The 487883-nt window shown below is 37.3% G+C and overlaps 13 protein-coding genes, 2 long non-coding RNA genes, 2 other non-coding genes and 3 pseudogenes across 49 annotated transcripts in view; 6 read left to right on the top strand and 14 right to left on the bottom strand.

Annotated features, from left to right (window-relative positions):
* LOC124985856 (uncharacterized) overlaps positions 1–727 on the top strand; it is a 6253-nt gene extending 5526 nt beyond the window's left edge. For both annotated transcript variants that reach the window (XR_007108882.1, XR_007108881.1), the window contains exon 3: positions 511–727. This is a non-coding gene — a long non-coding RNA (uncharacterized LOC124985856). The remainder of the gene's footprint in view (positions 1–510) is intronic.
* A 19451-nt stretch (positions 728–20178) lies between these two features.
* Positions 20179–45687, bottom strand: Ecd (ecdysoneless cell cycle regulator). The gene is made up of 14 exons (XM_047554497.1): positions 45362–45687; positions 43999–44208; positions 41024–41141; positions 38470–38557; positions 38182–38360; positions 36886–37078; positions 35588–35716; positions 31403–31531; positions 30462–30547; positions 27219–27325; positions 26902–27085; positions 25789–25856; positions 23469–23683; positions 20179–20727 (listed from the first exon to the last, which is right to left on the bottom strand). The coding sequence occupies exons 2-14, from the start codon at positions 44201–44203 to the stop codon at positions 20491–20493; spliced, it is 1938 nt and encodes a 645-aa protein (XP_047410453.1). The 5' UTR covers positions 44204–44208; positions 45362–45687; the 3' UTR covers positions 20179–20490.
* Positions 45688–45775: 88 nt separating this feature from the next.
* Positions 45776–87262, top strand: Fam149b1 (family with sequence similarity 149 member B1). Its single transcript, XM_047552513.1, is given in 15 exon segments — positions 45776–46019; positions 50231–50310; positions 50313–50334; positions 51412–51541; positions 61817–61959; positions 62861–62977; positions 69722–69886; positions 71727–71914; positions 79162–79286; positions 79789–79892; positions 82429–82653; positions 83210–83336; positions 83574–83699; positions 85513–85585; positions 87044–87262. Coding segments are annotated over 15 exon segments (1746 nt in total). The 5' UTR covers positions 45776–45972; the 3' UTR covers positions 87118–87262.
* Dnajc9 (DnaJ heat shock protein family (Hsp40) member C9) lies at positions 86175–95376 on the bottom strand. Of its 2 annotated transcripts, none has more exons than XM_047552514.1 (6): positions 94591–95376; positions 93763–94040; positions 93459–93599; positions 92686–92940; positions 90123–90209; positions 86175–89704 (listed from the first exon to the last, which is right to left on the bottom strand). In XM_047552514.1, exons 1-6 carry the CDS (start codon positions 94715–94717, stop codon positions 89585–89587), a joined length of 1008 nt encoding a protein of 335 aa, XP_047408470.1. In that variant the 5' UTR covers positions 94718–95376; the 3' UTR covers positions 86175–89584. The 2 variants fall into 2 exon arrangements, with proteins under 2 accessions (XP_047408470.1, XP_047408471.1); XM_047552515.1 differs by having other exon boundaries at positions 93763–94486; positions 94591–94729.
* Positions 95377–96240: 864 nt separating this feature from the next.
* Mrps16 (mitochondrial ribosomal protein S16) lies at positions 96241–97836 on the bottom strand. The gene is made up of 3 exons (XM_047552519.1): positions 97670–97836; positions 96968–97228; positions 96241–96489 (listed from the first exon to the last, which is right to left on the bottom strand). Exons 1-3 carry the CDS (start codon positions 97680–97682, stop codon positions 96356–96358), a joined length of 408 nt encoding a protein of 135 aa, XP_047408475.1. The 5' UTR covers positions 97683–97836; the 3' UTR covers positions 96241–96355.
* A 3-nt stretch (positions 97837–97839) lies between these two features.
* On the top strand, positions 97840–110740 carry LOC124984646 (uncharacterized). Of its 2 annotated transcripts, XR_007108730.1 has the most exons (6): positions 97840–98273; positions 99889–99958; positions 103938–104155; positions 104552–104940; positions 106352–106427; positions 107670–110740. It is a non-coding gene; the product is annotated as an uncharacterized LOC124984646 (long non-coding RNA). The 2 variants fall into 2 exon arrangements; XR_007108729.1 differs by having other exon boundaries at positions 104552–106427.
* Cfap70 (cilia and flagella associated protein 70) lies at positions 98871–199630 on the bottom strand. Its single transcript, XM_047552512.1, has 28 exons — positions 199507–199630; positions 196431–196533; positions 194807–194993; positions 180008–180106; positions 179749–179828; positions 177049–177228; positions 175164–175346; positions 172245–172339; positions 167751–167850; positions 165571–165705; positions 159112–159282; positions 158851–158931; positions 154978–155069; positions 140284–140344; positions 139780–139965; positions 136982–137113; positions 131646–131771; positions 129410–129543; positions 129179–129294; positions 128614–128838; positions 107639–107797; positions 106995–107119; positions 105302–105454; positions 104537–104698; positions 104090–104179; positions 102172–102273; positions 100683–100730; positions 98871–99146 (listed from the first exon to the last, which is right to left on the bottom strand). Exons 2-28 carry the CDS (start codon positions 196491–196493, stop codon positions 99066–99068), a joined length of 3366 nt encoding a protein of 1121 aa, XP_047408468.1. The 5' UTR covers positions 196494–196533; positions 199507–199630; the 3' UTR covers positions 98871–99065.
* Positions 113861–115554, top strand: LOC124984643 (ankyrin repeat and SOCS box protein 12-like). The gene is made up of 2 exons (XM_047552517.1): positions 113861–114870; positions 115286–115554. The coding sequence occupies exons 1-2, from the start codon at positions 114045–114047 to the stop codon at positions 115417–115419; spliced, it is 960 nt and encodes a 319-aa protein (XP_047408473.1). The 5' UTR covers positions 113861–114044; the 3' UTR covers positions 115420–115554.
* Positions 162541–165703, bottom strand: LOC124984644 (peptidyl-prolyl cis-trans isomerase FKBP3-like). Its single transcript, XM_047552518.1, has 2 exons — positions 165571–165703; positions 162541–163493 (listed from the first exon to the last, which is right to left on the bottom strand). Exon 2 carries the CDS (start codon positions 163444–163446, stop codon positions 162889–162891), a length of 558 nt encoding a protein of 185 aa, XP_047408474.1. The 5' UTR covers positions 163447–163493; positions 165571–165703; the 3' UTR covers positions 162541–162888.
* An 8747-nt stretch (positions 199631–208377) lies between the features above and the next one.
* LOC124985188 (max-interacting protein 1-like) lies at positions 208378–210630 on the bottom strand (annotated as a pseudogene).
* Positions 210631–210931: 301 nt separating this feature from the next.
* Anxa7 (annexin A7) lies at positions 210932–244728 on the bottom strand. Of its 3 annotated transcripts, XM_047554090.1 has the most exons (15): positions 244651–244720; positions 233100–233214; positions 230929–230983; positions 228969–229173; positions 227954–228064; positions 227338–227402; positions 226848–226913; positions 222566–222668; positions 222256–222350; positions 218034–218147; positions 217656–217826; positions 214749–214919; positions 214597–214672; positions 213385–213497; positions 210932–211366 (listed from the first exon to the last, which is right to left on the bottom strand). In XM_047554090.1, exons 3-15 carry the CDS (start codon positions 230980–230982, stop codon positions 211244–211246), a joined length of 1467 nt encoding a protein of 488 aa, XP_047410046.1. In that variant the 5' UTR covers position 230983; positions 233100–233214; positions 244651–244720; the 3' UTR covers positions 210932–211243. The 3 variants fall into 3 exon arrangements, with proteins under 3 accessions (XP_047410046.1, XP_047410047.1, XP_047410049.1); XM_047554091.1 differs by lacking the exon at positions 233100–233214 and having other exon boundaries at positions 244651–244728; XM_047554093.1 differs by lacking the exon at positions 226848–226913 and having other exon boundaries at positions 244651–244717.
* Positions 221021–221753, bottom strand: LOC124985402 (cleavage and polyadenylation specificity factor subunit 5-like; annotated as a pseudogene).
* A 7680-nt stretch (positions 244729–252408) lies between the features above and the next one.
* On the bottom strand, positions 252409–265614 carry Mss51 (MSS51 mitochondrial translational activator). 2 transcript variants are annotated; one of them, XM_047553471.1, is made up of 8 exons: positions 265583–265614; positions 258122–258205; positions 256959–257197; positions 256524–256679; positions 255825–255949; positions 255029–255574; positions 254617–254710; positions 252409–254298 (listed from the first exon to the last, which is right to left on the bottom strand). In XM_047553471.1, exons 3-8 carry the CDS (start codon positions 257174–257176, stop codon positions 254106–254108), a joined length of 1332 nt encoding a protein of 443 aa, XP_047409427.1. In that variant the 5' UTR covers positions 257177–257197; positions 258122–258205; positions 265583–265614; the 3' UTR covers positions 252409–254105. The 2 variants fall into 2 exon arrangements, with proteins under 2 accessions (XP_047409427.1, XP_047409426.1); XM_047553470.1 differs by having other exon boundaries at positions 255029–255595.
* Positions 265615–268518: 2904 nt separating this feature from the next.
* Ppp3cb (protein phosphatase 3 catalytic subunit beta) lies at positions 268519–323179 on the bottom strand. 8 transcript variants are annotated; one of them, XM_047552832.1, is made up of 15 exons: positions 323006–323179; positions 304987–305187; positions 304199–304323; positions 301282–301393; positions 298121–298266; positions 297697–297836; positions 297513–297590; positions 297314–297402; positions 294531–294656; positions 285375–285452; positions 280360–280386; positions 278252–278336; positions 276789–276886; positions 271536–271565; positions 268519–270131 (listed from the first exon to the last, which is right to left on the bottom strand). In XM_047552832.1, exons 1-15 carry the CDS (start codon positions 323088–323090, stop codon positions 269953–269955), a joined length of 1599 nt encoding a protein of 532 aa, XP_047408788.1. In that variant the 5' UTR covers positions 323091–323179; the 3' UTR covers positions 268519–269952. The 8 variants fall into 8 exon arrangements, with proteins under 8 accessions (XP_047408788.1, XP_047408787.1, XP_047408786.1 ...); XM_047552831.1 differs by having other exon boundaries at positions 278252–278333; positions 297314–297408; positions 323006–323178; XM_047552830.1 differs by having other exon boundaries at positions 297314–297408; positions 323006–323178.
* Positions 323180–324831: 1652 nt separating this feature from the next.
* On the bottom strand, positions 324832–461849 carry Usp54 (ubiquitin specific peptidase 54). 19 transcript variants are annotated; one of them, XM_047552327.1, is made up of 24 exons: positions 461672–461849; positions 444338–444416; positions 385537–386079; positions 382281–382373; positions 361739–361873; positions 359588–359701; positions 359371–359453; positions 358820–358925; positions 358564–358710; positions 356912–357061; positions 355328–355496; positions 353854–354024; positions 351040–351171; positions 350485–350865; positions 350030–350261; positions 347707–347840; positions 344890–345057; positions 341846–341965; positions 340423–340615; positions 335945–337344; positions 331349–331467; positions 330926–331066; positions 327508–327694; positions 324832–326088 (listed from the first exon to the last, which is right to left on the bottom strand). In XM_047552327.1, the coding sequence occupies exons 3-24, from the start codon at positions 385681–385683 to the stop codon at positions 325550–325552; spliced, it is 5061 nt and encodes a 1686-aa protein (XP_047408283.1). In that variant the 5' UTR covers positions 385684–386079; positions 444338–444416; positions 461672–461849; the 3' UTR covers positions 324832–325549. The 19 variants fall into 19 exon arrangements, 18 of the variants coding, with proteins under 18 accessions (XP_047408283.1, XP_047408284.1, XP_047408285.1 ...); XM_047552328.1 differs by lacking the exon at positions 444338–444416; XM_047552329.1 differs by lacking the exons at positions 444338–444416; positions 461672–461849 and adding an exon at positions 411688–411735.
* On the bottom strand, positions 349711–349813 carry LOC124986009 (U6 spliceosomal RNA). Its single transcript, XR_007108926.1, has one exon. It is a non-coding gene; the product is annotated as a U6 spliceosomal RNA (small nuclear RNA).
* Positions 392653–392759, top strand: LOC124986067 (U6 spliceosomal RNA). The gene has a single exon (XR_007108968.1). It is a non-coding gene; the product is annotated as a U6 spliceosomal RNA (small nuclear RNA).
* On the top strand, positions 414841–415142 carry LOC124984564 (non-histone chromosomal protein HMG-14-like; annotated as a pseudogene).
* Positions 461850–466221: 4372 nt separating the features above from the next.
* Myoz1 (myozenin 1) lies at positions 466222–474155 on the bottom strand. The gene is made up of 6 exons (XM_047553684.1): positions 474041–474155; positions 472446–472536; positions 471248–471426; positions 468389–468632; positions 467863–468028; positions 466222–466733 (listed from the first exon to the last, which is right to left on the bottom strand). Exons 2-6 carry the CDS (start codon positions 472516–472518, stop codon positions 466502–466504), a joined length of 894 nt encoding a protein of 297 aa, XP_047409640.1. The 5' UTR covers positions 472519–472536; positions 474041–474155; the 3' UTR covers positions 466222–466501.
* A 2142-nt stretch (positions 474156–476297) lies between these two features.
* Positions 476298–486867, bottom strand: Synpo2l (synaptopodin 2 like). 2 transcript variants are annotated; one of them, XM_047554503.1, is made up of 4 exons: positions 486621–486867; positions 485063–485214; positions 484100–484614; positions 476298–479997 (listed from the first exon to the last, which is right to left on the bottom strand). In XM_047554503.1, exons 1-4 carry the CDS (start codon positions 486723–486725, stop codon positions 477824–477826), a joined length of 2946 nt encoding a protein of 981 aa, XP_047410459.1. In that variant the 5' UTR covers positions 486726–486867; the 3' UTR covers positions 476298–477823. The 2 variants fall into 2 exon arrangements, with proteins under 2 accessions (XP_047410459.1, XP_047410461.1); XM_047554505.1 differs by lacking the exons at positions 484100–484614; positions 485063–485214; positions 486621–486867 and adding an exon at positions 482370–482517.
* Between the last annotated feature and the right edge of the window lie 1016 nt (positions 486868–487883).

The raw sequence follows: 487883 nt of genomic DNA on the forward strand, positions 1-487883 counted from the left end.
ACTACCTGTCTGACAGTTTCAGGCATGGGCCTGCCACCAATCAGAGGTAGCCAAGGCGGTCCTTTCTTGCCTGATGCCAAAAGATTTCAGAGATTAGAGTAGCCCACATGAGTTGATTGAAGGGATAGGAAAAGGAGAACTCTCAAGGGAGGGTGGGTTCTCCAGTTTTATTGGGGGTCCCGGGAGGTCGCCTCAGAATCCTGCCCAGACCTACCTCTTGACTGACAACAAAATGACATCAGATTTTCAAGAATCACTGCATTTGACAACTCACTTCGGCCTATGCTGACAGGTAATTTGTGTTCCTATCTACATTTTGGGCCTGCATTTCTCCTAAAGAAGACAGGTTGCTTTTTGAGGAATTTAACAGGGAAACAGGGGTCCGTTTCATGCTTTGAACATAACCCTCACTGCTCAGCCCCAGATGCTTATGTTAAAACTGACATTTTTTTCTTTTCCTTCCTTCCACCAACCTTGGGGGAAGTAAGATTACCCTTCTTTCCATCCTAGGCCAAGTTATCTGTCCTTAAGTACACATGCCACAGGAATGAAGTAATTGCGGATTTGGGGAAGCATCCAGAAGACCCTTGACTATCTTTTAAGACTACAAGTGAATTATGATCCCCTGACAAGACACAGTTGGAATGTAGACTTTGAATCACTCCTTTAAAAGCCCTTTGTTCCCTCTGATGGTCAGAATCACAGCCTCTGGGACAGGAGTCCCCTGTGTTTCTCCTTTGTTAGCAAAAAAATAAAACTTGGTTTTCCTTTTTCTCAAAATTGTGTCCTCTTTATTGGATTGGCATGGGAGGGGTGTGGGGGGGAACAAGGACCACAGTAACAACGTATCCTATTGACTTAAGCCAGGTCCTTGCTAGCTGATAGATTTTTCATCCCTTTTTAGCTTGCACTTTTTTCTGGACAAATGAAAGAATCAGTTTGAAGTGCTTCATAGTCATGAAATTGGATGACCATGTACAAAAAAGAGAAAGTTAAATATTTCTGTAGATTGTTAAGCATAATGGAAATATAAGATGGTCTCATTAGTTCTTAACAGAAAAATCAGGTAACCTATTATTGGACAAGACAATGATGAGTGAGTGTGTACATGCAACACAGTGCAAAAGAAGGTTTTGGGGAGCAACTATTTCTCTTAATTTTTTTTCTATTTTACTTATGCATGGATTGAAGAATAGTTTAACGCTTATCTGGAAGTTCCAAAGATTGTGAAGCATTAGTTTTCCAGATCATACTAGCCTTAAGAAGTACTCTTTTATCAAGATACCAAAGACATTTCTCCTTAATACCTGCAGAATGCCTTCAAAGTGTTCTTCTACAGAAGGAGTCTTCTACAGGTGGGAGGAATTTGATATTTCTGCTAGGAAAACAAATGTTATGGGCTGGGGTTGTGGCTCAGTGGTAAAGCCCTTGACTAGCATGTGTGAGGCACTGGGTTCAATCCTCAGCACCACATAAAAATAAATAAAGCTATTGTGTCCATCTATAACTAAAAAAAATTAAAACAAATGTTACAATAGGTGGTAACACACTGTCTAAATTGATAGAAAAGGGTGGGTTTTTGAATGAGGCATTAAAAAAAAGCCAGACTTTTAAAGAATTGTAACTAGAATCCCAGAAAGTAAAATGTTCAAATAAGCACTAATAGTGAATCTGTTTCTCTCCTTCACCTATTGTGAAGTTCTGTCATACTAGCATCTTCCTCCTAAGATTAAGGAAGAAAAAATTATGGTAATTTATGATTCTAGTGTATGATTTCAGTTGTACTGTTTATTATAACAAGTTTTCTACATGTTCGTATTAACCAAGTTTTATTGTAGGTCTGACCATAACATGAAATTTAGTCTTCTGCTTAACAAAATTATAGTGTAAATAGATTAATACATACATGTGTTGTTAATTTTGACTTTGTTTTCACTTTCTGATTTAATTCTGGAATGCTTTGTTGTAATTATACAGTTTTATTGACTAACAATTTGCTTTTATTATTATAAAATTCAAAAATTAAAATTAACCTCAACAGAAAGATCATCATTTAGATTTATTTTGCACATAGAATTATTTTCTGATAATTGAATTTTTTTTTGTAGTCCTGGTATTAATCCCAGGGACTTATGCATGTTAAGCACATGATCTACCACAAAGCTATACCCCTTGCTCTTTAAATAAAATACTAAAAATATATTCCAATTTTATGAAATATAAAACTTTTCTAGTTTAAAATTTTTTTATGTAAGAAGGTACAGTGGATCAAATCCAAGGTCTTGTACATGCTTAGCAAGTGCTCTATCACTGAACCATATCATAAGGGATCCTCTTCATGCTTTGAACATAACCCTTGCTGCTCTTCCACAGCTGCTTATTTTAAAACTGACACTTTTTTTTTTCTTTCTCTTCTCCCTCTCCTCCTCCCTAACTTTGGAAAAGCAAGATTATCCTTCATCCCCTCCTAGGATGAGTTATCTGTCCTTAAGTACACATACCACAGAAATGAAGTAGTTCAGAATTTGAGATAGCACCAGAGGACCTAAGAAACAGCTACATCTTAAGTCTATAAGACCCCTGACAAGATACAGTTGGAATGTAGCCTTTGAATCACCTCTTTAAAAGCCCTCTCGTTACCCTAATAAGGAGAATCACAGCCTCTGGGACAGGAGTCCCCTGTGTTTCTCCTTTGTTAGCAAAGCAATACAACTTGGTTTTCCTTTTTCTCAAAACTATGTCCTCATTATTGGATTGACATCAGGACAAGAACCAGGCTTTCAGTAACAAATTGGCTTCCACTGAAGCCTGAGAGCAGTCCCTGCTCCAGCTTCCTTGAGCAAGTATGGCATGCCCAGCAACCCCCAGCTGTGGAAGCAAGGTAGTTGGTGACCTTATTGAGAGCTGACCATCAGAGAATTAGGAGGTGGGGTGAGTTTACCTAGGTTGGAATTGGAGGAACTATTCCTATAAGTAAAGGGAGGAACTGAGGAACTGTCCCAGCAGCTGCCAAATCTCCTTTTGCTTCAGGAAACTCCCACCTTCTCTCCCTGAATGGTACCCCAGTTGTTCCATCAACTGGTCTACTTGGAGAAAAAGGAAACAATGCAGTAAAGTCGTGACACCTCAGCCATCTGGTAAGCTTCCCCAGTGTATGTTGAGACCCTTGATTCCACGTATCTGGTTCCCCTTTGTGGGAACTTCCGTGAGGACATCTGTGTGCCAGTGTTGTAGGAGTCATGGTTAAGTAAGCATAGGGAGATTAGGGGATTTTTTCACCCCTATCTAGCCTGTTTTAAAGGTTTCCATCTGGTTCTTGGGATCTCCTTTGGCTGTCCCTCTGTGTTTTGTTTGTATCAGTTACTGGCCCTTTTAAGACATGAGTAATACTGTCTTGATCATACTAGTAGTCTATTAGGAAAGATCTTGACTGAAAGGGCCACCTATAGGTGTAAGCCTAAGAAGATGATGTTTTACTGTAACACAATCTGGCCTTTAAATGGTTTTCTAAATTATTGTATAATCTTGAAGTGAGTTGAACTGTCAGAGGTAAAGTAAGTGGAAGAAATTCTGTGTGTGTAGTCATTTATGCAATTGCATGATAGAAAGTTCTTAACATCCAGAACCTTGAGTTGAGGGTTCAAAAATCACTGCCTCTGGTGTTCAAGGATAGCAGGAAACCAGAAGAAAGGGTTAAACAAAATTTAAATCCTTTCTACCCAATGCTGTCAGTTCCAGCCCTGTTTCTCAGCCTGGCCCCAGGCAACCACAGATCATTCCACTATGGGTCAAGAGCAACAGATCTGGGTTTGGGGCGGAAAATCCCAGGAAAGCTGCCTGGGCCATAGAGAAATAGGCAAAGAGGACCTAGCCTCTGCCCTGCCTTCCAACCCCTATTACCCATGACTGCCAACCATAAAATATGTGGCAGTGGGGTTCAGCACTGCTAGATTTTGACCTGGGGATGGAAATGGTCTCCCTTTTAAGATCTGACAGGACACTCTATTTGGTCAGGGGAAACCCATTGCTGAAAAAGAAATTCTTGCTATGACAGTATCCCATCAACCTAAATGCACAAGGAGACTGGCAGAACAGACACCAGCATGCAAAAAAGAAAAGAAAAGAAAAAACAGCTATGATTTAAAAGCAAATGGCTAGAGTAGAGAAAAAAATTGCAACCCCTCCATCTCTGGACAAAAGCAGCAATTGTGTAAACTGGGTCAAGCAACTGCAGGGTCCTAAGGGCCTGGCTGAAAACCTCAAAGGCCCTGGACTGCTGGGGCTACTGCAATTGCACCACAAGCAGCAGAGGCCATGCTCATGTAGAGATAAAGGGGAACTACCTGTCTAGCCTCAGCACTAGGGACAAAGCCCCTCGGCCCTGACTGTAACCTGAGGCCAAAGCAGCTGAGGAAAGGCAAGGCCTCCTGTGCATGCTCCCCACCTTGCAAGCCCTGAACCAGCCACCAAGCTCTTTCACCTGCAGGTGGACACGTCTCAGTGGAGCCCTACCTGCTTCCCACAGAGCTGCGCTACAAGGGCCTCTTGGAGTCCCCATGTAAGCATTACCTGCCTCTTATCCCTGCTGGTTTCTGCAGAGAAATCCTTAACAATCTCTGTATGGTCAATATGACCTTCATTGGATAGAGTGCCCTGGAGATAAGGAAAAAACCTTCAGTGGACTAAGGGGGCAAACTGACACAAACCTGGCAGCAGGTTGATACTGCCTTCATGGTATATAAATGCCTGGGAGGAACAGAAACTAAAGCCAGCTCATGTTTTTTGGCAGCCCCTGCAAAGGGACCTTCAAGGAAACCTAAAGAAAAGGATGGAAATGACCTCCTTCCATTGAATATCAGTATGCCTACTGTAGGAAAAAGCAACAGGGGAGGTGGGGGACTCACTTAAAGTTGGTGGCATTGTGATTATGGTAAGAGTGACAGGTCAGGCTCAACAATATCCTGTGCTCCAACCCCTTGATACAACCTGGGAAGAAAAAGATTAAGGCCCTGTTTTTGTTTGTTTGTTTGCTGTATAGGCTGTATTGTCTGATCCCTCTCCTGGGACAAGATTTGATGTGACAATTAAATACTCATTTAAATTTATCACCCCTAAAGCAATGACTCCATTACAAGTCTCACCAGAACACAGGCTGTGGTTCTATCTGTCACTTGCCATCTAGAAAAAGGAAACTAAGCCCGCTCTGCTGACAGTCTAATAAAAAGTGAGTATGGCTGTTTGGACTGAAGGAAACTTGGGAAGGGTGATCAATGTTATCCCAACCAAGATTTTGTTTAAGGAGGAAGTAACTAATTCACCCCATGAAAAAACATATCCCCTTTAAGAGAGAGACATTGATGGGAATCCAAACTTTTCTGGACAAAGTTTTAAAAGTTGGCTTTGCCAGATACTCTATAATATACCTGTTCTGCCTGCTAAGAAACCTCACACTGATGAATACTGGTTTGTGCAAGACTTGAGAGCTATAAATAATATTTTTAGAATATTCACCCCATGATACCAAATTCATATGCCCTATTGCTTGCAATGCCAGGTAACTCTGGCTGGTTCACAGTGCTAGATTTAAAGGATACATTCTTTTTCATCCCCCTGGAAAGGAAGTGTCAATTTATTATTTGCTTTTGAGTGGCAGGACTCTGATATCAAAGTAACTACCCAGTATTTCTGAACTGTCCTACCTCATGGATTTAAAACCTCACCTACTGTGTGTAATGAGAATATAGCAAAAGACCTTTGAGAATTGCAGCTGGATCAAGGAATCCTTTTTGCAATATGTGGATGATCTGCTTATAGCCAGCCAGCCCCAATTATGAACACTACCTTTCAAACACTATTGCTGCACTAACCCATCCCACCTCATGTGGATATGTGGTGGCCACTAAAAAGGTTCAGTTTTGTAAGTAGGTCATCAGCTGGGATTCCAGATTAGCCAATGAACTAGACATTTGATGTCAAATAAGAAGCAGTCTATCTTTGGGCCTTAGAGAAGCCAGGAATCAGAAATAGTTATTTGGGTTCCTGGGAATGTCAGACCATATTTAGGTCCCTAAGTTTGGACTAATAGCTAAACCCCTGTATAAAGCCTTAATTAGAAACTTGAGGGGCTAGGGTTGTGACTCAGTGGTAGAGTGCTTGCCTAGAACATGTGAAGCACTGGGCTTGCTCCTCAGCACCACATAAAAATACATAAAAGTCATAAAACAAACAAATAAATAAATAAATAAATAGAACTCTTGATTCAGACCCCAGAATGTCAAGCTGCCTTGAAAAGTTAAAACAGAGCCTCATGAGAGCCCCTGCCCTAGGCCTATCTGGCTTACAAAAGTTCAGCTATACATGCATGAGAAACAGGGCACACCTCTTAAAGTTCTCCTACAGACATTGGGAGACATACTGTGACCAGTAACCTATTTGTCAAAGCAGCTTGACCACACGGTGAAAGAATAATGACTGGGTGACTTCTAGGAGGATGGGGAGATAGCAGGTCATCCTCAGACTTTCCAAACATCAATCATTTACTGGGACTCTAATGCCTCAAACTGAATCGGACCAATACAAACCCTTTTATACTGAGGATGATGAAAAATGGGTCCCCCAAAATGGAATTTAGATTTCTGGGGTAGAACTGCCAGGTGGAGACAAAATTCCCATGGGTTCATCTTCCTGCCTGTGACTTTGAACACTGCCTTTCAAACACTGCTGCAACACTAACCCATCCTGCCCAAGGGCTGGTCTGGCCCTTAGTAAAACACCTACATGAGAGTATGCACTATGGGAGGGATGCCTTGGTGAATTTCATCAGGCCCCACTTTCCAGGGCCATGCCTCCAACAGACTATTCAGCAAGTGAGTCAGAACCGTATCTTGTGTACCTGAAATTAATCTAAAGACTATAAAAGGAGCTTACTATAAAATGGACATAATAGTAAAAATAACAACTTCTGATAATTTTACCCAAATGTACTGTGCCACAGGAAACCAGATATTTGCTCATACTGGTAGTCACTTTCTCTAGGTGGATTCAAGCTTATCCTATCAGAACAGAAAAGGGTATAGAAATACCTAGAGATCTCTTGAAGGAGAAGATCCCAAGATAAGGCTCCCCTCCTCAATGCAAAGTGACAGTGGACCATCTTTCATTGTAGAAGTGACCCAACAGGTGAACAAAGCGTGGGATAGCCAATGGAAGTTACATGCATCCTGGAGACCCCACTCTACAGGGAATGCAATAAGGTGTTGTCAATTGCTTTCCTCAATAAGGGTTTCCCCAGAAGCAGGCTTAAATTGAGTCCAAAAAGAAATAGTGTAAGACCTGTCCTGGTACCTTGAGAGAGAGAGGAGAAAATGTGACCATAGTAAAAGAAACTAGATTAAAACAGTAGGTACAACAATCAGTCAAATATTAATTGCTGTACAAGAGTGTGCTTTTCCAGGTTTTCCAGTCACCTCGCCATTCCTTGTGGTTGGTTAAAGTCCAAAAGAGAAAAATGATAGCAGGTACAAATCTTCCATTCTCAGATCCCCTTCATCACCCAGTTTCAGCAGGAAGTAATGTGGAAATGTCATTGCCCATTTTCCCATAGAAATGGAAGGTAGAAGTTGATAGTGGGGACTGTATTGTGTGCACAAGCACCACAGTATGTGTGTGTACAGAGACACAGAATATTGTGAAGACCATGAGTGCTCTGTAGCTTATGGAGTTATACATTAAGTAATTTTATGGTAGGGCTAGTATGAATACCTTTATAACAATTGTTTGCTGTTAAAACAAGATTCAGATTACTCAATTTTTGACTACTAAATAGTATTTTTGAATAGTTTTATTTTAGGTATACATGACAGGGGAGTGTATTTTGGTATATTATACTACACACACGGAGTATAACCTAGGATCCCAGTCTTGTGGTTATACATGATATGGAGTTTTTCTGGTCATGTATTCATATATGAATATAGGAAAGTTATGTCTGATTCATTCTACTCTTTTCTATACCAATACCCCCTCCCTTCTCTTCATTCCCCTTTGTCTAATCCAATGAACTTCTATTCTTCCCTCCCTGCCCCTTTATTGTATGTTAGCATCTACATATCAGAGAGAACATTCAGCCTTTGGGTTTTTGGGATTGACTTATTTAACTTAGTATGATAGTCTCCAGTTCCATTCATTTACCAGCAAATGCCATAATTTTATTCTTCTTTATGGCTGAGTAATATTCTATTGTGTATATATACCACATTTTCTTTATCCACTCAATTGTTGAAGGGCATCTAGGTTGGGTTCCGTAGTTGAGCTATTGTGAATTGAGCTGCAATAAACATTGATGTGACTGTGTATGCTGGTATTAAGTCCTTTGGGTATATACCAAGGAGTGGGATAACCAGGTCAAATGGCGGTTCCATTCCAAGTTTTCTGAGGAATCTCCATACTGCTTTCCAGAGTGGTTGCACAGTTTGCAATCCTACCAGCAGTATATGAGTGTACATTTTCCCCCACATCCTTGCCAACATTCATTGTTACTTGTATTCTTTTTTTTTTTGTTTTTTCTTAAAAAAATTTTTTTTAGTTGCCAAAGGACCTTTATTTTTTATTTATTTATATGTGGTGCTGAGAATTGAACCCAGTGCCTCACACATACTAGGTAAGCGCTTGACCACTGAGCCACAACCCCCACCCCTGTTACTTGTATTCTTGATAATTGCCATTCTGACTGGAATGAAATGGAACCTCAGTATAGTTTTAATTAGCATTTCTCTAATTGCAAGAGATGTTGAAAACTTTTTCATATATTTGTTGACCATTCATATTTCTTCTTTTATGAAGTGCCTGTTCAGTTCCTTTGCCCATGTATTGATTGGGTTATCAAATGACTCCATTTTGAAGGATGTTTTCTCTATTAATTGTAAAATATATGAAAAAGTGAAGTCTTTTTTTTTATTGTAAACAAATGGGATACATATTGTTTCTCTGTTTGTACATGGAGTAAAGGCACACCATTTGTGTAATCATAAATTTACATAGGGTAATGCTGTTTGATTCATTCTGTTATTTTCCCCCCCAACCCCTCCCACCCCTCTTTTCCCTCTATATAGTTCATCCTTCCTCCATTCTTGCCCCCATCCCTAACCCTAACCCTAACCCTAACACTAACTCCTCTAACCCCCAAAAAGTGAAGTCCTGACTAAATGGGGATCACTGGACTCAAGACATCACTGTATTTTTGTTTTCATCACCACTAAGCATGTTTTCCAGAAACCTTCAACTGGTTACACAGTGTTATGTGATCCAATGTACTTGTTGAATTCACTGTTCTTCCTTTTATATGCCACTCCTTGGTAATGGCATTCCAGCTTTTACATTCTATGAATCTTAGAAACTTGACTCTTGAATGGCAAGATAATGTTAGATGCAGAAGGGTTGATTTCATTTATAATGTAGGTGGTGCAGGGGTTCAACATTTTAAAAAGGAAAAATAGTTTACTCTCTCTCAACAAAGTTTTAGCATTTTAGAAATTTTCTCCCAGGGAAAACTTTATGGCTTGACTTTTGTACAAATGTTAACTATAAAGTACATATTTATTATGTATCTATTCATGAAAATAGAAATCGAGACTGCTAGTGCTTTTTATGTTAACTATCTCATTTAAGAATCTTTGTCAATGGTGTTTCCAAATCGATCTCTATCATTTAAAATATTGGTGAAATAATTGATTATGAGACATATTGTAAAACCAATAGATTGATTATACAGTAAATTCAATTCATAGGTTAAAAAAAAAGTAATTGACCATGGGGAAACGTAACAGGGATCCACTTCATGCTTTGAACCCTTGTTAGTTTGCCACTGTGGCTCATTTTAAAACTGACTTTTTTTTTTTTCCTTTCTCTTCTGCCTCTCCTCTTCTAACCTTGGGAGAAGTCCTTTTTCTGATCCTACGCTGAGTTATCTACCCTTAAGCACACACGCCACAGAAATGAAGAAGTTCAGACTTTGGGATTATGTCAGAAGATCTAAGAAATGGTTCTCTCTCAAGTCTACAAGTGACTTATGACCCCTGACAATGTAGCCTTTGAAATACCTCTTTAAAATTCCTCTGTTTCTTGTAACAGGGAAAATCACAGCCTCTGTCCCAGGAATTCCCTGTGTTTCTCCTTTGATAGCAAAGCAATAACACTTGTTTTTTCCTTTTTCTAAAAACTGTGTCCTCATGATTGGATTGGCACAGGGACAAGGTCTGAGCTTTCCATAACAATATTCCCAGTCTGAGACTAATTTTTACATTGACTGATTTTGCATTTTGGGTATGTTACTGATACTTTGAAAAATATCAAATAGTTTATTTAACTAATTATTCTATTTCTGAAATATCCATTCAGTTGAGCAAGTCTTATTCTAAATGTGACTGTCCAGGTATGTCAAAGTCAAAACAATATTCCTAAAACTTTAGCTTTTTACATGAACAATATTGTGTCACAACAAAAGTCACATTTCTTCCCAGCTAAATGTAGACCTGTTTGCATCACCAAGGGAGAACTTTAACCACACTTTCATAATAGTTATGGTTAGTACTCCAAAGGCGAAGACAGTTACACTTGTTTTTATATCAATTAAATGTTCTGTAATTCCTCGTCTCAAGTTTATCCACTAAGCCAAGTGCCCAGTAGGCATTTTATCTTTTGAAAGAATTATGTAATAGTATGACTTCTTTCAATTATTTTATTTTTTTCACAAGGTTTTAAATATGTGTTTTAAATATATATTTAAAACCTCATATATATATGAGGTTTTAAATATATATTGCTCTGTACTTAAATTCTCAAATTCTCAAACAATAAACTGTGCCTCAGTATTTCTCTTTGACACAAAGACCATGTATTTAATAATTACAAATGGACAAGGGTAACTTCCTTTATTCATGAACCTATTTAGAATTTGATAATAAATTGCAGTGGTTTGAAGGACTAACTTAATTGATTTTACCGTATTTGAGTATATACTTATTTTATAACATTTGAGTGTTCCTTAAAAAGAGAATGATGTCAAATTTGAATTTTAAAATATCAACAATTGCCAGGTGTGGTGGTGCATGCTTGTAATTGGGCTGCTGAGGCAGGAGGATTGTAAGTTCAGGCCAGCCTGAGCAACTAAGTGAGATCCTGTCTCAAAATGAAAAATTAAAAAATGGGCTAAGGATGTGGGTCAGTGATAGATTGTCCCTGTGTTCAATCTCCAATACCAAAAAGAAAAAAATATATATACATATATATATATTAAGTGTATGTATGTATATGTATATATGTATATATATATATGTGTGTATATATGTATATGTACATAGGTATATAAAATCATCAATAGTTACTGAAAATACATTCACTGTGGAAGATGTGTGTGTACGTACCAAACTGGTCTCAAAAAGAGAATGCAACATCATTTTCTAATCCATAATATTACCATTTAACAGTAGACTATCAATAAATACTGCTGAATGAGCAAACATATTTATATATATAGTGCTTTCACTATATATATAGTGATTTCACTATATTTGTTTCTAAAATCTTCCTTTCCACTCTTCCCCTTTTTAAGGTGTGTGGGGGATATTTTGAAGAATATATAGTAAAATGATGAAGTTAAGGGAAAAAAAATTTCTGTCTTACATATTCCTATATCAGGCTGGGGTAGGCAGCAAATAACATTCCTTTTCCCCAGTTGAGTTCAGAACATAAGACTCAGACAGATGAAAACCAATACTTTAGCTTTATTACTAACACATAAAAATTAATGGAAGAAAGTGGTTTAGATGTGTAGCCTCAGCAGGCTCCAAATATTCATCACAGATAAGACAGAGGTGTAGCTGAAAGATACCAATGCCTGACATGTGTCCCTTGAGCAGGCTGCTCACTGCAGAGATGACAGCAGACCCGAATTCATGTTCCTGAAGGCAGACACATTTTTTAAAGAAGTACAGAGCCAAGCCCATGCATACAATGTACTTCATAAAATTTTACTGATCAGGTAAGTCTTTTCTCTCTTTTTTTTAAAATATTTTTTTAGTTGTCAATGGAGCTTTATTTATTTACAAGCAGTACTGAGAATCGAACCCAGTGCCTCACACATGCTACACAAGCGCTCTACCACTGAGCCACAACCTCAGCCCCTCTCTCTTCTCTTGATGTCGGTCAAGACAGTGTTAAGTCCTCACACAGAAACTCGAGGTCAGGGAAATGGAGTTTCTCCCCTCGTTTTTTACTGGATTTAAATTATAATTCAAATTAAACCCACATTTTTGCTCCACCTAATTAATGAAGGAAAGCTGGCCAGAAGTATGCTAGATGGTAAAAAGTAAAGAGAGATCTGTTTTGTGTTTTTAATTTGACCACAAATAACCCACAACATGGAAAATTCTTTTGTCCATTGATGTTGGTAAACCAAGTCTTATTTAGAGACAATTGAAGTGCTTTTAAAGAATTTTCTCAATTTCAGCTTGTTTGATTCAACTGAAGATTTTCTCCTTCAGGGTCCCTATTATGTGGTTTAAACATGTGTGCTTTATATATTGAGCATGCTACTAACACAAATATGATATTGATTTGTATTCCTTTATTTTTACCTATAACTTTGGAACAATTTACCAGACAGCTACTCTTTTATATCTTGGGCTTCAATACTATTGATCCCATGACAAAAATTGCAAAATACATCATCTCTGAACTATATATAAAAATCTGTGTATCCTTCCTGATATGAGAGATTATCTGCATGGAACTCTAGGCTCCAGAAGAAGACCTAAGGACTATGAGGTTATGTAACCTCAGTCAAGATATAATCTGTGTGAGCCTGTGTAGGCTTTCATGTGAAATTAGGGACTTTGTGACTTACATGCTTTTCTAAAAATCCTTCTTTAACAAAATGAAACTTTAAAAAATATCTTTAGAACGAAACTGTATTATATAAAACTAATGGAAGCAGAGCTCTCTGGCTAGGACAAGAGGCTCTAAAACTGTGACTTCCTTATGTCTTCGTCTTGCACTGTGCTTTGTGGAAACTTTTGATTTTTGTGGACATGGTTTGATAGCTAAGGACCAAATATAAAAGAATTCTTCTAATATGCTAAAATTAATGGTACATTTTAAAATTTACACACCTTATTACAGTTTGGAAAAATGGAAGAGTATAAGTGAGGTTACAAATGTGCACCTTACTAAGGTTAGACTTAAAGCTCCCTCCATGAGCCAAAACAATTCAGGCTACTCCCCTGAAGCTTTTATTTCTAGGAGGAGTGTTTTAATTACAGATATGCATTTGACTCCATAAGGAGCTAAAATCATTTTCAATTTAGTATTAACATACATTGAAGATTAGGGATGTGTTAAGCTTTTTTATTTCTTGCAGTAACATTCGGTTTCTCCAAAGTTACTGATTTCTATACTTTGGTGGCACTCTTATCTAACAGAATAGGACAATGATTAATGTCACAATGATTATGATTACTTCCTTAAGTCATTCAACTTGTGGACAACAATTCCAAACTTCTAGTCAGGGAAATATGGGGAAGTAGTGTGATTAAAGGGGAAAGGAAGAATTAAGTGAAAGGGACTTTCTCAAAGTCATTTAATATTTGTCAAGTTTTACATGAGAGCTAAACCTCCCCAACTTCCCACCAGCCATGACAAAACTGGAGCCTTCAGTCTCAGGATGTTTAAATAAGCTTTTTGGTGCCTCTTTCCACTGCTCCCTCCCTGTGTTCTGAGACTGTCCTTTGTCTCTCTCAAAGCTCATCTCTTCCTTGCTCTCTCCATCCCAAAACAGTTGTCTTTAGTGGTCACTTAATTTATAAAGTACTCAAGGGTTACTAAAAGACTGGAAGAGTGTTTATGGAAGGGGAGACCAACTTCATGGTTTCAAGTGAGGGAACTAAATCTACCAGGTGTTTGATGAGAGGAGAAAAAAGTAATCTCAACTCAAATTTGATAATCCACAAGTATTCTCCATCAAGAGAGTTAAGGTTTTTTTTTTTCAGTACATAGTGGATTGGGGAGTGTAGCTCAGCGACAGAGGTAAGGTGTAGCATGTGCAAGGCCCTGGATTCAATCCCAAGCATGCACACGCAAACACACACACACACAAAGAAAAAAGATAAGGAAGCAAAAGAAAAAAAGTGTATTTCTTCAACACAAAACTTTTGAGAAGGTATTTAATTTTTATCTAAGCAGAATTTCTGTACTATTTAATTAAGTATTTGTGGATTGGGTATAAAGACAATAAGATTGATTATCTATAGGAAGTAAATATTAGGAGATGAGTTTTTTGGGGAAGATAATAACATGACATTGATAGTTCTTTATTTCAAGTCTTATAAAACTGTCACATTTTACAGTGTTTATTGATGGCAAGGTAAGATTCTGTCAATAAAACCTTCTTCTTCCAGTTTTGAGGTATCCCCCTCCCTGGTATTTATCCAAAAGAACTAGAATCAGTGTACTATGATAATACAGGCATACCAATGTTTGTAGAGACACAAAAACCAAGTTATGGAACCAGCCTCAGTACCCATCTACAGAAGACTGAACAAAGAAAATGTGGCATATATACACAATAGATTTTTATCCAACTACAAAGAAGAACAGCAAATGGACGGAAATGGAAAACATCATGCTAACTGAAATAAGTCAGACCCAGAAAGTCAAAAGTCAAATGTTTTCTTTTGTGTGGAAATTATTCAGAGAAAAAAAGAAAATGAATAAAAAAAGAAATCTCACAAGAATAGAAGGGAAACAATATAGTTATGGAAGGGGGTTGAGAGGGAACAAGAAGGAAAGGGCAGGGGGATGTACTAGGAATAAAATCTACCAAATTATGTTACATCCATGTATAAGTATATCACAATAAATTCCCTTTACATATAATTATAATGCACTAATTAAAATAATAATAATAATAGAAGGGAGATCAGTAGAATAGAGCAACTGGATCAGGGGAAGGGAAGAGGGGAGGAATATGGAAGATACTGGAGATGGATCAAATTGTCATGTGCATGTTTAAATATGTCATAATGAATTCCACCATTATGTATAATTATAACACTAATTAAAAATTAAAAATTAAAAAAATTAAATTTAGAAAAAGAAAACACGGGAAACTAAGTCAAATAAATTTGTCAACATCTAAAATATGTAAAAGTATTGGACATCATATTATTATTATCACCACAAAGTATTTATTACGTTTAGTATTCTGTTAGACCTTGTTTGGAGAATTAGAGCATAGTTTTTTTAACATAAAATACTATAGATAGGGTCACTTGCAATATAGTTTGAAGTATTTCCCACATTTCTAATTAAGTACATACTTATAATTGGTCATATGTTTTGAAAATTTTGGTCCTAATTTCTGAGAAGAAATCAGAGCTGAGCTGTGGTTCAAGAAATATCTTGCTTCCAAGTCTGGAAAGTCACAAATCAAAGAATCTTAAATTTCAAACTGACTCTGTTATTTATACTGCTTTTTTTTTTTTTTCCTTTTGTGGTACTGTAAATTGAATTCAGGGGTGTTCTACCACTGACCTATCAACCTGATTCCTTTTTATTTTTTGTTTTGAGGCAGGGTCTTAGTAAGTTCCAGGCTAGCTTCAAATTTGCCATCCTCCTGCCTCAGCCTCCAAGTCACTGGGATTATAGACCTGTGTCCCAGCACCTGGTTTTATCAGCACCTCATTTTATCCTGCTTTCAAGGAAATCTTCTGAAATCTTTGCATCCATGTTAATAAAGTTTGTTGATAATCCACATAGCAATATTTTCAGTCTTTTGCTAGAAGAAGTTTTCACATAGCATTATGACAGCTTTCTTCATTTATATATTTAGGATAATGGACTGAAAAATTAATAACATAGAATATATGTTAAATATTTAATTTCCAAAAGTAGAGAATGGAAAGTTCATTTTAAGGAACAATCCATTAAAGAGAAAAAACTAAATAAGCGTTTCTAAAAAGCAAAGTTTTGCTAAGAATCAAACTGTAATGCAGTCAGTATAAAATAGGAATTGAATTGTTTGATTTTGCATTGATAAAAGTGTACCCTTCTGATATGATCTATATTTCATAGACATTTAATTGTACTTTTATCAGTTTTACAGCATTGCATATTTGTGTGTGTGTGTGTGTGTGTGTGTGTGTGTGTGTAGATAGACAGATAGATAGATATGCCATGTAAAATAAGAATTTTATTCGGGTTATTATTTTAAGCCATCTTCAAGTTAGTTCTAGACTCTAAAAGTTTTATTAAAAACACAACATTGTCTATGTGATGTAGCATGATAATCTCTCTTGCTTAAGCATTACAAATGATATTTGCCTCATTTCACATGAAGCAGGAAAGGGACAAAGCTTAATTGGAGAACTAAAAGAAGGTATGTTGCCAAAACATTTAAATTTATTAATTGATTTCTGAAATAAATTACAAATAGTTAATGTATGCCTTTCCTTGGATTGGTTAATAGAGTCTATATTAAATATTTTTCTTGCACACTTCAAAAGAAAGATGTGAAAAATTCTTAATGAAGAATATACTCATTGTTTATTCATGCCCCATAGCTTTTAAAATCTCAATATATTTATTTTTCTGGATTGACATTTTTTTCACTTTTGCCACCACTATGAAACTGTGTGTTTCACATGAAACTGTTCTTGGAAGACAAAGGCATCACCCACTTCTCTCTGGTTTAGGTAAAAACCCCAGACTCACCTAGTCAAGCATTTCAGATCTCCTGTCATTGACTTTGTCACTGTTTTACCTTTTGCCCCAGGAATATTGCAGAATCCTTAGCAAGGAATTAAAATACCTAAACCTCCTGGATTCTCATGAAGTTACACAACCTTCCCTCTTGCTCTCACCTGCCTCCACTCCTTCATTCCAGCTTCTAGTTGCACTAGATCACCTGGGATTCCACAGGTGTTCTTCCTCACCTCTGGTGTTGCCTGCACCTCTTCCCTCTTTCTGTCGTACTTTCTCCTTATCCTTCAGGTGTCAACACCTCCACTTGTAACACAAGACTGCACACAGGTCCCTTCTCTGCTCCAGTAGTGCCCTGTTGTATACCTGCCAGAGCCCCCATGACTGCAGGGAAACTCTCTGCTCATCTGTTTCTCAAGTTATGCATATGGTTGTTGAGGGGTAGCTTCATCATCTTCATTTGTCATCCCAGTGTTTGTCATAGTACTTCAGCGTACAGCTCTTGAATTAATGAATGAGTGGAAAAACCTGAAGCTCTGATCCCCAGTCCCGGTGATAAATAATTCAGCATGCAACTCTGGGCAAATATATTTCATGGTAATTTTGTAGACATATTTTTCATTCTTATAAACACCAAAAAGTCAACTTATTTTTTATTGACTCATGTTAGATATGAAATCTTTGAGATACATAACTTAATTCTTATTCTTTCCATTTGCTGCAGAATTTGAATCTAGACCCACCAGAACTTCTGCCCTAAGATCTTCTAATAAGCCAATACAAGATCTACTTTTGGAAGCATCACAAGAATACAGAGATTTTTAAGGAAAAAAATATGATTTAAAAGATAATATTGTATTTATCAGACTGTGAACATAACATTTTGTTTCCCATTAAAGGTATCATGTAAAAACTTCAAGGAAAATGTTTGTATCATATATGTATGATGAAATTTATAAAATATTGACTGTTTCTTGGCATCTATAACCAAATTTGAAGTGCAAGTACAAACCTGAATTATTGAGTTTTATGTATTCAAACTGCCCAAATGCTAGCTATTTAAACAAGGTAGTACTATTTTAGTTAGTACTACCTTGGTGGATTTAAATATTACATTAATGATGAATTGCTTGTATTATACTAATTTTATCACCAAATATGTAGAGATTTAGACAGATATCATTTTCATATGCTAGTACTGTGATCACCACCAATGTTTATTATAATTATTATAGTGCCATCAAACTTGTACACTTTTAATTTTTTATAATTTTAGGCACTGACTTACAGTTCATGTGAGGATAAATTGCTGACATACACCCTCATTCATGGTTCCTTAGTGTTTCCTGCAAGTCAGAACATGCTGCTAACTACATTACAACCTTGAAAATGAAAAAAGGCAGAACTCTTGTACAGTGTGCCTCAAATGGATTTTTCTGCTTTCTTTATGATTGGAACCTGACCACACGCTTTTTGGCAAGAGTATCACAGAAGTCGTTCCATACTTTTCTCTTTGAATCCCATCGTATGACTTATTATTTCCCCATTAATGATGATGTTAACATTGCTCACTAACAGTGCTATTTGTGAGGTTTCTCTTCTGTGATGTTGCTCTTCCTTTGTACATTATTTAGTACTCTGTGGGGAGGTAATTGGAAACTCTGTTCCTCATTCAACTTTCAACTTAATTATTTACTTGTATCTACATAAATATATGGTTTATTATATTGAGTGTACTATAATTTGTTCACATCAAATTATATGGGTTTGATACTCAGCACCACATAAAATAACTAAATAAAATAAAGGCATTATATTCTTCTACAACTTAAAAAAATTAAAAAAAAAAAAAATTCCTGGGCTGGGGTTGTGGCTCAGTGGTAGAGCACTTGCCTAGCATGTGTGAGGATTTGGGTTCAATCCTCAGCACCACATATAAATAAATGAATAAATTAAAGGTATTGTGTACATCTACAACTAAAAAAAATTTTTTTAAAGAACTCCTAGAAAACATTCCCCAAATGTTAACAGTTAACTACCTTTGCTTTATACCTTCTCCTCTTTCTAGATAAATATAGATATAACAAAACTTTTCTCTGAACCATTTGTGAGTTGCAGACACAATTCCTCTTTATTCCTACTTGTATTTCCTAAAAACAAGGACTTATCTAACTATAGCATAATGATCAACATCAGGAAATTTGGTTCAATATTAATATTTAATCCAAAACCTAATCCAGATTTTACCAGTTATTTCAACAATGTTCTTTATAACCAAACTAAATTCAAGATCAGGGATTTTCATGATCCATGCTTCCTTGTGTCCCAAGGTCCTTTTTATTTAGTCTCTAATCTGGAGCAGTTCCTGAGTCTTTTTGCTTTTCATATTTATGTTTTTGAACCATATAGGTCAGTAGTTTCATAGATTTTTTTCCTTCAGTTTGGGAGTATATGATAGTTCCTCATAACTGGATTCAGGTTATGCCTTTAGAGCAGGAATGTCACACAAGTGATGCTGAGTTCTTTCCAATGCAGCATATTCCAGCTACACTGACACACCCTTCTGCTACTTGGTGAAGTAAGTAGCCATCTTGAGGAAGCCCATTGCCAAGATTCTAGGATCTGCAGGCATCTTCTAGGACCTAAAGGTAGTCTTTAACCAAGAGTGATAAAATATCTGGGTCACACAGGTGCAAGGAAATATGGAGATATATACTGTCACTTGGGTAATAATTATCATAGATTTAGAACCACTGATTTAAGCCATTGTTTGAATTATATGGGAAATAAACAGCATTACAAATTGAAATTACAATAATGTTAAATTTTACACTTACCTATGCACTTTATTGAGGTTCTTTATTTCGTCATATGGTTTGTAGTTAGTATTTATTTTCCTTTCATTTCAGCTTGACAAACTCCTGTTAATCATCTCCTATGGGGCAGTTTTACTAGTGATTAAGTCCGTCAGATTTTATCTGGGTACAATTTAATCTCCTTTTTTTTTTTGATACTGGGGATTGAACTCAGGGGCATTCAACCACTGAGCCACATCCCCAGCCCTACCCCTATTTTGTATTTTATTTAGAAACAGTGTCTCTCACCAAGTTGCTTAGTGTCTTGCTGTTGCTGAGGCTGGTTTTGAACTTGTGATCCTTCTGCCTCAGTCTCCCAAGCTGCTGGGATTACAGGCATGTGCCACCACCCCTGGCAATTTCTCCTTTATTTTTTAAGAATAGTTTTAATGAAATAAAATATAGTAATGATGAAAATATTTGGAATGAAATATTTAAGTATTTTAATGCACAAAACCATAATGAATAACCTTCATATAGTAGAATTTGTCTAAACATATCAGGAAGCTTATCACATATACAAAGAGTTATTTTTTTCAATAAAACATGAGCCATAGTAAGCAGTCTATAGAAAGTGTCAATAACTCAAATTTATTAACAATAATGCAGACTTGAAGATATTATAATTTCTGAATCAACTAAAAAGAACAAGAACATATTCCTAATTGAGGCCCAGAATGACAGGAAAGAATGTGACAGAAAAACATTTAAATAAATTTAAAAAGATATTTCTAGATATAATAGAAATTATCAAGCCAGAAAAGGCAATATTTGGAGCTCATTTGTAATGAAGAACCATTTTTACCAAATGAGTAATTAAAAGTAGAAATGAACACACTTAGATTCATTATTTAAGAGAGAAAAGAGAAGCTAGATATGCTGGTTACTCTTGGCCTGGCTTACTTATGGCTCTGTGATCTGCGTTGTCAGGCAGCTGCACTCCCATGCTCTGTAAAAGGTTGGAAGCAGGTCCTGCCAGTCCAGCTTGAGAGCTGTAGGATTCCAAAATATTTGAAACCAGGTTCAGGTCTATATCCACTGGTTCCATAACAGACTCTCCTGCACCAGAATCTTCTTCATCTGAATTATTACTGGCGGTCTGGGATGGAAGTTCCTTATTCTGGAGGGAAAAGAAAATCAAAGAATAATATTCCCTGAGGCTGAATGTTGATTACAGTAAAAAGCTACACAAAGCAACAATGTATATTTGAATTTCAATTTAAAATGTAACAATATATTCTGTAAAAATGAAGTCTAATAATCTACATGGTTTAACACATATATTAAAACTTGATTTTAAAGATTATGATACATTTTTTTCCAGGAAAAATTTCTTTTCTTTTTCTTTTTTTTTTTTTTTTTGGTACTAGGAATTGACTCACATTTTTTGTTTATTTTTATTTTGAGACAGAATCTTGCTAAGTTGCTTAGGGTTTGGCTAATTGCTGAGCCTGGCTTTGAACTTACTATCCTCCTGCCTCAGCCTGACTCACTGGGATTACAAGAGTGTACCACCACACCTGCCTCTAGAAAAAATTTCTACAAATTGAAAGATTTTTGTCTCTATTTTGAAATAGCCCACCTGTAATTCCAACAACTGGGGAGGCTAAGGCAGGAGGATCACAAGTTTGAGGTGAGCCTCACTACTTTACCAAGGCTCTAAGCAATTTAGTGAGAACCTGTCTCAAAAAAAAGGAAAAAACTAAATAACCCAAAGGAAATAACTAGAATTAAGAAAATACATTTGGAAGTTGCCTAAGAGTTTTAAAAGAAAGAAACTGGGTGTGGTAGTTTATGCCTCCAATTCCAGCTACTAGAAGGGCTGCAGCAGGAGGATCACAAGTTCAAGGTCAGCCCAGGCAACTCAGCAAGACAACCCCTCCAAATAAAACTTTAAGGGCTGGGACTGTATCTCAGTGGCAGAGTGCTTGCCTAGCATGTGTGAGGCACTGGGTTCGATCCTTAGCACCGCATAAAGATAAATAAAATAAAGGCATGCTATCCATACACAACTACAAAAAAGTTTGTTAAATAAATAAAATTTTAAAAGGGCTATAGATTGAGCTCAGTGGTAAAGTATCCCTGGGTTCAATTATCAGTGCAAAAAAGAGAAATAAACATAAAAATGAACAATAAAAAAAAGACAAAGGATTCCATGAAAATAGAAAGGAGTGGAGTAGGGGAAGGGGATGAGGGGAAAAAGGAGGGACAGGAAAAGGGAGGAATGGTGGAATGAAATTGACCAAACTATGCTATGTAATATATGAATATACCATAGTGAATTTCACCTTTATGTATATCTAGAAACCACTAATTTTAAAAACTACAAATAAATAGAAAGGAGGTCAGCAGAATAGAGGCAGGAAACAGGGGAAAGGAGGAGGGAAGAGAAAGAGAAAGTACTAGGGACTAAAATGGAGCAAATTATATTCCATGCTTGGATATATGGAATATAATTATTATATTATATTATTATGTCAAAAGGAACCCCAATATTATGTGCAACTATAATATACTAATAAAAAAAAGATAAGAATCTAAATTTTCCCCCAAATGAAAGAAGCTAGATTTCCTTTTTTTCTTCAATTACAAAGCTTAAAGTAAAAATCTAAGGCTTTGTGGAGTCCAGTCACAAAGACTCTGAACTGCTACTTGGTCTCTGATTTCACAGGCTGGAGAAAGATTTGAAAGATTGCAGTTTGATCTCTAGACTTTTATATGCTTGCAATTCAAATTGTCTGCATAGCAGCACCTGTATAACTCATGGCTTGCTAGAAATAGAATATTTCAGACCTTATCCCAGATCTGCTTAATAAAAATCCAAACTGTAACAAGATCCTTAGGTGGTTTACACTCAATGAAATTTAAGTACTGCTTTAGATAAATCTAATGTATGCTATTAGGGTTTGGCAATACTGAAAGTAATTAGAGCTTTAAATGTGGTTTAGATGATTAAAGCAAAGGGAATTAACTTTAGTTAGAAGCCTATTATTGGTTTTACTGTTGTCTCTTAGTTTGAGTTAATTCTATCACATGAGGATTACTGGTTAATGGATACAATCACAGTGGATGGTTGAGCTGGATTTCAACCTCTGATCCATGAAACTCTAAGGTCCACACTCTTTCCATACAGTCTCTTAAGACTAGACAGTGCTGGCATAAAAACTAGGATGAAAATGTGAATGGAAGATGATTCTAAATTTGGTTTTAAATTAGGGAAACATAGAAAACAAAATTTGAAATTGTTTAGATATTTAAGATCATTTCTCTTTTATAAAATCCATTTATTATGGCAGTAGTAGTGCACAACCACAAATTTGCTTGAGTATATTATATGACTATTTTATAGATAGCATAGAATAAGTAATATTATATCCAGAAAATAACATTTATAGTCTTTACTTTTTGGTACTGAAGACTGAATAAGAGGCCTTGTGTATGCTAAGTACATGCTCTACCACTGAGTTATAAACCCAGGTTTTTAAAGACAGGATCTCACTATTTTGTCTACACTAACCTCAAACTCCTGGGTTCAAGTGGTTCTCTTGCCTCAGTCTCCCAGCAGCTGGGAATACTAGCACCAGCTACATGTGTACACCATGCCTAGTTTATATAATGTTTCATCTTACCAGAGTTAGGAAAAAATTTGCATTCTTGGGCCTGGGGTATAGCTCAATGATAGTGTGTGTGCTTAGCATACACAAGGTCCTGGGTTTGATCCCCAGCACCCCTCACCCCAAATTAGCATTATTATTTATTTCAAATCTCACAAATCAGAAGAAAAGAAAAACAGGTAAAATATGACTTTAGCAATCATACATAACAGACTTAGGAAGGGAAAGAGGTTAAAAACACACTTACCACCTGTTTCTGTGTGGTAAAACTTTTGCCAATGTTGGTATGTGCCAGTTCCTGGTCCATCTGGGCCATGTATGACTTGAGATTATCAAGAGTTCCTTTCAGAGATGCCTCTTCACCAGATTCCTGTGTTTCTAGGTCCACATCATCATCACTATCTAAACATTCAAAGTCTTCCTCATCTAGATCATCAGAGTCTGATTCATGAGGTCTTGGCCCTATTTAGATCCCAACATAAAATGAGCCACTTGGTAAATTTTTTTTGAGTCATTACACTTCTCAAAAGAATTATAGTGGTACAAACAGGACAGGATCAATATAGATAGGCAAACTACCTCACAAAAATCCAGAAATGGGAATGCCATTAGATATTTGCAGGAAAACACAGGTTGAGCCAATTAAGTTTTTTGCTAGTTTATTCACCTAGCATAAGTGAGGCCCTGGTTTCATTCCCCAGCATAGCAAAATAAAAATAATAATAAAAAACCATACATATCTTGATGTAAACATTCAATCCATAGTACTGTCTCATAGCTTTCTCTGTGTTTGTGTGTGTGTGTGTGTGTGATGTGATACTGAAGATGGAAACCAGGGCCTTATGAATGATAGGTAAGTGCTCTACCACAGAACTATATCCCTGGCTCTTTTTATTTTATTTTGAGACAGAATCTTGCTAAGTTGCCCAGGCTGGCCTAGAACTTGCCATCCTTCTATTTCACCCTCCCAAGTAGTTGGGGTTATAGGTGTCCAACACTGCAGCACTCCCCCAGTTCCCTCTCTTCTCATAGACCTTTTTTTTTTTTTTTTTTTTTTTTTTTTTTGGTACCACAGATCAAACCCAGGGGCACTTAACCACTGAACCACATCCTAGCCCTTTTTTAATTTCTTATTTTCAGATAGGGTCTCACTAAGTTGCTTAGGGCTTTGCTAAATTGCAGAGGCTGGCTTTGAACTTGTAATCCTCCTGTCCCAAAGACATCTTTTAACAGTTTGATCAGATCTCATCTTTAATAGCTCTGCATAAATTAAGGTTTGGATACTGACTAAACTTTTGTAGATATATATAAACATACTTTTCTTATATATGTTATAATGTTCATATTGAACTGAGGTTTGCTCTCTTCCACTTATTTAAATGTCTTCAAGGTCTTCTTCTGTCAGAACACACAAATGACTTCATTTTTATTATGGCTGTGGAGATTTTATAATACAGATAAACAATGATTTACTTAAACATTCCCTCTTTGGGGGTTAGGGTTGTGGCTCAGTGGTAGAACAATGGGTTTGATTCTCAGCACCACATATAAATAAATGAATAAAATAAAGGTTCATCTACATCTAAAAAATAAAACAAAAACAATAACAAAAACATTCCCTCTTGGTAGACATTTGTTGGTGGACATTTTGGATATTTCAAAGATTTTGTTACTATAATGATGCAGTGACCATCTTAGCACATTTATCTTTTTCATAGAGTAGATTCATGGAAGCAAAATTGCTAAGTCAAAAGTTATGAACATTCTACAGTGCCAAACTTCCCTGGGAAAAAAACAACTTATACTTCTATCCCTAGAATTTGACAACATTCATTTTTCCAACCCTTAAAATAACCTGGTGGAGCTGGTGTTATAGCTCCAGTAGTAGAGTGCTTGTCTCACACAGATGAGACACTGAGTTCAATCCTCAGCTCCACAAAAAAATAAGTTAATAAAATCAAGATATAAAAAAAAGAAACTGTGGGTTTTTTTTTTTTTTTTTGTGGTGCTGGGGATTGAACCCAGGGCCTTGTGCTTGCAAGGCAAGCACTCTACCAACTGAGCTATCTCCCCAGCCCTGTGGTTTTTAAAAAATAAATAAACTGGTTATTATCAATCTTAAAATTTCTAATATGATGAGCAAAAAGTTCATACTTTTATTATGCATTTACTTGATTACTAGGAAGAATTAACTATTTTCTTCAGTGAACTGTCTATTTATATCCTGTGTTGATTTTTTCTATTAGGTTGTTTGCCATTTTTTTATTGATTTGTAAACATAGTAAGTTTGAAAGAGGAAAAACAGTATAATATAGAAATCAAGGTAAAATCCTATCTAAACATATAAACTCATTCACTCAAATATTTCATGAGCAGCTACTATATCAAGCATAACTAGGCAGCCTCTGTAAAATCACAAAACAGGGCAGTAATTTATGGTTGAAAGCAATCACGACAATGAAGAAAAGTAGATGTTTTGACTTCTGAGTGATCTAATGCTCCAATTCTCTAGCAATAGTCACACTCCTTACAGTTTCAAAATGAATAAACATCACAGTATAACTTACCCAAAATTTTATCAAAATAATTAAGAAAGGAATCTGCATCAAAAGTGATTGGCGCCTCAGAATGTTCTCTGCAAGATAAAGGGAAAAAAACAGTTTATTCTGAATGCAAGTTTTTGAGACTTTTGCTAAAGTGGTACCGTTCTTAGGAAAACTAAATCAAAGAGGGACAGAAAAGAAAATGGCAGTTTTAATGTCTTCATTTGGGGAAAAAAAAAAAATTCTTGTGCTTACTGGCCTTGCAGAACAACAAAAATAGGAAAGTGTGATGAAAGAAAAGTCATTGCACATTTAACATGCATTTAGGGATCCATTCACTCTGCCCTCTACAAGGTATTTCTAGCATTAGTCAAAGAATGTATTTACCTAAGTTTATTTATACAAAGTTTATTCCCTTAAAAACTAAAGCTTGAAAAATAAATATGAATATTCCTTCCCTCATCTCTGCCTTCTTAAAGAGAAAATAAATTCAATTTTAATCTTTTCAGAAGGCTCAAGAGCATCTGCACTAATAAAGATATATTTGCTAAGGAACAATTCTACCTTTTCTCCTTATTACTTGCCAAAATAATTTCACATTTCTTCTGTTATTATTTCTGCCTCAGATGAGTCCTTCTGTCCACTTTTGAGTTTGCTGCTTCCAGTCTGCTTGTGGAGTAGGAGATCAGAAGTCTAAATTTGTTGAGAGACAGATGCTAAGAATCTATGAGGCTCCGAATAAAAGTCTAAAGAGTAAAGGGCATAGTTGCTGGCATGGTTCTTAAATCTGTTAAGGAATTTTTGTGGCTTACTTCAAGGACAGTCAGGGATCAGGTTACTAGAACTCTGACTTCCTATAAGTAAGTTATCATCAATACCAGACACCAAAAGAGGAGAAAAAGAAGTACAAATCAGGGCTGGGATTGTAGTTCAGTGGCAGAGTGCTTGCCTAGCACATGTGAAGCACTGGGTTCGATTCTCAGCACCACATAAAAATAAATAAAGGTATTGTGTTCATCTACAACCAACTAACTAAATAAATAAATAAATAGAAGGAAATGGCATTTCCCATTGACTGAATGACTCCAATATCTGGCTTATAACCATTTAGATATTTATACTTTTAAAACAAATTACTGAGGTAGCTCTGCTCCCTTGTGGGTTGAGACTTTGGATATGAAAGCTTTCATGCTCTCTGAAACTTGAGTTAAATCGTAGTCCTGCTCCTTATTCTTGGAAATAGGCTGTGATTCTTTTTTGCCAGTGGCTTCTTGGAGTAGCTGGTCCAGCTGATCTGGTGAGAGATCTAACCAGCGATCATCTGAAAAAGAAGCAAGCATGATATTGCCATCCTAAAGTTGCCTGAGAAGTAGTCTTAGGAAAGACCCTGTGAGACTTAGTGGGTTGCTTTAATTCTTTCTAGCCTTCCTTCTGTGTCCTGGTTCATCACTTACCATCCTCTGGGTGAAGATTAGCTTCTTCTTTCTTAAGCTCTTCTATATCAAATGGTATTGTCTGTAATATGGTTAAGATTTCTTCACCTGGGCTCATAGCAAGAGAACTATAAAAAATAAAAGACATTAGTATTTCTTTATAAGAGCCTAGAAGAGCAATCATAAAAACACAGTATTATGGCTGGAGTTGTAGCTCAGTGGTAGAGCACTTGCCTAGGCACTGGATTTGATCCTCAGCACCACATTAAAAATAAATTAATTAATTAAATAAAAGTTAAATTCTTTAAAAAAACACAGTATTTAAAAATTGGTAGCCCATTTTGTTTTTCAACATTTTTTTAGGTTGCAGACCCCTTTTTCTCAGATAAACTTCTACCAGGAACCATAAAATACAGAAAAGTTAGAGAAAAATGGCTTTGATAAAAGCACAGAATGGAGGCCCAAGGATCTACCCATTTTTGCCTTCCCCTTTGGTTCTGCAGCAGGCTGTACGGAACACCACTATGAAGTTGTTGATTTAGTACAACCCTTTCAATTTATATATTTTATATATAAATGTTATATATATATGTTAATCTCTCATGTATGAAATGCTATACCAACACTTTAAATACATTTTCTTTTTTGGTCCTCTAATTACTATTTTGGGGAGGTAACAATTCTGTTTTACAGATGAGACTACCAGAGCCCAGAGAAGTTTTATAACTTTTGTAAGCTCATTTAATTGGATGGAGGAACGTCTGGAAATCAAGTCTCTTGATACCATTTTGTGCTCTGCTGAGAAAATGTGCATATTGTTTATATGACGAGTAAGTTATTATACAATGGTGACAAGGTTTGTTATATAAATTGATGGAACCTTGTCTAAATTACTTAGAATGGAACAAATCAAGCTGTAGAAAGAACATGTGTTAATTAACAAACATCTGCATATTATGCAAAATCATGTGCTGATAGAAAATTGTCCCTGTTCCATCCTATGTAAACATTACCAGGAGAGAAAAAAGAAACACACAACTAATCATAAACACACAATAATCATAATACATAGTTATTCAGAAACAGCAAATGCTAAGGTCAGACAAAGGGGAGGATAACTAGTTCCATTGTGGTGGGATACAGAAGTTGAAGAGATAATGAAAGGCTTCAGGGAGGAGGCATTTGAGTTAGGACTTAAAGAATGGAAAGGATTTGTTTTTTAATGCATAAAGATGCTCTCTGCAACAATATTATAACAATAAATTCAAAACAAATGTTGATCATGTCGTGAAGTAAATTATGGCATACTCTGATAATACCATTTAGCTATATATTTTTTAATGAGGCGAATTTATTTTATAACAACTTTTCAAGCTTTTCAAGGCATAGTAAGTGAACAAATTGCTTACCAATGTTTAGTGTCATTCCATTTTATTATATTTCTGCATATTCACTTTTCCCAATTTATTTTTTATTTTTATTTTAAAAATGTTTTTAGTTGATGGACAACAATATGTTTGTTTGTTTTGTTTTCTGTGGTGCTGGGGATTGAACTCAGTGCCTCACATGTGCTAGGCAAGCACTCTACCACTGAGTCACAACCCCAGCCCCCCAATTTCATCGGTTATTTTTTAACTGATGAAAATTGTACATTTATCACGTAAAACATGTTTTGAAATATATATAATTTGTGGCATGACTAGATAAAACTAACATATGCATTACTTTACAGACTTACTTACTTTTGTGGTGTGGACATTCTCTGCATCTCTGAAGAATACAATATGTTGTCAAGTTATGTGAGGTAATGCTTATTTTAATTAGATTTAACCATTCTGCAATGTGTATATACTTCAAAATATGTTATACATGATAAGCACATCTAATTTCATCTATCAATTTAAAACAAATAAATAAATCTGAAGAAAATACACTGCAATTCATTTACCTATTTATTGATGGATATTTCAGGGGCTTGCAATTACAGTCTCTAGGGCAGGGACTGAAGCTTAGTGATGATTACCTGTCCAGTATGTCTGAAGCCCTACATTTGATCCCAAGTACTGGTATGGAAGAAACAATTCCTAATAACTTTTAGAACTGCAAAAAGTGGCATGATTGGAGGTATAATATTTTAAGCAGGTTTTCCTGGCTCTAATGGTTGAATTGGAATAAAAGAGTCACTAGAGTTGGGAAACAAGTTTAGGTACTAAAATAGTTCACAAATTAAGTAACTGAAATGGCAGGGAGGTAAGAAACAATGCAAGAGACAAGATAATAATAAACAGGAGCTACCTACTGAATCTAAGAATAGTCAGGGCTTTGAGTTAAGAGGAAGATGGTGGTACTATTAAAAGATCTTAGGAAAAAAATATCTGTGACATTAATTCAGTTGTTCAAAAAAAATAATTTTTAAACATTAGGAATTCAAGAACAGGTCTAAAAGGAAATATGAGTTTGGTTTAAACTGTTTAAAAATTATCATAGTGTAGAGAATGGGAATCTCTCCTGCAACATTAATTAAAATGTTGGGTATTTAAGCTACTTTCAATTTTTTCTCCATAGTACAATAATTGAGTAAATTATGGCATATCCATTTGCTCAAATACTGAGCAACTATTTAAAATTATATTTATAAAGATTTTTTTTTTGGTACTAGGGATTGAACCCAGGGGCACTCACCCACTGAGCCGCATCCCCAACCCTTTATATATTTTACTTAGAGACAGGGTCTCACTACGTTGCTTAGAGCCTTGCTAAATTGGCTGGCTTTGTGGTGCTGGGGATTAGAACCCAGGGCATTGTGCATTCGAGGTAAGTACTCTATCAACTGAGCTATATCCCCAGCCCCTATAAAGATTTTTAATGCCATAGAAATATGTAAGATCATAATGAATAAAAATTATCTACAAAAATATAAAGTTTCATTAAGTATTAAAAAACCAATGGAGGGTTGGGGTTGTGACTCAGTGATAGAGTACTTGCCTAACATGTGTGAGGCACTAGGTTTGATTCTTAAATAAACAAATAAAATAAAGGTCTATCAACATCTAAAAAAAATTTTTTTAAAGTGGAATAAAAACCTGGAGGCAATAAATCAAGATAACAGTGATTAAATCTGGTAAGAATTTTTTTCCTTTTCACATCTTTATTTACTACAATGAATGACAATGTTACTTTTAAAACAACAATAAATTAACTTTCTTATTTAAAGAGAACTACCAGCCTATCATACTTTGTAGTTGGTGTCCTAACTATACTCACCTTTCAGGACGGTTTACTGAGAGTTGGAAATAGTTCTTTGCCATTTCTAGCCGTTCTTGGTACTGAGAAGAACCTTCTATCAGTTCCTTTTAAAAAAAATAATAATGGGGTGCCAGAATATTACTTACAAAGCATCATTAAAATATCACCAGCAACTTTCAGGGAAGCAGTGTAAGATGTGTTGTTTAGGAATCATAAGGCCAGAATTCTAGTCTCTGTTTTGTCATTAGTGTACTTGTTTGGGCTCTAGTTTCTCTTTGGTTTGGAAAGTTTTCTACCGATTTCTATTATTTAATTACTTGTTAAGATATAATTGATTAATTAGAAAGCAATTTCTAAAACAAGGTACAAAAAGTTTGCCAAACTGAATCAAACATAGCCTAATCCCACCATAACATATCACTTCTATTTTCTACATAAATATTTATAATGGTATTCATACTTATTGTTTTATATTATTAAAAAATATACTCTAATAGCTTACATACTTCTTTTCAAACTGCTTCACATTCACCTTTTACATACATAAAAAACTGTCTTCCATATTGTGTTCATATGTTTATCTTTATACCTGTGAGGCTGAATACTTTGAGAAACATTTATTAGCTGTTCTTTTGCAATATTTTATCCCCATCTTTGCTAATTTTCCTATCTGGTATCTTCATGTTTGCTTATAAATTTTTACAAGTTGTTCATCTCATACAAATAATAACTTTCATCACTTAATACAAATAGTATTAGATTTCTCTAATACTGGAAATAGTCAAGACACCCTCTCATTACCCCATTCCAAGATCTTGGGTAGCACTGAACTACAAAGATTCCCTTTTAACTCAAGCTTTTATAATTATGTTACACATTTAAATACAGACCCTAGGACTAAAGTCACTGGTTTGATTTTCCCTGGTTTACAGACTTTTACAAATGTTAACAAATCCTACCTTAAAGTAATTATTCTTCTTCAGGCTTCCAAGGAAACTGGTCCAGAGTGGTGAGTCGGTCACAAGGGATTTCTTGGAGTCAGAAAAATGTGGGCTACATTTGGAGCATAAGATCTCAAATCCATGTGCCTACATGAGATAGGCAGAATTTTTATTATTAGGTTACTGTTTTCTCATATTATGTTATTAAGTTACTCTCTATCACTTAGCCATACTCAAGAACTAGGTGGCTGGACACATGGGGATATGGACTTTCATAACACTTGTTCAATTTTATGAAAAATATGAATTCATTTCCAAGTTTCTGATTCTCTTTAGAATACTACGTATTCTAAAGGGAAAGAAAACCTTTTTTTTTTTTTTTTTTTGGATAGATAAGACTATGTTGTTGGATGACCAGCAAACAGGTATCTTAGGGCACTAAGCAGAATATGAGGAATAACATCAGACTCACCACATCACTCCAGCAGTTCACCAAGGTGCTAGAGTAGTGTGAGTGCTGTAGAGTGAGCCTGCTATAACAGCAACTACCAGGGTTTTTCAAGGAGACAAGACATAAAGGCTTCATAAAAAATATTCATGTTTATGCTAAAGGAAAACAACAAATCCACAACACTCACTAGAAGATGAACAGGGAGGGGTGGAAATTGGAGCTCCCCTGAAGCAATGGGGCAGGCTCAGGAGACTGACACTGCTTGTTACTCTTCCTATGCACAGCTTTGTTTCCATATAACTTTCACTCTGCTAAACTTTTTCAATTACTTAGATGTAAGTGGTATAATTTTAGCTTCCTTGCATGTCCCCACATGTATGTCTTTTGTCCTGTAGAACAATTAAAAATTTCTAGGAATACCATTCTCAAATCAAGCTTCTTTTCTATAAATATCTGTTTTCTTAGCTTACATGAGAAGCTTGGTGCTGTTTTGATTATACAGCTTCTATAAATAATCTATTCTCTCCATAGGTAGAGTTATAAAATTTTCTTTTTTTTTTTTCTTTTTTTTTTTTTTTTTCACTGTTCTTTTTTTTTATTGTAAACAAATGGAATATATGTTGTTTCTCTGTCTGTACATGGAGTAAAGGCATACCATTTGTGTAATCATACATTTACATAGGGTAATGTTGTTTGATTCATTCTGTTATTTTCTCCCTTCCCCCCACCCCTCTCACACCCCTCTTTTCCCTCTATACAGTCCTTCCTTACTCCATTTTTGCCCCCCTCCCAAATCCTAACTCTAACCCTAACACTAACCCCTCCCATCCCCCATTATGTGTCATCATACACTTATCAGCGAGATCATTCTTCCTTTGGTTTTTTGAGATTGGCTTATCTCACTTAGCATGATATTCTCCAATTTCATCCATTTGCCTGCAAATGCCATAATTTTATTATTCTTTATGGCTGAGTAATATTCCATTGTATATATATACCACAGTTTCTTTATCCATTCATCAATTGAAGGACATCTAGGTTGGTTCCACATTCTGGCTATTGTGAACTGAGCAGCTATGAAAAATTTTCTTTTTTGTTATTCAGAAAATTCTCCACATAACATCTTTCTAAATTAATCATATTTTGAACTCAATGAGCCTTACTACTTGAAAATTGAAATCTTTCTATTGTTCAGAGACATTTTCTTCCATTATCTATTTGATCATTCTTCTTGCCCAGCTACCTTTTATCTTTTTAGGTAGCCCTGGATCAGTTCTCTCTCTTATTTTTTCTTTATTGTCTTCTTTTATTTAAAAAAATTTTTTTTAAATTTTTTATTTTTACAGACTGTATTTTGATTCATTGTACACAAATGGGGTACAATTTTTCATTTCTCTGGTTGTACAAGATGTAGATTCACACCATTCATGTAATCATACATATACATAGGGTAATGATGTCTGTCTCATTCCACCATCTTTCCTTCCCCCTTTCCCCGCCTCAAGAAAAATTTCAAAAAGGGATTCCTGTTTTCTTTTTCCTGCTGATTATAAAAACCAGAAATTTAAACTTATATCTTATCTGACTATAAAAAGGGTTTACAAAAAGTTTTTTCTGTAACAGAAATTATTAATGAATTGGGAATGGTCCCAGACATAGGAAAGGGAAGAAATCCTTTTGTTTTAAGGCTTATTTTAAAATACAATAGATAAGTATGACAAAATAATTCAATCACAGAGTTTCTCTGGTCACTGTAGAGGAGACTGTTACTAACCACTTGCATCTTCTTTCAGAAGTAATATATGTACTCAAGCAGATATTTGCATATGTACATCTTCTTACTCCACCCCTTTTGTCACTCAATAGCAATACACACACTATTCTGAACTTTGTTTTTCATGTTAACTATATTACTGGAGATCATTTCATATGAACACTATAAATTTATCTATCTTGCTTCATGGATAAGCCATAATTTATCTAATCATTATCTTTCTACAGACAGTTAAGAAGTTTCTAATTTTTAGCTACAACAATAAGCATGCTTGTATACATACACATGTATCTTTGTGCATATGTAAAATACATGGAAGAAACATTTCTAGATGTAAAAATTCTGAGTAAAAGGATTTGTACAGTTTAAATGTTGGTGGATATTGTTAAATTGTTCTAAGAAGATGAGTCAATTTCTAATCCTATCACCAATGTTCAAGAGTGTCTTTTTTTATATAGTCTCACCAATCTAGTATATGTATCAAACTTTTTGATACTTGCCAATCTAATGGTAAAAAACACTATTTTGTAGTTTTAAATTGAATTTCTTTATATGAACAAGGGTTAACACTTTTCACATTTAAAAGTTATTTGTGTTTCCTTTTTTGTGAACAATCTGTTCACAGTTTCTGAACATTTTTAAATTAATTGATTAGTATTACCTTTTTCATATTGACTTAAAGGAATATTTCATGTATTACAGAAGTCAGTTTTCTTTCTTTTAGGTTGTAAATAATACTTTCTGCAGATTTGTACTTTTTTGACATTATGGGATTTTCCTTTCTCAAGCAAAAATTTTTACACAATCAAATTTTTTGATCATCTTTTTTTCTTTTTTTTTTTTTTTCCCTCTGAGGCACCGGGGATTCAAAATGTGACCCTTGCGCATGCTAGGCGAACGCTCTCCAACAGGGGCTCTTTCCTCAGCCTCAAACTTTTTTTTTTTTTCAGTGCTGGGGATTGAACCCGGGGCCTTGTGCTTGCAAGGCAAGCACTTTGCCAACTGAGCTATCTCCCCAGCCCTTGGTCTTTTCTTTTATTGCTCCTAGTTTTAAATCATGTTAAAAAAGACCTTTCCTATTCAGATCATAAAATGTTCTCCTGTGTTTTCTTTCAAATTTTATGGTTTCAAATTTTACATTTAAATATTTTATCTGACTGGAATTTATTCTGGTATAGGTATGAGGGAATTAATTTTAATTTTGCAGATGGCTTTACAGTTGTCTTATCATTATTTATTGAATAATCCATTATTTCCTTCCGATTTAAAGTACCACATTTTACTACATTCTTACATAAACATGGTATATTTCTGGACTTTCTGTACTGCGTCTTTATTCTGTCAATAAATCTTTTACATAAAAGAGGGAAAAAAATATGACCCAGCTATCCCACTCCTCAGTTTATACTCAAAGGACTTAAATCAGCATATTACAATGACACAGGTACATCAATGTTTACAGTAGCTCAACCCACAATAACTAAACTACAGAACCAACCTAGGTGCCATTTAACAGATGAATGAATAAAGAAAACAAGGGATATATACACAATGGAATATCTAAGACTTTGCTGGTAAATGGATGCAGTTGGAGACTATCATGCTTAGCAAAATAAGCCAATCCCAAAAAACCAAGGGTCAAATGTTTTCTCTGATACATGGATGCTAACTTACAATAAGGGCGGGGCGGAAGTGAGGCTAGGGAAGAATAGAGTTCCTTTAGGTAGAGGGAAGTGAAAGGAGGGGAGGGGGCAGGGAGTTAGGAAGAACAGTAGAATGAATCAGACATTATTTATTACCCTATGTACATATATGACAATACTACCAATGGGATTCTATATCATGTACGATCAGAAAATTATACTCCGTTTATATATGATGTATCATAGTACATTCTACTGTCATGTATAACTAATTAAAACAAATTTTAAAAATAAAAAAAAAAAAGAAGGAAAAAATAATGCTGGTTCAACATTACCAACTTCATGCCTAATTCATGGGCTCGGTACTGAGGATGAGATGGAGGAGGCAGCTTGTATCCACTCCGCCGATCTGGCACAAATCTCTGTTGTACCAGCTGGGCATACAGACATTTAGTGAAAGTGACCTGAACATTGGGACACAAAATTCATGAGTCTCTTTGTGAAATTAAAAATCTGAATATCATTTTACAGTTAAATCTAGCAATAAGTTCATTTATGAGCTTCATACTCATATATTCCCAGGTGAAATGAAAAGACCACCCAACCAGTTTTTAGTAACATCTTTGTGAGATATAATTCACATATTATAAAATTTACCCCACTGCCTATATTTTATTTATCAGAAATGGAATTCTTTTATTTATTTACTTATTTTGGTGGTGCTGGGAAATTGAGCCCAAGGGTCTTGCATGTGTAGATCAGCACTCTACCACTGAGCTCCACCTCCAGTCCTTAGTAATAGAATTCTTACCATTAATTACATTTTATGGCAGTCTGGGGGAAAGAAAATAAAAGAATAACTCTTAATTCTCTGGGAGAGATGACAAATTTTATTATTAAGAAGGAAATAATTCTAGAAATAGAGAAAATACGGTCAAAAACAGCCAAGGAGGGGGCTGGGATTGTGGTTCAAGTGGCAGAGTGCTTGCCTAGCATGTGTGAGGCACTGGGTTCAATCCCCAGCACCACGTTAAAATAAAAAAAAAAAAAAAACAAAAAAAAAAAACTAAACTAATAAACAAAATAAAGGTATTGTGTCCATCTACAACTAAAGAAACATATATATATATATATATATATATATATATGTATAAAATAGGGTCCATTGATAACTAAAAAAATAAAAAATAAAAAAAATAGCCAGGGAGCTAGGCACAGTGGTGCATGCCTATAATCTTAGAGGCTTGGAGGGCTAAGGCAGGAGGATGGAGTATTCAAAGTCAGCCTTGGCAATGGTGAAGTGCTAAGCAACTCAGTGATACTCTATCTCTAAATAAAATAAGAAATAGGGTTGGGGAGGTGGCTCAGTGGTTGAGTGCCCCTGAGTTCAATCCCCAGTACCAAAAAAAAAAAATAAATAAATAAATAAAAATCAGGGATCACTAAGATATAAAATGGGTAATCAGGTCTCTTGAAAACTTCCTCCATTGGATGAGGAAAAAGAAAGAAGAAAAAACTGTGTGTTAACTTGCTATAAGGGAACACAATATTTCTAACATTTTCTAGAGAACAATTAAAATTATGTTTTAACTCTTCTAAGAGAGAAACTAAATGACCAAGAGAGATATCTTACCAATGTCATTATTCGTGTTTCAGGCAAGAATGTCTTGAAAATACGACAGGCTCGCAGGTCAATGGGGTCCCGCAGATAAAATGCCTGAACAGCGGCAGCCACCAATCTGGGCTGCTGTTTTAGTACTGCTACAATGCCAGCTGGAAGGAAGCAGTGTGCTCGATGAAGGGAGGCTTGAACTTTTTCTGGGTACCTATGACAGGTAACATAGTTGCTTTTATTTCAATGTAAATATCTATGATTTTCATACCATTCACTTTCCTTTTAACATCTTACTGGTTTATCAAGAATAGAAAGTGATAGGACAGATAAAAAGAAAGATAGTGTACATATTCTAAGACTGTAAGAAAGAACAGAGGAAAAATTGAAAGTGGGAAGAAATGGAAAACAAAAGAGATTATGGGGAGCTCAAAAAAAAAAAAAAAAACTGAAATACAGAATACCTACTACACTTTGAAATAAGAATAAGATCAGACTCTATTTTTCCAAAACAAGGGGTGAACACTGAAACAAAGCTCAAATAGATTTTTGATATGATTAAGATCTGAATGGTATTAAACATTTAATAAGTATTCAAATTTAAATGGTCAAACTGAAATGTTAGTAGCATGATGCCTTCTTTCTCTTCTGAATCTTAGAATATTTCACATACATCAAAGAAGACCACACAGAGCTCCAGAACCACAGGAAAACACTTGAGTACATTGTGCTTCCTTAATTTTTCTTTTCTTTTTCTTTCTTTCTTTCTTTTTTTTTTTTTTTTTTTTTTTTTGTGGTGCTGGGGATTGAACCCAGGGCCTTGGGCATGCAAGGCAAGCACTCTACCAACTGAGCTATATCCCTAGCCCTTAATTTTTCATTTAAAGATCTAACATTTTTAAATCCAGGGATAGAGATAACAGCCACAATACCTAAGATAAGTAAATGCAAAAACACTGGGGCTAGATTATAACACTGTTGAATGGGAAGTAAAAGATATATCTAAAGTAGACATGAAGACACACACCTAAAGTACCAGTCACATGGCAGACTGAGGAAGGAGGATCACTTGAGACCAATAGTTGAACCCCAGCCTGGGCAACATAGTGAGAAGTTGTCTCAAACAACAACAAAACAACAACAACAAAGCTGTTTCTTAGCTTTAAAAATCCATATATTTAACTTGCTAGTCAATTTCATGAAGAGGGATATTATCTGTAATTTAGGTGAAATGTGTTCCACACGCATTAGGTGAAAGACTTGTGTTCTACTAAAGCAAAAGGTTCCTCAACTAACAATAACAGTGATTTTTCTTACCCTATGATACGCCTATTAACAGCAGCTCGTATTAATTCTGAAGCCAAAACTTTTTCTGGATGTGCTGAGATTATATTCAATGCTTGTGGGATTGTTGGGGGTGTAGTGGGTAACCAGGATTCAGCGTCAGGTTTTCTTGGTGCAGGAATAATGCACAACTCACCCTGGTGGAAAAAGACCTGCAAAATGGCACATTTTAATTTTCATAGCGGGCACTAGCAAACTCTAAGGTACTTGTGAAAATAATGCAGCACAATCTTATCTCTAAACAAACTTTTGTATACTTACCCTATTGGCACTATTATCAGGATCCAACCATTTAGGGAGGAAGTCAGCAGCTTCTATTAACAAGAATTCACCATCATTGTCGTCAATCCTAATGAAAGAGAAGATTCAATTTTGCATTCAAAAAGCACATATTTGCTAGTTTTCCAAACAGCTTTAGTCTACCTAATTTTCTCCTTCATTTTAGTAGATAAATATATACATTGTATAGATTACTGTAAGAATGCAAAATATGTAAGATACCACTAAGCACTAAAGGAGTCTATAAGATTGTACAGAGGAGTTGGAAAGAGATCAGGAGAGAAAATAAGAAAAGCAAGTAACATTAGACAAAAATATGAAATTATGCAAGGTAATATCGGTTTCCAAAAGAAAAAAAAAATCACATATAACCAATATTGGGAAAGCCTTTATATAGGAAGTGTTATCGGGGCCTTGAAAAATATGTGTATGTGTATGTAAATATACACTTCCACATATACACACAAATGTATATATCAGTATATACATACTTACATACATACGTATGTTTTTGGCCTCACTTGCATTATTTTTATTTAATTTTTGAATATATTCACAATGGTTAACATTTTTTTAAAAGACACAAAAATTTACAGAATGAAAAAGTTTCCCTCAGACTTTTGTCCCTATCTGCATAATTCCTACCTTCCTCACTACTGTTTTTTGTATATTCTTGCATTTATGTATGATGTAGTGAACATGTTATTGTACAACACAGTGCCAGTAGTTAATAATAGTGTATTGCATTCTTGGAAACTGTTGAGAGATTTTAGTGTTCTAACCACAAAAAAAGTAAGGGAAGTAATGTATATGTGAATTATATCAACTTACTCATTCCACAATATATGAAATATATTGAAAAATGTTGCTTATGATAAATATATACAAGTTTTGTCAATTAGAGCAAAATAATGGTCAAAAATAAAAATCAGCTATATACAGTGGCTAATGCATGTAATCCTAGCTATCTGGGAAGCTGAAGTAGGAGGACTGCTTGAACTCCTGAGTTCCAGACCAGCATGGGCAACATAGAAAGATTCCATCTCAATAAATTAATTTTTTAAAGTTTAAAAATTTGGGGCTGGGGATATAGCTCAGTTGATAGAGTACTTGCCTAGCATGCACAAGGCCCTGGGTTTAATCCCCAGCACAACCACCACCAAAAATAAATAAATAGAAGTTTAAAAATTAAAAAATAAAATAAAATTTCTTATTTCTTGACCTTAAATCCTGAACTTAGGATCAAATAGCACGGTAATGGAGATCTGCTTTTTAAATAATCTTTCTATATTATGGAGGAGTAGGGGAAGGTATAAATGAAATATAATGACTATAAGTTGATAACTGCTAAGTTGGATCATGGCTATAGGTGGGTTCATTCTCTCTTCTTTATGTGTGCTTAAAATTTCAATAATTGGGTCTGGGGTTGTGGCTCAGTAGTAGAGCATTCACCTAGCATGCAGGGGGCCCTGGGTTTGATCCTTAGTACCACATAAAAATAAAAGTATTGTGTTCACCTACAACGAAAAAAAAAAAAAAAGGTTTTTCAATAATAAAAGTTTACAGGGCTGGGGTTATAGCTCAGTGGAACAGCACTTGCCTAGCATGTGTGAGGCACTGGGTTCGACTCTTGACACCCATATAAATAAATAAAATAAAATCCATCAACAACTAAAAAATATTTTTAAAAAAGTTTCCAAACTTTTTCCCCTTCTTTTTTGTTCTGTTGGGGAAGATGGAAGGTTAATTGAAAAAGATCAGATTTGGGGGGCTGACTAGAAAAACAAGGAAAAAAATTTAACAGTGGGTAAAACGCCCTCTGCTGGCACAGGTTGGGAAATTATAGAGAATAATCAGTTACATTTTCTTCAAACGGAATTATATAGCAGTGTTACCTACTTTGCTTCCTATTCTGATTTCTGCTTACATTTCTTCTGTGTATGACTTCTCAAAAAAAATATTAGCAATAGTCTCACAGAGGTATACATATTTAAGAAATCTGTAAAATATGTATTTGGTTTCTTTTTTAAAGAACCACAAGAGAATTTAATGTTGATTACTTCTAGGAAACCAGAGAAGTACAACTATTTGTTGTTGTTGTTGTTGTTGTACGCAGACACAATACCTTTATTTTATTTCTATGTGGTGCTGAGGTTCAAACCCAGGGTCTCATGCATGCTAGGCAAGCACTCCACCACTGAGCCACAACCCCAGCCCCAAGGAGTACAACTTTTGTACTGTTTGAATTTTGTTTAGCATGTGAAGTTTTTTCTTTTGTAGCTAGAATCTAAAAAAACAGAACTTAAAATAAGTATGTTTTGTTTACAATATTTTGGAAGTTGAACTCTCCAAAAATAATTTCCCAAGAAAAAGAAGTCACAAGAAAAGGGGATACTGAAGTCACTTTTTAGATATATCCCTAATATGCATAATTTCGACCAAAGCTCAGAAAAAGAATCGCTAAATATTTTAAAATGTAGTGACTTAGTTTTAAAAAATAGAATTCCTTTAGAATGATTAAAATAACCTACAATACCTTGCTATTAATTCTGGAAATTCCTTTGTAATTTGTTTTATTATGTAAACGATAAACCATTCATCCTCAATGTTATCCCCAAACTTTGTCACGCCAAACAAATGAGCAGGAACACCTCCTAGAAGTATAAAAAAAAGCAACCATATAATTTGTCACCTCAAATAAAAATGTACACAATCATCCAATCCAACATTCACTGACTGTGATTCAAGTATGTTCTGAGAGCTAGGGTTGCAATTCTGAACAAGATACAAGATGCCTATTCAAGAGCTCAGGGTCTATAACAAGAAACAACCAAACCATCTCAAATAAGATAATGAACCTAGAACACGGGCATGCACTAAAGGTTATATGAGCATTAAGGAAGTGATACCTTTATGGTGATGCTTCCTTTATTGTATGAAGGAATGGGATCTGGAGGAATGATCAGAGGTGGACTTTCCGGAAAAAGGAACCCCATGCACAAAGCCCCAGAGGCATAAAAGACAACAGTATTCTGGAAATATCAGGAAGTTGGATTTGGAGAAGATGAAAATTTCAAACAAGTATACTTGTTTCATATACACAAATATATGAAAATTAAAGAACATGCTTTTAAACAACCAATGAGTCAAAGATATAATCACAAGGGAAATTAGAAAATATTGTGAGACAAATGAAAATGAAAGTACAACACACTAAAACTCACGGGATTCAGTTAAAGTAGTGCTAAGAGAAAAAATTTACAGTTGTGAAATATTTCAAATGAGCAATCTAACTTTACACTCCAAGAACCAGAAAAAGTACAAACTACACCTAAAGTTAACAGAAGAAAGGAAAAAATAAATGAAATAAAGCATAGAAAAAATAATATAAAAGCAACAAAACTGATTAGGCTTTTTAGAAAACATCAACAAAATTGTTAACCCACTAACTAACTAATAAGAGAGAAAAAAACTCGAATTAAAATTAGAAGTGAAAGAGGGGACATTACAACCTATGCCACAAAAATCATAACAATTATAAGAGAATACTATGAACAACCATACACCAATTAATTGGGACACCTATATGAAAAGGATAAATTCTTAAAAATACACAATGTAATAATCCATGTCTTGAATGAATTATGAAGAAACAGAAATTTTCAACAGACCTAACTAGTAAAGAGATTGAAATCAGTAATCAAAAACTTTCTAACAAAGAAAAACCCAGGACCAGATGGCTTCACTAAAGAATTCTATCAAATATTTAAAGAAGAATTTTAGGACAATTCTCCTCAAAGACTTTCAAAAAATGAAGGGGAGGGAATAGTCACAGACTCATTCTCTGTGGCCAGTATTACCCTAATACTGAAGCCAGAAAAGATAACATGAGACACGGAATCTACAGATCAATATTCCTAATGAATATAGGTGCAGAAATCCTCAATGAAATAGCAATCAAATTCAACAGCACATTAAAAGGATTAGAATCATGAACAAGTGAGATTTATTACTGGATTGCAAGGACAGTTTAACATAATAAAATCACTCAATCACCGTACTATACCACATTAACAGAAGGAATGTCACACAAATCCAATGCAGAGTGTCTCCAAGGCTGCCATAGCAAAAAATAGGTGAAAAGAACATCCCACTCAACTCTTCTTCTCCCTATTCAGGATCTCTCGAGTTTCTTAAATTAGAGTACATCTTCCTTGTATATTAGACTTAAATTTAAACCTTTTCCTGAAGCAATAGGGAACTGTTGGAGGATGTTAAGCAGGACAGTGACATGAAAGAATCTGTGTTCAACAAATGTAACTGGCAATGGTGTGAGAAACTGGTGAGAATGGAACCACAGAAGTAAGTTAGAAGGCTACTATAATTTTCAAGATGAAGGGATAAAAAGAGTTACACTGAAGTCAAATAGATGTAGAAAAAAGGCCATATTTAGAAGTAATTACACAAGGATTTAGTGCCTGAGTGAACACGATGAAGTGAGAAGTTGAGTATGATTGTGCAATACTAACTAGCTTGGATGGAGAGGAAGATGGCAATGACATTAAATGAGATGAGCAAATGCAGGGTAAGAATGATTTTCTAGAACACAGATAAGGGGTTGGTTTTAGATATACTATGCTAGTGGGACAGCACTCTTGCAAAAAAAAAAAAAAAAATCATATATATTCCAGATATAGCAGAGAAAACATTTAGCAACTGCTAACTAAAGATAACAAAGTACCAGATGTGTGTTAGATTCATGGTTTCACAAGATATCAGGCTCCTGATGCCAGTGACCCTACAAAAGTCACTGTGTAAGAATAGTCTTCGTCATCTATCTATGATTCATTTTCATAAAGCTATAAGAAATGATAGGAGAGAGTGCTATATTTTGTCAGAAGTCAGATCTCAAGCACCAACAACACAGGAAAGCAGTGAAGGAAACTCAAATTCTTCTGAATTGAGCCATCAATAGTGGTATGTGCCTATAGTCCCAGGTATTTGGGAGGCTGAGATAGGAGGACTGCTTGAGTTCAGGAGTTTGAGACTGGCCTGGACAACACAGCAAGACCCTGTCCCAAGATAAAAACAAAAACAAAAAAACTTACGAGTGGCAAAATATGGTTATAAAGCTCAATAAGCCAGGCAAAGTCAATCTTAGATCCTTATCAAAACAACTATGTGAAAAAAGGCAGCCTACTGAACACATTATCATGTTAAGAATTGAGTAACAGCAAAAGGAGCTATGATTAAGGAAGCCAGATGCCCACACCTGTTCAGTATAGGTTAGATATATTATGGCATAGTAAGTAATTAAAGTTCAAAATAATAGTCATAAACTTAATGTTTAGTACAAGCTAGTTCCTAGGCATTGACTATTGGAAAGTTTTTATCAATATGAATTTTTTAAAAAGTTTGAGTTTAGTGGCTTAACTGAATATAGGCAAGCCTCACTAAACTAAAAAGCTGAAGATATAAAACTGACACTGAAGGAAAAATGGATTACCTTACCTTTCCCAGGTTTATATTTGAGATTAAAAGGCTGATTTTGCCAGATATAGGAGACTAGGATAGGTGCAAACTGGGTCATTATTCTCTCAATATACTTCTGAAGAATTTCTTTGTGTTTTTCTGGGTCCCTTGATTCATCTGGTATCAGGAACAGGTGGTACTCCACAGTGTCTTCCACTGTAGCAAGCTTCATATTTTCCTCCATTTTTCCTTGAAAAGTACATTTAAAATTTGGATAGTATAAACAACAGAGAATAATGTAGAAAAACATCTCATTTCCTAAACTCCTCTAGATGACTGCATTCATGTTGTTTTCCAAAATTCAGTTATCCACATATTATCATCATGGTTTTTGCCTTGAACATATATCATTTATAGTGTTTACTTCATATTATTCTTTTAATGACTTTTATACTTAAAGCTATGTTTTCTTAATGTTTAAAAACAGATTAAAAGGAAACCTTGATATTATACAGTGAATGGAAATCCAATATCACATTTCCACATTAACAAATAAGCTTGTAGGAATAAAACTTTACATGTGTTTGGCCACAACGGGCATGCCTATAGTCCCAGCTAGTGGGTTGGCAGAGGCAGAAGCATCATGTGAGTCTAGAAGTTAGAGACCACCGTGGGCAATACAGCAAGACCCCACCTCTTAAAAATAAATAAATGTCCATGTACTAGCAGTGGTATGTGTAACACACTTTGAGAAATACTACACTAACATCTACTGTTTAAATACTATCAAAAGTCCCACTTCTGCCACTAATTAGTTGCATTCTTTAGGCCTTGCACATCCCTCTTCTGGAGCTTTCTCCTTAATTGCAGAATGGGAGTGTTACTTTACCATCTCTACAATCCCTCCTGCTTTAAATTTGTGCTATTTATATGCTCTAAAGAACAATCTCCCTTACTCTATAGAATTAAAAACTTTTCTTTTTACGAACACTGCATGGCATAGAATACAAAACTACAAAACATGTCCTCTCATCTCACCCAAAAATAATTTACCTATGGTTCTTGATCCCACAACTCTCTGTCCTAAATTGCCCCTGTTTCAAGTCTCGGGGGGTATATCTCTGTTACACTAAGAGGTAGTAAGTACCTATACCTTTTCTAAGGGTTTTCCTTACGAATATAAGGACTAGTTTACTATTGCTGTCAGGCACTGCACTGGATGGGCCACCCTAGCACAGCGATTCGATTCTTAAGCTTACTTGGTTTTCTAATGAATTCAGGAGGAACTGCATCTTCTATTCGCACACCCACTCACTGCAATCAGCCCACAATCATCATTTTGCCTTTCAACCTAGAGGGACAAACAATTCTACCAACCCACCCCTTAACGCCAAGTACCCACCTTTAAACAGAATTTACAGTGTCAGAACTGAACTTGAGAATACTCAGGTTAACACCTCACTGAACAAAAGAGAGAACCCGGAGCACTGAAAGAGACGCGAGCAAGCAGCAGGGGCCTGACGGTGCCTGGTGCGGTTTACTCAAACTAGTTTCCTCACTTCCATCAATAATCTTCTTAAGATTCTAGGCCCTCTCCTGCGCGCTTCTGCTGTGGGATCTTTCTTCGGCCCCTTCCTTCCACTGTGAAAGCTGCGAAAGCCTGGCCCAGGCTGGGTCTCGACCGTCCTGAGACTAGGGGAAACTTGAGAGAAAGCCTGAAACCCGTGAGTTCCCGGAACCTTGGGTGCCGTCCTTACTGCGCTTCCGCCGGATCATTTAGCAGGTGCCCGTGTACTCCTCACTTCCGCCCCCGCGAGGAAGCAGGGAGAACGGAGGATTGAAGAGGTGGGAACCCTGGGGAGGTGGTGGTCCGGAGTCTAGGCGACGGGGCGAGACGGGGCCGGTAGGTGGTGGGAGGGGGCCCAGCCGGAGCCGGCTGGAGGGCCAGGCCCGGAGGCCCCCACCCTGGCGTACCTGCCCCGGCCGCGGCTGAGAAGGAGGCGGAGGAGGAGGATGATCTCCAGATACACTCGGAAGGCCGTGCCACAGACCTTGGAGCTGTGAGTGGACTGCTAAGCCACCCCAGCCGGGCCCCGGGAGGCTAAGGCGGGTCGCGGGCTCTCTGGGGACCCTCCGTAACCAGTCCTTCCCGCCTTTCCTTTCCTGGGGCTGGGGGAAATAAATATTGTCTGGAGTTCTCTCTTCCCAGCTTTGGTGGACACTTGTCTCTCCACCTGCGATAGAGGGCGTGTCACCCTACCTGTAGCCTAAGACTTGACCTCTTGAGCTAATTGCTTATAGGGACTGGCTCTCCTAAGGCATTTGTAGTTCCTACAGTGCTTCAGGCCCCACTGCCAGTGCTCATGGACTACTGGAGAACTTATTGTCTAGAGCTACAATAAAGTTGAATACCTCTAGTGCCAAACACCCGTGCAAATCTGTTTACATGCATTTTCTCACGTAATCTTTCCAGTAAGGTTATCAGATTGAGAATTTTATTTTGCACATTCTACAGATAAAGGCCCCACATTTCACAGTTGTAGCATGCTAAAGTTAAAGGTTACACACAGACAGGAGGCAGTGGAGCTGAGAGGTACAAATCCTGTGCGATCTGACTGAAGCCTCTGGTCATAATCATTACACATACTGACTTCCTACCTCTACAGTTAAGCATCAGAACTTATAAGAATCAGTTTTGCTTTTGAGACTTCAAAAGCAAGTATTTCTAAGTTAAATACTTAAAGTATTTCTAACTTAAAAGTATTTCTAACTTTAAGTTTAAAAAAAATTTGATAGACCTTTATTCATTTATTTATATGTGTGCTGAGAACCCACTGCCTCACACATGCTAGGCCAGCATTCTATCACTGAGCCACAGCCACAGCCCCAACCCCAAGACCTTCACTTTTTGATCCTTATAACAACTCTGTAGAAGGGGTTTGATTATCTTCAGTTTTCTAGAAGATGAAATTATATGAGAAAGGTTACACATTTTAAGATTATGTAACCAATAGAGTCAAGATTTAGGCCTGGGCTTTTAAAAATTTCCTCCCTTCATTGAGCTCTGTTAGTTTAGCATCCATACATTATTTACTAAATATTAACTACACATGGCAATAGCAAGCATATTTTAAGTCTCAACTGAGTTGCTAGCTGGGCTTTTTTCTAGCTATGTAATTTTTTGGCAAATTACAAAATCTCTGTGCCTTCATTATCTAAAAGCATATCTAAAGTAATGGCATAGGGCTTCTCATGACGTAAATGTGTCCTCAGAAAATGGTAATTTCCTTGTACCTATCCACCTTTACTTGGTTCAATAGACATACAAAGAAAATAAGTCTAAACTCTCTCTTTTCCTTTGAAAAACTTATTATCTGTTAAGGAATAGGATATCTACACAGTAGCAATTCAGATAATAAGGAAGTGGAATGAAGAACAGTCATTTCACAGTAAAGTGAACAGGACTTAACTTAAAATCTACTTTTAAAATTAATTCCAACATACTGAAGAGTTAAAAAAAAAAATCTTGTGTGAAAAAATGTGAATAAGCAGTTAAACACTGAATGGACTGAAGTTATTGACCCAATGTAGTTACACTACTTGTTCTTGGTTGTTAATTTGATACTCCCAAAAGATGTTTCTACAACTGGAATCACAATGAAGTGAATGATAAAGATAAAAGGTGTATAAAAAAGACAGTGAACTAAAAGGGATTTTGAATTAAGATACTGTATACTGTCCTTTGAAGCAGGAATTTAACTTTCTTCCTAACAGTTTCAAATTATAGATGTTGAAAAGGGTTTGGGAAAAAGTGATTTTTAACAAATAGCATAACTTTTTTAAATGAAAAATTTCAAACACAAATATATTGAGAATAATATAATGAGCCACCCATTACCCCACACTCAACAGTTGCCAAAGTATTAATGTATTTCCTTCATTTATCTTTATTTCTTTGTAGCTTCTCTCTGAAAGAAGGAAAGCAAAACCTAGTCACTGCCATTTTATCTGTATACATGTCATATGTATCTCTAAAAGCTAAGGACATGTTCTTATGTAATCAAAATACTATTGTTAAATTTAATAGTATTTCTTTGTTATTTCTTTTCACTTCATAGTCAGATTTCCTTGACTAAAAAAATGTCTTAAGTCTCTATTTCATAGCTAGAATCCATATTTCAGATCCCTACCATTTTCTCAAAGACAGGCTCTTCATTTTAGTATCATTGAATAAGAGCAATACAGATGGCTCTGCACAAATCCTTTTCTGCCATTAGAGAAAATTTAAAGGGAAAGCTCCATTGACTAGGTCCTTTCCTTTATATTTATATTCAAAAATGGTACAATTCACTAAAATCTCAAATTTCATTTCCTCTTAGAGTCCTTGGAACCAGACTACTTAGATTTGAATCCTGACTCCACTTACAAATCAAATGACCATAAGCAGGTTACTTAATCCCTCTGGGCTTTAGCGTCCTTCCCTGTGAAATGTACTAAAGCTTTATAATATAAATTTTCATATTAAAGGCTCTGGGAAGACCTCTTGTTAAGAAACTTGGGTAAATTTGTTTAAGCAACTGGTCTCCTAAATTTATTTGATTGCAGAATTTTATGAGGAAGGAAAGTACTGTAGATAATTAGGATTGGAACATATAATAATTGACCCCATAGTTTATTCCAGTGCACATGTCCAATAGAAATATGATGTAAGACATATGACATTTTAAATTTTCAGGTGGTTACAACACAAAAAAGAAAAAGGTAAAATTATTATAGACTTATAGAAAGTTGCAAAAACAGTATATAGAGCCCCATGAACACTTCACTCTGCTTCCCTCCATTGATGACATCTTGGGTAACTTTAGTATAATTTCAAACCAGAACACTGACATTGGTACAATAAAGTTAACTAAACTACAGACCTTATTCAGTTTTCTCCCATTTTTATATCCAGTCATCTGTATGTGCATACGTATATCCACATACACAAGAGTTCTATGCAGTTTGGTCTCATTTATAGATCATCATAACTACCACTACAATGAGGATAGGCATCTGTTTTGCCACCACCAAGGAACTTCTTTGTGTACTCCTATTAGTCCCATCCCCTCTGGCAGCTACTTCTGTGTTCTCTATCTCTGTAGTTTTATTTGTGAATGTTATATAAATGGAATCAGAGTATATGTAATTGTGATTGACTGGCTTTTTTCAACTTAATGCATGATACATTTGAGATCCCTCCAGGTTGTTGCATGTATCTATAGTTTGTTTCTTTTGATTGCTGAATTACAAAAGTTTAACCATTTACACATTGGACATTTGAATTGTTTCCAATTCTTTTTCAACTATAACTAAAACTACTAGGATGTGTACAGTTTTTGTGTGTGAATATGTTTTAATTTCTCTGAACTCAAATACACAAGAGTTTAACTGCTAGGTCTTTTGGTAAATATACGTGTTTTGTTTTATTTTATTTTGTTTTTTGGTACTGGGGACTGAACTCAGGGCATTCTACCACTGAGCCACCTCCCCAGCCCTATTTTGTGTTTTTATTTAGAGACAGGGTCTCACTAAATTGCTTAGTGCCTTGCCGTTGCTGAAGCCGGCTTTGAACTCTTGATCCTCCTGACTTAGCCTCCTGATCCACTGGGATTATAGATGTGCACCATAGTGCTTGTGTTTTGTTTTGTAAGAAATTATTGAACTATTCTAGCATGGATGTACCATTTGACATTCTTGCCAGTAAAGTATTACATGACATCCAGTTTACTCCACATTCTCACCTACATTTAGTGTTATCACTATTTTTTATTTTAGCTGTTCTGATAGTTATGTAATGATACCTTACTCTTTTCAATTTTAATGAAAGTTCAAAAATATATTTTGTTTAATATATCCAAAATATTTTAATATATAATCAAGATAATAAAATTAATAAGATTGCATATTATTTATGTACTAAGACTTTGGAATTCATTGTGTTGTACACTTAAAAAACCATCAGGGCTTCTCACATTTGAGTAGCTTACATTTTCCCTTGAATGTATGTCTACTTCCTAAATAGACCTCTGTGTGTCTATCAAACAAACCAAAATAAACCCTACAATCAGTTCCAGTGAACCTCATTTTTAACTGCTGCTTGCTGGTGTTTACCACATTGGACTGCACAGTTCCAAGTGGCAGGAAGTTGGTGACTAACTTTTAAATCAAGTTACTAAAATATATTTATGTTCTCTTTATAGGAAATATAACTTTGTTTTACCTTTAACAGGAAAGGAGTAACAAAACATGCTCTTAATCATCATCCCCTTCCAGAGCAACTGGATGAAATTTCCTCTACTAATGATAGCCATGAAAAGATACAAGTTCCCAAAGGTAATAACACAAAGTACACTTGTTTGCTAATTGCACTTGCTAATGGCAACAGTTTTGTTTTTTGGTATCAAGACTTTGTTAATGAATAAGAAGTTTTATCACCTTAGGAGGCAGAGGCAGTAGGACTGCTTCAGTCCAGGAGTTTGAAGCCAGCATGGGCAACATAGTAAGAGCTCATTAAAAGAAAAACGAAAAAAAAAAAAAAATGGCTGGGCTCAGTGGCACACACCTGTAATCCCAGTGGCTCAGGAGGCTGAGACAAGAGGATGGAGAGTTCAAAGCCAGCATCAGCAAAAGCAAGGCATTAAGCACCTCAGAGAGACCCTGTCTCTAAATAAAATACAAAAATAGGGCTGGGGAGGTGGCTTAGTGGCTGAGTGCCCCTGAGTTCAATACCTGGTACCCAAAAAAGAAAAACATGAACATGAACTCAGGGAGGAGTCTTTTAATCTTAATCCTGCCACTTATTAGCTGAGTAATACTGGGCAAGTTACTTACTTGATAATGTATCTTGTAGGATATTGTGACTGTAAAACCTGGCACATTATTTTATAACAAATGCTGAGTAGATATTAGCTGCCATTGTTATTTAAAGAAAGAATAGAAGATACTATGACTTCAAAGAGTGTTCTGAGAAGCAATGTGTTACCAAGATTAAAACCTGGAACTAAACGTCAGATTCTTTGTTTTTTAAATGGAATTACTGGAACTCTGACTCACCAGGTAGTAGCTAGGATAAAATGAGGTTAACATCTGTAAAAGCACTTGAGAAAGTTCAGATATTACTATTAACATTTCTGAAATACCTTTAGTTGTCAAGAATATATGTTATAGGTAGAATATTAAAGTATTCATTTAGTATAGCTAGAATTATTTGGAAGGACTGCTATTGGTTTTATAGAAATTAGGTAGGACTTTTCCATGATTCTTTAATTTCAGATTCTTCATTTATTTTTGCCTCATTGGATATATTTATATACATGCTGTCACCTAAATCACTGGGTAATCAGTGTTGCAGAAACTTGAGGAAATGTGAGAATCTTACTTTCTTCTCTCTCTCTCAAATTGTGCGTTTAGTGAGTCTGACATCACGCAAGAATCACCTTTTACATCAGGCAACACTGGGAATTCAAGATCTGCTTTTCCAAGTTATACTGGCACAGGGATCTCTACAGAAGGCAGCTCAGACTTCTCCTGGGGATATGGTGTGAGTTGTATGTTATCATTCTAATGGAGTTCTTGGGAAACTATCCTAGGAGTTAGGATTTGTCTGTGTATTTCATTCCTTCACTCTCCTGTATTGTTTCTTTACATGTTAATTCCTAAATTTACCACACTTTATAATAGTTGTAAAGAAGTAACAATCCTTATCTTCTTTCACTACTTGATGGGTAGTGTTTGACTTGTATATATTACAAAAGAGGACTAAATGTAATTACCCCTAATGTTATTCAGTCATAATTAATTAGGTGATGAAAAGAATGACTTTTGCTTACATTTGTCAATCTCCCATTATAAAAAATTATTTTTAAAAGGCTAATAACCTTCAAAGAAAAATTTATGAAAGACAAATTTTATGCATAATCTTACTATCTTGATTCAATAGATATTTTGATTTTGTATCTTCTTTCAATTTGTAATTTGGCCTATTTATAATCATTATATACATAACAGTATCATGCTCTACTTTTCATTTAATATTACTTTGTAAGCACTTTTCCACAATGTTTATTTTATACACTATTATTGTTAGCAACCTGCTTTCTTTACAAAAAGCCTTATTGTTAAAACCTATTATTATTACCATGAATTACTTTCTAGTCATTGTTTAATGTTTATATACTTCCTTTACATATTTCTATGACATATGTACATATACTGTGTGTGTGTGTTTGTGTGTGTATATACACAACATGTATATATGCTATTTTGTGGTCTACTTTTTCATTTACCATTATTTTGTGTAGATGTTTCATTCTTCATACCTATGCATTTCAATGGTTAAATTTCTTGGTGTTAATATATTATAATTGGAGTTTTTCCTTATTATCTGATATTTGGGTTTTCATTTTTCATTCATTTATTAAAAAATATTTGTTGAGCACATTTGTTTCCACTGTACCTTATAGCACATTTGTTTTTACTATACCCATTGGCTTGGGGGATTTGGGGCCAAGTAAGACTTCTGATATTTAATAATCTTTTGAGGGAGATTGACAAAAGGAAATAAGATACAAAAGCTGGTAAGAGCTCTAAGGTAGATGGTAGGGTGCTGAAATAGAACAGTATAGGGGGTATTCACTTTATATAGAGTTATCAGGTAGGATAGATCTGAGTGAGACTTAAATATTGAACAGTTAACCATGAGAAGAGTGAGAAAAAGAGCTTTCTACCCCAAGGAGAACTTCATATTTCCAAGGCAAAGTATATGGCATGTTCTTGAAACTGAAGAAAACATGGCTGGAAGATGGTGAACCAGGGGGAGAAAAGCACAAAAATGAGATCAGAGAGGTAAGCAGAAGTAGATCATGTAGGCCCTTACAGGCCATGGAAAGAATTTAAATTTTATTCTGAAGGAATGATTGATACCTTATAAGGAGATTTCAATGCATTGGCTATATATTTCCGTCATTTCTTTCTATATTGTGATTGGCATCTCTTTTTAAGTTATAAATGTCATACAGATATATCTATTCCCTTATTTTATTTTATTTTATTTTATTTTATGTAACAGATTTTATTTTTTTATTATATAACAAATTTTTAAAAATTCAAATATAATCATCTCACTTTCAACCTTCATTTCTTCACTAGTCAGAATTTTTTATTTAGGAAAATGGTATAAGATTTTTCATAGGTTTTTAACAGAATTTTTCATGTTTAGCTTTTTAATTCACTGGACTTTTTTTGTTTTAAGATCAAGAGTAGGTGCATTTTTCTCTAAAGGGCTACATACGAAAAACTTTAGGCTTTTGTAGGCTATCAGGACCTTCATCTCTCACTATAGTGAGAAAGCAGCCATAGACAATATATAAATAAAGAGATTGAGTGTATTCCAATAAAACTTTATTTGTAAACAAGTGATAGACTGAATTTGTCCTACTGACCACAGTTTGCTGACCTTATTCCAGATACCAATAACAGAGCCTTAGATTTTGCTATTATACCTACTCTCCCTATAGAACTATAGAACTCTGGACATTGGACCCAGTTGAAAATTATATTTCCCAGTCTCTGTTATGTAGAAGTCAGGAGGTGGGACTTTCTGTAGTGCCATTTTTTTCTAATTATCCCTTTTCTCCTAATTACTGTATGGAACATGGAACTATGGCTAAAGATATAGCAGCTATCTCAGACCATGAAGCATTATTAAAGATGGAAATGATAAGAGAAACTGGGTCCTTGATATCCCTGGAGCCACCATGTCAACTTTTAATTCCTACCTCTAGGCTTATTTTTGTTTTAATGAGAGAAAATTAACTTTTATCTTTTTTAAGCCACTGTTATTGTTAGTAGTAACCAAATGCAATTCATGACTCATACACTCATCTTTTGCAAATATCTTTAATTCTTTAATTCACCCAGAATTGTCTTTTGTTATGATATGTAACAGCCATAATCCTATTTTTTCCATATGTATAATGAATTGTTTTCAGCACCATTTATTCACTAGGTCAGGGATTTCTAAGCAGGGACACTTGGGGCACTTTGGGTATGGTTACTGTACAGAAATGTCCTGTGTGTAACAGAATGTTTAGTATACATGATTCCTTCCTATTAAATACTGGTAGCACCCTATCAATGGGTTCTCTAAAATTATACAAATAAATTTTACCACCTTTTATATGTAAGTGGTATTATTCCAGTGAAATTGTTTATCCTTTCCCCACTGATCTGTCATGCTACCTCTGTTATAGATCAAATTTTAAAATGTGAAAGGGTCTGTTTCTGGACCCTCTAACTTGTCTATCCTAAACTCATGTTATTGATTTTGATTATAACTGTATAACAATTATATATAACTATAGCTGTATAATAATTCATATTGTCTGGTAGTATTACTGAACTGTAATACCACCTTGTTCATAATTGTCTCAGCCAATATTTTATATAAAAAGTAGAACATTTTTAAAATTGCAATTTGAGAAAAACTACCATCTTTATTATATTGAGTTCTAAACATGACCTTGGTATATTAATCTTTGAACTTAGTAAACTATTTAGATCTTGTTTAATATAGTTTGGTAAAATTGTATCAATAAAGGGGTACTGTATATTTGTTAGATTAGTTGCTAGGTAGTGGCTCAGTGGTAGAGCACTTGCCTAGCACGTGTGAGGCACTGGGTTCAATTTTTAGCACCATATAAATAAATAAAATAAAGGCATTTTGTCCATCTACAACTAAAACTATTTTTTAAAAAAAGATTAGTTTCTAGGTACTTTGGATGGTATAATGTTTTCAAAATTATAACTTAAGACTATTCATTGCTCATATTTCTCTATTTAATAACATTAAATTTTTATTAACTTTGTTATTTCTATTTATTCACACCCTATAAAATTCACCCCTTTAAAGTGTATGAGTGTTTTTTAGTATATTCACAGAGTTGTGCAACCATCATTACTATCTAATCTCATTATGTTTTTATCACTCCAGAAAGAAGTCCTATTCCCCTTAGCTATCACTCCCCAGGCCCAGGCAACCATTAATCTCCTGTCTGTCTCTGTGGAATGGCCTATTCTGGCATTTTCATATAAATAAATTATACTATAGCCTTTTATATTTGGCATCTTTCAATTAGCACAATATTTTCAAGGTTCATTCATGTTATAAATTAATCAGTACTTCATTCTTTTTCTTGTCAGTAAATTTTATTGCAGGGCTGAGGCTGTAGCTAAGTGGCAGAGCACTTGCATAGCACATGTGAGGAACTGAGTTTGATCCTTAGCACCACATAAAAATAAACAAAAAATAATAATAATAAAGCATACTGTCCATCTACAATGACAAAAAAAAAAGTGCTGGGGCTGGAGCTCAGTGCTATAATGCCCCTGTACCAAAAAGAAATTATTAAAAAAAAAAAATTCAGTGCATTGATTACCAAATTTTGTTTATCTATTTTTCAACTGCTGGGTTTCTACTTTCTGACTGTTATCAATAATGCTAGTATGAACATTTGTGTACAGATATTTTTGGTGTGCCTATATTTTGAATAATCTTAGGTATGTAACGAGGAATTGCTTATGAAAATTCTGTGCTTAACTCATTGAATAATAGATTTATTTTTTATATTTATTATAATAATTATGATTTTTAAGATTTCTTGCTAGTATATAAATAATACTGTTTTCCTAATACAGAGATTTCACTGCATATGAATGTCAGAGTGGAAAATTCCTTTGAAATGCCATTATGTTATATGTAAGGTTATATCCTAATTAATGAAATTCAGGTTTTGAATTAAAGTTGCAGTTCTTCATATAGTGTTTTTTAAACTTTGAAATAATCTCAGACTTACAGAAGAGTTGCTGGTATAGTAAAAAGGACTATTTTCCTTGAATAATTTGACTGACATGATATCCCCTTCCTGCCAGATATTTTAATGTATATTTCTTAATAATATTATTAATGCATATTTCTTAATGTATATTTCCTTAAATAATGTGTACAAATAAGGACTTTCTTCTACATAACCAGAGTGCAAACCAAAATCAGGAAAATTATGGTATATTACTACAATCTAATCCTCAGACTCCATTCTAGTGTTACCAGTTGTACTAATAATATCCTTTATAACAAAAATTCAGTTCACATTATCATCTCTTTTGTCTCCTTCAGTCTAGAATCATCTTTAAAATGTGATAACACAGAAATGAGCATATTTTTCTTATTGTATTCTAGTAGGTGGCACACAATGCCTTTTATCTCATATTTATGGTATCACTTTGGTTACTTCATTAAGGTGATATCTTCCAACTTACTCATTTGCATTTAAAGGCATTTTTGGGGAGCTATTTAAAATTATGTTGCTATTCTGTTTTTTTTTTTAATCAAACTTTCAATTTTTTTTTTTTGGGGGGGGTGCTGGGGATCGAACCCAGGGCCTTGTGCTTACAAGGCAAGCACTTCTAACCGACTGAGCTATCTCCCCAGCCCCTCAATTTATTTATATCAGAGGGCACTCATGGATTCCTATTTTAATCAGTGTGTTACACATCATTATTATGTATCTTGAAATTTGAATTATCCAAATTTGGACAGTGAAAACCCTTTCAAACTGGCTTCTGTGCCATTCTGTCCTATTCCCATCCTTCTTTGAGCACTTACTTTCTGGCACAAGATGTTTCAGGCTTATTTTGTACTTAGTCTTTGCCCCAGAATTGGGATATTTAGAAAACACGATTTGTGTGCTTGATATGCATACTACTTTTCACATGTCATGGATGCCCAACCCCTCTCAGTGGACAGAACTAGGGAATACTTGTATTCCCCCTTTTCCATTCTTACATGATAAGGTTCCCCTTCCCATATTTGTAGCTTTATCTGACAAACCTGGCTCCCATCATCCTTAACATATTTACTTATTTGATTAATCTCTCTGAATGTAACCAATTTCTCACTATTGCCACTGTCTCCTACTCTTTGCTAACGCCCTTTTCACCCCACATTGGGTCACTCCCCCTGTAACCTGTTAACCATTTTAATTTTCTCATCCTGCTTGGACTAAGACACTCATACCGGCTTGACCCCCTTTTAGGCACCTTCTTTGCCTTTTTTGGGCTCTCTCACCCTGCCTACTCCTTATGTGGTAACCTTCCTGTCTCCATTCTGATTCTCAATAGTACTCATCCTCCAACAACTTATTGCCCACTCTAAGTACCCATTGTAGGTAGACTATGTTTTCAAAAGCCATGTTCTTTCTTTTGAAACCTGGATGTCCCTTTTAACTGCCTCAGTCAATAGAGCATAGTGAAAGTGATGCTGCTTCACCTTCTAGGTTAGAAGGCACTGCAGCTTCTGCTTGGCTATTTCTGTCTCTATCTCTGTCTTTGAGTGGTAGATCTCAGAATTCAACCACCATCCAAGTTCAGATCACGTGGGAAAGCCCTATGGAAAGGAATTAAAGTCCACAATTGTAAGCCAGCCTCAGCTGCTCTTGTGTGAATGAATAAGCCTTCAGATGATTTCAGCTCCCAGCCTTTAGTCTTTTGACTGAGGCCCCACATGATACAGAGCAGAGATAAGCCATTCCTATTGTGATCTATACAAATTCCTGACCCATATAAACCTGGAGAGATAATAAGTGATTTTTGCTGTTTTAAGCCATTGAGTTTTAGAATAATGTGCTACACTGCCAAAGTACCTGAAACATTCTCTTAACATGTTCAGGGCCCCTGAGCCTTCTCATTCTCGTACTGCCCAGCAGGCCTTCCTCCTACTCTGACACCCTTTATTTTCCTTGGCTCCCTGCCTGGAGACAATTTTCTGACTATGCAATAGTGAGCCAGAGTCCAAGCAAAGCAGTGAGGCCCCACTGTGCTGAGGAGCAGATACCAGAGTTCAGGGCAGATGAAGCAACTGAAATGTGCCAGGGAGGGAGAAAAAAGTACCAGATACTGTAAATAAATGGGTAAATGTCAAAGTCTTTATTTTTATGTGATTTCTTTAAAAGCTACTGACTGATTAAGGCAAAAAAATGCTTATATTTAATGTGTATAAGATGTATAAGTTACATGTATATAATGTGTATAAGATGTATTAAAGGTGGCGCTTATAGAAGTAATTATAGCTCAAAGGATGAGTGACTAATACAAATATACTTTAAGGTTATTACAATTGTGAATTGTTATAAAAATACTAAATAAGTTAAATCAAACAATTCTCACACAGAGAAAGCTTTAGGCCCAGTTGAATTCTATCCATTTGTGGTAGAAATAACAATAGCACAAACTTTTTCCAAAAAATAGAAGCAATACTTCTCAACTCATTTTATGTGGTCAGCATAATCTTGATGCTAAAACCTGACGAAGACAATATAATAAGGGAAAATTATGAGGGGAACTTCTAAGATCAGAATGAGTAGTTTAATAAATCCTCTTCCGGGCTGGGAGATAGCTCAGCTGGTAGAGTGCTTGCCTCACAAGCACAAAGCCCTGAGTTCGATCCCCAGTACCGCAAAAAAAAAAAAAAAAAAAAAAAAAAATCCTCTTCCCCAAAGACAATAATAAAATTAAAGTGGTCAAATGCAGATATTTAAGAACTTTGAAAGTTCACCAAAATCATACAACTAAAAAATAAACAATTATTCATAAAAATCAGTAGGGTTTGGTTTAAGAACAATGAGCGTATATTCCTCTAGAGAGACAAGCTATGAAGCTAGCAGCTTTACTGCCAGAGAAGGATCTGGGGCAGAGCTTGGTTGAACTCTGTGATTAATAGCATTGTCAACAGCATTAGCAAACTTGGGAAGAATAGTGGTTCAGAGAGGCTGAGGTTACAGACAGTGGATAAGCAGATTATCCAGAAGTTTATTAAGGAGATCTGGGAAATAAGATGCATGCAAGTGCAGAAGAAGATAGAGGGCACCCAGGAATTAAAAGCTGGGGCATCTGTGCATGGAGGTGCCTACCTCTAATCCCAGCTACTCAGGAGGCTGAGGCAGAAAGATTGCAGGATTGCAAGTTCAAGGCCTAGGCAACTTAACAATACCTTGTCTCAAAATTTTAAAAGGGATAGGTTGTAGCTCAGTAGTAAAGTGCCCCTGGGTTCAATCCTCAGTACCTTAAAAAAAAAAAAAAAAAAAAAAAAAAATTAAGCACTGTTTGAATTGGAACTCAGACAAGATAAACTTTTAAGACAAGAAAAAAACACTAGAAACAAGAAGAAACATTTTCATTTTGTAATGATAAAAGGTTTCAGTCATTAGGAAATTATAGCAATTATAAATGTATACATACTCAACTTAGGCTTAAAGTTCATGAAGCATAAATGAACAGAATTCAAAGGAGAAATAAGCACAATTTTAGTTAGAAAATCAATACACTACTCTTAAAACTTATATAACAAACTAGACAGAAAATTAGCAAAGGTTACTGAGGACTTGAACAACACTATCAACCAACTTAACCTAAATGAAAGCAGAATATATATACTGTATACTCTTCAAACACACATTAAAAAAAAGTGTCATAAATCTAAAGGGATTTAAAGTATACAACAAGGTATGTTCTTTAATACCAATGAAATTAAGTTGGAAATCAACAGAAACGTGGAATATCCCCAAATGTTTGGTAGTTAAACAGCATTCTTCTAATTGCTGTTTAGAAGGGAAATCTAGAAGGAAAAACTAGAAAATATTTTTAACTGAATGAAAGGGAAAAAGCAAAATATGAAAACTTAAGGGATGCACCTAAAGTGTTTAGAAATTAATTAATGGACTGTCATGTATATCAAAAAATAAACTAATTTTTTTGCACTGCTGCAGATTTGAACCCAGCGCCTTGTACTTGTGAGGCAAGCACTCTACCAACTGAGCTATATCCCCAGCCCCAAAAAATTTTAAAGAAATAAATTAATGGTTTTAAATGCCCATTGAAAAAAAAGAGAATCTGAAATCAATAGCGTAAGTTTCCACCTTAAGAAACTAAAATGGACAAACTAAATCTAAAGCAAGCAGAAGGAAGGAAATACAGATTAAAGTAAAAAATAATGACATTGAAAAATAGAAAAAATTAACAGTGTAGTCAAAAGTTCATTTTCTGAAAAATTGTAAAACTGACAAATATTTAGTTGGTCTATCCAAGTGGGAAAAAAGAGAAATTACCAAAACCAGGAACGAAAGAGGGGCCATAACTGTACAGAAAATAAAAGGATCAAAGGAATACAATAAATTTCAGCCAAGAAATTAGATACCTTAGATGTAATGGACATATTCCTAGAAAGACCAAATTACCAAATTGACTCAGTAATTAAAATCCAGATAAACCTATAATGAAAGAAATTAGTAATCTAAAAATCTTCCAACAAAGGAAAACCAAGGCTCAGAGGTATAGTAAATTCTATCAAATAAAGAAGAAATAATCTTTCATAAACTCTTTTAGAAAATAGAGGAACATTTCCTAATTCATTCTATTAAGCTAATAATACCCTTATATCAAAACCAGACAGAACCATCACAAGAAAAGAATTCTCAGTGTAAAAGATTCTAGAGTAATTCTATACAGAGAGAGAATAGTGGTGACCAGGGGCTAAGCAGGAAGAATAATGGGGAATGACTGCTAATAGAAACAGGATTTCTTTTGGGCGTGGTGAAATGTTACAGAATTAAATAGTGATGATAGCTGTTTAAGTAAAAGCCCTTAATTGAACACTTACTTAAAAGAATCAATTTCATAGTATGTAAATTATATCTAAATTTTAAAATCTTTTGTGATTTTACATATTAGCAGTAAATAAGAAATAGCAATATACTTCTTACAGGAATTTTAGAAAGAATGCAAAAGAGGCAGTATTCAAAGAAATAATCACTGATGTACACACACACATGCATCTGTGAGAATTTGAAGAAAGATGTTGAAAAAGTATATCAAATGAAGTTACAGAATTTTTTTAAAAAATGATTCCCAGATAGATGTATTTCTACTGGGAAGAGACTGATTTTAATTCTTAGAGTGAAAATACATAGTTCTCATGTTATACTTTTAGAAGAAGGTATAACTTTTCTTCCAGTGAAATGTACAAGGGCACATAATAAATATAGCTGCAGTAGAAGTAAGCAGGAAATCAAATAATCTGATAACATGATCAGATCCACATTTTATAGCTTTTCCCTCTGTTCTCTTTTTTTGCGGGGGTTGGGGAGGGGTTACTGGGGATTAAACCCAAGGACACTTTACCTCTGGGCAACATCCCAGTCCTTTTTTAATTTTTAGACAGAGTCTCACTACATTTCTGAGGTTCTTGCTATGTTGCTGAGGCTGGCCTCAAACTTGTGATCCTCCTGCCTCAGCCATCCAGATTGCTGGGATTACAGGCATGTGCCACAGTACCTGGCTCCTCTGACTCCTCTTAAAGGACAGATTACAGGGGGCAAAGATATAACATAAATTGTCAAGTGAAAGATGCAGAATACTAAGTAATATATACAGGATTTTTTGTTCTAAAAAATATAAAAACCAAGCAACTATACTAAAATTGGCAGTCATTAAAGCCAGGGTGCACACTGGTAGTGCCAGCTACTCAGGAGGCTGAGACACTAAAAACATATTTCTGTAAATTTTCTTTAAACAGGAATAGAAAAGACATCTGAAAATTCCATGAGCCCTGAAAAATTCTATAACTTTCCTTTTCTTTCATGTAAACACAATAATATTTCAAATGGACTAAATATTTAAAACAAAACAAAATATGATTGCTTTCAATCTTTGCATTTTTAACAGAAGTTGAAGATCACCTAAATATTTTGGGGGTATTTTTTTCTAGGAACTTGATCAAAATGCCACTGAAAAAGTCCAGGCCATGTTCACAGCCATTGATGAGCTCTTGTATGAGCAGAAGTCAAGTGTGCATACAAAGAGTCTACAAGAAGAGTGCCAACAGTGGACATCTAGCTTTCCTCACCTCAGGTATTGAAGCCCTACCATTGACTTGTTTTTATGACTAAGACTAAAATTAAAAAGTCGATTTCCAAAAAAACTTGTATTCTGAAATCTCTGTTGGACATGATTTTAGTGAATGTAAACAAGGCCACGTGGTGTAAAGCCTCAACTGAGAGAATGAATACTCAAGTTGGTGGAAGTTTCCATAACTGCCAATATGGTATCTTTTTTTTTTTTTTTTTTTTCTTTTTTGCGGTGCTGGGGATCGAACCCAGGGCCTTGTGCTTGCAAGGCAAGCACTCTACCAACTGAGCTATCTCCCCAGCCCCAATATGGTATCTTAATTGAGTAAAACTATTTCTGTACCAGTACATGAGATCTGGGTATCAGGAGTTTTCAAAGAACCCTGCTTTTGAACAAGATGATCAGAAAATATATTTGTTTGTGCAGATTATTATAGAGGGTAAAGGGCAAATTCCAAAAGTTTGCTCAGTTTCCTTGGATTTATTTTTCCCCTGTATTTTTCCCTTTGTGTATTTATTTTCCCTTAGGGTTTTAAAAACTCCCAGGCTATTGCTTTATCTTTTTTTAATCTCCATTTTGTTGAAGAGAGATATACCTATGGTAAGGATTCACATTTTCTCTCATGAATTATTCTTTCTTATTTTTTTAAGATAAGGTTTTAAATTTTTATTTATTTATTTATTTATGTATTGTGCTGAGGATCGAACCCAGGGCCTCACACATGCCAGGCAAGCACTCTACCACTGAGCCTCAGCCCCAGCCCAAGAATTATTCTTAATCAATATCAGAGTAAGTTATGTACTGGACTTCTGTGTAGAGCCATCAGATTTGTTCCAATAACGTCTAGTTTTTATATGTATGCCAAGTGAAGGTATTTAATGGTCTATATGTCTTCATTTTGAAGGATTCTGGGTAAACAGATAATTACTCCAAGTGAAGGTTATGGATTATATCCTAGATCCCCTCCTGCTATTTCAGCTTCACATGAAGCAGCCTTGTCTCAGGAAAGAGATTCTACAATGTAAGTATTCTATTATGTACATATTTCAGTATCCTAACATGCAAATATTATTTTCTACTGATTGAACTAAGGGATTAAGATAATTCTACTTCTTGGTATTTAATAAAGCACAGAAAATTCTGTAAGATTGGTCAGTCTTTGTGTATATTAAAATTTTGTTATATAATTTTTTGTTCAGAAAGTTAAAACATTTTCCTGTAGTTTAAGGATATATTTGTTATTCATATCTATTTATCTGTATCTACATATCTCTAAGTCTACACCTATTTATGAATACAGGCACTTCTCTCTGGAATAAAGGTGTAGATAAAATGGTTTTTAAAAATTTAGGGATCAGACTTTAAAATTTTTTTTGAAAAGTGTATTTTAAAAGTGATTTTTAAAAACTTGTTAATTATAACGTAATCCCCAGAATCAGAATTAAACTTCAAAATAATTTTTAAGTGCTTAAATTTTTTGAATACTTCAAACCCTATAGTAGAAATATTCAAATAGGATTATTTCTAAACCTATGCTTATACTTAATACATTGTAAAATATAATATAGTTTCCCTACTTTTGATGCCTTCCAAGACTAGAACTTACTTTGGGTGCCTTTTGGGCTTTTAGTTAAACATAATTTGTCTCAGACCAGTCAAGATTATGGGATCTGCATTTTCAACTGATTTTTGGTCAGAGAATGGGATTCGTTTGCTTTTCTCAAAGTAACTAAACTGCTGGTTTTCTTTTTAAATTTAAACCACTTTTTGTTGTGAGAGTTGTGGGGAAAATGTGTTATAAATTTGTTTTTATTTTTTCAGTTTAACAAATCAGGTTGCCAAAAAATATGAGGTTTATTAACAACTAGGACTTTCTACCAAAATAACATTTCATATTATATTCATTTTTACCATACTATATCAGATTTTTAAAATTCAGGGTAGAATTTTTCTATTTAAAATTTTAAATAGCTTACCATTGAATTAAAGAGAAATCTAAAATGATATCATAAGCTGACCCCTGCCTACTTCTCTACTTTTATCTTCTGTCACTTTCTCTCATTTAGTAAGCTCCCAACACTGGTTTTCTTTCATATTTCAAACACACTAAACTAGGTATTTGGTTCAGTTTCTATTCTTGAGGCATTCTTGGGCCAGAGGAAAGTGGTACAGTAGGCAACACAATAATATAAAATCTTATTCTCTGTCTCTCTCACCTAGCACAGTGCCTGGAACATGGTTAACATTCAGTTTACTTTTTTCTCTTTTTTTACTAAATAAAAAGCAGGCTATATTTATATGATTATGAGATACACAAAGATGGAATATAAATTAAAATCATGGTTGCAAAACAGACTTACCCATCAAAACAAATATTAGTGTCCAGGTCAAATTGAAATTCTAGGAAGTTAAAACTTTATGGTGGCAATATATAGGGGACACAGGCTATAAAAAAGGACCCTAGGACTGGGGAGATAGCTCAGTTGGTAAGTGCTTGCCTTGCAAGCACAGGATCCTGAGTTCAATCCCCAGCACTGCAAAAAAGAAAAAAAAAAAAAAAAGAAAGAAAGAAAAAAAGGACCCTAAAGAAAATGAGGGCTTGGGGTTGTGATTCAGTGGTAGAGCACTTGCCTAGCACATGTGAGGCACCTGAAAAAAAATCTATGCATATATATATCTCAACAGATATATCTCAGTATCCAATAAGTTGCTAAAGTGCATGACTATAGGCAGAATTATAACTCTTAAAAATCATTAATAGAGAGCTCTGAAATAAATTCTTGAATATATGATTAAATGATTTTCAACAAGAGTTCCAAGACCAATGGGGAAAGGACTATTGCCTTCAACAAATGGTGTTGGGAAAACTAGATGTCCACATCCAAACAATGAAGTTGGACCCTTCCCTCCCTTACTTTATACAATGCACAAAATATTAACCCCAAATGATTAAAGACCTAAATATAAGATCTACAAATAAAAAACTCCTATAATAAAAAAAAGGGAGAAAGCTTCAAAATATTGGATTTGACAGTGATTTCTTGGATATAAAATCAAAAGGACAGACAAAAGCAAAAATAGACAAATGGGACTACATCACATATAAATACTTCTGTGTATCAAAGAAGCAAAAGAATGAAATAGGTTAATATCCTGAATATTAAGGAACTTCTGCAATTCTCTCTTACTCTCTCTCTCATACACACATGCACACATACACACACACATATACACACACAGAAAACAGGTAACCCAGTTGAAAAAGTGAACAAAAGACTTGCATCTTGGACATTTCTGCAAAGATATGCAAATGGCCATCATGTATGTGAAGTGCAAATCAAAATCTTGCAGTATCATACCTCATGTCTATCAGAATGGCCACTATCAAAGGAACAGAAAATAAGTATTGACAAGGATGCAGAGAAATTGGAACCTTGGTTCATTGTAGGAATGTAAAATGGTACAGCCATTATGGAAAACAGCATGGAGACTTCCCAAAAAATTTAAAATAGAATTACCATATAAATCTAGGAATCCCTCTTCTGGGTTTATATCCAAAAGAATTGAAAACAAAATCTCAAATAGATATTTGCATATTCATATTCATTCCAGTATCACTCAGAATACCCAGGGGGTGGGGCTGGGGTTGTGGCTCAGTGGTAGAGCACTTGCCTGGCATGTGTGAGGCCCTGGGTTCAGTCCTCGGCACCACATATAAATAAATAATATAAAAGATCCATTGACAACTTAAAAAAAAAAAAAAAGAATAGCCAAGGGGTGGAAGCAACCCAAATATCTATTAACAGAAGAATGAATTTAAAAAAAAAAAAAAAAGCAGTATATACATATGATGGAATATTATACAACTTTAAAAGAGGAAATCCTGTCACATCCTACGATTTGGACTTACCTCAAAGACATTATGCTGCTTATAAAATAAGCACTTATAAAAGGAAAAATAGTGTTTCAGTTCCCTCATATGAAGTATCTAAAGTAGTCAGAATTCTAAAAACAAAGTAAAACGATGTTCATCAAGGGTTGGGGAGTGAGAAGAGGGCATGTTAGAGTTTAATAGGTATTAGAATTTCAGTTTTGCAATATGAGTGATAGAGATCTGTTGTATAGCAATGTGAATATACTTAGCATTATTAAACCATACACTTAAACATGGTTAAGATGATAAATCTATGTCATGTGTTTATCACTCCAAGTCATTCAAATAGTAAGATATAGCTGCTAATGTTTGTCTTAGTTCTCCTCCCTCATGTTACTCATTACAAATTATAGATTTTGCTTTCATGTCTTTGATATTTTTTACAACGGTTCTAAATGCAAGAGACAAGCAGGCTAACTGTGTAGAGTCATCCACAATCATATTTCCTGTCTAGGGTTATGTTTTCTTCCTTTTAGCATCCTAAATCTGCCTTCATGTAAATTTCCACTATTGCAGTCATTTCTAGAGTTCCTTTGGGAGATAAGGTTGGTCTAAAACTGAGCTGAGAGTAGCCAACTGTACTTTTCAGATACTAGGCAGGAAGGAGAGCTTTTGACTACTTGTTCCATCCACCCACTCTGGAATATCACAGTGTCCGCCATGATGGCTACAGACTCTGCCTCCCAAGGCCTACACCTGGAGGGACTGACTCCAAATGAAACTCTGTTTAAACAAGAAACCTAGCAAAGTCATTTTATCCTCCATGCCTGAGGGAGAAGAATAAAGTGCCAATGATTTTTTTTTCCCCTCTTCCAAGAAAATAGATCTCAATTTAAATATTACTACCAGGGCCACATATTATTGAGTAAGACCACTGTTATTCTTTTGTAAAATGAAAAGACTTACAGACATTTGAGAAGTTAAAGGTTCTTTTCAGGCACAGTAAATCTCCAAAGTCCAATGATTTTAAAAATTCCTTTGTTAGAGAAGACATTTGCAAGATAGGTTTATGATGTAGAATACTAACTTGATTTTTGTTGCAGCTTTAGGGGAAATGGAAACATTTCCCTTCTTATCTAGCTGAAATTTCTTTTACTAACAAAAAGGCCTGTAATTGGTTAGATATACCTATCTTTTTTTTTTCTCTTCAACAATTCCATTAGTAAACACTAACTAAAAATAATGAGTTATTAATATAGATGGAATAATAGTACAGTAACATGGAATGTTGGGTTTTTCAACTGTTTGACAGCCTTCAATTTTGTCATGTTACAGTAAAAAGCACCTATTAGCACTTTGTAAAAGAGAAGATATAGTGCAAAAAGTCATGATGCACATATCTCAAAATAAGGACAGTCCTTTTTAAGAAAGACCATTTGATAGTCTTACTGGTCATTATCCTTATTTTACTCATTTTTGTTTAGATACATAAAAATTTTGTCATCGATTCGAATAAATCTGTTGACCAGAATTTGGGAATCACTGTTTTAGAATTTCAAAACAGAGACTTAACCTTATATCTCAGACTTGAAGAATTTTATAAATTGTAATACCAGCTGGTTTAGATGTGTTGGTTCTCCAGACTTACACCTTCTGCTATTGTCCAGGCTCTTGTCAGCTTGCCAGCTCTTGCTCCATCTTTTTCAGTAGCCTCCTAAACCACCTTATCTTCTTCACCACCACCACAGTGATCTTCTAATGCAAGAATTTTGACACTCCCCTTCTTTAAAACTTTGATTACTCTCCATTGCTGTAAATTACCAAATTAATACACAAAGTGATACCAAGAAGGAAAGACCTTACCACTAGTCACATTCCACTAAAGCTCAGAAGGCAGGTTGGCTAGAAACACAGGTTTTTATTCAATGCTGGCTCTCAGGAAGATAGAAGAGACCTTTTTCTATTTCAGATCTCCATCTTCAAGTGCTCAGAGGCATAGTAGGCTTTTATCAGAGTAGAGGGGACACAATGGGACAAAAAGCAGGGAATAAACATTTATAGATTTAGCTGTGCTGTGTTAATCAGAAGCATGTCACCATCTCAGTTTCCCCAGTGCCCATCTGGGTCAGGGGACAGTCCTTCAGCTTCATCCTCAGTTTGAAGAATTCAGGAGTTAAAACAATTCTGAGCTTTATTACTTATTTATTTATTGAGTGCTAGAGATTGAACCCAGGAGCATTTTACCACTGAGTTACGTCTCCAGTTCTTATTTTTTATTTTGAGAGAGGGTCTTGCTAAGTTGCTGAGGCTGGCCTCCAACTTGTGATCCTCCTGCCTTAGCCTGCTTATATTATAGGCATGGACCACCACACATGGCCAATTGTAAGCTTTTGATTTCAGCCAAATTGAAAAAATTGGGGACTGTTTCAAAAGTTCTTCACAGATGGCCTCAGGGATTTAGATTTCTTTTCATCTTTCTGCTGCACCATCCTAGCTCACAGTGTTTTCCTTTGAGTTTTCCTTATGGTCCAGGATGGGTGACAGAGCTTCAAACATGACATTGACTTTCTAGGTAGCAGAAAGGAGGAAAGGAAGAAGTGCAAGAGTATATCTTGTAGACACACCTGTTCCATTTATGCAGCCTTTCCAGAGTCCCACAAAATAATTCTGCTCATATCTTACTTGTATCTAGCTGCAAGGTTGCTGGGAAGTATACTCTTTGAGGCTAGATCACCTGTTTGAATTAAATTAGGATTAATTAGATTTTACTAGGAAAAGAAGGAAAAAATGGATATTGAAGGGTATATAGCCTTCCCTGCCACACATGTGTGTAGTTTTTATGAAATTACTATACACATTTTGCAATCATTTTATACTTAAGATTTTATTGTGCACATTTTCCATTTTCTTCAACATTAACTTAATAACTTCATGGTATTCCAGTCACCAAAAACAACATTATTAAGCAAACCATTTCCAGATTCTCAATTTTGAAACAGTTGGGGCTAGTTTTGATTTTTGGCAATTATAAACAAGTCAGTGATAATTTTTTTTTTTTAACTTGGGATTGAACTCAGGGCCTTGAGCATGCTAAGCATGCACTCTACTACTGTGTTACATCCCCAACCCCTCTGTGATGATAGTTTTTATAGCTAAATCTTATAATGCACATCCTTAAATGATATCCCTGCAAATGAAACCATTGAATCAAAGGATATTTTATTTTAAAGCTTCTAATACAAAATAAAATGTCTTCCAGAAGACAGCCTTATTGAAAAATGTCATAGGTTTCTTCTTTTTCCCATTTAAAAAGAAATACTTAAGGCACAAAAGTATCAAGAGTAACACAAAGCATAAATTGGGTGTATTTACTATTTGGTTACACTAAGAATCATTTTTAAAAATTGTATTGCTCACATTTGGTTTGACTTTCTCCAAAGTAAACCTGCTTAAATGAAGAGTCACCCCTATTTGCTGAGTGTTTGGATATGAATGGAAATTTAAATATTAGTACTATCCTTGATGTTTAATGAGCATGCATTTTTGAGCAATGATGATATTATTGAAATAGGCATGTTTTAAGATACCTCTGGAGGTGTAATTATGAACATAGATGAACACAAAATATTATTTTGTTAAAAATTTAGTTTATAACTGTAGCTATTTGTGTCTGAGAAATAGCAAGCCATATTACTATACAGTACTCCTAAGCAGCAGAGTAGGTCTATAACCATTATTGAATCTTTCCTGTTCTGTGACTAGATTAAGATTCAGAATAGTCCAGGAAGGGGTTCCCCAGAATAAGGTGGTTTGAACTAAGAGTCATGTGACTTGCTGTGAGAAATGTTTATGTTGTATATAACTACTATTTGATTTCTCCCCTATTCCCAGATTTGGTATAAGAGGAAAGAAGTTACATTTTTCATCTTCTTATGCTCAAAATGTGTCTTCCATTGCCAAATCCCCTGGCTTGTGTGCTGTGGAAAGTGAAGAGGACTGTATAATCTTCTCAGAAGGAATAATCGAGGAATACCTAGCTTTCGACCATACAGATATGTGAGTATATTTTTTAAGCTTTTTTACTCCCCTCCCAGTTTGTGTATTAATATCTATTTGTTCTAAACTGTGCTATCAATATTACCTATTACTAGATCTATACCTGTGTGTTCTTTTTTAATTAACTCCAGTATCCAAACTTCACGTTCTTAGATATTGCTACCACATATTAGGCTTCCTTGGTATTTTCTTCCTTCACACGTTATTTGCTCTTTCCTGAGATCAGAGACAGAATTTTTTAATTTAATTTATTTATTTGTGTTACAGTATTGGGGATTGAAACCAGGGCTTTACACATGCTATGTGTGTTAGTCAGTTTTTCATCAATGTGTCCAAAATACCTGCCAGGAACAACTTAAAGGAAGAAAGATTTATTTTGACTCATGGTTTCAGAGATTTCAGTTCATGGTTGGCCAGCTCCTGGACCTGAGGCAAGGCAGAACATCATGGCAGAAGGACAGAGCAGAGGGAAATAGTTCAGTTCATGGCATCTGGGAAGCAGGGAAAGAGAGGAAGGGACCAGCAATGAGAAAGAGTTCCCCAAGAGCACATCCCCAGTGACCTACTTCCTCCAACCTACTTCATGAAGTAGATCATGAAGAAAGACCTACTCCTTCATGATCTAATCACTTCCCAAAAGCCATACCTCTGAACATTGCTGCATTAGGGATCAATCCTTCAACACATGAGACTTTGGGGGTACATTCCAGATCCAAACCATAGCACTAGACAAGAGCTCTACTAATGAGCTATATTCCCAACCCTTTTTAAAAAAACATTTTTTTATTTGTACATTTATAGAATGTATTTTGATATATTATACATACATGGAGTATAACTTCCCATTCTTGTGGGTGTACATTATGTGGAGCTACACTGATTGTGTATTCATATATAAATATAGGAAAGTTATGTCCAATTCATTCTACTCTCTTTCCATCTTCTCTCTCTTCCCTTCAGTCCCATTTGTCTAATCCAGTGAACTTCAATTCTTCCCTCCCACCCTCTTAGCATCCAAATATCAGAGAGAACACTTGGCCTTTGGTTTTTTTGGATTGGCTTATTTCACTTAGCATGATAGTCTCCAATTCCATCCATTACGTGCAAATGCCATAATTTCATTCTTCTTTATGACTAATATTCCATTGTGTATATATACCACATTTTCTTTATTCATTCATCTGTTGAAGGTCCCAACTCTTTTTAAACTCCATTTTGAGACAGGGTCTTGCTACATTGCTTCGGCTAGCCTCAAACTTGTGATCATCCTGCCTCTGTATCTTCCTTTACCACCTACAGTTTCCTATTAATTTTTGAGAGTTCTGCTGCCTTAGGGTAACCTCCATTGTAAAGGCCTGGAGATAGTTCTCCCAGTCCCAAGCCAGTTCCAGAATTTGCTTTGTCTTCATTCATAATTTATTTATGATAGACAAATATGTCTATCTAGGTTCCCCCTACTTCAGAATCCCAGAGTTATTGATACTCCCTGTGAGAGGAACAGATGGATGTGACTAATTGGGAATTTCTGGGTCACAGACACAAGAGTCTCCAGAAGAACCTCAGAGGAATGTGTATGCATTTACTTCCCCTCCTTTTTAGCAGAGTAGTAGGGAAGGGTGAAGGTTTGGAAAAAAGAAAAAAAAAAAAAAAGGAAATGCAGTGTTCTCTGTTGAGAACTCCTTTAGTTCACAAGGCAGCTTCATACCATGTGCTACATATGCTGGGCAAGGAGGAGATTGGGATAGGTATCACCAATCCCATTCCTAAGAAGCATAAAGGACAATGGTGGACACTCAGTGAAGAATAATTATCAAATTTTTTAATTTTGCTTCCATTTCAGGGAAGAGGGATTTCATGAAAAGAAATCAGAAGCAGTGACAGAAAAACAGAAATTAGGGTACCCTCCCATTGCTCCATTTTACTGCATGAAAGAGGATGTTCTTGCTTATGTGTTTGACAATGTGTGGAGCAAAGTTGTGGACTGTATGGAGCAGTTGACACGTAGTCACTGGGAGGGATTTGCTTCTGGTAAGAATCTTCATGAAAACATTGTCAAAAATAATTGTTTATGATTTCCAAAGCCTAACCAGTCCATTGAACTTATGTTTTATTAGTAAAAAGGGAATGTATGAAAGATAGGGAAACCAAAGTGTATTTTCCTACCTTCACACACTGTAACAGTTCTGACAACTAACATGTAGAGGGTTTTCCACAAACACTTGCCAGATTCTACAGCAGATATCACTTGGCGGGGGGCGGTCCTATGATTCAGATCAATTTTGATGGTATCAACATGGAGCTGACATCAGATCCCACAGGTTAAGGGGCTCAGTTCCACAAAACTGCCCCACTTCAGATCCTAGTTGCAAGCCTCAGGCTGTGACCTGGGCTTCTGAACAACCAAATATAAATCAGGATTCTTATGACACATGCCCCCCCATCAGGTTTTTATTAATTAATTTGCTGGGATGGTTCACAGAACTCAGGGAAATTGTTACTTCTGTTTGCTGGCTTATTACAAGGATACAGATGAATAGCCAGATGAATAGATGCACAGGGCAAAGTATGGCAGAAGGGGTGCAGAGTTCCCATGCCTTCTCTGGAAACACCACTCTCTAGGCTTCTCCACATTTCAGCAATCTGGAAGCTCTCTGAACCAGTCCTTTTAGGTTTTTATGGAGACTTCATTACATAGATATGATTGAGTAATTCATTGGTCACTAGTGATCATCTCAATCTTTAGCCCTTCTGCCCTCCAGAGGTCACAAGGGTGAGGCGAGGCTGAAAGTTCTAAGGCTTCTAATCAGTTGGTTGTTTCTTCCCCCTAGCAGTGAGTACCCCCATCTTTACACTATCTAGGATCCAGGATATTGCTTTAGAGATGCCAAAGGTTTTAGGAATTATGTGCTAGATATCAGGGAAGATACAAATATATGTCTTTTATTATATCACAATATCATAGTGGGTCTGATTGATGTTTGTATATCCCACAACTAACCAGTATTCTGAAAATATTTGAGAATGGCTAGATGAACAATAAGGCCTAGTCTGTAACGATCAGATTGAGCTTGTTTCTCCTTGAATATAATAATTGGTGAGGCAAAACCACATGTAAGCTGCTTGACTAAAAAGTAATTGGCATATAATCATCTGCATATATTTAAAACATACAATTTGGTAAGTTTTATCTATAAATCCATGAAACCATCACCACAGTCAATTCAGTGAACATCTCCATCAACCCCAGAAGTTCAATTGCTCTATAATCTCTTCCTCCTGAGGTTGTCTGCCCCACACCATCCCTGGGAGATCATTATGCTGAGGGAAAGAAGCTAGACAAAAAGAGTGATCTGCTATCACCACAGACTAGTTTGCATTTTGTGGAGTTGCTATGAATGGAGTCATATGGTATATACTGTTTTTGTGCTGCATTTTACTCAGCATGATGGTTTTTAAGATTCCTCCATTTTTTATTAAATTTTTTAAATGAAAAAAAAATTTAGTTGTCAGTGGATCTTTATTTTATTTCTTTATATGTGGTGCTGAGTTTCGAACCCAGTGCTTCACACATGCTAGGCAAGCACTCTACCACTGAGCCCCGGATTCCTCCATTTCATTGTGTATATAATTTACTCCTTTTATTGCTGAGTAGTATTTAATTGTACCAGTTTATCCATTCATCTACTGATGGACATTTGGATTGTGTTCTGCTTTGAGCTATTCCATGTAAAGCTGTTATGACAGTAGTGTAGAATAATTCAGTGGCATCTATTTCCATTTCTCTTAGGTAAACTCCTAGTAGTAGAAATGGCTGGAGTTCATGGTTAGATATATATTTAACTTGGGAATTATTTATATAGACTTTTCTATGATGCTCAACAAACTATCACAAACTTAACAATTTAAACAACATACATTTATCTCACATTTTTAAGTCAGAAGTCCTAGAACAGCTCAGCTAGTCCTTTGCATCAGGTTCACAAGGCTGTGATCAACATATTGACCAGGGCTGGGTTCTCATGTATAGGCTCAACTAGGAAAATACCCACTTCTTTTGTGTGTTCTCAGAGCATACAAGTCCTGTGGCTATGGTATTCATAGCAGTTTTATTTTACAAAACCAGCAAGGCCAGCCTATCTAATAAGAAATTAAGAAAATAATTCATGTACAATAGCATCAAGAAGAATAAGATACTTATAAATAAACTTAACCAGTTTAAGTACAGGAGTTGATACTGAAAACTACAAAACACTATATAAAAAATTAGAGGGGACCTAAAGACTTGGAAATACATCCTGTGTTCATCAACTGGAAGAGGTAACATTAGTAAGATGACAGTACTTTCCAAATACATCTTACAGGTTTAGTGCAATACCTGTCAAACATCCAACAATCAGGGGATGGGGTTGTGGCTCAGTGGTAGAGCACCTGCGTAGCATGCTTGAAGCACTAGGTTCGATTCTCAGCACCACATATAAATAAGTAAAATAAAGGTCCATTGACAACTAAAAAAAAAATTAAAAAAATATTCAACCATCTTATCTAGGGATATGGCTCAGTTCTTGAGCATTTGCTTAGCCTATGAAAGGCTCTGGGCTTAATCTCCAGCACCATGGGAAATGAAGGAGGAAGAAGGAAGGAAGGAAAACCCAAAGTGCCTTCTATGTAGAAATTAGGGATGTTGATCCTGAAATTCATATAGAAATGCAAGGGATCTTGAACAACCAAAACAATACTGAAAAAAGACAAAGTTAGAATACTCACACTTTCTGATTTTAAAACTTAATACAAAGGATCAGTACTCAGAATAGTGTGGAACTAGCATGAGAACAGATCAATGAAATAAAATCAAAGTCCCAAAATAAACCCACATATGTATGATCAATTGATTTTCAACAAGGGTGCCAAGATCATTCAATGGGTGAACAGACTCTTAAATGGTGCTAGAATGACTGGAAAACATGAAGTTGGACCCTGACCTTACACCTCATATAAAAATCAGAATGGGTCAAAGACCTACATTTAAAGCTAAAATTATAAAACTCTTAGAAGAAAGCAGGTAACTGATGCTTTAAAAAAATATTTTGGGGAGTTAGGGTTGTGGCTCAGTGGTAGAGTGCTTGCCTAGCATGTGTGAGGCACTGGATTCGATTCTCAGCAGCACATATAAATAAATGAATAAAATAAAGTTCTATCAACATCTAAAAAAAATATTTTTGGTATTTTTTCTCTATTTTTAATTTTGGGTAATTTCTATTGTGCCTTCATGTACATCTATCTTTTCTTCTGCAATGTTAAGTCTACTATGAAACTCATCCAATTTCTTCTCAGACATTATCATTTTTATTTCAAGATATGATTTGGCTGGTTTAATATCTTCCATATTTCTATTTAATTTTTTGAAAATGTGGACTAATTTGGAAATCTGTGTTAATTTGAGTTTGGTTTCACTTATTTATAGTCTCTCCATTATCTTTCCTGCCTGGTAATTCTGAAGTTTCAGGTATTGTGAATTTTACTTTAAGGACTGAATTTCGTATTTCTTTCTTTCTTTCTTTCTTTCTTTTTTTTTTTTTAAGCCTTTTTAGTTGTCAATGGATTTTTTTTTTTATTTATTTATATGCAGTGCTAAGAATTGAACCCAGTTCCTCACACATGCTAGGCAAGTGCTATATCCCTGAGCTATAACCCCAACCCTAAATTTCTTACTTCTTACCCATTTTTATTTCTGAAGATCTTCCTGAGCTTTGTTTTGGAATACAGTCAAGTTACTTAGAAACCGTGTGATTCTTTCTGGTCTTGCTTTTATTCCCCACCTACTAAGGCAGATCGTACTCTGCCCAGTGCCTCATGAATTTTTTCTGGTCTGGCTGATGTGAGCAGTAGGTGCTATTCCCTCTCCTTTCAATTGGTTCTTTTTCCTCACACATGCACTGATCAGTACACTTTGAACACTCAGGATGTACCAACTTCTCCCGATATCCTGGGTTCTTTGTGCATTTTTTTCTCCTCTCTGGTATTCTGTCCTGTGAATCCTAACTGCCTTCCTCTCTCTCTCTGCATTCTCAGCTCAGAGAGTATACCATGCTCTGCTTTAGTTCTCCCTCCTTGTGTTGTGTCTTAGAAACTTGTTTCAGGCAATTACAGGACATGTCTCATTTGTTTCTCATCCCAGGGTTTACTGTCTTTTATTACTTGTTGTTCAGTGTCTTAAAAGCCATTGTTTTATGGTTTTATTGGCTGTTTTAAGCCATAAGATGGTTCCCATAACTCCACCTTGACTGTAAGCAGAATTCCAGCAAATACATTTTTTTTAATATGGAGTTGATTTCACCTTTCACAATTTTTCAGTGTTGGGCTATGAATTTATATCCTTTTAGTTTTTTTTTTTTAATTTTTAGATGTTGATAGACCGTTACTTTATTCATTTATTTATATATGGTGATGAGAATTGAACCTAGTGCCTCTCACACACTAGGCAAGCACTCTACCACTGAGCCACAAACCCAGCCCTTATTGTTCTATGCATCCATAAATTTAGGTTATTTTACTGTATTATAATTGTGATTTTGAGACCTAAAGTCTAAAAAAAAAAAAAAAAAAAAAAGACACTATCTGGAGGGTCTCAACTGGTTTAGTGGATTGATTGAAATACTCTAAAACAGAAGTTAGCAAGCTTTGTCTATACAGAGCCAGATAGTAAATATATTTCCCAGCCAGCCATTCCTTGTGTGACTACTCAGTGCCTTTGTTACAGAAAAGCAACTATAAACAATATGTAAATGAACAGGCATGGCTACATACTCTCCTATGTACTCAGTATTTATATTCTTCAAAAGACTACTATTCAAATGTCCATTAACAGTGGGGTAGGGCTGGGGTTGTGGTTCAGTGGTAGAGCATTTGCCTAGCATGTGTGAGGCACTGGGTTCAATTCTCAACACCACATATAAATGAATAAAATAAAGGTTTATCAATATCTAAAAAATTTTTTTAAAAACAGTGGGGTATAATATATTCATATACTGGAATACAATACAGCAATGAGAATGCACTATTATTACAACTGCATTTACAAAAACAGTGGTATTGAGTAAGGGATTTCTGTGTGGCATGATGAATAGTTCTGGAACTAGTTTGTGGTAATGGCTGTTCATCATGAATTTAATTAATACCACTGAATTGTATATTTTTAAATGGTAAGGCAAATTTTATGTATATTTTGTCATCATAGCCAAAATTACAAGTAGGAGACCAGATTTGGCCCATGGGCCTTAGTTTGCCATTTCATGATCATGAGCAGGGTAGTGCAATGGTTAAAAGCAGACTTTGTTGCCAATAACCTGAATTTGACGCCTAACACTAACTTTAGATCCCAATTTGCTTAACCTCTCTGTGCCTCAATTTCTTTATAAAATAAGTATACTACTAATACCTATCTCATGAGGTATTTAAGAAATAAACATAATTACATTAAAATATAGAGAGCAGTTCCTGGAATATGTAAAAGTGCAATAGACTATTACTTTTTTTGTCATAATACTTGGAAATATGGAAAGAGAATTCCTTCATTCATTTTTGGCTTTGGTCTGGACAGGTTGGTTAGTTGTTGTGAAAGCCAACTTTTAGGCACTAACACAAACCTATTCCTATTACTAAAGCAACATTTTCTACCTATGTGAGGAAGAAAGCCAAACTGCATGCTAGTCACATGCAACAGAACCATGTGACAACTTGAGATTTTAAGGTTAATTTGTCAACTATAACTCAAAATTACATGAGACTCCAAACACCAGAAGAATTCATATTGGTTTTACTTAGAAACATGGTATCTCTTCATTTTTGTAGCCATAATCGATGGTGAGAAGATCTAAAGTCCCAGTGTATTTTAGAAATGCTAAAATGCAGCATTAGGCAATTGTGACCAATGATGCTATGAACTTTTTTAATATATCTCTTAGTACATAGGTGGAAAAGTTTCTCTAGGGTATATACTATGGAGTGAAATTGGTTGGTCCCAAGGAATATGCATCTTCAACTTTTACAAGTTCCTGTGTTGAGTCTCATCAATATTTACCATTCTCATGTACAACCATAGAAACAAAATGATGTACCCCATTTGTGTACAATCAAAATGCAGTCTGTAAAAAAATTTTTTTAAATAATTTTTTTTAAAAAGCCAGGTATACCCCCCAAAAATATATATATATTTACCATTCTCCAATTTTTAATTTTTTGTTGATGCATAAAGGGTGTTTTATTTTGCTTTTATTTTCTCTATTTTTTAAAAAAAAAGGTATAATTTACATACAGTAAAATATACCCATTTTAGTGTTCAGTTAATATTTTCTATCTCCTTGTTTCATTGAATCAGGATAATTTCTTGAGAGCTTTTTCTTCTGGTTCACTATTTCCATTAACCTCCTGCTGAGTTTTTTACTTAATAATCTTAGTTTAGTTCTGTCTTATAGCTTTATTGTATTCTTTTAAAAATCTCCTTGGTTATTTTATGTCTTGTTCTTATTCATATTTTCAGTTACTTCTTTGTTTTACATTCTGATCCATTCATTCCAAGATCTGAAGTCCTTTGCAGATCTGATTTATGTTTTTGCTGCCCTCTTTTTCAAGGAATCTTGTTTCCTTACAGATATGTGATTTTTTAACAGTAGTTTCTAGTTTCATATCTTTATCTGTGGGACTTAAGGTCTGGATTAATGATCTATGTTCCCCTAGAGTTATACTGTCCTATAGAGTGGTCACTGGCAACGTGTAATTATTCAAATTAAAATTAAATAAATTCAGTTCCTCAGTCACAGTAGCAACATTTTAAGTGCTCAATAGCTACATCTGGCTTGTCCACATTGAACAGCACAGATGTAGAACAATTCCATCAACACCAAAGTTCTGTCACATTACTTTGTTCTAGGAATATTTGCTTTTCCTTTCACAGCGTGCCACAAGCATCACCAGCCTGAACAACCATTTAAATTGAACTCTTTTTTTTTTTTTTTTTTTTTTTGCGGTGCCGGGGATCGAACCCAGGGCCTTGTGCTTGCAAGGCAAGCACTCTACCAACTGAGCTATCTCCCCAGCCCTAAATTGAACTCTTGATTTGAGGGCTTTTTAAAAAAAACTAGCAGGTGGTATGAAATTGGGTTTACAGAGATGAGTGAATCCTTGTTCAAAATTATGAATTATCAGGGGAGATTTTTTTTCATACTGTTGCTGTGGGTCAGAAGATATCTACAGATAATAGATTCTGTTCCTTTGTTCAGATGATGACAGTAATGTTGCAGTCACCAGGCCAGATTCAGAAAGTCCCTGTGCGCTGAGTGAACCACATCCTTTGGTGTTACCTCGAGTGCCACAGTCCAAAGTGCTGTCCGTCACCTCAAATCTGGTAAGCCCCAGAAGGGATGAGTTAGGGAACCTTGGACTATTCTCATCAGAGGAAATTTACTCAGAGTTGTTTAATTGTATTATTTATGAGTCCATATTCTTAAGTACAGTTGTATTTATCATAAAAACCCAGTGACTCTCTGCACTGATCAACTTTAGTTTAAAAAATTAGTAGCAAATTAGAATTGATAAGTAATTCTTCTCTTTTTTTGAAGAATTGTAAGTTGTACAATCTAGAATCAACCATGTAGTGAGCTTTCATCTAGGTTGATTGGGCATCTTTGACCTGCTGTCACTTAGGAATGGAGAGGACAGAAAAGGGCCCTGTCCTCTTGGAAGTAACTTTGGGCCTCAGTTAGGGCTACTGGCCAAAATATAAAAGTTAAGTCACAGAGAAAATATATAAATGGCCTAACTGGAAATATTCATGCTTAGAAAAGTTGTGAAATCAAGCAGGTACCTTCACCAACTGATAAAGAGTAATGTCGTCTTTTGACATGTAGATGAGTCTCTGTCAAGCAAGTGGTCATCAGCCAAATGCGAATGGTCTCTTGATTCATGGGATGCCTCTACAGCCAAGAAATCTCTCCCTAATGGACAAGCTCCTGTAAGAAGTATAACATTTTAATAGAGTTTAAGTAGATCACTGAGAAATAAAGGGAAAGCAAAGTCAGTCAATCAACATGCCTTTTTGAGTACCTACCAAGCAACCACAGAGACCTGGGGAGTAACACATCCAAGGCACAAGGTCTCCACCTGAAGGGAGCTGATAACTGGAAAGTGAAGACACACATGGGTAGAGACACCTAATCACATAGGGCCTTTTTGTGACTGAGTGCTACCCAGAATGCATGCTACCGCAGGCCAAAGGAGGAGGCATTTTGGTGGGTAAGTTTAAGTGGGGGTTTGGATAAGCTGAGAAAAACAAGGCCATTCTAGGCAGGAAGAATAGCGTTGGGAAAACTTTTGGAGATGGGAAAAATGCAAGATATTTAGAAAGAGAAAAGATCAATTTTGCTATAGGACAGGAAGAGAAGGGTCAGAATTTTAATGCTTTTGATCAAAGATCACTGACAATCTTCAAAATTTAAAATAGGCCATGGTATGATCAGTGGGAAAGAAGACACTATGAAGCTAATGAACACTGGGACCAAATTGTGGATGGTTTCAAATACCATGTTTTTGAGATTTGTCCATGTTGTTGCACTTGAGCTGTACTGCTGAGTAGTATTCCATTGCAAAAATGTCACAAGTTATTCATACTTCTATTACCACTTCACTTGTTTCCAGATTGGGGCTATTATACATAAAGACATTGTAAATATTCTTGCATAGGTCTATTTTGTGGACTTATGGTCACATTTCTCTTGGGTCAATACCTATAAGTGGAAGGGTGATAAGTGTATGTTTAATTTCATAAGAAATTGTTATGCTATTTCCCAAAATAGTACCATTTTATACTCCTACCAGTTATGTTAGTTTCAGCTGGGGAGTGCATATATTTAAATCAGGAATGTGAAGACAGATTTCATAGCAGTGGAAAACAGATTGGATTGCAGCAGGAAGAACTGAAAGGAGTCTACAGTAGGGTGCCAGCATGAACTGTAAGGGTCTGCACTCAAGCGGTAGCATAGGATAAGAAAGGAATGAACTGTTCTAGAGATACTATAAAAATGAAATTCTGTAAAACAGAGAAACCAAAATCAGTTCTGAGATTTCAAGCTTAGAAGCCTGTTTTACATGAAAAGATGAGTTTCTTTTAGACTGCGTGAAGTTTACAATGATGGGCCGTCTCATGGGAAACATGAAGAGGTTAGGTTTGGATGTGAACCTAAGAAAGTCACCTGTCTCGAGATGATACTTGAACCCAGAATTATGAATGAGAAGTCCACAGAAAATAAAAATGAACACAGGGCAGCTAAAGTCCAAGCCTTTTGTAAAGAAAAAGCAGTAAGGGCTGGGCAAGGTAGCACACGCCTATAAAGCCAGCAGCTCGCGAGGCTGAGGCAGGAGGATCAAAGCCAGCCTCAGCAGCAGTGAAGTGTTAAGCAACTCAGTGAGACCCTGTCTCTAAAAATACAAAATAGGGCTGAGGATGTGGCTCAGTGGCCCAGTGCCCCTGAGTTCAATCACCAATACCCCCACCCCAAAAAAGGCAGTGAGGGTTTGTGTTTATTTTTTAAAAGAAAAAGGCATGAGTAAGTGAATGGACTGGACAACCAGAAAGATCTCTTGTAATCAAGATTCAGATCTATTCAATGGTCATTCTCCCTTCAAAATCTTCCAAATTCTGAGACATGTTTTGCAATAAACGACAAAAAAGTGGCCTGAAAGGTTGAAAAACCTGCTCAAAGTCATAGGGACAAGTGGCAGATTTTGGTTGCTTTATTCTTGCATTTTCCTTCCATTTCACTGCACAAATACTGTCACTTGAATGTCTTAAAATAATCAAACTTCCTTTCATCTGCTTTATAACAAAAAGGGAGAAAACCCCCAAATCTGTAGAGCAGCATTTAAACTACCAAACTGCTTAGGCATGGTATTTCATTTATCAGAAAACTTGACTTATATTTCTCAATTTTTTGTAAACAAGGATCCACAATTGTCCCCTGCCCTGTGCAGCCCAAGGCCTGGAACCTTTGCCTGCTCCCAGCTTTCTAGGGACCCCAGATCTCTACCCCTGTAGGTTCCAACTACTTCAGCACTTCAATCTCTGCAGTGGGTGTCACACTGGTGCTACAGCTGCTCCCAAGCAATATTATTTGCCTTTCGTGTGTCTTTCTGCCGACGTTCTCACAGCTAAAAAGGGAAAAAGGCCTCAAATATAGAACTCTCAGTAGAGGGCAGACTTTTGGAAAGCACTGTGATGGCAGGTGAATAATGTACCTGCTTTCCCAAATTCCCATTCTAGTAAATTGTTTTATGATTGAAATAATGTCCTTTTAAGATAAGAATCTCATGCCTTCATTCTAGATTACCTTCTGGAAACTGTTAACTGAAAGGTATGTTTTGCTTTTTCTCCCAAGTGTTTTACACTAAGGCTTTATGAAGAAGGAAAAACAAAAAACAAAAAAACACCTGAGAGTCTAGTCTTCTGGTATAAGGGATCTTTATTCATTGTGAGTTTCTGATTTGGCCACTAGAGATCTTGATGACAAGCTACTTATGAGGCCTGGGTCCAGTACCATCCTTTCAACCCGAAATTGGCCAAACCGAGCCTTGGAGCTTAGTACATCATCTCTGTCATATACAGTGCAGTCTGCCAGGAGACGTAATCCCCCACCACGTACCCTTCATCCAATCAGCACAAGCCACTCACGCACCGGAACACCAAGACCTGTGGAAGAAATCCTCAGAGGATCAAGAGTGTAGGTTTCAAAAGCAGAATGTCTGGAATCTGTGGTAAAGCTAATCAATTTTACATAGAGAATGAATTTAGTAATAAAACCAAAATCTGTCCCTAGAAACCAATCATTATTTATTCATATGACAGACTGTCCATTGATCTAAATCTAATAAAAAATTTTAAAGAGTTAAATTTTGATGAAATAGACACCAGATCTGTTTGTTTGGCTAAAAATTTAGAGTAATGGGGGTGGGGGAGGCTCTTTCCCCCTGTAATCCCAGCAACTTGGGAGGCTGAAGCAGGAGGGTCACAAGTTTAAAGCCAGCCTCAGCAATTTAAGGAGACCCTGTCTAAAAATTAAGTGGGTCTGGGGGTGTGGTTCAGTGGTTAAGCACCTGAGTCAATCCCCAGTACCAAAAAACCAAAATCAAAAAACTAAATTCCAAATCTTTTGAGATACATTTATATAAAAACATGGGAAGCTTAAAGGTTTCTGCTTAATTTTATTTCTCATCAATTTGCTTGTCTCATTAACAACTTTGTTTTCGAATCTTGGTCTTCACTTGTGGGATCTTCAGCCCATTGGCAGCTGAATCACTCTCCTCTCCCTCACCAATGCCCCTGAGTCGAAATAATCTGCTGCCACCTATTGGCACAACGGAAGTGGAACACCTGAGCCCTGTGGGGCCACAAAGACAAATGATGGTATGTCTCCTTCACCTGCCTTTCTCTGTACCGATTATAAAACCTCATGGACAGTACTTCTGCAGGATTTGTGCTGTGGTCTTAATTTATATCATATTCTATTTAAAGTACAAACTGAGTTCTAATTTATGACCATAAAATTGGCCCAAAGTTACCACACCTGCCTGGGTTGATGTGGGATATCTGCAGCATCAGCTAGAGTTTTAAGAGTTTCTGTAATTTTTATTTCCTCTGCAGAAACCCCATGGTGATTCCAGTCGAGCTCGAAGTGCAGTGGTGGATGAGCCTAACCATCAGCAGCCTCAAGAGAGGCTCCTTTTACCTGACTTCTTCTCCAGGCCCAATACAACGCAGTCATTTTTGGTAGAGTGACATGCTTCCTATTTGCTCATGAGTAATTTGAGGGGAAAAAAATACTAGTTTGTCTAACTTACCAATTCTAAAGAATCTAGGTATTTCTGAGCACAAGCACAAAATCCCAGTCTATACCAGATCAGCCTAACTTCCCTTTCTACCCTGCTTTTGTGGAATTACACCAAGTGGTTTCAGAATGAGGGGAATGAGTGTATCAGGATTTCCTTCTGTTGATATTTTAAATGCTGACACTGCCTTACCATTTACTGTATATTTACTATCCCTTTTAAGCAATAACAGAAAACTGTTAGATTAGGGGATGTGCACTGACCTTGCCCATTTTCAGGTTGGGAGTGCAACCCCACCTCATCTGCCTTGCACTAAAAGGGCTTGGAGAGCCTAAGGAAGTGACAGACATTACACTTGGTGCCCGATAATCAGGCCCCCACATCGTGTACCAGTTTTCAGGATGATGGTTTGCAGCCCACTTATCCCAACTCATGACCCTTGAACTTTATCAGCCTAAGGCACTGTACAATCTTTTTTTCTACTAGGAGTGATGAGAAGTAGTGAGTGGGATTTTAGTGTATTCAAGGTGTTGGCAGAGCCCTGCTCCCTTTGGAAGCTCTGGAGAAGACTCCTTCCTTGCCTCTTACTAGCTTCTGGCAATTGTTGATGTTCCTTGGACTGCAGATTCATTGCTCCCATCATTATATGGTTTTCTCTGTGTGTCTGTCCAGGTTTCCCTCTTTAAGATATCTGTCACTGAATTTAGGGCCCATCCCAATCTAGTATGTCACCTTAACTTGATTACATCTACAGACACTATTTCCAGATATGTTCACAGGCACAAGTTCCAGGTGAACATTAAACTGGAGGAGACATCTTTCAACCTAGTAGACCCTCAGGAGGCTTGCTTTAGGGGGAAACACTGAAAACAAGGACAAAAAGGAAATATGAGCATTTCTTATTCTTAGGGTTTAATGTAAACCCCAGAAAGCCTGAAACTATCTTGAATTGGTCTTCTTATAACTTAACCCAGAACATTTGTTAAGCTTACATTCTAAAGCTATATTCTTTCCTATCAAAATTTAACTTTGCCTCAGGAATAAAACGGAACAGTGAAAACGCTTCAGGTCTCTTTTTATAGTAATAATGAAGTAAAAAATTATCTTAGCCATTTCTCTCTCCATTTGCTGTCATTAAAGATGAACCAGTAGCTCAGTGTAACCGACACCACCTGACCCTACAGAACCTTAATGTCTAGAATATGGGGGGCTTCATGGGGGAAGGGAGATTCCCTACATCTCCCAATTCAGCTCTTTGACAGGAAATTGAAGGGATTTTTTTTCATTCCAGAAGCCCCAGCAGAATGATATAATTACATCTTTATAACTTAAATTCCTTGAAATGTCTGAAATGTTTTGTTTCCTAAAGCTAAAAAGAAAATGTAAACTTCAGTGTGGTAAAGTCATGGGTATTTCATATTATTTAAAAAAGTATGTTGTTTTTAAAAGTCAGGATATAATAGATAAGTCAGATTAAACTCCCTTGAAGTTAATTAAAATATTAAACCATATGGATTTATAATTGCTAAGTTTTAGAGTCATATTAATAAATTTATAGAATGTACAGTTTTACAAGTCAAAAAACGGCATTGTGAGCCTCTGGCTTGGGATTTTCTAATCAGAATTTCAACACAGGTTGGCAAATGCCACCTTTTGCATTGTTGTTGATGTCAAGGTTTTCTCTTGTAAAACTGCTTAAGTAGTATCCTTTGGGAGAAGCTGCATAGTAAGATGTGTCTCATGTTTTCTTTTAGCCAGATAAACAATATCGTCGTTCATATGCAGCTGAATATCCTCATCAAGCCCGACCTAGTAGGGGATCTGCAGGTATGGCGGAGCTGCAGCTCTTATTTTGCTACAGTGTGGATGTTATGCTTACCTTCCCTTGTCTCCAGATTTTTTTGTATTCTGTTTCCTACATCTTTGTAAATCCCCTTAAAATTCATTTTGGAAGATGGGGTACAATAAAAATAGCTCAATTGCTCAAAGCCAAAAAGTTCCAGATTTCTGGTTTTTTCTATCATGTATATTAAACTTTCACTACTCTAGTAATATTTATGATCTTTTTTTAATCTAAAATTTTAAGCCAAATGAGTCATTTTCATAATATTCCAAACATTCTGTAAGAATATAGCATGGGTTTTATGATATAGGGAAAATCCACATTCCTATGGATTAAACTGCTTTAAAAGTTTACCTATTAAAAGAAATTCTAAAAGGTCAGAATATGATGAGTGATTTTATCTCATTAACTTTTTTTTTTTTTAATTGGTACTGAGGATTGAACCCAAGGGTGCTTAACCACTGAGCCACATCCCATCCCTTTATTTCTACATTTTATTTAGAGACAGGGTCTTGCTGAGTTGCTAAGTGCCTCACTAAGTTGCTGAGGGTGGCTTTGAACTTACAATCCTCCTGCCTCAGCCTCCCAAGTCACTGTGATTACAGGCATGTGCCACTGCATCCAGCATCTCATTAAACTTTTTATCTCAAAATTATACTCTAAATTATATTAACAAAGCAATCATGGGAGAAAATTTCAGGATATCTTAATTCTTTTTATCTCAAAATTACACCCTAAATCATATTAACAAAGGAATCATGGGAGAAAACTTCAGGATATATTAATTCTTCTCTTAAGTCTTCACCATGATCAGGGTCATTCTCATTGTTGTAGGTGAAATTTAGAAGTACTGATCCAAGTTGAATGTTTCCTGTTAATGATGAATAAGCAAGTAACAATAAAAACTAATCAAGCCATTTCTGTAGTACAAGTGATTTCTCTTAGCTCAGTTCCTATGTACCATTGCATAGTAGTCTTTGAATACTTTCACTGGACTCCTCCTATAAAAGAAGCAATGCTACCCTACCCAAGCTACACTCACTATATTCAGTCACAGATGTAACTAATTTAACATTTAGGTGAGTAAAACAGACATCTCACTCCTTTTTAATTAGTGGGTTCCTAAGCATAACTAGGTGACTGCTTTTTATTTCTTAAGAATGGAGGGCTTTGGGCTGGGGATATAGCTCAGTTGATAAAGTGCTTGTCTCGCATGCACAAAGCACTGGGTTCAATCCCCAGCACCACAAAAAAAAAGGGGGGGGGGAATATATATGTTTTTTGTTGTTTGTTTTTGTTGTTTTGAGTAAATACATGCTTTACTAATTTAGTTCCAGGCTCACTAATAAATGGAACAAAAATCCCTAGGATACAAACTTTGATATTTATTACCAAATCTAAACTATTTACTATTACTCTGTAATGTCATCTGTGTCTGACAGGTCCTCAGTTACATGCGTCTACAAAATCTCAAAGCAGAGGTGGACCAATCTCTAGAACCAGGCAGGGACCATAGGGCAAATGAGAAGAACCTACCAGGCTGCAGCGAACATATGGGAAGATTTCATGAATCAGTGTTCGACCATCAAATGATGGAGAGCTTGTATACAAGATCAACTAGAATCCATCTTCATGAAGAGTTATTGTGGTACAACTGATTGAGAAAAACTGAACAGAGTATCCACCAAAAGACTGACTGCATGGGTACTGTTTCTATCTCCAATTACTGTCTTCTTTCAGCATAAGTTAACCTATTCCACTGGACAGTAAACCTATTCCAAAGATGTAACAATGAATTAACTGCCCCCAAATCACTGCTCCTGTTCTGTTAACAATGATCAGTACACTTCTAGGATTCTATGAAATTATATATACAATAATAAGTAGCAAATGATTTGATAACAGTATCACTGGCTTCAGAATATTTCAGCTTGTATTAATTTCTGGTGAGTTGTACTAAGTTTTAAGTCACTTTTAGGAGATATTGCTATAAAAAAATCTGAGCTACTCATCAAATAAATATTCCTAGACGCTTTTCGTTAGATTTCTAATCCTATCAACAAAATGAAATGGAAAGGCTCAGTAAAGGCCTGAGCACTGGTATAAAGTAACCCTTATAACAAATTATACTGCATATTTTTTCAGACAGAACAGCTCAACCTCACAGAATGCCTGTGTGATGTCAGCTTATGCTAATTTTCTTCTTAAAGTATTTTATTGGCCCTATATTTTTCCCCAAATATTTAACTCACCTTGCAAGCTTTTCTCCTGAAGCTCTAGAAGAGGTAGAATTATTTTTAAAATGATCTATAGAACCTATTTTTGAGCCACCAGGACACAATTCCTTAAGAATCTAAGACACTGTGGACTAAGAAATTAACCCAACATAAATTAACCCAATATCCTAACAGCAGAAGTAAAGAACTTTGGCATTCTGATTTTACTATGGGTGTTTTCCTGAGAGTATTCATGAATACAGCAGTGGTTTTAACTATGGCTTAACTGTATTTAAATTTCATTGAATATTAACCTTAGTTATCATTACCAGTGTTAGATCTTATTGTTAATTTTCGGAGTGGATAAATTCAAATGATCATAATTTGAGGTGACTAATTATACCAACAATGCTATATCACATGAGGACAGATGCTTCAAACAACTTGCACTGAATTATATTTTTAATACAATTAAAAAGAGTATTTTTTAACTAGTTTGTAATCACAAACTGAAAACTGTGTCATGTGCTTACTTTTAGATAATTATACACAATGTTCAATAGCAATAGATTTGTTTTATACATACGGTATACTGAATATTGAGTCTACAAATCAGAGATTTTAAATTGAACAGTTCTTTTTAAAAATCTATATATTCTAATGAATACATACCACCAACTCAGAAATATGAATGAAAATTTTTACTGCTTTTGCAATTCAGTCCACTGACTGCCCTACAACAAACCATTGGATCCATATGGCTTGCCTTTCAAAGTTAAGTGGCAGAAGGTATCTCTGAGGTTGTTTAGTGCAATTTCCTCATTCCTGTGTGTGTCTTCAAGTCATTTTTCTTTTACAAAAAGCCTGGATATATGTAATATGTAGAATTTGACTTTAGATCTTTCTTTTACATAAGAGGGAAAAAGTTCAGATCAGCTAAGTGACCTAAGGACACCAAGCAGCAATCAGACAGACTACAACATATATTTCTTTATGCTACTGAAACCAGGCTGTCTATGATAATGCTAACTAGGATTATTTTTTGTCCTCTTCTTTATCCAGAACACCATAGCTTATCTAGATCACATTTTAACTGATCATTTAAAAAGTCACTAGAACTTAATAATTTTTACTTATTTAATCATATACAAGTCTTCCAAAAAGATTTGAAGTAATCTGAATACTTGTTTCTTCTATACCTTAAGAATAAAAGTACAAAAGAATTAAGAATACAAAATCTGCCTTAGTGAAATAAAAAGGAGAAAGAGTCTTAATACTGAAGATCATTAAGACCAAAAGCAAACTGGCAATTATTTGGAAGACAGCTGTTCAATAAGTGTTCTAACTAGGTCTAATAGATATGCACATCACTGAAAGCAATATAGAAAGATCCATTCTTTTTTTTCCCCAGTGCTAGGGATTAACCCAGCTAGGCAAGTGCTATACCACTGACCCATGTTTGCAGCCCTAAACCCATATTCTAGACAGAGCTCCCTGGATGAAAAGCCAAAAAAGTGCTGTCAAAAGTATACCACCCTCCCACTATCACTACCACATTCCTTCACGTGAGGATCTCACAGTGTCAGGTAATTTCTAGGAAACACTAAAAATGAGTTGAGAATTTCTGCTTGGTTTAGTCAATCTGAATAATTTAGGCTGGAAAAACAACTCTCAAGAGTCAGGGTAACTTTTTCCTTTAGTCTTGACTACACCTTGCCTCCGATGACACTGCGTAAAGCTTAAGGACCTTTGAAGAGAAAAATCCCATTATTTCTTTTCTTTCTTGAGAGTTGATCTTTTCCCTCCTCCTTTGGAAGGTTTGCAGTATTTTGCTTCCATCTGAGCCAGAAAATTGTCCATTTCCTTTTGCCGATCCTTTTGTCTACTCTGTTTGAAAAGTTAAAACATGGCTGTCAAAATACAACACTATCCATAGGGACAAAGTATTTCATGGTTACCAGGGATTGGGGGCAAAAGGGAATGGCGGGACTACATGGGGTTTCTTTCTTTTTTAAAAAATAATATTAGTTTTTTTTTTTTAGTATACCTTTATTTTTATGTGGTGCTGAGGATCAAACCCAGTGCCTCACACATGCTAGGCAGGTGCACTACCACTGAGCTACAGCTGCAGCTACTACAGGGGATTTCTTTTAGAAAGTGATGAAAATGTTCTACAATTAGTGATGGTATGAGTTTTGTTTTAAAAGCAGAAAATACAATACCACATATACACTTCTGAGAAGTTCATTAACAACAGAACAGAAACAGAACAGAAACGAGGTAGCAACAAACCTGCCAAGTTTACCTGAATGAGTGCTTTCAAGTTATCCACTCCTTCATCAAGCCCCAACTCCTTCCTGCTCATTTCTGCTTCTTTAGCTTCTTCTTGAGCCTGAAGCAGAAACTCTCATGAGATTTCAAGGCAGCCAGGAAATGCTTACAATAACATTTTCTTTTCCAAAAGAAATCTTTGATCATTTGAGGATTTATTCAACAGATAAAATGAGTAAAATTACATAAAAATCATTCACTAGATGACAGCAAACACAGATATCAAACAATACATTCTCTAACTCAAATAAGCATTTTTTTTTTTCCCCTCATTTCTACTTGCTAGAAGTAGCAAGCACTTAGGCATCATAAACCACATGGTTATAGAAAGGAAAACACGCGTCAGGCGCAGAGGTACACTTGAGGTTCGGGAGGATTGCCAAGTTCACAGCCAACCTGAGCAACGTACTGAGACCTGTCTCAAAATTAAATATAAAAAAGGGCAGGGGATGTGGATCAGTGGTTAAGAACCCCTGGGTTCAATCCCAGGTACAATGGAAAACATGCTGGGAGAGCCAGGAAAGATCACTTAACCAAAGACATCCTCAAAAGGGATGCCGGGACATAGGTACCTCAGGATTTTCCTCTGAAAACTCAATTTACTTCATGAGACTAGTGACAGTCTGGTGAACAACCCTGGTTTAAAATGATTTCTCCTGAGTAACCAGAAGAAATATTAACATTTAGTTTTGATCTTTATCTGATTTTTTAAAAAAAATTTTTAGTTGTCAACGAATCTTTATTTTGTGGTGCTGAGAATTGAACCCAGTGCTTCACACATGCTAGGCAAGTTCTCTACCACTGAGCTACAACCCTAGCCCCCTTTATCTGATTTCAAAGCTACCTTTATCCAATTTTCTAAAATAAAATACCTTAGGAAACTATTAAAATAAATGGTTTCATTCTCTGGTGAATTTTCCAAGTAGCAAAAAAATGCTATTAATACTAGGAATGATGATAAATTAGAATCTTATTATGCCAATAAACAGACACTTTCCTTGTATTCAAATTATCTCTTGAAATTCAGCATCCCTCTCTCCCAAGTCTGCTGGATAAGTCTCTCAAAACTATGCCATTTTCCATTTGAATCACACCCAGGGAATGAACAAATAAATTCACACTGACCTACAAGGGGGGGAGGTGCCATTTTCCCCTCAAACTCGAGGGATTTTCCTCAAGCTAACAGCTGTACTCAATTTCACCCGAGAAAATGATAAACTGTGAGCCTATATCTAAACAGCTGCAGCTATTGAAGCAAAATTAGGAGCTTATACATTCCACTTCTCTGCTGAGTTCAACAGAGATAGCACTGGCCTTCTATCTAGGCAAAACAGACCCTTTAAACTTACACCAAAATCTTTTGATTTTAGTCAGCTTTCTCTCTGCATGTTATATCTAGTAGCTATAGACCTCTTCCCACCCTTAAGTAGCCACACAGAAGGAACCTCAAGTACCCACCAAATATCTAAAAACTTTAACTGTCTGTTCTCCATGGTGCACCAATTTTGAAAGCCAAGTTGAGGTAATAGTTACTTTGATACTAGTCCAAAACAATTTTTCCAGAAGAACATAGGCAGAGTTGGCTACCCTGAATTCACTCCCTCCCTAAACTCCATCTATCCTTAAGCATCTTTACTCTGCTATCACTCCCTGTCCCCACGCCAGTTTAATATGGGTGAGATACTCAGACCATAATATGTTTTTTTTTTGTTTTTTTTTGCCGTGCTGGGGATTGAACCCAGGGCCTTGTGCTTGTGAGGCAAGCACTCTACCAACTGGGCTATCAGCCTAAGAACCTGCATTTTTGCATTGTGAATTTTATTTAAGAAAAAATTTTGACATATGCTAGTTGTACAAATTTACAAGGGAAGGAATCTGCTCTCTGCTCTGCTCCCCCTCCCCACCGGGTTCTGAAGATTGAACCGAGAGCCTTGCACATGTGAGGTAAAGTTGTCTAACACTAAGCTACATACACTCCTGGCCTTTTTTATTTTAAGATAGCCTCTCACTAAATCACCCAGACTGGTCTCAAAGTTGTATTTGTCCTGCTTCAGTCTCCTGAGTAACTGGGATTACAGGTAGATGCCATGGCACCCAGTTTTTGTGTGTCTGTGGTTCTGGGAATCAAGTGGTCAGCCACTAGAACTATACCACACCCCAGCCTGCACAGTTACACAAAACACAATTTCTTGTGTTCTCTCCCTGTTCATCAACCAAGTAAGGACTAGTGTTTGTTAGGTACCTGGGCTCCATATCACTTCATTTGAGAAGTGCTTCAGCAAAGTTGTAAGAATTACATGTGAAAAATATTTCAGCATCACCTTAAGTTGACACTAAACAATTCATGCAATAAAATCTTGAGCAACACATACCAAAATAAAGAGGTTTTTCTTGATGAACTAATATGCTCCTTTAATTAGATGAAAGCTATAAGGAATCTAACCCTTGTCAGTAGTCTTTATTTCCATTGTTGTAAGTACACTCAAATCCTATTTGTAGGAAGTAAAGATATAAATCAATAGCATTCAAATTCTTACCCTCCTTTTCCTTGCATTCATCTTTTGTTTGGATTCTTTAACAAAGGCATTATAGGATGGGACCTCTTTGGCGTCAATAGCTTGCTGAATGATGTTCCTTATCCTGGGTTCCTCTGTGTACTGCACACAGAGCACAGACTCCATGATCTGATCCATATCCCCCTTGAAGTCCAAATAGGCCTGCTTAATATCAGCCAGTTCTTCTTCAGAACCTTTGTAGGTCTTTTCAAAAGCTTGAATGTCCTCCAGAGTTATCTGATGATAAAGGAGATGGCTGAAGCTTCAAGAATCTTATTTTAAATCAAAGGTACACCAGTAAAACTAAAGATTTAAGTGCCTCTCTTCAAAGACAATAGTTCTCTGAGTCAAAATTGTGGCAAGTAAGCAAATTTCCCATGCCCGAGATTTTTCAGAGTTCTCCCTAATCTAACAGTTACAATTGCAAAACTAAGAACCAGGGTAGAGAAATTTAAAGGAAGTTTCCAAAAGGACAGAGAAAAAAACCATATAAACATTCCGGGCTTGCAATTGAATACATAAGGTATATCCTGAACACACACACCTGTTCCAGCCTTCACTGCACAATCACGCTGTATGAGCATGAAATGAAAGGCCTGTTTCACTTGAGTGTATGTTGTGTATATTTAAACAGTAAACTCAAATTTCTCCGTTTCTACAAAATTAACACAAAATTCAAGGCCTCCGAGGCATTTAATGAACGTTTGTTGATTAAATGATGGGAATAAGCAAAGAAACCTTCAGAATCCCCTTACCTTTTTAAAGAGTAACCTCCAATAGGCCTCCCAGTCCCGGTCTTGGTTGAGCACCGCAGAGTCCTCGTCCACTGTTCCCTGCTCATCGTACACTGTTCTCTGCTCTTTGTCGCTTAGAACCGCATAAACTCTCCCCAGAATCTGAGAGAAAAAGAGCATCCAAAAGTCACTCCTGCACCTACCACTGAAACCTCTCCGCGAAAAATTAAGGTAGAAAACGCCAGGTCAAGATCAGCGCACTTCTCCGAGGCGGTTCCAAGTGGTTGGAGGCCCCTAAGACGGATCCCAGCGTAGGCGCACATACCTGGAAGCGGAGGGTGGCGTCTTTCTTGTCTCCCTCGTCCACCCGGTCGGGGTGCACCTGCAGGGACACCTTGTGGTAGCCGCGTCGGATCTCGCCGTCTGAAGCCTCGTGCCGTACGCCTAGCACCCGGTAAAGGTCGGAGGTACCGAAGACCTGCTCGCACAGCGCCAGCAGCCCCATACTGCGACGCGGAAGGCCTCCGCGAAAGAAGCGAGTCTCAGCGGCACCTGGCTCTGGTTTGCCCGGCTTCCTTTTCCCGCTCAAAAAGCCCAGGGCGCCTGCGTCACAAAAATACGCGGAGGGGGCGGAGTCGCGCTAAGTAGATCCGCTTTACGGCAGCCGTAAAGCGGGCGTGGCCAGGCCATCCCTGGTCTTAGAAAAATCAGATCTGGAAACGCAGCAAGTGTCTGCGTCTCCTAGAGCCAGAGTCCCAACCTTTCCCGGTCCACCATACCCTCTCCTGCCTGGACCACCTCCTCTTGCTTATAGAAATGTGACACCTATATTGCTCCCAGTGTCCCAACAGGCACTTATTCACTGATAGGAATATCCGTGCATTAGGTTGTCTTTAAAAATCGAAGATTTTCTAAAATAGTAATTGGTCAATATCAGCATTCAGCAATTTCACATGGCTCAATCTGAGTTAAGTGGATTTGTTTTTTCAAAGATGATCCTCAAGGCTGTTAAGCGGTGCCAGGGTACTTCAAGCTCTGAAGCAAAAAGGCTATATTGAACAAAAGCACAAAACACCAATCTTACTACTTAAAAAACGAAACTCTCTCTGATAGGACTTATGAATTTGACGTAATAGAAATCAGCCCCACTCACCTTCCTGTTCCGGAGTCACCTTATACACTGGTGGCGATGAGATGACACAACCTCTCACTTTAGTAAAGACCCAAACTGCTGAAGCAAAGACTAGTGCCCTGTAAAGTTCATAGCTGGTTTTAAGCATATTGGATTTGAGGTGACAACAGGGTGGGCTGGAGCTGTCATCCAACACTATGTGAAACACAGACCTGGAGATCCAAAGCAAGATCAAGGCTGGAGAAAACTTTGGAAATCAAGATAAGCTCACACAAAAAATATGTGTATACAGATCTCAGGCAAAGGATAAACCAGAATGAAAAGTGAGTACTTGAGTTGAAAGAAATATTCGATGGGGCTCAAAATAATGACCCATTTCATATCAGTTCTCCTCACTGATCAGGAATTCCCAGAATCACAACGCCCTCTTCCAGAAGTTCCCGCAAAGCCTCAAACTCTCCAAGGTATGTTGATATCTTTCAAACATCCAGAGTTGCCAGGGTTTTCAAAAGTATTTCTGAGATCCAAGGTCAAATTTACATAAAGTTGGTTCCTCTGTCTAACCTTTCTTGAAGGTCTCCTCAAAGCAAGTGGAAGCCAACCAAAAGGAATCCTTAGGGAGATTACAAGACTCCAGAATTTGAGAGGATCATTAATTGTTCTCAGAATACAGAACCCAGAGAATACATTAGAATATTGATAGGATTTTAGAAACTTCTTTATAAATTTCTTGCATTTTGGTCTTTTTCTTTCTTTCTTTTTCCCCATAGTACCAGGGATTGAATCTAGGGGCACTTAGCCACTGAGCCATATCCTCAGTCCTTTTTATTTTAGATTTTAAGATAGGGTCTTGCTATATTGCTTAGGGCAATGCTAAGTTGCTGAGGTTTGCTTTGAACTTGCAAATCGTATCTCAGCCTTCTGAGCCATGGGAATTACAGGTATGTGCCAAAGCATGTGGCTGTATCTTAGGTCTTATAAAACCTGAAATATATAGTATCCAGAATGCACTAAAATCATGTAATTTATGCTTACAGTTGTAGAATTCTGCAACTCTGGGGGGACAGACACTGTGATATTTTGTTTTGGCAATCATTTATGTTACCAGACTCATGACACCTAAATATGATTCTAACCCTGACTTTCTAAGTAGACTTTACAAAAGCACCCATCTTTATTTTTTCCCCTATTCAGACAACATATGTTGGACAGGTCTTTCCAAGTAGGCACATTGGGGTGCTTTAAAATAGTAGTTTCCTTCTAATTTCTCATCTTTAAAAGGTAGGCTATTACAATCCAAAAGCAATTTTCATGACCAATTTATCTTTGTAAAGTTAAAATTACATATCAAGCAAAACAATTCAAATGTACAATTACAAAAAAGAATAAGTAAGGGACCTGTGTTCTGGAGCTTGTGGGATGATCATGAATGATTAAGGAAACATCTGGATAAGCCAAGATCACTCTGGTTGGAAGCTTTTGAAGCAGAAAAGTCTTGAATGGCAGCTAATTGTAAAGTTGCCCAAATGATCCAGGGACCAACCCAATCCAATCCTTCCCATAGCCACTGTTTTTCCCCAAAATGTCATCCAAAAATGCTTAGTTTCTAGACCCAGCTCCTAAATCAGACAAAAACAAACCTGAGTGAACCCAACTAAAGCCAGGCTAGAATAGCATGGTAACTTAGAAAAATCCATTTATTGATCTGAAACCCAACAAATTTATGAGCTCCACACAAGTGTTTTAGGGGACCCTGACTTTGTAACCACTGTTATGTTCACTGAAGTCAACTCGCTTCTGTTTCTGTAGCCTCTGTATCTGTTTTCTGAGAAGCTAAGAGAAGTTCACGTGCCCGTTTTCTTCGCAGTCTCTCAGCATTTGTGATCATCATGGGATGCAGAGGGAAAAAGCCAGAAAGACCTAAAAGCGACAGGATATTCATTTATTATAATAGAGTACAAGCCAGTGTTTCCCTGAGAAGTCTGCCTCACAGAATTGAGGTCTGAGATCAGACCCAGAGCATGGATGTAAAATATGCTTCTAACCTGCCAAACTCTCTCCTTCCTCTTCCTCCCTTCACTTACTGCAAGGAGTCAGCGGATGATGTCTATTTCCTAATACTATCCTCCTTCCTTGAAAAAAATGTAAACTAAAAGATGGCCATTTGGGATATGCTATTCCCATTTTTAGCATAAAATCCCAGCCACTTATAAAGTCTCATAAAGGCGTCCAAAAAGGAATCTCCAGATTCAAAATGACAAATTAGATCACAACTTCAATTTCCACTCCAGTCCTAAGCAGCCTGGAGGGAGTTAAAAAAACATTCTTTATTCCCATCATCTAGGAGCTGGTTTCAGTGTAAAATCCCCTCAATGAGTTAAGACCAGAGCTGAGTTACCCAGAAGCTTCTCCATAGGCTTAGAGAGGTGGGCCCCACAGCCAATCCAATGTCGGATCCTGTCCAGGTTGAGGGCAACAAGTTTTTCTCCATGACAGTTGGGCAGTGGATCATAGGAGCCCACCTGCTCCACGAAACGGCCATCCCTGGGACATTTGTTGTGAGCAGCCACAATGCGGTAAAAGGGCCGATTGGTGCAGCCACCCAGAGCAAGGCGGATGGTTAAATGGCCCCCATGATAGGCCTTGCAGAGGAGGGTAGCTATTGAAGAAAGAATTGGTTAGGACATAAGTTCAGAGGGCACAAAGCAAGCTAAAATGAAGTAGGTAGAGGAGCGATTCCTTTCTTCCATTCAAATGTCCTCACTCCCAATTTATTCTAGTTAATGTGGCTTAGATACCATCTTCTTTGTGAAATTTCCCTTAACTACTCCTTATTCCCCAATCCACTCCGCACAGGCCTACCATTTAAAAACTCTTTGGTCTTTGTCGTAGCCTTAATTGCCTCATCTGTGAAAATGAGATGAGGGTTTCCGCGAGGATTAAATGGGGAAATTTTGAGAAAAGAATCAAATGTAACGCCGTGCGGCTGATCCAGGTCCTGGGGGCCTCCAGCGCGCCCTGGAGAGCACTGCTCCCGCTGGTCCTGGACGCCCCAGCTCCCACCACCGCCCGGAAGGTCCCGCAGGCCGCGATGACTCACTGAGGTGGACCATCGTGCGGCCCACGTGGGGCTCCTTGGATCGTCCCGCTTGCTGGTACAGACACGCCGGTACACCTGCAGAGCGACTGGCAGAATCAGCACAGATAGCTGCTACACCCGGCAGCTTCCGCAGCCCGAACGCCTCGGTCCCGGAAGCGGGTGTCCTCTAGCCCCGCCTCTTCCGCTTTCCCCCTCTGCTTCCCACAGCGCTACGCGGTGTGGCCAGAGTCGTCTGTGGGAGTGGCTGTGTGCGAGCGCTCTGGGCTGAGTACCTGCTGGGGGACTTGGGGAGAGTGCTGTGCAGGTTCAGAGGAGTGGCAAGTGCTCTGCAAATCCATACATACATCCATACATCCTGCAGACGTTTTTTGAGCACCTGTTAGTGTCGAGGCACTGTCTTGAGAACGTAAATACAAAAGGGTGTCCTCCTCTGCCCTAAGGGAGCTCTGCCTAATAGGGAGACGGCGAGAGCGCGCCTGAAAAGCTACGGGCCGTCAGTACCCGGCGCAGGGGGTGTAGAGAAGGGGACGCAGGGAAGGCGAAGCCGGTACTTTCTCAGGAGACTTCATAAAGGAGGCAGCCGTTTGGGCCAAGACAAGGAGAGGTATTATAAATGACTAGAGTTTGTCCTTCTCTTTACTAATTTGCCTCTCACTTTCCCTCTTACTCACCTCCCACCCCCAGAGGCAGTCACAATATATATCATTAGGGGAAACCTTTATTCCTTATTTTGCTGTACTGTGGATTACAGTATGATTCGTCATCTCGAGTGAGGAGTTTGGCATCTTTTATAGGGTGTTGTCCTCATGGAGCCTTGTGGTTTAGATCCATGAAGATACCCTTGGTTCATTAGGAGTTAGAACCTCGAACTGCAGCAAAGCTTCTTTGTTCATCGTTGGTTCCCAAAGGTCCTGGCCACAATATGCTCTTTGCTCTAATACAAGCATATAAGTCTTCTAGGCCCACCTTTGAAGACGATGGCTTAATTCCAAGTTCCAGTAAGTAAACCTGGCCGTGGACCTTGGCAACTGACTTCCTCCAGAGTGACCCCATAAGCTTTCATCAGAACCCCTAACAGTACCTTAATTTTACTTCTATATATAAATTATGTAATTATTTATATATTTATATGCTATATGTGCACATACTACTTATAGTTTAGTATACCCTAACTCCAGAACCACACTGATGAATTGTCTCTTATTTACATTTTTATTGTGATCCAGTTTACTGTCAATCAGTAGAATATCCAGTATCAGCCAGTGGAAATAAATGAGTTTCTCTTCATGGAAAACATTCTTTGGTTCTCCAGCTCCAGGCTTCATATGGTGAAACTTTCTCTGGAAAGAAAAGGAGCTCAGAGTCCCACACAAAAAATTCTTCATTTGTAAGGATGTCAGAAAGATGGATTTCCAAAGCCAACCATCTCCTGTACTGTGTGGATCTCTGCAAGCAGAGCCTCATCTTTCAGTTTCAACTACAGGAAGAAGGAAAGGAAGTACACATCATATCAGATACACCTATGTATCTTTGAAGATGATCCCTCATATGTGGGTTCACAGCTAAAGAGCAAAGTGGGATTGGCTTTTCCTACTATATTTATATCATGGAAGCTCTATTAAAAGACTAGAGCATTGTGTTGTAATATGGATACCTTTACTTTGTGAAAATGCATCAGGGACTATGAGCTCTCATGATTTATACATTTTTTTGTAAGATCACTTTATTAAAGTTTATTTTTAAAAGTATTTAATCTCACTGATAAGCAAATGATGACACAAGGGGGGGTGGGAAGGGGGCAAGAATGGAGGAAGGAGGGACTCTATAGAGGGAAAAGAGGGGTGGGAGGGTGGGGGAAGGGAAAAAAATAACAGAATGAATCAAACATTACCCTATGTAAATGTATGATTACGCAAATGGTATGCTGTTACTCCATGTACAAACAGAAGCAACATGTATCCCATTTGTTTACAATAAAAATAATTTAAAATTTAATTAATTAATTAATTAATTTTTAAAAAAGTATTCACATTATTACCAACATCTCTTGTCTAATGTGTAGTATTCCCATTTGGCAATTGACAGGAAGTAATCAGAGATAAATGAATCACAGACTTAAATTATATCTGAATTTAATTTAATCTAGGTATGTAGTTGAGCCATCTAGTAACCTGCTGAATACCTATTCTCTTACTAACAGAATCTTAATTTCTCCCTAGGATAGCAATACAGTCAGCTCAAAAGCCACATTACTGCTTCCCTGGCAGCTGGTTCTGTGGCTAATGAAAGGTAAGCTAAAGTCATTGGGTGGGACAACTGGGAATGCCCTGGAAGTAAAATAGCTATAGCATGGCTCCTTATTCCTTTTCCTCCTTTTATTCTTTAGCTTGACTGAACGTGGATATGGTGGCAATTTTTTAAAGTCATTGTCCTTCAAGTCAAGTTTCTTGCAATTTGTAATAATGGAATAGACCAGAAGTGGTTCATGAGCCAAAACCAGTTCTACTACTTATTTTTTGTAAATTAAATTGTACTGAAACACAGCCATTCACCTGTGTAAATCTCTAGCTGCTTTTGTAACTTACAAAAGCAGGGTTTACTAGTTGAAACAAACTGTTTGGGCCTACAAGCCCTGTTTTGCCTTTAACAAAAAAGGTTTGCAAAACCTGGTCTAGACCAACCCCTTGACTTTGTACATGAGGAAAATGAAGCCCAAAGAGGTCAATACCGTAAATTAATGGCAAAACCAGAACCATAATTTAGGTTGACTGACTCTGGCTATTTTCCCATTAAACTATATTCTAAAACAGTGGAAAAAAGATCATCCATGACAACATGTAGGTTCCTCTTAAAAACCTAGCAACCCCATGGTGATGGCAAAGATGGTAAGAAAAGTCTCTTTAAAATATTCACATCATGAAACCCTCTGAAGACCTGAATTAAATCAGCACCTTCCTCCTAATTTCCCAACCTCAGCAAGGTGCAGACAAAACAAGAGGCATCTGTGTCATACCTTTAGTGTGTACTTATAAGCCTGCTCTGCTTCCAGTTGCCGTCCAGCCTAAAAAAAGTACAGCAGCTGGTGATGATATGTCATACATATGGTGAGAATAGTACATTGCTCCAGATGTGTCTACCTAACAGAGGATAACACCTACCCAGTAAAGAAACTGAATTCAAAGGGAAAACAGGAAAATGAAAGGTGGTAGGTAAAAGCCAATATATTTAAAAATCTCTCCTTCAGCCCAGAAAGATTTAGAAACAATTTGGCCTCTCATTTTTTCTGAAAGCTCCATGAGCCATTTATTATTCTTAGGATTGAAGCCACTTTGTTAGTAATTACAAGATTTTATAGTGCTTATTATGTGATTTACATTGTTTTCATTATGATGTTTTAAGTGTTTTATATATGTTCATTCTTAATTCTTATAACCTAGGAGATAATAATAATAATTATTATTACCACCACAGACTGAACCCAGGGGCTCTTAGCCACTGAGCCACTGAGCCACATCCCCAGCCCCTTTTTTAAAAAAATAATTTTAGTTGTAAATGGACACAATACCTTTATTTATCTTTATGTGGTGCTGAGGATCAATCCCTGTGCCTCACACATGCTAGGCAAGCATTCTATCACTGAGCTTTAGCCCCAGCCCCCGATCCCTTTTTATATTTTATTTTGAGATAGGGTCTCATTTTGAGGTGCTATTTTTTTTAATGGCTTACATTAAAGTGTACTTTATATACCACAGAATTCACTACTTTCAAAACCTGCAGATTTCTTATGTTGATATTTGGGATATTTACTCCTAAGAGAAAATATAGTAGTTTTTATTTTGTTCATTTCTCTAATAATACTTTCTCTTTAGTGTCATATTGGTCAATGAAAAACTAAGGGTGGGGCTGGGGTTGTAGCTAGGTGGTAAAGCACTTGCCTAGCATGTGAGAGGCACTGGGTTTGACCCTCAGCATGACATAAAAATAAATAAATAAAGGTTAAAAAAAATCTGAGGGGAGCTCTCATTATTCTCAATTTGGTCTTAAACTAATGTCCAAGTTATTTAAGTCTCACTATAGGAGAGTTATTTAATAGATAAAGTACCTATCAGGAACTCCCACAATACCATCTCCATCCTGTTTACCATCTGAATCAAGGACAAGCACCCTTACCCAGCAGATCAAGAGGAAGAAATGATTCAGAAAGACTCAGAGAGCATCTCCTTCACTGATCCTTAACCTAGTTTATGTTCTAAAAGAACAATGCTCCCATTTTTAGAACTCCCTTAACTAGAAAATCACATCTGAATATATGAGTTTTACATACATTGCAAGTAGAGGATTCTGAGGCTTGGCCTCTCCTTTGTCATCAGTATAATGACCAAATTTAGATCTCATTAAATTACAACTATTATGCATTAATAGCCATCTTCTGTCTCTCACTTACGTGGTCCCTAACCACTGTTCCCTAAAAGGCACTGCGTAAGAACAATAAGGATACTCACTTTCAGGCAGACCAGAGCTAGATATGCCCATACTTCAGCATTGTAGTTGTTTAGCACATTAGCTTCAGAGAGAGCATCCTCAGCCTCTGAGAGCTCCTCCAGCTTGACAGCAAAGGGAGACATGAGTTGTAAGGTAAAGTAGTATTCACTTAAGCAGCTGGAGTTGGCTTAGCTAAAATCACTATGTCCAAGTAAAATATGTCCATGATCTCTACCAGTGGTTTTCAGTGTTTTATATTTTTAGCATCCTAACTTTATTCAAACAAAATATTATGTGGTGGTACAATATATAAACCAAATTCAAAGTAGAACTGCTCTGTCTAAAAAGTGAAATAGATCTGGAGGCCTGCCTGAGGCTCTCAATTCATGCCCCTCTTCTTCCTTCCCTCTATAGCAGTCCCACAGGTTTTCTGTGAACCATGAAACTTTAAGTGGGTTGGAAAGTCACAAATACTCACTATCCTGTATGCATCATTCAGTGATTTCCCAACATACAGTGGACTGTCAGGCACATTTTTAGGTTTTATTCTTTGCACTTTGTATTTCTTTCTTGAGGATAAAGTTTGTTAAAATACTACTATCCTGAAGACTTCCATTCTCCTATTATGTTATTTATAGCCCAATCCTGACCAATCAATGTAGTATTCAGGATTTCTAGGGTACTCCCTGAGCTCTAGACACATGAAATCATCATAGCTTCCTTAAACTGTGAGTTTGCTTTGTAAAACATTCAAAAAGGTCGCCTAAGGAAAGAATAAGGCAGTCTTCCCCTCCCCCAATAAAGAAACTCACTATATACTTTCTGTTTTCAAAGAATGAGTTTCTCTGCACAAGATGGATAACAGTCTTTCAGTTGTGACCATAATTTGGCCCACACTTTAAATATCTCTGAGGAACTGATTTCATTATTTACTCAACTATTTGTAATGAGAATTTACTCTGTGCCAAGCTGTATACTCCATGCCTAGAGTAAAAAGATAAACATAAAATTTTGCCCTCAAAGACCTCACAAGGAATGGAGATGACTCTTTTGTTAAGGGTAACAATCAAATGGTGATAGTTTAATAAAAGAGGAAATGTATGAGGAAGGATAAAAGTTGAGAAATAAAAAATTAGAGAGTAGGTTTTAGGAGAACAGGAGAGAAATGGGATTAAGAATATAAGTGGAGCAAGGCCATGGGTTCAATCCCCAGCACCACAAAAAAAAAACATAGGTGAAGAAATTAAACAAGAAACAAGAATCATAAGATATATGCCTCTTTTAAAGACTGGAGAACAGGAGGAAAGGGTAAGTAATGAATTCTTAGGAGAGGCAGAGCACAGTCTTCTACTGGAAGTTGCAATAGCTCCTACACCAAACAGAGAGGTCACAATGCTTAATAAGTATTAATCAATATTTTCATTGAGTAGATTTTTCATTTCCCACATCATCTTTTTCTCACAGATAATGGCACAAAAGAGTACCTAAACCAAATAATGTGAAATATTTGTGGGGGTGGTTACCGGAGATTGAATTCAGGGGCACTCGATCACTAAGCACATCCCCAGTCCTATTTTATAATTTATTTAGAGACAGGGTCTCACTGAGTTGCTTAGTGCCTCGCTCTTGCTGAGGCTGGCTTTGAACTCACGATTCTCCTGGCTTGGCTTCCTGAACCGCTGGGATTACAAGCATGTGCCACCGTGCCCAGTATGAAATACTGTCTATGACTTCTTGGTTCAGGTTTTTGTAGGATTTTTAAGGATATTTTATTTTTCTAATTTAGATTGATCTTCAGTTCACAAAAAGCTTTGAAAAGCAACTTCTCATTACAACAGACTGCCACGATTGCCACTTGCCTTCATCACAAACCCCCATGTGTTGGAAGACCAAGGAATTTGTGTGCACGGGCCTGATCTCAAGACCTCATTCTCTTACCCGATAACAGGCGATTCCCACTCCTAGCCATGTTAGGCATGAAGGTGACTTCTTACAGGCTTGCAGGTACGTTTTCTTTGCCTTTTCATACTATAGAAAGAAAGTACCACTAAGCTACAGTTCTGGAAGCTTCACACACTATACTTCTAGGATAATCATGGTTAGACAGTCAGGGATCACCCCATGGAAAAATAGGATATCCTTAAGATTAAGGAGTAAAATTCTTGGGGTTGGGGATAATGAAACAGGCAAACTAGCTCTTGATTTTATGGTGTTAACAGACATACCAGAAAATTAGGAGTTAAAAAGTGAACCAGTCTTTACCTTTCAATATAAAAGCCTCATTAGCATAGTACAGTTTTTAGGATGGATGTAAATGTTTGAACTATATCGGGTCCCAGATCATGGCCTGAGTTACATGGTTACTACCCATTTTCTGTACCTTACCTCTTTCTCTTCCAGATAGATGAGGCCCAGTCGCAGGAATATGAAGTGCATCTCAGAAGCATCCACTACAAAACTAATGGTTCGCTCATAGCATGCCTTGGCCTCAGAATGGTCTCCTCTCAGAAAATAGAGATGGCCTTTCATACCCCAGACATTGGGGTTCTGAGAAAGTAAACAACAAGTAGTAAAGGGATGAGGTGATATTTAAAAGTACATTACTGACCTATGTTTAACTCTGGGAGCACGCAGAAAGAAGCATTTCACAGCAATGGGAGGTATTTTCTAGGTCTGTCCTCGCATTTCTTTCTTGTATTCTTCAAAATCATTTTGTTTTGGAGTAAATATTGAGAAAAACATTCGGGTATAACCAAGCAGAAGACAAAAGTCTAAAAAACTTGACAAAGGTAAACACTATTTCCGAAAGAGCTGTCTTTCTCCTTTTCTCTGCCCTCAGCAAAACTCATAATTTACTTAAGAAAAATGAATGGAGGAGTATATATAGATGAGTTTGCTGACAGTAAGTGGCCCCCACCCCTGGTCACCAAAAATCTACCTATGACATGTCACCACTATTTTTTGAGACCAAATCTCACTATGTTGTCCCAGCTGGCCTCCAACTCCTGGTCTTAACTGATCTTCCTGCCACAGGCTCCCCCAAGTCACTGGGATCACCAGCATGTACAACAATACCTAGCAGGCATCATTACCCTTAATAAAGCCTGCTCACCCCTCTCCCACTCCAGAGCTTCTTGCAAAAGTCATTACCAGGTAGTCCAGCCGGACTGCTTGTTGAAGGTATTCCTCTGCCTTGGTAAAGTCCTTCTTCAGAAGGTGTGTCTGGGCCAGCACCAAGTAATACTCACAGCTGGGACCTCCTTGAGGGCATAACAGCTCATGTGCAAGCACTCTGTGCACATACTGCAATGAAATCAGACTATAAGGAACATGTAGATGGCATTAGTCCCATAGCTTTCATGGTTGAAGGATTCTGTCTCTGATAATAACCAATAAGGAACATCTTTTATAGAATGAAATGATTGTCCTCAACTTCAAAGGGTTTGGGATGAATTACAAGCATTCAGTATCTTTCATGTTCCATTATCAACTACTCACTTAGTCACCAAATGGATACATTTTCAAGTGAATAATCTGCAATATCACACAATTGTGGTCTTTATAGCCGTGATACTAGATGAGTTTTAGTATGTATTATGCAGCAAAGGCAATTCCTCAACCATCCCATTTACACACAAAGTAACATATTCAGACAGCTGTCACCAATAAGGAAACTACACTGAGGCAAATTGTAGACCCTAGATCTTGAAAACAAATATCTGTTTCTGACACACCTTGTATTTGGAGCTGTTTGCTTTTCACATTTCAAAGAGTTGCAAATTTGACAAGTTAGATGTTAAACAGAAGGGAAACCCTTTTATTCTCAGTCTAGTCCCATTCAGCCTATAATGTAGTAACCTCCGCTGATACTTTTACCTTCTTAGGAAAATACTGGGGAAGGGTAGTGGCTGCAGTTGTTCTCTCTACCTGCCTTCTGGCTCTTGGACCTGGGGGAATAATGACTTATTTAACTGGGAAAAGAGGGAGCTAGTTTCTATTGTGAAGGGTTAATGAGCTAAAGGCTCCTGTTTCATGCAACCCAATCCCACCCAGTTCATAATTCTTGCCCTTTCTTGAGCTTGCCAGCCCCTAAGTGGGGCTTGTGCTCTGCAGGATCAGGGTCAACTCCCTTCACTCCTGGATCTTGCTGTCTTTCATACTGCTTGCTCATGGATATGCTTCTTGTTTGACATGTGATAGGGTATACCTCACAGGATGTGCTTCTTTTGTGGGAGGAGGCTGCAATTTTCCAGCTGCTCCACCTGTGACTGCATGGGTAAGTTCAATGTGGGAACACTTACATTCTTGAGCCCAGTTTTATTAATAAAAATAATTTAATATTTTAACTCCCACCCCATGTAGCACTATGCATCTGTTTTCAGTTGGTCAGAACTAAAAAGGGAGAAAGGTATGATTAGGTTCCTATGAACCCTCAACACTCACTTATGATTTCCCAAAAGAAAATGACATCAGGCTGTAAATGACTTAGAGTCTGACTTGGCTCCGCTGATATTCTACAGTAGGGAGGAGACTTGCAGTGAGGTCTGCTGGTGCCATCTGCAGAGAGTGGTCCATGTTTGGACGTTTTTCCTATTGGGCTTAAGGTATGCTCTTGAAAGTATATTTGACAGGCTGAGTATATAGCTCAATGGTAGAGTGTGTGCCTAGCATGCACCAGGACCAGCATTTGCCCAGGGGGTTCAATCTCCAGCAGCCCCCTCCAAAAAAAAGTTTATTTGATTTCTGCTTTCCAAATGTTTAAGCTAACAAAGAAACCACTATAAATATAAAAAGTAGTTCACTAAAGAATTTCCATCTAATGTCCTTTTCCAAATAGTCTGACCTGCACAGCATTGACTTTCATCAAGAAGCGTATTGTCTCCATGAAGATTGTTGTAGGGGTTTGGGAAACACCAGAATAAGGAACAGGTTGCAGAAGTGTCGATGAATCTTGACATTTTGGTGCTTCTGAAAATATCATATTAAAAGGATAGAAGATCAGATGTAGAGAAAATATCAGAAGTTCAGACCCACTAATGTAGTCGGGAAAATATTCTTATCTAATAATGCATGAGAAAGATCATAATTTAGAAAGCAGTAGACTATCTCCAGCAATGGTCCCTAAAGAGGAGAACTCAAAGATTCTCAACATAAATTACTGTTGGTTCCAAGGACAAGTCACAATCAAATGAAAGGGTTTTTAAAAAGTATTAGAGTCTCCTTGAATGTGAAACACAATTTGTAGATATTCTAAAAATGAAGACTCATAAGAAAGTCAAAGGTCTATTGTGCACTACTTTGGTGAGCTTAAAATCCTTGCTTACTAAAGGAGTTACACCACTGTTTTTGAACTTCAGAGCTTAGACTAATCAAAAGAATGTAGTCGGTATTAATTTCGGAAAAGTCAGGATTGCTGCTTGTATAATCTTGAGAGTTTCCATCCTTGCTTGGTTTCTACTTCAAGTAGAAATCTTAATTCCAAGTTACCTTTTTTTTCTGATGTCTCCTTGAAAAACAGGTTGGATTGTTTGGGGTCAACACTTGAATCCTGAAATTGTGTAGACAATATGGGTTCTCCTGACTCAGATGGCAGTTGAGAAGATTCTTCAAGAAATTCATCTAGAATGGATAATGCAGCTCCTGCTCCTATAGATCACATTTTGATTTAAAAAGCACTTCCTATCTTGGGTATTAAAAGGTTATTACAGGGCTGGGGAGATAGCTCAGTCGGTAGAATGCTTGCGTTGTAAGCACAAGTCCCTGGGTTCAATCCCCAGCACCACACACACACACAAAAAAAAGGTTATTAGAGAAGATAAAATAACATGCAAAACATATTCCCTAAATGCTGCATGGACAGACTTTGATAGACTTGTTTACATTTCTGAGTAATTTAAAGAGACAGTCTAAACTGATAGCACAACTTTTGTCACTGTGATCACACCCCACCCCTATACAACCTTGCTACAAAGTCCAAATCATGATGATATCAAATGGATTGTGATTATAAAAGTTACATAATCCAGAACCTCAAAAATCCAGATGAGAAGACAAATACTTTTTGATAACATTAAAGCCGCCAGAGGACAGAAACTCTATTCATCTTATTTCACTATTCAAAAAATAATAATAATCACAGAGTAGCTATATTTGAACATGTCTATGCCAGATATTATGCTAAGGTCATTGGGAGCATACCCTCAAAGGGGGCCAACACAGACAATCCAGATTAATCTCCCTGTTTTAAAATCTAACTTCATTACACCTGAAAAGTCCCCTTTGCCATATAACAGTCACAGATCCCAGGGATTATAAAAGGGACATCTTTGAGGAGCCACTAATCAGTTTACTATAGTAATTACTTATGTGATAGGATTTAAATCTGCCATTTCATTGTTTGTTTTCAGTTTGTCTTCTCTGCTTCTTATTCTTTTTTTCCCCTTCTTCTGTAGGATATGTGAACATTCTTTAGTATTCCATTTTGACTTACCTGTAGTATATTATAGTATATTTGTTTGACTGGGTTGCTCTAAGACAGAAATATACAAGCTATGGCCTAATGGTCACATCTGGCTTGCCTTTTATGGGTGGGAATTGGGGGGTACCAGGTGAAGGACATGGAAAATGAAAACCCCCAAGACAGTGTGACCGAGGAGGAGGGAGGGAGCAAAACATTGATCCTTACCCCCAGTAAATTCCTTCCCAGTGACAAGACAATCCCTGAGAAGGAGGTGAATGCCAATCCTAAAATGGCAGTCCCTGGGAGGAAGACAAATATTGATCCTTTCCCAGCAAATTCTTTCCCAGTACAGCAGACCCTGGAGGAAGAAGCTAAACATTAATCCTTTCCCAGTGATAGTACAATGACCCCCAAAGGAAAAGGATAAACACTGGACCCTCCATCCTTGCTCAGTAAAAACAAGTTTCAAATTCTCACAACCTGTTTCCTGAGTGCCCAAAGTGACACGTTCTGTCAATAATTAAGTCACCTCTCAGTGTAACTTATAAAAACCCAGGCTCCTCTTGTAAACAGTGGCCATTTTCTACCCAGAAAATGAGCCCCTCCAGTGCCTGACTTGGCTGCTAAATAAAAGGCATAGCTGATCCATGAAGTCTGCTCCTATTCCAGTTATTTGTGCTTTCCTTATGGTGCTAAAACTGTTTGGGTTATTTTTGCTTATACCGGGGATTGAACACAGGGGCACTTAACCCTAAGCCACATACCTATCCCTTTTTATTTTTATTTATGTGTATATTTATTTTTTTATTACTGGGGATTGAACCCAGGCACTAAGCCACAGCCCCAATCCGTTTTTATTTTTTATTTTGATTTAAAAAGCACTTCCTATCTTGGAAGGTTATTAAAAGGTTATTATAGAAGATAAAATTTGTAAAACATGTGAAACATATGAACTTCATAGACTTGTTTACATTTCTAAGATGCTTAAGGCCTTGCTAAATTATTGTGGCTGGCTTTGAACTTGGAATCCTCCTGCCTCAGCCTCCCCAGCCACTGGGATTACAGGCATGAGCCACCACACCCAGCCCTTTTTCTTTTTTCTTTTGAGACAGGGTATTGCTAAGTTAACTAGGGCCTGACTAAGTTGGGGAGGCTGGCTTTGAATTTGGGATCCTCCCTCTGCCTCCCAAATCACTGGATTACAGGCAATGCACCACGGCACCAGGCTGGCTTGCCACTTATATGTGTAAATAAAGTTGTTTTGAAACACAGTCAAATGTTTTTAAATACAGTGCCTACATATTTTCTACAGTTGCTTTTACACTACAGAAGCAGAGTTGATTACCTATGACAGAGACTAGGTGACTACTTTCAAATAGTTGTTTTTTAAAATGTTTTATATGTTTGTGTAGGGGCATGCTGGAGCTGGATCCCAAGGCCTTGGACATGCTAAGCAAGCTCTCTACCACTGAGTTAAACCCCCATCCCTAAATATTTTATATCTTATACTTGTTATTTCCAAAAGGATTTGCCATGCTGCTGCCATTATGATCAATCTTAAGAATGACAGAATGGAAACTGAATTGTTGGAGGTGGGTAAATTGGGAACATAAGAAGTTGAGGCCAATCACTTGAAACACATGTACACTATTCTTCTAGTGATAAAATGGGAAAGAAATTGAGTTACTTTGGATCACCAACAAAAGAATATGTTGGAGATGGGCTATGGGTTCAGTTTAAAAAGTTGGAGACTTGCAGTTAGAGTAGAAAGGTCACATGTTTATATTTCCTTAGTCTTTCAAAATCACATTAAAATAAGAATAAATTTTTATTTGCAGATAAAAAATAGAAGAGAAAAAGTGAATACAAGAGGGTATCATCAGATCTTTGAAACTGGAAAAGTAGGTAGGAAGGACTTTTGAGTCTAGTACTGATTGATGAAGCAATTCAGACCACTCTTCCCACTGAGGGTAACCAGAAAAAAGTTAAATATATATATTTTTAAAACCTGCTTAAATGCATCAGAGAATTAACCAGATAGAATTTTCAAGCTAGGAAAGGAAATAGGCCCAGGATTTGGAAGGCCATCATTTGGAACTATATTTTCTACCAGGATATATAATGGGTTTCTGGGGGAGACTGAGAGTCTGATAGTCTCAATTTACTTTTGATTGACTTCCAAAGCTAATTATGGAAGACACTGGTAGACAGTGACCCTCAAAAAAAAAAAAAAATGGTGAAACTGAAGTAGGTCCTCACAGGAATTATAGCTTAGCTTCAAATCATTTCAGTCCCTCAAACTAAATTTGCCAATGGTATGACTGAAGGAAAAAAAAAAAAAAAAACAAGACATACAATATGAAATATGTATGAACAAATGAAAATATGAACAAAAACAACCAAAAATACAAATAATCTCGGTGGAGCTCAGGACATGAACTTAACTATAGTCACCATGTTCGATAAGATAAAAATCAAGTTAAGAATTTAATCATGCTGGGCATGGTAGTGCATACCAATAATCCCAGCCACTTGGGAGATAGGCAGGAAGGATTGCAAGTTTGAGGCCATCCTCAGCAACTAGCAAGGTCCTGAGCAACTTAGTTGGACCATTTAAAAAAAAAAACAAAACAAAAAAACAGTGCTACCCACTGTTGCCTGGAAGTCCATTGTCACAGTACCCACAGGTTTGGTAACACGTGGCTGCCGCCATCTTGGGACCACAGCCAGGGTCTGTAGGTTTCCCACCAAGGCCACCATCATCTCCGGGCATGGCTACTTCAGTCTGGGGACTCAGATCAGAGTCTGGAGATACACTGGGGTAACTACAGGTCTGGTTGCACCTGAGGTCTTTCTACTCAGTGTGGTATCTGTCTGCCTCTTTGCAGGGTTGCTCCTCTGTGTGAGAACATCCCTGGTGGTCACTCTGCAAGTTGAAAGGGCATTAATATCTTGGAACTGTAGCAAGACAGGGCCTGGAGAAGCTGAAGTCCAGGTCCATCAGTTTGCAACTGGGTTTGCATGAGCAGTCTGGGTCTGGCAAACCTATGAAATGTCAGAGACTAGGGGCTGTTCCCTGGGGGGAGCACAGGTTGAAGAAACTGGAGAAAACTGGGCTCTCTCCAGCTCAGTGACTCTTGAAGTGCACAGGGACAGAAGGGGCCAGCTATGATGGTGGGAAGACTGTAAGAGGGTGTGTAGGCATCTTGTTGTCAGCTCACCCACCCTACTGGTCCAGCACCCACTGGACTGGAGCTAACATCAAACTTCAGACAACCCATCTATCTGCAGAGAAGGGAAAATGAGAAAATTTTTGAAACCCAATGGAAACAACCAATTAATTTTCCATTGAGACTTTACTCCTTTTTTAAATTTTTTTTTTGCCCTGTCTCACACCTCTACCATCTTTGAATCCAAATATTTTTCACGCATCAATTTATTGAGAAATGGGATGTCTGAATATGACAGTTTTGTTGTGTATTCTTATATTTTTACTTTTTGTTTGTTTGAAGATATGTTTACTCTGATTTAAACATTACATAATGTATGCTTGTATCAAAGTATCATGATACCCCATTAACATGTACAATTTTATGTCATGTTTCAGTCAAAATATATTTTAAAAACTTCAAGAATATTTTCCAGATTAAAAGACATTTTTTTAATTTATTTTTATTGTAAACAAATGGGATACATGTTGTTTCTGTTTGTGCATGGAGTAACAGCATACCATTTGTGTAATTATATATTTACATAGAGTAATGATGTTTGATTCATTGTTATTTTTTCCTCCCCCCACCCCTCCCACCCCTCTTTTCCCCTCTATACAGTCCCTCCTTCCTCCAGTCTTGCCCCCCTCCCACCCCCCATTATGTGTCATCATCCGCTTATCAGTGAGATCATTAGTCTTTTGGATTTTTGAGATTGGCTTATCTCACTTAGCATGATATTCTCCAATTTCATCCATTTGCCTGCAAATGCCATAATTTTATTATTCTTTATAGCTGAGTAATATTCCATTGTATATACATATCACAGTTTCTTTATCCATTCATCAATTGAAGGACATCTAGGTTGCTTCCACAGTCTGGCTACTGTGAATTGAGCAGCTATGAACATTGATCTGGCTGTATCTCTGTAGTATGCTGATTTTAAGTCCTTTGGGTATAGGCCGAGGAGTGGGATAGCTGGGTCAAATGGTGGGTCCATTCCAAGTTTTTTAAGGAATCTCCATACTGCTTTCCAGAGTGGCTGCACTAATTTGCAGCCCCACCAGCAATGTACGAGTGTACCTTTTTCCCCACATCCTCTCCAACACCTATTGTTGCTTGTATTCTTGATAATCACCATTCTAATTGGGGTGAGATGGAATCTTAGTGTAGTTTTGATTTGCATTTCTCTTATTACTAAAGATGGTGAACACTTTTTCATATGTTTGTTGATTGCTTGTAGATCTTCTTCTGTGAAGTACCTGTTCATATCCTTAGCCCATTTGTTGATTGGGTTATTTGTATCCTTCGTGTAGAGTTTTTTGAGTTCTTTATATATTCTGGAAATTAGTGCTCTATCTGAAGTATGAGTGGCAAAGATATTCTCCCACTCTGTAGGCTCTCTCTTCGCATTGCTGATAGTTTCCTTTGCTGAGAGAAAGCTTTTTAGTTTGAATCTATCCCAGTTGTTGATTCTTGCTTTTATTTCTTGTGCTATGGGAGTCCTGTTGAGGAAGTCTGGTCCTAAGCCAACAAGGTGAAGATTTGAACCTACTTTTTCTTCTATAAGATGCAAGGTCGGAGGAAGCTTTTACGTCCTTCTCCCTATCTCACTCTCGGGAATTGGGGAAGAATGAAGGGTACCATGTTACTAGGTCCTAAAGAAGGGGGAAAGGAAATGCAGAGAGATTAAATTTGTAGAAATTAAAGAAGCTCCAGCGCAGATGACAGTGTGCTAGGTGAAGCTGAGCCTTCTCAGGCCTTTCGGCAAAGAGGTGGGAACTTCCATAGTTCATAGACCTCACCTCTGTGTGCATTTTAGTGGTGGAGCAGGGTATATGAGGACGTGCTCCAAACAGAAGCCCTAACCTCCCCAAGCACCTGTTAGTTAGTTCTTCCAGGACCTCCCTACGGCTAGCCACCTCCTCTAGCTGGGATAGCTCCCAGAAAGGCACTGGTAAGATAACACGGCTTCCGGAGCGGGGGTGGAGGATAGCCTAAAATTAGCCCACTGGACCAAGTCAGACTTGGAACCAACTACGAGCTTTTCTGCTGGGTTGCTAACAGTGGAGGCAGAGGGCCCCTCCTGCTGTAGCCTGGGGCAGTAGGGGCTCCCCATTCAGGGTCCACCAGGGCCCAGAAGCACTAAAGAAGTCCAGAAGAAGCGACCCAGATCAGCGTGGCCTCAGGTGAAAGTCCTACCTGGCATATCTTCCTCCTTGTAATGAAAGTAGTCCTGTTAAAATCAGTCAAGATGAACCTCATGGACGTCACTAAGATCTTCTCCCTCCTGCAGCCCGAAAGAGAGGAGGAGGACACAGACACAGGGGAAAAGCAGGCTCTCCATCAAGCAGTATATGACAATGACTCCTATACCTTGGATCAGCTTCTACGCCAGGAGTGTTACAAACGTTTCATCAACAGCAGGAGTGGCTGGGGTGTTCATGGGACACCACTGCGCTTGGCTGCTTCCCGTGGACACTTGAGCTGTTTGCAGGTCCTCCTGGCACATGGTGCTGATGTTGACAGCTTAGATGTCAAGGCACAGACACCACTATTCACCGCCGTCAGTCATGGCCATCTGGACTGTGTGCGTGTGCTTTTAGAAGCTGGTGCATGTCCTGGAGGTAGCATCTACAACAACTGTTCTCCTGTGCTCACAGCTGCCCGTGATGGTGCTGTTGACATCCTGCAGGAGCTCCTAAGCCATGGCGCAGAGCCCAATGTCAAGGCAAAACTACCAGTGTGGGCATCAAATATAGCTTCATGTTCTGGCCCTCTCTATTTGGCCGCAGTCTATGGGCACCTGGACTGTTTCCGTCTGCTTTTGCTCCATGGAGCAGATCCTGATTACAACTGCACTGACCAGGACCTACTGGCTCGTGTTCCAGAGCCCCGCACCCTTATTGACACCTGCCTTTACCATAATTGTGATCCAGAGTATATTCAGCTGTTAATTGACTTTGGTGCTAACATCTACCTTCCATCTATCCCTCTGGGCCTGACCTCTCAAGCGGATAAAGGTGTTGCATTGCTGATGCAGGCCCGAGGTGAGTGAGCAGACCAGCCCCATAGGCCTCCTAGCTTGTAGGTCCCAGGGTCCCAAATCACTCTTCAAACCAGTCCTCGAGGATGAGTTGAAGAAAACTCCAATTTTCTCCTTCTCCTGGGTCCTTAGTGGAGAAGAAGTTACTGATTCAATGTTATTTAAGAAAGAGTTACTAAGATGGAATGGAGGGACCACATGTTCAATTTCTGGTCATGTCTCTGCAATGACTTTTTTCTGACCTTGAGCAGGCTCTCTACCTCAGTGCATTCCCATGATACCATGCCTTGGGAGTGGGGAAGGGGACATTTCTTAGAAGGAGAAGATGTTAAGGCTGTGACAGACAGGGAAAGGAGGATATAGCTTGCCCAGAATTACATTGAGACTTTCTCCTCATGACCTGTTTCTTCTTGCTATAGCCATTCCACGGTCACTCCTATCTCAGGCCCGTTTAGTTACCCGCAGAGTCCTGCACCAGGCCGGCCAGCTACAAGCCTTCGACCAGCTGGATATTCCCCCTGTGTTGATTAGCTACCTCAAATACAAACCGTGATCTTGCAATGTTCCAAGCAACCCACGATGCCTCCAAAACCCAGGTAGCTGTAGGGCATGACAACCCACTCAATTGGAGCTTCTCTCCCATATTATCCTCCACTATTAAATCATCAGCAAAATAAAAATAAAAATAAAAAAGATGCAAGGTCTCTGGTCTGATTTCAAGGTCCTTGATCCATTGTGAGTTGATTTTTGTGGAGGGTGAGAGATAGGGGTTTAGTTTCATTCTGTTGCATATGGATTTCAGTTTTCCCAGCACCATTTGTTGAACAACAGGCTGTCTTTTCTCCATTGCATATTTTTGGCACCTTTCTCTAGTATTAGAAAATTGTATTTATTTGGGTTTGTGTCCATGTCCTCTATTCTGTACCATTGATCTACCTGTCTATTTTGGTGCCAATACCATGCCGTTTTTGTTACTACTGCTTTGTAGTATAGTTGAAGTTCTGGTATTGTGATACCCTCTGTTTCATTCTTCCTGCTAAGGATTGCTTTGGCTATTCTGGGTTCCTTCTTATTCCAGATGAATTTTACGATTACTTACTCTATTTCTGTAAGGTATGTCATTGGGATTTTAAGTGGAATTGTATTGAATCTGTATAGCACTTTTGGTAGTATGGCCATTTTGACAATATTAATTCTGCCAATCCAAGAACATGGGAGATTTTTACATCTTCTAAGGTCTTCCTCAATTTCTTTCTTCAATGTTTTGTAGTTTTCATTGTAGAGATCTTTTACCTCTTTGGTTAGACTGATTCCCAAGTATTTTATTTTTTTTGAGGTTATTGCAAATGGAGTTGTTTTCCTCATTTCACTTTCAGATGTTTCATCGCTTGTGCATAAAAATGCTTTAGATTTATGCATGTTGATTTTATAGCCTGCTATTTTGTTGAATTCATAGATGAGGTCTAGAAGTTTTCTGGAGGTTGTTTTTGCATCCTCTAAATATAGAATCATGTCATCAGCAAACAGTGACAGCTTAACTTTCTCTTTTCCTATTTGTATCCCTTTAATTTCTTTGGTCTGCCTAATTGCTCTGGCTAGAGTTTCAAGGACAATGTTGAATAGAAGGGATGAAAGAGGACATCCCTGTCTTCTTCCCAGTTTTAAAGGGAATGTTTTCAGTTTTTCTCTATTAAGAATGATGTTGGCCATGGGCTTAGCATAAATAGCCTTTACAATGTTCAGGTATGTTCCCACTATCCCTATTTTTTCTAGTATTTTGAGCATGAAAGGGTGTTGTATTTTGTCGAACCCTTTTTCCGTGTCAATTGAAATAACCATATGATTCTTATCCTTAAGTCTATTGACATGATGGATTATGTTTATTGATTTACAGATGTTAAACCATCCTTGCATTCCAGGGATGAACCCCACTTGATCGTGGTGCACAATTTTCTTAATATGTTTTAGATACGGTTTGCCAATATTTTGTTAGGGATCTTTGCATCTATATTCATTAAGGATATTGGTCTAAAATTTTCTTTCCTTTGCCTGGTTTGGGTAGGAGGTGATATTAGCTTCATAGAATGAGTTTGGTAGGGTACCCTCCTTTTCTATTTCCTGGAATACTTTGAGAAGTATTGGAATGAGTTCTTCTTTGAAGGTCTTGTAGAACTTGACTGAGAAGCCGTCTAGTCCTGGGCTTTTCTTGGATGTTAGGTTTTTAATGGCTTCTTCTATTTCATTACTTGATATTGATCTGTTTAAATTGTATATGTCCTCCTGGTTCAGTTTGGGAGGAGCATGTCTCTAGAAATTTGTCAATATCTTCGGTAGTTTCTATTTTGTTGGAATACAGATTTTCAAAGTAGCTTCTCATTATGTTATGTATCTCAGTGATGTCTGTCGTGATATTTCCTTTTTCATCACAAATTTTAGTAATTTGAGTTTTCTCTCTCCTTCTCTTTGTTAGTGTGGCTAAGGGTTTGTCTATTTTGTTTACTTTCTCGAAGAACGAACTTTTTGTTTTGTCAATTTTTTGAATTGTTTCTTTTGTTTCAATTTCATTGATTTCAGCTCTGATTTTAATTATTTCCTGTCTTCTACTACTTTTGCTGTTATCCTGTTCTTCTTTTTCTAGAGCTTTGAGCTGTAATGTTAGGTCATTTAGTTGTTGACTTTTTATTCTTTACTGGAATGCACTCCATGCAATGAATTTTCCTCTTAGTACCGCTTTCATAGCGTCCCAGAGATTTCGATATGTTGTATCATTGTTCTCATTGACATCTAAGAATTTTTTTATCTCCTCCCTGATGTTTTCTGTTATCCATATTTCATTCAATAGCATATTATTTAGTCTCCAGGTGTTGGAGAAATTTTTGTTTTTTATTTTGTCATTGATTTCTACTCTCAGTCCATTATGATCTGATAGAACACAAGGCAGTATCTCTATTTTTTTGCATTTCCTAAGGGCTGCTTTGTGGCATAACATATGGTCTATTTTTGAGAAGGTTCCATGTGCTGCTGAGAAAAAAGTGAATCCACTCATTGATGGATGGAATATTCTATATATGTCTATTAAGTCTAGGTTATTGATTGTGTTATTGAGTTCTATGGTTTCCTTGGTTGGTTTTTGTTTGGAAGATCTATCTAGTGGTGACAGTGGTGCATTAAAGTCACCCAGAATTATTGTGTTGTGGTCTATGGTGATTCCTGAAATTGAGAAGGATTTGTTTGATGTACAGGGATGCACCATTGTTTGGGGCATAAATATTTACAATCATTATATCTTGCTGATTTATGGTTCCCTTAAGCAGTGTGAAATGTCCTTCTTTATCCCTTCTGACTAACTTTGGATGGAAACCCCCGCTTTTTTACTGAGTCCTTGTGCATGGTAGGTTTTTCCCCATCCTTTCTTTCACCTTTAGACTGTGGATGTCTTTTTCTATGAGATGAGTCTCTTGCAGGCAGCATATTGTTGGGTCTTTCTTTTGAATCAATTATGCCAGTCTTTGTCTTTTGATTGATGATTTTAGGCCATTAATGTTCAGGTTTATTATTGAGATATGATTTGTATTCCCAGTCATTTGGCTTATTTTTGGTTTTTAATTTGGCTTGGTTTCTCCTTTGAGTGGTTTTTCTCTAAGGTAGTTCCTCCCTTTGCTGACCTACATTGCCGTTTTTCATTTCCTCCTGATGGAATATTTTGTTGAGAACATTCTGTAGTGTAGGCTTTCTATTTGTAAATTCTTTTAACTTTTGTTTATCATGGAAGGATTTTATTTCATCTTGAAATCTGAAGGTTAGTTTTGCTGGGTATAGGATTCTTGGTTGGCAATCATGTTCTTTCAGAGCTTGAAATATGTTGTTCCAGGCCCTTCTGGCTTTTAGAGTCTGGTTTGAGAAGTCAGCTGCTATCTGTATTGGTTTCCCCCTATATGTAATCTGATGCTTTTCTTTCACGGCCTTCAAAATCCTATCTTTATTTTGAATGTTAGGCATTTTCATTATAATGTGCCTTGGTGTGGATCTGTTGTGATTTTGTACATTTGGTGACTGTAAGCCTCTTGTATTTGATTTTCCATTTCATTTTTCAGGTTTGGGAAATTTTCTGATATTATTTCATTGAATAGGTTTTCATTCCTTTGGTTTGTATCTCTGTGCCTTCCTCAATCCCAATAATTCTTAAATTTGATCTTTCCATGATGTCCCATAGTTCTTGGAGATTCTGTTCATGATTTCTTACCATCTTCTCTGTTTGGGCAACTTTTTTTTCAAGATTAAATATTTTGTCTTCATTATCTGAGGTTCTGTCTTCCAAGTGGTCTAGTCTTTTGGTGATGCTTTCCATTGAGTTTTTTATTTGGTTTATTGTTTCCCTCATTTCAAGGATTTCCGTTTGGTTTTTTTTGAGAATCTCTACCTCTTTATTGAAATAATCTTTTGCTTCCTGCAGTGCTCTTTCAACTACTTATTGGTATGATCATTCATTGCCTGCATTTGCTCTCTTATCTCATCCTTTGCTTCGCGAATCATCTTAATCATGTATAATCTGAAGTCCTTTTCTGACATTTCTTCTACCATACTGTCATTGGATTCTATTAATATAGAATCTAGATTTGTTTGGATCATTTTCTTCCCTTGTTTTTTTTTCATGTTGTTCATGTATCTTCCCCTCTATCAGTGCAGATCTGGGGTATTGCAGATTCCCCCACAGGCTTATAGTGGCCCTATAGGTTTCCAAAACCTTTTCTTTAAGGGGAGATCAATATTAGCAGTGCCCAATTCAGACACTATGCAATCCTAGACCAAATAGCCCCTATGAGGACAATAACAAAATTGTCATAATAAACAGAATGAGTTCAAATATTATCTTCAGTATAACAAACAGATTTGCAATAAGGTCTGCAGTTTCTAATGGAGGACAAAGAGGATGCAGAGGGATGTAGGATATAGCTGTCAATAGGATAAGAAAAGAATATACAGAAGTTCTAGATAATAGAAAGGGTGAGAGTGTAATCAAAAGAAATTGGGTGTTAGCATGCAAAAAAGGGAGAAAGAGACTCTGAGGGAATAGGTAAACAAAAGGAAAAGAGAACAAGAAAAGTAAAGAAATAAAAACTTAAATTTTTTCAATAAGGAGAAAAAATAAAATCTACAGTATAGCAGTCATATAGTATTCAAACCTCCCAGTCTTCAGTAGCCTGATGCATGAGAAGTACCTGACAATGAGCTTCAAGTCTCCAGCAGGTGCCTCAGGATGGGTTTTGCCCCACCTAAAGATCGGAGCTACGGCTTCCAGGATTATCCAAGATGGCCTCTCTGGCTTCCAAATGTTTCGGCAAATGGGGAGCTGCAGCTCAGGGTGTGGATGTGGTCAGCTGGAGGTCCTGGAGGCGGAGTGCGGTTGGTCAGGCAGGGATCCTGGAGGTCGGTGTGTTTGGTGTGGTTTCGGGATCCTGGAGGCCGGTTGCAATCAGTCGGTCTGGGGTCCCGGTGATAGGGCACAGTCACTTGGTCTGGGGGGTCCTGGCGGCAGGGAGCAGTCAGTCAATGTGAGGGCCCCAGAGGCAGGGAGTGATCAGTCGGGCTAAGGGATCCTGGAGACGTGGCTCAGTCAGTCCGGCCAGGGGTCCTATGGGGCCTGGCTGTTGTCTCAAAATGGCGGCAGCCACGTGTAATCAAAACTACAGGTACTGTAACAGTGAAATTCCAGGCAACATCAGGCAGCTGGCGCTCTGCTGGAGGTCGGCAATCAGTTTTCTGACTGTTGTTGGACAATCGGGAGGTGAACCTTGTGCGCATTAGGTGATGATAGGTGTAAGGCAGGCGATGGACAGGCGAGAGGCAGGCAAATGGTGCATGATAGGCGCCTGACAGTGAGCAATCTGCACTCAAAAAATGCGTCGATATGCTGGCAGACTGCAGGTGATCACAGCAGACAAATGGGGTAAACAGCAGGGGTTATATAAGCAGCAAAAACTGCCTCACCAAGAAACAGATATCCTCTGCTTGAAACCAGAGTTACAGAGCGACAAGGAATGCAGCCTCCCTCTAGTCTACCATCTTGGATCTCCCCTCTTTCTTTCTTTCCTAAAATCATCTTTTAAAGTGCTGAAAGATAATAACTAGCAATTACAATCTATATGAAACAAAAATGTCCTTCAAAAATGAAAAGAAAGACATTCTTAGACTAAAACCAGAAAGATCATGACTAAACAAAATGAAATATTAAAGTGTGTGTCACAGGCAAAGCAATCCAGGGTGAGAAATTGGAGATGCAGAAGAAATGAAAAAAAAAAATTACAATGGTGAATATATGAAGCCACCTAAAGAATATTAATAGTTTAAAACAGTAATAGTGATAATAGTCACAGCATCTTGTGGGATTAAAAGACAGAAAGCATTAAAATATATAAAATATAGCAGGAGATACAGCTCAATGGCAGAGCACTTGCTTAGTATGTACAAGGCCCTGGATTTAATCTCTAGCACTGCAAAAAAATAAATTATATAAGAATAATTTATAATCTAATAGAAGGAGAAAATGGAATAACAAAATTTCAATCAATCTCAAAGAAGGCAAGACAAGAGAGAAAAAGGAATACACACGCTCTCATGCTTACGCTCGCATATACCATGCTAAATACGAAGCATACAGTAACACTGTTCCTGAACACCAGGATATCAACAATGTAATACTCCAATTAGAAAAATAAATATGGTTGGATAAACGAAAGCAAAACCCAAGCAATATGGTATTTCTAAGAGATATCTAAAACACAATCACAAGAAAGCTTGAAAACAAAAAGATGGAAAAGATATATCATACAAATACTAACAACAAATATAAGTAGTGTAATCATATCACAGAGTGAAAGTGCAAACCATCACTAGGTATATAGAGTGACCATTCAATGAAAGACGGCTTGATTAACAGGAGGACAAAACTTCTTAATGTCTGTGCATCAAATAACTGACTCCCGATATACGTAAAACAAAAATTTGGCGGAACTACAAGAATAAATAGACGCATTCTCAATCAGAGTAAGAAATTTTAAAATACTATTCTTGGTAACTGAGAAGACCTATAAAATAAAAATATATGAAAGATTTGAAAAAAAGAACTCAGGGAAGTGAAGGCAAGAGAAGAACCGTCCCCCCCACACACCCATAGTGTACTCAGAATCCTTGAAGAAAAGAAAAAAGACACTAAATACAAGAAATAACAATACAACTGTATTTTAAAAAGGAAAAACCAAACAACAAAAAAAGAAATCTTGGGGCTGAGGAGGTAAGCAGTCGAGTGTGTGCTTAGCATGCATGAGGCCCAGGGTCTCATTCCTAGCACAACAATAAAAAAGCTCTGAGTACTATTTTTTAAAGGAAAAATCAAAACAAAAACTTCAATAACAAGGACTCAAAGTTGAGAAATTACAGCAATATAATACAACAAAAGGAGAAAATTGAGAGAAAAAATTGTGAAATGAATTCACAAAGTCAATATTTGATTAATAGTTTACAAAAAGAAAGCACAAGGAAGGGCTGGGACTGTTGCCCGGCACACGTGAGGCACTGGGTTTGACCCTCAGCACCACATGAAAATAAATAAATTAAATACAGATATTATGTCTGTCTACAACCAAAAAATATATATATATTAAAAACAAAGAAAAAAGAAAGCACTACGAGAACACCAGTGAGGAAGTAACCAAAGAAACGACCAGAAATTGTTCCAGGCCTAAAAGGGCATGGATCTCCAGACAGACAGAACCTACCCAGTGTTCACATCAACAAATGAAAAGGAGAACAGCTAGACTTCTCCCATTGAAATTTCGGATTAAGAGAACAACATCTGATATTAAAATTTCAGGTCAGTTATAAAGCACTGGAAATCAGAATGGCACTGAGCTACTCATAAATGAGACTGCTTTAATAGAAGGCAATCAAGAATTTCCTCAAATTCTGAAATTATTTCTGACAATGTTTTTCATATTTTTTATTATGTAAGTTTTTAAGCACATTAAGATTGAAAGAACAGTAAAACATCCTCAAATACTCCATGTGAATTCAAAAATCACCATTTTTGTCAATATTGCTTTTGTATTCATTTATGTTTATGTATTAAAAAAATGCTCTCATAATGTAGAAATATACTCTTATTCCTAGGTGACACATGCGAACATGTATATTATTTATTAAAGGATATAATAGAATAAAGATATTTTTATGCATGAGTGACCTCAGTAGATTTACCACACATAGATTCTTAGGAAGTTGATGGAGGAGGTGCCCCACCAAAATGGAGGAGCAAAATATGAGGGAGGAAACTGAAGAATCCAAGAAATAATGTATCTTGAGGTGAAAAGAGAATTTCAGAATCATAGTGAAGGAATGTCCCAGGTGAAGAGCTGTCCATCAGGCCAAGAAAGCAAGAAAGAAGCCTAGTGTGGTGGTGCACAACTGTAATCTCAGCAGCTTACGAGGCTGAGGTAGGAGGATCACAAGTTCAAAGCCAGCCTCAACAATTTAGCAAGGCCCTAATCACCTTAGCAGACCCCATCTCCAAATGGAAAATAAAAAGGGTTAGGAATGTAGGATGTGGCTCGGTGGTTAAGCACCCCTGTGTTCAATCCTTGATACCAAAAAGAAGAAGGAAAAATAGAAGGCTTTGGGAGGAAGAAATATCTCTAGGGGAAAAAATGGACTCATGCATTTGAACATATGGAAAATACTAACAGATATTTAACAATCATTTTTGAGCATTTGGGAAAAAAACAAAAAGAGGCAAAAAGGAACACAAAAGACTAACCTAATGAATCAATTAGGTGATTATTAGTTCTTGGGAAAATGAAGCTATAAAAGAACAAAACCAAAAGAACAATACCATTGAAGCTGTGCCTACAATCTGATCCCTGACATTGAGACCTCCTCAAAGAGACCCATGCAGGTGAATCTTTTCTGTACTGGTCTCTAGACTGGACAGCTAGAAATAGCTCAGCAGAGAACAGTATTTATATAGAAATAATAGTATAAGAATTGACATTGACGTATCATACTTAAGAAATGCACGCCAGGTTCTGCCAAGTCATAGTCTCCTGGTCCCCAAGTTGCATGGTCTGCACCAGGCACCATACCACCTGTTCTTTATGTGGGATCCATTCAGTCCTGCTACTAAAATTGACCACCTGTCTTGGGAGCAATGGTGAAACAACAGTTGACTGCTGCCTAGGCGAGGCCAAGGCTGACCAAAATAGATAAGAAGTCCCTCTGCAGAGCCTGCTTTAACACCAACCTCATACCAAACCACTTAACTTTCTTTGCCTCAAAAATAAGAACTAACTCCTTAGAATTAAGACACCCCACCCACATGACATCCCTTAAACAGGGAAAGCTTTTTTCTGCATGCACATGCCTGCTATTGCTACATGACACCTGGGATGGAGGACTTCCATCCACCCCTCTCCGGTCACCTTGCCTAGCTTGAGGACCTGTAACTCCTAAACTTTTCCATTGCGGTTGTTACCGTTGAAGCTGTGCCTACAATCTGATCCCTGACGTTGAGACCTCCTCAAAGAGACCCATGCAGGTGAATCTTTTCTGTACTGGCCTCTAGAAAGCTGCTGGGGACAGTAGCTACCTGTTAATAGAGAAACCCAAAAAGTTTCTTTCAAAACACTGCCATCACGTGGGTCCACGGAGTCCCACAACCTAGGAACTATTTAATTCTTTACCAAAGAGAGCCAGGTCCTCCCCCATTGGCCAACTCTGTGCAGGGAGGTCAACCAGCCACATAATCTGAATTCCTGGCTCTTCCTACCACTTCTGGATTGGATGAAATCCTACACCTCAGGGCATGGCATATGACTTCCCAAGCAGCTGCCAGAGGGCCAGATGATGCAACTTGGAAGTATGAGTGAAATGAACACCCCATATGATGAATTCTGACCCTGGGAGAGAGAGGAGAAAAGACTATTCAGAAGCACAGAGAGTCTATACAACCTGAATGCTCAGAGATGTCCCACAAGACCAAGCCAGGTGTACATACACAGCAACCAGCTTGCCTTTTGCAGCCTGTCATAATGAAATGTTTGCTACAAACATAATTACACAGGTTCACATCCCTCTCTGCCTGCCTTGTCTTTTTCTTCACTGTCTGTGGAATTAAACCTTCCGGGCAAGGAATTAGTTTCAGTTCCTACTAAAACAAATGATTTCACAATAAAAAATTAAAGTGATCACATTAAGATGGCACGAACTGGGGCTGTAGCTCAGTGGCAGAGCGCTTGGCTAGCACGTGTGAGGCCCTGGGTTCGATCCTCGGCACCTCATAAAAATAAACAAATAAAGGCACGCTGTCCATCTACAACTACAAAAACAAATTTAAAAAATATATATGGCACAACCATAAAGCAAAATTAAAGAGAGCAACATTTTAAACCCAAAGCAATAAAGAAAAACTACTCAAAATTTAAGGGCACCAATCAGTGAGTTAGAGAACAAATAAAGATTAACAAAACCGAGGTCTGGGGATGTAGCTCAGTGGTAGAACCCCACTGGGTTCAAATCCCAGTACAGCAAAAAAAAACCAAAAACCAACAATAAAACACCACGAATAATGTAATGTAAAACACAGAAGATAAATATGAAAAGAATTAGGATTAAATAGTTATTGAACACCCCTTTTTGCCAAAAACTCAGGCTTTGTTTTATAGTTGAGTTCTGTCAAACCCTAAAGTCAAAATCAATTCCTATTATATCTAAGTTGATACATAATAGAACAGAAAGGCTGACTAACAACCTTTTTTTTTTTAGTTTTTTTTAACTGATATACAATTGTGTATATTTATGGGGTAAAAGGTTATGTTTCAATATCTGCATACTTTGTGAAATGATTGCTCAAGCTAATTAGCATATCCATCTCCTCAAATCTTTCATCATTTCTTTGTGATAAGAATATGTAAAATCCTCTCACTCAGCTATTTTGAAGTGTACATCATTATTAACTATATTCACTGTACTGTGCAATAAAATACCAGAACTTATTCCTCCTATTTTGTTACCTTTTTATTTATTTATTTGTGGTGCTGAGGATCAAAATCCAGTGCCTCACACATGCTAGGCAAGCACTCCACCACTGAGCCACAACCCCGGCCCTACTCCTTCTATTTAAATGAAACTGTATTCATTACAACATCCTTTCCCTGCTCACCCCCACGACAATCTTGATTATAAAACTAGATTGTTATAAAACTAGATTATAAAGCTAGATTGACAAAGGTGAGGCCATTTCATTTATAAACAAAAGCGCAAAGTTCCAAAATAAAGTATGAGCTATCTAAATCCAAAGGTATAATTAAAAATCAATGCATTGTGATCAAATAACTTATCCCATGAATGCACTGATTATTCAATATAAAAGAAATCTAGGCAGGGTGTGGTGGTGCACACCTGTAATCCCAGTGGTTTAGGAGGAGGAGGCAGGAGGATTGGGAGTTCAAAACCAGCCTCAACAACTTAGTGAGGTCCTAAGCAACTTGGAGAGACCCTGTCTCTGAATAAAGTAAAAAAAAAAAAAAAAAAAAAAAAAGGCTGGGGATGACTCAGTGGTGAAGTGTTCCTGGGTTCAATCCCCAGTACCAAAAATAAAAAGAAATTTCTCAGTGTAGTTCACCATATTAATAAATACAGGAGAAAATAATTATATTCTTTCAACTGATAAAAATAACTTGAGGGGGACTGGGGAGATAGCTCAGTCAGTAGAACACCTGCCTGGCATGTGTGAGACACTGGGTTTGATCCTCAGCACTACATTAAAAAAATAAAAATATAAAAGTATTATGCCCATCTACAACTACAAAAAAAATTTTTTTTAAAGGAACTTGATAAAACCTAACATCTATTTATGAAAAAATTATTTGGAAATTGAGAATATAAGAGATCTTTCTTAATTCTGTAAGATTACTAGTAAAATTTTGTAACATTTTATATTTAATAGAGAAACTTTATTTTTATTGGTGCATTATAATTACACATAGTAGTAGAATTTATTATACCCTATTTATACATGTACATAAGTAAATTGATCCAGTACATTCCATTTCCCTCCCCAACACCCTCCCCAATCAGTTTGATCTGCTCTGATTTCCCTTCTATTGCTGTTGTTAATATTTTAATTAGTATAATTATATGAAAAAGTGGGATTGATTATGCAATTGTATATGGACATCATGGACACAGCATAGAGACTTTTTTTTTTTTGATATTAGGGATTGAACCCAGGGGCACTCAACCACTGAGCCACATTCCCAGCCCTGATTTAAAATATTTTATTAGAGACAAGGTCTCATTGAGTTGCTTAGTGCCTTGCTAAGATTCTGAGGCTGGCTTTGAACTCAAGATCCTCCTGTCTCAGCCTCCCGAGTCGCTGGAATTACAGGTGTACACCACTGCACATGGCTGCATAGAAACTTTTTTGAGAGAGAGACCCACAATGCGGCCCAGGCTGGTCTTGAACTCACAATCCTCATCCCCAGCAGGGATTACAGGTGTGTTCCACGTGGCCCAACTAAGAAACTTTAAATTTATTACCCTTAAGACAGGGAAGAAGACAAAGTTGATAACCACAACAACTAAATAACATATTATTAGAGGAAATAAAAACATAGTAGTTGGCTGGGGTTGTGGCTCAGTGGTAGAGCACTTGCCTAGCACATGTGAGGCACTGGGTTCAATCCCTAGCACCATATAAAAATAAACAAAAAAGGTATTGTGTCCATCTACAACTAAAAAAATTTTTTTAAAAAATCACAGTCCTAACCATTCAACTCCTAAGTATTTACCCAAGAGAAATAAAAGCATATATTCATACAAATACTTGTAGATGAATGTCCCAATAGTTCCAGATGGAAACAACCCAAATATCTACCAACAGGTAAACAGATAAGCAAATTGTGCTTATAATAGGAACCATCTTAGCAATAAAAAAGGATACTCATAGCATGGTCAATTATGCTCAGTGAAAAAAGTCAGACAACAAAGAGGACATACTATGTAATTCTATTTAATTCTAAATATTTTAGGGAATTCTAGAATTTTAAAATTCTAAAAAATGTAAATTTGTCTGTACTAACAGAAAGCATATGAAAATGGGTGCTGGAGAAACGAACACAGTTGGGAACAAGATGTTTTCATTACCTTAACTGTGGTGATGCTTTTACATATCAAAGTTATCAAATATTTAAATGGTGCAGTTTATAAAATGTCACTATCTCAGACATACTTAAGGTGTGCACAAAACATAATAATGCACATATGCAAAAAACACACATTTTGAATATATTAGAAAGACTGATTTCCTAAAGTAGAGGAAAAGAGAATGTTAATGAACAATGGAGAAAATGGAGTGCATAAATAAACAAAATAGCTTTAGAAATCACAAGACAGGGTCCTTACCCATGTAAAGGTAGGAAGGGAAGGAGGAAAAGAAAAAAATTCACTCTACAAGAATGGGACACTTATGAAAGTAGTAAACTCTGGAAAACTCAAAAAACAATATTAACAGAAGCTTCAGACCATTAATCATCTGAATGAAGAAATGTTTAGAAGTCTTTCCTACTGTCATTGAAATTACTAAAAATTACAGTATACATTCATTTAACATACTTAGTGCCTATTTTGTGTTAGGTGCTATTCAGAAGGTCAGTATGTTTCCCAGTAGTTATTCGCCATCTCCACCCTCTGCTCCTACCTGCTGGGGCTTCCACCTTGATTGCTGCGTTAGAAGAATCATTGTTGGCTCCCCAAGGACCTATACTGGATTCTATATTCCCTCCTTCTTCAGGGTACTCTACATTTCCAATGCTCTTTCGCTTTGTTACTTGTGCTTGAAGCATCCGTGCCTGAAGCTGTTTGGCAGCCTCATGAAATGCCATTTCCATTCGAATATCATTGTTTTGAATTTCATAGTACAAACCTGAGGAACGAAGGATATTGAAATAAGTGTAATTTCCTACTATCATACATGAAGAATTGTGACCTTTGACTTATTTCCCCCATACTTTTTTAAAAAAATTTTTAGTTGTAGATGAACCCAATACATTTATTTATATTTTTCATGTGGTGCTAAGGATTGAACCCATGCCTCACACAAGAGAGGCAAGTACTCTACCACTGAGCTACAGCCCCAATTTTTAGCAAAGTTTAGGAACTATGTGATGAGCCATTCAAAGAGTAAAAAGGGAAAGAGATTCTTACGATGGAAACACACACACACACACACACACACACACACACCCCACAGGAAAATAACTTACCAAGCAAAGTCCAGGCTACAACATTGGTTGGTTCCAAGCAAGTGGCATCCTCAAAGAAAATCTCGGCTTGCTCATAGTTTTCCAACAAGACAGCCAGGACACCACAGAGCAACAAGCTGAGGAAAGACCATGGTTAACAGCACGGTCCCAGGTCACATTTATGGAACCTACACAATCTCATATAAAAGTTTATCTACTCCTACTCATCCCTCAACTCCTTTCCATCTCTACCTCTGGATATGACTCTCATTTAGGGAAAGGGCTTTCCGAAAACACTCTTGTGCTTTGATGTTGTCTTCAGTTAGGAGGCAGAAGGCACCATAGTCCAGCCAGTGATCCAGGTTCTGGGGCTCACGGACCAACCTCTAGGCAGACAAAGCATCAGGATGTTAATTAAGATGTTATTTTGACACTTTGTCCTACTTTTTGTGCTTATGACATCACAGGTAAGCACTCCATAAATACTGTAAGTTCTATAAAGGCATAGGCCATGACTACTTTTTTACTTACCATGGAATCCCAAATGCCTAGCATAATTACTATTCTGGCTTTAGTAGGTGGCCAAAAAATATATTGTTGAAATAATGTAAAAATTGAATCCTCAAGTCATTTCTTCCCATTAGATCACCTTTAAGTCATCTAATACCTTAAGTGTTTAAAGATTCATTTTATGGGATATCAACCATATATAGTAATTTCTACCATAATCTTGATATAGCAAATGTAAATTCATCTCAAAATCTGAGACAAAAATGGTACCTCATGAATGAAAACCACAAATTTTGCTTAAAGAAATTAAAGAAGAAATAAATAAATGGGAAGACACCCCATGTTTGTGGATTAGAAGACTTAATATTGTTAAGATGTCAATACTACCTCTGTAAGCAATCAACAGATACAGTGCAATTCCTATTACAATCCTTAACAGTTAAACACAGAATTGCCATATGTCCTAGCAATTTCATTCTTAAATATATAACTCCAAATAATTAAAAATAGGTATTCATGGGCTGAGGTCATGGCTCAGTGGTACAGCACTTGCCTAGCATGTGTGAGGCACTGGATTTGATCCTCAGCACCACATAAAAATAAATAAATAAAAGTATTGTGACCAGGTACACTAAAAAATTAAAAGAAAAAAAACAGGTACTCAAAACAATGATTACACAAATGTTGAGTTTGAGAGTTTTTTATATTCTAGATACAAATCCTTTACTAAATACATGTTTTACAAATATTTTCTCCTGATCTGTACTCTTCTTTCTCTTATGTCTCTCATGGAGCAAAAGTTTTAAATTTTGATGAGGTTCCATTTATCTCATTTTTCTTTGATTGACAGTACTTCAGTACTATCTCAAAACTCTTTAACTAGTTCTAGCCCAAGAAGATTTTCTTCTATTTCTTTTAAAAGTTTTAATGTTTTATGTTTTAAATTTACATTCATCAGCCATTTGGTGTTGAATTTTGTACAATGCTTACATTAGATCAAGGTTAATTTATCTTGCATATTGAAGGGTTATGGAAAATAATATTCCTATAAGATAGCTCCCGAAGAAAAGCTGAGAGATATGCAGCTCCGGAGGAGGGAGGGGAAACTAGCCAAGAAGCAACCTCGTAGTAAATCCTTTCCTAATAACTAACCACGGGCCCTGAAGGGAAGGGATGGATACTGAATGCTGGGCTCTGGACTTTGACCTTCCCCCACTGCAGATTAATCCTAGAGGGAGGCACAGCAAATATAGAAACTCTGGGAAACAATGGATCCCAGAAAAAGCAAAGCAATGGGCAAGAACTGAGTACTCATCCTTCAGGATCTGGACTGCTACCTCCCCATATAACAATGAGTTTCAACCTTTTTACAGCTACCTTCCTAAGTTGAAGTTTCAACCTGCACAACTAGCCCCCGACTGTCCCAACTGCATGTCCTCAGTTTCCAATGATTAAACCATCCTCATTGTACCCTATAAAACAAAAACCCACTCTGTAACCAACAGACATTTTCTCATCCAGAAAATGAGCCCCTACCATGCCAGAGTCCACGAACAAATAAACGGATTCTCTGAATCTGTTGAGGTCTGCATCTGTCATTTTGGGCCTACACATATAGATACGCAATTGTTTTAACACTATTTGTTGAAAAGATTATCTTTTCTCTATGGAATTTCTTTTACATCTTGTCAAAAACCAAATACCCTTACTGTGTGGTTCTATTTTTGGGCTCTGTTCTATTGATCTTTGTGACTACCCTTCACTAATCAAGATTTATTTTTATTTTAATTTTTTGCAGTGCTGGGGATCAAACCCAGGGTCATGTACATGCTGGGCAAGAGCTTTCTACCACTGAGCTATACCTCCTGCCCCAAAAGTATGGTTTTCAATATTCGAAAACTACTACCCATATTTACATATTTACACCCATATTTTACAATAATAGTAACAAAAATCACTGAGAAAGATGTTTAATTACCTCTTTATAATATACTGCTGCCATTTCAAAGTTCTCATTTACCTCTGCTTCAAATGCAAAGAGTCGAAGCTGTTCACTGCTTGTATGAATGGTTGAAACAGTGCTTTGGACATCATCTGGCATGGCCTTGTCAATATAGAGATGTTAAACAAACAAAATGAAGCCATTCCAGGGTAGAGAGGGTTATGGGATTAACCAGATATAAGATACAGTCATGATATCTAAGATGATATTGAGCTTTCTTATGGTCTTGCCAAGGCAGGAAAAGAATGAGAGAACCAAGAGACAAATATCAAGGGTGAAAGGGAAGCTCAGGTATCTGAATACCAACAGTCTGAGCTCATGGAAGTGAGTAAAAATTGCTTAAGGCAAAAACAACTCTCCTCAACCCTCAGGGTAGGCAGTGTCCCTCCTCAAGTTACCTCTGACCTCAAACAGCTTCCTTTATTTTCTCTAGGACAAATATTATCATTTTTAGGTGCCGCGATGTGCAAAAAGTCAGCAAGTTAGTACTAGCTGAAGTTTTTAAAACATGAAGAAAACATGAGAGGGACTAGGGCTGTAGCTTAGTGGCAGACTGCTTGCCTAGCATGAAGGAGGCACTGGGTTCGATCCTTGCCACCACATAAAAATAACTAAATAAAATAAAGGCATGTCCATCTACAACTACAAAAAAAATTAAAATAAACAAACAAACAGGAAACTAAGGGTAAGGCTTTGAAAGCCAGATCTGTAACTTTAGGGGGATAATTAGACTGATAGATCCTACAAAGGAGACATTTTAGAAATAGCCAGGAAGGTAGACATAAAACCAGAAAAAGAATATATCATATATTCCCAGTTTGGAGACCAATTCTGGTGTAATTAGAAATCTCCTGAATCAGAAGTCATGGCCAAGCAACAACCCTAAAATTCCTTAATTAAAAGTAAAAAAGATAGCAGTGACTTTGACAAGTACAGTAGCTAAGGAATGTGAAGAGTAAAGCTAAGGCCAGGCATGGTGGTCCACACCTGTAATCCCAGGGACTTGGGAGTCTGAGGCAGGAGGATCAAAAGTTCAAGACCAGCTTCAGCAACCTAGGCCCTAAGCAACTCAGCAAGACCCTGCCTCAAAATAAAAAATAAAAAAAGATAAGGGATTTGGCTCAATGATTAAGTGCCCCTGGGTTCAGTCGAAGGAAGGAAGGAACAGAGGGAGGAAGGGAGGAGAAAAAGAAAGAAAGAAAGATTGATTGATTTGAGATGAACCAAAGAGCTTCTGCTCTCTGTCCTTTTTAGTTTGATGATTATGACCTCCAAATCCTTTTAGAAACACAATTCTATGCCCACACCTGAATTACTCTACCTCTAGTATCCCATTCCCAGAATCCACTTTCTAAGCCTTCCACCTTTTTTTATCATTTACTTCACTTAAAATAGCTTCTTGACTCCATTTACTTCACTTCCAATAAACCCATCACTTCCCAAATGGATCAACCTGATCTCATGATTACCTACTTATACTCCTCTCTCACCAGCACACTCAAATCTCGAGCATCCTCATCCTTTTCCTGCATTTGTCCTGAAACCTCCCAAATTAAAACAAGCCCACAGCCGGGGGTCACGGCACATGCCTGTAATCCCAGCAACTCAGGAGGCTTAGGCAGGAGGATCACAAGTGTAATACAAAACCAATACTTGCTCTTTCAGGTGCGGCCATTTCTCCCCGCCTCCCAACCACTTGTCAATCTGTGCTTCGCCAGCCTCTTACTTCATAGGAATTTCTGGCCTACACTACAGTCATTTTCCTGCTTCCCACATTCTGTCCTAACATGCTAGCTAGCTATTGGTTCATCAGCCAGCTTGCAAGTATTCTCCTCTGCTATTGGTTCCTTCCAGTCTGGGAGATTCCAATATCTGGGAGAAGCATCCAAGCCATCTTTCTCTTTTCCTTTCTTTTCACCCCGGAGCAGACGTGCTAGTTGTCTGCATAATAAAGTCTCTTGCATGAGACCTTGTGTCCAACGTGGATTTTTCTGGGAGCTATTGTCCAGCCGCAACTGAGATGGTCATGTGCAGTTCCACAGGAGGGGCTGGAACAGCGCGGGTGCGGAGCTGAGCTGCATTTTTCCTTACAACAAGTTCAAGAACAGCTTCAGTTACTGAATGAAACCTCAGGAACTTAGTGAGACCTTATCTCCAAATAAAAAATAAAGTACTGGGAATGTGACTTAGTGGTAAAGTGCCCCTGGGTCCAACCCTTAGTACCAAAATAAATCAATTAATCAAAATTTTTTTAAAAAGTCTACAATCTGATGTCTTCATTCTTGGACAGGTGTGTTTAACTGATCCTTGGAAAAAAGTGAATAGGTCTGGGGTTGTAGCTCAGTGGTAGAACACTTGCGTCAAAAATATGTGGCACTGGTTGGATCCTCAGCACTATATTAAAAAATAAATAAAGGTATTGTGTCCATTCACAATATTTAAAAAAACAAAAAGAAAAACTGAATAACTGTCGAGATATCTGAGCCCTCCCAGAATCTTGTGGCATTCAGTCTTAGCTGAAGATCTTTAATACTCTCAGTAATCTCTGTATTTGTCCTGGTTTAGCAACAAATTTTTCTCTTCAACCTTTTCATTCAACCTGCATCCCCTTTACTTTCAATAAAGAACTTATCTCACAAGGTAACAGAAATAATTAGCAAGAAACCCTCAGTTTTTTACCCCACACCTAAGTAGTTTATTTCTGCATCAATTTTTTTGTTTTGTTTTGTTTTTGGTACTAAGGATTGAACCCACTGGCACTTAACCACTGAGCCAAAAACCCAGCCCATTTTGTATTTTTTTTAGAGACAAGGTCTCTGAAAAAGTTGCTTGGGCCTCACTAAGTTGCTGAGGCTGACTTTGAACTCTTGCCTCAACCTCATCCCAGCTACTGGGATTACAGGCAAGTGCCACCCTACCCTGCAATTTCTGTATCTATTTCTCTCTTTCTCCTTTCAATCTCAGAGGAAGAGGCATTGAGTCCCTTCTGTTTCAAGGCTGATCCTTGGTCCTTTCCAGTTGTATAACCTGGGCTTATCATCACTCATCTCCTCTCTTTCCACAATTCTCAACTTCTCCCACTGTGCAGACTCCTTTTCTAAACCTGTGGATGTGCTCAAGGTTTTTCCATCTTAAAAAGAAAATTCCTGTAATTCCTAGCTTTGACTTTTCCACTTTTTTCCTTCATTATCCAACTTCCTGATTTGATATTAACCTATTTCCTAATCACAGACTTACTCTTCAGTGCGTTATATATATAGAGATAGATATAAAATCTATATATCTATAGATAGATATATAGATTTTTTTTTTTTTCAGTGCTGGGGATTTGAACCCAGGGCCTTGTGCTTGTGAGGCAAACACTCTACCAACCAAGTTATATCCCCAGCCCTAATGCATTATAATTTTAATCCTCCCCATTAGTGCAATGAAATTTCTATGTAAGGTTAACAATAAGCTCCTTATTGCCAAATCCAATGAAAACTTCTCAGGTTTTGTTCTCCTTGAATTCCTAGGAGTAGCTGACAATGTTGACCACTTGTTCTTAAAATTCTCTTCCCTTGGCTCAAGAACTCCACTGACTTCTGGTTCTTTTGCCTCCTTAATAATTCTATTTGTCTCCTTCATCAATTCTTTCACTCAGTCATCCCTGAAAAGTTTGTGTTTCCTAGGATTCTAGAACCAGTTTGCTCTCTTTCATCCTGTTTTTCTCAGGCAGCCCCGTCAATGACAGTAGCATCCATATATCATGGCTCCCCAAATCTCATCTCTAGGTCAGATGTCTTCTTTAGCAAAACCCCACGGGAGCCAAAGTTTAAAACTGAACTCAACATCACCTGCATCTCATCAAGTTTACTCATGTTACACTCCTTGTCCTGGTTAATGTCAAAATCAATAACTCAGTCAATGAGCCTTAAACTCAAGAATTTTTTACTCCTCTTCCTCTTTATTATGCAATAGTCATCAAACATCACCAGTTTTGCACCTCCAACCTACCTTCTATAATTGCTATCAGAATGGTTTTTATAAAATGTAAACTGATCATACTATGCTCCAGCATAAATTAGTTTAATTTATTCCTCCCAACTGCTAGTGAGAAAAAAGTCACAAGTTCTTTGTTTAGCATACAAGCTATCCCTTCACACTGCCGAAGTTCCCAACAGGAACGAATCCCTAGTTTCATCTCCTTCTTCTCCACCTCTTAACCAATTCAGCCTGTGCTCTTGAACTCTGCAATGTCTATATATATCATATTCTTTGCAACTTCTAAACCTTTGTGATGTTCCTGTGACTCGATGCTTTGAGACATCTATCTAGAGAACTTCTTTTCAGCTTTGAAGGCCCAGCTCAAGCCACAGCTCCTCCGTGAATTCCTCTTTCCCAGCAGGAAACAGAGCACTTGTTCATGAGGCTTCCCTAATCTGCTCTCCAATGAACACATCCCAGTCACAGAACTTACCTCCCTCTACTGCAGCTATTTGTATTTCGCGCCTGACTCCTCCACTGGGTAAGAGTTCTTTAGGGACAGAAGGCGGCAGCAATTCCCATACTCAACTCTCGATTGCTTTCCAAATGAAATCATCCATATCATCCAGGCCCGAGAATTAAGGACTGGTCTTTTACTCCTACAATACTGGACACTCTTGTCCTACCTCTTCAAGAAGGCTGAACCAGGTCAAAGAAAAAGTGACAGTGGAAGGGAAGAAGAACAAATAGAAAGAAGAGGCACCGCTAGTAAGAGACTGCCATGGGCACAAAACAGCTTTGATTTTGTTGTTCCTTTCAAATAAACCGCAACTGAATACACACAAAAATTTAGAAATGAAGGCAAGGTGCACAAATAAATATGCAAACAGACAAGTGGGCTAGAAAGTAGAAATTTTCTGTCACAGAAAAGGCATATTTGAAATGTCATTGCCGTTTGGTAAAATATCTGAAAACTTACAGTTTTTCATTGTTTTTACTATTCTAAGAATTAAGAATCGCGAACAGTCACAAAACAAATAAAATGACAATTTTGTTTCACACTTTCCCTAGCCTAATTTGTCTATTTTTGACAATTCCATTACATTTTTTGAAAGTCATAACTTATTTTTCTAGGAAACTGAAAAAGCATAGCCCTTGTTCTCCCCAAAATTAGTCTTATATTTTAGGCAGTTTCTTACTCATCTTTGTTTTCAGTGCCTAGTACAGAGTAGCCACCTTAATAAATATTTGTTGAATAAGGAAGAAAGGAAGCAAACAGAGTGGGAGTATTTCAAAGGCAGTCTTGATGCGCTACAGAGACAAGAGCTCTCGGTGTTGACACCTACCTCATTTAGGGCCACATGCATTTGATCTACCAAGAACACATAAAGCTCACTGATAAATGTCTGCAGTTCCTCCTGGCTTTCGAAGGACGTTGTCCTCAAATATTTCTCTCTTACAATCTTTACCACCGCATGCTGCAAGACATACACAATGCCTTCTAATAACACAGAGCAGCTTCCAGCTGACAGCACATCTCTCTAGGACTTTGGGACTAAGGTTCATCAAAACTTTAAATGGGGGCTGGGGTTGTGGCTCAGTGGTAGAGCACTTACCTGGCATGTGTGAGGCACTGGGTTTGTTCTTTAGCACCACATGTAAACAAATGAATAAAATAAAGGTCTACCAACATTAAATAAATAAATAAAATAAAGGTATTGTGTCCATCTACAACTGAAAGAAATTTAAAAAAAAAAAACTTCAGATGGTGGGGCTGGGGTTGTGGCTCAGTGGAAGAGTACTTATCTAGCATGTGTGAGGCACTGGGTTCGATTCTCAGCACCACATGTAAATAAAGGTTCATTAACAACTTAAAAAAAAAAAACTTGAGCTGGTGATAGGTTTCTCCCTGGGAGACCACTAGACTATGCGCTCTCTGACATTACTCCAGTCAACGTGCTCTATCTTTCTTGACATCACCATCATTACTAATAGGGGCAATGCAGGACTCATATCATGTGAAGACAGTTATATAAATAAGCATTTGGCTTATGTGTTATGTCTCTCATAGTGGCCATATGATTCAAGGCAGAAAGGGAGAAAGGCCTTGTCTGAGTCCAGAGAATGGAAATCTGGTTATAATGCTTCCATGTACAATCTCATAAATTATTTCACACTTTGGCACCTAAGTTTCCTTATTAAGTGGACATGTAGTTCTAGTATTATTATCTGTAGAAGAGAACTGAAAACCACAGAGAGGAAACAGAATAAAAACTTAAAATGCTATGCAAATACAATGGGTTCTCCTTATACATGATTTGAGATCCCCATGGTCAACTGTGGTCTGAAAATATTACATAGAAAATTTCAGAAATAAATAATTTGTGAGTTTTAAGTTGTGCATCCTTCTGAGTAGCATGATGGAATCCTGTGTGGCCCTGCTCCGTCCTGCCGAGGATGTGAATCATCCTTCTGTTCAGTATTTCCATGCTGTCCACTACCCACCCATCAGACACCAAGTAGTCATCTTGCTATAACACTAATCTTTGTGGTTCGGCAGTGCTTACATTCAGCAACCTTTATTTTACTTAATAATGGCACTAAAGCACAAGAGGACTGACGTTAATTAACAATTTGGACAGGCCAAAGAAAAGGCATAAAGGGCTTCCTTTATGTGAAAAGATGAGAGTCACCACATGTATTTATGTTATAGAAAAAAAAATAGTACATACAGGGCTCAGTACTGTCCACAGTTTCAGGAATCTATGGGGGGTCTTGATACATAACCCACAGATAATAGGGGACTAAAGTATAAACCATGTTGCTATGGCCAAGCAGCTTCTTTTCTTCTCTCCCTAAGCTAACACCATTGCCAGGATTTACAGGAAGCACCTTCCATGCATCATATTATTTAATTCCCAAATGAGCCCATGTGTTAATATGAATATTATCCCTCACTGATAATAAAGAAATTTACATATAGAGAGGTGAAGTTATGTGCTGAATGTCACCCAGCTAGAAAAGGCAAAACCAGGAATCAAATTGAGAAGTAATTATACCACTACTCAGAATAGCCTCTTGCCTCCATGAGCATCTACTTTATTATTTCCATGAATTCTCTTTGTATCTATTTACTGCAGAGCGGGGCACAAGTTGTAAATGTTCATAGAGTTAGTGTAACATAGCAATTGGAGCCAAAGTGCCTGAATTTGAATCCTGTCTTTGAACTATACTTCTCTCTGTGACTCTGGGCAAATGACTTATCCAACTAATATTGTATTTTCCTGCCCATAAAAGAGAGAAATGGGGAGTACTTACCTCATAGGGTTACTGATTAAAATTTGCTTGGCATACAGAAAACATTTAATAAGGGTTAACCATTATTAGTCAAGGTTTTTTTTTTTTTTTTTTTTTTTTTTTTTTGGTTCTGGGGATTAAACTCAAAGGCCCTCTTCTACTGAGCTACATCCCCAGTTCTTTTTTATTTTGTATTTTGATACAGAGTCTCACTAAATTTCTGAGGCTAGCCTTGAAATTGCAATCCTCCTACTTCAGGCTACTCAGCTGCAGGGATTATGGGCAAGTACCACAGCAAATATTTCTCGAATCTTAGCGATTCCATGGGCCAGAGAGAGATTTGAATGGGAAACAGAACTCTTTACAGAGTCAGTAACAGTTTCTGCTTCCTAGGAGCAACATGAAATCAGGTCCAAAATCTAGCCTAGCCTCAAGTGAAGAATTCATTTCTTAAAAACTTACACGAGGAGTGGTGGTGCATGACTATAATCCCAGAGGATCATGAGTTCAAAGTCAGCCTCAGCAACTTAGTGAGGCCCTAAGCAACTCAGAGAGACCCTGTCTCTAAATAAAATACAAAAAAAAAAAAAAAAAAAAAAAATGGGTGGGCACGTGGGTTAGTGATTAAGCACCCCTGGTTTCAATCCCTGGTACCAAATGACAACAACAAAAACTCCCTCATACTCAGAATGGACAATAAGCCATTCCAAAACTGCAGAAGTGGAGCTTCTATTGACACTCTATCTCAGAGAAGCTAGGTGAACAAAATCAGAGCAAAAAAAGTTAAGTACATAGAGAAGATGGTCCGTAATAACCCATAGACTAATTAAATAAATGAATGTTTTACCTTGAGTTGTTCTTTGAAAGCAAAGTATTTTCCAGAAGAGTTAAATTCATAGTTGAGCTGGCACTTCTGCTCCTCTAAAGTTTCACTGTCTATGTTATTCCCCACCTGTTTCCCAAACATTCTGTAGTATTCATCCAGAATGGCTTTAGAAATGTTCTTGATCTGCATGTGGTAATCACTTACTGCCTGAAAAAAATGTAAAATGTCTGGTAAAGTGGCCTAAAGAGGACAAGACCATGGGCTGAAAGTCTAAAACTGCATTAGGATTTATGTTCAGTAACCCTATAAATTACTCTTTTCTTCCCAACTCAGAGACCACCATCCACAGGTTAAATAATGTATGCTATTCACTGTCCACCACTGATCACAAATAGAACTAGAAATGAAAATATGTGAAGTTTCAAACAAGCTTTCACCCCTTTTGGAAGACACATTGAAGAGTCCATGCCATTTCAAATGTATGTAGTCAACACCTTATGCTTTCATGTTAGTTTTGGTACTTGCCTTCTGAGCACCTCCTGTCCAACGGGTAAGAGGAGGCCTTGGAGGAATCATTTCCCTGACCCTGTACCAGGAAAAAAATATATAAAATATAAAAACTTATTATTTTGACTTTGTACAATAAAAGGAACATTAGATTTCATTAGTAATCTTTACCTTGATTAAATGTTGACATAATATTTTTACTTTAAATAAAAGGTATTATTAAAGTTAAAAAAATTATTATCTGAAGGTTTATGTTCTCTTATATCTCACCTCCAGAGATGCTGGGTAGAGGCCATCTGAGGTCTTTTTCCCTATTACACTTGAACAATGTGCTTTTCTCTCATGTAAAACCCTAGATAGGAACTCCAGTATAGTATCTGGTCTATGGACCAGACAAGAAGAAAGCAGCTACTCAGAGTGTCTAAGTGGTATTTTTAGCTATTTGCATCCTGTATTTAACCTTGTACACTTTGAAAAATTACTATTTTGCACAAATAGCTGATGAGGGTTAGAATGCAATGGGTGCCATGATTTTAGGGATACTCAGTATAAGTCTCTGAAAGTACAAAGATTTAGAAATCTGGGTGATACAGGCAAGTAAAATCTTTTCTTTCCTCTCCATCTGGAATAAAAAGTGTATTATTTATCAAAATTTAGAGAAGTACATGAGATTACAATGAGTAACATTTTAAGTTAAGAAAACACATTTTGTCACTATCAAATTACTTATGCCAAAACTTCTTCCTTTTATTTTCAGAAGCTCTTATAAGAATCTAAAAGGGGTTTGGGGAGATAGCTCAGCTGGTAGGGCTTGCCTCGCAAGCACAAGGCCCTGAGTTCGATCCCTAGTACCGCAAAAAAAAAAAAAAAAAAAAAAAAAAAAAATCTAAAAGGAATGGTACAGCATTTTCCCTTTGTGGTTTCAACTTCTGCTGAAGTATGTCATATTGCCTTGAAGTTTTGTAGCCAAACTAAAAAAATTGGCCAGGTATGGTGACACATGCCTATAAGTACAGCGACTTGAGAGGCTGAGACAAGAGGACTGCAAGTTTAAGGCCAGCCTTGGCAATTTAGCAAGGTCCTAAAAAAACATAAAAGGGTTGGGGTTGTGGCTCAGTGGTACAGTGCCCCTGGGTTCAATGCCTGGTACAAAACAAACAACAACAACAACAATAACAAAAACCCTCAAGAAGTCAATTTTTCTTTAATAGACCCTTTGTATGCTTCTGTTCATAATCACTAATTTTAATATTATTTATTTTAATAGGTAATAGGTCCATATGATTCAAATTTTTAAAGGCATGAAACAATAATATAGCAAATATCTCCTTCCAACTTGGTTGTCCAGCCTCCTAATATCCTCTCCAGAGACAAGGTTATTTATTCAGTCAAAATACATGACTGAGTGCCTGTTGTCCATCATGTACTGGGTCTGGGCATAGAGAATTAACAAAACAGGCAACAATTCTTGTCCTTGGAAAGAAAGACAATGAACAAATAATTAAGAAAAATATGCCAGTCCTATGTGCCATGGTGCAAAACAATGCAGGAAGGCCAACAGAACAACAGAAGGCCTGGGGAGGTGGAGGGGAAGAGAGTATTCCAGCAGGGAGGACTCACTGAGATGGCAAGTCTGACTAAAGATGCCAGGGAAGTGAGGAAGCAAGTCATGCAGATGCCCAGAATGAGGGTATCTCAGGCAAAAGAACAAGAAGTATAAAAGGCCTTGCTGTGAGAATGTGCCTGGCATGTCTGAGCAATAGCAAAGACACCAGTATGGCCAAACTAAAAAAAGTGAGGGCACAGTACATGCAGACTATGCCATCATAAGGACTTTGATTTCTACTCAGAGTGTGATAGGAAGTCACTGGTAGTTTCTAAGTGGAGGAATTACATGAGTTAACTTCCATTTAAGATCATGTTTAAGTGCTATACTAAGAATGAACTGGCTGGGCAAGGTGGCACACACTGGTAATCCCAGCGGCTCAGGAGGCTGAGGCAGGAGGATTGTTAGTTCAAAGCCAGCCTCAGCAATGGCAAGGTGCTAAGCAACTGAGACCCTGTCTCTAAATAAAATACAAAATAGGGCTGGGGATGTGGCTCAGTGGTTGAGTGCCCCTGAGTTCAATCCCACTACCAAAAAAAGAATGGGTCTGGGGCTGTAACTCAGTGGCAGAGGCTTGCCTAGCATGTGTGAGGTACTGGATTCGATCCTCAACACCACATAAAAATAAATAAATAATATAAAGGCATTCTGTTCATACACAACTACCAAAAAAAAAATGAACTGCACAGTGCAATGGCTCACACCTGTAATACCAGTGATTTGAGAGGCTCAGGCAGAAGGATCCCATGTTCAAGGCCAGCCTCGCCTTGTTGAGGGCCGTCTTGGACAAGATGGCGCCTGGCAATGAGCCAAAGGGCACTGGGTACCAAAATAAGGAAGTACCCATAAAGGTTGCTTGCCTACTAGTTCCTTGGAGACTTATGACGTGTTGACGCCAGGCTCAAGGATTGGCTATCTAATATCATGCCGCGCGTGGAAAGCTCGTGATCCATATAGTGCTATGCTGACATTCCTCTGCATGCTCTCCTGTGTGAGAGAAAGCTTTGCTATAATTGGCTGATAAGCTAGGAGCCTGGGGGAGGAGAGAGGGAGAGGGAAGAAGAAGGGAGATAGTGGCAGAACAAAGGAGGCAGAAAAACAGGGAGGACGCAATAAATCTGGTCAACTAAAGATTGGTGGTGTCTCCTTTCTCCGCGCCGGTTCCGCTGGACGGAACAAGTGGTGGCCCGTACGGGGAGCTTCTTCCTCCTTCTGCATCCTCCCATGTAAGTAACTTAAGGTAAGCTATAGGAAAACTAAGTAACTTAAGGTAAGCTATAGGAAAACTGCAGCATAACCCCGGTAAAGGGAGGCCACATAACCCCGGTAAAGGGAGTCTGTATCACCCCGGTAAAGGGAGGCCACATAACCCCAGTGAAGGGAGTTTGTATCACCCCGGTAAAGGGAGTCTATATAACCCCGGTGAAGGGAGGCCACATAACCCCGGTGAAGGGAGGCCACATAACCCCGGTGAAGGGAGGCCACATAATCCCGGTGAAGGGAGTCTACATAGCCCCGATAAGGGAGGTCTCGTAGCTCCAGGATGGGGTCACAAGTGTCTAGAAATCATATGATAGGAACCATACAAGATGTACTTAAGGCTAATAGAACTGCTGTAAAATGATCTACTGTAACAGCATATGTAACTACACTGGCCAAGGTTAGTCCTTGGTTTTTGGAAGAGGAAATCCTAAATATTCCACAATGGGAACATCATAAAGAGGATCTTTGCAGAAAAACAACCCCTGTTATCTAGAGGTACTTTTCCCATGTGGCAGCTCATTAAGGAATGTCTAACATCTGAGAGAGGCAGAGTAAAAACTTTAGTAGAAAAAGGAAATATATGTCTGGAAGAGATAAAGGAACAACTAAGTGTAACTTCTCCTGAAGAGAAAGAAGAGAAAAAGAGGCTTACTAGGGAGGAATTAGAAAGAGCATCAAGGACACGGTCGCCCCCATCAGTTATATCGGGAAGGAATACCAATCCCTTCCTGGAGGCAGCCGCTCCCCCTCAAGCAGCCTGCCCCCTATATCCTCCAAAGTACCCTTGGGAGGAGTTATCTCATGCTGTAAATCAGATGGGTTTTTCACCGCGAGGAGAAGAAACCCCCCTTAAGGAAACCTCAGCAGTCCCAAAATCTTCCCTGTGCTACAGGACCAAAATAGACAAAGATTCCACCAACCTCTGGATTTCAAAACAGTAAAAAACTTTAAGGAAGCAGTGGCTACGTATGGTCCAGAGGCCCCATTTACAATTAGTATATTGGAATCAGTATTGGGGCTAAATCTAGTGCCGGAAGATTGGAAAAGGCTATGTAAAGCTGTGCTATCAGGGGGACAGTACCTAGTGTGGAAAACGGCATGGCAGGAAGCCTCATTAGAAACGGCACGTCGTAACGCTGCCTCAGGCTTTCCTCAAAGAAATGTAGAAATGTTAACAGGGGAAGGAAACTATGAAGGTATTCAATAGCAGATTATTTATGATCCTGGAGTGTATGCACAAATTGCTGCTGCTGCCACTAAAGCCTGGAGGTTAATTCAAGGGACAGGAGATTTACAGGGGCAGTTGTCTAAGGTGATTCAGGGGAGTAATGAACCATTTGCAGATTTTGTTGACAGACTAATCCAAACGGCTGCTAGAGTGTTTGGGGATTCAGAACAAGCTATGCTCTTAATAAAACAATTAGCTTATGAGCAAGCAAATAGATGGTATAAAGAAGCTATAAGACCATGGAAAAATAAATATTTAAGTACATATATAAAGGTCTGCAGGGACTAAGGGGCTGGGTTTTCTGGAGGGGCCACTGAACCATTAAAGATAACATGGAAATCCAATAATCCTATCTGGGTCCCCCAGTGGCCCCTTTCTAAAGAAAAAATAGAGGTGGCCCAGGAAATAGTTAATCAACAATTGAAGGAAAATCATATCCTTCCTTCCACTTCCCCTTGGTATACACCATTTTGTCATAAAAAAAAAAAAAGGGGGATTACATGTGGCCCCAGAAAAGGTGCAAACCCGCAGCCCTATTACCTTTCTAGGACATCAAATATTAGATACCAATGTTAGGCCACAAAAAATTAAATTAGCCACAGGAAAGCTTAAGACTCTATATGATTTCCAAAAATTATTAGGTGATATAAATTGGGTAAGACCAAATTTGGGAATCACCACTGGTCAACTTAAGCCTCTGTTTGATATTCTCCAAGGAGATTCAGACCCTACATCCCCCAGAAATTTAACTCCTGAAGGTAGAAAAGCCTTGAGGTTGGTAGAACAAGCTTTAGAAAATGCTCATAGTGATAGAGTTGATCTATCCTTGCCTTTTAGCCTCATAGTGTTAGATTCTGAATATACTCCTACAGGTCTGTTGTGGCAAACTGGACCCCTGATATGGATCCATTTGCCAGTATCCCCAAAAAATGTTGTTTCCCCGTATCCTGTGATGGTAGCAAATCTAGTTACATTGGGACTTAAGACAGCCCTTTGAGTTTTTGGAGTTCATCCTCAGACAGTTATTGTCCCATACACGGCAAAACAGATTGAAATACTAGTTAACAATAATGAAGATTGGGCCGTTGTCTATTGTTCCACCATGGCCGCTTTTGATAATCACTTGCCAAGTTCACCTATTGTCAGCTTCTTCAGAAGACATCCTGTTATTTTCCCTCAGGTTGTTAAGGCTCAACCTATTCCAGCAGCAAATACAATCTTTACAGATGGCTCCTCCTCCGGCACAGCTACAGTAGTTTCTAATAAAGTACAGACTTTTATCACTTCTATAAGTCTGCTCAAAAAACTGAACTGGAATCAATTATAACTGCCTTACAAACATTTCCTGAGGAACCTTTGAATATTTATACTGACAGTCTCTATATTGTCCAGCTTGTGCCACGGCTTGAGACAGCTGGACCCATTAGTCCCCAATCTACCTTACAACAATGTTTTTATCAAGTGCAAACTCTTCTGTGGGCTCACAAAGAACCCTTATATACAGGCCATATCAGAGCACATTCAGGCTTACCTGGGCCTTTAGCTCAAGGAAATTCTACTGCCGATTCAGCTACTAGAGATCCTCATGTATTTAATATTGTACAAGAAGCAATTAATTTCCATAAAGATTTTCATGTCAATGCCACTACTCTCAAAATAAAATATAACATTACAAAAGAGCAAGCCAGAAATATAGTAAAACAGTGTCCTGCTTGTGTGCCTCATTTATCTGTTCCTCATTTTGGAGTCAATCCTAGAGGACTCCTTCCAAATCATCTATGGCAGATGGATGTCACCCATATCCCTGAATTTGGTACTGTAAGATTTGTACTTGTAACTGTAGATACCCACTCAGGATATATATTTGCTACCACCCATACAGGGGAAAAGACAAAAGATGTAATCAGTCATTGCCTTCAAGCCTTTGCTGCTATGGGAAGGCCAAAATCATTTAAAACAGATAATGGGCCTGCATATACTTCTTCTTCATTTCAACAGTTTTGCTCAAAGTTTAATATCTATCATTCTATAGGATTGCCCTACAATCCACAAGGACAAGCTATTGTGGAAAGGGCTAATCAAACATTTGAAAGTCTGCTTAACTAAACAAAAAGGGGGAATAGGGGCATTAGCCCCTCCCAAGAACAGACTTAACCTTGCTTTATTCATCCTCAACTTTTTAACTTTGGATGCTATGGGCTGTACTGCGGCTAATAGACATTTTAGTGAAAAGTCTGGTGGCCATCCACAAGCAATGTGGAAAGACATCTTGACTGGGTCCTGGAAAGGACCTGACCCAATATTAATTTGGGGGAGAGGATCTGTTTGTGTTTTTCCTCAGGACCAACAACAACCTATCTGTGTCCCGGGCGCTTGGTAAGAACTATCCATAAGAAAGAAAATGGCACCAAAACACAAAATGATGGTGATGGTGGTAAGCCTGCTGTTGTCAGTTCTTCTTAAAACTTTTGGGGATATGGCACACAAATTTTCCCTCAATTATTTCCTAGTACAGAACTTCTAGGTATTCCTTACCTACCAGCTAGTTCCACTGTATAGTCACTTATTACTAGTCTAAACTTCAAGTTAAGAGGTAGTCTTTGCTTCCTCTGGTTAGCCACCTCAGAAACTGCCATAATACAGGGAGGCAATCTCTCTCTCATTCATTAAAGGTACAGTCTAAAGCAAACCTATATAAAGGGAAGTAATACACCTGTTTATAGTTATACAGGGTGCGAGGCCAATTACTCTTCCTTTTATCAGGTTTTCCCCCCTACTCCCGTATGTGTCACGCCTCCGTTTGTGTTCATTCTGTCTGAGTTCTAAGTTTGATATTAACATTACTAATAACAATGATAATGATACTGAGGTCCTTAACTGTGTTATGTGTTAAGAGTGTTATGTGTTATGTGTTAAGAGTGTTATGTGTTATGTGTTAAGAGTGTTATGTGTCTAGTTGTTGGGATGCTTCAATATTTCCTCTGGCTGTGATTGCCGGGATTCCAAAATTCATTCCAGTCCCAGTGACCTTAATACATAGTGAGTGGAATTTCCTACCTGTGATAGCAAAAAGAGATTTTGGTATCTCAACCATTATAGCCATCACTGTTGCTGCGGCGGTTGCTGCAGCTGCTGCCACTGCTGCTGGACTTGCCCTAGGAACTGCTATTCCTACTGCTCACCGCTCAACAATCTGTCACAAGCCACTGCCGAAGCATTGACAGCGCAGGAAAACATCAATGCGCATCTCGCCATGGGAATCCTGATTCTAACCAAAGAGTGAACTTACTACAAGAACAAGTGGACATGCTGACTGTTACCACACAGATGAGCTATCTAGTGCACGCCCAAGCACTATGCATTACCCGATACCCTATTCTAATTTTACTGCTGCTGCCAATCTGTCCAAACAGCTTGGTAGCATGCTTAATGGGACATGGACTAAAGAGTTTACTAATTTGACTACCCTATTGAGAAATTCTATATTTGTGGTAAATAGTACTCAGGTCAAGGTCCCGGGTATGCCAGAAGCCATTAGTTTCTTACAGTCAGCGTTACAATTTGGTAACAATGGATGGGAAGTTTTGCTATGATGGGATTGTTGTTCTTGCTGTTATTATTGCTGCTCGGATATCTGTTGTCTCTAAGGAGTCATCAAAGACGGCAAGCCTTAGTGGTGCAGCAAGCCCTTATGGCCATGGACCAAGGCTCTGATCCTCAGATTGGCTCTCCCAATTACAGGACTGGTAGTCAATGACGGGTAAGCACAGGGTGGACTTTATACCAACCTAAGACAGGGATCAAAGCATGCCAACAGCTCTTTGACTCCCAATGACGGGTAAGGATAAAGTCTGACTCTGGCACCTAAGACAGGCACAGTCGCTGTCCTTTTCTTTTTATAACAAAAAGGGGGAGCTGTTGAGGGCCGTCTTGGACAAGATGGCGCCTGGCAATGAGCCAAAGGGCACTGGGTACCAAAATAAGGAGTACCCATAAAGGTTGCTTGCCTACTAGTTCCTTGGAGACTTATGACGTGTTGACACCAGGCTCAAGGATTGGCTATCTAATATCATGCCGCGCGTGGACAGCTCGTGATCCATATAGTGCTATGCTGACATTCCTCTGCATGCTCTCCTGTGTGAGAGAAAGCTTTGCTATAATTGGCTGATAAGCTAGGAGCCTGGGGGAGGAGAGAGGGAGAGGGAAGAAGAAGGGAGATAGTGGCAGAACAAAGGAGGCAGGAAAACAGGGAGGACGCAATAAATCTGGTCAACTAAAGATTGGTGGTGTCTCCTTTCTCCACGCCAGTTCCGCTGGACGGAACATCGCCTACCAAGCAAGACTGTCTCTAAATGAAAAGTTTTTATAAAGGTCTGAGGATGTAGTTCAGTAGTAAAGCACTGGGTTCAATCCCAGTACCACCAAAAAAGAGAATTAACTGCTTACATGTTCATCAACTGATGAATTGAGAAATAAAAGGTGGCATATTCATACAATAAATAAAGTATATACTTCAATATGGATGAACCTTGAAAATTTATGCTAAATGAAAGAAACCACTCACAAAGACCACACACTGTGTGACTCTATTTATATGAAATGTCTAGAGTTGGTAATGCATTAAAAATTTAAATAAATAAATAAGTGGTTGCTTAGTGCTGGGGCATATAGGTAAGGAGATAGCATGATGGTTGACAAGAAAGAGAGAGCAACTACCACTGTATACAAGATTTACTTCAACTTGAGGGGTAATGATAATGTTATAAAGTTCATTATGGTGATGTCTGTACAACTGTGAACATATTAAAAGCCACAGAATTTTACAGTTTAAATAAGGAAAGAATATGGTATACGAATTATATCTCAATAAAGTTGCTAGTAAAAAAGGAAAAAGAAAAGAAAAAACTGAAAGATAGAATGTCTACCATGCAGGGAAACCACTTAAGAGAACTGTGGCTCTGCCAGAAAGTTTGTGAGAATTAGATGTATGAACCTGAAATTCAGGAGGAAGGTCCAGACTTGAAATATAAATTGGGGAGGCGTCAGTACATAGATTGTGTTTAGAGCCATGAGACTGGATTAAAAACAAGGAAATGAGAAAAGCTAGTTCAAGGACTGAGTTTTGGGAAACTCCAACATTCAGATGCTAGAGAGATAACGAAGGCCAGGGAGGGAAGAATACAACCAAGAGAGTATGGTGCCCTAAAAACCAGGTTAAGAAAGTCTCTCAAGGAGAACTGAGTAGTTAAATGCTGATTCCAGCTAACTACTAGATTTAGCAATTGATAACCTTGATAAGAACACTTAATGAAAGATAAACTTTTATTTATTGAAAGATAAACTTTCAATATCTTTTTATTGAAAGATAAACATAGTAGTCAGTTTCCATTATTGTAACAAAGTCCTGAGATAATCAACTTAAAAAAGAAAAGTTTATTTTAGCTCAAAATTTTGGATTTTTCAGTCCATTGTTAAGTAGACTCACAATATTTAGGTCTCTAGGGGAAGGAGTAATATATCATGGCAGGAGCACATGATATAGCAAAGTTCTTCACCTAAGGATCCCAGATATCAAAGATAAAGAGGAAGAAGGCAGGGACACACAACCCCTGAACCTGAACCTCCAATGACCTGAACCCTCCCACTAGGACCCCACCTCTTACAGCTTCCACAATCTTTCAATAGAGCCAAACTAGGATTAATTCTTTCACACATGGACCTTTAAGGGACAATCTAGATCCAAACTATAGTAATAAATTATTGGAAGTGATCTACCAGATCAAAGGGTTGAAAGATTCATCAATTTTTATTTAAATAACTGACCAAATTGCTCTCCAATGGAGTTGTACCAATTCACACTTCCCCAGTTTGCATGAGAGGGCCTGTTTCCAAATATCCTCATCAACAACAGCACGAATTATCAAGTCTTTTTGATCTTCAGCAATTAAAAAAACAAGACATTTCTGGGTAATCTTAATTTCCATTTCTTTTATTATGAAAATCATTGAGCTTCCTTTCATATGTTGAAGACTGATTTAAACTTACACATATTCTTATATAGTGACATAATTCCAGCAGTTTGGTACATATAGTCAGAAACCACTGGCAAATAATCTTTTATATTATTTGGAGGTAATTTGGTATAATTTTCTATCATTACCATTCTAATTAGTTTTTACTCTAAAATATTGTCATTTGGGATTTGGGTAAGTTAAGTTGGAGGAGAAATCTGCCTTTTATCTCTCTACGGCTAAAAAAAAAAAAAAGATTGTTAATATTAGTAACTGTTTCACAGACACCATACTAGAAGAAACCAGTAAAGTAATGTAGAAGCAAAATGAGAATATCAATAGAAACAGAAATTATAAAAATGTCCTAAACAAAAAATCTGGAAATGAAAAGTACAACTGATATAAAAAAGTTCACTAAAAGGGTTCCACAGTAGATTTGATTAGGCAGAAGAAAGAACCAGTGAACTTGAAAACATGACAACTGAAATAATTAAATCTGAGGAACATTAAGAATAAAGACAAGGGCTGGGATATAGCTCAGTTGGTAGAGTGCTTGCCTTGCAAGCACAAGGCCCTGAGTTCTAATCCCCAGCACTACATTGAAAAAAAAAAAAAAGAATAAAGACAAGCTCACAAAACCCAAGATATGTGAGATACTTTCAAGCTACCTAACATATACATAACAGAAGTCACAGAAGAAGAAAAGAGGAAAGAGGCAGAAAGGATTTTCAAAAAATAATGACCCCAAAATTCCCAACTTTGATGAAAGACATGAATCTACACATCCAAGAAGCTTAACAAACTATGAGCAATATAAAGTCAAAGGGATTCACATAATGATAGTTTATATTCAAACTGCCAAAAGCAAAGCCAAAGAGAGAATAACAAAAACAGGGAGAACAGAGCAACTCATCATGGACAAAGGATCTTCAATAAGATTAACAGCTGATTTCTCATTAGAAACCACAAGGCCAGCAAGGTGTGGCTTACACCTTGTAATCCCAACTATTCAGGATGCTGAGGAAGGAGGATCACAAGTTTGAGGCTACCCTGGTAATCTTAGTGAGATTCTGTCAAAATAAAATTTATAATGGTTGGGGATATAGCTCAATGGCAGAAAACTTGCAAGAAATTAAATTTAATTTAATTTAAAAAGACAAAAGAGGGCTGGGGACATAGCTCAGTTGGTAGAGTGCTTGCCTCACAAGCACAAGGCCATAGGTTCAATCCCCAGCACCACAAAAAAAAAAAAAAAAAAAAAAAAAAAAAGACAAGAAACCATGAGGGCAGAAAATACTGGGATGATACATTTAATGTCTGACAAAAAAAAAAAAAAAAAATTGCCAACCAAGAATTCTATTCAGCAAACTATTCTTCAAGAATGAAGGAGAAAGTAAGACAATCCCAAATAATTAAGAGCTAAGAAAAGAAATTCCAAAGAGAGTTCTCCAGGTTGAAATAAATGGATACTAGTCAATAATTCAAAGTCAAATGAAGAAATAAAGGACACTAGTAAAGATAAATACAAGAGGCAATATTACTGTACTTTGGTTTGTGACTCCTCCCCTCTTCTTTTTAGAAGGCAAATGTATAAAATAATAATTATAAATCTATTTTAACAGACACATAATAAAGATGAAATCTGTAATGGTAACAATATAAAAATATAAAGGAGAGGAGTAGAGATGTACAGGAGCAGTGTGTATAGTATCGACATTAAGTTGGCATTATTCAAACTATATTGTTATCAAGTTTATCACTTGTATTTCCCAAGGCAACCATTAAAAAAACAACTTTAAAAATATACAGAAAAGGACAGAAGACAGGAACCCAAATAATACACTGAAAAAAATCAACTAATTAAAAAAGGCAGCAATGAAGGAATAGAAGAAAAACATTTAAGACATGTAAAAAACAAATAAATGACAGAAGTAAATTCTTAAATAATCACATTAATTATAAATGGATTAAAGTTTCCTACTAAAAGGCAGAGATTGGCAAATTAGATTTTTAAAAAACATAGGCTCTATCTGATGACTTCAAGACACTCTCTTTAGATATAAACACATAAACAAGTCAAAAGTAGAAATATAAAATCAGATATTTCATGGAAATAATAACTAAAATAGCTGGGATACCTAGATTATTGTCAGGCAAAATAGATTCGAAATCAAGAGTTCACAAGACTCTGAAGTGAAGGTAATTGTGTAATTTCTTGAGGTACATTTAACTCGTGCCAGATTGAGAATGGCACTTGGTATCCTGAGCCACTTAGTTGGACTTATTTCCTGTTCCATAGTAGGTATATTATTTAAGCTTTGTGACATTCTTCTGTAAGAAAAAGAAACTTTCTTCAAATATCTTAATGTATTTTATCTGAATATTTACTATACAGATAAATGATTTTATCTGAATACTTACTATACAGATAAATGATCATTAAATACTTGTCATGTCAACTAAGAAAAAAAAAGAATTCATAAGAGACAAAAAAGGATATTATCTATTGATGAAAGGCTCATCAATACAGCAACAAAATATAACAATCACATTCAACAAAGTCCCAAAATATGTGAAATAAAAATTGATAGAATCAAAGGGGAAAACTGACAGTTTTACAATAATAATTATAGGCTTCAATACCCTCCTTTAAATAATAGAACTAGACAGAAAATTAAAATATAATTAGAGGATTCAAACAAAACCAAAAACCAATTAGACCTAACAAACAGGACACTCCATCCAACAACAGAATATGTACTCTTCTCAAGGGCACATGGAATATTCTTCAGGATAGATCATATGTCAGGTCACAAAACAAATTTAAAAAATTTTTAAAAACTGAAACCATACAGAGTATATTTTATGATCATAATGGAATAAAACTGGAAATCCATAACAGAGGAAAGACTGGAAAATTCAGATGATGGAAATTAAGCAACACACTTAAACAACCAATGATTTAAAGGAAAAAATTACAGGGAAAATTAAGGGGGAAAAGAAACACCTCATGATAAGTGAAACAAAACTACAATATGTCAAAATCTATCAGATGCAGTAAACACAGTGCTCAGAGGAATTTATAGTTTAAATATATACTTGAAAAATAAGCAAACTCTCAAATCAGCAACCTAACTGTACACCTTAAGGAAGTAGAAAAAGAAGTGCAAACTATGCCCAAAGCTAGCAGAAGAAAGGAAATTAATCAGAGTGGAGAAAAAATATCTAATAGAAAAACAATAGAGAAAAATTGATGAAATAAAAATGCGGGTTTGTGGAAGAGAGCAACAAAATTGACAAAGCTTTAGCAAACTAAGAAAAAAGAGGGAAGATTGAAATTTCTAAAATTGGAAATGAAAGTGGTGGCACATGCCTGTAATCACAGACTTGGAAAGACCAGTCAGGATCACAAGTTCAAGGCCAGCCTCAGTAATTTAGCAAGGCCCTGAGCAACATAGCAAGACCCTGTCTCAAAAATAAGTAAATTAGGGCTGGGGTTGTAGCTCAGAGATAGAGCACTTGCCTAGCATGTGTGAGGCACTGGGTTCAATCCTCAGCACCACATATAAATAAATAAAATAAAGGTTCATCAACAACTCAAACAATATTTTAAAATATAAAAAGAAAATAAGTTAAAAAGGGATGGGGATGTGGTTCTACGGTTAAATGCCCCTGGGTTCCATCCTAGTACAAAAAAAAAAAAAAAAAAAAAAAAATTAGAACCATTGTCTTCCAACAAATTGGATAACATAGAAGAAATGCACAACTTCCTAGTAATACACAAGCAAAAGTCATTTTCAGGAATTACATTTATGTCAAGGCAAGGTTGCACATGCCTGAAAACAAGTATTTAGGAAGCTAAGAAGGAGGATGGCAAGTCTAAGGCCAGACTAGTAATTTATCAAGACACTGTCTCAAATAAAAGTTAAAAGAGTTGAAGGTGTAGCTTAGTGGTGACATGTCCCTCGGTTCCATCCCTAGTACCCACCCCCCAAATTACCTATATGTATACATGATGTGTTATGTGTGTGTGTGTGTAACATGGGGGCTTTAAATGCCAAAATGGGGCAGGGTTGTGGCTCAGTGGTAGAGCACTCCCCTAGCATAGGTGAGGCACAGAGTTCAATCCTCAGTACCACATAAAAATAAAATAAAGGTATTGTGTCCACCCACAACTAAAAAAATACATATTAAAAAAAACTCCAAAAGGATTAACACTAAAGGGTTAAAAATGGTTATCACTACATAAGTAGAAAACCTAGATGTTTTTACACTTTCTTTTTTTTTCTTTTTTGAGGTGCTGGGGATTGAACCCAGGGCCTTGTGCTTACAAGGCAAGCACTCTACCAACTGAGCTATACCCCCAGCCCCATGTTTTTATACTTTCTTCCCATTTTGGTTTTCTAAAATTTTTTTGTAGTAAGCATATAATATTTTTGTAATAAGGAAACAACAATAGCAAAGGAAATTCCATCTGGAGAAAAAAAACAACACAAAACTCATGATTAACCTGGGGAAATTACATTCACAGGGACAAACTGATTTCCTCCTATTTATACCTAAACAGCTTGTATTAAACAAGCTTGAGAACCACTGCTACATACCTTCTGGCTAGCTCCTCTGGCATTCGCTTTGGAACCAAGGCTTTGTCCAGTTGAATCTCCAACACAATGTATGTCCCTGCTTCAAAATATTGCTGTAAAGACATTTTTTTCTCATTTGGTATTTTCAGGGGAAAAAAAAGATACTTAAGAGAAAATTTTAGTAACATAAAAGAATGCTTACAATGTACTGAGTGAGGGAAATGCACATATAATCACACATGTAGCTTGATCTCAACTGTTAAAGTCTTTCCTACATAGAAAAATAACTGGAAAGGAATATAGTAATAGTGGTTATCTCATGGAGGAAAAAGTTTTCACTTTTAATCCTGGAAATATCTGCCTCAGTGGAAGACCCATTGAACTTGTTCATAACTTTTCTAGGATCTCTTTTAAGTAAATGTCATTCTTTCTTCCAGCAACCTTCTCTTGTGTGTCCTGCAAAAATATTCTTTTCATATCTTTTTATTTTCCCATTCACAATCTCCTCATCACCATTTATGAACTCTCACTGCTGAATACATCTAACCAGATTTTTGCCAGCATCCTAAATATAACACGTCCAAATTTATCATTTCTGCCCTATCAACCTCTCTTGATTTTTCTCTTTATGGCATTTCCGTCATTCTAGAAAATAAGGCTTGAAACCCAAGTTATCTTTATCTTTTCTTCATCAACAAGCCCAAAGCTTTCCAGTTCCAAACATCTCGCCTCTCCAGGTTTCTGACTCCTTTTTACTACATTTCCTGCCCTAAATCAAATTGGCATCAACACTCATCTGTACCACATGAAAAACCTGAAACTGTAGGAAGATTCCTCAGAAAACTTGGAATGGAACCATATTTGACCCAGTTATCCCACTCCTCAGCATATATCTAAAGGACTTAAAATCAGCATACTACAGTGATGCTGCCACATCAATGTTTATAATAGCTCATTTCACAACAGTTAGATTGTGGAACCAACCTAGATGCCCGTCAACACATGATGGATAAAGAAAATGTGGTACATATACACAATGGAATATTTCTCAGCCTTAAAAAAAAAAATGAGATTATGGCATTTGCTGGTAAATGGATGGAACTAGAGGCTATCATGCTAAGTGAAATAAGCCAATCCCAAAAATCTGTAGGCCAAACCAAATGTTCTCTCTGATATGCAGATGATGACTCACAATAATTGGCAGTGGGGTAGGGAAGGGAAGAATAAAAGTTCACTGACAAAGGGGTATGAAGGAAAGGGAGGGGGCATGGGAATAGGAAAGGCGGTAGAATGAATCAGACATAACTTTCTTATGTTCATATATGGATACATGACCAGTGTAATTCCACATCATATACAACAACAAAATGGGAAGTTATACCCCATGTATTATTTAAAATATTTTTTAAGTTGTTGATGGACCTTTATTTTCATTTATTTTTATATGAGGTGCTGAGAATCAAACCCAGTGCCTCACACATGCAGGCAAGAGTTGTACTACTGAGTCACAATCCCAGATCCCATGTATGTTTGATATGTCAAAATACATTCTACTGTCTTGTCTAACTAAAAAGAACAAATAAAAAATAACTGTACACCTTAAGGAAGTAGAAAAAGAAGTGCAAACTATGCAAATGGTATGATCTTACACTTAGGAGACTCTAAGGACTCTACCAGAAGATTTCTAGAACAGATAAACATAACCAGCAAAGTAGCAGGATCCAAAATCAATATATAAAAATCAGTGCCTTTTCTGTACACCAATAATAAAGTTATTGCTGAGAAAAAAACTCAGGAAAATAATTTCATAGAGGTGTAGAAGGAGGAGGAGGGAGGGTGAGGAGGAGGAAGAGGAAGAAGAAAATGGAGGAGAAGGAGGAGAAGGAAAAGGAGAACAAAGAAGAAAGAAGAAGAAAAACAGGAGGTAAAATATCTTTATAATGAAAATTATTGAACACTAAAGAAAGAAGTTGAAGACACTAGAAGATGAAAATACTTCCCATGTTCTTGGACAGGCAGAATTAATATTTTAAATGGGCATATTAATGAAAGCAATCTACATGTTCAATGTAATTCCCATCAAAATAACTATGGCATTCTTCAGAGAACTAGAAAAAACACTCCTAAAATATTTATATGAAAGAACAAAAGACCAAGAAAAGCCAAACTTATCCTGAACAAAAACAACAATACTGGAAGGTATCACAATATCTAATTTGAAATTATATTACATGATTATAGTAACAAAAACAGCATGACACTGGTCAAAAAAACAAAAAACAAAAATAAACAAAAATCAGACATGCAGACTAATAGAATACAATAGAAAATACAGGGAAAAACCCACAAAACTATATTCAACTGATTCTTGACAAAGGTACCAAAAAACATACATTGGAGAAAAGATGGCCTCTTTACCAAATTGTGCTGAGAAAACTGCATGTCCCTATGAAGAAAATCAGAACTAGATCCTTATCTCCCACTATGCACAAAAGTCAACACAAAATGAACCAAAACTTTACAACTGTTAGAAGAAAAATTAGGGGAAATTCTTCAACATATATGTGCTTGCAATGACTTCCCCAACAGAACTCCTATAGCTCAGTGGGAGAGCACTTGCCTAGCACTGGCGAGGCACTGGGTTCAATCCTCAGTACTGTATATAAATAAAATTAAGGTTAAATTCTGAAGAAGAAGAAAGAAGAAGAGGAGGAGGAGGAGGAAAGAAGAAGAAAGAGAAAAAAAAAGAAAAGAAGGAAGGAAGGAAGGAAGGAGGGAGGGAGGGAGGAAGGAGACGAAAGAAGAGGGAGGAAGAAGAAAGGAGGAGGAGGAGGGGAAGAAGAAGAAGAAAGAGGAGAAGGAGGGGTAGGGGAGGAAGAGGAGGAAAAAGAGGAGGAGAAGGAAGAGAAAGCAGAAGGAAGACCAAGAGAGTACTGGAAGGAGACCAGGGAGATGGTGGAGGAGGAGGTAAGGAAAGTTATTGGGGAGTGAAAGTGAGCAAATAAAACATTACTCATGTACCAATATACCATGATGAAACCCACCATTCTAGATAATATGCACCAATAAAATAAATGAATAAATAACTAAATAAAATTAAAAAAAACTTTACTATGAGTCTCCAAGATGAGATTCAAGAATTCCTCATCACCTAACAAATAAAGCTCAAACTTTTTAGCAAGTCTCATTTTTCCATAACCTCACTCTGCCTCTCTCTTCTCACCTCTTTCTAGAACCTGTCCTTTCTCTTCATTTCTCTACACCAAACAGAATTAACTGATACTCTAATTTCTGCTCTTACAGATCTTCTCTGTGCTTTTACTCAAGCTATTCCCTGCCCATGAAATGTCTCTTCTTCCAACTTTACCTGGCAGAGATCCTTCTTTTACTACTTAGTTCAGATAATCACCTCCTTGGCGAAGCCTTCTCTAAGACAGCCCCATCTTAACATATACTAAGCTTTGTCTCATTTGAGGCCACAAAGAACTTACATTTGTACCTCTATCATAGCACTTAACAAAATTATGCATTACGGTTAGTTTTGTACCAATCTGTTTCTCCTACCAGACAGCTGAATGTTGGTTCCTGAGGGCAGAAGAATAAATGCTGAAGATGATGTATCTTTGCATCCCTCATAGTGCTTAATATAGTAGAATTGACAAAAGACAAAAAAATGTTAATGCTAAAAAGGACCTTAAAGTTAATCTGGTACCAACTCATTTCACAGATTCTTAATAAGACAAAGAGATTTGTCCAAGGTCATAACCTAGCCATGGGCAAATATAGGAGGGTAGGTCAGATACCCTGTCCTGAGCCTTTTCTACTATAGTTGTGTTGTTCAGTAAAGGTTTGATGAATTTAAACTTAATTTTCTAAACTTTTATGCATAGTTACCTGTCCTTCTGCATTGTGGCTTAGAAGAGGTTCACCTTCCAAAGGAGTATCTGAGCTCTGAGATTTTATGCTAGGAGCTTGCTGAAAGAAAATGAACTCACATCAAAAACTGAATTCTTACATGACCTTCATCCTGACAGGAGCAATGATCATTACAATACATCAAAATGCAAACACCACTGACACAATTCACCAAATGAGAAGTCAGTGCAAGCCTTTGGCAGTAAGAAAACAGACAAAATCACCTTCTCAAGAACCTACCACATCCCCAGGCTTAATTTTTCCATTCATGTCTTTTTCTTTGACTGTTTTATCTTCCTTCAGATTCTTAGTAGTAACTGGTTTGGTCAGTGGAGAATTAATTCCTCCTATTTTATTATTTTGAATCAAATGATGACCAGTATCCCGGAACAAGCTGAATAACAATTTGGTCTGAAAAGGAAACAACAACAACGACAACAAAAAATAACCCACAATGAACCACAGGCAAATGAGACAAATTTGAAGTCGTCATTTAGACATCATTCCATAAAGTTTTCAACATTATAGACTGAGAGAAAGGACCTGAAAAACACCACTATATTTCCCTACTTCTAGAATTTGTAAGACCACCACAGAAACTTGGCTGCCTACCATATCATTTAAAATTTAAGGGGACGCCTTTTGAACCAACTCGATTCTGGTGTCTCATAACTCTTATTATCAGAAAGCATTTTATCTTCAACACATAATTTCAAATTAACTTTAAATGGTAGAATTACTTTTTATGCAAAAATAGTATCTAATTACTGCTCATCTATCAATTAAATTAGAATAAGGCAAGTTTAAAGTCTTTGTATGGTTCAAACAATAGCTAAATAATTTGAAAAAAAATCTTACTGCCATTTTTAAAAATTTTTTTAGGTTGTCAATGAACCTTTTTTTTTTTTTTTATCTATTTATATGCAATGCTGAGAATCAAACCCAGTGCCTCACACATGCTAGGCAAGCACTCTACCACTGAGCTACAACCCCAGCCCTTATCACCATTTAAAAAAATTTTTTTTGTAGTTGTAGGTGGACAGAATGCCTTTATTTGATTTGTTATGTGGTGCTGAGGATCAAACCCAGTGACTCACACGTGCTAGGCAAGCGCTCTGCCACTGAGCCACGCCCCAGTTCCTTACCACCATTTTTTAGACTAAACAACATCGATGGTTCTCCAAATAATTTAAGCTGAGTGAATAAAGTCAGAACACTGCCCACCCCCCCACAGTGGACAGAAAGACAGAGGTGGAAAAAAGGAATAACAAAGGGCATGAGAAAACTTTAAGGGACAATGTGCATATTTATTATCTTGATTGTGGTCATAGTTTCACAGATGTTTGTACATGTAAAATACATGTCAAAAATTTAAATTGTACACTTTAAAGGTATAGAGTTTATTATTTATCAATTATACTTTGAAAATGCCATTAAAAGGAAAATCTAATTACTAAAGAAAAATTGTGAATACTAAAAATCACTCATAATCCTATCACCTCTACCATAATCACTGTATTTCATAGATTTAAAGGTGCAACCTTTTTCAAATTTTCACAACTTCAGGTTATGTTGTATAATGAGACTGTTTCATATAAGTGATACTGTACAACAAGTAGTCTTTTGTATCTGCCTTCTTTCACTTAGTATATGTTGTAGGTTCATTTGTGTTATAGCATGTATCAGTTGGTTTATTCTTTCTTTATTTTTTATATTTGTTTATTTATTTAGTACTGGGGATTGAACCCAGGGGCGCTTTACCACTAAGCCACATCCCCAGCTTTTTTTTTTTTTTGAGACACTTTTCTAAGTTGCTTGGGACTTTTCTAAGTTGCTGAGTCTGGCCAGGATCTTGCAATCCTCCTGTCTCAGCGTCCTAAGTCACTGGGATTACAGGTGGGAGGTTACTGTATATTTAGGTATGTATACATTTATAATTATTCCACCTTCCTTAAGAATTGTCCCCTTAATCATTATGACTGTCTTCAGTAATACAACTTATTTTAAAGCTATTTTGTCTCACAGTAATGTAATCACTCAGCTGTTATGCTTTCTATTTGCACAGTATATCTTTATACTTCAACCTATTTGTCTTTGAATCTAAGCTGTATATATATATTTTAGACAGCATGTGGTTGAATCTCGTTTTTTTTCAGTCCTATGATCTCTGTCCTTTCATTGATATGTTTAGACCACCAAAACATGTTAATTGTTGAAATACTTAGATTTATGTTTGCCATTCTGCTATTTGTTTTCAACTTTTTTTCTGTTTTTTTTAATTAATTAATTATTATTTTTTAATTTATTTTTATTGTAAACAAATGGGATACATGTTGTTTCTGTTTGTACATGGAGTAACAGCATACCATTTGCATAATCATACATTTACATAGGGTAATGATGTTTGATTCATTCTGTTATTTTTTCCTTCCCCGCCACCCCTCCCACCCCTCTTTTCCCTCTATACAGTCCCTCCTTCCTCCAGTCTTGCCCCCCTCACACCCCCCATCCGCTTATCAGTGAGATCATTCGTCCTTTGGTTTTTTGAGATTGGCTTATCTCACTTAGCATGATATTCTCCAATTTCATCCATTTGCCTGCAAATGCCATAATTTTATTATTCTTTATAGCTGAGTAATATTCCATTGTGGTACCAGAGATTGAACCCAGGGGTTCTTAACCACCAAGATTGACATTTCAATTGACAACACTTCTGTGAATGATTCCTTTGACCATTGCTCGAAATTGTATGAGTCTTCTCTGACTGGCAGTAAATTTACTTTTCCTTGTATCCTAACCTTCCTTAGAAGAATCACTGAGATAAAAGTGGGAAGTCCCAGGTAAGAATGCCTCACATTCCTTAGTTTTTCATGCATTAGTATTTCTCAGTTTGGATAATTTCAGTATTATTGCAATGGCTTTTTGTCATTTTGCCCAGTTTTATAGCCAGAAATATTTCCTTTTCAATGTTTTTATATATTTTAAAAATTATTGGGCTGGGGATATAGCTCAGTTGGTAGAGTGCTTGCCTTGCAAGCACAAGGCCTTGGGTTCAAATCCCTAGCACAGCAGAAAAATAAATAAATAAATAAATAAATAAATAAATAAATAAATAAATAAATATTGTGGGGCTAGGGTTGTAGCTCAGTGGTAGAGTGCTTGCCTAGCATGTGTGAGGCACTGGTTTGAACCTCAGCACCACATATAAATAAGTAAATAAAATAAAGGTATCATGTCCATCTACAGCTAAAAAATACCTAAAAAATTATTGTGAAAAAAATGTGGTCAGCGCGCACACACACACACACACACACACACACACACACAGTTGACCCTCCATATCTGTTGATTCTATATCCATGAATTCAATCAACCATGGATCAGAAATATTTTTTTAATTGTTTATGAACTTATTTTGTATGGGGGGAGCACCTAGTATTTTATACTCGGCATCAGTGGTTCAATGGTCTTGAAGTGAACTTTCCCTAAACTTATCTATTCTTGCCAAGATTTCTTCGCCCTTAACTGGGCTTCAAGTTGCTTCATGTTGTGTCTTTGACTTCTCATCATACAATGATATTTAAAGATTTTACAATGATTTAATGTCCATGGCAAGGCTGTCCAGATAATTTTATTGAGTTATTGCCTTTTGGATAAGTCCCTAGTCCTGTTTACCTAATCAGAACATTAACACATTAATACCAAACGAGTCAAATCAAGACACTGGAGATATTTTTATTGAGCCTTTTAGTTTACATGAGGTAAAAGGCCAAACAGTTGTTCTCCTTAACCAATATTTTATGCAGCTATAGTAAAATATTTTAGACTTTAGGGACTTATAAGGGATTACATTTCTTAAAAGTTAGTCAAGTAAATAAAATTTAGCACTTTGAATTTTCCAGTTGACTCTTCCCTTATAACAGAAACAAGTTCTAAGTTTCAAGGCCAAGTTTTATCATTTTTGTTGTCATCTTTAAGTCTCAAGTACTTGGTTATTTCAGTCAATATCCACTAATTCTACTTCAAAAATGAGTTTTGCCTTTGGTGGAATTTTGGCATCAGGCTGTCCTTTCTTTCCATAAGCCCATTCTGGTTCAACCATCTCCCTTTTTTTTTTTTTTTTTTTTTTTTTTTGGTGGTGGTGCTGGGGATTGAACCCAGGGCCTTGTGCTTGCAAGGCAAGCACTTTACCAACTGAGCTATCTCCCCGGCCCTATCTCCCTTTTTCAGAACAGATTTTGTACATTTTGGTGGACCCTCATCCAGAGTCTCTTCAGACTTGGTTTCTTTAGGTTTATCTTCATTAAGCTTCACATTTTTCACTTGCTTGGACACTTTACTTATACTTTCAGTACCTTTGAATCGCTTACTTTCAAATAGATGGTTATAGGCTGTAACCAAATGGTCCTTATTAGCTGTCTTGGCTACATTTTTAATGTTGCCTAATAATTTATGTTCTGCAAGAAACGAGTCTGAACCGTGATCCTGTAGAAACTTGATAATGTCCTTCTTGGGCAGCGGCTCCCTGTGCAGCAGCTCCACGGTCCACACCCGCTGGGGAACAACTGCCACCATCTTCCCCCGCTGCCTCTCCAGAAATATTTTCAAAAATTTCACCTGTGCTGAACATTTATAGATTTTTTTCTTGTCATTCTCTGAACAATATGGTATAACAACTATTTACATAGCATTTACATTGCATTTGACATGATAAGTAATCTAGAGATGATTTAAAGTATACAGAAGAATATATGTAGATTATATGCAAATAGCATATCACTTTTTTTTTTCCCTCCAATATTGGGGATTGTACGGAGTTACGTTCCCAGCCCCCTTTTTCTTTCTTTCTTCTTGCTTTCATTTTAGTCTTTTTTCTGGGCCATACTTTCCGAATTATTTTTGCTGGGACAGAGTCTCACTAAGTTGCCTGGGCTATCCACAAACTAACTTTCTTGCCTCAACTTCTTGAGTAGGTGGAATTACAGGAATGTGCCACTGTGCCCAGCTTATTATATTTTTTATAAAGTATTTGAGCATCTGTGTATTTTGATATCTGCAGGGGCTCATAGAATCAACATCCCAGAGGGATGATTGTCTACATGCTAAAGAAGAAAGTCAATTTTATCATTTACTTACAGAAAGTGATCTTTTATAAAATACAACAAAAATTTTTATTATTTCATCATTATTATGACAGCTATTTTTCAATACCAAAAATCATGAAAGACCCATCATGATCTGTTTCAGTTTCCTTTGAACCAGAAATTACACTTGTAGGGATTTATCTTCAGGAAATATTTTAATAGAACCAAAAAGTTCATACACATGAAAAACTTGGGGGAGTTCTACAATAACAAAACTAAAACTATGAATAAATGTCTCAGAATAAAAAAAGGTTTAGCAAATTACAGTAAATAAAAATGATAGAATATGCATCCTTTAAAAAGAATAATTAGCAATGCTTCGCAATATATGGAAGAATTCAAGTGTTAGCTATAACAGATCAAAATAAATTTCAAAGTAAAACAAATTTCAAATGACTTTATTAAAATGATTTGTGATAACTATAAAAATAGAATGAGATATTAATTAAAGATATGAATTAAGGGACGACTTCCTAGGCTCAAAAGCACAAGAGATGTCAAAGACAAGATTTTGATTACCAAAAATTAAAAGTTTCTCTGTGTAAAAAAAACCAGGGTAAACAAGATTATAATATAAATTAAAAAATAGGGAAAATATCAGAAAACATGTGAAAAGATACCTATTATTCCTAAAGTACAAAGCAGCTTTTTTTTTTTCTTTTGGGTGCTGGGGATCGAACCCAGGGCCTTGTGCTTGCACGGCAAGAACTCTACCAACTGAGCTATCTCCCCAGCTCCTCAAAGCAGCTTTTCTAAACACAGAAAAATACACCAACTTTTTTTTTTAGTGGGCAAAGTACATGAAGTGATTCATAAGAGCAGTGCTAAAGGTCAATAAAAAACAAGAAGAGACATTTATTAATCAAAGAAATGTAGCTTTAAATAACAGTAAGTTATCATTTTACTCATAAAATTAGATAATTCTTAAAATAATAATGCCCATTCTGGCAAAGATATGGTAAAACAACTTTCATTTACTACTAGAAGTGTAAATTGGTACAAACTTTTTGTACTCTCATACACCTATGAAACCACAACCAAGAAAACAATTTTTTCACCATATCTAATATTTTTCTCTCAATCCTCTATAATCCCTCTCTCCCTATATTCCTGTCCCCAAATGACCATTAATCTGCTTTCCATCAATACAGATAACTTTCTTAAAATTGCATATAAATATAACCATACAGTATGTACTCCCTTTTGTCTGGTTTCTTTAGCATGATGCATTGGAGATTCATCCATGTTGTGTGTATCAATATTTCATTCCTTTTTATTGCAAGTAGTATTCCCTTGCATGGATGTGCCACACAATTTTTTTGTTTTTTCCTGTTCACCTATTGATGGAGATCTGGGTTGCTTCTGGTTTGGTGTTCTTCATTATCCACAAGTTTTGAGGTCCTGAGGAAAGTGACTGCAAGGGTTTACATTTAACATCCCAGGATACCAACTGGTTCTGAATGTGAATTACAAAGATGTATATGCTAAAGATGTGAATAAGCACATATAAAAAGGACAAATTACAGTGATACCTTTTCTGTAATGTTTTTCTTACCTTTTCATAAACTGTACTGTCTAGATAAGGGTAAATATGAAACGCTCCCCGAATCCTCTTCACACCTGGATACAGCAATGGGAGCATATTAACATAAGCCACGCCATGAAATGAAAGCTGACTTTCATCATCAGTCTAAAGGAATAAAACCAGAGAGTTGTTAATGCCACAAAGTAATGGAGCATAGGTATAAAACTGACTCAGCAGTGCAGACTCAGTTTTAGGAACAAACTCTACACTTAGCTAGTTATGTATCTTTTATGTATCTTTGAGCAGTTATATACACATTTTGGGTTTTTGTTTCTTTAGCTTCAAAACTGGTTTAGTAATACATGATCACAGAGATAATACATATCAACAGTGTTAATAAATAATAAATATGCTAGCTGAATCAATACATACTCAAATTAATTGATAATACATATATTCAACCAAAAGTCAATTTCACCATGTTGCTTCTCAGGGAGAAAAACAAAACTTTATTTAAAAATCTAACAAAAACTTAAAAGGCATCAGCAGTTCTGACTCTTAGCTTTTGTTCAGAGAATTACAAGAAATAAAAAATGGTTTACAAATCATTTGGACTAGTTATGACCAGTAGGCTTTTTAACTTATACCCAAATTTTCATCAATTGGTAGAGGTGCTTTAGCATTCTTTGTTGAGAAAAAAAAACTGTGTATGCATCTTGATTCAGAAAAGTGCTTTGACTGATTAGCAATGTATGCCATAGATAATGAAGGATGAATAATATCTATCATGTATTTGCAATACTTGATCTAAATTCTCATTGAAAAGATGAAGAACATGTAAATAAATATGTCTTAACATCATTATTTATTTATTTATTGGTACTATGGATTGAACCAGGGTCACTAAATCAGTGAGCCTCATCCACAGTCTTTTTTATATGTTTTTTTTTAATTTTTTTTTTTTTTTTTTTTTTTTTTTTTGCAGTACTGGGGATCGAACTCAGGGTCTTGTGCTTGTGAGGCAAGCACTCTACCAGCTGAGCTATCTCCCCAGCCCTGTTTTTTTTTTTAAATTTTGAGACAGGGTCTTGCTAAGTTCTTAGGGCCTCACTAAGTTGCTGAAGGTGGCCTCAACCTTGCAATCCTCCTGCCTCAGTTGCCTGAGTCGCTGGGATTACAGGCACGCGCCATCATGCCCAGCTTTAACATCATTTTGACAGCTGTATGGTTTGCTTTTTAAATCCATTTTTTGAAAGAAAACATTTAATTCCAAGCTTAAAAGTAGTCTTTGATTTTTGCCTACTATAATAATAATCAGAAACTAGATTAAGAAGTCTTCTGTTCATATGATAATAGTATGTGGTTAAGAAACCTAAGGAAAGTTAGCCAGTATATGTTATGTAATAATGGGGAAATGCTTATACAATGATACCATTTTTATTATGCAAAAGCTTATTTTTAAAATCAAATAATCTGTATACTTGTAAAGTACCTGCTGTGTGCCATATATCATGCTGGGTACTGTAGATAATATAAAAGTCTATTACATGACCAATACCCTCAGAGAGTTTATGAACAAGCATGAAAGATCAGACACATACAGATAAAACAATAAAGAACATGTTCTAGGCTCACCAAAGCTATATCAGAATAGCAGCATATCTATGAATGCTATTATGTTAATTATCAGTCTAAAACATTTTGTAGATGGGTCTAAAAGAAATTCAGAAAAATGTACTAGGTTGAACCATCATGACTATTTTGACCTAAAAAAATGACCATTTCATTGGTTTACCTATGGTAAAACTATGATGAAAGGCCATGGGAAAATAGGATATCTGGAAATAAGGCCTGGGTAATTATCAGTAAACAACAAGCAACTACAGTGGCCAATATTCCTGGGACAGAGGGATTTCATGGGACATGAGACTTTTAGTCCTAAAACCAGGGAAGTCAGAAGGACCACAATCAGTTCGCTTTTTCTTCTGGTATCAGAATTAGAAACAGAATAACAGGTTGAGTCTGATCCAGCATTTCTTATATAAAGTGTTTCATTTGTTCATTTATAATGGGGTCTTGCTATGTTTCCCGGTCTTGTCTTCTAACCATGAACTAAAATGGTCCTTCCACTTCAGCCTATCAAATGCTGGGATTACATGAACCAGCCACTGCACCTGGCTTTATAAACATTTCTGAGTGCACATATTTACCTTCTCAGTTTTTCCAGGTTTCCCTTTGGGTGCAATAACCAAAGGAACTCTTATTATCTCTACAGGCCAAAACCAGCAATCAGCAATTCGCTTCTGGAAACTGCAAATAAAAAACCAGTCCATTAGCATTATGTTAAAAAATGGGGTTAGTATAGTTTAGAATCAAGGTAAATAGTATTCTCTTCTAAAAAGTAATGGAATGCACATAAATAAAACTTTTATTAGGTTGGCGATTTTTCCCCAAATCTACACAATTCCATAAAAATAATTTTACTCAACTGCCAGCACATTTTTGAAAGTTGTTTTGCAAAATAAATCAAAGGCCTTTAAAATGTTCAAATCTTTTTTTTCAGAGACAGTTTCATTTAGGAAAGTAAATATACATATTAATACAGATATAAGACACATAGTAGTTATTTTAAATTTCTTATTTGATAATTCCAAATTCTGTGTCATATCTGAATCTAGTTCTTAGGCTACCTGTGTCGCTTTGAACTATTTTTTCGTCCCTTTTAGCCTTCTTTGTAATATTTTAATTGGAACCTGGATATTATGTATTGGGTAGTAGGAATTGAGGTAATAAAGAGTTTTAAGTGTGACTTTTACCTTAATCTAATTAGGAGCTGGGATATATTTAGCGTTTGTTGTTCTAAGTGCCAGAAAAATTTCAGGTTCATTTCTTATTTTTTCCATTTTCTTTGGGTTTTCCTAAGAAATTCTTAAATAGGGTCTGTGTTTTGTACACTTCTCACTGTTCTTAAACTGGAACCCTGCTGATGTGGTAAATTGTTAGGGAAGAGAAGTATTCTATAATCCTGTGATTAAATCCACATATTCTAATGGGTTCTAGTCCTTAGGCTGTAACTTTAAGAAGTGTTTCATAGTCCTTTTTTTCCTTCTTCTTTCTCTTCTTTTTTTAATTTTTAAAAATATTATTTTTAGTTATAGATGGACAACATGCCTTTATTTTATTTACTTATTTTTATGTGATGCTGAGATGGAACTCGTGCCTCACACATGCTAGGCAAGCGCTCTACCACTGAGCCACAGCCTGGCCCTTCTTCTTTCTTTTTTTTTTTTTTCTTGTTGTTTTTTGTTTTTTGTTTTTGATACTGAGGATTGAACCCAGGGGTGCTCACCCACTGAACAACATCCTCAACTTTTCAAAAAATATTTTATTGGGACTGGGGTTGTCGCTCAAGTGGTAGAGCACTTACCTAGCATATATGAGGTACTGGGTTTGATTATCAGCGCCACATAAAAATAAATGAATAAAATAAGGTCATCTCGTAACTTTAAAAAAAAAATGTTTTATTGAGAGACAGGGTCTCATTGAGTTGCTAAGTGCCTTGCTAAGTTTCTGAGGCTGGTTTTGAACTGACAATCCTCCTGCCTCAGCTTCCTGAGCCTCTTGGATTAGAGGCATGTGCTACTGTGCCTGGCTCTTCTTCCTTTTCTTATGTAACACAGGGAAGCTAGACAGGTCTGGAATTCTCTAACTACCCTTCCGTCTAATCAGATAAAGCTCTGGTAAAGTTTTCTTAAAGGTTAGGCTTTTGCTGAAGAATACACTCTGGGACTAGTGTGAAATGGTTACTTTTCTCCACTTCTTCCTGACTTAAACATGAGATTTGTCTCCTATGTTTGGAACCTGGTAGGGTCCTGAATTCAAAACCCATGAAGCCAGATATGTGGCACTTACCTATAATCTCAGTGACTCAGAAGGCTAAGACAGGAGGATTGCAAATTCCAGGCCAGCCTGGGCAATTTAGTAAGACCCTCCCTCAAAGTAAAGTTTAAAAATGACTGGGAATATAGCTGAAATGATAGAGCTCTAGTTTGCATAATGTGCATGAGACTCTGTGTTCAATTCCCAGTACTGGGAAAAAAAAAAAAAAGGCTAAAACCTATGACAGTATAGGAACCTTTAAGACTGGTCCCTCTGGAGTTTTTAACTCTCAGTTAGTCCAAACTCAGTCTCTCAACAATTTGTCAAAATTACTACTCAAGTGTTTCTCCTAGTTACTGATTCCAGAGGCTTCTGCTGTCTGTAAGCTGATCTTGGCTATGACCCAACAGCCTTTCACTCTAGGTGGTTTGCTGTTACCTCAAATCTTTGATGGATCTAAGAAAAATTTGATTTTCAATTCATTCAGCTTTTTCTTGCTGTGAGGACAGGAGAGCCTGCTTCAATGTTATGTCATAACTGAAACTGGAAATCCTACTCTTTTCATAGCAGAAATAAATATATTTTATATCATTTGCACACTTGCCTATTTCTTTAGTGTAATTTACTAGATAGGTAATATAAATAGAGAGAGGGAAACTCTAGGAAAGAATCAAAAGCAAGTCAAAAACACTAACAAGTGAGCCTGAAGATATGTCAATAGAATCTTCCCAAACTTAAATGCAAAGAGAAAAAAGTAGAAAAAAATTGTAATATGATGTCTAAGAATTGTGGTATAATTACAAGACATAGGCATAACAGGAATACCAGGAGGAAAAGAAAAAAGGAAAGAAAGAGAAAAACAAAAGATATATCTGAAATAATAATGGCTGAAAATTTCCCCAAATTAATGGCAGATAACAAACCACAGCTCCAGAAATTCAGGAAATGTTAATCAGAATACATGCCAAAAAGATCAACACTTGGGCATATCATACATAAACTGCAGAAAACTAAAGACAAAAAAAGAACCTCTTGAAAGAAACCAGAGGTAGAAAAAAACACCATGCCCAAAAAAGGAATGAGAATAAGAATTACATTGGACTTCTCTTCAGAAACTATGCAAGCAGGAAGAAAGTGGAGAAAAATATTTTAAGTATTGAGAGAAAAAAATCCCACCAACCTAGAATTCTGTACCAACAGAATTATCCTTCAAAAGTGAAAAAGAAATAGACTTTCTCAGACAAACTAAACTGGAAGGAATGTGTGGCCAGTAGACCTGCTTTGGTGGGGAAAGATTGTGTGTACCTATGTATTAGTGTGTATGTAAGAAATGCTAAATTTTCTTTAGAGAGAAAAAAATGTTAGGGGTCAGCAACTCAGAGCAACATAATGAAAAGAATAACATCAGAAAATGTCACAAATTAAGTAAAACAAAATTTTAAATTTTTATTATTCTTTTTTTTTTTTTTTTTTGGTTTTGAGGATTGAATCCAGGGGTACCTAACATCCCAGCCCTTTTTCAGGGTCTCACTAAGTTGCTTAGGGCCTCATTAAGTTGCAGAGACTGGCTTTGAACTTGCAATCCTCCTGCGTCAGCTTCCCAAGTTGCTAGGATTACAGGCATGTGCTACTGTGCCTGGCAAATTTTTCTTATTAACTGATATAATAGGTAATCATTTATTAAAAGTAATAAGAGCAACAATGTATCCTCAGTAAGATATCAGCAAATCAACAATAATGATATAAAAATAATTATATGCTGGTTGCAGCAACACCTGCCTGTAATCCTAACTGCCTAGGAGGTGGAGGCAGGAAGATGAGAAGTTCAAGGTGAGCCTGGGAATCTAGGGGAGACTCTATCTAAAAAATTGGAAATTTAAAACAGGCCTGGGCTGGGTGTACAGTTCAGAGGTAGATCATTTGCTTAGCATCCATGAGGCCTGGGTACAATCCCTAATATGGAAAAAAAAATCATACAAAATGACCAAAGTATAACAACTCCCTGAAACACATGCTCAATTTTTCTATAAATCTAAAACTGTTCTAAAACATAGTTATTAACTTTTTAAAGGTCAGAGATGCTCATTCAGATTATACATATATTGAAAACCCTCTATTTTTTCATTTCTCCCTAATCACTAGATCACTGACAAAAAGTAAGTTACTTACACAGTATCAAGTGTCCTATTCTTTGGTAATTAAATCCTGAGTTAGTATGGGTGACAATGTATCCAACAAAAACAACCTATTTTCTAGCCTTTCTTGCATCTAGAGATGGCTGAAGAAATATTAACAGAGGTTAACAGGTTCTAGGAAGGTTCTACAAGGACTAAAAAGATCAGTCTGTGGCCTTTGCCCTCTTTCAATTCTGCCAGGAACATGAATGTGCAGGTTGGAACTCTAGCAGTATCTTAGGCCATGAGACAAATTTGTAGATGCAAGACACATAATAAAGAAGGTAAAGCAAAGCCACGCTCGGTGGTGCATGCCTGTAATCCCAGAGGCGTGGGAGGCCGAGGCAGGAGGATTGTGAGTTCAAAGCCAGCCTCAGCAAAAGAAGGTAAAACAAAAAGAAAGATTAAGCCTAGATACCTGATAACACTGTGCAGCCACTACAGACACCAGTTCTAGACTTCTTTTATATGAAAGAGAAACACCCATCTTGATTAAGCCACTATCACTAGGTACATCTGCTACTAGCAGATGAAAACAACGTTTAACTGATACAGATATGTGTGAGATAAAGTCTCAAATCACCTTAACTCAAATATAAGTAAAATCAACACAAGAAACTGTCTTCCCGCTTATGATCTTTCTCTTCTTACCTCACAACTGCAGGAGGATCAAGGTAACAGCGACTTTCCAAGTCCCAAATAATCCTTTTCTTTGTGTACTCGGCTTGGTTCCTAAATTCTCTGTCCTGTAAAATAATGAGATGAATTTTGTTCCACATGTGCCATTATTTTCATACTGCTCAATCTGTGGGGCATTCCTGAAATGAACTTGATTGCAATATTTTATTACTACCACTGTAACTACTGTGAAGTATGACCACTGTTACAGCTATACCACCACCTTAAATTTTCAGGTATTTTACTAACAGAGAAGGGAAGGTATACTACTTATATAATCTATACATCAATCCAGTACTAAGTGCAAAATATTTATTCACATTACCTCAATTAGTGATTCTCGAGCAGGGATGTATATTAAAATCCTATGGAAGCTCTTTTGTTTATTTTTCTTTTTTTGGTGTGGGGATGGTAACCAGGGATTAAACTTGAGGCACTCGACCACTGAGCCACGTCCCCAGCCCTATTTTGTATTTTATTTAGAGACAGGGTCCCACTGAGTTGCTTAGCACCTCACCTTTGCTGAGGCTGGTTTTGAACTCCAGATCCTCCTGTCTCCACCTCCCGAGCCACTGGGATTATAGGCTGTTTTTCTTTTTGTGGTAATGGCAATTGAACCTGTGGGCACTTAACCACTGAGCCACATCCCCATTTTTATTTTTTATTTGGAGACAAGTTCTTGCTGAGTTGCTTAGAGCCTTGCTTAGTTGCTGAAGCTGTCCTCAAACTTGCAATCCTCCTGCCTCAGCCTCCCAAGTCACTGGGATTATGGCTGTGCCACTGCATCTAGTTTAAATGTATTCTTGTATAATTCATCTGATTTAAGACTTGGCCATTGCCATTGTTTTAAAGCTTTCCAAGTGACTCTAATATGCAGCCAGGGTTAAGAACTAATGATCTAAACTAAAATATAATATAAGATCTAAAGATCTGAAATAATAGAGCTGATCTAAACTGGGTGCAGTGGTGCACACCTCTAATCCCAGAGGTTTGGGAGGCTGAGGCAGGAGAATCACAAGTTCAGGACGAGCCTGGGCAACTTACTGAGAGCCTCTCTCAAAATAAAACATAAAAAAGGGCTGGGAGAAAAAGCAATCATGAAATACACTTGGGAAAATAAGAGACCCAGAATAAACAAGGCAATCCTTAGCAAGAAGAGTGAAATAGGAGGCATCACACTACCAGTCCTTAAACTATATTACAGAGCAATAGTATCAAAAATGGCATGGTATTGGCACCAAAATAGACATGTAGACCAATGATACAGAATAGAAGGCACAGAGACATATCCACATAAATATGGTTATCTCATACTAGACAAAGGCACCAAAAACATACTCAACAAATGGTGCTGGGAAGACTAGAAACTCATAAGTAGCAAAATGAAATTAAACCTTTATCTCTCACCCTGCACAAAAATCAACTCAAAGTGGATCAAATACTTAGTCACTAGAAATGAGACCCTGCGCCTAACAGAAGAAAAAGTTGGCCCAAATCTTCATCATGTCATCTTAGGAGCTAACTTCCTTAACAAGACCTGTAAAGTTCAAGAAGTAAAATCAAGAATCAATAAATGGGGTAGATTCAAATTAAAAATCTTCTTCTCAGCAAAGGAAACAATCAATAATGTAAAGAGAGAGACTACAGAATGGGAGAAAATGTTTATCACATGCACCTAAGGTAGAACACTAATCTCCGGGATATATAAAGAACTCAAAAAACTTAACACCAAAAAAACAAGTCACCCAATCAAGAAATGGGCTAAGGAACTGAACAGACACTTCAGAGAAGAAGAAATAAAACCGATCAACAAATATATGAAAATATGTTCAACATCTCTAGCAATTAAGAGAAATGCAAATTGAAACTATTCTAAGATTTCATCTCACTCTAGTCAGAATGGCAATTATCAAGAATACAAGCGATAATAAGTGTTGGCAAGGATGTGGGGGAAAAGGTACACTCATACATGGCTGGAGGGACTGAAAACTGGTGCAACCACTATGGAAAGCAGTATGAAGATTCCTCAGAAAACTTGGAATGGAATCACCATTTAACCCAGCTATCCCACTCCTCGCATATATCCAAAGGACTTAAAATCAGCATACCACAGTGATGCAGCCACATCAATGTTTACAGCAGCTTAATTCATAATAGCTAAACTATGGAACCAACTTGGATTAAACTATGAACCAACTTCAGCAGATGAACAGATAAAGAAAATGTATACATATACATTGTGTGTGTGTGTATATATATATATATTACACAATGGAATATCACTCAATTTTTAAGAAGAATGAAATTATGGCATTTGCTGGTAAATGGATGGAGCTGGAGACTATCATGTTAAGCAAAATAAGTCAAACCCAGAAAACCAAAGGCCAAATATTCTCTCTGATAAGTAGATGCTGATCCATAATGGGGGGTGGGTAGGGAAGAATGAAGGAACTTTGGATTGGGCAGAGGGGAGTGAGGGGAGGGAAGGGGGTGTGAGGGTGGGAGAACAGTGGAATGTGACAGACATTATTACCCTATATACATGTATGATTATACTACTTAGGTGTGACTTAGGTGTGACAGCCAGAGGAATGAGAAGTTGTGCTCCATTTGTGTACAATGTGTCAAAATGCATTCTACTGTCATGTAAACTAATTAGAACAAATTAAAAAATAAAAATAAAAATTTTTAAGGGCTTAGAAGTAGAGTGCCCTGGGTTCAATCAACAGTAACACACACACACACACACATTAAAGAGCTGTTTCCATCAGAATTAGATGGTTAAGCATTTTATTTTGATATATAATTGTTTTACTTTGATAAGTGGCAGATGCATATAAATTAATGATTCACAAAATGCACTGTTTATCACAAAAAGCTGTTCATTATCACCTCAGGGTGGTTGAGTTCTCCTTCTTCTTCCTCATAGGGACCACCAACAATGTATGCATCAGGAATATTATTAGCTCCTGGAGCCAGAATGTTGGCAAAAGGCCATTTTTTGGGTCGGGGAAAAGGTTCTCTTTCCCCTCCAAGCTTCAGTGTTCCATTCTTGAAGAAAATGGGACAGTCCTTCTACAGAATAAATACAATGGTGAGAAAGAAGAGTAAAGGACTTTGAAAAGGACAAAACAATTATGGAAATGTCTACTACAAAACATATCCTTTCATGATCATCTGATTCTGGGTAGGGGGTTGTGTCTTTCGTTGTCTTTATGCCATTTTACAAATCTGTACTTTTTACAAAACTGTTGTTAATGCAAATTATTCTTGTTCAAAATTATGCAAAAATCTATTTTGCTTAGTGGCAATGTAATTGGTTAATACCCTAGGACTAATAGGTTTTGAATTATTAGAAATTTTATTTCAGCATTCCTGATACCTATTCATAGGTCACTTCTTCAGATTCTCCTTTAATGTGGTTTACATTTTGCTGATTCCCTTACTAATTAGTTAAATAAAATCTTTGATAAAACTGTCATTTTATATATATGAGTCAGTTATATTTGTTTAAAAATTATCCTTTGAAAAAATAAACTAAAATCTAATGATTTTATAGGCATTTTCATATCTTTTAATTTATCTAAAACATTTTTACAATGGAAATTAGTAAAAGATAAGAATATGCAATTTATAAAAGAGCAAATTGAAAAATCCAACATTTAAAAATAAACAAGCTATGGATAAATAATAATCAATGAAGCCAGGTACAGTGGTGCACACCTATAATCCCAGTGATTCCGGAAGCTAAGGCAGGAGGATCACAAGTTCAAGGTTAGTCTGAGCAACTTTGCAAGGCCCTAAGCAACATAGGGAGACTCCATCTCAAAACAAAAAATCAAAAGGGCTGGGGATGTGGCACAGTAGCTAAGCATCCCTGGGTTCAATCCCCAGTACCAAAAATTAATTAATTAATTAATCAATCAGCAAAATGCATATTAAAACAATGAGATACCATAGACTGGCAAAATCAAAGTCTGAAGATATTAAGTGTTGATAATATTGTGAATGGAAATAGTATTATATATTGTTGATGAGGAGTATAAATTGGTACAACTATGGAAAGCAGTTTTACGGTCTCTAATAAAATTTAAAATCTACATATGAGAAATTCAACAATTCTATTTCTTTGAGTTAAACTTAAAAAAACCTTTTTTAAAAGTCTGGTGCTGGGGCTGGGGAGATAGCTCAGTCGGTAGAGTGCTTGCCTTGTAAGCACAAGGTCCTGGGTTCGATCCCCAGCACCCAAAAAAAAAAAAAAAAAGTCTGGTGCTTACAGAATAACAGGATAAGAACCTCTGAAAATCTGTTCTTCTATAACGACAACAAGAATGCTGACAAAAATTGTCAAAATTAATGTTATACCATTACCTAACACCATTTATAAAAATTAACTCATACCCAGTTATTCTTACATCTAGAAATTTGGCTTAAGAAAATAACCTGAATAATAAAATACATTGTATAAAACCCACAAAACACATGCATTAAAATAATCCATATAGAAACACACACTGAAATTTTTAAATATCTTACATGTTTTCTACCATAAATATATGCTATTAATATAAATTATATGTAAAAATACAATGACCATGTAAGTTATAAATATAAAAATAGGTATATAAAAAGAAATAAACTTTATTTTTAACTCTAAAATAAATCTCAGCAATTAACAAAGTAATGTTATGAATAAAAGCTTAGCTGATGAGGAATCTTGGCCATATGAGTGTAGATAAATTAAATGCTATATAAATATCTGGTGCTAGGGCTTTACCTCTCCAAGAGATGGAACCTGCAGACCAACCATGTAGTTCTGCTGAGTCCCTGATGGAACAAAGGATTCAGGTACAGAGTAGGCACCCTCCAACGTGACCTTCAGTAGATTGCTCCCCAAGACTTGTGCTGCAGTTAGTAAAGGCTCTGCTACAAATACTTTAACTTCAAGACTACATTGCTGTAAAAGAATAAAATTAGGGCTGAGTTTGTAGCTTAGTGGTAGAGGGCTTGCCTAATATGCATGAGGCCCTGGGTTTAACCCTTAGCACTATTAAAAAAATAAATAAATAAATAAAATTATGCAGTATTTTAAAAATCACCATTGGCTTTCCTTTTTTCCCCATTATCTCATATCATTGTTCAAGAAAAGAAGGAAAAGAAAGTCAAGCTTAATTATTTTCATATAGAGGATTGAAATAACTTTTTCCCGGTCCCATAAGTTGGACAAAGAGCCAAAAAGAGAACCTTATCCCTAAACTACAGCCTTTTCCATTTTACCACAGAGACTATGTATACAAATACATACAGAAGAAAATTTGTATGATTTCATACTGAAATATCAACAGTAACTGCACAAGAATGAGATAGGGGTATTACTTTGCTAACCTAGGTTTTATGAGTATTTTCGTAATTTAAATGTTATGCTTCATAATAAAATATTTTTCTAAACACGTGTCTCTATCCATATATAGAGAGAGACCTATTTTTCTATATCTCTGACATTTTCACACAGATTGTGAAATATGTGTGATTGATAATTAGATATTTTCACTTTACTATAGCACTAGGGATATAAAGATGAAGACAGGGTTTCTCATAGTTAAGAGACCTGTACAACATGTTCTAGTTGAGAAGCACCAAGGAAGATGTGAATAATTGATTACTGAGCTGGGAAGAATAAGAGATGACATCTGAGTTGAAACTTTTTCTTTTAACTTTTTAAAAATTTTAATTGTAGATGGACACAATACCTTTATTTTTATTTCTTTATTTTTATGCAGTGCTGAGGCTCAAACCCAGTGCTTCACATATGCTAGACAAACACCCAACTACTGAAGCTACAATCCCAGGCCCCTTGAGTTGACTTTTACAGGATGAATACAAGTTTGCAAGATAAGCAAAGATGTAAAAAGAAAATAATTCTGGATCGAAGAAGAGTTGATGCAAAAGGGGACTGAAATAGTATGGTGTACTCCATTCATGTGTGTAAGGAAGTAGTTCAAGATCTGGAACATAAAATACCACGAGAGGAATGCTGGGAGATAAGGTTGAAGAGTGGGGAATTCCCACTACAAGATGTGGTAATGCAGTATGCCCACTAAGGAATCTGGATCTGAACCTGCACACAGTTTAGACTGTACACGCTGTATACAGTGGTGAATCCAGGAGCCACACCATATACTAAGTAGGGGAAGATATGTGATCAAATTCATTGTGTATGCATGTGTGATACTGAGGATTAAACCAAGGGACTTGCATGTGGGAGGCAAGTGTTCAGTCACTGAGTTACATGCCCAATCCCCACCAAATTCACTTTTAAGTCACTGTGCAAGCAGTGGGAAAGGTGACATGGAGAGAGGAAAAGGCAGATATAAGATTATTTATAATGATCCAGGTGAGAGATGATGGAGCAATAACCAGTAGGAGTGATGCCAGGAAAAGTATGAAGAAATTTAGGAGCTAGAAAAGGCTGGATTTGGTGAGAGATGAATTGTAGGGGTGCCAGGTTAGCTCAGGCACAGGTAAGAGCCCCAGAATCAAGACCCCAGACTCCGGGAGTTGGGTAGAAGCAGGTTTGTGGTGAGCAGACTGCAAACTCGTTTATTGCAGGAACAGGTATACATTTTATAAGTTTCTTGCCCAATCACAATGTGCCATGGGGGATCAAACCACCAGGCTCCTATACAGGTTCCCTTGGTAACACTAGGTCAACTTGGGGTAGTTGTTTACATTCCTAGGTGGTCAGAGTGGAATGCTCCTCTCTCCAAGTTTACACACTTGAGACATTAACTGCTGTGAGCCAAGAACTAGGATTTCTCCCAACAATGAATTTGGAGACTGGTTGAGGTTGGGATCTAAGGGAGCAGTCATTGATGTGACTTAGGTTCTATGTCCTCTGATTTCATGACTGGGTGATGCCAATTGCCAAAATAACTAAGATAAAAGGAAGAGTAGGTTTTAGGGGACATACTGAGTTGAGACTTATAATGTTGAATTTTAGGTGCCTATGGGGTAACATTATAGAGAAACACAGCAGGTGGTTGTAGTCTGACATTCTAGAATTGAGGACAGGGATCTGGGCTGGAACTGCTCAATTAGAAGTCTTTAGCCAGAAGCAGGCTACATGTCTTAAGTTTGCTATGTGCTTTCATATACTATTTGATTCATCAGGACACAAGCTCCATGGTTAAGCCTTTCTTATACCTATCTCTGAGCAAAGCCAACAATACCTGCTCTGTGCCCACATGCCCCCCACCACCATTTCATCACACTGGGTTATAATCTGTGATATGTAGATTGTGAGCTCTTAGAAGGTAGGACTCTGCCTTATTCATCTGCCTTCCAGAAACTACAATAGTGTGATATGAAAAAAAAAAAGATGCCAAATGAACTGGACTCAATTGAATTGGACCTGATAAGCAGACAGACTCATTAGATTGAGTGGAAGGCTGAAATGTTAAGAGTTAAAACTGATTACCTTCGAGCCTGGTCGAGGAGTTTCTAAGGGTGAGCCCTGCACAGGATGCAAAGGAACCATCATTTCAAATGAACTCTCTCCTGTGAAAAGAAGACAAATTGAGCCAGAGAAGGAAGTGTTAAGTTAATGTTGCAGACAGAGATAAAAGTACTCATTTTTCTCAAATCTTCCAAATTCATTTAGCTGAGTTTTGCACTTCTTTGGAGCTAAATTTTATGCATTTTGCTATTTCTGCTTTTGGGAAAATCGCATATCTGACCTTCCAGTAAGGGAAGAAGGTCCACCACAGCTTGACCAATTGTTAAGTTCTTCTCATCTTTCTGTTTCTTTTCCTTTTGTAAAACTTCAGTCACAGTTACTAGAAAATCAAAGCGAATAAAATGAGAACAACTCATCCATCAGATAACCAAGGTGAAGCAAATAAATTTAAGTTCAGCAAAATGAACTTGGGCTGGGGATATAGCTCAATGGCAGAGCACTTGCACAGCATGAGCAGGCCCTGGGATCAATCCCAGCACAGAAAAAACAAAAACAAACAAACAAAAAACTTGAAACTCAAGAAAGCACCAACATCAGTGATTTCCAATGCAAAGTACTAAACAAACTCAGGAATGTTTTAGCTTTTTGCCTGCAAGTTATAATAAGAAATGTATTTTATAATATAATAATGTATACACATATGCATAAAAGTAACTGATATATATGAATATCTGATACCAATGTTTCATATAATACTAACTCTTACTAACTCAAAAATTTTAAGTGTTTTCTATCTGATAAAAGATCAGTGATAATGATCCCCCTTAATTTAATTATTTTAGGAAGGCTAAATTCAAAATATGAAGTTTGAAAAACATTAGATCCTCCCCATCTCGCCTAAGACAGGGTTAGGACCTTGACAGGATCCCCACAGCACACAAGGTATGTACCAGAATTTTCACTAGAGCGTTACTTGGTGTGCTTAACAGTAGATGAAATTTTCAAATACACTAAAAAGTGGTGTGAGGGGTTCTCCCACCATGTCCTGCATGAATGAGAGAAAGCATTTCTGTGGAAGGATGATGACGGCTATCAATTAATCACCAAGAAACTAATCAAATAAACACAAGAGTCAATAATCTTTTCAAATGGAAGGGGGTGTGGTGGACTGGCCATACCAAATCTGGCCTCCAACCAGGTAGAGGAGCCCACCGTTATCTTTATTTATAGTCCCACAGGTAAAGGGGCCCACACTGGGAAGGGTTTCTTCTGTGAGGAACAGGATGGGGTAGAGTTAGGGAAGCAATTTGCTTAGAGAATTAGCATTTCCTCAGATGGTGAGCCAACTCTGCGCAGGGCTACCTACCCCTGGCTATCTGAAACAGTCTCTCATGATTGCCAGTTCCTGTGAGTCAGACCTCTGTACCTCATGGCTCAATCAAGCCTGATTCTGCTAATCATGGATGGCTTCCCACAAAGTGGAATAGCATAATGAATATCCATATAATGATCACCTACATTTAGTAATTGTTAAAGTTGTCATGTTTGCTTCCTCATATATGATTTTGTTTGCCAAAATACTTTCATCATATTTGCCTTGTTTGATGAAATAAAGTTTCAAATAAATTATAGGCATTGTGACATCTTACTCCTAATACTAAAATATACAAAGTCAAAATATGACCTTTCCCTATAAAACTGAAATAACTTTATCACATCTATCAAGTAGTTGATAAAAGTATGAAACATGATTCCTAAAATTCATCTAATGTCCAGTCTATATTTATTGTTGCCCAATTATCCCCAAATTTATTTTGTAGCTGGTTTGTTCAAACCAAGATCCAAAGAAGACCTGGTTACATTTGGTTTTCAAGTTTTTTACATTTCTTCTCATTTAAAAAATTCCTGCTTTCCACATACTTTTATTCTGACATTCGTTTGTTGGAAGGCAGCAGGCCAGTAGGTATGAAGAATATCACTCCATCTGAATTTATCTTTTTTTCTTCATAGTGTTTGTTTCTCAATTTCTATGTTTTCTATAAACTTAGGTTCAGCTTCAGCATTTTCAGCAAAGATGAGTTGGACAACATATTTGTATGATATTAAACTGTGACCTTTGTAATCTGATAAAAATGACATCTAAGCATAATTGTATTTCTTTCATTACAATGAAACTAACCATTTTTTCACATTTTAAAGGATCAGTTATGTTTTCTTTTCTGTGGAGTTTTCATGTTTTGTGCATTTTCTATTAGCTTCTCAGTGTTATTGATATAAAGGGAAATGTGCCTTTTGTCCAGAAATTAGTTGTAAATTGTGTCCCAGTGTGTGGTTTATATTTTATAGTTACTTATGTATACAGCACTTTCTGCCCCCTGTGGCTTCCATAGTTATGAAATACTTAAAAATGCTTTGCTGCTCTTTGATTAATTATTTTAACTCCACGACTTCTTATAGTACCTACCAAATTTAGTTTTTCACACTCTTCATCCATCTGTAATTTATTTTGGTAGAACTTTGAGATCGGTTGTGTTTGTTTTCCAGATAACTCCCCAGGTATCCCTGCACTGTTGATTCCTTAATCCATTTTTCTCCCACTGGGCTTGGGAATGTAGCTCAACAGTGGAGTGCTTGCATGGCATGTGTGAGGCCCTGCACTACAAAAACAGAGTGACAGCCATCTTTCCCCTGCTGATTTGACATATCATCTGACTCATATGCTGATTTACCAGAAGTACTGGTGACATGTGGACATTCTAGTCTGTTCCAGTGAGCTATATGACTCTGCAAGTCTGTTTCTACAATGTTTCATTGTAGTTTTATACTATGTTTTACAATCATATAGAACTAATTACTCATTACCCTTCTTTTCAGAATTTCCTGATCATTCTCAATGTTAAGAATCTTTTTTCTATAAGAACTCTAAAATTTAAAAAAATTAAACATAGGGCTGGGGATATAGAGTGGTAGAGTGCTTGTCTAACATATGCAAGGCCTAGGGTTCAATCCCCAGCTCTAGGAAAAAATGTTTGCACAATAAATTTATAAACAGGGAAATGGCATCTTTGTAAGGTTGCGCTTTCCTGTCTAAGAACATGGCATGCCTTTCTTTTTGTTCCATCTGTCTGTTCCCTCAACAGCATTTTCTTTAGTTTGTTTGAATCAGGATCCATTTGTCCACAACACTGATTAGCTGATGTCTCTTAGTCTCTTACTCAATAGGTTCCATCTCTTTTTAGAATTTTCCCATTTTCATTTTTCTAAAATGTTGTCAATTAATCTGTTTTCCAAAGTAATGGCAGAATATCCTTTTGTAATTTTCAAAATGCCTATCTGTAGTTCTGGTTCATTTTCTTCCTAGTATCATTTGTGTCAGTCACTTCTTCCTCTTTCCTGCCCTATCCACGCCCTCCTTCCTTCTATGGCTCCATCTGACCTAAGGTTAGTTTATCTGTTAGTCTTTTTACAAAGCATTTTTGTTTAGTTGACCCTTCATTATTCCCACTTCATTATTTCTTTAAATTTTTATCTTAATTTTAAGATACTTTCTTTGGGGAACCCTATTATTATTCTAGCTTCTTGAATTAAATGTTTAAATCATTTGTTTCCGATCTTCTTACAGTTGTTAAGCACATCAATTTACTAAAGAAGAATTTTTTAAATATGTCACAATGGACTGGGCATGTAGCTCACTGGTAACGCAGGTGCTCAGTGAAGAATAGGAAAAATAACAACCCCCAAGAAAAGAAAAGGAGGGAGGAAGGAGGACAGTTGGGGGGCAGGGCAGGGGTGGGGGAAGGCAAACAATGGACTCTGGACTTTCACCCTTTCCCAGTGACAATGGGTTTCTAACTTTTGAAACTGTTTCCCCTGATAGCTTTGAACTTGCAAAACTATTTCCCAGACTGTCCAACCGACACATTCTGCTATATGCTTAACTCTCACCGCACAGTCTGATATGATGATTAAGTTTCACTTAAACCCTGTAAAAATTCAGACCCCTCTAATAACTGGTTGCCATTTTCTCCCCTGAAAATGTGCTACTGCACTGCTTAATGAAGAAAGCTTGCTGATCCGTTCAGGTCTGTTCCCAGTTTTGGTTATTTTTGCTTTCACTTAGCATGCATGAGGCCCTGGATTTGATCCTCAGCACTGCAAAAAGTAAAAATAGATAACTTAAAATTTTTGTGACCCTTTTTTCATGTCTTCATTTTTTGATATACAAGAGCTCAAAAGTTAGGTCCTCCTTTCACCATTTGAGAAGATCTAGGCATTGTTATCCAACTCCCACTAGCAAAGAGGAAGCTTCCTTTTCTATAGTTTTATTCTTGATGAAGCTAAGTCATTCTTTTAGGTATGTAGTGATACCTCATTGTGGTTTTTAAAAACTTTTAAAATTTGTTCTAATTAGTTATACATAATAGAATGCATGTATGCATTTTGATAAATCATACATAAATGGAGTATAATTTCTCATTTTTCTGATTTTTTAAAACTTTTTCCAGTATTCTTTGTTTTAGTTGTCAATGTACATTTATTTATTTATTTAGTAAATATTTTTAGTTGTCAATGAAACTTTATTTATTCATTTATTTATTTATTTGTTTGTACACAGTCCTGAGGATTGAACCCAGTGCCTCATACAAGCTAGGCAAGTACTCTACCACTGAGCCCTGACCCTGGCCCTTCTGATTGTTTTGATTTCTTTAGTAGCTAGTGATGCTGAATATCTTTTTTTCAATACTGGGGAGTGAAGCAGCTACCTCCCCTGCCCTTTTATTTTTCGTTTTTTTTTTTTTTTTTTTTTTATTAAAATGTTTTTTATTTTTACAGACACCTTTTCATTCAATGTACACAAATGGGGTACAACTTTTCGTTTCTATGGTTGTACACAATGTATATTCATGCCATTCACGTAATCATACATATATATAGGGTAATAATACCTGTTTCATTCTACTGTTTTTCCAACCCCAACCCCTCCCACCCTTTTTTCCTCTACATCATCCTAAGTTCCTTCATTCTTCTCCCCCCACCCTACACCCCATTGTTATATATTGTCATACACCTGAAAACATTTGGCCTTTGGTTTTTTGGGCTTGGCTTATTTCATTTAGCATGATAGCCTCCAGTTTCATCCATTTACCAGCAAATGCCATAATTTTATTGTTCTTTATGGCTGAGTAATATTCCATTGTGTATATATACCAGTTTCTTTATCCATTCGTCAACTGAAGGGCATCTAGGTTGGTTTCACAATCTAGCTATTGTGAATTGAGCAGCTATGAACATCGATGTGGCTGCATCACTGTAGTATGCTGATTTCAAGTCCTTTGGGTATAAACTGAGGAGTGGGATAGCTGGGTCAAATGGTGGGTCTATTCCAAGCTTTCTGAGGAATCTCCACACTGCTTTCCAGAGTGGCTGTACCAACTTGCAACTCCACACTAATGTATGAGTGTGCCTTTTTCCCCACATCCATGCCAACACTTATTATTGCTTGTGTTCTTGATAATAGCCATTCTAATTGGAGTTAAATAAAATCTTAGGGTGGTTTTAATTTGCATTTCTCTAATTACCAGGGATGTTGAGCACTTTTTCATATATTTGTTGATCACCTGTATATCTTCTTCTGTGAAGTGTCTGCCCATTTCCTTAGCCCATTTATTCATTGGGTTCTTTGTATTTTGGGTGTGTTTTTTAAGTTCTTTATAAACTTTGGAGATTAGTGCTCTGAAGTGTGTGTGGAAAAGATTTCCTCCCACTCTGTAGGCTCTCTTTTCACATTCTTGATTGTTTCCTTTGCTGAGAAAAAACTTTTAGTTTGAATCTATCCCGTTTATTGATTCTTGCTTTTATTTCTTGTGCTATGGGGGTCTTGTTAAAGAAGTCTGGTCCTAAGCCAACATGATGGAGATTTGGGCCTACTTTTTCTTCTATTTGGTGAAGGGTTTCAGATCTAAATCCTAGATCCTTGATCCATTTTAAGTTGAGTTTTGTACAGGGTTAGAGATACGGGTTTAGTTTCATTCTGTTGCATATGGATTTCCAGTTTTCCCAGCACCATTTGTTGAAGAGGCTGTCTTTTCTCCATTGCATATTTTTGGCACCTTTCTCTAGTATGAGAAAATTGTATTTATTTGGGTTTGTGTCCATGTCCTCTATACTGTACCATTGGTCTACCTGTCTTTTTGGTGCCAATACCATGCCATTTTTGTTACTATTGCCCTATAGTAGAGTTTAAGGTCTGGTATAGTGATACCTCCTGCATCACTCTTCCTGCCCAGGACTGCTTTGGCCATTCTAGGTCTTTTGTTCTTCCAGATGAATTTCATGATTGCTTTTTCTGTTTCTATGAGAAATGTCATAGGGATTTTAATTGGAATTGCATTAAATCTGTATAGTGCCTTTGGAAGTATGGTCATTTTGATATTAATTCTGCCTATCCAAGAACATGGGAGATCTTTCCATCTTCCAAGGTCTTCCTCAATTTCTTTCTTCAGTGTTTTGTAGTTTTCATTGTAGAGATCTTTTACCTCTTTGGTTAGATTGATTCCCAAGTTTTTTTTTTTTTTTTTTTGAGGTTATTGCAAATGTTTTCCTCATTTCACTTTCAGATGTTTCATTGCTTATGTATAAAAATGCTTTAGATTTATGCATGTTGATTTTATAACCTGCTATTTTGCTGAATTCATTGATGAGGTCTAGAAGTTTTCTGGAGGAGTTTTTTGGATCTTCTAAATATAGAATCATGTCATCAGCATAATGACAGCTTAAGTTCTTTTCCTATTCCTATCCCTTTAATTTCTTTAGTCTGTCTAATTGCTCTGGCTAGTATTTCAAGGACAATGTTGAATAGAAGTGGTAAAAGAGGACATCCCTGTCTTGTTCCCATTTTAAAGGGAATGCTTTCAGTTTTTCTCCATTAAGAATGATGTTGGCAGTGGGTTTAGCATAAATAGCCTTTACAATGTTCTATTTTTCGTTTTCACTAAATTGCTGGCCTCAAACTTGCAATCCTCCTGCCTCAGTCTGTCATTGGGATTACAGGTCTGTGCCACTATGCCTGGAAAAGTTGAAAATCTTTTCATGTGGTAAGTTGCCATCTGTTTACCTTTGGTGAAGTGTTTCATGTCTTTTGCCTATTTTCTGGCTGGTTTGTTTGGGTTTTGATTGTTTTGTGTGACTGTTGATTTTTGAAAGTTCTTCATACTAGTTCTAGATGGTACTGTTTTGTCACCCTGTGCTTTGCAAATACTTCCTCTTATTCTCCAGTCTGTCCTCTTAACAATGTTTATTTTTTTTTGAAATTACTAATTTATGTGGAAAAATTATAACTCGAGAACATTTTAATAATTTAGAGTTATTTTATTTAGAGCTAAATATTAATATTTTAGAGTTATTTAGAGCTCTTTCATTGTTGAGATAACAAATTCAATATAAAAACCTCATAAAAATTATTTGAAGATTTTTCAAACCAGTACTGGTTTAGCATACATTTTTTTTTTTATTGTAAACAAATGGGATACATGTTGTTTCTCTATTTGTACATGGAGTCAAGGCATACCATTTGTGTAATCATAAATTTACATAAAGTTGTTTGATTCATTCTGTTATTTTTTTTCCCTTCCCCCCCACCTCTCCCACCCCTCTTTTCCCTCTATACAGTCCTTCCTTCCTCCATTCTTACCACCCTCCTTAATCTTAACCCTAAACTTAACCCTAACCCTAACGCTAACCCCTCCCACCATCCATTATATGTCCTCATCCGCTTATTAGCGAGATCATTCGTCCTTTAGTTTTTTGAGACTGGCTTATCTCACTTAGCATGATATTCTCCAACTTCATCCATTTGCCTGCAAATGCCATAATTTTATCATTATGGCGGAGTAATATAACAATGTCTTTTGAAGAGCAAGAAATTTTAATTTTGATAAAGCCCAATTCCTCAGGGGTCTTTTTTTTCTTTTATGGATAATGCTTTATTCTTCAGTCTAAGAATGCTTTGTCTTACCTTATATCCTACATATTTTCTCCTATGATTTTTAAAAATATATATGCATATATACATATAATACAAATATATACATATGTATCTATGTATACAAATTTAAAAATAAAGGTATTGTGTTCATCTACAACTAAAGTTATAACTATATTTTTTCTGTGTCCTTATTGTCAATCAGTATTGAATTTTGTCAAATGCTGTTGCTGCATTGATCAATATGATCATATGCCTTTTTCATCTTTAGACTATGAATATGGTTGACGACACTGATTAATTTTCAAATACTGAGTCAGATTTTAAATCCTGGAGTAAACCTCACTTGACCATGGTATATAAGTCTTCTTAAATATTGCCAAATTCCGTTTACTAACATTATCTTAAGAACTTTGATGTCTATAATAATGACAGATACAGTTCTGTAATTTCCTTTCTTTTTCTTTTGTACTATCTTTGCCTAGTTTAGGTGTCAGCATAACAAAGTTCCATAAAATGAACTGAAATGTATCCTCTTTTTTTGTTTTCTGGAAGAGATTATATAGAACTAGTGTTAGTTTTTTTGAGATTTCTTCTGACAAACAATCTGGTCTTGGATTTCTTTTGGGAGAATTTTTAAATTATTAATTCAATTTCCTTAATAATTATAGAGCTACTTAATTTATTTAGTTCATATTATATGAGTACAGTTTGTTTCCCAAGGAAATTGGTCCATTTTATTGTCAAATTTATACACAGGTTGTTGTTCACATCATTTATTATTCTTTTAAGGTCTACAGAGTCTGGGAGTTCTTCTCTTTCATTCCTAAGATTGGCAATTTGCATCTTTTGTCTTTCCTTTTTTGTCTGTCTTCCTCCAAGTTTGTCAGTTTAGCTGAAATTGTCAAATAACTAGTTTAATTTCCTCAGTTGTTTTGTATTCTGTTTCATTGATTTCTCTCTTTATGATTTTCTTCTTTCTACTGACTTTGGATGTCTTTTGCTCTTATTTTTCTAGATTCTGAAGTGGGAGTCTAAATTACTGACTTGCGACTTCTTTTTTCTAAAGTATTCACTTCTGCTATTGTTTTTCTCAGCATTGTTTTAGCTGCATGCCACAGACTTTGATGTTGTATTTTCATCTCCCTTCAATTAACTGTATGTTTTTAAATTTCCCATGAGACCTCTTTAACTCAGGAAATATTTAGAATTGTGTCTTTTAGTGTCCAAGCTCTTAGAGAGTTTCGTATTATCTGGGTATTACTGATTTCAACTTTGACATTATTGCTGACAGAGAACACATTCTGTATTGTTCTAATTCCTTTAAACTTGTTGAGGTTTATTTTATGACCCAAGACAATTTTGGTATTTGGTCTGTGGGCTTTCAAAATTAATACTTATCTTTTGTCGTTCAGAATTCTATTAACATACCATTTCATCATAAGCAATGCACACACTCAACCACTGAATTACATCCCAGCCCCATTCTGTTTTCATTGTATTTTTTTTCCTGCCTTCCTGAGGGTTACTTGAACATTTTTTAGAATTGCATTTTATCTATGTTTTTGAGTGTCCTTGTATCGATTTTTTCTTTGTTGCTCATCATTGTTCTATACATACATTATGCATAAATTATACACTCAGACATTAATGTATACATTGTAGTCTGCTGGTGTCATTTCACCAGTTAAGACTGTACTTAACCCTACCTTCATGTTCCTTTGCCTTCCTGTTTATAATTGCCTTAAATATTTTCTTAATATTCCTTAAATATATTTAGAATACCAGATAATGTTATACTTTGTTTCAACTGTCAAAACAATTTCAAAAACTCAAGAAAATAGAAAGATAACTTTATCCAAATTTTTGCTTACCATGTTTTTCTTCTTTCCTGGTGTTTCAAGGTTTGTTTTTGTTTTGTTTTCCTCCTGTCATTTTCTATTTAGAGAACTTCATTCTTTTGAGTGGATCTATTGGTAACAAATTTTCTTTCATACGAGCGAGCGTGTCCTAACTTCCCCTTCATATTTTGAGGGATATTTTCTCTGGGTATACAATTCTAGGTTGACTTTTTTTGTGGTGCTGGGGATTAACCCAGGGCTTTACATATTCTAGCCAAAGGCAAGCTTTCTCACATTGAGCTATATCCCTACCCTTTTTAAATACTGAGACAAGGTTTCATTAAATTGCCCAGGTTGGCCTCAAGTTTGTATTCTTTCAATTCTCCTGCCTCAGCCTCTCAAGCAGCTGGGATTACAGGTGAGCACTACCATGCCCTGCAATAATTCTTTTATCATTTTGAAAATATTGTGCTACTTCTTTCTTTTTTTTTAATAGATTTTTAGTTGTCAGTGGATTTTTATTTTTGTTTATATGTGGTACTGAGAATCAAACCCAGTGCCTCACACATGCCAGGCAAGAGTTCTACCACTGAGCCACAACCCAAGCCCATGTGCTACTTCTTTCTGACTTACATGTTTTCTAATGAGAAATTGGTGTCATTCTAATTGTTTTCCCATGGTTACTTTTGAGATATTTTTCCTGTGCCTTTATTTTTCAGTTTAATTCTATTTCTTAGCATGGATTTCTTTCGTTTTATCCTGTTGAAACTTTAGGTTTATGTTCCTTGCCAAGTTCTGAGAAGTTTTCAGGCATTATTTTATTGCAATTCTTTCGTAATTCCATCCTTTCTCCTTTTCTTCTAAGACTTCAATGACACTGATATTTTACTACAGTCCTAACAGGTCCCTGAGTCTCTGTTAATATATTTTTTAGTCTATTTCCTCTCTCTCTTGTTCAGATTGGGTAATTTCTATTGTTCTCTCTTCCATTTCACTAATTCTTTACTGTTTCTTTCATTCTACTCTTGGGCTCATTCAGAGTTTTTTATATCAATTATTAATACTTTTTTTTTTTTTTTTGGTACTGAGGATTGAACCCAAGGGTGCTTAACCACTGAGCCATGTCCCCAGTCCTATTTATATTATATTTAGAGACAGGTTCTCACTGAGTAGCTTGGGGCCTCTCTAAGTTGCTGAGATTGGCTTTGAACTCAAGATCCTCCTGCTTCAGCCTCCCATGTTGCTGGGATTACAGGTATGTGTCACTGCGCCCAGCTCATTTTAATATTATTATTTGGTTCTTCTTTATATACTTTATTTCTTTGCTGAGTCCTTTTGTTTCTAGCAGGTTTGTAATGTCCATTGAAGCATTTTTATCACAGCTTCTTTAAAATACTTGTCTTACAATTCTAACATATCTGTTACTTGGTATTAGCATCTACTGACTGCCTTTTAATTTCAGTTTGAGATCTTCCAGTTCTTAAAAAACATGATTTTTCAGTCAAACCCTGGACTTTTTCTATAATGTACTGAAATTCTGTATCTTAGTTAAACTCTGGATCTTTTGTTTTAGCTAGCTCTGTCTTACAGTTTTAGTAAAAGAACAGAGAAGGTGCTGCTTCATTACTGCCAAGAGGGAGAATTCTAGGTTCCCAACTCAGTCTCCATTGACACCTAAGGGAGGCAGCTCATCATTACTGCTGAAAAGTAATTGGGAGTTACAGTTCCTCACTTGGTTATCACAGCTCCTGCAGTGGTTGTGGACTTATTAACCCTAGATGATAATGCAAGTTCTAAACCTGTAGTGGACCTTCTCTGACACCACCCCAGTATAGTGGAGGGGCACCTTGTTAATGACAGTTTGGAGTATAAGCCCAAGGTCCTCAATGTGGTCTCCACTACCAGGGTGGAGGGGTGGGGGAGCAGAACAGAATGGGGAGAAGACTATTATCAAAGAAGATGAGGTTCTGGCTCCCTATTTGGTTTTCTCTGGTACCACAGAGGTATTTGGGTACCTTATTAATGCTTTGTGAGTGTGGAAATCTAGGCTTCCCACTCAGCTTGTATTGAGAAGAGAGCCAGTTTTTTCCATGGTATTGGCTGGAATAAAGCAGTTACCACCTAAAAGTTGTCTTACTAGGTAGGCTTCCCCTTTTGTGGTGTTTTACTAGAGAGAGCAAAATTTTATTAGACTTTTTAAAAAATATCTATACCCACTGGTTTTTCTAGTTTGCCAACTTCTTCAGCACCAAGCCTGGGACTTATATAATGCAAAAAGAAAATCCAAGGAAATCACCATTATGTCATTGCTAAGGTTTCAAGGTTTCTTCTATCCACCTTTCAGAGTCTTTTATGACTCTTTTATATAAATTGTCCAGTTTGAATTGTACTTAATGGAAGAAATAGAGAAAAATACATCTACTCCATCTTCTCAGGAGAAGCTCTGTTTTAAATTCTTTCTGATTTCTAATGAATGGACTAAAGATTATTAAAATACTTCTAAGTACCACATTAACTGCATCTCATGGGTGTTGTTTTGTGGCACTGGGAACAGAACCCTAGGCCTCATGCGTGCTAAACAAGGCTCTACTGGGCTGGGGATATAGCTCAGTTGGTAGAGTGCCTGCCCTGCAAGCACAAGGCCCTGAGTTCAATCCCCAGCACTGCAAAAAACAAAACAAAAACAACCCAAGGCTCTATTACCAAATTACAACCCCTTCCCTCCCACAAGTTTTGACACTGTTACTAATTCTAAATGCTTTTCAATTTTTATAAGGATTTCTTCTTTCTCACATGAATTATTCATAAAGTGTTTTTAAATTTCCAAGTGGATTTTTTACAAATCTTTTTGGTATTGATTTCTAATTTTCTTAACTGTTGTATTTTGGTTAGAAAACTTAGTCTGTTAAGATTAATCTAAGATTCTTTGGTAGTTGGTAGGACTTGATTTACAACCTATAATGTAGCCAGTTTTTAGTATATAAATGTTCCTTGTGTGTTTTAAGAAAACAATTTTTTAAAATATTTTTAGTTGTAGATGCATATATCTTTCTTTTTTATGTGGTGCTAAGAACTGAACCCAGTGACTCACAGTGCTAGACAAGCACTCTACCACTGAGTCCACAACTCCAACCCCGAAAACATAAATTTTTTTAAAACTTTTTTTAGTTTTAGATGAATATACTACCTTTATTTTATGTGGTGCTGAAAATCAAACCCAATGCTCACATGTGTTAGACAAGCACTCTACCACTGAGCTATAACCCCTGCTCCAAAACATATTCTTTAATAGCTGGCACAAGCCTATGACCACTACTTCTTTTTTAAAGTGGATTTTTTTTTTTTTTTTTTTTTTTTTGGCGGTGCTGGGGATTGAAGCCAGGGCCTTGTGCTTGCAAGGCAGGCACTCTACCAACTGAGCTATATCCCCAGCCCTAAAGTGGATATTTTAAATAATAACTTTATTTAGTTTTGTATATGGTGCTAAGGATCAAACCCAGTGCTTCATGCATGCTAGGCAAGCACTCCACCACTGAGTCACAATCTCAGTCCAAGACTACTAATTCTTTTAAGGAAGGTTCATTTTCTATTTTAGAGATGATAGTGAGCAGATTTATTTTCTTCCTAGACTGTTCTTCCTAGGAGCCTTAGCTTGTGGTGGGGAGGTAGTCTCAGTCTTCAACTCTTTACCTACAGTAGCCTAAGATCTTCTGTCCTTGAAAGAACATTAAGGGCTGGGGAGATAGCTCAGTTGATAGAGTGCTTGCCTCGCAAGCACAACACCCTGAGTTCGATCCCCAGTACCCCAAAGGAAAAAAAAAACATTAAAACCTAAGCCCATGGGTTTTAGAGTACTGCCCCCCACCCCACCATTTATACATCAATGACAGCTGTTCAAGTTTCCCAGATCTCAATTCTTGCTTTGCTTCATTTTTTTCTCTTTCCATTTTTTTTTTGGGGGGGGGCGGGGGCGGGGGACTTCAAACCCAGAGGTGCTTTACCCCAAGTTACATCCCCAGTCCTTTTCATTTTTTTATCTTGAGACAGGGTCTCACTAAGTTGCTAAGGCTTGAACTTGCAATTCTTCTGCCTCAGTTTCCCCAGGCGCTGGGATTACAGGGGTGCACCACCACACCCAGTGCCTTTGGTTGCATGAAAAGAATATTTCAGTTCTATTTTTCCCATCCAACATTCTTGGGAAGAAGGCAATCAGGAAACTTCTACTATTTGGGGTAGCAGAGACTCACAGAACAAACAGGAGAGAAGAAGGTAGTTGTGAGAGAATGTGGGTCAAATGGATACCTCCATGGGTAACTGATTTCTTAGACTTCTCCTCTAGCAATTATGAATTTGGTGGTCTGGGGTGGGGCCCTGAAGACTTGATCCCAGAGCCCCAAGTGATTCTTATGGAAAGAAAGATTCGGGACCAGAATACTGAAAATCTAGAATACTAGATACATTTCCAGTTCCCAACTAAAATTTGGGGATCTTGGAATCTGGGTTTCAGAAGGCATCCCAGAGATGTGTTATTTAAAAATTACAAAATGAAAGATAAAGAGTACAGATTAAAACAGGACAATAACAAAAAAGTTTTAGACTAGCATACAGATACAACATATTACAACAGGGACCATACTGTACATGCTGAAATCATAATGGAAAGGATGTAAACACCATCCATCCCTCTATTTCATTCCTTCAACAAATACTTTTTGAGCCCCTGTAATGTCCTAGATATTTCTAGGCACTAGAAAGTCTAAAAATAATAAGAGTTCAATCTTGATTTCAAAGGCACTCCTCTAGCAAGAAAGGCAAATGAATATTGGCTACACTATATGGTAAGTATACACAAGAACAGATATAGGTGCCTGATAAAATACAGGATTCCCAGTTAAATTTAAAATTTCAAATAAACAATGAATAATTTTTAAGTATAAGTATGTCCCATATTTTGGTTTTTTTTTTTTTCATTTTTTCTAAATCTGGCAACCTTTAATATAAAAATACAAAGAAGAAGGAATCCCAACTCTGTGTAGAGAATAAAGGCTGCAAAATTCAGCCACATGTCAAAGGTTTTTAATTAAAACTGATAAAATTAGTGGGTCGCGGTGACTGCTGCCACAATCAGACAGGACTGAGTATACTTTGTTATTCTTACAGTAAGGGGATAAGGCATATTCAACTGTCATCTACTAGGTGCCTCAGAATCTCCTCATACAGTACTCATAACTAAATTTTTAGAATCACAAGGACTTACAGAATACAGGATTGTGAGCGATGTCATTCAAAGTGATTCCTCCTTCAGGATTGAACTCAAAACTGCTAGTGAAGTTGTATTTTGCAGTTCCCTCTGAAGAGACAGTAATTTTTGCAGAGTCTCCCAAAGTCACCTGATTGAATTCTGCACGAACAAAAGTAACTGGAGTATCTCCTTTGTAACCCCTCTGTTGGCAGAAACATCGCTTTACAATTAAACTCAAATAGAGATTTCCTACACATCTGACAACCCATTTTGACTTGGGATAAATAGCATGTTCTTTTCTTCTTTTTTTTCCCTATGAAGCTATATCACAAAAACAGGAAAGGTAGAAAATCATTAAATGAATTTATTTATAGCTAAATGCAACATTCCATTTAAATACCATTATGTTAAAGTTTTGAAAAATAACATTTATTGTGTTTTTTCTGACTTTAAAAGTATCCTGTAGGGGGTTGACAATGTGGCTTAGTGGTAGAGCACTTGCCTAGTGTGCAGAAGGCCTGGGCTCAATCCCCAACACCGGCAAAAAAAGGCATGTTATGAAACATTTGAAAAAATGAGAAAATCACACAGAAAAATGAATTACCTGTGATCTTACTCTAACATGTAAGCATTACTAATAAGTTAGTATATTTTCGTATTTTTCAGTGAACACACATTTTTATATACACATTTTAAAACAAGTGGTGTTCACTAATTATATCCTCTTTTGGAATAAGCTTTTTTTTTTTTTTCTTTTAACTGGTTTTTTTTTTTTTTTCTTTTAAGTTATCGATGGACCTTTATTTACTTATATGTGGTGCTGAGAATCGAACCCAGTGCCTCACACATGCCAGGCAAGTGCTCTACCACTGAGCCACAACCCGAGCCCTGGAACAAGCTTTTTAAAGTTCATAATCCTGAATATTTTTCATTATTCTCTTTTCTTACAATATTTTTTAGTTGTACTTGGACACAATACCTCTATTTATTTCTATGTGGTGCTGAGGATCAAACCCAGTGGCCCACACATGCAAGGCAAGCACTCCACCCTTGAGCTACAGCCCCAGCTCCTCATTATTCTCTTAATTTTGTTTTCAGTAGTAGGGTTGAACCCATGGTCCCACAAATGCTAGGCAAATGCTCTACTACTGATCTATATCCCAAGCTTGTTTGTAAAATCTTATGTTGAGACAGGTCTCACTAAATCACTCAGGCTGGCCTCCAACTTGCAATTCTCCCACCTCAAATCTCCCAAGTGGCTGGAATTATAGGTGTGAGCCACCAGGCTCAGCCTATTCTCCTAATTTTAAATAGTTACTGTAGTTTTATTATTTAAATTCTTCAAATGAAATTAATCACAAAGGAAACTCAGAACTCAGATCCTTCTCAAAAGAAAGGGGAAAAAATCATATACGAACTGCAATCTACAAAAACTAAAACTACTTCTTGTTTCAACTCTGATAAATTTAGTACTCAAACTGTCAGGTATTTTAGACTCATAGTAATACGACTTGCTGATTACAGATTAACAATAAGAAACGCTGAGGATGAAATAGCTATGCAAAGACAGGGCAAAATTCCATTCCTTCCCTGGTGCTCCCCAACTAGGTACTTCGCAGATTTCCAAAAGTAACTTTACCAAATCATATCCATCTGTCACAGTGATCTGCACCAGTCTGCCTCCTGATGGCACCTGTTCCATAGCAGTAATTGGGCAAAGTTCTTCAGGTCTTCTTTGGTTTCTGTCAAGAAAAAAAAAGAAACTCTCTCCTGGTTACATCATAACCTGTAACCTACGAATATGCCATGGTCCAGCATTGTTTTTTCCCCTTCCCAACTTTCAAAGCTGGATAGGAAAGTGCTTCAGAGAAGCTGGCCACAAGCATAATTTCACTGGCTGGTGCTCAAAAGATTCTTTATACATGCAACTAATCTATAAAGTGCAAATTATCACAAAACAGAGAGTAGGAACACTTTCCATTTCCCATTCCCCGTATTCTTCACAATGTTCTTTGGTAATTCTTTTTTCAATCTGCAAAGCCACCTCAAAGATTATTTCTTTTTTACAAAAATATACTTTGAGAGCAAGAAATATACTTTGTCATAAAGTGACAAGCCATTGGAAAAGATCCTGACATGTCTCTAGTCAGATATATTTTCTAATTATTTTATAATACTAAAGACACGGTTTCAAAAGCAGCATATATTCGTTTTTTTAAGGTCATGTTTTCTAATGCAATTCAAAGAGGACCTTATTTATGCAATTCAAACATTTACTAAGGACATACTATGCCGAGTTCATCTAGGGCTGGTGGTAAAAACAATATATGACCCCTCGCGGCCTTCATATGCTACAATTATTCTGTCTCTTCCTAGTTATTCCCTCATTTTTCCAGTTGCCTAAAGTTTCCAATCATTTATTCAACCTCATGTCTCTGGGCTCTTTCAGGGCCTAAGCAGTATTGACAATTTCCTTATTAAGTACACATTTAAAATGCCATTTCGTATTAGTCCCTTTCTTTCCTTTATAATAGTACCATATGAATTAGGACTTAATTTCCCTTCTGCTAGACTGTAACAAAAGTCTCTTAACTAGTGTCTCTGACTCCAGTTTTTTTAATTCTAATCCATCCCACTTCTGTCAATGAGCAAACATTCAATGAGCAAACATTTGCTACAGTAGGCACAGTATAGGGGCTGGGGAGATAGTTCAGTTGGTAGAGTGCTTGCCTTGTATCCATTCTTCCAAGAGACTGTTAAAGTGTCATTTTAGAGAAGGAGAAATTAAGCTTCAGACAAGTTTGTTATCTTAGTAGCCCATCATACTGTGAGAAAGTGCTGAAGCTGGGCCCTAGCTGGAACTGAAAGTATACCTGTGAGTGTTCATGCCAGGAAAATCTCCTTGTAGGAGGTGACCTGAAACTCAAAGAACAGACAAAAATGAAGGCTGTTCCAGACAGAAATAAAATACTGTAAAAGGTTCAGAGGCTAAGGAAAAGAAAAAAAAGTCAAGTAGCTCGGTATGCTTGCACCACAGTATAATACAGAGAAAATGAGATCAAGAAGATAAGCAGAGCTGGGTTCCATGGACCTCACCTGTAATCCCAGCAGCTGGGGAGGCTGAGGCAGGAGGAGCAAGTGTTCAAAGCCAGCCTCAGCAAAATCGAGGTGCTAAGCAACTCAGCGAAACCCTGTCTCTAAATAAAATACAAAACAGGGCTTTGGATGTGGCTCACTGGTTGAGTATCCCTGAGTTCAATCCCCAGTACCCGACCCCAAAAAAGAAAAAAGCAGATTAAATACCATATTAAAATACAGATTTAGTCATATCACTTGTATCTTCTCATCTACCAAATAAACTGTAACATTATATTCAAGGTCCTCTAGGCTTCATCAGTGCCAAAGTCCCCTCACCTAGTCTATGCTCTGGCCTGGTATTTTTCAAATATTGCTGACACTTAGTCACTTTGTACCTTTGCCTTTTTTCTTCCTTCTGGAACTACCCCTCTCTTTTCCTTCATTCCATCTCCTTATTGTAAAAACGGCTCAGATGCCTCCCACTCTATCATATCCCAGTCAGAGGCATTTGCCTTCCCTTTGAACTCTTTTTTAACACTTTATACATTTCTTGTGACATATATCACAAGCTGTCTTATGAGGACTGGGGCCTCACACATGCTAGGCAAGCCCTAGCAATGAGTTACAATCTCCACCCCAGGACTGGAGATTTAAAAGAGCTTTCCTACTTAATAACTACATGACCCTGGGCAAATGCCTAGCTTCTCTGAGTCTTAGAGACTCTTGTGTAAAATGGGTAACTTTCGATTTGTTTTACACTTACTGTGAATATTCCATAAAACAGTAAACCTGGTTAAGCTATGAAGCACTGCACGAATGGCATTGTTAATATGGCCAGTTTTTTTTTTTTTTAAAGCTCAGTTACACCCTTGAAGACAGGTAACCTTAGTTATATTCAGAACCCCTGAATGCCTGGCAACATGCCTCCTTTGCAAGGTATCTTTAGCGACATATCTGAATAATGAATGCAAGAAATCGGACTAATTACAAGTTGGGGTCAGGTGAAGTGGGCAGAGGCTCTCGGTGTCCCCAACAAGTCACACATTTTTTGTCATCTGATCAGAAGCTGGAAGGCAAGGGTTGAATTACAAACAAATTAGACGAGGGAAGCGATGTGACTGGGTCTGGTCTGCCGGGTGTGGTGGCGCACGCCTGTAATCCTTAGCGAGTCGGGAGACACAGACAGAAGGACCACGAGTTCAAAGCCAGCCTCAGCAGAGGCAAGGAGCTAAGCATCTCAGGGAGACCCTGTCTCTAAATAAAATACAAAATAGGGCTTTAGATGTGGCTCTGTGGTCGAATGCCCCTGAGTTCAATCCCTGGTACCACCACCCCAAAAATTAAAACCGACCAAAAAAAAAAAAAAAAAACAGCTGGGTCTGGTCTGGCAACCCGCGCAGTGTGCGCTAAGGTGAATCTCCAGTAAACTGAAACGGGATCTTGCACCGCCCCAGGGTGGGAGTGCTGGCGCTGACCCAAGAGCCCGTTCTTGTGGGGTCGCTGGAGTTTCGTCTGTACCGAATTTTAAACCTGATCTTAGCTGAAGGAGAAGCCTGGGGTGACCGGGTGTAGTGTGGCCGCACGGCCAGGTTGGGAGGCTGTGAAGAGAAGGTTTTCTGCAGAGGAATAATTCTTACCTGTCGCAGCTTCAGATAAGTTTTTCACAACTATAGCAACCAAGTAACTGTCGCGAGAACTCATTTTCTGCAACCGCCACATGCTTATTCCAAGACTCGCGATAAATTTTCGGACCAGAAAGCAGGGAGCGGGTGGTTAGATGAGTTTCTACGTCTGCGCTCCGGAATCCCCTCCCCCAACTCTCACCCTAGCTAACCGGGTCCTCTGCAGACTCACCTTTGTTGAAGTTTGAGTTAAATACATGTTTCCGCTTTTCGATCTTGTTTTTTTGCCTTTCTTATTTCAGTATTCCTGCATAAATAGGTGAAGAAAAACGAAAAGCAAAAGTCTTTTAAACGCATTTGGAGGAGGACGTGGTGGCGGACCCCTGTAAACCCAGCCACTTGGGAGGCTGAGGCATTCAAAGCCAGCCTCAGCAATTTAGCAAGGCCCTAAGCAACTAAGAGCTGAAGATGTAGTTCAGTGATTAAGTGTCCCTGGTTTCAATCCCTGCTACCAAAAAAAAAAAAGTTTGGAATGTATCGTTTTAGCCAGGATCAGTGGCATGCACCAATAGCCCCAGCTACTGCAGAGACTGAAGAAGAATCTCTTGAGACCAGTTGAAGGCTGGCCTTCATAAACCCTGCGCAACATAAACTCTGAGACAAACAAAAACAGATTACTTGAATCTTCCTCTGTGGAAAATTCTGATAAGACAATATTTTAAAAGCCTGACTTGATTTTTGTAAGTGATGCTGCTTCTGGGCGCTTGGTATTTGTACAATAGACAGACGAAGTATATGATGCTAATGCAAGTTTTTGTTTTTTTTTTAATTATTGTACACAAATGGGATACATGTTGTTTCTCTAATTGTACATGGTGTAAAGGCATACCATTTGTGTAATCATAAATTTACATAGGGTAATGTTTGATTCATTCTGTTATTTTTTCCCTTCCCCCCACCCCTGCAAGTTTTTAATACATTTGAAATTCAACATTAAAGAGTTGGAATAGCGAAATATGGTAGTAATAACTAAAGTGTTCATCAGTGGAGGAGTGGATCGATAAACTGGTATATTCACAAAATGGCATCTTAGAAGAACTAGTTACACGAAACATGGGTGAATCTTAACAATATATATACAACTTTAAAATATTGGAATGTTAAGAACCAACTTGAAGAGACTCCTGTTGGCCAAATTATGAGCAATTTGAGCATCAAAATAAACAATGACAATAATGGACCCATTGAACAAAATAGGAATATGCAAATCCTCAATTACATAAATAATGGAAAGAAAGGAAAACACAGTAGAATGTCAACCCAGGAATGTAGAGGGAATGATAAAGAACATTCGGCAATCACTATTGAGGAGGACGATACAGCAGGAGTCTTCAATGAATACTAAGGCTGATGTGTGGAAGTTTGACAAGGAATAGGATATTGGCACAATCTTGGAGTGCTTCCCCATGAAATACTAAGCAGTTATAGAGGGAGAAATAGTGAATCAAAGTAGCCAGTAATATCAGGAGATGGAGGTTTTATCATCAGTGTTGGGAGGAGTCAACATCTGTGCCTCCTGGTAAGATGCAGAGAAAAGCGATGCATCTTTTTATTGGTATTCCTTTTATTAGAGGGACCCAGGTGGTAAGTCATCCCAGAGAATATAAGACCCATTCTCCCCCACATCCTTCTGGAACTGAGGATAGAGGTAGACAAAGGTTCTACCACTGAGCTACATCCTCAGCTCAAGGTCTAAATCTGCCAGACATGAAAGATGAGAAACTGCTCCAGATGAAAATTCTGATGAAACATGACAGCCAAAAGCAACATGTATTCTTGTATAGCCTTCTGGACCAAAAAGGAAAAGGACATTGTTAAGACCATGGACCAAATGTGGAGAGACTCCATAGGCTGGATGGTAGCCCTGTAGCACTATTAATTTCCTCAAGTGGATGATTGTTTGATGTTATGTAGGAGAATTTCCCTGTTTGGGGGAATATACACAGTGAAGTGTTCAGGAGTGATGAGATATGTTTTTGGATTGCTTTCTTGGCCTTCAGAAGATCCATTAAAAGATTATTAACAAGAGATACATTCACACACATGCATGCAAGCACAACCACAGTGAGTAATAGAGTAAATGTAAAACTATTATTTGGGAATCTGGGTGAAAGGGACAGAGTTCCTTGCACAATTTTTAAATGTTGTGCCCTTGAAATTTCAAAACAAACCATTAAAATGCTCACACACACATCTCTCTCCATGGGAGCTCCTTGCTTAGGGTACTGATTTAGCAGAATCATACTTTCTTATTTATTCAAATAAAACACAAAAGCTGTAATACTGTGGGGTTATAGGTAATAAAAGTTCTTAAAACTTTGGGCTGGGAATGTAGCTCAATGGTACAGCACTGTGTTTAGTCCCTGGGTTTGATCCCTAGGAATATACACACAAATAATAAACATAAAACCATAGCACTTTTGAGTAAGGCTTTCTCTGGATCTTTCCCCCAGTAGGACTTTGGGTGAATTTGCAGTGAGATAGCCATCCCACTTGGGCATGACAATAAGCTAGAATTAGGACCAAGTACATGATGAAGAATTCTTATGGAAATCACTATGAAGCAGTTCCAGTGGAGATGGGCTTACAGAGAAGTGAAGAGCTGGTGTGACTGTTGTGCAGAGAAGTTTCTCAGTGAGGGAGCAGGTGGCTGGGGGCCTGGCATGCTTGCTCTGCAGGCAGCTGCTCACCTTCTTGCTGGAAATGTACATGCCTTCTGCCACTGCTTTTTCCTCTTTCACTGCCTTTAGAGGTGATACCGTCCTGCCCTGCAAGTTTTTAGGCATCTGCTACCCGGAAAAAATGACTTTTATTCATGTGAACCACCTTCTGAGAATCCTCTCCCAGTCTGGAGCTCATCTTTGCAGTTTGAGGCTGTTTAGGCCCCAAATTGTGTTCCAGATGTCACTAGGCATAGTACTGCAGTAAGGAGCATCGGAATCTAGACCTCCATAGTGACAAGACTAATGGGGTCTTCAACATTCAAATTTACAGTTATTTCCAGTACTACTTAGCAGTGACCACTGTGTATTCGTATCTTTTTTCCCTGTGTATTAATTTCTGATAGCCATTATCAGGAAGAGCAAGTACTTTTGGTAGTGGTGGTATTAGGGATTTAACCTAGTACTGAGTTATATGCCCAGCCCTTTTTATTTTGAGACAGTGACTCACTAAATTGCCCAGACTGGCCTGGAACTTGTAAGCCTTCTGCCTCAGGTTCCTGCGTCACTGAGATTACAGGTGTGTGCCACTGAACCAGGCCATATATGGTCAACTTATTCTTTGCAAGACTGCCAAGACAATTCACTGAGAGAAAGAATAGTGTTTTCAACAAATGGAACTGGGAAAACGATATCAAGTATTGTAAAGAATGAAGTTGATGTCATGATGTGCCTGACCCAGTGTCCAGGTGGGAACTTGAGCTTCCATTTTAGCGCTTATCATGTAGACTGTGGTTGGTGGGGAAAACTTGGTCTCCTCAATGGAAACATGTGCTATAAAAGTGGAATATTGCCAAGTATGCTGGTGCACACTGAAATTCCAACAACTCCAGAGACTGAGGCAGGAGGATAGCAAGTTCAAGGTCAGCCTCAGCAATTTAGTGAGACCCTAAACAACTTAAGGAGATCTGTGTCAAAATAAAAAATAAAAAGGACTGGAGATGTGGCTCAATGGTTAAGCACCACTGGGTTCAATCTCTGGAACCTAAATAAAGTGGGAGAAAAAAAAATGAATGAAGTTGGACCCCTGTTTTATGTTATACACAAAAATTAATTTGCAAGTAGGCCAAAGACATAAATGTAAGTAATAAAACTATGGATCTTGATTTTGCCTTGTATTGCAACTGTATATAGGTCTATCTTCTCATGAACAACCTTGTATCTCATACAACCTTGCATTCATCATTCATCTTAGTACTTATAGACACACACACACAGGCCTGGTAGCATGGGCCTCTAATCTCAGTTACTTGGGAGGCTAGAACAGGAGCATTTCAAGTTGGAGGCCAGCTAGGTAACACAGGGAGACCCCCATCATAAAAAAAAAAAAAAAAAAAGTTGTTGAAAAATAATTTATATTCACTATTCTTTCCCTTGATTTTCAGTGTAATTGCTTGCCAAAGCTATATTATCTGCTTTTGTACCAGGTAGTTCAGTGTTAGAATAAAACAAATAGGGTTCTTATGCTCAGCAGAGTTTATAATCTAACATTTACAATTTATGTATACTAATTTTTGTTTAGAATTCCCACTAGATTACAAACTCTTTCCTTTGCCTTTTCTCTTTTCTACCTACTGTAATGCTCAATATAATAAATAATTGCTTAGTATCAGGGTTAAACCACTGAATTTTTAAAATAGTTTTTTAGATGTTGATAGACCTCTATTTTATTCATTTATTTATATGTGATGCTGAAAATCGAACCCAGTGCCTCACACATGCTAGGCAAGTGCTCTACCACCGAGCCACAACCCCAGTACCAAACTATTGGGTTTTTAAGTCATTCTGCTGTCCCACTCAGTTCCTAGCTCCTCCCAAGGGCTAGAATGCCGTTCTCCCACGGAGATACTTTAATATTTATTTACTTGTGCATTGAGCATGTAAGGTACGTTAAACCTTTCTTGGAACATGACTAAATTGCAACTAATTTTAAAGTCTTTCATAAACAACTTTTTAAAATATCGAGGGCCAGTAAAGATCATTATAGTTATACTAGACATAAAAGTAGGTGATATATTAGACCATTAGATCATAACCTTACATCATACACAAAAGTAAACACAAAATAGAGATTTAAAGGTGAGACCTATAAAACCCTAGCACCAAAAATAAAGGTAAGACCTAAAACTCTTAAAACATATAAAGAATATGCTTCTTGGGCAATGATTGTTTAGATAAGATACCAAAAGCACAGGCAACAAAAATAAACAAGTGGAACTACACACATCAAACCAAAAAGCCTCTGAACAGCAATCAATCAACAAAAGACGTATTAGGATAAATTATTTGTAAATCATATCTGATAAGGGATTAATATCCTTACTATACTAAGAACTCATACAACAGCAAAAACCCTATTAAAAATAGACAAAGCGACTGGGGTTGTAGCTCAGTGGCAGAGCACTTGCCTGGCATGTGTGAGGCACTGGTTTGATTCTCAGCACCACACATAAATAAAATAATGGTCCATTGACAACTAAAAAAAATTTTTTTTAAATGGGCAAAGGAGCACACATCTGTAATCCCAGCAGCTGGGGATGCTGAGACAGGAGGATGTCTAATTCAAAGTCAGCCTCAGCAAATGCAAGGTGCTAAGCAACTCAGTGAGATCCTGTCTCTAAATAAAATACAAAATAGGGCTGGGGTTGTGGCTCAGTGTTTGAGTGCCCCTGAGTTCAATCTCCAGTACCCACCCACCCCGCAAAAATGGGCAAAGGACCTCAATAGACATTTTTCCAAGATGCCATACCAATGGCTTACAGGCATGTGAAGAATTTCTCAGCATCAGTAATCATTAGGGAAATGTAAATCAGAACCATTAGAGAGACCTCATACCACATAAATTGGCTATTATCAAAAAGACCGTAAGTGTTGGCATGGATATGGAGAAAAATGAAACCCTTTTATACTGTTGCTGAAAATGTAAAATGATACAGCTATGATGGAAAATAGTATGGAGGTTCCTCAAAATATTAAACCACTTACAATCCAGCAATACCACTTTTGTATATAGTTGAAGGGAACCAAGAATAAGTATCTTGAAGAAATAATCCATATTGCCACGTTCACTGCAGCATTACTCACAATAGCCAAGATATAGAAACAACCTGTGTCAATCATTGGACAAATGGATAAAGAAATTGTGGTCTATGTACACAGTGGAACATTATTCAAAAAAGGAAATCTGCCATTTGCAACAAGAACTATGAACTGTGTGACAGGTATACCAAGTAAAATAAACCAAAGACAAATATTGCATATTATTTATGTAGGAAATCTAAAATAGAACTTAGAGAAACAGTAGCTGGTGGTTGCAAGGGTTGGGGGCAGGGAAAATATGTACATATTGGTCTAAGGGTACAAACTTTCAGTTACAAGTTTAGAGATTTAATGTTCAGCATGGTAACTGCAGTTAATGTTTTGCACACTTGAAATTTTTTAAGGTTGATCTTAAGTATTCTCACTACACATACAAAAAATTGGCTAAATATAGCAGTTGATAGACATACTAGTTTGAACCCGATTGTGGGAATCACTCACAAAACATGTCAAAACATCATAATGTATACCTTAAACACAATTTTTTTATTCATCAATAAAAAAATATGAACTAAGAACTCAGGCAGTAAGTTTCTAAGTAAAACATGCCAATAAAAAATACCTCACCCATGGGCTGGGGAGATAGCTCAGCTGGTAGAGTGCTTGCCTCACAAGCACAAGGCCCTGAGTTCGATCCCCAGTACTGCAAAAAAAAAAAAAAAAAAAAAAACCAAAAAAAAAAAAAACAACCAAAAAAAACCCCTCACCCAAGCATGGTGGCATATGCCTCTAATCTCAGCAACTAGGGAGGCTGAGGCAGGGTTGAGAATTCAAAGCCAGCCTCAGCAACTTACTGAGGCCCTAAGCAACTCAGCAAGACCCCGTCTCTATCAAAATATTTTAAAAAGGGCTGGGGATGTGCCTCAGTGGTTGTGTCCCTGGGCTCAATACCTGGTAGAAAAACAACAAAAACCTCAATTTAAAAAACTGGAAAAAGTAGGCTGTGTATTTTAAACAACATTTGACTCCATTTAAAAAAGTTGCTATAGGTAGGACTGGTTTGTGGAAAGGTGTTTCTGATTACAGAACAACAATTTATGCAAAATAAGATACAAATTACCATTCTAGGTCAAAAGAGATGAATTAAAAAAAAAAAAGAAATTTATAATTTTCATTGTTTTTGAAAAACCATGGGACCAAAATGATTATCTAGTCATTTCTCTTAAAATTAAAGCTGTCTTTTGGGAATGTTTTACTAATCACTTCATGGAAGTAGTTTCCCATTAAATTTATAAATTAGTAAAACCGGAATTTCAAAGGTTTTTACAAATGCTAATTTAAAGTAAGATGATATGGTTTGGTAGTTAAACCAAAATGATGGGTGATACCTAAAATGAAATTTCAGAAAGATAACAAAAAAAATAATTATGAGAGGAAAGGTCATAAAGCAGTTATTAGTAGACTTTACTACCCAAAAAGGCAACCAATACACCTTCCACCCCCATTATAGATTGGAATAGCTAGAAAAGTGCTAAGAAACAGGCTTAGGGTAAAAAAGATTAGAAAATAGTGATTTATATAAATTAAAAATGATTTTGTACTTTGATTACTGAACATAAAAAGTGATCTTTTTCCTTTTTCTATTACTATTTTTGCTTGTTCTATTTAGTTATACCTGACAGCAGAATGCATTTTGATTCATTGTACACAATTTTCATTTCTCTGGTTGTACAGTCACACCATTCATGTAATCTCACATGTACCTAGGGTAATGTTTGTCTCATTCCACTATCTTTCCTTCCCCCTGCCCTATCCCCATCCCTCATTTCCCTCTACACAATCCAAATTTCCTCCATTCTTCCTTTACCTGTACTCCATTATGTATCAGCATCCACTTATCAGAGAAAACATTTGGCCTTTGGTTTTTTGGGTTTGGCTAATCTCACTTAGCATGATATTCTCCAACTCCATCCATTTACCTGCAAATGCCATTTTATTCTTCTAAAAAGTGATCCTTGCTTTTCTTCCACATCCTGTGGAATCCCATAGGGATTCCACAGAAACAATCAGATGTCCTGTCCAATAAAAGGTTAGGGTTCATGATACTGGGGATCTGAAGAGGAGGCGGTAACCCTCATTCGCTCCTACCCAGCTCCTCACAGCCTTGGAAGCAAAACACATTTACCGTCTTGCACTGCAGTCCCATCAGTTTACAATACTAGGTTTGAGCAGCTCACCACTTTCAGTGCTGCATGGTGTGCATTAGGGAACTCCTACCACCTCACAGCAGGGAAATAATTTATAATAATCAGCCTTAGGATGGAAATGAATCTCAACACCAGCAAAATGTCTATAATCTCCAGATTTACCAATTTGAAGATTGTAGAAATCTCAGCAAAATCTCATTTCCTCAGATTTCAGGTAAATTGTTCTTATTTGGTGAACACCAAATGGCTTTTAGTGGGATCCTGTCTCAAAATAAAAAGAGCTGAGGTTGTAGCTCAGAAGCAGAATGTTCCTGGGTTCAATCCCCAGGACCTGCGACCAACACACAAATCTATTTTTAAACGTAAATATAATACAAACCTAGCTAAAGCTAAGTCTTTTTTTCCCCTCCAATTTATGCTGAAAAGACTAAGATGTTAGAAAATAAGGAATAAATAAAACAAGCACAGTGGTACATGCCCACATCCCCAAATACTTGAGAGGCCAAGGACTCTTGAATAACAAGTTCAAAGAAAGTTGGACTTGGCAACTTAACAAAACCATTTCAAAATAAAATTTTTAAAAAGGGACAGGAATGTAGAACACTTGCTGAGCATGCACAAGGCAGAGGGAGGGAGGGAAATAACCAGTTATCACTAGCTGCGAGTTGTTGTGGGTAGTCATTATTTATATTCCCGTATCACAGTCATGTTCTGAAGTCAAGTCAGACCAGCATTACTTTTATTTATTTTTGCACTGCTAAATATGGTTGTCTTTATTTTTTTTTTTTCTTGCCCAGCCCTAACTAAACATAAAATAAAACTACAGGACTGAAATTAGCAACCCATTAAAATCAGCAGTAAGTTATGAAAATCATTAAGTTTTTTCAAGTAATTAAGGGTAAATTATTTAAAGTATACAAAGTCCAAACAGCTGGTGGTAAGATCTCCAGGAAGGCTTCCCAGGATAAGAGAAGACCAAAGGAAAACCTTTGAGTTTGAAAGACACATGACATCAAAGTGCAGGCTAGAAATTTCTCCTTGAAGAAAGTAACATTTCTGAAAACATTTATAAGAGCAACAATAGCATCTGCACTGTGGGATTGGAAGAAGACGGCTTGTAGAAAATGGAAGCAAATCTTTAAAATGAGACAAGTGCTGAACTTAACAATGTTAACTACAATAGTGTGTCTATAAGGATATCAGATGTTAAAAGCTGAAAAAGGTAATGATTCTAAAAGAAAACAAAAACAGCATTTTGTTCTAGCTCAGACCTCATTCATTTTGTGTACTATAGCAAGGTGTGAGGTGTTTTATCATTAGCAAGTGCCGCATCAAAATAGATGATTTTTCCATGTATTTTTACACTATAAAAGATATCTATGTTTACTTATGGGTAAGTTTTAAAGAGATGTCATTTTGGTTTTTCAACACCTAAAGTTATATAAATGCTGTGGCTCAGACCTTGGCCTGCTAATCTGAGTGCACAACTCTTTTAACCTATGCAGTCTCAGGTACATGGAGCTTTTTCCTTCTGGTTCCCCAATCCATACTCAGACGCTTTGTGTGATTGTGATAGAGGCCGTCAGGCATGGGCTGCCCCTCTGCAGCCCCTAGGCCGTGGGCTGGTGAGATGGTGGTTGGGTGCCCTAGGGCTAACAGTGCAGGATAAGATTAGCTTGTTTAACATGGAATCCAACAGAAAGCTGAGCTGTGTGATGATCCCTTTGAAAAGGCTTCATGGGAGTCTCTCCTTTTGTAAAATATGAAATAAGTTTGGGTTTGTTTCATTTTTGTTTTAAAGAATTGATCAGAGTTGGGGTTGTAGGTCAGTGGCACAGCGCTTGCCTAGCACGTGCGAGGCACTGGGTTAGATTCTCATCACCACATATAAAGGTTCATTGTTAACTAAAAAATATTGAAAAAAAAAAAAATTGATCATCCACAGGCTTCATGATAAGCTGTCCCAGGCTGAGTTTTAATAGCTCCCTAGCTATTCAAGATTAATGACTGATTATCTTTTCTTTACTGTAGGTTTGATTTTGTTCCTAGGGCCATAAAGCTCAGGAAGGGTTCATAACCCCATCTTTAAAATGTGTCCTCAGTGTAGTATGAGCAAATTAGACAAAGAGGATGGAATCTCCAATGCCCTATTTGGAAATCAACTAAATCAAATTAAGATAATTTCACACAAGTTTTCCATTGCCATTACAAATTATGATTTTTCCAGTATGAATATTCTGAATATATTTGTTCTGCTGGGGAGGCTCTACCCCACTTTTTGCTAAGTATTTGCTTAAATACAGGTCTTTTGACCCTTTTGTTCAAGTAGAGTTTTGTTTAAATAGGAGACTGAATCATGAACCCAATTTAGGAGATTGCACTGAATTGGCCCAGTGAATATTTTGCCCTGCAGTGTCATGCTGGGTTCTAGGAAGTGAACAAAAGTTTGACACTGGCACTGGAGTAATTCTCACCATTCTCAATACTCTGCAGACTGCTGTGGTCATCAGTGTCACCGATGCTGGTGGTATGTATATTGTCTATTCACCATGGGAGAACTCTGCACTTTCAACATCCACTTCAGTCTCCTCTCGCTCTGAATCAGAGAGATCTGAAGAAATAGTTGATCCAATGTCCATTCATATTCGTTCCACCTCTTGATGACCCTGCAGCTGGTTCCAGTCGCTGCTTTAAAAATCTCTGTTATTGTTCTGAGTTCTCAAGCTGGTGCTGGCTTTTCCTTTCAGCTTCTTCAAGTTTCCTGATGTGTGCTTTGGCTTTACTGAGCAAACCAAGTGTTGTGCGCCTGGTGCAGTCTGGTCCTAGTGGAATCTGAACTTTTTAAGCATTCTAAACACAGGCGCAGATGAGCTCATCGGTTCCTTTCCAGTTCATAGTGTGTAGATCTGTCCTCAGTGCTGGAGGCGCTGCTCCCGCTGCTGCATTTCTGTGCCCAGCTCTGTGGGTTCGGCATGGAAGGGAATGATGTGGCGTAGCCATGTTCCCACTCTCACTTTGGGTACTCCAAGCGTTGATCTTGCACCTGCTCCATGGGCACCGCAGGTGGCGACCCGGCTTCTTTGCACTCAGGTCTCTGGTGGAGAGGAAGCGTCGCAGGAGGCTACAGCCCCATGCCACCGCACCAGCGGCAGTTAGGTGAGCTCTCCGCAACCCCGCCCCCTCCGCCTCCGCCTCCACCAAGCCCCCCACGCCCCAGCATTACTTTTATAAAATACTATTCTCTCTCTCTCTCTCTCTCTCTCTCTCTCTTTTTTTAACCTAGATTGAGGTGATGATGTTTGTTGTTGCAGAATTGGGGATTGAACCCAGTTCTCACATACCCGCCAAGTGCTCTAACACTGATCCCCAATTCAGTGAGAAACCTTTTAAAAAATGTACTCATTTTTACACAAATATTGCTGTGATTTTTATTCAATTTGAAATCCTGATTAGAATAAAAGCAGTGAGAATGAAGCTTTACAAACATTGCAAAATTACTACATCATCGTGATATGGCTTTACTTTATACACAGAAGAAAAAATAACATTAGAATTAAGGCAACAACAACATGTGCGAAGGGAGCACATTACCCTGACAGTCCTTGGTAAAAAGCTGTTTTGGTTAATTGGTAGCTGAGACTGCTGCATGCGGGTCAGTCATTGTTCTAAAGGATAAGCTATGAATAGCTTCTTTCCTTTTTAAAAAAAAAAAAAAAAAAATCCCTTCTACTGACCCACAATGGCCAGAAGCAGCTTTCGGTAATCTCCACTTGTATCACTTGCAATCATTGTGCCCAGGGTCTTCTGATACATCTGAGTGAACATCTGTTTTATTTGTACAAGGTCAATCTGCATAAAAAATCAGAGGTTAGAAAAAAAAATCTGTCAAAAGAAAACTGGTATTTACTATAATGCTTAATAATCATAAGATCTTAATAACCAATATGTGGGGAAGGGGGAAACACCTAGTGACTGACATTTTCTAGCTGACATTCATACCAAGGTTAGCAGTACCCAGTGAAAGTCTGATTCACTGTTCTGTAAAATACTGGGTAAGGGTGATATTCATGTCAAATATTATTCCAAATATATTAGTCATTTAAAGAAAAGGGTGGCTATGATAGAATAAGCCATTTGATAATAGTATGACTCCTATCACAAACAAAGAATGTAGTAAGTGTTGAAGAGGATGTTAAGAAATGGAAACAGTAATGATACAACTGCTATGGAAAACAATATGGTGATTCCCCAAAATAAAAAAAGCCACAGAATTATATCATTCAGTAACTCCATTTCTTGGTAAATAAGAAAAAAGTGAAAGTAGGAACCTGAACAGATTCTACATCCATCTTCATAGCAATAGTATTCACAGTTGTTAAAAAGGCAGAAGCTATCCAACTGTGCAAAGACAGAAAAGGTGGTATATAGATACAATGGAATATTAAAAAGGGAAAAATTTCTGAATCATGAAGACACTAAGCTAAGTGAAAAAGAGTCAGTCACAATAGGTCAAATACTATTATTACACTCATACTAGCACAGTTAGACATAGGGACAGAAAGTTGCATGGTGATTTCTGGTGGTTGAGAGAGAAGAGGTTAGGAAGTTACTATTTAATGAGAAAAACAGAAAAAAGCATAATATTAACTTTCCATGCTGTGAGTGGCACCTATAATACTGAAACATGAAATTTTCAGTTTCACAAGAGGAAAAAAGTTCTAAGGTGGATGGTCAAAATGGTTACACAACAATGTGAATATATTTAATGCCACTGAATTGTATACTTAAAAATGGTAAATTTTGTGTTATGTGTATTTCATCACAACTTTAAAAAAGTTCCTGGTTAGAGAACTTAAGCATACACACACAAAATATTTTTTTAAATATCATATACTGGTTGGTTTTGTAAAAAATGATCTAGCTTCCCTAGTATTATTTAGTAGTGCATATTTTCTTACAATTAAAAAATTTCAGGGCTGAGGCTATAGCTCAGTGGTAGAGTATTCACCTAACATGAGGCAAATACTCATGTTAGGTTGTTGGTTCAATCCCCAACAAGGCCCCCCAAAATAATAATAATAATAATAATAAAACATATATATACACACACAAATACATACATACATATAAACACATTTATATATGCACATACATATATATAAAGTAAAAAATTCTTGAAGCTATATTTGGGTAAAGAAAATGGTGATCCCTTATAATGAAGAAGGGACACTATATTTCAATCAACTTTCATACCCAATATGATTAATCTACATTAGTTTTTCATGTAATTTTGTACATAAGCAAAATGAAAAAAAACAAGCTATGGGCTAGGACTGTAGATTAGTGATAGAGCACCTGCCTACCATATGTAAGGTCCTGGGTTTGACTCCAGCTCAGCAAAATAAAGTGAATAAATGAATAAACAAACAAACAAATAAACAAAAGCAAGCAAACAAGCCAGACACGGTGGCACATGCCTATAGTCCCAGTTACTCAGGGGGCTGAGGTAGAAAGATCGTTTGAGCCCTGGAATTTGGGGGCCAGCCTGAACGACACGGCTTAACTCCCGTTTCTTACAAAAATTAAATTAAAAATAAATATCTTCTAACTTGCCATGAAATTAGTACAGACCTGCTCGAATACGAACATTTCTTGGTGGTGTTTTTATTCAGGGATTTGTTCACTATTGTAGGCCTCTCTCACAACATGAGGAAAGTGAATACTAAGACAAAAGCAGTGATAAAGAGGGCTCTTTCTTATAATATTCCTGAAGGGTTCATAACCAACTAAGGAACTTTTAAAGAAGCTAACATTCAAAATCAAGTAAGGCCAAAAAGACAAAAAGAGAAAGTGCTGCTTTGCCTCACCTCACTTCGAGAGACCACTATCCTGACCAGGGTGGAGTCATCTGTGCCGGCACCTTTCATAGAATAGTACAGCCGTTCAGCGAAGAAGGCAGGACGGTTCAGGGCACACTGCACTGTAAGTCAGAGATGCTTCAGCCTAAAATCATGACTTGAAAACCATTTACCCCTCCAGCTTCATTTTTATCACTTCTAGCCTGGCTTTATCTTCCACATAATCATCTTAGAAATCTCAGAGGAGTTGGAGATGTAAACCCCCCTTAGTTTTTCTCAGTATCTTTCTTTCTAGCTGCATCATAGAAGCTACCTTCATTTCCAGAAGATTCTCTAATGAAACATTTTTTCCTCTATAAACGCATTGATTTAGATTCATTATATTTTCTCCCTTACAATGGGAAAATCTGTAAGAAGCGTGCCCCAGTAATATCTTAAAATAATAACAAAATTCTGTAAGTCAAGGACATCGTTTGGGGGCTGGGGAGATAGCTCAGTTGGTAGAGTGCTTGCCTCACAAGCATAAGGCCCTGAGTTCAATCCTCAGCACCGCAAAAAAAAAAAAAAAAAAAAAAAAAGGACATCGTTTGGCTGAATATAAGATAAGATTTGAGCAGAGTTCAAAATGATGCTCAGAAATCTGACATTTCTCTAGAAATTCACTTTGCAGAGTTTCCTCCTACAGATAGATGGTAGGGGTGTACTAACTGTACATTTACCACTTTTGCTACAATTAGGATAGTAATATTTGTAAGACACTCCATTGCTAATACTAATGTGTTACTCTCCTTAATCCTGTAGTATCCATGAGAACAAAATTTCAATTTCATTAGACATCGGGGCGTTTAGATCACCAGAAGCTGGTTGTTTAATTTCAAAAGGAAAAAGGGTCTCATTGGGCTGAGTAATTAAAAAGTGTATTTGAGGGTTCAAAAATGTTTGGTGGTACCAGTAGTTCCTTAAGGCTTTCACATTTACCTTAAAGAAGTGCTATAATCTACTGGATCTTCTTGAACAGTTCTTAGGAAAAGATATTATAGATAAAGTTGAATAATCTCAAAACAACCATTCACAGGAAATTATAAATAAAAACATATAATTAATTCAGTTTCTGCCTAAGCTGATGCCAGTGAAACTGTATTATCATCACTTAACGGGAACAACTATTCAAATCCCTATTCATTTAAAAACAAAACCAAGCAAAGCACAAAAATATCTTACAGATGGTCTTCAAACCACTTTCAACATATCCGGAAAACTCGCGGCCCACACTGCTTAACAAATCTCGATTAGACATCTGTCAACAAAAATTATAGGGTTAAATATTTTCACATCTTAAAAAGACACCAAATATTCAGAAGAAAAGCTCATACCCTGGAATAAGCCTCCATGGTAGCTTTCAGCTGAGGAAAGCTTCTTGTGGCAAGGATCATGTTAAAGCAAGATTCATCTGTCCCTAATCTCCCCTCACCAGCCTGATAGAGACGCTGAGCATCATCTTGAGCCATTTGGTGGTTTACACTCTGATTCTCATCACGATTTCCCTGCAAAAAACAGAAGGCATAAATTGGAATAAAGAATAGTACTATTGAAAACATTTTTTTTTCATTCGTGTAACATTTGGATTTAGAGAGAAATTTATTAAAGATTAAGACATCATGTATATCTTTCATTTCCAAAGAAACTGCAGTAGTGCACCTAGTTCTGTGTTGAATTGTTTTAGATTTTATGGTAAATGATCATAGTGTAATGAGGTTATTTTAAAACAAGAGGTTTCAAGACAGGTACAGTGGCACATGCCTATAATCCCAGCAACTTGGAAGGCTGAGACAGGAGGATCACAAGTTCAAGGACAGCCTCAGCAACTTAACAAAACTTTGTCTCAAAATCAAAACTGTAGTTCAGTGTTAAAGTGCCTCTGGGTTCAATCCCTGATACAGGGGGAAAAAAAAAGGAATTTTAGGGTTCTGAGAGTCAAATTAAACAATAAAAAATTTAAACAAAAATATTTCTACTAGGAGAAACAAACTACCAAATAACACAATTATAACTCTCCTAAACTGGGATTTAAAAAACATCAATATGCACTGTATTAAATTCCACTTATGTTCATTCATGAAACTAAAGGTTCCTGCCCTCAAGGAATTTAAGTCTATGGAGGGAAGATATAATATTTATGTGCTGTGCTGTGCTGTGAATCAAACCCAGTGCCTCACACATGCTAGGCAAGTGCTACATACACCACTGGGCTACAACCCCAGCCCCACAAGTATAATCTTAATTCAAGGCTGCTCTTTAGAGGTTTGGTGACTTTAGAGGTTTGGAAAGATGCTCCCACAAGGTGAAGAGTGTTTTCTAAGTAGTACTTGGCACAAGGAATATGTAGAGGGATATTCTAAATGGGTAACTGAACATAGCACAGAAAAAGATGCTCAGGAAAATTTCCCTGATCACTGCCTTTGGACTCACACCCAAAATACAGTCCCCTTTTCTAGGAAGCTACTCCTCTACTCAAACCCTGGAAAGTATGTCTGGGCTTGAACCCTGCCTGCATAAAGAGAAACTCGGCACCTCATGTAAAATCTTAATATCACTTTTTTACCATTATCAGTTCCTGTTTTCTTCCTTGTTCTTTCTAAATGCTAAATTACTTCCCTGCTCTGTTACTCTGTTGTTCGAGAATTTAATTCCCCTCAACCCATCTGTTTGATTTTCTCATTTCCATATTTCTTAACTTTTGTACTTTCTCCAATTACCTCCTTGGGTTTCAAGAGTCCCTCTTCTACTTTTAGATCCCTCAAAACATGTGCACTAGTAGGACAGCCAATAACTCCTTACACTGAATCTGTATGCTAGTCTTTTGTATCATCTCTTTGTCAAACAAACCCTCAACCTTTCTGTATTTTTCTTTTTACAGACTGCATTTTGATTCATTGTACACAAATGGGGTACAACTTTTCATTTCTATGGTTGTACACACTGAAGAGTTCAGACCATTCGTGTAATCATATATGTACATGGGTAATGATATTTGTCTCATTCCATCATCTTTCTTTCCCCCGCTCCTTCCCCCTCATTTCCCTCTACACAATCCAAAGTTCCTCCATTCTTCCCTTGCCCTCCCCCACCCCCGTTATGTATCAGCATCTACTTATCAGAGAAAACATTCGGCCTTTGGTTTTTTTGGGCTTGGCTTATTTCATTTAGCATGATATTCTCCAACTCTATCCATTTACCTGCAAACACCATATTTTATTCTTCTTTATGGCTGAATAATATTCCATTGTGTATATATATCACAGTTTCTTTATCCATTCATCTACTGAAGGACATCTAGTTTGGTTCCACAAACTAGCTATTGTGAATTGAGCTGCTATACACATTGACGTGCCTGGTTACTGTAGTATGCTGATTTTAAGTCCTTTGGGTATAAACCGAGGAGTAGGATAACTGGGTCAAATGGTGGGTCCATTCTAAGTTTTCTGAGGAATCTTCATACTGCTTTCCAGAGTGGCTGCACCAATCTGCAACTCCACCAGCAATGTATGAGCACACCTTTTCCCCACATCCGTACCAATACCTATGATTGCTTGTATTCTTGAGAATAGCCATTCTAACTGAAGTAAGATCAATCTTAAGGTGTTTTTTTTCTGTTTTGTGGTACTAGAGATTGAACCCAGGGCCTTGTGCACGTGAGGCAAGCACTTTACCAACTGAGCTATATCCCCAGCCCTTTAAGGTGGTTCTGAATTGTATTTATCTAATTACTAGAAATGTTAAACACTTTTTCATTCCAAATACCTGTTTGGAGTATTCTGTCACTTCTGCAGCACATTTGAGAAATCGAATTAAGGAAGATGCTAATCATGGTATTAATATGAACTCTGAAACATTTTTCTGCATTTCTAGCTCTCCTTACATAGTTCTCACTCACTCTAGCATATCTGTGGCAGTCCTGCATATCTTCAGTTGGTCCAATATAACCGGCAGGACACTGCTAAACTTAAATGTATAGTTTTATCCCCATCCTAGTCACAGAGCCTAAAGCTGGGTTGTTTCCATGAAATCTTGTTAATTTCTAATTTCTTACAAAATCCAAATTTGCAGAAATAAATCCCAGTAGTAACTCAAAGAAACCTGTATACCAAATTTGTGCTGTTCCTCTGAAAGATGGCAATATTCCAAAGTGGCTAAATATTAAAATGAGTAAGAATGCTCATTAGAAATTGGCAGTAAAGTATGTTCTCTCTACTATACACAAACATTCATGCTATACTCACCTGGCACATGGATACAAGTAAACGTTCAAAATGTCCTGATGTATCTGACTTAATGTCCTTTTCAAGGTCTCGTCCAAATTCTGATTGATAACATCTGACAATTTCTCGGATTTCTTGATTTGTTCTTGTACACAAAATCTCAATCAATACACGTTCCTGAGTTCCTGCTCCCTACAAGAAATGAAGAAAAGGGTAAATTACATAAAAGAAAAGCAAAATCTTAATTTTTAATTACTAAAAGTAATTACATTTTACTGTTCCATGAAATACTTGTCTTCTAGAACTGAAAAACTATTTCAGATATGAAAATTCAGAACCACTGTAATTTGTGGGGTTTTACATAAGAAATAGAATAAAATGCAGTAAATGACAAAGTACCTGCATTGCATTCCGTAAACTCCAGGCATCATAATATGTAGGAGGCATGAACAGGGCAAGAATCAGTTCTTCCATATTTCCACTCAATTCTGACTTGAGATCTTTGATTAAATCCTGTTTAATTACAAATGTAAGATCAGCATACATATGGTCCAAATTTTATCACTTAAAGTTTTTAAGAAAAATATGAAAAAATGAAATGGAATTGCTTTAGAAAAACCTAAATTTCAAATCTGAAATTAGCAAATCTGATAGATATACTAAGAAATAATACATATGTTGGAAATGTGTTACATTGGAGCAGATAAGTATTATTCAATCTATGAACATTTGAGAAATTCTGCAGTTCAAAGATAAGAAATACAAGGAATAAATAAAAACTCAGATTAACAATATGATAAACAGATATTTACTTAGTACAAAAAACTGGTTCTATGAGGAAGTAGAAGTCATCATCATTTTGCTCTCACTTGGAAAGATAAACATCTAAAAAGAGAATACATGCCAACTCGTACTCTAGCACCAGACAAGGAGCACAGAAATAAACAGAAAAAGTTGAAACATGAAAGTTTTAAAGGACTAGAGAGCTCAGAAAAAGCTTTTCGTTCAGATTTTGCAGATACTTAAGACAATTAGCAGGCAAAGAAAAAAGGTATTTCAGGCAGAAAGATAGAACATAAACAAGGAAAAGAGGAGTGGTTCCCAGCATTAAAATCATCCATACAGCTTCTTTAAAAATTCATGTCCAGGGCTAACACTTAGAAATTCTTTGTGTTTTTAAGTTCTAAAATTCTTGATGGTGTTTAGTTACATTTGAGAATCACTAGGCAAGAATGAGCAAAGATTGCTCAATAGAATAATAAAGACAACTGATTTTGTTAGATAAGAAGGTTTCATAGCAAACTAAATCGTGGATTACTTTCTGGGAGGAGCCACTGGAAACTTTTATGCAAGAAGATAGTATTGATATAAATAGCAACAAAATGCAGGATGGACCATGGTAACAAATAGGCTATACATGACAACATTTAGGCTATTGAAATATGTAGTTAAGTAGTAATAAAGACCTGGACTTGAGCTGCGAGTGTAGCTCAGAGGTAAAGCACTTGTTTAGTGTAAGTTTGATCCCCAGCATCATGAAAAAGAGAGAGAGAGTGAGAGTGAGAGTGAGAGTGAGAGAGAGAGAGAGAGAGAGAGAGAGAGAGAGAGAGAAAGAAAAAGGGAGAAAGACAGGAAGAAAGAGACAGGAAGAAAGGCAGGCAGGCAAGCTTGGACTTAGGCAGTAGCAACGGAAATAAACAAAGTATACAAAAGACATTTTAAAAAGTCATTTTATAGAATAAAACTTAGTAAATAAAATTGTTAGGACAAGGCAGTCCTGGCATATAGAAGGTCCTGAATAAATATGCACTGGCTAATTGATAAATATGGAGTCAAAAATGACTCCACAGTATTCAAGAAGAATCATTTTACTAATAAGTCAAGAGACAAGACAGCCAGGATAAGGAAAATAGGTTGTAAGTTTAGTTTTAATTCTAACACAATATCTGAGAAAATTCAAGATAGCATAGCACTGACTAGATATGAACTGAAGAAATTCCTAACATGGAAAATCTAAGAAAAGTGAATCTGATATTGAACTTATTTAAAGAAGTCTGAAATTCCTAACATGGAAAATCTAAGAAAAGTGAATCTGATACTGAACTTATTTAAGGAAGTCTAAGGCTTGTGTTTGCACACTCAATCTTAAGAATAAAGATATGTATGTGGCTTAGTGGTAGAGTGTTTGCCTAGCATGCATGAGGTCCTGGGTTTGATCCCAAGCACCTGCCCTCCAAAAAAAAAAAAAAAAGTAACAGTAGTAGTGAATCTGGGTTGGGCAGAGGGAAAGGCAGAGTAGAATATGCAAGGCTTGATTGAGGAACCACTACCCCATTCTGAGAAAAGTAAACTGGATGCAGAAGATACTAGGAAATTTTGAGGACTCCTGTATATATAGGTTAGCAGTGTTGCTCAGTTTTTCTCATTAAATCTGAAGAAGGATGGCACTTGTTTGACTTGCTGGATTTAATCAATGATCATCCATTCAGCAAATATTAAGAAGTTACTTGCTATTGCACACTTGGAAGTGTAGGCACAGTGATGAACACAACATGGATTGTCCTAGGGAAGTTCCGCAGTTTTTTTTTTTTTTTTTTGTTGTTGTTTTAGTGGGGGGGTCCTATGAGATTGGTGATACAAAGTGATTGGTTTTACGAAGTGCTATGGGGCCAGATTGGAAGGAACAGTTAAATTCTGCCCAGAGCAATGACAGAAATACCAGAGTAGTAGATATTCAAACCCAGTCTTGAAGTTGTTGGTCATGCAGAAAAAAAAGGTGTAATAGGCTAGGAACATAGCATGGTACAAAACACAAAAGTATTAGAGACCACAGAGAATGGCAAGTATTTCCATATAATCTTTTTTTTTTTGTACTGGGAATTGAACCCAGGGGCACTTAACCACTGAGCAACATCCCCAGCCCTTTTTTGTATTTTATTTAGAGATGGGGTTTCACTGAGTTGTTTAGGGCCTCCCTAAGTTGCTGAGGCTGGCTTTGAACTTGAGATCCTCCTGCTTCAGCCTCCCAAGTCACTGGGACTACAGGCATGCGCCACCACATCCAGCTCCACGTAATTTTTTTTTTTTTTTTAAGTTTGCTTTCTTTAATGTTGTACAAAAAAGTTTGAGTACAACCAAAAGTAAATAAATACTACAACAATTGTTTACTTCACTCTCTAGTTCCTCATATTAACTTTACTATTCAAACAGAAAGCAGGTGGGGGGGCTGGGGAGATAGCTCAGTCGGTAGAGTGCTTGCCTTGCAAGCACAAGGCCCTGGGTTCGATCCCCAGCACCCAAAAAAAAAAAAAAAAAAAAAAAGAAAGCAGGTGGCAATTTAGGGATTGGGAAAGGGATAAAACCAAAAAAACTTTACTCAAATGTTTATTCTTCTACACTGTGTATAGTTGTGCTCACAGAAACAGCTTCTTTTATTTCTCCTCAGCTGCAGGTACTCAGTTGTATCTAAAATTGAACATGTTCAACAGCTGAGGAAGAGGAGAAATGATGGGTCCATATGCTGGTGTACTGTCACACAAGTCAAACAATGGTGCAGCTACCAGCTTATAAGTTTTAGGGACGGCAAACGATGCTTTCTATTGAAGTTGAACCAGAAACAATTTCTTATGTTCTTTAGGCTTTGGAATGTGTACAGGAATGTATCGATATTGAGGTTCAAAATTTGGTCTCCATCAGTTACCAATGCAGTAATCAATGACCCAATCTTTCAGGACTCCATCTTGATGACCTAGTGTCTCGTGTTAGTCCTTTAACTTTATTTTCTCCTAGGTGAAGTTCACCATCAGGTAATTTGAAGAAAGATTTCCCAGATATAGCAGTAACACATGGGGTAAGTGTTCATGTATAATCAGAACCCCTTCTACAGTCCTTTTCATTCCAATTTTATCAAATTCCTCCTTCATGTGCTAAAATCTGGCTGAACAGAGTTGTCCTTCTCATAGAGGGGTTCCTTTGTATCAAAAGTATAATTGGTAAGAGGGTACAGGTTGATGATGCGCTCCAGAGTGAGGGGATTGGTCTGTTGTATGTATTTGTTGCCAAAGGGGGTCACCCGCCAGGCCAGCCCATATGCAAACAATTGGGTAGAACCACAGACATACAGGTGAGCTCCGGAAATGGTGGGGAGCAGACAGCGGGAATCAGGGGAGACCCAGGCGCCAGTGGTTATCTGCATCCTGCTTAGCTGCTAGCGGCTGCCACTGACAGGAGAACGCAATAGAAGGCGAACATATGCCAGAAGTTCATATAATTTTAATAAGGAACATGCCAAGGACCAAGAATTAGGCAGGGGCTATGTAATAAGCCTTGAATTCCACTATAAGGAGACTGATTATGTTGATAATTTACTTTCTACTGAACAACTCTCACACACAAGACGGTATAAGTTATGACTATGAGATCAAGGACTTCTCCAGAACGAAAAAGGCTTTTAAGAGAAATACATAGTGAATACACCACTCCTGAGTCTGTAAACTAGTTGTTTCTCCACTGTACTAAAGGAACTAATAAAAACATAGCATCCAATCTGAAATTAATACAGTCTACCTGCCCCTGCTTGTGCTCACTCGAGAAAAGGATAAACAAAAACAAAAACCCATACCTTGCCATACATGGTCTTAAAAGCTGCTTTAATTTTTTGCCTCTGATCATTGGAACGACTGGCCACAATATCCACGATTGCCTGCTCATCTGTCCCTGGAAGAACCATACGCATTTAAGTAAGGATGAAATCTATGCTGGGTGCTACTGGAGATCATTGCATAGAAGGCTTACAAGGCAGTATGCAACAAAATAAAATGAAGCATGGGCACACAGGCTGCCACAGGAACTTGGTTTATGACATAAGGTTTATTTTACTTCAGAGTTAATTGCTTTAATTTCTTATAAAAGACAAAATCTGTTTTCCTTACCAAATCCCTTCATTGCTTTACGGAGAATTTCTGCATCTCTCAAAGCATCGAAGCTGGCAGCTGGCTGGATGGTCCCTTGAGTGCCCTGAGTCACAGCTGCAGGCTGAGAACAAAATATAAGATCCAAATCAGGATTCTCTGTTGATAATAAGGCAACTTAAAGATTCTCCTGATATCACTCTTTAGGCAAGAAGGTCAACGTTTGGGTTTAAAGTCAAGGATATGAACATTTTGTTACCAGGGCTCATTCTGGAACAAATAGGAAAGACCTATCCCATTTCAGAACAGATTTTTCTCCTACCAATAGAGTCAGACACCAAACTTCAAGGAGACAAAAGGGTCAAACTTGTGAAATTAAAGTTATAGTCTTCTTATGCATTGACTTCCTTTTTGCTAGAAGGAAGTAAAAAGAACTGATCCCTAAATAAGTGTGAGATGAATGAAAATGTTTGATTTAAAGGCAGAATATGGCTTTAGTCAAATAGACATAACAGCCCAAGAAGTTTTCAAACTAGTAATATAATTTTGGTAATATCTCTTCGTTTCCTCCAAAGGCCCTGATTATTAAAAATAAATGTTTTATACTAAAACCACAAAATGAAAGAGTGAGGATTAAAGATTCTGAAAGGTACAATATTCTTCATCTATTTTATAAGGAAAGAAACCAGAGAGCAAAACATGGACAGTATTTTTAAAGTACAAATCTATATGGAAATAAAAAAATTGCCATTTGACAAATACCATAGTAATAACTGTTTCAGGCAAGAATTTTCAAGCATGCTAAAATTAGGAGACAAAAAGTATAACCAGAACCAAGATAACTGCACAGTTTGTATTATTATTGTAGCAGAGAAACTGAGCAGGCAATATTTTAAATAAGTGATCAAAATAATTTACTAGTAATGGAATATGGATATGATATGCTAGGGAAACAACATTTTTGTGGTATTCCTGCCAAAAAGGAAAACATGAATTTAATCATGAGGAAACATCAAACAAACCCAAGTTAAGAAACGTTTTACAGAATAAATGACAGTGTTCTTCAAAAGTGTAAAGGTCATGAACAAGAGCTTGAAGTACTATTTCAGATTAAAGAGTCCTTGAAGGATTGACAATAAATTCAGTGTTTCATTCTGGATTTGATCCTGAACCAGAAAGGCCATCACTGGGACAACTGGTAAAATTTAAATAAGATCTGAGGTTGGGTAACAGTATTTCATCTTAAATACAATGCTATAAAACAATTAGGTAGTTTTCTTTAAAATGTTGTAAGTCAGGCTTATAAGGGATGGAATGAAGCAAGGTAAATACTCCATGAATTTGTCAAAATATTTAATTGTAATATGTTTCATTTTACCTACTATCTTCAAAGTATTATCATTAAAACATGCAATCAATATTATTTCAAAATATAAATGATCAAACTTGCTTTTTAAGCCACTAAAACTGAATTTAAAATTATACTTACAGAATACAACAATAAACCTGGGTCAAAGTCCGTGGGGAGAAGGGGACATGACCATCTTTCAATGGCCTTTCAAGAAAACTTTTACTGAGCTGGGGATATAACTCAGGTGGTAGCGTGCTTGCCTAGTAAGCACAAGGCCCTGGGTTCAATCCCCAGCACCGCAAAAACAAAACAAAACAAAACAAGAAAACCTTACTTTGCCAGCAATGGGGAATAAACCCAAAGCTTGAACATGCTAGGCATGCACTCTACCACTGGGACACAATACCAAGATAATATTTTTATGGTCAATAATTCCTCCCACTTACTAGTTTCTAAGCCAAGAACATAAGCAGAATACTAACAAATATTCCTATAATGATTTTATGGAAAAACTATTAATTATTCTACTTGTAGCAAATATTCAAGTATAAAAAAATTTCAACATATTGTTCTTACATAAGCCCTGCTGTATCAACAAACTAAGATACTATCCACTAATATAGCTACTGTTGCCTAAATCCTTAGAAGGGCAGAAGACCTTGTGTTTAATAAACTGATCAGAACAGTTAGAGAAATGAACTGCCAACATGCACTATTTGATGATTCCCACTGCTTTCCTCTTTTTTCTAAAAGAAAAATAAATATTCTATTTTTCATCTGTAGAGAAAAATGTTGATGTATTCTATGTTGAAAGGCTAATTTAGAAATGAATCTTCAAGAATATTATCATCCTCCAGGAATTATACTGAATTCAAAGAAAGCAGTCTATATTCTTAACAATCAAAACTCTAGGGGAGATTTCTCAGCACTGTGTCTGCTAAGAGAAGTCCTTCCCTTTTCTAGGTGCTGAGGAAGGAGGACTGTGAGCTCAAAGTCAGTTTAAGCACCTTAACAAGGCGCTAAGCAACTTAATGAGACTGTCTCAAAATAAAAAATAAAACAGGCTGGGGATGTAGCTCAGTGGTTAAGCACTCTGGGTTCAATCCCCAGTACCAAAAATAAAAATAAAAAAGGGCTGGGGATGTGGTTCAGTGGTTAAGTTCAAGCCCTGTACATAAAAAAAAAAAGTCCCCACCCCCCTTTAGTACCCAGTTGATTTCAACCTTCCTACTGAATAACTACCAGAATTAGAGTTGGATCAAAGAGATTAGCTATCCCAATTACCCACATAAGAGACCATTTTTTCTTTTTGTCTTCCTTTATGCAGACACATACACACGTACATGCACACCTACAGTCACATCAATCAACCTCTACATGAGGAATTCAATGATGGACCACATGCCTCACATGATTGCCTATTCTACTTCCTCCTAAAACCTCTTCCAGCCAGATGGGCACAATGGTGCATCCCTACAATCGCAACTACTCTGGTGGCTGAGGCAAGAGGAGCAAAAGTTTGAGGTCGTTCTGGGCTACTTAGCTAGACTCTGCCTCAAAAATTTTAAAAATAAACAAACAGGGCTGGGGATGTAGCTAAGTGGTATAGCACCTCTGGGTTCGAACTCCGATAGTATAAAAAAGTACAAATAAAAGTTCTTCCACAATCTATTGCTCTGTTAACTTCTACCTATTTCTTTCTTTCTTTCTTTTTTTTGTTTAAATACTGGGGATTGAACCCAGGGGCACTTAACCACCGAGACACATCCCCAGCCCTTTTAATATTTTATTTAGAGACAGGTTCTCACTAAGTTGCTTAGGGCCTAAGTTGCTGAGGCTGGCTTTGAACCCGCGAACCTCCTGTCTTAGCCTCCAAAGCTTCTAGGTCTACCTATTAATTTTAGTTCTAGCTTAAGGTGGTAATTGTTACACAAAATAAGTTGTATATGTGTATATATTTTAATTTTAGTGTTTTGTGTTAAAAAAATGTTGAATTATAAGATGATGTCTTTAAAGCTATGTCTACATAAACTAAAATCAAAATTCTCATAACAAAAGTGATTGATCATAGATTTATAATATGATGAATAATCAACTTTAATAATAAAAAAAGGACCAAAAGCCATTTACTACATGCTTCAGAGTAATGTTATCTACTGTATTGGCAAAGCAGCACAGTGTAACAGAGACACTCTGATCTGAAAGTCGGAAGAGCCTTTCCCTAGCTGTGGGCCCTAGAAGAGTTACCTCTCTGGATCTCAAATTTCTCAAATCAGGAAAGTGAGCCAAAATGATTCACTAAGGTATTTCTCTTCCTGTACTACACCCCAGTCTAAAATAAGCTTGAAAATCCTAGACCTTTATTAATATATAATAGGGAAAAATCAATAAAAAAAGATAAAAGTGTACTGCTTATAAAATAATAAAGCAATTTAAGAATAAACAGTATTGTCCTAATTATAATAAGATATACTCCATGTATGTACATCAAAATATACTCTGTCATATACTCTACTGTCTCTATATCTAAAGAGAATAAAAAAATAAAAACAGCACACAAAAAAATAATAAAGCAGTATTAAAATAAGGAGCTATTGGGTTGGGGGTATAGCTCAGTGGCAGAATGCCTGCCTCACATGCTCAGACACTAGGTTCAATCTCCAGCACCACCAAAAAGAAATATAATAAAGCAGGATATCTATAGAGATGGGATTAAGAATTCATATACATATACATGGGAAACCTTCTGGGACTACAAAGAAATTGATGCAACATACTTAACCACCTACCATGTTTAAAAGCCCTGCCCAGCACTACAGTGACAAAACGATAAAATCCATATAGTTTAGCTTTCAAGGAAGTGATGAGAGAAAAATGCATGAGAAACCAGAAACAATTAGAGGCATGTAGAGAGGATCTAGTGATTGAAGAACATTAGAAAACTTTACTCACTTCACTGCTATAATCCAAAGAAACAGGAGAAAAAACAGGATAGGAAGGAAAGGATTCTGTATTGATCTGAAAGAAGAGTGGAAAGTACAGATGGAAAAGTGAGAAACAAAACAACCCTTCATAAATCACTGTCAGAAATTCCAATCACCCAATGACCCAAGTTCATAGTTTTAATTGCTGGTAAGGGCAGGAAATAGGAATAAGAACTAAAACCAATGCTGAGAGCCCAAGCGAATCTCTAGAATAAAATTACAAGCATCATTATCTGTAAGAAGGATCTATATGTGTCTTACCGAAGTTATCAGGATACTAAAAGCTGATGGACAAAAGACAACAAGGGATCTATCAGAAGCAAAGATTAAAGTCAAGTTACTGTAATAGACCACTTCCTCTGCCTCACAGAAACCTCTAACATCAGCAAAGGAGTGGTACCCTTCTATGGCATTTTCCAGTTTCCCAGACTAAATTTCAAAGGTAGAGACAAAAATACCTGACTAGGGTAAGGAGCTTGTCCTCCAGGATACTGAGAAGGCATCTGTCCTCCAGGAAAGCCACCTAAATATTAAACAACATCAACAAAAACAGGTTATATGACAATTATTCAGAACAACAATGATCATTATCAATATAAAAACATAGGAGAACATTCATGCTATCACAGGATGACACACTAGGATACAACTCTAAAATCAATTTGGGTCATAGAACCTTTAATATTTCTTGTTCTACATAACACTAACAAAATACTTATTTATTTATTTTTACATTTGACCCACATTTAATTCTGATTCCACCTGGAACGGTTATCAGGTTATAGCTTCAGGGGCATTTTCATTTATAGCACACAAGTGGACAGACATTCCTAAAAGGTTTTCTTTTTGGCTTTCAGAGATACTTTTAAATCGAAAAAGTGATTCTGCATCCCCATTTTACTGATTAAGCACGTCTATTAAATTATTATGTTTCATGAAACCAGATATTTAAAATTATAGAAATACATAATCACTGAAGACTATCACAAACATAAACTGAGTTCTCTCAATGGCAATTGAAAAATTCACAGTATCATCTTACTGCTTCTCTCTGAACAGCTAGCTGATACCTACCAGGTAGTGGGACCTGAGCTGGACCACCACCGTAAGTCTGTGCAGGTGGCTGTGGATAACCAGAAAATCCTGCCCCACTGGGTGGGGCTCCATATCCTTGGCCTGGAGGAACTAAAAAATAGTTCAATAAGCTATAGTGAAAGTTCTCATGATTGTAGAGAAAACTTCAGTTATCTATTGTTAACAGTGGAAAAATATGCTAGTAATGCTGTAAGAACAGTCCCTGTGTCTAGTATTCAGTTTGTCACCAGCTCCTTAAAATTTTTTACTACAAATTGGGCAAGGAGGCCCATGCCTTAATCCTAGTGGCGTGGGAGGCTGAGGCAAGAGAATCACAAGTTCAAAGCCAGTCTCAGCAATTTAGCAAGGCTCTGTCTCAAAATAACAATGAAGGGCTGGGGCTAAGTGGTTAAGCATCCCTAGGTACAATCCTTGGTACCAAAAATAAATTATTTAATTTATTATTATTTTATTATTATTTTTTAACTACACTCATTTTCCTTATTAATGTACCATACAAATTGCTAAGGGTTTTTTTTCCTTCTTCTTTTTAAAAACCTTCAAATAAAGCTGTTCTAAAGGTTAAAGTCATACTAACTGAAAGCACCTTAGTTCTTGGAATTATAAATAATTTAGCAGAGTGGGGCTAGGGATATAGCTCAGTTGGTAGCGTGCTTGCCTTGCAAACACAAGGCCCTGGGTTCAATCCCCTGCACCACAAAAAATAAATAAATAAATAAATAAAAAATAATCTAGCAGAGTGTTACATATTGCCCCATCATTACCATGAAATTTATTCAAATTCCCTCCACAGAATTATTTAGACTGCTCCCAGTTTTCATGTTCCCTGAGGACCTTTATCCTTCCACTTTGCCAGGTAGGTATTTACTCTTACTGTCCAGTGTTAACTAAGAACAACTCTGACCTCTTATAAAACAAGGAGGAATTAAAGAGATAAAAGAAAAAGTACTTCAGCAATCCTGAATTGCTATTAATTCCACAAACCATAACTCACCTCCAGGATAGGATGGAGCTCCCCCTGGTTGTGGGGCACCAGGATAGCCTCCAGGGGCTGGATAACCTCCAGATGCAGGGTAGCCTCCAGCTCCCGGGTAGCCACCACTTGGTGCTGGTGGGTAGGCACCCCCTCCCATTGGAGGAAAGCCACTCGGATAAGGATATTGACCTGGAGGCGGGAAAGATGACTCCTGACCTGCAGGCTGAAAAATCAGAAAAATTTTAAATGAATATGATCACAGAGAAATATGACCCATATTTTAAAAAAAGAACAAAAATTACCATCAAAGTCGCTTAGCTTGTTATTTTACTTTTTAAAAATCTTATTAGAAGTCCTAGCATCTTACACTAGTTTTATAAGTGCTATACTAATTTCTCAGACACTTTTCAGAATTTAGTTAAATTTAATTCTACTTGGATCAGGCAAGAGGGGTCCATTTCTCTATTTGAAAGAACCAGGTTCTTACCAACCCCAAGGCTTCAAAAACAACTAACGAAGATGATGATTTCATTTTCCTAGCATCTGCAAATATGAGAGACACTCCTCTCTATTTCAAGAGACACAACACAACTGGACCTGTTGCATAAGATTAAAGAAAAATATGTGATTCAATTACTCACAAGGTGTAACATTTTGGATTTTAGTTCAGACAGACATCTACAAGTGGCAGACTTCAATGTGTTTAATAAACTCTTTCTAGCTAGGTATAGTGGCATATTCCTGTACTCCCAGCTACTCAGGAGGATGAGATAAGAAGATCATTTGAGTCCATGAGTTCAAGGTCAGCCTGGGCAATACTGATGATATCCATAAACAAAACAAACTCTTTCTCCTCAGTCAAAGCTAGACTACATTTCCTGAATTCCTTGCAGTTAGGCAGGACCACATGACTGAATACCAGTGAATGAAAGCAGACAGAAGTGATGCATGCCACTTCTAGCCTGGCCACTAAAAACCTCTACTCAGTCCTCCATGTTCTCTCTCTTCCTTCATCTCCCATCCAAAGAGGATCCAGTGAAAGACTTGAAGGTGTGAGAGGATGGTAAAATCAATACAAGGAAGGAACCTGGGAACCTGAAGCAGTATAAGAAAAAAGGCTTCCTCCCTGCCACCCCTGCCCTGTCACTGCTTCCAAGAAACTGAAGCAAGCAAGATATATGTGTTAAATCATGGAGATTTGAGGGTTGTTTATTTTAGCAATTAGCCTGACAGAAATGGTTGTCAGAATACAGGTCAGTACAGACTTGAGGACATATTAGTAATTCTCATCCCTCCTATGACAAATTCAGGAGAGCTACATATTCATTTCATACAAAGATCCACATATGATCATTCACCTGTATAAGCCCCTCTTTATAGTCCCCTAGGGTTAGATAACAGCTCTAACACACTTATGAATATTAAACTGAAATGTGCACTTTTTAGTTATGAATGCCTCAGCTATGGATTTCATCCTCAGAGTGGTACAGCTCTCAACAAGTCCAGGACCCTCTGATCTACTGCAAATTATCTAAGTCCTTCTTCATTATTTTAAACCTAACACAATGGTTAAAAACCAGGGATTCATTGGATGGGTTTAGCTTACCTACATGTTTTATAAGCTCATATATCAGTTACTGTTTTCCAAAACTTTAGAATTTTAAAAATTCAGGCCACTGCACACTAAATATAAGTTTCTGGCTTTCTTGAAATATTGAAATATCTTGCAACACTGGAACTATCTCCCTGCATAGCTGTATCAGGCTAGAGCTGTGTAGCCACTAACTTCCCATAGATGAAAACTGCCTCTATAGTTTCCCTACAGCACCTGCTTTCACTCACTAATTCTATTTGGTACCTTTGGACATTTGATTTATAACCCTGTTCCAGCACATCTGTAAGATCTGCAACAGGCTGCTCCTATATAACACCTGTTTCAAGGATGTGAATTATTTTAGTTTTAAGTGTCAATACTTACAGGATATCCAGGGAAAGGTGGGTAGCCTGTGGGGGGATAGCCTGGGTATGACATTCTGTAATGATAAAAAAAAAAGAAAGAAAAAAAAAAGTCCTCTGTAATTTCTGGTAAGTTTCAAAGTCTTTCAAGATACTCAGGCACAAACACAACCACACAGAGAGATTTATGACAGGTATTAAAAATGTGGATATTAGTGAAATATACAACATTTATAGTAAATGCTTCTTCATTTCACTGTTTGCACAGTCAGTAAAGGCTCCAACTTCATTCTCACAACATACAGTTTATCTCATCTCTGAATTCTACCACTACTATTATTTGTGAAATACTTTAGGCCAATTAATTTTTACTTAAATTTATTTTAAAATTATGCTTTGTATTGCTTTCATAAATGGAAAACTTGCAGTAGTTTTCTGACACCAAGTGAAGGTATCAAAAGTGAATACATGCCAGGCATAGTGGCCATGCCTGTAAACCCAGTGGCTAGGGAAGCTAAGGCAGGAGGAGCCCAAGTTCAGCAACTTAGTGAGATCCTGTCTCAAAATAAAAACATAAAAGGGGATGGGGATGTGGCTCAGTGTTAATTGCTCCTGGGTTCAATTCCTAGTAAAAAAAAAAAAAAAAAAAAAAGTTAAAATAAAAAATCCTTTCCAGGTATCATAGAAATCCCCTTGTATGGAAATATAATCCTATTATGGAAAATAATAGGATAAATGTTGAGAGTTAACACAGAACTGGGTGCAGCAGTGAGGGCTTATGGTATTGGCTACTGGGCAGGAGGATCACAAGAGCCTAGGAGCTCAGTGAGATGCTCCTTGCTCAGAAAAAAAAAAAAAAAAGTAAGTAAAAAAGAGTTAACATACCTGATTGAACCCTGGCTTTTAAAAAAAATATTTTTATTAGTTGTTGATGAACCTTTATTTTATTTACTTATTTATATATTTATATGTGGTGCTGAGAATCAAACCCAGTGCCTCATACATGCGAGGCAAGAGCTCTACCACTGAGCCACAACCCCAGTCCTGGTTTTCTTTTTTAAACTTTTAATTATAAAAAATTTCAAACTTATTCAAAAGTAAAGATAAACTCATCACTCAGCTTCAATATCAATACAGGGCTAAATTCTATTTCTTTACTACTCTCTCACTCCGATTCATTCCACTGGATTATTCTGAAGCAAATAAGAAATTATACGTCATTTAAATTCATACATACTACAGCATGTATCTCTAAAACCATGAGGACTTGTTAAAATAATTAACACGGCTGTTTAAAAAGTGTCATTATACATGAAAAAAATGAATAATCCCTTAGTAGCCATGTGTCAGAGTTAAAATTTCCACTTGTCTCTTAAATGCTTTTACGGTTTTGTTTTGTAATTATTAATTACAGAAAAATTCAAACATATTCAGTAGTAGAGAGAACAGTGTTAGTTGTAACTCCATGTCTTAGTAAAATTGTTTTAATCTATGAAAAATTATCTTATGGTTTAATCTAATAGAAAGACCATTCATGTTATTCATGTTCAGATTCGACAATTATCGAGTCATGGTCAATCCTATCCACAACAACCACTATGTTCCCTAGGTTATCTTTTTTTCTCCCCACGTTTTTTATTGGTGGATTATAGTTATACATACTGATGAGATTTGTTACATATTTGTACATACACACAATATAACATAATTGGCCAATATTACTCCCTAGCACTTCCTGGCCACCCCACCCCCTTGGTTCCTTTCCTCTAATGACCTCCCTTTAGGTTATCTTAAAGCAAATTCACAGATCTCTTCTTTAACTTACAAAGATGCCAATACATTATTAGTTTAAAAAAAAAAAAAAAAAAAAAAGGAGGGAACTCTTTTTTTTTAAACTTTATTTTTATGTGAGGATCAAATCCAGTGCTTCACATGGGCTCGGCAAGTGCTCTGCCACTAATCTACAGCCCCAGGCCCAGGGAGGAAACTCTTTTAAACCACAATCACATATCAACGTTGTATCTAAAATTTTTAATAATTTCCCAATATTGAATATACATATAACTGGATGAGTTTTCAATTGTCTCAAAATATTTATAGTTTGATTGTTCAAATCAGTATATAAAGAAGGTCCATCGAATATAATCAGCTGATATGTCTCTTTATCTATAAGCCTCCCCTTCCTCATGTTACCTGTGTTTCTCCTTGGAGTTTATTTGTTGAAGAAATCAAGCAATTTATTGTAAAATTTCCAACTGTCTGGATTTTGCCAATAGAAACTCCTCAGTGTTAATGGTTACCTACCAACCTTGCCAAAAAAAAAAAAAAAAAAAAAAAAAAAAAAAAAAAAATCAGTATTAAGATTCTTGTTCAGATCCAGGTTTTTTGGACAAGAATATCAATAAATATTTTCTGCACTTCTATTAGGAAACACATAAAGTGGACTGCCTTTTCTTTTTTTATGACTGATAACACCTACATCTAATTATATCACTCTTTATTATCAAGAATATTTCCTGAGAGATATGTTATTATCAACACTGGTATTCCTGAAGTATAGTTTATATAGAGAAGTTATAACATTTGATTTTCTTTTTTAAACCACTATTCAAAATGAGCTAATTCCCTAGCAGACAAAATGAGCAATGAATTTTTTTAATTATTTGTATGAATTAAAATTCAAAGGATTTAAACACATTTGAGACATTTCAGACTACTGTACTTATTCTTATTAACGCTCAATTTATTCCCCCCTTTGGTCAAAAGGAGCACCTTCATAGTGGCTGTTGTTTACACACAACCTCAGAAATCTTTGCTATTTTCCTTGACACCCTCCTCCCGCCAGTCCTGGGGATTAAACATAGGGTCCTGAGGACGCCAGGCAAAATGCTCTATTACTGAGCAACATCTCCAGGCCTCTCTGCCATTTTATATAACAAGATATTCCAGGTTCATTGTGTACTTTTTTTTTGCCCAGATCTGGACAGTCTACTCTTCAAGAAGCCCTAATCATTATTTTTATTTTTTTTTTTTAAGTTGTAGATGGACACATTGCCTTTTCTTTTATTCATTTATTTCTATGTGGTGCTGAGGATCAAGCCCAGTGCTCCACACACACTAGGCGGGTGCATCACCACTGAGTCACAACCCCAGACCCTCTAATCATTTTTAGTAGGAAAAGTTTAGAGACTACAACCTGGGTACTAGGGATACTCATTGCTACTAGATTGAGTACTGTCTCTAGTTTTTCAGTGGGACAAGGCTAATAATTTTTTTTTTTAAGAAAACATTCATACTGATATTTCCAATTCAAATTTGGGATTAGAGGGTTTTAAATTTTACATTTATGTATGTTTTCCCTTACATTTTCCTAATGACATTAACATAATTATTTGCTTTATCCTACTGTATTTGAGTTTCAGAATAATGATAATGACACTAGTTAACTCAGAGGTCCTCAAAAAAAAATAACCACACTCTAATTCCTGCAGCTGGCCAATATTACATTACGTTATTTTGAAAAAGGAAAAAAAAGTGACGTGTTAAATTAAGGAATCTGAGCTGGGCAAACTATCCTAGAGATCCAGGTGAACTTAAATGTAATCCCCTGTATCCTTATAAGAGGGACTCAGAAGGAAATCTGAACAACACACAGAAGAAAAGGCAATGTGGCCACAGAAAACAAAGAGACAAACCCACACATCTACAGTCATCTGATCCTTGAGACATAGAAATTGGAGTGATACAATCACAAGCCAAGGAAAGGTGGATGTCACCAGGAACTAGAAGAGGCAAGGGGGTGATTCTCTCCTACAGCCTCTTGGGAAGTATAGCTCTGCCAACACCTTGACTTCAGCCCAATGATACTGATTTTGGACTCAGGACTCCAGAATTACAAGAGAATACATTTTTTTTTTTTTAAGCCACCAAGTTTGTGATAATTTGTTACAGCAGCCATAGGAAAGTAATACAAACGTCTATAATGTTACTAACATAACAAAAAATAACCAAAACAATACAAATTTTACAATATTTACATCTCCAGGATATATCCCACTATGAATGCATGGTCAAATTACTATGTTATAATGACATTTAAAATAAATTCTGTGTAGATATGCTGCCAATTTAATATACATTTGACCCATTTGTTTTATTCTGAAGAATTATTTTAAATTTTATTTGGGCCAGAGCAATTAGGCAAGAGAAGGAAAAAAAGGTATAAAAATCATAAAGGAAAAAGTAAAATTATCACTGTACATGATATGATCCTATATCTAGAAGATCAAAAAAATTCCATGAAAAGAGCTAATAAACAAATCTGGCTAAGTAGGTGGGTTCAAAATCAACACAAAAAAATCAATAGCTTTCCTATACACCAACAATGAAACTGCTAAGAAAACAGGAAAACAATTCTATTCACGATAGTCTCAAAAAACAAAAAACCTAGGGATAAATCTAATAAAGGAGGTGAAGATTCCTACAATGAAAATTAGAGAACACCAAAGAAAGAAATTGAAGAAAATCTTAGAAGATGGAAAGACCTCTCATGTTCATGAATAGGCAGAATTAGCATTGTTAAAATTGCCATACTACCAAGCGCAATATACAGATTTGATATAATCCCCACCAAAATATCTATGACATTCTTCAGAGAACCAGAGAAAACAGTCCTAAAATTCATTTGGAAGAAAAAAAGACCCACAATACTCAAAGCAATTCTAAGCCAAAAAAGCAATGCTGGATGCATAATACCTGATTCCAAATTATACTAAGGAGCTGTAGTAACAAAAACTGCATAGTACTGGTATAAAAACAGATATATAGACCAATTGTACAGAATAGAAAACAAAGAGACAAACCCACACATCTACAGTCATCTGATCCTTGACAATGGTGCCAAAAACATACATTGGAGAAAAGCCAGCCTTTTTAACAAATAGTGCTGAGAAAACTGGTTATCTGCATTAGAAGAACGAAACTAGATCCTTATCTCTCACCCTACACAAAAAATCAACTCAAAATGGATCAAAGACCTAGAAATTAAAACAAACTATGTAACTCTTAGAATAAAATGTAGGGCTGAGCATGGTGGTGTATGCCTGTAATCCCAGCAGCTTGGGAGGCTGAGGCAGGAGGATCGCCAGTTCAAAGCCAGCCTCAGCAAAAGTGAGGTGCTAAGCAACTCAGTGAGACGCTGTCTCTAAATAAAATTCAAAATAGGGCTGGATGTGGCTCACTGGTTGAGTGCCTCTGAGTTCAACCGCCAGTAACCACCCCCACCAAAAGAAAAAAAAGTGCAGGGTTAACACTCCAGCATATAGGCACAGGTGATGACTTTCTCAATAAGACCCCTAAAGCTTACAAAATAATGCCAAGAGTTAAATGGGATTAATTAATATGCTTCTGCACAGCAAAAGTAACAATTAGAAATGTGAAGAGAACCTACAGAATGGGGGGAAACTTTTGCTAGCTACTCTTCCAACAGAGGATTAATATCTAGAATATATAAAGAACTGAAAAAACTACACCAAACCACAAATAATAAATGGACAAACTAATTAAACAGACACTTCCCAAAAGAAATACAAATGGCCAAAAATATATGAACAAAATATTCAGCATCACTAGTAATTAGGGAAATGCAAATCAAAACTACACTGAGATTTCATCTCACCCCAGTCAGAATGGCAGTCATCAAAAATAAAAATAATAAATGCTGGAGAGGATGCGGAGAAAAAGGAACACTTTTACAGGAACACACACACATTATTGGCATCAGATCTGCTATTTTCCTGCTGCCAGTATTCTGCCCCACCATGCCCTCGAACTTCCTAGTAAAGTCATTGGTCCAAATGCTATTAGCCCGAGAAATTCCACTACTTCAGAATAGCTCCCCCACCATTTTCTCTCTCTCTCCTCCTCACTCTCACTTGCTTTCTCTCTCTCTCCCCCTCTCACCCTACAGGCAGACATTCTGCCTGTCCACTTAATAAAATCTCTTGCATGAGTTCCTGCGTCCGGAGTGGATTCTGGGTGCTCTTCACTTTTCACTGGTGCCGTGACTCGGATGGGCTCTTCTACCGCCACTTAGGCGAGTGGAATCCCATCTGTTGCCCCAGACCCTGAGACGCTGGTGTCACCTTCCATTTTCCCAGACACTCTCCTCCACATGCAGACAATGGCCTCATTCGGTAAGTGGCTTCTCCCCTGACTTGGTTACCTGGGAAGTGACTACCGAACGTCAGGCACCCCGCAGTCACGGTTCTTGCAACTACAGCTGAATCCCTATACTGACTGCTGGGGAGAGTTCCGGGCTGATGGGGAACTCTTTCCAGAGAGGCAGGACCTACTCCAGTCCTAGGTTCTCTCTGTGATATTTTTGTCTCTACGAAAGCCCCAGCGCCAGGCACCCAGATACCCCTATGGCTTAGCCTTGACACTTATCTTAATGGTAGTAACCACTCCCTGGATAACTCATCCTTCACTTGGGTGATTTCCTGGGGGCCAAGGAACACCTCATCTGTATATTCACCAATTTCTCTCTCGCAATGGGCAGCTCACTCTCAATCCTACCCATACCCCACTAGGTTGCCTCTTAGTTAAAAAAAAGTCCCTCCACCTCACCCTGGACCTCAAACCAAATGGCACTTTAGATCGAAAAACTTTTAGGGATCTTTTTAATTTCTGACAGCACTCAGGAAAATGGAGAGATTTCCCTACATTCAAGTTTTCTCTTTCTTGCAATCTTTGCTCTTCCTACAAACCTGAACTCTCTCTCTCGCTTTTCCCTCCCTTTCTCTTTCTTATGCTCTCATGCAATTTTACTAAGACAATGACCATTATTTTTTCTTCTAGGACTCTTGTTTTGTTTTTCTTCAATGCTCATAATTTTGATCCTACATACCTAGGTTAATGGCTTTTTAATCAGTTCTACAGTTATTTTTGAACATCTGTTACATTGCAATGGAAATTTGCCTATAAAAAGCTACAAGGACTTTGCTTTTGTGTTAAGTGTATATTCTGTTGTCTGATATTGTGTTGTCTGTATATGTGCATCCAAATATAGTACTCATAAAAAATTTAAGAAATGGATTCAGATACCTTTAGTTCACGTGATTTTAATTAAAAAGTTTCAATTTAGGGGCTGGGGAGATAGCTCAGTTGGTAGTGCTTGGCTTGCAAGCACAAGGCCCTGGGTTCGATCCCCAGCACCCAAAAAAAAAAAAAAAAAAAAGGTTCAATTTAAATTACATAAACAAATCAAAGTAAAATGTCTTTGAAATTACTTACCTCACAAGTCTCCAGGTGGTCAGATTAATAAAATGTTGATGTCTATAAAATGTCTAATATCAATTGTTTCTAGGACTTTTCTTCAACAGGAAATAGACGGCAGATACTGTTTAATACATTTATCTGGTATCTTTTTTTTTTTTTGGGGGGGTGCTGGGGATCGAATCCAGGGCATTGTGCTTGCAAGGCAAGCACTCTACTGACTGAGCTATCTCCCCAGCCCCTGATATCTTGGTTTTTATAGTAAAATAAGATTATATACATAGGGATCCAAAAATTTCAACTGTGTTTCAATTAAGAGTACTGTACATAACAAAATATTTCATCTTATTAAAATGGTGTAATTTATCTAAATTCAGAAATTTCATAAGAGTTGTTTCAGAATGTGAACAAAAGGGGTCAACATATAAGAAAGAAAAATAAAAGGTTCTAGTACAAAAATATACTTAGTAGAAGGGGAAAAAATGTTTCTGGGTATAAACAGAAAAAGTCTGTGATGAAACTCGGGATGGGATCCACGGTCATTGCCTGCTGGCTCTCCCTTCATGGGGATCTGAGCCACTTTGACCGTGGCCCCTCCTCCCTAGCCAATATCCACTGTAGGGTGTTTCCGCCTCTTGGCGTCACCAACCTCCTTGTCCACCATAAAATTCGACTCTAGACAGCCTTCCCTATACTGGCAGTGAGTCCTCAGAGCTCTTCTACGGTGGCCCTGAACTCTCTCTCTACAAAAGCCCCAGTGCCGGGTCAGGGTCTCCCTTGGCTTTGGCCACAAACCAGTCAGGGATGGTGACAACCCTCACTGAACCTTCTCTGGGGTCCTGAGAACTCTCAGCCATGGGTTCTGCCCAATCTAAATTCTCTGTGCCCCCCACCCGCTTGGCTGTCTCTATTTGACTCTAGATCTCAAATCTCGCAGGCTCATTTTCTATTGCAACACAGTCTAACACCAATGTAAGTTAGATATATCACTTAATGTTGTATAACAGGACCTGTTAGAGACTGATTTGCTTAAAGGTTAATATCCTGAAACCTGAAACATGAAAGCATTTTGCCACTTTGCCACACAAAAGGAAAGTTAAAAGCGCTCTCAGCCTTTCCTTGATTTATGTTTTGGATGTAATGTCATTGTGTTAACTAACATTCGCATAGACTCAGGAAACAATATATGTAAACTTCTTAAAATGACATTTAAGAAAGAGGCAAAAGGGGCTGGGGAGGTAGCTCAGTTGGTAGAGTGCTCGCCTTGCAAGCACAAGGCCCTGGGTTTGAGCCCCAGCACTGCAAAAAAAAAAAAAAAAAAAAAAAAAAAAAAGAAGAAGAAGAAAGAGGCAAAGATCAGTTTTAGAACTAGAACACTTTACCTAAGATTTGTGAAGAGCCCCGCCTTACCTGAGATAAGGCTCTGCCTCCCACCCTGCTCCATGTCAGAATGGCTCCAAAATAAGCCAGACTTCAGCTTATTTAAAGTTATATTCAAAAGATTGTTTTTTGTTATAAAATTACTGTGATTTCAAACAGGGGATATAATGTATAGCTCAGTCAAAATTCAACATATCTGTTACACAAACTAAATATTTTATTGTTAATTCCATTTTGTATTTTCCTTATAAACTCTATAACAGTTGCCCGATTAATGTTTTGCCAGAAGTACTACTTCAAGAACAAACAACCTAAATTAATTTGAGATAATAAGCCATCACCTTTAGGACAGATAATATAGACCCCAATTAAATAAAAGGGGGCAAATGACTGTAAAGTCATAAACATTAAAGCCCAGTACTCTTAACTTGTGACTGGTGAGATTGGCTTGCTGGATGTTTAAGATCAAGATTAACAAAAAAGGGCCAAGAAAACAGTATTTGGCTCTTGCCCTCTGAGTCAGTCTGAACCCAGGGAATAGGAGAGCTTCTCTAAGGAGCTTTGCAACTGGGCCACATGATCTTCCTATCAGGGAGATTAATGAGACCACTAAAGGATGAAAAGTCAATCAGTGTACCTGCTGCAAACAGGAAGGTCATTGAACTAGGGAGAAATCCCTAATGGTTCCAAAGGAAGCCACCTCAGCAAGGAGACCCTACCTAGCAAATGGCACTTAAGGAGCTAAGAAGCTGCTCTCAAGTTCTCCACAAGTAACCCCTGTGGGAACTCAGCTGACCCTTAACAGAAGATAGGAACAAGGTCAATTTGACCAGCTTGGTCTTAAACACCTAGTAAAAACAGTTATAACCAAAATACAGCCATAACTGGATTTAAAAGGAACAGTCATAACTGGATTTAAAAAGAAAGACAAGAGTTCCTTTATTGGAACTTAAGACCTACACTTGTATTATCCCCAAGAATAAGTAAGATTGGAGGCTACAAAAGAGATTCTTAGGCAGGAAACTGCCAGAGTCAGAAATTTTTGGAACTTTTAAGATCTACAGATCTTCCTAAACGGGATCATACCTGCTAAATTGCCTACAGAAGTTCCTACAAGATCAGATATACAAGTTCCGGAGCTGGTGGACACATAAGTTCAGCAACCAATCGGTCAATCAACTGCTTCTCCTTTAAGACTACCAGCACCTGACATCCAAAGCTGAAACCTATGATTCACTATTGTCACCTCCGTCTCCAAAAACACTTCTCCCACCTAAAGCCCTCCCTAAACCTTTTTTTTTTTTAACAGGAATGAAACTCTTCACCCCTAACCAGCAGGAAGAAGCTACAGAAAAAAGACCATTGTCCCAACTCCGGTATCTATAAAAATAAAGAGGGAGAAATACTGGCATCAGCTGCTGCCAGCATTCTGTTATCCCCACACCACTTTACAACCCAGATTGTCAGCCTGCGAACATCCTAGCCAGCCACTGGTCCAGATTGTCAGCCTGCAAACATTCTCATCAGTCGTTGGTCTGTTGTTATTAGCCCAATAACAACAACATTATTTCAGATTATAAATTTCCTACAATTAATTGCTTAAATAATTCTGGGTTCCAGCCTATTAGGAAGTAGAGAAAAATATTAATGCAATTTACACAATGATCTTTTTTCACTCTTCTTTTGTGATCAAAACTTTCTTACTCTTATTTTTTTATATACGGTAGGAACACCAAGAGTAATTCACCTTCAGAAGTCTTACTTAGATTGTTATTTTTGAAATTTGAAGGTTCTGCTTTCCTATGTTGAAGAATTATTTTCTTATTGCTATGTATGAAAAAAGTGATAAAACCTGTATTTTAATACTGATATGAAAAACATGAACTAAATATGTTCAATTCTTAATAACGTTTTAGACAACATCAGACCTAATAACAGAACTTTATCCCGCACACTTGAAATTTGTAAGCCTATAAATATTTTATTAACCTGACAATAATTTATATTTTGTTTTGGGTTTTTCCTTAGATCCTCATACACTAACATTTTGTAATTCTCTAGTTACAGAAATCCTGTCTGTACAGTCTACAACTACTATACCAACTCCATGTTAGTGCAAGTGTTCCAGGAAGAACTAAGAGATTCCTGGCCACCAGTATCCCATATTATGAAATGTGTATTATTAATGGCTCTCTCTTCTACATTATTTCCTATTGTAGGGGATGTCTGCACAACTTCTTTCATAGAAAATCAGTAAAGAATGATGAAAGATTTAAACGAGTTTTTAAAAGGTGCAGGCACAGACTGGCAAGAAAGTAGAACAGTGTCAGATACGAGACAAAAGGTAAAGTCTAACTGTGACAGATAATCACCAAAATAGAATAAGGGGCAGAACTCAGGGATATAGCTCAGTAGTAGAGCACATATTTAGCATGCTGAAGACCCTGGGTTAAATTCCAAGCACCACAAGGGGAAAAAAAAGCAATAGCCAAATCAGGAGGTCTTTCATACTGGTAAGGAATTAAATACTTATCATTTCCTACAGAACTACTCTTAACATCTCTTTATATGTCAACAGTGTTACTACTTAAATTACCTAATACTCCAGGGTAGAAAGTAACCCAGTATTTTTCTTAGCATGGCTTTGTTAACTAACTATTATTAGGTGAGTTGGCCCTTAAGCCTGAGATCATTCATCCCACATAATTTAACTAGTCTCTCTTTTTTGTATAATGTAGTGGACAAAAACAAGTGCTTCTCAAATTTTAGTATGTGTATGAATCACATGAGGATCTTGGATCTTGTTAAAATGCAGACTCAGGTTCTGCATTTCTAACAAAACTTCAATGTGATGCTGATGCTGCTGGTCTGTGAATCATACTTTGGTACCAAATAATGTTGGCATTTCTGGACTGATCATCAAGTTTTCTATATTTCAAAATACATGTTTTGGTGCTTTCCCCCAATATAGCCACAAATGATTTATATTTCTTTTACATTGAGGTGACCAACAAAGGTTGGGGATGTAGTTCAATGGGAAAGCACATATGCATGCAGGAGGTCCTTGGTTCAATCTAAAATATTTAAAAAAAACAGATGCTAAGTGAGTTTGACCTGATTTAAAATGTATGAAAGCCCATTTTGTAATAAGCACTGTCCTAGGTACAGATAAAAGATGGAGAAAAAAGTATCCAATCTTTTGAACATATAATATAGGAAAATGAGGTGTCTGTTATTACAGTGTCCTTTACAATATGCAGAATAGAACTAAAAATCTGCTAAACTGACCACTAGGCACAGTGGTTCACGCCTATAATCCCAGCAGCTTGGGGGACTGAGGAAGGAGAATCCAGAGTTCAAAGCCAGCCTCAGCAACAGCAAGGCGCTAGGCAACTCAGTGAGACACTGTCTCCAAAAAAAAAAAAAAAAAAAAAAAAAAAAGGGGGGGGGGTGGGCAGGGATGTGCTCAGTGGTAAAGTGCTTCTAGTTAAGAAAAAAGGCAGCTTTTCCATATATGAAACTGTCTCCAAAACGTAAGTGAAACAAAGGTGAAAAACTGCATAGGTAATTTGAAACCACATGTGTAAGAAATATACTATTTTCTTGTATACACATAGAATATCCCTGTAAGGGATACACAAGGAAGTAAAAAACAGTGACCACCTCCTGAGAGAAGCCCTCAGGGAGAAGGAAACTTACTTTTCAATGTCCTTTCCATCCCTTTTAAAATTGTGCAGTATCATCTAATCAAAAAGTAATCTAATCAAAAAGTAAACTTAAAAAGTTTTTGTAAAAATCTAAACAAATCCCAGGATGACTCAACAAATCACACAACTTTACCTAAGTGAATAAGACGACTCTGCTGGTGAACCAGTTTTTATTTTCCTTTTAACATTGCCTACCCTCAACTACTTTTAGTAAAGTAGAAAATCATTCTTGGTTCTCCAAACTATCTCCACCCAGTGAGTCAGCTGGTAAAAGGGTGGGTCTTACAATGGGAGTCTCATAGATGGCATGCAGCCCAGGAACACAGGAGGCAGCTGCTGCAAATTTAGGAAAAAAAAAAAAAAAAAAAAAAAAACAGGAAGGGTAACTGAAGTTGGGCAACATCAGATACAATTTTCCAAAACCTGCCTCTAGGTCTGGAAGGATCATTTAAATTCGTCAGTAATCTGGATAAAGAATGTGGAAAGATGGCTGGTCTTCTGCATGGACAGGAGGGAACTAAAAGATGGCTTAAGTCTGCAGTAACCAAAATTATCACTTCTGCCTATCTAGTGCTTGAAAAACCTTTCCTGAGAAGTAGTTCACTACACTCAGAATGTAATTAAGACAGATTACTTAATGAAGTTAGCTCGCTATCAGCTGGCAATTACAGAGTTTAAAGATAGTCGAGAGATAACAACGTCTTTTTATTTCTTTCCCCCTTATAGTGGACAGCACCCATCTCCCTCTGCACCTTGGTTTTCTTGGGAAGTGTTCTCAAAGGACGGGCTGGTATCAGCACACGTCTGCTGTTGGTCTCAATGAAGAGGAATCAAATCTGGAATGCTACTTAGAATAGTTTCCAAATATCGTAAACCTGACCCAGAGTACAAATCTCAGGTTTTTGAATTCTGTCTTAAGCACAGTACAAAATTTCCCGTTTCCCTAAATTTGCTGTGTCACCAGTAAGTCTAGTCATCAGCCATATCTGACTTTCAGTGCCGCTCGCTGGTCTCCCTACTTGGCCTCCCTTAAGGTGGCTTCAGCAGGACATCCTCTGACCTCAGTCTCCCACTTGTGGTCTACCTGCCCGAGGGCAGGGCGTCACTGTCCTAGGATTGCCGCACAGACTAGTGGCACAGAATCAACCAACAGGATTTCCCCGTCTTCCCGCACGCCCCGCCGGCCTCCCAAGTACACCCCACCCCGACGCGACCCCGCCCTGTAGCCCCGGTTCCGAGTCGCCACCACCCAAAGGCCCACCCGGCTTCTCCGCCGGCGCAGGACCCCACCGTTTCCCAGACGGCCGGCGCCACAGCGGGCGGAAGGCGAGGCGACCCAGGCAAGAGAAAGGGCGGAAAGGGGAGAGCGTGCTGTTGCTCACCTGAACAGGAGCAGCGTCAGCGCCCAACCCGCTGGCGCGCAAGATGGAGCCGGGGAGGGCCGGAGAGGGCCGGAGAGGGCCGGGGAGGGCGGGGCACCGGCAGCCTCGCGAGCCCGTTAGGATCGCTGCCGCCGCCGCCTGGACCGCCCCTGGGTCGAGAGGGCGGTGCCTATGCGGGCTCTGCCTCCCACCCGCTTCGTAGCTCCACCTGCGAGAAAAGACGCTTTCCTCAGGTGGCCCAGCCGGTTTTATCACCGGTCTCGATCCTAAAGTACCTGCTCCCATCCCTTTTGTGCTTCTTAAAGTTACTGAGGAAGTTGTACGATTCTGAATCTTGGGGCACCCCGGAGCCCCTGTAGTGGTTAGCAGCAGAGAGGGGCGGAGAATGCGAGGCTGGAGCAGCCTCTCTGTCGCCTAAATGCCATCTTCCAGATATCTTAGGGGGATAGAGACGGCATTTATTAGCCTCCTGTGAAATTAATCAGTATTTACTTGGAATTCTGGATAGTCGGAACTGGAGATGTGCTGCTAATGGAAGCCACTTCTTGGTGTTTTTTTTTGTTTTTTTTTTTTTTTTTGTTTGTTTGTTTTTTTTTTGCGGTGCTGGGCATTGAACCCAGGGCCTTGTGCTTGCGAGGTAGGCACTCTACCAACTGAGCCACATCCCCAGCCCTGGACACCACTTCTGAAGGGAGTTGTTAGGTGATTCTAGGCTGTCCACCCACTAGAGCATAAATACACACTAAAACATTGGAGACGATTCCAAGATGAGTATATTAAACTCACAAAGGAATTGGTAGTCCAGAGCAAAAACCAGTCAGTGCTTCTCAGAGTACGGCCTCCAGACCAGGAACATTACCTGGAAACTTTTTAGGTAAAAATGCAAATTACTGGGCTCCACCCTAGAGCTACTGAATCTGAAAGAGGCCCCAATTAGTGACCTAACTCCCACCATTGTGTCTTTCTGACCTGTTATTTTCTGAGTTATTCTTTCCCTCAGTTTATCTTCAATTTCAAGATAACAAGTCTGAGAGATAAATAACTTGTGAGGGAATGGAAACTACCCCCCTCACCAGTATTGGCCATTTCCTTGCCCCCACAAGACTACAGGACCAGATGTGGGATAAAGATCAACAATTCAGAGTCTGACCAAGATTACTAACTATGCAAACCCCCTAGATTCTTGCCTTTGATCCTTCCCTGTATAACCCTGAAGCTATTGTTGACATCCCAAAGAAAGTACTTAGATATGTCTTCTTGTGCAGCTGCACCATCTATTTTTTTTTTTTTTTTTTCATTTGGTTTTTTCAGGCTAGGGGCCAGGTTTGGTCTATTAGTCCCCTCAGAAACAGACCTTTGGCAGAGACTAGTAATAAACCAAACTCCCAGGAAGTGACCAACAATCTGTTTTAACAAACCATCAGGTCTGATGTTTCTGATGCAGATTTGAGAACCTTTGTTATCCTGGGTACAAAAGTGGTTAGAGGGCCCCTCTGAAATTAAGAAAAACTTCCTCATCAGGACTGTAATCCCAGAGGTTTGGGAGGCTGAAACAGGAAGATCACAAGTTCAAAGCCAGCCTCGGATATTTAGTAAGGCCCTAAGCAGCTTGGCAAGACCCTGTCTCAAAATAAAATATAAAATGGGCTGGGGATGTGGCTTAGAGGTTAAATGCTCCTGGGTTCAATCCCTGGTACCCAACACAAACAAAACACAACTTCCTCATACTAAATATAAGCCTAGCAAAGCCAAGAAAGCTGAAAACAAAAATTGCCCCTACCCTCACCTAACACTGCCCCTACCCTGGCTAAATCTGCATATGGGCATTTCCTGCCTTTTGTCCCATTTTGCACCCTCTTTCTTTTTTTTTTTGCAGTGCTGGGGATTGAACCCAGGGCCTTGTGCTTGCGGGACAGGCACTCTACCAACTGAGCTATATCCCCAGCCCCACATACCCCCCTCTTCAGGTTGACTGAATCTGTGTGTATACATATGTATCACCTGGCTTTTGCTTTTGTTCAGATAAATTATAACTGCTTCTGTGGGACCTGTGGGGAGAAGCAATCTAGCTGCTGTTCCACTGCAAAACACTCATTTTAACAACTTCTTTTTTGGCCTATTTCTTACAGGGGCGTGCAGCCAAATCCAGCCAGCTGGTTTCCAGGCAGGGTCCCTGGGCTAGGCTGCTAAGAAAATACTCAGGACTTAGATTGGCAAGAAAATAGGTTTAATCAAAACCAACTTTTAAGAAAGATAGAGGAAACTTTTTGACTCAAATCACCATCTTCAGGATGCTCTTGGGTGAGGAAAGCTTTTATAAGAGGCAAAGTGGGACAAAAGGCAGGAAATATACATAAGCAAGTTTACTTAACCTGAAATCCTGTCATTCTCAGCTTCCTTGGTGTCTGTCCTTAGCATTTTTAATTTTCAGTGTGAGGAAGTTAAAATAATTTGGAGCTTTAATTTCAAAAGGTGCTGTTTCAAATCCACAGAAAAACAAGTTATCAGGAAGTTGCCCTTAATTTCAGATGGCGTCTGTTTCACCATCAACCTATTACTCTGCATGGTTTTCTACCTAAAAGCTTCCTCATGGGGGTGAAACACTAGAAATACTTAGGTGCCTCCTCTATAACACCCAAGCTGTAACAACCAAAAATGTCTCCAGATTGCTAAGTATCTCCTGGGGGACAAAATTTACTATTCTAAATTTCTGTACAAAAATTATGTCCACTTAAAACCAGACTCTAACAGAGAGGGGTTTGTTAACAAAGTTCTTGCCAAAGACCTGGCTCTGGAGGGTCCTAACAGACCAGGCCTGGTCACTAGCCCCACAAGTCCCCAATAAGGAAAAAAAATTGATGGTGAAGCAGGAAATGAGTTTATTCTTTGTGTGGCCACAAAAGAAGACAGATCTAAGTACTTTCTTTGGGATGTCAACAATATCTTCGGGTTTATATAGGGAAGGATCAAATCTTCAAGATTAAATCTTGAAATTGAGATTTCATGTGGAACGAACAAAGTTTATTTGTCTCCCAAATGGGTAAAATGGCAAGTACTTAAGGCTGATTACTGCCAGATTTAACAATGGTAAACAAAACTGCATATCCTGGGTACCCAGCATTAATTCCCCAATTTCCACCATTTGTTTACCTGCCCCAGAGACCTCCAGAATTGAGGAAATCCCTGAAAAGCCTGTCCTTACACCTCTGTTAACTCTACTCCTTTGGTGAGCTGATCCCCACCCCTCCCTCTGCCTTAATTATCATCATAAGAGAATATTTTCCAAACCTGTTATTTCCAACCCACTTTTCTGCACTGCAGACTGGAATATCCCTATAGTTTGTTCCAAATACTCCCCTTGGTTTCCCATTTCATCCTTCCAATTGGTCCTTCTTTCCTGGCATGCCTAGAGATCCTTTCTTCATGATTCCTCCTCTGAAAAGCACTGCCTACCTTTAAACAACTATTCATCTATTTAGTTCAAAGGTTGCCCATCTCCTCCTTTACCCCTACTTCCCTTGGGTAAATTTAATTGTTCCCTTTTTTTTTTCTTAACACAACTAGACCTTTTATAGTTGTCCATCATGGCACATTTAACAGTGGAATCAGAACATGTGCATTTAACTTACCTTTATTAACCTCATAAACTTGGGAGAGGAAAAAAAAAAACAACCCACTTCCGAAGTCCATGATATGCTCAAGTTCATGTGAAACAGATCATGTTGCTTCTCCTAATGTGTACAGCCCTCTGTTAGAGTCTTGTGTTTAACGGCACAATTTTTTGTTTAAAATTTTAAAATAGTAATTTTTGTCCCCTAGGAGACCCTTAGCAGTGTCTGGAGACATTTTGGGTTGTCACAGCTGAGGGGATGGGGAGGAAGTTCTAGCATCTAATAGGTAGAGGTCAGGGAAGATATTAGGAATCCTACATTGTTGTAGAATGCTCCTAAACCTCCTATAATTCCTACAAAAAATTCTTTGGCTTCAAATGTCAATGGTGCTGAGGTTAAGAACCCCTTAGTCAAAGTGATCTTTCTAAAAATAAACTGGGTCCTATTATTCTCTATTAAACTCCATTATTAGCTTTCCACTGAAACTAGAACAAAATCCAGGCTCCTGACCATAGTCTATTACATTCTAAATAATCTGGCCCCTATCTTTCTCCTTTTACCTTTCAACCATCTTTCTCAATGACTACACTCTAGTTATAGTGGACTTCTGTCCATACATATCTAATTTGTACCTAAACACACCAGATTCTTAAGACCTTTGCACTTCCTATTGCTTCTACTCAGAATGTTCTCCAGTGTACACCATCTCAAATGTCAGATTCTCAGAGATGCTCTCTTAACAATATAGCATTAGCACCTATATCACCAACACTACTACCAGCAGTGTAAATCTATAATCATTATGTTACTTACTTTATAGCATTGAAAATCAGCATCCAAAATTGGGTTTACCTTTACCATTTATCACTCACACTAGAATGTAACCTCCCCGAAAACAGGATATCTTGATTTAGTAACAATTGTTCAATAATTGACCACTAAAATCTAATCTGTTTAATCTGTTGATTAAACAGAAAAACTGGCTCTGATAGAGAGGACCTATACTGGTGGTATCCTAGAGGATTTTCTTTCTTTCTTTCTTTCTTTTCAGTTATAGATGGACACAATATTTTGTTTATTTTTTTGTGGTGCTGAGGATCAAACTCAATAACTCTCAAGTGCCAAGCAAGTGCTTTACCACTGAGCCACAACCCCAGCCCCCAGGGATTTTCAATGGTAGTTTTGAATGTCATTTTTTCCACTCCATATGCTGACGTGAGAAAACAAAACTCTCATATTATCTTTTCTTGTGTTAGTCTCCTATTAAACTAGGCAAAAGTTTAAGTGCAGAAGTCAACTAAAATCCTCAGTTTTTAGAATGAAGCTAGGCATTTAAACTTTTTTGTATTACCACCATTCTACCAAGTTGGAAAATTTTCCATGACCTGTTACTGTGTAATTTGATATATCATTCCTTATCCATCACAATCAGGAGCAAAATCCTACAGATTTTATTTTCATGTTTTATCTACGAAGTATCACTATCTATTTTACTTTACTTGTTATAGCTAGAAATTATTTCTTCCTTTCCATGCCCACTGCTATCACCTTAGCTCACACTGACCTGCATTCTCTCTTGTCTGAACCACAACAATGTGTCCCAATTGGTTTTTTCCATTACCAAACTTAGTACTGCCAGTCTAATCATGTTTCTAAGAAAATTTCAAAGTGATACGTATTTAATAATAACTACTAACAACTACATACTATTTGCTAGCCAGTGTTAAGCACTTGAATTACTTTCTCATCTTTTACATCCTCTAAGAATTACAAAAAAAAAATGGGGAGGTGTAACAGCTTTATTGAAATATAATTTATATATGGAAAGTATAAAATTCAATGATATTTAATATATTCAAAGAACTGTGCATCCATCACTACAATCAAATTTAGAATGGTTACATCACTCCAAAAAGAAACCTCATACTCTCTACCATAACAAAACTCCCATCTTACCTATTGATATGTAGACATTAATTTTCTGACTTCTTAGAGAATTATGTCTACAAATGTACTCATACAATATGTGTTCTTTTGTGACTGGCTTCTTCTTTCATAATATTTTCAAGGTTCATTATGTTGCAGCATGAATCAGTACTTTATTCCTTTTTATGGCTAAGGAGTATTTCTTTGTATGGACCACATCTTACTTATCCATTTAAAAGATGATCATTATGAATTATGATATTATTATGAGCAATACTGCTATGAATATTCAGGTATATACATATTTTTTTCATTTCTCATGGTTCCAGACCGATGATTAGAATACTAGGATTAAATGGTAACTCACTGTTTAACTTTCTGAGGAATGGCCAAACTGTTTTACAAAATACCTGAACCATTTTGCACTCCCCTCAGCAGTGTATGAAGGTCCCAATTTCCCTACATCCTCATTAAACCTGTAACTGTTTTATTATAGCCATTGTAGGAGATGTGACTTGTATCTCATTGTGTGTATGCGGTGGTGTTTTAGTGCTAAGGATTAAATTTAGGGACTCATATATAATATACCCTACCAATGAGCTACCCTCCAGCCCCTCATTGGCATTTTGACTTGTATTTCCTAATGACTCATGACATTGGGCATCTTTCATATGCCATTTGTTTATCTTCTTTGATGAAATGTCTGTTCGGTTTATTTGTCCAATTTTTTAAAAATATTTTTTAGTTGTAGATGGACACAGTATCTTTATTTTTTTAATGTGGAGCTGAGGATTGAACCCAGTGCCTCATACATACTAGATGAGCATATTACCACTAAGAAGCAACCCCAGACCCCATTTGTCCATTTTTTCATTTGTCCTTTTAAGACATAAGAGTTCTTTATATTCTAGATACAAATTCTTTATCAGATATATGATCTGTAAATATAGTTGTCCATGAATATCTATGGGGGACTGATTCTAGGAGCAACTACAGATACTAAAATCTGTAGATACTCAAGTCTCTTATATAAAATGGCATAGTACTTATATGTAACTCATGCACATCCTCCTTATTATTCTTTTCTTTCCTTCCCTCCCTCTTTTTTTTTGGATGGTGGTACTAGACACTCTACCACTGAACTACATTCATAGCTCTTTTTATTTATTTATTTATATTTTGGTTTTGGTAGCAGGGATTGAACCCAGGGGCTCTTAACCACTGAGCCACATCCCCAGCCTTTTTAAAATTTTTTAATACAGCGTCTTGCTAAGTAGCTTAGCATTTCCTTAAGTTGCTGAGGCTGGTGTTGAATTTCCAATCCTCCTGCTTCAGCCTCCGGAGCTGCTAAGATTACAGGCATGCACTACAGTGCCCAGCACAGCCCTTTTCATTTTTTATTTTGAGTGAGATTCTCACTGAGTTGCTGAAGCTGGTCTCAAAACCCGAAATCCTCCTGCCTCAGTCTCCCAAGCTGCTGGATTATAGGCATGCACCACCATACCCAGCAGACTTTCTCTTTTTGGACAAATGGGGTTGAACCGGGGTCTAGAGTATGTTAGGTAAGTGTTCTACCACTGAGCTAATTCCCCAGCCCATTCTGAATTCTTTAAATTTTCTCTAGACTACTTACAATGGTTATATCACTCCAAAAACTAAAAGGAATTGAGGATGTGGCAATCCCCAGTACCAAAGGAAAGCAGGGGTGGGGGGCACATAAATCTAAAGTTCATGTGTAGGCTGTTCTATAAGGCAATCCCAATCTATTTTCCAGATTGAATTTATACCAATACTGCAGTGTACTCTAAAATGTTCCTCTCCCTGTACTTTTTGTGTCCAAACTTCTGATCATGTTGTTCATTCCACCTGGAATGACCTGTTGTGGTTTGGACGTGAGAGGTCCCCCAAAAGCTCATGTGCAAGACTTAAAGGAGAAATGATTGGGTTATGAGAGTCAACCCAGTCAGTGAAATTAATCGTCTGATGGAATTAAATGAGTGGTGACTGGAGGCAGGTAGGGTGTGGCTGGAGGAGGTGGCTCATTGGGAGCATGCCTTTGAGGTATATATTTTGTATCTGGTGAGTGGAGTCTCTGCTTTCAGATCATCATGTGAGCCACTTCTCTCCACCACACCCTCCCACCATGATGTTCAGCCTCACCTCAAGTCCCAAGGAATGGAGCTGGCTGTCTGTGAACTGAGATGTTTGAAACCATGAGCCCCCAAATAAACTATTCCTCCCCTACAATTGTTCTCGTCAGGTCTTTTAGTCACAGAAGCAAAAAAGCTGACTAGAACACCCTGCCATCAATTTTATAACATTTTAATTGACAATATCTTAAGTACCATTTAGCAAAGTGATCTCTTTCCACTCTATTTCCTTAGCAGCCTCTCGCATGTGTCTTTGCATGTTATACTCTGCAATAAAGATATATCTGTATACAATTTATTTCTCTTCCTAGGTCAACAATAAGGACCATGTTTCATTCACCTTTATATTTTCCAAAAAGAATAATACTATATCTTTCACAAAGTAGGTACTACATGTTTTGAATGAATAAATGAATTCTAAAATTACCCCATACAAGTGGGCAATGAGAGTATATATGTGCGTGTGTGTTGAACTGACAGGTTTTATGTGTGTATGAAGCTCATGGCAAGATTTTAGAAATGAATACCTAGGGAATTTCCTAATCCTGAGAGGGTAGTAAAAGAAGGATAACAATAGACAAGTGTGTGGTAGAGTGGTAGGTCTAAACAGTTTGATGCTAATCACTCCTTGGCAAGAGAGAAACTTCTAATCTTGAAGTGTTGTATGCAGATGAGTAATACCTGACAGGAAATAGGAAACAGGAAAACAGCCCGTGTGGTGGCACACACCTGTAATCCCAGGGCCTTGGCTCAGTTCATAGCCAGCCTCAGCAAAAGTGAGGCACTAAATAACTCAGTGAGACCCTGTCTCTAAATAAAATACAAAATAGGGCTGGGGATGTGACTCAGTGGTTGAGTGTCCCTGAGTTCAATCCCCAGTATCCCTCCTCCCCACCAACACACACACAAAAAATAAAATAAAAAAGAAGAAAACAAGTGATTTAGGAAGCTAGGTGTGGTGATGACTGTGTATAGCTCCAGCTCCAGATACTTGGGAGGCTGAGGCAAGAGGATTATTTGAGCCTGGGAGTTCAGTTAACTTTGATCACACAGAGGGACCCCATGTCATTTTTTTTAAAAAGTCCCAAATTAAGTTAATTGTGAGAAAGGGATACAACTCCAATATATTCAGGTAAAGATTGATATGTCCAAGATATCTAGAAAACAACAAGAGGGTCACTCTAGTGTCAGAATTCCCCAAAAGACAACAGGAAAATGAAACAATCCTCTAGATGGAAAAAAAAAAAACCAAAAAACAAGAAATAAGACAGTATACCAATCCTTAAATGTACCCCATGTTACCAACAATTTCTCTGACTTTTCCATTCTTCTCTGACTTTCAAGTCATTGACATCTCCATTTTGTAGCCCAAACTCTTAGATAAGAAAGTTTTTTCAGAAGAATAGGTAGTTCTCATTCTTCTCTTCAGGGCCATCTGGTTCCCACAAAAAGGTACAATTTTCTCTCTAGTTAAGAACTCTAGACTCTGGAAAGACTGACACCTGGGCCTCGTGCCACCCACTAAATCTAGAAACCAATCTTTACAAGGTATTATGTCTAAACTTTCAGAAATGAGTCATATCATAGTGGAGCTCTCATTCAGTCTAGAATCTTTACCCGGATAATAAATGGGGCTTAGGATACAGTATGTTTCAAAGTTGGCAACAATCTGGCATCATTGAGGTAATTTCATTATAACTGCCCTACTTTCCAGATATTCAGTTAAGATTTGGTTCAGCTATTTAAACCACACCATCCACTTTGTCTTCTAATTGTCTGTATCTAGCTGGCAGGAGCTTCCAAGAAACATGATGTAGTAGGCACTGCAGTATACTGGTTGCTTGTTGGGGTTGCAATAGACCTGTTCTGGTTTGAGGGATGCGAAAGGGTTAGCTCCATATGCAGTGATGTGTATATCAAGGTTCACCAAAATCTGCAAAGAGGCTGCCAATTCCTGACGGCTGTGGGAAAGAGATAAGAAAAATTGCTCTTACTTATTATGAGAGAAAGTAGGAACTGCTCAAGAACATGATACTTCTTTACTCATCAATCCCAATTATTACCCTAGACTGGACTAGACAAGGACTACCTTTTCCTCTCAGATGTATCATTAAAAATCACTGATTAAGTAGCACAGGATTTTGTTCCAAGGGTATGAATAAGCCACATAGTAGAAGGAAGAATATCATCACAAAAAGATAGATGAGCAAGTGGTAGCAAAATGAGCTCATATGTATAGAGAGGTATGAGTATGTCACAAAAATAACATAAGTCAAAACCTGTAAACAGTAATCAATGTAGGGATCTTATAGTCACGAAGTAGCAGCAGAGTAGGCAGCCAAGCTTCCATCAAGTTCAGGGAGGCATGAAAACCTATGGAACAAAAATGGAAAAGGGAATACAGAGAAGAAAGGCTGAAGTAGACCTTAAGAGCAAGGTACCTCTTTGCATGTACCCCAACCCTCACATTGCTCACCCCAATATTCATCATCATTATCAGCCACCCCAGGTTCTTCAGTGAAACATTCTGAACCCAGGTGTAGTTAGTATATATGGACAATGATTAACTAAGGTCCTCGTCATATTGTGTTTACTAAGACCAAATGAATAGAGTTCTAAAGGTAGAAGATACAAGAATCAGGATGGTAAATCTCAGGGGTCACTTAGTATTCCTCTGACAATGGTGCTTACCTGGATGGAATGCTGCCACCATATCTGGATAGGATAGCTTCCCAGTCTCTACCTGCTCTTCCCAGAAGTCATGATAGAGGCTCCTATGGCCACTAAGCTGAATTGTGCCAGGTTCCAGAGGTGAAGCTGAGGTGCCGTGTAAAAAGTCAGCAGATACATCTACACCCACCATGATCACATGGAGGCCAAGGTGTCCAGGAAACATATAGCCAAGCTCATCATAGTCCCCAGAATGAGTGAGAAATGTCTCCACATGGGAAGCACCAACCACATGCACTGTGCTTCCTCCAGTCTTCCGAACATCTATCCCTAGGGCCCTAAACCCTAGGCCAAGAGTCAAAGGCCTTGACAGAACATCTGTCAGGAGTCTCCTCAAAGAGCCCTGCAGGTCATCTGGGTCTGGCCTTGGCCTTCCTACGCTGGCCCATAAGGAGGTCATAGCATGACTGCCTAGCATAGCATTCAGTGTAGTATCTAGCTGCAATCCCCTCATAGAAAACCAGGTATCCCAGTCCTGTACAACTTCAGCCGACCATGGCCAAGATCCTGAGGGTAGGACAAAATCACCTGTAGGGAAGGAGGAATAAGAAGTAACCTAATCCTTTCCTGGCTTCAAAATTCTCTCCTCACTTATAACCAATAACCACTCCATGTTCACTCTGCAAACCTCTGACTACAGGTGCCCCATTCCTTGCCCAGGTTCCTCCTTCCCTCCTCATAACAACATGCTTTCATATTTTTCTCTGAATATCAACTAAGATGATTATGGCAGACTTCCCCACCACCACCACTCCACCTGTGACCAGAAGCCATTCCATGAGACGATCCACAGCCACAAGACGAAGTTCTTGACAAACCTTCCTGTGTACTGGCCAATCTGACCTCTGGCACTCTGGGTCACAGTAATAGACATTTCTGCACCTGAAGGAATAATTACATTAATTGGATATGTCCAGGGATGGGAACTGATATTCCTATACCTAGGTTGAAAGAATAATGAATGGGTAAGGATGGTACAGAGAAGAATGACAGCTGATGTCCCAAATGTGGGGAAGGCAGAGGAGGCAGAAGGAACTGGGAATGCAACTGTTCTCTCAGACCAGGGTGATACCTCAGTTGTTATCTGGAACAAATTACTTTTACATCACTTTAAGGAAAAATAAAAGCACAAAAACAAACCAGCAATGTGCAGTTGCTCTCTAATCATGGGTATGGCACAACCTCAAGCACCCCAGAACAGATATGGTCTTATTCCTTGAGTATTCAAGAAGAGGGAGTAATGAAGAAGGTATTTGGTGTCTTATTTCATCTCCGGACAACATCAAAAACAATAAGCAGGATTATAACTGTGTTCTAATCTCTTTGTATTATAGTTCACACAAAATGAGGAATGAGCCTTAAGTGATTCTGAAAACTCTGAGGCCTTCCTCTTACAGTGAGGATTTAGTATAGGGTCATTTCTGAATGTCTCCCCAATTAGTACCCTACAAGTCACCTCTTACAGTGCCGAAGGACTTTGGAATCTGAAAGTTCACTAGGGAGTGCTCTACAGTGAGCACAGAATCGGAATGTGTCCTCCATCCTCTGGAACATTTCTTGAGGGCATCGAAATCCAAAGCCTGATACAGGGGTACCCCCATCTATCACCAACCTGCAGAGATAGCATGGAAGAATAATGGCAATAGGGAGAAGTGTGTCTCCAAAATGTCCCCCACCATGCCTTCTGTACATTTTTACATACTCCTATGTTTCCTATTCCAATCAATTCTAACTTAAACAAATTCTGTTTTTCCTGTGGTAATAAAAGTAGCAAAAACCAGGATGAGAAAATCCCTCATTACAAATATCCCATACTGCCAAATTATATTCTACCTTTAGAAATCACTTCTACTAAAGATAATATATCCCTCTTCCATATTTTGTCACTTACTTGTATTCTTCATAACTTTTCATGTTCAGCTTTTGAAGGATAAGCTGGGATAGACCAGGAACGTTTCTGTCCAAGGAGAAGAAGCCATGTGCATCAATGCTAGGGCCAGGTTTTGAGAGGGTCAGAGGCAGAGGAGTCACAACTGTGGGTGGGGTCACAACCATGGGAGCCACTGATGGGGATTTCTTGTGCCTCCGTCGCCGCAAGCGTGGAGCCATGGTGTGTCCAATACCTGGGAACTATATGCAAAACAGATATGGAATGGAATTTTGCAAGCTGGAATAATGATGTTTTCAAATATTTAATCTTTTACTTCTTGTTCTAGTCTCTCAGACCCAGGTTATCAGTAAGATTTATTTAGTATTTATGGATTATTGATCACCAGAGATAGCTGTGAAAAAAATGTATCTGAATTTAATCTATACATGTGTTATATATGTATAAACGTATATGTATTTTCATATATATATATGTAAGTGCATAGAAAAAGTTATGTCAGGGCTCTTAGAAAACTGATGATAGTAATTAACTGTGAGTAGGGGAAAAAGGCAGTAGGATATGAACAGGGTAGATCAATGAGGACTTCAGTCTTATCTGTAATGTTTAACTTTTTTATAAGGAATATATATTCATATATTAGTATACTGTTTTCTGTTTTGTTTTTTGGTACTAGAGATTAAACCCAAGGGGCTCTTAACCACTGAGCCATACCCCCAGCCCTTTTTATTTTTTATTTTAAGAAAGGGTCTCGCTAAGTTGCTCAGGGTCTTGCTAAATTGCTGAGGCTGGCCTTGAATTTGTGATCTTCCTGCCTCAGACTCCCATGTTGCTGGGATTAGAGGCATGTGCCACCATATCCAGCAGTATATTGTATTTTTAAAATCAACTTAAAAGAGAAGAAAAAAATACCAAGTGTTGGTTGTCCAAAACTACTGTCAACTGGACAATTAGTCAATCTAATCTAGTTGGGAAGATGAAACATTCATTTTAAAAGACCTATCATCACATTTATAAGCAATAAACCAAAAAATAGAAATTAAATGCAATACAAAATGAGCAACACAATGCTAAGAATTATGTAGTCTAAGCAAGTCAGGCAAATTATGAAAAAAATTTCCTAAAGAAGTAAATTTTGAAGTAGAAATAAGGCCATTCCCACTTACTACTTAGCTGAATCTCTGAAATCCTTTTCCTGCCTTGTTTTCTCCTATGCCTTCCACAGGTCTGAGTAGACAAAAGGGATGACACTGGTAAAAAATAAAAGTCATTCATTCAATATATATTCATTGATAGGCAAAATCATTTTCAAAATACTATATGGAAATAAATATGAAAAAGTATATCATCAAAAATGTCTTCCAGGGGAAATTAAATATAAAGTACTATATAAATTCTCTAAGAAAAGTATAACTAAAGCACTAATGGCCAATCAGAAAAGAGATGCTCTTTAGTGGGTAAGCTATAAAAAGACTTCATGAAGCAGACAGCAGTTGGAATCAAACTTTGAAAAACTGAATACCTAGAATACATTAAGATGGGGGAAAAGAAATTCTAAGTACAGTGAAGAGCATGAGTGTAGGAAGGTAGAAACATTCTAAAAATAAGTAAAATAGAATGATTTGAGTTTAAATGTTGAGTCTAAAGACTTAAACATGTGAGATAAAAGTATAAAAGTTTTAGGAGAAAATGTAAAGAGAAAGCTTTTGGCATGGACTTGGCAATAATTTCTAAGATATTACATAAAAAGCACAGGTTAAAAAAGAAATATTCCAGACGGATTCTCAGCCGAGTTCTACAAGACTTTCAAAGAAGAACTCATTCCAATACTTCTCAAAGTATTCCAGGAAATAGAAAAGGAGGGTACCCTACCAAACTCATTCTGTGAAGCTAATATCACCCTCATACCCAAAACAGGAAAAGACACATCAAGGAAAGAAAATTTTAGACCAATATCCATGATGAATACAGATGCAAATATCCTTAACAAAATATCGGCAAACCGTATCCAAAAACATATTAAGCAAATGGTGTACCACGATCAAGTGAGGTTCATCCCTGGAATGCAAGGATGGTTTAACATCCATAAATCAATAAACATAATCCATCATGTCAATAGACTTAAGGATAAGAATCATATGGTTATTTCAATTGACGCAGAAAAAGTGTTTGACAAAATACAACACCCCTTCATGCTCAAAACACTAGAAAAAATAGGGATAGTAGGAACATACCTGAACATTGTAAAGGCTATTTATGCTAAGCCCATGGCCAACATCATTCTTAATGGAGAAAAACTGAAACCATTCCCTTTAAAACTGGGAAGAAGACAGGGATATCCTCTTTCACCACTTCTATTCAACACTGTCCTCGAAACTCTAGCCAGAGCAATCAGAAAGACCAAAGAAATTAAAGGGATACAAATAGGAAAAGAGGAACTTAAGCTACCACTATTTGCTGATAACATGATTCTGTATTTAGAGGATCCAAAAAACTCCTCCAGAAAACTTCTAGACCTTATCAATAAATTCAGCAAAATAGTAGGCTATAAAATCAACAAGCATAAATCTAAAGCATTTTTATACGCAAGTGATGAAACATCTGAAAGGGAAATGAGGAAAACAACTCCATTTGCAATAGCCTCAAAAAAAAAATAAAATAAAATACTTGGGAATCAATCTAACCAAAGAGGTGAAAGTTCTCTACAATGAAAACTACAAAACACTGAAGAAAGAAATTGAGGAAGACCTTAGAAGATGTAAAAATCTCCCATGTTCTTGGATAGGCAGAATTAATATTGTCAAAATGGCCATACTACCAAAAGTGCTACACAGATTCAATGCAATTCCAATTAAAATCCCAATGATGTACCTTACAGAAATAGAGCAAGCAATCATGAAATTCATCTGGAAGAATAAGAAACCCAGAATAGCTAAAGCAATCCTTAGCAGGAAGAATGAAATAGGGGGTATCACAATATCAGAACTTCAACTATACTACAAAGCAATAGTAACAAAAATGGCATGGTATTGGCACCAAAATAGACAGGTAGATCAATGGTATAGAATAGAGGACACAGACACAGACCCAAATAAATACAATTTTCTAATACTGGAGAAAGGTGCCAAAAATATGCAATGGAGAAAAGATAGCCTCTTCAACAAATGCTTCTGGGAAAACTGGAAATTCATATGCAACAGAATGAAATTAAACCCCTATCTCTCACCGTGCACAAGAATCAACTCACAATGGATCAAGGACCTTGAAATCAGACCAGAAACTCTGCATCTTATAGAAGAAAAAGTAGGTCCAAATCTTCAACTTGTTGGCTTAGGATCAATCTTCCTTAACAGGACTCCCATAGCATAAGAAATAAAAGCAAGAATCAACAACTGGGATAGGTTCAAACTAAAAAGCTTTCTCTTAGCAAAGGAAACTATCAGCAATGCAAAGAGAGAGCCTACAGAGTGGGAGAAAATCTTTGCCACTCATACTTCAGAGAGAGCACTAATTTCCAGAATATATAAAGAACTCAAAAAACTCTACACGAAGAATACAAATAACCCAATCAACAAATGACTAAGGATATGAACAGACACTTCACAGAAGTAGATCTACAAGCAATCAACAAACATATGAAAAAATGTTCACCATCTTTAGTAATAAGAGAAATGCAAATCAAAACTACACTAAGATTCCATCTCACCCCAATTAGAATGGCGATTATCAAGAATACAAGCAACAACAGGTGTTGGAGAGGATGTGGGGAAAAAGGTACACTTATACATTGCTGGTGGGGCTGCAAATTAGTGCAGCCACTCTGGAAAGCAGTGTGGAGATTCCTTAGAAAACTTGGAATGGAACCACCATTTGCCCCAGCTATCCTACTCCTCTGCCTATAGCCAAAGGACTTAAAATCAGCATACTACAGAGATACAGCCAGATCAATGTTCATAGCTGCTCAATTCACAATAGTCAGACTGTGGAACCAACCTAGATGTCCTTCAATTGATGAATAGATAAAGAAACTGTGATATGTATATACAATGGAATATTACTCAGCTATAAAGAACCATAAAATTATGGCATTCACAGGCAAATGGATGAAATTGGAGAATATCATGCTAAGTGAGATAAGCCAATCTCAAAAAACCAAAGGACAAATGATCTCGCTGATAATCGAATGATGACACATAATGGGGGGTGGGAAAGGGACAAGAATGGAGGAAGGAGGGACTGTATAGAGGGAAAAGAGGGGTGGGAGGGGTGGGGGGAAGGAAAAGAAATAGTATGAATCAAATGTATGATCATGCAAATGGTATGCTGTTACTCCATGTACAAGCAGAGAAACATGTATCCCATTTGTTTACAATAAAAATAAATTAAAAAAAAAAAGAAAAATTAGGCAAGCTCAACTATATCCAAGTTAAACACTGTACATCAAAGGACACTATCAGGTTGGAGGTATAGATCAATGGTAGGTAGAACGTGTGCTTAGCATGCACCAAACTCAGGTTTTGATCCCCAACATCACAATCAATCATATCAATCAATAAATAAAGTATACTCTCAACAGAGTGAAATAACAACCTACAGAATGGTAGAAAATATCTGCAAATCATTTATCTTACAGGGGTTAATATCCAGAATACATAAAGAACTATAATTCAACAACAACAAGAAATCCCCCAAACAACCCATATTGGTAAAGTATCTGAACAATTTTCAAAATAATATAGCAAATGAACAATAAACACAAGGAAATATACTCATTAGTCATTAGGGAAACGCTAAACAAAACCACAGTGTGATATTACTTCACATTCACTAGGGTGTTTATTATTAAAAAAAAACAAAACAAAACCAGAAATTAGTAGCCGGTATTACAGGCATGTGGTAGTATGAGGTAGGAGGACTGAAAGTCCAAGGTCAGCCAGCGGAATTTAGCAAGTTCCTATCTCAAAATAAAATTTAAAAAATTATGAATAGCTCAGTGGTAAGACTACTTACCTAACATACCACAAGGCCTGAGTTCAATCCCCAATACCACCAAAACAATTAACAAAAATCAGAAAACAGAAAGTGTTGATGAGGATACAGAGTAACTGGAACCCTGTGCACTGCTGATAGAAATGTGAAATTTTCCATAGTGAGGGCACTATGGAAAAGGGATGGCAATTCCTCTAAAAGTTAGACATACAGTCACTATTATGACTCACCAATTTCATTATCAGGTATATACACCGAATAATTAAAAATGGGTAACCAAACAAATGCTTATATGAATGTTTATAGTAGCACTATTCATATTAGCTAGAAGATAGAAACAAGTAACAAATCTACAAACAGATAAATGGGTAAATAAATTGGGATTACACACACATACAGAGAGGTAGAAGAGATATGAGTGAATATCATGCAGTCATAAAAAGAAATTAAATACTGACACATGCTACAATATAGATTAACCTCAAAAACATTGTGGTAAGTGAAAGAAGCCAGACACAGTTACATGTTATACAATGCCATTTATATGAAATACTAAGAATAGAGCCAGAAAGAACATTGATGGTTGCCAGGGATGGGGTTTTCTCTGGGAGTGATGAAAATGTTTTGGAAGTGCATAGAGGTAGTAGTTGCACAACACTGAAAAGTACTAAATGGCATGTAATTTCTAAGTTAACAATTATTTTTTAAAATATTTTTAGTTGTAGATTAACACAATACCTATTTTCTATTTATTCATTTTTATGTGGTGCTGAGGCTCAAACCCAATGCCTCACAAGTGCTAGGCAAGCACTCTACCACTAAGCCACAACCCAGCCCTTTGTTATGTAAATTTCACCTCAAAACAAAAAAAGTAAGGGAAGGTGGGAGGGAGAAAGAAAGGAGGGAAGGAATCTATAGACACCACAGGCTAAAAAGTTATTAATATCCAGATGAACTGTTGACAGGGACAGGGAAATGATACAGGACAAAAACACTGGCAGCAGTTGGTTTCACTATGAACAAGGTAACAAAGTTCAAATCATGGATCATGTTTTGATACAAAAATGGCCGGACATTTGATCCTTCTAAACAGATGTGTTAGGATAAAAACTCAAGAATCATCATGCAACTGTGGTGGATGTAGGTGGCAAAACCAAATAAAATCTCTCATAATCATTCAGCTCATACTCATGTTTTATAATACAACTCTTACAAACCCCTGGTCTAAGGAATAAATTTATACTTTTCTTCATACTTTCTTTTCCCTCATCCTTATGTTTCCATTCACCCTTGCAATATCTCCCTTCAACCTTGGTGAATGGATTGAGTCAAAAGAACAAAGATAGCTAAGCTATGTTCATACCATATTCTGTACATTACTACCAATGAAGAAAATACCAATTGATACCTAAGAAAATACCTAATTGATTATATTAAGGTTTAAGGGTTGTGCTCCTTTGCCTAAAGGGTAGATAGAATTGCTTGTCATACCTTAGAACCCTGTTTCCAATAACTGATCTGATTCTGTCCTCCATTTAATTATTTATTTATTTTGTGCCTGTGGTAATAGGGATTGAACCCAAGGTCTCACACATGCCAGGCAAGCCTTCTACCACTGAGTTACCCTCAACCCATCTACCTATCTACCTTCCACCTTTTTTTTTTTTTTTTTTTTTTTTTTTTTTTTTTTTTTTTTTTTTTTTTTTTTTTTTGTGGTGCTGGGGATTGATCCCAGGGCCTCGTGCATGCCAGGCAGGCACTCTACCAACTGAGCTATATCCCCAGCCCCTATCCTCCACTTTTAATCACCACATATTCTTAGTGTAATTCCAGAATAACTGCCATTCTATAAAAAGCATTTATCTGCTCTATCTACCCCACCCTATATCAATACAACACCTTAAAAGTTGAAAGAGGCTGAGCATGGTGGTGCATGCCTATAATACCAGCGGCTCAAGAGGCTGGGGCAGGAGGATCACGAGTTCAAATGCCAGCCTCAGCAAAAAGCAAGGTGCTAATAAGCAACTCAGTAAGACCCTGTTTCTAAATAGAATGCAAAACAGGGCTGGGGATGTGGCTCAGTGGTCAACTGTCCCTTAATTCAACCCCCCTCCCAAAATAAAGAGGTGGAAGAATGGTCAGGCGTGGTGGTGCACACCTGTAATCCCAACTACTTGGGAGGCTGATGCAGGAGGATCTCAAGTTCAAGGTCAGCCTCAGAAACTTGGCCAGACACTCTCTCAAAATAAAAAGAGCTGGGGATGTAGCTCAGTGGTATAGCACCCTTGAAACTCAATTTGCACTATCACCAAAAAAATTTTTAAAAGGTTGAAAGAATAAACTTTTCCCCCCACTTACAAGTATAGATGGAAAGTACCTTTGAGACAATTTTAAGGTCTTGAATTTCAGGACTTATCTCCATCTTCCTGATGCTAAAGCATAAACCTTTTTGCTGCAAGCCAATTAAGGTCCAAAAGGTAAGGGGCTGGTGAGATAGCTCAGTCGGTAGAGTGCTTGCCTTGTAAGCACAAGGCCCTAGGTTCAATCCCCAGCACCCCCCCCAAAAAAAAAAAAAAAAAAAAAAAAAAAAAGAAGAAGAAGCCAAAAGGTATTGTTTAATTCCATTTCCAAGGATGTCTTCCTTCAACAGAAGATTAACTCTTGGTAATATGGGGGTTAATGTAACTAGCTATAAGTTAAAAGAAGTATACGGTTTGGTGAAAAGAACTGATGATGACAAAATCCCTAATGTCATAGGCTCTTCTGCATCTAGCATACATTGATGATCTATGGTACAAATGTGCTAACATTCTGACAGAAAATAATAAGGCAGGAATGAGAAGCAAGTCTTTGCATTTGCATCTATATATGTATCATCAGGCTCATGTGTGAGCTTTTTTGTATCCCAGGTCCTAATACAGCTTCCCTGGCTCTAACTTTCCTGCAAAGAGACCCAGATTCCTCTGCATTCAAGGGGTAAAAACAGAAGCAGAGGGTAAAAATAGAGGGGTGAGAAGGGTGAAACTGCAAAGAATTGTGGTGAGCTCTCCGAACTTTCCAGAAAGGGAATCACCTTATCTTTTTTTCTAGTCATCCCTAGTGACTTAGGCTCTAACTTATTTCCAGTATATTAAAGAGAAAAGACCAACACCAAGGACTGCAAAGGAGATAAGAAATTGACAGCCTAGGAGCTGGGGAGATAGCTGTCGGTAAAGTGCTTGCCTTGTAAGTACAAGGCCCTGGGTTCGACAGCCTAGAGAAAGTCATACCATTCATCTCCAAATTATAAGACAAAATATTAACCTATTCCTAGAAAACAGGACTCCCATTTTTCTTCCTTACCAACAAAAGCCCTAAGTTTCATCTAAATCACAGTTATCTAAATACAGACCACTAGGACCCATCTAAATTTCTCTAATTTATTAGCAAACACAAAATATCTCTGGGGAGGTGAGGAGGAGTGAGGTTGGTTACTGGGGATCCTCAAAGGGGTAGGGGTAAAGAGAAAAGAAAAAAAATTAAGAACACTGCTGTTATGATTCAGCTGCTTAATCAGTGATTAACACTTCCTAGGGTGATAAATACTTTACTCAATTATAAACTAAGGAAGAAGACAGGTTGATGGGAAAGTAACTTACCCTGCTAAGCCCTAGGTTTCCTTCCTTCTCTCTTTCCTTCAAGTGAAGTGAGTGTTTGATCTCCTCAGATCTAGGTTGTAGCTTACTTGCAGCTGTTCCTTCATATCACTTTCCTCTACAAACTCTGAAATGCTGGGTCTCAGTGATTAAGTGTGTCCTGCCAGCCAGCCAGCTAGCCAAAGCTGAATTCTCCCTAATGAGGCAAGTAAGAATCTGGACCCCTGCCCGAGGTCTTCTCTCTTTCTGAGCCCGACTCTCTGCCAAGAGGGCTCAAGATTGTCAACACTCCCAAACTCACCAAAAGCCAGGCAGGCTGAAGAAAGATGAAACTTACTGCTTCCTGGACTTCTCTCAAGGTGGTATTTTTGCTCTTACTTTACAGCGCCAGAAGAAAAAAAAGAAAAGAAAAAAAAATCCTTGGGATTAGTTCAGAAGTCAATAGTTGGTTGGAAAGGGAGGCAATAGCACAGAAGGAACAGGAATCTCTGGAGTCCTTGGATGTCAATCTAGATCCAGGATGAGTTCCTTCAAGTTCAATGTCCTTTTAAGGCATAACAAACACTGCTTAAATAGAACTCAACTATGTCCAATCTAGGCTTAACTACAAATATAATTCCTCAAGAAAAGAAAAAAGAAATGGTCATTCAATGACACAAAAGACAATCCAACTATAGGGGAAACATGAGAATTAATAATTCACTTTTCTTAAAAGGAGAGTAAGTTATTCTCTGATAGTATTCTATTCCAATGGACATTTATTCCATTTAAAAAAGGAATAAGCATTTTTGCAATATTAATATAAGACAGACAAACATTTTAGTTAATGAATGAAAATGCCTATTATTCTTAGGAGCAGAAAAGAGAAGTCAACCATCTCATTCCTTCTTGTAACAGATGCTGATATAAGGATTTCAATTTCACATTCCTAGCTCCTTTGTACTTAGAGCTATTGAGCTGTAGAGCTGTAGAACAGGAGACGTTAGGGGTAGTCATCCTACATGACTCTAAGACCTGACCTGACTTGAGCTGTCACTTACCTGCCTCCATTAATCATCACACTGGGGAATGCAATGAGGTCTTAGAATGTAGTCAATCAATTCATATAGTTTTGAAGCAGAAAATGGATTCTAAAGAAATCCCAAACTGTAGAAAGCACAAATTATAAGCAGGGAAGGTGGAATAAAATTGTTAAGAAGGTAATGAAATGGAATATTTTATAGAATATCTGTGAACAAAGGAAAATCAGTTATAATAGACAAATATTCTCAATAAAATAGGAGTGATTTGTGTTCAACAAAGTTTTCAGGCCAACTTCAAACTTAACTGGCCTCAAAATGTAACTATGAACCTTAAAGGGGTTTGAGTTCTGTTATTAATGGCTGAAATGTAGAAGATAAATAAGTCAGAGACTGACTGCTAATTCCAAGTGTCATCTTTGACTATAAAGGAGAATGACATGTAAAAATTTTAATGTTGAATATTTATATTTTACCATACTACTACTTGCACTGGTAGACATTCAAAGTAATTCTTTCATTTTTATTTTTTGGTAGGGGGGATTGAACCTAGGAGAGCTTTACCACTAAATTACATACCCAGTTCTTTTTTTTTTTTTTTTGAGACAGGGTCTCACTAATTTGTTGAGGCTGTCCTTGAATTTGTAATCCTCTTGCCTCAGGCTCCCAAGTCACTGGGATTACAGGTGTGTAGCATGTACCTGACTAAAGTTATAATTTGGGAAGAAATTTTAAAAATTTTCATTCATCATGAGTTCAAAATATGTAAATAAATACTTCACAAATAGTTTTCTGTGAAACCTACTATGAAGAAAGACTACAAAAAGGTTCCCATTCAGTAGTATGAGGTGGTCTGTGAGGCTGAGTAACATTCTCCCACTCTTCGTGTATGCTGTAAATTGTTCCTTTCTTCTACTTTTCACTCCCTAATTTTTACCATCAACCCATAGTTCTCCAGTTTGCTAAAGATGTTTTATGCTTACCCATGCTTCCAACAAACACGATATTTTAACTCCAGTGATGAACCTAAGGACTAAGGAAGTTTCTGGCACCTGATATACTAGTCAAATTCCAACTTAAGGGATCCATAACTTTCATAAAACAGTAACATAAGAAAGCTCTCTGAAGTATGCTGTCCATAATCACTTTATTTTATTTTATTTTTGGGTGTTGGGGATCGAACCCAGGGCCTTGTGCTTGCGAGGCAAGCACTCTACCAGCTGAGCTATCTCCCCAGCCCCCATAATCACTTTAGAGTCAGTTCATGGACTGGTTTGCAAGCTAATGTTACAGCAAATAAAAGTGTAATAACAAATAACTTGAGAAGTTCTGTTTGTTATCTGGATTAGGCTAATATGTCTTTATGTGAATTAATGCTCTAAAATGTATATCACTGTAATTATTGTTCAGAACTATAATTAAATTATGATTGATTATAAAATGTGAACAATATCTTTATTTCCCTCAATTTACAAAACGCTATACTTATTTTGATTATGGAAAAGCAGGAGTATGATCACAAGAAAATCCAATATTATTAATATTTTACTTATTGCTAAAACATCCAGTAATTTCTCAATATCACTATAACAGAATTATACAGAAGAACACTTTCTTTCAATTAAAAATCAATAAAATAAAATAGTGATTTTTAAAAATATTATATCTATGAGGCCTACAGAAGGCACCCAAAGTCCTCTAGTGCTCAATTACTAATGTTCATGTAAAACAAGTAAAATAAAACTTTAAGGAAAAGAAGGTAAATTTTATAAAGATAAGAATTTAATTCACCAAATCACCATAAAATATCTGGGATATAATCTTCTCTGAAGGATATCCCAGCTCCATTAACAGGATTTTTTGATTTGCAGAAAAAGTTCAAATCAGACTGTACCTTCCAAATAAAACCCAACACAGAGATAGGAACAGCGGCCCATGCATGGAATTTATTGTGTGCTACTGTTTATAAAATACTCGAATAGTCCTGCACATGCATAATATTTCCAACTTAGACAGGAGACCATACAGGGTGCACTTTCTGGCAAACAAAACAATAGATGGTTCCGCTGCCTGGAGCTCCAAGTTGTATTCCAGGGCATGAGGGAAGCAGGCCACAAAATAAAGGGAAATATCAAACTACAGTGGCAATCAATACAGGTCAATAACTGTGTAAAATTAGCACATGGTTCCATTTAGTTTAACCAAGCATTTCTGTAACTATCAAAAGAAAAAATTCAACATGCAGTCTTGACTTATGCTTCCACTAACATCTGAAGGACTGAAAAGAACCATTGCTTCTAGGCTGCATTGCTTAATCAAAAACATTTCCAGAACATTTTAAAATTTCCTTTGCATTAAAACATAAAAATGATAGAAAGCCAGCAGCAAATCACCCTGGTGGCTATTTAAGCAACTGGAATACTCACAATGAACTAAAATTTTTCTCATAACATCTAAATAACCTATACTACATGTTGTACCTGTACATCGTAGGTCTATATATTAAATATTTGCAAAATGAAAACATGCATACACAAAATACATCAAGTTTTACAGACATGGTTTGAATTAAAATATACTTTGACAATGTACAAACTTCTTTTAAAGTACCTTAAATGAGTAATTCTGTAATTCTTCATAATTTTGAAATTTAGAGGTTTTCTTAAATCTCTGGGGTGTAAAGCTCAAAAGATCTGGGCAAAAAAGATTCTAAATTAGTTTTTGGATTTGAGTTCAAGTAAGTCTTTCTAGAAATAGTTTGTGCATTCATAAATTGAAAAATATCAAGACTGTTACAGAATTAGCCACATTTAAGAACAACACACCTGAGGTCAGCATTTTTGTATAAACGCCAACTGGGTTTCTTAGCATTTTGCCTACAATTCAAAATACAGCTAGTAACCTCAGAAATATATTTTAAGACCATGCTAATTCATTCTTTAAAGACATTTCATTGGAAAAAAAAAAAAAAGTCTACATTAACTCTTAGGATTGCATTTGAAGTCATGGTTGAAAAAAATCTAATTCTACGGAGGGGAAAAAAAATCTCATTGTAAACTTAAATGTGTGAACCACAAGCATAAATGGAGGTGTAGATGCCCTCCACTGGAAATTGCCCCAAGCCCCATGCTCACTGCTCTCCACCTTGGCAGCGATGACCCAATCTTATCAGACAGCACAACATGTCCCAGGGCCCTCAAGCCTCCATCCAGGAAGGGGGCTAGGGTCTCAAAAAGCACAATGGTTTCTTCAGAGGGACTGTGAGTTTTATAGTCCACTTGGCCACCCCTCCAGCTCCTCGGGTGATCTGTCCATTTGGGGCCCGAGATGTGAGAGTCCCTGGGAAGCCGCTGGTCACTGGGCACTATGGTTGCCAGTCCCGTGGTTCTCAGTGGCATGTGCGGTGTTCAGAGAATTAAAACCATCTTGCTGTACAGCATCTTTCCGGGGTGGCATTCTCTCATTGATCCTATCCAAACCCTTTGCCTCTTCAAAACTGCAGATTCTATGTGGTGGAGAGAATCCTCGTATTGCTTAACAAAATGCAAATTTGATAAGTCAGTAATTATAAAACAATTCTGAGATTTCAAAAACATTGTTAATGATTTTTAAGAAGAAAGAAATTAGCCGTAAGTAGCAATACTTAAATCTTAACTTTAACTGAATCCTATCCTCATTCCAGTCTTCCCCTTAAAATGTGAAATGTTTATTTAGACCTAACTATAAACATGATAGTTTCACAGATGACAAATGTTAGCATAGCCTTATTTAAAAAACAACAACAACAACAACAAAAAAAAACGCACAAAAATGAACTTCCCTGGCCACAAAAATCCAGGCAATAGTCTCAGGTTATTAGTCTGACTTCTACTAAACCAGTTATCTCCTACCTCAGACTCTAAGATCACCAGTGACTATCAATCACAGTTAGATACCAACAAGAGCAGGGGCAAGTGAGGAAGCTAAACAAGGTTAATCCTCAATACACACATCTGTACCAAGAGCTTGGGAAGAGAAAGAGGTAAAGTTAAATTAAAATTTAGTAGATCAGCACTAGCTTGGAGGTCATCACTCTATTACCACCAATATGAAATGAAAAAGTGAGAAATGCCTCCAGAAGTTAGATCTGTGTTTGGCTGATAGCAAAAAGTATTTAGATTTTCATATTTTAGCATATGTCTGCCTTAATTCACTAGTTATTTACTACAAATTATTTGGAAATCCAAAATAAGTGGCAATCCTTCACCAATTGTTCTGGTTTCTCACTCAATTAATGAAGAATGGTGCATCCTCCATTATTAAAATGTTCACAGAAAATTTTTCATACTACTATTTATAATTTGGCTGCTCTATATATGCAACCAACCCCTGTGACTCAGTCTATGCCTGTGAACCAGACAAATAGCTAGGGCAACAAAACATTCAATAATGTGTAATAATAAGTCAATACATGATATACACAAGTATAATTTCATCAGCAAACTATAGCCCAAACTACAGTTAAAAAAATTGGATCATACATTAATATTTTCTATGGGTTTTTTGCCTAGGGAAAAAAAATCTGAGTAGTACAGAATTATGCAAAATATGGAGCAAATCTTTACTTGCAGGGTCAGTTTAGTAATTTCTATTGAAATAGGCAATTTTAAATGTTGTAATATACAGCATAACATGCTATAATCTAAAGAAATCAGGAACATTAAATTCTGGATGCATATTATGCTAGAAAAGAGAAAAAAACAGATTGTGACTATGGGCATCAGCCCTGGTGTTCTTGTTTTTGTTTTTTTAAAGAAGAATGTGACTGTTACACTTAATGAGTAAGTATGATTCATCTTAGGCTGTGCAAGCTAGGCGTAAGACACACCCACAGGACATTCTCTGATGCCCACCCCCACACCACAGATCTCTGCCCAGTGTAAGGACTCTGATCGTACCTTTTTCAGCCTCAATAGCCTCAACTGTGGCTGTACAGAAGTGAGCAGAGGCATGCAAAATGAATGAGAGAGATGAGAAGGGTCATATTGTACAGCAGAAAAGGCAATGATCACTTAAAATATCACAGTACCCCATACTACATCATCATTTACAATTTAACATAAATAGTACCCATATTAGAGAGCCCCATCCAATCCCCCAACTCCTGACACAGCACAGTTTACACACAGCACTACGACATCACTCAGCACAGAACATTGAGACCTACTGTAAACACAGACACCTCAGCACCCATGCAGATGCACTTTAGCTTTATATTCCCATGGCAAATTTAGTATTTTGAGAGCATTAGAATTTTCCATTATGTTTATTATATCACATTCAATACAGTCACAGGAAAATTCTCTAGGGTAAAATTATGATGACAGAATTTAGAAGAAAGCAAACAGGAAAGTCTTCTTTTATGCCTAATGGAAACAATACCCAACACCAGTTGGTTATCTAGACATAACCTAGAAGAGGTCAGTAAGGTGTTCCTATTATTTCTAATTTGTAAGATAAAGCATAAGCAGAAAAAGCTGGTATGGTTACAATGAAATTTAAGGGCCATAACTTTGACGAATTAGTGTACGTAAAATCATTCTGTAGCTTTGTTCTTTATGGAGAAAAGTACCCCACTTATCTCCCAAGAACCCTCCCTTCCTATCACAATTTTTCTTTTCTTTTTGAGTCAGTCTTACCATGTTGCTGAGGCAGGCCTCAAATTCTAGGGCTCAAGCAATCTTCCTGCCTCAGCTTCCATGACGCCATGCCCAGCTATTATTCTAATATGGATGATCCAATTAAGTTAAATATCTATAACCTTTAAAAACCCATTTATATTCAGTTTATCATGAACTTGAATTTGTCTTAAGAACTATATTCTTCATTGAAGAAAGACTACTGAACATCTTTTTTAATTCATATGCCAATTACAGAGGCATCAAGGGATGTAATGAAGGTTGTTCAGGCAATAAATTCTAATTATTTCATTATATGGACATATATATAGGTCATATTATAAATTCTTGGTATTGATTGGTATAGCCCATTTTAAAAACTTCAACATATTTAGGTGTACATTTTGTAGTCAAAGGTTCTCTGTCAGCTCATTCATTGCTGGGTTTAAACTGTAAAAAGAGCACACACAGAGGTGAGTACCAGGATCTAAAATTGTAGAGAAGAATATTGCCTCATAATATTGCTCATTATTCAGAATATTTGTAATAATAATATCCCATCCCTTCTACTTTGTTTCTTCTACAATAAAGCCAATTAGAATATTTATTCTTGAAATGTTATTTTAGGAGTAGATATGATTTAGAAATGATACATTTTATCCAAAGAAGTTCTTGAAGTGGAAAGGACAGAGATGAATCTAAGGAAATTAATGTAGACTAAATTAGAAAATATTGATGATCTTAACTAGATGATAAGTAAATTAAGGATCAAAAGGAAATATGATGAATACTGAATAAAGGAAGAGTTAATTTTCCTTGTTAAATTATAGTGCAAATCAAACACACTTACTTTATGCTCACTATTCAAATCCCCATTGGGGGAAAAAAAAACAAACAAAATAACACTAGCCTTGTACTCCTGGAAATTACGCTTATAATTAGCCCAGACAGAAAACCAAGATAAATGACCCATCTCTATTTGATCAACCCTGAAACTCTTCAAAATATGAACAATTTTCTTAATAATTTAAACACTAAGGAGAAAATAAAATGACTATTAGAATAGTTTTTAAAGAGTTTGTGGTAACAAAAGTGACTTTATATAGCTGGGCGCAGTGGTGGGTATACACCAGAGACTCAGGAGGCTGAGGCAGGGGAGTCAAAAGTTTAAGGTCAGCCTCTGAAACTTAGTGAGAACTTGTCTCAAATTAAAAAATAAATAAAGAGGGCTGGAGTTGTGGCTCAGTGTAGAGCGCATGCCTGGCATGTGTGAGACCCTGGGTTCGAAAATCAGCACCGCATATAAATAAATAAAATAAAAGATCCATTGACGACTAAAACAAAACAAAAACAAAAACAACAAAAAAAACACAAATAAATAAATAAATAAAGGGTGGGGGATATAGCTAAGTTGTGGTGCATGCCTGAGTTTAGTCCCTAGTATTGCAAAAAATAAAAACAGAAAGTGACTTTCTATGTGAAATACTATATAACTTATATATTTGGTAATAAATTAGGAATAAAAATTATCTCAGTATGAGAACTGGTATCTACATGATTATAACAATTATTTAAAGTCTGTTCATAAATTTTTTTCAAATTATGAAATGTCATAATATACTTCTAAAATCAATTCCATGGATATCAAAACTAACATTATGTCAAACTTGAATGTTTAGATTAAAAGATGGGCATTTGAAGCCATGAAATTAAGTTGGAAAGAAAGAGATCTGGGCAAAATTCTATATGAGAGGAATTATTGTATTTCTTCTCTATGTATTTTCACTTACAGAGGGTATCTTAACATAGCCCTAGTAAGTATGGTGCTGTCTTAAACTGTATTCCTGAATACAACATAAGATAAGGCTAAGAGGAATTTGACATTATAAAAAATAGATGACTGTATATTTTTCTAAATAAGTCCTGGTGATGGCAGCATTAGAGGGCTATCTCCCAATCAAATTTCCACTAGGAAAATGTACATAAAATATGAACATAAAAACTAGCCACAACAGAATTGTGTGATCTGTAAACCTGCTCAACAAGCATCATGTAAATTAAAGTTATTAAAAAGATAATTTTTATTTTCTGACAATATAACTGAGGTCTCAGAATTAAGTTTTCTTTTTTTCAATAACTCTCAGTTGTACACACTAACATCAGGGAATATATCTACTGAAATTAAAAATGTTAGATAATTTTTTGAAAAATCTCATAGTATGAGTTTTGTTATTTGCTTAAAATAGGGGTTTATCTTATGCTAGGGAAATGCTCAATGCATACTACCAAAAGCCATTACTAGCAGAACTAGGAAGCTATCCACTTTCCCAAATTAGACCCCTGAAACTCAGCTCCTTCTAGTAACTCACTCTATTCTGGGAATAGACAGTCCCTTCATCAAAGCTGCTGTCTTTCAAACCTTCCCTTCAGTTGAGGGTGGTTTCCAAGTTGGAGGAATGAGCTTCAGGGTGCATACTATTAAAACTAAATAGAAGATCTGAGTTATCAACAAACCATATAATTACCAGGTACTAACTGAAATCTCAAAGCAAGTTTGCTATGGATACGATGTAAAAGTAGTAACGTGTGTGTGTGTATACATATCCAAGGATACTTGAGAGATGACTGTAGTGTAGATTTATTAAGTATGATACTTTTAGGTATTTTTCTAATTGAAGAGGAAGGTAAGTATAACATTTCTTAAGCTATCAAGATTCTTCCTTTTCTAATTAACATTTTTGCTAAGTTTATTGAATGTTTAAAGTCTTCTTAATTTGTTTTATGTACATTCATGAAATTCTTTTTAGCTGATTTTTCTAATGTTCATAATTTTAAAAAGGAGGGCAATAATATAAAGAGAATCAAAGCAGAGTTTTTTTTAATGAATTAAAAAAAAAGAAAGAAAGAAAAAAGAAAAAGGGCAGGAGGTATAGCTCAGTGGTAGAATATGTGCTTAGCATGTTGGATTTGATGCCCAACACAGGGACTGGTGGGGGGTAAGAAATTTCATTCAGAATGGAAATTTGAAACTATAATTTCAAAACATTTGTACTTCTCAAATATGCCAGTAGTGGAAGCAGACAATACAGTAACATATAAAATAGAACATGTATAGACTACAAATAACAATTGTCTAAAGAAAAAAACATTTTTATTAAAAAGGGTTTATTATGGGGCTAAATGAAACTGTGAAAGGTCAATCTAATTCAAAAGTAGTAAAAAAAATTTAATTTCCTTTTTTTTTAACTTTAAAAATTCACTAATTACAACACCAAAAAGAAAGTGTTATTCATACTAAGCAAAACATCAAGTCTATTGCTGTCTTTTTTTAATAGAACAGTGACCCTTGGAGGGCTGTCAGATGTAGCTACAATAAAATATAAATTCAGGCTTTTTCACTTCACAATCATTGTTTCCAACCACCAGGGAAAGAAATTTACAATTCGAGTTACTGTGTATAGGCTACAACATTCACATCACTTTCTTCTATATAATCTGTAATGGGCTTTAAAAAGTTAACCCAGTATTTACACAAATACTTATGCCAAAAAGTTCATTTTCTAAAAAATATATAAAATATTCAAAGAGCCAGATTACAGGAATGCTTTACGCATAATTCTTTTTATTTTCATGCAAAATAAAGGCACACTTAATAACACCCTTTCAATTTTAACTTACAGGATTTAAATTCACCCATTTATAACAATGACTTAATAGCTAATGTTACATTCATGTTCAGAATGCACAAAGTGCAGCAACAAATGCAGCAAACCTCAAAACAAGGTGCTACAAAGCTGCTTCTACATCAAAAGATAGACAAGTGTCTGATAAGAGTAATTTAACTGAACATACTTTTACAAACATACAGCTAACCTATAGAAAGACAGATAGATTTAGGAAAGCAGCTACATCTGCAGAGGAAGGAAACAGCATGTTACAGACAGTCAATTATACATAGAACATTTGACAAACACCACAGAAAACAAACTTTGGCATTATTTACCATAGTACAAAACCTTGCACAAAATCTTGTGGCAAGTGAAGAACATAAGTACTGTTCTAGGGTCTAAGCAGATTGTTAATTCTAAAATTAAGTACCTGAAAATAAAGCATCATCTAATACAATTACATAAATTAAAAAATAAGAAACTTGGAATTACATTTCCATTTTAGTGATATGGATGCCCCTGATTCACATTCTAACCTGGGGCTTTTAAAAGAAAAGGGTGCATTAGACAAATGAATAAATAAATATATATTTCAGACTTTATAAGCTGCTCCATATCTTTTCATGAAAAGCTGAGGACCTGATCATTATTTTCAACATAAAGGATTACCCATTCTATCAGTATTCTGCCCTGGTCAGGTATTAATTAGACACTACCTATCACATAGTAACCTGCCTGCGTCAACTGCTGAGACAGGAACTAAAAAGCAGAAGGAATTCCCTGCATGCATTATGTGAATTGTTAGCAAAAGAGTGAGGTGTGCCCCAGTCCATCTGAGGCACAGCAAGTTGCATAACATCATTACCACTTTGCAGGGTCTGACGTCCTCCAGCCAACACTCCACTAGGCAACATCCCTGTGGGAGTCAGGCCCTTGAGTGTCAGCACGCTTTCACTCTCCTCCCTACAGCAGAGAAATAAAATAAACAGCAAAGATTCCCAATAAGTACTTAGTACTTAGTAGGCCATGTATATACTTTACAACTCATTGTTATTATCATATTTCCCTCAATTATAAGACATATTTTTCCATATTCTAAATGTTTCAGATTTGGAAATATACCTTACAACTGAGATATATAGTTTTTCCTCAAAGGCTTTATTATGTGGTAAGATTATCAGTGGGCATCATACAATTGAGAAAATATTATATTTCATATTCCCTAAAGTTCAAATGTCTGATGTAATCAGTTTTGCTAATTAATTTGTGATACAGTGGATTGAATGAAGGGTCTCCCACATGCTAGGCAAGTAGTGAGCTACATCCCTAGTCCTTTTTTTTTTTTTTTTTTTTTTTGTGGTGCTGGGGATCGAATCCAGGGCCTTGTGCTTGCAAGGCAAGCATTCTACCAACTGAGTTATATCCCCAGCCCCAGTCCTTTTGTTTTGAGACAGGGTATTTTGCTAAATTGCCCAGGTTGGCCTCAAACATGGGATCCTTCTTCCTTAGCCTCTCAAGTGGCTGGACTACAAGAGGTGCCACCAAACCCAGTTTGCAAACAAAATTTTAAGGCCTGGCTTATTCATTTGCATGATTAAACTTGGTCTTTTTTTTTTCTTTTGAATTCAGGATTCGGGGTCACTTAACCACTGAGTCACAGCCCCAGCCCTTTTTTGTATTTTATTCAGAGACAGGGTCTCACTGAGTTGCTTAGTGTTTCGCCATTGCTGAGGCTGGCTTTGAACTCATAATCCTCCTGCCTCAGTCTCCCAAGTCACTGGGCTTACAGGAGTGCATCACCACACCCAGCAAACTTGGTCTTCTTAAATTAACTCAAGAAGCTAATTTGTGGCCCCAGCAAAGGAAATTCTATATGAATAAGTAAAATCATCAGAAATACTCTTAAAAAAAAAAAGTGTCCCCTCCTTCTTATCTGATCTAATTTTCAAGGTGTAAATTTAGTGCTTTCATCACAGGACAAGAGATACTTGCAAAGGTGAGCAATAAAGAATCAAATCACAAAAGGAAAAAATCCTAGTTCAGTGCCAGGTTGTGAATCAGTGACAAAATTCATATTAAGTATACAAGATATCCTGGGTTCAATCTACAGCACCACAAAACACAACGCAAACAACAACAAAAATCCTAAACCAAACAAACAAAATACCCCTAGACTTAAAAGAACTTGTGTTTCCTTCTTCAGCACATAAATGTACAACTAACTTCTTTACCATGTTGCTTTTAGATGTCAAGGGGGATGATGCTCATAAATAAAGAACAATGAAATCAATTTCTACAAAACAAATAATTAGGAAAATATATCATTACCTGAGAACAGAGAAGACTCTTGCCATCTTTCCAATAGCTCGAATTTTGTTTCTTATGATTTCTTTCCGGGCTGCAGCTGAACCTACTTTCAATGGAATAAATAGAAAGAGAGACTCAAGTTTAGGGTATCCACACTTGCATTATTCCATTAGCCTGTTCCACACTCATCTGGACCAATACCAAATCCCCTGCCAACAGCTCACATGGAAGGGACTACATGAACTCATGCCAAAAGTTTCTTGCTCCCTCAGTGTTTGGCTCCAGTAAATAATGGTCAAATGCTGGAGTCTGATTCAGATACAGATGAAAAGTAACCCACAAACTTTAATTATCTCATACTACTTTAGTACTAATCAGTAAAATTGCAATGGGGTGGGGACTTAAGCCCAGCTTGAATTACAAACTAGAGGACAAAAAACTACTAATAATCCTATACTGTCTTTAACTTTCATGAGAGTCTATAGCATGCGGACTAAGACAAGGTATCAGTCTTCTATCATCTAACCCTAACTATCATAAAAGCCCTTAACATGCAGGCTGAAAATATACCACCACACTAGGAAAGAATAAGCTTCCTTGCTCCAAGTTGATCTAAAAATAATGCTATAAAGGGACTACTATGCAGGTAATCTGAAACTAAAGACCATACCAGCATTTTAACAACAATGCATATCCCAACCTCATCGACTAGTTGTCCTCTAAGTTCATGCAAGTATAAATACAAGTTCTTACAACCACAGATGAGTATAAGCAATGAGAAAAGACTTTCTTAAAAACTGTCTTAAGGATCACTACTGCCTCATCTCTACAGGGTTAGTTGTACTATCACTGATACAGAATATACCAAAATAACTAGATCTTTGGCTGAATGAAGACTCAAAGGTTTTATCTTCCTTCCCTTGGCCTCCAGAAAGAAAAACAATCTCAGCCCTGTTATCTCATATATAGCAATCAGAATCACTGTGGACTTAAGAGTGTTTGGTTCCTTAAAGTTGTGCTTCAACATGATGAAACACACATATGGAAGCACTATAGTTGAGGAGAAGGTTAAGGAAAGGCTAAAGATGCTAGAGCAAAAGGGGGCTTAGGTATACAGAGGTCTGAACAATCATTAAGTCTTCTAGGCTAAAACATTTCATTTAAAATTCAAGCAACATACAAATATATGTAATTAAAAACTAAGATGATCACTGGAACTGATAACAAGGAAACAGAAAAAGAAATTCAATTTCGAAGATGAAAACAAGTATATTTTAGAGAAAAAGGCTCTACGACCACATTTATAATGTTTTGAAGGGTAATACCATGAGCACTGAAGCTACAGCTTTTAATAAGTGTAAAACTGTGTGGATACCCTAGTACTAGAAAAGTATATTTTTATATGCCAAAAAATTACTAAAATCTAAGAATCTGAAGAGATATTAGGGAAATTGCAAAATTCTCATTTTATAAACAAAGACACTAAGTTTGTTAAGTGACTTGTCCAAGGATACAAGCAAGGTGTGTCTGATTTTATTCTAATGAATTGATATAGACATTATGTTTTAAGTTTTAAAATAACTAGACTGGGGGTAAGCAGTAGGGGACTGGGAAGAATGGCTATAACAAGGTAAATAAGTATTTTTAGGCTTAATTTATATGTTTACAAAACCAAATGATATGTAAACTATACTGATTTCGAATGAAAAAAATTCACAAGAATATAAAACACCGTACAAATCAGGATTTAAAATCAGTCTACAAACACATCATGCATCATATTAAAGTAAATGTCCACAGTAAAATTACTTTGGGGAATAAGACAGACAATCAAACACCCCTAATCATGCAGGGAAAATATAAAACATTACAAATAAGCAAAGAATGAAATTTTAAAACAAGAGGAATGAAAAGAGGGAAAAATATTTCCATGCACAGAAAGACAGATATCTTGGAATATGACTTCTAAAAACATCAAATACTAATTCATATAAAACTTAAACTAAATTTGCACAAGGCCCAAAAGGACTCTGCATAAACATTACTGAATGAATATGCTAACTTACATGGACATGAGGATAACCTATGAAGTCATATTTCAAAACAACGTTACTCTGTCTGGTCTGTACCTTTTTTATTGCCATATATGAGCCGTTCTTCAGATGGAGAGTCCAGAAAAAAGGAAGTGAATGATGGAGAAAAGGTGGTTGAGACAAATAAAAAGATAGAGATTTAACTTGGCAGTGTACTGAAGAATGAATGTAGAAAGAAAGGGAGAATAATGAAGGCCCTCATATTTGAAAATTTGAAAAAATGTAGTATTGTAGAATCTGAAGAATAAAAGAGGGATGCCACTGAGTAAAGCTCTAAAGTAAAGATTTCTTAAAAGATATGTGTTCAGAAGAAATTATGGACAGAATGATTATAATATTTGATGAAAGTAGACATAATTAGGGACAGAAAAAAACACGTGAAAACACATAAGACTGATAAAAGACTGTGCTAACAACAATTGCACATTTATACTCATACCCCTAAAGAAATGTGTCATCCATGGAAGTATGTTAAGTGAAAGGTAATGACACAAATCAGATACAAACTTGTGTGGTTCTTCAATAACGACATCATTTGCAAAATCTGTATTATATATAGAGAAATGTAGATAACTTTATAAACTACCTCAGTGAAAAACCTTACCCACTTTATTCAATAAAGCAAAAGCTCAGCCTCCTACACTCTATAAGAATACATGTTTTCTTGAATCTGAATTGCAGAACTTTTGCATATAATCAGAAGCAACATGTGCTTAATGTTCTCAATCCAGTCTGGGAGTTTGGGGGACATCTTTTTGCAAAAATAGCAACAGACTGTTTCAAAGGAAGTAATAGCTCTAAGAGTAGGCAGCAGGGGTTGTTTCATTTGAATTTAAGGTATCTTCCATTCCAATGCTAAGACATGATTGCATTACAGGAAATGCAAAGTTTAGTAACACTATATAACACATATGGATTATGTATTTTCTTTACCAAACTGAAGACAAAAAAGTTAAATATCTGAAAGAAACAGTATGCATTCTAATTATCAGTCTTCAAAAACAATTTATGACTAAATAACACCTCTAAAAGGTAAGCTATATATATTTTTACATGCAATGTTTGTGCAAATTTGTCTTAAAACAACCCCACACATACATTAAACGATTCAGAGTACCAAAGATTCATCTTTTAAGAATAAAGGTTCTTATTCCTTTACCTAATCTCAGACTTGAACATACAAAAAATACTTTCCTTCCTGCCACTATGTAATCACTAATCCTGCTACCTCCTTTTCCCCAAAGAAAAGCTAAATCCTCATTCTGCCTTCACAGAAAACCCCATTCCATCAAATTTTCTTTCTTAAGTCAGATTTCTTCCCAGACCATCCAAAAGATGGTTCCATCACTACACAGGAAAAGAGGAAGGGGGAGAGAAGCCTTGCCATCACGGTAAAAGAAACGGAGAAAAGAGGAATGGGATAAAGAGGATGAAATAAGGAAACATGAATGAGGAGAAATAAACCTAGTTTTGGTAGCTCTGTTCTTTATCCCATTCAAAACCTTAGTATCTATCCTAATATTCTCTCCCATATTCCTTCCATGTACTTCATCTCCCAAATCACTCCCATTCCTCCATGCAAACACCGACATGCATATTCTTAAAACTTTCTTAAGAGTTCCTGCTCCTAATACTTGGTAATGCAAGGGTGAAAAAATGAGGAATAAATGCACCTATCATGTTGGTAGTGAAGGAACATCTATTTCTAGTATTCAAAGCTGGAACTCAATGTATTTTCCCATAGAAACACTGTCATAAATGGTGCTGAAAATGTTTAAATTACTTAAGAGTGAGAAATAATTTTCATCTTCTCTATTCTCATTTATGGGTGAGAAGATCCCAAGAAATTAAGTGACTTTTCCAAGATTACATCACTAGTAAATAGTAGTGACAAGATACCTAAATCATTATCTTTTTCATTAAATTATACTGCCTCTTTAATACTGCCTCTTCTATTTTCCCTTGAATCTGAGATGATGTAAAAGTGAATAAATTAGCATAATAAATCAAAATGATAGAAAAAATTAATATACATAAAATGTTCTAACTAGAAGGTAATACATTTTGTATGTTCATTTACCTGTTTTTTTGAAAGAATACATTTATTCCTTGGTTGAATCTCAAAAAAATGATTTAGTGTCTATTTTCATAAAAATCATAGGTACCTAAAGTAGTACAGTTTGACTCAACAAATGAACTTTTTGCTTTTTGGGGGAAGGGAGTACAGGGGATTGAACCCAAAGGCACTTTACAACTGAGACACATCCCCAGCCCTTTTTATTTTGTATTTTGAGATAGGGTCTAACCAAGTTGCCAACGCTAGCCTGAAACTTGCAATTCACTTGCCACAGCCTCCTGAGTAGCTGGGATTACAGATGTGTGCCACTGCACCCAGCTTTTGCTTTTTGTTATAGGAAAAAGAATAAACCATTACCTACAACTATTCCTATTCAATATACAATTGACAATGCTAACAAATTTTAAAGATAAAAGGAAAGGAAAGGAAAAAAAGTAGAAAGTAATATCAGCTTCACGTAAATAATTTTTTTTTTTTTTGGGTGCTGGGGATCGAACTCAGGGCCTTGTGCTTACAAGGCAAGCACTCTACCGACTGAGCTATCTTCCCAGTCCCTAAATGATATATTTTTAAAAGTTATGGAAAACAATTAAAAATTGCTGTACAAAATAATTCTGTTGACCTAAATTGTTGAATATAAGATAAATCCACAAATATATAATGTATTACTTTATAGAGCTAGAAAATAAGCTGAGAAATGCCTGTTGTAATAGTAACAGGAATATAAAATACTGAAGTATTAATTTAACAGGATAATAACCATTTCTCTAACCAAAACTATATACAATCTTAAATGGAATAATTATATATTTGATAGAGTAATTATAGTAATTAAACTTATTTTATAGAGAACTTTAGTTTGGAAGATACAGCTATAGAATTATATAATACCACCTGAAATACTCACTGGGTATTTCACAGCATTTGACAAATTACTAAAAACTTTACCTAAAAAATTCAATAGGCGATGTGCCAAGAATTATTTCAATGACTTTCAATTATTCATTATCTCAATGCCTACATTTTGAAATAGGTATTATCCTCACTTTGAAGAGGAGGGAAACAGAGGTGAAGTGACTTGCCTGAAGCCACACACCCATCATAAGGACCTACAATATGAGCCTGGATCTTACGACAGCGATATCAGAACACACAAAAAAAATTTACTTAAAATTACTTAAAATTTTTAATAAAAACATATGACAAAATACTTTAAATGACTTCTACACAAACATCAAAAGAGAATAAAAAAATAAAATATTACTTACTAAAGTTTATTATCCAAACCAAAAAATAACTGATACAAACGTACAAGAGTAAAAGCATATCTACCTTCCACCAAGAGACAGCCACCGCGTAGGATTTCTATATACTCACACTGAACTTCCAACAAATGGGTTTAAAAGTGTGTAAGAAACACACTAGTGGAGTGGGAATATAGTGCAGTGGTAGAGTACTTGCCTAGTGTGTGTGAGGCCCTGAACACAATCCCTAGCACCACAAAACAAAACCAAAAAAACCCCATTTGTTTGTAGTTAGAAAAAATTTTGTATAGTTTTTACTCAGATTTTATTCAATAAGTGATCAATTAAGGTGGATAGTTTACACAGCTGGAAAAACAGCATCATTATAAATCAAAGAAATGTATAATTTAACCAACTCTAATTTCCTATAAAACAGTCACCAAGCAAAATAAGAAAAAATGACCAAAACTGGAAGGGGTGGGACCTATGGAGACATAGGTGTAGGGATTCATTGCTGGAAGTACTTCATATTGGTCCCAATTCTTCTGCAAAGCAATATGGCAGTTAACACTTAAAATAATGAGGCTAATATTCATATTCTTTAGTCTATCATTCTCATCTTGAAATTTTTCCAAGTAGCAAAATAAAAGCTATTGTAAAAATAAGTTTATTGCACTATAATTCATAATAAGGATAACTTAGGCTAACATAATTGCCAAATATGAGATTAACAAAGAAAATTATACCATATTAATATACCCAGAAATATATAATTGTGCTGGATATGATGGCATACACCTGTAGTCCCAGCTACTCAGGAGGCTGAGCCAGGAGTTTGAAGCCAGCTTAGGCAACATATCAAGACCCAAAAAAAAGGCAAAGGCAAAGGGAAAAGCAAAGGGGAAGGGAAAGAGAAGAAAAGAAAGAAGGAAGGCAAGAAAGGAGAGAGAGAAGGATAAGGAAAGAGGGAGATGCAGCTCTTAAATCTTACCAATATGTAGTCATATTTAACACATCAAAACATTTAAATAGTGACAACTATAAAAGGTATACTAAAAACAAATGCATTATAATTTATCTTTTTATTTACTCAGTTACGTCTTAAATAAAAATTTCAAAATATCAAAACAAAAGCAACTATAATGCACCAACAAAACAATATGGGGAAAAAAGGAATTTTTTTCCTATGGTATTCACTCATACTATAAATATGCATTAGGTACATAGACTTACTGGATTATATAGGACTAACAACCATGTATAACCTTGTTTCTATGGAAAAAATAATTTCATGATCTCTAGCAAACTAGCAAATGGTCCTTTAGAACATAACCACACTGAGAACAGCTTAATTTGGTGTCTGCAAAGAAGAAGTGAAAGCAATACTGGGAGTTCATAAATGTTTCTAATGTACTAAGAATACTGCACTAAACCCTGTCTTCAAAAAGCCAGTGTCCATGTATGAAGAACCCATCCCATTAATATTTTTCAACTTTCTTTTCCTTCTGTTCTTTCTTTCAAATTTTCCCTTTTCCAAAATTCATCTTTTTCTCCATATCACTATTTAAAAATACTTAACATTATTTTAAAATATTGAACAGTATCTGACAGTGACTTGTCCTTATCAAACAGGATAGGCAACTGAAAACACTTTTTGTTTTTGCAAGAGTGTATATTGAATAGTTAAGAGATACCATTTCAAATAAAAATAGTAAGATAAGTAATCATACCATCAAACTGGTCTTCACCTTCAGTCATTAGTTCATCATCAGAGCAAATACTCAGAACATTTACCAACATTTCTGTCACTATTCAAAAAAGAAAAAAAGTTACATGTTAGTTGCCCATAAAACAACTATCTTTATGTATGCAGAGCAATGATTCACACAAATAGCCAAATGTTTAACCCAAGAAGACAGATTTTTTTAAAATATTTTTTTAGTTGTCAATGGACCTTTACTTTATTTGCTTATATGCAGTGTTGAGAATTGAAAGCAGTGGCTCACACGTGCTAGGCAAGCACTTTACCATTGAGCTACAATGCCAGCCCTAAAGAAGACATATTCTGATAGCAGGAATAATGGAATTAAGTTTTTAAAGGCTTTCAAAATGAAAACAGGGTTAACAAGTCTGTGAGAATGTGATTCTTTTATGGAATAAATTTTCAGGTCTCTCAGGGAAAAAAAAAAAAATCAAATCCCAAAGAGATGAGAACAGAGAAATAACATATGGAGGTACACATTTCAAGTCTTCATTATATGACATTGGAATAAGAAAATAATCATGGCAGTTTTCCTGTTTTAAAACTGTCCCAGGATTCAGTTCTTTCAAAAACCAGCCCCAGCAACTCCCCTGAAACTTATTTCTAAGATTACTATCGACTATGTAACAATCTGAACCCATGGCTCTTTCATGGGCTTAATCCTCCTTGACTATACTAAATTTTTCCTTCTCTTTTTCCTTGGTTTCCAGGACTCTACTCTTCAGGTTTTCCTTCCTGTGAGACCATTTTTTTCAAACAAAATTTGTATGTCCTCAAGATCCTCTTTGTGGTCTTATTCTTTTTGTATGTCCCACTTCTTGCCAATTCTACCCATTATTACAATTATAGTTCAAATATCATCTTGTTGCAGATGATTCCAGAATCTCTCCCATCCCTACCACTATTGTGATATGGGGAATTGAACCAAGGGGCACTTTACCACTGATCTATATACCCAGTACTTTTTATTTTTTATTTTGAAACAGGGTCTCACTATGTCACTAAGGGTGACCTCCAAACTTGGGATCTCCTACCTCAGCCTCCCAAGAAGGTGGGATTACAGGTATGCATCACCATGCCCAGCTAATTCCAAAGTCTTTATTCCCAGTCTTGACCTCTTTTACAGGTTCCTTGATAGTTTACTGCCAACTTTCTTAAACCATTTGTATATTGTCTGTTTTCCCTACTAAAATGAAAGTCCCATGGAGTGCAGGACATTGTTTTGTTCACCACTTAGGTTAGGTTTCCAGAGTCTAACAATGTCTGGCACGTGACAGACAACCAATAAATATCTAACAAATGAGCCCATAAAGTAAGAAAGATGAAATCAAGTTTCAATTAATAAATAAGCATAATGATTATTAGCCCCCAAATGTTCTGAAAGCACCAAGAAATGAAATATGCCCAAAATAAAATTCAGTGTCATTGCTAAACACCTGCTTTTCCTTCTACAAATGTATTAAAAGCACACCCATTGCTGGTAAGTATGCTAAGGCTTTGGAATTTGGATATGAAAGGCAGTCTTTAACCATAAAAGGCTTATGAACTACCAAAGGAAACCAACAGATATCAACCAAAGTGAGTGATAAAAAACTATTCTGTAAATATTTAAAGATATCAAAAGACCTGGGGGGAAGTCAAGACTTTTGGTAAATGACTTCTGACAGGAATAATCAATTAGACTTGGAATCTGCCAGGTGAAGAGATAGATACAGGATTCTAAACACAAGTAAGAAAAACTATGAAGTCATATAGATCAATGAAAGAAAAAAAAAACCCACATTTAAGTTAAGTTGATTTTCAACAAGGGTGCCAAAATAATTCAATAGGGAAACAACAGTCTTTTTAATAAACAGTGATGGGGCAAATGGATGTCCACCAAAAAAGAATAAAATATCACACATTACATATAAAAATTAACTCAAAATGGAACAAAGACCTATACATAAGAGCTAAAACTATAAAGCTATACAACTCTTACTAAAAAACCAAACCAAACCAAACCAAAACAAAACAAAAAAACTCTGTAAAAAACACAGGGGTTATCTCTGTGAGCTTAGATTAGGCAATGGTTTCTTCAATATAACACCAAAAGCGTAAGCAACAAAAGAAAAAAGAGATAAAAAGGACTTATGAAAACTAAAAACTTTTGAAGCTGGGCATGGGAGCACCAGCTTATAGTTGCAGCTACTCAGGAGTTTGAAGCAGGAGGATCACTTGAGCTCAGGAGTTTGGGGCCAGCCTGGGCAATATAGCAAGATCCTGTCTGAAAAACAAAACAAAACTAAGAACTCTTGTGTTTCAAAGGACACTGTTAAGAAAGTGAAAAGACAACCCATAGAATGGGAGAAAATATTTGCAAATCATTTATCTAATAAGAGATTTGCATCTAGAATACATAAAAAAATAGAACTTAACAGTAATAAAACCTAATTATAAATGAACAAAGTATTTGAAAATACATTCATGCAAAGATATAAATGACCAATAGCACATGAAAAGATGTTCAACATCATTAACTAGGGAAATGCAAATCAAAACCACTTTATAGGGGCTGGAGTTGTGGCTCAGTGGTAGAGCACTTGCCTTGCAAGTGTGAGGCACTGGGTTTGATTCTCAGCACCACATAAAAATAAGTAAAATAAAATAAAGGTATTGTGTACATCTACAACTAAAAAAAATAAAAATAAACTACTTTATATTTACTATGATAGCAATAATATGAAGGACAAACAATAATAAGTGTTAAAATAAAAATAAAAATAATTTTTAAAAATTTATACAAGGACATGGAGAAACTAGAACCATTACACACTACAGGTCAGATTGTAGAGTGATTCAGTTGCTTTGGAAACAGTTTGGCAGATCTTCAAAAGGTTAATCAAAGAGTTGCCATATAACATAGCAATTTTACTCCCAGAAAAATGAAAAATTAAGTCCACACAAAAACTTGGACATGAATGTTTTTCTCAATATTAGTCATAATAGTAAAAGTAATAATAGTAAAAGTCTAAAACTGATGATTAGATAAACAAAATGGGGTATATCAATATAATGTAATATTATTTAGTCATAAGAAGGAATGAAGAACTGGTTCATACTACAACATGGAGAACCTAAAAATTTCATGTCACACACACAAAAAACACATGATGTATGATTCTGTTTATATGAGATGTCTGGAACAGGCAAATCTATGGAGATAGTACATTAGTGGCTGCCTAAGACTGCCTAAGGAGTTGTGGGGAAATGAAGAGTGACTGCTAACAGGCATGGATAGGGTTTCTTAAAGGGGATGATGAAAAAAATGTTCCAATCTTCACTGTGGTAATGATTGCAAAAGTCTATAGAATATACTAAAAACCATTTAGTTATACAATTTAAAGAGATCCATAATATGGTATATGAAATATATTTCAATAAAATTTATGAAAAATAAAGAAAAAGGATGAAAGAATGAAACTTAAAAGGCACAGCTAATTCAGGAAACTGTCTATGCTGTGTTACAGCTGGAACAGAGAATATGAAACAAAGACAGGAAATAAGACTGAAAAAACTTCAGGAAGGTCAAAGAATCTGTGTGTCAAGTTAAGGTACATTTTGAAAGTTTCATGGAGTCATTTATGAATACTAAATAAAATAGTAGCTTTTAAGTAAATAATACTTTTCATCCAGAATTTTGATTGTGACAGGATGGCCAGAAAGTCACAGCTAAGTAGTAGTTTGAGAAAGACATCAAATGGGAGAAATGTTATTTATTAAAAAAAAAATCAGATAAATCTGAATAATTCATAAAAGAACTAGTCAAGAGAGTCTGAGGAAGTCAGATGTGGTGTCGCATATCTGTGATCCCAGCAACTCAGAAGGCTAAGGCAGGAGGATCTCAAGTTCAAAGTCAGTCTAAGCAACTTAGTGAGGCCCTAAGCAACTTAGTGAGACCCAGTCCCAAAATAAAAAATAAGAAGGGTTGGGGATGTGGATCATTGGGAAAACACCCCTCCCTAGTTTTAATTCCTGGTTACACCCCCTCCCCCCAAAAAAAGACAGTCTGAGGAGCAGAGAATGTAAATGATAAATCAAATTTCCTTGGTAGGGGGAAACTGAGGGGTAACAGAATCGAAGGTCAAGCCTCTGGATAGAAGGGTTATCCTCTCAACAAGAATTCAAGATGAACATTGTGATAAAGTAGGGAGTGATAAGGAGAGAAAGTGTCCATTACTAACAAGTATGTTTACTGAGTGAAGACACTGGCTGGAAGAAGTATTTAAGGAAAAAAAAAGATGAGAATATAAGCTCTATCCTAAGGAAAATGGAAGAAGCAGACTACAGTAGATTACTACTGAGAGCTCAGGTAATATTAGAAATCAAGGGATGGCACCAATTTGTAAGGCTGTATGAATATTTCCAATAGTGCTCTAAACCTGGGCTGTAATAATGAAGAAAATGGATGGTTGTACTTAACTAGAGCCAAAGTTGTTCAGACAAATGAAGTAGATAAACAAGAGCAAGGAGTTTGACATTATGTTAGGAAGAAAGATAAAAAGCAATCCAACTATTAGGAAAATGACACAGTCATATAATCCCAGTGACTTACGAGGCTGATATAGGAGGTTTACAAGTTCAAGGCCAGCTTCAGCAACTTAGTGAGACCTTGTTTCAAAAAAATAAAAAGGACTAGGGATGTAACTCAGTGGTAAAGTGCTCCTAGGGTTCAATATCCACCATAAAAAAAAAAAAAGAAGAAGAAGAAAGAAAGAGAGAAAAGAAAAGAAAAGAAAGAGAAAATGACACAAAGACCTAGAGATCCCAATGAAGAGGAAGAGCAGCAATAACTGGAATGAAAGGCTGCTGTCAGAAGAATTTTCTCACTAAAGTGTGTTGATGGTATTATTTTTGTCAAACTTAAAATATCCAAGTCATCTTCAACTATTTCTACTCCTTAAACATGCAATCTTGTTTAGTTTTATTGCTTCTACTTCCACAGTTCTTTTGGTTCTCCACATTCTCCATTTCTAATGCTACCACAGCTTCATTAAGTCTCAACTTAACTTTTTAAAAAAATTTTTTTTAGTTGGCAATGGACCTTTATTTTATTTATTTAGATGCAGTGCTGAGAATGGAACCCAGTGCCTTGTACATGCTAGGCAAGCGCAGCTCTGCCACTGAGCCACAACCCAAGTCCTCTACTTAATTTTTGATGTAGCTTCATAATAGGCTTCCTGGTCTCTAGTTCTTCCATCCAATTCATTCACCACAGTAATTTTTCTCTTTTTTTCTTAGTGCTGATAGAACTCAGGGTCTTACACAATGCTAAGCAAGCTCTCTACCACTGCCTCTGAACTAAATCCCCAGCTCAGTAATTTTTTTCTAAATGACTACCAAAGTTTTAATTGTTTCAGTGGCTTGTAACCATTTATTAAAGTGCCAATGTCTTTGTGTGATGATCACGATCCTCATGATGTAATCAGTGACCAAATTTTTCATTCTTTTCCTACTATTCTCCAGCCATATTATATTTTATCATCATTATTTATGTATCTCAAGTCTTCTATTAATCTGCAAAGATCCTACTTATATGTTTATACTCTTAGTACCTTGAATAAAAGAGCATTTTTAGAAAATGTATTCAATAGCCAATGTGGTGGCACATGCCTGCAATCTCAGTGCCTCTGGAGGCTGAAGCAAGAGGATCACAGGTTCCATGCAAGACTCAGCAACTTAGTGAAACATTGTCTCAAAATGAAAAATAAAAAAGGTCAGAATATAGCTCAGTGGTAAAGGGCCCCTGGGTTCAATTCCTAGCACCAAAATAAATAAATAAATAAATAAATAAAATAAAAAATAAATTAAATGAGTGAGTCTACATGTATGACAGTTTCTGAAAGAGCACAGCATATGGGATTCCCTAGAACAGAGGTTCTTAAATTAGGGTCAATAAACCTAAGAGAGGTTACCAATTCACTTCAGATCTATGACTATACAAAAAAAGTTCCGTATAGTATGCACATGCATTTCTACTGAATTTTCCCTTCCCCAAAGGAGTTCTGTAGGCAGGTATGGAGCTCAGTGCTAGAGTGCTTTCCTAGTGTGCATGAGGCCTCTTTAGCACTGCAAAAAAAAAAGAAAGAAAGAAAGAAAAAAAGAAGAAACTGATGATTTTAGGTGTAGTTACTTTTAAAAAATGAATCATATTTTAATGAAATATTTTGAAGTACACATAGACACACAAAAAAAATACTAGCTGCAATTTTCTTTGAAATAATTTGGATATATAGGGAGAAGAGTAGTGGATGGGGCTACAAATGACATAAGACTGGCCATAATTTGATAATTGTGAAAGATGAGTAACTGGTAAAAAGGAATTCATACTACTCATATATGCTCAAAGTTTTTCAGTTTAAGGGTTTTCTTTTTAAATATTTTTATTTGTAGATGGACGCAATATCCTTATTTTACTTATTTTTATGTGGTGCTGAGAATCAAACCCAGTGCCTCACACGTGCCAGGCAAACACGCTACCACTGAGCTATAACCCCAGCCTTCCAGTTTAAGGTTTTTATACACCAATAAAAAATATGAGAAAAAATGAAATTAAAAAGGGGTTTCTATCCTCCAAAAAGGTTAAAGAAACTCTACTTTTATCTATGATGCTATGACTGAACTACTTATCATATACAAAAAAAAAGGGGGGGGGGGGCTTAAGTGTAAGGTATCCCTTGCACCTTAAACTATCTCCTCAGGAAGTCTCTAGTTTAGGTGACTTGTTTCCCAGGGTCTAGACCAGAGTGAAACTAGTTTTTTTTGTATGCAGAACACATGAAATGTCACTTGTATTTATTTGGAATCAAGTAGTTAGAAGATCAGGGTCACGTTTTTCTATCATATGTGTGGAGGGATCTCATGAAAATCAAAGGGAGATCAGTAGAAGAAAGAGATGAAGGGGTGAGAGATAAGGAGGGAGGGGGGAAGTGCTAGGTAGTGATATTGGTCAAATTATATTGTTAAATTGTATGTATGGAGCTGACAATGTGGCCCAGAGGTAGAGCGCTTGCCTAGCATGCGGGAGGCACTAGATTCAATCCACAGAATCACATTAAAAAAAATAAATAAATAAACAAAATAAAGGTATTGTCTCCATCTACAACTAAAAATTAAAAAAAAAAATTGTACCAAGTATGATTACATAACAAAACCCATCATTATGTACACCTGAATGCACCAATAAAAAAATGTGGGAAAAAGCAGTTAGGCTAAACATAAACAGTTATCATGTATTAAAATGTTAAATCTGAAAAGAGTTTGAGAAAATTCTACTAATGCACTAGAAACCGGCCAAGATTCTATGTGTGCAATGTTAAAATCTAAGCTTTCTTTCTTTCTTTCTTTCTTTTTTTCCTTTCCCATACCAGGGGTGCTTAACCACTGGGCCACAACCTCAGCTCCTTTTTAAATTTTGAGACAGGGTATCAATAGGTTGCTGAGGTCCTCACTAAGCTGCTGAGGCTGGCTTTGAATGTGTGATCCTCCTGCCTCACTTTTTTAACTCAGAAAAGATCCACACAGAAAAACGACTGGTCAAAAGATTTAAATATTTCCCTTTCTTATGAGATAAAATAATTTAGAGTGGCAAAAGAAGAACCAAAGATCATTTAGTAGGAACATCAACAGAAGTCTAATATTCTCCATATTCACTTTACTTTTAGGAGATCCACAGAAATTAAATTTTCTCATCTCTCAAAAGGAGGTGGACTACATAATTAAGTTTGCTTATGAGCTCTAAAACTCTATGATGTCCTCATTTTTAACAGGTACACTGAGAAAAACCTATTACCTCTATTTCTTTCCTTAAACATTCACAGTATAAACCTTTAAATTAGATACAATGAAACATTTCCTTAAGTGGAGGCATCACAGAATCAAATTATAGAGTCCATTTTCCTCCTACTTACCTTCCTGGCCCCCAGCAGCTTCCCTTCCCATATTACATCAAAATAGCTGAGTTGTAGTCTAGCCCAGAGGCCAAAGAGTAAGCAAGATGAATTCTTAAATTCCCTTTAGCTTGATGATGCTATGATTGAACTATTTCTCATATACCAAAGATAGAAGGTTGTTAAGTGTAATATATCCCTTGCACCTAAGCCTTCAACTGGCCCCCTTCTCAAATGCTAAAGCAGGTAATTCTATCTTCACATTAAGTTAACATCAGACCTACTGAGTAAATGAAGACCAAAAGTAATCTGCAGAAAATCTATTTAACGCATACAGTTTAAATATTAATTCTGAATTTTAGAGAGAAAAATTGCCTTGACAGAAGTGACATATCACACAGAAAGGAACATTTTGTAACATGAAGAGGTGTGAAAAAAAAAGAGGGAGATATAGAACAAAATGTTTTATAATCATGTCTGTACTCTCATGCTGTCATTTGTCTTATATGAAAACTGAAGCACTGCCCTGTGAAAAAGTTAACACTAAAATAGAAAAGAAAAATGTGATAGGTAACAAGAGCCTAAGGATTCTACAAAACTAGAAATGAAAGACATAAATTTCTTAAATACCATTTATTTAAAAACTCTTTACTTAGTAGGCATTTCTCTAAATTATCAGAAAAGCTCACTACTAAAATTTTAAACATAATTCTGACTTAGGAGAAAAAATATTAGGTTAGAACTGAGATCCCTTATCATTTCTCTAAAAGTACAGACATGCTACAAGATGACTAACATTGCCAAAATAAGGGCTATTAAATTCTCCCATAAATTGCTGTGGCATTCCAAAAAATAGTGTCAAAATATGCAGAAGAGTCATGTCCAATACAAAGATATTCCTCCATAAAAGATTTACACTAAAGACAAAAAGAAGGAAAATCCAACAGCTGAAGACAACATCAGGCTATTTATAAGTCTTCTTCCAGTCCCCCAGACATCCTCACATGGGGGCTGTAAACAGCTAACTAAAATATCTTTGAGGCTCTTATATCCACACCCACAGACACAAGTAGAAATGTAACCACAGTGAAATCAGACTTTAGTTTCCTTTAGCAAGTATGTGACAGTGATAGTAAACTGGAGTAAATGTACTGATAATAAAACAGTTCCTTTATTAAAAAAATAAAAAATCATACCTTTTTCTCCAACAAATGGTAAAGACCATGTGAAGACATCCATAAAATTGGGCAACCAGTAAGGATGTGGAGAACAGTTGAACTGCCGAATATTCATCACATTATTTTCATACTTTAATACAGCAGCTGCAAGATAAGTTAAAGGTCAACACAATAATTCAGCTTTAGCCTTGAAAATACAAAATACATAAAAACAAGAAGATATATTTTTAAGAGGGAGGACGTTTGAGGGATGAGTAGAATCTGGGCTGGTGGAGGGAGATAGGAACTAATTTTTCATAACAACACACTTCTATTTTAAACACACTTTTATGTAGAGTAACACATTTAAGTTATTATTAATGAAATTTCCAGATTCTTTTCAGAATGTTTGTTTTACTTTATAATTCAATAATGAACATGCACCTTTACTAAATCCAAAATTGTGAAAACTCAATTTTTAAAAGAAACAGAATGACAATGAGCAATTTTCTAGGTTTTTAATGTTCAGATAAATTGAAGAATTAAAGAGGATCTTTTTAGTTGCAGACAACTTGATAAAGAGCTGAATGGTATAACAAAGCAAACAAACAAACAAACGAAAAAACTACCAGTGTAGAACATTTTATTTATGGATTATCAATGTATTTATTTTGTTTAATATAGGAAATCAGATAAAACTACTAAAAGGAAGTATTTTACTTCATTTAGGAAAAAAAATTTTTACTAAAATACCAGAAAATATAACTAAAAAATTCAAAGATAATATATTCATCTCAATTTCAGATATCTTCCTAATGCTTTGATAACTTTATATAATTAATCTTAAATTAACCTTCACAGATTTCTGACACAGGTTTTATTAGTTTATGGAACATGGGATTACAAGCGCTAGATTCTAATCTAAACTATAGCATATTACTAGCTATACAGTATGTGATAAATCATTTAATCTGGGTTTTTTTATTTCGTTTATAAAATGGACGTTAGGGATGTAGTTGAGTGGCTGAGGGCTTGCCTAGCATGTGTGAAGCCCTGGAAAAATTAAAAAATAAAGTAAAATGTCTACACAGTCTCAGTTTATTTTAAGATCAGAGAAGGTATTTCACATTAAACTATATGAAAGTATAAAATGTTTTGCAAATATTATAATAATTATGTAGTTACTTTTTTTTTACTTTAATGAAAAGTACTGAAACGCAGATGTTAAAGTTCCAAGATCTGCAATTTTGGCTAATACAGAACCAAACGTAATCCTGCTATATTTACTAACTTAACATGTATTATGTTCGTTTCCCTTATAAAATTCCCATGTGAAATAATATTTAAACTTAGCCTCAGTTTGATATCAAACTTTCAAATCTTACTTTAAAATCTAGAAAACTGTCTTATTGGTAGAAATGAAACATTACAAACATGCCCATACTATGTAAACACTGAAATCATTAACGTTATTTGTGTTCTGACTCAGAAGAACTAATAGATATTTGATTTTGAAAAGAGATTCAATGGTTTGAGTTTCATTTTTAAGTACTAAAAAAATTGATTCTTTAACCTCCTGAATCAAAATGACAAAGGACAATTATTAAAGAAGAAATCAAATGGGCTGTAATACTGACAATGGGAAGTCATAGTTGATGATTTAGAGCACTAGCAGAAAGTTAAATGTAGTGCTCAATTCTGTTCTTAGAATGGAGTCAAAACTTAGATATGCTTCTTTTCAAAAATGAAGCACATTTCATTAGATATAAATTCTTATAGCATATTCTAAATTATCCAGTATGCTACGATTTGATCTCAGGCAAATGTTTTAATCCTTTAGCCATCATTTCCCATCATCCAAAAGCATCTTCTGCTTCTCTTCCAAACTTACACCATGACCCATATTTAGCAATGACTTCATTATCTTTATAAATGTACTTTTAAAAGTCTTTAACCTTCTGTTCCTTTCTCCTGGCACATCTACTATAGCCTAAGTTTGAAGCTATGAAATAGTCAACTGAATTCCAGACATGTCAAGACAAAATTGGAGCTGCCCTCTTAATTTCCTCCTCTGAAATTGTGATCTACATAAGCCCAATCTCATCTTCAATGTCCTTGGCACGTACTTAACTAGAATAAGACCCTTGGTATTATCTGTCAGTAATAGTTATGTTCAGAATAAAATGAAATCCAATCATTACAGACAGATCAAATTTGGAAGGAAGGAGGGGAAATGGAAACCAATGGAATACAAATGAAGGAAAAAAAAGATAAAAGGAGAAAAGCAGAAAGGAAAGAGAAGAATGTATTTCTAAAAGGACATCAAAGTGGGTTAATCAAAGAAAGTTCAAATACATATCTTCCTGGGACAATGATAAAAATTGGAAAATAAGAAGGAAAAAAATCTATATCTGTGAATATAAAACAACATGATAAACTAAATAAGTAGATGGTGCAAATAAACAAAATGGTCAAAGCAGCAGCACTATTATACAAATAAGAAAACATCCTCTTGATTATAAGGGAAAGATTTAAGAAAGGGGAGTTTAAGAAAATCATGTTTGTTTTGTTTGATGTACTTAACTCAGAGTACTTTTTACAAAAACAACTTTTGTGAATGCTAAGTTGTGGAATGGTTAACATATAATGACGTTTCACATTTTGGATTTTTATTTTTTGTTCTCTCCCCTCCCTTATATCCATTTTTTAAAATGAGATTTGGATGGTTTCAAACAATGCCCTTTTTCTCTATTATATTTTCAAAAAAATAAGTAAATTAAAATGCTAAGTTGTTTAACAATTTTTTATCAACAACATCTTACCTTTATTATTGTAGACATCTAAGTAATTAGGTGCCGAAAAAATTGTTATTAATGAAGGGAACCCTGTAGTTTGACTTTTTCTGTACATTCTATAGCTGCAAAACAAATAGCTTAATATGCATCGTAAAGCATCAATCATGGTTACTAAGTTTGATTTGTATTCAAGGTGTTAATTTGGGTCAGGGAACAAAATTCTTACCCTGCATCTTGAGCTTCATGAGCTCTAATAATCGATAACAAATTATTGTTTTGCAAAAATTCACACACTGCTGGATAGCTGTAGGGGAAAAAGAGTAAATTAAGTAAAGAATGTTTGTGTGTATATGAAGCATATGCCATTTTAAATAACTGAAATGTGATTAATCTTGCACATTTTTCCTTACTTATAAAAATAAGAACATCCTCGAACTGTATTGTGACTAAAATGTTCCTGTGATTTTTCATTTCCAAAATCTTCAGAAGGATCAGACCATAGCAAGTCACACATTGGTCCAAATGCAGGTGGTTCTTTGAATCTATCTAACTGTGGAAAAAAAAAAAAAAAGAAAAGAAAAGAAAAGAAATAAACAAAGTACAGAAATAACTCACTAAAAAGTGAGGACAGAATGTGCATAGGAAAGTGATACCAACTTTGAATGTAGTCCACACTACCTTGTTCTGAATGATTAGAAGATTATTTCCCTAAATATCAGTATACTAGTTTTTACCATTACCTAATCTTGGCACTGAAGAGAAATTTGAAGTTTGACTCTATTTAACAAAGAACAATAAATAGGAATCAGCTTTAGAACTAAAATATATACTCACTCTTCTAATATCATCCAGTGTGTGTATTTCTGGTGAAAGTCCACCATGAACACAAAGAAACTGTTGATTTAAAAGTGCAGCAAGGGGCAGACTATCAAAAGCTTCCATACAAGCTTCATAAACTCTTTCTGAATATTTAATTTTACCTAGAAAAAAATTAAACATTTGAAAAATACATCACTACTAGATCATTTTTAAAACAGATACTGATATTAGACTCTTATTTCTTGTTTTCTCTTCTTCCTTTTATAGTGTTTATACTGAGATATGGATAGTATAGTTTCAATTGTAAAAGGTAAATATTCTAAATTAAAACCAAAGCTAGAAAACTATGGAGAGAAAACACACAAATAGTGGTCAGGAGTTGAGAGTAGGTGAAGAGGTAACTATAAACAAGCAGCAAGAGCTGGGCAAAACAGTGACTCGGGAGGCTGAGACAGGATGGAATATTCAAAGTCAGACTCAGCAACTTAGCAAGACTCCAAGCAACTTATCAAGACCCTGCCTCAAAATAAAAAAATTAGAAGGGCCGGGGATATGGCTCAGTAGTTAAGCACCTGGGTTCAATTCCTGGTACAAAAAAAAAAAAAAAAAAAAAAAAAAAAAAAAAAAAATGAGCAGCAAGAAGGATTTATAGCATGATGAAACTTTTCTGTGTCATGACTACAGAGATGGACAATACTATATATTTGTCAAAACTCAAGGAACTAAACAACATAAAGAGTGAATTTTACTGTTCATATATTTTTAAAAAGCAAGACCCTTCCCCTACAAGAACCAACAAAAATAAGCAATGTTATCAAGTCTTGTGAAGAAAAATATTTTCCCTCTCTAAATTTATTATGGACATGTAGCAGATAGTCATAAAATATTGCTAAAAATAAGTAAGTCAAATCTCTAAAAACAGTTCAACCCTTCACCTTTATAGGCAAAATTAGAATTACATTTATGGTTCAATAGGGTTTTTTTTGTTGTGCTTTTTGTGGTACTGGGGACTAAACCTAGGAACTTGAGCATACTAGGCAAGCATTCTACCACTGAGCTACATCCCCAGTCCTTTTTACTTTTTTTTTTTTTTTTTTTTTGGGTGCTGGGGATCGAACCCAGGGCCTCATGCTTACAAGGCAAGCACTCTACTGACTGAGCTATCTCCCCAGCCCCATTTTTATTTAATTTTAAGGCAGGCTCTCACTAAGTTGCCCAGGCTGGCCTGAATGTGCAATCCTCCTGCCTCAACCTCCAGAGTCACTGGGATTACAGGGGTACACCATTGTGCCTGGTAAGGAAGGCTAAAATAGTTTTAATACTTACATTATTTTATTCGAAGAGTCAGTGACTATTATTATTACAGGCAAGACCATTACATCACTATAAAACTCAAGGTATATCCATTTTTAAAAAAATACACATGTTAGAAGAGCTGATGGGTTCCCTAAAATGAAGGTTTAAAATGGGCAGTGAAGCAGGAAGTCAATATATAAACACAAGACAGATAAAATTCCACTAAATCTAACTATTGTTTACTTTTAGGAAGATAAGCACATGCCTTTGTTACATTATACCTTTAAATTCCTGTACATTTTGTTTTGGGTGGGATTTTGGTAGGTGGTTTATTAATTATCTAAGGTGAACAAAAAGGGCTTCGTTACTATTCCTATTTATTTAGTTAGTTTATTTTTATGTGGTACTAAGGATTGAACCCAGTGCCTCATGCATGCTAGGCAAGTGCTCTGACACTGAGCTACAGCCCCAGCCCTTATTTATTTATGACCTCCTGCACAAAGTTGACCCGGAGGGTATGACAGCTAAGAGCCTCAGTATTGGGAGGCCCAAGCGTCTTAGGCAGGCTATGTTTTTTTGTGAGGGAATGTGTGTGTGGGTGCAGAAAAGAGGGATTAGCCCAGAATCTTTTGGTTAATATTTTAACATTCAAATATAGGAAAATATATATCCAGCAACAAGAGGTTCCAAATTTGCTAATTTGCTGACAGACTTGTTTCCCAGAACGATGGTTGAATAAAAATTTTAACTTGTTTGCTTTGGGTCAAGTATGCACTTTCCATGGGTTTCATTTTATTCATTTAGGTTATGTGCCTCTTTCTTGAAATTGTATAAGCATGCCATCTCTGCCATTATCCATTGCTATTTTTCTTTTCACTACAAGTCTCTACTAATATCCCTGATTCTCAATTAATTTTAGAATTACAGTTGGTTCTCTATATGCCATGGGTCTTGCACTCATGAGTTCAATCAACTTCAGATCAAGAATATTCAGAAAAAATAACTGCCTCTATACTAAACATGTAGATTTTTTTCCTTGTCATTATTTCCTAAATAATAAGAGTATAGCAACCATTTGCTTAACATTTACATTGTATTAGGAATTACAAGTAATCAAGAGATTATTTAAAGTATATAGAAAAATGCTCAGAAGTTATATGCAAATAATATAGCATTTTATATAAGAGACTTGAACATCTGCAGATTTTGCTATCTGTGGGGTCCCAGAACCAGTTTCCCACCAAAACCAAGGATTGATTGAATTCCTATTTTTAGAACTTAACTCTAAAACTTTAGTAATAAAGTCATGAATATTAATAAGCATTAAATTATATCTCAGGTGTGAAAAAAGGTCAAATATTGTTCTATATCATACAGTTAATGATGACAGGGATAGATAATTTATTAAGAATCTTCACAGGTACAACTATAATGCACCAATAAAAAAATATGGGAAAAAAAAAAGAATCTTCACAGGAATGTCTCAAGACATGGGAACAAAATCTGCAATCTAATAATAACCAGAAGTTTTTCTTTTGTATTAGGAAAAATAATCTAAATAATAAAGCTACATACAACCCCATAAATATGTAAAATTATGTGTCAATTAAAAAATTTAAAAATATATATGAAACGCCAAACTATTCCTAAGTACATTTGTAAGAATTAAACTTAATAAAAAATATTAAAATAAAAATACCTGAATTAAATACCAATAAACACTAGAGTACCTGACAATCTTCTCAATCTTCTTAAATGCGTAGGCACAAAATTTGTTCTCACATGTTGCACTGCAAAGTCTTTATAACTCACATCTTACTACCTACATCATTCCATATGATTACTGAGAAAGTGAAAATATTTCTGCTAAAAGTACTCACATTCCTGCTTAAAGGTAAAATATTCAGTAAGGTGTCTGCATTCATGGTTGCCTCTCAGAAGAAATAATGTACTTGGGTACAGAATCTTCAAAACCCATAAATATAAGACACACTGCAAAAGAAAATGTTTCCAGTGAATTTCTCTCACACTTTTGCTTAACTAAGTTATTTAATCTTTGCTCTTTTACCTTTAACTGTATTATCCTTTTTTAAAACTATCACCCTTACAATCTCTATTATTCTTTTTTATCTCTCTTTATCCTTTACTAAAATAAAAGCTCCAGGAGATCACAGACTTTGTTGCCTTACTGCTTCTAATTCTCCACTCCAAGAAAAGTACCTAGCAAATAGGAAAAGAGCAATAAATATTTGTTGAATCGATGAGTCAGATAAACTATTACTTTAGGTTTATAAATTGTTTGATATGAAAATCAATTATCAGAATGGCTTCCTTAAATCCATTAATAAATATAAAGTCAAAAATAATAGCTAATGTTTATGGAGTATTTTACAATGTAATTAGCCTCTCATTTATTCCTCGAACAACACTATGAAGTACATAATATTATCTGTTTTATAAATAAGGAAACTGAAGCAACAAACTTAAGTAACTTGTCCAAAATCACAAAACTCCTAAGTAATGAAAACAGGATTCTAAACCTCCAATCTTAAGCACTATGCTATGCTGCCTAATAAAGGAAAGGGCCATGTTTGTTTTGTATGTATGTTTGTTTTGTTGATTATGACTGTTGCCTCACATAAGGTAACCACCTATTACCTAAACCAATCAAAGAAAATGCAATTTTTATAATAAAAGGAAAAAAGTACAGTAGCTGCATTTTAAAACTAGATTTAACATAAGAAAGACACTAACATTTTACTTACTTGGTTAAAAAATAGGAAGGACTTTCATATTGAAATTAAGTATGGTTTTTACAATAGTATACAAAAATAAAAAATTATTTTAACAAGTTAATGTATGCTGAAAAGTTTCTAACTATTCAGCTCTTAATTTTATTCACAAGTAAAAAAAAAAAAAACAAAGGAAATACTTTATTAAGTAAAGTATGTATTTACTCAGTATGTTGCTCCCTCCTCCCCATCTACTTTGTGGTACTGGGAATTGAATCCAGGAGTGTTCTACCTTTAGGCTACATCCCTAGACTCTTTTTATAAATTTTATCTTGAGACAAGGTCTTACTAAGTTGCCCAGGCTATTCAGCCTCCCAATTTGCTGGGATCATAGGCATGTACCACTGCACCCAGCTCAACATGTTGTTTACTTTGATTCTTTGTTATGTTCTTCTTATAACAATAAAACACATTAAATGAGTCATAACTACAAAATAGTAATACGTACATAGGTACAACAGGCTTAGTTATCAACTAAGGTTCCAAAAATTGTGTATAGTTTTTATCGAATGCCTTACAATTTTTTTAGGGCCATTTTCTAAGTTTCTCAAAGCACCAAGGTAATTCAGAGAAAGTTAAGGGGGCTGATAATGAAAACTATGAATGGGAGGAAAACAAAAACTCAGGATAATAAATTCGTAAGGTAGTCAAGACAAACAGAGGTAAGAATTCCCTTTTCACACTGGCAATCCTAGTAAACCTCAGGAAGCAAAGTATATTGAAAACACTGGAGAAGTAGATATAAACAACAGTAACTAGCATGGGGATTCACCTGGTAAACCATCAATGCCTATTAGGAGAGCTGATTAAAAGCACAGGCTTTGAATCAGACTGCCTAACTATGCTAACTATACTAACAACTGACTTTGGGCAAGTTACTTAACCTCTCTAAGCCCCAGGTTCCTCATCTATAAAATGAATAAAATAAAAGTACTTACCTCATAAAAATGTTGTGAGGATTAATCAATGTCTGTTAAGTGTTTAGAATATGGTTGGAAAATTTTAAATCACAACATAAATATATATCAATGGAGCTTTGACCTAGCTATTCTACTTTTGGGAGTCTGTCCTATAAAAATAGTAGGGCAAATGTGCACTGATATATGAATAAAATGGCTCACTGAGGCATCATTTGTATGGCAAAAATGTTTGGAACAACTTAAGTTTGTAATACCAAGAAATTCACTATGGTTTGTTTATTCAATGGAAGACAATGCAGATATTAAAAGTGATGCTACAGATTTATTTTGAAAGACATTCACAGTGTAGGGATGTATTGAAAAAAGCAAGTTATAGAATAATGTTATAATATGGTTCCATTTTTATTTTTAAAAAGAAGAGATGCATATGTTAGAAAATTTCAATTATTCTATATTTACCATACTTCAAATAATTAGAAAAGAAAAAGGAGAAAAAGAATCATCTACTGTCAATTGTTGATCAACAGGTCATTTTAATGCCTCTTAAGTTTTTAAAAACAAATTAATCCTTTCAGAATATACAAAGATTTCACATGATATACTTGGGTCTATTGTTGTTTGGTTACACTTGGGTCTTAATAGGTACATGATAAGTGATATAAGCACTAGGGCTTAAGCAATAAGAGAATTGTGTTTTATTTAATCAGATGGAATTTAGTTTGTTTTTTTTTTTCTTCCACATGGCTTAATGCCTTTAGGGGCAAAAGAGACAAATCGATACAAAAATAAACATCATTAGCTTCTCAAAGCCATGAGATAACAGGGCAATAAAGACCTCTCAGTTTACTCACTATTTCCCCTGGGAAAAAGATCAATTATAATTATAAGCAGTCACATAAAGAAAATTAATTGAATGGTCTGAAAGAAGAGAAATAAATAATGGCTTTTCTTATAAACTTCAGAATATGAAGAGGTATTAAAAAGAACCCAACAGATAGTTTTAGGAACTTATTGTACCAGGAATTAATGGAAATCATCTATGATAACACTTAAGAGCAAAGCAAATGATAGTATATGATTATTACCTCTATACTAAAATAACCTCTGTCCACATAATCACCAAGAAAAAGGTATCGTGTATTAGCAGGTGATCCTCCTACTTCAAAAAGTTTCATCAGATCAAAAAATTGGCCATGGATGTCACCACACACTGAAACAAGAAGATTGTTACATGTGAAAAAAATCCTTTGAAATAACAAATATTACTTAAATTCTAATTTCCTTTACATAATAGTGTAAAATGCTATCAAGAATTCTCTGAGAAGGAAGTGGTCTATGAAGAGTCACATAGGGAGGATGTATAACCAAGTGTTCCCGTGCTCAACATCTGAAACAAGATGTAACAGAAGAAACAAAATTTATCATCAGTGACAAACTTTTCATCTGAATTTATATAAGCTCCTCTTTAGGAAGCCAAGGATGTGTTTAGGTCATGGGATAACAAAATTATAATGGTGGCAGTAAAATCTCCATGCTAACTCCATAAACCATCACCTTTGTTATCTGATATGACAAAGTATTTGCACCTAATGATTGAAAGAAAGTAAGTGTTGAATCAAACTGAAGTATGGCCAATATAACTGATGAAACCTTCACAAAAGCATATTAGACTAATCTCAGTACTTATATTTAGGATCATGTCTGTTCACTGAAATCTAGCAGAAACTTTCAAGTACAGAAAACAATTTCCAAATTCAAGATACTGTCCATATAATATTAACTTAGTATATGATATGACTGAAAAAGAAATAGTTTTGTATTCGGGGAACTAAATAATGACATAATAAAAATAATATCTAAAGCATAAATTTACCTGTAATTGGGGCTTCTACTTCTATCATTGTTTTCTCTCTCCGAAGAATGGCAGCACCCTCATTGATAATTCTAAGTGCAATTTCTTCATCTACCCGACCTTCTTTTACTAGGTGATTCTTCAGAACATCAACCCTGGGTATCCCATCCATATCAAATACTTCTTCAGATGTCAATCGATGTGTTGGGGGGAAAGGAACAGCTGAAATTTTTTAAAAATCAATACAAATTTAGTCACTAATAATATATTAACATAAGAACTAATCACTGGACCTAAGTATATAAAAATAAAATTGAAAAGCAGGGGTTTTTGTTTCTTCTTCATTTACTGGGTAGAGTATTTATTTTTTTAATAACTTTTTTTCTAAAAGGGTAATCAAATTACACTTTTTTTCCTATGGTGCTGGGGATGGAACTCAGGGCCTAGAGCATGATAGCAAGTATTCTACCACTGAGCTAAATCCAGAGCCAATAGTACTTTAAAAAAAAAAAATTATATATATGTACACACACACACACATCTTTAGATGTTGATAGACCTTTTTAATTCATTTATTTATAGGTGGTGCTGAGAATCGAACTCAGTGCCTCACACATGCTAGGCAAGCACTCTACCATTGAGACACAACCCCAAAGCCAATAGTAATTTTTATTGAGCCATACAGAATAACATTTTCCTTGTTGAGAAAGATTAGGCAAATTAGTTGTTTCACAAAATTAAAACTCTTTCCAAGACAACTAAAGTTTTCCTTTAGGCCAAAACATTTTTCAGCAGAACTCTCAAAATGAGTTAAACTGTTCACCTTAAATGAAATTCAGTAAATAGAATTTAATACTACGTATGCCTGAATAGAAAGAAATCCCAGCCGGGAGTGGTGTCATCCCAGCTCAGAAGGCTCAGGCAGGAGGATCATAAGTTCAAAACCAGCCTCAGCAACTTAGCAAGGCTCTAAGCAACTGAGCAAGACCCTGTCTCCAAATAAAAAGTAAAAAAGGCTGGGGATGTAGATCAGTGATAAAGTACCCCTGGGTTCAGGCACTGGTACCAAAAAAAAAAAAAAAAAAAGAAAGAAAAGAAAAGAAATTCCAAATATATGGTGATGTACCAATTTTCTAAAAAAAACATAAAAAAACAATGTTGTTGGATAACCTGAATATAATCTTTTAGGGACATATATAAAAGTCAAATGTTTACTTATAAAATTTAAAATAAGAAACCCAGAATAGCTAAAGCAATCCTTAGCAGGAAGAATGAAACAGGGGGTATCGCAATACCAGAACTTCAACTATACTACAAAGCAATGGTAACAAAAACAGCATGGTATTGGCACCAAAATAGGTAGATCAATGGTACTGAATAGAGGACACGGACACAAACCCAAATAAATACAATTTTCTAATACTAGACTAAGCGGCCAAAATATGCAATGGAGAAAAGATAGCCTCTTCAACAAATGCTGCTGGGAAAACTGGAAATCCATATGCAACAGAATGAAACTAAACCCATATCTCTCACTGTGCACGAAACTAAACTCAAAATGGATTAAGGACCTCGGAATCAGACCAGAGACCCTGCAGATTATAGAAGAAAAAGTAGGTCCAGATCTTCAACATGTCGGCTTAGGACCAGAGTTCCTCAACAGGACTCCCATAGCACAAGAAAGAAAAGCAAGAATCAATAACTGGGATAGATTCAAACTAAATAGCTTTCTCTCAGCAAAGGAAACTATCAGCAATGCGAAGAAAGAGCCTACAGAATGGGAGAAAATCTTTGCCACTCATACTTCAGAGAGAGCACTAATTTCCAGAATATATAAAAGAACTCAAAAAACTCTACACGAAGAATACAAATAACCCAATCAACAAATGGGCTAAGGATATGAACAGACACTTCACAGAAGTAGATCTACAAGCAATCAACAAACATATGAAAAAATGTTCACCATCTTTAGTAATAAGAGAAATGCAAATCAAAACTACACTAAGATTCCATCTCACCCCAATTAGAATGGCGATTATCAAGAATACAAGCAATAATAGGTGTTGGAGAGGATGTGGGGGAAAAGGTACACTCATACATTGCTGGTGGGGCTGCAAATTAGTGCAGCCACTCTGGAAAGCAGTGTGGAGATTCCTTAGAAAACTTGGAATGGACCTACCATTTGACCCAGCTATCCCACTCCTTGGCCTATAGCCAAAGGACTTAAAATCAGCATACTACAGAGATACAGCCAGATCAATGTTCATAGCTTCTCAATTCACAATAGCCAGACTGTGGAACCAACCTAGATGTCCTTCAATTGATGAATGGATAAAGAAACTGTGGTATATATATACAATAGAATATTACTCAGATATAAAGAATAATAGAATTATGGCATTTGCAGGCAAATGGATGAAATTGGAGAATATCATGCTAAGTGAGATAAGCCAATCTCAAAAATCCAAAAGATGAATGATCTCACTGATAAATGGATGATGACACATAATGGGGGGTGGGAGAGGGGCAAGAATGGAGGAAGGAGGGGCTGTATAGAGGGAAAAGAGAGGTGGGAGGGGTGGGGGGGAAGGAAAAAATAATTGAATGAATCAAACATCATTACTCTAAGTAAATGTATGAATATGCAAATGGTATGCTGTTACTCCATGTACAAACAGAAACAACATGTATCCCATTTGTTTACAATAAAAATAAATTTAAAAAAAGAAATTTAAAATTATTTAGTATATATAGCACATATGTAGACTTATAATAACAAATCAGGATAACTTAGAAATAGTTTTTCTCCTATATTTCACGAACTTTCATTTAAAGTCATCATGCATATCTTCAACATCAATGTATTCCTTATCACTGGAGTTACTTTTTCAGTCATCCACCACACTTTTCAGGCACAAATCACTTTCACTGCCATCTAAGTTGGAGGAGATACAGTACATTTTAATATATGTAAAATGCTATCACTGCAAATTTATCAAAAAGTTCTCTTTGGTCTAACTATTGGTAGGTATTCACATTCCTGCAGTATATATTTATGATTTCAACAAGTTATCACCAACTGTACTATTTTTAAGTAATATTAATTGAATGCAAGGTAAAATAGAAAGGTCTATTTTTAAAAATTGTTGTTTTTTTATGTGGTGCTAAGGATCAAACCTAGTGCCTCACATGTGCCAGGCAAGCACTCTATCACTGAGCTACAACCTCAGCCCAGGAAGGTCTATTTTTTTTGGGGGGGGGGAGGTTTAACCGGGGATTGAACTCACTAGATCACTGAGCCACACCCCCAGCCCTATGGTATATTTTACTTAGAGACAGGATTTCACTGACTTGCTTAGCACCTCACTTTTGCTGAGGCTGGTCTTGAACTCCTGCTCCTCCTGCCTCAGCCTCCTGAGCTGCTGGGATTACAGGCATGCACCACTGCGTCCGGTTGGAGGTCTATTTTTGATGAGTGTCAAAGCACAATTTTGAGATTACATAGCTTAGAAAATTTACTACTCATCAATTAAATTTATTTGATTCTTTTACTAACTCCAACAGGCGAATTCTTTTTAAAATTTCTTTTATTTTGTTCTTTTTAGATAAACATGACAGAATGTATTTTGGCATATTATACATAAGGAGTATAACTTATTCTAGTCTTGTGGTTGTGCATGATGCAGAGTAACTCTGGTTGTGTATTCGAATACAAGGTTAGAAAAGTTATGTCTGAGTAATTCTACTGTCCTTCCTATTCCCCACCCCTCTCCCTTCCCTTTGTTCCCCTTTGTCTAATCAATGACTTCTATCCTTCCCTTCCTTATCCTCCATTGTTGGGGGTTAGAACCCACATACCAGAGAGAACATTCAGTCTTTGATTTTTGTGGAATTGTCTTATTTCTCTTAGCATGATAATCTCCAGCTCCATTCATTTCCCTGCAAATGCCATAATTTCATTCTTCTTTAAGGCTAAGTAATATTTCATTGTGTATATATGCACCACATTTTCTTTATCCATTCATCTGTTGAAGCACACCTAGGTTGATTAAATAGTTTTGACTACTGTGAACTGAGCTGCTATAAATATTTATGTGGCAGTGTCATTGTAGTATGCTGATTTAAAGTCTTTTGAGTATAGACTGAGGAGTGGGATAACAGGATCAAATGGTGGTTCCATTCCAAGTTTTCTAAGGAATCTCTATAAACTGTTTTCCATTAGCAGTTGTACCAATTTGCAGTCCCACTGCAATATGAGTGTACCTTTCTCCCCACATCCTTGTCAACATTTGTTACTTGTATTCTTGATATCTGCCATTCTGACTGGAATGAGATGGAATCTCAGTGTAGTTTTAATTTGCATTTCCCTAATTGCTAGAGATGTTGAACATCTTTTCATATATTTTTGGCCATTCATATTTCCTATTCTGTGAAGTGTCTGTTCATTCCTTAGTCCATTTATTGAATGGGTTTTTTTATGTTACATTTTTGTATAACCTGGAGATTAATGCTCTGAGGTGCAGATGGTAGAGATTTTCTCCCATTCTGTAGACTCTCTCTTCACATTCTTGAATGTATCCTTTTGTAGTGAAGCTTTTTAGTTTAATATCATCCCATTTATTGAATCTTGATTTTAATTTTCGTGTTTTAGGAGCCTTACTGAGGAAGCCAGTTCCTAAGCTGACATGATAGAGAGTTGGGCCTACTTTTTCTTCTAGTAGGTGCAGGATCTTTGGTCTAATGCCTATGTCCACTTGGAGTTAAGTCTTGGGCAGGGTGAGAGATAGGGATTCAATTTCATTCTACTACATGTGGATTTTCAGTTTTCCTAGCACCACTTGTTGAAGAGGTTATCTTTTCTCAAATGCATGTTTGTGGCACCTTTGTCTAGTATGGGATAACTATTTTTATGTGGGTTTGTCTGTGCCTCTATTCTGTACCATTGGTCTTGCCTGTTTGGGGGGCCAATACCATGCCGTTTTCATTACTACAGTTCTGGCATTGTGATGCCTCCTGCATCATTCTTCTCACTAAGCATTGCTTTGGCTATTCTAGGCCTTTTATTTTTCTGAAAAAAATTCATGACTGCTTTTTATATTTCTATGAAGAACATCACTGGAATTTTAATAGGAATTGCATTAAATCTGTATAGCACTTTCAGTAGTATGGCCATTTTGACAATATTAATTCTGCCTATCCAAGAACATGGGAGATCTTTCCATTTTCTGAGGTCGTCTTCAATTTCTTTCTTTACTATTCTGTAGTTTTCCTTGTGAAGGTCTTTCGCCTGTTTTGTTAGATTGAGTCCTAAGTATTTTTTTTTTTTTTTTTAGGCTACTGTGAAGAAGATAGTTTTTCCAACAGGTGAAATTCTTTAAGCATTCAAAATCAGCTTGGACTACAGTTTCAGACTCTGTATGAAATAGTACTTTGTTTTTTCAAAATAAAGTGAGAAATTTATGGTCAAAGTCTACTAAGTAGAGACTAAAATGTAAGGCAACTCCTTCATTTCTGGGGGCAGGGTGAGTTTTTAGGAAAAAATTATCTTTAATTGGGCACACAGTATCACTTTCTTGACCTTTAGGGTCATCACTGTGATTAGCAATTATCATATAGAAGCCTGGAAATATATAGGACCAACTGCTCTTTTTCAATTTAAACGAACTACAAAATGGGAGGGAGCTAGGTTAGAAAGATATCAATTACCTGAGAAAGAAAAATAAATAATCACATTCTCATACTAGGAAAAAAAAATTTGGAAGAACTTGAGATTAGAACTAAGGTAGAAAGAAGGATGTAGATACTTTCTAAAATCTTAGAAATCATCAATTCCTCTGCTTTTTTCTGTCTTTTTCTGATACTCAGTAAAATAAAATCTGAACTTATTTTTCCTTCACATTTATTTAGAAACACTTGTATTCCTTTCTCTTTTTTTTTGGTGGGGGAGTTTACTGGGGATTGAACCTAGGGGCACTTTACCACTGAGTGACATCCCAGCACTTTTTTATTTTTTAAAAATTTGAGACAGGGTCTCATTAAGTTGCTGAGGTTGGCCTCAAACTTGTGATCCTCCTGTCCCAAGCCACTGGGATTATAGGCATGCATCACCGTGTCCAGTTTTCTTCCCATTATTTTTTTACTTCATCTAAAATAAGGCATTAAAACACATTTTGTTCCTCCAAAAATAGTATTACAAGGTTCTAATAAAATAAAAATCTCAGTTAAAGTATGTTTTAAAATATACATTTTAATGAATCAACTGCTAAATAAATGAAGAGTTACTCTGGGGACATTATAAAAATGAGAAGGTTAAATATATCTTCAATACAAATTTCTGAGATCAAAATAGTATCATATTTTTCTCATCAGCCCACAAAAAAATTTTATCACTGTACTCAGGAAAAGGGATACTGTTTTGTTTTTTAAGGTTCTGCATTTTATATCATGAATACTTCCTAACAATCAACAATATAATTCCACTTGGCTGAATTCTGTTCAAAATACAGAACTTCCTAAAAACCACCTGGGGCATCACCCTCTCTTCCACCTACTCTGCCAGACAAAAGTAGTACTGCATGTTTTCATGCACATTGTGAATGTAGACAGCTAAGTCACATTGAGGTGTTGCCACTTCTTTAACCAAGAGCCACATTATTATTTTTCACCTGAAGAAAAAAAAAAGCATAAACTACCTCCATACCCATGAATGAGTTATTTACAGACCTATGCTTTTCTACTTTTTTTTTCAACTCAAGGCATACTTCTACATTTAAAAATCAGTTGGGCCATCTTTAAGAAACATTACAGGTTGAGTGGGTACTTTTATCCAAAAAGGCAGGTGAAAGCTACAGAGAATCAGAGTTATTGTAACAATACAACACTGAAAGTAATGAATAGGGAATTTCAAAGGACTAAATTTTAATATATCCATGAATAAGAAAATGAGAGGAAAAAGGCATATATAGAGTACCATTTGGAACAATGGATAATCCAACCAGGTAAAAGAAAACTGACAAAATAGAATTTGGCCTAAAGTATGTTGTTCAATATGGAGTTAATTTTTTTTCATCAAAAATTAATATTCTACCATGTTGCAGTGTGGTTGGGGTGGGCTCACCGCTAAGGTCACGGCACTTACAGGACCACAGCCCAGGAATGTCATTTTTTTTTTTTTTAAAGGAAAAAGGAAAAAAAATTCTCAACCAATAGTCTGTTTTGTTAACACATAAAGCATTTTAAAGCATTTTCATCCTGTTTTCAGGCTTTTAAAAGGTTTTCCCATTTAATTCTTCTTCAGTCAGTTATTGCTGCTTTCCCAGGTTGGTTGGTTGGTTGTCTGGTTAGTTTCTTTCTTTCTCTCTTTCTCTTCTGCATGTATTTTTTTTGTAGGCTAATTTTTCCAACTCTTCTATATTTGTGATAAGGAAAAACCAGAACATAAAATGTAAGTAAATCTAACATAAATGGTCAACAAGTGAAATGGCTAAAAACAGAGGATTAGTTTGAATATTTGAATAGCTAAAAAATCACCTCAAATCACCAAGTTACCAACACTTAAAAATTTGATTTGATAATACTCATTTTGACCAAACTACTCGTTGAAAGTTTCCCTTTAATCCAAATTTTGGCATGATGGGCATTATCTATATAGTAACCAATAATATTCACAAAGTATCTTCATTTGCATTTAATGTATGATAGCTAAAAAACAAGGCCTAAAATACACTTCAATTTGCTGGAAAAACAAACCAAAGACCAAAACAAATTGGTCAGAGATAGAAGAGAGGTAAAATCTTATTGTTTCTACTACCGGGCAAGGAATTCTAGGAATTAACTAATCAAGTTCCCCAACTCTAAGCAAAAGTTGCAAACTCTTAGCCCTATGAGATTTTAAGAACTGAGAGCCTTGAACTCCACTCCCTAATTAATGCTCTACCTCTAAAATCCTGAATTGCAATCTCACTAAATTATCAAATCCCTAATGTTCCAGTTTCACTTCCTTTTCTTCAGTCTTTGTATCAAGAATCTGGAGAGCCCCTCCTTACCATCTCTTTCTAGCTACCTTGACTTCTTACAACTTTGAAGTTTCTCCATAATCCGCCCCCATTTTATTTTATGTATTTATTCGTTGGTGCTGGGGATATAACCCAGGGGCGCCTTATCATTGAGCTATATCTACAGCCCTTTTTACTCTAAGACAGGGTCTCATTAAGTTGCTGAGGGTCTCCCTTAGTGGCTGAGGATGGGCTCAAACTTGCATTTCTCTTGTCTCAACCTGCTGAGTCTCTGGGATTACAATCATAATCCCATAACCCCTACTCTCGGCAATCCACCCACTTTCTTTTTTGTGGGGGTACTGGAGACTGAATTTAGGGGAACAGTGACCACTGAGCCACACCCCCAGTCCTATTTTTTTTTTTTTTTTTAATTTAGAGACAGGGTCTCACTGAATAGCTTAGTACCTCGCTTTTGCTTAGGCTGGTTTTGAACTCATGATCCTCCAGCCTTAGCCTCCCAAGATGCTAGGAAAATAGGCATGTGCCACCTCACCCAGTCAATCCACCCACTTTTTTTTTTTTTAATGGACACAATACCTTTATTCATTTTATGTAGTGCTGAGGATTGAACCCAGTGCCTCACACTGAGTCATGATCCCAGCCCTCCACCCACTTTTAAAATGACAATCTGAACTGTTTTGCCCTTTTGTCCTTCTATACTACCTACCAAGCAAAATTTCAATTTTTGGATAAATTAGCCAAAAAACTTGTGTGCTCAGTATAAAATTATCAAAATTGCCCAATGCTACTACAAATTTATGGTCTTCAATTTAGCCAATCCCTGGTATGTCTCAGCAGTCTTTATTAATCTGTTTTCTACTCTATCCCCCACCTTATAATCCTGTTCTTGAACCTTAAATGTCAGTGTGTACCTGAGGGTTTTGTACTTGGCCTTCCTCTACTACTACTCTGAACTAATAATCTCACTTATTACAACAGTTTCAACTAGCATCTATATTTTGAGAACTCTCAAATAGATGGTCAGTCCAGATCCCATCCCTAAAAAGTCCAGATCAACATTAAACTATCAAATTTCTCCACCTGGATGTTCCATATATATCGTAAACTTAGTATGTTCAACAGTGAACATGCTGTTTTTACGTCTAAACCATTACCAAAGCAGTTACCTAATGAATCTGGGAATTATCCTAGATGTTTCTTTTCTTGTTTTACATGGTCAATGGGTCCTAAATAATTCTTAGGTTTGTTTTTGTTCCTATAGTCACCACAGACACTGAATAAGAACACCCCCCCCCAATAATTACTACAATCTTTTTAATTTGCCTGTCTTCCACAATACAGAGTACTTTTCTAAAACTCAAATTTCAGCATTCTCCTGTTTCAACAGTGGCTGGAAAAAAAAATCCAAATTCTGTACTTTAACATAGCACAGGAGATGCCCCATGATCTGATCCCTGCCTATATTTCCACCTTCATCTTTTATATTCCTGATGCATTTATGCTCTAAACACTTATTTTCAGTTCTTAAACTACATCACTTTTTAAAAATTTCTCTACTTTGCATGCCCTATTTTTTGAGGATACACTATTCCTATCTTTGTCTACCTTCTCCTTGTCTTTATTTTTTTTTTGCGGGGCTGGGGATTGAACCCAGGGCTCTGTGCTTGCTTCTCCTCGTCTTTAAACCTCATTTCAGTGTTCCAATTCTTGAAAACTTTTCCTGATCTTCCTAGCCTACATTAATAGTACCCTCTAATTTGCAGACCAATAGAACAGCACATTATGCACACTTATATTATGGCAGTTACCAACTGCACTATAAATACCTGTCTCACTTACCAGTTTGAGTGCCTATGTCTTTCAACTCTATAAACTCAGTGATGTAGAACAAAGATATCAATGTTTAGTGAATTAATGATATATCAGTTTCTGAAATACTTTTATATCTTGACACTAATTTATGTACCAACAACATATTTATAGTGTCTTATTTACAGACTGCAAAGTACTTTCAAACACATGATCCCATATGATTCTCAGAGACACACTGTGAATTTGATCAAACAGGTCTTATGTCCATTTCACAAACAAGATAACATGGTTTAGAGATGTTATATAGCTTTCCAATTTGACTAGTAAGGAGTAGAGTTGTGGTTGAAACAAAAGTTTGAATGTTGCTCTAGTATATTTTGTCTTTATACCAACACAACGACAATTCTGTTTTGACTAAAGGGATCATCAAAAGACTCCTCATAAACCTGATGTAGAAGAATGGATTGGCTACATTTCATAGAGAAAGTCTCAACAAATTTGACAGCATTGTCTTCAAAATGTCAAGGCAGCTCATGGATTTCTTTTGTGATCATTCTTGAATATCTTTCTCTCAACTGGATTCCTACTTGGCTTATTTTTGTTATATCACCATTCTGTCACTGAGATTTATTTTTTTGGTGTTATTATTTTCTTTCTGGATTCTCTTAATTTTCCTACTTCTTAAGATGTTAGCTCAAGTTCTTATTACTGTTTACTAGAAAAATCTTAATCTTTATCATTCTTCCTCCTTAATTGAAAAAAAGCCCTGCTAGATACAATTACACAAAAATTTTGGTAGTTCTTTGTTGTTGTTTGCAGTACTGGAGATTGAATCTATGGGTGCTTTACCACTGAGCTACACATTGGTCTTTTTTTGTTGTTGTTGTTACTGGGTATTGAACTCAGGGACACTTGATCACTAAGCCATATCCCCAGTCCTAATTTGTATTTTATTTAGAGACAGGGTCTCACTGAGTTGCTTAGCACCTTGCTTTTACTGAACTTGTGAGCCGCCTGCCTCAGCCTCCAAAGCTGCTGAGATTATAGGCGTGCACCACCTCGCCCGGGCTCCTCAGTCCTTTCTTACTTTTAATTTTGAGACAGATTCTAAGTTGTTGAAGGTCTCACTAAGTTGTTAAGACTGGCCTTGAATTTTCTCCTATCTTGGCCTTCCAAGTCTCTGGAATTATAGGGGTGGTAGTGTCTTAATGACTGAAAAAATGAAGAAAAAGAAAACCCTGAATCTAATTTTCAAGATCCTTTTCAATTTGATCATTCTCAGTCTTTTACATGTCATTTCAAACTTTGCCTACAACAACTACCCAGTTTCAAAATTACTCTGATTATTGTTCCCTGAAAAAATATTCTTGCTCATCTGTTTTGTTCCCACACCAACCCTTTTTCCATTGTGTATCTACTGTCTAATATTATTAGGAATTCGTGTCATATCTGGTTTCTCCCTTCCCCTTAATTTCATGTTTTGGTCATCCCTCACTTGAACTAATCCATTAATTTCAACAACCTGCTTTAAGCCTCTACCCCCTCAAATGTTTTACACAATACCACCCGAGTTAGCTTGCAAAAACCAACACACCAACACAGTGGGTTACTATTCTACTTTAGAACTTTTAATAAGTGATGGCTACCAGTTCAGTGTTTATCACATGCTAGGTCAGGCACTGTGATATATACTTTGTAAACACTGCCTCCTTCCATTAATTCTCCAATAATTTCATATTAAGACTATATTAACTCTTTTTTTTTTTTTTTTGGTGCCAAGGATTGAACCCAGGGACACTTAACCAATGAGCCACATTCCTAGTCCTTTTTTTATTTTGAGACAGGATCTCAATAATTTGCTGAGGTTGGCCTTGAATTTGCAATCCTCCTACCTCCAAGTCACTTGGATTTCATGAATGTGCCTCTGTGCCCAGCTACCAACTCAATTTTATAAATGAGAAAACTAAGGCCAGGTGTTATGCACGCCTGTAATCCCAGGCATTTTTAATCCAGGATTAAAAATTCTAGGGTGGTGACTTCATCTTCAATTTACCAAGACCTTGTCTCAAAAAAAAAAAAAAAAAAAAAAAAAAAACAAACAAAAAAAAACCCCGCGAGGGAGTTTGGGGATGTAGCCCATTGGAAGAGCCCCTGCCCAACTAGCATGCATGGGGAACACTAATGCTTAGAATATTAAGTATATTGTCCACAGTATGGTTATTATTAAGTGGTAGAGAGGATTCAAACCCAGATAGTTTAACTTCCAGAGCTTGTGTCCTTAATCATCTAGAAGCAATCTTCCTGCTTACTAGCTTAGATTTCAGCTCCACTTGGTATATAAAAATATCCTTTCCAACTTCATCTGCCACTCCTTGCCAACCGCTTTACATATTATTGCCATACCCTTCGTATTTTTTTCCCCAAGTTCCAAGCCTTTCTACTTGTGTTTCTCCACTCCTACCTTCTGCCTGGAGAAATTCTACACATTCTTCAAGAACTATCCCAAAACATCATCTCAGTGATGCTTTCTTTTCAAATTAAGATTGTCGATTCCTTCTCTATGGTTCCAATAGCACTTTGTTTCCAATTCATTTTATTATTTACTTAACAATAATGTCTTCCCTACTACATTGCCAGCACTCTAAATCTATCTTAATATCCTACTCAATTTGCAACCCAAATGCCTAGCAAAATGCCTGGTTCAAAGTGGTGTTCATTAAATGTTGTACATGTAAATGGTCCCACACTTTCCCTATTTCAATCCTACCCACCCTTCAGGGCCTCTTTTTGCCTATAAAAAACACCCTTCATAAAGAGCTGGGATGTAGCTCAGTGGTAAAGCATTTGCCTAACATGCCTGGATTTAATCCCCAGTCCTAACAAAAACAAAAAAACAAAAAAAATTCTTCCTAGATCATTCTGGCTCAAAGCCATTATCACCTCTTTCAAACTCAGATTGGCTGGCTCTGCCACTTAATCTGGCAATTATTAATTATGCTGGTCTTTATGAAATGTATTAATTTTTCATAAGTACTGATTTCCCAAGGACCCTGATTATATTTTACCTTTTGTACTTATGTTGCCTGTTGTACACATCTGTTGTCTGTTTTGATGCACACAATAGGAATTTTAAGAAAAGTAGCTATTGGATTATTTTGATGTTTTATGTATCATTCAAGGATGCCCCATTAGCTTCAGATTATTTCATTTCTGTGCATAAACAAACATTTTTATGGTGAAATGAAGTCATATGTTGGCACTATAACATACCTCATTTAACAGATCAAGGTTCTTTTTACCAAACTTTACAACTCTTGCCAATTCATTCAATAGCTCTAAAACCTGAAGCTTTTGCCTCTCTACTGAATAGCTTTATTTCCTACTTTGGCATTTTCCAAGATAACTTGTTACCATAGTGTTTCTGTCTGTCTCTCTCTGTCTCTCTCTGTCTCTCTCTCTCTCTCTCTCTCTCTCTCTCTCTCTCACACACACACACACACACACACACACACACACACTACTCACACTACTCTGTTCCTTTGTTTTCTCTAGGACACATAGTACTGAAACCTTTAGTATGATCAATAGTCTAATGGGAGAGGAAAGAAGAAAAAATCATTTTCAAGAGTTATCATTTTACATAGATAAGTCTCCAAAACAGACTTTGTAAACAAAGATTCAATCTGCTTTAAAATAACGAACAACTGGGCATGGTGGCACATACTTGTAATCCCAGTGACTTGGGAGGTTGAGGCAGGAGGATCACAAAGCAATGGCGAGACTGTCTCAAATAAATAAAAGGACTAGGGATGTAGCTCAGCACATAAGGCCCTGGGCTTAATCCCCAGCACTGTAAAAAAAGAGAGAGAAAGAAAGAGGGAGGACAGGAGAAGGAACAAAGAAAAAAGGGAAATGAACAAATGAACAAACTAGTAAGAAACACTGAAGTAGCTATGTGATCCCAAGGCCTATGTGGATCATTGGAAAATTTCTAATAAAAAAAAAAGCAATTGTAATAAAGATAAGGTACTGGAAAACAGTTCAACCAAACAACCTCAAATTAATAAGCAGGATGAGTAGTTACACAACCTAAATAAGTCATAAGGCTGCCCATCAAAAATACATCAGGCTAAAATAAAACATACACACTTAAGCACCTTGGTTCAGTATGAAAGTGAGATAATTTATGGTCAATAAAACCTAGGGAATAAGGGGGAAATGTTGAATATGAAACAAAGTTGTCACACTGAAGGTGCTAAAATAAACATACAATATGCTAAAATGATAAAAGTTAATTTTTGTACTATGACTAACAGAACTGATAATCCCAACAATCCAGCTTCACAAATCCCTGACCTAGTAGTCTACACAACAAAAAGTTCATTTTTAGAGTATCTGGGGAATAAAAGAATTATTTGAACAATTTGGGCCAAGTAAAGTTTTGAGGGGAGGAGGAAAAACAATATACATAAACTTAGAGTTTTGTGTTTTAATTACACCAATTTTGCTGATGTGAACTAAGGTACTGGTGCAGACACATTAGATGTTTCCTAATTTGTTTCTATTTTCTTATTTGCAATTTAGCTAAATACAGAAAAATGCTTAACAGAACAGTTAAAAGGTCATATAAATCACATAAATCTCATCTAAATCATTTGGGCTATATTAATTTTTAAACAGAAAGCATTTGACCTGTGCATGTACTACTATGTAACAACAAATTCCACCATTAAATACAACAATTATGCACCAATAAAACAAAAAACAAAAACAAAAAAACTGTTTTTGACCTGAGCCAGCAGCTGGACTGGGCTTAAAACTGAATTTGTTTTAACTAACCAGGAAGACTAATCACCCATAATCAGTGACATGGAATTGCTACCAATAGTTTTATTTTATTGGTTTTTATTTATACATAAGAGTAGAATTCATTTTGATGTAACTATACAAGCATGGGCTATATCTTATTCTAATTAGGAGCCCATTCTTAGGGATATACATAATGGTGGGATTCATTATGGTATATTCATAGATGCATGTAGGAAAATTATTTTGGATTCATTCCACTGTCTCTCTTTTTCCTATTCCCCCTTCCCTTTATCTAATCTACTGAATATTCTTCCCCTCTCCCTGCTTATTTTTTTTTTTTTTTTTTTTTTCCTTTTGGTGGTACTTGGGATTGAACCCAAGGCCTTGTGCTTGCAAGGCAGGCACTCTACCAACTGAGCTATATCCCCAGCCCTCCCTGCTTCTTTTGAGTTAGCTTCTACATACTGGTGAAAACACTGAACCTTTGGCTTTTGGGGAATGTCTTATTTCACTTAGCATGAGAGTCTCCAGATCCATCCATTTACCGGCAAAAGTCATTCTTCTTTATGGCTGAGTAATACTCCATTGTGTACATATACCACATTTTCTTTATCCATCCATTCATCTGTTGAAAGGTATCTAGGTGGGTTCCATAGCTTACCTATTATTAACTTAGCTGCTATAAACACTGATGTGGCCGTGTCACTGTAGTATGCTGATTTTAAATCCTTTGGCTATATGTGGAGAAGTGGGATAACTGAATCAAATGGTGATCCACTTCCTAGTTTTTTGAGCTACTGATAATTTGAGTAATGAGCTAACTTATCACATTCAGACATGAATCACCTATAGTATTCGAATCTCCCAAACGTCATGATATGTGAATTTCAGGCATCTGATATTAAACACAGGAAGACTGACATCTCTTTAAAAACCTACATGACCATGAAATGTAGGCCTGACTAAAAGTGTAAAACCTAAAGTTTTGACACAGTAAGGAGAAGTTCCAGGGAGTAAAAGATTACTTGTATTCAATACCAATGATGGTTTCTATAATAGTATTACTACAAAATGGCACATATGCAAAACAAGCACCACATCCTGGAATTAAATGAAATCTTCACTTTAACAAGTTAAACTTTTATAGAATCAATACAGTGATCATTTATCTTCAGGCAACCAATGTTCCTGACAGTCAACTGTAAAATTATGGTACAAAAATTGAATGTAAAAGACCAAAAAAGCCTAAAAATGAAATTTAAAAGTGGTTTGGGGATCTATATGAAAGGTGGATTTCCAAGTAACTTCAAAAAAGCTGTAAGACTCCATGAGCAGTGAAAACTAGTCTGTTACACACTTACACACTATCTTTTAAAATATGATCCATACAGAAATTCCAACTGGCTAACAAATTCTATAAAGAAGTGAAAGTTGTCTTCACCAAAAGCATACAACTAAGTGCATAAGATATGATAACCATAAACTGTACTTAACTATAATTTTCTATACTAACAAGCTCCTATCCTATTTACCTAAAGCAAATGACTTTTTTCCCATTCCAATAAACCATAAATATGACTGTGTTGGACTCACAACTCAGCTTTATCCTTAGAATCTCATTTTTATTGCATGAAGAAAACATTACCATATACATGACAAGAACAAGAAAATTCATAAGCATAAAGAGAGTATAAATTCACTGTTCATGAAATGTGACTGCTTATCTCACAGTGAAAAACAGCCAGGGAAATGAAGAGAGAGAAATATAGAAAAATGAAGAAATAACCTGCGTTTTATTCCAGTCCCCTTATAATTATAGTATTTCTAGGTAGGATGAGTGCCTGAACTATCAATTTCTTTTTTCTCTTTTTAAAAAGGTATCTCAGAACAAGGAGTCTATTAACTTTGGTGGTGGAGCGGGTGGTTTACTGGGGATTGAACCCCTGAGTACTTTACCACTGAGGTACATCCCCAATCCTATTTTAAATTCTGAAGCAAGGTCTTAAGTTGCTGAATGTCTTGCTAAATTGCTGAAGCTGGCCTCCAACTTGAGATCCTCCTGCCACAGTCTCCCAAGGTGCTGGGATTCTAGATGTGCACCACCATGCTGACTCCCTTAATGCTCTATTCAGCTCATTCCAATCAATGCCTGGCCCAACTGGATATACGACCAGCTTTCAGATTTCAGACCACATATTAGCCTAGGTAAAAATCAATGTCGTTCTTTTAAGAATCAAAAGAGGCTCAGATTGGAATTTTTAAATTTAAAAAGAAAAACACGAAAAGTGAAAAGGTTTTCTTATTTTAAAGTATTTTAATGGAAGCATACATTCAGATTTCAAAACGGTGCTAACAGTGATTAAACACTGCACTAGTGTATTTGAGACTGAGTGAAAAAACTAACATACAACAAAAGTATCTAAAAAAATTTAGGAAATCTTTATTCTACAATGATTTCGACTTACTGACCAAGTTACGAGGTAAAGAAAAATCAGTTCGAATTGTTTTTAATCTCCACAGTAGTGTTTTAAGTTGATGGGCTCTCCCAGAGAGCTTAGAATCTTAAGCAACTCTCAGCCCTCAATTTATCTTAAATAAATCTGCTTACCTATTGTGTGTAAACATCCATCAATTCTGCCCTGGCTCAACAACATTAACTTCTCCTAGGGTGAGTGTGTAGGTGTATGTTTACAGAAGGGTAACCCCTTTTGACCAAACTGTTGACAGGTTTCTAATATTTCTTCCTATCCACGAGGCTTTTTTTTTTTTTTTTTTAATGCTGCCCACTCCCCACCCCCCCACACACACCCGCATTCTGCACTTAAAGTCTGGGTTGCCAGTTCTGCCTTGGCCTGGACCCTTCACCCTTGTCCAAACCCACAAGGTTCCCCCAATTTCAGCGCGGGGAGGCACCTGCGGGTCAAGCGCGAACCCCTGCGGTTGGCGTTAGCGAGCCGCGGACAGGGCGGACGGACGAGCAAACGTGGGCCAAAGCTGAAGTGATTTCGGACTACTAGTCGCCCGGCCCCGCGTGGCTGAAGGTCTTAGAGCCCCTCCGTCTGGCCCGGCAAGCTGAGAGTACAGCTGTCGCGGAGCAGGAAGCTAATCGCGGCCGCGGTGACAGGCCCGATAGGAGAAGGGGCTCACTACAGGCAACAGCCTCAAACCCTGGGCTAGGAAACCCCAAGAACAAAACCGCCGCCCCAGCCTGAAGGCAGCGGGAGACAGCGGAGCCACCAACTCAGCCCAGCCCAGCAGGGGCCCGCCCAGGGGCCACTCCCCAAGGGAGGCAGCCAGTCACTCGCTCGCCCTGCCGGGCCCGCTCCCGAGGGGACGGGCTCCCTCCCGCCCTCACATACAGCTCCTCACGCCAGGCCCCCAGGGCTTCGTCCACCTCTCACCTTTGACGACGCGGTCAGCCCCCGGAGGGGGCGGTGGGGGCGGGGGTGGGGGCGGTGCAGCCCGGGCCGGCTCCGGGGCGGCCATGCTGGGCCCGGGGCTCGGCTAGGCGCTGGGCCGGGCGGGGCTGGGGGCGGGGGCGGCGGCTACCAGAGCCAAGCGGCGGCGCCGCCGGGGAACATGGCGGACCCTCTTTCCCTTCAGAGGGGCTAAGACCGGCATGCATCGCGCGTGCGGGGGCGGAGGCGGGGCAGGCTCTAGGGAGTTGGGCAAAATTACTGAAGCTAGGAGAGAAACAGGACGAGGCCAAGGGATCAGGTTAAAATTCTTTCCAAGTGAGTAGAGGAAGTAGTCCTTAGCTAGTTGCGGAGATAAATGAGTGTATCGAAAAATAACACTGGTTCTGACAAATTTCCCAGTAAAATGGAGAGACGTGATCAAACTAAGAACCTCCCACTAATAGAAACGAAAGTATAACAATTTAGCTATCAGATATGAGTACTGAAGGGTTGCAGGCAACAAGAGAATAGGGAAGGCATTCTAGGGTCTAGAGCAGAGACATAACCATTCAAAATGGAGTTTGAAATGGAATTTCGGCTCTTCTGTTTAGAGTTTGGAATTGTCCAGAGTTTGAAGGTAGACTTAAGAATGCAGATGAAGCAGTATAGGGGAAGTGAGGGAATGACACCAAAAGATAGTCAAAGAGTTTGCAGAATTCACCCGAAAAGGACATAGCTTCCCTCTTGATTTATTCAGAAAATAGATTTGGAAGGCAGAGGGGTAAGTAGAAAATTAAAAATTAATTCCTTATTTCTTTGCATACACAGAATCTGGGCCTAGATGATTTACTGAACCTTTATAGAGTCGAAGGTGACTGATAGTCATGGGGAAGGAGGTAGAACTTATACATCGGAGTATGTGTATGACATCAGATGTATTTAATCAAAAAAAGAAACCGTCATTATCTATTAAGATATGTGTGTGTGTGTGTGTGTGTGTGTGTGTGTATCTTGATGGCCTAGGATCCAAGTGGGATGGAGGATAAAATTCCCACACATCCTGCTCAATAAAACATTTGCTTCCAATCAGTTCATAATAGATGGTGATAATTAGGTAAACAGAACAAAGATCTCAGTACCTTTCTACTTCTTTATGGCAATCTCAGTGACCTGAAGACCTGGGATTTAAAAAAAAGAAGGAAATCCCAACAGGTACTCTTTGCAGAAAGCTCAAAAAATATTTTACAGGGAAGGGATTCTTGGAGTGAGACAGGGTGAAGGTGGGTGGATTTTTCTGGCATGGAAGTGCCACAACTCCCCATGGGAAGGGAAAGGAAGAGGAGGTGGGACATGGGAAGAGAGCAAGGAAGAGACAGGGAGGCACAGGCACATCACAAACATGTAAGGTAGGGCTGGGGATGTGGCTTAGTATTACAGTGTTTGCCTGGCATGTGTAAGGCCCTGGGTTTGAACCCTCGCACCATCAAAAAAAAAAAAAAAAAAAGCAAAAAACAACAACCAAAAAACCGCAAACCTGTAAGTGGGAGAGTACCAAGAATACCTGGATAAGGAGTAAATTTGTAAGGAATCTGCCTAGAAAGTCTCCATCAGGAATGGAGAAAGGAAGTGTATTACATTGAGTGCCTCTGTCAGGAAAGGAATAGGAAACCATATTTAAGGACCCACCGACTTTCACTCTTAAGTGCCTTCATCGCCTCTTCAGCTCCTCATTTTAAATCAGTTAAAAGCAATTTCTTATATTCTAGGCCACCCTACCCCAATGCAAAAGAATAAGAGCATACAAAAGGGAAGAAAGACAAGGAATTAAATAGAACTATCTTATAGATTTATTAATGAAAAATACTTTACAAAAACAGTATGTTTGGCCCTAAGAGATCAGCTGACTCAGGGTTTATAACAGCGACTGAGCAAATGGCAGTAATGACTCTGCTGCTGAGGACAAGAGGGTATGTTAGTGTGCATGACTCCATCTGTTCAGAAGGGTGAATGTTAGGTTGGCAGCTCCACATTCTAGGCCTAAGTTTTGGGGCACAGGGAAGGCTGACAGTTCATGCCCTCCCTCACTTCCCCTGAATGATGTGGTTAGGACCATGACCCCAGACCTACAGGTCCCTCTAAGGATGGGAGATGGGGAAGACAAAGGGTCAAGTAATAGAGACAAGTGGATAAAACAAAAAATAGGGATCTGAGGATGAGGGTTCAGATGGAGGTGGGGCACAACAGTATCCAGGAATAAAATGAAGACCTTAAGACACCAAGAAGTGGCTAGTGTCCAGCATAACAATGTATTCAACTTTAAAATGACTCAAAGCCCTAATAGCAGCTGCTTCCTTTGGCTAGGGAAATTAAGGTCAGAATTTCAAAAATTCCCTCCCAAGAAGCCAAGTCTCTCCTTTAGAGGTTCCTGGTACCCCCTGGGGAAACTGCCAATTCTACATTGAGAAAGACTATCACAACCATGGCAAGAACATAGGGTGCCAACTCTGCCACAGTACAGTTTTACAGAGGAAAGTAAAGGGATGACCTTTACCACCTGCTGTGCTGCAGGACTCTAGCCCTGTTCTGCTCTCTTCCAGGAGCATCTGCTAGAACCAAGAGAAGCCCCTCTCTCCCTGTCCTGTGTCCTGATTGGGAGGCGTAACTGCTTTGCCTCCAGTCATCATCTGGAGGTATATCTACTCTTCGAGGACCAGGGGTTCGGGACCCCAGAACAGGACCAAAGTTCCAAGCTGACCTGCTAGATGGTGGAGACAGAGGGTGAACAATGGGAGGGTGAGAGGGTGAATTAAAAAGATCTCCCCAGGAGTGAGTGTGAGGAACTGGAAGGCCCTGGCCTCTTTCTGGAAGTGTGGCAGTGTGGTATAGCTGAGGCTTGCACCCTGGAGTAGTTAGGAATCTGGCCCCAACTTGCTGGTTGGTCTCTGACCAGGGACTCCAGGAGTCATCAGTTCTGGAACGATGGGGAAGACTCCGGTAGTTCAAAGTCCTTCCTGTGTATTTGACCCCTTGGGAAGTTTCACTCCTGTCACACATAGCCAGAAACTGCTGGACACTCCTCGAAGTTCCTGGGAAAAGAAAAGAAACCCAAAGTTTGAACATATTCAGAAAAAAATTCTTCCCAAAGGACTATTTTTGTTCTACCCAATTCTTCACTCCTCCAAGACCATCCACATAAGGGAAAGAAGGAACTTAGCTTTGCTTTTGATTTAATTTTTTAAAATTCTTAATATACATCAAAATAAAGTCTTAGCCTGGTATGGTGGCACACAACTATAATCCTATCTACTTGGGAGGCTGAGGCAGGAGGATCACAAGTTCAAAGTAAGCACAGCAAATTGGTAACACCCTGTCTCAAAATTTTAAAAGGGGTGGGAGACAGCTCAGCGGTAGACAGCCTGCCTAGCATGTGTGAGGTTCTGGGTTCAATCTCCAGTAACACCACAAAAAAAAAAAAAAAAAGTCTCTTATCTCCAAGCTGGGCAAATGAAAACAGTCTCCTGGATGTTGCCATATGTACCTCACTCCACTATAATCTCTCCTCTAGCACTCACATACCCACACGCACACACACCATGGATCCCTAATCTAGCAAATATAGTCCCCTTGTGATGACTCTATTCCTTGAGCGACTACTTTAAAATCTTAGTTTTTCTTAACATGGTATTTTCACCCCAGTTAAGCTGCCTGTTTATATTCTTGCTCAATCTCTGAAATCTCATGCTTTTGTTCACATCACTCCTTCCACATGCAAAATGTAGAATGCCCTTTCTACATTTATTAGATCTTGATACTGTCAATATCATAGGCTGAAGTTCTTTGTAGGTGTAGGGGGAGGGAAGGGAATGTCCTATGTATTGTATGATGTTTAGCAGCATCTCTGGCTTCTCCCCATTAAGTACGGATAGTTCCTCCTCTCTCACCACTGAGAACCACTGCCTTAAGCTACAGATTCAGCCAATGAGGAGGAAAAGGAGAATGTCTTACTATGGAGGGTCAAAGAAAGCCAGAATGATGCTGCCCATCTTCCCTAGGATCATCTGGATCTATATGCATGGCATTGGGTACTCCAGGTACAGTCTCTCACATTCACTCCTTGTCCTTGTACACCATCCTTCCACTAAGACTCAGTGAATAGGATGAGAGGAAACTAGATAATAGAGATCACATTTTCTGTTTGAGATGATCCCCAAAACTGGGTATTTACTCCCCCTTGGTCTTTTAAAAGCTATCCTATCATGATTGAAAGTTTATTCTCATGAGTAGCCAGATTAGACCCCAGTCTAAGAACCCATGGTGTGCTTAAGAAAGAATTCAGTCACAATCCATTGAGATCAATGCTTGATATTGAAGCAGTAATTCATATCCTTATAACATTCCACCGTGGGACACCCCACCCTCCCAAAAAGGTACATTGATTTGACCCTTAAGAGTTCCCTGGAGGTACCACATTCTGGCATATAATATTAGGTTGGGGAGGGAGTTACCTGGGGGTCTATAGGGCTCCCCTGCCATGCTGGGCATCAGGACATCTGGGGACAGGAACTGTGGTTGGGGAGGGTAGAGTTGGGGGTCAAGGAGAAACACAGAAGGGTCATGGATGATAGGGAGGGAAGAGGAGCTGGAACAACGGTGCCCGGTTTCCAAAGGCTTTTTCTTCAGGTTTGATGGATCCTTATAATGAGACAAGACAAAAAACATAAAGATGAGGATTAACACAAAGCAGGATGAGGTTGGGTAAACACAGTGAGGCAAGCAAGAGGAAATGGAGGGAACTAGAACACAAACACACCTTGTCTAGAGAGGGACCCAATTTACTCAGCCATTCTCCCTGTCAGACCTTCTAGGAAACTGCAAACTTCAGATCCTCTTCCCGTTACCAGTTTTCATCATATCCACCATCTTCCTAACATTCAGGTGTTTAGCAAATTTTTGTTAGTAGAATTAGAATGAAATAGAAATTTTAGAAAATAGAAATGAGTAAGAAAGTCAGGTAGATTGAGAAAAATAACTCAAAAAAAATTGGGAACTGAAATATATCTGCTGAAACAGAATCAAGAACTCTATTCCATCTTCTGTCCTTCCACTACTGCATTTCAGTTTCCTCTTCCTGTGAAGTTTGCATTCACAGATACTTATGTCCTGCTTGATACTGTATTAGTTATTCACATTTGTGGTAAAGACCCAGAAATATCTCCTTTAACATCTAAAACATTAATACATTCAAAACTGAATGAACATTCTTCTAAAATCCCCCTCCCACTACCATGTTTTATATCATCCAGGCACAAACATCGGCATTGCCCTTGACTTCCCACTTCCCATTGACAATTCAATTAGTTGCCAAGTACTGTCATTTCTACTATGGATTTCATATGTAAACTCACCTGAACCACCGTAACAGGCTTCATTCTGATCTTCCTGTCTACTGTTACCTGTTTACTGTGACCTACAAAGTTCCATGTGATATCGAACTGCTGATTTTTCTTACTGTATTCCCCACTATTCCTGTATCTTTAATAATCTTTCTTAATGTTCCTCAAACACACCAACTCATTCCTACCTTAGAACCTTTACTCTTACTGTTTCTGCTATCACTGAGGTCTCTGATCAAATGTTATTTCCCTAAAGCTGAAGTCCCTCACTGCCTATCAAAAATAGCCCTGAGGAATAATATTGCCTCTTTACTCCTTAACACCTTATTTTTTTCTTCTTTTTCATATTTATCATTGACTGGAGTTTACCATTTGTTTGTTTATTATCTTTCTCCCCTAATAGAAAACATTTTTTTTTTACTTCAGTATTCCTTGCACCTTGAAACAGTACATGGACTAATGCAGATACTTGGTAAATAATACATTAAATAAAACAACCTGTATACTGATATATTTAATGGATTCCAAGCTATTCAAGGGCAGAATTTATGTTGTTTTACCAGTGTATGCACATAACACCTATAAGGGATAACAAGGAAAGAGTTTCAAAAAGACAAGAATTTCTAAAGGAATACCATACTTTTCTGGTGTCTCTCCCAGCTCTCTGGTCTCTTTTTCTCAGTCTCCTTTTAGGATTCTTCAGAATAAAAACCACCTTAAATATGATGCTGTTCAAGGTTGTATCCTGACTTTTCTCCTCTCTTTGCAATGTTCGTTTCCTCTTTTCAGTGGCTAGGCTTCCCAAATCTCCATTTCTAGCTCATGTGTCTTATATCCAAAGACCTACTAGGTATCTCCACTCTTGCATAATATCACTAAAATAGGACATGTATCTTCCTCAAATATATCATTATCAACCCATAAAACTTGGTTATCATCCTTGGTTCCCTTTTCCCCACATCCAGGCAGACATGTACCAAGTCTCATTTATGCTTACACTTCCTAACCAGTTTTCCAATATTTAATTATCTATTCTTCCAAACTCTGTACTGTAAGAAATAGGACTCTCCGTGGTCTATGGTCTGAAACTTTTCTTTCCCATTTGTCAATACTCACCATCACCTCCTCTCACCAGACTCTCTAATCCTGCCATACCAAATGAACCTCTTTTCATTCAGTTAATACTTGCCTCGGTTCCCTTTACCTGCTATATCCTTTTTGCTTCCTCCAAGAAGGCTTCCCTGATACCTCAAGCTCAGTTTAGACATCCTTTTTATTATGCTCCTCATCATATAATTGCTTATTTATATGTCCTTTCTAGTTAACTGTAAGCTTCATAAAAGCAGGGACTGTATCTAATTCACTTACACAGTATCCCTAGCAACTGGCACAATAACAAGAATATAAGCCTAATAAGCATTTGTTAAAAAATGAATCAATTAATAAATGAATGATAAAGAAGTCAGAAGAAAGGAAGTCAATTCTTCTAAGAAATAACATTTGCATTAAATGCACTGAAAAAAATGTGAGAACAAGTGGTGGGCAGAAGAGAACACCTTCTCCAAAAAGAATAGCAAGCTATTCAATTATTTGGGTACTTATGAACAATAAAATGGAAAAAAAAAATGTGCCTTTGGAGAGAAACTAGATCAGAAGAGGCTGATAGTGCAGAGACACAGCTTTTATTGTGTATTTTTTGTACCTTTTTATTTTTGTACCATGTATTTAAAATTGTTTTAAAGGGGCTGATGAAAGAGCTCAGTTGTAGAGTACTAGCACAGCATGTTCGATACCCAACACAAAAAAAAATTAAAATAAAATGAAATAAAATAAAACCTGGTTTTAAATTTTTATTGAACTGACCACATAGACAAGCTTCGGTGTGTGGGTGCTTTGCTTCCTGATCTCTATTATAATGAAAACTCCAAGTGTCTTGGTCAAGTGTGTGAAATTATCAAAATGACAGATTACCTATAAATCTAGCCAATGACAATATTTGAGTTTGTTGATTTCTACTGGTTTGAGTTTTCTGGTCCCTTCCACCTATCTATGCATTATTGTATTAGTACTCAATGAAATACAGCAAAGAGAAGGATTTAAAATCATTTTCCTTTTCTTGCTAATGCATGTGCTTCACTTTAGATTAAAAATACAGTGGACCCCACTCAGTCATGTACTGGGGTGAGGAGTAAAATGCTAAACAATATCCTATCTTATCTCTTCCTTTTAATAAGTACCATAGATTCTGACCCAATCATTAGGCTTTGCTTCTCAAATTCTTCTCAAGGATACAATGACCCTTTTCATCCTAGGGAACCCTAAAACACAACCTTTACTCCAGGAAAGGAACTATCCTCTGGGCTCCAAACATGTAAGTAAAATAATGACCATGTGTCCTCATTTTTGCTCAATGCACATGGTTTTCCCCCAAATTACAACCTTCAGTTTCTCCCTGCTCTTTCACCAGCACTGTTTCATTACCTAGCAAAGATGAGGGTGCTCTAAATAGACAGACCCTGATTCTACTTACAAAACTGTGGGAAGAGACAGGAGCCTCCTCCCTCTCTGAGATTATGGTGCCACTGAGACTGCATGAGATGCGGCGAAAGTTCTCTTTACTGTACTGTTCTTCCTCCCCATACTCCCTGCTGAGGCCTCGGCAAGCTGCAGCCTTCAAACATATAGACACACACAGGCAGACACATAACATCAGACCTGTGATTTTCCCACAGGCCCCATCCTTAGAATATGGGAGTAAATATAATTGAAAGGTAGTGGCCATGTGGCAATCTCCTCTCAATCAAAAGCAGCCCATTCTCAGATCTTGTTCTTTTCTGATAGCCCCACATGACAATGCCTCTGTTTTACCAATAACCCTACCATTCATTCCTATATATACTTCCTTCCCTAACATACCACCCAGGTCCAGCACCTTAGCTCTTGAGGCTGCTACCTGAGATGCAGGCACTGTGCTGGCTTCAAGGAGAATGTGTTCCATTTCTGCTATTCGGGTCTTTGAGAGGTCAAGACCAGGGGCTGAGTGTAATCTCCTCCCCACGCCATCTGCAGAGCCTGAGAAAGAAAACATAAATATAAGGTAAAGCCATCTCTCTCTTGGGATCTAAACTCTGAGACTGGAATCAAACTCAGGAGTTTTCCTTTCACTAAGTAACAAATATGCATTCCTGAATCCAATGGGAGAAGGTGTTCCTAGAATTTAGAAACAATAATTTTCAGAATATGGATAGATTACTGTAGGCCACAATAGTCACAGATCATAGTCCTTTAAGAATCTTATAAAAGGACAGACAGCTGAATGTCCCTATCTTACTCCATTTTTGTAAACATACTCAGCTTCTGACAGAGTTCAGTCTGAGACTTGTGGTATCTAGTGGTTTTCTAGAGTATCTGTGGTGATAAAGGAAACTATTATCTCTAGTTCAGTTCAGAATTGAAATGATCACTATAGTAATCATATATCAAACCTCCTCATTTTATATAACAAGAAAATGATTTCCAGAGTCTGACAGGTAGGTAAAAGTTTATTCAGAATTAAAACTCAAATCTCAGTTTTCAGCACAGTACTCTATCACTCTGAGAAAGAGCTTTCAAGGAATATTTGATATGTATAAGGCTTTTTTTTTTAATCTCCCCTTCTCCCCTTACCCCACGTTCTCTCACTTTTACATTCTAAACAACCACTTATACGGCTCTAAACTGGATATGTGACTCCCAAGGGTCTGTCCCCAATCCAATTAATTAAGTCTTCTATTCTGAAAATGTACATGTCCTTGACCTACATTTGATATATATGTCCATGGCTACTTTGTGTCTCATTCTAATATACATATCTAGCTGTTTTATGACATTGCTAATATAAGTACTGACAATCAGTTGTTTTTAATATTTCCTTGTATTTACATGTAGTGATTCTGATACTGCCTCTGAGTCTTATGGGAGTTTTTAAAAACACAGCTTCCCAGTGACTGAGGAAGATGAGGCAAGTTTGAAACCAGGCTCAACAACTTAGGGAGACCCTTTCTTTAAAAAAAAAAAAAAAAAAAAAATTGGACTGGGATGTAGCTCAGTTGTAGTGTGTCTCAGGGTTCAATAGGAAGGAAGGGAGGGAGGGAAGGAAAGAGAGAGGGAGAAGAAGAGAGGGAAAAGGAAAGGAAGAGAGGAAAAGGGAGAAGGGGAAAGGAGGGAAGGAGGGAGGGAGGAAGGAAGAAAATACAGATTCCTGAGCTTCACCATAGGCTTGATATTCAAGAATCTTTGTGGTTGGAGTCAAGGACTCTTTGTTTTTAAAAGTAAAAAGACAGTATGGAAAAATATCCTTGAATATTGTTAAAGGAAATGTCATAGTATTCCTAAAAAGCAATCTGGAAATACCTATTAAAAATTGAAAATACGGGGCTGGGATCGTAGCTCAGTGGTAAGAGTACTTGCCTAGTATGTGTGAGACACTAGGTTCAATTCTCAGCACCACATAAAAAAATGAATAAATGAATAAAATAAAGATATTGTGTCCATCTACAGCTAAAAGAGCTGAGGGTTGGGGATGTGGTTCAGTCAAATAATGTTTGTTGAGCCTTTGAGAGGCCTAGGTTAAAAAAATATATATCTCCACCCAGAGTGGTGGCATCCACCTAAAAGTCCAACTAAAGATCACAAGTTCAAGACTAGCTTGGGCAACTTAGCAAGACATTTTCTCAAAATAAAGTTTTAAAAAGACTAGAGATGTAACGCAATGATAGAGTTGCCTATAATGCATGAGGCCCAGATTCCACACCCAGTATACAAACAAACAAATAACAACCAAAAAACCTGAACCTGATTTTAATTGTACCCTTGCCTCTAAGTACCACTTTATAAGAAAAACAAGGACTAGAAGAACCTATTTTTAAATTTTTTGTTTTATGGTAGTATAAAAAGAACCTGTTTATTTAAAAAAACCAAAACCTCTACTAAATTATAATCAGTAAAATATATAATATATAAAATGCTTTAAGACAAATGAACACATTTCTTCAACAAATAAAAGGCAAGGACCCAGGAGTGGTGATGCTCTCCTATAATTCCAGTCACTACAGAGGTTGAGGCAAGAGGATTACAAGTTGGAGGCCTATCTGGGCAACTTTGTGAGATCCTGTCTTAAAATTACATAAAATAAAAGAGATTGTGATTTAACTCAGTAGTTATAGCCTAGTATATGTGAGGCCCCAGATTCAATCCCCAGTACCTCAAGAAGAAAAAGAAAAAAAGAATGGTGTTTATGTAATTCTTAGGATCTACAATCCCATGAAAAGATCACATACTACATGACTCCATTTATATGAAATGTCCAGAACAGGTAAGATAGACAGAAAACAGATTTGTGGTTGCCTGGGGCTGGAGGGGATGACTACTAATGCGTATAGGATTTCTTTTTGGCAACATTTTGAAACCGACAGTGGTGGATTGAGGAGGTAGCTCAGGGGGTGGACTGCTTGCCTAGCATGTGCAAAGCACTGGGTTCAATGTATAGTACTGACAAAAAAAAAAAAAAATAATGGTGTGGGACAGGGAGGAACAATTAAAAGCCAAAAAAACAAAACAAGAAAAAAACCCTGAACTGTTACAATGAGTTAACAACTCTAATATATTTAAAAGCTATTGTATTATATACTTTAAACTAGGGGAAATGATGGTATGTAAATTATATATTATATTTACTTTTTTAAAGAAGTAATCTGGTGCTTAATAAATACTTTATGATAAGAAGTAGCACATGCCTATAATCCCAGCAAGTAAGGAGGCTCAGGCAGGAGGATCTCAAGTTTGAGGCCAGCCTCAGCAATTTAACAAGAACCTCAGCAGCTTAGTGAGACCATGTCTTAAAAAATAAAAAGGGCTGGGGATGTAGCTCAGTGGCAAAGCACCCCTGGGTTCAACTCCTAGTACCAAAGGGGGAAAAAAAGTTTATAACATTGAATTAGGTATTAGTTTTATTCAGTAGCAAAATATATAAATTATGGTACATTCATATATAATATAATCACAGAACTGATTTTTATGGAAAATGCTCATAATATAATTTAATAAAATCATGGAACTAAAACTTTATACTTACCTTGCTTTTTGTCAAAACCAAACAAAATACAGTGTATGTGTATTAAAAATAAATAAATAAAACCAAAAGTTAAAACTTATTAAATATCAAGTAAGATTGGCAATGATTTTTGATATTTTAAAACTATCTACAATGAAAAAGGTTGCTCTTTAGAGTATTATAATGACTTTTTGTATTTAAATATAATATTTAACATTCAACGAGTTAGTTCAATTTATAATGTGTTATCTTATGTTTATTATTATTCTTAAAATACTTAATGTATTTATTCTCCTTTATATCAGAGAGAAAGCTCATTGAGGCAGACTCTACCTTTTCCTCATTCTTTAGAATATTCCCAATATCACCCCATCCACAAACCTAAAGAACACTTAATAAATGTTATTACAAAATCTGTACTAGGAAGCAAATCCTTAGAAACATATCTTAATATCAATTTTTATATTTATGTGGCATTTGTCCACAGCTCCAGGGAACAAAGTAGGTACTTAATAAACAAAATGACTGTAATTAAACACTTGTCAGCATGCAAGGAACCTGTACAATTATAAAAGCTGTCATACACAGCTGAAGACAAAGTTCTCTGAGTTAAATTTTACAGAGTAATACATTCATTTTAGAGTTGAAATAGATCTTTTGAGAAAATCATAGAACCATTTCTCTCATTTTCTAAGTGAAAATTTGTTCCTGGGATATTAAGTATCATGTTCAAATTTATATTCAGAATTAACATCAGTATCAGGAAAATAATTCAGGCTTTGGAGTTAGTACTTGCAATCTAACTTTCAAACATTCTTTATGTCTTCAATTTCCAGAGTGAAATCTGTGATGTGAATGATATGTAGCTTTGACTCCTCATTCAGTACTATTTCAAGGAGAGTCAGTGAATGGCTACCCTATAGAATACTACCTTGAAAATTCTGTGAAGACTGGCATTCTGGAAATTCCTAATGGAATAAAGGAAGTTTTTGATATTACTAGTTCATTATGATCTGGAAATGTCATACTAGAGATGTCATTCAAAAAGGACATCCTAGTTGCACGGTAGACCTGGAGGCTCAATCTTGAGATTGGTTCAGTTTCTAAACCACAGAATGATGACATTTCCTCTCAGCCTACCCAATTCCATTCTGAGTCACTCTTAAAGACCTGTGAACCAGGCTGTACCACTGCATACTAGAGAAACCATGGATAAATACTTAGTTGTCTCTTTCTTTAGAAGGAGGAATTAATTGGTAAGTGATAATTCTACCCCAATTTACTCTGTCAAGAAAAATGTCTTTCTTTCAGCCCCTGTCCTGAAGCTCATGAGTAAAGTCAGAAGTTCTTACTAAGCTATGAGGTACTACCTGTATAGAATACCACCCCTCTCATCTTGTCCTATTTTCGGTTTTTATATGTTCCTTACTCTCCTCAGCCCCTGAATTGTATACTTACCTGTTTGGCTAAGTGGATGCTGAGCCATATTCTGTGGACCCCATGCAGAACAGCCATCTTGGGAAGCCTTAAGACTGGCCTGGTAAAGAGACTCCAATTCAGAGGTCTCCTGCTCTGTGTCTTGGTTCCAATGTGGATGTAAAAGGATATGATTTCTCTCTGGATAGGTTACACAGCTATGGGAATCATGGGGAGAAGACTTCACTCCTGGCCCAAGGACCTCATGTTTAAGTTGAGAATCACAGAACCTTGTGACATTCACCCAAGAATCCAAAGGCAAGGAAGTCCCCAAGTTGATACTGTTACCAATCTCCTTAGGTTTAGTATCTTTTGCTTGGGACAGCTTTCCTTGGTATATACCTGGCTCTGCCAACCTGGACTGTCCTCCCCTACAAGTTTCACTGTTAGGCTGTCCTGAGTCCATTGCAAAAGAAGGATGGTGGTCAGCAGGATCTTCCCAGAAAGGTAATCTGTCCCTACCATCCAGACAGACTTGCTCTTTTGCCCACGGACAATGGCCTTTTCCTTGACTTTGTTGGAAAGGAGGCTTAGAGTCAGAAGGGAAAGAGTTCTTCCTTAGACTTCCAAGACTTTTGTCTTGGGAACCTGTAGCATCCTTCATGGAGGCACACTGCATCTTCTGGAACTGCTCTGCCAGTGAGCGGACAAGTCCCTTTGTGCTGGGAAACTCTGGTCTATATGGCTCCTCACTATTTCCATCCACTTTTGAAGTCAAAGAGGTTTGGAGGCTTTGGGCTTGGAGGCATTGGTTAGTTTTCTGCACAGGATCAGAAGTGTGAAGCACAGATGAAGCAGCAGCAGGCATTATGGGGTGGCAGGCCCTATATGTGGGAACGCTGGGCTGAACTAATGAATTTGAAGGACTACAGCCTAGGCTGTGGGCATCTCCTCTCTCTGAGATGGCTCTTCCTGTTGGATGTGACCAAGACATCACCAGGGATGAGTCAGTAGGGTCCCTTTTTTCCTGGAAAAGGTGTTCTTGAGCAATGTTCCTTCCTTCTTGTAAAGGAAACCTGCTGCAGCTGTTGTTACTACCCCTTTGCCCTTGCAGCTTACCCTCTGAGGCATCCAATGGCACACAATCAAGGTGAGAATTCTCAGTTCTCCCTGGTGTTTTAGGTAAACCCTGCCTGTGGAATACAGAAGGATCAATGCTGTCCACATCAACTGAAGTCAGAAGCTTTGAGGCAGATTTACTGGGGGAATTATGCTGTGGGGCAGATGGGGCAGGTAACTCTGGGAACAGTGATGAGTGTGACTCATGGCAGGAAGCAGGTGAGTGTAAGAAAGAAGAACTGGCCCCAAAATCTGTATCTGTGCAGGGTTCCAGTTGGGCCTCGTCGTGGCTTAACAATACTTGGAACGGGATAGGCTGTTCACTGAAACAAATGGAGAAAGTCAGTCATAAACTGATTGAGAAAAACACTTCCAAGAAGAACTGTTTATTCCATTCCCATTTATAGTTATCCACAGAGGGAACGATGAAAATAAATGAAGCTGGGCACAATGGCACACACCTGTTATCCCAGCAACTTGAGGGGCTGAGGTAGGAGGATTGCAAGTTTGAGGTCAGCCTCAGCAACTTAAGACCCTGTCTCAAACTGAAAACAAGGGCTAAACATGTAGTTCAGTGGTAGAGTGCCCTTGAGTCCAAACCCCAGTACTGGGGTAAAAACAAGAAAAGAGAAGAAAATAAAAAGATAAATGGATCCAGGCATAGTGGTACACATCTGTAATCCCAGCAACTCAGGAGGCTTAGGCAGAAGGATAAAAGTTCAAGGCCAGCATCAGCAACTAAGAGAGATCCTGTCTCAAAATAAAAAATAAAAAGGGCTGGGAATTGCCCCAGTACCAAAAAATAAAAAATAAAAAAAGAATGAGAGCAAGAAAGAAATGGAAAGACAAGCACAAGTAGTCAATTTAGAGGTCTACAAAAAAGAAAAGACACATGGTCCACTCATACATAGATAAACAGGTAATATCAATCCTTCACCAGAGTCACACACAGTAATATTAAGTAGAGTCCTTGCCAATATTCCTTACTACATGTAAGTCCCATTCCAAACACATTCTATTTGAAAATTTAAAAATCAAAATTGCTAGTCTCACATGCAGATGACACGGAAGGTAAGCAAAGGATGAAAAACACTCATACCAAACAGCAAAAATCCAGGATGCTATACAAGGAGGGAAATGCTGTGTAGGGTTCTATGAGGTAGCCCAACCAAAGGAAGCAAGAAGCTACAGGTGAATACGGACTACAGGTGATTCAGGTTCATGGGATTACACAAATCAACTACTTCAAATTTGTTTTCATAACCTGGGTTTCACTGTATTACTCACTCAGATGTTTTCTTAAAGTAATATACCATGATTCTCTTGAGATTTAGAAATGGGAACAGAGATAAACTGCCTGTAGTTGGTTTCTCACTAATTGTTTTATATTTCTGACCCCCCAAAAATGCAATGTTACAAGCACTTAAATAAAATCTCGACCTTTCAAATTCTGAATTTTCAGATTATGGATGCTCAACCTGTGCATCCCTATCTGAAAAATGAGGATTTTTGCCTTCCCAAATGTGTGAAATTTTGGATTTTCAGGTCCCTAATCTGAAAATCCAAAATTTGAAATGCTCTGAAAATCTGAAACCATTTGTATAGACATGATACTGAAATAGTCTTGGATTCTGGAGTATTTTGGACTTCACAGTTTTTTGTTGTTGTTTTCTTGCAGGATTTTGTTTCTGTATCAGGGATTAAACCCAGAGGCACTTAACCACTGAGCCATATCCCCAGCCCTTTTTCACATTTTATTTAGAGTTCTCACTAAATTGCTTAGGACCTCGCTAAGGTGGTGAGGCTGGTTTGAACTCGAGATCCTCCTGGCTCAGCCTCCTGAGTTGCTGGGATTACAGACAAGTGCCAAGATATCTGGCTTTTTTTTTTTTTTTCCCAGATTTTGAATTTTTGAATTAGGAATCCTCAACCAGTAAAGTCCAGGCAAATATTCCAAAATCTGGGAAAGAAACCCTGAAATTTGAAACACTTCTGGTCCCAAGTATTTTGGATAAGGTGTATACAACCTATATGCTATAAACTGTGGTACATTTAGATACCCAGTCACTCTTGTAACATATACTTGTATGGAAAAATCTAGCCATAAAAGGCAGTATTACATAATGGTCAATAATATGCATTTTTGCATCAAACAGACCTAATTTGAATTCTATACTTCTCTCTCTTTTTTTTGTACCATGGATTGAACCCAGGGACACACAACCACTGAGCCACATCCCCAGTCCATTTCTGTATTTCTTTTTTTTTAATTTAGAGACAGGTCTTGCTGAGTTGCTTAGGGCCTCACTAAATGGCTGAGGCTGACTTTGAACTTGTGATCCTCCTGCCTCAGCCTCTGGAGCTACTGGGATTACAGGCATGAACCACCATACCCAGCTATACTTCTACTCTTATCAGCCAAGTAATAGATCCTTACTTATCCTGAGCTCAAGTCCCCTTATTTATTAAGAATGCTAAATAAAAGTCCTTATCTTATGAGGTTATTGTGATAATGAAATAAAATACATAAAGTGCCTAGCTCAGGTCTGAACCCTAGGCAAATGTTCACAAAATACAGGCTGCAGGCTGGAGTACAGTATAGCTCAGTGGAAGAGCACTTGGCTAGCATGTGCACAGCCCTGGGGTCTGATCCCCAACATTAAAAAAAAAAAAAAAAAGTTAGCTGCCTTTATTATATTTATATTTTGAAAACTACTCAAACTTATTAACAAATTTAATTTTTACTTAAATTCATCTATTCTAATTAAACATCAAATTTAAGGGCTAAAATGTGTGAATTATACCAATGGATACTAGGACTTCTTTCCTAATCAATCTTTGTCTTTCTCTGGTTCAATCACTTTTTCTGCCTCCATGAAGAACAGGAGGCAACAAAATTCCAAAATAAATAATGCAGTTGCTATTGCAACATGAAATATAACCCAGATTGCCATGTTTAAGAACGTAATACATACAAATATAACACTGTGCTACACAAGTCCAGAGAAAAACTCACTGGCAAGAAATTTGGGTGAGTGCTCTATTTGTTTTTTGTTTTTTAAATTTTTTTTAACCTTTATTTTATTCATTTATTTATATGTGGTGCTGAGAATGGAACCCAGTGCCTCACACATGCTAGGCAAGTGCTCTACCACTGAGTCACAACCCTAGCCCCGAGTGCTCTATTTGTTATGCTGTACCTTTTGCATCTTTTTAGGAACTACTAAGGAAAGGACCAGCAGTGCAATAACCTTTTCACTGTATGTCTGACCTGAGAGAAGAAAATCTTTTCAACAGACTTCTCTCCCCTGTAGTCAGCAAGACAATGACAGCTTCTGCTATGGAGTACACATGGTCACTTCCCCTGGCATCTATAAACTCATGTGATTCCCAAGCACTACCTTGTCAGCTGAGGGAGGGCCCCCCCCTGTGATGGGAGGCTGGCTGAGGGCTGTGACGGCTGCTGCGATGATTGCTGCTGCATGCGATCCTGCAGGCTCCGTGCTTTTCGAATACTGATTTGCAACTTCTTATCGACTAGGGCTCTGCCGTGCGTGCTAGAGCTGGCACCATGCAGGGCAAGTCTTAGTTTAGCTAAAATGCAAAAGAAAATATAGCAGAAACAGAACACAAAATACAAACAAAAATAAAACAAACAAAATTGAATCAAAAAGAAGCAAAGATATGCAGTAAAACAAAATAGGCAGCAGGAATGCAAGGCATGGACCATGCATACACTGTCCAGGGGCACAGAGCTGGCTCTGGCTATAAAGGAACACACATGGAAGCCATGGAGGCCAAAGAAGTTAAATTATTAAACACACACACCGTGCGCGCGCCCACGTGCACGCTTGCATATACACACACACACACCCCAACTAAAACAAATCAGGAAGATAAACTAGTGCTCAGAGATTGCCACTCTTGTCCTTTCCAACTGACCTGTTTGACTCTGGTCTCCACACACTGCTCCCAACTCCCCCTCTCTGATGGCCAACAGCAGAAATAAGATCCAAACCTGCATATGTCTTTACAGAGCACAGCTTCATGTGGGTCACATTAAATCAGATACCAATTCTAAACTTTATTTCCTGACTGTAACATCACAGTGCTACATACCAGGAAGGCAAGGGAGAAACAAAAAGAATCAAATATTGCAGTGGGAAATTACAAGCCTGGGAAGTCATGGTCAATTTACTAAGTTTTTCTGCCATAAATTTCAACTCACTAGTCAATGGACTAGAGAAAGAGCAGACTAACTTGCTATCTGAAGTCTAACTTCATCTTGAGATAAGAAGGTAGGCATAGTTGGAGAATTCACCTGTGGATTCCTGCTGAGGGTATTCCAATAAATATCCACAGGCCACAGTTACAATGCCAGGCACATTTAGAAATCTGAAGGATGCCAGGAGCAGTGGCACACACCTGTAATCTCAGCAATCTGGGAGGCTGAAACAGGAGGACTGAAAGTTTAAGGCCAGCCTCAGCAACTTGGCAAAGCCCTAATCAATTTATCAAGATTCTCTCTCAAAATAAAAAGTGCTAGTGAGGTAGCTAAGTGACAAAGTGCCCCTGGGTTCAAATCCTGGTAGCAAAAACAGAAAGAGAGGGGAAAGAAGTGGGGAAGGGAGCGGGAGGGAGGGAGAGAGGATGGGAGGGAGGAAGGAAGGAATCTGAAGGCATAAGTAGCTAAAGGGCCTCACTTTGAAAATGTGAGAGTAAAGAAACATAAAAATTATTTTTATAGCCATCTGAGTGACAACAGTAATACCTATTATGAAGTTAGTAAAAAATGCCATAGCCGTAGCAGTTAGAGTTACTTACAGATAGCTTCGTTACAAAGAGCCAAAGCTGCAGCACAGTCTCCCTTTTGTTCCAGATGCAGCGACTCTTCAAACATTGAATTTGCCTCTTGCAGAGACCTCTCAAAGCCGTCACTCCTCCCTGAAAGGGCCAGTACTTTTTGTTTTTCATTATAATTAATTCCAACTTCATCTATGTACTGTGGTCTCCCTTTGGTACACACAGATCTTTGTTGCCAAGTCATTGGTCTACCCTTATTCCAACTTTCCATTACTATTAAAAAGTCCCTGAAACAAGTAGGACACCCATTTTTGCCTTAACCAAGACCTTCCAAGGTCCTGAAAGAGAGGCATATCATTCATTGCCAGCCACATGTTCCAACTCCAAGACCTCTCAGGGAATCCCGCCATGAAAGAACAAAATATGTCTATACCAGCAATATGAGTTCTTGTGCCTAAAACTGAACTGTGTTACAGGATACACCTTGCCAGAGTATCAGAACACCATAGACTTCCAATGCTGTTATGACACAGATGGCTTCACTAGTTTACAGAGAGTATTCCATATTTGCATCAATTCACAGTGATCTCTGCATCACCCTAAACTAGAAAGTCAGCAAAACTCTTGGGTACAGGGGGTCTACAGTTCCTACCATGGCAACTGAACTGCATTTGTTGTTACAAAGACATACCTTTCATCAGTACTACTAAGTATGCATTTTTACCATGCCCTTGCTCACCAAAACTATCCCCCAAAAGTCACCTTCCCGTATAGCAAGCTGAGGATATTCCTGTGGATGAGTTTCAAAGCAGGTGCAAAAGCGTCCAAGTATAATACCAGAGGAAAAGGCCAGGAAATAAGTAAAGGCAACTTCTATAAATAAACCCTGAAGTTTGTTTACCCCCTTGTCTTCTAATCACTCATAACCATAAACTGATAGAAAACCATAATTTAAGTTCACCTACAATTGGGATTGATATTGAGCATTTTCAAGGGCAGGGCTTAATCATTATTTTCCATAATGTCTACTTACCTGGAATGGTAAGAAAAGCTCTTCCATACCCCTAAAATTCACTTCTCATTCATCCTGACTTTTAGAAAGTACTTCCACTACTACAGTGGAAGGAGCAGGTTAGTTCTGAAGAAACTGGCACTCAGGTTTCACCTCATTAATAGAAGTGTGGTTTTACACATCCCCAGGTCCAAAGTTCTTTCATTGTATTTGGAACCAAGTGAATTTACACAACCATTATAATTAGAGGTGGTAGCTAAAGCCATTAAAAAAAATAATAAGTTTGCAGGTTAGGGCTGTAGTTCAACGGTAGAGCACTTGCCTAGCATGCACAAGGCCCTGTGTTCGATCCACAGGCCTGAAAAAAAAATTAAAAGAATGTTCAAGTTTATTTAACACCCTTGCCTTCTACTCACTCATAACCATTAATTGATTGAAAGCTATTATTTAGGTTTACCAATAATTGGGATTCAGATTAAGCCTTCACAAAGTCACAGGGGGAAAGAAAAGATCTAGGCAAACTATACTAGATTTAAGTTCTTGTCATCCAAGATCTTAGTACTTCATTCCTTCTTTCAGGAGAACCAAAATATATGAAGACCTGACAAACAGGCAGGGAGATTCCCTCTAAATTGTACTGCTCAACAGATACAGGAGGGAAAAGACAAGGAGAAAGATGACAAGATCTCTCTTTCAGTAATAATATAAACTTGGGACACCAAAGTGATTTAGCTAAAGGTCAAAATGGAAGAAAAGACTATCTAAATACAGAGTCAGCTAAAGAACTGGGCATTTTTATTTGTTTGTTTATTTTGGTACCAGGGATTGAACCCAGGGGCACTTGACCACTGAGCCACATCCCCAGCCCTATTTTATCTAGAGACTGGGTCTTGCTGAGTTGCTTAGGGTCTTGCTAAGTTGCTGATGCTGGCTTTGAACTTGCGATCCTCTGACCTCAGCCTCCTGAGCCACTGGGGCTTACAGGCGTGTGCCACTATGCACAGCTAGGACTTGGGTATTTAAAACTCATTTTAAAACAAACATAATGCCTGGGAAATACATGACAGTTACTTTGAATCAAAAGGTAGTAGGGTTGCTGAGCACAATGGAGCATGTCTGTAATCCCAGAGACTTGGTAGGCTGAGGCAAGAGGACTGCAAGTTTGGGGCCAGCCTGGTGAATTTAGCAAGACCCTGTTCCAAAATAAAAAATAAGGCTGGGCACAGTGGTGCACACCTGTAATCCCAGTGGCTCAGGAGGCTGAAGCAGGAGGATCACAAGTTCAAAGTCAGCCTCAGTAACTTAGTGAAGCCCTAAGAAATTTAGTGAGACCCTGTCTCAAAAGAAAAAATGAAATGGGCTAGGGATGTGTCTCAGTGGCTAAGCATCGCTGGGTTCAATCCCTGGTACAAAAAAAAGTAAATTAGGAGCTGGGAATGCAGTTCAATGGAAGAGCACTTGCCTAGCATGCAAGAGTTTCTGGACTGATAGCATATAATCATCTGGGGATTGATAGAATGCAATCCCCAGTACCATATAAATTTACTGTAAATAGTAAATTAGAAAAAAGAAGTATAATTAGGCTTTGGGTTCTCAGATCTTGTTTGACACATCTACTGAAGCTTCAGGGGAGGTTTATCTCCAGGGTATGTTTCTTTTCAGCAAACAGAACTTCCCTCAATGTCAGTGTGGCTCACTTCTTTGCCATTTTTGAATTGAGGTTAGTTTCATTTATACCTTCTGTAGATGTTCATGGAAAATACTATCTCTAATCCACGCCCCAAATCAGTACCTGACTCTAATAAATATGCTTGTCACCTCTTACTTTAATTAACTTTCACTGGAATGGTTCACTTAAGAAAAAATGCGGGCTGGGGAGATAGCTCAGTCGGTAGAGTGCTTGCCTTGAAAGCACAAGGCCCTGGGTTCAATCCCCAACACCGCAAAAAAAAAAAAAAAATGCAACTGCTAAAGAGAATACAGGGAATTTACAAGCTTGGATCTTTCTTCTCTCTGTTCCCATTACCCACAACCTAATTCTCATAATAATTACCCTGATTCTGCAGTTCATCCAAGTCCATGAAGCGGCTGGGATGAGGGTTAAACCCTTTAGCAGCCTCTAATTCCTTTTCCCGTTTCCTTCGAAGTTCCTGTTCCTGGGCCCTCCTGGTCACCTCTTCCTGCAATTCATCCAGTTCACTTTTAGAAGATACCTCCCCAGCTAGGACATAAGCAAAAGATGAATCAACATTTCTATAAAAAAGATAAAGCACCTGCTAAATTTATGAGTACTGTGGCATCTTCCCTTCAATTTGAAGTAAATGTTTTGGATACTGATTTCCATATCATATTCTGGGCTCTGAATAATAAAAATCACAGCAAAACAACAAAACTATTTGAACACTTGGTATAACAACACGACACCTAACATTTATTAAACATTTTCAATGTACCAGGAATTGTTTTAAGCACTTTTACATATTATTTAATTGTCGTAACTGATGAGGTAGATTCTCTTACCCCATTTTAGGAATGAGAAAACTGAATCACAAAAAGAGTACCGCAGTTGGCAAAAGGTAGAAGTGACTTCAAGGGCTGGGGTATAGCTCAGTGGTGGAGCACTTGCCTAGCACATGTGAGGCACTCGGTTTGATCCTCAGGACCACATAAAAATAAATAAAATAAAGGTATTGTGTCCATCTACAACTAAAAAAAATTAAAAAAAAAAAAGAAGGGACTTCAAGTCACTAGGTTAAATTCGTAATCCATGCTCTTAACCAGTAAGGAGCACTCTATCAGAGCTTTAAGCAAGTTATTTTCTCACCCTTAATTTCTATCTTTTCTTTAATGAGTTTGTAAAATATCCACAGTAGTAAAACTCTGCTGCATAAGTGTTCATAGATTTAGAATAATTTCCATGATAAATTAAGTGTTTCTGTCACTTTGAGTGCCAGAATAATATGTATAATAATATACATAATATGTACTATGGACAGTATGATTTCTTTTTTTTTTTTTTTGGTACTGGGGATTGAACTCAGGGGAGCTCAACCAGCCCTATGTTGTATTTTATTTAGAGATAGGGTCTCAGTGAATTGCTTCATACCTCACCATTGCTGAGACTGGCATTGAACTCTGGATCCTTCTGCCTCAGCCTCCAGAGCCACTGGGATTACAGGTGTGCACCATCACACCTGGCTAAGAATTTCTGATATTATGCACCAGTTCTTTTTTTTTTAATGGTGGTGAGGGGCTGGGGGTATAACTCAGTGGTAGAGCATTTGCCTAGTATGCAAAAGGCCCTGGGTTTGATCCTCAGCACTATAAAAAATGAACAAAAAATTATATTTTTATATATATATATATATATATATATATATATCCCTAAACTATGTATTTGTGTAAGCATAGAAAAAGAGATAGAAGTATATATAACATAATGGTAACACGGATACCCTTCAATTTCAGGAGGCAAAAAGCAGGTTAATAAATTATTGCACTTGATTTACTTATATAGTTTTTCACTTTTTTACTGTTGCATTATAGTTGTACATAATTGTGGAATTTGTTGTTGCATATTTGTGTTGCATACATGCACACAATATAGCAATATAATTTGGCCAATATCATTCCTCAATATTTCCCCTTTCTCTACCCTCCTACCTCCCACTGGTCCCTTTCCTCTACTCTACTGATCTCTCTTCAATTTTTATGAGATCCCTCCCACTTTTCTTTTCCTTTTTCCTCTCTAGCTTCCACATGAGAAAAAGCATGTGACTGTAGTTTTTTTATTTTTTGTAAGTGTTCAGTCCTCAGATAAAAAGTGCCTTTATAGAATGATTAGATCAAACTGTGGGACACATAGGGCTTATTATACAAAAAGGATGGTGAAATTATATGTTATGGGAAGAATTTTGTCATAATTCTTTGATAAGTATTTTTTACCAGTTATAGAATCCTGTCAGATTCTATGCACCTGGTCCAGAATTGAAGATTATTAGGGAAATTGTGAGACTCACTCTTTAGTGTACTGGAAAGGTATTGACTATCTGAAGAGAAAAAAAGGGCAATATGCTCGTGTATGATCACGTTTCTTAAAACAAAGTCACTCAACATGAAAGAAATTAAAATGTAGGAAATAAACAAACCAAGTGTGTGACTTCACTGGGAAGCATGAATTTCTTCTACTGGTCTCTGACTTACTCTAACCAAGTATTCCTGACATATCTGACTCTATAGGTATTACTCTGCTTACCAGATGTCAGCAACCTACAGTACACATATTAAAAAGCTAAAATGGTTTATGCGTTTTTATTAATGTTGCAGCACACCCCCTATCCAACCACCTCTAAGAACCCTCAGTAACTATCAAGAGATTGGTAGTTAAGACTAGGATGTAGAGAGGCAGGGGCAATGTTAAGTTTGAATCACTTATTTCACAGTTTTGCCCACAGCCTACATGTCCTTTCTGTATCTCAATTCACAGTACTAATCAACAAGAAACTAATTTCTGATGAAGCTGCCCCTATACCAAGGAAAACACTAGGATTTATTCTTCTTAAGAATGGAGTTGTTACTACTGCTGTTTAGCAAATTTCTCTCCCTTTATTCCCACAAGTACTCTCCCCAAGGTAGAAACACTGAGGCAAGTCATAACAGAAAACAAAAAATAGATAAATCCAATGATGGAACAGCTAGAAAACCTCATATTTACATTCTGATGTAAATATGTGGAATTTGTTGTTGCATATTTATACATGCACACAAACTAAAAGTGTCCTCTAATTTCAAATCTACTCAGGTAAGGCTGTTCCCCAAATAGAATTAATCTTCAAATCCAGTCCTCCAAATCCACTGTCCTTCTGCTTACCTGAAAGAGGTTGAGTCTTTGTCCAGCCACTCATGGATACTGTGGAGTCCACCTCTAGAATGCTACTGCTGTGAGATTTTGGGATATGACGCCAAGAAGGGACTAACCCAGCTGATCTCTTAGTACTTGGATCCCTTCAAAAAAGAACCAGAATCTAGTAGAAGTACCAAACGGGTGATTACCAGCAATATCCCTAAGACTAAATTCCTACAATGAAACATCAAACTAATATATTTCTGAGAGGCAGGTATGGTAGCATGCACCTGAGGTCCCAACAACTCAGGAAGCTTGTCTCAGGAGGACTGTCTGAGTCTAGGAGTTCAAAGACAGTCTGAACATAGCAAGAGCCCTTCTCGAGAACTTAAAAAAAAAAAAAAAAAGGGGGGGGGGCGAGGGGAGGCTGGGGTTGTAGTTCAATAGTAAGCACTTGCCTAGAATGCATAGGGTCCTGAGTTCAATCCTAGCATAAAACACACACACACACACACACACACACACACGAGCATCTGCTAAACTACTTCTGGAAACTGAAATATTCTTCATTTCCTCCATTTTATCTTAACTCATTCACATCTTGTGCATCTAACATAAATACTGTCAGAGTAGACATTCAAAATCTATTAAATGAATTAATGAATATATTATATATATTTTTTTCATATTATATATTATCTTTCTTTTTCTTGCTAAATTTTTTTTTCTTTTTTCTCCATGTGATGGTGTGCGTGGGGACCAAACCCAGGGCCTCATGTATGCTAGGCAAGTACTCTACAACTGAACTATATCCCCAGCCCAATCTTACTAAATTTTTGTGGCATCTTCTCATGAGCAAAACTGAATAGAGTCCTGTGCCTACATAAGAAGAGTGGGAAAGAATGAGGATGTGGTAGCACCCTTATAGAAGATATACTCATTCCTTTCAGAGCAGCTATACTATTAGGAAAACTGTCTCTGCGGCAACTCAGTAAAAACAATATATGTAGATCAGAAACACATAGAACAAACTGCTTTACAAGTAGGGTGCAATGAGCTCTATTTAAATTGTCACCTTTATCTTATAGGATTATGAATGTCACTGGCTTCATAAAACACACAATCCCCAGTTATCCTAAAAAACCAAACCAAAACAAAAATTCTCCCAAGTTAGAAAGCAAGAATAAGTAATCGTCGGTTTTTTTCTTGGATGACAGAAATATAAAGGTGTGCTTTACTAATTGATTCCTTCATTGAAAATTATCAAACAATTTTTAAATACATTTTTAAATTCTATATCTTCAAGATATAGGAAATTATGAGATATACATAGATGGTAATAAGACTATTGTAAGTGAAGCAAAATGAACATATCCATCATCTTACATATTTTCTCTTCTTGTTTTTGTGCCAAGAGCAGCTAAGATGTCATGTGACATGAATTCTATAAGCAGTATAATGTTTTGGGTTTTTTTTTTTTTTTAAACAGGGCTCAGTGGTAGAACACATTCTAGCATGTGTGAGGCCTGGGTTCAATACTCAGCGCCACGTATAAATAAAAATAAATAAATAAAAAAATAAAAAAAAGATTCATTGACAACTAAAACAAATTTTTGAAAAAAATATATTTTTTAGATGTTGATAGACCTTTATTTTATTCATTCATTTATATGTGGTGCTGAGAATCAAACCCAGTGCCTCACACATGCTAGGCAAGCGCTCTACCACTGAGTCACAACTCCAGCCCAACAGTACAATGCTGATGCCTATATTTCTCATTATTATATATTAGATTCAAAACTTGTTCATCCTACATATCGGAGAAATTTCAAACATTTAGTTTTCTTTTTGGAATTGAACTCAGGGACACTTTGGCACTGAGCTATAACCTCAACCCTTTTCATTTTGAGGCAGGTTCTCACTAAATTACTTAGGGACTGGCTACATTCCTGAGGTTGGCCTCAAACTTGTAATCCTCCTGCCTCAGCCTCCGGAGTTGCTGAAATTACAGGCATGAGCCACCATGCCCAGAAAAATATGAAACATTTCACAAATTTACATATTCTTGCAAAAGGGGCCATGTTAATCTTTTGTATTCTTCCAATTTTAGTACATATGTTGCTGAAGTAAACACTAAGGAATTATTTTATATCTAATACTTGAAAGCTCTCTCATTTTTTAAGTGTCTTTGTTCTTTCTGCCAGCAGAGGGTGCTGCTGCTATAGAAAGTTGATAGAGCACACAGATAATATTAAAGCCCATTTCTCAATTTATTTAAACCATGGTTGAAAGCTCCAAGGAAAGCTCACATTGCTGCAAGGGCAACACCTATTCAAAGTCCAAATAATACCTGCAGATACTTGAGCTCTCAAGCAAGGCTGCATCCATGCTGACAGGGCTGCTGCTGTTCCTCTCACTGCTCTCATAACCAGATTCCATTCGCTGGATTAGGCGAGGGTGTTGCTCTAAAAGGTGAGAGCCTGGCCTTGCTGAACCCCAGGGCTTGTACTGGGGGCTTGGTCCAACAGCTTTAGTGTTGTAAGCAGGTGGCTTGTTTAGTTCATCTGGTATAAATTCTTTAGCTGTCTCAATCAAAGAACAAGTATGGAAAGGAGGTAGATTAAGCATCTGCCTACATAAAGACCTGTTCCTCCCTCCAACCACTCATTCATTCAACTCACATTCCCAAAAACCTGACATCAGAGTAAAAATGTTCCTTGCCAGGTGTATCAGAAAACCAGATTTTTAAAAATACATAAATCATCTTTATTATAAAATCCCATTCTTCCCTAATTATCTCCTCACCTGAGTCCTCAGCAAAGGGGCTAAGCTGGGTATAGCCACAATGCTTCCTTTTGTCCTTACTAAAAATACTGTCAATATTCAGAGACTCCCGTTTGGGTCTCCATGTTGGACGATACTTGCTGGAAGAACTGGATTTTGACTCACTGCTCGTGCTCTCTATTTCCCAATCACGAGAGTGTAAAGACAGGTTCCTAAGAGGTTTTTTGTCAGGCTGGTCTCCTCCCCTACTCCCATAGGGAGATCCTACATTGGTTTGAGAAGCCAGGGATGGTCTGTTATGAATCATATTGCTGACTGTCTCTTTAAAATCCCTTAGCCTGTTGGTGCTGCTGGATGATTTGGAGGCATTCCTAGGAGCCTGCTTCTCTTTCAGTGTTTCTCCTAAAAACACAAAGAATGAAACAAATATAGATGTTTAAAGTGATTACAGATACCCAGATCCCAAAGTCCAGAAAATAAGGAAAAACCCTTTGAACAGAAAGGAGAAACCAACAGTCTGAATGTGATATAAGTTTGGTAGGAAATGAAAATGAGAAGCAATGCAGAGTAGCTTGCCTTCACTGTGATATCCTGAGGCCTGTGGCTCATCACCTTTCCTCCTAAGACGGCCAGAGTTCCTCTTGCGCTCTACTGGGGACCCTTTCTTAGATGTGTGTTTCTGATTACATTCACTATCAGTCAGGTGTCCTGAAAGAACAAGGAAATGGAGTTAGCTGGTATCTGAGTGACCTCCAACCCCCATGGCAGTGCCACAGATCCGAAGCATTTGTGGCCAAAGCTATCTGATTTAAGAGTAAGAATCTTTCTAGAAAAATGAGAGAAACTCAGATATTTAATGACAGCTTTCAAATGTAAAATGTCTCCTGAACTATTACCAGGCTCAAACCACACTCATAATCTTTCCAGTGACCCAGAAGGACTAAAGATACACGCTTGGTAATTTTTTGTTTGCCTCTATGGGGTGGAGATCAAACCTAGAGCCTCGAAAATGCTAAGCAGGTACTCTACCTGCTACACCTCAAACTATGGTACATTTTGAAAGGTAAAAGTTTTAGAGCTTATATAAAAATGTCATGTGTGTGTGTGTGTGTGTGTGTGTGTGTGTGTGTGTGTACACGTACATATATATACATATATATCATAAATTGAAGAGTTTTTATTTGGCAACACATACTAAGTAAAGACTGAATTTTAGTACATTTGGTATTATCTCATGGGTCCCAGCCTTTGACCACTAGAATTCTGATTATTTATAACTTTAAGACCTAGTTCTAAACATTCCTTAAATGTGCATCATTTTAAAAGACATTTCAAAAAATAAAAAGACATTTCAATTTTGATTAATTCTCATTCTCATCTCCAATCCATGCTTTGCCAGATCTGACTTCACCCTGAAATTATACTTCATAAATCCTTAATAGTAATTATTAGGAAACCCAGGGAGGCTGGTTTATTTTATGTAACTTGCCCTGCTTCATGCCCACAGTACACAAATGTCTTCAGTATGATTTTGATTAGACAACAAAGATCAGATTCTAAAGGATATAATTAACTAAGCTGCTGAAAGCCAGAAGGTGAATTAAGTTTGAGGACATCCTTGGAGAAAACCACCTTGCTTCTCAAATGCACAGAAAGTTAATAGAAATTTGTTCTCATGTTAGTATATGAAAATCCTTGTTGATATTCAGGTATTAGCAAGGTAGTGATATGGATACTTTATTTTCTACCAATTGCCCCATGTATTCTTTTATTGCTTTAATCTGTTCTTTTGCAGTATTTGGGTCGACAAAAAAGGAATTAAGGAAGGAGGAAATTACTTGGAGCTACTAAATCTTACAATGCTAAACCAATAGATGCATTCCCTAACCAAACCTTTAACCTTACTCTCCTAGAAAAAGCAACCTGTTTATCATTGGTATGGCATCTCCCTGGTTCACTGTTTCAGAAATATGGTCTTATGGTCACACCTAATACCATCTATGCAGCAGTCATCAAAAGAAATCCAACACAAATTTGAGCAACTTCTAGGTCCAATTATGAATTTACAAGAAATAAGAGACAGAGAAAAAGTTAAAGTATACAATAGAGATGAAATCAGCAAAATTCAAAATGTGAGCAATGTACAGAACAAAATACCTAGTTCTTCAATAGTAAATTACAAGGAAAAAACAGAGGCAAAGCCTATAAGTTAAAAGTAACCTAAAAGACTCAAATCCTCACAATGTACAGATCTCATTTGGATTTTATGTGAAACAAATAATTAGAAAATTATGACATTTACAAAAAAATATTTGGACACTCATTGATTATTTAGTGGTTTTAAGGAATTATCTTTTTTGGGGGTGGGGGTGCAGTACTGGGGATCTAATCCAGAGCCTCACATATGCTGGGCAAGCACTATTCCACTGAGCTATATCCCTAGCCTTCATTATTATTTTTTTTTTACTATTTTTTTAATATAATAATGGTTTGTATAAAAAAACAATTCATTATGTTTTAGTAATACATATGAAACAATTTATGGAAGAAATATAATGCTTAGGATTTGGTTCAAATTAATTCAGGAATGGGGAAAGTGGGTAGAACTAGATGGGTCATGAGTTATCATTACTAAACTAGGTGATGGGTACACAGAGGGGCAGTATACTGTTATATACACATATGACTGTCTGAAATTCTCAATTTAAAAAAGGTCAGACACAAAATATAACCCAATATAAAGCCAGAAACTCACAAATTCCCAAAGTTCTTAAGAATATGGGCACTGTTTTATGTCTCAGATGTTCTATCTCCCATAATGAACTTTTCATCTCAGGATTCACTCTCTATTCTTTCTTCCTTCTATGCACTACATTGATTTCCTCCAATGACAAAGGTACACTCTCCAACAGATAAAACAATTTAAGAATGTTCTCTGTGTGGAATGCACAATGATAAGCAAGTTATCTTTTTTCTTCTTTTGCATCTGAAGGACAGAAGCAGGTGTCCCCTTCTCATAAATATACTTTCTCTTCTTACATGAGAACATCATGAGGTATAAGAAGATCACAGGGTTTAATTGGGCACTAAGAGGAAGGACAGGATTCAAAAGGGTAACAGGAGAGAAATGGACTTCAGGATAATTACATCAACAATCATATTACAATGACCCTTATTGATTTGTTGTTGCTGACGGAAGTATGTGCAATGGAGCATCATTGTTCATTCAGAACTGTGTTTCCTTGCATCCCACTCAATTACCCAACAAAGTTCTATGCCTTTCCACCCTGCATGACAAACATTTCTGACTTGCCTCAGTTTCTTTTTCTTGGGAGACCTTCTATGCAGGAATTGAATCAGGCAAGAAGGGTCCTCTGTATAAGTCCCTACCTGTGTCCCGACTGCTCTGGGACATGGAATCATTCTCCACCTTATAGATGACTGTCCCCTGAGAATCTGAAGAGAAGTGACTGACCACAGACTCATGGTGGGAGTGTTTGTAGGGATAGCTCTCCGTTGAGGAATCTGTTCGAGTGTCACTTGAGATGGAGGGCTCCCTCCCTAAGGGAAGGAGGAGACACATATGCAAAAGTGAGGAAAGACAGTGACAGAAGAGGAAAAGAAATTGATACAACAAAGATCCATAAAGCAAGAACTTCCTAGAAGGAAGGGTGAGAATGATATAGAGTCATTCTTCCTAACTTCCAGATATTCCAGACACACATAAAATTCTTCCCACTTCTGTCCCTAACTTGCTAAAGCCCTCACTTTGCCTGCCGCTGTGAAAAACTGTGGGGATTTTAGAAAACCTATGGGAAAAAAGTAGAAGAAATGAAAAAGTTGTAGGAAGTAAGATCTATTGAGATGGAAAGTCCCAGGCCAACCAGTACATAACCAGTTGTTTACCTATCCTATCATACTTTTCCTGTACTGCCATGAGTATTGCTGTAAAAATCTTAATTGATATTATATGTATTTTAATATCACTGAGAAACTATGAGGCTGATATCTAATTGTTGGTTTTAATTAGTTCAATCAATCAGAATGCTTTCTTTCAAACACCTAACTGAAATATGCACAACAGGACAAATGAGTGTTTGACTTAAGGGAGAAGTAAAGCAGGTCTGTGTGGGATCCCTAAGTATGAAGAAAGCACCAGGTACCAAGCAGGAGGGAAGGAGAAAGATGTCAAAGTCAAATATCTTCTTCAAAATTATACCAAGAGCCAGTGCAATATCCAGAAGAGAAAAAAAAAAATTTCTTCTTCCTTTTCAGAAATCAGAACAAAACTACCAGGATTATACTTCAAATATTATGAGCCTCTATGGGCTAGCCTGAGACTTTAGACATCAAACTGAAAACTGTTTGTATAGGAAAACATTTAAGTTCTAAAAAACTGACTCAGAAAAGAAAAATTGATTCATAAGCTGTATTTGGAATTTTAAAATAAACTCTCTCATCATCTCCCCAAAATGATTAGCTTTGCAGTAATTCAATTTTTCTTGTCTTAACAATTCACTTAACTCACTATTAAACTGCTAGTAAGAATTAACCTCTCTACCAACATTAGAAGACTACTGGAGGCTCCCTCCCAAACTTAGTTTCTTGGTGTAAATGAATATAGTATCCTTCTCACTTTTGAGTTGGAGTCAACTGACTTAGGAAACAAACCTTTGAAGGTTAAAGGAAACAAAGCTTGACACAAGTTAGATTTTAGCACAAGTTGTCACTTCTTTCTTATATCTAAAAGATCTTCTCTCCCTTTCCAAGATAGGCTATGTACTAAGCACCCAAATATGAGTCACAACTATCTGATCACATGAAATGGGAAGAGAGGAGAGGTTGAGAGAGAGAGGTTGCTCACCTGAATCCTCACTATCGTAGCATGTCCTGCTGTATGACTGGAACTGAGCTTGGGGAGGCAAGTCCTGGGTAGACACTGGGGTACCCTGGGGGTCTGCATAAAGCAGCAGCAGGGGCTGATAATGTCCCTTGATGCATTTGGTTACCACGTCCTTCCATTTGGGGCCAATCTGTATCAGAAATAATCAGAAAAACATGACAATTATACTTCATATTCACAATTCATAATATATCTTCTTGTTCTGCTTTATTAAAGAAAAGAATTGGGTAAAGAGATAATAAAAGAGATCTTAGACCTAAACTTAATAAATCTTTTTGTTACATCTTTTTTTGCTAAATCCTTTTAGAAAGCATTAAAAATCCCGTAAAACTGGAGCTGGGGTTGTAACTCAGTGGTAGAGCATGTGCCTAGCATATGTGAGGCACTGGGTTTGATTCTCAGCACTGCATATAAATGAATAAATAAATAAAGATCCATCAACAACTAAAAAAAATTCCCATGAAATAAAGAAATGATAAATAAAATTACTTTTATTTTTGTGAAACATCAACCCAGTTTTGAAATATGAATAAAAGCTCTCAAAGGTGGGACATGCTATGTGAAAGAACTTCAGTTGCCTTAATGCCAATTAATTTTCTCAGACATCTGATTAAAGCTTTCATTTGAAATTTGCACTTCCATGATTTTCTCCTAAATATTAAAATCACTCTTAAGAAGATGAAGAGCACACAGGCATTCTCTTGCAGTCTGACATAGAATAAATGACATTCACTGTCAGAGTTTACACATGATAGGGCACAAAATGTCAAACTGCTTAGAATAGACAGCTGAACCTCTCAGTCTTAGCCCTATGATGGAATCAGCTCTGCTATCACAGTGAAAAAGAGTAACGGAACAGTCATGGCAACAACAATCCAATCAAATCCCCAGACTCATCCCACCGTAAGCAATAATTTATATCAGCCCTGAGATAAAGTATTGCCCAATGGTAATTCCAAGATTTGGAATTCTAAATTTTGTGTTGACTTTATACCCTAATTTGAGAAATTAGCTTGTTCCCACTCAAATGATCCAATTAACACACTTTAAAAATAGGACTTTGTTTTCTGATGAGGGGATTCAGAAAAAACAACAGAAGATACATTGATCCTATCCTATCTTTAAAGAACTAAGCATCTATTGGAGAAGACAAGACTAATACTCTTATGAAATCTGGCAGACAGTTACAAGGAAAGAGAAAAAAAGTACATTGTAGAGAGATGGGCGAGGTCACCTTTCAAATTTATGAAAATAAAAAATGAAGATAAATGAATATCCTTGTTTTTATTTGTTTGTTTTGGGTACTGGGAATTGAACCCAGGGGTGCTTTACCACTAAGTTACATTCCTATCCCTTTTTGTTTTGAGACAGGATCTTGCTAAGTTGCTAAAGGACTTGCTAAATTGACGAGGCTGGCCTCAAACTTGACTCCTGCTTCAGTCTCCAGAGTCACTGGGATTATAAATCTGTGCCACCATGCCTGGCTATTCTTGCTTTTTTTATTGTAGTCACCAAACACTTCAAGAAAGCCTTGACTATTCCTACCTCCTTGACATGAGCATCATCAAAGTACATCCACTTGCGTATCTTTGTTTGAAAAAAGAATGTAGAATAATGTTTGCCATAGTAACAGATCATTCCTACTAAGTACAGTTCAGACTGCTTGGCCCGGTCATCTGTCACTCTGAAAAACAGCTGTAGGGAAAAAAAGAAAAGGAAGGAAAAGAACTGTTATATATTCAACCATTTCACATCACCTCTCAGTAGACTCCACCAACATTTAATTAAGGTACTAACTTGCTCTTCCTCCCTTCAGTCTAAGTTTTTTTTGCTAATCCAGATTAATTATCAGAAATAAACCTAAACATACACAAGACTGGGATCCTAATTAGAATAAGATATATTCCATGCTTGTGTAAACATATGAAAATGAATTCTACTGTTATGTATAACTAAAAGAATAAAAATTTGAAAAATTTAAAAAACAGAAATAAACCCAAGAAGGGAAAAAGTAAGGAAAAGCAAGACAGACAGTGGCCAGTAAGATGGCAAGAAGTGATGCTTCTTCATACTTTTCAGTATTTTCTTCCTGAGGCCTATCATAAGAGGAGGCAGGAAAGTGTTTTTATTTTAAATGCTCTTAAGTTTCAAAGGTTTCTTATCAGCTGACCATACAAATATAAAATTTCCTATTGAGAACTTAAGTAGGGGGAAAGAAAGTCCTTAGGATCAATACAACCATTCTGGTTATCAGCATTGCAATTCCTAGGTGCCCAATAAAGTCCTGAGTGCTAAGAGACAAAAATATTTAAAGAAAAGGATTCTGGCCTTGAGGAACATACTTGGTTAAGAAATAAACATAAAATTTCAACCAAAACAGTACAGAATATGTAGACTATAGAAAATTTTTAAAAAGAGATGTTGTTATGCATAACCTTCTCAGGTCAGAAACCTAAGGAAACCTAAAATAAGTTTCCAAATAGTTTATTTATCCTCAATAATGGCTTAACAGCTTTAAAACAACAAAGGTTTCCCTTAGTCACAGGACTATCCTAGAGAGAAACTAGTAAAAAGAAAGTTAGCCTTTCTAGTTCTTCTTTAATCAAAAGAAAACCCTGGCTGTACCTACACTAAGACATAGACCTGATAAGGCAGAGATCCAAACTGAAGTCTTTTTCTTTATTTCCCTAAATAAATGTACCTCAAAAAACACTAAATTTTCTTCCAAGCTGCTTCATTATCTTTCAACAGATATTGGTTCCTTATATCCTTGGACTCAGGTTCCAACATTTATCTCCTTCAAATCCCATAGCAGCTATAATCAGGATTGCTCACTTCTTTGACCTTACTACCTTCCATGGTTAAATATACTTCCCTCCACCATGCTGTTATAAACAACAGTGAATACAGTATGCAATAACTTTATAAATTAATTCATTTTTACCAGTAGCTAAGTCTACCCATCCTATCCTTCAAGGTCAAAATCATTCCATTTCTTCTAAAAAGGCTTTACCACCTTCATAAAGGAAATACGTGAGCATGTACATACAGGTACAGGTATCTACATAAATAAGCATGAGTATATCCGTCCAAAACTCTATAATATGTGTCACCTAGGACATACCTTTTTATTCAGTGCTTGAGCAATACTAAGACACAAGAACTCTAAGTCAGAGATAAAGGTAACTAACACGCACATCACCCAACTTAAGGCAGGTGCCCAGACTGTGGATAACATCTTCTGCCAAGTCTGAATGGTCGGAGTCCCATACCAGCCCAATTGTGATAATCTGCGGAGCATTCATCAATACACAGCGAATCCGGATCCTCTCTCCACAGTTGCTCTGAAATACATATACCATGCTAAACCAACAAGTTTCCCACTGGCTCTGCCTTAATTCCACTGAGTCAATGTTCTCCTTCTCACTCTTAACCCCACCCAACTTAACTTACTGGACAGTTCCGCAGATCCCCCATGGTGCTGGCATTCTGCAGCAGCTCTCCAAACATGCTTGGCGAAGGTTTTTCTCGTCTTTCCAGCATACAAATAGCCTGATTGCTTCAAGATGGGGGGGGGGGGGGGTTTGAAGGGGGAGTAATGGTGGAACTTATACTGAGTTATGGTTAAATTTTTTTAAAAAATCATTCATACAAATTCCTAACTCACATGTTTGATCTTCTTCCTCTGCCCAAAATCCATAGCCCCTTATCCTGACCAGCCTCAGTGTCCCACAAACACAGTGAGTACTGCTACCTGTCCCAAAATCCAAAGCTCATAGAATCCCCATTTCTCCTCCCACTTTGCTGACCAGAACTGAGCCTAAGAAAAGAGGAGGGATGAGAGGGGAAAGAAGGAGAACAAACGTTATTTTTAAATAAATAAGTGTTCTGAGTTCAGAACACAGATTCAGCAATAAGGATAAACACTACGGGGAGCCTTCAGTCAAAGTCTAATCAACTGGAGAAGTGTCTAAGGGTATAACAGAGAACTCTCTAAGACTCACCAAAGGGAAGTGGTGGAGATGTAATGCACCATCTGGATGAAGGGCAGGGGATCAGAAGTGGCACCACAGCTAGTACATACACACTGGGCCAGGGAGAAAAAACAAAACTAAGCAGCCAGTCACAATATTTTGAAACCCATTTACAACCCACAACCCACGATAACATGTTCTTGAGGAAAAGATATAATTAGATATGGGGGCAAAGATAAGGGCTCACCTGCTCAAACAGTGTCATTGCAAATTTCTGGTGGGAAATGCAGTGTTGGGCAGTACATATATCTTCTTTGGTTTCATCAGCAATATGGAAGTGAATTCTCATCAGGAGGTTTTCCTAACAGGGAAAAAACAAAAACAATATACCAACAATACTTAAATAGACAAATGGACAAACTACCCAGAAAAATAGCAACTCTCCTAGAAAGGAGGAATAACACTGATTTTTTTTTTAGCATACCTTTATTTTATTTGTTTATTTTATGTGGTGCTAGGGATTTAACCAAGTACCTCACACATACTAGGCAAGCACTCTTATCACTGAGCTACAGCCCCAACCCCAATACCATTGATTTTTTTTAACCTTTTTCAAAAAACAACATCAAAAGCCAGTCTCAGGAAATCAAGGGTAGACTGTTTTCTCTCATATGTGGAAGCTAGAGCAAAATAAGGGAAAGAAGGTGGGGAGGATCTGGTATCAAAAAGATATCAGATCAATAGAATAGGAGAAGAAGATAGGGAGAGAGACAGAAAAGAGAAGGAAATGCAGAATGAATTTTTAAAAAAACCATGCTATGTGCAGATATAAATATACCACAAGGAATTTCATTTCACCTTTATGAATAAGTAGAAAGAACCAATCAAAAATAAATAGATAAGCAAAAGGAAAATCAATAGAGTAGAGGAAGGAGAATTGGGAAAGGGAGAAGGGAAGGGAATAGTGGGGGAACATGAACTGAAATCAAATTCCATGCACGTGTGATATCATAAGGACTAACCCAACTACTATGTATGACTATAAGGCTTTAGTTTAAAAAGAAAAAAAAAAAAAAAAACTATCCAAATCAGAAAATGAGTATTAATCTAGTTTATTCAGATTTTATCAGTTTTACATGCACTTGTTTGTGTGTGCAATTTTATCACATGTACAGTCATGGAACCTCACTACAAGCAAGATATATAGCTAGGCATGGTGGTGCATGTCTGTAATCCCAGTAGCTCAGGAGGCTTAGGCAGGAGGATCACAAATTCAAAGCTATCCTCAGTACTCAGTGAGACCCTGACTCAAAATAAACAAATAAAAAGGGCTGGAGATGTGGCTCATTGGTAAGTACTCCTGAGTTCAATCGCTGGTACCAAAAAAAGAGAATGTTATACAAATGGGATTATAAGGTATGCAATCTTTTGATATTGCACTTTCACTCAGCATTGTTCCCTGGAGATCCATCCAAGTTGTTAAATAAATCAACAATTCACTCCTTTTTATTACTACATAGTATTCCATGGTACAGACATACTACAATTTTACTCACTACCCACTGAAAGGCACTTAAGTTACTTCCAACTTTTTCACTATTATGTATAGGTTTTTGTATGGCTGTAACTTTTTCTTTCTCTGGGATATATGTCCAGGAATGCAACTGCTGGATCATATGGTAATTTGCATGTTTAGTTCTATAAAAAATTACCAAACTTTTCCAGGGTAGAAATACCATTTTCAGCAATCCAAATTCTCAGGAGTATCTCTGATTTTTGGCCCCAAATAATTTTTTGGTCCACTTATCCTTTGATGGGATGTATATCAGTCTCAGATGTTTTTATTTGTTCCACAAAGTCTTTTAAAGATTGATGGATACAACACACAATTCAGAAAAATTAGGATCTTCTATTGAAGTCACTGGGGGCAACATAGATGTCTATATAGCATACCACATTTGTACTAGGGACTCGGTTATTCCCTGTTTACTATTTTTAACACCAGAGAAGTTCAGTAAAGTCCCTAGACCAGCAAAATCAGTATTAGCATTACCTAGGAAATTCTTAGAGATGAATATTCTTAGGTTCTATCCCAGGTTACTGAATCAGAAGCTCTGTGGAGTCCAGCAATTTGTATTTTAATGGCTCCTTGGAAACTAAGAGCCACTGTTTTATGCAAAGGCATGTAGAAATCTAGCCTAATCCTCAAGGAAAGATAATAAACCCATTAGGTAATTCACACTGCACAGACACTACAGAGTTATGAGAAACTAGATAAACTCCTAGTGATAACTAAAGATCAGGGCACAGTTAATTCCATTATGAAATAGTAAGTCCCTGATGGAGACCATTTAGCAGTCCTGTCCCATATCAAAATGGGTCAGAGGCCAGCACTTACAAAGCACTCTGCAGCATCATCCATAATTCCCAGCTGGAAACGCTGTTCATCCTGGAAAGTCTTTGCCAGAGCACTGCGGAGAGTATCAGATGGTAGCACTTTTTCACTACTACACTGAAACTGGTTAAAGATCCCCTGTAGAGAAAAGGTTAGACAAGAGAAAAAGCACAATGCTGTTATTAAACTTCTACACATACCACTTTGTCATGTTAGCATCTCTGTAGTGACAGTTATAGAAGCAAAAGTACTTCCCATGGATTGATATGCTTGCAGTTAGTAATTTAAAAAAAGAATCAAGAGTCAGAATGAAGGGCACAATCTGTGCTAATGGATCCTCCATCTGAGTGTGATACGAAGGACACATTAGGAGAGACCATTAATGAAATGCAGTTACCTTATTTACTCTGATAGAGATAGAAATAGATACTTAGGTTAAAAAAAGGGGGGAGGGGTAAGTCAGATGTAAATGGACTGGCAACTTATTCTCTGGGGACTCATTCTATAAAACTTGGCCCTGGGCTGGGGATACAGCTCAGTTGGTAGAGTGCCTGCCTCGCAAGCACAAGGCCCTGGGTTCGATCCCCAGCACCAAAAAAAAAAAAAAAAAAAAAAAAAAAAAAAACTTGGCCCTCTTCTTTTAAATTTTTTAGCTAATATAAAATTTAAAAAGTATAAAGAAGAATACAACAAAAACCTGTTGTCGGGGCTGCAATTGTGGCTCAGTGGTAGAATACTTCCCTAGCATGTGTGAGGCACTGGGTTTGATCCTCAGCACCACATAAAAATAAATAAAATAAAGATATTGTGTCCATCTACAATTTAAAAAAAAATTTAAATTAAAAACAACAACCTTTGTCTACCACCTAGAAATAAACATTCTATCATGTTTACTTCCAATCTACAGATAGAGCTAAAACAGTCTTCTTTAAGACTGCCCCGGGGGCTGGGGATATGGCTCAATAGGTAGAGTGCTTGCCTCACAGGCACAAAACCCCAGATTCAATCCCCAGTACCACCAAGAAAAAAACAACCTTCCCCATCTCTGAAAGTCACTCAGTATCATGAGTTTTTTGCAGAGTCTTCTGTTTCTAATACCTTTATATACAAATATATAATTATATAGCATAATTTTGTGTGTATGTGTATATTTTGTTCATGTAAAAACTATCACAGTTTCTTATTTTTTTTAAATACAGTATTGTTTTTGAGATCTATCCACATTGATGGATCTCAAAAACATTCTTCTTCTTTGCTGTACACCGTTTAATCAAGTGACAATACCACAACTATATTTCCATTTCTTTATTAACAGGCATTTTGGCAGTCTCCAATTTTTCTGCTATTATGAAGAGGCAATGACAACTTATATTCCTACCAGTATGTGATATAAACTGCCCCATAATCAAAATACTGTCAAAAATAAATATTGTTAGACTGGGTAAAGTTGGTCTTTCAAACTACTTTTAATCTCTCTGGGTCCTTTGTTAGCATAACTTGGGGCAAATATCTTCTAGTCTAATGACCTTGGTTATCGTCTATTTTTAGGCACAGCCATTTTTTGCTTCAGTGTAATTGTTATCATCTTCTCTGTCTTTACCTACACCTGACCCCTGTTGAAGGCAATGTCCAAAGATTGAAAACAAAAGTGGCAACAGGTAGCACTTGGCTGGATGAGGCCTTCTCAGGTGGTATTAGACTCCCCACAGAGACTAGAATGTGTTCCTTAACACTATGTGTCCCACATCCTCACTAAACCCTAAGATAAATGACCCACTCAGCAATGCATTATATACCAACAAGCCTCTTCAAAAGAAAGTATATCACTTCAAAGTATTAGCAATTTTTTCAGATTAAAAAAATGTTATTTTTCAGATACAATATGAATGAGACCAGAAACAAGACCACCTTATAAACCTACCAAAGTGATCTAAGAATATAAGGACCTACCCACGCTTGAGTGTCTAATTCTTGATCCTCATGGTATTTGACCTATCGGAAGGATTTAACTGAGCTGATCTTTAAAATGTTTTCTTCCCTTGGCATCTAAAATACCAAACGCTCCTGTTTGTCTTTCTACCTCGCTGGCCACTCCTTACCATTCTCCTTACCAATTCTAAGACTTAGCTATCTTGATTTCTCTACAGTCATTTGTACTCTTAGTAGTTTCACCTAGAATCATGGTTTAGGATACCACACATACATTGACAACTGCCACATTGACATCAACAGCCCAAATCTTCCTCCTGAATTCCAGATTTGTAAATCCATTTCATCTGCTACTATGCTAGTTCAAGTCAATTCATCCCTTCACTAGATGATTGCTACAATTTCTTGACTGACCCCCTTGGGTCTCAAGAAAACACACAGCAGTTTCAATACAGTAGTCAGATGATTTTTTAAAATATAAATCAGATAGTGCCATTCCTCTTCTCAAACCCTTTAAAGACTTATCATTCAATACTCAGTAAAAGTCAAAGTTATAAAGTCCTACATCACCTGGCCAACTAGTCTACTTTGGGCTCACCCCATATCAGTCACACAGGTCTCTTGCTGTGCCCCAAACCCACTATGCATGTTCAGGACCCAAGACTTTGCACTTAAATCAAAACTATTTTCCTCTTTCTACCCATACACTAGCATCTTTCCTCCTCATAAACATTCAATATCCATCCCTGAGGAAGTTAAGAACAGATTACTTGAACTGTGTAACTTCCAATTAGTTCCTTAAAATGATTCCATATGATGTGGAAGAGTCAGCACCAGCAATACATATTTAGTATTATTTAATAAGTTGTGGGGAAAATCTATTATAGTTATTCCAAGTTATTTTGGATCAACCTAGGAATCTATTCACAAGTCTATTATAAATTCAGGCAAAGGCAGGGCAGGGTCTTCCATAATTTTACTGGAAGGGAAGGAATGTCTATGAAAGACCCCTTAGGCCAAAAGAAAATATCTAGATCCACAATTAAACAGTTGGAGTATCTGTCCAGTGGCCTTTAGATTTTGAAATTTTAGAGGACTAAGGTGAAGAAAAGGAAGAGATTATTTCTACAAATTGCATGTGGTCTGACAACCTGATGATTTGATGAAATAAAGTCACACTAGCTTGGCAAAACTTAGTGGACTACTCCTGTTTCCCAGCCTGCTGTTCTTCTCAATTGTTACTGGTAAGACATTACCACTGACAAAAGTTCTAAAACTCTATCTCCAGGGCAAGGAATGAATAATATTTCTTTTTCTTTTTTTTGGTACCAGGGATTGAAAATCCCAAGGGTACTCCACTGAGCCACATCCTCAGCCCTTTTATTTTTTATTTTGAAAAATAAAACAGGATCTCATTAAGTTGCCTGGGGCCTCACTAGTTGCTGAGGCTGGCCTCAAATTTTTATATTTTTATTATATTTTTATTTTTTTGCTATGCAAGAAAACTTTAAGTGAAAGTGAATTGAAAGTAAAGTAAAAGCAAAGTGAATCTTAAGCAGAGAGCACTCTCAAGAGAGAGTGAGCCATCTCCAAGCAGAGAAAGACTCTAGTCTTGAACTTGCAATTCTCCTGCCTTATCCTCCCACGCCACTGGAATTATAGGAGTGCACCACCCTGCTGGCTAGACTCGGTTCTTTGTTTGGAGTCCAAAACTGGTTCCAAAACAACCCAACAGAAAACTATTTCCAGGATGGCTCTGTACACAGCTGACATTTGCAAACTTCACTCTATTTAGTCTTTCTCAACGAGTTTTCCTTAAGAATTAAGCCCTACTACTCTAAGGCATCAGCTACTCCTGATGAAATAAACTTCTCTCCTATGCATAACACTAGTTATATTCCATCCTAGGAAGAAATAAGAAAACAGTCACTTTCTATGTTCTGTGGTTCAGAAAACCCTGTTTGAGAAAGGACAGAGTTCCACTCAGAGATGGCATAATGTAATAGTTAAACTGTGAGGCTTGGAGGCACAGGCCTATAATCTCAACAACCAAGGAGGCTGAGAAAGGAGAACTGCAAGTTCAAAACCAGTCTCAGCAACTTAGTGAGATCCTGTATCAGATGAAAAATGAAATGGCCTGGGGATGTAGCTCAGTAGTAAAGGGTCCCTGGGTTAAATTTCCAGCACACACACACAAAAGTACTAAATATAATAAAATATAATAGTTAAGAGCTTGGATGCTGAAGCTAAACTGTTTTCAAACTCCCAACCCTGATATATAAGGTTCTGTTGTTTTAAGACCTTGGGCACATTATTTAACTTTTCTAGATCTCAATTTCTTTTTTCTTTTTTTTTTTTGGTACTTATTTTTGTGCCAGGGATTGAACCCACGGATGCTTAACAACTGAGCCACATCCACAGCCCTTTTTATTTTTTTACTTATTTCTTTTTTTACAGACTGCATTTTGATTCATTGTACACAAAATGTGGTACAACTTTTCATTTCTATGGATGTACACAATGTAGATTCACACCATTCATGAAATCATACATGTACCTAAGGTAATAATATCTGTCTCAGTCTACTATCTTTCCTTCCCCAACTCCCTCCCACCCTCTACACAATCCAGATCTCAATTTCTAAGAGAATAAATATCTCTTAGGTTTATTTGAGGATTAAAATGAATATATATATTTGTGTGTGTGTGCGTGCTGTCAGAAGGTATTATTTATTATCATTATTACATTTAGGAGTACTTTTAAGTTACCAAAAAGTAAGTCTGCCACTGTCCTATGCTGAACAAAGGCCCTGACCCACGTGTTTCTACCTTGAGCTACTTCCTCAGTCTCTGAGATCTGGATAAGGGAATGACTACTTTATTTTCGGTTCTGTTGCTGCCATGCAAGAGAAACAGATTTCTCATGACCTAGATAATTAGATTTCAGCAGAGAAAGGAAAAAGTCTAAGGTCAGGGCTCTGCCTACACCCACAATAGATCTGTAATGACCGATCTGGATGATCTGAATCTTGTGTTCAATGGCCATTGATCTCTCCATGTCATATTCTTTTCTTACCTCTTAATTATAGGCAACTTTCTCCATATAAACTGAGTAACTGAAAGTATTCAGAAAAGTCTCTGACTGAATCTTCTTAATTTTCTTATTTTAATTGTTATTGTCAGTCTTGCTCTGCTATTGTTAGGAAGAAGCAAGTATATTATGGATGAAACAGCCTGAGCCCGCCCAGCATGCATCTGTGGAGCTACAAGCTCTGGAAGAAGCTGTAGTACAAAGACCCTCTGTTAGGGCAATACACTAACCTCTGTGTCCTCCTCTCACATGAGCACAGGGGCTGGAACGGGCCTCCTTCTGTTCTTTTTTTACCCTCCTCCCACCTTTCCCAGAGGGAGATCCTGTTCACACCAAAGAAAGCCAAGAACATTTAGTTCAGCAGTAAGAACAGGTGGCAGTACCAATAAGGAACAAAAACTGGTATTCTTCCAATTGCTGAATTCTATGGCAGAAAGAAAGGGCAGGAAGAACCAAAACCCAGGAATTATTTTTCCTTGTGGGGGTCCCTAATGGTTTCATTCAATAAGCAAAAAAAAAAAAAAAAAAAAAAAAAAAAAAGCAAAAACAAAAAACAAAAAAACCCACCTTGAGGTTTCCCTCTCACAGGGTGAAACCAAAAGGTCTTCTTTTTCATTCTCATGAAATACCAATTTACTTTTTGTCTGTTAACTATTTTCTTGGATGAAGTACAAAAGCAATGAGATTTTAATGACTAAAATCAGGTGCTTCCCCACCCATCTCTCTTGGATCAAGTAGCAAATAATTCTATCCACATGAGCACATAATTATTTGGATTAGTAAAAACCATGTAAAAAAAAACGTAAGTGTCATAAAGATAGGAAATCAGGGCTGGGGTTGTACCTCAGTGGTAGAGTGCTTTCCCAGCACATGTGAGGCACTGGGTTCGATCCTCAGAACCACATTAAAATAATAAATAAATAAATAAATAAATAAATAGTGTCCATCTACAAATAAAAAAAAAATTTTTTTTAAAGAATGACATTGAGTTTTGTCATCTACCAATGCAGCTGTTGCTTAATTTTTTTCCCCCTAAAACACAGACTCTTTCCAGCAGAGAACAGCTGTTTATTTCTCTCTCAAGGTTTCTTAGTCCTCCATTTAAAAGTCCTAAGTCCTAAGTAGAGATAGTGGGGGGTCAAGAAGAAAGGCTGTCAGTAATTTCAGTGGTTTATGAGCCCAACAGTCTTTGGAAAGGGCCCCAGTTAACAGGTCAATTCATCCCTGACAGATGTCCAGCAATACCTTCTACAAAGGCATGACACAGTTTATGCCCTGCCATTAGCTCAATTCTTGGGTTTTCTCTTTTTGATACGGGCCTCACAAGTTGCTCATTTTGACCCTCTTGATCACTCTTTCCTCCACACTTTCTAGAAATCAAAGAACTTAAATATGCTAATCTAATCTGTTTCTAAACATGACTTTGGAAGTAAAACAAGAAGAGTCATTGAGGATGTTTGCAGGAAAAAAGGACTTTCATTGGTTATGCAAGTTCAAAAGAATGTTGACAAGAGGTTGAGGTAGGAGGATCACAAGTTGAAGACCAGCCTGGGCAACTTTGTAAAAGCCTGTCTCAAAATAAAATTTAAAAGGGCTGGGAGTATAATTCAGTGGTAGAACTCTTGCCTAGCATGTGTGAGGCCCTGGGTTCAATTCCCCGTGCTAGGGAAAAAAGAAGAAGAATGTTGAAAGTTCTTTTTCAAGCGGGGAGGAGGTAAGAGTAAACAAATGTTCACCCTTTTAGTACCCAAAACAATAACAAAGGACTTTTAACATTTTATTGTAGAAAATTTCAAACATACAAGAGTAGATAGAATAGCACAATAAACTCCCATCTACCCATCATTCAACTGCAACAATGATCAATCAGAGGCCAATCTCATTTCATCTATAACACTCAACCAATTATTCCACTCCCAAATTATTTTGAAGCAAATGCCATATTTCATCTGGATATATTTTAAAATATATCTCTAAAAAGTAATAACTCTTGGAGGAGGGCACAGTGGTGCACACCTCTAATCCCAGTGACTTAAGAAGCTTGGGCAGGAGAATCACAAGTTCAAAGTTTGAGACCAGCCTAGAAAACTTGGAGAGATCCTGTTTCAATGTTTAAAAAGAAAAAAAGTATGGGGGATTTGCTGGGGATGTAGCTAAGTTGTGGAGCACCCCTGGGTTCAATCTCCAGTACAGGAAGGAAAAAACAAAAAACACATCTTTTTGGTTTTTGTTTAAAACTTAAACCAAAATATTACCATACCCCTCAAAAGTTAATAATAATTCTTTAATATCATTAGATATCCAGTCAGTTCAATAGAATCTCTTGATCCAACTTGGGGAAGGCAAAGAACAGTTGGCTAGTTTCTCCCTTGGAATTCTCTTTATGTCTATAAACAGCTGTCTTCTAAGCTTCCTGATTAGAAAAACATCCATAAAAACTATACTGCTCCCTTTAAATTTAGTTATCAATCCCATATTTCCCCATGAATTCAGAATTGTTTTTTTTTAAACGATGCAATCTTGGTTTTTTTATCTTTATTTTACTTATTTTTATGTGGTGCTAAGAATTGAACCCAGTGCCTCACACCTACCTGCTAGGCAAGCACTCTACCACTGAGCTACAACCCCAGGCCAAGTTTAAAGTTTACTTACATTTAATTCATAGCTCATTATTTTGGACCCAGTGGTAAGGTTAGAGACCATCAATATCTACTTATCACACTCATCCTACTAACAAGGCAAAACAGTCAGCTTTCTACATATACACACACAGAGTAACCACAAGACTTTAAGACAATGGACCAAGAGAGACATACAGAGACAAAGACAGGCCAAATTCACAGAAGATGGTACTTCCTTTAGTGGAAAATCATAAACTAATGTTGAGATTTTATACAATATAATAATCAACTTACTCATTTTTGCCACAATAAAAAGTGCAGAACCCTCATAGATTAGGAAGAGTATACTCAAGTCAAATTTTAAAAATCAATATCATATCCACTTACCCGAATGGGGAAATTAAAAGATGGGATTCTTCTGGATATGCAAAAAGACTTTAAAATTGTTTAAGTTTTAGACTCTGCCTAAAGTTCTGGAAAGGAAAGAATCAATCATGATAGTCTCCTATATTTCTCCTTGCAATTATACCTTCTATTTTAATATCATGCACAATTCTGAACTCCAAATTTTGGTGAAAGAGAACAAAGAATTCAGTTTTATACTATCAAGTTTTATACTATCAAGTTATGTCAATGGTTAAATTAATTGAGAATATTCAGATTAGCCACAGCCTAGTAGGACTTTCTAAGAATAAGGAAGGTTAATCAAAGGACCAACACAAATATATTCATATCCACAGGTATTCAAAACAAGAAAGTTAAACATTAGTAGATGACATTTGAATTAGACTTATAAGTATATACTTCCTTATATGTGAGTTGTTTATTATTAGTTAAAATTTCCAGGGAGCATACTAGAAATCTAATCTCCTCCTTTAAATACACTGTTCAGTATAATGGGTTTTCTATCTTTCCTGATACTGGCCATGAAGGGCAATGAAGAACCTTCCATTCCTACTGTGCACAAAAAGTAAAAGCTGGATTAATAATGAACAATGAATAATTTTTACACCACTTTATCCTCTGTGCTTATTCTTCAGTACCCAATAAAGCAACAGCTACATGGTACAACTCAAAAAACATTAAGGGATTTGCTCCCTGAACTCTCAAATCTCCCCCAATTAACAAGTAAGTCTATCTGCAGAACACACACCTTCCTGTCCCATCAGAACAATCTAACTACTCTTTAGTTACAGATATTCTGGGTCATCTTCTTTACAAAAACCTATTTTATCCCCCACCAACCAATCCCTACAAGCACTATTCCCCAGCTTCTTTGCCTTATACTAGTATTCTTAAGTGAAAAATCATTAATTGAGAAGATTTGTTGAATTTAATCAATCAATGCAACATTCTTCTTTGCATATAACAAAAAACACTCTGTCCTACATCCTGGCACTGCAAAGCCTCTAGTACAATCCCTGGAAGGAGAACAAAATCTTTGTAGCATACTAAGTACAGAGGACGGATTTCCTCCCCTGAACAGAGATAAATAAATAAGCCAACACCAAAGTAAAGTCATACCCTGGGGGTTGGGGATGTAAGAGTATATCCAATACGAATAATAAATAAGAGTTCTGGGCTCTAGGCAATGATAATTTAGGTCAGGAAAAATCTTTTAATGATATTAGGTGGGAATAAATTTGCAGTTTTAAGGGGATGGAGTAATTAGTACTCAATCTTCTATTTGCTAATAAGCCCGAGTTGACAGGCATCATAGTTCAAAGTAAGCAGAACAATGCAATGACACAAATTCTTTTCAACAAAAGCCATCATTAGTAACTTGCAATCATGTTAAGATTTTGAGGCCAAAACTACCATACAGACTTAATATCAAGTAACACAGGGCTGGAGTTGTGGCTCATTAACAGAATGCTCGCTTTACTTGTGTGAGGTACTAGGTTCAAACCTCAATACCACATTAAAAAAAATAAATAAAACAAAGGTACTGTATCCATCTACAACTAAAAATATTTTTTTAAAAAAGGTAACAAAGGGAAAAAACAATATAGTTTACAGGTCCAAAATACATGGATTATCATAAGTATTATGTACGACTCCCCATAAAGTAATTATAAGCACCAGATACAACCTATTCTATTGTACCTGGTGAAGATCACAAAGAATAGAAATATTGACATGTTTACAGAGCAAAAGAAAAAACTAAAAATAGTTAAGATATCATGAACCAAAGATGCTTACATAAGGCCAACAATAAGTGCATTTTAGGGGTTGGTGCAAGATGAAGTACATAACAGGAAAAAGAAGAGTGATATAGATCTTTTAGCTGGACGTGGAAGGGCTGAAAGATCAAGTATTGGAAAGTTGGCTAGCCAATGATTCATCTAGGAACATGTTTATGTTTCTTTTTTCCTTAACAGTGGGTATCAGAGTGAACAATTATGCGCCAACATAATGAAATCTGACTTTACAGAATTGTCAAGTTCTTATATAGAGTACTTCAGGTTGAGGAATTTGGGACTTTCCTGTTTTGAAAATAAACCTGTTCAATAAAAATTTTAAATACCAACTTTAACATTAAAGAATGCAAACAGGTTATGAGGAGCCAGCAAAAAAGAATTCTTATTAGCCTCACCAAATAGTTCTTTAATTTTTAAAGAGGAAGCAGTGAAAAAAAATGGGATTTAAATATATAGAACTAACTATTCCTACACTGTAAACACCACAAGTAACATGGAACTTAGGCACAGGATACCAGATGACTACTTTGCTAACAGAATCCCAGGAATTCACTCTTTCCTTGGTAGATCTTTACCACCACCAATCTCACTCACCCAACACATACACATAAACACACACACATACTGTACACAGGTATTTTACCTTTCCTTTATCAAATAAGGCAAGAAGGCCTAGATGAGTAGACCTAAAAAAGGGAGACCAAAAGTCACAATATAAAGATCTCTTTAATTAAAAAGGAGAAGAGTAAGAGAGATCACAAAAGACAGAAGGAAAAGAAAAATACAAGTACTAAAAACTCTAACTAAAATTCAAGGACTATTAAAAGAGTATATGGACCCAGCAGATACAGGTACAGGCACTGTGGTAGGCACCACAAGAAACAATAAGAGGGAATGAGAACTGAGTTACTTTCCTAAAAATTCATTGAGCCATTCTAGGCAATAGTAAGTCAAATATTTATACACAGATTGTTTTGTTTTGCTTTTTGTAGTGCTGGAGATTGTTTATACCCAGGTCTCACACATGATAGAAAAGTCCTCAACCACTGAGCTCTTCTCCTAAGCCCTAAAATTACCTATCTGAGGTGCGGGGAGTGCTAGAGCTCAAACCCAGGACCTGTGCATGCCAGGCAACACTATGCCACTGAGCTGCATGCCCTGCCCACAAAAATTACACTCTTTATTTGTGGGGGGAGGCACCCTACTACTGAGATATGTCCCCTAAAATTACTTCCCTTTTTGTCTTTTTTTGTGGGGATACTGGGGATTGAACTCAGGGGTACTCAACCACTGGGCCACATCCCCAGCCCTTTCTGTATTTTATTTAAAGACAGGGTCTCACGGAGTTGCTTAGCACTTCACCATTGCTGAGGCTGGCTTTGAACTCGCAATCCTCCTGCCTCAGCCTCCCCAGCCCCTGGAATTACAGGTGTGCAACACTGAACCCAGCTAAAATTACTTTCTTGATTAAGTTTTTAAAATATGCTCTTGGGTTAGGGAGGTAGCTTGGTTGTCAACTGCTTGCCCAGCATGCACAAAGCCATGTGTTCAATCCCCAGCACTCCAAAAAAATAAGGTAATTTCTGAAGCAGAGTTCTGCAAAGTAAGATGTGATTTAGCAAAAGGAGAACAAATACTCCAGGCAAAGTGAATGGCATCTAAAATTTCTCAAGAAATAGGCATACCATGCATACTATCTGCTATCAAAGCTGAAATTCAGGGTACCTGGGAAAGGAGAGGAAAAAAAACACGGAATTAAATTTTTAAAAGTTTATAATTATGCAATTTTAAGTGATTTAAGAGATAACTGGGAGGCACTTAAAGGTTATAAAATAGTAATTTAAAAAATATTCAGGTCAGGTACAGTGGCGCACGTTTTAAAAAAATTTATATTTTTTAGTTGTCAATGGACGTTTTTTACTTATTTATATGTGATGCCAAGAATCAAACCCACTGCATCACACATTGAAGGCAAGTGCTCTACCACTGAGTTACAACCCCTGCCTGGCCCACACTTTTAATCACAGTTACTCCAGAGACTGAAGCAGAAGGATTGCAAGGTCAGCCTCAGCAATTTAGCTAGACCCTGTCTTGAAAAAAAGGGGGACGGGAGAGGGGATGTAACACACACAAACACACACACACACACACACACACACACAGTACTACAGGGTATTGTTAGGTTAAAACAAATTTGGTGAAAAGATATTGCAGATAGAGAAGAATTTAGGAATCTGAAGGGAAAAAAAATCTTTTTACAAAAAGACTTATTACCAGAAATATCACAGACTAGAAAGAAAGCATAAAGAGAACAATCTCTGTGCTGAAATCGAGGTAATTTACAGATTTCTGCTTTACATTTTATAGAATGCTTTCTAGAATGATTGTAAAACTTTTCTACATTTTGTAATAAAAATCATCATTAAAAAAAAGCACTAACAATTAGGTACAAAGGCACTTGTAATCCCAGCAACGTGGGAGGCTGAGGCAGGATGATAGCAAGTTTAAGGTCAGCTTCAGCAATTTACCAAGACCTGGTCTCAAAAAATTTAAAGGACTGGGGATTAACTTAAGTGGTAGAGTGCCCTGTGTTCAATCCCCAATACTGCCCTCCCAAAAAAGGCACCAGCATTATACATCCATGTGTACATTTATTTATGTAGCACCAAAGAATGATAAATGTCCATGTATCCATTACCCAATTTAAGAAATGGAAAAATTATTAAGGAGGTTGAAAATCCCCAAATAATTACGTTCCCCTCACTATTCCTTCTAGAGCAACCACTATTCTGACTTTCATGAAAATCATTCCCTTTTTCTCTACAGTTTTATCACATTCATGTATCCCTAAATGATGTTTATTTTTTGCCTCTTTTTTGTTTGTTTCATTTTTGGTACTAGGGATTGAACCCAGGAGTGCTTAATCATATCCCCAGAAAACCATCTTCTGTGACTTGATTTTTTTCATTCAATGTGGTGTTTTTGAGATTAATTCAAATTATTGTATGTAATGGCAAGTCATCATTTTTACTACCATATAGTATTTTACTATGGGGATAAACCATAATTTTAAACTCCATTCTACAGTAGTTGTAATCACAGAGATGTTACTTTCAAAATTCCTGATTATATCTGACATTATGTATCAATAAGTTTTCTACAATGTATATCTAGGAGTAGAACCGCTGGGTTATATGCAAGTTCAATATTACCAGGTAATGATAAACTGTTTTCCTAAGTAGTGGCATCAACTTATATTCCAACCAACAATGTATGTATGTAAATTCTCATCATTCCACCTATTTGGTAACATTTAATTTTATCAGATTTTTAATTTTCTATCAACATGAAAACTATGGTTTAACTTACATTTCTTAAATTACTAATTAGGTTAAGTGCCATATAAATGCTTAGTGATCATTTGAGTTTCCTACTCTGAAAAATACCTGTTTATATCTTTGCCCATTTTTCTCTTGACTCATTTATTTTTTTACTCATTCTTTTTTGTTTTATAATCAATTTTATTTACTTTTTTTTTTCTTTTCCCCCTGTGGTACTGTGGTGCTTACAGGCGGGACAAGCACTCTACCAACTGAGCTATATCCCCAGCCCTTTACTCATTCTTTTTTTTTTTTTGGGGGGGGGGGTGGGGGACAGGGGATTGAACCCAGGAGCATTCAACTACTGAGCCACATCCCCGGAACTATTTTGTGTTTTATTTAGAGACAGGATTTCACTGAGTTGCTTAGCACCTCATTTTTGCTGAGGCTGCCTTTGAACTCATGATCTTCCTGCCTCTGAACTCATGATCTTCCTGCCTCAGACTCCTGAGCCACTGGGATTATAGGTGTGGGTCACCACAACCGGCCTATGAAGTCTTTTTGGTGAAGAGTTCTTGAATTTTCTGTATTAAAATGTATTGATTTTTAAATTCATAGTTTCTTCTAAAATTTTTAACTTTTTATCTTGTATATTTTCATCCTTAATCCATCTAAAATTGTTATTTTTGGTATAACATGAAGGAGGGATCTAATTTAATTTTTCCCTTATGAATATACAATTAACTAAGCACCATTTATTGAAAAGTTACTTTAGCTTTGGTTCACAAGATAAGTGGCAAGTCTCCAATATATCTGTTTCTGAAATCTTGATATTATTCCATTTGTTTACTTACAAACACTGTTTTACTACAAATAACATTTACTTATAGTTTTATAAGTCTTGATTTCTGGTAAAGTGTAGCAATCATTAATACTGCTTGCCAAATATTTCTGCTTCTTCTCCCTTCAATGGATCATAATAGGAACATACTTCCTGGTCCACTTGTGGTTCAGTGGGACAAGATGATTCGTTCTGCTTAGTGAGTTGTGAGTAGAAAAGATCTGCTGAGCACTTAATTGCCTACACAAAATCCTCCAGAGCCTTTTGTCCCTCTAACTTAGCAACCAGTAATATTCAGTAGGGTTGCAGCTTTGTACCTAATTCAGAGAAACCTAGTGTCCAAGAACTAGCCACCAAATGTGGAGAATGCAAAGAGAACAAAGAAGGAAACAGACAAATATCCAAGACTGCAGAGAGTGCAAATTATCATGGAATTAAGGACAGAACTGTGTTCTGAATGGCAGTAAGACAGGAAGATCCCTGTACCTCAAGGCAGAAGGAAGGGTTTTATATGTTCAACTAGACAAAGTTAGGCTATGGCCAACTGGAATGTACCTAGGTTTTCTCAAAACCTATTCACGTGGGACTGGGGTTGTGGCTCAGTGGTAGAGTGTTATCCTAGCACATGTGAGGCACTGGGTTTGATCTTTAGCATCACATAAAAAATAAGCAAATAAAAAATAAAAGTAATAAAAAAACTATTAACATATATCAGTTATGAGACAATTCAGACCAGGTGTAGTGGTGCACACCTGTAATCCCAACAGCTGGGGAGGCTGAGGCAGGAGAATTTTGAGTTCAAAGCCAGTCTCAGTCTCAGCAGCAGTGAAGTGCTAAGCAACTCAGTGAGACCCTGTCTCTATATAAAATAGAAAATAGGGCTGGGGATCTGGCTCAGTGGTCTGGTTGCTCCTGAGGGAGGAGAGGGGAGGGGAGGGGAGGCATCAGTGGCAGGCACAAAACACTTGGCTGACTTTTTTTTTTTTTTTTTTTTTTTGGTACTGGGATTAAACCCAGGGGCACTTAAACACTGAGTCACTGAGGACTGGGGAGTCTTTTTTTTTTTTTTTTTTTTTTTTTAATTTTACTTACAGACAGGGTCTCACTGAGTTGCTGAGGCTGGCTTTTAATTCATGATCATCCTGTCTCAGTCTCCTGAGCTGCTAGGACTGCAGGAGTGTACCAGTGTACCCGGCTCTGGCTGACTATTTAAAATTTTTTTTTTTTTTTTTTTTTGGTACCAGGGATTGAACTCAGGGGCATTCCACCATTGGGCTATATCCCCAGAACTATTTTGTATTTTATTTAGAGACAGGGTCTCACTGAGTTGCTTAGTGCCTCGCTATTGCTGAGGCTGGTTTTGAACTCACCATCTTCCTGCCTCAACCTCCAAAGCCGCTGGGATTACAGGCATGTGCCACCATGCCCAGCTATTTCAACAATTTTATTTATCCTACATATAGGGTTTAGAATGCATGCCAGAGTCACCTGGAGGGCAAAATGGCAGTTTTACAACCAAGATAGCTTTTGTTGTGTCAAGCTGGGTTCCTATATCACTTGAGTTCCTGATTGATTATAATTTTGGGGTTTCTCTACTAATCTACAATGGGTAAGTAATGTGAATGAGAAATAAATCTTTGGTATATTTATCACTTAGACTCTAGAGTTGTTTGTTATCACAAAATAACATATTCTGACCAATATATTCAGCAAGTTGTTTCCTTTGTTGCTAGGACACTCTCCAAGAGTGTCTTACTTTTCACTGTCATATAAATTTCAGATTCGACTTTTCTCAGTTTCCAGGAAAAACTAATGATCAGAACACATTAACACCACCATACTGGAAAACATATGGAAATACTGGAAAACAGTTGACATTATCTAAAAACATTAAAACATACATTAGGATCCACTAATCCTGCTCCTGGGCACATACACAAAAAAAATGTGTATACATATGTATGAGAATATTCTTTAGCAAAATTGTTCATAAAAAAATACAAAACTAGAAACAATTAAATTCAAATGACTACCAGCAATAGGATGGATTAACACTGATTTATTTACACAAAGAAATACCATGTAATAATGAAAACAAACTAGAGCTACACACCACATGGATGATTTTATAAATATTGCTGAACTAAAAAAGACACAAAATTTAAATGGAATGATTCCATTTATAATAAAATTTCAAAAACAAGTTGCTTGAGTTTGTTATCTACTATGTTACCCAGGCTAGAACTGAACTCATGGGCTCCAGAAATCCTCCTGCCTCCACCTCCCAAGTAACTGGTACTATAGGTACATGCCACTGCATTCAACTCTTTGGACGTTTTTGTTTTTGTTGTGTGTGTGATTTCTCACCACTAGGGAGCAAATCCAGGGCCTCAGGGATACTAGGCAAGCACTCCACCACTGAGTAACATCCACAGTCCTAGAATTTTTTTAATAGTCAATCACCTCTTCCTTTTTTTCCCCTCACTACTAGGGGTTGAACCCAGGGCCTCATACACACTACAAAAGCATTCTACCACTGAGCTACATTCCTACTCCTTAATATTCAATCACCTCCTCTGCAAATGACAAGTTTCTTTCTTTCTTTCCAGTCTTTGTATCTTTTATTTTTAATTTTTCTTGTCTTATGACACTGACTAGAATCTAATTTTATGATGAATTTATTGTTTTCGTATTTTTTTTGAGGGGGAGTACAAGGGATTGAACCCAGGGGCATTCTACCACTGAGCTTCATCCCAGCCCTTTTCTTTTTTTTCTTTTCTTTTCTTTTAAACAGGGTCTCACCAAGTTGCTTTAGGGCCTCATTAAGTTGCTGAGGTTGGCCATGACTTGTGATTTTCCTGTTTTAACCTCCCAAGTTAAATGTGTGCCCGTGCCCAGCTTATAAAAACAGTTTTAAAGTGGGAAACAACACGAGATATCCCACAGGAGAATCCAGGCACTAATGGTCCCTCCCAGGTTTACTTCTTCATATACTCATCATTCCTTCTCTTCTCTCAAAAAGTGAAGCCCAGGGCTAGGGTTGTGGCTCAGTGGTAGAGCTCTTGCCTAGCATGTATGAGGCACTGGATTCGATCCTCAGCACCCCATAAAAATAAATAAATAAAATAAAGGTATTGGGTTCATCTACAAGTAAAAAAAATATACTTAAAAAAAAAGTAAAGCCCGATAGTCTGGTTGAAGGACTATCAATTCAAAGCTATGGTAATTCTAATGATTTAAATTTCTCAGGTACTAAAATTAAATTCAGCCAGGTCACTGGCACACACCTATAATCCCATCAACTTGGAACAGGGAAGTAGGAGGATCACAAGTTCAAAGCCAGCCTCGGGAACTTAGTGAGGCCCTGTCTCAAAATAAAAAATAAAAAGGGCTAGGGATGTGGCCCAGCGGTAAAGCACCCCTGGGTTAAATCTCCAATACCAAAATAATAATAATAATATGATAAATTAAAATAAAAATTAAACTAAATTCAGTTCATTCATACTTTCAAATTAATCCATTTGCAAAAGTCTATAATTTTCAAATTAAGAAAAACGCAAATTAAAAAGATGAAAACAATGTCACCTAAACCATGGTGTGTGCAAACTATAGCTTAATTATCCAATATGTATATAGCACTGAAGGGCTGACAAGTACTTTGGGGGGGAATGAATATTTTATATACTCCCAACATAAAAAAAGCAGCACATAAGAAAAATAAATCTCTCAGTTGATGCATGTGCTGCTGAAGCAAGCACTAAATCTTGGTTGGATTGGTAGTGATGTAATCAGGAAAATATGAGAATTCTAATATCCCCAGTATTATGAAGACCCAAATATAGTCTCTGATCCCCAAAGTCCATTTACCTACCCATCACAAGCAACTGTTCCTCTGAAAGGGTCTGAAGAAATTTCCTCAGTCCTAGCAGATTGAAAAACAAAGTCTGTTTTGGGGTGTGTTCTCAGAGTGTGTCCTACAAAGTCTGATGGTTGGTTTCCATCTCTCTGGCTTATTTGATACTGGTTTATATTAAACTGACAATTTGTCCCTCCAGAAAATAAAACATAACAAATGTGGCAGCCAGTTTTCCACAATCCATTCCAGGACATTAAACAGTACAGTACAGTCCTGACTAGTCAAAGAGGCATGTTAGAAGATAGGTGCAGTGGTATACGCCAGTAATTCCAGTGACTCAGAAGGCTGAGGCAGGAAGACTGCCAGGCTGAGCCAGCCTCAGTCACTTAGTGAGACCCTGTCTCAAAATAAAAAGTAAAAAAGGCTGGAGTTACAGCTCAGTGGTAGAGCTCCCTTGGGTTAAATTCCAAGAACCACCAAAAAGGATGGGGGGCATGTCAGAGGTCATATAAATTCTGTCACTCCTCCTTTTCTTTTTATAGATAAGTTTCCAGTTTCAGGAGACTCTTACCAGGAATCACACCAGGATTAACATCTACCTAGAAAGTATCTCCCAAGCATGGTTTTAATACCACAAATCAGACTTCTCTTGGACTTGTTGACCAAGGGGATAATGAAGTTATCTAAACTTAGATACTTAATATCAATGTACCACTAGGAAAACCAGGTCAAATGCTCTTTTGAATGCATTTCTGTCTGAATGGGCATAGTAGGAAATGCTACAATCAACTTTTTAAAAATTTGGTATATTAAAATTCATATTTAGCTCAGATATCATCCCTATTAATAATGATTTCCAATTACCACATGCTTTTTATATCAAAAGGCAAAAAAAAAAAATGTACATGACTGTAATCCCAGCAGCTCAGGAGGCTGAAGCAGGAAGATCTCAAGGTCAAAGTGAGCCTCAGCAAAAGTGAGGTGCTACGCAACTCCATGAGACCTTGTCTCTAAATAAAATACAAAATAGGTCTGTGGATATGGCTCAGTGATTGAGTGCCCCTGAGTTCAATCCCCAATAAACCCCCAAGATTTTTTTTAGTAAGTTAGGATTATATTGTAAAACCAGTTTTTTAAAATACCTTTATTTTATTCATTTTTATTTTTTTGTGGTGCGGAGGATTGAACCCAGTGCCTAACACATGCTAGGCAAGTGCTACACTGAGCTACAACCCCAGTCTATAAAATCAGTTTTATATTTAGATTTTTCACTTACCAGGAGATTGTTTCCATACCATTAAATATTATTTAAATACAAAAAAATTCATATTTAGCTGGACACGGTGGCACACTCCTGTAATTCCAGTTACTTAGGAGACTGAGACAGAAGGATCAAAAGTTTGAGGCCAGCCTCACAACTTAGCAAGATTATCATAAAATAAAAGAGGGCTGGGGTAGCACATACATGTAATCCCAGCTACTTGAGGGCTGAGGCAGAAGGATTATAAGTTCAAGGTGGGTCTCAGAAACTTAACAAGACCTAGTCTTAAAATAAAAAAATATAAAAAGGTCTGGGGGATGTAACTCAGTAGTAGAGAACCCTGGGGTTCAATTCCCAGTATCAAAAAAAAAAAAAAAAAAAAAATAGAGAGAGATAGCGAGATAGATATATAGATAAATATGGATGTTTTATATACTTAAATTTCTCGATTAACCAACCTATATTCCATATTTTGCTGCAAGTTACAATGGTTCAAACAAGGATAGAAAGAAAGATGTTTGAGACCCAAGTAGCAAAAAGTTCAGAAGACTCACTTAACTATTTCTAAGGTCCTATTCATGGATTTAAAACTCCAAAGCAACATGTGCTGAAAAGTTTTTTGAGTCAGTAATTGAAAATAACCAATATAATTGGGAAATCCTCCTACCATTTTTCTGTTCACAAGTCTACCTTAAAACATGAAAGCAATTAAATTAAACATATAAAGATCACATGAGGCATCCCTACAACAAACCAAGAATTCAGACTTCAAGAGACTAAAAAGGAACTCAAGAAGCTTACCTAGAACTCATATGGAAGATGTAAATTCATCCGAACACAAATAATCTATTGTATATTTGGACTAAGGAAGCTACTTGTTGGTAAATATGTGGCTCTTTTCAAAAATAGTTACTTCTCTTTAACAATATACCTAAATTTTGATACAAAAATCTCTCATTTTCCTTATCTCCAAACAAATCCTCAGTTTCCTTTTTTTCAGAAATGAAAACCTTAGAGTGAGATAAAACATGAGGTAGAGGATTGATATAAAGAATCTATTAAATGTGATAATGGTAAACATTAGAAAATGGGAAAAATTTAACCACAATAGTTACTTTCATTAAAAATTCTTATTTATTCTTTCAACATGAAATTTAAAATTTTCTCAGATTAATACTCCAAGTAGAAGCCCACTTGAGTATCCTGTCAAGTAGACCTATATAGGAAAAAAGCTTCAAAAGAAAAAAATTACCAAGTAGTTACTTTGAAGGAAACAAAACTGATCACATCAATTTTTGCTCTTAACCACAAGCAGATAATTCAGTAATGAACTCTCTGACACTGCCCTGCCCCAATTAACCAAACCCTTCAATATTGACAATTTGACAATCTAAAGACAGAGGTAAGAAAAAGATTTGGTATTTACCTTGAGAGCACAAAAGATGCAGGAATCTCCCATGCACTTGTGAGTTGTCAGTTGCCTAAAGCTACGTCGAAAGATGTCCAAGTGCCACAAAACCTGGTAGAAAAAAAAAAAGTGAAAATACCTCATTTCTCCATAAAGAACCACTATTTAATTTTAAATTCAACAGTTCAAGAAAACATAGGTAATGACTGGAGAAGCAACCTTTACTCTCAAGAGAAAAGCTCATCCTAATATATTAAAACAAATGTTTAAAAAAGGTGAGGTATCTAACATGAGGATAATAATATATTTTGGAGAAAACATTAATTTGAACATGAAATGAAGGTCGCACAGAGAAAACATGGTATGACATACATCAAATGTGATCCTGAAGAAGAAATTTACAGATTGAAAGAGCAGAAATAGGGCTAGGTATATAGTTCAATGGTAGAGCCTGGGTTTGATCCCCACAACCACAAAGAAAAAAATATAAAACACTGTAGAATAAAGATTTATTTTCATGGTCCACAGAAGAAAAGCAAGCATATTTTTAAACTTATAATAGAAGCTTGAACTATAGTGGTTCACACCCATAACCCCAGCCACTGAGGAGGCTGAGGCAGGAGGATTACAAATGCAGGGCCAGCCTGGGTAACTCAGAAGTCTCAAAATAAAATTAAAAGGGTTAGAGATATAGCTCAGTGAGAAAGTGTTTGCCTATCATGTGTAAGGGTCTGGGGGTGGGGGAAAGAGGAAAAGGAATGGGAGGAGCAGTTTGAACTACAGCATAGGAAATTCACAATTTTTTAACTTCTAAGGTGTGATCTCCTGAAGTCAAGAGAATAAATAACAATGTTGATATCAACAGTGATAAATCATATTCAGAATATGTACCCATGATGTGATGTAAAAGAATGATACTTTTATGGTCTTTCTCCTCAAAATCCACAACCCCAGTCTAATCATGACAAAAACATCAGACGAATTCCAATACAACCTGTGCACATGGCACATGTTTGTAATCCCAGTCACTTGGGAGACTGAGGCAGGAGGCTCATAAGTTCAAGGTCATTCTGGGCAACTTAGCAAGACCTATCTCAAAGAGTTAGGTGTGTTGCTCAATGATAGAGCACTTTTCTACCATGCACAAGGCCTTGGGTTCAATCCCCAAAGCTGTATATTAAAAAAAGAAATTCCAATACAAGGACAGCCTACAAAATACCTAATCACTATTCCTTAAAACTGTCAGGGTAATCAAAAACAAGGAAATTCCGAGAAACTATCACAGACAAGAGAAGCCTAAGGAGATAAGATCAATAAATATAAATGTAGTAAGCTGGAAAGTATTCTGGAACAAAAAAAGACACTGTGGAAATATGAATAAACTGAAACTTTGTTTAAAAAGAAATGATACAATATAGAGCACAGTGCCTTAGGAAATTACCCTTGCTAGGAAAACATGTAATGGCAAAATACCTGAAAAAGTGCTATTTGGAGCCCCAGATCATGGCATACCTTACAAGCTTCTCTTTTACATAAGACTCAAGATAAAATTGGCTTTTTTACTTTTTTAGATGTTGATAGACCTTTATTTTTATTCATTTATTTTATATGTGGTACTGAGGATGGAACCCAGTGCCTCACACATGCTAGGGAAGTGCTCTACCACTGAGCCACAGCCCCAGTCACTCAAGATAAATATTTTAAAAGTTCTTTGAAACAGACTATGTTCCCAAATAACACCTTTTTATAGCAAATGTAATTGATTGAACAGATTTGTGGTGAATACAGATTTTATGTCAAAAGTTAGCATAATAGTTCATAGCAACCTTAATTTCCAACTTGTATCATGATCATAATATAATAGAATTCCAAATCATCAAAGTCTCATCCTTTAAGTATGGATATAGAAATATGTATGTATGTGTACATACACAGAGCATGTTTTATCTAGCATTATTCTTTCAATTGACAAGATAAATAAGACATACAGAAAATAACAATTACAAAATCAAGACTATGGCTAGAAAGGAGCTAAACAAACATGTTTATATCAATCTTTATTTTTTCTGCTTCTAAATTACAAAAGTGTTATCAATATATAAAGTCACTCAAAAACCTACTATGTATTATCTGGGAGAAAAAAATCTAATCAACCTTATCTAACTGTCTGAAATTTGTTATAGTAATTAGCAAAAATACTTAAAGTTCTTTCTATAGGTGTGACAGCATAGGATTCTTTAGTTTCCAAATAAAAACTTGAAAATGGAAAAAGTGTATAAAACTTTTATTATATAGATAAGCTTATCGAGATTCTTGTATTAGAATGAGAAATTCAGTGTTTCCTGTACAAGTTCACACAACTAGTAAAAGGGCTAAAATCAGAATCCAAGTCTCCTAATTCTCCAGTCCAGGATCCTTTATTGCAAATACATTGTGTTATTTTTTATTATCTCATAGCAACCTATTTTCTTACTATATTTGAGGCATTGTGCTAATATTTTACACAAGTATAATTATCTTGGATAGCAAATTTTGTTTACTTTTACAATAACAGAAAGAAAAGAGGAGAAAGTAATTACTTAAGAATTAGACCAGAGGAGATGAACATAATACTCTATGGGCCTGAACAGGCAGAGCAGACAGAGAAGAAGCTTTGAGATTCTGAGACCACTAAAGTAGCAATGCAAAAGAAAAAGGGAACATCTAGGAAAATCACCTTAGGGAATTTGCTTTCCACTAGCTCTTTTCAAGCATATTTAACCAGAACTTTATTATGAGCCAATACAGGAAGGCTGAGAGAAGATGAAGGAATGGACAAAGACTGAACTCCATTCTTTGGAGAACATTAATATGAGACATGAACAATGTACCTAAAAGTCTCTGACTTTTAGAAAGAATTCTGCTTTCTGTACTAGAGAAAAGCAACTAGGGCGATAAGACATCTTGTCTCAAAAAGGAAATAGTAGAAACTGTTTAGGAAAAAAGTTGATAAGCAAGTAGAAAGATCACCTGGTCCATTAACTAACACTATTTAAGTGGGTAAATAGTAGTTATAGTAATTATTATTTCTATTATCATTATTATTCCCATTTTTATAAGTAATTAGGATTCCAAAAATAAAAAGATCTGCCTAAGATCACACTGATGAACTTAAAAAAATGATCTCATGTTACTGACCTCACACTGTCAAATTATTATATTTAAAAGTTATTAGAAATACAGCATCAGCAAACCAAAAGTTGAAGTTCATTAAAAATAAAGAAATTACCCTTACCTGCAGGGCACTATTGAGGAAGCAACTGTTTTGCCCTGGCTCATTGCTGAGGCCTTTGCTGGGGGCTATGGAGGTTGAGCTTCGAGGTGCAAACATCCCTTGGACACTGCCACGGCCCCCTGAAAAATAATTTCTTTTCCAAGACATTATTGTTCACATTTAGCCTGAAAACACACAGAAGTCTTTGTATCCTTTTGGCAGGTAATTTTTATCTGCTGAAATCCTCAAAAGGAAGAAATCCAGAACTTGGTGAGTTTATGTTGAAACACTTTGACTCTATAAACTTCCAAACATCAAATATGTAGTTCAAGAAATTCATGTAGCCTCTTAGATCCAGATGATAGTGCTATCCCTCACTTGCCCCAGTGTTCAAAGTGTAACAAAACAGGATTAATGCAGCTTCGTTCTATTTTCCTTGAACTTCCTCCAAAAAGTACTGGTGAAATAGATGTAATCCTCAACTCCAACAGCATCCAAGATCAGGGTAAGACATGTTCTTCAGTTTTGTTTATAATGCTTCTTATGGACTGAAGATTTTTCCAACTGGAAGGAAAGGCAGACAGATAAGCAGGAATCCAACATAACCCTCCTTGCCCTCCACTGCCTTGTCCCACCATCCTCTACTTGAAAAACTCAAGTTCTGAACAACTGACAAAGATCTCACAAAGCTAAGAAGCTTGTGTGGAATATCAAGGATTTTTTGTTGTTGTTATTCTCTGTTGCTTCTTTTAATGTGCCCTAAATTTCTTCTAGCTTCCCAACCAGATCTTCAGAATGTCTCTTCTCTTCTGGAACTAGAATAGCCAGCTGTGCCAGAGAGCTTCAACAGAAAGGGGAAAAAAAAAAAAATCAAAAGCTTGCGTCACTTAATGACTTTACTGGCTTTGCACTGTTCTGCCAAGATCAACGTTGCCTCACCTCTCACTATAAACTTGAAACCTTGGCAAACAATGCCAAAAAAGAAAAAGGAAAAAAAAAATCTAACAACAGCAGCAAAAAAAGAGAAACACTCAAACTTAAAAAAAAAAAAAAAAAAAAAAAAAAAAAAGGTGTAAGCAGCTTTACTTTCTTGGGAAATCTCTCTGAAATTTTCTTGAAGGAAAAGAAAGTTGATCAGTTTAAAAAACAAATACAAATGTTCTAGAATCAGGCTAACAAAAATAGAACAAAACAAAATAAATCACCAAGTAAGCAAGCTCCAAACTAGTATTACATTTCTTTTGATGTTTGGAGTAAAGCACTTTTAAAAGGTGTTTTCCATGTGTATGGTTTTGAAAAGCCTGAAGGTAGGAGGGACAAGTAGATATCTGGATGTGAGTGAAGATATCCCATCCCAGAGAAACACTCATGGTAAGTAAACCACATTTCTTAATACCCAAACAGAAGTCTCCTCCCACCCTCCCCCCTTGATTGATTGATTTTATTATTATTATTATTCAATGATTTCTAACAGAGGATCAGAGAGATAATTTGAGTTACAAATCATTTAATCCTCAGATTATACCAGAAGGGCTCACTGTGGCCAACTTAATTTTCAACTAAAATGCCCATGAAACAGAGAAACAACACGTATCCCATTTGTTTACAATAAAATAAAATGCCCATGAAGCAATAGTGAATAATATCAAAACAAATACCTTTCTGGAAGGAAATCATCTAATCTCTAGCTTTTAAGATTTCCTATTAGCTGCATGTCCACATACGGAAAAAATTAAGAATTTTAAATGATAAATTTCTAAAGTTCCTCAAGTTTCTCACTTCCTTCCCATTGTGTGCAGCACTTAAAAAAACAAAAACAAGCCAGGAGCTGGGGCGCACACCTGTAGTCCCAGAGGCTCAGGAGGCTGAAGCAGGAGAATCTTGAATTCAAAGCCAGTCTTAGCAAAAGTGAGGTGCTAAGCAACTCAGTGAGAACCTGTCTCTAAATAAAATACAAAATAGGGCTGGGGATATGAGTGATTGAGTGCCCCTGAGTTCAATCCCTGGTACAAAGCACCCCCACGCCAAAAAAAAAAAAAAAAAAAAAAAATACTTTGACATCTTAATCTTATTCTAGGAAAGAACCTAGCATTATCGGCAGCATGTCCAGAGGAAAAACTGAGGCACAAGAATACTAGATGGTTGCATAAAACTGTTCTTTCCCTTCTCTAAATTCCCAGACTATCTATAACCTTCACAATCTACACATCACCAAGAATTTAATTATACACCACAGTCATATTAGTCATTATGTTTTTATTACTCCATTTGTTTTATATGGTATCAGTCATATGTCTTGAATATGACTATATAAAACAAAATAACCAGGTCAGACATTTGCTAAACACTATACACTTCTTTATTTAATCTTCATGATAGCCCTATCAGGTAGATATTAATAGTTCGATTTTACAGATGAATAAAGTGAGGCTTATAAGACATTAACTTGCCTAATTCAAAGCTGGTAAGTGGCAGAGCTAGAATTGTTTTCACTATGCATTATCCCTTAATTATGTATCTTATTATGCTATTCCAAAATCTTCTACCACAGTGTTAGTCATAAGGAGGCACTCATGACCAAGGTCAGTTCTTCAATGATTCAAATGGAAAAAAACATGAACAATATCTCAATTTTTAAGGAAGAGACAGTAGTCCCATTACAAGTGATTAAAGCTAAAAGTAAGACTGGAGATGTAACTTGATGATAAAGCACTTGTCTACCATGTGCCTAATGATTTACATGGCACTGGGAAGGAACCCACATCTCCCACACAGATTATAAGACCCTCACCTCTACCTACACCCTTATACGCACCCCACTGAAGGCCACTAAGGAACTTTAAACAAGCTGTACAGCATTCCTTCAGCTCAACTGCTGCAAAGGAATGACAAGTACCAAGCCTCTACTTTGCTCAGAGCCAAAAGAACTTGGCAGGCAGATGGGGTTTCCAGTATCCACATTAAGAGCTTACTGAAACTCAGCCTGCCCTATGACACACACCTGAGTACCGGGAGCAAAGGGGAAAAGAGTAGCAGAAAAAGGATTCTTAGGTTCTGAATAGCAGCATTATGTAGGTAAGGCAGTAAGTTCTCACACTTGTTCTGGGTGTGTCAGAAACTAGTGGTGATGGCCAAAAAGAACAAAGGCAGAAGAGTTAGTAAAAATGGACTAAATAAATACTGATGACAAAAACATTTCACTTAAGCTGAGCTGTGGCTCAGTGGCAGAGCACTTGCCTAGCACGTATGAGGTTCTTAGCACCACATAAAAATAAACAAATAAAATAAGGGCATTCTGTCCATCTACAACAACTACAAAAAATTTTTTTTCACTTAAAATGAAATGTTTAATTCTAGGTTCAGCACCAAAGAGCACAATTGTTCTCCAATGCCATCTACCAAAGATATATGAAAAAGTAAATTATAGTTCATCTATATAGCTCTAACAATCTGCTCCTAAAAAGAACGTTTCAGGGCTGGGATTTTAGCTCAGTGGTAGAACACTTTCCTAGCATGTGTGAGGCACTGAGTTAGATTTTCAGCACCGCATATAAATAAATAAAAGGTCCACTGCAACTGAAAAAAAAAAAAAAAAAAAGAACTTTTCAGGAAAAACTGAAGTATTCCAGCATAAAAAAGCATGTCTGCAACACTTTCAAATGGTTCAGAAAGGAAGGAAATACATTTTTACACATATACACACTCACAAAGATTTATATACAAAAAGAAAAAAGACAAGAACAAAATAGTACAGATAAAATAAAATGGAATAAAGTTTGAATACTATTTCCATGAAAAGCTCAGAGCAAAGTGTGATACACCCAGTGATTCCAGCCTCTTGGGAGGCTGAGGCAGGAGAATCCCCAGGAGCACAAGGCCAGCCTGGGCAACACAGCAAGACTCCATCTCAAAAGAGAGAGAGAGAGAGAGAGAGAGAGAGAGAGAGAGAGAGAGAGAGAACGCTCAAAATACAGTATAAGGTACAAGTTGTTGTAAAAAACAAAGGATGCAGAGTAATATGAGGACTTAAGGCTAAACTCCAAGACAGAAGACAAGGTCCAGTTTCTACATTTTTACTATGTGGTATGTATAATCCCATACAAATTACTAAATGTCCCAAACTTAAGTTTTCTGGATCTGTAAAACAGAGGCAGAATATCTATTATACAGAGTGGTTCAGATTTGATGCAGAGGAATGAAATTGTCAAATAATTTGAAAACAAAGAATAAATAAAGGACCAGGTGCAGTGGAATTGCCTATAATCTCAGTGGCTGGGGAGGCTGAGACAGGAGGATCAAGAGTTCAAAGCTAGCCTCAGCAACTTAGCCAGGCCCTACGCAATTCAGTGAGACCCTGTCTCTAAATAAAATACAAAAAAAAGGGCTGGGGATATGATTCAGTGGTTAAATGCCCCTAAGTTCAATTCCTGGTACAAAAATTAAAATAAAACTTAAAAAAATAATGATTTCACTGAATGAATGAGCCCCAATGACTAGAGATAGAAAGGTAAATTTTGTTTTGGGAACTTTTGAATACCAGCATGTTGTAAGCTACCAAAAGTTTTTATTCCTTTTTTTTGTTTGTTTGTTTTGTTTTAATATTTTTAGTTGTAAATGGACACAATACTTTTATTGTATTTATTTTATTTTTATGAGGTGCTGAGGATCGAACCCAGTGCCTCACACACAAGGCAAGCGTTCTACCACTGAGCTACAACCTCAGCCCCCAACAGGTTTTCTAATTGCATAAAAATAATTGTGTAATTGACCTCACAAAGTATAAGAAATATGTCCGCAAACTATATTCTAGGAGAAAGAACTGAATTTCACAATTATTTTTAAAATATGAAGCTTAACTTTAAAAGGGAAACAACTGAGCCTATTACAAGGAAAACAGGTACATTTAAGAAGGTTCAACTCATCAATGATTCAAATGGAAAAACCATGAAAAGTATATCAGTTTCTAAATAAGGGATAGTAGTTCCATTTTGAGTGATTAAAGCTGAAAGTAAGGCTGGAGTAGGAGAAAGTTTTTTTTTTTTTAAAGCTAAGGGTAATTCAAAAATGAAAAGTCAAAGGTACAACACTGAGATATCCAAAGAGTTTAACCAGAAGTTGTTCACATTTCTAGTTTCTCCTACTACTTAGCAGCAATTACTCAAGAAACCATATTTGTAAGGGCTATGGATTTGTAAGGGTTCAGTGATAGAGCACTTGCCTTTCATGCCTGAGGCACTGCCCAGAAAAGGAAAAAGGAAAAAAAAAAAAAAAAGAAAACAAAAACAAAAGCAAAAAAACCTGTACTGGTAAAATCAACAGCCCAATTACCCGAATTCCTTGGTATACTTCACACATCAATAATTCCAAATGATAACTACAGTATCTTATGGGTTATTGTGAGGATTTAAATATGAATCAATATATGCAAAGTGTTAATGTCTGACACTCAGAAATGGCTATGTAAATTATTGTACTGTTACTACTTTTCAAATATCTCTTTTTCATAAGTTCTTTCCCTTTAAAGACAACCACATAAAGATAGCCTCCCTGCCCCACGCCTGACTGGAGAATGAACTCAAGGCCCCACACAAGGCAAGCACTGCCTCTGAGCTACACCCCCAGCACCCCTCCCCACGTTTTAAAAATTCTGTTAACACACTATGGTCAATTGATTTTTTCCCCCTTTTTCGTACTGGAGTTTGAACCCAGGAGTGTTTTGCCACTAAGCCACAAACCCAATTCTTTTTATTTTTTCAATTTTGAGGTGGGCTCAGTCTCCTGAATTGCTGGGATTGCAGGCATGCATCACCACCCCCTATTTGGTCAACTGATTTTTGATAAAGAAAACAAGACAATTTAATGGAGAAAGCACATTCAACAAATGATACAGGAATAATTGGGACACCCACATGCACAAAATTGGGTGTGGTGGTGCACCTGTAATCCAAGTTACTTGGGATGTTGACACAGGAGAATTGCCAGTTTGAGGCAACTCTGAGCAACAGAACAAGACTCTGTGGGATATGGCTCAATGGTTAAGCACCCCTGAATTCAATCCCTGGCACAAAAAAAGAAAGAAACAACTAAACCTTGACTCATACCCAACATCTTTTTTGTGGGGGAAAAGGCACTGAAGATTAAACCCAGAAGTGCTCTACACTGAGCTACATCCCCAGTCCTTTTCATTTGTTTTTAAGACAGGATCTCACTAAAATGCTAAGGTTGACCTCAAACTTGCAATCTTCTTGGCTCAGCCTCCTGGTCTCGGATTACAGGCAAGAACTACACCTATATCTTACACTAAAACAACTCAGAATGGATCATAGTTCTTAATGAAAAACAGAAAACTATAAAATCTAGAAGAAAGCAGGAGAAAAATGTATAACCTTTACTTAGGCAAAGATTCCTTAAATACAACAAAAGTATTATCCATAAAAGAAAACAAAGAATAAAAACAACCCTAATATTGAAAGAAAATATTTGCAAATCACAAAATAGAAAAATGACATATCCAAAGTGGTGTGTATATGTGGTGTGGTGGGGGGGGGGGGGAGGGACAGGGGGATAATTTTCAAAACTTAATAAGAAAAACTATCCAATTTTTAAAAAAATGGGCAAAAGACCTGAACAGACACTTCAAAGATAGAGAGCAAATAAACACATGGATATTCAAAATTATTAGTCATTAGGGAAATGGAAATTAAAAACATACCATATACTTATTAATAAAAACATACTATATGCTTATTAGAACAACTAAAGACCAAAACAAATTAAAATTTAAGCCAGGGCTGGGGTTTTGGCTCAGTGGAAGAATGCTTGCCTGGCACGAGTGAGGCACTGGGCTCGATTCTCAGCACCACATATAAATAAATTAAATAAAGGTCCATCAACAACTAAAACAAAATTCTTTTTTTAATTATTTAAGCCAGGCATGGTGGTTGGGACTGTAGTCCCACCTACTCTGGAGGCTAAGGAAGGAGAACTGCTTGAGACCAGAAGTTGAAGGCTAACCTGGGCAACAGAGACATCATCTCAAAACAAAAACAAAAAAATTAAACACCTGATAACAACAACTGCTTATAGTTATCGAAGAAACTGGAACTCTCCTAAATTGCTGATAGAAATGCAAAATGAGTGCTCGCTTCGGCAGCACATATACTAAAATTGGAACGATACAGAGAAGATTAGCATGGCCCCTGCGCAAGGATGACACGCAAATTCGTGAAGCGTTCCATATTTTTAAAAAAAAAAAAAAAAAAAAAAAAAAAAGAAATGCAAAATGATACAGTTGGTAGTGACTAACTACCTTAATATTAAATATACCTTTACCATATGATAGAGCAATCCCACTCCTAAATATTTTACCCAAAAGAAATGAAAACATATTCAAACAAAACCTATACATGAATGTTTATGGTGGCTTTATGTATAAAGTCACCCAAAACTAGAAACAACATGTATGTACTTCAACTAGTGAATGGTACATCTATATAATGGACTACTATGTAACAATAAAAAGGAAAGAATACTGATATAGCCAAGGGAGGTGGTACATGCCTGTAATCTCAGAGACTTAAAAGGCTGAGGCAGGAGGATTCCAAATTTGAGGCTAGCCTCAGCAACTCTGCCAGACCTTCAAAAACTGAGTAAGACTGTTTCAAAATAAAAAATAAATAAGGACTGGGGATGTAGCTCAGTGGTAGAGCACTTGTCAAACATGTACAGGTCCTGGGTTCAATCCTCAGCACTGCAAAAAGAAGGCTATATACTGTATGATTTCACTTATATGACATTCTGGAAAAGTCAAAATTACAGTAACAGAAACCAAATAAGCCGTGAGCTGGGTGAAGTAAGGAGTTGATCACAAAGGGGTCATAAGAGTGTTGGAATTGTTCTATAACGCTTTTTTGTTTTGTTTTGTTTTGTTTTGTTTTGTTTTGCAGTGTCAAGGATTGAATCCACGGTCTTATGCATATGCTAGGCAAGTATTCCGCTACTGAGTCACAACCCTAGTCCTTGAACTGTTTCACATCTGATTATGGTGATAATGTAACTACTTATATGCATTTGGCAAAACTCAGAACCTGGGACTGGAAGTGTAGCTCAGTGGAAGAGCATTTAACTAGCATGTGTGAGAACCTGGGTTCAATCACAGCAATACATACGCATACAAAACCAACCTCAGAACTCTACAGCCAAAAAAAGAAGGAAGAAGAGGAAGTTTTATGTAAACTGACAAAGATTTTTTAGATCTTTTTCTAGGAGAACCTATATCAAAATTAAAAATTAAAATAAAAAGGACTGAGATGTGGTTCAGTGGTTAAGCACCCCTGGGTTCAACCCCTGGTACCAAAAACAAAACAAAACAAAACAAAACAAAACATATTCTAGCCAGGCAGAGTGTCACATGCCTGTCACAAAGGCTGAGACAGGAGAATGACATGTTGAAGACCCATCTGGGTGGGTAACGTAGGGTGACAACATCCTATCTCAAAAAAATTTTACAGGGCCATTTGCCTGTCGCTTGCCTGTCCATCACCTCCCTTTCACCGACCCATCAGCCACTGCCCAGGGTTCACCTCCCAATTGTCTGACAGCAGTCAGTAGACTGACCACCAGCTGCCTGCTGTTGCCTGGAAGTTCACTGTCACAGTAACTGCAGGTTTGGTTACATGTGGCTGCCACCATTTTGAGACAATAGCCAGGACTTATAGGACCCCTGGCCAGACTGACTGAGCCCCGTCTCCAGAATCCCTCAACCGGACCAATCACTCCCTGCCTCTGGGGCCCTCACATCAACTGACTGCTCCCTGCCACCAGGACCCCCAGACCGACCGACTGCGCCCCACCACCAGGACACCCATACCAACTGATTGCACCCCGCAAGCAGACCGACAACACCCCACATCCCGGACCCCTGCCGGACCAACTGCACCAAACCTCTAGGACCTCCACACAACCACGCCCAAAACCCAAGCTGCAGCTCCCTATTTGCCAACACATTTGGAAGCAAGAGCAGCCATCTTGGATAATCCTAGAAGCTGTATTTCCCATCTTTAGATGGGGTAAATCCCATCCTGAGACGCCTGCTGGGGACCAGAAGCTCATTGTCAGGTAACTCTCATACATCAGGCTACTGAAGACTGGGAGGTTTGAATACTATATGACTATTATAGTGTAGATTTCTTTTTTCTCCTTATTGAAAAAATTTAAGTTTTATTTCTTTACTTTTCTAGCTCTCTTTTTCCTTTTGTTTACCTGTTCCCTTGAGTCTTTTTCTCCCTTTTTGCCTGGTAAAACCGACTTCTTTTTATTACACTCTCACTCTTTCTATGATCTAGAACTTCTGTATATTCTTTTCTTACCCCATTAACAGCTACATCCTACACCCCTCCACATCCTCTTTGTCCTCCATTAGATACTGCAAACCTTATTGCAAATATATTTGTTATACTGAAGATACTAATTGAACTCATTCTGTTTATTATGAAAATATAAACATACTCATGGGAGATATTTGGTTTTGGGTTGCATACTGTCTGAAATGGACATTGTTAATATTGATCTCCCCTTAAAGAAAAGGTTTTGGAAACCTATAGGGTCACTATAAGCCTATGGCGGGAAACTGCAATACCCCAGATTTGCACTGCTAGAGGGGAAGATACACGAAAAACATGAAAAAACAAGGAAAGAAAATGATCCAAACAAATCTAGATTCTATATTAATAGAATCCAGTGACAGTATGATAGAAGAAAGGTCAGAAAAGTACTTCAGATTAAACATGATTAAAATGATTCATGACGCAAAGGATGAGATAAGAGAGCAAATGCAGGCAATGAATGATAATACCAATAAGCAGTTGAAAGAGCAACTGCAGGAAGCAAAAGATCATTTCAACAAAGACAGAGATTTCAAAAAACAACTAAATGAAAATCCTTGAAATGAAGGAAACAATAAATCAAATAAAATACTCAATGGAAAGCATCACCAAAAGACTAGACCACTTGGAAGACAGAACCTAGAAAATGAAGACAAAATATTTAATCTTGAAAATAAAGTTGCCCAAACAGAGAAGATGATAAGAAATCATGAACAGAATCTCCAAGAACTATGGGCCATCATGAAAAGATCAAATTTAACAACTATCAGGATTGAGGAAGACACAGAGAGATACACCAAAGGAATGAAAAACCTATTCAATGAAATAATATCAGAAAATTTCCCAAACCTGAAGAATGAAATGGAAACTCAAATACAAGAGGCTTACACAACACCAAATGCACAAAATCACAACAGATCCACACCAAGGCACATTATAATGAAAATGCCTAACATACAAAATAAAGATAGGATTTTGAAAGCCACGAGACAAAAGTAACAGATTACACATAGGGGGAGACCAATACGGATAGCAGCAGACTTCTCAACCCAAACTCTAAAAGCTAGAAGGGCCTGGAGCAACATATTTCAAGCTCTGAAAGAACATGGTTGCCAACCAAGAGTCCTATACCCAGCAAAACTAACCTTCAAATTTGACAATGAAATAAAATCCTTCCATGATAAACAAAGGTTAAAAGAATTTACAAACAGAAAGCCTGCATTACAGAATGTTCTCAACAAAATATTCCATGAGGAGGAAATGAAAAACAACAATGGAGGTCAGCAAAGGGAGGAACTACCTTAGAGAAAAATCACTCAAAGGAGAAACCAAGCCAAATTAAAAACCAAAATAAGCCAAATGACTGGGAATACAAATCATATCTCAATAATAACCCTGAATGTTAATGGCCTAACCTCATCAATCAAAGGACATAGACTGGCAGAATTGATTCAAAAGAAAGACCCAACAATATGCTGCCTGCAAGAGACTCATCTCATAGAAAAAGACATCCACAGACTAAAGGTGAAAGGATGGGAAAAAACCTACCATGCACGTGGACTCAGTAAAAAAGCGGGGGTTTCCATCCTTATATCAGATAAAGTGGACTTCAAGCCAAAGTAAGTCAAAAGGGATAAAAAAGGACATTTCATACTGCTTAAGGGAACCATAAATCAGCAAGACATAATGATAGTAAATATTTATGCCCCAAACAATGGTGCATCCCTGTACATCAAACAAATCCTTCTCAATTTCAGGAATCACATAGACCACAACATAATAATTCTGGGTGACTTTAACGCACTGCTGTCACCACTAGATAGATCTTCCAAACAAAAACCAACCAAGGAAACCATAGAACTCAATAACACAATCAATACCCTAGACTTAATAGACATATATAGAATATTCCATCCACCAACGAGCGGATTCACTTTCTTCTCAGCAGCACATGGAACCTTCTCGAAAATAGACCATATGTTATACCACAAAGCAGCCCTTAGGAAATGCAAAAAAATAGAGATACTGCCTTATGTTCTACCAAATCACAATGGAATGAAATTAGAAATCAATGCAAAATAAACAACAAAATAAACAACAAAAATTACTCCAACACCTGGAGATTAAATAATATGATACTGAATGAAGCATGGATAATGGAAAACACATCAGGGAGATTAAACAATTCTTAGAGGTAAATGAGAACGACAATAAAACATATCAAAATCTCTGGGACACTATGAAAGCAATACCAAGAGGAAAATTCATTGCATGGAGCGCATTCAAGAAAAGAATAAAAAGTCGACAACTAAATGACCTAATATTACAGCTCAAAGTCCTAGAAAAAGAGGAACAGAACAACACCAAAAGTAGCAGAAGACAGGAAATAGTTAAAATCGGAGCTGAAATCAATGAAATTGGAACAAAAGAAACAATTGAAAAAATTGACAAAACAAAAAGTTGGTTATTTGAAAGAGTAAACAAACTAGATAAACCCTTAGCCACACTAACAAAGAGAAGGAGACAGAAAATTCAAATTACTAAAATTCATGATGAAAAAGGAAATATTACAACAGACACCACTGAAATACAAAACATAATGAGAAGTACTTTGAAACTCTATATTTCAACAAAAGAGAAAATACTGAAGATATCGACAAATTTCTAGAGACATATGATCCTCCCAAACTGAACCAGGAGGACATAAGCAATTTAAACAGATCAATACCAAGCAATGAAATAGAAGAAGCCTTCAAAAGCCTACCACCCAAGAAAAGCCCAGGACCAGATGAATTCTCAGCCAAGTTCTACAAGACCTTTAAAGAAGAACTTATACCAATACTCCTCAAAGTATTTCATGAACTAGAAAAGGAGGGAACCTTTCAAAACTCATTCCACGAGGCTTCTATCACTCTGATACAAAACCAGACAAAGACATATCAAGGAAAGAAAATTTTAGACCAATATTTCTGATGAATATAGACACAGAGATCCTTAACAAAATTCTGGCAAATCGCATACAAAAACACATTACGAAGATAGTGCACCACAATCAAGTGGGGTTCATCCCAGGAATGCAAGGTTGGTTCAACATCTGTACATCAATAAACGTAATCCATCATGTCAATAGACATAAGGATAAGAATCATATGGTTATTTCAATTGACGCAGAAAAAGTGAAAAGTGTTTGATAAAGTACAACACCCTTCATGCTCAAAACACCAGAAAAAATAGGGATGGGAAAACATACCTCAACATTGTAAAGGCTATTTATGCTAAGCCCACAGCCAACATCATTCTTAATGGAGAAAAACTGAAAGCATTCCCTTTAAAAACGGGAACAAGACAGGGATGTCCTTTTTCACCACTTCTGTTCAACATCGTACTTGAAATACTAGCCAGAGCAATTAGACAGATTAAAGAAATTAAAGGGATATGAACAGGAAAAGAGGAACTCAAGCTGTCACTATTTGCTGATGGCATGATTCTCTATTTAGAGGGTCAAAAAAACTCCTCCAGAAAACTTCTAAACCTCATAAATGAATTCAGCAAAATAGCAGGATATAAAATCAATACACATAAATCTAAACCATTTTTACACATAAGCGATGAAACATCTGAAAGGGAAATGAGGAAAACAACTCCATTTGCAATAACCTCAAAAAAAAAAAAAAAAAAAAAAAACTTAAGAATCAATCTAACCAAAGAGGTGAAAGGTCTCTACAATGAAAACTACAAAACATTGAAGAAAGAAATTGAGGAAGAACATAGAAGATGTAAAGATCTGCCATGTTCTTGAATAGGCAGAATTAATATTATCAAAATGGTCATACTTCCAAAGGTGCTATACACATTTAACACAATTCCAATTAAAATCCCTATGACTGGGGCTGGGGAGATAGCTCAGTCGGTAGAGTGCTTGCCTTGCAAGCACAAGGCTCTGAGTTAAATCCCCAGCACCCAAAAAATAAATAAATAAGTAAATAAATAAAATCCCTATGACATTTCTCATAGAAACAGAAAAAGCAATCATGAAATTCATCTGGAAGAACAAAAGACCCAGAACAGTCAAAGCAATCCTAGACAGGAAGAGTGATGCAGGACGTATCACTATACCAGACCTTAAACTATACTATAGTACAACAGTAGCAAAAACAGCATGGTATTGGCACCAAAATAGACAGGTAAACCAATGATACAGAATAGAAGACCCAGAGACATACCCACATAAATACAGTTATCTCATACTAGACAAAGGTGCCAAAAACATACAATGGAGAAAAGATAGCCTCTTCAACAAATGGTGCTGGGAAAACTGGAAATCCATATGAAGTAAAATGAAATTAAACCCCTATCTCTCACCCTGTACAAAACTCAATTCAAAAAGGATAAAAGATTTATGAATTAGACCAGAGACCCTTCAAATAGAAGAAAAAGTAGTCCTGAATCTCCATCATGTTGGCTTAGACCAGACTTCCTTAACAAAACCCCCAGAGCACAAGAAATCAAAGCAAGAATCAATAAATGGGATAGACTCAAACTAATAGGATTTTTCTCAGCAAAGGAAACAATCAAGAATGTGAAAAGAGAGCCTACAGAGGGGGAGGAAATCTTTTCCACACACACTTCAGACAGAGCACTAATCTCCAAAGTTTATAAAGAACTTAAAAAACTTTACACCAAAAATACAAGGAATCCAATCAATGAATGGGCTAAGGAAATGGGCAGACACTTCACAGAAGAAGATATACAGGTGATCAACAAATATATGAGAAAGTGCTCATCATCTCTAGTAATTAGAGAAATGCAAATTAAAACCACCCTAAGATTTTATCTAACTCCAATTAGAATGGCTATCATCAAGAACACAAGCAATAATAAGTGTTAGTGTGGATGTGGGGAAAAAGGTACACTCATACATTGCTAATGGAGTTGCAAATTGGTGCAGTCACTCTGGAAAGCAGTATGGAGATAACTCAAAAAACTTGGAATGGACCCACCATTTGACCCAGTTATCCCACTCCTCGGTTTATACCCAAAGCTTAACACATACTATAGCTTTCTAGCATTTTAGTTTACTTATTGTACTATTAACTTTCCTGTGGGCCTTTAATGAAACCAGGTATAAGAAGAGGGAAGTTTAAAAGGGGATAGATCTTTTCAGGGAACTCACTTCACAATGACTAAATAAGCTCAATGAGTAGATCCAACTAATTCCATGTATAGAGAACTGTATGACATTTACCTCAATGCAGTATCAAAACACTTCCACCAATTGGTGCAACTACTTTGGAAAAGCAGTATGGAGATCTTCAGAAAACTTGGAATGGACCCACCATTTGACCCAGCTATCTCACTCCTTGGCCTATACCCAAAGGACTTAAAATCAGCATACTACAGTGATACAGTCACATCAATATTTATAGCAGCTCAATTCACAATAGCTATATTGTGGAACCAACCTAGATGCCCTTCAAATGACAAATGGATAAAGAAATTGTGATATATATATACACAATGGAATATTACTCAGTCATAAAGAAGAATAAAATTATGGCATTTGCTGGTAAATGGGTGAAGTTGGAAAATATCATGCTAAGTGAAATAGGCCAAGCCCAAAAAACCAAAGGCCGTATGTTTTCTCTGATAAGTGCATGACAATATATAACGAGGGGGGTGATGGGAGGAAGAGAAGAATGAAGGAACTTGGATGGTGTAGAGGAAAAAGGGGTGGGAGAGAGTGGGGATGAAAAAACAGTAGAATGAAACAGATGGTATTACCCTATATATATGTATGATTACATGAATGGTGTGAATCTACCTTGTGTACAACCATAGAAAGGATAAATTGTACCCCATTTGTGTACAATGAATCAAAATGTGTCTGTAAAAATAAAAAATATTTTAATAAAAAAAATTTTACAGGTACTGATTTATCTCTGATAGACTGCTTGCCCATATGTGTGAGGGTCCTGGGTTCAATTCCCAGCACCAAAAAAATAAATGGAGAAAACATTCTAAAGTATCAACTAAAAAAAGGCTAGGAGCACTGGCGCATGCCTGTAGTCCCAGCAATTCAAGAAGCTGCAGCAGGAAGAACTCAAGTTAGAGGTCAGCCTCAGTAATTTAGAAAGACCTGGTTTCAAAAAAAAAGTACTGGAAATGTAGCTCAGTGGTAAAGCACCCCTAGGTTCAATCTTCAATACAGGGGGAAAAAAAAAAAAAAAAAACATTTTCCCAGGTCCCTCCTCTATAGAAAATGTCTGAACTTTTAGTCTGATCTTCAATAACACGACCTGACCTTAACTTACCTATTCTATTTTTCTCCTGTTTCCCTACATGAACTCTCTTCCAAATGTGTTTTTTCATTTTTTATGACCTCATTAATTCTGTTTCACCTACTTGGGCTGCTCATTATCCTTCCTCCCCCTAGGCAATCCAGGGTCTTTGTGAAACCTTCCTTGACCACCCAAGCCTGAAGGGATTGCTCCCATTTCTGAACTCCTACATAAATTTCTCTAATTTTAAAGGCAATTAATGTTTCTAATATACCAATGTCCCCAGGGACCTCCCTCTTCTCTACTCTCAGAAAATCAGGGGCTATATACCACCTCATCTGAGAATGGGGAATACGTGAAGGTGAGAAGCCAATTGTGATATATCCAAACTTCTGGTTATTACAGAATTTTACACAATTTATTTTATTTGCTATATAACCCACCTATTTATAAATTGCAATTCTAATTAAAGAGGATGTTCTAAATACATATATTTTTAAAACTTTCCATACTATCTCTTCATCTTATAAAGCAAGATATTCTAATATTTAATGTGACTCAGTTAAAACGTTAGGCATTCCTCATTATCAATATAAATACTTGAAAGGATATCACACAGTTTTGGGCTGATAAAATACTAGTGAGACAGTTCTGTGCAAATACAGTCAGGAGCCCTACCTTTAGATATTGGACTTAAAAAAAAAAAAAGTCAATATGCATTATTTGTCCAATCTGTTCCTAAAATTGTTAATATACAGCTTTTTAAAAATATTTTTTAGTCATAAATGGATCTTTTATTTTATTTATTTATTTATATGTGGTACTGAGGATGGAACCCAGGACCTCGCAGTTGCCAGGCAAGTACTCTACCACTGAGCCACAACTCCACTCCTACAGTTTTTAATGTAGAATCTTGCTTAGTTTTTATACCAACTGGATGATGATTAAGAACACTCACTAATAAATAAGTAGAAAAACAATAAAATGGGGGTCTTCCCCTATTCTTCTTAGAATATTCTTCTTAGAATAGGGAGAGGAAGGAAGGGAGGAAAAGAGGAGGCACTGGGGACCGAAATGAAGCAAATTAAATGCCATACATGATTATGTCAAAATAAACCCAATTATTATGTATTATGCATTTTTTTAAATAATAAAATAAGCCAGGTGTGGTGGCACATGCCTGTAATCCCAGCAGTTCGGAAGGCTGAGGCAGGAAGATCAAGTCCAGTCTCAGCAATTTAGCAACACCTTAGCAACTTAGCAGGACACTGTCTCAAAATAAAAAATAAAAAAGGCTGGAATGTGTCTCAGTGGCTTAGTGCCCCTGGTTCAATTCCCAGTACCAAAAGATAAAATAAAAAATTAAGAATTTAAACTCCAATTGTAATTTCAGGCTGTTTTTTCCCCTGATTCAGCCTCCCCTTTGTATTTCTATTAAGTTCTGATACAATTTTCATGACTAAATGAAAGTATAAGATTTCAGCCTCGAAAACAAAATTTGTACCTACCACCAGGAATATGATGGTTCTTTATTCAAATTACCATTTGCCTCAAAAAGGAAATGATCAGACTGAGACTTAGGATTGTCTAAAGAATTGAACTTCTGGCATATAAAAAAGCTTAACACATACTATAACTTTCTAGCATTTTAGTTTACTTATTGTACTATTAACTTTCCTGTGGGCCTTTAATGAAACCAGGTATAAGAAGAGGGAAGTTTAAAAGGGGATAGATCTTTTCAGGGAACTCACTTCACAATGACTAAATAAGCTCAATGAGTAGATCCAACTAATTCCATGTATAGAGAACTGTATGACATTTACCTCAATGCAGTATCAAAACACTTCCACCAATTGGTGCAACTAATTTGGAAAAGCAGTATGGAGATTCTTCAGAAAACTTGGAATGGACCCACCATTTGACCCAGCTATCTCACTCCTTGGCCTATACCCAAAGGACTTAAAATCAGCATACTACAGTGATACAGTCACATCAATGTTTATAGCAGCTCAATTCACAATAGCTATATTGTGGAACCAACCTACATAACCTTCAACAGATGAATGGATAAACTGTGGTATATATACGCAATGAAATATTACCCCAGTCATAAAGAATAAAATTATGATATTTGCAGGTAAATAGATAGAGTTGGAAAATATCATCCTAAGTGAAATAAGCCAATCCCAAAAAACCAAAAGTCAAATATTCTCTCTGACAAGTTGAGGAGGACACACAAGGGGGGTGGGTAAGAGAAGAAAGGAGGAACGATGGATTGTGTAGAGGGAAATGAGGGGAGGGGAGGGGGCAGAGGGAAGGAAAGATGATGGAATGAGACAAGCATCATTACCCTATGTACATGTATGATTACACAAATGGTGTGACTCTACATCTTATACAACCAGAGAAATGAAAAGTTGTACTTCATTCATATACAATGAATCAAAATGCATTCTGCTGTCATGTATAACTAAATAAAACAAACAATAAAAAATTTTTAAAAATACTTCCACCAAGATATTTATTGACTACAAAGGGAAAGCCAGTAACTTTATAGTGGAGAAACCCAAAGAAACCACCTTAACCAAGTGATCAAGGTTAAAACCACCAATGATAATAAACACTGACATCATGAATGTCATGATATGATGTAACAAAAAGGATGCAACTATTTCTGTGGTATTCTTTTTTTTTTTTTTTTTTTTTTTTTTTTTTTGTGGTGCTGGGGATTGAACCCAGGGCCTTGTGCTTACAAGGCAAGTACTCTACCAATTGAATTATCGCCCCAGCCCATCTGTGGTATTCTTACCTTAACAACATAATCTCAGTTCAATCATGAGAAAACAGGCAAATCCATATTGAAGGTTATTTGAGAAAATAATCACTGTTCTCCAAAAATGTCTTTCACAAAATATAAGAGACTAAGGAAGAAAAAAAACTACAATGCAATGTGCAATCCTAGGTAAAATACTAGGACAGAAAACGAACAACGGAGGGCAAACTGGAAAATTTCCAAAAAATGTTTCTAATATTATTAAATAATACTATTGCACCGATATTAATTTTCTGGTTCTGATCTTTGTACTATGGTTATATAAGGCAGTAACATTAAAGGAAGCTGGGTGAAGAATATATGAAAATGTTCTATACTGTACTTGGAACTTTTTTATAAGTCCAAAATTGATCCCACATAAAGAAATTTTGAATTGTATAAATAAGTCACTGAAGGAAATAGAACTGTGGTCCAAAAGGGAACTGAGTAAGTACTTAGTATATACTAAGTACTTGGGGGAACAATATCTATGTGTTTAAAGATAAGAAGACCAAAATGGATTAACAGGAATAAAGGAAATACTGACACAATTTATGATCCTCACAAACTAGAGTCCAGGTCTCTCTCCTCTCTGAGAAGACCCACTCCCTCTCCTGAGAGTATACCCTTTCCTTGCCTTTTCCTATCTCTTCAATAAACTCATTCATGTTACACTGGGAGAAAAAAAAAAACAAGAAAAAACTATAGTACAGCAAAGTTTTCATGTGAAACTTCCTGGTTCACATACTATGTTCAAACATTACAAGTATAGCAGTTAATGGGTTAAGTTTTATTACTTCAAGAACCATTTCTCAGCCAGGAACAGTAGCACATGCTTATTATCCCAGCAACTCAGGAGGCTGAGGCAGGAGGATTACAAGTTCCAGGCCAGTCTCAACAACTTAAAGAGACTCTCATCAACTCAGTGAGACCGCCCCCATCATTTTTTTTTCCCTCAGAGCTTAATTTACCTAGAATGAAATAATAAAAAAGTTTAAAACTCTACAAGATCAAGGATAGATGAATGTAAAACAACAGGGGTGTTACTAGAGTAATGGGGTTATGGATTTTTTCCTATTCTGTTTTCTAAAATTATAATCTATAGATACACTGCTTATAATCTTTAATTTCCTAAATGTAAAACTAAAATACTGACTTAAATTCATTTTCCCTAAAAATAGAACAAAAAGGACCATGGACCAGAGGTAACCAATCATTTAGAAACATAATATTCTAATAATATGAAAGCTGTTTAATAATTGGTAACTATTTCCTACTTAAAAACAGGAGGCCAGATTTGAATTTTTATTTCCTTTCATTCTATTCTCACTTTTGCTGCTAAGGTTCAGATCCTTACTACCTCTGATCCACTGTACCACATTACTGACTCATTACCAGTCCTAATTCTTCATGTGAATACCAGAGGGCTTCTAAAATATAGTTCAGACCATGTCAGTCTTCCCATTCTTTATTTTTTTTTCTCCCAAAAATCATCAGTGGTTCCTAGCTGGGGAGTGTTTGGGTTTTTTTTTTTTTTTTTTAATACCTTTATTTTATTTATTTTTATGTGGTGCTGAGGATCAAACCCAGTGCCTCACATGTGCTAGGCAAGTGCTCTACCACTGAGCTACAACTCCAGCCACTGGGGTGTTCTTTTGGCTAGAGAAGAATAATGGCATTTTTCTAATTCAGGGGGCATAAATAAATAGATGAGTTTTTCATGAGTTTCTCTCTCATGATTTTATTCTTACCTACTTATTCTACTGCAAGCAGAACAAAAACATGAATCACAAACTTAAGAAGAAAGAAAAAGTAGTCAACTGGACCTATTTTGACAGATCTATAGACTCATGCCATGACTGTGATTTCTCTATCAGGTAAGTCCCCGCTCCCTTTAGCAGTGCTTAGGATCAAATTCAGGGTCTTAAGTGTGCTAGGTGGATCTATATCTCCAGTCCCTATATTGCTTTTTCTTTTCTTTTCACTATTAGAGATCAAACCCAGGCCTTGCACATGCTGGGCAAGCACTCTCTTACTGAGCTACAGCCCCAGCCCTTATTTTTGATACTAACACCCTGTCAATGAAATTAATTCCTAATTTATAAAATGAAATTAAAGACATCTGGTACTGGCCAGGTGCCAGTGTAATCCCAGCAGGGAGGGAGGCTGAGAGGGGGAATACAAGTTCAAGGCCAGCCTCAGCAATTTAGCTAGGCCCTAAATAAATTAGCAAGACTCTGTCTCAAAATAAAAAAGAATGTCTGGTACTGGCACAAAATTTGAGAATCACTGGACCTTACCATCATTTCCAGATTCATCATCTACTCAATTATTCACTGATCAAACACTTCATTAGATTACTATTTCCCTTCATTCTACTCTCATTGTTGCTGCTAAGGTTTAGATCTCACCATCTCTGGACCACTGTACCACATTTACCACCATTCCCAGCATCATCTTCTACTCACTCACTTATTGATGTTATTTCATTGGATTTCTGTTTCCTTTCATTTTATTCTCACTGTTGTTACTAAAGGTTCAGATCCTCACCACCTCTAGATCTATTGCTTCTCACTCATACTCTACCTCCAGGTAAAAAAGACCCCTTCCCATATAATGAATATAAGCTGGACTCGATTTTCTCATTGCTTTTGCTCTAATATGGCCTCTATCTTGAATAATAATTTTCCATTTCCTTTCCATTTTCTCTTGTTGAAAATGATAACTATCCTATAGGAAATAGCTGTATCAAAAGCCCTCAGCCTCCCCAGCTAATTAGGAGGCTGAGGCAGGAGGATCGCTTGAGTCAAGGAGTTCATGACTAGCCTGGAAAACATAAGGAGACTGTGTCTCTAAAAATAAAAATAACAACAATAAAGAAGGAAGGAAGGGAAGGAAGTGGGTAGGGTAGGAAGAGCATTCCCAGGTCCTCTCTATCACCTTTCCAGTTTCAAAAATTCATTACATCCCCCTTTGTTTTTTCAGTGGATGTGGAGCTTACACTACAAATTCACATGTTCCCTCATGTTACAGTGATTTATGTACATGGCCTAGAGTATATATTCCTTAAGAGCATTATTCTACAGAGGTTGGATATAATAAGTATAATTGAAAGAAAAACCTTTTGTTTAAAGGGATAAGTACCTAGAACACCCAATACCAACATCTTGATAAATTCTGACTCTCCTTAAATAAAATAGTCCACAAACCAAGTCCAGTGGCTCAGGCATATAATCCCAGAGACTCAAGAGGCTAAGACAGGAAGATCCCAAGTTCAAAGCCAGCCTCAGCAACTTAGCAAAGCCCTAAGCAATTTAGCAAGAACTATGTCAAAATTAAAAGTTAAAAAAGAAAAAAAGGGCTGAGGATGTGGCTCAGCGGTTTAGAGTTCCTAGGTTCAACCCCTGATACCAAAAATAAATAAGTCCACAAAAGTCCATACTAGCTTACTACTAACAACTTTTTATAATGGAATTAATAATTTTTTTGTTTCTGATTTGAGCTTGAAAATAGAGACAAGGTGGACATAGCAGCACATACCTATAATCCCAGCTACTGGAGAGGAGGAGACGGGATCACAAGTTCAAGGTCAGCTTGGCAATTTAATGAGATTCTATCTCAAAATAAAAATCCAGAAAGAAACTATTCTTTTTACCACTGATTAAATGAAGCAATGTATCTTTTTGAAGAGATTTATGTTCTGTAAATAAAAATTGGTTGCAACAATAAAATTGGGTTCTAACAAAAAAATTAAATAAAAAAAGGGTTGGGGATGTAGCACTGTGGTAGAGTGGGGTTCCAGGATTCCATCCCCAGCACTAAAAAACAGAAAGACAGAAAAGAGATAACCATCTTACAGCCAAAAAACAGGCAAAGCTATTTGTTGGTTTACGTACTGGTTATCTTAAACTCCCCAGTGAAGTTACTCAACTCAAACAATTTCTCAAGGGTTGGACTTTGGCATCTTCAAATTATTGTATCATGTACAATAAGAACTGCATGTTGATAAAGGGCAGAAAGTATTACTTTTCCTTTTATAACAACTTAGAAAACTGTAATAACCAATTTATCTGAAATGAGATAAAGAAAAAATAAAAACACAAGACATATTTCACTTTGTTAAAACTGACAAACTATAAGAACTAAGATGAGGTACAGATCCAGAGCTGTGTAGAAAATTTTCCAACCTCTATGGGAAGCAGCATGTTAGCAAGAACACAGTGGTTTAAAAGTTCAGCTTCTGAGCTGAGCATAATGGCACATGCCTCTAATTCCAGAGACTTGAGAAACTGAGGCAGAAGACTGCAAGTTCAAGGTCAGCCTGAGCAATATAGTAAGGCCCTGGGCAACTTAGTGAGGCACTGTCTCAAAATAAAAACTAAAAAGGGCTGGGGATGTTACTCAGTCGTTAAGCTCACATTTCAGTTCCTGGTACAAAAATAAATAAATAATATTTAGAGCCCAAGTCCTATCAAAACGGGAAAATGTAATCTAAAAATAATGCAACCACAACACAATTTGCCTAAACTATTGTAATAACTTCCTAACTGTTCTTTCCCCTCTAATCCTATCTATACAATATTGCCAAAAGCAAACTTTGATTAATCACATTTAGCTCAGAAAGCTTCAGTGATGACTGGCACTGTGGCACATGCCTATAATCCCAGTGGTTCAGGAGGCTGAGGCAGGAAGATGGAAAGTTCAAGGACAGCCTCAGCAATTTATTGAGGCCCTAAGCAACTTAGTGAGACCCTGTCCCAAAATAAAAAATAAAACAACTTGGGGATATGGTTCAGTGGTTAAGTGCCTCTGGGTTCAAACCTTAGTACAAAAGAAAAAAGAAAAGAGAGAAAACTTCTGTGACAAAATATAATCCAAACTCCTCAGTTTTGAACATCTTTCCCCAATCTTTTCCCATGCAAAATTCTATCCTCCTCTATCACTACTCTTAAAATACACAAAAAGAGTTGTTTCATATATATGACCAGCATTTTGCTAAATAAGGAATGCTATCTCCTCCCCATCCCCATCTTCCCAGTCCTACCTAATACTAGCAATCTCTAACCTTTAGCAAACTTTGAAGATAGAAAATTTCAGTGACAAGGACTAACAATAGTCTTACCTCATCAGGAAGAAGTAACCATTTATATTAACTCATTTCCCAAACGATTATCTTTTTAAATACCACTCCCTACCAGGTGGGACTTACCTTTCCCTCCCAGGAACTTCAATAATCAGTAATTAACTAGTATATAAGTATTTTATTAGAATGTAGTATAGAAAGTTATATTGCCTAACACTCAATACCTGTTAAGTAAAAAATTGTGAAACGTAACAAACTCCCTGTTTCAGTTTAGAGATAACCCAGTTATAGGTATAACCAATCAGCTCTCTAGCTCTTCCCTGAGTCTCCTGCCTAATTCATATCTATCAAACCTAAATCAGGGGCTGGGGATGTAGCTCAATGGCAGAGTGCTTGGCTAGCATGCATGAGGCACTGGGTTCTATCCTAAGCACCACATAAACATAAAAACAAATAAGATAAAGGCATTCCATCCATCTAGAACTACAAAAGGGCTGGGGATATAGCTCCTAGAGTGCTTGCCTGTCAAGCACAAGGCCCTGGGTTCAATCCCCAGCACTGCAAAAAAAATACAACTACAAAAAAAATTTAAATAAATAAATTTTTTTAAAAACCTAAATCATACCTTATGTTTCTAAAAGGTCTTTGGAAGAAAGATACTATCCTTTATGGTTAGTAGAAAAAAACAGTATTCTTTCTCAACTACATAGTCAATAGAAGCAAAATCATAACAGGTAAAGAAAAGAACAACTTATTAGCCCCTGAATAGCAAAATTTGTCTTATATAAATTGTCTTATATAACCCTCTGGTTCAATAACTTAGAAGCAGAAATTTTTAAAAATTTTTTTAAATCATTAAGGAATGCTTTCTAATTTAATAATTTCAACAATGCATTATTTAAAAATCATGAACACATCAGTACTCAAGCTATTTCAGCATAAATAATGAAAATATCATGGCTCTATCAACAAGAGGAAAATAGGAAGGCAATGACAGCACCAGTTTGACTCATATCTGCTGGGAGAACACTGGTACTGAATGGCACTAGCGATTCCAGTATGAGAGAGCAAGCACATGACTGGGAAGGTGACAAAGGATACCAAAGGGAAAAAAGGCATCTAAAGAATCACTCATCAGTGGGGGCAGTGAGAGCAGGGGGTGGAGAGATGAGCAGGGATATACTGAAATCTATCCTAAAAGCCTTTACAGTACTCAAATGAAAACATGCTATGGAACTCCAGGTTTTGAACCAGTTCAAATGCTAGCTCTTCCACTTGGCCACATCACTTGGCCTCTCTTGACTCTTTCAGCTATGAAATTATAACTAACTATCACTTAGTGAACATCGGTGGACATACGGTATGTACTTTAGTTCTCACAATTAACCTGCTACTAAATAGGAATCATTTTCTCATTTTGCAGGGGAAAAAAAAAAACAAGATATTTCTACCTATGTATGACTCTCTTAGGTGAACAATACTGCCTGATAAGAGTATTCTTACTGGGAATACTTACTGGGAATACAGCATTTAGCATTGGTACTTGCCAGGGTACCAGGGTACTTGCCTAACAGGAGCTCAGGAGATCAGTATTGTACAAGTGCAACCTGTATTTGAGTAAGTGACTCAACTGAACAGCAATAAAATTCCACAAATTTTCCTTACAGCAGTAGTGGTACTTATGGAGAACCCAAGGCTCATCACTTATAACTCCTTGAAATACCCAAGTATCATCCATTCAGTCAAATACACAAGCACACACACACACACACAATTTCTTAGCTGAAGATCAAAACTACAACCCAAAGAAATAGTCCACTATGAAATATTAATAAAGTGATATTTGGCTGAATCTGAATACCAAATATCAAATATTTTACTCAAGAGGATTATAGACATCCTACCTCAAAAGAGCAGGTACTAAAGAACAAATCTATTTAACTTGCCAAAAATAATTCCCAGAAGCATCTGTTATTCTAAAATTCTCAGCACATCACTTCCCAGAATTGACAACCTATTGCCAAAAGCTTAATAAAGTTTGCCAACAACATTCTGGTGAAAAAGAATCACTTTGATTCTGGAAGTAGATGCTACCTTTCAGTTTAGCCACAACATAGGCTCTTCATTATTTCTCTAACTAGTATGTTAATACTGAATCATAAGTATAAAGACTGGTTGGGAATGTAGCTCAGTGGTACAGTAGTGCTTGCCTCGCATATGAGACCCTGGGTTCAATTCCCAGTACCACAAAAAAAAAAAAAAAAAAAAAAAAGAATTCACAAAAATTTTTTAAAAATGTAAATAACTACCTTCTCACTAACAACTTTCTGTTTAAAGAAAATTTAAAGTACACAATCCTTTCCTTTAAAGCTAGTAAGTTCAAGAAAATCTATGGAGATTATTTTTAAAAACAGAAAAATCAAATTTCCAAAATTTAATGATTGAAAGAGAAAGAATGAGCATAAACAAGTCAGCAGAAAGATGTTTCATGAAAGTTGAGTCCTAAAGCTCTATTTCAAAGGATAAACTGTTGCCGTTAAAACAAACACATCACAAAGACTGACCAGTTCATGCATCCCTCCATCCAGGCAGTTTTACCACAACTACGATACTTACCAGACAGCACACTCAACTGCCAGCAGAAGACCTCAAGCAATCACAAGGGCATTTGTGGGATAAGTGATACAGGAATGGGAGGGAAGGGTATGGAGGGAGGAGACAACAGCAACTGGCAACAATGGGAAACTGTTAATCTAAACCACAAAGGCTTCCCACAGAACAGGATATCAGAGAACACAATTCTTTTTGCTAACTACCAGGAACTCAGCACTGACAATTCACTATAAAGTAAAAAGGGGAGCCTCCTATTAAATACAAAAGTAAACTAAAGAAACCAACCAAAAGTAACTTGAAAGGACAAATCACAGATTTTATTAGTGGCTTAAGAAAAACAAAGTATGAGGTTGTTTCCTCCAAGGGCATTCCTGATCACAAAGGTCATCAAACAATAAGGTCTTCTGGGGTGGCAGCTGCTTCCAAAGAAAAATCAGCCTTAAAAAACAGTCCTTTACACTACAGTCAAAAGGAGTACTAAGGGTTGGGGTTGTGGCTCAGTGGTAGAGCGCTTGCCTGGCACATGTGAGGCACTGGGTTCTCAGCATCACATAAAAATAAATAAGTAAAATAAAGATACTAAAATAAATAAGTAAAATAAAGGTACTGTGTCCATCTATAACTAAAAATTATTAAAAAAAAAAAAAAGGAGTACTAAAAGAGGCTTTTGCAAGGTGGACTTGGGTAGGACTCTGGTAAATCTTCCCTGGTACTCCCAATAAAACTGGAGGGCAGGAGGGACAAGCAGTCCTTCTCTGTGAGAGGACCCATTCTGTCACTTGAGAATATCCCCTTTTCTCCTTTCCTATGTCTTCTAATAAAATCATGTCTGTTACTCTGGAGAGAGAGAGAGGAGAGAGAGACTGATTTTTGCAGCGCTTTACAGAATACCAAACAATGTCATTGTTTGAATCCCTAATTCAGAATTCCAAGACTATCTGAACTTTAAATCAAATCATCTTGATAGGCAAAACTCCCTCAACTGTCTTAAACATTAAAAGAGGCCACACTACTAAAGAAGTTCTGTAAACCAAGCTGCTGTTATCATGTTAGTCAATTTTAAAATGCTTGGCATCTAAAGGCTCTCAAACCCAAAGCTGAGCACAGTGAAAGATCCCTGCCCCTCTCTGGAAAGAGAACAAGTTACACCACTAAGAACAAACTGTAAACAGGGTCCCACCCCGGAACAAATGATCAGTCAACCAGAACTTGCATTTGCAGGCAGGATACAAAGTCTCAGACGACCAAAATACACCCTTTTATGTATTACTCCAGTTATAAAACAGCTTTATTGAAAGGATTTGTTTTCTAAACATACTGATGAAAAAACTCTCAGCAGAATCTTTGCCAAATATGAAGGTCTATTATATTTCTATAGTTTGAGAGAAAATATAAGCTGACTAAAAAAAAAAGAATTATTTATTTATTTATTTTTTTGCAGTACTGGGGATCAAACTCAGGGCCTTGTGCTTAGGAGGCAAGCACTCTACCTGCTGAGCTATCTCCCCAGACCCAAAAAAAAAAAAAAAAAAATTAATTAAGATTTTATGGGTAAAATTAAACAGCCATGGACACTGCCCAAAAATAATTAAGCTCTTAAATTTTAACAGTATGCATAAACTAAAGTAGTCCTTTGACGACAAGTGCCAATTTGTTTTTTAAGGTACTACTGATGCTGGACATGATGGCACAACCCCCATAATCCCAGTGATTTGGAGGACTGCAAATTCAAAACCAGCCTCAGCAACATACTGAGGCCCTTAAGCAACTTAGTGAGACCCTGTCTCAAAATAAAAACTAAAAAGGGGCTGGGGATGTGGCTTAGTGGTTAAGTGTCCTTAGCATTCCAATTCAGAGACTCCTAGTGCCAGGTCTAGAAGGGTATGATAGTACCGTCTCAAAGTGGGAAACTCAGGATTTCTTCTGATCAGTACTAAATTAAAAAAAATATGTACAGACATCAAGGTCAAGCACTCTAGTCAGATATCAAGGTCAAGCACTCTAGTTATTAAGACATTATATGAGGCTGGAGATGTAGACCAGTGAAAGAGCCTGGGCTTTGCATGTGAAAGACCCTAGAATCAATCCCCAACACCAAAAGGAAAAAAAAAAAAAAAAATACTAGTACCACAAAAAAGAGAGAGTATATATTCTTCAGGAAACTAATCAAATAAAACTAGAGTACTAGAACAGTTACAGAGCTTCAACTCTGGTTACAATAGATAGCATGACTTTTCACATCTCAGATAGGAAGAAGTGATCCATAGGGAAATCTCACCCTAACAGATTGTAAAACTTTTTTGAAGTCCCTCAGAAAATACCTCCATAAAAATCTCCTAGAGTACTCACATTCTCCTTTTTATAAGTTATACTGGACATTACATAGTATTCCTTTTTTAAGACAGCACATGATATGCTGTATCACACAGAAAGAGAAAAGTTTTATAGGCATGATTGCTAAGTCAAGAGGGGGTCATATGGTGGTTGTTTAAATATCCTGGGATTCTCAGGTTGGATGACTAGTTACAACAGTACTTTCAAAAGTTGTGCTTCGACAAAAACAAAGTAAGACGTATCTTTCAAGTCATTTCTGGGTACTTTGAACCATAAAAGTCAAAGGCTGCCAGGTATGGTGTGCACGCCTGTAATTCCAGTGGCTCAGAAAGCTGAGGCAGGAGGATCTTGAGTTCAAGGGCAGCCTTAGCAACTCAGTGAGGCCCTTAGCAACTTAGCAAGACCCTGTCTCAAAATGAAATATAAAAAGGACTGGGGATGTGGCTCAATGGTTACTGCATCCAGATTCAATCCCTGGTACCAAAAATAAAACATAAAAAAGACAAACCCTCTGAAAAAATATAATTTTCAGAGGCAATCTGCCTCTAAGACTTGAATAAAGCAATTAAGAAAAATCCTTCAATGATGGAAGGAAGGAGAGTAGAGGAAGAGCACAGGCTAAAAGTTCAGTTTGGTCACATCCCACAGCCTTTCCTTACTGATCTCTGTTAATAAGCAGAAGGTACAATAAAATGTTCAATTTATTAGTGGGACATTACTCTTCTCATAATAAAAATAAATAAATAAAACACTGTAGCAGGCAGTACATCTTCAGAAGGCTCCCCCTTGCTGCAGCCTGCACGTGCCTCGCTTGTCGACAGGATGCCCAAGAGGAAGGTCAGCTAAGCCAAAGGTGCTGCGAAAGAGGAGCCTAAGAGGAGGTCTGCCCGCCTGCTGGCTAAGCCTGCTCCTGCCAAAGCAGATGCCAAGCCCAAGAAGACGGCGGAAAGGATAAATCTTCGGACAAAAAAGTTCAAACAAAAGGGAAGAGGAGAGCAAAGGGAAAATAGGCTGAAGTGGTTAACCAAGAAACTAAAGATTTACTTGCAGAAAACGGAGAAATGAAAAACGAGGAGAGTCCAACCTCTAATGAAGCAGAAGAGAAAGAAGCCAAGTCTGATTAATCATATACCAAGCCTTACCATTTCCCTTCTTATACAATCTAGAGGAATATATTTATCAACTATTGTGTAAAAGCAAGTTTTTTAGTAGCTCTAAAAACATTTCTTAAAAGGAGGGAATTCCAACTTATCCCATTTTTTTAGTGTAAATGATTTTTTTTAGAAGTGAGATCAACTGCTGGTTGTTTATTTTTGGGTACAATCAGAAAATAGTGGAATATTGAATTATGGGAGGCTTGGACTGTCTTGGGTGTCAGCTTAACATTCCATAGGTGGGGAGTAAGTTTTATATCCTACAATACAAAAAGCATATTAAATGGCAGTTTGGAGTCAGTCTTGCACTTACTGTCATGAATATTATAAATTACTCCTATTCCTGTTTTTAGGTAGAATTGTTTCCTGAAGAAGACCACTACTGGATCACTGCTATCAGAATCATGTGTATTCTGTAACATCTTTGGTCATGTTTTCCTAATATTTTCAATGTGCTGTGAAAGATGGAAAGTTTGAGTATGTAGTGTGTGTGACAAAATTTTGAATTAGTGGGACCTAAGCAAATACAGCATTCAAAGATACTGGTACTTGATATTCTATTAAGAAAAATTTGCCTCAAAATTCAAAGCTGGAAAGTCACTGGAATAACTGAAAAAGATTATTATTTGTCTCCCCCAAATGGTGAAGCACTGGAAATCTTCAGGCACATTATAAGTCCACAGGACATAAAGTCTACTGCCTCAGATCCACACTGTTAGATGGGCAGACACACAACATAATAAAGCAAGGAACAAATTGTCTCAAACATATGAAAATACTTCAGTAACAGATTCCACAGTGGAATAAATGTCAAAGAAAGAGTTTAGAATGTTCATAGTTAAACTGATCTGTAAGGTAAAGGACAATGTAAGGAGTAAAATCAGAAAGAAAACACAGGATGTAAAAGATCACTTCAATAAAGACGGATGCTGAAAAAAATCAAGCACTAATTCACAAACTAAAGGAATCAATAAACCAAATTAAAAATTCAAAGGAAAGCATCACCAGCAGATTAGACCACCTGGAAGACAGAGTTTCAGACAATAAAGAAAAAATACATAATCTTGAAAATATAGTTGAGCATGGAGAAAAGATGTTACAAGAACATGAAAAGAACTTCCAAGAAATATGGGATAATATGAAAAGAGTAAATATAAGTTTTATAGGACAAATGAAGGCTCGGAGATACAAACCAAAGGAATCCACAATCTTTTCAAAGAAATTATATCTGAAAAGATATAAAAATGAAACGGAAAATGAAATACAAGAAGCTTTCTGGACCCCAAATATACAAAAGTACAACAGATCCACATAATTATGGAAATTGTCTAGCATACAGAATAAGGAAAGAATTTTAAACACTGCCAGAGAAAAATAACAGGTCACATTTAGAGGGAAACCAATCCAGATCTCAACTAATATCTCAACCCAGACCTTCAAAGCTAGGTCTTGAAATAACAAATATCAAGCTCTGAAATTAAATGGATGCCGGCCAAGAATACTGTACTCAGCAAAACTCAGTTTCAGAACTGATGATGAAATAAAACCTTCCATGATAAACAAAAGTTAAAAAAATTCACAATTAGAAAGCCTATACTACAAAACATAATCAATAAAATATTTCATAAAAAAGAAATGAAAATTAAAATTGAAAACCAGCAAAGGAAGGAGCTACATTACAAGACTAGACAATCAAAGGAGAAACTAATTCAAATTAAAAATGAGAATAAATCAAAATGACAGGGAATCAAAATCATTTCTCAATAGTGTTGAGTGTAAGTGGCCCAAATTCTAATCAGTCAAAAGACATAGACTGGCATGGTGGGTGCATGCCTGTAATCCCAGCAGCTCAGGAGGCTGAGGCAGGAGGATCAAGAGTTCAAAGTCATCCTCAGCAAAAGCAAAGTGCAAAGCAACTCAGTGAGACCCTGTTTCAACCAATGCAAACAATATACAGCATTAACCCAAGATACAAAATAGGGCTGGGGGTGTGGCTCAGAGGCCAACTGACCCTGAGTTCAATCCCCTGTACCAAAAAAAATAAGGAAAGACAGACAGACACTGGCAGATTGCATTAATAAACTAGACCCAACAATATGATATCTCCACGAGACTCACTTTATAGGCAAAGACATCCACAGACTGAAGGTAAAACAAAGGGAAAAAAACATATCATTCACATGGATCTCATAAACAAGCAGGGGTTTCTATCCTCAGATAAAGTGTACTTCAAGCCAAGGTTAATCAGAAGGGACAAAGAACAGCATTTCATACTGCTAAAGGGAATTATACATCAACAAGACATAACAATCATAAATATTTATGCCCCAAACAATGGAGCATCTATATACATCAAACAAACCCTTCTAAATTTCAAGAATCAAACTGACCACAACACAATAATGCTGGGTGGCTTTTTTTTTTTTTTTTAATTGTAAACAAATGGGATACATGTTGTTTCTCGGTTTGTACATGGCATAAAGGCATACCATTTGTGTAATCATAAATTTACATAGGGTAATGTTGTTTGATTCATTGTTATTTTTTCCCTTCCCCCCAACCCCTCCCACCCCTCTTTTCCCTCCTACCTTCCTCCATTCTTGCCCCCCTCCCTAAACCTAACTCTAACCCTAACACTAACCCTTCCCACCCCTCATTATGTGTCATCATCCATTTATTAGCAATATCATATCTCCTTTGGTTTTTTGAGATTGGCTTATCTCACTTAGCATGATATTCTCCAATTTCATCCATTTGCCTGTGAATGCCATAATTTTATCATTCTTTATGGCTGAGTAATATCCCATTGTATATATACACCACAGTTTCTTTATCCATTCATCAATTGAAGGACATCTAGGTTGCTTTCACAATCTGGCTATTGTGAACTGAGCAGCTATGAACATTGATGTGGCTGTATCTCTGTAGTATGCTGATTTTAAGTCCTTTGGGTACAGGCCAAGGAGTGGGATAGCTGGGTCAAATGATGGTTTCATTCCAAGTTTTCTAAGGAATCTCCACACTGCTTTCCAGAGTGGCTACACTAATTTGCAGCCCCACCAGCAATGTATCCTCACAAACACCTGTTGTTGCTTGTATTCTTGATAATTGCCATTCTAATTGGGGTGAGATGGAATCTTAGGGTGGTTTTGATTTGCATTTCTCTTATTACTACAGATGTTGAACATTTTTCCATATGTTTGTTGATTGCTTGTAGACACTTCTGTGAAGTGTCTATTCATTTCCTTAGCCCATTTGTCGATTGGATTACTTGCACTCTTGGTATAGACTTTTTTGAGTTCTTTATAGATTCTGGAGATTAGTGCTATATCTTAATAATGATTGGCAAAGATTTTCTCCCACTCTGTAGGCTCTTTCTTCGCATTGCTGATAGTTTCCTTTGCTGAGGGAAAGCTTTTTAGTTTGAATCTATCCCAGTTATTGATTCTTGCTTTTATTTCTTGTGCTATGGGAGTCCTGTTGAGGAAGTCTGGTCCTAAGCTGACACGTTGAAGATCTGGACCTACTTTTTCTTCTATAATCTGCAGGGTCTCTGGTCTGATTCCGAGGTCCTTAATCCATTTTGAGTTTAGTTTTGTGCATGGTGAGAGATATGGGTTTAGTTTCATTCTGTTGCATATGGATTTCCAATTCTCCCAGCACCATTTGTTGAAGAGGCTATCTTTTCTCCATTGCATATTTTTGGCCCCTTTGTCTAGTATGAGAAAATTGTATTTATTTGGGTTTGTGTCCGTGTCCTCTATTCTGTACCATTGATCTACCTTTCTATTTTGGTGCCAATACCATGCCGTTTTTGTTACTATTGCTTTGTAGTAGAGTTGAAGATCTGGTATTGCGATACCCCCTGCTTCACTCTTTCTGCTAAGGATTGCTTTAGCTATTCTGGGTTTCTTATTCTTCCAGATATATTTCATAATTGCTTGCTCTATTTCTGTAAGGTACATCATTGGGATTTTAATTGGAATTGCATTGAATCTGTATAGCACTTTTGGTAGTATGGCCATTTTGACAATATTAATTCTTCCTATCCAAGAACAGGGGAGATCTTTCCATCTTCTAAGGTTTTCTTTAATTTCTTTCTTTAGTGTTCTGTGGTTCTCATTGTAGAGGTCTTTCACCTCTTTTGTGAGATTGATTCCCAAGTATTTTATTTTTTTCAAGGCTATTGTGAATGGGGTAGTTTTCCTAATTATTCTTTCCAAAGATTCATCATTTATGTATAAAAATGCATTAGATTTATGTGCATTGATCTTATATCCCGCTACTTTACTGAATTCACTTATGAGTTCTAAAAGTTTTCTGGTGGAATTTCCTGGTTCCTCTAAGTTTATAATCATATCATCAGCAAATAGGGATAGTTTGAGTTCTTCTTTTCCTATTCTTATCCCTTTAATTTCTTTGGTCTGGCTAATTGCTCTGGCTAGAGTTTCAAGGACGATATTGAATAGAAGTGGTGAAAGGGGGCATCCCTGCCTTGTTCCAGTTTTTAGGGGGAATGCTTTCAGTTTTTCACCATTTAGAATGATATTAGCCATGGGCTTAGCATAGATGGCCTTTACAATGTTAAGGAATGTTCCCACTATCCCTATTTTTTCTAGTGTTTTGAGCATGAAGGGATGCTATATTTTATCAAATGCTTTTTCTGCATCTATTGAAATAATCATATGATTCTTGAGTTTAAGTCTACTGATATGGTGAATTACATTTATTGATTTCCTGATGTTGAACCAACCTTGCATCCCTGGGATGACACCCATTTGATCATGGTGCACTATCTTTTTAATATGTTTTTGTATGTGATTTGCTAAAATTTCGTTGAGAATTTTTGTGTCGATGATCATTAAGGATATTGGTCTGAAATTTTCTTTCCTCAATGTGTCTCTGTCTGCTTTAGATATCAGGGTAATATTGGCTTCATAGAATGAGTTTGGGAGGGTTCCCTCCTCTTCTATTTTATGGAATACTTTGAGAAGTATTGGAATGAGCTCTTCTTTAAAGGTTTTGTAGAACTTGGCTGAGAACCCATCTGGTCCCGGACTTTTCTTTGTTGGTAGGCTTTTGATGACTTCTTCTATTTCATTACTTGAAATTGGTCTATTTAAATTGTGTATGTCCTCCTCGTTCAGTTTAGGCAATTCATATGTCTCTAGAAACTTGTTGATATCTTCGAAATTTTCTATTTTGTTGGAGTATAGATTTTCAAAATAGCTTCTAATTATGCTTTGTATTTCAATCGTGTCTGTTGTGATATTTCCTTGTTCATTCTGAATTTTAGTGATTTGGGTTTTCTCTCGTCTTCTCTTTGTTAGTGTGGCTAAAGGTTTATCAATTTTGTTTATTTTTTCAAAGAACCAACTATTTGTTTTGTCAATTTTTTATATTGTTTCTTTTGTTTAAATTTCATTGATTTCACCCCTGAGTTTAACTATTTCCTGTCTTCTACTACTTTTGGTGTTGGTCTGTTCTTCTTTTTCTAGGGCTTTGAGCTGTAGTGTTAGGTCATTTATTTGTTGAGTTTTACTTCTTTTATTGAATGCGCTCCATGAAATAAAGTTTCCTCTAAGTACTGCTTTCATAGTGTCCCAGAGATTTTGATATGATGCTTCTTTGTTCTCATTTACCTCTAAGAATTTTTTAATTTCCTTCCTAATATCTTCTGTTATCCATTCATCATATAATAGCATATTGCTTAATCTCCAGGTGTTGGAGTAGTTTCTGTTTTTTACTCTTTCATTTATTTCTAACTTCAATCCATTATGATCTGATAGAATACAAGGTAGTGTCTCTATCTTCTTGTATTTGCTAACATTAGCTTTGTGGCATAATATATGGTCTATTTTAGAGAAGGATCCATGTGCTGCTGAGAAGAAAGTGTATTCGCTCTTGGTTGGATGGTATATTCTATAAATGTCTGTTAAGTCTAAATTATTGATTGTGTTATTGAGATCTATGGTTTCTTTGTTCAATTTTTGTCTGGAAGATCTGTCCAGTGGTGAGAGAGGCGTGTAAAAATCACCTAGTATTATTGTGTTATGGTCTAGATGGTTTCTGAAATTGAGAAGGATTTGTTTGACATACATGGATGAGCCACTGTTTGGGGCATAGATGTTTATGATTGTTATGTCTTGCTGATTTATGCTTCCCTTAAGCAGTATGAAATGTCCTTCTTTATCCCTTCTGACTAACTTTGGCTTGAAGTCCACATTATCTGAAATGAGGATGGATACTCCAGCTTTTTTGCTGAGTCCATGTGCATGGTATGTTTTCCCCATCCTTTCATCTTTAGTCTATGGGTATCTTTTTCTATGAGGTGAGTCTCTTGCAGGCAACATATTGTTGGATCTTTCTTTTTAATCCAATCTGCCAGTCTACGTCTTTTGATTGATGAATTCAGGCCATTAACATTCAGGGTTATTATTGAGATATGATTTGTATTCTCAGTCATTTGGTTCATTTTTAAAATTTTATTTATTTATTTTTTTTGACACGACTTGGTTCCTCCTTTATTTGACAATTCCTTTAGGATAATTCCTCCCTTTGCTGATTTGCTTCTTTTTCATCTCTTCTTCATGGAATATTTTGCTGAGAATGTTCTATAATGCTAGTTTTCTTTTTGTAAATTCTTTTAGCTTTTGTTTATCTTGGAAGGATTTTATTTCATAGTCAAATTTGAAGGTAAGTTTTGTTGGGTATAAGATTCTTGGTTGGCATCCATTTTCTTTCAGGGCTTGAAAAATGTTGTTCCAGACCCTTCTAGCTTTTAGTGTCTGGATTGAAAAATCTGCTGATATCCGTATTGGTTTCCCCCTGAATGTAATTTGGTTCTTTTCTCTCACAGCCTTTAAAATTCTGTCTTTAGTTTGTATGTTAGGTATTTTCATTATAATGTGCCTTGGTGTGGGTCTGTTGTAATTTTGTGTGTTTGGAGTCCTATAAGCCTCTTGAACTTGATTTTCCATTTCATTCTTCAGATTTGGGAAATTTTCTGATATTATTTAATTGAATAGATTGTTCATTCCTTTGGTTTGTTTCTCTAAGCCTTCCTCAATCCCAATAATTCTCAAATTTGGCCTTTTCATGATATCCCATAGTTCTTGCAGATTCTGTTCATGATTTCTTACCATCTTCTCTGTTTGTTCAACTTTGTTTTCAAGGTTAAATATTTTGTCTTCAATATCTGAGGTTCTGTCTTCCAGGTGTTCTATCCTATTGGTTATGCTTTTCTATGGCGTTCTTAATTTGGTTTATTGTTTCCTTCATTTCAAGGATTTCTGTTTGGTTTTTTTTAATATCTCTAACTCTTTATTGAAATGATCTTTTGCTTCCTGTATTTGCTCTTTTAACTGTCGATTGGTGAGATCATTCAATGCCTGCATTTGCTCTTTCATCTCATCATTCAATGCCTGCATTTGCTCTTTCATCTCATCGTTTGCTTCCCTGATCATTTTAATTATGTACATTCTGAACTCCCTTTCTGTCATTTCTTCTGTCATGCTGTCGTTGGATTTTATTGATGTAACATCTAGATTTGTTTGGGGCATTTTCTTCCCTTGTTTTCTCATATTGTTCAGGAATCAGTGGGTCATTAAGATATTGCAGATTTCCTCTATTGACTTATAATGTCCCTGAAGATTGCTAGTATATCCCCTCTTATCCTTCAGTAGCCTGAAGTCTTGGAGGAAGTTGATAATGCGGTGCTCCACAAGGAAGCTGCCTCTCTAGGGTTGGTGACCCTCAGGTGGGGTATATTCCCTGCTAGTGGGCAGAGGTGCCTCCACTTGTTGACCAATGGTCATCCAAAGGGGAACTAGGCTGCGTGCTGAGGCAAGGCCTGTTTGAGCCTGTGTCTCTGGTTTTACCGTCCTTGTGGGAAAACCTCACCCGGCAGGGAAGACTCACCCGGTGGGGAGGTCTCGCTGGTCAATTCCCCTCCTAGAGGTTCCCCTCAATCTACAACTACTGCCTGGGTTGGGCTGTCTTCCTCTGTAACGTTCCCAGGGGCCCGGACCTACCTCCTGGGCCTGGGAGCCTCACCCTTCGCAGACGAGTCTCCTTAGGCTGCCTCTCCTCAGAGAATCTGCCCGCAGTCCTGGAACCTTCACTCCGCCCCTAGGCGTGTCTGTGTGCGGCTCTTCCACCAAGAAGCCTCCTAGGTCCTGGGACCCTGCTCTGCACCTAATCGCCTGGCTACACGGCCCCTCCTCTGAGCAGCCACCTGGAGCCCCGTACAGTCGCTCCGAATCCCAGCGACCCGCCGCACGCCTCTTCCTCCGGACAGCTGCCCAGCGTTCCGGTGCGGTCACTAGGAGTCCAAGCAACTCACTGTGCACCTCCTCCGCCCGCCAACTGCCTGTAGCCCTGGGCAGTCACTCCGAGTCCAAGTGACCTGCCCCGTTCCTCCTCCTCTTCCGGGCAGCCCTGGGTGGCTTTAACATGCCTCTCATCACTGGATAGATCTCCAAACAAAAACTAGATAAACTATAGACCTAAAAAACACAATTAAAAATTTAGACTTAACAGACATATATAGAATACTTCACCCATCAGTGAATGAATACACTTTCTTCTCAGCAGCACACGGATCCTACAAAAGACCATATCTTAGGCCACAAAGCAACTCTTAGCAAATACAAAAAAATGGAGATAATACCTTGCATTCTATCAGATCATAATGGAATGAAAGTAGAAATCAACAATAAAATAAAAGGCAGAAATTAATCCAATACCTGGAGACTAAATAATATGCTATTGAATGACCAATGCATAGCAGAAGAAATCAGGGATAAAATACAAAAATACTTAGAGGTAAATGAGAATAGTAAAACAACATTTCAAAATCTCTGGGACACTATGAAGGCAGTTCTAAAAGGAAAGTTCATTGCATTGAGCTCATTCATTAAAAGAATAAAAAGTCACCAAATAAGTAAATTAACATTACATTTCAAAGCCCTAGAAAAAAGAACAAATTGACACCAAATGAAGAAGACAGGAAATAATTAAAATCAGAGCCAAAATTAATGAAATTTGAAACAAACAAAAAAAATCAACAAACCAAAAACTTGGTTCTTTGAAAAAATAAAACTGATAAACCCTTAACCAAGCTAATTAAGAGAAAGAGAAAAACTCAAATTACAAAAATTCATGAGGAAAAAGGAAGTATAATCACTACTGAACACTATGACATAGACAATACTGAAATACACTCATACATTGCTGGTGGGAGTGCAAATTGGTACAACCACTATGGAAAGCAGTATGAAGATTTCTTAGAAAACTTGGACTGAAACCACCTTGTGACCTAGTTATCCCACTCCTTCGTGTACATACAAAGGAGTTAAAATCAGCATACTACAGTGACATAGCCACATCAATGTTTATAGCAGTTCATTTCATAATAGCCAAGCTATGGAACCAACCTAGGTGTCCTTTCAATAAATATTGAAATATATATATTTCAATCCCCAGTACCAGTGGGGGAAAGAAAAGCAGAAAGTGGGGTGGATAAGCAAATATACAAATGACTAAATGGATATCTGGAATAGGATATATATATATATAGTGGAATATTATCTGATCATAAAGAAGAATGAAAATATGGCATTTCCCAGTAAATGGATGACCAAAGCATCTAGAGACTATCATGCTAAATGAAGTAAAATAATCCCAAAAGACCATAGGCCAAATGTTCTCTCTGATATGTGGATGCCAACACACAATGGCGGGGGCAGGGAGAGTACATTGAATTAGACAACGGGGAATGAAGGGAAGAGAGCGGGGATGGGAACAGGACAGACAGTAGAATGAATCAGACATAACTTTCCTATGTTCATATATGAATACTCCACATCATATACAACCACAAGAATGGGATCCTCATTAAAATAAGTTATATTCCATGTATGTATAATGTCAAAATACACTCTACTGTCATATATATCTAGAAAGAACAACAAAAAAAAAAATGACTAGAAGAGTTGGGGTTGTGACTCAGTGGTAGACTGCTTGCCTTACATGTGTGAGGCACTGCTTCAATGGTTGGAACCATATATAAATAAATGAATAAAGTAAAGGTCTATCAACAAATTTTTTAAAAATTTTTAAATTTTTTTTAAATGGAACTTGTTAAAACTAAAAAGTTATAGGCTGGGGTTGTAGCTCAGTGGTAGTTGCCTAGCATGTGTGAGGGTTTGATCCTTAGCACCACATAAAAATACAAAATAAAATAAAATAAAGGCATGCTGTCCATCTACAACTACCAAAAAAAAAAGTCACAAAGAACTGTACATCAATACTGTACTCTTGCTAACATAACTTTCCTACAAATATACAGGTTAACAATTCTAAAACCACTATACATGAACATGTATAAGTGATGCTGGATGCAGTAGTGCATGCCTATAATTCCAATTACTCAGAAGGCTGAGGCATGAAGATAGAAAGTTCAAGACCCTCTCTAAACCTCTCTAAAATAAAAAGGGTTGGGGATGTATCTCAGTTGTAGAGCAACCCTGAGTTCAATCCCCAGTACCAGCGGGGGAAAGAAAAGCAGAAAGTGGGGTGGATAAGCAAATGTACAAATGACTAAACAGATATCTGGAATAGGATTCTGAAACAGAAAAAGAACATATAACTATGAATAAACTATAGGCTTTAGTTAATAATAACATTTTAATATTGGGTGTTCAATTACAACAAATATACTAAACTAATTTAAGATGTAAATAATAAGGGAAATGGGTGAGGGAATAGTGGAAATTTTCTGTATTATCTTCTCAACTTTTTTACTATCTAAAACTATTCTACAACTAAAATCTGTTTTTAAAATGTTTTAAAATTTATTTTAAAAAGTAGGAACTACTGGGTGTGGTGGTACATGCCTGTAAGCCCAGCAGCTCAGGAGGTTGAGGCAGGAGATCACAAGTTTGAGGCAAGCCTCAGCAACTTAGTGAAGCCCTAAGCAACCTAGCAAAACCCTGTCTCAAAATAAAACTAAAAAAAGGTTGTGAGGGCTGGGGTATAGCTCAGTTGGTAGAGTCCTTGCCTCCCATGCACAAGGCCCTGGGTTCAATCCTCAGCACCACAAAAAAAAGGGTGGGGGGGGCTGTGACCTTGACTCAGTGGTAACAGTGAGGTTCAATCACTGAACCTCACTGTTCTAATGGATTCCTGTCTGTCTTGTTTGTGTATAGGAAATAATTAAAAATGTAAAAGTATTCCTTAAATCATTCTGTTGTTATTATGATTTACCAAAAAAAATAATTCTGAGTATCTTTATCATGATGTGAACTAGTATACCAAAAAATGTATAAAAAGTTCTTTAGAAATGTTTTAAAGGTAGAAACTTGTTTTAGTCAACTATTTCGCTGTTGCGACAAAAAGGATCTGACCAGCACAATTATAAAGGACGAAGAGTTTATTTGAGAGCTCACAGTTCCAGAGGTCTTAGTCCATGGAAGGCCGGTTCCATTCCTCTGGGCTCGAGGTGAGGCGTGGTAGAGGGAAGCAACTCGAATCATCAGGAAGCAGAGAGAGACTCCACTCTCCAGATACAAATATATACCCCAAAGCCACGCCTCAATTCCAATCTGCTCCAGCTACACCCCACCACTTCAGTTACCACTCAGTTAATCCCTATCAGGGAATTAAATCACTGATTCGGTTAAGAGTTTTACAACCAAATCATTTCTCCTCTGAAGCTTTTTGCATTGTCTCACATGTGAGCTTTTGGGGGACACCTCACAACCAAACCATAACAAAACAATAAAAATCAGCAGCATATTTCTAAAAATTCACATGCAAATGGAAAACTTACAAAAGAAAAAAAGATCACATAGAAATAATTTCTAGTACATATCATACTCCAAAAATGATATATCCCAGTGAAATATAGGAACTAGTTCACATCATGATAAAGATACTCAGAATTTTTTTTTTTTGGTAAATCATAATAACAACAGAATGATTTAAGGAATACTTTTACATTTTTAATTATTTCCTATACACAAACAAGACAGACAGGAATCCATTAGAACTTGTTCATCCTTAGAATCAAAAGGAATCAAAAAGAACTTCCGAGATTCAGAAAGTTAAGCATGAGAATGCTTACATGATTATATAATAATGTAAATCCTCTCCCCAATCCCTGCCTTAGGGTACTAGGGATTAAATGGGACTACCCACATGCTAGGCAAGCACTCTAACACTGAGTTACATTTCCAGCTCTTTTTAATTTTTTATTTTTGAGACAGAGTCTCAATAAATTGCCCAAACTTACCTCAAAACTTGTGATCTTCCGAACTTGGCCTCCCTGGAAGCTAAGATTACAGGAGTATGGTGCCATACCAACAATAATGTAATCTTTATAAATTGTGTATAAGTGGAATCTTATTTTAAATGTATTAGAAAACTTCATTATTTAAGAAAATATTTAAATTTATAAAAGCCAAATCTCCTTTTCATTTCTTCTGTAATGAAATCCCCAGTACTACAAATATAAAGACAAAAAAGTTATGAAAATATTTGAATAAGAGTAAACCAGGATAAATGTAGAAGGAATAAAATGATACTATTGATTTTTTTAATCTTAAAACAAGTCTAAGAGATTTCTATAATGAATATACCATTTCATTAAGTTATAACTTAAATATTTACTGTATATTTACTATAAGCTAGACATAGTATTAATATTAGAGATACAAAGATGACTAAAAGTCATGGGACCTTCTAATGTAAGAGAAAGAAAATCCATATTAGAGATACGGATAAAGTACCTTGAGAAGTCTGTAAAAGTTTACAGAGAAAATAATACCTGAATTAGGTTTGACAGAGTTGTATAATAAAGACTGGCCTTTGCTCTTGGTTTCTGGGACAAAGTCTCTAAACCTTAGGTATTTCCCAAGTGATATGAGTGTCTTTGTTATTCATGGTGGGGCCCCAATGAGTTTATACCAACCAAGTAACTCATTGTGAGTCCCTAAATAGTTTCAAGATAGGGGCTGGCCATGCTGAAAAGACCACCTGATGACAAGGCTTAGACTTTGAGTCACATAATCGGCCTAACCTCTTATGAGTGGAGGGAGCTGGACACCAAGTTCAATCATATGGTCAATGATTCAATCAATCATGCCTACACAATGAAGCCCCAATAAAAACTCAACATTGAGGCTCTGTGAGCTTCCCTAGTTGGTGATATATACTGCTGTGTCAGCAGAGTGATACATTCTGAGAATGAAGATGATGAATGGGTTAATTCTCTCCTAGCACTAACCAGTGTTTTTCATTATTTGCTTTTCTTTACTTGTCAAACAATTAACCAATAAAGTTATCCTTTCCTGAAAAGAATAATAAAGGAAAACATCAAAGAAAAACACCAGAGATTCGACTTCCTGATCAGTAATCTTTCTTTAGGTTTATGGGAACCGGGAATGCCTGGAATACCTGGTGACCAATGGAGGACATTAAAATTCCTCAGAGGCCGATGTAGCAATCCAGCAATGCAGGAGTATGGCAAGTTCAAGGCTACCTCAGCAATTTAGCAAGACCATCAACAACTTAACAAGGCCCTGTCTCAAAATAAAAAATAAAAAGGGTTGGGGATGTGGCTCAATGGTTAAGTGCGCCTGGATTCAATCCCTGCTACCAAAAAATAATTAATTAATTAAAAATGGCTGGGGGCATAGCTCAGTGGTAGAATATCCCTGGGTTAAGTCTCCAGTACCACCACCACCAAAAAAAAAAAAAAAAAAAAAGATAACTGATTACTGGCAAAGCATCATGCACACAACAACTACTATGAACCAAACTACTGAGAAGGCTGACAGCAGCAAGAGGATCACAAGTTCTAGGCCAACCTAGGCAACTCAGCAAGAGCCTATCCAAAAATAAAATAAGCTGGGCATGGTGGCTCATGACTAATTCCAGCAACTCAGAAGGCTGAGAGAGGAGGATAGCAAGTTCAAAGTCAGTTTTAGCAACTTAGCAAGGCCCTAAGCCTTGGGGCTTAACGTGGGGCTATGGTTCAATGGTTAAACACCCCTTGGTTTAATCCCTGGTACCAAAAAATAAATAAACAAAATGAAATGAATTTTTTTTGTGTGTGTGTGGTGTTGCAGATTGAACCCAGGGCCTTGTGCATGCAAGGCAAGCACTCTACAGCTAAGCTATGTTCTCAGCCCACAAAATGAAATTTTAAAAGGTTGGGGATGTCACTGGATTATAGAGCACTTGCCTGGCATGTGTAAGGCTCTGAATTCAATCCTAAATACTGAAAATACAAACAGAGAAAACTGATTACTGCAAAAATTAATGAACATTCCAGTGCCTACCTATGAATAAATTAGAAAAACATTGATTTTTCTAATTTATTAGAAATTAGAAATTAGAATTAATTAGAATTAGAAATTTCATAGGAGCTTTTGTGCCTATAACCCATAGCAAGATGCAATTCATCATTTATCTTCCACCTGCTAGCTTATTATAAGTCCTTTCTTCTACTGTTACTCTCTCAAGTTACTGGCTACAAGAGGTAGCAGCAGAGCTGGACCTTTCATGATTACGAGGACACTGAAGCTTAACTTTGGGGACTCTTCCAGATCTCATCCTATTCATCTCTCTCTTTTGTCAAGGATATTTGTATCCTTTTGCTATAATAGAACTTTAATCATTAGGTATGATGCTTTCCTGAGTTCTGTGTGTTGTTCAAACAAAGTATCAAACTTGAAGGTGTCACAGGAACTGCTGATTTTGTAGCATCTTTGTGATAAGCACAGGATGCCTGGGGACACTCAAACTTGCTCCTATTATCTAAAGTGAGGACAATATTGTGGAGGATTGTACCCTTGTGTAAACTGAACCAACACTGGGTAATGTCATTATCTCCATTGCAAACATTCTAGAGGAATTAGTTTAAGAATTCACAAGGTTAGCAGGGCACAGTGGCCCACTCCTGTAATCCCTGCAACTCTGGAAAGTAAGGCAGGATGACTGCAAGTTTGAGGCCAGTCTGGGTAACTTAGGAAGATCCTATCTCAAAATTTAAAAAATAATAAAAAGGAGTGGGGATATAGCTCAGTGGTAGAGCAACCCTGGGTTTAATTCCCAGAACTTCAAGAACATAGCATGGACCACACGTAAAGTCACACATCTATAATTCTGGCTACTTGTGAGGCTGAAGTAGTAGGATCGCCAAGTTTAAGGTCGGCCTGGGCAACTAAGCAAGACTCTGTACCACGATAATTTTTTTTTAAGACTGGGGGTATAACTCAGTGGTAGAGTGCTGGCCTAGCTAGTATGCCTTAGGCCCTGGTTTAAATTCCCAGTACTAAAAACAAATAAACAGCATGATACTGGCATAAAAACAGACATAAAGCAATGGAACAGAACAGAGAATCCAAAAATAAATCCACCGATTTACAGCCAACTGATTTTTCCCCCCGGTGCTGATGACCACTAAGCTATATCCCCAGTCCTACAAGCTAACTGATTTTTTAAAAAGGCAGCAAGTATATACATTAGAAAAAGGAAAGTCTCTTCAATAACTGGTGTTAGGAAAGAAAGTATATATTATATAGAAGAAAGAAATTAGATCCCTATCTCTCACTATATACAAAGATCTAAGACTTAAATAATAGTCTTTGAAACTACTAAAAGGAAATATAGGAAAAATGCTTCAGGACATTGATCTAGGAAAAGATTTTTTTCGATATGACCCCCAAAAGCATAGACAACAAAAGCTAAAATTGACAATAGAATTAAATCAAACTAAAAAGCTTCTGGGGTGGTAGGGAGAGAAGCTCAGTGGTAGAACACTTGCCTAGCACACATAAGGTCCTGGGTTCAAGTCCCAGCATCACAAAGAAAGAAAACATATATACAGCAAAGAAAACAATCAACAGAATGAATGGACTACATAACAATGAGAAAAAATATTTGCAAATTAATCTGACAATGGATTAAATTCCAGAATATATAAGGAATTTAACTAAACAGCAAAACAAGACCAAATAATCTGATTAAAAATGCATGAATAAACTTAAGAGGTTTCTCAGTAGGCTCTACAAATGGCCAAAAAGTATATGAAAAAATGTTCACCATCACTAATCTCGGTGGAACTGCAAATCAAAACAATAAGACATATCACCTTTGTTAGAATGGCTACTATTAAAAAGACAAAAAAAATAACAAATGCAGGTGAGAATAGAAAAAGGTGAACTTTCATATGCTATTGGTGGAAATGTAAATTAGCACATCCATTATGGAAAATGGTATGGAGATTTCTCAAAAACTAAAAAAGAACTACCATATGATCCAGCAATCCAACTACTGCATATATATTCAAAGGAAAGGAAATTAGTATTTTGAAGAGATATCTGAACTTGCACATCCACAGCAGGGCTAGTCACAATAGCCTAGATATGGAATCAGTCTAGGTCTAGGTATACATACACAATGGAATATTATGGAGTCATTAAAAAAAAACAAAATTCTGCGCTAAGGATGTAGCTCAGTTGTATAGCATTTGCCTAGCATGCACAAAGCTATGGATTCAATCTCCAGCAGTGCAAAAAACAGAAAGAAAGAAAGGAAGGAAGGAAGGAAGGAAGGAAGGAAGGAAGGAAGGAAGGAAGGAAGGAAGGAAGGAAGATTATTTCAAAAATCCATACTAAAGCACAAACAAAACTAAATTGCATAATCTTATGAATAAAGAGAAATTTCTATACTCTTCTAGAGAGAAAAAAAGAGATCACACACAAAAAATTGAGAATCAGAATGAAATAGTAACAATGAATATACTTAATGTCAAAGAACTATAAACTTAAAAGTGGTTAGAATGATAAATTTTATATTATATATATGAAACTTTTTTTGAGGGGGGGAACTAGAGATTGAACCCAGAGGGCTTTTACCAGAGTTACATCCCCAGCCCTTTATATTTTTATTTTTTATTAAGTTGCTTAGGGCCTCACGAAATTGCTAAGGTTGACCTCAAACTTGCAATCCTCCTGCCTCAGCTTCCTGAGTTTGTGGGATTACAGGCATACATGACCATGCCCAGCAATACAAACTCTTTAAAAAATGATGAACTACTTCAAGTATTCAGATCCCAAATCCTTAATAATACATTTTCTGTATAATCTCAAAGTAAAATGCATACATAGCAAATCCTACCCACAATTTGTCTTACCAAAATTACATGTTTATTGAATAAGCGTCCATTTTTTCTTTGTTTTATAGTACTAGGGATTTAATACAGGGCCTTGCGCTAGTGAAGTGTTCAATCACTGAGTAATATCCCCAGTCCTTTTTATTATTTGAGACAGGTTCTTGCTAAATTGTCAAGGCTGGCTTTAAACCTGCTATCTTCCTGCTTTAACCTTCCAAGTCACTGAGATTACAGGTATGTGCTACCACAGCCAGTTCTATCATTTTTTTTTGGTATGGGGAACTGAACCCAGGGATGCTTAGCCACTGAACCACAACGCCACCCATCCCTTTTTATTTTTCAGTTTGAGACCAGGTCTTGCTAAATTGCTTAGGGTCTTGCTAAATTGCTGAGGTTGGCCTCACACTTGCAATCTTCCTGCCTCAGTCTCCCAAGTCACTGGGATTACAGGTGTGGGCCACCACACCAAGCTATCACTTGTTCTTCTAAAAATGATATGAAACTGGACTGAAAAAAAATAAAATGGAGCTGAGAATTTAGGGAGCCCAGGGACAGAGTACCTGCCTAGTATGCACAAGACCTTGGGTTCAATACCCAATACTGAAAAAAAATTAATTTTTTAAAAGCTTAGCACATATAAAAAGACAATTATTTCGTCTAAGAAAAAGAAGTTGTATGAGAAAATAATTATAATCATTGTACATTATGTAGCTCAAGTTCGATATTTGTATAAACAAACAAAAATGAGCTGGGCATAGTAGCGCAATTAATCCCAGCAACTCGAGAGGCTGAGGTAGGAGGATTGTAAATTCAAGGCAGCCTCAGCAACTTAGCCAGGCCCTAAGCAACTTATCAAGAACCTTTGTCAAAATTTTTTAAAAAGGGGGTTGCGATTGTGGCTCAGTGGTAGAGTGCTCACCAAGCATGGGTTTGATCCTCAGCAACACATATAAATAAATGAATAAAATAAAGGTCTATCAACATAAAAATAATTTTTTTTAATTTTAAAAAGGGCTAGGAATATAGTTCAGCTGTAAAGTGTACTGAAGTTCAATCCCCAATACTGAAAAAACAAACAATACTGATGTAATTCCCAAAATTTCATAAACATTCAGAATATAAGGAAGAAGAATCAAAGTCTCATATTTCAGATATTTTACATGTCTAATGTTTTAATTTTTACAAATTTTTCCCTTTTCTACTTTTTACTTTGAGACCAGGTCTCATTAAGTTGCTGAAGAGGCCTCACTAAGTTGCTACGGTTGGCTTTGAATTTGCAATCTTCCTGTTCAGCCTTCTGAGCCTCTGGGACTACAGATATGCACCACCATGCCCAACAGTTGGTTCACTCTTCCTGAGCATGTGATGCATGCCTGTAGTCCTAACTACTTTGAGGTTGAGGAAGATCACTTAAGCCTAGGTGTTCAAGATCAGCCAGGGTCATACAAAGACTGCCTCTAAAAAGAAACAAAAATACTCATTCTTGAGCTTGCCTAGGGTTCATGAGGGCTGAATTTAATACTCATTAACCTCCATAACATTCCCATGTTCATATATGAATACACAACCAGTGAAACTCCACATCATGTACAACCACAAGAATGGGATCCTAATTAGACTCCACGTATGCATAATATGTCAAAATATACTCTACTGTTATATATATCTAAAAAAGAACAAATAAAAAAGAAAGTACCCTGTACCTTGCGGGTAGGAAGACAGGGAATGTTCAGTTTTATCATCTTGGGGTATAGCTCTCAGAGTTTCCAGTTTTCAATTTGCTATATACCTTCTAATTTAATAACTACTGAATTTGATGCTAATAATATAGACAGAAGATCTAAGTTGTCAGACTAGAGGGAGGATGCGTTCCTTGTCGCTCTGTAACTCAGGTTTCAAGCAGAGGATTCTCTGCTTCTCTGTGAGCAGTCTTTGCTGCTTATTGATCCCCCTGTTGTTTACCCCATTTGTCCACTGTGATCACCTACAGTCTGCCAGCATATCGACTACTTTTTGAGTGCAGTAGCTCACTGACTGCCACCTATCATCTGCCATTTGCCCGTTTGCCTGCCTCTTGCCTACCCATTGCCTGCCTTTCACCTACTCATCACCTACTGCCCTAAGTCCACCTGCCAATCGTCCACTGGTAGCCTACAGACGGACTGCAGACTGCCAGCAGATAGCAAGCTGCCTGCTGTCGCTTGGAAGTCCACTATCACAGTGCCTGCAAGTTTGGTTACACGTGGCTGCCGCCATTTTAAGACAACAGCCAGGAACTGCAGGACCCCTGGCCGGACTGACCAGAACCAGTTCTCCACTCCAGAACCCCTCAGCCTGACCTACTGTACCCTGCCACCAGGATCCCCGGCTGATCATGCCCACACCCCAAGCTGCAACTCCACATTTGCCAACACGTTTGGAAGACAGTGCTGCCATCCTGGATTATCCTGGAAGCAGAAGCTCCCATCTTTAGGTGGGGCAAATCCCATCCTAAGATGCCTGCTGGGGACTGGAAGCTCATTGTCAGGTGTCTCTCATGCATCAAGCTACTGAAGACTAGGAGGTTTGAATACTATATGACTGTTAGAGTGTAGGGTTTTTTTTTCTTTTCTCGTTTTGAAAATTTTTAAAGTTTTTATTTCTTTATTTTTCTTGCTCTATTTTCCTTTTGTTTACCTGTTTCCTCAGTCTCTTTCTCACTTTTCTCATGCTAACAACCAACTTCTTTGATTACACTTTCACTCTCTCTATAATCTAGAACTTCTATATACTCTTTTTCTTATCTCATTAACAGTTACATCCCCATACTGTTTGTCCTCCATTAGAAACTGTAGAACTTATTGCAAATCTATTTGTTATAATGTAGATAATAACTGAACTCATCCTCTATGTTTATTATGACAATATTGTTAGCATCTTCATAGGGGCTATTTGGTTTAGGACTTCATATTGTCTGTATGGGGCACTGCCAATATTGATCTCCCCCTTAAAGAAGAGGTTTTAGAAACCTATAGGGTCACTATAACCCTATGGGGGGAAACTGCAATACCCCAGATCGGCACTGCTAGAGGGGAAGATACATTCATGAACAACATGAAAAAACAAGGGAAGAAAATGATCCAAATAAACCTAGATTCTACATTAATAGAATCCAGTGACAGCATGGTAGAAGAAGTGTCAGAAAAGGACTTCAGCATATACGTAATTAAAATGATTTATAAAGTAAAGGATGAAAAAAGAAAGCAAATGCAGGCAATGAAAGATCACTCCAATAAGCAGTTGCAAGAGCAACTGCAGGAAGCAAAAGATCATTTCAACAAAGAGATAGAGATTCTCAAAAAAAAAATCCGTGAAATGAAGGAAACAATACACCAAATAAAAAACAATGGAAAGCATCACCAAGAGACTTGGAAGACAGAACCCTAGACAAAAAAAAAGCAAAATATTTAATCTTGAAAATAAAGTTGCCCAGAGAAGATGTTAAGAAATCATAAACAAAAACTCCAAGAACTATGGAACACCATGAAAAGACCAAATTTAAGAACTATCAGGATTGAGGAAGACACAGTATAAAGCAAAGGAATGAAAAACCTATTCAATGAAATATCAGAAAATTTCCCAAACCTGAAGAATGAAATGGAAACTCAAATACAAGAGGCTTACACAACACCAAATGCACAAAATCACAACAGATCCACACCAAGGCACATTATAATGAAAATGCCTAACATACAAAATAAAGATAGGATTTTGAAGGTTGTGAGAGAAAAGCATCAGATTACATGTAAGGGGAAACCAATACGGATATCAGCAGATTTCTCAGTCCAGACCCTAAAAGCTAGAAGGGCTTGGAATAACATATTTCAAGCTCTGAAAGAACATGGTTGCCAACCAAGAATCTTATACCCAGCAAAACTAACCTTCAGATTTGAAGATGAAATAAAATCCATCCATGATAAACAAAAGTTAAAAGGATTTACAAATAGAAATCCTGTGCCATAGAACATTCTCAGCAAAATATTCCATGAGGAGGAAATGAAAAACAACAATGTAGGTCAGCAAAGGGAGGAACTACCTTAAACGAAAAACCAATCAAAGGAGAAACCAAGTCAAGTTAAAAACCAAAAATAAGCCCAAATGACTGGGAATACAAATCATATCTCAATAATAACCCTGAATGTTAATTGCCTAACCTCATCAATCGAAAGACATACTGGCAGATTGGATTAAAAAGAAAGATGAGTCAAGAAACTTACATAATAGAAAAAGACATCCACAGACTAAAGGTAAAAGGAGGGGGGAAAAACACCTACCATGCACACGGACTCAGTAAAAAGCAGGGGTTTCCATCTTTATATCAGATAAAGTGGACTTCAAGCCAAAGTTAGTCAGAGGGAGAAAGAAGGACAATTCATACTGCTTAAGGGAATCATAAATCAGGAAGAATAACGATCATAAATATTAATGCCCCAAACAACGGCACATCCATGTGCATCAACAAATCCTTCTCAATTCCAGGAATCAAACAGACCACAACACAATAATTCTGGGTGACTTTAACACATCACTGTCACCACTGGATAGATCTTCCAAACAAAAACTAAACAAAGAAACCACAGAACTCAATAACACAATCAATAACCTAGACTTAACAGAAATATATAGAATATTCCATCCATCAAAGAGCAAACTCGCTTTCTTCTCAGCAGCACATGGAACCTTCTCAAAAATAGACCATATGTTATACCACAAAGCAGCCCTTAGGAAATGCAAAAAAATAGAGATACTGCCTTGTGTTCTACCAGATCACAATGAAATGAAATTAGAAATCAATGACAAAATAAACAACAGAAATTACTCCAACACCTGGAGACTAAATAATATGTTACTGAATGAAGCATGGATAACGGAAAACATCAGGGAGATTCAAAAATTCTTAGAGGTTAATGAAAACAACAATATGACATATCAAAATCTCTGGGACACTATGAAAGCAGTACTAAGAGGAAAATTCATTGCATGGAGCGCATTCAAGAAAAGAATAAAAAGTCAACAACTAAATGACCTAACATTACAGCTCAAAGCCCTAGAAAAAGAAGAACAGAACAACACCAAAGTAGTAGAAGACAGGAAATAGTTAAAATCGGAGCTGAAATCAATGAAATTGGAACAAAAGAAACAATTGAAAAAATTGACAAAACAAAAAGTAAACAAAATAAATAAACTCTTAGCCACACTAACAAAAAAGACGGAGACAGAAAATTCAAATTACTAAAATTCATGATGAAAAAGGAAATATCACAACAGACACCACTGAAATACATAACATAATGAGAAGTACTTTGAAACTCTATATTCCAACAAAAGAGAAAATACCAAAGACATCAACAAATTTCTAGAGACATATGATCTTCCCAAACTGAACCAGGAGGACATAAGCAATTTAAACAGATCAATATCAAGCAATAAAATAGAAGAAGGCATCAAAAGCCTACCAACCAAGAAAAGCCCAGGACCAGATGGATTCTCAGTCAAGGTCTACAAGATGGATTCTCAGTCAAGTTCTACAAGACCTTTAAAGACGAACTTATACCAATACTCCTCAAAGTATTTCATGAACTAGAAAAGGAGGGAACCCTTCCAAACTCATTCTACGAGGCTAGTATCACTCTGATACCAAAACCAGACAAAGACACATCAAGGAAAGAAAATTTTAGACCAATATTTCTGATGAATATAGACGCAAAGATCCTTAACAAAATTCTGGCAAATCGCATACAAAAACATATTAAGAAGATAGTGCACCACGATCAAGTGGGGTTCATTCCAGGAATGCAAGGTTGGGTCAACATCCAGAAATCAATAAATGTAATTTAGCACATCAATAGATTTAAGGTTAAGAATCACAGGATTATTTCAATAGATGCAGAGAAAGCGTTTGACAAAATACAACACCCCTTCATGCTCAAAACAGTAGAAAAAATAGGGATGGGAAACATACCTCAACATTGTAAAGGCTATTTATGCTAAGCCCACAGCCAACATCATTCTTTAATGGAGAAAAACTGAAAGCATTCCCTTTAAAAACAGGAACAAGACAGGGATGTCCTTTTTCACCACTTCTGTTCAACATCGTACTTGAAATACTAGCCAGAGCAATTAGACAGATTAAAGAAATTAAAGGGATATGAACAGGAAAAGAGGAACTCAAGCTGTCACTATTTGCTGATGACATGATTCTCTATTTAGAGGATCCAAAAATTCCTCCAGAAAACTTCTAAACCTCATAAATGAATTCAGCAAAATAGCAGGATATAAAATCAATACACATAAATCTAAAGCATTTTTATACATAAGCGATGAAACATCTGAAAGGGAAATGAGGAAAACAACTCCATTTGCAATAACCTCAAAAAAAAAAAAAAAAACTTAGAAATCAATCTAACCAAAGAGATGAAAGGTCTCTACAATGAAAACTACAAAACATTGAAGAAAGAAATTGAGGAAGAACGTAGAAGATATAAAGATCTCCCATGTTCTTGGATAGGCAGAATTAATATTACCAAAATGGCCATACTTCCAAAGGCGCTATACAGATTTAAGACAATTCCAATTAAAATCCCTATGACATTTCTCATAGAAACAGAAAAAGCAATCATGAAATTCATCTGGAAGAACAAAAGACCCAGAACAGCCAAAGCAATCCTAGACAGGAAGAGTGATGCAGGACGTATCACTATACCAGACCTTAAACTATGCTATAGAACAACAGTAACAAAAACAGCATGGTATTGGCACCAAAATAGACAGGTAAACCAATGATACAGAATAGAAGACCCAGAGACATACCCACATAAATACAGTTATCTCATACTAGACAAAGGTGCCAAAAACATACAATGGAGAAAAGATAGCCTCTTCAACAAATGGTGCTGGGAAAACTGGAAATCCATATGAAGTAAAATGAAATTAAACCCCTATCTCTCACCCTGTACAAAACTCAATTCAAAATGGATCAAAGATTTATGAATTAGACCAGAGACCCTTCACCAAATAGAAGAAAAAGTAGTCCCGAATCTCTATCATGTTGGCTTAGGACCAGACTTCCTTAACAAAACCCCCAGGGCACAAGAAATCAAAGCAAGAATCAATAAATGGGATAGATTCAAACTAAAAAGATTTTTCTTAGCAAAGGAAACAATCAAGAATGTGGAAAGAGAGCCTACAGAGTGGGAGGAAATCTTTTCCACACACACTTCAGACAGAGCACTAATCTCCAAAGTTTATAAAGAACTTAAAAAACTTTACACCAAAAATACAAGGAATCCAATCAATAAATGGGCTAAGGAAATGGGCAGACACTTCAGAGAAGAAGGTGATCAACAAATATATGAGAAAGTGCTCATCATCTCTAGTAATTAGAGAAATGCAAATTAAAACCACACTAAGATTTTATCTAACTCCAATTAGAATGGTTATCATCAAGAACACAAGCAATAATAAGTGTTAGTGTGGATGTGGGGGAAAAGGTACACTCATACGTTGCTAATGGAGTTGCAAATTGGTGCAGTCACTCTGGAAAGCAGTATGGAGATAACTCAAAAAATTTGGAATGGACCCACCATTTGACCCAGTTATCCCACTGCTCAGTTTATACCCAAAGGACTTAAAATCAGCATACTATAGTGACACAGCCACATCAATGTTCACAGCTGCTCAATTCACAATAGCTAGATTGTGTAACCAACCTAGATGCCCTTCAACTAATGGATAAAGAAACTGTGTTATATATACACAATGGATTATTAATCAGCCATAAGAAAGAATAAAATTATAGGATTTTCTGGTAAATGGATGAAGTTGGAAAATATCATGCTAAGTGAAATAGGCCAAGCCCAAAAAACCAAAGGCTGAATTTTTTCTGATAAGTGAATGACAATACATAACGGGGGGCGGGGAGGAGAGGATGGAGGAAAATGGGGTGGGAGGGCGTGGGGGAAGTAAAGATAGTAGAATGAGACAGACAGTATTACCCTATGTATATGAATAATTACATGAATGGTGTCAATCTACATTGTGTACAACCATAGAAATGAAAAGTTGTACCCCATTTGTGTACAATGAATCAAAATGCAGTATGTAAAATTTTTTTAAAAATGAATAATCTATACAGTATTTGTTTTTTAACAAACTTCACAGTTTCTCAAAAATCCCATAAAATAGGTTATATAGAAATTAATATACCATTTCCCCATTTATAGATAAGGGAACTGATGCACAGAGAAATTAAAATTATTTGCCCAAAGTCAAAGAGTTACAATGAACTAAAATCTCCTAATTGCAGTCTAGGGCTCTTATCATAAGGCCACATGGATCCCTAAAACAAAACTACTTTTTTGCTGAAAACTAATTTTTAAAGTTTATTTAATTATTTATTTACTTATTTGCAGACCAGTCCTCACTATGTTGTTGCCCAAGCCAGTCTAAAATTCCTGGGATAAAGCAATCCTCCGACCTCAGCCTCCCAAGTAGCTGCAATTACAGGCACTTGCCATTACACCTGGTTAAAAGTGACTTTTTGATCAGGGGCTGGCAAGAGTTAAGGAAGGTGTAAGTCAGAAGGGAAGCGTGGGTGGCTAACAAAGGACTACAGGGAGTCAGTTGCTGTGGTATGCACCTGTAGACCCAACTACTAGGGAAGCTGAGGTGGGAGGATCACATGAACCCAGGAGTTCAAGACCAGTCAGGGAAACACAAAGAGACCCTGGATCAAAATATACACATACACATAGATGTGTGTGTCTCTGTGTGTGTGTGTGTGTGTGTGTGTGTGTGTGTGTGTATTTGGTACTTTGATTGTAGCAATCTCAATACCATGGTTGTAATGCAGCACTATACTTTTACCATTAGAAGAAACTATGTAAAGCACACATCATCAGATCACTCTATATTAATTATAAATGTGTTACAACTGTGTGAATTTAGAATTCTCTCAAAATAGTTTAATTAAAAATAATAAATAACTGCCAGGCACAGTGACACACACCTGTAATCCAAATACTGGGGAGGCTGAGACAGGATCATCACAAATTCAAGGCCAGACTGGGCAACTCAGACAATGTCTCAAAATAATTTTTTTTAAAGGGGCTGGGGATGTAGCTCGGTGGTAGAGCACTCACCTAGCATGTAAGAGACCCTGGGCTCAATCCCTAGCACACGAAAATAATAGTAATAATAAATAATTTATAATTCTTTAAGAACCTTAAACTGAATAAGAAAGCTTAAATAAATTAAAACAAAATAAAACAAGATCATTCATCAGAGCTCTAAAATCCAGCAGAGAAGACTTCAAAAGTGGGATGAATCCCATTAACAAAAGCTCTAAAATAAGTCATAAAAAACCTTGGATATGAAAAATGGAGCCCCTAGGATTCTTTCCAAAGCAACAAAATCAGTCAAGACAATATAGGAGGGCTGGGGATGTGGCTCAGTAGTAAAGTCACATCCCCAGCACCACAGCCACATCCCTGGCACCGCCAAAGTAAGGAAAGAAAGACTAAATAAATAAATAAATAAATAAGAACCTGGGTTCAATCCCCAGCATCACAAAAGTAAAGGCAGAAAAACTAACTAAATAAATAAATAAATAAATAAATAAATAATAGATGAAACAGGTTAAAAAAAAAAAAAAAGACAATATTGGAAACAAATTTATTAAGACTTAAAAAATCACCTCAATGGTCTGGGGGTATAACTCACTGATAGAGCATTTCCAAGACCCTGGATTCTATACCCTACACTGAAAGAAAAAAAATAAAAACCACTTAGAATAAAGTTAGAGCGAACACTAAAGCTTCCTTCAACCTACCATACATTTCACTGCCATTCACAACTTAAAGACTAAGTGTGAATGTATAACCTTCAATCTGATATTCAGTCATTCACTTCAAAAGATTTCCCCCCAATTTTTTTGTTTTGCTTTGTTTTGTTTTATGCTACTCACAAAATGCTTGAAGCCTTAACCATTTCCTGCTACTCCCCGCTGCAGGCCTTGCAATTAGAAAAATATTCACTCAGCGTCTAGGGCAGGTCTGGTTAGAAGGATGAGCTCATCCCTTCAGAAGAGCACCTGATCCTCAAAGAAGCTGCTCCTCCTCCAGCAAGCAAGTCTTTGTATGTTTAAAGTGACAACCACAACCTGTGCAAACACTTGGCCAGAGTCAAAACAAGTCCTTCCCTATATATACCTAGTACCATGAAGTCATATCCTACCCTGAACACTTACTTAGTGACACTGAATTCAGGCAAAGTGGCAGCAATAGCAGCTGCTGCAGTTGCTATTATGGCCTCACTAGAGAAGGACCTCATTTTCAGTTATAATGGAGGTCAGGTCCTTCACCACTACCCTGGAAACAGAGCTGTTTATTTTAACAGCTCCTTGCCCATAATCAGACCTTACCAGAATCACTGCTTCATTCAGAATTTACAAACCATTTTCCCAAATAAGGAATGTAGTGCCTCTGTATCTTCTCTATTTCATTTGCACTGTCCACATGTCTAAAGTAGCCATGGCAGCTAAATGCACTATATTCAGTTAGAGCTAGGTACTCCCAACTTAAGTTTGCCCTTCAGTTTCCCTACCTCTAAGAAAAACCTTATTCTGCCATAGCTGTCTATTTACTGGTTAAAACAACAACAACAGTACTAGTCCAAAGATAGATTTCATTTCATTTCAAAATGATTCAATCGGGATATAATATTCTTCGATCAGAAGTACTTGGGTACCAAATAGTCATGCAAGAAATATATCTGGTCTGGCATGGTGGCACATACCTGTAATTCCAGCAACTTGGGAAACTGAAACACAAGGATCACAAGACTGAGGCCAGACTCAGCAATTTAGCAAGGCCCTAAGCAACTTAGCAAGACCCATCTCAAAATTTAAAAAAATAAATAAAAGCCTGGTGATGTAGCTCAGTGGTAAAATGTCCCTGGGTTCAATCCCCAATACCAAAAAAAAAAAAAAAAAAAAAGAAATATTTCTGTGTATCTATCATACATAAGTATCTCTGATGGGGTGCTGAGTGGGCCTTGAACTACCACAACAGAAATCTAAAAATGAACTTTCCTCACCTTAGTCTTCCTCCACAGGTCCTCTGCAGTACTTTTACTTCAGTCATAAGCTTCTAAAACATTAACAAACTAAGGAGTCAAGATGCAAGCAAGGATATGGGTTTGATCCCTAGCACAAACAAAAAACAATTTTTTTTAATTTAAAAAAGGGAAAAAACAGTTAAGATGGTAAATATTATGTGTATTTTACATTTTAAAAATACAAAACTAATCAAAATTGGAATTAGTCTGATCAATATAAGGTGTTGAGTGAGAAACACTAAATTCAAAGTCTCTTTGCTTTTTTCTCCTCTTTCAAAAGTCAATTTAAGATTTATTGATTTATTAAAAAAAAACAAACAAACAAACCTGGCTGGGTGTGGTGGTGCATGTATATAATCCCAGCGACTCAGGAGGTTAAGGCAGTAGGATCACAAGTTCAAAGCCAGGCTGAGCCACTTAGCAAGGGCCTAAAAAACTCAGTGAGAGTGCTGGGGTTATAGCTCAGTGGTATAGTGCTTGCCTAGCACATGTGAGGCACTGAGTTTGATCCTCAGCAGCACATAAAAATAAATAAATAAAATAAAGGTACTGTGTCCATCTACGACTACAAAAAAATATTAAGAGAAAAACTTGCTGAGACCCTGTCTCAAAATATTTTTTAAAAGTTGCTCAGTGGTTAAGCACCCTTGGGTTCAATTCCCAGTACCACAAAAAATTTACAAAATTAAAAAATTTAAAAAACACCCTGGGCTGGGCATGCTGTGACTAGCTCATGAAGGCCCTGGGATCAATCCCTAGCATTGCAGAAAAATAAATAAGTTATCACTTTCACACAAATGAAAAACTTAATATACCCAGAGAAGCTTACATAATTCAAGAGACAGGTAGTAGGAGCTGGGAGTGTAATTCAGTAGCAGAGCATGAAGTCCTGGATTGGATTGCCAGCACTGTAAAAAAAAAAAAAAAAAAAAAAAAAAAAAAAAAAAAAAAAACTGTAGTAAATATCATCACTAGGACTTGCTGGGAAAAAAAAAAAAAAAAAAAACTTTAACCTAAAAATCCTAGTCTCCAAATACTAAAGTACTAGCTTAGAAATAAGAAACAAGGGGCTGGGACTGTGGCTCAGTGGTAGAGTGCTTGCCTTGCACGTGTGAGGCACTGGGTTCGATCCTCAGCACCACATAAAATGAATAAAATAAAATAAAGGTATTGTGTCCGACTACAACTAAAAAAAAATTTCTTAAAAAAAAGAAATAAAAGTTATTATATTGTAAACCAAGTTTGAAGTCTGCATTAAGCAGCTAAAATAAAATGTAAAAAACAAGCCAGGTGCTGTGGCACATACCTATAATCCCAGTGGCTCCTTCAGGAGGCTGAGCCAAGAGGATCATAAGTTCAAAGCCAGCCTCAGCAACTTAGCAAGACTCTGTCTCAAAAAAAATTTTTAGAGGGCTGGGGATGTAGCTTAGTGGTTAAGCACCCTGGATTCAATTTCTTGTAACAAAACAAAAAAGTAAAAAACAGTGACAACCCAAAGTGCTGGTAAGAATCCAAAGAAACTGGATTACTGATAAATTGATAAAAAAGCAAAATGGTAAAGTCATTCTGAAAAAAGCAGTTGCTGGGGCTGTAGCTCAGTGGTAGAGTGCTTGCCTGGCATAGGTGAGGCACTGGGTTCTAATCTCAGCACCACATGTAAATAAATAAATAAATAAATAAAGGTTCATAGACCAAAAAAAATTATACATATATATATATAATAAATAAATATATATACTATTTATATATATAAATTAAAACAGGAGTTTCTTTAAAAAACTAAACATGCAACTACTATACAACCAAAAATTATACTCCTGGACACATACCCCAAAGAAATGAAAACTTACATTTATATGAAACCTGTACACAAATGTTCATAGCAGTTTGGTTTTAGTTTTGTTCTGTGGTACTGGGGATCAAATACATGGCCATACACATTCTAATCACACATTCTACTGCTGAACTATCCTCCTGTCCAAGCAGTTCTATTTGTAATAAACAAAAACTGGAATCAGTCCAAATGTCCTTCAACAGGTAAAAGGTTAAACAAAGTTATATTCACATCATAGAACATGAATGACTCTCCAAGGAACTATCCTAATTAAAGAAGTTCACTGGGCTGGGGTTGTAACTCAGTGATAGAGCACTTGCCTAGCACCTGTGAGGCACTGGGTTCAATCCTCAGCACCACATAAAAATAAATAAAGGTATTGTGTTCATCTACAACTAAAAATTTTTTAAATGAAGTTAACCCAACAATTTATGTACTGTATGATTTCATTTATGTAACATTTTCAAAGTGATAAAATTTTAGAAGATGGATTTGCAGGGGGCTGACTCAGTGGTAGAGAGCTTGCCTAGCATGTGTGAGGCACTAGGTTCGATTCTCAGGATGACATATAAATAAATAAAACAAAGTCCATTGGTCCATTGACAACTAAAAAAATATTTAATAAAATGAAAAAAAAAAGAAGATGGATTTGTGCTTGCCAGAGATGTGATAAGGGTGGCTATGGAGGAACACTAGACATCTTGTGGTCTTGACTGTGGTGGTAGATATAACTAAATTTAAATAAAAGATAAAATGATATAGAACTAAAACACATCAGGACATAATGTACACATGTACTGAAAAATCACACTTTACCTCATAAATACATACAATTAGTACTGGTTGATTAAGAGGAAAAAATAAAAATTTTTAAAAGAACTAAAAAACACACAAGCCCAGGCACAGTGGTGCACAACTATAATCCCAGAGGCTGGGGAGGCTGAGACAGGAGGATTTCTAATTCAAAGCCAGCCTCAGCAACTGTGAGGCACTAAGAAACTCAGTGAGACCCTGTCTCTAAATAAAATACAAAATAGGGCTGGGGATGTGGCTCTGTGGTTCAGTGCCCCTGAGTTCAATCCCCAATACCAAAAAATAATAATAAATAAAACACACACAAATGAGTACCATTATGGCATCAAAATAGACAGATAGACAGAATAGAAGACACAGAGACAAATCCACATAAGCAGTTATCTCATATAAGACAAAGGTGCCAAAAACATATGATGGAGAAAAGATTCAACAAATGGTGCTGGCAAAACTGGATATCCATATGCAGTAAAATGAAATACTCCTATCTCTCACCCTGTACAAAACTCAATTCAAAATGGATCAAAGATTTATGAATTAGACCGAGACCCTTCACCAAATAGAAGAAAAAGGTCCGAATCTTCATCATGTTGGCTTAGACCAGACTTCCTTAACAAAACCCCCAGAGCACAAGAAATCAAAGCAAGAATCAATAAATGGGATAAATTCAAACTAAAAAGATTTTTCTCAGCAAAGGAAACAATCAAGAATGTGAAAAGAGAGCCTACAGAGTGGGAGGAAATCTTTTCCACACACACTTCAGACAGAGCACTAATCTCCAAAGTTTATAAAGAACTTAAAAAACTTTACACCAAAAATACAAAGAATCCAATCAATGAATGGGCTAAGGAAATGGGCAGACACTTCACAGAAGAAGATATACAGGTGATCAACAAATATATGAGAAAGTGCTCATCATCTCTAGTAATTAGAGAAATGCAAATTAAAACCACCCTAAGATTTTATCTAACTCCAATTAGAATGGCTATCATCAAGAACACAAGCAATAATAAGTGTTAGTGTGGATGTGGGGAAAAAGGTACATTCGTACATTGCTAATGGAGTTGCAAATTGGTAGAGTCACTCTGGAAAGCAGTATGGAGATAACTCAAAAAACTTGGAATGGACCCACCATTTGACCCAATTATCCCACTCCTTGGTTTATACCCAAAGGACTTAAAATCAGCATACTATAGTGACACAGCCACATCAATGTTCATAGCAGCTCAATTCACAATAGCTAGATTGTGTAACCAACCTAGATGCCCTTCAACTGATGAATGGATAAAGAAACTGTGTTATATATACACAATGGAATATGAACCATAAAGAAAAAAAATTATGACATTTGCTGGTAAATGGATGGAACTGGAGAATATCATGTTAAGTGAAATAAGCCAAGCCCAAAAAAACCAAAGACCAAATGTTTTTTCTGATAAGTGGATGATGATACATAATGAGGGGGGTAGTGTGAGGAGGAGAGAAAAATAGAGGAACTTTGGATGGTGTAGAGTAAAATGGAGTGGGAGGGGGTGGGGGAAGGAAAGATAGTAGACTGAGACAGACATTATTAAGCCTATGTACATCTATGATTACATGAATGGTGTGAATCTACATTGTGTACAACCATAGAAATGAAAAGTTGTACCCCATTTGTGTACAATGAATCAAAATGCAGTCTGTAAAAATAAAAATTTTTAAAATGAGTACCAGTAAAAGGGGAATCTATGTAAGATTGGTGGTATGGATCAATGCCAATATCCTGGTTCTTAATAGTACCTAATAGTTTTGCAAATGTTACCTTTTTGGAAACTAGGCAAAATATACAAGGGATCTCTCTGTATTATTTCCTACAGTTATATGTAAAATAAAATTTTCAAATTAAAAAAACATGGATCTCACTGGGGATGTAGCTCAGTGACACCTGCCTCAAGGAAAAAATATTTTCTCTTCTATTCACATTCCATTCACAGCACAGAATACAACTGACACCAGATATGTGGAAGTTTCTCCACACCCCAAGCAATCAGTTCTCCAGCGGAAGCTTGCACATTCTAAGCACACATTCTACTTTTGAACTCTCCCTCCTGCCCAAGCAGTTTTATTTGTAATAGCCAAAAACTGGTGATATCATCAGATCCCATAGGCTAAGGACTCAATCTCACAAAACTTCCTCACTTGAGATGTCAATTTCCAAGTGCTAAATTGGGACCTATACTACTGATCAATCAGTTATTATCTCCAGTGACCTTTCAAATTTAATTAATTTGCTAGAATGGTTCACAGAAGGTAATACTTTACTTACATCTGCCCATGTATTACAAAAGCAATTACAAAGGATACAGTCAGAAGGAAGAGATGCACAAGGGCAAGGTATGTAGGAAGGAGTATAGACTTCCAGGATCCTCTCCAGGTGTACCAACCACCAGGCAAATCCATGAGCTCAGCAATCTGGAAGCTCTCCAATCAAGTCCTTTTTTTGCTTTTGTTTTTTATTGCAGGGGCAGGTTCTAGGGATTGAACTCAGGGGCATTCTACTACTGAGTCACATCCCTATCTCCACCCAACTCCTATTTTTTTTTTTTTTTGAGATGGGATCTCACTAAGTTGCTTAGGGCTTTCAACTTGTGATCCTCCTGACTCAGTCTCCTAAACTGCTAGGATTGCAGGCATGCACCACAGCATCCAGCAATCCCTACCCTTTTGGGTTTTTGTTTTGTTTTGTTTTGTTTTGTTTTGTTTGTTTGTTTGTTTGTTTGCAGTGCTGGGGATTGAACCCAGGGCCTTGTACTTGCAAGGCAAGCACTCTACCAACTGAGCCATATCCCCAGGCTCCCTTTGGGTTTTTAATGAAGGCTTCACTGTGCAGGCATGCTATAACCCATCATTAGACACTGATGATCAACTCAACTAAAAGGACCCAGAAACTGCCTACTTAAATTTTACAATTGCACAATACCTTAATATCTCCTTATTTTGTGGGCTAAGCACCTCACTCATGTGAAAAAAGTGGAAACAATCAAAATGTCTACCAACTCATAAATAAATAAATAATATGTGTTACATCTATACAATGGACAATTTTTTTGTTGTAAAAGGGAATGAAATACTGATACATACACAAAAGACCACATATTGATATTTTAGTCCATGTACATGAAGTGTTCAAAATAGGTTAACCCACAGATAAAAGTAAAATCGGTAATTGTCTAGGGCTGTGAGGGAGGAAGCAGAGTTGGGCAGCTGTGGAGAATGCTAATAGGTACAAGATTTCTTTATTTTTTTCCCCCTTTGGACTGGTGATTGAACCCAAGGACGCTTTACCACTGAGTTACATTCCCGGGCTTTTTTTTTCTTCTTCTTTTCTTTTTCGAGACAGGATTTCACTAAGTTACTGAGGAACTCACTAAATTTCTAAGGTTAGCCTGGAATTTGCAATCTTCCTGCTTCAACCTCCCAAACTGCGGGGTTACAGGCATGCATATTGCACCCAGTAATATAAGGTTTCTCTTTAGGGTGATAAAAATGTTAAATCTAATAATAGTTGCACATCTCTGTAAATACACTAAAAAATTTTTAATTGTATACTTGAATGAGTGAATTGTATACTATATAATAGATAATAGTGAGATATATATCCCCATAAAGCTGGTTTTAATTATTGTTGGGGGTTTTTTATTGTTTTTTGTTGTTGTTGTTGTTGTTGTTTTGTTTTGTTACTGGGATATGAACCCAGGGGCACTTTACACTGAGCTACATTCCTTTTTATTTTTTATTTTGAGAAAGGGTCTCGCTAACTTGCTGAGGTTCTCCCTACATTGCTGCGGCTGGCCTTGAACTTGCAACCCTACTGAGGTGCTGGGATTACAAGAGTGAACCACCACACTTGACTGAAATTATTTTTTTATAAAGGTGCTCAGTCAGTAACAATCTACAGAAATAAGGAATAGAAGGTTAAAAGTCAGTATGAAATTGTAACTCCAACCTGAGTAAAAAAGAAAAGTTATTTCATGAGTTTTTTTGAGAAGGCATAAAAAAAGACAAGTACTCTGCTCAATTAAAATCATGGCCAGAGTTTGATTGATACAGATTTTCTACTCAAAATAACGTGCAGCTGAGTGCTATAGAACACACCTGTAATCAAGTCTGACAAATAAGTTCAAAGTTTCCTTAGGTCTAGCAGGTCCCAGGAAGGATGAAAATCCCAGCCTAAAATGATACTAACTCGGGTTTCCCCCAAACTGAAGGAACACAGGATGTAATTTTATTTTCAATTGTTCATATATACCCTTCTTGTCTTCATGATCATGAATGAAAAACAATAAGGGGCTGAATAAATGGGAAAAGATGATCAAAGAATTTATCTCCTTTTGATACCATGGAGCTCTGACTGGGATCAATATTCAGGTCAGAATGAACCACCAAAGGAAATGGATCTGCATAAAGAAATAAGAGCTGTCAGAAAGGAAACAATGGTCCACAAATAAGTCATTTCCATAGTTAGTACAGAGAATGAATTTTTCTACAAACTTTACTATGAAAATACTACATAACCTAAAAGATGTTTATTCAGGCATTTCTTCTCCAGAGAAAATTAAAATTTTTTGAGGATTAAAATAAGTCATTAACTTCCTGCTAGCTTTATATTAAAAACCGACCTTTCATGTCTTAAAAAAAAAAAAAAAAAATGAACCTACATACAGGTCATAGTAAATTTGATGAAAATATATTTTGCCAAGAGTCCAATATAATCTTTCCTTCAACTTCTGTCTCAATTTAAAAACCTAAAAGCTATTTGAAAACTAACTATGCTTTAAGAACATGTTTCTTGCTTTCAACATGGTACAGGAAGGTACTTCCTATCAGAAAGTGCCAAAATACTGAAATACTGGTTTCTGAAAAGTTTATTGTTTTATACCAACAATGATAGGTTTAGATTTTCTATTTCCAAAATGATAAGCAATGAATGTAATAACTTTTTCTTAAAAGCCACTTGTCTGTAGAGAATATTTATATAGTCAAAGTTAAAAAAAAAAATCAAAATTTTGGCAAGAGTTAACAGAGGATTAAAAATATTTTTGTAGGGCCAATGATATAGTTCAGTGGGTAGAGTGCTTGCCTAGCATGCACTAGGCCCTAAGTTCAATACCCAACGATTAAAAAAAAAAAGTTTTACACATTTAAATAATAAATTTTAAAAGAAATCACTGTCTCCAAAACTAAAATAAATAGAATTTGGATAGTCTTTTCTATATAGATATACTACCTAGGGGAAAGAGACTGAAAAGTGAACTTCAAAGTGAATTCAACTTTCCCATAATTTTCATTAAACATTAAAAATGCATCCAAGCTGGGCACAATGGCACATGCCTATAATCTCAGTGGCTTCAGTGACAAAGAGAGGAGGATCATGAGTTCAAAACCAGCCTCAGCAACTCAGTGAGGCAGAGTGAGTGCTTGCCCTGGGTTCAATCCCTACCACCATAAACAAACAAAATGATGTGATCAAGTTGGTCACTGACTCCATTTACTGGGATATTAGAATTCATTATTATTTCTCTTTTCTTCTCTCTCTCCCCACTCCACCTCTACACCCAGTACTGAGAACTGAACTCAGAGCCTGGTACAATCAACTACATTCCCAACCCGTTTTTGGTGTTTTTTTGTTTTTTTTTTTTTTTAATTTTGAGATAGGGTCTCAAACGTTGCCCAAGACTTGGAATCTTGCCTGAGACTCCTGAGTATTTCCAAACAGAAATAATACTGTTTTATTAACCAGTTGTTTCTTCCAGCACTTCATATTATTTTCTCAATCCATACCCAACCATTCCTACTATTCCCAATAGTCAGGAATTTATTTCATGTCTGGAAAATTCCTTGAACATTCAAAGCTCCCAGAACTTTTTCCTTTTGAGTCTGTGCCTACCCCTATTCCTTTTTTTTTCTTTCTACAGACTGCATTTTGATTCATTGTACACAAATAGGGTGTAACTTTTCATTTCTATGGCTGTACACAATGTAGATTCACACCATTCATGTAAACATACATGTACATAGGATAATGATGTCTGTCTCTTTCATACTCCCGCCTCCTCCTGCCTCTCATTTCCCTTCCCTCTTCTTAATTGATGACTTCCATTTGCAGGCACACAAATGGATAGGAATGTAACAGCAATGGAAAGGGTCTGTAATGAAGTGAGGAGTTGTGTAAATAATCAAAAGCACAGATTTTCCTTACTTTTCTATACTTGGCCATGTTGACATAGACTTTAAGGTAGACTTCATATCTTGGTTATCTCTTCCTATTCTTTTCAATGCTAACCAATGGAATTTTCCTCACTGATAGGAGAGTTATATATCTACCTATGCTGTCCAACCTAGTAACCACACATGACTATTTGTTTAAATATGGCTAGTGCAACTGAAAGAACTGAATTTTTACCTTTAATTTAAATAACCACATGTGGATAGTAGCCTCCATGTTGAACAGCATAGCTAATGTAGATTACTAAGACTATCTTGAAAACTCAAAAGAGAATCAAATGAAAAATCTTTACAATTAATAAAAGAATTCAGAGAGGTATTCCAGGGGCTGAAGCATAGTTCAGTGGTAGTGTGTTTGCCTAGCATGTGTGAGGCCCTGAGTTCAATGCAAAAAAAAAAAAAAGTAATCTAATTGAAGATCAACAGGGAAAAATTAATAACTTTCCTATAAGTCAATAATAATCAATATAAATAATCAATATTTTAAATGTCATAAGGTAACATTACCATAACAACTTACCATAACAACTAAAAACTTAAAGTACAGAGAAATCAGAAATATGCATAAACCAATAGAAAGAGAACTATAAATTTTTTGAAAGACTTTGAAAAAAAAAACTAAAACAAAAGAGAATAAAGTCACAACATTATAAACATTAATTCTCCCATAAAGTAAGTTATATATTTGTTGTAAATAAATTCTGATTACAATTCTAACAATTTTTTTGTAAAAAATTTGAATGCAGTTTCTGAAAGATAAAACAAAAATTTATGACCTTAAAACACACAGCAATAATTAAAAATATTGAGACTAGGCATGATGGTGCACTCCTGTGATCCCAGCTACTCAACAGGCTGAGGCAAGGTCTTGGCTAGATTCCCAGCATTGTTAGTTAGTTGGTTAGTTAGTTAGTTAGGGAGGGAGGGGAAGGTGTGTTAGGGAAGGAAGGATGGAAAGAAGGAAGGTATAGCCAGGCATGGTGATGCACACCTGTAATCCTACCAGCTCAGGAGGCTGAGGTAAGAGGATAGCAAATTCAAAGTCAGACTCAGCAATTCAGCAAGGACCTAAGCAACTTAGCAAGACTCTGTCTCAAAATAAAAAATAGAAAGGGTGAGGATGTAACTAGTGGTGAAACACCCCTGGGTTGAATGCAGGAAAGGGTGCTTTTGCCTCTTAACTTCTATATAAAATTATTTTTTTCAATGTATTCTTGCTGGGCATAATGGCACATCCCTGTAATCCCAGCAACTCAGGAGGTTGAAGCAAAAGGATTACAAGTTCAAGACCAGATCGTCTCAAAGTAAAAAATATAAAAGGCTGGAGATACAGTTCAGTAGTAAAGTTCCCCCAAGTTTGATGCCCAGTACTGCAAAAATAAAGAATACATTCTTTCTCCCCATTTTGAAGATATTTTAAATATACAATTTGAATATTCATAAAAATTTTAAGGTCCTCCCATCTGCCCATAGCAGAGATTGAACCCAGGGATACTCTACCATTGAGCTAAGATCTCAGCTGCTTTTTTTTTTAATTTTTATTTTTGAATCCTGAGACCCTCTAACACTGAGCCCTTTATTGAGACAGGGTCTTGCTAAGTTGTTGAGGCTTGCCTCAAATTTTCAATCTTCCTGCCTCAGCTTCTTCAGCTACTGGGATTACAGATGTGTGCTAAAGTTCCCAGCATCCCCAGCCCATTTTATTTATTTTTTTAAAAATTTTTATTTGTTCTAATTAGTTATACATGACAGTAGATTGCATTTATGCATTTTGGTAAATCATACATTAAATGGAGTATAATTTCTCATTTTTCTGATTGTACATATTGTAGGATCACATCAGTCACGCAGTCATATATGTACATGAGGTAATAATATCTGTTTCACTCCACTACCCTTCCTACCCCCACACCCCTTCCCCTCCCTTCACTCCCTCTACCTAATATAAAGTAACTCTTCTTCCCTTGTGCCACCCCCTTATTGTGAATTATCATCTGCATATCAGAGAAAACATTCCGCCTTTGGTTTTGGTGGTTTGGCTTATTTTGCTTAGCATGACATTCTCCAACTCCATCCATTTACCAGCAAATGCCATAATTTCATTCTTCTTTAAAGCTGAGTAATATTCCATCATATATATACACATACCACATTTTCTGTTTCTCACTAAGTTGCCCAAGTTGGCCTCAAACTTGCGATAGTAATACCTCAGCCTCAGGAATAGTTTGGAATTACAGCATGCACTTTCAGTAATTTTAAGTATTTTTAAAAAGACATAAACAGGGAGGTCAAGAAAGAAAAATAAATAGGGGAAATGTTTAGCTTCGAATCAAAGAAATGGAAATTTAAAGTGAGATTGCTTTTATTTATTATGTAGGGAAAATTGGGGGTTGTTTGATATTTATTCACCTATTGTTAATGTGATAGGAAATTAATACTTTTACACACCCCTAAAGGAGTATTTTTTTTTTTTCAAAACAAAAAAGAACCTTACCAGAGGGTGTTATTAAAGCAGAAGAAAACTCCTACAGAGAGTGAAAATTAAAGAATGTTTTTAAACTGGGTATGGTCTTACAGGTCTGTAATCCCATCTACTTGGGAGACTGAGGTGGGAGGATCTCAAATCAAGGCCACCTGAGTAATTTAATAAGCCCTTGTCTTAAAATGAATTTTTTTCTTTTTTCTTTTTTTTTGCGGTGCTGGGGATCGAACCCAGGGCCTTGTGCTTGCAAGGTGAGCACTCTACTGACTGAGCTATCTCCCCAGCCCTTAAAATGAAATTTTTAAAAGCAGGGTTAAGGTGTAGGGGTGGCCTGGGAATAGAACTTAGTGGCAGAACACTTGCTTAGCATGCCCTGGGGGTTCAGTCCCCAATATGCTTTTAGATCCCACTGCTTACACATCATCAGTCACTTTTCATTTTCATCCTTCCTGGAGAAGTCCCATTCTCAACCCTCAAGGTTGTTCCTTTCATCTTGTTCTTTCTTTTACTCTAAGGCTTTCTTGGAAATGTCTCAAGGCTTGTAAAATAATTCACACAAAAAACATGAGCACCCAACCCACTTAGTTAAAAAGTGTTAAAAAAAAATATCTCATTCATACCCATATACACTTCAGCTAAAATCTATACAAATGAGGGGTCTATTGCAGAAAGTCAATACAATGTAAAGAAAAAAAAAGAAAAAAACCCACATCACTGACTCATCCTCCAATGTGCATGCATTTCTTTTTATTTTTTTTAACTTTATTTATTTATTTACTTAATGTGGTACTGAGGATCAAACCCAGTGCCTCACACATGCTAGGCAAGTGCTCTACCACTGAGTCACAACCCCAGTTCCACATGCATGCATTTCTTGAGAATATTATGTACTTCAACAAAGTTGTACCCCTCAAATTCATTATCCTCCTGCCTCAGCTTCCAAGTTGTTGGGATAACAGGCATGTACCACCATGCCCAGCAGAACTTTTTTGAATTTTGGAATACAGAGTGAAAAAAAAAAACAAAAAACTCCAAAAGCAAATATATAAATGAGGTAGGAAAGAAGATATAAGGATAGGAAGAATACAAACTAACAGCAAAGGTAAAAGAAAACATGACTTTAAATCTAGGAAGCTCCATGAACACCCTTACCTTTACTCCCTTTCCTCAGGCCTTAATTTGTAAAAGCCCTTGAATGTTAAGAGTATTGTGAATCCAGATGATTAAAGCCTACGTACACTGCTAGTTGGTACAACTTATTTTCTTTAGACTAAATATGGCCAAAGTAAAACATTAAGAGACTTATGATATAGGTATATTTTAAATATCACCTATTGCCTGGATGGCATCAATCTAGAGATCCTGAAAGAATCTGAGCACCATGACCTGCCCTATGCTCTATGATTAAAAGAACTGAGCTCAACAGGCTGATATCACATTCAATTATTTTTTTTTTTTCCTAGGGTCAAATCATTTTATTGAACGGATTAGAGGTAAGGGGTAAGAAGCACTGAAAAAGACAATGAAATCTGAAGTCCTCAGCAGGGCTGGATCTTGCAGTTCCCAAAAGTCCTCCACATATTTCTCATGTTCACTATCTAAAAAGTTTCCTTAAAAAGAAGAGCCGAAGGAGCAGGGTTTGTAGCTCAGTGGTAGAGTGCTTGCCCAGCATGGGTGATGCACTGGGTTCAATCTTCAGGACTATATAAGATAAATCAAGGGCTGGAGATATAGCTCAGTTGGTAGAGTGCTTTCCTAAGATGCATAAGGCCCTGGGTTCAATCCCCAGCACCACCAAAAAAAAAAAAAAAAAAAAAAGATAAATCTAATAAAGGTATTGTGTCCATCTAAAAATAAAAACAATTAAAAAAAAAAAAAAGAGCCCACGACCCCAAAAGTAAATCTCACTTTCGAGTGCCAGCATGCCTTGAGTGTGCATCCTGCTCTATTGCTTGCTTTCCTAAATAAATACCTTTATTTCATAAATAAAACTTTGGCTGTGCCTCTTCTGACACATCCTAAAATTTCTTACTATGATGTAAGTCAAGAACCTGCCAAGGCTGAGCTGAGGTCTCCCTTTTAGGGGACCTCCTCACACCCCTTTCCAGTGACATGAATTCAGATAAATATATACATTGTTCTCAAAACCAAAAACTGAAGTATAAAAATGTTTGGGACTTGAGGTGTGGTTCGGTGGTAGTGTGCCTGCCTAGCATATGAAAGCAAGGTCCTGGGTTCAATCCCGGCATCAAGAAAAAGTAATCTAAATAAAAATGTTTGATTAAATATCTTCAGATCTGTTGTAAGGACATTTGTTCTGGGGCTGGTGTTGTGGCTCAGTGGTAGAGCGCTCACCCAGCAAGGACCTGGCTTCAATCCTCAGCACCACATAAAAATAAAGATATTGTGTCCACCTACAACCAAAAAATATATTTTAAAAAAAGAACATTTGTTCTATATATGAAAATAGTATTTTTACTACTAAAATGATCACTTTCTGGAAATTACATACATATTTTAACAATTGCTTGTTACAACTATTTTCCCAAACATAGCTTCCTATACAATTATACCCAGCATGGATATGGTAATTTACTAAATTCTCTCTATAACAATACAAATAAGCATCATGCTGATATTCAAATTAGTTCCTCATAGGTAGTATAAATATCTGATATTAAAAAAAAAAACCTGTGAATAAAAAAAAGTAGGGCTGCAGATAATAGCTCAGTTGGTGAATGCCTGCCTTGCATGCACAGGCCCTGGGTTCAATTCCCAGCACCAGAAAAAAAAAAAAAAAAAGATAACCCCCATCCATAAATGTAGACCTTCCTGACCACCACACTGAATTCCAATCTCCTGATCAATTTCAACTACCACCTCTTCTCCCTACCTCTATACAGAGACTGCCCATCTGCAGAAGAAAGAAATCTTTCTTCATTTGTTTCCTTTTTATACTTTTATTATTATTATTATTATTTGTTGTCAGGGTCTCCCATGTTGCCCAGGCTGGTCTCCAATTCTTAGGTTCAAGTGATCCTCCTGCCTCAGCTCCCTTGTAGTTATGACTACAGGCAAGCACCACAGCAATGGCTATCTTAGCTTTCTCACGGGATGAGGTAATTGTTTTTTGTTTTGTTTGTTTGTTTGCAGTACTGGAGATTGAACCCAGGGGTGCTGCACCACTGAGCTACAACCCCAGTCCTTTATTATTTTTTAAGACAAGGTCTCACTGAATTTCCTATACCAGACTCCAATTTGCAATCCCTCCTGCTTCAACCTCCCAAATTCCTGTGTATACATGTGCCACTGCACATAGCTTTCTTAGTTTTTTGTTTTGGTTTGGTTTTGGGTACCAGGGGTTGAACTCAGGGACACTCAGTCACTGAGTCACATCCCCAGCCCTATTTTGTATTTTATTTAAAGACAGGGTCTCACTGAGTTGCTTAGGGCCTTGCTTGTGCTGAGGCTGGCTGTGAACTTGAGATCCTCCTGCCTCAGCCTCCCGAGTCACTGGGATTTCTTAATATGTTTTTGAGATCAGATAAATTTCCAACTCTAATTCCTAATCTGCCATTTACTTCTTTTTATTTTTTTTAATATTTTTTAGTTGTAGATGGACACAATATCTTTATTTACTTATTTATTATTATGTGGAGCTGAGGATCAAACCCAGTGCCTCACACTTGCGAAGCAAGCGCTCTACCACTTAGCTATAGCCCCAGCCCCTGCCATTTACTTCTTTGTGATCTCTGGCAACTTCCTTAACGATTTTTTTTTTTTTTTTTTTTTAGGAGGTGCAGTACTGGGGATTGAATCCAGAGACACTCTATCACTGAACTACATCCCCCAGCTCCTTTTTTAAATTTTTGAGACAGGGTCTTGTTAAATTGCCAAGGCCAGCCTCCAATTTACTATTCTTCTGCCTCAATCCCCAAATCACTGGAATTTTAGGCTTGTGTCACCACACCTGGCAACTGTTTAGCCTTGATTTTTGGTTTGATGGATCTCCCCATCCCAGTACTGGAGTGCTCTACCAGTGAGCTACATTCCCAGTCCTCTTTATTTTAGTTTGAGGCAGGGTCTCAATAAATTGCCCAGGCTGACCTCCAACTTGCCATCCTCCTGCTGCAGGCTCCAGAGCAGCAGAAGATTACAAGTACGTACTATCACACTGGGCTTAAACCTGCTTTCTTATCTTTAAAGCTAAGGTATTAGAGCCAGGCTCAGTGGTACACGCTTGTAATCCCAGAGGCTTGAGAGGCTCAAGCAGGAGGATAAAATATTTGAGGCCAGCCTGGGCAATTTAGGGAAGACCATGTCTTGAAATAAAAAAAATAAAAAGGGTTGGGGCTGTAGCTTAATGATAGAATGTCCCTGGAATCAATCCCTAGTACTAAAAAATAAATTAAAATAAAAACTAAGATATTAGTACCAGTCTCAGAGCACTGTGAAGATAAGACGAGGTAACATGCCTAGCACATTAATAATTAACTCAATATGCTGGCCATTATTATTGACTTAAGAATGTTGATATTTATTTTAAAAGAGTAATAAATACAATTAAATTATGAACTGACAAGTAAATTTTCTGCTTAAATTTCTATTCTTTTTTTTCTTCTGAGAAAGTTAGTGTTTTATTAATGCAGCAGTTTAGACTTCACTTAATAGTTTATAATTTTTAAAATGCTTCATTCCCTTTTAGACTTGTCAACTATTATGTCCAGAACCTTGCATTTATTATAATATTTGTTTCTCTGTCTCCCTTCATAGGGTCTGCCAGGTTCCAAGGTAGAGTTCAAGTTTTACTTGTATTTGAATCCTCAAGGCTTAATAATCAGACACAAAATCGGTTTCAATAAGTTTTTGTTGACTAGATAAATGAATTAATTGATCTTTCTCCTGCAATGCCTTACATAGTAATCTACATGGAACAGGATCTCAATAAAGTTTGTTGCTGGATTCATGTAGAAATTTTGGGAACCCAAACAAACACTGCTTCAGAAAAGCAGTTCGACCTTAAAGTTTAGCTACCAACAGGACAAATTAAAAGTTTTACTCTGATACATATCAAATAATGGGCTGAATAACTAACTACATCTAGGCTAGCTCAAGGATTTAAAAGCCATTATTCTAATTAATGAATCTGTGAATCTCAACATGGCAAAATCCAGTTACATAATCAAAAGAGGGGGTTATCCCTTTATACCTACAAAAGACAGAGACAAATGACTGAAAAACTTGTATCTGTAAATTAAATAATTTTTTTATGCCTAACTTGAAGCCATAGTTTTCCCTAGAAATAAGAAAGAAAAAGCCAAATGGTCCAAACCTGGCTCTTGACACTCAGCCCTTGAGACTCAGAGACTAAATATTTTTCCCTCTCAGTAATTTTCACTCCTGGGAGACTCTTTTTTATTTCCACAGATTGGACAGATATTGGAAACTTGTTCTGCCTCCTACAATAAAACCTCATCCAAGTCCCTGCAGTGGCAGTGCCTGTAATCCCAGATACTCTGGAGATTGAGACAGGAGGACTGCAAATTCCAGGCCAGTCTGGGCAACTGAGGGAGTGTCTGTCTCAAAATAAAATTTAATTTTAATTTAAAGGTCTGGTAGGGCTGGGGTTGTGGCTGGGTGGTAAAGGGCTTGCTTGGCATGTGTGAGGTACTGGGTTTGATACTCAGCACCATGTAAAAATAAATAAAATGAAGGTATTGTGTCCATCTACAACTGAAAAAAAAAAAAAGCAAATAACCTGATTAGGCATACTTTGGGAAGACAAGGTTTTATCCAAGTAACTAAAACTATCTCTAGATTTAGTGTTCAGCCTACTGCTGCAACAGTTTTAAGTTACATTTGTGGTAGGTTTAAGTCTTCTACTGTATCTTTCGCTATATCATCTAGACTGATATTACACTACATATATAATTTTTTAAGTACACTAGAATCTGGGAAGAAACATGACGTTAGCACACACCCCCTTCTTCCAATTCAATTCGAGGAAGCACACCTTAGTAGAGTTGTTTCTCTCTCTCTCTCTCTCTCTCTCTCTCTCTCTCTCCCGCCCCCACCCCACACTTTAAATTAGTCATTGTCCTACTCATAATCTCTTTACTGAAAGAACCTTCCCAACTAATACTAGTTCACTAGGACTCCTTTCACCTGTCGGAGTGGCCACTGGGTATTTCTTTGCAAAGAAGGAAGGGAGGCGGTGAGGATCTGGGACGCCACCACTCCCACCAAGACATTCAGGACCCAGGTCCCGGTGTACTATCACCGACCAGCCTTAGAAGAAGCCCCAGGTGCTATAAAGGTCTGATCCTCTCTCCACCCCGCACCCCCACCTCCCAAACAGTGAAAGCAAACTGGGCCCAACCTCTGTGCTCCCGTTCAACATACCCTCCTCCTCGTTGTACCCCATTTCTTCCCACTTCTTCCCCGATGTAGCCCGGTCTCTCTATCCAGTTCCGAGTCCCCTTACCCACCCACTACCCGCTCCCTCCACACACCCCTCTACGCTTCGGCCTGGGTCCCTCGAGCGTTACTACACCCGGTCCCTCCCCCTGGACTTCCCCCAGCTCCAGCCCTCCCCGCGTGCCCCGGCGCAGACCCGCGCCCTGTCCCTGAACCCACGGGACCTGAATCCTTCCCCACACGTCACACTAGGGTTCATTCCCCTGCGACCCGACCTTCCCTTACCTGTCCCAGGCGCTACCCCCAGCACCCCATTACCTTCGGCCCCGCCCCCCTGAGGTTGTCGAACTCACCGCTCCCGCCGCCGCCGCCGCAGCATCCTAAACCGCCGCGGCTGCTATAGCTACAGGGAGCCAAGGCAACCAGCTCTCGCGACACTTTCCTCAGATACGGCGAGAACAGTCGAGAAGAGACTCTCGCAAGAAAGTAAATTAATCGGGCTCGAGAGCGCTAAGTATATCTCGCGATAGTAGTGTTTTAAAATGGCGGCCGCAAGGCGTTCCATGGGTTGTCTGAGAAGGTTTGGAGGTGGGGCGCGGGCCAGGACGAAGCTTGAACTGACCAGAAGTCGGAAAACTATTGGAAGCGGGATGATCTGTTCGGGCGGGGTCAAGCTAGTATGGAGGACTTTGTACCTTAATAACTTTACGGATATAGCCTTCTTTTCCAAACTTCTCAAACTTAGCAGTATCTTTAACTGAAGCTCCATTTTCCAAGCATTTTCCTTGTACGTTGAAAAGTTGGAGATGAAGAGGGCAGGCCAGAAATTGACCTTCCGATCTCCTCATTCCCTTCCAGTAAAAGGTTTTCATCCGTTCTTTCCCATCCTGACCTGTAAAAGTATTTGGCCTCACAGAAATGTTTATCTTGATGCCCCGCCCCACCAACTCAGGAAACCAAAATAGGAAAAACTTTCAATAAAAACCAACATGTAAGAACAGGTGTTTGGCCTAGGATATGGTGTTTGATTTGTACTTTGCACTCGCCGTTCATGGACACATCTTTATTTAGTTGCTCTCCCAACAGTTGTCAGGACTTTCATTCACTGCTCTCAGTCTACTGTAAATATTGTGAGCAACGTACTGTGTCAAGGTGGGTTTTTTTTTTTTTTTTTTTTAAGCTGGAGGATTGAACCCAGGATACCCACCCCTTTTTACTAATTTAAAAAAAAATTTTTTGAGGGGGACTGAGTCTCCCTAAATTGCCCAGGTTGGCCTCAAACTTGTGCTCCTCCTGTCTCGCTGGAATTACAGGCAAGCGCAATCGCCAAGCTCAGAAGATGGATTTAAAGAAAGCTGGTCAACAAGGAAGAGTGAAATAGGCTGGTTTGTGGGGGTGAATAAGGGGATAGAAGTTTTAAAAAGGGGTTGTGGTTGGGGTTGGGGTTGCAACTCAGTGGTAGCGCACTTGCCTAGCACGTATGAGGCACTGGGTTCAAGCCTCAGCACCACATAAAAATAAAGGTATTGTGTCCATCTACAACTAAGAAAAAAAATTTTTTTTAAATCATAGCCTTGGGTAGCTGGAGTTGTGGCTCAGTGGTAGAGCACTTGCCTAGCATGTGTGAGACTCTGGATTAGACTCTTCAGCACCGCCTATAAATAAATGAATAAAATAAAGGTCCATCTACATCTAAAAAAATTTTTTTTTTAAATCATAGCCTTAAAAAAAATTTTTTTTAAAGGAGAATTCGTTTTTGCCTCTTAAATCCCTTGAATAACTCTCATGAGGTGCTTCACTCTAGACCAGTATAAACATATGCAGATATATATGTCCAGTAGAAATAAATGGCAAGCCACATTATACAATTTGATTTTCTGTTGCCACATTTTTTAGCAGATGAAGTTAATTTTAGTAATATATTTAATCCAACATATTCAAAATGATATTTCAATAGGTGATACTGAGATTTTTTTTTTTTTTTTTTTTTTTTTTTTTTTTTTAGTAGAAACAGCACATCTAAATTTGGACTGAGAACATTCCAAGAGCTCATAGTCCCATGCGGCTAATGACTATAGTATTAAAAAGCCACAGACGTAATCTCTAGAATAATGAATGAGTAATCCACCTTACTGACAGGGGTGGTATCATGGGTATGTGGTTTATGAAAGCCACCCTTGAGGTTGTTAACTCAAATGATTGCAGAGGCTGGGCAAGTAATAATAAAATATGGTCTTGTGTAAAACAGTAATAGTAAGTAATAGGACCAACTGGAGACCATGAGCTCAAATCTACCTAAAAGGGCTAATTTGCTGGTGTCGCTCTGTGTAAAGTGCTTGTCTAGCATGTATAGAGTTCAGGGTTTGATCCCCAGCACTGCAAAAAAATCATGTTATAATCTTTTAAAATTCACTGGGCGTAGTGACACATGCCTGTAATCCCAGAGGCTTAGGAGGCTGAGGCAGGAGGATCATGATTTCAAAGCCAGCCTGAGCAATTTAGCAAGGCCCTAAACAACTCAGCGAGACCGTTTTTCTAAATAAAATAGAAAAAAGGGCTGGGGATGTGGCTCATTGGTCAAGTGTCCCTGGGTTCAATCCCAGGTACTAAAATAAATAAATAAATAAATAAATAAATAAATAGAGTACCTCTCCTGAGGTTTTTGGTTTTGTTTGTGGTACTTGAGATTGAATCTAGGAGCACTCTACCACTGAGCTACATCCCAAGCCCTTTTTATTTAGAGACAGTGTCTCACTAAGTTGTTGAAGCTGGCCCTGAACATTTTTTTTTTTTTTATTTTAATTGTAGATGGACACAACACTTTTCTTTTACTCATTTATTTTTATGTGGTGCTAAGGATCAAATCCAGCGCCTCACACATGCCAGGCAAGCTCTCTACCACTGAGCAACAGCTGTAGCCCTGCCCCTGAACTTTTGATCCTCCTGCCTCAGTTTCCCAAATTGCTGAGATTACAGGCATGCACCACCACACTGAACAGAACAATGCAATTTAAAACTTGTTGATTATTTCTGAAAATTTCCATTTAAAAATTTTGGACCATAAAGGTACACTACATATGTCTTTATCTGGAAATACCAGTGTAATTAACATTGACAACCAATGAGAAATGGGATTTGGTAGCTAAATATTCTCGCTTCTCACACTCTCAGCGAGGCAATTCTGAGGTAGTGTTTCTCATGATTTTCTAGCACATAAGTATTACCTGGAGAGAATAAGACACAGATTCCTGTGCCCAAGAATTTGCATTTCTAATAAAGCTCCTAGGAGATATTGATCCTGAGAATCCATGGACCACTCTGAATAGCATTGTTCACTGAGATTTCCTGTAGGATTCAGCCCCCTTGCCCAAAGCACCCTTTATTGACTTTTCTCCTCACTCTTGAATGGCTTGTTTTTCTGGGACACAGTCCAAATGAACTATTCGTATCCATATCTTCATTTCAGAATCTGTTTGGGGACAAATCCAAAGTATGAAAACCCTCTCTTTAGGAAAATCAACCATAGAGTTTTGTATATGAGTTTAGAGGTATGAATCCCCCAAAATTCATTCTTTGGGTTGTAAATGAAGGTGACAAGAGTAAATGTCATGTGACCAAAGCTCACTAAAATTTAATCCATCTCCTGTGAATTCTGACAATTTAATAACAGCTCATGAAATTAGCTGAATTCAGCCAGTTCTCCTTAGAAGTTATTTTCCCAGGGCTGAAGATGTAGCTCTGTGGTAGAGCACTTGCCAGATTTGTGAAGCCCTGGGTTAATTTCCAGTACCAAAACAAAAACAAACAAACAAACAACAACAACAAAAAATTCCCAGACCTTATTGTCATCTTATTATCCTTCCTGGTCTGCATCATTCCATCATCCTTATTTCGTGAAACGTAAGACTAATCTGGGATTCTAAAGAGACCCCAGGTTTGAAATCAATAGAAAGAGCATCGTTACTCATTCCTGTTGAGCTCTCAGGGTTTCTTTCCAATCATAGTGCTTTCTGGGCACTACTGTGGTGCCCTTGTGACCCTTAGATCTTTTCTTACTATGTTGACACCAAGTCAGGCATTCAATAACTGCAGCTTGCAGCTGGAGCTTCAGCACTGCAATCAGTTAGTACAAGGTACTTATAACTGCATCTGGTTTATTTTACTCCCGTCTATATTCCACATGGTGCTCTATTCTGTTTCATCCCTTTGGGAATCTGTGACATATATATTCCTAAACCCGCAGGCTCTAGTTCTGTGATAAAGTAACTCTTGCATCTTCCTTAGCATCCCATTTTTCTTTCCTGATTTGCTTGTTTTGCAGCTTCTAATTGGCTACATTGAAAGCTAACACCGGTGTTACTAACATCTATTTCCTAATCACCGTGCTTTGCCCACATATGGACCAGCACATGTGTTTGTTCATGATTACTTGTCTCATGAACTATTGAGTAAGTATGTCTTTGTATAGACCTATGAATGTGGTTTTGCGGGTGTGGATGTGGGTGTGGGTATATAAGCAGCCAAAACTCAGGTCCAGTCTAAGTCTGAATAATGAATGTTTGGTATTTGGCTTTAATTAATCTTTGTGCATTGTCAGCCTCAACTTTCATCTACCCTCAAATATCAGAGGAAGAATAAATTTGTGGGACTGGGGTTGCGGCTCAGTGGTAGAGCATTTGCCTGGTAAGTGTGAGGCACTGGGTTCAATTCTCAGCACCACATATAAATAAATAAATAAAATAAAGGTCCATTGACAACTAAAAAAATATTTAAAAAAAAAAAAAAAAAGAGCTGGGGTTGTAGTTCAGTGGAGGAGCGCTTGCCTAGCATGTGTGAGGCACTGGGTTCAATCCTCAGCACCTCATATAAATTAATTAATTAAATAAAGGTGAAAAAAAAAGAATCAATTTGTTTCCTTGAAGTTTATTGACTGTTTCTGGTAGCAGAGCAAATTTCATAAAAGAACAGGTTTCATATGGAGGAAGTGAAAGGGGAGCTCTGAGTTGGTGAGGAAGGCTATTTGGAGTGGGGACTTGGAGTAAAGAATGGAAAGGCAGATCTCGCCCACCTTTTCCCCTCCATTCCCACAAGGATACCATATTAACAGTGGGGGTATCCTGGCCAGTATACCTTCTCCAAATTGGAACCACAGAGGGGAAACTTGATGCAAATTAGAAAACACTTCACAGCTCCTCTGTTTCTCCATCCAAGGGGATGCCAATATCCACATTGTAGTCAGCAGGCTCCCCAGAGCTCAGCCAGGGAATAGGGGTTCGGTTGAAAGAAGGCCTGTTGGAGAGGTTCTGGTTGTAAAGGACCAGGGGTTCACTTAGCAGGGGCCCCAGGTCGAACTTGGGCATCTGGAAGGTCATACGTTTGGAGGCCTTCTCATAACCACCGTAGGGCATTGCCGTCCTGTTAAGAATCAGAACGAAAGAAAGGAATCTTGTCAATTGGGATACCACCCAATTTGGAGGAAGGGGAAGTTTGTAAATTTTGTTTTTCTGAAATTGCTTCTTTACTCCTTATCCTTCTTTTCCCTTAGTACCCTATTTCCCCTTCTTGATTTCCTTGTTTTTCCAAAGTTCATAATGAGAAAAGGAGTCTAGTGGGTATGAGACTAGATAGTCTCATAGACAGTCATGACCCAGACTAGCATTTCAGAGAAAGTATCCCAACACTACAGACCCAAGGATCTGAGATCACCTTAAATTACAATGTAGAGACCTCACTCAACTATACCCTTACCCCACCCACCCCCAACCCAGGAGAACAGGGGGTGGCCTGACTTAGAGGAATTAACAACCAAATGCAAAATCACTTCTCCAGGCCTTTCCTAATCTACTTTCACGTAGATCTTCTAGGCACAGTATAGAGAAGCTCAATTTAAAAAATAAAGAAAGATACTTAGAACCTTACCACAGCAGGATATGAGAAAATAGAATCATACTGCTGGGAGAATAATGGAATAATAGAAGGGGACCTCAAGAGGCCTCCAACCACATATTATATATAATTTCCATTTTACATTAAAAACATCAAGGAGCTGGATACAGTGGCACACACCTGTAATTCCAGTGACTTAAAAGGTTGAGACAGGAGGATCATTAGTTCAAAGGTAGCCTCAGAATTTAGTGAGACCCTAAGCAACTTAGTGAGACCCTGTCTCAAAATAAAACATGACAAGGGCTGGGGATGTGGCTCAGTGGTTAAGCACCCCCTGTGTTCAGTCCCTAGTACCAAAAAAAAAAAAAAATTTTTTTTTAAAACAACAAGGCTCAGAAGTAGGTTGACTTTCCCATGCCCAAACAGCTAAGTAGCCTATGAACCAAAATTCTGATTTCCAGCAAATTTTTCCTTCATCACACTCATGATGAAGCTTGAATCTGAGCTAGAGTTAAAAGAGCAAGGACTTTTCATTAAGACCCCCTTATTCCTGTCATCCTATAGCCTGCTTCTGAAACATTTGAAATATAGTAACATCCCAACTAAGGGATACAGTGCCACCACTAGTATGCAACTGGTTCCTTCCCTACCATCTCACCTGTTGAAGGACTTGTATTTGGGGAGTTCAGCTTTGGCCCCGTAGGCCAACAGGTCAATGCCAAGTTCCACTTTTTGCTGGGGGTCAACCCCCATGGCTCGCTCCCATGGCGAAATATAGGTCTTAAACACAGTGATATGTTTTCCTTCTCCACCTGCTTGGTCTCCTGGTAGCCATGGGAGAGAGAAGTCAAATAATAACTATTAGTTAGTAGCCAATGAAAGTTAATCCCATGCCCTTACACTAGGGAAATTGCTGAGGCCAGATACCAAAAGTATATCCTGGCAATTGTATAAGTTTTGTAGTATAGTGACAGCCTGGGGTCAGATCTGTGACTGAATCAGAAAAGCCAGAAAGATGACTCAAAGACAAGGCTTCTGGGTAGAATAGATTTGTCTCTTTTCTGGATGTCTCCTGGGTCCATGATATTTCAGTTTACCTCTCCCTGCACCCATTCCCAGGATGGACCTTATTCCTGCAGACATCTCTGCTCTAAAGAACGTTATTTTTGGGTGTGAGTACTTGCCTGATCCTGTCTCACCAACCCCTGCTGTGCCAGCAGCTCCTCCTCTGCCAGCCTGGCCCCCAGGACCACTTGCACCCCCAACTCCAGACCCAGAGCCCTGATGATGGTGATGGTCAGACCCATATTGTCCAGCAGAGCCACTGCCTGTTGCCTGGCCTCCACCACTGCCCTTGCTGTAGGAGAATCCCTGGCCAGCTGTGCCCAGCTGTCCCCCCACTGTGGGAAGGAACTTCTGGAAGTGATCCTGAAAAGAAAGGATAAAGTAAGGGGAAGGTTAGCAATGGGGATGGAAAATATACAAAGACAAAGGTGTATATAGCAAAGGAGGAGGTGATCAGATATAATAGCCAAACTGAAGACTCTGACTCCTTTGAGATTCCAGATCCCGCCCACCTCTCACCATAAATGGTGATAGTGGATAGCCCGACTGAGAGGAATTAAACTTTCCTTAAGAGGTAGGATCCCCCAGTTGGCCCAGTTTCCCTAATTACGCCTGGGGGGTGGGCAATTCATTCTTTATTCCCCTTTCCCATCTTACCAGAGAAGAACAAGACTTCTGCTCAAATAATATTTGTGTTAACAGGGCTGCAAAGGGGAATCCAGTCTTAATGTAAAGAACTAGAGAAATCCCTGCCCCCTCATTCCTCATCTTTATATTCCTTTCTCTACTTTGTACCTATGAGAGCAGAACTTTTTTTTTTTTTTTTAATTAACCCAGGGATCTTTATCACTAAGTTACATCCCCAACCTTTTTTTTTTTTTTTAATATTTTATTTTGCAACAGGGTCTCACTAAGTTGCTTAGGGACTCAATAAATTGTTGAGCTGGCCTGGAACTTGCAATCCTCCTGCCTCAACCTCCCCAGTCACTAGGATTATAGATGTGTACCAACACACTCAGCTGGAGCAGAACTTTCCAACAGTAACACTGTACCAAATGAGGGGGGTAGGGTGGCCAAAAGAGCAACTCTGGATTCAGTCCCAAAACCTAAAAATAACCCCACCAACTCCTTGAAGAATCTCTCCTGGCCATCTTACCATGTATACCCCTATGCTCCACCCAGTGTAACTAGACCCAGCAGAGAGGAGGGGTTTTGGCCTCCTAAAGTTAGATATGACAGGCTCAGCACTTTTACTCTGTTCCTTCATGAGAGCCAATGGCCGACACTCTTGCCCTCACCCAATCCACATAGGCATCTATTTCCACTCTCTCTCAGCCACCTAGAGAAAGTGGAGGAGGAAGAAAGAAAATGGAGAATGTCCCCTTCTTCTCAGTCAGAATATCCTGGGCCTGGCCCCTCTCTATTCTCCACTTCTCTTTATTTGGAGAAGGAGCCCAACTAGAAAATGTAGGATTTTTTTTTTTTTTTTTTTTTTTTTGATACTATGGAATGAACCCAAGGAGACTTTACCACTGAGATATTAATTTTTTGTTTTGTGACAGGATCTTGCTAAGTTGCTTAGGGCCTTGCTAAATTGCTGAGGTTGACCTTGAACTTGCCATCCTCTTGCCTCAGCCTCCTGAGTCCTTGGGATTGTAGGTGTGCACTACCACACTCTGCCAAAAATGTGGGATATTGAAGAAAGATGATTTCAGTTGCCTTAGCCTGTGGTCCTTAGGGAAAAGTTTAACCCTAACCCTTTAAATAAAATATGACTGAAGAAGGAGATGGCTATAAAAACTCCTTTAAGCCAGGTACAGTTGTCCACACTTGTAATCCCAGCAGCTCAGGAGGCTGAGGCAGGAGGATCGCAAGTTCAAAGCCAGCCTCAGCAAAAGCAAGGCACTAAGCAACTCAGCAAAAGCCTATCTCTAAATAAAATACAAAATAGGGCTGGGGATGTGGCTCAGTGGTTCAGTGCCCCTGAGTTCAGTCCCCAGTATCCCCACCTCCCAAAAAAAATCATTTAACTATTTCTAAGGTTGCCATATTTAGCAAGTAGGATTATAGGAAACCCTTAAATTTGAAGTTCAGATACATAACAAATAGTTTTTTAGTATAAATATGTCCTAAATATTGCATGGAACATACTTATACTAAGAAATTATTCATGTGTTTCTGAAAGTCTACATTTTAATTTTGCTTTTATGTCCCAAATGTTGCAGGGGATATATTTATAGGAAAAGATATATTCATTATATAAACTCAAAGGTCAAATTTAACTGGGTATACCATTTAGGGTTTTTTGTTTGATTGAGTTTTGATTTTGTTTGTTTGTTTCTTTGGGAATTTTTTGTTTGTTTGGTGCTGGGAATGAACCCAAGGCTTATACATCTAAGCACACACTCTATCACTGAGTGATATCCTCAGTCCCAGTATCCTGTATTTTTAAATTTTTATTTATTCTTTTGTCCCAAATATTGCAACAGACATACTTTACTAAAAAAACATGCATTGTGTATCTTAACTTCAAAATACAGAACTGACTGGGCATTCTGTTACAATCCTATTTTAATACTTACCAATACTGGGAAGGAATTTTTAAACTGAGGGTGTGATATTCCCTACCCCTTTATTGACTCTAAGATGGAGACTGAGTTTCAGAGATGGGCTATAACTCACCTCAGAGTTACTGGGGACTTAATATATTTGGTTTTTTTGTTTGGTTGTTTTTTTTGTTGTTGTTGTTGTTTTGTTTTGTTTTTGCAGTGCTGGGGATTGAACCCAGGGTCTTAGTGTTTGTGAGGCAAGCACTCTACCAACTGAGCTACATCCCCAACCCATATCTGGGGCTTAATGAGCTTATACATTTTCAGGAAGAGGTGGTTGACAGCACTTTTGAAGTTCAGGTGCCTACTACGAGCAAGCACTCAGAAAAGACACTAAGTTTTCAGAAAGTGTTTACATTCCAAACTCACCATTGAGCTATCAGAGAAAACATCAGGATGGTTCTCATAGATAAATTTTTCCACTCGCATCTGTCGCAGTTTAAACATCTTTGAGCCTCGATTGGTGAGCAGCGACAGCTCCTCCAACATTACATCCCTTGGGACGCTGATCTTCTTGCCCAGATTCAGACCTGAGCTCTCCTGTCCACCTTTCAGGGAGGTAGGGAGAAAGAGACAAGGAAAAGAGGAAAGTACAGTTTCCTGGGCTCAGAATGCTGACCCTGTCCACAACTAAGGGTCCTAGTAAAAACCCTTTAGAGGCGCATATGTTGTCTGTGATATCTGATCAAGGACTATCTAGCGTATGAGAGATTTTTATTTCCTGAGTTTGAAGTTGGTGTACTCGGGTGCTGGGAGACAGTGGGAATACTAGAGTAAAGAGGTAAACAGAGTTAGAGGTAAACAGGGTTAAAGGCGCACAGGCTTGGAAGACAAAAGGTGTAAAAGAACATCATGGATGGAGCCCCTGGAGAAACTGTGGCATGAGGGCAAGTCAATAGGCTAATCCTGTGTTGGAGTTGGCCATCTCTAAACACAAAACTTTTGTCTTAACTCCTTTCCCTTTTCTTCTCCTTAGTGGACTCTGACTCCAAAGAGCCTCTAGTTATCAGAAGAGTTCTTAAAAATAAAAGAAGTGGGGGGAGGAAAAGAAGAGGAGGAACAGGAGGAAGAGGAAGAAGGGAAGAGAAAGGGAAAGAGAAGGAGAAGGAGGAAGAGGAAGAGAAGCTTTTCACATCCACGCACCTATGTCTATCCTTAGGAAATATACTTGTGCAGTTTTCATTTTATATGTCACACTAGTTCCCTAACTCTGGGGAAAGAAATAAGGAAATTAACCATATACTGGAATCTTAGTCTGTGCTAATCTCTATCACAGTTTCTTCCTCAAACACACTTCACTGACCATGGGTCTTATGGTCCTGGACCCGAGCTGGCTAATATAGCAGGATGTTGTCCCACATTACAAGGTGTAAAAGGGGAAAGGATGAGTAGTCAATATTGAATCCCACCTGTGTGTCTTCTCCTCTCATCCCCATACCCCCACCCTGGAACTCCTCTCATTTGTTCACCCCAAAGCATTTATAACTTTATGTTATTTCTTGGATTGGTGGGTTAGGGATGCTCTTAATAAGACGTTCCACATTAGGCAGCTGCAAACATGCCCTACCTCCAGTGAGTTCCATGATCAGCTTGCTGGATTTCCTCTTCTTATTGGGGGCTGGGGTTCCTGAGAGTGGCATTTTGGAGGTGGATTTGACCTGGATAGGGTAGGAATGGGGTTTAGAGGATGGACAGAAACTGAGAAGAGTGTTTATAATAGAGTAATACTTCTTTTTTAAACATTTTTTTGGATGTTGATGGACCTTTATTTTATTCATTTATTTATATGTGGTGCTAAGAATCAAACCCAGTGCCTCACACATGCTAGGCAAGTGCTCTACCACTGAGCCACAACCCAGTCCCACAATACTTCTTTTTTAAAAATATATTTTTTAGATGTTGATAGATCTTTATTTTATATATATATATATATATATATATATATATATATATATATACATATATATATGTTTTAGTTGTAGGTGAACACAACACCTTTATTTTATTTTTATGTGGTGCTGAGGATCAAATCCAGGGCCTCATACATGCTAGGTGGGTGCTCTACACTGAGTCACAACCCCAGCCCCTAGATCTTTATTTTATTCATTTATTTATATGGGGTACAGAGAATCGAACCCAGTGCCTCACACGTGCTAGGCAAGTGCTCTTCCACTGAGCCACAACCCCAGCCCCTAGAGCAATATTTCTTAACTTGAGAATGGGTTAAGGGGAAAATTTCCTCAGAGTTTCAAAGAAATATGTATTCCCCCAAAAGTTGAAAATCCACTGTATTAGGGATACTGTTTTCATGGGAAACAGAGCTATATCCCATCCTTACCTTCTACCAACCTCTTGTGGGCTATTTTACATAGAAATATTTTACAAGGAACATAGCTTGGGGTAAGGGATGTTTAAAAGAAAACAAGGACTCACATAGGATAGTGCACCCAGGTTTCATGGGTTTGGCATGATTTGAAGTTTTCATATGTATTGGGATATCAGACTGGGGCTTATTTCAGACTCTGGTCTCTCCTTAGTCTTCCTCCAAGTCCCAAGTGGGTAGAGAAATGTTGTGCCAGGGTTCAGGACATTCAGCCAAAAACATTCTCCATAGGAAGGAGAGGCTGTTGCTCCTCCATTGGGCCAGCTGGAACGTGGCCTGGGAGATCATGGCTGTGCTCCCTGCTGCTACAGTCACTCATGCCCCAGACCCCAGAACTCGAATGGGTGGGGGAACCAAGGAGCATTTGAACCCTGTCACAGGTCAGTTCAGCAATACCACAGCAGTAGAGAATTGAGGGAGGACAGGAACATAGTAATAGGATCTGACCATGGTTGAGGACAAGCTGGGAAAAGACAGAGACTGCGGCCCCTCCTTAACAGCAGTTGGCATGCAGACATGCTGTCTTCTGCTGAGTCTTGTCTCACAAACACATCTATAACTCTACTAACTTATTGAGGCCTCTGATTCCCTACCCATTCATCAGGTGCCTCCCCCCAATTTTCTGGGCTCTTCTCCTTCCAACTCTCTGGTTCCCCTGAACTGGATAGCTGGGAGCTGAGCACAATGTGGGGAGGGGGCTATTACCCAGGGGTCAAGAATCACAATTGCAGTTATCCCAGTGAGCTCCAGCACCTCAAGTCATAGAGCTGCACACTTACCTGCTGCTTAGTTGGTGGTCAGCTCTCCCTGGGGTTCAGCAGCTTTGGAGGACTGAGCTGCTGTGACTGGAGAACCCGAGCTGGGCAGGCGTGGGGGCAGCACTGGCAGTGGGGGAGGGAGGATGGTTATTAATAGAGATGATGAGTGCAAGCAGCTCAAATGGCACAGGGGGTACTGAGACCCTGGAACCAAGATCCCGCCCTCCTTGCCCAGAGGCTCAGGAAGGGTAGAAAGGCCTTTGGGATTCTCCCACTGAACTGACTGAGCTAGGGATCAATCTCCCTAGGGGTTCCCCTTCCCTTTGCACCTAGAGTCTGAAATCCAAAGAAGCATTCAGGGAGAAATTGAAGACAGAGAGAGAGGAAAAGGGCAGTTAAGTGATGGATAGGAATTCAGAGTAGAAGAAAGAGAACCTGGAAAAAGTGCCCGGCGGGTCACGCAGCGTCACTCCAGGCAAAGTTGGAAGGACCTGTGGGTATATTTGGAGGTAGGAAAGATTAAGACATTTTATTTGAGGGCAGGATGAAGCTTCATAATTGAACTTCTTTTTTAAAGTACCAGGTGGGTTGTTTTTTCCTCTGAGAGGGTTAACCAAATCTAAGCAAGATGATAGACCAAATTAACCAAACTCAGTTCAATAAGGGATGTGTAGGGAAGACTTGACCAATTATTTTGTCTGCTTCACTCCCTTTTCCCTCCTCTTAAACTCTGGCAGTTCTAAGAGCAGGTGGACACCTTGATCTGTGTTTTGGTACCTATTTGCTGCTGGGGTGCTCAGTTCAGCCTGCTGTGTAGGATAGATGTTGTCTCCCTGAGAAGGTCACGGAGGCTTCTGACCTGCCCAGGCCTTGCTATCCAAGTTTCCTACCTTGGATTTCTTTCAGGGGAGCACACACTACATAAGATCTGGACCATCCCATATGTACTATTCTAAAGGAGACTTTTGGCAGGGACACAAGCTTGAAAGCCCCCTTTGCAGAAAGATATCATTTGCACAGCCCCTTCCTAAGTAGCTGCAAAAACATCTTGGATCCTCTTCTACCTTCTGTTCAGGTTCTATAACCAGATGCTATACACTCCTACATCCTACAGCCACCACTACACCATTGCAGCTACCTCAGGAATTTTTTTTTTTTTTTTTTTTGTACCAGGGATTGAACCCAGGGGCACTCAACCACTGAGCCATATCCCCAGCCATATTTTGTGTTTTATTAGAGACAGGGTCTCACTGAGTTGCTCAGCACCTCACTCTTGCTGAGGCTGACTTTTGAACTTGAGATCCTCCTGCCTCAGTCTCCCAAGGCACTGGGATTACAGGCATGGACCACTGCACCAGGCAGGAAATGGTTTTTGAAGCTTCCAGAATATACTCCTGTCTCTCTGTGAGCTCTCCACTCTTCCTGATCATACTCTTCTTCCATCCTATACTTTCCGGGTTCAGGATAGGGGTTCAAAGTCCCGCCATGATTGGTTTCTGCCCAGACCAGCTGTGCTTCCAGATCCTTCATCTTTGGTCCACCTTCCATTTTCCCTCCCAACCCAAGGAAGCAACTTAGAAGAAAAACTACAAATAGCAAAAGGTGATTTCATCACCTCTGAAAAACAAACTCAAAGTTTAATGTCCTATGATTGAGTATCTAGAACTACTGAGTGAGTGGGTAAAGAAAGGCTATTTAGCCTATGGTCTCTAGGCTCAGTGCTTTGAAGCATCTAGTTATTGGCACAAATATGCCCTCTGCTGGTAAAATTGGAGCAATGGCCCTTTCCTTCTCAGTCTCTCCTGCTTGCAATGCCTTCCCTTCTTCTCTATTAGCCTCAATCCATACTTCTCCACCTTTCTTTCTTCCCTCTCCCTTCCCACTTTCATCTCATGCATTACCATTCCTTCATTTAATTCCCAGAGAATGTTTAACATGGATATTTCCTCTAAAGAGCCAGGAAATGTTGATGGCAAATGGCTCCATCTTCTCTCAATTTCCTTGTGTGAAAAGTATGGAGCAGTAGAAAGAGGGGGAGAAACCCAATGGAGACTGCGGTGAGAAGAAATCAAGAGGAGAGGTGGAGGTGGCTAAATCAAAGAAGAATAGATTCGATAGAGAGGAGCAAAAGACTAGGGAATGAAGGGCAAAGGAGTGAAAAATGGAGGGCAGGATTGGAGACAGAAATCTGAAACTGAATTAGAGTAATGGGTCAGAGACATTCAAGGTGGGGTCAGGATTTGAGTATAAAATCAGAAGAGATAACAGAAACAGAAGGTATGGGGCATAAGTTTATTCTTGTGCACAAACCAAAGAACTGTGACTCACACCCAATATGCAAAGGAAATGATCATTTTCCAGATCAAACAGCAAATGTGGCTGGTGGTAGTCTTGGTAAGAGGTGAATCCATACTCTTCTAGGATCAGAAATTAGGACCTGAAGCTGAAAAGGAATAAAAGCTAGGCTTTTAAGTAATGGAGTAGGACTGAAAAGAGGTTTTGGTTCTGGGTATTTCACTGTCCTTTCCCAGATAGTCATGACAAGCTGCAGAAGACAAACTGAAGGACAGACTCATGGGAGATAGCATGGTCACAAACACTTCTTTCAACACTCAGCACACACCCTCATACTTCCCTCCCACCATCATCCCCCTTCACATTAACAAATACTTCTTCCTCAAAAATTTTCCCAGTCCCCCTCTTGCTTTCAGTTGGCTTCTTGTGGGGTTTCTCTGCCATCACTGCCTTCTCCATGCTTCTCTCCGTGGCTCAATCACTTTCACTCATTTCTGCTCTGCTACTGGTTTCTATCTCACTCTCCCCAGACTTTCTTTCAGTTTTAGGCTTATGAAACAATGAAGCCAATAATTTGTTCATTCTCAGAAGAAATTCTCCCTCTCTCTCTCTCTTTCCCTTTTTACTTCCTGAATACTGAGTTGTTCCTCATGGACCTCTAGTTGCTAATTTCGTGAAATGCAGTGGAACAGAAGAATTCTTAGTTCTATTCCTGGTCTAGCTTAGTCTATGCAAATTGTCCCAGTCCTTCAGTCTTGTCATACTCCATTAGTTTCACAAGATGCAGCACCTGCTACAGATGCTAAGAATTATTCTCAGGTATAGCTCTTTCTCCCTGCTAGATTCCAAGTAGGGATATCTGACCCTTCTGTCAGCACAAGGAAAAGACCCACTTAAGGTCTTTATTTAGATGTCCCCTCTTACTTTTGTCTCAGACAGAAGAGTACATCTGTGGCACATCTTATCACTTGCCAGGTCAGATCGTGGTCACACACACGTGCACACACTGGCACACACACATACACACCTAGGAATATGCCAACTAACCTTGGGAAAGCAAAATGAAGAACGGGGATGGGTAGAGCAAAGAGGGGTCAGTACAGTCCCTTGGCTGCCTGCTGGTGGGAATCTCCTTCCCGAGGTCCCAGTGGTTACTTATATTCTGTGTGCTTCTCACCAAACATTAAAATGAGACCCACAGAGAAAGCACCAATGTAAAGAAATAAAGACCTGTGGAGGCACATGGATAGAGAGACCAGGAGATAAAGAGAGTTCCCGGCAAGGGTATACAGAGACAAAGAGAGGCAAAGATACCAAAGCAAATAATAGGCTGGAAAGCAGTAGGGAGGTGAGGAAGTGAGGATGAAGCTGGGGGACAGGACACTAACTCCAAAACTATTTCTGGTCTGAGGGAATTTAGCCTCCTGATGCCTGAGAGAGTGGGTATGATAGGGCAGGAGAAGTAACTGGATGTTCCACTTCTCCTTGGTCCTAGGACCAATTCCCTGCTCATTGATGCCCTGCTCCAGGCCTCCACACATGAGCCTGTAATCCTGTTCTGATGGCTGAGAATCTGGGCCTGGCCACCTGGAAACTACAGGAGCTGGGGGTGGCCCCAAGGCTCCTAGGAGATTCTGGAGGAAGGACTGGGCTAGGAACAGAGGTTGAGGCCAGTTCTGCCCTCCAGATGGGCTCATCCAGTGTAGTGGCTGCTCGAGGAGCAAGCACAGTGGGGGCCAGAGGCTCTGCAGTGGGCTGGGGTGCTGGAGTGGAAAATCTACGGATCTCCTGAACTCGGGCAGTTTTGGGGGTCCCTAAGGAGGTGGGGCCAGGAGTTGGAGGAACCTCATCAAAACAGAACATGGCAGTTTTAAGTTGGTAGGGTTGATGCCGCATGAAATCCAGAGCCTTAATGCCCTGTTTGGGAGTTGCTCGAGGTCCCTGAGATTGGGCCTTATTAGGGAGATTTCGGGCAGCTTGGGGGAAAAAGGGTGAGAGCAATGGGTTGTAAGCAATAGGAGGTGGGGCACGGATGTTAGGTGAGTATTTCCATGAAGGGGGCAGTGAGGGGGTAGGAGATGGACTTCTGGGCCGAGGACCAGGGCCAAGGCCAGGACCAGGTGTAGCTTCCACCACATACCTGTCGGCCCGACTCTGCCGCTTGGCAAATAGCTCCCCACCCCTGCCCTGCAGCCTTGGTGGCTCAGGGATTGCAGCCGAAGGGGTCGCCCCATTCACTAGCCCATCAAGGAGCCCTCGAGAAGCCGGCTTAGGTGCAACGGGGGGTGGAGTCTTAGGAGTCATGGGGGGTGGGGTCTTGGGAGCTACTGGAGGAGGAATTTTAGGTGTCACGTGAGGCAGGGTCTTGTAACTCCTGCCCCCTGGTGGCTGCATGAAGTTGCAGGCTTCAGCTCCGAGGCTCAAAGCGTCCTCCTCCGGACCAGATTCAGCACCGCCGGTCCGGGGTTTTTCATCCAGGTTTTGCACCAGCGATAGCAGCTCGGGGTTGGGAGAGTTCTTCGTCTCCTGGTTTCCCGGCCGGAACATCTGCTTCCGAGTCCCACGGCGCCGGGCCTCCTGCAGGATGCCGGTGCGGGCAGCTGGCACAGAGATTCGCTGCTCTCGAGCGCTGGGGGGCTCAGGGGCTGCCGAGCCTGGAGCCGGCGCCTCCTGGCGCGCAGAGGGTCGCAGAGGCGCCGATAGGAAGATAGAAGCAGTGGAGGTCATGGCAGCTGCGCTAGGAGGAGCGGCGGACTCTGGGGCTCCGCCGGGTGTGACAGGCCTACTGGGGGCTGGGATGTACAGCGAGCTGGTGGCCGTCACAGGGCCCGAGGAGCGTGGGGTGCTGGAGGAACCTGAGGCGGGCACGTGGCTGGAAACCCCTGTGGTGAAGCTGGGCGGAGAAGTGGGCCCCTGCGGAGATGATGCGAAGGGAGCTGGGGCGGAGCTGAGACCTCCCAGACTTTCATTCGCCCTCTTGGGGCCTGAAGGCCGGAAGATAACCGAGGTGGTACCTGGCCTCTGCCCTTGTAAACCCGGGGTAAAGGGCCTAGCTGACCTGTTAAAGATGCTTAGAGCTGGGGTGGGGACTCCACCATCTGGGAGAAAAGGCCTGGGGCTGACAACAGGGGCCAACAAAGGGCTGGGAGGGAGCACAGCTGCTTCTGGGGGAGCACTCTGGGCCCGAGGTGGTGACTGCAGACCCTGTACAGTGAACGTGGTTGCCGGACCCACACGATCCAGCTCCTGGGTGCTGGAGGCTGCACGCTGGCGCTGCTGTTCAAAGAGCTGGACCCCTCTGCCAGAGGTCTCGCTCAGCTGCCCTCGGAGCCCCGGGCCCTGGCCATCTGATGCTCCTGAGCCCACCCTGGCCAGCTCCATGTCCAGATAGGGGCTGTCCCAGTCAGACTGATTGGTGAGGCTGCGGGCATCAGAGAAGACCTCTTCATCCAGCTCAGACTCGCTCGTTGGGGGGATGCCGTCCTCCTCCTCAGCTCCTGTCCCAGCTGCAGCCCCAAAGCTCACTAGGGTGTACTTCTTTGCTCTCTGCCGCCGTTTCTTAAACATAAGCACCCCCTTGGAGTGAGGATTGGGAGCTGCAGTTAGCAGGGATGCAATCGTCCTGCATTTCGTCTTGGCCTCCTTCACACTCTTCTCTTGTAAGCTCTCTGCACGTTGCAGTTCTGAGGAAGCCAAGAGGTAGATTGATTAATGGGGTTTCACGACTTCTTCTATTCCTGCTCTCCAAAGTTTTCACCTCTCATCCAAGCCAGCTCCCTCACAACTCCCACCTCTTGTTTTCACTGGCCAGACCCCACAATGCCTCCTGCCTATCAGTCCTCTGACTTGGGGGCAGAGTGGAGCGTGAAAGGCGAAACCAAGGACAGTTAAAGGAAAGGCAGTCCAGTTGGCTGTCCTGACTGCTGTGACCATAGCTCTTCTTCTTTCTTCCTCTATTCTGTCCCTATCTTTCCAGAGAGATTCCCTTATCCACCCCACACATTCCTCACCTGCCTCCCATTCCTGACTGAGGTTGTGGGGAGGTGTTACTCTCCAAGGCAGAATGGGAAATAAGGCAGGTCCCAGAGAGAGAAAAAATGAGAAGGGACAATTTTCTACCACCATAGAGACCCTGTTGGCTGGGGATTTACGCCCTCTTCCCACCTGTTACCCCCAGGACCAAGACACACAGGTTTCTTAGCAATGAGGTCTTCAGTCAGTTCCATCTCCCTCATGTAGTGCATATCATAAACACTCTAGAAATAACTCCCATTACACACATTTCAACAAGAATATCTGTCTACTGAAAGTTATCTGTGAACATACTTTCTCCCATGTATTCTTCTCTCACTCAGGTATATTCCAGCTTACAAACACCTCACATACACATATGCAAATACACATGTGCCCACACAAAAATACATAGTCACTCAAATACATTCACACACCACCCCCTCCAGGTAGTTTTTCTTTCCAGAGTTTCACCTGCAGAGACCCTGTTACTAACAGCTTAGACAGAATTTTAGATTTGATCTCAGCCCTTCAACTACCAGACGACTCTTCTGTGCTCCATACCCCTTTCTACTCACAGCCAGGGGCAGTGTCAGATCCAAGATGCAGGAAAAGCCAGAGTGCTGTTCTCCAAGGCAACCCTCCAAATCTGTAGGATGCCTCAAAGTCATCAGGTAAATATATTGTCCTTTTCCCCAAGATGGAGATGGGAATGAGATAGGTTTCTTTGGGAGTCAGAACTGCCGCACCCCCCTATGCCTTTGCCAGGCCTTTTAGGTAGAGAGTTCAGGCTGCCACCACCAGGCAGTCACATAGAGACTATGTGCTAAAGAGAACCAGGGCAGGGCTTTGCATGCCATGTGGGGCCTGGGTAGGTGGAGCTAGGAAATGGGAGAGGCTGTCCTGTTGCTAAGATCTGACCTTAGACATGGCTACTGCCTGGCCTGTGGTACCCAATTCCTCCTGAAAAATTCTTGAAATTCCATCTACTTTCCACTCACTCAGGACACCAAGTTCTTGAGGCTGGGGTTGTAGTTCAGTGGTAGAGCACTTGTCTAGCACATGTGAGCTACTGGGTTCAATCTTCAGCACTACATAAAAATAAATATATAAAATAAAGGTATTGTGTCCATCTACAACTAAAAAAAATGATTACAAGTTTTTTTTTTTTCTTTTTTTTTTTTTCTTTTTTTTAGTAGTGGGGATTGAGCCCAGGGTCATTCTACCACTGAGCTACATCCCCAGCCCTTTTTATTTTATTTTGAGACAGGGTCTCACTAAGATGCTGAGGATCTCACTGAGTTGCTGAGGCTAACCTCCAACTTGCTATCCTCCTGCCTCAGCCTTCCAAATTGCTGGAATTACAGGCATGTGCCACCTTGCCCAGCCACTAAGCTCCTTTCTAATTAGGGCTTTCATTCCTCTCACCCCAACTTCTACAACACAGAATAGTACTTCAGAAAGAATAGGCACTGGAGTCATAGTTCATTTCAGGTTTTTGGTTCTTGGGTGAATTACTCACCTCATTGAAGTTCAGTTTCCTCATCTGTAAATGAGGATGATAATGGCTACCTCATAGGGTTGCTATGAGGATTAAGTGTGATAATGTAAGTAAATTTAGCACTTAACACATTGCTATGGTCCACTATGAGCAACCTTTACTCTCAAAGCTTTCTTGACACTAACTGCCATGTGTTCAGATACTTTCTTGTTCACACATATCTTTTCCCACAGATTCACACATGCATGCCTTCCTGTATTCATAATGTACTCCCTCCTTTCTTACACACACATGAACCGTTCCTATGAGTTTTCTTTAGCTCATGTGACCACAAACCCCTTTGGCATGTGGCCATAACATCAACCCATTCTGAGAAAGGGATGGTGACACATTCCTGAGAAAAGGAAGAAGACAGCAAAAAGGAAGAGGAAGAGGGGATAAGAGAATATAATCTTCCCCCAAATCCACCCTTCTTTAACTATTGAGGCATCACCTTCCATTCTAGACCCCAGAACTCTCTCAAAAAATGTGGGAGGGCAGTACCTGCATAGAACGGGTCTTGGAACTCAGGAACTGGACCTGGGGATTTGTCACAGCTGGCTTGGCTGAGGGGTTCTTGGCTGATGGGCTCAAAGGTCTCCATGCCGAGAAAGGCAGTGCTGGCTGGAGCAGGACCAGCTTGATCCATCCCCCACGCCTTTTAAAGCCCCTTTGTCTTGTCCTCAGAGCTGGCAGCTGAATGAGCTCACTAGGCTATTTTTGGAGCCTGCCCCCCCCCCCCACTGGCTGCCCCACAAGTCCGGGTGTGATGGACATGGGCACCTGGCTCCCCTACTCTCCACCCCTCCCACTGGACAATGAGGTCTACTTGATTAAAAATATCCCTGAGCCACTACAGTCTCACCGGGCATGATGGGAAGGGAGGGGGCGCTAAAATGAGAACTGGGGATAACTATGGGATCCTGAGTATGCATCTGGAATTTCTTTGTGGGATACTGAACACTCTTGGGGATGTCAGACTCTAAATTGTTATGTCCTTAGTTTCCTCAACTTAGAGACACAAACGTGTATGGAACAGGATCAGAGTAGTGAAGGAAAGGAAAGAAAGATGAAAATTAGAGGGGAACCCTGAGATTTCAGAGGTGACCAAAAAGTCTCTGTGGGAGAAGCAAGGGAGGCATAGGACAGGGAAAAACTTCACTCTTAGATCTGGTTCTGCAGCTCACATCAAAAATAGCAAAGAGCCTGAGATAAGTGGAACTGGCTTTTTCTGTCCAGACCTACATTCTTTCCGGAGATAAGGAGCCAAAGATCCCTCCCTCTATCACTTCCTAGGGATCTCATGATCATCCCATAGCCTCTCAGTTCCCAGGAATCTCAAATGAAGTTACAAATGTCAAAGGTAGTTTTGATACCATGCCTGCAAATAACACTTGTAAGGAGTTCTTATAGCCTTGCCCTAGCTTCCAAATACTCCCCTGCCTTGTGTCTGTCCTTTGCCTTCACTCCTCCTGGAAACTAACAGAACAACAAAACAACAGTAACCACCACCAAACCTCATTTCTATTTTCCCCACTTATTCTGTTATTATGTTGATTGAACTACCTGTATCATATAATCATATATATATGTGTGTGTGTGTGTGTGTGTGTGTGTGTGTGTGTATATATATATATATATATATACGTGTGTGTGTCACACACACACACACTAGGGATTGAACCTAGGGTCACTTTACCACTGAGTAACATCCTAGTCCTTTTATTTTTTTATTTTGGGGGGGTGGTACTGGGGATTGAACTCAGGGGCACTTGACCACTGAGTCACATCCCTAGTCCTATTTTAGATTTTATTCAGACAGGGTCTCACTGAGTTACTTAGTACCTCCCTTTTTGCTGAAGCTGGCTTTGAACTCTATCCTCCTGCCTCAGTCTCCCAAGCCACTGGGATTACAGGCATGTGCCACTGTGCCTGGCCTTTTTATTTTTTATTTGAGACAGGGTCTCACTACATTGCTGTGTCTTGCCTTGAACTTGTGATCCTCCTGCCTCAGACTTCTGAGTCGCTGGCACCTGAACCTTTTGGCTACACTGGTATTAACAGTAAAAATAATAGGGACCATTAGAATAATTATTCTCCCCTTTCATTCATCACTCTTCTCTACTTTTCCCAGAGACTGCATCTAAGGGGCATAAGGTAGGTAGAATGTGTGTATATGGAGATAGATTTAGGCATCAGATCCTGGTTAGGAATAAAAGGGTTCAGGCACTCACTGGCTTGCTTGGCCTTCTGGGTGTAGGTGGTAGTAAGATCTTCTGCCACTGGGTGGGTAACAGGTCCCACCATAGGGATGAGATGAGGGCCAGGCCGGAGTGGACCATGGGGTAACAGCAGTGCCTCAGCTGGGGGTGGCTGAAGGGCTGTCCCTTCTTCCCAAGATGGGGAGCTCACACGGCTGTCACCCTGGCTGGGAGGGCCAGTGCTGGCAGGTGCTGGCTCTGCAGGGCTGTCAGACAGGTAGACCTCATCAGGTGGGGCTCCTGGAGGGGTGGGCCTCATGGGGCCTCTGCGGCGGGGCCGGCGGGGCTTCTCCTGGGTGGCAGAACCATCAGCATCACTGTCTGTCTCTCCGTAGTAAGCCTCACTGTCAGGGGGTGAGCGAAGGCTCCCAGGCGGAAGAGGCTGAGGAACTGGAGCACCAGGAGGCTCAGGACTCAATGGAGATAAGGGTGACAGCACCTGAAGCTCCCCAGGGGATGGAGATCTCACAGGTCCTTCATCTGCTACCCTGAACGGGAAAGATGACAGAACTTGAGAGTGTCTGTGTGACAGCTAAAGTGATCTGGAAGAAATGGGGGAAGAGGTAAGAGAGAAAGGGGACTATACACAGTTGGAATGGCTAGGCTAGTAAGAGTGAAGATCTGAAGACAAAATAGGAAGCAAACGTTCTTGGAGGACAGTGAGTAGAAATGGGCTTGAGGAAGACATAATGAAGATACAGGCAGGGGTTGAAGTAGATCCATCACTCAAACACTCAAACACCTACATGACACCCCATCCTTTACTTGTGGATACATTCAAACTTTTGGGGAGACATGCAAATGTTTATTTCTCAGCAGGAACATATGAGCAAAAATAGGTACTTGTTAGTTTTTTAAGCCTGGTCAGTGAGACACAGAGCTCAGACAGAGAAGGGGAGCCCTGGACTAGAGGAAAAGGAAGGGAGGAGTCCATACCGCTGCACAGTGAGGATAAGCTGATTCCCTGAGGCATCAATGAGGCTCATGGCACTGGCATGAGAGAGGCTGGTACAAGAAACTCCATTGATTGCCAAGAGCTGGTCCCTCTCTCGGAGTCCTGCTCTGCCAGCCTGGCTCCGTCTTCGGATCTGAGAGGGAGGAGAAATTGTAAATGATGAAAGTCTCCAGAGGGAAAAGAATGAAAGGAAAGCAGGAAGGACCCATGTGAGGGGATTTTATTTCACAAAGTACAAAGGGTGGGGAGCGCATGGAACTATAGCTGAGAAAGACTACCTAGAGGGAAAATGCAGATTGGTGGGAGAAATATATCATATGATAGGAGGTGGGGTAACCACTGAATGAAAGGGGTTTGGAGAAAACCATATGAAAGAGGTACTAGAGATGGTGGTATATTCCCAAGACTTTCCTTCATGGGCAATATCTCTGCTGGCCAATAGTTCTTTTCTAAGCCTTGAGATCCCAGGTGTCATTACAAGTTAAGATTTTAGACCAGTATTCCAGATCAAAGCCAGCTGTGGTGGTGCATGCCTGTAATTCCAGAGAGTTGGGAAGTTGAGGTAGGAGGATTGCAAGTTTGAGGCCAATCTCAGCGACTTAGGAGAACCTGTCTCCAAATTAAAGAAAATTAAATAATAATAATAATTTAAGGTGCTAGGAATGTAGCTCAATGACAGAGTACCCCTGTGTTTCATCCCCAGTACTGAAATGAAGTATTCTAGATCAAGGCAGACCAGCTGGATTCTGGGAGGTTGTGTTTGTGTGTGTGTGTGTGTCTCATGTGTGCACACGTGGCTACCATTTGTTGAGTTCTTACAAAGGTGGTAGGTACTGTGCTACATGCATTGTTACACTTAATTCTTAGAATGGTTCTATGAAATAGGTACTATTATTACCCATACTTTACAGTTCAGAAAACTAAGTCTGAAGGGTGAAACCGAAAGGTTAATGACTTCATTTGAGAGGCTGGATATTGCCATAACCCTTCCAGCATTGAAAAAAGTGTTGTCTAGTGAGAGAAAGGAACTGACATAAGGAAAGAGGAGCACTGAAGGCATGGGCAGGGCAGGGCAAGGCAGGACAGGACAGGGCAGGGCAAGGAAAGGCAGGGCAGGGGTGGGCAGGGCTGGGCTGGGCGAGGCAACCTCAGCTTGTCACATATCAGTTTAGTCAGAGAGAAATTAGAACCTTCCCTACATTCCTAGAGTTTGGAGTAGAGGGATACACACAGGAGAGCAAGCACTGGATGACCAGACTATGGTGCTATAGGAAACTGAAGTAGAGCTCTTCTTTTTCTCAACTCTCCGGAAACCAGGAATTTTGTTTTTACTAGGAGGTCCCTAGAAGAAGCTTGTAATCAGATACTACCCCCTCTTCCAGACTTGAGCATGCTTCCCTATTCACCTGCCCACCTACCCACAGCCTTTTTTTTCACAGCCCCCTCTTACCCATCTCCCCACTGGCCACCACATGACTCTTCCCAAGTTCCCCTAGGTTCCCTTTTCCCTGAAACTTCATTTCAGGGGCTCTCCCTTACCTTGGACACCTGTAAGGGTTTCCTCTGTTCGGCCCCCCCCTGAAGTCGGAAGCCCCAGGGAGCTCCCCCTGATAGTGTGACCAGCACCTTCTCCTCAGCACCCATCGCTCAGCTTGGCCTATGGCCCCCGGCGTTTGGAGAGTGTCCCAGGGAGAGAAGTTGAGGTGCTGATACCCCGTCCGGCCTGCCTCTTCGGCTGTCCTGCTCCTGCTGCCCCAGGCCTCCCCCCCACACCACGCACCACAGGCAGACAACTTGGCCTTGGGATCAGTACAGTCCAGCACACGTGTCCCGTCAATCGGAGCTGTGCTCAAAATAGTTGCAGGCTGTACTCTCCTCCTCTTCTCCCAGCTGTGCTACTCCTAGAGCTAATTATAGCACAAACTTCTGTCCTACATGTCTCCCCTTCTACTGCATGGGCCTTTAACTCAGGACTCAGAGTACTAGCTCTCTGGGCTCTAAAACTATTGTACACCCTTTCAGGGACTGTGCCTTCCCTGATATGATCATGAACTAATCCCAACTGCTTTCCTTCAAAGACCAGGTCAAAGTGGCAGGAGCAGGAGTGGCTCAGTTCCAGAGCTGGCAAGAAATGTCTACAAACTCCCAGCAAAGAGTGTCCTTTTGCTGTATGAGTTTGTTACCATGCCAGGCTTGTTTTGCCCACCACATAGTATACTAATCACTGAAATGGCAAGTATTTATTTTCTTCAGTATTAAGTATTAAATCCAGAGACACTTTATCACTGAGCTACATTCCAACCCTTTTTATTTTATTTATTTATTTATTTATTTATTTATTTATTTGGTACCGGGGATTGAACTCAGGGGCACTTGACCACTGAGCCACAACCCCAGCCCTATTTTGTATTTTATTTAGAGACAGGGTCTCACTGAGTTGCTTAGTGCCTCGTTTTTGCTGAAGCTGGCTTTGAACTCGAATCTCCTGTCTCAGCCTCCCAAGTCACTGGGATTACAGACATGTGCCACCAAGCCTGGCTTGAAATGACAAGTTTTGGAAAACAGCAAGAGTTTATTCATGAGGTGGCCTAAGGCATGGGGAAAGGTGATTGGAGATGAAGTAATCAATGGTCTGCACATATGTAATCAATTTCCATAGCTCTTTTTAGGATTCATGTTCAAAAAATGGTGACTAGCATAATCTGAGGGTAGAGTTTTAGGCCTTCTGATATTAGTCACCCACTGGATACCTGCACAGGCCCAAGTGAAGAGATGGTGGTTTTAGCAAAAGTGGCCTTCAAG

Source organism: Sciurus carolinensis, chromosome 5 (assembly GCF_902686445.1).
Source record: "Sciurus carolinensis chromosome 5, mSciCar1.2, whole genome shotgun sequence".
Taxonomy (NCBI): domain Eukaryota; kingdom Metazoa; phylum Chordata; class Mammalia; order Rodentia; family Sciuridae; genus Sciurus; species Sciurus carolinensis.

Excerpts from the sequence above, each read along its gene's own strand:
- LOC124984643 (XM_047552517.1), top strand. The coding sequence starts at position 114,045 with ATGAAAGTAGTCCTGTTAAAATCAGTCAAGATGAACCTCATGGACGTC. Across the intron at positions 114,871-115,285 it reads ATTGCTGATGCAGGCCCGAG|CCATTCCACGGTCACTCCTA; the intron begins GTGAGTGAGCAG and ends TTCTTGCTATAG.
- Anxa7 (XM_047554091.1), bottom strand. The coding sequence starts at position 230,982 with ATGTCATACCCAGGCTATCCCCCCACAGGCTACCCACCTTTCCCTGGA. Across the intron at positions 218,148-222,255 it reads TTAAGACCATGTATGGCAAG|GATTTAATCAAAGATCTCAA; the intron begins GTATGGGTTTTT and ends GTAATTAAACAG. Across the intron at positions 211,367-213,384 it reads TAGTGGTCTCTCGAAGTGAG|ATTGACCTTGTACAAATAAA; the intron begins GTGAGGCAAAGC and ends TTTTTTATGCAG.
- Cfap70 (XM_047552512.1), bottom strand. The coding sequence starts at position 196,493 with ATGGAACAGGTGCCATCAGGAGGCAGACTGGTGCAGATCACTGTGACA. Across the intron at positions 105,455-106,994 it reads TGAAAGTCAATGCTGTGCAG|TATGTGCACAGAGTGCTTGC; the intron begins GTCAGACTATTT and ends ATTTCATTGCAG. Across the intron at positions 104,180-104,536 it reads TCTATCTGGAAGAGAAAGAG|TATGAAAAGGCAAAGAAAAC; the intron begins GTAAGGTACAGA and ends TTCTTTCTATAG.
- Dnajc9 (XM_047552514.1), bottom strand. The coding sequence starts at position 94,717 with ATGCTTAAAACCAGCTATGAACTTTACAGGGCACTAGTCTTTGCTTCA. Across the intron at positions 94,041-94,590 it reads GGTGACTCCGGAACAGGAAG|GCGCCCTGGGCTTTTTGAGC; the intron begins GTGAGTGGGGCT and ends TTTGTGACGCAG. Across the intron at positions 89,705-90,122 it reads ACTTGAAAGCACTCATTCAG|AGTAGACAAAAGGATCGGCA; the intron begins GTAAACTTGGCA and ends CTTTTCAAACAG.
- Mss51 (XM_047553470.1), bottom strand. The coding sequence starts at position 257,176 with ATGGCTCCACGCTTGCGGCGACGGAGGCACAAGAAATCCCCATCAGTG. Across the intron at positions 254,711-255,028 it reads GGTGGCAGCATTCCATCCAG|GTTTTCATGCCTCCCTGAAC; the intron begins GTAAGCACCATT and ends TTTGTTCCATAG. Across the intron at positions 254,299-254,616 it reads ACATTGATTACTGTTTACAG|CCGTCAGGAATTGGCAGCCT; the intron begins GTTTTGACTTAT and ends TCTTTCCCACAG.
- Usp54 (XM_047552344.1), bottom strand. The coding sequence starts at position 385,683 with ATGTCTTGGAAAAGAAATTATTTTTCAGGGGGCCGTGGCAGTGTCCAA. Across the intron at positions 347,841-350,029 it reads GAGAGCTCAAGTATCTGCAG|GGATCCAAGTACTAAGAGAT; the intron begins GTATTATTTGGA and ends TCTTTTTTGAAG. Across the intron at positions 326,089-327,507 it reads GGAGCCCTATAGACCCCCAG|GAACTTCGAGGAGTGTCCAG; the intron begins GTAACTCCCTCC and ends TTCTTTTCCCAG.
- Myoz1 (XM_047553684.1), bottom strand. The coding sequence starts at position 472,518 with ATGCCACTCTCAGGAACCCCAGCCCCCAATAAGAAGAGGAAATCCAGC. Across the intron at positions 468,633-471,247 it reads TTTTCTCTGATAGCTCAATG|GATCACTTCCAGAAGTTCCT; the intron begins GTGAGTTTGGAA and ends CTTTCTTTTCAG. Across the intron at positions 468,029-468,388 it reads GGTTGGTGAGACAGGATCAG|GAGACCAAGCAGGTGGAGAA; the intron begins GCAAGTACTCAC and ends CATGGCTACCAG.
- Synpo2l (XM_047554503.1), bottom strand. The coding sequence starts at position 486,725 with ATGGGTGCTGAGGAGAAGGTGCTGGTCACACTATCAGGGGGAGCTCCC. Across the intron at positions 485,215-486,620 it reads AACCCTTACAGGTGTCCAAG|ATCCGAAGACGGAGCCAGGC; the intron begins GTAAGGGAGAGC and ends CCTCCCTCTCAG. Across the intron at positions 484,615-485,062 it reads CTTATCCTCACTGTGCAGCG|GGTAGCAGATGAAGGACCTG; the intron begins GTATGGACTCCT and ends TTTCCCGTTCAG.
- Ppp3cb (XM_047552830.1), bottom strand. The coding sequence starts at position 323,090 with ATGGCCGCCCCGGAGCCGGCCCGGGCTGCACCGCCCCCACCCCCGCCC. Across the intron at positions 304,324-304,986 it reads AGTAGAAGCCCCAATTACAG|TGTGTGGTGACATCCATGGC; the intron begins GTAAATTTATGC and ends TTCTTGTTTCAG. Across the intron at positions 276,887-278,251 it reads AGAGTCTTCTCTGTTCTCAG|GGAGGAGAGTGAAAGCGTGC; the intron begins GTAATGATATAT and ends TCTCTGCTGTAG.
- Mrps16 (XM_047552519.1), bottom strand. Across the intron at positions 96,490-96,967 it reads GCCTATGGAGAAGCTTCTGG|GTCTTTCTGGCTTTTTCCCT; the intron begins GTAACTCAGCTC and ends TGTCGCTTTTAG.
- LOC124984644 (XM_047552518.1), bottom strand. The coding sequence starts at position 163,446 with ATGGTGGCAGTTGTTCCCCAGCGGGTGTGGACCGTGGAGCTGCTGCAC.
- Ecd (XM_047554497.1), bottom strand. The coding sequence starts at position 44,203 with ATGGAGGAAAATATGAAGCTTGCTACAGTGGAAGACACTGTGGAGTAC. Across the intron at positions 38,361-38,469 it reads CTGATAATAGTGCCAATAGG|GTCTTTTTCCACCAGGGTGA; the intron begins GTAAGTATACAA and ends GCCATTTTGCAG. Across the intron at positions 23,684-25,788 it reads TTATTTTGATAAAATTTTGG|GGCCAAGACCTCATGAATCA; the intron begins GTAAGTTATACT and ends GGATCTAAATAG.